At 49.9% G+C, this 564342-nt stretch overlaps 12 protein-coding genes and 2 long non-coding RNA genes across 29 annotated transcripts; 8 read left to right on the top strand and 6 right to left on the bottom strand.

Moving 5' to 3' along the window:
* Positions 1 to 2390: 2390 nt before the first annotated feature.
* On the top strand, positions 2391 to 2927 carry NEUROG3 (neurogenin 3). The gene has a single exon (XM_064717528.1). It carries the CDS (start codon positions 2391 to 2393, stop codon positions 2925 to 2927), a length of 537 nt encoding a protein of 178 aa, XP_064573598.1.
* A 14209-nt stretch (positions 2928 to 17136) lies between these two features.
* LOC135449435 (uncharacterized) lies at positions 17137 to 62809 on the top strand. 3 transcript variants are annotated; one of them, XR_010440740.1, is made up of 6 exons: positions 32316 to 32391; positions 33517 to 33749; positions 46039 to 46154; positions 48657 to 48936; positions 54437 to 54751; positions 62738 to 62809. It is a non-coding gene; the product is annotated as an uncharacterized LOC135449435 (long non-coding RNA). The 3 variants fall into 3 exon arrangements; XR_010440739.1 differs by lacking the exons at positions 32316 to 32391; positions 33517 to 33749; positions 46039 to 46154 and adding exons at positions 17137 to 17183; positions 31265 to 31428; XR_010440741.1 differs by lacking the exon at positions 46039 to 46154.
* Positions 62810 to 87086: 24277 nt separating this feature from the next.
* COL13A1 (collagen type XIII alpha 1 chain) lies at positions 87087 to 139906 on the top strand. Of its 7 annotated transcripts, XM_064716440.1 has the most exons (41): positions 87087 to 87116; positions 87710 to 87736; positions 89428 to 89478; positions 93152 to 93187; positions 93999 to 94025; positions 94872 to 94898; positions 95940 to 95966; positions 96057 to 96083; positions 96344 to 96370; positions 98295 to 98351; positions 100164 to 100229; positions 103691 to 103807; positions 104242 to 104283; positions 105114 to 105140; positions 105867 to 105902; positions 107103 to 107165; positions 107744 to 107770; positions 111168 to 111212; positions 112863 to 112895; positions 113430 to 113456; positions 114702 to 114764; positions 117212 to 117265; positions 118557 to 118643; positions 119095 to 119148; positions 119352 to 119396; positions 119953 to 120021; positions 120960 to 120983; positions 121368 to 121421; positions 122128 to 122172; positions 122424 to 122576; positions 123731 to 123829; positions 125036 to 125077; positions 125552 to 125578; positions 126781 to 126861; positions 129146 to 129181; positions 131232 to 131285; positions 131564 to 131617; positions 132363 to 132398; positions 135070 to 135156; positions 139079 to 139117; positions 139567 to 139906. In XM_064716440.1, exons 1-41 carry the CDS (start codon positions 87096 to 87098, stop codon positions 139567 to 139569), a joined length of 2016 nt encoding a protein of 671 aa, XP_064572510.1. In that variant the 5' UTR covers positions 87087 to 87095; the 3' UTR covers positions 139570 to 139906. The 7 variants fall into 7 exon arrangements, with proteins under 7 accessions (XP_064572510.1, XP_064572512.1, XP_064572514.1 ...); XM_064716442.1 differs by lacking the exon at positions 111168 to 111212; XM_064716444.1 differs by lacking the exons at positions 107103 to 107165; positions 111168 to 111212.
* A 12163-nt stretch (positions 139907 to 152069) lies between these two features.
* Positions 152070 to 153767, bottom strand: LOC135449595 (uncharacterized). The gene is made up of 3 exons (XR_010440779.1): positions 153578 to 153767; positions 152596 to 152731; positions 152070 to 152261 (listed from the first exon to the last, which is right to left on the bottom strand). It is a non-coding gene; the product is annotated as an uncharacterized LOC135449595 (long non-coding RNA).
* On the top strand, positions 153384 to 177543 carry LOC135449594 (core histone macro-H2A.2). 2 transcript variants are annotated; one of them, XM_064716757.1, is made up of 9 exons: positions 153384 to 153490; positions 158945 to 159178; positions 167843 to 167949; positions 169564 to 169761; positions 170980 to 171090; positions 171462 to 171561; positions 172457 to 172546; positions 174171 to 174345; positions 176849 to 177543. In XM_064716757.1, the coding sequence occupies exons 2-9, from the start codon at positions 159007 to 159009 to the stop codon at positions 177012 to 177014; spliced, it is 1119 nt and encodes a 372-aa protein (XP_064572827.1). In that variant the 5' UTR covers positions 153384 to 153490; positions 158945 to 159006; the 3' UTR covers positions 177015 to 177543. The 2 variants fall into 2 exon arrangements, with proteins under 2 accessions (XP_064572827.1, XP_064572828.1); XM_064716758.1 differs by lacking the exon at positions 153384 to 153490 and adding an exon at positions 154434 to 154571.
* A 416-nt stretch (positions 177544 to 177959) lies between these two features.
* On the bottom strand, positions 177960 to 183175 carry AIFM2 (apoptosis inducing factor mitochondria associated 2). 2 transcript variants are annotated; one of them, XM_064716592.1, is made up of 8 exons: positions 182954 to 183175; positions 182021 to 182136; positions 181244 to 181363; positions 180829 to 180921; positions 180452 to 180560; positions 180114 to 180320; positions 179601 to 179801; positions 177960 to 178414 (listed from the first exon to the last, which is right to left on the bottom strand). In XM_064716592.1, the coding sequence occupies exons 1-8, from the start codon at positions 183126 to 183128 to the stop codon at positions 178260 to 178262; spliced, it is 1176 nt and encodes a 391-aa protein (XP_064572662.1). In that variant the 5' UTR covers positions 183129 to 183175; the 3' UTR covers positions 177960 to 178259. The 2 variants fall into 2 exon arrangements, with proteins under 2 accessions (XP_064572662.1, XP_064572663.1); XM_064716593.1 differs by having other exon boundaries at positions 180114 to 180266.
* An 8110-nt stretch (positions 183176 to 191285) lies between these two features.
* Positions 191286 to 199690, bottom strand: CHST3 (carbohydrate sulfotransferase 3). The gene is made up of 3 exons (XM_064717227.1): positions 199586 to 199690; positions 193708 to 193901; positions 191286 to 193562 (listed from the first exon to the last, which is right to left on the bottom strand). Exons 2-3 carry the CDS (start codon positions 193842 to 193844, stop codon positions 192329 to 192331), a joined length of 1371 nt encoding a protein of 456 aa, XP_064573297.1. The 5' UTR covers positions 193845 to 193901; positions 199586 to 199690; the 3' UTR covers positions 191286 to 192328.
* Positions 199691 to 214886: 15196 nt separating this feature from the next.
* LOC135449318 (prosaposin) lies at positions 214887 to 235807 on the top strand. Its single transcript, XM_064716173.1, has 14 exons — positions 214887 to 215000; positions 223830 to 223963; positions 225358 to 225432; positions 226114 to 226239; positions 226484 to 226681; positions 227406 to 227549; positions 228072 to 228128; positions 230699 to 230812; positions 231597 to 231698; positions 231891 to 232077; positions 232228 to 232379; positions 233942 to 234022; positions 234528 to 234635; positions 235177 to 235807. The coding sequence occupies exons 1-14, from the start codon at positions 214946 to 214948 to the stop codon at positions 235210 to 235212; spliced, it is 1569 nt and encodes a 522-aa protein (XP_064572243.1). The 5' UTR covers positions 214887 to 214945; the 3' UTR covers positions 235213 to 235807.
* Positions 235808 to 238102: 2295 nt separating this feature from the next.
* Positions 238103 to 249242, top strand: LOC135449710 (prosaposin-like). Its single transcript, XM_064716975.1, has 15 exons — positions 238103 to 238185; positions 241677 to 241801; positions 242710 to 242787; positions 242874 to 242999; positions 243758 to 243955; positions 244953 to 245096; positions 246976 to 247032; positions 247251 to 247259; positions 247350 to 247457; positions 248074 to 248160; positions 248240 to 248423; positions 248494 to 248663; positions 248741 to 248821; positions 248936 to 249043; positions 249165 to 249242. Exons 1-15 carry the CDS (start codon positions 238125 to 238127, stop codon positions 249198 to 249200), a joined length of 1572 nt encoding a protein of 523 aa, XP_064573045.1. The 5' UTR covers positions 238103 to 238124; the 3' UTR covers positions 249201 to 249242.
* Positions 249243 to 250504: 1262 nt separating this feature from the next.
* CDH23 (cadherin related 23) lies at positions 250505 to 459662 on the bottom strand. The gene is made up of 69 exons (XM_064716315.1): positions 459280 to 459662; positions 449180 to 449257; positions 444203 to 444280; positions 416030 to 416172; positions 412708 to 412755; positions 412432 to 412524; positions 372022 to 372216; positions 368555 to 368683; positions 361927 to 362005; positions 351729 to 351841; positions 349339 to 349527; positions 340182 to 340331; positions 339279 to 339437; positions 323346 to 323410; positions 322160 to 322397; positions 321497 to 321602; positions 321286 to 321413; positions 319034 to 319106; positions 318701 to 318817; positions 317873 to 317985; positions 315826 to 315933; positions 314500 to 314689; positions 312898 to 313043; positions 311762 to 311981; positions 310051 to 310203; positions 308899 to 309012; positions 307556 to 307704; positions 298868 to 298928; positions 297901 to 298049; positions 296149 to 296284; positions 294416 to 294804; positions 294219 to 294320; positions 293695 to 293697; positions 292754 to 292903; positions 291849 to 291977; positions 291608 to 291736; positions 289110 to 289337; positions 270074 to 270295; positions 269884 to 270003; positions 267925 to 268105; positions 266942 to 267075; positions 266522 to 266731; positions 265738 to 265845; positions 265261 to 265363; positions 264302 to 264427; positions 264011 to 264214; positions 263331 to 263789; positions 262431 to 262547; positions 261584 to 261808; positions 261331 to 261500; positions 260231 to 260368; positions 259956 to 260075; positions 259361 to 259538; positions 258519 to 258730; positions 257390 to 257584; positions 257006 to 257116; positions 256670 to 256799; positions 256255 to 256518; positions 255972 to 256133; positions 255208 to 255464; positions 254869 to 254966; positions 254663 to 254783; positions 254428 to 254507; positions 254089 to 254129; positions 253754 to 253814; positions 252813 to 252942; positions 252615 to 252737; positions 252340 to 252453; positions 250505 to 251130 (listed from the first exon to the last, which is right to left on the bottom strand). Exons 1-69 carry the CDS (start codon positions 459485 to 459487, stop codon positions 250804 to 250806), a joined length of 10299 nt encoding a protein of 3432 aa, XP_064572385.1. The 5' UTR covers positions 459488 to 459662; the 3' UTR covers positions 250505 to 250803.
* On the top strand, positions 271787 to 284661 carry VSIR (V-set immunoregulatory receptor). 2 transcript variants are annotated; one of them, XM_064716863.1, is made up of 7 exons: positions 271787 to 271967; positions 277157 to 277606; positions 278787 to 278834; positions 279975 to 280082; positions 281361 to 281388; positions 282802 to 282986; positions 284117 to 284287. In XM_064716863.1, the coding sequence occupies exons 1-7, from the start codon at positions 271904 to 271906 to the stop codon at positions 284152 to 284154; spliced, it is 921 nt and encodes a 306-aa protein (XP_064572933.1). In that variant the 5' UTR covers positions 271787 to 271903; the 3' UTR covers positions 284155 to 284287. The 2 variants fall into 2 exon arrangements, with proteins under 2 accessions (XP_064572933.1, XP_064572932.1); XM_064716862.1 differs by having other exon boundaries at positions 271788 to 271967; positions 282799 to 282986; positions 284117 to 284661.
* Positions 301034 to 306563, top strand: C6H10orf105 (chromosome 6 C10orf105 homolog). 2 transcript variants are annotated; one of them, XM_064716734.1, is made up of 2 exons: positions 301034 to 301281; positions 304849 to 306563. In XM_064716734.1, exon 2 carries the CDS (start codon positions 304854 to 304856, stop codon positions 305247 to 305249), a length of 396 nt encoding a protein of 131 aa, XP_064572804.1. In that variant the 5' UTR covers positions 301034 to 301281; positions 304849 to 304853; the 3' UTR covers positions 305250 to 306563. The 2 variants fall into 2 exon arrangements, with proteins under 2 accessions (XP_064572804.1, XP_064572805.1); XM_064716735.1 differs by lacking the exon at positions 301034 to 301281 and adding an exon at positions 303565 to 303874 and having other exon boundaries at positions 304849 to 305732.
* A 7872-nt stretch (positions 459663 to 467534) lies between the features above and the next one.
* Positions 467535 to 475278, bottom strand: SLC29A3 (solute carrier family 29 member 3). 3 transcript variants are annotated; one of them, XM_064716912.1, is made up of 6 exons: positions 475142 to 475278; positions 474129 to 474381; positions 472479 to 472561; positions 471621 to 471847; positions 470607 to 470769; positions 467535 to 469730 (listed from the first exon to the last, which is right to left on the bottom strand). In XM_064716912.1, the coding sequence occupies exons 2-6, from the start codon at positions 474375 to 474377 to the stop codon at positions 469058 to 469060; spliced, it is 1395 nt and encodes a 464-aa protein (XP_064572982.1). In that variant the 5' UTR covers positions 474378 to 474381; positions 475142 to 475278; the 3' UTR covers positions 467535 to 469057. The 3 variants fall into 3 exon arrangements, with proteins under 3 accessions (XP_064572982.1, XP_064572986.1, XP_064572983.1); XM_064716916.1 differs by having other exon boundaries at positions 475098 to 475143; XM_064716913.1 differs by lacking the exon at positions 475142 to 475278 and adding an exon at positions 474851 to 475047.
* A 1849-nt stretch (positions 475279 to 477127) lies between these two features.
* Positions 477128 to 537479, bottom strand: UNC5B (unc-5 netrin receptor B). Of its 2 annotated transcripts, XM_064716773.1 has the most exons (17): positions 537319 to 537479; positions 498089 to 498310; positions 491852 to 491995; positions 489987 to 490090; positions 489313 to 489493; positions 488220 to 488387; positions 487414 to 487578; positions 486712 to 486744; positions 486036 to 486230; positions 485143 to 485538; positions 484495 to 484582; positions 484243 to 484411; positions 483497 to 483730; positions 482134 to 482283; positions 481055 to 481219; positions 480774 to 480967; positions 477128 to 479714 (listed from the first exon to the last, which is right to left on the bottom strand). In XM_064716773.1, the coding sequence occupies exons 1-17, from the start codon at positions 537398 to 537400 to the stop codon at positions 479549 to 479551; spliced, it is 2856 nt and encodes a 951-aa protein (XP_064572843.1). In that variant the 5' UTR covers positions 537401 to 537479; the 3' UTR covers positions 477128 to 479548. The 2 variants fall into 2 exon arrangements, with proteins under 2 accessions (XP_064572843.1, XP_064572844.1); XM_064716774.1 differs by lacking the exon at positions 486712 to 486744.
* Positions 537480 to 564342: the final 26863 nt, after the last annotated feature.

Raw genomic sequence — 564342 nt, 5'->3', positions numbered from 1 at the left:
GGCAGGACGGCGAGGGCTCGGTGCCGGTGCCTGTGGCCCCGGTGCCGGTGCTTGTGCCGTGCGCTCCCCGCCGCAGCCCCGGCCCCGCGGGCGCGCACCGCCGGCTCGGAGCGGCCGGAGCCCCCCGGGCCCTGCGGGCACCCCCAGCACCCAGAGGGGCCCCGGCCTCGTCTGCCCTCCCCTCTGCCGAGCAAACAGCCCCCGGAGCGCGGGCGGCAGGGCTGCGGCCGAGCCCCGGCTCGCCAAACGCCGCCGACGCCTGGCAGGCGAGGGATGCGCCGGGGCCGCGCTGGTTACCATATGTTTTCAATAAAATAAGACAAATAGGGCCGGGAGATAGGGATTGCAGTAAAGCTGTTGTAAAGCAGCATAAAGCAGGCCAATGTAAACGGCAGCAGGGCCCCTCCTGGAAGGTTCGTTGGGTGCCAGCTCCGCGCCGGGCGGCCCGGCCAGGTGTGAGCGGGAGCCCGCAGCGGTGCCCCCGCGGGTTTTTATCACGTTCGTGGTAATATGGTGCTTGTTATGCTAACTATGAGTAAACATGCCCGGCCGGGCTTTGTGGCGACGGGAGGGAGTTATCGGAAAGTGGCAGTGGGAAGGTGATTTAACAATAAAGTTGTCTTGTTTGCCAGCAGGTGATGTCTGCCCCCAGCCCCGTGATTAATGCTTCCCAAAGTACTCCACTTTACAATCTCTTGTAATTATTTATTAAACGAAATCTATTTATTATTATTTTAGCAAACAGCGGTACCAGGTGGGGCTTTCTTTTCCTCTTCAGCTTTTGTTTGAAGGACGTTTGAAGTGGGCAGTCTGAGGCTTGGAAACTCGCTCGCCAGATTTTTTTGTCATCCAATTGCACAGGCACAAAAAAAAACTCCCCAACCCCTCCGGGCCCTTCCTATTCATCCTGCGCTGCCCTCCGAGCCGCCCCTCTAGAAGGGGCGCCCGAGCCGCCGCGGTGGCCGCCCCCCCTCGGCAGCCTCCCCCGCCAGGGCCGCCCTCCCGCCGCACCGCGCTCCGGGCAGGCAGCGCGCACGGCCCCACACGGCCGGCACGGCCCGCCCGGGGCTGCCCCGGGGGCCGGGGAGCGGGCCGGGCTCGGGGAGCTGCCCCCCGCCCCACCACGGCCCGCCGGGGCCGCTCCGGCCGCTCCGGCCCCGGGATCCCCGAGCGGGCTCGGCCGCGCCGCCTTGGTGAGGGACGGGGGGACTCCGGCCCCGCCGGGGCTGCGCCCTCCCGGCCGCCCTGCCCGCACCCCCGGCGGCGTCGGGCCGTGCAGGGGGAGCCCCGCTGCCCCGCTGCCGCTGCCTCGCCCTCCGCCGGGGAAAGGCGCCCCGGGCCCGACCCGCTCCCCGCCGCCGCCGCGGCCGGTGCGCAAAAATCCCCGGCACGTTTTGCGCACCGAGCTCCCGCGGCAGCGCCGCCGCTCCCGGGCCCAGCGCCAGGCCCCACGGGGCAGGGGCGGCCTCGGGCATCGGGAGGGCCCTTCCCCCGCGGGATCCAGCCCCCGTTTCCCTTGTGGGAGCAAAGCCACGGCGCGAGTGGGGCTGGAGAGCGGCGCTCGGCGCCCTCCGGTGCTGGCGCTCGCCGCCCGCAGCTCGGCCGGTCGGTGCGCGAGGGGCGCGGGGATGTTCCCGGCGCTGCAGGGCCAGGAGAAGGGTGACGGTGAAATATCGATTCAACGGGAGACGGCTGGAACATCGGGGGGATGTTCCGAGAGTGCCCCGCAGCGCCGGAACAGCGGGAAGGGGTTGTGGCTGTGCCGAGGGGAGCGGAGCCGGAGCGGTGCCGGCTGCACCCTCACGTCTGGCACTGGGTGAGACACGGCCTGGCCCGGCGGTGCCTTGCCGGCTGCTCCGGGGGGCTGGAAGTTCCCCGCTTTACGCAGCCGAGTGCTGGGGAGCCCTCTGTCACCGCTGGGCCCCTGCACCCGCCCCGACCCCCGCTGCACCCCGGCGGAGGCCCGGAGAGCGCGGCCTTGGGGCAGCCCCCGAGCGGCACGGGCAGGGCCGGGGGTCCCGGGCAGGGCTGGCGGGCAGGGCCGGGGGTCCCGCCGTGGAAGGCAGCGAGGTCTCTGGCGGCGTGTCCGGGGCAGAGGCGGTGCCGCAGCCGGCACGCTCCCGTCGGGCTGATAAGATAAAAGCGTGCCAAGGGGTGGGTGCGGGCGGGGGGGCGCACACGCCGCCCGGCCGGGAAATCCCCATTGTGTGCCGGCCCTATATATAGGGGCTGCAAGGCAGTCGTGTGCCGGCGGCACAAGCTCCCTGCCCGCACTCGAGCAGCGCGGGGCGCGCAGCCAGAGCCGCTCTCCGGCCCCGCAGCCTCGGCCCGGCTCGGCACGCACAGCCAGGGCTCTCCCGGGCCGCCCGACGCGGGGCTGCCGTCTCAGCATGGCCCCGCAGAGCGACCGCTCTCCGGACGAAGGGCAGCCGTATTTCGGAGGCGCCGAGGATCCGTCCCCGGGGACCGGCGGGGCCTCCCCGGGCAGCCGGGGCGCCTCGCCCGCCCGCCCCGCGCTGGCCCCGCGGGACGCGGCCCGCAGGAAGGGGAAGGCGCGGCGGGGCCGGGGCAAGGCGCGCAGCGAGGGCTCGCTCAGCAAGCAGAAGAGGAGCCGGCGCATGAAGGCGAACGACCGCGAGAGAAACCGCATGCACCACCTCAACTCCGCGCTGGACGCTCTCCGCAGCGTCCTGCCCACCTTCCCCGACGACGCCAAGCTCACCAAGATCGAGACGCTGCGCTTCGCGCACAACTACATCTGGGCGCTCACGCAGAGCCTGCGCCTGGCCGAGCAGGGCCTGCCCGAGCCCCCCGCGCCGCCGCCGCCCCCCGGGGCCGCCCCCGGCGCCTGGGACTCGCCGTGCCCCCCGGCCCCGCCGCCCGCCGCCCTGCGCCGCTGCCCCGCCGCCTTCCCCGCCTTCCTGTGAGCCCCCCACCCCGGGGCGGCCCCCAAAGAGCCGGCCCCCAAAGGCCCCGGACAGAAACAAATCACGGTTTTGTACTCGTTAACGGTAAATTATATTAATTTGTCGCTATCGGTATTTATTGATTGTATTTCGTAACAGATATGTATTTTGTATATAAGAGTATTTTCAGCGGCGGTGGTCCAGCTGTCTGCGCCCGCAGCTATATTTTGAGCTTTTCTGAAGAAAAAGAAGAGGACAAATAAAGCGTGTCGCGGCCAGACCTGTGCGAGGCCGTGTTTATATCGCCGAGGGCTCTCTGAGAGTTTCAAAAGGAGGGAGGGCAGCGCCGGCCCCCGGAGCTCCCTCGGTGCCCGGTGCGGGGTCGTTCCCTTGCGGGGTGGAGCAGTGATGGAGAGCGGGGTCCCGGGAATGTGCCCGTCCAGGCCCACGCTCGGATTTAAACCAGGCTCTCCCTGCAGGTGCCTTTCCCCGCAGAGCTGCGGCCGCTCCCGTCCCGCTGTCTGCAGGTGAGCTGTGCCCTGTGCGGAGCTGGTTTAATTAAGGACACGGCGCTCCTGGAGCGGCGCTGGTGCCCGGGGTTAGAGCCACCCCATCCTCCCCGGGGCGAGTTTAGCCGGGCCCGGGGGCAGCAGCCGGAACGTGAAGCTCTGAACAGGGGCAGGGGGAGCGCAGGAGATGGCAAAGGCGCTGCCTCCGCTGCCACGGTGAGAAGAGAGCCCGCATGAATTCCATCAGCCCGCTCCTGCCGGGACTCAATTTGTAGCGGGTGGATTTACGGCCAGGCCGCCTCCCCGCCCCGCGCTGCCCCGCCGGGGCGGCCGCCGCCAGACAAAGCGGCCCGCGGGGCCAGAAGCGCATTGTGATGCTAATTGTTCTCAGCGGAGCCCGCTCGCCCGCGGCAAAGGGACGCTATTGAGGCAATTTGTAGAACAAAAGAAATTTGGTTACTGCAAACAGAGCTGCACGCACAAACACCTCTCCCCCCCGTCACGCAACAACCTCCCCTTCCCGCACCGCAACCAAAGCGGCGGAACCCGAGCGGGGACGGCAGCCTGTCTCCCCGTGCCGCCCATGGGGGGACAACCATGGGGAGCCCCTTCTTGTCCCCATGTCCCCGCTCCCCGGGGCTGGGGCGGGCTGGAGGTGCAGCCCCAGCCGGGGGGGCACTGGGTGCGGGTGGGAGCGCTGGGGGCGGTGGGAGCGCTGGGTGAGGATGGGAGCGCTGGGTGCGGTGGATGCTCTGGGTGAGGGTGGGAGCGCTGGGTGAGGATGGATGCGCTGGGTGCGGTGGGAGCGCTGGGTGAGGATGGATGCGCTGGGTGCGGTGGGAGCGCTGGGTGCGGGTGGGAGCGCTGGGTCCGGATCGAACGCGCTGGGTGCTGGTGGATGCTCTGGGTGCGGGTGGGAGCGCTGGGTGAGGGTGGATGTGATGGGTGAGGATGGGAGCGCTGGGTGAGGGTGGGAGCGCTGGGTGCGGTGGATGCTCTGGGTGAGGATGAACGCGCTGGGGGCGGTGGGAGCGCGGAGCGATGCCCGCGGCAGCCCCTGCCCCGGTCCCCGGCCCGCCCCGGGCTCTGGCCATGGTGCTGAAGGCGTCGCTGTGCCCTCGACGAGGCTCGGCCCTGCCCGGGTGATGCGGAACCGCTCCCGATGTGCCTCTCTCGGGACTTCTGGGGTGCTGTCCGCTCAGGAAGGGAGAGGCCGGCACGGCCCTGGTGCTAAGCAGACACTGCAGGTCCAGAACACGCGGGGCTCGGTGGATTTTGGAGAGAAGCAGCGATCTTTTACTGTTGCACTCGATCCAGCCTCCTTCAGCAAGGAGGTGTCCCCCACAGCCGGGAGAAGGGAGCTAGGGCAGCACGGTGCCAGTGCTGGCAGGCCAGGTGAGCAGATCTCACTTTCCACGTGAGGTTTTCTGGAGATCTGCACGTTCTGCTGCCCCCTGGGACCCGTCCAGCTGTGCAGAGCCCCCTCCTTTGCCTGTTCGCTGCTTTGGGAAGAAACACGGGCCGTGGGGTGTCACAGACATCTTCTATGGAAAATCCTTTCCTTAGGATTTTTCCTCCTGAGAAGCTGAGAGGCCTCAGGAACAAAATGCAAACAATGATTATCTGCTGCTGTGGAATGCAACAGGTGCATCTGGGATTGGTCTCATGTGGTTGTTTCTAATTAACGGCCAATCACAGTCAGCTGGCTCGGACTCTCTGTCCAAGACACAAACCTTTGTTTTCATTCTTTTGTATTCTATTCTCAGCTAGCCTTCCGATGAAACCCTTTCTTCTATTCTTTTAGTATAGTTTAATGTAATATATATAATAAAATAATAGATCAAGCCCTCTGAACCGTGAAGTCATCCTCGTCTCTCCCCTCACTCTGGGAGCCCTGTGAACCCCCAGGGCTCAGAAAGGGCCCTGTGTGCCCATCCCCGCGTGTGCTCACAGCCCTGACCGTGATCTATCTGTGTCGGAGATCAGATAGGCACAGTGAAAGACCTAACAGTACCCCTGCCCCTTCCCCCCCTTCCTGGCTGAATTGTGCATTGTTTTCCTGCTCTAACAGTCTGCAAAGTGCTCCAAGGCCTCCGTGTGTGGCCGCAGGAGAAACACCGTCATTATTTGGGTGATAAAATCATTTAATGTTTTCCCTGCTAGTGCAGCTCCACTCTGATATCTCCCCACGTTGCCCTCACTGTCTGCACGCACCGTGGCACTGAGGAGGATCACAACGCTCGCACTCATGGGCAAAAGCAGCATTTTTGCAAAAAATGGCAAAAGAGACCCCAGGGTGGACATAGGCAAGGAAAGGAGCAAGAAGAGCACAACAGGTATTCCAGAAGTTCACAAAGACGTCTGTGCCGCTGTGTTTTCAGAAAGGGGTCACTAGAGTGGGGTTTGCTGCATTGCTGATTCTTTTTTCTGGAGACTTGGGATGCTTCTGGTCTGCCAGCCGTGGGGCTGTAGGCTGGGGGTGGATGGAAGGGGAGGGGGAGCAGATTTACTACCTCTGGAGAACTAGTGACTTCTTTAGGGGCTTGAATGCGTTTTTTTCCCCTTTGCCTCCACATTATTAGGTTAATCATTGCTTGAACCGGTTGCTATGGTTTTAGCAAACCCATGGAAACTTGATAATGAAGACTGAAAGACTCCCTTTCCATTTATCTTTTCTCCATGTTTAGTGCATGATGGTCTCATTTCTCTTGACGGGGCTGTCCCAGTGCCAGTGCCCGGCTTTTATAACCACGGCTGCTGCGGTGGCCTCGGGGCTTTCTGGTGTGGGGCAAACAGGTGGCTGCTGGCACCGGGGCTGTTTCGGAGGCTCAGCCTTGTGCCCTCACATATTTGCAGGCAACAGGATGAAAACCAGCTTAACCCGAGCCCTGCTCGCTGAAATCCCCACGCCAGGTGAACTCAGCTTTTGTTTTTGCAGCCAGGGAAGAATGCTTCACCACGAGCTGATGTTCTCATGCCCTCAATATTCAGTTTTAGGTCTCCTTAAGTCTAAACATCAGTTGGACTCCATGATTTTAAAGGTCTTTTCCAACTTTAACAATTCCCCAGTTCTGTGATTCTTTGAATATGTGATATTATCGTTTATTACAGAAGTAAGGAGGTTTTATACCTGTCTCACTCTGAATCTCCCCTCTCCTCTGTGGCTTTACAGGTGCTCAGCAAACCCTGGCTGAGGAGTCTCCTACAACAGTCTCACCACTGCTCTGCTCTAGCCAAGGTTAAAACGGGGGGGTTGAGGACACCAAACAGCTGAAAACAGAGGCTGTAAATTATCTGCACGGTTCAGAGAGGCCAGGCTCATTGTCAGGGCCAGGGAAGGGAAAACACCCCGCTCCTTTCCTCAGCAACATGCTCATCCCCCTCCTCCTCGCTCCTGCTCGGCTCCCCCGTGTCTGAAGGCTTGCCGAGAAAACGAAGGTGATTCCCAGAATCCCAGGGCAATTCCTTTGACCCCAGCCTCCACTCCGTGCCCTAAATAAGCCTTTAAGTGAGTTGCTTCCTGCCCCTTCACATTGTGCGCCCCTGACACCGCAGGCAGGTGAGGAGGAGGAGGCTGCAGAGCGCTGCCCATCCCCTCCATGGTGCTGGGAACCATTGGGGGCTCCTGCCGGCAGAGCAGAGACCCCCAGCTCCTCCAGGGTGCCCGGGACATGCCAGGGTGCCCCAGCAGTGCTCATGGGCCTGGGCAAGGTGCTGGGTGCCAGGGCAGGGTGCTGGGTGCCAGGGCACAATGCTGGGTGCCAGGACATGGGTGTGGCTGGGTAGCCAAAATGGGGCAGGGAATTTTGGGCTGTGGCTACACTGCCCGCACGTTTCGGGCCCAGGGCATGGTGCTGGGTGCCAGGGCAGAATGTTGGGTGCCAGAGTGGTGCACAGAGTGCTGGGTGCCAGGGCAGGATGCTGGGTGCCAGGGCACAATGCTGGGTGCCAGGGCAGGATTTTGGGCTGTGGCCACACTGCCCGCACGTTTCGGGCCCAGGGCATGGTGCTGGGTGCCAGGGCAGGATTTTGGGTGCCAGGGCACAATGCTGGGTGCCAGGGCACAATGCTGGGTGCCAGGGCAGGATTTTGGGTGCCAGGGCACAATGCTGGGTGCCAGGGCAGGATTTTGGGCTGCTGCTGCACTGCCCGCACGTTTCAGGGTCCAGCCGTGCTGGCGGGCGGATTGGCAGGGCACAAGTGGGTGCCAGGGCACAATGTCCAGGCGGATTTGCTGCACTCCCGTTCAGGCGGCGGCAGAGAAAAGGCGAAGAATCGGGATTCTTTCACATGATCAGCCTTCAAAAGTCTGCCTTTGCCCCCCCTCCTCCCGGCTATAATGACAATCCAAAGAGTTCCTGATAGGGTTTTAAAAGATGCTTATTCATTCACCGTCCACCAAGCATGAAAATCCAGCTCATTTGTTCATTTGTAGCCATTCTTCGCCCAAACGACCCCACAGGGGCTGGAGCCTGTTGCCGAAAACTTGTCACTCACACTTTTAACTTCTTTTTGTTGTACTTCTCTTTATTTCATTCTTCTGGGTCCCCACCTCCGCCACCACCCCACCCTCTCCTCCGGTCACAAAGGCAAGTCTGGGAAGCTCTTTAAGGCTGCAGTGCCCCCTTTTAAAAATCAATACAAAAAAAAAAGAGCAATGGCTGAAAGGAGATCCCAAGTTTGTGTAAGGAAGGGGGAAACTCCATCCTGTCTGCACAGCATGGACAGGGAGAGCAGGAGGGAGTGTGGTGCTGGGTGCCAGCACTCCTAAACCACCTTAAGCCTGGCCTGGGCTTCATGTGGCACCCTCACTGAAAGAATTGTGCCTTTCTGTGCCAAGGGATGCATAACCTGAGGGTTCAAGGGGCTCTTAAGGAGAGGCCAAAAGCATCGAGCAAGCAGTGAGCATCCTGAGGAGCCCCCAGTGCCATGGCCTCTGCTCTGCTCAGAGCCTGGGCTGGTGTGACAGCCCTGCTTTCCAGCAGCACTGCTCTGCACTGCCCAGCACACGTGGGAAGGGTAAATCAGTGCTCACTCACCCTTTGAGCTGGGCAGGTGCTATGTGCTTGTGAATCCAAGCCCTTGGCTGCCCAGCTGGACTCTGCTCAGACTGTTCAGTGATGCTCTTCCTTCCCATCACAGAGGTGTGTGATACCACCCCAGCATCTCTCTCCATTCCATCCCTTTGGTGGCTTTTATGGCAAAAGCTCAGTGGTGCCTTTGCCAGGCTCACTCTGCCTCCCATTCCCTTGCCTGGGATGTCCCTAGAAAAGCTGTGTTGGGACAAGCAGGAGGGTGAATTTTCCCACTAGGAGCTCCCTGCCCCTGTGAGCTCTGTGCAGCCCATAGAGGTGTTTGCTGGGCCACAGGGGACGGCAGAATTCTGGGGGTGAGACATTTGGAATCACCTCAGCCACCCCATCGTGGATCCTGCCTGGTCAAAATATGGGGCTGCTCTCCCTTCTGTGTGAGGGACAAACGAGTTCTGTGTGCTCAATGGTCCCCCTGATATTTCTGCCTGCATTTAGCCCTTGAAGCCAGGGGTTGTGCAGCTGCAGCCATGAAGAATCGCTGCCTTTTGTTGTCGTTTCAGCCAGAGCTGTGAGGAGGCTTCACCTCCTTTTCCCGGGGCCTCAGATGGGATTTGGCCTGGACTTTGTGCAGCCCTGGGGAATCCCATCTCCACCTTCAGCCTGAAGGATGGAACGTGGGCTGCTCACCCAGGTTCAGCTTGTTATTTCAGATTGAAACGCAGGGAAATGGTCTCTCCCCTCCTTCCCACCCCGTGCTCACGAGGGGAGCTCATCTCCTCTCCTCCTCAAGCCTGCAGCACACAAATTTCAGTGGGAACAGTTGCCACCAATATGCCCTGGTCTAAAGGGTGCTCCCCTCTCTGGGGCAGGGGCACAGCATGAGCTGAAGGGGAAAGAGGAACCTGTCCTGTCATCTCCCAGGTACCAATCCATCATCCCAGCCCCAAACCTGCTGCTCCCTCCCTGTTTGAGGCACAGCCTGCAGGACAGGGCCAAGATTAATGGGGCAGGTGCTGGTGCCCAGAGCTGCCTGCAGCCCTGATAAGGTGGGAGCTGAGATAGCACTGGGTCAATACTCAGCGCTGGCCACCTGGAGCTGCGGCTGGAGCCCCCAGAGGAGAGGGCACACACAGGGGCTCCTGGGGCACACACAGCTGCTGTGGCTCAGCACAGCCCCTTGCCCCTGCTCCGGGATGGACCCCAGGCCTCCCCCAGCCATCTGCTCCCCCTGCCCATCAGCTTTCCCCACACAGCAGCTCCTGGGGCAAAGCCAAGGTTCCAGCCTCCCCCGCCGTTAATAATTCCCGAGGGATCACAGCATTGCCATTCGTCACCCTTCCTCCAAACCCAGCTGTTATTTATGAGTGTGCCCCCCTGCCTTTCCCAGTGCTCTGCTGTGCCCTCCCTGCGTGCCCTGCTGCCCCAGCACCCCCACATTTGGGCAGGGAGGGGTTTGCACCCCATCAATCCTCTCCCCCGAGGCACCAGAGCTTGGAGATAAATGGCACTGCTGGCTGCAGGCATTCAGACAGGGCAAAAGGCACCTGTTGCTGGAAAAACTGCAACAGGTTATCCAAACCCTTTTGTGGTTTGAAAAATAATAATTTATTATTTTTATGTGTAATAAACCCCGATGTGGATCATTCTCACCTCCTCCTGGGATTTTTGGATGTTTGGTGGTGGGTGGGTGCCAAATTTTATTAATATTTTCTTTGAGGAGCAGCAAGTTTCTGGCTGCAGGTTACTCACCCCTGCCCTCGGAATCCTTAGCTGTGAGGAGATGTCCCTGCCTTGTCCAGCTCACTTTGGGGCACTTTATCTCAGTGACCTGGGACACCGACAGATGGGACCCTGGGGGTGCAAATAGCAATGCTGTAAATCCAATTTTGGAGTGCCCTTGCCACCCTGCAGCACGACAGGATGAATCTTTGGGAGATTCACTATCCCAGGGGGAATCTTTGGGAGATTCACTATCCCAGGAGGAATCTTTTGGAGCGTTTCCCTGTTTTCCCATGGTCTGTCCCCGCTCCCCTGAGGGATGCTGCGCCGTCCCGGCTGCCCCACGCCGGGCTGCACGGCCGATTAGGGACCCCCTTTGTCGCCTAATTGGATTTTTCTCCCCTTGTTAGCCCGCAATGAAAATGTCACGGGCTGCAGGGAGGTGCCCATTCATCTCCAATGAAATTCCGTCCCCTCTCGGCCGAGCCGCGCCGCTATTCACCCCGCAGCAGGCAGCTGGGCCACCGGGGGATGCAGCGGGGCTGGCCGCGATGCCAGGCACAAGGGAGGATGCCCATGGTGCCAGGCAGAGGGGACGATGCCCGTGCTTGGCCGGAGAAGATTGGGGTCTGGCAGCCCCGGGCTCTCTCTCCAGGAGGTTCTGTGCCCAGGATTTGGGGTGTTTTGTGGCCGTGCATGGCTGCTCCTTACCAGGAGGTGGTGCTGAGGCCCTGCGCCCTTGGCCGTGGCCGGACACGGCTTTGGGCACGCCGGATTTGGGCACGCCGGGTTTGGGCACGCAGGGCTTTGGGATTGCCGGGTTTGGGCACACCGGGCTTTGGGCACGCCGCCTTTTCCAGGCAGCCATCGGTCCTCGGGGCTGCAAGGGGCCGGGGGAGGCGATGCTGGGTCCTGGCAGGAGAGCAGGGAGACCTCCATGAGGTGCCGATGGAAAAGCAGGGAGCTGCGGTTCACACCATTCCCCAGGAGCAGCATGCTCAGAGGCGGACAGACCGCAATTTCTGCGTCAAGAGCAGGATTTTGGGCAGGTTTTCGGTCCCCTGTTGCTCTGACATTGCCTAAGCTCGCTTATGAGCCCCCAAACCCTGCTGCAATCAGGGGAAGGCGATGCTTTAAGCTTTAGCTCTGCTGTGTTTTCGGTTCTGTTTTCTGTTCAGATGATGCTGCAGCAGCAGCGTGTGTCAGGGACGGCTCCTGAGCTGAGCACCGGGAGGTTCCTCGCACTCCGGGCCGTGGAAGGGTTCCACAAACGGCATCACAGAGCTGGCAGCCCCCAAAGGCAGCCGCAGAGGGGCAGCTGCTCGCTAAAACCCGATCCCAGGTCCTGGGCACCAGGAGGGATGCGGAGGGGATGGGAACAGAGCCGGGGCGAGCTCCAGCCGAGCCCTCGGGGCCGGCCGGGCTGAGCACACCCCGCGCAATTACCCCGGTATGAGATGTTAAATAAGCAAGAGCAGAGCTTTTTTTAAATTCACGTATGACTAGAGAAGGTGAAATTATTTGCGGCAAACAATGGCGTTGATAACTTTTTCCGTTCCTCGCTTTCCTGCGAGTAAACATCTATTCTTGCTTGTCTAAAAGCCTGCAGCAGCCAGGATTGTTTCTGTCCTCACTGGATGCCTCCCAGCCGGGGAAAGAGCTTTCCTGTTGCCTGCCCAAATCCCTCCTCAGCCATCTGCTAAAGCTCAGAGCGCCTCTGCCTTTCCCTGAACCACACTTGCACCCCAAAACCTCTGACCTAAACTTAGCAAAAAGCAGATGAAAGAGCTCCGGGGCTCCCAGGGAGAATTAATGATCTGCAAGCAGACAGATATCACAAAATGGGTTTCCTTCTTGCTCTCCTCCCCTCTCTGCTGCTGGCATATAAATTTGGAAAATGTACCCCTGGGTGTGTGGTCCCCAGAAGAGATTTGGGATTTTGCAGGGGTTCACCAGTGCTTGAAGCAGGCCATGGATGAGGAGGAGGAGGAGAAGGAGAAGGAGAAGGAGAAGGAGAAGGAGAAGGAGAAGGAGAAGGAGAAGGAGAAGGAGAAGGAGAAGGAGAAGGAGAAGGAGAAGGAGAAGGAGAAGGAGAAGGAGAAGGAGAAGGAGAAGGAGAAGGAGAAGGAGAAGGAGAAGGAGAAGGAGAAGGAGAAGGAGAAGGGGTCTGTGGGAGCATTGGGAAGGGAAGGCCATTAATTTCCTTACTCAAAGCACTTCTGCTGGTGCTGCCTGGGAACTGGGATCCCCAAAATCCCCCGCTATGGCCAAGCAAAGCCAAGTGGTGTAGGTGAGCTCCCTGCTGCCTTGGCTCACAGCAGGATTGTGTCACTGGCCAAGCTGTGAAGCCTCGGCTCCTGCTCCAAGATATTTTTATTGCCTGGGAACCAGGCTGAGGAAAGGTGTGGCTCGCTTTTATTTTATTTTTTTTCCTTCCCTATCTTTATTTGACCAAATCCAGGAAAACTCAGGGGATGGCTTGCACTTTGGAGCAGTGCAATGGGCTGTGCTTTGCAGACAGCTCCAGACAGTTCACAGCCCTGGTTTCCAGCTCCCTGAGGAAGGAGTGGCTGCTGCCCACCTAAAACGTGGTGCGTCACAGCCAGAGGGTTCTTGGCACACGCGGGGAGCCCCCGAAGTGCTGCAGGACAATACTTCAGGAGGGTGAAAAAAGCCAACAATAGCTCAGGAAGCAGCCCAGGACACTGCAGGGAGAAGCCTGATTTAGAGCATTTCCTGGCCTGAAGGTCCGTGCCATGGCATGGCTGTTCTGGCCAGACTCGATGCTAGAGTGGCTGAGTGAGATGGTTTGTGGCTCCCCAAATATTTCTTTATGTACTTATTTATCAGTTATTTATATTTCATCAAACTGCTCAATTTTTGTAAAACACAGACAGGGGAACCCTGTGGCTTCTTGATTACTGTTGCTGTAACCCTTCCCAGGATAATCTCACCACTGGAAACAGAGTTTGGTAGAAGTAGGGTTGGGGAGCTGCTTTTTTGCTATTGGGTATTTGGAGTAAAGCCCTGTTTTTACCCCCAGAACCCTCCAAGGCAACTCTGCCCTGTAGGACACCTTGGAAGGGCATCAGCCACCATTGGACTGACCCAGCATTTTAATATATTTTCATATTCCTAGAAGCCAGATTGTTTTCCTGGTTATTTTTATATCTTTATAGATACAGATATATATATCTGTATATATCTATACATATATATATATAATCTGCATATATATATATATAGATATATACTTACATACAGACATATATATATATAGGTAAGATTTAAAAAAATTTAGTTTCAAAAAAAGCCTCATCTCTCCAGAGCCAAACTGCACAACCTCTCAGACCAACCTGCAGGGTGTACCTCAACCACTAGCGCACAGCAATGTACTTTTGCTTTAATACTTGTATCAAAATAGAAGTTAAAGGGCCCTTTCTCAATGCTACTACTTGGCTTTAATGGCTTTAATGACTTCATCAACTCCAGTCAACATTCCTCAGTACTTTTTTCTTACTTTTCAGCTGAAAAGGTTTTTTCAGCTGGGCTAAGTGGTCATGCCCCTGCTCTGTGTGAGTCTGGGGGTTTATAAAGGCTCTGACAAGCCGGTGAGCTGGGTTTTGGGGGCAAGGAGCCCATGGCAGCCTGTCCCAAGCCTCTGCTAAGGGCTCCCCACCTCACCTCTGCCTTGGGACTGTGCACAGGGGCTTCTCCGTGTCCCCAAAAGGCTGGGAAATGCTTATGGACAGCCAGAGCTTTTCCTGCCACAGGGAGAAGGGACTGAAGCTGCTTTCCCATGCCAGGGATGTGTCCGGAGGGGCCTTGCACATTCCAGTAATCCCCCCCAATTACTTTAATTTCCCTCCCTCTTTCTCCAGCCCCGCTCTGCTGTGCGGGATGACGAAAGGGATTTTAACTCCCTAAGAAAAAAACCTGGAAATCAAACTCTCTTTTTGGGGTTTCTGGGAATTGGAGGGGCTGGAGGGCCCAATAAAACCCTGGGTTCCGAACAGGGACCCATTGATGGCGGAGCCACGGCCCGGGCAGGGCCTGGGGCACCGCTGGGGAGGGGAGGAACAGACCTGGCTCTCTCAGAGGTTGTTGGAGCATTGGGGGTATGATGGTTGGGATGGATGGAGAGCAGAGATCTCTGCAGCCAGGTTGTGGAACTTGGGGTTTATTGCAGAGGGCCTGGGTGCAGGGCCCTGCTGGGATTTGGGGTTTATTGCAGAGGGCCTGGGTGCAGGGCCCTGCTGGGAGCTGCCAGACACAGCCCAGAGCAGGCCTGAGAGGAGAGAGGGGCAGAGAGGAAGAGAGGGTAAGAGAGAAAGAAGGTAAGAGCATAAGGGAGTAAAAAAGGTAAGAGAGTAAAAGGGTAAGAGAGTGAGGTTCCCGTTACAATACAATAAATCTTCTTCTGTGTTGAATATTCTGATTCTCACTAACCAATCTAGTACAAAATACAAATCCTATAGCATTTACATACAGCCTATAAGGATCATTACATTACCATACTGCGTTACATTTTAAACCCTAAAAACTCCTCTTTGGGCCCTTCTGCCAAGCTGTAGGGTCTGCTCTGACCCTTGGGCCTGTCTGCAGGCAGAGGGTGTTGTTCCATCAAAAGGGGATTGCTTTCAGTTTGGCTACATCCTTGTTTTCCAGTTGTTCAGTAACTGAGGGATTTCAAAGCTTGCTTTCATTTCAATCTTGCTTATAGTTTCTATATTCTCAAAATCTTTTGCCAGGCAATCATATTTATAAGGTTTTCCTGTTTCATCTTCCCCAACAAGAGGCATCAGAGGTGTCCCAGCCCTGGCTGGCTGCAGAGGTGCCTTTGGCGATGCTGGCATGTCCCAAACCCAGCTGGCACTGCTGATGGGGAACAGACCCGGCTTTGTCAGAGGTAGCTTTGGCGATGCTGGCATGTCCCAAACCCGGCTGGCACCCAGGGGAAGGTGCCAGGGCTCACTGCAGCAGGAAGCACAGCCAGAGCATCCCCTGTCAGAGCCCAAATGAGGGATCCGGACTCCAGGCTGTGGTTATAGAGCACGACACAGCACAAAGCACCACAACTTCATCAGAAGGGTGCAAGAGAGATTTATTACAGCAACATGTTGGGTTTATACTCTTTCAAGGTATTTACATACACTTGACAGACACATTCACTGCTCAGTGGTTATAGGAAAGAAACAAAGCTCTCAGTGGGTGATCAGGGAGCCATGTCATTCTGTGAGCCAGCCAGAGTCCGTATCTCTTAACTTTCACTCCTTCATCACATCTCTGTGGTGACAACCTCAGTGTCTTCCTTGGGAGAGACATGGGGCTTTCCTTATCATCAGGAAGCCTTTGCTGGCTCACAAGAACAACACAGAATGTCTTTCCTACAGCAGGTGGCTCTCCAAAATGCAGTTTATTATATCCAAGGTGTTACAGCAGCCCAGGGCCATGGGTGACAGAGCTGTGCCCACAACTGTCAGCTCCAGCTGCAGGCAGGCCTGGAAACCCTTTGGTTTTGGTTCCAATGCATTATAGACTTTTCTTTTGGTTACAATGCATTCTATACTTTTCTTTGCTGAACATCTTAATACAGTAGAACCAATCTATACCTTAAGTATTATCTATAGCCTATCATAACTACTATAATTACCATATTCATGTTCTCCAATCACTAAAAGCTAGTACATTACAGTTTAAGCTAGAAGTTGTTCTTCAATTTTCTTGCAGTGGAAAATTCTGAGACCTTTTTTCTATTTGCCACATTTGCTGCCTTGTTTGCCTGTGCTATCTTTCTGCTTGGTAAAAACATCATCTTGTTTGGGGTGGGTTTATCCTTTGCTCTAAGCCATAAAAACCCCTTCTAACTAACACACCCTTTGCCTCCTTGGTTATCCAGTAAGACTGGCTCAGCAATTCTTTTCTTCTATATCAAAACTTGCTTCCATCTCTATTCCTTCTTCAGATTCTACATTCAAAAATCTTTCTGCTAAGCATAAATATCTGTGAGACTTTCTTGTCAAACTTTCAACCTTCCCCACATTTCCCTGCACTTCAGGGCTGGGCTTGTGCCCCACCTGAGCTCTACAAGGCCTGGCAGGGCAAATAAAGAGGCTTTTTGCCCTGATCCCTGCCCAGAGAGCACGGCAGGCTCTGCAGAGCGAGGGTGACTTTGGGCTTTGCTTTGGGGATGGGCAAAGGAAGTCTGTGAGCACCAATCCTGCATGGATCCAGAGGGGCTGGGGTAGGATTAACCATGCACAGTGAAACAGTGCAAGGTGGATTGGTCTCACAGATCTAAGCACAGCTTGGGGACAGACACACCTGTGAGACCCCCAGGGATAAGCCCCAGCAGGGACAGGACCTCTGGGAGAGTTATTGGTTGTGTCAAGCCTTGAGGGCATTGATTGGCATTAATGATGCCTTGTGAAGGCTGAGCTAGAGCAGAGACCAGACAGAGTTAAAGAATAAAGCAGGGATTTATTTAAAGGATCTCCTCCATGGATGCACCTTGGGCAGCACAAGAGCCCTGTCAGGGCTGCACCCAAGATGAACCAAAATGGTCCCAAAATGCACAACCACGGGGTCTCTCACTTTGATCAGTTCTGCTCCATTTGCACCTTGGAGTTAACTGTCCAATTCCAACTTTAGCCCATGCAGTCCCACCCTGCTTGTTTTTGTTTATGTTTTTGTTTGTGCTCTTGGGGCTGAGATTTGGATCATTTGTCCTTGGTGCCCAGCTGGAGCAGGAATTGTTTTGTCTCCCTGCTCTGTGCACAGAGCTCAGCATCCCCTGATGTGAAACCCAGACCCACACACTAAAGCAGCACAGAATGTGACAAATATAAAAGCTAAACCTGAGGCATCATAATGACTCTGAGCAGCCTCACCTGGAGCCTTCCCACGCCCATGGTCTGGCTCTATTTAAGCCCAGTCTGGGGTGGTTGAGTTTTTCCTTCCTCCAGGTGGGGTAGGAGGGTGCAAATCTGGGGACAGAGCTGAGCTGCTCCATGCAGGTAAGGCCAGCTGCCACACTGGAGGTTTATTTCACTGGTTCCTCACGTCCTACGCCCTGGCTGCTTTGGAGATGAACAGCCCTTCCTGGATTGTTGGTACCTGATGGAGGAACAGCTTTTTGGTAGGAAGAGGCTGGTTGGGAAAACTCATCACGGTGAGGTTCCATCCAGCAGATGTGTTTGTGGGAAAGGTGGGGTCAGTGGTGTTGGGAGTGTTTGGCTGCATCTTTGTCTTGGCTTGAAAAGCCAGGTCTCTGCTAAGGAAGGCAGGAGCCTACCTTGATATGGAAAATGTAAACCTCCTCTTTTTGAATTATTATAGTTTTTACATTAAGGGGTCCTCAGGTAAAGATATGGGAGTAGGAATAACAGTTCTTTAATAGGAAAATTAAAAATACAAATGTAATAGTACAAAAAAAAAAAAAAAGAAAAGAGTCTACTAACAGAGTCAAAATATGACCTGACACCCTGTTAGTCAGGGTATTACTAGCAGTCTAATTAAATAGTGGATCTAGTCTTCTTAGAGTGACAGATTTAGTTCTGTTGAAGTAGTAATTTTGTAGAAGGGTACAGTTTTCCTCTAAAAGTCTGGTAGTAATGTAGATAAGTTTAGTCTTCTTCTGGAAACCTAGTAAAGAAGACAGCTGCTCTTTTGGAAATCTAGCAGGAAAAGGCTGTTTTAATGCTCTAAATCTCAGATTATATCTAAATAAAAATGCTTAGCTCCTCCCCCTGAGTAGAGCATCTCCCAGTAAGATGATGTAATTTTATCAGTCAAGCAGTGATACTCAATAGCCTATTAACAGAAAATATTTCCCAGCAAGACAATTAGTTTGTAGAACAGATAAAGAAAACTGCTTAATTAACAGAAAAGATTTCCCATTTACAACGGACATCAAATAAAGCACACACTCCTCATTAAATTTTTCATCTTAAGACAACCTTCCTCTTCCCACTGCTGGCTGTGGCTGTGGTGGGGACACAAGGTCCAGGCTCTGTCTCTGCTGGCCTGGCTCAGGGAGGATGCAGGGAAAAGTGGTTCAATTTATCCATTCCCTGCCATCTGCATAAATAGCCAGGAGAGATTTCCAACTTTTCCTTCAATTTCCAGTGGGTGTTGCCTGATGGGTGAGGAGCTCTGCTTTGCAGGCAGAATGTGGAGGTAAATTAAGGTAACATCATAGCAGCTGGGTCAGCATGATGATTCTTAAGCTGCTCAATTACCACAGGTTATGATGTCCCACTTAATTCAGGAGATTTACAGCACATTGGTTCTCATAACTGCCTTTCCAGAGCTTCCCCATCCACCTCTGCTTCCCAAACAAATCCATTCCCATAAATGCATGGCCACACCCCAGACAGTGCATATATGGCAATGGGTTTGCATGGGAAAAATGTTTTGTGCAATTGAGAGCCCCGTGGGGTGTTTATTTTACTTCATTTTTAAACTTTTAGGTCATGGTATTTTTCTATATTCTGTTTTTTGGAAATTTGGCATAGGCCAGGGAACATTGCCTGGCCATGCTTTGCAAGGCTGAGCGTGTCTCTCCTGGCACAGGGCTGCTTTCTGCAGTGATGCTGCACAAATCTGTTGAGCAGAAGGTGGCAGAGGAGGAATTAACTTTAAAAACATACAGACAACGCATATGCAAAGTATTCCTCTCTAATGCAGCGCCTGGGATTCGAGCAAATGGCAATAACAGAGTGGTGGGGCTGCGTGGGATGCAGGGCTGGCCTGAAGGCAGCGAGGGTCCAGCCAAACACAGGCAGGGCTGAGGAGCTCCTGGCAGCCACTGAGGAAATGTTGAGAGCTTTTAAATATTGTTATTTTTGCCACTGTGTCTCTGTTTTCCTGATAGTTCTCCCCGTCAGGGTACCCTGGGTCAGTGCTCCCCTGCGGCCGAGCTGGATGTGAGGATTTCATGAGCAAAATGTTTGGTTTATGGACTTTAAAAGCATGTTCTCTCTGCTTATTGCATTAAAAATCATTTTTAAAAATATAAAAAATTAAAAATATTTAAAGTAAAAATTGAAGTAAAAATTGAAGTAAAAAGTAAAAAAATACAAATAAATTAATAAATTAAATTAATTAAATTAATTAATTAAAATAAAATAATTAAAATAATAAATTAAACGAAAATAAAAAGAAATTAATATATATTAAACTATGTATTAAATAAATTAAATAAAAATAAATAAAAATAAAAAATATTTTAGATTATGTATTAGATAAAATTAAATAAAATTAAATAAAAATAAATTAATTTTATCTAATACATAATCTAAAATATTTTTTATTTTTATTTATTTTCATGCATATTATGCATATTAAATTATGCATTACAATTTATATATATAAAAGATTGTTGGTGTTATATATTAAAAAATTTGTTTCAAAATTATATATTTTTGCTAGCAAGAGGAGAACCTTGCCTGGCTGAGCAGGGCTGCTCTGTGATATATCCACTACCAGCACAGCCCATCTGCTGAGGAGGGCTGGGGCAAAATTACCTGTTAGCACATGGATGTGCAAACCCCAGCCTGCAGGCAGGCTCAGCCCTGCCACACTGGGGACAGCGACTCGAGTGGCATTTGGGACAGGAATGCAGGAGCTGCTCTGGCCAGGGGCAGGTGCAGGGAAGAGGCACCATATGTTAAACAGCCCGGAGAAACCTTTCAAACCTCCGTTGTAAAAACCCCCCATCTTTCTCCCTGTATTTAATGCATCTTTGTACGGACACCAATTCCTCAAGTGCCCACGCCAGGGCTGACTTTTAGTGTGTTTGTGCAGGCAGGCTGCCAGGGAGCAGCTCCTGCAAGGCTCCCAGCTCTGCCGTTTGTGGAGGCAGCCGTAAATCACAGCGCCCTCGGGGCAAGGCTTTTCCTGACAAAAACGGCAAAAGAGAGACAAGACAGCAACAAAATGCAAAGGGTTTATTTACACCGGGGCAGAGGAACTGTCCTGAATGAAGCAGATGGGGGACAATGAGGGAAAGCTTCATCTCCACTCCCCCTCCATCTCCCCTCTTGTTGTTGGGCAGCAGTGAAAGGGGAACAGTCTGAGGTTGATGCTGTCAGCTGAGGAAGGTGCTGAGGAAAGCCCAGCTGGCCAGGCCAGGCAGGGAGACACTTGCTGAGGTGCCCAGGTCTTGGAAATCTCAGACTAAATTGGAGTTTTGGTAGTTGTTGGGGTCTCTGTTGCTGATTCCCCGACTTCTGGGACTCTTGTTGAGCCATCCCAGATGGTCTTGCATCAGGAAACAGAGACACACTGGATTTTTTCAGTCTTCAGGTTCTTGTTTATTGGTATCTTATCTAGGGTTTTGCACGCTGCCCACACCAGGCTCAGCACACTGGAAAAGCACCACAAAATCGGCCAACAATCTCTTGGTACAAGGTCTTTTAAAGCTAAATTATCCAATTAAGAACTGATACCTAGATTACTTCCCTTCTTAACTGATCCCTAAAAGCCTGCAATGTGAACTTTTCCACCCAGTTACAAAATGCCACCCAAAGAAGGAGAAGAAGCACGAAGAAGAAACCCAGGATGACATCCTGTGCCCTCCATCTTGCTTCCATCCCCAACATAATAAAAATCCTAAATTTCTCTCCTAAGTGATACACCTACACTGCTCTCTACAATCTACTTCACACCTTAGTGGATTTGAATCTATTCTGGAGCTGGAGTTTTGGAAACTTTCTCTGCGAATGAGGGTCAAGCTCAGTGTTCCCCTGGGGGTCAGGGCACACAGGGAAAAATTCCCAGTGCCCTGGGTTTGCACAGGTAATAGTGGGACTATAACCCTAAAATCCCTTGTCCCAAGCTCCTTTGGTTACTTTTGTCCCCCCGCACTATATTTTGGGGGGAGGACATGTGACACCCCTGTCCTCCCCATCCCCACTTGGCAGCTGGCTGTGGTTTTGAGTGAAAAGATGGTTTGTGGAGGAAACAACTCGGTGTTATCAAATGGGGAGGTTTCACCCCAAAACCGCCACTTCTGAGGCAGCACCTCCATCCCAGTGTGGGCTGCATCCCATTCTGCTGCTGCTGGCCTTGCTCCTGTGCCTGCCCCCAGCCCTGCTGCAGCATGAGTATTTATTTATCCCTGCCAGCTTTCTGTCTCCCCTCTTTCTCCCAGTTTATTTATGGCTGTTGCCTTTCAGCTCCCGGCCAGTGCAGCCTGAACTTGGCCATTATGTGGGGTTTGTTGCAGAGGCCATCAATCTGCGGGGCCAGCACCCAGCCTGGTGCACTTCCCTCATCATCATCAATTTTCCCCATGGTGCTGGTGCATCCCTTTGGATCTGGGGCAGCTGCTGATGTGCCCCTGGTGGCCTCTGCACTCCCTGGACACCAGCTTCATCCTCACAGGAGCTTTTTGTCCTGGGATGCTCACAGCCATCAGGTGGGCCTGCACAGTCCACACATTCAAGCAGGGCTTGAGGTGGCTTCAGAGAGGTGACAGGAATGCACTGCACAGAAAAAAGTGCATATTTTTGCTCTAAATAAGTACTGTGGAGTCCTGCTTAGCCAGCCTGGCATTTAAGCTCTTTAAACTTAAACTCTTAAATTCTCTATACAAATTGGGCAGCAAAGTTTTGCCTGTGCTATATCCTGGGTTCAGGCAGAGGTGGGCTCTGCTGCCTTTGCAGAGTGGCTGCTGAGCTGCAGCTGCTGCCTTTCTTGGCCCTGGGAAGGCTCCCAAGGTGTTTTGTCCATCTTGCTGTGTGTGGGTGCTCTTTGCACCTTGTTCTGTGAGGAGCTGGGGTGAGAGGGTGGCGCTGCTTCAACAGCAAATGGCAAAGCTCTCCCTCGTTTCAGACTGATGTCAGCAGAATTATGTGGGTACCACCAGCTGCAGGGATCCTTTTGGAGGGGAGGTAAGAGACACTGCTGAGATCTGCCTGCTCTGTGCCAGCAGTGTGATAGCTCTGGATTGTGCCAGTTTTTAGAGGTGCAAATGTCCCAGAGGAGCAGCTCAGGCTGCAGGGGGATGACACTCAGCTCAGCCCAGGTGTGTAATCCCTCCCTGAACTGTCCCAACCATCTCGTCCTGTTAGGGGCACGAAAGCAGCTGAAAATGAGAAGGTAATTCTTAGTGACTTGCATGGTTTCATCCTGATTTATCCTGAGTCAGCCAGAACAGGAAATAAGGCACTGTTCAGTTAAAAAAAACCCCCAAAAATCAGGAGAGCTACTTTGTCACCGTGTTCACAGGGGTCTGAGGATGAGGGAAGAGACAAGGATCTGACTCCATGTTTCAGAAGGCTGATTTATTATTTTATGGTATATATTACATTAAAACTATACTAAAAGAATAGAAGAAAGGATTCCATCAGAAGGCTGGCTAAGAATAAAAAGGAATGGAATGATGATAAAAGCTTGTGTCATGGACAGAGAGTCCCAGCCAGCTGACTGTGATTGGCCATTAATTAGATGAGCCCAATCACAGATGCACCTGTTGCATTCCACAGCAGCAGATAATCATTGTTTACATTCTGTTCCTGAAGGCTCTCAGCTTCTCAGGAGGAAAAATCCTAAAGAAAGAAAGGATTTTTCATAAAAGATGTCTGTGACATAGCTTCATGTCCGCTGGGTGCGCATGTCTGGAGCTGAGGAATGCTTTTTGTGGCTGGATGTTGATGCTCTGTGTGAGCGCCCCATTTCTCTTGAGGAGTGTTTTTTGGGGAAGCCCTCAAGGTGCCTGGCGTCTTTTGCCAGAGGGATCAAAATGTTTTGGGCTAAAGCAATGCAGGGCTGGCCATGGTCAGACAGGAGTGCTCAGGAGCACAGGTTGAAATCCCTGGTGTGTCCCGCAGGTGCAGAGAGCAGCTCCTGGGATGTGGGCTCCTGCCAGTGTGAAGTGTTCCCGTGGCTCTGCTGCTGCCTTGTGGTGGGTGATGCTGGGCTGTCACCGTGTGACCCGTGTGGGGAGGAGCAGGAGCCCGGGCTGGGCTCGCTCAGCTGCCCCATTTGAGCAGAAGCGTGCGGCTGCAGTGAGTGAATGAGCGGCCGGTGGCATCTCTCCTTGCCGGGGGTATTTTTAGGGGTGGCACTCAGACCTGGCACACGTACAAGCAGCTGGAAAATGCGTGGCATTTCCTCTTCCTGACAGGCAATCCGGGTAGGCTGGGTGATGCCTGTGGTCCTGCTGTGCTGGCTGCCTGCAGGTGACAGCTATGGAGAGCAGGGCACTGAAATAATGTCACCCCTGGCCCTGCTGCCCGGTGGCGAGGCTGGTGCTTGCAGGTCTGGCTGGAATACAGACAGGGTGTTGCAGGGCGCAGTGCCTCTGTGCAGCTAAAACACTGCTGCTTCCCAGCGTGGGCTGGTGCTTCAAACCACCAAAGCACTGCTGTGTGCACAAGGAGATTTTCCAGGGGGCAACTCCAGCTTCTGTGATGGGGATTTGGGTGTGAGCTGGGAGTGCAGACCCTGGGCTGGCTTTGTGCATGCTGTTGAGCCTGGCATCTTCTGCTGCCATCACAGCTTGAGAGGGAATAGCAGCCCGGCCCCTTGCTGGTCCTTCTGCCCTATGTGCTTGCTGTAAGAAGAAAAGTGAGACTGACCTGTGGTCTTGCCCTTACCCATCTCCCCACCTCTCCTTCCCTCTTCCTCTCTTCCTTCACCTGGAAAAAAAATCCACCATTGGAAACCCATATGGAGAAGTCTTTTAGGAGGGGAAGCCCATAAATTTCCCTCTGTTCCCCTGACCTTTGGTTCCCCAGGGGAGGTGTGTGGAGGGAGAGGAAGCATTTTCCCCATGGCAGTGACACAGACGACGGGGTCTCCCCTTGCTGAGCCAGATGTTAGATAGATCTGCCATCCCAGGCTGTTGGGGTGGAAAGGTGCCCTGAGCTTTGCCTTGAAGCCAAGGAGGAGGATGCTGGTAGGTGGGCTGTGAAAGCTTTGCTCTGTCCTGCTGGGGATGGCACTGGGGGAAATGAAACCCCCAGCTTCATCCAGCAACAGATACCCCCACCACACGTGCAGGAGGGGAGCGGAGGAGGCAAACTTGATCTTGGGATTTCCATTTCAGCCATTCCCAAGTGCATGGCTGTTCTGAAGCCATGTGAGGCTCGGAAGCACAATTCCCTGGAGCCTGGCGGGGAGGAAAGTGCAGCCCTTTGTCAGGGCTGGCTGTCACAGCAGCCTGGCCCACGGCACACACATTTGGGTTTTGGTGCAGACGCTCCCTGTGGCGTACCTGGGTCTGGCTGAACAATACCTGCTTTATCCCTGCACCCTCAGGGAGGCTGCCTTGCTTCCAGAGGGGAGATTTATGAGGTGCTTGGCTGCAGGGGACTCTGATATTGATCTCCCCTGCTTGGGAAGAAAGGGAAGGAAAAGGGCTCGTTTTCAGTACAGTAGTTGTCACAGTGGCACCTGGATTTATCCTGCTCTGCAGTAATGCAGTGTGGGGCAGGACTGGGTAATGTCTATACCCATAAAAGCTGGGTTTCAAAGCTAAACTCGGCTTTGGTTTCTAGCAGTGAGGTATTAATGCTGGATCCATTAGTCCAAGGCTTCCTGTGTCCTTCCTGTGAAAAGCAGACAAGCTGAATCCAGGTGCTTCCACTGAATTCTGCTGCCCCAGGCAAGGCAAGCTTGGGTACTGGGCAATCAACTCTTTACTGTGGGTCCTCCTCCTGGCCTGATTTCATCCATGACTTTGGCACTCGGTAGGGATTTAAAAGGTGCAGCTCTGTCCTCCCTTGTGTGTGTGTCTGTCCTGGTGTATATAACAGCTCGAGGCTTGAGGGGGGGTACTTGCTGGCCAGTCTCTCACAGACAGCTCTGCACCTGTTGCTCCCCAGTGGTTTAAAGTGTAATAAAAGGATATAAATACTGCAGTGACGTTTCCTGGGGCCAGCTCAGAGCTCCTGGGCACCAGCAGCCCGCTGTGGGGCCATCAGCTGTGCCTTGCTCCTCGGGGAAGGCAATCCCAACTCCTTGCTCTAGCAGCATCAGAGAGAGATGGCTCAGATTTTTTCCTTTTTAGGGGACTGTTTGCCAGATGTGTTTATGAAAATGCATATCAGCACCGGAGAGAGGCTTCTGGGACTGCCAGTTATCTCAGTGTGGAGCTGTGGAAGGGGTGGGTTGTATTTTGGGCAGACGGAAGGAGACCCAGGGAGCACAGTGATTTCCTCCCCAGCATTCTGGGTGTGCTGGGGCCCTGATGCCTGCTGCGAGGGCATCATCTTGTGCTGTTTCCTGCCTGCTGTGTGTCCCGGCGCTCCCAGGGCGCTCCTGCCGCTCTCCAGGGATGGAGCCTCTTTCCAGGAGATGGCAGCAGCTTTTCGGAGCTGGGAGTGCATTTCCAGCCTGTTCCTGAGGACAGGCAGCATGAATGAACAGTCGGGAGAGAAGGCCGGGCTGGGTGAAAGGAAGAGGATGCTCAGGCGCAAACCTGTCCCCAGTGATGCTCAGTGCTGCCTTTCAGTACTTATAAAAACAGAGTGACTTTTAATAATGGTAGAAGAAGGAGGAACATTTTCAAACCAAGAAAGGAGAGATTTAAATGAGATGTCAGAAAAAAATTCCTCCCTGTGAGAGTGATGAGGCACTGCCCATGTTGCCCAGACAAACTGAGAATGGCCCATCCTGGAAGTGTTGAAGGTCAGGTTGGATGGGGCTGTGAGCTCATCTGGTGGAAGGTGTCCCTGCCCATAGCTGGGCAGTGGAACCAGATGATATTTAAGGTCCCTGCCAGCCAGCCCAGGCCTTTCTGGGATGATTCTCTGCTCCTGGGGCATGGTCACCCCTCCTGTGCATGTCCCTGCTGCTGTGGTGGGATCACTCATCCTGGCACCCCATTGCCTCCTTTCACCTGGCCCACAGCATCCTTTGCTCCTACTCCCTCCCTGTTTCGGCTATTTTGCTCTTCCATGACCAGCAGGTACCAAGAGCCTGGCTGCTTCCCATGGCTGCCCTCCTCATCCTCCTCCATCCCCAGCAGATGACTGTGCAACAGGAGCCGGGCAGGGAGGGCTCCCCCAGCCCCAGCTGACACTTTCTGCCCTTGTGGCTTTGCAGGCAGCTCCAGAGACAGCTGGAGGCTCCCTGGGGTGCAGAGACATGGGCTGCTCATAAACCCCCCTGTCTGTCAGTCCCGGTGCCTGGATGCCTGTCTGCTGCCTGAGCTGGGGAAAAATGGGGATTAACAGAGGGCTGGGGGTGCTCCCAGCAGGGTGCACCATGGTCCTTCCCTGGGACACATCCCTGGGGGGTGCTGGGCCCCAGTGCCACTCTGGGCCTCCTCTGGGAGGGAGATTGTGCCATGAGAGATGGTTTAATGGGAAATTTCTCTGGGCCAAGTCAAATACTGTGTCATGGTTGGTGAAGGTGGTTTGGTTTCTTTGGAAGTCCCTGTAGACGTGAACAGAATGGGCCTCAAGTGCTGTCAGAGAGGGATATGAAGGGAGGTGGGTGCTCTGTGAATCCATGGGTCAGTCACTGACCTGCTTCTCTTGATGCCTTACAAGCTCAAAGGCTTTGGGATCGTGGTTTCTGAGTGTACATGTGCAGTCATTTGATTCTGTTGTGCCTCTGGTTTTGCCTTTTATAGAATGGGAATAGTGATACAGAAATTCTTTTAAAAGGGCTTTGAGATAGGCTGTGCAAACAGGCATGGCTGGAGTTCATTGTGATGAATTTTATTTAGTGCCCTGCCTTAGGTACCTGTCACTATAGGACACGAAACAACACGAGTGCACACACTGCTGCTCTCAAGGTGGAAAAAGGAAGTTTATTTTCTGACTCTAACATTTATAGATTTCCAAAAGTGCCAGTGGATTGGAGTGACAGTGCCACCTCTCCAATGACACTGGACAAACCAACAGTCCATCAAATTTCTCTTCTTCCATAAAAGAATGCAAAACAATAAGTTATTTACAGAAAGTGTGTGAGAAAGTTTGTTACAAGAATGTAAACATCAGAAGGCTGAGAAAATCTTAAAAAATCAGAGCAGCTTTTGTAGCAGGAGGCATCAACTTCTAACGCCAAGAATGAGATGAAGGCAAGGGCTTGGATCTTGAGATCTTTGGCAAGAAGAGTGAAGCCCTGCCTCTTAACCAAACAGTGCCTTGTGATGATCACATTTTTAACAAAACCCCAGTGAGTGGGAAGGGAGCAGCCTCCCAGGCGGTGGCAGGGGTGCTGAGGGCTGCCAGGAGACAGTTTGCAAAGCGAGGGGAGATAAGACACCAAGTGACAGCCGCCAGTGAGCTGCTTCCAGAGGGCAGGGTATAAATAGACAACAAAGAGATTTGGTGTCAGAGCAGCTCTCGCACCTTTCTGCTGCCCAGCCTGGCAGGCGCGAGCGGGGCAGCGCAGCTGGGAGCCAGTGAAATCTGCTCCAGGCTTTAAGTGCACATGGATAATGGAATGACAAGATAAGGCATTTAGCAGCCTGCCATGGAGCTGTGTCCATGTGCAGTGGGCTTGCTCTGCGGTGCTGACTGGCCATGGCAGGTGGCACTGGGATGGACCCCCCAGCCGGAGCCTTGCCTGCCCAGACAGCTCCTACACAAGGCTCTTGCTGTCCTAAAAAGGTGCCCTGCTTGTCTCAGCTCTATCCCTTGTAATTTAGGGTGGTACCTGCCATGTGCTGCCCCAGGTTGAGGCTTATCCAGCCTTATCCACTGCTCTAGGATAAAGGGCTCTCTGTGGGGTCCTGGCTTGTCCTCCTGCCCCATGGTCATTCTGGGCAGCCTCACCGAGGCTTTTCCTCCCTATTTCCCTCTCTGGCTGAGCTGTGCTTCCCCCTCAGGTGCTGCTGTCTGCACATGCTCCTTTTCCCACCTGCTCTCAGGGTAGGAACAAAACCACCAACCTAACGATGCTTTGGCTTTGATGACGTGTTGCAATGATTTGCCATAGCAGCACTGGCACTCCAAGGGTATTTAAAATACCAAGAGTGGCACACCAGCAGGCAGCAGAACCTTTCCAAGCTGGCTGCCTATTCTCAAAACTATCATATCTTTTCCTGTGGCATAATTTTGATGCCTTTCAGGCAGCTTTGTACTGTTTGGGGTCTGGGTCTGTCTCCTAGCTTGCTGTCAGACTTGGCAGGCTTTGGCTCCTATGATGAGCATGTCCTGCCCTGAGCAGTTTGTGTGGATGCTGTAAAGCACCACCATAAAGACTACAATGAACAGATTTAGGCTGAAGAAGGAAAAGGAGCAGAAAGACCTCTTCTATGGCATATCACTCCAGGCTGTGAGGATGAGAAAAGCCCAGGTTTTTATGTGCTGGTGTAAATCCATGCTGGCTTTCTCAGGGAGAGGCATCTGCGGGGGCGTGCGGGGCTGCCGGGGCTTGCAGCGAGCTCAGCTGTGGGGATGCTGCGGTGCTGGGCAGGGACAGACAGACTGACAGCGGTATTTGGGGCACAAAGCAGGGCTGCTCCCCTGCCTGTCAGCCATGTGGAATTCCTGGGACATGGAGGGCCCTTTGTGTGGGGATCAGCTGTCGAAGGGCTGCCTATTTTTAGGCTGGCAGATCCCGTGCTATGCGAGGGGAAGGCTGATGGTGAGAGAGGTGTGTGCTCCTGCAGCCCAGGTAGGGCTTTCTGCTGTAACTTGTACCCCTCTGCATCCAGGTGTAGGTGCAGAACTGAGCAGAGACTCAGTATTTACAGTTCTGTCTGGTGATGGGTTTGCTCAGCTTATTGCAGAAATTAAGTGAGTTATGATGGCAGCACTTCCATGCAGCTGATGTGTCTTCCCCACACTGGCTGGCTTCAGCCTGAGCTAAGGGCAGGGAGGGAGAAAACCCCAAAGCTTCTCACTTCTCTCAGGGTTTGAACAAAATGGGTGACCTTATCAAAAGGTTAAAAAACGCACAATCTTTCCATGTGCTTGAGGGGAACGCTGTGTGAGTACAACTTGTATCAGACACCGGAGAGGCTAAGCCAGATGTCTGAGGACGTAGTAAAGGGTTTCATAAACGGCACTGCTCCACAGCTGTGTACAACAGCATGTATCTGCCTGTGCCAGGGGCTCTGCTCTGCGTGGATGGCCCTGTTCTGTTATTGCCAGGTGTATGGAAGGGAATCCGTGTGTACAAACACAGATTTTGGGGGTTTGTTCACTCATCTCCAGACACGACCTGAAAGCTTTGCTTAAGTGCAGCTGAAAACAAGTCATTCACTGAGCAAAACCAGCCTCTGTGTAGCTTTTTTTAATCTAATGTATAGAATAATGAAGCTTTTTCCACTGACCAAGCTCATGGATTCATCATCCACTCTGGTGATGCTGAGGGAGAGGAAAAGAGCCCAGAGCTGCTCTCTTTAATAAGAAATCCTTGTAACTGCTCTTACAGAGAAATAACTTTGCCAGCAGCCTGCACACTTTCTTTACATGTGCTAAACTGCTCGAGATGCAGCTGAATTTCTTTAAACAAAAGGCATTTGTTTAAAAACATTCTGACAAAAGTGTTACAAATGTTTTATGTTTGGGGTTTTTTTCCATGGGAATGAACTTATGGAAGTATCTTTACCTGAAGCAGCATTTTCATTTATGTGAAATTTACATATCCATGTTTCTTTCTTTGCCATTTTGCTTACAAATGTTTGGCTTTGTTTTGTAGTTTTAGAGAAATTAACGTTTTCTCTATTTTTCTTGTCTAATTTCTAGTAGATAAGAAGAGAAAATGAGTAGAAAGGAAAACCTTGCAACAATTCCCTGGACAAGGGGGAATGGCTTTAAGCTGAAGGAAAGTAGATTTAGGTTAGATATTAGAAATAAATTATTTACAGTGAGGCACTTGTGCAAGTTGATGAGAGAAGTTGTGGATACCACATTCCTGGAACTTTTCAAGGCCAGGTGGAGCAATGTGGTTTAGTGGAAGGTGTCCCTGCCTGTGGCAGGGCTTTGGAACACAATGATTGTTAAGGTACCTTCCAACCCAAACCATCCTAGGATTCTATGAACAATTCACCTGCCTCCCAAACTTGCTGCTGAACATTTTGGCAACCTTTTTGATGGCTATTTCCTGTGGAAGGATCTTTTCTTCTGCAGCCAGACCTGATTAGAAATTAGTCTTCTTGGAAAGGATATTTTTTCTTCCCAAAAAGGAAGACAACTGACGTATTTTCTAAAGCTTCTCTAAAAATACACAGTCAAAGGTCTGGGCTGATCAGGGCGTAAATGTAATGTGCTACTGAGGTGTGGTTTGGAGAGCTGCTCAGTGCCACTCAGGGTAAAGACAAGGAACACTGTGATTGCTTCAATTTGCTGATTCCATCCCTTGCCTATCAAGGCTGGAAAAACACAGAAATCAGAAATCCTCTGCTCTCAGGCTGCAGTAATGCCTGCAGCAAGTCAGCCCTAGGTTTTTACCTGGTGTAAAGCAAGGGTTGTTTGTAAAAGGAATGACAAATGCCACCTGAGCCAGGAGCTCCCAGCCCACACAATTTTGGGGCACCTTCTACAAGAAATGAGACTGTCTGGGTGTCCCATCCAAGCAGATGTAAGTTAGCAGTAGAGCACAGAGCACTTTGTCAGCCTGCTGCTGAAACCTTGACATATGGGGATGTGATGGCCTTGGATCTCAGATCACCTCTGAATAATGTCAGCAATCAAAAACAATAATGGGAGAATGAGAAATTCAGGACACCAACTGCTCCTCTTTGGAAAAAAAAAAAACCAAACAAAAAAAATAACAATCCAAAACCCCCAAGCAAAGCAATAAAAAAGCCAAAAGCAAACCCAAACCTCAGCCTTGGTCTGGGCAAAGAAACAGCAGGGAATTGCCAGCACCAGTGGCTTGCAGCAAACTCTCAGTGTTTGCAGGGCAGTGGCCAAGGTGTTACGTTTTTGACTCTAAATGAGGTTAATGAAAGTTGCATGTACTCAAATCCCCGAGTGCCACTTTGAAAATGCAGGAGCTAACAGTAGTTATTTATTGATTTCATTTTGTCCCCCTGGCTCATGTGGGAGGTTGGAGGAGGGAGAGCAGTGGCCTGTATGTGTATGAGAAGGTGGGGAGAAAAACTGTGTATGGATACAGGGAATGTGGAGCTGGTACTTGAAGTTTGCAATCCCCTGATTTGGTTTTTTTTTCCCCCCCCAAGCACCAGTTCAGATGGCCCACAGGGGGCCCTGCTTTTGTGCCTCCATCCTCAACCAGGCAGCCATCCTGGCCAGCTCCTTCTACCTCGCCTGCAAGCTGCAAAAACTGGCACGGCAAGGGGGAGTGGAGACCCACTGGGAAAGCTTCACCCCACAGGGACACCAGGTCAGAAACCCAGGGAAAAACTAAACTTGACTCATATGAAAAGGTCAGTTTTAAAACTATCTTTTTTTCTTCCCTCTCTTTCTAGTTTTTCAGCATCTCAGCCCATAAAACTTGGCGGTTGCTCAGGGTGGAGGAGGGTGACTCGTGGTTTACATGCAGCCTGTTGGTACCCCAGCATACCCAAAACATCTGTCACTGGGGGAAATGAGCATTGCTCTGGCAAGGCTCTTCTTTCTTTGCAGTAAAGAACAAGCAAATTTGCTTATTTGTGGTTAATGCTTCTTCCAGATGGACAGAAATAATACATGACACACAGCCCCACTGTTGCCCAAACTGTTGAAGCGCCGTGGAACATATTTGCAGCACAAAGACAAGCTGGGGAGATTGTTTAACTTACTGGTCTCCAGTTTGGAGCAGCCCTTCAGCCACAATATAAATGCAACCTCCCAGCAAGACTAAACTTTCTCATAGAAATGAGCAAAATTCTCAGAGGAGAAGAGCTGCTCTCCTTTGTCCTCCTCCACTGAGATGGCAACCTCGGTGACACCTTCTTGGTGCCACTTTCAGGCCAGTGTTTGCTGTGAAAGCAGTTACAGACCCCTTGTTTGCACACAGTGGTTTGCCTCTTGTGCTGATGCTGTGAAATGATGGCTTGAATGTATTTTGCATGTCACACCAATATGCCACAGATATGTGGGAATTTTTCTATGGAACTGAGGTTCTTGGTGAAGCTTGACCAATTTTTCCAGCTGTGCTGTTGCTAAAATTTATGAGAATGGGGGTATCCTACCTTAGTGCCCTGATACTGGTTTAATTTACCATTTCCTTTTGCCAATTTAAGGTGGTTTGGGGTTTTATGGTGCCAAATCTTTCTCTGTGAATTTTACAGGAGTTGAATAGAGGTCTTAAAAGGAGCAAGTCTAACTTTTTGCTCTTCAGTTCACCTGGCAGATCTGCTATGAGGTAGGAGACCTTCTCCTGCACTTGGAGCTGCCTTTCTGGCAGCACTGATGTGGTGCAAGTCAGTGTGGGGAGCAAAGGGGCTCTGGATGTGCAGCTGTGGAAATGACTCAGTGGCTTTTCTGGCCCTTGTTTTCCACTGCAAGTCTCTTCTGTCCTGCCCTGCAAGAAGTGACCAGGACAGGAGTCAGCTTTCGTGTTTCAAAAGGGGCAAAGCTAAGTACCATCAGTGTAACAGACACGTATGATAACCCCTCTGATACCCCAGTGTCTGTAAAATGCAGCCAGTCCCTGGAGTATCCTTAAATAAAAAAGCATTTTCCTACACCCTGCTAACTGGGGGTGACCCCCAGCCCCTCTGCCTCTTTCACAAGCCAAGTTTCTGACTTTACCTTTTGTGCAGTGCCCTCTCGGGTAAAGGGTTACTGATTAAGGTGCAGCTCTGCCGAATCAAGAGTAACAGCATCTTTCCCTGCAGTGAGGTTTGGGTTTTTTTGAGAATTCATCACTTTGGAGGGAAATGCTGAAATAACTGCCTGGGCTGGACTTGGCCCCCCGTGCATTAACCCTTTACTCCAGCCTGGCCTCTGAGCCCTGCTGCCTTTTGCTCCTGCACTGTGCTGTGGTCCAGAGCACTGCTGCCTGAGAATTGCAGTCTCGGATGTGCTTGCAGGTTGGAGCAGAAATGAGGCAAAGCCTTCATGTGTCTTATGGTTTTGACCCCAAACAATGCACTGACTGCATAAATTAGGAGTTGGCTCAGGCTCACTTGAAGCTCAGCCCAGGTTTGCTTGAAACTCAGCCTAATTTTTCCTGAAAGCAAAGCTGAGTGGGAGAGGAGTTCTGGGTCAGGGAAGGGGTGCTTGGCAGGTCACAGCAGCCTGAAGAGCTGCACTTTATCAGCTCACAGCAATTATCAGCCCACAGAAGCAGGGCTGCCTGTATTGCTAATTTCTTGCCTGTACAGAACCCTACAGATGATGGGCAAAAATTCCTTTGGCATTTTGGAGCAAGCTGGGGATTGCTTCTGGCTGCTTGTGGATCATTAACACAGGCCCCTAAAAATGCACCCTGATCAACCCCCCTGGCAAAAAGCTTTATTTCCCCTGCTGCTGCCTTTGCATGCAGGTGCTGTGTGTCCTGGCTGATGAGTGCACCAGCTCCTGGAGGCAGGGAGCCCCGTGGACCCCAATTCCCAGAAATGGAGAAGACAAATGATGGAAAAAGTTTTGAGAGAGTCTTGGTTAGCAGCTGGGCCCTAAAACAGGCTGTAATTTGGAAGGCTGGTCTGTACATCCATGACAAGAGCAAACAGCCAAGGTGGGGGAAAAGCTTGCAAGCTGAAAAACCAAGTAGAGCAGGTAAGCTTCCTGTGTTTTGGGCTGAGCCAAAAACAGGCACGGTGCTGCTGGGTGCTGAGCAGCTGTGGCTCCCTAAAATGTGGGGAAAATGGTATTTTTTAAAGGGTTAGGGTTCAGCCTCCAGGTTCCTGTTGGGCTGGGGCTTTCAAGTAGAGGTTGAAGGAAATGAATGGTTGGGAAGGCACTTGAAGAAATGGGGGAGCTCATCTTGTACTGCTCCAGTATTGTGTGAGAGGCACTAGTGGGATCAGGGCTTTTGGGTGCTTGGGGCAGAGGGGTCCAGCAGTGCCTTTTGGCAGCTCTCACCTCAGTAAAGCCCCTTTGGATTCCAAGCAAGCAGTTTCTATGCTCTGCTTTCTGCAGTAATTTTGGTTTTATTGCCTAGGGGTGAGGGTTCCTGCAAACAAGTGAAACACAGGCGGGGGTGATAAAAGGTGCAAATTGAACTGGCCTCATGCAGTCCCTGGGAAGCAGCAGTGGGTGAAGAGACTTCCAACTCTTTTACAGCTCTCTCTCCTTTGTTGTAAATTGAGCTTGAGGTGTTACTGTAAGGAAAACAATAATTTCTTGATGGCTCCATTACAGTTGTGAGCATCCCCTGTGGAGAACCTTATGGACTGGTGTTTTCTGTTCATTACACCTCACTTTGCCAAGACCTGGTTTCCTGCTGGCAGTCTCATATCCTCCATCTTTGTTTTTCCTTTATTTCCCTAAAAAAATAGGAACTTAATTACGTTTTCCTTGCACCTTTGCATACCTCTTCTTACCAAGGGAGATGTGCAAAAGTGGTGTGGGCAGCAAGGAACCCTTGAGCTCCCACCCCTGGTGCCTATGGACCCCCTAGATTTAGCCTTTCCAGATTTTACTTTTCTGGAGGAAGATTTTGGAAAAAGGAGGGAAGGAGGAAGCAGATCCTCTATCCATCCCTACCCAGGAGACCCGGGATCTGGTGCTGCATCACATCTCTGGCAGGAATTATAATCCTAATGGGACATCTATCCCTGCTTGCCTTTGGCCTATCTTCAGCTTCGGGCCCTAGCAGATGCTTTGCAGCCTTTCCACAAATGTTTGGGAAGAGAAGCCAAAGTCAGGCTCTTTTGGCAGGGCTTCCACAACAAATCCCTTGCTCCCAGGGAAGATGGATGTCATTAACCCAAGCCGAGTCCATGGAGGGGTCCTGAGGCTGGTGCCAGGGGCTGCTGCTGGGGGCTCGCCTCCAGCCAGTGGTGTAAACTGAGGAGGAAATAAAGGCTCTCCTCCATCCTTGCCAGCCCTTGTTCTCCACAAAGAGCTGGAATCCTGGCTGCTCTGACAACCAGACAGACTAGCAGGAGATCCCTTTCCTTCAGCAATATTTGCTTTGCATTCAGTGGGATTTAAGGTCCACTGTCCGCCCCTGCTCGCTGTTTGTTTGGCCTTCTCTGTTTTGGCAGGGCTCCTTGCTACTTGTTCCTTCTCTTTGAAGGTCTGTGTTCAGCCACAACGAGGGGCTCCTGAATTTGGAGTCAAAAATGACCTTACTGAGCCGTGCAAGGCTAGCATGAGACAACAGGGAGGTGACTCAGTCCTTTCAGTGCATGTTTCCATGTTCCCAGCTGCTGTAGGAAATAAACAGTAATTGGTTAACATCAATAGTAAGACACATATAGAAGAAAATGTTGTCCTAACAACCTTAAATCTATGGTTTAAATTGGGCAATGGCAGGAAATTTGGAATTAAGGACGGACGCTTGTCTCACGCTTCTCCATTTGCCTTGGGAAATAAAAATAATTCAGGCACAAAGTGAATGAAATGGCACTGGAAATGCCATATTACTGCATTTCCTGGCTTTTATGGCAGGGGACGAAGAAGTAAGACTAAATGAGGTCTTTTGTGTCCTTCAGTTCAAAGTGATGGCAACAAAATCCATCCAGGTCTCAGGAGTCAACAGAGACCAAGACCAGTTTTACTCAGTTTTATCACTGTGTTGTGTAGCTGTGACACTGGAGAGGTTCCTCCTTTGGGGGCAATTATTTCTGATCTTTTAGCTGAGCAGTTTATTGAAGTTTCTTTTGGTTCAGATCCACTGGGACTACTTGGATGCCAGAGGACAAATTCAGTCCAAAAAATCCCCCTCACATTTACTGAGGTAGAGAGCCTTCTGAGGAAGAGAAATATTTCTGTTTCAGGTCTAAAATCAAGGTGAAGCTGTTGCAGTTTGTTTGTGAGCACTGTCTGGGCAGAAGGTCTGAAAGCACTGCACTATCCCAATGGGTCTGTAAGTCCCGTGTGTTCCTACAAAGTCACCTTCTGATGCTCTTGTTGATGGCAAGGAGTTTGTTCATGGAGGTCAGTGGGACTGTTGCAGAACATGAACTGCAGGATAAAGGCTGAGAAAATCAACTGAATGACTGAAAGATTTAGCAGCTTTAATAAGTGAGTCATTTGCATATTCCTGGAAGAAGGTGCTGGTCCAGAGGTGCTAAGAAATCCTATAGACAAAAATCAGGATTCAATTCTGTAGACTGGAAATGCCTTATTTGCCTTCTGTTCAACAGCTAACCTGGGACATCTCTACAAACAGCCCACTTCAGGGCATGTTTTAGGATGGTTCCTAAAACTCAAGAAAGGGAAAAATCAAGTTTGAAAAGTATGTTGGCTGCACCCTGGGTCAGAGATACATAAGGGAGAAAACACCATCTCAGCATGGAGTGGTTTGGAACACAGACAGAAGTACCAGGAAGGCCTTTGGACTGGAAATGTGTCGTGCATGTTACATCCTCTGCTCTTTATCCTCCTTTTTCTGAAGAACTGTCTGTGGACATTTGGAGATTATGCTGTTAGCTGAACAAACAAAAGGGATTAAGGCTGGGCTGGTTCATTTTTCCACCCTCCACCCATCTTGGAATTCATTACCATTCATTGCCACTAACGAAATAACAAGGGGACCGGCCGTGCACAGCGCTGCTTCCTCTGTCCCAGCTTCCATGTAATGGCAGATTTGTCCATGAACAGCACCAGGCTGGCACAGCCATAGGAAAGGAGCCAAGCTTCCCCAAAATGGCTTGGTCACACCAGGCTTCCAGCACAAGGCTGGCTTGCGTGCTAATTCCTTTCCACTAGAACCAATAAGGGCTGAGGGATGTTAATTTTATGTTTGCCTGTATGTATTTAAATGTATGCGTGTGCTCACATTTAAATGCACATATGTCTGTGGGAAAGGCCTGAGCTTGATCTTGTCTGACTTTTGGGCACAAAGTCAGTTGAGTTGTTACCTGAGTCTGCCACAGTCATCAAAACAGCCTTTCTGTGACCCGCTCTTCCTGCTGGGGTCAACTGCAAGAGCCACCCCTGAGGTGCTTTTTTCTGCCTCCACACATGGAAGGTATGAGCCTGAAGAGGAGCAGATGATGGAAGAGCGGCTGTTACATTTCCAGATGCCAGGAAGGATGAAAGCAAACCTCCTTCCACTCTGCCTTTGTGGGGGGTATATGATGGGATGTGACATCTGAGCCTGTGGATGCCTGCTGAAATAACTCCAGGCAGCGCATGGAGACACTCATCTCCCTCTGCAACCAGTGGGAGAGCGATGGAGCTGCTCCTGCATGAGGTGAATCACTCACGAGCCCACCAAGAACCTCAGGGAGATCCTCAACGTGTGGGTAATGCACGTTTTTAATGTGTAACACCAACTTCCCTACCTGCTGAGCTGGGTTATGACCAGAAGAGTGGTGAAGTCCTGGAGAGCAAAACCAGCATCTGGCTCCCATGCTGGCATTCCTTGGGGATATGTCACGGCCCCTCCAGTGCCAAGGCCTCAGTGTGTTTCCTGCATCGCTCACCAGTGTGAAGATTTTGGTATGCCACTTGAGGTGGTCTGGGAATTTAGCTGCCTCTTGGCCGTGGTGTCTGAAGCAGGGGTCCAAAAATTTGGTGTGCATTGCACTCTGTGACCACTCAGAAAATGTTGCCGATGGAGCCAAATTCCTTCCTCCAACTCGCATGCAAACAAGCCACTAATTTCACTGGCAGTTGAATGTGCATATCTGAGGGCAAAATGTGGCCAAAAGCCTTTGAGCAGAAGTTTTAGCATAATCACCCAGAAAAAAAAAGGGGGGGGCGTTGCAAGTGGAATTTTGCAGAGAAAAGAAGGATAAAAAAAAGTAGAAATCAAAGTGTTGAAAAGCTTTCCAGTAACAAAACTCTTCTGAGTTCTTTAAACAGCACAATAGCTATTGATGGGTAAAAAATAAAACAGGACAGCATATCCTCTTGAATTTATTCTGGTCCCAACAGGCTGTCCTTGGCGTTTTTTTCGGAAGAAACCCTTGAGTAAACACGTTGTCCAACGTGGAGAGACACAGAGCATGTCATAGAAGCAATTTGTAAAATGTTCTGGGAGACACACCAACGCTGTCAGGGCCAGGGAGCTGCTTAGCTTCACTTTGATTTACAGATAAATACAGCGTGTCTGGGGCTTCCAGTTGCCGACTGTGCGGGCGAGCTCCCGATTACGTGCTGTGCTCTGACTCCATGGGATTAATTGGGACCACCAGGAAGCGTGGCAGCAAGAGGAACCTTCCTGATTGCAGGCTGATTGTTGTAAGGACTGAGGGGAAGAGCTTGTGTGGCAAGGTGGGGCTCAGCTTCTCCCACTATGGGTGTAGCATGAGATGAAAGGTAAAGAGGATGTTGTAAAATTAGGATTTTTTGGATGTTCCCACCCAGGTAGAGCTCTGAGTATTGAATGTGGCTGGCTGTGTCTGCCCATTTTTTGTGGGCATTTGGGGGTTTCTGCAGGATATTGAAGTGAAGCAAGTACCCAGTTGAGATATTTTGGTTTTTATGGCATGATGAAACCTGCATGGGACATTTACCCTTCAAGCCTGTGGTGCAGCAAAATAAAGGCTGGAGTGGCCTGGAAAGGGCTGGTTGGGATCTGGCTTTTATGGCTGAGGGGATCAATAGAGGAGGGATGCTCTCTGAAAATGCAAGTAGAAATATAACTCATGCAGAGTGATTAGCCACCAGGGTTCTGATGGTTGTTAATTACTGGACTTTCCTTCTGGAAATGGCTTCTTCAACATAGGGGCTGGGACAGAGCACGAGTGTGTTTCAAGTGTAAATAAATGTCAGTTTCTGGTACAAGGTCCTAGAAAAACTGGGATTATAGAAAGGAGAAGGGAAGCCAGCTTTGCACTGCGTTGTCTATTTATTTATTTTTAATGTGTCTCAGCAAGGTTATGAAAAAAAGCACAAGTGAATCAGCTGGAAGTGTTGTAATATTGAAAACAACCTCGTGTACTGAAGGAAAATGAGCACTGTGTGTGCGTGGGGAGAATGGGGGTGAGGTGAAATTGCCTGCTTACAGGTGATACTTCACCATATTGCTCTTGTGGTGCAGGACAGGTCTGCACAGGAATGTGATGCCATGGGCCCCTGTCCCCAAAGAGGAGCTGTAGAGTGTTTGTCCAGCTCCAAGTGCTCCTTGATAGGCAGCAAGTTTGGATCATGATCCTCTACCTTGCAGTCCCTGATTTTTCTAGTCCTGATCTTCAGTTTGCAACAGTGAATAAAGCCAAGATAGCATCACTTTCTACCCCTGCTGCCAGCAGGTTCTACACACCTCATGCAGGAGATTGCCAATTGGGCAGAGGCATTTCAGGGGCATTTCAGGTTTCTAAGGCTTGGGAAGTAGTGTGTGAAAGCACCCCCTCACCCCTAAGACAGCAAACCATCTTTACCATTGTACAATTTCTTGCAGTTGGAGGGATTTGTCAGTGGGTTCCTATTCCAGACAGGTTTTTAAAAAGTTTCTCTGCCTCTTGTGAAATCCTCTGACCCCAGCCATGGGGACTCCCCTTGCATGTGCAGGGTAGATGGATGCACAGGCTTTGCCATCAGAACCTGAGGTAATGGGGCTGGTACTCACTGCCTGCTTTCCCCATGGCTGTCCTCAGCATTACTGACATCAAAACTGACCAATGATGCCTTTCCTTCTCCCTTTGCCTTTTCTTTTTTTTTTTTTTTTTCCTTCTGAAGAGGCTTTAAGAGTGTGTCCCTTCCACAGGTCTCCTCTCCACCACCTCACCTCCCTGCCTGCCCTCAATTGAAGACAGCTGCCAGGAAATATTTCTGCTGTTTAGCTGAAGTGAAAACACATGGAGGTGGTGGTGGGGGGAAGAAGGGCGCTGTTTATAACGTAATTAGTGTCATTTTGTGAAACTTGGGTTGAGGTGGGGAGAGGGGGGTGTTGAACATGGCGATGCATCTGTGCACAGGGCGAGACCCCCAGAGATGAGAGCTGAAGGGAAGAACTCAGTGAGCACAGGCACGTTTATCTCAGGTATCCAAACCACGGAGGCTGAGCAGGTGCCCTCTGCCCAGGGATGGTATTGGGCATGAGGGATTTCTGAGGGGAGGCAGGAATGCCCAGGGATGATGGTGGGGCTGAGGGGTGTCTGTGAGACAGGCAGGAATGCCCGGGGGTGATGGTGGGGTTGAGGGGGGTCTGTGAGGACAGGCAGGAATGCTTGGGGATAGTCGTGGGGCTGAGGGGGGTCTGTGAGGGCAGGCAGGAATATCCAGGTTTGGCAGTGGAGCTGCGGGGTCTTTGAGGAAAGGTGGCAATGTCCAGGGATGGCAGTGGGGCTGAGGGGGTCTGTGAGGACAGGCAGGAATGTCCAGTGATGGCAGTGGGGTTGAGGGGGTCTGTGAGGACAGGCAGCAGGAATGCCTGGCAATGATGGCGGTGGGGCTGAGGGGCTCTGTGAGGACAGGCAGGAATGCCCGGGGGTGATGGTGGGGCTGAGGGGCTCTGTGAGGACAGGCAGGAATGCCCAGGGATGGCAGTGGGGCTGAGGGGCTCTGTGAGGACAGGCAGGAATGCCCGGGGATGATGGTGGGGCTGAGGGGCTCTGTGAGGACAGGCAGGGATGGCGGTGGGGCTGAGGGGGGTCTGTGAGGGCAGGCAGGAATGCCCGGGGGTGATGGTGGGGCTGAGGGGGTCTGTGAGGACAGGCAGGAATGCCCGGCAATGATGGCAGTGGGGCTGAGGGGGGTCTGTGAAGACAGGCAGGGATGCCCAGGGATGGCAGTGGGGCTGAGGGGCTCTGTGAGGACAGGCAGGAATGCCCGGGGGTGATGGTGGGGCTGAGGGGGGTCTGTGAGGACAGGCAGGGATGCCCGGCAATGATGGCAGTGGGGCTGAGGGGGTCTGTGAGGACAGGCAGGGATGCCCGGCAATGATGGCAGTGGGGCTGAGGGGGGGTCTGTGAGGACAGGCAGGAATGCCCGGCAATGATGGCAGGGCAGAGAGATCTCTGAAGGAAGGCGGGAACTGCCCGTGGTACAGCCAGTTCCAGCCGGTTCCGGCGGCTCAGCCCACCCCCTCAGACCCGCTGGTGTGACACCTTGGGCAGAGTGAGGTAAGGACGGGGGAAATGCTGGAAAATAGAAATGAGGGGGGAAAGAAGTGATGAACAGCCTAGAGGGGACCAGGGGGATGAGGAGAAGGTGGGGGTCCTACCCCGTCCCACCTGCGGAGATGCCGTGCTGGGGCAGGTACGAGCCCCCCGGGTTTCTCCTCGTCCTGCTGAGGTGAGGATTGGAGTGAGTCTGTGGGTGACAGCTGGGCACCTCCAACCCGACACAACCTGGGTTTGGGTCACATCATTTATGCGAGGAGAAGGTGGTAAACGAGTCTGGAAATGTAAGTTTCATCTGTATGGCTCAAGTGGCAGACCCTGAGATCTGAGGGGTCAGCTCAAGCCCTGCGGACCCCACTGCTGGGTCCACACAGAGCTTTCAGTTCCGTTTTCTCATTGCAAGGGAAGCATTTGGGTGGGTTTTCAGTTTCAGAGTACTAGATGCTGTGATGACAACACAGGTTTCTCTTATCATGTAAGAAACCCTGTAATGTGCTCATTTTCTGGGGCAAGAAGGTGTTTTGTCTAAGCAAGGAGCAAGAAAAGTTGCTTTGGCACTTGAAACTGATAATATGTATTTTGTGAGACAATCAGTTTTGACTATAGGATAGATTTGATAGATTTGTGCAAAGTTAAATTGAGATAACATGATTTTATGGCAATTGTGATGTAAACTGAGACACAGCTCTGTCAGGAAAGGTATCCCTCCCTCTGGTATATTGTAGAATTGCGTGTAGTTCATGACTGTGCAGATTAGTTGGTTTAGGGCTAAAAGGGGATGTTGAGGACTACTTCTTTGGATCATTCATTGTGGTTTTGTCCCTGTGAGGCTGGGAGCATGAGGCAGCTTGATGGACTGATTTGCTGCTCACACAGAAAAAAAATATTTAACTGCTTAGTGTCTGGCTTCAAATTGAAAGAAGAGAGATCTAGATTGGGAAGAAATTCTTAGAGGGGGATGAGGCACAGGTTGTCCAGAGCATCTGTGGCTGCCCCATCCCTGGAAGTGTTCAAAGCCAAGTTGGACAGAGGTTGAAGCAACCAGATCTAGTGGAAGGTGTCCCTGCTCATGAGAGGGGGTTGGAATGAGCTGATCTTTAGGGTCCCTTCCACTCTGAATCATTCTGGGGTTTGTTCTGTTATTCTGTGCACTTTCCAGCACCGCTCCCCCACAACAACCCTTGCGTGGTTCTTTGGAAGGGTAGCCCCAAGAAATCTGCCAGATGGGAGTACTTAGGAAATTGATTCCCTGGTGGAAGGAGGCTTTGATCTCCAGCAGGTGCTTCTCAGCACGGTGGGGTGGGAGTGGAAAAACCTGCAAAGTGGGCTCTGTCTAGGTGGAGGCAGAGCAAGAAGAGGGAGCTGGTGACCCTGGCATGTGGTAGACAAGAGCTTGCCATTAACAGACTGATAAATATACTTGCTGTTGGGATCATACCATTCCCAGAAACTACACACAATTTGCATGAATAGAGGGGGTGGGATCTCCAGAGTGGCCATTTTCAGTGGGATTTTTAGTGGCTCTTGCCAGCAATGGTGGTGAGGACTCTCATTTATTCTGAGCCATGTCTGACATAGACACAGCAGTGCAGCCAGGCAATATGCTTTTGTCAAAAAACAATATTTAATTTTTCATTCTTTCTTTCTGCATTTGGGCTTTTCTTTTCATCGAAGCCATCGCTATTTTCCTTCGTTTTTCCAAAGGCAGCAAACAAACAAGGCTTCAAAGTGAAACAAGCCTGAGTTTTATTTTCCCTCAGGAAACTTGTTTTCCTTATTTTCAGAAACCAGTTCTCATAAGTCCCTGCTGCTGGGCCTCCCAGTCCCGTGCAAGGGGAGCATCAAAGGGGACAGGGCCTTGTGGGAGCTGTTTGCAACCTGAGTGTTTGGTGTTGCAGTCTTCATACTTTGCAAAATGCCAGTTTTTGGGGAAAATTGCCTGAATTTGACTTGGGTCCTACTGTGTAGCTGCCTGGTCCTCCAGACTTTTACTTTTTTTTTATCCAATGGAGCAATGAGCATCAGCCCTGGAGCTCTCTTGCACACCTGCAGTTATTGCTCATAGTTTAACATGTCAGTTCTTCTGCATATGTTATTTTTTTCACATCTGCTTCTGCACACATTATTTGATTTACTCCACAGAGGAATCCAAGGACTTGGCCACAGCAGCACAGGAGTCAAAGGCAGAGCCTGTTAGGACCACAGTGTCCCTCGTGAAGTCAGCCAGGAAAACATTGCATGCCTGCAAATATCCCAGGCAAACAGAGGGTGGTTTAGAGAGGTGTGGGCAGGGAAGTGAAACCAAAACAAACTGTTCCTTTCCAGCCACACACCGGCTCTGTCTTTGCAAGTGTGGACTCCGTGCAGTTGTTTGGGCCTGAGCTGAAGTGCCTGTGAAGTGCAGCCACTCAGATTTGATGGTGGTTTACACTTGTTTGCCAAATGTGTGTCCCTGCAAGAGGTTCTGGGAGGTGGAGACTCAGGAGACAGAGCCCCTGAAAACATGGAGGAGCTTGGGAAGGGCACAGAGTCATTGCAGTGGAATAGTTGTTCTTCTATCACCTTCAAAGCATCAAGAGTGAGGGAGGCTTACTCACTGGTGTCCCTAAGGGCTTCTCAGGTCACCCTCAGCACCTCTCACTGCCTTTCCCTGGATGACACATGGCACGTGTGCCTTGGAGCCGTGAGTTGAACATAAACAGGCTTTTGAGTGATGTCCTGGTTGACAGGAGCCTCTCCAGGCCTGGAGGAGGATGTCTTCGTGGGCACCATGAGATTCAGGACTTGCAAAGTAATCAAACTTTGCCTTGAAACTCCTTGTTACTGGCTGTTTATTCATTTATTTCTTTCTTTGACCCTTGTCAGCAATTTATCTTAAGGCAGCTCAGAGTGGCCTTGTTTCCCTGAGGAGGAAAGGGAGGAATACTCCAAGAATGAAAAGCATTCATTGATCACCAAAGGCCACCAAGCAATAGAATGGCAGAGATGGGAAAGACACCAAGGTGTCTATCATCAGGCCATGTGAATTATATGTGATATATATTATATATATATCAGCCCTAGAATTACATGTGCCTTGCAACAAAAACACTTAAAGGACAAAAAATGCCACAGTGACTGAGAGAAAGCCACAGACTGTCTACCTGAGGCCACCCTCTTATGCAGCCAGTGGGCACTTCCCCTGCTGTTTCCTTGCAAGTGCTCAGCCCCTGGATTGCTCCTGCCTGTGGGATACAGCTTGTGTCTCAGTGTGGAGCAGCTCCCCACTGGAGTGTGGAGCAGTGCAGCTCAGGCCCTGCTCCCAGCCACGTCTGGGGGCTGCTCAAGGCCCTTGCCACCTTGCCTCAGTGGTGCCTCCCAAAGCCAATGGCAGCTCAGGCTCGCTGCTGTCAGTGCAGGATTTTAACACCTTGTGGCTGTCAGCGGTGCTGGTGCCCCATGCACAGCGTGCCACTGGCTGTAACCTAAGCCAGCCTTGAACGTATCCCTGATTCTGTCCTGGCAGGGGACCTGAGAATCCAAATCCAAAGGCAGCATGGCGTTTGCGTCCTTAAAGCTGTGTTTGATGTGGGGTAGTGTTAAACAGGTTGACCAAGCCGAAGGGAGAGAGTCACCCTTGGAAAAGACAACCTGAAAGGATTTTCCCAGTTCTGAGTCTGGCAGTTATAAAGCTGCTGCAGCTGTCAGATAGGCTTCTAGGAAAAATAACAGGACAGCAGGGCAGAGCTGACAGCTGAACTGCTACAGGTGACAAAAAACCATGCTGTCTCACCAGGGACTGAAGTGACCATTAGCTTCTCATAGGGTGTAAAAAATCAAATTGCATGCCGGAGTATGCTTTGGACAAAGCTGATCTGGGACCTGAGTGTGCTGGGATATTTGCTGGTGAGTGCAATTGGATTTTCCATCTGGAAGGCATGACTGTCTGGCCTAGAAGCCAATTTAAAGAACAAATTAGATCTGGCTGTTTGTCAGAGTCTCCTCCTCGAAATGCAATAAGGCCAGGGTGGTTATATAATGTAAACCATTCTTGGTAGTTTAGTGGTCCTGAAACAACAAACAAGCCAAGGAGGGAAAAACTGGTTTGTAGAATTCAAAGCCAAAGGAGTTCAGCTGAGGAATTCAGTCCACATGATCCAGCAGAGATGTGTGCTGCTATTCCTGTATGTCTTGAAAGGAAACTGCCACCAGATCCTCTGCTATTTTCTGTCCACAGGACCCTACTGATAGGCGTGATATTTCAGCCCCTGTGCTAAAGCCCCGTGCTCCAAATATGCAGGGACAGTTGTGTGCAGGGCCAAGCACTGCTCCCAGCTCCTTCCTCACCAACACATATCCGAGCCCTCAGGAAAGGCAAACCTCTGTGATAAACATGGTTGTGGTGGATTTGCCCTGATCCACTGCAAAATCCATTGACACAGGCACTTCAGGAAGAATTTCTTCACCTACAGGGTTTCCAATCACTGGAAGGGGCTGCCCAGGGAGGTGGTGGAGTCACCATTCCTGGAGGTTTTCAAGGAATGTCTGAGTGTGTCCCTTGGTGCTGTGGTTTTGTTGGCAAAGAGGTGATTGGACAAAGGTTACACTCCATAATCTTGGAGGTCTTTTCCGACCTAAATTGTTCTGTGATTTGCAAGGTGTGTGGTAGGCAGCAGTCCCTGCTCACAAGGGGTTCCATGCTGTCTCCTCTCCTCTTAAAGCAGAGAAGTTTATTTTAATCACTGCATTGGTAGCAGCATCTGGCCAAATTAAAGAAAAATATTTTTTGAGCCACCATTTGAGACTGGTGTCCTTCAAGGGCCACTGCAAGGGTCTGTTTACTACTTAGTACTGATCTAGTAATTATCTATACTTTACTTCCTGCTGTTTGCAATCATCAACAGGCCTCTCAAACTTGAAGAAGGTACAAAGCATGCACGTGAAGTGGACAGCACTGATTTATTGAGGAGAAAGAGGAAGAATGTTGCAGGGCATCAAGATGAGGTTTCAGATGCCTGAGGTAAAAAAGGAGTGCTTGGCTCAGCCATGTGGACAGTGAGTTTGGTAGTGGGATGACCCAGATCTCCCCTCTTTTCACTGGGGCCTATAAAACAGATTCCCTTTTTCTGGACTGGCATAAATCTAGAGTGACTGAACTCATGCTGAGCTGGCACAAGACCTAAGTGGCAAAGACTAAGGAAGCTAAAAAGAGCTTTTTTCCATTGACTTTAATGAGTCCCAAAAGGAGAAGGATTGGACCCTTTCTCTTAAAACAAGTTTGTTGGCACTCAGCTTTAGACATGCCCTTTGGGCATGATGGAGATGCCACATCTTGGAATACTGCAGCCATCGTGTGAATTGGTCTTGCCTTTGGGATAGAAATGCATCTTTCCCCCTGTGATGCTGCTAAAAGGAGGCAGAGCCCCCAGTGGCAGCTAAAAACCCAGCAAGCTGGAAGAGACTCCGGAGATGGCTGAAGGTTTACTGGTAGAGCTGCTTTTAACAAAGCAGGGTAATTACCCTGCCAGGGAGGATTTACATCGGGTGCTATGAAAGCAGCGGTGGTGGGAGGGAAAACTCTGCCGTGGAGCCATGCTGCTCCCTGACACCATCCATCTGCTCCACCTTGCTTGCCTCTCCCTCACACTGACAGAAACAGCAATGGGGGAACAGAAAAACTCCCAGCAGCTTGCAGGGCCCTTGGGAGGAAAGGTCAGCACACACTCACACAAATGGGACACCGGGGCAGAAAGATTTAGGGTTTTTTTTTCCTTTCCTGGTCCTGGACCTTCCCAGTCCTCAGCTGCTCTATATCCCAGAGGCAGCATCTGCCACTGAGCCAATGTGTGGGCAAGGTGTAGGGCTCCCAGAGTGTCCTGTGTGTCCCAAGCAGCCTGTTCTCAAAAGGCAAGCAGAGTGGAAACCTCCCATGCCAGGGACTCTGAAGGACCAAGGGGTCCTGCTCTGATGTGGAGTCTTGATGTAATGGCTCAAATTTGGACAATATTTAGAAATTACACAGTGTTAACTGTGTGCAGGAGTGACCCCTGGGGGGCAGAGGGCACGGGTGAGGGCTCTGCCCTGCACAGGGGAGCAGTGGTGCTATAGAGGGACATCAGCAGTGCTCCTTGTCTCCTGGCTTTCCTCTGGAGGAATTTCCAGGGAAATTGAACCCGACTCCGCTCCATTAGCCACTCACCTCTCATCCTCTGGGCCTGCCTTTTGCATTACGGTGGAGCAGAGCTGCCTTGCACGCTGCTGTCAGGCTCTGAAGCAGCTTTGATAAAAGACCAAGTGCTGGAATGAGAGGAAGTATTCACCTAAAGTTGTTTTCAATTTCCTGAGCTTGCTATATCCATTCTCCTTCTCTTCTGGATTCCCAAACAATCAGTCTTCTGGGGGAGCCTTGCTTCATTACTTTTGCTTCCCCCAGTGCAGTTGTCACTTAGCCTGGGTTTCCCACTCCTCCCAGCTCTGATTCATTAACTTCAAAGTTCATACAAAGCTGCTGTGGGTTCATCCTGGCTGCTTGAGCAGGGATGCTCGCCTGCCCTGGCACTGCAGGGTTTGGTTTTCCTGGAGAGAGCTGTGACACAGCTCTGCCTCCCTCCCCCGTGCATGTGGCACCTGGCTGGCCCTGGGCTGGACCCAAATTTTGGGGTTTCTGGCTCTGTCTCAGGCTCACCCCATAGGGTGTTCACCCTACATCTATGGACTGGTTGTCCTGGGGTGGCAGCTTGAGCCTGGTCTGCACCTGCCAAAGCTGAAGAGAAAGGGTTTCCTTAGTGATGTGTGTGGAAATAGATAGTGGAGGATTACCAGGAGCCCTCTGCCTGGCAGAGGTGAGGGGGAGCCTGCAGCAGGGTGGGCTTTGGGTGGATGGAACAGCCCCGCTGTGCAGTGAGGCTGAAGGCACTCAGCAGTAGCTTTTCACTAAACTGTTTAATGGTAAATCTAAATGCAAATCAGTGCTCTGGCTTATCAGCCCCACGTGTGCCAAGGCACTGTGGTGAGCACCACGGTGTGCAAGTAACTAACTGAGCATACAGTGCCTGAGATTGCCTGTAATAGAGGGAGGTTTTCTGCTCAGCAAGGGGCCGAGGGAGTTGCTGTTGGGAACAGAGGAGCTTTTCCTCAGAGCCCCAGCCTTGGGATGGAGAATGTTGTGCCCTGATGGTTTCATGCATGAAAACCTCACCTTTCTTTTTCCACCTGGATGAGAAGGTTTTGAGTGTTCGGTCTAAGAGCCTCTTTGCTACAGCTAAAGCTTTGTACTGCTCCAGCTGTGCTGTGAGCCTGTAGCAATGTTCTGCACCAGGGATTTCCCAGGTTCACCAAAACAAAGAATTTCCAAAGCAGCTCTCCCAGTGTAGGCACAGCTCTGCCATGAGCAAAACCCACCTCCCACAGGCTGCTGTGGGAATTCTTAGCCTTGCAGGGAATAGTGCCACAGGGATGGAGGCTTTTTCTTGTCTTATTTGTAGCAATGTTGTTCTTAATTTAACTTCTCTTTCCCACCCAGGCTCTGCAGGAACCAAGATAACAGTAAAAAACAGCCTAGCAGAGATGACCATCTCTGCAGACTCCACTGGCACCGAAAATTAAAAATCAGCTCCAAACAAGAAAGAAAAAGCCCAGCAACAAACAAAAAACCAAACAACTGCTGCAAAGAAATCAAACTTCTTCCTGTGAAATGCTTCTTGGCCGTGCAGGGCTTCTGCTGTGAGAACAAAGTTCCTCCATGAAGAAGGGTGCAGAGCCTGGTTTGCTCAGAGCCGTTTCCCTCATCATCTGAACAAAAGGTGAGAGGTTAGTTGGAAACACAAGGACAAGCGTGGGCAGTTTAACTGTGAGTCCACCACTTGCTGTCCCCTGCTTTGCTCCAGCAGAGCCTTCCCTCCGCGGGGTGTGTGAGAGGTGGGGCGGCCCCAGACTGTGCACAACCTGTGCCTGCTCCTTGCTCTCCTGGAAGCTCTGACACAGCCTCTGCGGGAGCTGCTGGACGTGGCTCAGCTCTGCCTGGCTGTTCTCACACAGCTTGGGGACAGGTTCCCAGCACTGCAGCTGCACAAAGCCCCTTTGGCTTGGCTGGGACGGAGGCAACAACCAGCTCAGGCATTTTAGGGTCATGAAAATATAAAAGCCTAACCAGATACTGCTAACTTTGCTTCTTGCTTGCTTCCTTTGCTGCTGCCAGTGCTAGGAGTTCATATTGTGCAGTGAGCCCCTTTGTTTAGGAGGAGACCAAGTGATTGAAAACAGCCATGATATTACTATGCATGGACAGTATATTTTTTCCATGTATTTTCATAACGCTTTTCCCAAAGGATCAAATGTGTCTTTATTCTAGAACTCCACAATGGGTTAGAGCAGCTCCTCGGGCGGGAATTGTTCTGCTCCATAGGCCACTTAAAGCTTGCTATAAACAAATACCAAATTAGGTAGGTAATACTCAATATTCCTGACCTTGCTTGCAAAGTATGTGTAACTGCATCTCAGAGAGACAAGGGTGTGGAGATACCCATTGTGAACCTGAGGTTAAAGATGACAAAATACTTGTTATGGGGTTATGGGGTTTTTTCTGTTTTAGTTTTTGGAGTTGTTTGTTGGCTTTAGTTTTATTTTAATACAAAGAGAGGGTATGTGTATGTGTAAAACTGCATTTCCCACAAAAGAAATGCAGGGAAGCTTTGATCTCAGACCTCTATTGTACCTTAGGCATCTCTGGTACCTAAGCCAAAGTGTATCTAGTTGAGAATGGAGTTTCACAATACTGCCATGAGATATGTTTTTAAGTATGCATGTGCATGCTTGCCTTTTGTCCCGAGTTAACACTGTGTAATTTTCTAAAACTTGTCTAAATTTGAGCCATGACATCAAGACTCCACATCAGAGCAGGACCCCTTGGTCCTTCAGAGTCCCTGGCATGGGAGGTTTCCACTCTGCTTGCCTTTTGAGAACAGGCTGCTTGGGACACACAGGACACTCTGGGAGCCCTACACCTTGCCTGCACATTGGCTCAGTGGCAGATGCTGCCTCTGGGATATAGAGCAGCTGAGGACTGGGAAGGTCCAGGACCAGGAAAGATTAAAAAAAACCCCTGAATCTCTCTGCCCCGGTGTCCCATTTGTGTGAGTGTGTGCTGACCTTTCCTCGCAAGGGCCCTGCAAGCTGCTGGGAGTTTTTCTGTTCCCCCATTGCTGTTTCTGTCAGGCAACATCCCCCCCTGAGATGTTCCACTCTCGCTGCCTTGCCTCGGAGGGATGTGGCTGTGCTGCCTCAGCCCCTTGCAGTGCTCCATCTGAGCAGCATTTTGCACAGGGATGGTCTGCAGACCATGTACTTCCACTTGCAAGAGTCCTTCCCACCCCCTTGGTTTGTTACCCTCCTTCCTCCTCTCTTCTCTGCTCAGAAAACATCTGTTTCCAGATGTTGTTCTCGAGCCTAATAAATGCAGGGAAAGGCCTTGAGTTAATGTATTTACAATAGCTGGAGATGTCGGCTGCTGGTTAATGGCTGCTTCCAGCACACCAAGCCCCCCGTGTTTCCTGCAGGGGGAGGGGGAAAGCAGAACAACAGAAAGAGAACTGGGGTGGGGTTTTTCTCCCTGGTAAATGGTCTGAAAAGGGGAAGATTAGTGGCAGGGCAGAGCACATGGCATTGCCAGGCAGCTGGCTTCAACTTCCAGTTGGTGACAGGAAGGACACTATTTTTTAATAGAAGGTTGTCTTTAAGTGATGGAAGGTGAGCAAAGCCTGCTGCTGTTCTCTATCCCTTTACAGGTGAAGGCCTGTTGTAGATACCTGGCTGGCTTGAACTGTGCTCATAGAAGCAAGAACCTCATCCATGCCCAGCTCTATCCATTTCTGGCCTGTGGCATGGAGTGGTTCATGCCCACAGCACCTGCCTTGGGTCAGAGAAGGTTTATGGTCTATGGCAATGAGAGCACATTGTGCCACGTGAGGAATCCCCACATACTGTGAGCACCGTGTGTCTGTTGCAGAGCAGTGCTGGGCAAGCTCTGTGGGTGCTTTGCCCACATACACACGTCCCTGAGAAGGACAAAGGGCCTGTGCCAGCTCGAGACTGACCAAGCTGGAATCTTCCACACCTGCTTGTAACTGATCAATTGACCCAGTGCCATGGGCTAAATTTGAAACTTTTTCATTGTACAGAGGAGTTTTAGCTGCTTTGGGAAATTATATGAGTTCTGTTTGGTCCAATTCTTAACATGTTTGTGCTGAGGTCCTTAAACATCCTGGAAGAGTGTTGGAAGCAATGGAAGTGTGTGGTTCCTGTCCTTGTAGGGAATATCATCAACCTCCCCGAGGAAAGAGGGATACAGCCTCAAGCTCAGCATATGCAGGGCTTTCTGAGAGTTACCAGTCAGTGAAATTACTCCTGATTGCAAGTGAGTATTTGTTTCTACTCCACCAACTTTGAGAGTCAGGAACTTGCAGGAGGACTGGTTTGAGGCCAGCGCTCACCTCCTCTCATAGCATTGAGAGAGCTGCAGTGTGGGCTGTGCTCAGCCCAAGGAGTGCTGAGATGATTCCACATGCCAGGCCTGTCTCTGGAGGCAGCTTTTTGGTTGAGCAGTGCTGCAGACTCGACATGCACAGCTGGCTCAGGTTTGGGGCTAAATTAGTCCATCTCTATTGGCATGGGATGACAGGGCTCCGTAATATCTCATGGATATAAAAATTATCCTCCTGCACATCTGCAGCTAAGGCTCCTGCGTGAAACCCGTGTGGGTGCAGCTCCCCAGCCTGCAGCAGCTATGACATACCCTCCAAATGAGCTGATCAGCTGGAGAGGGGCTGGGGGGAGGCAGGAAAAGGCACTTACAGAGCCATTCAGGCGATGCTCGTGTCTGCACTGCAGGATCTGTATCAAAAACCAGGCAAAAGAGCAGAGAGCTGTCCCCAGCCAGTGGGGGGAAAGAGATGTAGACACCCAGCAGATTTCCATATTTAGCTTAGAGGGTGGGTTTTTGTGATTTCAGTGCTTAGGTTGGTATAAAGGGGGGAGAGACAGACAGCCTTAGGTGAAACTTTGTATAACACAGGCAGGTAGCTGCAGTCTTAATAGTTCAACCCCATCTTTAGATAGGGTACTGCAGCACCCTTTAGGACACTCAGCACCAGCTGCTATCTGGTATTTTCCTGGGAAGATCTCTGCTTCTCAAACGCTGTATCATCAGCCTCTAGGCATTTCCCTTTCATTTCTCTCTGTCTACTTATTTGCTGTGATTGCAGGTGGTATCTTGGGTAACTCCCATGGAGCCAGGGCCTCAAAGACTTCTTTTCCTTTTGTAAAGAAGCAGGCTGCAAACACAGGGGGTAGGAGACCAGGGTGGCTACACCTCCTGAACGAATAGACACCCTTTGTGTGCCAGGTCTGTGGGTTACACATCTCTGCCCCGCTCATATGAAAAGCTGTTGAAAGGCTGCAGCCATCAGAGGGGTGTTTTCCCTGCGTGCCGGAACAGCAACGCAAATTTGAGCAGTGAGATGACAAGAAAACCCACTAAAAGAAATAAAGAAAGGATTTCCTGCCTCGCAGACGCTAAAACCCCACTTTGGGAAGTGAGTGGCTGTGAAAGGCATGAGGCCATCCAAAGAATTGGGGCTGTGTGCTACCGGGCCCTCTGAGGGTTTGTCTGGTGCAGAAACAGCTCGTGCTTGCGTTAACCTGCTCCCAGAGGGTCTGGCTCTTCCAGCCCCCTGAAACAGAGACCAGGCCAGAGATGAATATGAGTTTTCTCTGCCAGTTCATTTCCAGCACAGACTGCACGCAAAATCTTCATTTAAAATGTGTAAATGACAGCAGAAGACCCACAAGGGAGCCAGATTTTAAGAGACCAATTTGCTGCCTGGCTTTTAATGACTGTGCACCACGGTGAGCTCTGTGCTGCCTCGCTGCTGAGCGTGCTCAAGGAGAGGATGAAAGAACGGACAGACAGACAGGCAGGGGCTCAGCAGAGCCTGCATGTCACCCCGGAGGATAAAATATTGTATGTTATGCTCAGAAAAACTGGGAGAGGTGGCCCTCCCTTGCTGCTGCAGAACAGAAGGAGGCTTTGTTTCCCAGACGCATGGCTCGGAGCTGCCCTACGGCACGTTTTGGGGAGACTGCTCCTTGCCAAAGGGGGATTGTCTGTCTGTCTGTCTGTCTGGTGCCCCGTGCCTGGTGGGACACGCGGCTGATGGGAAGTTCTGCTTCACTAGAGGGCCTCAGCAGATTGGTTCCTCTGAGCACCCTTGGCATGTTGTACCCCCAGGTCAGGCCCCAGATGTTCCCCCCTTGCACTGCAGCCTGCCTGGGGCGTTTCTCCCTGCTGCCCTTCGCTTGTTCCTTGCAGAGCCCTCAGCTGCCGGCTCTTGTTTCCAGATGTTTCCCTCTGCTTCTCGCCCTGCCTGGCCGCTCTCCTCAAAATACCGGGGTCCAAATGCCCCAGTGCCGGTGCCCGGGGGCTGCCCCAGGATCTGCGTGGGGGACGCCACAGCCCCTTTGTGCCATCCCATAAAGCGCTGCCGGCTGCCTGGAGGAGAGGAAGACGCGGGCTGGTGTGAGCCCAGCCTCTGCTTTACAATCTCTTTCCTGCCACTATAAATAACCTCGGCGAGAGTCACTTCAAAGGGACGGGCTGGCGGCGGAGAGGTGGTTTGGGGACCGAGCGGGACAGGGGCGTCCCACTGCCCGATCCCACCCCGGCGCTTTGCATAAATAAATAAATCATGCGGCAAGGGAGAGGTGGAGAGAGAGGGCGAGCAGAGGAGGTTACTTTGGGAAGCCGCGCAGCTCGCTCATCCCAGCCCCGTAGTTCGGAGGGAGTGTGTCATGTTACAGGGGAGCCGCGATCAGCCAGAGCACAGCGTCGCCGGAGCAGCTGAGAATTACCTCTCTCTAATGGGGACTTTCATGTGCGAGCTCCTGGCCAGTCTGCGAAGGAACTGAAACTGACAGCTTAGAAAGAATCAAAAACTTACCAGCGAACCAAAAGACTGAAATACAGGAGGAAAAAAAATAATATCTCGATCAGATTATTTTTTCCCCCCTTCGCACTCTTTGCTGCAGTTGGATCCCTTTTTTCTGCACCCCTTTTATGTGTGTGTGGTTTGTTTTTATTTTTTAAAGACACCCCCCCTCCATCCACTTTTGTCATTATTGCTGTCACTTGTGATTTGCTGGCGCTGGGATTCCCTCCGACGTTCTTTTTCTTTTATGCCTTCTGGATTGCGCGTCTTGGAGTAGGAGCGAAGCTGTATTTATTCTATTTATTTATTTATTGTTTCTCAGGACAGGGAGGGAATGTTGGAGGAGAAGAGCTGGAAAGGCGTCGACGAAGCAGCTTTTGACAGGGGGTGTGTGGCTCCCCCCCGGAGCGGCGATGGGGAGCGGTGCTGCCGCCTCCCTCTGCTGCTGGGCTCGGGGCTGCCCGGCGTGTCCCTGCTCTCTCTGGTGCTCAGCCTCCTGCTGTACTTTCGCACCTCCGAGCTGCAGTCCCGCGTGTCCCACTTGGAAGCAGACAGACCCACACAGCTCCCTGCCTGGCTCTCGGCAGACCAAATGGAGACGGCTATTTTGGGAAGAGTTGACCAACTGCTCAATGAGGTCAGTGTTCTTGCATTTTGCATGTATAGGTTGTAGTAGTATAGGTTTAGGCATATGCATGCTTGCATAGGCACGTTATTATCCATTTTCCCCCCCTTCCTTAAAAGTGTATCTCTGCAGGAGTGATGCTGCTGCTAGGTTGAATTCCCTGTTCCTTCAGGTCCCTCCCACCTCTCAAACTTGCTTGGCGTTTACTTCTCTCAGCCCATGCTGTAGCTGAAGCACTTTGCAAAGAGGAAAAACCTCATCCCTTACCCTGCTGGGGTGGCAAAACCCCCCAGCCCTTCTCTTCAGGAGTCTTGCACGCTGAAAGAGTTAGAATTAGAGGTTAAACCTGGGCATTCAGCCTGGGTTTGAGCCCCAGAAGGGGGACAGGCAAGGCATGTCACAGCCAGCCTGGCTATGGGAAGAGGTAATTGCAAGCACCCCAGTGTTGTGATGGGCTGGTATTGCTGCTGTACCAGACCTAATTCCTTCCACAGCTCCTGGCTCAGACAAATGAGACACACTGGTGTTGCCAGGATGGTTTCTGGTACTGCCAGGGCATCAATGCAGAGCATATGGCTGTGCTATACTCATTTGAGTCCCATCCAAACTCCACTGGACACTGTGGGCTCTCCTCTGGTGATGGGGGAATGCTGCTACTGGTTTCAGCAGGTCAATAAAGAGAGCCCAAAAGCGCAGATTATTGTTGCTGACACCTTTTACTTTGCTGTGTTGATGCTGCTGGGGGCTGTCTGTGTTCCTCTGCTCTGGCTGCAATGAGTATTCCTTGCCTTGTTGGGCTTTGAAGTGCTGTTGACATGTGTCAGGGAGCAGATGGTGGCTCATGTCTCTGAACTCTCCAGACAGGTCCCACTGACCTGTTCCCACAGCTCTAGGAGAGGCTTGGGGGTGAAATTCAGGGCTGCAGCCATTTCCACCCACCTCTCCTTTTCTCTGTTTGCTCCAGCTTTGGCTTGAGTCATGCTGGAGAGATCCCTGGGGCTAGCCCAAAAACTGTTTGCAGCTGAAAAAAATCTCTTTTGGGCTGCTGCTGCCAGATGAGGTGAGGAATGGGATGATCAGAGTGCTGACTACTGAGACCTGCCTTGGGCACTGCTGCCTGGCACCTGGGGTGACCTGGAGCCCCTCCTGCTTTCTAGGAGCAGTGAAAGTCTCTGGTGAGGAGTTCAAACTTACAGCTGACAGGCTCAGCTTCTGTTTATGGGTCTTGTGAGAGCAGTCCCTGGCTCTGCTGGGCTGTGCAGCCAAAAGCTGTGAATCTGGAGCTAGCAAACACTGCAGGAGCTGGAGGATACGGTTTTGAGCTGCCTCTCTGGATGAGGAATAAGGGAAACACAGGGTCCATGGGGCAATATCCTACTTTAAAAAGGGGTCTGGGGAGGCAGCAGCATTGTGAGTGATTGGATCTGTGCCCTGTGGCTGCACTCTGATGCAGGGACTCCTTCCCTGCCACCAGGCAGGGGATGGTGCAGCATTCCCTCAGCTGCTGCTGGGCAGTTGAAGTTTATCTGTGTGGAGATTTGAGAAGTGCCTCCCGGGAATGGTGCCTGGGGCCGGATGGCCCAGTGTGCTGCTGGCAGCGACACCTTTACACCTTTTTATAGCTCGGCTTAGCGAGGAAACGGGGGTCTCGTGATGCCCGTGTGCCCAGCAGCACCCCGGTTTCCTGAGCAGCCCCTCCTGTGCCCCTGGGGGTGCCCACAGTCCCCGCTGCAGCCCATGTGGGAGTAGGACAGGAACTACAGCTTGAGGGGCCAGCACTTGCTCCTGAGTGCCACCAGTGTCACCAGCTCCATCGTGGAGCTTCAGCTTCAAAAAGAGCTTGGAGGAAAGTGCTGGAGGCTGTGGAGGAGGAAGGATGGAGGAGGACACCCTTGCCAGCTGTGCTGCCCACCTGTGCTAAGCATCTGAGCTGCACACTCAGCACAGGCACTGGCATGGACCACCAGCTCGAGGCCCAGGGCACGGGGCTGCTGGTGACAGATGAAAAGGAAAGAAAAATCCTTCTGGTCCTCTTTTCATTATGTCAGAAGTGGGGCCCAGGACTGACTGAGGGGTCAAGGATGGAGGAAAACAAGGTAGGCAAAGGGAACAGGGAAAGGATGGGAGGAAAAAAAGTAAGTAAGCAAAATAAGTCATGCTGACCGTGAGTAGGGGAGAGGGGCTGCAGATGGGTTTGCTGTGATGGACGTGAAAGTGGGAAATTCATCTCCCCCTGCTCAGACCCTCTCATTGCCACATCCTCATCGTTTCCTGGTGTTTCAACCTTAATGGGTTTCACAGCTGCCAGCTCGGTGAATCCATCACAAAACAAACCAGCAATGCTTTAAAGGAACCCCAGCTTTAGAAAAAGCTGATCAGAGGTGGGAGGGAAGGCACAGCACGCTTCTAGCTCTGGTGGCTGTGAACGTGAGCTGGAGGGATGTGAATAAGTAAAATCTGTGAGGGCTGATAGAGGAGTTCTAAGGTTGTGCTCCAAACCTGTACTGCTCTGAGCTGGAGTGTGTAAAGCCCTCCAGTCTGGGCCATGAGTGTGCCCAGGTGTGCCCTGGGTGTTCCCAAGGCTCTGCAGGGGACACCATACAGATTGCAAAGTGCAAATTGCCAAAGTCCTTTCAGAGGCCTTTCTTCTAGACATGCAAAAATGAAGCAAAGTGGCAGGGAGAGGAGCTGAGGTGGTTTGCCTAAGATGTTAATTTTAAGGCAGCTGGTGGGGATGTTTTCTCCATCTCAGAGCCTGGTTTTCGAGCACTGGTGGCTGCCTGTGGCAGAGTTTCCATCTCAGTTCAGGAGGAGTGAGGAGAGGGCGGCAGATGCTTTCCCAAAGCAGCCTGACCAGTGCTTCGTGTGCTACTGTGTAAACCTCTGCCTGGTGTAGGCGAGTGCCACCAGGGAATTTCCTACCAGACGTAAATTGACTAGGTTTTCTTGTAAAAACATCTGTGCAGAATGGGCCAGAAGCAGGTAGTACAGGGAGAACTTGAACTCCATGTAGGAATTCGAATTCCTCTGCATTTATGAGACATCATAAAATCATACAAATAAACTCACTACTGGCATTTGCAAGAGAGGCAGAGCTTTCCAAAGAAGAAAACAAGCTCCTTTCCCATGCTGGGTAACACTTGGTGCTATTTCACTTGCCAGAAACTCATCAGGGTGGAGAACGGGATGGATTCAGTGCTGTTGCTAGGAAAGAGAAATGCCAGAATTTGTGAGTTTGTAGAGATAGAAATGTGTATGTGTGATGTAGCAGCAGGTTACCCTGTGCACCCTGGGGGAAGATCAGCTGCCCCTCAGCCTTCTCAGGGGCTTGTGTCGAAGGTGCTTGTTGTGGTTTCAGCGACTCTTAAGGGATTCAGGAATGTGCCTGTGAATGGGGAGGGAGCACTGATCCTCACTGCTTTCCCAGTAGTCTCATTTCCCTGGAACTCTTTCCTTGTGCAAGCAAAGCAGGGACCCCAGGCAACTCTTTCCCTCCTGAACTGAAGCGTTTTCCCCCCTCATTTTATTCTGTATCTCAGAGCACACTGCACATTTGTTTCTTGGGGTCTGCCAGCTTGCTTAAGCATCCCCTGCTTACATCTTTAGCTTAGTGTTCTTTGCCCCACAGTCAGGGGATCTGTTTTTTTCTTTCAGCTTCTCTGGTAGCTGAGTTCCATTTCCTTTCAGCTGCTTGCAATCCCTGTACCTAGGTGGTGTTATTGCCAAGCTTTTTGCTCCATCTGGGAGGACTCCCTGCTCTCTTTTGCTTTGTGCCACATGATCCCAGGAGCTGGGCCTTTAAGAAAAAACGGGGAAATTGGAGGTAAAACAATAAGAGTTAACAAAACCACCCACCCCTGAAATCCTCCTGATGGTTGTAATAGATTATCTATTTAAAATGTGTTTCTCTTAGCTGTTGGAGATAGTGGTGGGAAATGATTTCACCTCCCCGGGTGACTGCAAACAACTGGGAATGCTAAAGAGCTATTAATCTGCCCCCTTTGAAGGAGTGCCCTCCCTCTCACCTAATCTCAAGTGCCCATCCGAAATCGACAGGCACTGCAAGGTTTAGGAGGCCGCAGCCTAATGACACTTTACTGTCAGAAGTGGCCTTGCTGTGGCTGCTCCGTCCGCCCCTGTCAGCCCTGTCCTGTCACACCTGTGGTGAGTTAACCAAACCCACGGGAAAAGCCCGTGCTGACTTCAGTGCCCATTCCCTGCAGGTGTTTCAGCGTGACCCTCCTGGCCTTGCCCTCTCACAGAAGGGATTTTCCCTTTTCTCTCACTCAGCAGCGTGCCATGGCTCCTGAATCCTCAGAGCTGCAGGCAGGGCTGGTCAGCTGTGGCCCCAGTGCTGCAAAGGCTTCTTTCAGCCACTTGCCCTGCTGCAGGGGAAGATGCAGCTGTTATGTCACTGGATAACGTGACAGACAGAGCAGGCTCTGCTGACAAAGCAATCCCCTCCATGGGAGGTGTTTCCAGCCTTTCTGGAAGGCAGCCTGTTGCTGCTCTTGATGTTACATGCTCCAGGTATCCCTCAGGTGAAGAAAATCCCCCAGATCCCAGGAAGGAGATTGCAAACACTGGATTCCCAGAGCCGATCCTCTTTTTAAATTTTGCTTACAGAAGCCAACCTTGCCCTAAAATTGAATGCTTTTCCATTGCCTGGGAATGAAGGTTTTCTCTTGGAAATGACATTTTTGGAGGGAAGTACATTTGGTTTGCTCTCCTGAACAAAGCCAGCTTCTTGTGTTGCACCAGGCAATATTTTGCACAATGGAAACGAGGGAAGCAGAAAAGGCTGGGGGGTTTGTTTTGTTTTCCCATCTCCACCCAAAGTTGAATTGAGGTCTCCCAGAGCCAAGGATTTTTTCTGTGGCAGTGTTTGTTTAATAGACTGTGCAGGAGAATGAACACCAGGCGCTCCTTAAATCCCTGGTAGGTTTTGCCTCCCACTAAAGGGGAGCAGTCCCATGGCACCACTGCCCTCCCCAGGGATGTGCAGAGCTTGGCTTTGGGGACACAGGGTGGGCAGAATGCCAAATACTGGTAGGTGATGGCAGATGCATGTGTGCGAGTCTTGGTGAGGGACACAGGGGATGGGGAGAATGCCCAAATGCTGGTGAGGAGCGATGGCTAGCATGCTCAGTGTGCAGATGTGCAGAGCTCTTGGGCTTGAGGGAGACACAGGGGATGGGGCAGAATGCCCAAATGCTGGTGAGTGAGTGATGGCAGCATGCTCGTGGTGTGCAGAGCTCTTGGGCTTGAGGGAGACATGAGGGATGGGGCAGAATGCCCAAATGCTGGTAAGGGAGTGATGGCAGCATGCTCGTGGTGTGCAGAGCTGTGCAGAGCTCATGGGCTTGAGGGAGACATGAGGGATGGGGCAGAATGTCCAAATGCTGGTAAGGGAGTGATGGCAGCATGCTCGTGGTGTGCAGAGCTCTTGGGCTTGAGGGAGACACAGGGAATGGGGCAGAATGCCCAAATGCTGGTGAGGGAGTGATGGCAGCATGCTCATGGTGTGCAGAGCTGTGCAGAGCTCATGGGCTTGAGGGGGACACAAGGGATAGGGGAGAATGCCCAAATGCTGGTGAGTGAGTGATGGCAGCATGCTCATGGTGTGCAGAGCTCTTGGGCTTGAGGGAGACACAGGGGATGGGGAGAATGCCCAAATACTGGTGAGGGAGTGATGGCAGCATGCTCATGGTGTGCAGAGCTCTTGGGCTTGAGGGAGACACAGGGGATGGGGCAGAATGCCCAAATGCTGGTGAGGGAGTGATGGCAGCATGCTCATGGTGTGCAGAGCTCTTGGGCTTGAGGGAGACACAGGGGATGGGGCAGAATGCCCAAATGCTGGTGAGGGAGTGATGGCAGCATGCTCATGGTCACAGGGCTGTGCTCCAGCCTGCCCAGCAGCACCAGCACCTCCCTCCCCAGGGGCCCCTGTCCTTGGAAAGGCTATTTCAGTTGTCCCAGGTCTTTCCACTGCCTTGACCCTGCAGATAAAGCCTCAGGGAAATGTTATCAGCCCTGTTCCGTTCCCAGTCCTGCTGGGTCATCACTTCCCTGTCCAGTTGTGCTGCTCCTCTCTTTGTAAGCCTGCATAGCAGCTCAGCCAAGGCTTCTGAGGCACAGCCTAACTCAGCCATTCCCCCTTACAGCCCCTCCAGTGCCTCTGGCCTTGGTGGGGCAGGGATCTGTTCCATGTTTCCTTGCAGATTTGTGTGCTCTAAAGGCCCCTGCTGCATGCAGGGTGTTTGGACCCTTGCTGGCTAGGAAATGGCTTTCTGCTCCTGCCATTGCAAACCACCATCCCTTCCTTGTCTGAGCCCGATTCCAAACATGGGAGCACCACCCAAGTGTGGCAGTGTGGGGTTGGAGATGTTTTGGTTGGCACATGTGTGGATGGGAATGGGGCTGTGTGTGTCCGCATAGCAGGGTGAGTATCCAAATGAAGGCTCTGCTCTCCTGCTTGTGCCTATGTTATGTTTGACCACTAGCAGTCAGAAGCCAGAGCAGAGCTGTGCCATCTGGGCTGGCAGCAGGATGGGAACGTGCCCAAATGCAGAAATTCACAGAATATCTGTGCTTTTAACTGAGAAGGTAAACACCAATGAAATGCTCTATGGGAACTGGCAATTTTCCTTGCCTGAAACCCTCTCCTCACCCTGCTATCAAATAAACTTGCTATCAAAACATTTCAATCTACCATGCAAAATAAAGCTCTGAAAATATTTAATTTCTAGTCAGTCACAGCAACCATTACTCTTTTGACTTGCAGTGAAGAAGCCAATCCTTTCAAAGTGAAAAATGGAAATACTCCAGCCAGTTCTGCCTTCCTTCATCCCAGGCGGAAACAAGTTGATTTACTTTTATCCTCTCTAAAAGAGTTTTTCCCCAAACTGATGTCTTCTTGCAGGAAGATGCTCAATTACTTGTGAAAATAAAGCAATTTCTATATGATCTTGGGCACAGGCTTCTGATGTGTCCTATGTAAGGCTATTTCTTTTGAAATATTGACCCACTTGTGAAGTAGTTCAAAAAATAGGAAGGTTCAATGGGGATGGGAAGTTAGGAGGGAAGAGAGAGTGATTCCAGAGCTTAGGAACCCCAGCAGCTCAGTGGTCTCAAATCATTAACCAAGTGTGGTTTGCAGGCATTAATGAATAACCTATTTGGATTGATTTGCATTTTCTTCACTAATTACAGCTATTTTATAAAGTCTGTGAGGGGTGGTGAGGATGCTACCCCTGAAGCACATTTTTCTCAGGACATGGGTTAATTTTGTTGATGTTCCCAGTGAGGGAAGATGCAGTGACCTCAGGTGGATTTTATTTGCCCTTCAGGAGATGCACAGATGGGCCCAGAGAGCAGGAGACTGGCATGCCGGCACCATTAGAAATCCAAACTCATAAATGAAATCAACATTCTGACAAAATTCCACCTTGTGGAAGCTCCTGATAGGTTTGTTGTGCTTTGCCCTTGGGGGAAAAATTAATTTTCACAGAGTCTGAAGATTTCAGAGGATGCTGTTGATGTTTTCAGTTCATCTTCAGCCACAGTCTTGCAGCGGGACCCTTCTGTCATCCAGGTGTCTCCAGGATCATCAGGAATGTGCTGCAGGGTGGAAGAGGACCTGCTTCAGATCTTCATTTTCTGCCCACTGAGTGGGTCTTGTGAGAAACGTGGCTTTGTCACAAGGACACAATCACCAATTTATTTGCCACTGCTGGCTCTTGGTTTTGTAATGCCTGTCAGGGGGACCACATTTGGAGGCCATTGCGAAACTCCCTCAGCCTGCTTTCAATCAAACCCCGCATTTCTAGTTAAGGGCTATGAACTTTATTGCCTTTCTTCATTCCCAAACTGCTCTGCCCTGTCTCTCCCATCTCTACTTGGGCAGCATCCCCTCCCAGTTCCATTTTTTTCGAGAATTTGAGGCTTTGGTTTCAATGGTATAAACTAATCCTTTTTCTGTTTTTCCTCTCTTGGCAGAAGTTAAAGTTCCACTTGCCAAGACATCGAGAAGTTCGGGACACACACCAGCGATGCAACTGCCCGGCAGGTAGGGGTCTGGGACAGCTGGCACTGGGCAAAGTGACCAAAACTTTTTTGTTTTTGCATTTAATGGAAGGGTTTTTAATGCAGTCTCCTGTGTGAATGCAAAGTTACGTGTACTTGCATAACAGTTTGCTCAAATACAGGAAAATGATGTGGAGATGTGGGCAACAAGTCTGGTGCCAACATCTGACAGGAGCAGCAGGAAAAGGGGTAGAGATCCAGATGGATGTCTAAAAGAGAAGGACATATCTGGACGGCCACTGTTCTCACTGATTTTAGATAGCAGTGTTGAATTGTGCAGAGAGGCTCTTGGGGAGTGCATCTTTCTTGCCTGATTTTGGAAGATTTAGGACATGTAGGCTAGATCCAGCACCAAAGCTGAATTTTGGTGAGCCAAAATGCCTCTAGGGTGAGAAGATTTGAATTCCTTGGTGTTCTACAACTATCTGAGGCATGCTGCAGAATTAACAGCTTTCTGCCAGAAGCAGCCATTTATGAGGGGCTTGAATGAAGTGGTCACTTGAGGTCCCACTCATATAACATACAGAAATATTATGGGATTGCCTAATTGCATGATGGTTTTAATCATGTTAATATCAAAAGGCTCTTTGAGACACATCTTCTGAAGTGGTTTCAATACAATAAGTGACAAATTGCTATGGAAAAAACGTTTGTGAATGGCATTTCATTCCACGAGTATGAATCATTCAGCCTTCCTCATTGTCTTTTGATGCATTTGACTAGAAAAAAACAGAGAAGTGCCAGCTACCACTCACATCCAAAGCTGAAGTTCTGGGAGAATTTGAATCTGTATGTGCAAACTGGGTGACTGAAACTCGTTTTGCCAAGAAGGTGGCAGGGAAGGTTATGTCTGGACGAGCACATGAAAGTAGGATTTCCATTTTCAGTTGTTTCCCCTTTGGCTCTCCTTCATGTCCAGTGTGACAGTATCTGGCAGTGTGCTTAACAAAGGGTATTTAAATGTGGCCAATGGTTGGGATAAGGGTGGATAAAATTACAAAGGAGTTGTTTTGCTGTAGGTAAGGTCTCAAAAATCATTGTATTTAGGCTTGTACAGACACAGTCACTTGCCAGAGTAAAATGAATTTGCAGCACAGCAGCCTGTAAAAGCAAGAGTTAAAGGTCTACAGGTTTGTGGTGGAAAAAAACTAAAATCCAGGATCCAGACCTGTAGAACATTGGAAAAAGCCTGATTTGAGGAGTCCAGATCAGGACTGTTGGACTTTCTTTTTAGTCCCAGAAATAAACAACAGGAGCAGTTTTGGTTTCAATTTAAAAGATGGTACAAATAAAATGTTTTCTAAGTATCGTTTCTCGAAAGAACAGATCAAAACTGAGTTAGACTGATTTTAAATACCAACATTTTCCCTTCAATGGGAACACAAATCACAGCCCTCCTCCATTTTTAAGTTCTTGCCTGGGCTTGACAAATAAATGCCATAAAACCACAGGAGTGAATGTCCTCCTGGTGTTTCTGAGCCAGCTTGAAGAAGGAAACTTTGAACTTGAGTGCAGAGCAGAGAAAAAAGATATTAGTTCCTTTCTGAGGCCATCTGAATGTCACTCCTACACCACTTGTGTGGTAGATGAAATGCCCAGGTATTTCAGCATTGAGATCATAACACTTGGTTACAGATACCCACATCCCTTGGGAAGCTTTGGCAGCAATCTCTGCTGGATTTCTCATAAATCTTAGGTGCCCATTCATTCCATTAAGCTCATAGTATTGCTGAGTAACAGCTTTGATTTAGGAGGACAACAACAACAATAATAATAATAATAATAAATGTCTCCTAAGGATTGAGGCTTCCTTTTTACCTGTCCAACTTGCTTGTCTTTGTCAAATATTCTGTGGATACAGAAACTGTATATGAAATTGTCCCCCACCCATCAGCTAATCTGTTAAGGAAATGAAGCCATGGTCTGAAGCTGATGTTGAGGCAGGTGAGGTTTTGGTTGCCTTGGAGCAGTGCAGAAACCAAGGCACCTTTAGCCAGCTGTTGTCTCCTCTCAGACCCTTTGCTCCAGGGTGTTTCCCTTTGGTCTCCAGGCTGGTGCAATGCAGGCCACCTGACCACGTTTCAGCGTGGTCTCTCTTCCAGCACAAGGCCTTGGGTGTCCTTTTCCTCCATGCATTTTTCCCCTGGTGTTTAAAACGCCCCAAGGACCAGACAAGATGACTTTTGCGGGAGACCAAGGTATTCAGAAGCATCAGGATGTCGCAAGACTTGGCGCATGCCCGCTGCTTCTCGCTGCCTATAAACACACCATGCTCCTCAGCAAAATAAATGTTTATCAGAAGTGACATTTGAGTTCATCCCTGGCTGGGAGTCAGGTCCCTGCATGGCACAGAAGGGGAAAAGGAAGACAAGTTCATTTGCTGACCTGTTCCGTGCGGATGTGGAGGTCCAGGGCGGTGTCACCCATTGCCATGGAAGAGCTTCTGAACAGATGGGATTGTGAACAGACATGGTTTGGGAAAGCTGGGAATAGGAGAAAAAGAAGATTGTGAAGTGTGTGACTGTGCTGTGGCTATCTGAGAGCGTGTGATAAGGATTCTAGGAATAACATGGTCAGGAAAACAGCACAGCTGTATTTACAGCAAATGATAAGGAAATACAAGCTTCGTTTGACTGGGGAGCAGCTACTTCAGATCTCTTGGGCTGGGTGTGACTACCTGCGAGATGTTGCTCCTTGGCATTGTGTTTTTTGAGTTTGGAGGTCACAGTGGGCTTCTCCAGCAGTGTCTTGGTGGGGAGGACACAGCCCTCAAGTTTAACATAACCTATCTGGGTAATTAATGACTTTGTTCCCTTCAATAGATAACCTCTGTCATTCATTCTGTCCCCACTCACTGCTAGACAGATCTGGGACAACTTTGTACAGTTGGAGAAGAGAAGCCTCCATGGCAGCAATGAGTGCACCCAGCTGTTCTCCAGCCCCAGACCCCGAGCTGGGGATGGGGCCAAGTGTGGGCAGAGAGCTCACACTTGTTTTGCTCTGAGGTTGTTGAATGCATGGATGGGACTTGGGGAATTTTTCTGGGACTGAGCAGATGCTTTTCCATATGGTGTGTGGATGTGGTCAGGAGCTACCTGAGGCTGGAGGATCCTCTTACAGCCAACTGACCTCCCTTAATTTCCTCTATGTAGTAAAAAAATGCTGCAAGGGGAAAGCATATTGTTTCAGGTTGACAGGGCAAAAAACCTAAGCTTTCCTGGTCTAATCCTGACCCAGTTGCAGATCCAGACTGTATCTGCCTGGGCAGGCTCAAGCAGCCAGGGATTACACCACAATCCCTTCCCACAGCTTTCCTGGCGGAGGTGGGCGCTTGTGTATTTTGTATATTGTGACTCTCTTTATTAGACCTTTCCCATCTTCCTCTCCTCAGCTCTGATTTTCACAGTCCCCACGTGGCTTTTTTTCACTGTGCTGGCTCTCTGCTCTGGTCTTCAATATCCCTTTAAAAAAAAAAAAAGGCAAAAAAGGGCTGGCTGCTTTCCCTCTGCCTCCACAGTGCTTGTTTTGGTCCGGTTTCTCCTTGGTCAGGTTGGGAGCCTGCGGTGCCGGAGGCGGCCAGCCATGCAAGCAGGGAAGAGCTCAGAGGGATGCTGAATGGCTTTTCCATCCCTCCCTGTGGCAGCACTCGGGGGCAGAGGCGGGACCTGGGCTGCAGGAGGAGGCAGCTCCCAGGCACTGGCAGGCAGAGGAAGGTTGCACAGCCCTGCCACAAACCAGTGTACCTTCTGTTGTTACAGGGGCTTGGGGGATGCTGTGGGGCAGCTGCAAGAATTTTGGCAGCGGCCAGGAGCTGAGCTTTTCTCTGGAATGTCTTTGAGGCTTTGCAAAGGAATGTCCCCTGGGCCTTTCTTCTCATACAGAATTTCACCCACGTTTCTTATCTGCCCCACCGTGGGGCACAGAGAAGACTGCTGGGCCACTCTTCAGCTGCAACTGACTTTGCAGAAGTACCAGCAGCAGATACTGCAACTCAAACTTCCCCAAGAAGGGGAACGAGCTTCCCTACTGTTCCCCTTCCTGCAGGGAAGCTTGCAGGAGCCAAGGTGCAGCCATGGCCCCAGTTGCACCCAGGGGATGTGTGCCACTTGGTGCACACACTCAGTCCAGCCATTCTGCTTTCCTTCTTGGCTACACCCCTCCTGTGCTGTCCAGACCCCTCAACATACTGGCAGCTGCTGGATGAGGCCAGCAAGAAGCAGTGTAGGGCTGCAGTGTCACCCAGGATGTGACACCCAGAGCCAGCGGGGCCAGCGGATGGGAAGTGCATTTCCCACACCCCAACCTGTGCCTGTCCCCACAGACAGGTGCAGAGGAAGGAAAAAATGCTGGGAAAGGCAGCAGATGAGGGGTTGGTGGGGATGGCTGGGGCAGGGGGAGACTCCTGGGCAGTGTGGGCTGAGCCTTGGCCCTGCAGCAGACAGGCAGGATGTTCTATCCAAGTGGATGCATCCGTTTCTAACTTGGGATTTGCATCTTCTCCCCAGGCATCTCTGTGGAGATGAGCCAAAAAGGGGGACAGTGCCCAAGTCCTGCCTTCTCCCCACATCCCAGCTGGGGTGCTCCATCTCTTGCCAGGTTGTTTTCATGGCTTTTGTATTTTCTCACTGTCATGTTTAATGTGATCCCTTTTCAGCTTGCTGGGGCTGCTTGGACAGATCACAGAATCACAGAGAGGTTTGGGGTGGAAGGAACCTTAAAAGATGATCTAGTTCCTCTCCTCTGCCACAGACAGGGACACCTTCAGTTTGCTCTAAGACCTGTCCAATCTGCCTAGAACGCTTCCAGGGATGGGGCAGCCCCAGCTTCTCTGGGCAACCTGTGCCAGTGTCCTAATGCTGCTCCAGGGCTCCCATGAGATTAAAAACATCAACACACTGGTGAGCCCTGAGAGGTGAAGGAGTGTTTGGGATCCCTGGTGTGGGGTGAGGGTGTGGAAAGGTCAACTCCAGCTATTTAAGCACCAGCAGCCACAAGCCGTGTCAGTGGCCCTGGCTCAGAGCCACGAGGAGGATGAGGTGGGAGGGTGCAATGGAACACCCTTGGCCCCGTGGCCTTGCTGTCAGGAGGTGCATTGAACTGGCTGAAACGCTCTGGTTTTGTATTTCACCCCTTTTGAGGACAGTAAGGCAGTGTGGCTCTCTGTGCTGACTGTGCAGGAGGTGTTTTCCGCTTTGGAAGTGCCTCAGCGCAGCTTTTTGACAAGCGCTGAGAAAGAAATTGGAAAAGAGGACTTGTGTCTCAAGCAGCTGCTCCTTGCCAGAAGCTTTGGGCTCTCTGAATTGTGCTTTCCCTTGGAAGCACTAAGGCCTCGTGGCAGGGCTGAGCAGAGAGCTGGGATGTGGAGGGAGCAGTGCCTGGGCTGCTGCGATGGGCGTCCAGCAGCACATTGCCATGTCACAAAATGGGGTTCTCTGCCACACCACCCCCTAGCACATCTGGAAGAGAAATTGCAGTATAATCGTTGCTTAAATACTACCCTCCTTTTTTTCCATGGGAATTCTATTATTCCTTGAAATTTAAATATATTCCCCCATCCACATTTTTGGGCCCTCCGGAGTATATACACACTTCAGCCTGGAAAGTTGCTCATGCGCCCTGGGCTGCTGGCTGTATTTTGGGTTGGGGTTTGTTTGGTTTAGACATACTGTTGTTCCATTTGTTTTGAAGATGCAAACCACACAATGAATTCCATGGATTCTGTGAGCAGTCGTGAATTAATGGGGATGAACAATTCAGGAAAAAACCAAACAAATAGTTTGGTTTGGTCACTTAACTATCTTTCTCTGAACATGTAGGCTGCTGTGCTCTTAACTGGAGCGGCTTGAGGAGTCACCCCAACCTTGGCTTTTGTCACCTGTCTGTTGCCACATCCATAGCTGAGGGACAGGAAGAGGGAGAAAGGATGTTCCTTAAACCTCTAAGCATCAACTCATCCGGCTTAGTCTGCTTTCAGGATTTAAACTGGCTTTATTAAGGAGTATTTAATTGATTTTAATTAAGCTGCAGTTGTTGCCTGAGTCTAGGAGGGCTTGTGTAAGCCATTAATACATTTGTGAGCGTGGCCTGTGCTTCAGAATGGTTGGAGGGCTCAAGCATCCCTGTGGTGTTACCATGCAATAGAGTTAGCATGGCAAACACCTTGGCCTTTCCCTCTTTATCCAAAATATGCTTAGAAACAGCCAAAGCCTTGAAAAGGGAAGGTGCCCTGGAACAGTGGTGCTCTGAAAGAGGGTGGCCTGTTTGTTTGCAACCATCTGTTTGTTCAGATAATTCCCCCTTGCCATGTTCAGGCCTGCTTCCTGTACATCCCAGGGCTCCCCTCTCTGTCTTTTATATGTCTTATTTTAAACTTTTTATTTCTGGCTTATTTAAAATTTTGAACTGGATGGAAGGTGGGAGGAATTTCCTCCAAAGACATGGAATTGCTATGGAGGCTGAGTTCTGCTCAAAGGTGCAAACGGGTGAACATTTATATTCAGGTGTGCATTAGTCCTGGTGACACAAGCATTAAGTTTAACATTGTGTTTGTATATTGTGGCCCAAGTGTTGTATCCTAGCCCTTGGTTGTTTGAGACAGTTTCCCATGCAAAACCAGGGATAAACTAACCTATCTCTCAGGCAAAGGTATGGTGCAGAGAGAGACATGGGGGAGAGATTTTGGAGCAGATACCTGCCGTGAAGTGCTCCGGCCAAAGCACAGATTGGGACAGGAGAAAAGCGTTGTGGCTGTGCTGATTTTGATCAGGCAGTGATCTCGATGTGACCTTTACTGTCCATGTCCCAATAACAATCCAGTGGCACACAGCACCCCACGTGCAGACTGGGGCCTGGCAGGTTGCCTGTGGGGCACCGTGGCGCATGTTGAGGGAGCTTCTGCATGTTTGACGGCTTTGCGTACAGATGTTGGGTGGGAGTGTTTACACCATTGCGTGCCTGCGCTTACAATGTATATGGTACATATGGGCATAAATCAGCGCCTTGACAAAGCAAGGCAAACCCATCCCAGCTGGCTGAGAGCACATTGCGCTGCTACTGTGTGCGACGGCTCGGAGCGAGCATGGAGCGTGCTACCGGGGCCGAGGGTGTTCCGCAGGCCCGGGCTGAGCGCACATGGCCGGGCTGGTTTGCGTCAGCCGTGACGCACGTCCGGGCCCCGCGCCGTGGGCCTCGCGTGTGCTGCCCATGCTGGCAGCTCTGCGGCGGCCGAGGAATGAGGGCGAGGCTCCACGGCGGGGCACGAGCGAAGCGTGGGCGCCCGCCAGCCGCCGAGCAGCGCTGGAAATACCCGGCCTGGGCCCAGCGACATGCTGCAGGCGCCAGGCGGCTCCGGCCGAAGCTCCCTGCCAGGGGACTTCGCTGCAGTGCCATGGTAGGTGCTGCCATGAGGCCCACAAAAAGTGGGTTGCCGGCCTGGCCAGTGGCAGCATGGCTCGGTTTGGTGTGTCTATGGGATGCAGAGGCCCGTGAGGAGCTGTCCTCTCCAAGGTTTCTGCTTTCAGTGTGGTGATACCCGATTCCCTGTTGGCTTTTCCGGGCATCTGCCCACACCTTTGCCCTATGGGGACCAAGGACCGGGCTGATCCGCCGGTGCCCGAGGGTGTCCCAGGACGCAGATCAACAGGAAGAGGGGAGGGGCGGCTTTCCTTCCCCTGGATCGCCTTTCAGCCGCTGTGCCAGGCTGGGGCCGCAGGTACGCTGATGGAACGGGGGCAGAGTCAGCCTTTAAAAGGCAGAGGTTGCATCATGCGGGGCTGGGCGGGCCTTGGGAGGCAGAAACCTCATCTGTTAAACATATACCGCCCCCCCTCCGCCGGGGAACATTCAATCCTCTCTTTGATGGACGTCCAAGAAAATACTTCTTCCACATCCTAAACTTGTTAGCACCAGTTAATCATCTTAACCTTCTTCCCCTCCGAACGCACACTCCAATGAGTTTCCCATCGCTGGCAGCTGTTAAAGACGCAGCGACGCTTTTTGTGCCGGCCTTCGCAGGCGAGCGCACGGCCATTAATTATTAATTATTAAACCTCCCAGGTGGGACAGCAGCAACCCACTCCTTGGGCTGAAGCCCCTTCCAAGTGACTGTCCAATGAGTCAATCTGAGGGTGGATGCACTTGATGCAGCTCTCTCCTTCCAGGAGCTGTACCAGGTCTGTGTCCCTCTGTGCACGGCCTCTTTGACATTACGAGTGCATTGTGGAGCAGAAGCCCTGGAAAATATTTGTTTGCATTTGAGTGATGCTCCAGCATCCCAGATGAACACTGCAGAATGCCAGCAGTGTGACAGAGGTCTTGGAGAGATGTGCTTGCATGTGGGGTCTGTGCCATGCACCTGGTGAGAGGAGTGGGCTGTGACATGACACCTGGTAGCTGGGCATCTGCCCTTTACTGCATCTGGCTGTTTCTCCCCTTTCCAGTCTGGAAACCCCCTTGTTGCCAGCTGTGTGTCTTTGGTTTTCCCCTTCAAACAAGGTTGTGTTTCAGACAGAAGGAAGGTGACAGCCTGATGCATCCATGCCCTCTGCAGTGCCCAGGGCTCTGCTGGGGCAGCACTGTGCCCTTCCATTATGTCAACCTTTTGCACATAAGGGATTGGGTGGCAGCCCGCTTGCATGGGCTCCCTGGACCAATTCAACCCCTCTCTCCCCAAACCAGGGCTGAGATGATTCCTGTTCTGCTTGCCCATCCTGCCCTAGCTGGCTGCTGAGGCTCAGTGCCTGTTTTTTCCTCCTGCAGTGTCTTGGGTGAGCAGCATTGCAGCCGGGCTGTGCAAGCAGGCAGTAATTAAATCAGTGTATTCCCCGGGGGAGCAGCTGATTAACAGCACATGGGGGGCTGAGACTCACATGGGCAGTATCAATCCATCGCTTGCCTCACTCCTCTCCTGTAGGATGTCTGGTTTTTTTCTTTCTGCTTTTCTTTTTTTCCTTTCTTTCAAAGAGAAAATGAAGATTATATCAGCTGAACTGGAATCTGAACTGACAGAGCTTTGTGCTCTGAGGGACTTGTTTATTATGATTTGGTGTTGCTCCGGGCAGCGTGTCCGCCTCGCTGGGGACCACCCAGCTGTCCCATCCACGCCAGGCTACCCTTGCTGGGCAGCTCAGCAGCAGCAGGTAGAGGACCTCTGGGGAGGGCTCCTCCAGAGGCTGAACCTGGTGCTGGAATGTGGCACTGGGTGGATGCAGCCAGATCCTGGTGGCTGCTCTTTTCTTGTCCTTCTCCTCTGTCATCTGCTGCTGCTGTCCCAGGGAGGAGATGTTGCTGGAGGCAACAGCAGCTGCTGGGAGTTGTGTGTTGGCCTCGTCCCTAACGGAGCTGAAGAACACAATGGGCTAGGATTTTTTTTAATCCTCTTTTTGTTTAGGTTTTAAATATTAGCTCCTTATTAGAGCAATTTTGGCTGCAAAGAGGCAGTAGTTATGTCTCCCAAAATGGCAGTCCTTGCTTACAGATTAACTTCCCATTAGATTCTAGGATATACAAGTGCCACACACATGGCAGGGGGGTTGAAACCCCAAAAGCACCCACAGAGATTACAGGTCTGTGGCACTGCCCTGGCCACAGTGAGGGAGCCACATGTCAGCCCTCTGCTCAATAGGGAGCAGTGTACCTGGCTCTGACCCCTCTGAAACCCAGGGACATGCTGTGTTATTGTGAGGCTCCCTGTGCAATGTGATTTCATCTGGGTTTAAAAGCAGAAGGAGAGGAGAGGGGACAATAAGTGTGTGTTTTTTGGAAAGGTGTAGCCTTGTGTTTATTGGTTTGCCCCCAGTTCATGTGTGTGGTGATCTCTTGCTTATGGATGACCTGAGTGCTGATAGAAAATGCTTATTTTCTGGGGAAGCAGGGGGAGATGGGGGTAGTCAGGTGTGGTTGTGAATATTTCTGTCTCTGAATTCTAAAGCCATCCTGGATAGATTTTATGTATCTTATTAGGCAGGGTCCTGCAGTTTATTGGGACAGTGGCTCTCAGGGAAGGGAAGGGAGGGAAGCTACAAAAATGTGACTTTGGCTGGAGGGCTGGCGTGGGGCATGTGCCTCGTGGTTTGGCATGCATTCAGCCATTCCCCCCTCCTCCACATGGGTTTTTCTACGTGCCTTTCCCATGCAGCAAGCTGTTGCAGACCTTGGTTCTCATTCCTCCTCTTTGCTCTCTCCTTTTCTAGAACAGTGAGGGTTTCCTGTTTTGATAGAGTTTGCCTCTTTAGCAGTGGCTGAGGAGCCTCAACCTTTTTTTTACCAGGTGTACCACACGGCCCATGTACTTTGGAGAAACTTCTCTCTGAATGTAATGCCCTTTTGCCCTCGTGCCCTCAGGGCCTTTCCTTTTGTCTGGCAGGAAGAGCTTCGGAGTAACTGTTGTCTAAACTTGCTTGGTTCTCCTCCAAGTAATTTTTTCTCTGGTCTGGGGAGAAGGGAAAGTATCTCTTGTCCATTTTCTTTGTGCTCTCTTTTCTTTTTGAGATTATAATGGCATCTCTCACTACCTTAAAAAATAACCACCTGTATGCCTAAATAAGAAAAAATCTTGCCCTCTCAAACAAGATGGATGTCCTGACAGAATTCAGCAGACTTACTGAGTCAAATTTGCCATGTTGGGAAGATGGGAGCACACAGGTGCCTTCCAGCCCATGCTCGGCGGGAGGCAGCAGTTGGTTGAGGTTCCTTCTTTGCCTTTCTGCTTGGATGGCTCTCTCCACAGTGTGTGCTGTGCATCTGCTGCTGGCACTGGAGGCAGCAAGGGAGGGATCTGCACGCACAGTTCATTCTAGGTAAGGCAGGCCCGAGTCCTTTATCCCTGTAAGCCAGGGCAGGTTGTCTCCATATGTGCAGGCTGCCCCAGCCTGGCTCCCGCTGGGCATGGGGGAGCCAAGCCAACCTCTCCAGCTTGAGATGTGCTAAAAAGCATCAGCTAGAGTTGGCTGAATGAGCACTCTCCTCTTCTGCTCCATAAAACACGCTGAACAAACCCACTCAGGCTCGTAAACCCCATCACATTTTTCCTTTTGAAAGGACTAGCATCAGCCCCACTCTCCTCCACATGCTCTGTTTGGAAACAAGGCGACGCATCAGGAAGAGCCTGAAGGAAGAATTTATGGTGTCTCTAATTAGTCAGTTTGTTCCATCCTTGAAGAAGAGGATAACGAGCGACAGGGATGCATTGCTGGCCTCTGGAGGAAGAGCACTGTGGCTAGGCTCGTGTCCAACTGCTGATAGGGTAATTAGTGGTAACTGGGAGCTATCAATCATCCGGGGTGGAAAAATGTCTGGGCTAAAGGAAAGACCCTCCCAAACATTTTCATAACTCAAAAGGGTGTGAGACAGGGTCTGGAAGGGAGTACTGGCAGTCCGTGAGGTATTTGAGGAAGGAGTCTATTAAAAGATAAATTGAACACAATGGTCTTTTGTTCGTCCCTGGGTAGGTGACAGAATTTGCTGTTATAAAAGTTGCAAAGTATTTTGGAAGGAGGAAGGAAGAAGAAAAGAGTTAGCAGATGGAAAAGAGAGAAGAATAACAAAAATTAAGGGGGAGAAAAAAGTAACAGTGCGCTAGTTATTAAAATCAGCTGCTAATTGCAAAAATTATATAGGATTAAAATGATTTATGCAATTTGTCAAATGAATAAAGTGTGCAGTTTGCATTTGAAGTGCACGAGCAGAGAATTCATTCAAATAATTATTAGCTGTAGTAAGGTCCAACTTTCTACTTTTCCCAGACAACCACATTATGAGAGAGATTGTAATTTTCAGCAGGAAGTAAAAATGCCATGGATTTTGGTTTTTGCTTTGCCCAGCCATGATTTACTTTGGCCATTTTTTCCTTGTGGTTCCTTCCTAATTCTGCAGCTCTCAGAGGAATAGGGCTTGTGCTGGGCCTGGCTGAGTGCTGAAGAAGTCAGCTCCTCAGTGCAGAAACAAGAGATTCCTCTGGAACAACCAGCTGTGAATTTCAAACTGGATTGGATCTCTCCAGAGCTCTCAGATGCCACCTTCTTATTCCTGGCATGGATGTGTTGGGGATGTAGGGTGGGAGTTCCAGAGAGATTATCAAACATCTGGCAAAGGATAGAATTTGTTGGAGTGGTACCTTATGGAATTGGCATTGCGTCCTCAGACTAAGAGTTGGGAGGTGCTTCTGTGCTCAGGTGTTTGAGGTGGATTTCAAAAACACCAGAAGAAGGTGGGGAATTGGTGGGGTAGTGCCCCTGGAGAGCAGGAAGTGGGGAAGAAGTTGAGCAAACTCAGCAGCCTGACAGAGAAACTGTTGAAGTTGTCCCGGTGCAAAGGAGCCACAGGAAGAGATCAGCTAAAGACAATCAGGAAGTCCTCAGCGAGGTGAAATTCAAGATAGGAGGAAAGTAAAGCTGAAAGGATTTAAAATGAATGGGTGTGCAGGATGAAAATCTGAGAGCCTGGGGTGGGGTGGGACTGTCAAGGACACCAGGGAAAGGCTGGAGTGAGTGAGCAGAGACCTTCCTCCTCGCTGGAACATGAATGCCAGTCACACCCCACAGTGAGGACATCAGCTTCTTAAAGGAGAGAGCCCTCGAGGGCGCATGGAGAACAAGTGACATGTCAGAACATAAGGGCAAGGCAGAGGTGGTGACAGGGAGGAACTCGTTTTCCCTCTGTGAGTAAGACCCTGTGGATAAGGTAAATAGACACCATGTCTTCTGCCTTCACCAAGTCACCTGCCATTGACTCATGCAGTGAGCTGGAGAGGCGGTTGCTGTTTGAGAATTACATTTCAAGAGGCAAAAAAGCCACGGAGGGGGAGCAATGAGGGCAACTAGAGGTCCAGAAAACATGGCCTCTGTGAAGAGACTGGAAGAATTAGGTTTTGTTTAGTCTAAAGACAAGAGAAGACTGAGGAACAGGACTGCAGACATCAAATACATGAGGCGACCGCAAAAAGGAGAGAAATAAAAAAATCTCTTCTTTGAATTTGCTGTGCATCAGAGGTCATTGACTGACTTAAACAACAACACTGGAAATGTTGGGTAGTCTCTAGGAAAGATAATAAATATGGCCTTATGAATCAGGGCTTGGGTATTGCCTGGACTGGATCACTGGGGAAGCATGTGGTGTCGCTATCCCCAGAGGACAGCAGCAGGTTAGAGAAATATTTGCCCAAATGGGCTAGGTACAGACTTTTTATTCCTTTGGTTGCTTTGAAGATGTTCCGTCCTCAGTTTCGTGTCACTCTCATTTCACAGGAATCCTTTAATCTCTGTTTGGTTTGCTCAGGGGAGGCAGAAGGGGAAGAGAAAGGGGGACAGTCAAGAGCAGCGGTTTTGGGCTGGTGGTTTGCTGGAGCCTGGGGGCTCTCTGGCAGAAGGTGCTGGAGTGGAATCAGCCTGCCACCATAAGGTTTCCATTTACCATCCAGGGGTCTGCGCCACTACTGGGAGACCTTGGGGGGGCCTCCAAGTGTGAAAACCCACTGGGTGAGCTGACCCCGGGAGTCCTTCCCAGCCCGGATTTCTCTGCTTTCTGTGGTGCTAAGTGCTTCAGCATGGCAGGGACAAATGTGATTGTTTGATGCTTGGGAGGAGCTTGCTGACCCATGGATGCCTGCCCAAAAGGAGCATTGTGCTGCCCAGCGTTGGCCATCCCACCATCTCTCCCCTGGCAGTGCCAGAGGTGCTCTCTTTGTCCTGGGTGCAGCCAGCACTGTGTGTGCCATCTGCTCTTGACCCTTTCCTGCCCTTTGTTTTTGCAAGGGGGTCTCCCAAATGTTTGCCAGAATATTTTTTGCTTGTCTGTTGTTGAGCACTTTAATTTGCCTAACGGGCTGGCTGTGGTTGTGCCAAAGGCCCCACTTACCCTCATTAGATTCTTTTGGCTCTGGAGGCTGACTGGCTCCTGTTGTCCTTATTTTGAAACAAGCAGAGATGTTTGGAGATGCACTTGGGGTCTGTGATTAAACTCCACTACCAGACACCCTCTTTTATTTTTGAGACTAATGCTTAATCATGTTAACTTTTCTGTGAGGATTCACCTTGATGTCTACCTCGATCATAGCAGCATCCTTTGGACTTTTTTTGGTGCCGTGCTTGTGGCCTTCTGCTTGGCTTGGGCTGGAGGTGGTGATGCTGGGATGCTCAGAGTGCCTGAGCAGTGACTTTTATCCTCAACAGCTGCTGCTATTAACTGCCGACTCCCAGTGATGTCATGGGCTTGATTTTGGGGGCCAGCTCGAATGACTGGCATGACCTGGTGCCTCGGCTTAGCGTTGGTCAGATTTTTTGGCAGTGAAATCCTGATGGTCCTTTCACTGTCCAGCATTTCTGCAATCCTTTGAAGAACCTCTTGCCACTCTGCAAGGGTGTAGGCTAGAAGGGAATGTTTTAGGGATGGAGGGGCCTGGCCTTTTGCAAGGGCCTTCTGCTCTCTGGAGTGAGTTATCCACACAGATTGTCTGCCCCTGCTGACAAAACCTGAAGCAAAATTACTGGAGGTTGTTCTTTGGGTAGTCAGTGTTTAAAATTTTTCTTATTATTTTCAAGATTTTTTTGTCTTTAATTTTACCTACAGGTAATAATAATGAAATATAGCAAGGCACATGGCATTTTTTGCCTTTTCATTTGAAGTTCTGAGTTAATGTTCCCTCTGCTTCCACTTGTATCACTTGTCCCCTGATGGAGGTAAGGAAGAATAGAAGAATATGAGTGCTCTGGGTCGGTTGTGAGAAAACTGCAGCATGGTCTGTGTTTACAATAGGCCAAACCCATTGTTTGTGCTCCATGCACCCAGCTGGGGTGTGCCTGCTCTGAAACGGGGTCAGTCTGCACTGAATGCCCATGGAGCCATGAATGAGGGGCTCCATGCCACCCTGGGTAGGGTCACGCTCAGGCTGCTGGCATTTCAATCAGCATTTCATAACTAATTGCCTGGCCACAGCTATCTTGTTATCAATTAACATAGCCCCGAATGTCAGGAAGTAACTGTATCTCCCTAACTCCCTCAGGCTGGCTTCTGGGTCTGTGAAATGGCTGGATTTCCTCACAGGGATGGATTACATGTTTACATCTTTGCTGCTGCCAGAGTGTGTAGTGAGGACGACCCAAGTAACCAGCAGTAATGTCTTCGTGTTCCCTCTTTCTCCTCCTTGTCTCAAGTATGCTATACAGGAGGGAAAAAAAAATCCTTGTATGTGAGCTCTTGGAGCAGGCTGGAAGATATACACATTGCAGACACTGTACTGCCTGAATCCAAGAAATTAGAGGGAAAAAATAAGCAACAGCATTTGGGAACCTTTTGAGAATGGACACTTTTCCAGACTTCAGGAAATGCCCGTAAGTGGATGGGATCATTTCAATGATCCTCTCTGTCCAGAGAGCGCTGCTGTCTCAAGCTGGAGAATATCTCTGTCATCAGCAGAAGGCTTCTCACCAAACCTGCTCCTCTGCGTCCAGCTTTTAGCATCTGATAGTCTGGAACATGAGACTTTCCAGATTAGGATAAATCTGACTGGCCTACAAAACGAAGCCTCTCCTTTTCTGAGGCCAGCAGGGCTACAGCATGGAAAGTGGCATTTTATCTCTGATAGTGGCTGAGAGGAAAGGAATCATTGCAGCTCTGTTGTCATCAGTTGCTGGTTGAACATGGGGAAGATCAAGCGAGCAGAGGGCTCTGTGGCATGGCCTTGCAGCTCACCACAGGTGTGGTGTTTCTGTGTGGGCAGTAAGGTGGACCCTACCCTAAGGTGCCTGCTGATTTGGGCTATGGAGAGGCAGAGCTTCTTTAAGGAAGTTTTCTGTCTGCATAAAAACCAGAGCAGCTGAGAAGGGACAGTGCAGATGGTGCTAATTTCCAGAGGCCATATGTCTGGAGGGACCTTGGGTACCCCTACAGGAATTCTTTGTTTTCTCAATGTTCCGTTTCAAAGGTGCTCTGGAGGTCTCCTCTTTGCAGGAGACCACTGCTTCCTCCCACTCGTCCACTCCTGACACGTTTTCCCCGTCCCCTCCTCCATCCCCTGCTGCTCCAGCAGCCCTGCAGCTGCATAAACAGCCCTTGCAGTGGCTCAGAGCCCCCGGTGCACGGAGAGGAGCTTCCTGAGCAGCCCGTGGTGGGCGGCCCGCGTGCCAGCGCCGGCGTCGCTCCTCAGGCACACGGCAGCTGGAGGTGCTGATCGCAGCTGTGGGCTCTCTGCCGTGCAGGGCTGAGGAGTTTGGTGATCTGGGAGCTCTGGGCCTGCCTGCTGGCTGCGCTTGGAGATGTTCACAGAAGCTTTTATCGCTTCTCTGTTGACTGTTTATATGGAAAGGGGATCTAGCTCATGTCCTGTGCAGCACCACCTCTGTCTCACCCCAAAAGAGCCTGCTGTAAGGAGAGGAGGAGCCCCCAATAGGTGTGATTTGTACTTTGGTTGTTTGTGGAGCTCTTTGGAGTTCACCACCAAGAGCTGGCCCATGTGGGGGCAAGCAGGCCTGGTTGCACGTGGTTGCCCCAAACTGGCTGGGCCTGCAAGAGATGTGTGACTATATGCAGTGGTGGTGTGGTGACTCTGCTGCAGTTCAGGTGGCTTTTGTAAAGGGTCCCATGCAGCCTGGTCAACTTGTGGGTTTGTTCCCTTGGCTTGCTGGGTTGTCAGCATGCCTGCCTGGGACAGAGCAGCTCTGCCAGAGCTTTGGCCAGGACTGAGCTCACTGCACTGCTGATGTTGGAGTTGTTGAGAGTAGAGGCTCAAGTATCTCCATCCTCTTTTATCCATCCACTCTTTCCTCTAATATGCATTAATTTACTACTTGTATTAAGGACCTAGCCACTTGAGAACCTCTGCTCCACCTTGTCATTTATCACTGTGACAGAATACGACCAAAGCATTTTGCTGAAGCTTTATTCGGCTTCGTAAAACCCCCTATGCTTTGCAACAGCTAATCCAGCAGCACCTCCTCCCTTCCTGCTGTCTTTGGGACATCTTTCCTCCTCCTCCTCCTCCTTGTCCTCCTCCAGCCCATGCAAGATGATGTTGCTTTTGGAAATGACTCTGTCTGAGGGCTTTGCTTTCTCCTGGGTCACACGGACGATCCCGGCATTTGAAGCCCAGTCCCTGGATGGTGTCTCCCGATTGACTTATTGCAGCCAAGGCTGTGTCCCTGCAGCTCACTGATGAGTGTTTACACAAGCCTGTGCAGTCCCCTTCCCATAACCATTAATTTTATAGGGGGCACATAGCAGAGATGGGCCTCCACTGTTCCTCCTGCCTTTGATCTGTGTGGGGTGTGTGGCCCAGAGCTCCGGCCTTGCTGATTTACTCCACTCTGTGGATGGAGCTTCTGCAGCAAACAAGAGCTTGTGTTTGCTCTCAGTGGTATGGCAATGCCATTACAGGCTGTGCTGAGTGGTGGTGTTTGGGCTGGAAGGGCAGCCAAGGCTCAGGGTTTGCATGTCCTTAAGTTTTTCTTTTAATATCAGCTCAGCAGTTTGGTTCATGCAATTCATGAGAGCCCCAGTTCCATGCAGACAGGTAGGTGGGTTATTAAGGGTCTGAAGTGCTGCTAATGGAAATAAAGTCCGTGTATTGGCAAGCTATAAGCATTGACCTTGTGTCAGGGCACTCAGTCTGAAACAAAATCTCTCCAAAACAGTTCTCTCACAGAATGTTATTGTGATCCAAGCCAGACTCAGAAAACTCTCTCTTCTTTTCTTCCTTTCTTTTCTCCCAGTCTGGCATAAATTAGGATTCCGGCATCAGTGTGACCTTGCCCTCCTAAATGAGCTGTCTGATCAGAAACCATTTTGTTGTTTAGGATTGGTGTAGCAAGTGGGACAGCGACCTCAGTATCAGCACCAGGCCAGCCAAATCTGGATTGCCCCTGAGCTCCTGTCCTAAATTTGATTGGAGTTGTTTTGAGTTGTGGAGTGTTGACTTTAGCTCTGTCAGCCATCATGAAGGTGGTTGTAATTCTTTGTATTTTAACCAAAAGTTACTTTATCTAGAGGTAACCTCTTCTGATGAACCGCAATGAAAGCCGTGTCTAACAGTGGCATCTGACAGGGCAGTTTCAGGTCACCAAACCTGGTATGAGAGAGTCACACTAAGAGAGATTTCCAATGTGGAAAGTGTTTGTTCATGCAGGGTCTCAGTTTCTTTAGTGGCCTTTGAGCCAGGGGCATTTTCAGGGTGAGGATTGTTCTGCAGGTGCTGGCGGTGACATCCGCCTGCCGTGCAGGGAGGAGGCTGCTGCTGCTATCTGTCAGCTCGCCTGTTTTACTGCTTAGCCTCGCTTCTTGGCACTCTGTGCGAGGGAAAAACACAATGTCCATAAAGTATGGAAAATGTAGAAACCCCTGACAGTTGTATGGTGTGTCTTGCTTCTCCCACAGAGAGGAAACCACAAAATAGTGAGTCCGGGGGTTTCTTTCCACACACACACAATATCTGTCAGGATTTTGAGGAATTTTCTGGGAGCTGATGAAAGAAATGTGCTGTTTAAGCCCTGATATATATTGTACAACCATTCTGTATGCAGTGCTCTACACTGGCAGGTTCCAAAAAAGATTTCCAAAATAAAAGAAACCCAAAGGATTTGAGGGAATTTCTTCTGAGAGGGCAGGTTGGCTTTGAGGGGATGAGAGGCAGAAGAAAAGGGGAAAATTTGCTTGTATTAAAGAGAAAAGGTACCTGATATCTTTAATAGCTGTAGTTTCCTCATTAATCTTTTCACACCTTCACAAGATCACTGATTCTGGTGGGAAATGGGTAGGAATTGTAGCAGCAAAGGGGCTCTTGCCTCCTCACTTTCAACTTTATCAGCCCCCATGCGTGGGCAGCATGTGAGGGGGAATCATATAAATAACGAGTTCTCCACTCTCATGTGTGCTGGAGGACCAAAACTGAGTTGGACAGTGTCAAGAGCCTGACTTGCATGGCCTTCCCAAGACAGGGCTCTGACAGGGCTGTCAGAGGCTGCCCTGCACTCGTGGTGGTTATTGTGGGGATACCTTAATGAGCAAGCAGGGAGCTGGTGAAAGTGCATCAGCAAATGGGAGCAGCCTGAGGACAAAGCCCAAAAGATGGTGCAATGTTTTTTTCTAGCTCTTCTTGTTAGGATTTATGACATTGTAAAATTAATTATTGTTTATTTTTCTTCTCTCTTCCAGGTCCACCTGTAAGTACCAAACTTCTGTGGTTTTAGAAGCTTTGACATGGAGTCTGGGGGCATGAACTTGCAGCCTCCTGTCTGTGGTGTGGCAAACACCTTTGCAGTCCTGGCATATCCCAAACAGCAAGTACTGGGGGAGCTCAGGGCTAGGTTGGGGTGGGATTGCTGCTGGCTGCAGCTCAGCAGGGACAGGGACAGGGACAGGGCAGATGCACGTGGTGCAGGGATCTGTGTGTTAGCAGCTGGCCCCTGGGGGAACCGGCTGTGTGCGCCTCACATGCATGGGATGCCACGTGCTGAGCGAGATGGGTTTGCAGAAAAGGGAAAGACAGATCACAAACACATGGCAGGAGCTGAGCTGAGCTGAGCTGCAGGGACTCGTTCGCTGCTACTCACCCGGGCTGGCTGAGCTGCTGGGCCTTCAAGTGTAGCTGTGCAACGATCAATTTCAGAGGAAAAATTGTGTTGACAGCTTCCTTTTCAAATGTTAGCTAATGTAAAACCTCAGCACAGACAATTTAGGCTTCAGGAAAATAGCTAGGTTATTGCAGAAATTTTCTTGCTGCTATTACCAGACCCACAGTGAACCAGAAGCAGCAGCACAAGGACTGAAGCCATGTATTGATATCTCTCAGGATTATAAAGAAACACTGCATTGTCTCATAGCAGGGTCCTTCCAGAGGAAATGGTTTATATTCCTGTACAATAGAGGGACTATTCAGGGTTTCTGTGGAGGAACATGAGAAGTTACACATACGGTAGTCATCTTTTGTCTGTTCACACAAAAATGTCTTAAACAGTTTGCAGATGACGTCCTCAGTAGTAGTTGCTGCACAACCTATTTTCTTTGCCCTTTCATCAGACTCAACTCCCACAGATATACGAGCACAGACCTATTTAATGACAGCAGTCTTCCAAAAAGTTGCACCTTCTAGGCCAAAAGGTCTGAAAGCATTTCACAGCTGGAAGGGCTGATCCACACAGAACTTCAGTGATAGCTCATCCCACGGGCTCTCAGGACTGGCTGTTTCAGCATTAGCTGTGGCTTTTTGGGAGGAGAGCACACCTCTGCAGGCAGCTCCAGACTGGAGTCCCTCCATGGCAGTCCCTGCCATCCAGCCTGGGCAGCCCATGTGGTGGGCACAAAATTGGCAGTGGTGTTGGCATTTCTGATGTGAGAAATTAGAGAGAAATCACCAGATCAGCACAGATGTCTTCTAGAGAGCAGTCAGTACCTTTGTGGGGTGAGGAAGACGCACACTCCAGGCTTCCTCTGCAGCAATAAGGATGGAAACCTAATATTGTAATGAGAGATTGAAGCCTGGCAGAAGCACATGGGACCACCAGAGGAGTGCTGACATTATATGCTACTGTATCCTGGCTTACTGCGACCCCTGAACCTGTCTCTGCAAGCAGACTTCTAGGACAGGCTGTGAGAATGCTACAGCCAATGGAAATAACAAGAGAAGAGGAAGTTGGGCAGACTGAGTGCTCTCAGCCAAAGTGGAATTTGTCTTGGACTAGTAGGACCCTCATCTCATTCAGGACCTCTTGGGTTTCTGATCAGTTGGCAGGTGAAATCACTGTGCTCTTTTGCTCAGCCACTGTGAGCAAAAGTTCACCTCTGGAAAGCCAAGTGAGTTCTACATGTCACCATAGGAAGTATTCCCCCACCCCTGTGTATTTCTCCTGATGGAAATGGAAATGGTTTTATGAGCAGCAACCTGAGCTCCTTCCTGGCTGGTTGTCATACACATTGTTCTGGATAGTGACCCCAAAGCCATGACCACCCCACATCTCTCTCCCATTTTCGTTTCCCAGCTTGCAGAAGAGACAACACACTGTGTGACAGGGCTTAGCTCCCAGTGCAGGTGTTGGCTTGGGTGGGGAAAGGGGCAGAAATTCTTGTTAGAAATGCACTGAGCCCTGCTTGCAGCCTAGGACAACAAGGACAAGAGCCAGGGAAATGGATGAGCAGCAAAAGGGAACTTCATGTTCTTCTCTTGCCCAATGAACACTTCCACCCTTATTCCTGAAGTCGGTGAGGGCTTTGGTGAAGACAAGGGCAACCCGCAGTCATGTAAGATATTTGATGAGATTGGGACTAAAAGGGGTGAAGGAAGGAAGTGATGAAATCCTGCAATAGTCCTTTTGCTGTCTGGACCACATCCGAAGCAAATGATCCTCTCACGGACATTTTCTCTCCCATTTCTGATCATGCAACATTTCTGTGGCAACTGCAGCAATTCCATACATGAAAAAATAATATTTAGCAGATGGAAACTAAGGAAGAAAGTCAAAGCCCTGTAATTAGCTCGTTCTCCGTGGACTTGCAGATACCTTCAGAGCTCGTGCGGAGAGCTGTGGGTAGAGTCGTGCCAAAAGGAGGGAGAACTTCACAAGCAGGAGATTAGGAAACTGAAGCAATCAGAGCTGATGGTCAAGGAGCTGGGGAGAGTTTTTTTAACCATTCTGTTTCCTAAACACTTCCATGTGATTCCATGTCTTTATCAAGCCCTCCTTTTGGAGTTTGAGGCTGGCTTTTGCCGTTTCAGTGTGTTTTGTTCCAGGGCCTCACAGAAAGGCCACAGCTCCTGGTAAATACTTCATGATTTCTGTTTCATTCCCTCATTCTTTCTGTCTGACAGTACTTTGATCAGGAGGCCCCCAGCATTCCTAAGGTGATAGAAAGTAGACTTGCATAAAAAATGGGACATGGAATAGAATATTGCAAACAGGACATGGCCCATACAGAGTAGGGACCACAGGAGCTCTGTAGGTCCAAACTTAAAGGGTAGCATGATCCTCGTGAACCCTCCTGTGTGTGGGAAACACTACTTCTGAAGATGTCTTTGAGGGTCTGGTTGGAGAGGCAAAGTGTTCAGTGTTCTCACTGATGGGATTTGCTAGTTGCAGTAGGATTTAGAAGGCCTAAGTCACCTTGGGACAAATGCAAAAATCCATAATAACAGTATCTGCATCTGGGTTAGTCATGGCTGAGGAAGGAGCTTTGGAATTACAGCAGTGTGATTTTCTGGTGATAGTTCCCTCTTCCCCAGGCTGTGGCTCACCTGGAGCCTGCACGAGCCATACCAGGCAGTTTCCCAGTGCAGGAAATGCAAACTGTGCTGCTGGCTCTCCCCTGGCTCCGGACAGGGGCTGCTGCTTGCCTTTCATGCTCTTTTAACTCTGAGTAGGAGCTTCAGGCAGCTTTTCATGACTTTATAACCAACCTACACGGTATCATCCACCCCCAAGTGCTCTTTCCTGGCTGCCTGTCACAGGCAACCTTTCCTTATAAACATCTGGCATTTATTTGCTGTCCTGGAGGGAGCTCCCCCTGTGCTGTAGCCACATTCCAGACACGGTGCCGTCATGTACCACTCCAGGTGCTCACAGGGGACCTGACACAGCTCAGCCCCGACCCTGGCCCTTCCTGCTCCAGCACCAGCCACAGCAGAGACAGAAGAGCAAATTCAGCTTTTACCTCAAAAGCCACCAGGGAAATCAGCCTGGGCTCGGCTCTGGAGGAAAGCAGCATTTAAGGGACTAAAAGCAGAGGAAAGCTCAGTATTTTGTTTTCCAGCAGCCACAAAGTGATGCCAGGGCCAGATGCTGACACCAGGAGCTGCACTCACTGCTGGCACAGTGATAGGCAAATATTAGCAGGACTGAGAACACACCTAAAACCCTAGAAGAAGGCAGTTTCCCATAATATATCCTCAACAAAACTTGAAATCAAGCAGCTGTTCAGGGTTTCATCCATCTGAAAGAGGTGCTTTTGCAAAGTGTACACAGCTCTTCAATTTATCACAACATAAGCTGCATTGGAAAGGAATGCCCCCCATACCAAACAGCCCCCCCAGCTCTGCAGAGGGAAATGGCTGAGCTTCCACCAGGGAATGGTTTGGTCCCAAGCAATGATGTTTGAGTTTGGGATACACAGCCTTTGTGTACACCCAGAAGGACAAACAGAGCTAAGTGCCTTCCCCTCCCAGAGATCTCAGCTTGTGTTCACATGCGCTGGGACTGAACGTGTGGGGAGGCATCGAGAGATGGCACCCGTGGGGCTGGTGTCTCCAGCTGCAGAAACCAGAAAACCAGGTTTATGTCTACAGACACAGCCAGCCAGGGGCAGGAACGTTCTGTTTTGCATAAGGAAACCCCAAACATCGCTGGAAACAGAACTGAGGGATTATTATCACGTCATTTTTGCAAAATATAGAGTAAAAGCTACACGACTGCTGAAGCCATAATCATCAAGATCCTTTAGCAATGAGCTGCTGTCTTCCAGATCTGCACAGCCTTCAGTTTTGGTGACCAGGAATGCAGAGGGGGTATTTTTTTTTTTTTTTGGTAATTGCACAGTCCAATTTAGCTGTAAGAGGCAGCCAACTGCCTTGTAGGTAAGTGGGTGAAGAAAATTGTCACTGGTGCTATGTTCATGTGTTTACGAGGCTCTGTCCACTGTCACCTGACCCAAAGTCATTCCCAAAACCACTGTTAGGATCACTCACATGCTGACAATGCACTGGGAAGTATCTCAGAGGAGTAGAGGACACTGAAAACAGCTGCTCATATGTCTTCTTCCAGACATGCTTTTTCCTGTGTCAGCTTGTGTTCTCACATTTTTCTCTTGCTTCTGGACAGGACAGTATTTTTAAGCCTAAAAGAATTGTGTTTTAAAGTGATAACTCTATAAATAAATAGCTAACACCCAGATGACTTTGGTCAAGAAAGAGAAAAATGTGACAGTTGGCCACTGCAGGAAGCCAGTTCCCAGGACCTGGATTTTATGAGGTGCTGGAAATAGGGATAGTACTTTGTCTGACTGGAGACTCCTGTCCTCCTTTTGCTGCCTAAGTTGCTGTATGTAATTTCTGTTGTGAGATATGTGGGTTTGTCATATGTGGAAATGAACTGGTGCCTCACACATTCTAAAGACAGGTTTGGGCACACGCACACACATTTTACTGTTTAACCTTCTCCCTCTCAAAATCCCTGGGCACTTGCAGCACGGTGTGAAGCTGCTGCTGTGGCTTAGTTCAGTTGTGCTGTTTTATAGTCTTGCTTTTGACCAGTTACCAATTCCCTCTGATTTTTGCTTTAATTGCCAGGGGGACAAAGGTGCGATGGGAATCCCTGGGCGGCCGGTGAGTCAAACCCTCGCTTCTGTGCCTTATCCTTCCCATTCTCTTCCAGCCCCCAGGATTTGGGGGTGGCTTTCAGGATAATCCTTGTCAGTCTGAGCAAAATTACTCTCCCTGAGCCCCACACCTGAGGGGCTCCCCTGCTCTCAGCAGGGTGACCAGCCCTGCAAGCCACATACATGCTGGGGGGTGTTTCCATTTCACCTGCTGTCCTATCCAGGCCCTGCTCTGGTTCAGCATCCCCTGTTTGGGTGTCTCCTGCTGCCACCTGGTGCGCCAGCTGGGCTTGCTAACCCTGGGTTTCCTAACACGCACCCCTGCTTGCCACTGGCAGCTGCCCTGAGCCAAGGGGGCCGTGCCCTGCCTGGCTGAGTGCTGGATTGTGGAGCTGCTCCTTGCTCAGGCATCCCGTGGTGAGGATGGGGAAGGGGACTGGGGCAGGAGTGAGGTCACCCTGCTGGTGCCAGCCCCATAGCCAGGGTTGTGGGGGGCAGAGCGTGCCTTTGCCGCTGACGCCTGTGTTTGTGTCTCTCCTTTCTCTCTCTCTCTTCCCTGCACCCTCTTGCATGTGGCTGTGACGGCTGCCACTGACCCAGGGACTAAAGGGGCAATCTGGAGAGAAGGTGAGTCAGCTCCCTGTAGCCTCTAGCACCCCCAAACTGTCCTTCTAGGGCCAGCCCAGCTCCCCTGTCGCAGTCACAGCCACTGCAGCCAGCCTTGGGCTGCCCCATCTTCCGTGTCAGTGCAAGTATATTTCCCAAATTCCTTCCAGGCCACTCAGCCTCCAAGGATGCTGTGTTTCTTGTTTATGACAATTTACTAACAGCCTAAGAGCCAGTGGGCACATGCAGGCCTTCCTTCAAGGCTTCCTGGATTTTAACCATTGACTTTCTCCCCCTGTGGCAGCTCTGCTTGCCCCAGCCAACCTGCAGCTCCCCTCTGCCTCCCAGGCTAGCCTGATCCCAGGTGCAGGTGGGAGCAAGGAGTAAAAGTGGCATGGCACACTCCTATCTCTGACATGGTGGGCTCTCTTCCTCCTGAGGAAAGCTGATGGTCTGTGGGACACCATCTCACAGACTGTGTGCTGTGCAGTGAGTTGAGATTTGTACCCACAAAGGAGTGCTGGTTTACAAAGTGATCCTGCTGCTGGCATTTCAGTGTTAGTGTATTTTCTCCAGAGCGGTGAGTACCTCCCACCTGGGAGAGCAGGGAAATGGAGGTGTTTGGGATTTGTGAATAACTGAATAACAATGTGTAGAAATTAGAAAAGGTATGGATATTTACCTGACAAGGAAGGTCATCTATGCAGTTCCATACCAGACCCATTTGCTCCTCTTCATAATAGAGAGAAAAACACAACAAGGAAGGGGAAAGCAGGATAGAGGTTCTTCATCCTTGTGTTCACTGTTTGCTCATTGAAGCCAACCAACATCAAACAGACAAGAATTTCCCACCTGAAGCCATTCTGCTTTTTTCTCTGCATATTGTTGCATTTGTTTCTGGCCAAAGTTTCCATGAAGGGACAGCAGATAGATACAAACAAACAATGGAATAAAATCCCTCCTAATTGCCCCTGCTGCCCCAAAGGCCTCCCTGAGAGCGCTCAGTCTCTGGCAGTCCATGGCTTTGTTTTTCAGAGTGCTTTGCTTTCTTGCAGGCTGCTTGGTTTATGGGATGCTCTGTCCCAAAGCTCCTCAGCCCTGGGCACTTCTGGAGCTGCCTCTCAGGAATACATCATGTTTCCAAAGGGAGTGACATGTCCTGCCCATCACACGCTGTGGGTGGCTGGGAGTTGGAGAGGCAGCTGTTTCCTTTTCCAGCAAGCACTTTGCTTTGTTTTCATCCACATCTCTATTGAGTTTGAGAAGTACACAAGCAAGGCATTTCTGGAGTAACCAAATGAGCTGCCTGCAGCTCCCCTTTCCCTGGAGCCCAGCACATCCCTCTTTTTCTTTCTTCTGCAGGACACAACCCTCCTGGAACTCACAGGAAGGAAACTGAAAGGATTTCAGGCCATCTTTCACACTTGCAATGGGGCAGAACATCTGTTTTGCCAGAAAGTGTTTTATGTGTTTATACTTCTCCTTGCTGTGCAGCTTCCATTTTCTGGCACATCTGAGCAGCTCTCAAGAACATCTTTTTTCCCCAAGTGTCAGGCAGGAGCTGGGGGAGGCCAGAACAGCAGCTGCCCCATGAGCCCTGAAGATCTCACACCTAAGGCACCCGCATTTAACCCCACTCTTGACAGGAATATAGTTGTCTTTGTCTTTCCTCTCCTGTTTTCAGCCCTTTCCTCTGCTTTGTCTCTCTGCAGGGTGCTCCAGGAGAAGCTGGCATGTCCATCATTGGGCCCCGTGGCCCACCCGTAAGTGACTTTTCTCTCTATTTTTGCCTGATGCAGGATGTGGGCAAGTAACTTGGAAAGCCTTAGGAGGGGCATTAAGACTCAGCATCAGCTGGAAAGAGCAAAAACCCGGTATAATGTGGTTCCCATGCTGAGCCAGCCTTGGTTTTATACTGCTATTATATACTATATATAATGAAATTATAGCTCATGTTCCAGGACAAATGAGGAAGCCTTCCCTTGGCAAGGAAACCAGAGTCCTGCATTTAAAAGGAAGAAGTGTATTTCCTTTGTGCAACAGGGCTGATATCACTTTTGGAGAAAATTTGCCCTTTGCCTGGCTGATTTCAGCCTTTGGTTTAATCAGCAGGCAACAAGCCCCCTGATTTTACTGACAGGCAGGATCAGAGCTAAGCCAGTGACTGGGGAGCTCACAAAGACAAAGCGTGGTTCAGAGATCCTTGTCATGTACCCAAAATCCTGGAAGCTCTTTGTCAGCATGGTCACTGCTTATCTGGCTGAGAAAAGGCAGAATTTTGCTCCACTTCCAGTAAAAGTGTCTCTACAGGGTGCAAGGAGTCAGCCAGACAAAACTTTTTGCGAGGACGGGGTCATAAAAAAGGCCAAGGTGAAGGGTCGGAGTGTTTGTGTGCCCTAAATGCTGGATGCTTCTTGTACTGTGGCTCAGCCATCAGGCCTCTGCTTTTGTGTGGGTGCAGCCAGAGCTCTCCACTCCATCCCTGCACAGCCTCCACTGGAGATTTCCATGAAAAAGGACCTGGAGATTCAATTCTCTCCCTCCCAGTGGGCGCTTCCGATTTTGATTAACCTGTGGAGAGCACCGTCCTTGACCTGCAGAGAGGATGGGCTGCTGGCAGCCTTTGTTTCACAGCGAGGTCAAGTGAGACAGACCCAGGCAGTGCAAACACTTGGCTACATCTGGCTTTCCAATTAGCTTCCCAAAAGCCCCATGACAAGTGTTTCTAATGAAAACCAGCTTTGCTGGTCCCCAGGCCCACCTGCCGGGGATGCTGCAGTTTGGGAAGCGACAGAACCAAAGCCCAGGACCCAAATGGGTCTCCCCAAGGGTTTTATGCCTGGCAGATGGTCCCTGGCCACGTGTCCAGGCAAAGAACAGGGGCTGGCAAGTCTCTCAAGCCAAGCTCTGTGCAAGACCACCCTGCTGCACAAACAGCAGATTTTGGAGGGTAAGTGCCCCGTTGTTTTTGCTGTTTCTCACAAGCTCTGGCTCTGAACAGGGTAATTATAGTAATCAGAGAGAAAAGCCATCAGGTCCTGTAAAGGAGACAGTTTTATTGAAGGACACGTGCTTGGCCTGCAGGACAATTTTGTCTGCTTTGCTGCTGTTTGGGAAAGTGCAGAACACGTTGCATCTTTAAAGCAGCAGAAAAATTAGGTGGCAAAAGGTGTCTAAAATGGGGTTTTGCCTACACCAGTCAAAGCCCTGAGGTGCCAGGAGCAGCCCAGCTCCACACTTTCCCCCTGCAAAGCCTACTGTGAAGATGATCCCGTTTCCTGGGGAGCTGGTGATAGGTCAGAAGGATGGCTGAGCACTGAGGACAAACACGGAAACCCTGGCCAAGGGGCCACTGGGGAAGATGTGGGATGACAAATAGTTTCCAGATTTTTGTTTGGAGGTTGAAGTTTTTGCCGGAGCTCAGAGCTGCTCAGCTCCTGGCCAGAGAGGGCCAGAGCACCAATAGTGGCAGAAACAGACGGTCTCCATGATCTGGCAGCTCCCAGGATTACATACTTCATACAATCAACATTTTAAAAAGGAGACAAGGAAAACCAGCCACCCAACAAAAACAGTCTCTTGGAATGGCTCGCTGCTGAACTGTTGTCTTGGCGTGATACCGTGCAAATCATCCTGCTGTCCTCCAAGGGGAGAGAAGCAGCAGTCTGTAGTCTACAGAGGAAGCCAAATTGCACCATTTCCAGATTTTCTCCCTAATTCTTTTTTTAGCACTTTTTGTCAGGGAGGTGTCCAACAGGGAACCAGAATTCTGGCTAGGATCTTCTTGCTTCTTGCCTTTTCAGAAGCCAGCAGTGGACAGATCCTTTAATTTATAGCCTATCTTCCCTCCTGGTCGCTGGCCAACAGGGCCAGGTGGTTTTGTGTGTATCTTGCAAAGCAAAGCTGACCAAGTTCAACTTTGCAGAACTAAAGAAATAGTGCAAATGTGATTAGGTCCTGCTAGCATTGTACAGCAAACCAGAACTCTTCAGTGCAGTGTGAGGGATTCTGTGTGGGGACATCCCTCAAACCCTGCAAAGAGGCTGTTTGGGCCCATCTCTGCAGGGGGAAACCCTCACTGAATCTCTCTGCAGACAGAGAGATACTCTGAGGTGTTACCTGAAGGAAGGTGAAGTTTTTCCTATCTGTGCAACTCTGAGGTCTCCCAAAGGATTGTTATTGCTTCACTGTGGCAAACCTCAGCCTCACAGCCCAGGAGCCCCATTTCTTCCTTGCCCTTCCCTTCCCTCAGCACCACATGGAATCACTCTAGCTTAAGGCAGAGACCCTGTTTATGCCCAGCTCTATCCTAGGAAACTCCAGCAGTCCACTGATGGTAGCTCAAATTGCTGAAGAAAGCATTTTTTCCCCCAAAATGAGAGAAGACATAAGGAAGCTGGGCGTTTTGGCATGCCAGCCCAGCTTTCAGGGCAGGCAGGGTGCCACAGTGGTCAGCTGATGAGCGTGGCACAGGATTTACCTCATCCGGCTGCTTCTGTCCACATGAGACTGCTGCAAGATCTGCTGAAGTCTGGGCCACATGGACCATATGCTTCCTGACCTTCTTCTTTTTTAAACAGATTGGAAAATCCTGAAATGAAGTGGTATCTTTCCTGGATACCAACAAAGCTACATAACTGTGACCTAGGATGTCACAAGACCCAAAAATTGAAGAACAACGAAAAATTAACAGCCAGCACATTTTCTCTTTTTTTGGTGTTTTTAAGTAGGGCATGAAGAAGCTGCCAAACTCATCCCAAGCCAGTGTTTGCTGTACCTGATCCCAAACTGGTAGCCACAGCTAGCTAGCCAGGAAAGGGCAGGGGGAAAAGTTGTGGTGCTCATGTTCCTCTCATCACACAGTCCAACTCTCCTTTTTGTCTTAGCTCTCAGAGGATAAAAATAAAAAGAAAAGAAACAGAAGAGGGAAAAAATCACCTCCAGAATTATTTCTGAGCAAAATGAATGAGCTGAGATATAAGATGAGGGCTGGAGGAGGAGAGGGATGCTTGTATTTAGACACCAGTGACCTGCAAGGCTTGTCTTGCACAGAACAGCACCCTGCATTAAACATCTCGGGTTTATGGCAGCAAGAACTGCCATAAAATGAGCTCAGCCTCTGGAATATACTCCAAAAGCCTAACATATGGGCTAGGGACACCCATTTAATTAATGTAGAAACTTAAAGGAAACTGCCTGTAATCCAAACTGGAGCTGCTCCAGCCTTTTCTTGGCCCTGTACAAATTGGAGTAGGGATGAGAGATTTCCCCTCCTTCCCAAGACACTTCCCCCTTGGAGGGGAGTTGGGTATCTCTTCAGAGAGTTGTAGGATAATTGGTCAGAGGCTGGAGGAAAGGCTCTGTAGAGAGGACTTAGGATCCATCAAAATTCATTTGAGTTCCTCTAAAGTGCTGTCTCTGTTTCATCCTTCCCAGGGACAGCCTGGAACAAGAGGTTTTCCTGGATTCCCGGTAAGTGCAGCTCTGAATTTATGAGGTACGGATGTGTGGTACTACTAGGAAGCCTCCTAAGTGCTTGCTGTAGCTCATCATTTCTTCCTGAAACCAATGACCTGATCTGATGATCTGATATCACTGGAAAAAAGCAGTTTCTTCTTCATTTGTTTTTCTGCTACTTTTTTTAAACAATACTTAGGGAGAAAAAAAAAACCTACTAAACCAAACCACACAACTCTGAAAGGAAATTAATTTTAAAAAATCCCCAAGTGTTAAAATAACAAAGTTAAAGGCAGATCTGTTGAGTTAAAGAAAATCATCCTAAGAAATACCCCTATCCCAAACAAGGAAAACAACCCCTGTGGAGCCTGTTTCTCATCAAACAGTACCTTCAGCACGTGCTGAGCTGTGTGTCACCTCTTCCCTGAGACACTTTTATTATTCTATCACTTGCAAAAATTCCTCTTCCCCCAAAGGCGGGTGCCCTTTTAGATCAAAGTCCTGAGAAAACTACTGATGTTCAACTGGTTTACCCAACACTGTAAAATTTTAAATTCTGAGATTTATTTTTGCAAATTGCCTATGAATCCCTCCTTGTTTCTGTTCCTGTGTCCAGCATTGCAGGTCCCTGCTGAAGCAGTTTGAAATCTGGGCTGGTTCTCAGTGAGCCAGGGACCTGCCAGGACTGGACAGGAGGGCAGGGAGTCACCTCACATCACCCCAGCCCATGCAGTCCTGTGGCACACAGTGCTTCCAGGGCCAGGTGGACAAGATGGACAAGATGCTGGGGAAAGCATTTCTCATCATTTTTCCTCTTTCATTTCAGGGCCCTATTGGCTTGGATGGCAAACCGGTAAGCAGAGAACTCCTCTGCAGGCTTCTGCCCTGCCCCAGTCCCACTGGGCTGGAACCTGGGTGTTACACTCTGTGTTTGAAGGGGATTGTTTTGCAATGCCATGCACATGCATGGATTAAAAGAAAACGAGGAGGTTGGCAGGCAGCAGGATGCCACAGATGCCTTGGGGGAGATGCAGGAGTCAGGAGATGCAGGAAGGCAGAGTATGGCCTGTTCCTTTCTAGGTAAATCTATAAACTAGCAGTTCATGAGTGCAGCAGTCTGGCTGCTGTGGGGAAAGCCTTAGCAGGCACTCCCACCAGAATCAGACAGGCAGAGCAGATCCCTGAGGTGTCAGCCCTCTGCCTTAGCCAACAGCTGCTGTACCAAAAAGCTGCAGTGGAGGAGAGAAGGATCCTAAAGACTCTGTGAGACCTCCATGCTGTCCTTAGAGATTTGCAGTAGAAACCCAAGTTCTTCCCATCCTTCAGAGCTGGGCACAAACGAGCTCCTTCTCCATGAACCCAGTGGGAATGAAACCCATAGCTCCATGTGGCAGCCATGCAGCCAGGCTCCCCACCACACTCCTCCAGTGCTGCAGTGGAGAAGGAGCTGGTTGCTCACACCTGCGGTGGAGAAGGAGCTGGTAGCTCACACCTGCAGTGGAGAAGGAGCTGGTTGCTCACACCTCTGGCTTCTGATGTCCTGGTTTTGCCACGAGGAACTTCACCCCCAAAAGAGATGTGGCAGCCCCTTTCTTGTTCTGCTCTGGGGACACACACTTCCCTCAGCAAAAGCTGTTAAATCAACATCACCTAGAGTCTGCAGTGGCCAAAGCTGATGAGTGTTTCCTCTCTTTTGCAGGGGCATCCTGGACAGAAGGGAGAGATGGTAAAAATCCATCTGTTTGTGTGTGGGTGATGGGTTGGTTTGCAATGATGTTGTGCCTCAGCTGGAAACAAGCTCAGGGGCAGGGTAGCAATCTTCCCTCAGCTGATGCACTAGCTGCATCCCTAATTCTGTAACTTCATAATAGCAGGGCTGGGATGCATGTCTGTAATTTTTGCATTATGGCTAGCACATTCGTCATGTCACAACAGCAACTCTCTAGTTAGGCATGGGATGTGTTTTCCTTGCACTTAGCAATTATGTTCTTTAAATATATTCTGGGAGCTGACATTTTTTGTGGTTGGCCTCATAGGACAAGTAAAAGTTGATGGAAAGATTTCTGAAAACCCATCTGGCGGCTTTCAACTTATCTAACAACAACCAAAAAAAGCATGTTTTTTGTATTAAATGTGGTTCCCCCCACCCCCCCACAGCCTCTTGAAGCTCTGTTTCATATGTGCATCATACTAAAATGCTTTTGGTGGAAAATGATAGACTGCGCTTTATGGAAGCCCAAATGCTGTCTTGTTCCTCTTGACATCTCTGATAATGAAATCCCAAATATGAGTGTGTCAAGAGGGAGGCCCTGTAGTCACCTTCGCTCACTAAAGTGTTGAATGTTTTCTTCTGCTAATTCTGTAATTCTGCTTTTTGAGCCCGAGTGTCACTATAGCCCTCTGGCAAGCACATGTTGGAGATCCCAGTCCCCCGTTGCACAATCCCAGCTCAGGCTTCAGTCCTGGCTGCCTCTGGTTCCATCCCAGAGCGTGGCTGAGGAGATGCTGTCAGCTGAGGTCCTGGGAACAATAAGGGTGTGTTTTCCTCATGATTTTTCCCCCTCTCCTTTTAATTTTCCCCCCCTGTGGCGCAGCCAGAGCATGTGTGCATTTTTCACTCCTCCAGAGTAACAAAGGGAACCCGGATCTCTCTTGGGGAATTTTCTTCACAATTGTTTTTAAAAGCTCAGTTTTTCACCTACTCCATACTCTTTCTGTCACTGTAAATGGAAAGTCATCCCCTGTTAAATTCTGTGTTTCTTTAAAGGGTGCTGCAGGTCCCAGGGGACAGCCTGTAAGTATCTCTCCCCTGAATCCCTCTCCCCTTGCATTCTCTGAACTCCTTCATTTACTGAGGCCTTTTTTGATGCCTTTTCTCTTACAGGGGCCCCCAGGACAAAAAGGAGAGAAGGTAATTTCAATGAGGGCCTTGTTAAAAGTGAGGAAGGGACTTGGTGCTGCTTGATGTGACTGTGAGTGAGGAGTACCGAGAGCAGAGGGCTCAGGGGATGGGACAGGAGGCAGGGTGCTTATCGGGTGCAAATTGGCATAGCTGCACTGAGTGATAGAGTCGCAATGATTTACACCGTCTGGCTCTGACCCCGCGTGCCTATTTTGGTCGCCTCTGTTTGTGGTTTCAACTCTTTCCTTTTTAATCCCCTTCTTTCACAGGGTCAGTGTGCAGAGTACCCGCACAGGGTAAGTCATTAGCGTTATTATCCTCTGTCCCGTGCCTTCCTGCATGTTAATCCTCCTTGGTTTGAGTGGCTTTTTGTGGGAGGTGGGGACCGTTCCATTAACAAGATGCGTCATCTGGGCCCCCGGGGCAGTGCTGGGCTGATGGATGCGTTTCGCAGAAAAGCAGCAGATAAGGTTTTCCAGGAGGGATGTTGGCTCCCCGGTCTGTGTTCCTGCCCACCAGAGCTGACCCTGGGTAGCTGCTGTCAGTTCTGCTTCCTGGAGACCCTCCTGTGCTCTGTGCTGGAGAGGGAAGAACCACATCCTCAGCCCAAAGCCCAGTGAAACCTGGGGGTTCTGGAGGAGCAGAGTCACCACTCATGCCTTGAGCTGCTGCACTGGCTCCGTGCTGTCTTCCTTGAAGACCTGGGGAAAACTCTGTCATCATTCCTCCCTTTTTCTTCTCCCTCTGCTGGTGTCATCCCTGCATAGAGACAAGGAGAATGCTCCCTGCCTGAGGGTGACCCTGGCCACGGTGCTCTGTCAGCTCCCCAGTGAGCTGGTCCCCATGCTGGTCCCCAAGGCTGGTGGAATATCTGCCTGAGTGGGAGGGTTGATGCCAGCAACTGTTTAATGAAAGCCAGGATGTTGCCTCACCTGCTCCTTCATCTTGGCCTGGCCAGCAAGTGCTGCAGCCAAGAGTGGAGAGAGAACATCATGGGGCTGGAGGGGATTTAACCAGTTCTAAAAACAACCAGAGTGCTGAAAATCCACTGGAAATGCATTGGAACGACATCATATGAAGTGGCTGGAACTTGTAATCTGGGTGTACAGGGAGACAAGCTTAAGAGCTTTCTGTTTATTTTTGATGGGCCTCTGGATAATCAGCTGGGCTCTGGGCCCTGGCCTGGAGGGAGCAGGGTTGGAGCAGCAGAGGCACTGCAGAGAGAGCTGGGCTGGCAGCAAGGGACAGGGGGCTGTGGGGAGGTGCCAGTCCCTGCAGTAACAGCCGCTCAGCTGTGTTTATTTAGTGAGCAGCTCACTCGATTGTTATGTTAAAAACAAGCCAACAACACTGGTCACCCAGCAGTGTCCTGAGTTCCTGTTACAGCCCTTGGCTCTGAGTGTCCCAGTGCTCAAGGTGAAAAGCAGTGGCAGGACCCAGAGCAGCACTGGGAAGGGAGCTGGTGCATCCCTGGGAATAGCCTGGGCTCAGGCACACTGGTTTGGTGGGTCAGGGTTGTAGGGTGGCTGGTGAGCTGCAGGAAAAGGGTGGGTGCAAAGCCTCATCCTGGCAGCGTTCCCTTGCCTCTCATGGAGATTCTTTTGGTCTCATGAGGCACCAAGCTCAACATTATAAAAAGCCCATGAGTTGTTCATGGCTGAGACACGCTCACGGGAAGAGTGGCTGTCCTTAGATCAACCCAAGGACAGGCTGTCCTGACCTGCAAGTTCATGGAGCCAGAGGCACAGACCAGCCAGCAGAAGGTGCAGTTCTCTTTCTTCCTCCCTGAATGAAAATGAGGATGGGCCTTGTTGCAAAAATGCGACACTGCTGACAGAACTGCAATTAATTCTTGCTTTTCTGTTTGATAAGGCTCTTTGTCAGATGTTCTGGGTGAGGAAGTGAAAACCAGCATCCTGACAAACCGGGGATGTTGTTTCAGTTTTGTTTCATATTTGTTTTCTTAGGAAGGAAATACAAGGTTAGGATATGTGCCTTGGCTCTTGTAGATTCCTAATTTTTTGTCTGCATGAGTCTGTGTGGCCTGCACTGCTGTGAGGGATGAGCCCATGCATGGGTGCTGCCCATTCAGGGGGTGAGGGCCCCTCAGGCTGCTGCCAAGTGCGCTCAGGGAAACCATGAAAGCCATGCTGTCTGGCTCTCAGAAATGCTGTTTGTGTCTCTGACCCTGTTTGTCTGGTGTGTGTTCCCTGTCCCCAGGAGTACCTAAGTACCACCCTCGCAGCCCTGCGCTCTAACCAGATCCTTACGCTCAAGGTTTGTGGGTAGCACTCGCAGGGCATCCAGTTCTGATGCAAAGGTTGAGGGAACAGATCCAACATTGCACACTGCCTTCTGAAAAAACTTCCCATTGGAACACAGAGGGGGCACGGCAGGAGCTGGGTGGAAGTGCCTTCAGATTTCTTCTCACCTGAATCCATTGCAGGGTCTTGTCTTGCCTGTTTTCAGGACTTGTTCTCCCCATTTTCCTCCTTATCCTTTCCAGCATCCTCCCTCAGCTCCCCTGTAAGCTGTGTGATATTTCAGATACCCTTCAGCACTTAAGCAGCCAGGCAAAGCCAGCTTAGCTGGCTCTCCTGAGCCAAGGGGCCTCCTGCACTGTCTTTGAGAAAGGGGAGGTTTGCCTTTGGGTAAAATGAGCCCTGCTGAATTTCCAGCAGCACTGCTTTTGGAGTGAGAGCTTGTGGCTGTCTGGATCAGTGCTTTTGAGCACAACCACCTAATCATGATGCTGCAAAATTGGGTTACTGCTTCTCTTTGCATCAGGACTGGATCCTTGCTTTCACTGCACACATGAAGTACAATGTCTAAAGGGAATAAATGTGCTCCTTGGAAGGGTATGGTTTCTGTGGTGGGACACCTGTGGGCACACCTCTGGGGTCTGAGTGCACAGCTCACACGGGGAAATGTCACACACGGGCATGTTTTTGTGGCCAAGCACAGAAAGGCTCTCTCACCTCTCCCTATGTAAATCAAGAGCAGCTTCAATGGAAAACTGATAGGAACAGGAAAGTGGATGAGGCCAGGGCAGCATTCCTGGGCCTGGAGCCGACTGGTGGGTGCCAGGGTGACAGCAGCGTGCATGCAAGTGGAAACTGGATACAGCAAGAGGATGAACAAATGCTCCTGAGCTTTAGTGCATTTGATTTCTGTGTGTCCGGGTCAGCTTTGTGCCCTAAGGCAACATTCCTGGCTATAAGCAGTCAGAAGGTGATGATACTGTTGAGCAAGGAAAAACAAAGCACAGGCTGCCAGGGCAATGCCCTACTTAGGTGTCCAGCTCCAAGGCCTGGTCCTGTCCCTTGGCTGTGGTGGTTGTGTGTGCCAGGTTAAGTGAACCAAGCCAGGACTTCTGTGCTGACCCCAGCCAGCCTTTCTCTGCTCCCTTCCACACCTGCAGGGAGGGGGAAACCTGGAGATACACTGGGTTTCCTGTAAGAGAGCTGGAAAACTGCACTTGGAAAACCTGGAGAAAATTGTAATTCTGATAGGTGCCTGCAGATACACTGGGTTTCCTGTAAAAGAGCTGGAAAACTGCACTTGGAAAACCTGGAGAAAATTGTAATTCTTATAGATGCCTGCAGATACACTGGGTTTCCTGTAAGAGAGCTGGAAAACTGCACTTGGAAAACCTGGAGAAAATTGTAATTCTGATAGATGCCCCAACTCTGATGATGATGAGAATTTAAGAGAAACAGTCCCATTGCAGGGCACCCCAGCAGAGCCAGCGAGGGGGATGCCTTGCAGGGAGCACTTCCTAAGGAGATCAGCAGAGCTGAGTCAGAGATCCCCTGGCTGTTTCCAGGCAGAGGGAGCTGTGGAAGCTCTGTGCAGTGGGATGGTATTGAGTGGGCACCCCAGAGCTGCCAGGCTGTGCCCTGTGAGCAGCACCAGGAGCTCAGAGGTGTGCCAGCAGGTACCTGCCCCACACCGCTCTCCTGCCAGGCTTCATTTTCATGGCAATTTCTCTGTTCCCCCCTTCTCTGGTCTCTGTCCTGGCTGCTCTGTGACTCTCCATGCCCTCATGGCCTCCTTTGCCCTGTGACCTTCTGGTTTGATCTTCTTCAGCTGCTGCCTCTCCTCAATTCAGTGCGGCTGGCTCCACCTCCGGTCATAAAGAGACGCACTTTCCAGGTAGACTTCTCCTCCTTGTTGCCTGTTTCTGAGCTTATCCCAGTGCTTGCAATTCATCAGCTTGCTACCTGTCTTTCTTCCCCTGCAGAGGGCTTTCCAAGAGTTTCAGGCAGAGCTGAGGGACTTTCTTGAAAGCGGAGGAAACCTTTGATGTGATAATGTTGCTAAAAAGAAATGCAGTGAAGGCAGATTTTTGGACTAAAAGAAATGGGCCATGAAGCTGTTCTTGGGGCTGTCGACAAGCAGCCTCCTCCCTTAAGGAGTCAGTTCCTGCATATTCAATCTCCAGAAGAGGTTGGAAGCCTCTTGCTGAAATTCATCTAATGTCTGTGAAATTTAACTGAGATGAATGAATAGGCAAACGCTTCTTCTAAGGGCTAGTCTAGTCTGAGGCACTTGGGGAAATGTGTTTAAATAAGCTCTTAGAATGGTTTCATTAAACTGCATTAAATCTTTGTGTAAACACATTTATTTTGGTTTCCAGGGCCATAATTCATGTTTAGTTTATTTTTGGGAATGAATTCATAAAGTGAATTACAGACATATGAATAGTGAATAAGAGTGTCCATAATCAGAGTTCATGTGGCTTTTAATGAGCCCACTTTCTGCTCCCTCATTCCATCAGTTGGAATTAGCTTTCCTGTGTGGACAAACTGCTGCAATTACCCCGCTGAAGTGTGCTGGGCACTCTTTATTGAGTGCCTGGGTTTTGTCACCCTGTGCCTGTCTAGACGGTCAGATGCCAGCAGGGAACTGCAGGATGCAAGAGGCTTTACCATGAGGTGCCCGGTCCTTGCCCAGCTCTGGATGAATCCTGAGCCCGTGGTTTCAGCTCAGTTTCTATCGATTCAGCACTCACACCACACAGAGCCCCATGGATTGCGCTGTTTGCCCTTCAAAGTGACAGTCTGGAGAGCCAGGCCAAGGACTGACCTCTTGGGAAGGCTTTGAAAGCTGAAGTTCCTCTCCAGGATGAAGTGGGAAACTTGAATAGCTGCCCTGCATCCTGTCGTCAGCCAGGGCTGCAAATTCCCTCTGTCCTCAGAGGAAAACTTCACCGGAGTTTTTGCCATGATCCATTTTGCCTTTGCTGTATTCATTCTCTAAAAGCAACAGGGTGGGGTCTGCTCCTACACATCTGCCAGCACCAGGCAATTCCAGGAGCCCAGCCTGTGAGTAGTAAGGAAAACAGTGAGGCTGCAGAATGGATGTTAGAGAGGAAAATCCTGCTGCTAGCTCTGAGCACATCGGCAGGAGTGCTTTGCCCAAGGCTTAGCTCAGCATGGCCTGAGTGAGTGAGCTCCTCTTTGAGGAGGCTGAGCAGGCATTGCATTGCTGGGGTGCAGGCAGGGTGGCTGGCTGGTGTTTTAAAAGAACTGAAAAATAGTTCCAGTCGACAGCTAAAAATATAGAATGACAACTGAGGAAAATGACACCTGATCTCCCACTTACTGTATCCGCTCACTGTCCGTTGAGCTCTGTGGGGGTCCTTTTGTGCTGAACACATTAATGAGGCTTTAATGATGTGGTGATAACACTGGGTGTGTTTAGGGATCTGCAAGGATGGGCACTTGCCTAAACAAAGCCTGCTGTGCCCAGGACAGCAGAGTGAGGGTGATGCAAACGGGACTTGGGGTGGGTGAGCTCCTTGCAGCCGCTCCCTGTGCTGGGGCAGGGCTCCTGCTCTGCCATCTCTCCTACCAGCACCCTGGTTCCAGTACCATGCTGCACTTTAGTGCCCTAAATTTGGAGCATGGACTGGGCTGGCAGAGAGTAGCTGAGGTGGGAATAGAGAGAGAGCCAAAGTGAGATGGGCAAAGCCCCCTTTGCCTTCCCATGGTGCACCCATGCTGGGGGTGTTAAAAGATGCAGTGGGAGAGAAGTCTTTGAAGGTGGAATGAGAGGGCAAGGCAAGAGGAAATCTAGAAATACATTCCAGTGTCCTCCCAACATCTTCATTAGATCCAAATTACCTTCCATATTTAAAACTATGAGACCATTTACAGTTGAGTGGCACTGAGTATGGAGGATAAGGAAGCTTAGGAAAGAACCTGCATTCCCTTGCAAGGGCCACAGGATGAATGAAGATCCACTTTGAAAGTGGGGAGAAGCAAGGGCACCCCTCCTGCCTGGCCCTGCAGGCTTCCCAGCATGGGCTGAGGTTGGGCAGTGAGGCACAGAAAAGGAAAGGAAAGGGCTGTTGCTCCACACATGACCCAGCTTCTCGTGAGCCTGGCCCACGCGCTGGAAATTTTCTTTTAAATAGAGCTGATGGCAGAAAGGATGAAATTTGCAGCTTATTACTTTCATTTATCATTCTAAATAAAGCAAACATCCCTGTATCTGCATGTTTCACTGAAGGCAGCCAGGATAAACAGCGCATTTGGTAGGAACGCAGGGGACAGATTTCGTGCATTTTCCTCCAGTGTGTAAGGCTGGAGAGAGGATAAATGCAGCAGAGACCCGACTGCACACCCGCTGACTTTTAACTGAGAAACAGCCATGTTTGGTTTCTAGCTTCCCATGGACCCACCAAGGGAAGTCTTTCAGATTTGAATGGGATCACTAGCAGTAGGCTCTCATGTTTTATCTAGGGAGGTGAGCCTAGAGAGTGAACAGCTTGGCACGGGTGCCACAGTGCCCTAGGAGCTGGATTCATCAGTTCTAGATCAGCAGTCTGGTATTCAAACGTGCTGCTTCCAACCCACTGTCTCCTGCGTGCCGCCTGGTGCCACGTGCAGCCCCAGATGACATTGCTGAGGCATGAGCCACAGGCACGAGGGGCACTGAGGGCCTGGGGAGGAGCTGGCTCCAGCAGCTCCCTCTCACAGAGCTCAGAGTGGCAGGTGGCTCAGCAGGCACTGCCTTGTTAAATCCCAGCAAAACAGGCTCTGCCTGGTGTCCATGGGCCTGCCTTGGCTGGCCTCCAGGAATGCCATGATGATCGTGTTATTTTCTTTGGGGTTTGTGGCATTTCTACTGTTGGTCCTTGGCAAAACACAGGGAGTGTTGTCCAACCAATATAGTATGGGGGAAGAAGTGGCTGAGGTGGCTCTGCCTGGAAGTGCCAGTGTCGTCACAGGAGGCTTTGCTTCACATGTGACTGTCAAGTGCTTTGGAAAGCCTCCTCAGAGACTCAAGAGATGTTGGTCTTTGACACATAAATTTTACTTGGCTGGCTCAATGAAGAAAAAGGTCTCTTTGGGCTGCTCTGTCATCACTAGATCTCTCTAGAAGGGAGCTCTGAGCAGGTGACCTCAGATGTCTTTGCAAACCTTTGGGTGCTGGCTCCTGCTTCCCAGGCAGCCCAGTGTCCTCAGCAGGGCTCTCATCACTCTTGGAAACCTCTCCTGGCAGAAACCTGGCACTTGCTTCTGTCTCCTCTGCTGGCCTGCCTTGGCCCTTGGGGTGGTGTGAAGGGTTTGCTGTGCCTGCTGTAACTCTTGTTTTACAAACTGCAGGGTGAACAGGGACAGGCAGGGATCCAAGGGCCCCCGGGGCCCCCTGGCCCACCAGGGCCCCCTGGACCAGCTGGACCTGAAGGAATCCCAGGACGTCCTGGGCCAGTTGGACCCGCTGTAAGTCCTTAGCAAAACTGAAATGCTTCTGCTTCCCCATCCCCTAGGGCACAGGCTGCTTCCTCTGGCTTCCTCTGGTTGCTGCTAGGGAAGCTGAGATAGCCAGGACAGGAGGCTTGCAGAGAATGTGGATGTGTGGACAGGAAGAGGTTCCAGGGAAGGAGAGGGAAGGCAGAGATGGGACCTGGGCACTGCTGCTATCTGGACACACAGGGAGTGACACCAGGCTCATTTCCTCCTCCTCCTCAGCCCTGCAGATGGCCCTGGGGAGGAAGTAACAGTGGGGTGTAATTGTCTGCTCACTGCCACCCCTTTGAAGTCCTGTCCCTGTCCTAGGCAGGGAGGGTGGGAGCAGAACCACCCTTATAAAACAAAACCTCTGCTGAATGGCAGGGGACAGAAAGTGCTGCTAATGTGCCTCTCTCTTGCCACAGGGCAGAGCAGGAGAACCTGGGAAGCCTGGCAGAGATGGAAAGGTGGGTACCAGATCCAGCTCTGTTCCTGGGAGCTGCAGGGGCCAATGTGCCACGCTGGCTCTGCAGCACTGGGAATTAAAGGAGCTTCCATCTCCAGCAGTTTTCAAGGGCTGCCAGCAGGAAAAGCAAGTCTCATCCCTGGAGGCAAATGCACCTCTCCACACACAACACAGGGGTCAGCACCCTCCTTTCTCTCTGAGAGATCCTCATCTCTCTCTGAGGAGCCAAGGACAGGATGGCTAAACACCTGAATTGCCAAAGCAGGTGGCAGAGGTATCAGAGCATATCTAGAGCAGTTTTCCTTCCCTGCCTGCTTACAGGCAGCTCCTGCAAAGATAGTTTGTTTATTTATATTTACACACACGTATGTCTGGTATGCTTCATGGTTCATATCAGGTAAATTGTTTGGGTATTTCTCATTTAGAGACACAAGTGGTTTGTTTGTTAATACATTCTCTCTGTTTAGCTTGCCAGAGGAAGCTGCAAATGCCTGATTTACTCCAGAGCTGCAGTGGGCTGGGAACAAGTTCCCCAAGCAAGCCAGAGAAACAGAAAATATTCTGGAGCATAATGCATAAGGCAAAGCAGCTTTTTAGTCTTCAAATAGAGCAAGAACAAACCTGGGGGGATGGAGCACGGTGGGCATAAGTTTATTTGAGTGTATGCACTAAGATATCTACATGAAGAATAGACTGGGGATGTTTGAGCTCAGCAGTGCAAATCTCTAAGGGGTGTTTTGAATCAAACCAGCCAGCATCCCCCCCATCACCCTGCTGTCCATGTAATGTCACACTTTCCAACCCCAGTGTCTGTTTTGATTTTATCCACAGGGCTTACCTGGGCCTCCTGGACCAAAGGTGAGACATCTCACCTCACTTAGAGGTGCAGAAAGATGATGAACAGAGATGGGCTCTCCTGACAGGACAGATCCATTTGATGGATGGAGGAGGGGTGAAAGAGGTTACATCAAAGGGCTGAGAGGGATTTCTGACCCAGCTCAGCAGTGCCTCTGGGGCCCAGCCCCTGTGCTGACTCAGGGGTTTTGTGCAGGGACACGTCTGAGCCGCCTCTCCGCTGAGCCAGGCACGCCTCATCAGCCCAGCTTGCAAAACTGTTTGCCACACACAGCTTTATTGGCTTCTTCCATTCTCAAAGCATTTCCCAGCGCTTCAGGAATGGATTTTGCAATGCTATTGTTAACTCTGCCACGCTTTCCCATTTATTCACTTGCCAAAGTGCGAGGGAGGGGGTGGTTGTTGTTGTTTTTCAGCTGCAGCCACCCAACATAATTTGTTTTTATCTGAGATATGTGGCCAGGGTGAGGAGATAGGAGCCATGGAGTTGGGGCACAGAGCTGACACGTGTTAGCTGTGTGCCAGGGCTTTCCTGCCAGGGCTCAGCCCAGTGCAGCAATGCTGACCTGTGGGTCTGAAGGGACAGGAGCTCACTGGAATCACTGTGAGCAAAAGGCAGATTTTCCCCATGGAATGCTCTCCCATCCAAACAGTACCCCAGGGAAAAGAGCAGAGATTTGTCCCTCTCAGGCCAAGCCTCAATTCCTTTTGTCTTTTTGTCTTTTGCAGGGAGATGCTGGCATTCAGGGGTACCCTGGCAGAAAGGTAAGGAGGGAAGTTCTGGTGTTGTTAAATGAATTAAGTGCACTGATGCTTTCTGGAATCGTGACTGAAAATCTGTGGACTATGCTGGAGCCTCCTGTGGAGGGTTTGCATCAGTCCCACGGGTTCCCTGCTGGCACCTGTGTAAAGAGGGCCTGGGCCCAGAGATTTTTGTCTTTAACTCTCCAGCAACTATGGAGCAAATATCTCCCTGTGTGTGTTTGTGTTTGCCTCTCTACACCCACTTCCAGGCTGGAATGCATTTCTTATGCATCCAAGCCCATATGGGAGGCTGAAAAGGGCCAAATCCCTGGCTGTTGCTCTCTGGGATACAGGAAAGAGCCAGTCCTGCTCTGGGTTAAAAGGCAGAAGCTGGCAATGCCCAAGTGCCTCCAGCAGCAGCTGATTAGCATCAAGGCTGTGAGCCCAGAGGGTGTAATGAAGAGACAGGAAGAGAAGGACACAAAGGGAGATCAAACAGGAGAGAGGGAATGGAGAGATACTGCTATGGAGATGTCAGCTGGAGAAGGGGAAGGTGAATGTTCCCAGCAGGAAGGAGCCCTGTGTCCCCTGTTATCTCCACGTTGCTTTATGGGTGCTCTGCAAGCAAAATGGCAAGACCTGAGAGCTTTTTAATTAGCTCTGTATAAACTGAGAAGGTTTTCTTATGTCAGGAAGTGGAAATTACAGGCCCTGCAGACCACAGCCCCCTCCTGCAGACAGACACAATTTATTGCCCCTTTTCCCAGTGAAGCCAAGGTTTTCCATCAAGATCCCTGTGTGCACAGGGAGGGTGGCTCTGGGCAGTGACCTCCCAGCAGCTCCTCCTACATGAAACACCCCCTGTGCTTCAATCCCTGCCGAGCCAGGAGCCTTCCCTGGGCTGCAGGGTGAGCCCAAGGCTTTCCTGGGAAAGCTGGAAGGAATGGATCAATGTAGGGCACCAAATCCTAACGGGAAGGGAAAAGAAGGTGAAATGTTGAGCAAAGTTGTTAATTCAGATTTGGTGCTTCCTTCACTCCATGCATTTCATACACTGAATATCTGCTCCTCTCCCAGAGACCCAGGGGTGGGTTGGTGTGTGTGGGACACCTCAGTGTGGGACATGCCTCTCACACCTCTGCTGGCCTTTCTGCAGCCCACAGCTCCTTTCCTTGCTGCTGTGTTTGCTGCTTCCACTGTTCTCTTTGCTCTCTCCCTCAGGGTGAGGTGGGTGAGGCAGGCCTGCCCGGTGCCCGTGGCCTCCCTGGAGCCTCTGGCCCCAAGGTAACCCTTGAACTGGAGTGAAAGGGGCAGATAAGGGGCACAAGCCTGTCCTAAAGGGATATCAAAGGCCAGGGGTGGGAGACAGCTCTCTAGAGCCTGGGATGAACCACGTAGACAGCAACAGTTGCTCCTGTGTGAAGAATCTGGGCCATTGTTGGCCAAGGTGATTCCATGCTGTCCTGAACCAGGAATTACACAATCCCCCATTAAGGAATAAAACCGACCCAGCCTTCAGAGGCTTTGCACCAGGGCTGTGAAAATGAGGGTGCTCTGGACCATGAGATGTTTCAATGGTTTCTGCACCCTTATCATGTAAAAGAAAAGTGTTAGTATGGGCAGCCTCCAGCCTGCCCTCCAAGGACCTAAACTGCCTTTGCACACTCCTGGGAGGGGAGGGAGGGCTGCAGCCAGTGCCTGGCTGGTCCCATGCTGCTGTGAGCAGACCTGGAGTGCTGGGGCTGCATTTATCACACCCCTCTTCTGGCTGCTTTATCTCTTGCTGTTACTGCTTGCTTGGTTTCCCTTTGTGCTCACTGTCCCTCTCTGTTTCCCCCCTTTCTCTCTCCTTTTCTTGGCAGGGTGAAAAAGGGGATGCTGGCATCAAGGTAGGCATGACAAATACATTATCCTAACTCACAGCAGATCACCTGGGAGATGCTGCTGCTTGGGCTGATGGGTTGTGAGGGGAGCTGGGTGCAAGGCAGCTCTGTGGGGTGTTTGATGGAGTCCACATCTGTGCTCTGATGAGCCACAGACAGGCACTCCCAGCTCAGGCTGCCTTCATCCCTTCAGTGGAATTCCATTCTTACCAGAGGCATTTCTCTGGCTATGAAGCTTGCTGGTGATTTGTTACATCTCCCTATTTGATGGGCTAGGTTGGGGTTTCCTCATAAAATCTGGTTAGCTGACGCATCAAATCCACTCCAACTCCACCATTCAGGCTGAGGTTTGGCACCAGCCCTTCTGTCTGTTTCTGGACACTTTTACAGGCTCATATGGTCTCTGCCCAGATGTTATCTATTTGACTGAAATTTACTGTACCCATATATTTCAAGTATATTACTCAATGTAGGCTGTGCTTAAAACATGACAACATTGGCAAGTGTTCATGGCAGTCAGAGCACACTGTGTCATGCCATACATCTTAGACATCCTGAGGAAAGACTGGTCCTGTAATATTTGGGAAGGCATTAACTGTGACACGTTCATTTCGAGTATTTAGTGTGTGGCATGCAGCTCATTTATCCTGCAGCACATACACTTTCTAGATCTTTTCCATCTGGGTGGATTGAAGAGAGAAAGAGGTTTGAAGAGAGAAAAGGCCCCTTCAGAGCTTACCAAGGATGCATTACTTGGAGTTTAAAGAAATGTTCTTTGGGAATGCAGCCTCTGGGTTCATAGCTGGATAGGGCAGCAGGGATTGTCTTCCTACAAGAAAACACCCCCTCAGGAATACTGCAGTGCATGTGGTTCCCTGTGTGCATCTCTGTAAGAGTGACGGGGGTAGGACAGTGGGGACAGACGGAGAGCAGAGATCTCTGCAGCCAGGTCAGGAACTTGGGGTTTATTGCAGAGGGCCTGGGGGCAGGGCCCTGCTGGGATTTGGGGTTTATTGCAGAGGGCCTGGGTGCAGGGCCCTGCTGGGAGCTGCCACAGCCCAGAGCAGGCCCGAGAGAAGAGAGGGGCAGAGAGAAAAGCATAAGAGAGTAAAAGGGGTAAAAGGCAAGAGCTAAGAGAGTGAAGTTCCCGTTACAATACAATAAATCATCTCCTGTGTTGAATATTCTGATTCTCACTAACCAATCTAGTACAATATACAAATCCTACAGCATTTACATACAGCCTGTAAGAATCATTACATTACCATACTGTGTTACATTTTAAACCCTAAAAACTCCTCTTTGGGCCCCTTCTGCCAAGCTGTAGGGTCTGCTCTGACCCTTGGGCCTGTCTGCAAGCAGAGGGAATTGTTCCATCAAAAGGGAACAACCTTCAGCTGGCCACACCATTGTTTTCCTGTTGTTCAGTAACTGAGGGATCTCAAAGCTTGCTTTCATTTCAATCTCATTATAGTTTCCATATTCTCAAAATCTTTTGCCAGGCAATCATGTTTGTAAGGCTTTCCTGTTCCATCCTCCCCAACACATCTCCCCATCAGTGTAATTCCACAAGCACAGAGGCATTGCTCCAGTTTGTGCTAGTGGGAATGAAGGTGGAATTGCACCCAGAAGAGATTATTTTGAGGGCTTGGAGCTTGCTGCTCTCTCAACAGCAGGCCTCCCATTAAACTGAACTGAAGGAATGAACTCAGAGTGTTGCCCGAGAGGGAGAAAAGGCTGAAAGGAGAAGCTGTGTTTTGTCCTTGCTGAAACTCCCATGTTTCACTGCTGGCATGGAACACCTGCTTTGCTCATGCCCATGTACCATCACTGGCCAGCTCTTCATGTGGGTTCTGGCAAAGGGGAAGGCTCCAGTCATGTCTCAGGGTGATGCAGAGGGTGAGAGAGAGCCTTCCCTGACTCGGGGCCACCCTGCAGACACAGTCCTGCTATTGGCCCTTTGTTTATGTCTTGCACACCCCCCTTCAGGAAGAGCAGAGATTAAACCCACTGTGCTTTTTGGGATTACTAAATCTCCCAAAGGGCACCTCTGCAGCCCCAGAGCAGCAGCTTCTTTCTCACACAGACTATCATTTGTTACTGTCAAGGTCACTTTTCTCCTGACTTCCTTTGGTTTTGCTCAGAGGAGTTGAAAGGGAGGTGCAGACACGTTCTTAAATCAGCAGCCAGACCTCACTCAGCCCCTGAGCATCCAACAGCACGTGCATTTGTTGTCTTTGGAAATTGCTTCTTTCTGTTGTCCTCCCACCTAGGAGGATTAATTTGGGCTCTGGAAGACATTTAAGTCTTCCAACTTTGGATCCACTTACCTAGACTAGATTTTACCTTCTCTTTGCCTTGGGGAGCCCTGGACAAACACCATGATTCCTAGGTTAGCTGTAGTGGCCAATTTTGCATGGAATATCACTGCTTTGGCTGGCAGTGAGGAATATCTCTGGCCTGAAGAAGTTTCCTGGTATCACACAGAGCTCTTGTTCATTCAGCCACCTCTGAGCTCCCTCTCACCAGAGGGCTTGGCTTTTACAGGGTGAAGGAATCAAACAGCTCCTCAGGCAGGCACTTCTTCATGGAGAGTCTCTGGGAAGGGGAATTGACTGGCACAGGCTGGGCTGCCCGGTGGGGATGGTCTCTGCAAGCAGGCTGGGTGTCTCCCAGCAGAAAACATCACTCTGCCCTGCTGGGTCTCACTGAAAACAGACAGGGAGCATGGCTGGGAAGGAGAGAGACCAATCCACATTCTCCAGTACAAAGTATTCCTAATTACTGCTTTAGTTTCCTTACTGCTGAAAATAGGGCAGTGTAGGGCGGGAGGTGCCCACACTAGGTCATGGATATTATGATATTAGAAAGTGTTTTACAAAATGTAGTTCACAGGATGCTGTAATTACAAGAAGCTATTTTTTTATAAAAGCAGATATATATATATATATATATATCCCTGCTAAATAGCCCTTCCAAGCAAGGAATAAACACCCAGAAGAAAATTACAGGAGCAGTATGCAGATTGCCTGAATCTGCATTTTCCAGTTATTTTATTTTATTTTCCAGTTATTTTATTTTATTTTCCAGTTATCAGCAGGCAAAATTCAGGCTAAGAGCACAAGGCAGCCCTTGGATTGTCTGTCTCTCCCAATAGGTTTGTTCATGCCAGGGTCACTGCAGGCTGGGATGTGGGAGCAGGGTGTGGAGGCTGTGGCACTCCAGTGGGGTCAGTCCTGTGTAAGAATTGAGAGGGAATTGAGGGAAATGGCCCCAGCTGGGGCAGTCAGTGGGCGAGACAGTGCCTCACCTCACTCAGGAGGGTTTGTCATCACCTGTGCCCTGGGAGGACTCATCTGCTGTCTCTTGCTGTCTTTCTCTGTGTGTCTTGCTCTGCTTGCAGGGGGAGAGAGGCATGCCAGGGCTGCCAGGAAGACATGGCTCTAAGGTACCTTGTGCCCAGAGGAGGGATGCTTGTCTGCCTGACCTCACCCCAGCACCCCTGATGCTCAGGCACTGTGTGTCTGTGTGTCTGTGAGCCAGTGACTGTCCTCAGCTGAATTATTCATGCTTCTAAATTGCAAAATGCAGGGCCTAATTCACGAAGGCAGAGGTGGGGGAAGATGTGTTTACAGAGCAAATGGCATGCCCAGTCTGATGCTGACTTGCAACATCAGGGTTTAATGCTTTACCCGGTGAGAGCAGCCAGTTGTGGTGTTTGTAGGGAATTGTGCCGGGGGAGCACTGCAGGTGTGTGCCAGCCCAGCTGGGATGAGCAGGGCTGCCCAGGTGGGAGCCTGCAGTGAATCAGGGTCAGTGTGTGACAGCCCTGCATGTCTGTGCATTGCAGTTTGAGGGTAAATGCTAGAAAATAACATGGTCTGCAGTCACTGCTGTTTGAAGGCTGAGAAATGAGGGACAGGCATCCCAAGGCTCTGCAAAGGCCTAACCAAAGGCACTCACTGCACGTTATCCCTTTCATGGCTCCAGCCTGTATTGGCTAAAACCTACTGACCCTGAGACAGTCTGGAATGCTTTTCACCCCATATATTGCATAGAATCCCTGATCTCCATCTTCTGTCCTTGTGTTTTTTAGCTTTTGTCCCCGATTTCTGTTTCAGAAAGCTGAGAGGTATGATCCTGCTGCTCTCTGGCTCCCCACTCCTCCTTGTTTGAACCTTTTCCAAGCTTTTTTCACTTTGAACTTGGCTCCCAGTCCTCTGCACTGCCTCATGTGCTACATCCCACCCCCTCACATTTCCCAGTTTCTAACACCACTTCTCTCCCTCCCCCCTCCTTAGTTACCCCTCATGTTTGCCTTTTTAACTGGACCTGTTCTAACCAGGAGCTGACTAACGCTAACACAGGGGATACAGAGATTTCAGAGAGGATGGTTGCAGGGACAACCTGCTCTTTGCATCAGTGCTGTTGAGGGCTGTGTGACACTCCCTGTGGGATCAGCTGCCTCCTGAGACCCCTGTCTGGATGGCAGGGCAGGGACACTCCACAGCCCCATGGTGGTGGCTTGCTGTGCACTGCAGAGTGACAGAATGACACCTGAATTGCAGTGATGCAAGTCTGGCTTTTCCCCTAATGTGTCTGGCTTCAGAGCTCTCCTGGAAACACTTTACTGCAGGGTTTATCCTCTGTGAGGGGGAATAGCCAGGCCAGGGCTCTGGGGTATGAGCCAGCCTTTCTCAGGATGCTTGGGCTGAGGTGTCTGGGCTCAAGCCTTGAGGAGGGTTTTGCTCCTTGGTCTGTCTTTGCATTCCTCAGTTATTTGACACTGTTCTGCTTCACTGGCAGGACTAAACCCAGGGCAGGAGGGGGTGGAGATGTGTTTGTCTGGGTTGTGCTCAGGGTGCCTGCCCTTGGAGGAGCTGTCAGAACCCAGAGCCCCTGCCATGGGTGAGCAGCTGCTCAGGGAATGAGGACGTGTGCTGTGTGGGGTCACAGCATCACTTCTGAGCTGTGGAAAGGAGAACATGTGCAGTTTTGCGTTTTGACTGTCACCTGACTGATACGTTTTGCTTTAAAAAACCTGTGTCCGATTGATTTCAAACAAGGTGTCGCTGTCTCTGTCTGCTCTCTCTGCCAGGGCGCTCCGGGGCTGGCGGCCGCAGGGATGAAGGTCAGTTCTGGGCTGCAGTGCCTCGCTTGGGCACGGGCTGGGCTGGGAGAGCGCTGGAAAATGGTCGGAGAGCTCCCACTGATGGGGAATATCAGAACTGCCTCCCTTGGCAGAGGTGCCAGACCTGTGTGCAGCCTTCCCCGGGGCCGGTGGGCTCGGATCAGCACAGGTGGCACCGCAGCCTTGCTCCTGTGCTGCGGAGACAGAGCAGGGAGTGCCAATTCCTCTGTGCCAGCACACGGGTCTCGTCCTGCTCTGCTCTATGGTATCTGGTAAACACCTGCTGGGTGGTTACTCCAGTCTATGGAATCTGTGAGTCTGAGGTTTGGTGGTTTCTTATGGCAGCCTGGGAGCTGGCTAATGAAGATAAAAGAGGTTCCAGGCACAAAAATTGGCAACTGAAGCACTCTTGTGCCCTTACCAGCTCAAGGCCCCCATGGATGAATGTTCTTTTCCCCACTCTGGTAGCTCTAGGAGGATTCGTACTCTTTCCTCCTGGTTTGTGACTCTGTTTTCTTGTCTCTTTCTCTCCAGGGCGAGCCTGGGACTCCAGGAGAAAAGGTACTCTCAGGGGGTTTTGCTCTGAGCCTGCCCTTCGGGTTGGTTTGTGTGTTTTCCCCTCCCTGAGCAGCTGAGGGGGCTGAGGAATGTCTGTGTACATCCCAGTGCCCAAATCCAGGCCCTAATGGCACCTGCAGCAAATTGGGAGTAGGATACAGTGATACCCAGTGAGAGAGGGACCATGCTGCAAGTATTTCCATCCTCCTGCTCATGTCTGTGTGTAACTGTGGGACATGAAATAAATAACAGTGTGCACACACTGCTGTTCTCAAGGGAAAAAAGGGGGACTTTATTTTTTGACTTTAGCATTTATAGATTTCTAAAAGTGACGTGGATTGGAGGGTGACAGTGCCACCTCTCCAATGACACTGGACAAACCAACAGTCTAACAAGTATTTCTTCTTTTATAAAAGAATGCAAACAATGAGTTATTTACAGAAAGTGTGTGAGAAAGTTAATTACAAGGATGTAAACATCAGAAGGCTGAGAAAAACTTAAAAAAATCAGAGCAACATCTGTGTCCATGGGAACACCTTCCAGCTGCCTTCCTCCTTTTCTCTCTACTCCACAAGAGACACAGAGCACACTTTGCTTAGGAAGCAGGTTCCCTGTCCCCCTTGTGTGCCCCAGAGCCTTCCCATGTCCCTGCAGAGGGCTGTCCCCTCCTGTGTCAGTGTGGAGTGACCTGCTGTGAGTTCCCAGGGCAGCACGGGGCACTACTGCCCTGTCACTGTCACATTTGCTGAAAAATCCCTTCCCCAGGATTTCTTCTCCTGGGAAGCTGAGAAGCCTCAGAGAAAAGGAAAACAATAATTATCTGATTGCTTCTCCTGTGTTTTGCTGCTTTGGAATGTGGTTTGGACATTGTTTACCAACAGGTGGTGGTTTGATTGGTTTCATGTGAATTGTTTTGACTTGATGACCAATCACTGTCAGGCTGTGTCAGGAGGAAGAGAGAGTCACGAGTTTTTTTTCATCCTTTGTAGCCTTCTGTCTGTATCCCTTCTCTATTCTTTAGTATAGTTTTCTTTAATATAATATAGTAACATAAAATAATAAATCAGCCTTCTAGGAGCATGGAGTCACATTCACTCATCTCTCCCCTCCTTGGGGTTGCCTACAAATTGAGCACTGCCCCATTCCAGAGCAGCTGCCTCCTCCTGTTGTGTGGGGCTGGCTGGGTTATGTTACAGCGTGTGACAGCCGTGTAACACAACGTTCTGTGTCTCTTTTCTTCCCCCCAAGGGAGATTCTGGAGTGCCAGGCAGGATGGGCCCCCCAGGTGTGCCAGGGAAGAGGGGGCAGCGGGTAGGACACTGTGTTTGGGCTGGCTGTCCTGGCAGTGCTGTGCTCCTGCACTGGGGGGCTTGCAGGGGCTTGTGTGTGCTGTGCTGGCTCTGCCCCCCTGCTGAAGGGTGTGTCTGTGTGTTCCTGTGTGCCCTGACATCCCAGGGCAGCATGAGATGCCTGGGGTGCAGCCTTGTCCCGGGAACGATTGAGGGCAGAGCCACTTTCCTGACCCCAGAAATAACAGCCTAAACAGGGATCCAGTAACCTGACCTCCTTCCTCATAAATCCACTGAAACAGCCTAAACAGGGATCCAGTAACCTGACCTCCTTCCTCATAAATCCCCTGAAACAGCCTAAACAGGGATCCAGTAACCTGACCTCCTTCCCCAAGAGATCCACTGAAACAGCCTAAACAGGGATCCAGTAACCTGACCTCCTTCCTCAAGAGAGCCACTGAAACAGCCTAAACAGGGATCCAGTAACCTGACCTCCTTCCCCAAGAGATCCACTGAAACAGCCTAAACAGGGATCCAGTAACCTGACCTCCTTCCTCAAGAAATCCACTGAAACAGCCTAAACAGGGATCCAGTAACCTGACCTCCTTCCTCAAGAGAGCCACTGAAACAGCCTGGACAGGGATCCAGTAACCTGACCTTCCTCAAAAATCCCCTGAAACAGCCTGGACAGGGATCCAGTAACCTGACCTCCTTCCTCAAGAGATCCCCTGAAACATCCTAAACAGGGATCCAGTAACCTGACCTCCTTCCTCAAAAATCCACTGAAACAGCCTAAACAGGGATCCAGTAACCTGACCTCCTTCCCTATAAATCCCCTGAAACAGCCTAAACAGGGATCCAGTAACCTGACCTCCTTCCTCAAAAATCCACTGAAACAGCCTAAACAGGGATCCAGTAACCTGACCTCCTTCCCCAAGAAATCCCCTGAAACAGCCTAAACAGGGATCCAGAAACCTGACCTTCCTCAAAAATCCCCTGAAACAGCCTAAATAGGGATCCAGTAACCTGACCTCCTTCCTCATAAATCCACTGCTTTGCACCCTAGTTCTGGCAGCACAGGATGTTTTCAGGAGTTCTTATGGACACGTGTATTCAAAACAGACCTTGAATGAAAAGTGGGGTACCAAGGCAGAATCAGGGAGTCACAGAGCCCTGGGACAGGATTAAAAATTATATTTTTACAGAAAGCTTCAATGCCAAACCTTTTCTGTCGGTATGAGGTCTTGAAAATGTTTTCCCTCTTTCCAGGGAGAGGAGCATTAATTTAGCAATGTGCATGCTCTGGAGGGGAAAGAAGGCTGGATGAGGGGGGGCTTACAGGTGGCTGGAAGCCAAATTACCTTGGAGAAAGGGGTCACTGCACTCTAGAATTGCCTGACAAAAACACTGCTCCTGGTAGATTATTTTCCAGGGAGCCACCAGTGCATGTGTGTTCCTGGAGCATTGGTGCAAGTCCCCTGCATGTCGGATGAGTGCCCTTGAGCTCTGATGAGCAGCACAGCCTCTGCAGGCCTGTGGGGGCAGAGGGGGTTTGAGTTGCTGTGTAGAATCCGTACAAGTTTTGAGTCTTGGAGCTGTGGGATAGGGGCTAAGAACACACCTTTCCCTGGGGATGCATTGATACATCTCTTCAGGGTAACAGAAACCTCCAATCTCTCTCTGTCCTGGCAAAATGCAGGCTCCCAGCCAGGACAGTGTGCCTGGAAACCATGGGGTTAGCAGGGTGGAATGGTCTGAGGAGAACTTAACTTCAACGTACAGACCAGTAATTGAGCTCCAATATGGAAAATATGGCCCAGGTGTGAGCAAAGCCACTTCACCAAGGGAATGCTGGATGCTCTCCATTGCTCCCTGCCCCTGGTGAAATCCTCCCTGGTGCCTCACTCAGCTCAGCCTGCAGCTCTGCAGGCATCACCTTGCACCATCAGCTGCTGCCTTTGCCATTCTGCCCCCCCTGTCCTCACTGCTTCCATGGCCAGCGTGTGTCCCAGAGCTTGGCTGCCAGCTGGGGTGCTGCTCTGCTGGGGTTTGTCTGGGAGCATGGTGAGGCTGGGATCTGGAGCTGGGGAGCAGGAGCAGGGCATGGAGAAAGCCCTGAACTGTAGCTAAAAATCACCCTGAGCAACGGCTTCTGTGGGCATATGGATCAGGGAAAGCCTCTGCAGGAGAAGGGACAGGGAAAAGTGTTCAGCAGACCAGAGGGGTAAGGAAGATGCATGGGATCCCTTTCTCATTCACCTTCTTTTGAAAAGAAATGGCAGTGATGCGCAGAAATAGTCAGAAGGTTGGGCAAAAACCATGTAATGTCTTGAGCTGGTCCTGCTCAAGGTCTGTGCCCAAAATAAAATCCCTGGGGAAGGGAAAGAGGGTGTGAAACCAGGAGCAGATCACTTCTCCAGGATGGGGAGCCTGCAGAGTCAGCCCTGACCATGTCTGTTTTGCCAACAGGGTGAGAAGGGACGAGCTGGTGACCCTGGAATTCCTGGACTTCCTGGCCCAAAGGTTTGTCTCTTTCCTGAATATTAGGGGTTTTTGGTTGGTTGGTTGTGGTTTTTTTTGTTTTGTTTTTTTTGGTTCCTTTTTTTGGGGGGGGGTTTTGTATAGTTTTTGTTGATTTTTTTGTGGGTTTTGTTTGGTGTGTTTTGGGGGGGGGTTTGTTTGTTTGGTTTTTGGGTTTTTTGTGTGTTTTTGGGGTTTTTTGTTTCTTTTTGGTGGGCTTTTTGGGGGTTTTTTTGTGTTTTGGTTTTTTTTTGGTTTTTTGGGTTTTTTTGTGTGTGGTTTTTGAGATTTTTTGCTTGTTTGTTTTTGGTGAGTTTTTTGGGTTTTTTGGGTGGGTTTTTTTTGTTTGTTTTTTGGTTTTTTGGGGGGTTTTTTTTGGATGGGGCCACCCTCACCCCTTTTCCTCCCTCCCTCCTGTGCATTTCACACATTCTTAGCTGACTGTGGCAGCGTGTCCTGCACTGCTCAGCTGAATGTCAGGGTGTGAGGGAGGCTCACAAAAGATGCCTTTTTGCAGGAATGCAGTGAGGGGGAGGTTGTGGTCCTGGGAGCAGGACCACGGAATCGTGTTCCAGTAGTTCCCCTCTAAAACCATGACCCCAGATGTAAGGTGGCATTTCAGCCTCCCTCCTGCTCCAGGATCCATGGGTGATGAGGAGCTGGGCTTGTGGGGAGCTGCACTGCTGTGCCCAGAGAGACCCAGGGCAGCTCAGACAAAGCTCAGCCCTGAACTGGTTTTTCCCCTGTGCTCTGAGATTTCCAGGTGCAAATCACACCTTTCAAAGCTGACTTGCACAGGCTGCTTTTCCTTTGGGAAAGGGGGCAGTGCAGTGAATGCCAGTGGCCATTTCAGGAAGGGGTGAGGGTGTAATGGCAAAGCTTTGCTGTTGCTGCCTTGTTATCTGCTCTGTGCAAAGGACATGGTGTGCAGGGCTGGTGGCTACAGCTCCAGGGGGAGCATTCCAAAAGAACCATCATCAATCAGGTGGTTTAATCAGCTCAGCTTCATCAGCAGAGCAGTGTTCAGTGGGAGGCTGGGGGATAAGGGCTGTCCACAGGAGCCTGGTGCAGCCAAAGGGATGAGTGTGGCCCTGGCTGCTGGCAGAGCTCCACAAGGACCCTCAGCAGGACCTGCTGCCCTGGTTCCTGGCCAGCTGCTGCTCTCTGGGCTGTCAGGAGTCCAGCTGATGGATCTTGTCTTGGCTGTGTCTCTCTGAGCCAGTGTTTTAGCAAGTGAAATTACAGAGGTGCAGAATCTGAACTGAGAAGCATGGCTTGTTCTTTTTGCCAACAGGGAGAGAAGGGAATTGCTGAGAATGCCTTGGTGGGAGCTAAAGGAGAACCTGGCCCTCCAGGTCTGCCTGGACCCCCTGGACCAAAGGTGGGTGGTTTTTCCTTCCCAGAGTTGGCTTGTGAGGGACTGTGCCCAGCACAAGGTGTGTGGGAAGGAGCAAAGGTTGTGTTCATGTGTGCCCACCTGTGATCACCTGCTGGAGGGATACCAGGTTCCACAGAGTGTTCCAGTACTGCTGTTCTGTGTGCTGCAGGTGAGAGAGTTTGTGAACTGGTTTTGGAAGGAAAAATACCCTTCTTGTGCTCAAAAACCTCTGTGAGAAACCAGTGTGAACACTCCTCTGCACTGGGTGGAACAGAAGGGTGCCTGGTGGGCAGTGGTGGCAGGAGATTTGGGCTGTCTGAGGAGAAGGGAGCCCAGGAGGGGTCTTGGCTGGTGCAGCTCTGCAGCTCTCCCTCCTGGAAATGCAAAGCCAGCAGGGGAGTTGCACCCTCTGAGCACAACACAGACCCCTGCCTCTCCTTTCTCTCCCTGCCAGGGAGAAGCTGGTGACGTTGGTCAGCCTGGTGCTGCAGGATCACAGGGAGAAAAGGTGAGGAGTGCCTCTGCACAGCCCAGCTCTGGGCTCCCAGCTTCAGGAGCTGCTCATTTGTTCCTGTGTGTACCAAACTTAGCTGAGAAGGAGAATTTTAAGTCAAGCTGTCTAGCCCAGACTGTTCCAGAGAACCAGCAGAGTGTGATTTCTGCAGTTCAAGAAAGTGAAGCTTTGCTAAAACTGTGACTTTCCTGTTTCAGGGGGAACGTGGCTCACCAGGAGACCAGGGACCCATGGGCCCAAGGGTAGGTGTTCCTTCACTGACAGAGTTCTGGCCCTTCAGAGGGCTCTGAGGGCAGTGGGACCTCACTGACAGCCCAGACTGGGTCTTGCTGTCACTGAGAGTACTCACAGATGGGCAGTGGCTAAATTTGAGGTGGGCTCTTTCTGCACTCCACACCCTCAGCCTACATTAGAGGGAAACATTTTCCCAGGCCATCTCAGGGTGGCTCATCCATAGGAGGAGGTGTGTTTGGACATCCCAGTGTGGACTCAGGCCCTTGACTACCAGAAAAGGGCAGCAAGAGGGTGGATGCATGCACACATCTAACAGCTGGTCAGACAATCCAGTTCCTGGATTCTGGCCTCAACTTCAGCTCTTCCCAGACTGCCAGCTTTGATGGTGTGACATGGTGAGCTGAGCTGGCTGTAATTCTGTGGAATCTCCTGCACTGCAGGGGCTTTCTCTAATAAATGAAAAACTGGGCACTGGTGAGATGGGCCCCTCTGAGCCCCCTTTTTCTGAGGGAGCCACAGGGAAGGGCAGTGCCAGCCCCTGGCTGAAGACCTGGTGTTTTGCAGGGCCCCAAAGGAGAGCCTGGGAAGGATGAAATGATGGACTATGATGGGAACATCAGTGAAGCTCTGCAGGTGAGCAGCTCCCTCCTGTCCTGTGAGGTGTGTGCTGGATGCTTTGCTGTTTCCCAAGGGATGCAGACAGGGAACAGAGCAGATCTGCTTCCTGAGCAGCAGCAGCAGCAAAGGGAAGCTTTGGTTGTGCCCCTTGATCCCAGAGCTCACTGCCTGCAGTGTTTTGGTGAGTTCCTGTGCTCTGGCTGTGTTGTATTTGCAAGGACTCTCGTGGCAAGAAAGAATGATGAATCTGACTCCATGTTCTCAGAAGGCTAATTTATTATTTTATGATACTATATTATATTAAAAAATACTGTACTATGCTAAAGAATACAGAAAAGATACAAAGTGCTAAAAAGAATGAAAACCTGTGACTCTTTCCAGAGTCCCAGCACAGCTTGGCCCCAATTGGCCAAAGAGTGAAAACAACTCACACTGAAATCCAGTCAAACAATCACCTGTGAGTGAACAATCTCCAAACACATTCCACATGAGCACAACACAGGAGAAGCAAATGAGATAAAAATTGTTTTCTTTTTTCTCAAAGGCTTCTCAGCTTCCCAAGAGCAAAGGGGTTTTTCCAGAGGATGTGGATGCCACAGTGGCTGGGCTGGTGCAGTGACACTGGGGGACAGAGAGGTCACATCAATGCCCTGGGAGTGGTGAATAAAGTCACCAAAGCTTCCTCACAAGGAATGGGAGCATGGAGTGCCTGGGCTGGCCTGGGCTCCACTTGGAAAATGGAGAAATTGTAGAATTCTCTGTGGGACTTGAAGTGAGTTTTAGTTTGGGTTGCTTTTGGGGTTTTTTTTCCCCTCTTCTTAATTTTGTAAGCTTATTACTCATTTGGGCCGCTGTTACATTAGTAGAGAACAAGCCAGCTCCAGGAAAAAGCTTAAGTTTTCCAATGGCTGTTTTCTTTTTTAATTTTTTTTCACTTTTTTTTTTTTTTCTAGGAAATACGAACTTTGGCCTTGATGGTGAGTTCCTGTCCATGCTGTGGGGTTTTACACAAGCAGCCATATGTCCATCCTAAGCAGATGGCCTGACAATTTAAGTGCAGTTGGGAGCTGAAGCTGGGGCAGCTGACAGCTGAAAGAAGAGCTCCTCTTGCCTTCTGATCCTGGCACTTGGATTCTGATCAGGGCTTTCATCTCTCTGCTTTAGGAGGTCACACATGCTGCTCAGAGGGAGCAGGGAAGAGCAGCTCTCAGGGCTCCCCATTGCTCATCTCCCCAGCAAAATAGGATTTTAGGAATCCCTTGGAGTATTCCTCTGTGATTGCCCCTTAAACTTAGGGAGGGGTATTTGGTTTCAAACCACAAAAATACAAATATGGAAATGTTTTTTTTTTCTTTATCTAGGGACCCCCAGGACGTCCAGGTGTGGCTGGGCCTCCAGGGCCACCAGGACAGAAGGTATTGTCCCAGTTCAGCTCTTGGAAACCTCAGGGAAACACAGGAATGGCCCAGGCAGAATTCCCACCCCCAGCTCTTCCCAGTGCTCCAATATTTCCTGTCCAGCACTATCAGATTGTCCTGCTGTCCTCTGCCACTCCTCCTCACACACAGTAATATCCTGAAAATCTCTTTTCCCACAATGATAATGCCTAATCTGAAAGATGAAGGATCCTTTCTCCTTGCCCTCCCCTTCAGGAAGCAGCTTGTGGGAACCAAACTGTGGGATTGTGTTGGCTGGGGGCTGCATGACTGCACTGGGGCTGTGATCTGGCACTCAGGATCAATAAGATTGGGAAAAATAATCAGGCAGTCCCATAATGTAATGTTTCAACAGGGCTTTCCATGTTTTATTTTTTTGTGTGTTTTTGTTATTGTTTTGTTGTGTTTCTTGGGGTTTATTTTGGTTTGGTTTGGGGGTTTTTTTGGGGTTTTTTTGGTTTGGTTTTTTTTTTTTTTAATTCTATGACTGCAGAAAACCCCAGGGATTTCCATGTTTTATTTTTGGTGATTACGGGAAAAAAATTGGGTTTTTCATGCCTTTTTTCCCTGTGAGTAGTCCATGCAGGCTATTTCTGCAATGCCTGCCCTTTTTGATCCCAGTGCCCCACAGAAGGAGTCAGAATAGCTGCTTTCCAAGTGCCAAAGTAACAATTCTGTGTTTCAGGGTGAAATTGGCTTGCCAGGTCCTCCAGGCCACGATGGAGAAAAGGTGAGGCACAAAGCTCTTACCTGGGTCAGCTCTGGCACTGACACCACACTGTTGCTTTTCCCACGAGGAAAAAGAGGATTTTGCTTCACAGAAGGAGCATTAATGGTTTGTCAGTGTCCTAGCATTTGTCATGGCAGTGCTGCTTTGTCCTGTGTCCCAAGGGTGTAGCTGGGAGGGGAAGGATGAGCAGATAAAGGAGGCTCTGAGCCTTACTCTGTCTCTAAGTTGTTTGTTGTGTGAATTTCATTTAGGGCCCACGTGGCAAGCCTGGAGAAATGGGTCCCCCTGGGCCTCAGGGGCTGCCAGGGAAGGATGGAGCTCCTGGCATGAAGGGAGAGCCAGGCCCTGCTGGGGGCAGAGGAGAGAAGGGTGACAGGGGAGAGCCAGGAGAAGCAGGCCCACCGGTGAGTGAATCAGAGCCTCTCTGGGCCCTGCTGCCCACCCAGCTTGTGGGGCAGGGCCAAGGCTCCTGCAGGCTGGGCGCTGCTGGGGCAAGTGCCCCAGTGCAGCAGATGCTGCATTCCTGGCACGTGTGCTGGGCTGCCCTGCTCTCTGGGCACCGTGTGCCCTGCTCAGCTGGCTGCACTGAACTGCTGCTGGCAGTGAGCAGGGGGAGTGTGAGAGGAGGCACCAGCACACCCCTCTGGGAGGGCAGAGCCCTCAGAACCCAGCCACTCACTGGGGCACAGTGCCCAGCTCCAGTCTGTCCCAGCACCAGTCTGTCCAGGCTTCAGTCTGTCCCAGCACCAGTCTGTCCCAGCTCCAGTCTGTCCCAGCACCAGTCTGTCCCAGCTCCAGTCTGTCCCAGCTCCAGTCTGTCCAGGCTTCAGTCTGTCCCAGCACCAGTCTGTCCAGCTCCTGTCTGAACCATCTCCAGTCTGTCCCAGCACCATCTGTCCCAGCTCCTGTGTCCCAGCACCATCTGTCCCAGCTCCTGTCTGTCCCAGCACCAGCCTGTCCCAGCTCCTGTGTCCCCAGCTCCAGTCTGTCCCAGCACCAGTCTGTCCCAGCTCCAGTCTGTCCCAGCTCCAGCTCCAGTCTGTCCCAGGCCCTGTGTCCCCAGCTCCAGTCTGTCCCACGCCCTGTGTCCCCAGCTCCAGTCTGTCCCAGCACCAGTCTGTCCCAGCTCCAGTGTCCCAGCTCCAGTCTGTCCCAGCCCCTGTGTCCCAGCACTGCTCAGGGGGGTTTGTGCAATGCTTTCCTGCCTCTCCATGGCATTGCCAGGATGGAACTCCTGCTGCCCCAACAGCTGCCTGTGGGGAGTGGTTGCTGGCATGGACTCCAGCACTCTGCAGAACCCTGAGCAGAACCTGGAGGCAGGACAGCAGCACCCCATCCCCACCCTGGGCACTGGTACATCCACAGTGACAGCAGGATGTTCAGCCCCTCTGCTTTCAATGCTAGGGAAGTCCTGCATTTCCCTGGATACCCAGGGGATGCCCAAGGTTCTCAGGGTACTCTTGGGATGACCAGAGCCAGTCTTGGCTCTTATACTGATGTGTTATATGTCTGCCTGACTTAGCTGTGCAAAACTCCACAAATCTTTCTTGATCTGTAGGGTCTAGATGGCCCCACTGGAGAGAAGGGAGAACAAGGTGACCAAGGGATGCCAGGACCATCAGGATTGCCAGGGCCCATTGGACTTCCAGGACTGACAGTAAGAATGGGGAAGAGAAGGCTGCTCTTTCCTTGGTAAAGAGAAAATAGCACAGAGCAGCACACCAGGGCTCATTTCCTAAATGTGCCCTGGGAAGCTCAGAGCCCATCCCCTGTCAGGGGTCACAGGATGTCCCTCAGACTCCAGCAGTACCCAGGGAGTGTCAAACACAGGGTCTGTTCCCACTTCTCCTGGGAGAAGTGCTGTATATATATATTAATATATAAATATATGTGCTGAGCCTGCACAGGCAGCTCCAGTGGAGCTCCAGAGCACAGCCAGTGCTGTGGGCTCTGTGCAGGGAGAAAAGGGGGAGCACAGAGACAAAGGGAATCCAAGACAGCAAGGATGTGGCATTTTTGGGGTTCCTAGGACAGAGGAGGAATTGATGAATTTGACTCTGTGTTTTTAGAAGGTTAATTATTATTTATGTACTTATCCCTGCAGCAAGGAGTCCCACAGGCTATTGACACGTGTGGGGCCAGACTGCTTCTTTTATGTCCTTTGCTTTTTGTCCCTGTGTGGTATTTTTGGGGTCCCCCATCGTGGGGAGGAAAAATATATCTGACTTTATGTTTTTAGAAGGCTAATTTATTATTTTATTATCTATATTATATTAAAGAATGCTATACTAAACTATATTAAGGAATACAGAAAGGATACAGACAGAAGGCTAAAAAGATAATAATGAAAACTAGTTCTCTTCTCAGAGTCCTGACACAGCCTGACTGTGATTGTTTATCCAACACGTAAATTGTTTTAACTTGATGACCGATCTCCAGACCACATTCCAAAGCCGCAAAACTCAGGAGAAGCAAATGAGATCATTATTGTTTTCTTTTTTTCCCTGAGGCTTCTCAGCCTCCCAGGAGAAGAATCCTGGGCAAGGGGATTTTTCAGAAAACATGACACTGACAATCCTATGCCTCTTTGTAGGAATAATGGTAGAGTAGTGGAAGTAGACCTTTCTTTGGGAAAAGCCTCACTGCTTCCCTGCTCTTAAAGATTGGCCACTTTTGCATAACCCTCCCCTGAATGCTGCTGCTGCTTCCCAGCCACTCAGTCCTGGATTGCTGCTGCTTCCTAACACAGTCCTTGGGGGGAAGCCAGGTTCCCCAGGCTGGCAGGGGAGCTCTGCTGCACCCTGTCCCCCTCTGAGCAGCCCCACTTGCCCATTGATGTGACTGTTCTTGCTTTGCTTTCCAGGTATCTGGGCCCCCTGGCCCCCAGGGCCCTCCAGGACCTCCAGTAAGTTTGAGTCGTTCACCTGAGGAGCAAGGGAATGGGATTAGAGCAGGCAGTGGCTGGGGAGGGTTCTGTGTGGAGACAGCCAGAACCACTCCACTGAAATGGGAACATGCTTGGGATCACTTCCAAAGCCGCCCCCAGGGTAGGTCAGGGCTGGGAGGGCAAAGAAAGAAGGGTTTGTTAGCTGGAGATGAAAGGGAAGACAGCAGAGAGATGGGATGGATGGGATTAAAGGGATCAACTGCAGAAATTGTCTTGGCAGCACAGCTGGCCCCCAGCCAGGCTGTGCTTGGCAAGAGGCTCTGGGTGGAGATGAGCAGGACATGAAGTGCCCTTACACAAATAAAGAGGCTTTGGGCTGGGGGCTCCTGCCCCACAGAGCAAAACCTCTGCACTGCATGCTCCACTGGGGTTCCTGGAGTTAAAAAACGTCCTGAAACATTACTGACATCTTGTCTCTCCTCCCAAATCCAGGGTCTTCAGGGTGTCCCAGGACCCAAGGTAAGGACACAAGCTATTACACACTGTGGTTGTCCCAGCTGCTAGAATTCCCTTCAGTAACATCTTGGTAAGAGGATAAATCCTTCTGGATATTTTCTTGAAAGAAATGGATGAGCAGCTCTCATAGGATCCAGAAAAAATGGTCATTCCCTCCAGTTTTCACCCAGAGGAGTGGGAATTCACTGGTCTGTGGAATTGTGCCCATGAGAACACATTTGAAATCTTGTCTGGAGGGTGGAGGTCTATACAGTGGGGTGGGTACTTTGCCACACAGTCCTAAGGAACTCTAGCTAACAATTAGTCCTAAAATTACCCTGTGCATTCTGCTGTAAAGCACTTGAGAACTTCACCATCCTTGGTGGTGAGAATCTTTCTGATCTCCATCCACATGCTCAGCCTGCACCATTGGCTTGCTCACTGTAAAACTGTTTCCTACTCAAAAAACAGGGGAGTGCAAATGTTCAAGGAGAGCTGCATATTTCTGGTGACGTTCTGGGCAAAGATTGGAAAATGTGCAAAGTATCTTAATTTTAATTATTCTTAGTATTTGGCCACCAGCATTGTTTGGGCACTAAAAGGGATGGGTGTGTTTTAAAAAGCCTTGTGAACAGCAGTGAGGAGGAAAAAAGTTTTGGGTACATTTTGAATTTAAGTACAATGAGTATTATGTTTAATATTGCTTTATAGTTTATAATAGAGAATTTTAAATATACAGCTGGGAAAAAATGCTGAAATTGATTTTTTCTGAAATGTTGAAACTGATGCCTTAGAATTTACAAAAGTCTCTCCAAAAATTATTTTTGTGTGATTTTTCTTCAAGGCTTGTAGACACCTGTCATTCACTTCCAGTGGATCCACGTCTTAAAATGTACACCCACTGTATCAGATAACTTCTGGTTATTTATATTTATATATAAATATATATACAGCAACAACAGCAGGGAGAGAAGCACCAGAGTGAGCTCAGCTCTGCTGTGAACATCTTTATCTCAGGGCCTGAGTCTCCTCTCATTGCCTCTGAGTTAAAGCAGTGCTCACACAGGGGTAATTTGAATGACAGTGCTTTTCTTCAGATTAGGCTGGGATTGGGCTGAAGCATTGCTCTGCTGCCTCCTGTGTTCCCAGGGCTCCTGAGGGGAGGAATGTTTGTTATATAAAAGAGCTGTTCTGGGGGTTTATTTTCTGCTCCATCCTTCCTTTAGGGGGAAGCAGGGATTGATGGAGTGAAAGGAGAGAAGGGTGCCCAGGGTGAAAAAGGAGACCGAGGGCCGCTGGGATTACCCGTGAGTATCCAGGAAGCAAGCAGCTCTTTGGGAGCCAAACCAAAGGCAGCTGTAAAAGGATCCCTCAATAGCACAGGCACGTGGGGATTTGCTGTGTGCAGTCAGAGAAAGAGATGGTCTATAAATAACTGTGCCTTTGCTTTTTAAACCCAAAGTCTCAGTTTCTGTGCTGAGCCTTCACCTTCTAGATGTGCTGAACAGATGAGTGATCACTTTATTTCCTCCTGCTTCTGCAGGACTGGGAGAATCCAGCAGCAGCCTTCCTGGAGGTTCTGTGCACTTCAGGGCAAGATGAGAAACATAAATCAGAGATGTGGAAAGAGAAAAACCTTCCCCAGCCATTTGTGTCCTGGACTAGGCTTTGTACAAAGCGTGGTGGTTCTCAGTGCAACCAGCTTGTTTGATAGCTGGAACATTCCTGTCCCTTCTGCCATGGGATCAGTGCTCCCCCTGGGCTAGCTTGTCCTGCTGTGTGTGAGCTCAGCTCCCTTACCCTGGTGTTAGAGCACTGCTTGGCTTAGCAAGAGACTTTGGGGCACAGTGTATTGTAGACAAGTTGCAGGAGCTGTAGATACAAACCTGATGGTGACTTGGTGGTGATTTAGTCCTACCCAGTTGTTCCACCAGCCCCCAGGTTTTTCTCTCATCATAAAAAGCACTGGTGGCACTGTAGACCTTCCCCAAATGTACAAACACTGCAGAGTGCATCTCATGTGCTTGTTGTCCTGTGTTCAACCACCCAGACCCCTTGTCCCTGACTTTGGCTGAGATGTGTGTCTTTGTTTGTGAAATGTTTTCCTCCTTTAGTTGTGCAGAGCAGTGGTTCCCTTCTGGAGCTTGGATGAATCCCCTGTGACCCCAGGCTCTCAGACAAGCCCAGCCTGAGCACATTCCCTGGGGCTCCAGGCAGAGCAGTGGGAGGAAGGGAGGGATGCTTTTGGAAGGCTCACAGGCCAGGGATTGTGCCTCAGTGAAGCAGTGAGAAGGCAGAACCCAGTCCCCTGAGACATGGCAGTGGAAGTTTTCTGTGCAAATGGATTTTTTCCCTCAGGCCTGTGGGGTATCCAGACAGGAGAAGGAGGTCCTTGTGACAGCCCAAGCAGAATCAGCCCAGCAGTTACCCCAACATCTCATCCTTGGGGCAGGGAATGCCCTAGCTGCTTCTCCTGCAGCAGTGAGCCCCATGGGGGACCTTGGCTTTTCCCATCCCTCTCCCTGAGCTGTGGAGGTGGGAATGCTGGCTCAGAAGGGTCCTGTTAGGAGTGTTTTGTTGGGATCAGCAATATTGGCTGGCCAACCAGGCAGCACAGCTCCCAAGATCAAATACTGTGGAACTTGAATCCTTCGTCAGAGGCACTGAGCTCTCTCCATAAGGCTTTCCATGCCTGATCCAGTGTATCTTCAGCCTGTCAAACCAAATGCAGTGCCAAGCAGGTTCTGAAATATTTCAGGCTGTAAAATCCTGAAGCTGGATCTGCTGCCTTTTTCTCTGACTTGGGGCTTGACATCACGCTGGAATTCCATCCTGATTATCTGCAGTAGCCTTGGCTGACAGGGCGAGGAGCTTGTAATGCTCAAGTGGAGGAAAACTCAGGGTTTGGTGCTTATATCCTACCACAGTTTCCCTCCAAGCCACTGGGCTTGATGGGCCTTGGCAGAACCACAGTCAGGCCTTGTGATGGATGAGGAGATTCAGAGCAGGAGCTGAGCAGACAGCAAGGGGCCACTTGATCTCAGGCTGGTGTAACTCTGCACTGGTGACACAGGGAGATGAGCCACCTGTTTCATAAGCCCCCAAACAACTGCATGTGCAGTGGAGCAAGCCTGCAGCTGACCCAGTGGGCACCACAAGCCCCGGGGTTCTTGGTAGCAGCTTGAACAGCTGATGGTTCTGCAGTGCCTGTAAATGCCTTGGTGAGCAGAGGCCTCTGAGCCTTGTGTCTCACCTGTGTTGCCCAGCCTGCCACAAAGGCAATGCAGATTCCAGCTCCACTGTCACATTTTCTTTTCACCACCTGTCATAGAACAGCTGCTTCCCCAGGAGTTTTCCTGGTGGCATTGAGTGAGGGAAATTTAAGAGGATCTGAAAGTTGCAGGTCGACATTATATGTATTCAGTGTTTCTATGTTTTTGTTGGTTTGCTTGTAAGTGCCATCACTTGTCCTTAATTTTTGTTAATTGCAAGCATATGTTTGTCTCAAGTCACTGCTTGACTCACCTCTTGTTTCCCCTCACCCTCCCCTCTCCTGTGCCTGGTTTCTGTGACCCCTCCCTGCCTGTTCAGGGTGCTTCAGGTTTAGACGGCAGGCCTGGACCAGCGGTGAGTTCCACTTCTCTGTTACCCCATGTTTGTCCTCCCCACCGTCGTCACTCGTGTTGTGTCTTCCACCCAAGTCTTGTTTATACCAGCAATAATCTTATTTTTACCAAAGCAGGCCTGGGAGGGAGTTAAACTTTAAATGAGGAGTGATATCACACACTTGTTGTCTTTGATGCTACCAGTGTGGATGCTGGGATCACAGCCTGCTTGTTCCACTCTGTCTCAGGAACAAGAGGAATGAAACCTCTGCATGATTTCATGATGCTCCAGCCTGTCATTCTCCAGGAGATGGGAGAGGGGCTCATCATCAGCAACTGTAGTCACAGCACAAGGGGGAATGGCTTCAAAATGCAAGATTCAGTGGGTTTAGGTTGGATACAAGGAAAAAGTTCTTTACTGTGAGGCCCTGGCACAGGTTGTCCAGAGAAGCTGTGGCTGCCTCTCCCCTGGAAGTGTTCAGGGGCAGGTTTGACAAGCAGCCTGGTTTGGAGCAGCCTGGTCTGGTGAAGGATGTCCCTGTTCATGCAAGGGGAGGGGGTTGGAATGAGATGATCTTCAAGGCCCCTTCCAATCTAAACCATTCTATGATTCTAAGTAATGCCAACCTGGTTCTGCAAACCACTCAGCTATTCTTGGGTAACAGCTGTTAAATAACAGCCAAATATTTTTAATCCCTCTTGGGAAATCACAGGTCACCCATGCACAATCCACTTGGCTATTTAAAAACAAAAAGCAATTTCTCCTCCTCAGTGTAGCTGGGAATAATTTCAGCTGCTCTGACTGCTGAGGAGAATCTGAGTGGCAGCTTATAGAGTCACTTGTTTGGGGAAACTGTACATACAATTTTATGGATGTGCAGGGGAGATTTCAGTGTATTCCTTAGCAGTAAATGATGCATAAATGAAGGCAGTTAAGATTTCCACAACTGCATGGATCTAAGGAGAGCCTGGTTGTTCTCTCTGCCACACTGACGTTGTGTGCTGCATGAGCCACTCCTCAACTTGTGTTCTGTGGATCTGGACTTCTCTGAAAAGCTCTCCTGATCCACATGAGCTGTCCTGCTCTCATCAGAGGGGTTCCTTTAGTGACTAAGCATTGCAGACTGACATTAAAATGTACAAGACCTTTTGCTTTAAGGCTTTTAGAAAAAGACTCTCCCATTTGGGAAGTTTTCTCCTTCGTTCTTCCTAGAAGTCAGGCAGTGTGCCTCAAAAGTATCCCTTTATTGAGGCTCCATGAGGGAATTGTAGATCCATACCTTTGTGGTTCAAGGAGTGTGAGTTGGAGGTGCTGGAATCCTGTTCTTAGCCAGAGGGGTATTACTGAACAGCCATGCTGCCAGCATTAAAGATGGCTTTGATTGATTTCCCAGAGGCCAGGAGAGTCTCAGGAGCACCAGCAAGGAGGTTTGGTGTGCTGGTGGGAGATGGGCTCTGTGTCAAAGGCTCAGGAAAAACACTGGGCTTTGCTGTCAGCATGGCTGGGAGCCTGGGGGAGTGACAGGAATGGCAAAGGAGGAGCAGAGGGACAGGAGGATGCCCCTCCCAGCTCTCACCTGTGCCTGTACACACCTGCATCCAGCTCTGCAGCGTGGGCTCTGCCAGCTGGCATGAACCACCAACCCAACACTTCCCATCCCCTCAGCTACTCAGGGAGGGGGTAGAGAAAATAGGGAAATAAGCAAAAAGAAAAGCAAAATGTTTATCATGTATGTAAATGGCCTTTATTCTGCTACAGCTTTCAGCCTTGTCTGGTATAGCCCAGAAAGAAAGAAAGAATTCTTGTTTGTGGAGCTGGCAGAAATGCCTGCTGAAATAATTGTCAGGAGAGAGCTTCAGAAGTACAAATGAGGCTCTGGAAGTGGTGCTGCTGTGATCTAACACAGCAGTTCCCATGTTCCTCAACTTGCCTTGCCAGCTGAAAGCTGTAGTGCTGCTAGGTGCCTTCCTCCACCAGCCTGTGCCTTTCCTAAGGGAGCAGCAGTGTCTCCCGGCTTTTAGGAGGCCTGAAATAAAAGCATCCTGATGTGATTTCCTTCCTACAACTGCAGGGTATTCCAGGACCAATTGGGGCTTCGGGACCAGCAGGACCAAAAGGAGAGAGGGTGAGTTTTGTTCAGAACTGTCAGATGCTCTAGAACTTCTCTGAAAATACAACAGCTCTGGGGGATAGAGGAGCTCCAGGCTTTTCCAGAGCTGGAATTGCCCTCTCCTTGCTCATACAAGAGCCTCAGCTGGGCCTCTTTGGTGCTTCAGTATCTCAACCTTGGGGGGTTTCAGGTGCTTTGGAGTGCATCCTTTGCTTTTTCTTCTATGGTGCTCTGCTGCCTGTTTGTACTAAATAGGAATGTGAACAGTTTCTACTCTTTTGTATCCATTTCAGGGCAGTAAAGGAGACCCTGGAGTTGCAGGACCAATGGGGCCAGCAGGGCTTCCTGTAAGTATGGAAATCCTTGGGATTTACCTCCTGAGCCTGTTTGCTTGGTGTGCTTGACAGCTGAAGATGTTCTGTGACAGTGTTTGCAGGCACAGCTGGGTTAGCTGTAACTCAGGTTACAGCATTGTGTTCACTATGGGAGTGACAGAAAAAGCTGAGGAGCTTCAGAGCAGACTCAGAGTGATGTGGAGGAGGCTGAAAGGAAATTGTAAATTCACCTTGGTCCTTGAACTACCTAAAGAAGCTGTGTGGGACTCCCAGGATGTGTCTCAGTCCAAAATGCTGCTTTTGAGCAGCTCCTTTACCTTTCACAGCCTGGGTGTCTGGCTCCTGTCTGAGAGAGCCCTGTGTTGTCACTGCAAAAGGGACAAAAGCTGCCTTCAGTGAGGTTAATTCCACTGTCTGGGGTTGCTTTTGACAAAATGGGCTTGGTGCTGTGGTCTCATGCAGTCATGGAGTGGCTTTGTTGTTTACCACAAAAAGAAGTTTGTTGCATGCTCATAACTAATTTGTTTCTTATCTGAGGAGTCCATAGGGTAGGCAGTGGTGGTGTTACCACCTGCATGGTCTGATGGAGGTGAAGAGGAGGTTGCCTGTCAGAAAAATTGTGTTTATTTTTGACATAGCCATTGGTAGAAATGGAAAAAAAAAAGCCAAAATCCTGAGCACACATTCATCTCTTTAGTGGGAACATGGTGAAATCTGCTTGTTTTGAAATGTCTCTTTCTGTGTTGCTGCATTTCAGGGTTTACAAGGTCTACCTGGTGACAAGGGAGTCCGGGTAAGTTCCCAGCACACTTTGTGTTTCACTGCTAACACCTGAACTCAGTGACAGCCCAGTGAACTCCTGTGGCAGCAGCATGGTTTGTGTGCCACACCTTCACCCCAGTCCCTTTGCACACCTGTGCTTCAGGTGTGAGACCTGGAGCTCATTCCATCACCTGGAATGTTGGCCTACACCTCGCTGAAGGCTCTAGAGGGATTTTCTGATGTGCTCCTTGTGGTCACACCTCTGTTCTGACTGAAGCACAGGATTTGGTTAGGCCAGCATGGTGTGCCTTAGGAAATCCTGCTTACCTAGTTCCTGATGGATAATAGGGATTCCTGGGACAATCAGCTGAGGTGCAGCCAGCAAATCTTATTGCAGTACTTCTAAATTGTCCCTAAAGCATGAAAAAGAAGGTTGTCTTCTAACAAACAATCCTGCAGAGAATTTGAAAGATGGAAATTTTGAAAAGATAAATTAAATTTGCCTGTCTTGAAGAATCAGGCCTGAAGTCTCCTCAGGCATTGTCCTGATGTGGTGGTGCAGAGCTGGGTCAAACCCAGTGACAGGAATGGCACCTTTCCCATTGTACCACCAGTATTATGGAAAGATAAACATTACTAAGGAGTGTCTGTTGAGAAGCTCCTTCTTTTTCATCCAGTTTTCTTGCCTGTTAAGTCCTTGAATCTGGATCTTTTTGATAAAAACATTTAAGAACTGTGGTTGGATATAATTTATATTTAGAAATATAAATTACTTTTGCATTTGAGTCTGTAATATTACAATTGTATAAATGTCAAGAGGTTCAGTACAGTACAAGTGTGTGTAGCCACACCTTTTATTCCTAAGACTCTGACACCATCTAAATTTATCTGGAGGTGTAATTTTTATAGTGCATGTGCCCATGTGATGATTTCATGATACGGATTTGCTTTTGATATGTAGTGAGTGTTCTCTGTCCTCTGTCTGCAATGGGTTTCTGACCTTCCTCTGCACAGAAAGGACAGTTCTGGACAGCACCAAGCCAACTGGCATCTTAAACTAGGGGAGAAAGGTTCAAGTGTCATGGAAGCACCAAAGTTCTCCCCTTTTTTAATCATTGCGTTTCTGGCTTTGCTTCTTAACTTTCACTTCACTTTTGTTTTGCGTGTGTGGCTTCTTCTAAAAAACTGTCATTTTTAATTCCTAGACTTTTTCAGTTGGTTTTGGAACTGAGTGCCTTAGTTAAAAGAAGGCTCTTTCATTAATGGGATTTCTCTGAGCTCTGGCATAACAGCAAGTGAGAACTGGGAGAAATTGCAGCTCCTTGTAGAGGATGAGCTGGGAAGCACGAGTGGGGAGTCCTGCTGGCATGGCTGCACTCTGCTTTACTGCAGTTTGCAATGGCAGAGTGAGATTCAGGAGTGTGAATGGGCAAGTGCAATATCTTAGGGGACCCTAGAGAGTACCCCTTTTGCCACTGAGCCTTTGTACAGGGATGTTCCCTACTCTGAAGTCCCAGTTTGCCAAAAGCCTCTCTTTTCCTCCATGCTTTTTAAATCCCAGAAATGCTCCTGCTGCTCTCTCTTGGGGCAGGAGATAGCATGGCTGTGCCTGGGCTGTGGCACTAATGGCAGTGGGGACAGCCAGCATTTTGTGAAAGCCAGCTGAAAAAGTGGGAGCCCTGAACTTGTCCTGCTGTTATTTTAATGCTGGGGGGTTTGTGTGTGTTTGTGCATCTTCCTTGCTCCTACAGGTCCACCTTTGTCCCCTTTATCCCTTCCTCCTCTTCCACCTTTCTTCCTGGTTCCTTCCTCCAGAGCAACCCATGCTGCATTTTTCCTGGATTATCCTCTCCATTCCAGTGCTTGGTTCTGGGTGACTTCTCCTCATTGCCTCTCCTCTCCCGTCCATTTCTCTTGCCAGCTTTGGGTTTAACACTTGATTTTTTAAAGAAGCAGCAGCCTGTGCTGTCTGATTTTATCCCTTAATTCCTTTAACACGAGGACCCTAAGCTCAGTTCCCTGTGCAACAGCCCCTTCCCCTGTTGGATGCTCAGCAGCTTTGAGAATTTCCTGTTACACAGAAGGATTGGTGTGGATGTAACTGGCAAATGCCACCCTATGCCCTGCCTTGTGCTGCCAGTTAAGGATCAGGGACCTGTGGCTGTGCTGCCTAGGACTGCTCCCTGGTCTAAGAGGTTTTTTGGGAGAGCGCTACTCAGAGCATCCCAAAGGACAGCCAGACTGTGCAGACTCAGAGCTGAGCACTTCCTTCATTCCCTGGCTGACAGTTCCCTGAGTGAGGCTTTCTGTCAGAATGGGAATTCAGAGGGGTACAAAAGCCTCCCAGTGCTATCCCAGAGCAAGAGGGACCTTCCCAGGCAGCTGGAGATGGAGATAATGTGGCACAATACTGGCCAGAGGGGTGGTTTCCATCCTGTTTTCCCATCCAAGGTGCCCTCTGTGATGTGTGGGAAGCCCTGGGATCCCTTTGGTGCTGAGCCCTGGCCATGTGGGACTGCAGCCACAGCCACAGTGTTTATGCAGCTCCAAACATTGATCTTCACATCTCAGAGGGAGATTGATTTAAAAAATGTTTCCTAAATGTTTATCCTTTTTTAAACTCTCGCTGACATTTGTTTGAAATGGATGATCCTAAAGCTTTTGTGTATTCTTTTTTTCTCGGACTAAACTATTATTTACAGGGGGAGAGGGGCAAGAAAGGCTCTAGAGGGTCTAAAGGGGATAAGGGAGACCAAGGAGCACCTGGATTAGATGCACCCTGTCCGTTGGTATGTCCTGTTTCATCAAATGTATTGTTTTAAGATGTGTTGATGGGGAAGACAGAAGGAAATCATAACACAAATAATGGTCATGCAAAAGTACAACATTTGGATAAGCCCAGCTGGGTTCCCACCACAGCCTGTGGGACCAAGTGATCCTCTGAGACATCAGGCTGCTGAGTGACCGTGGTTATGTTCCTTCCTCTTCCAGACAAGGTTTGGGTACATGGGTGTGCCATGTGCTGGGAGCTCAGGGCTCTCTCCACTGTGGATACAGCCCTGTCTCCCTTGCTGCTGGTTCCAGCTCTTCTCTGGAGATGCTCCATGGGATCAAAGCTGCCTGACAGCAAAACTGCAATGCTGGTTCCTTGCCTTGGAATAGCAGCCAGCTGATGTTGTGGCCTGAGAGCACACAGGGCACTTGAGCTGCACTACCCAGAGCAAAAACAAGTCTCAGTTACCCTCAATGGGATGTTTCTGTCAAAACAGATTGGCTGTAAGTCTAGACAAGTAAATAAATACAGGAATATGTGTACATTTTAATCTAAATTCATATGCTGCAGCAAACACTGCCAGAAATCTGCTAGCAGTGCCACAGATTCCAGGAGTACTTGGGCATCATTCTTTTAGAAATCCAGCTGCTGGGTTTCTCAGTGAGGATGGGAGGAATGGCTGACTTTGGAACGGAGGAAACACCATTCCCACCCTCTCGGAGAAGCATCTCGTGGCTCACAGATGACAGAAACTGCTGCTGCTGCACAGCCCAGCGTGCAGACAGGGCTCAGTGTGGGTGTGCAGCTGAGTGCCCCGGCTGTGCCAGGCCCAGCAGGCACTCAGCCTCTCCTCCTGGGGCGTGGAGCTGCCTGGCACTGACTGAAATAACGATAGTGGTTGATTTCGTGAACAGGGTCTGCGAGGTTTTAAAGGCGAGAAGGGTGAGCCGGGGTTACCTGGGCTGGACGGCCTGGATGCCCCATGCCCATTGGTATGGTGTACCTTCCCTTTCCTGCATGCTCGTTTGCTTTTGGCCTCTTGCTGCTATTTCTGATCCTCCCAAACAGCTGCATGCCCTGGAAACACTGGCAGTTCCTTCCTTACCTGCCTCCAGACTCCCTTCCTCTCATTGCTGCTGTCAGAACCAAGCCCTTCCCTTCATTGCTGTCAGCAGCACTTTGTGGCATGAGGAAAATAGAGTTGGAATGTGGTTTTATTTACAACAGCTTCACTTCTTCCTTTGCCTTCCTTTGACAATTTCCAGTAAACCAGTGTATGCAGGCCCAGCTCTGTGCTGGCTTGGCTTCCTCATAAGGAGCTGCAGTGCTTGTGTCCTTCATTAACTCTGTTTTTAATTGCTTGTGTGTGTTGAGCACAGCCTGACATGGTTCTGGATGACCTCAGTCACCCCATACATGAAGGTGACTGAAAAGAATAGTTATCCCATTAGTAAGCCCATGTGACACACATTAATAGGGACACTTAACTTCCCTGCTGGACCATTCCTATTTATGACTCTCCCCAAAAGTCTAAATTGTACCCACAGCATCCAAAAAACTTGAATTTAGAATTGCCTGTTTCCCAATATCCATCTTATTCAAGTAATAAAATGATTATTGTATTAGTGCCTGATCTAGCCCAACTGTTGTAGGACAAAAGTATTCAGAAACACTTAACCCCAAGTGATTTCTTAGTATCCCAATAAATTTATTCATTTTCTCTGAGTTTTCTGGAGATGCAGCATTCAGGTGACGTTTTTGCTTTCTGAGAGAGTTTCAGCATCTCCATAATACAAAGAAACTTCTACTCCCCTGCCCATCCAGCCCTGTTTGGCATGACAAGGTTTGCTAGAGGATGGTCTTTCCAAGCCTTATGCTCACTTAAGGAGGTTTGAAGCCATCTGCAAGGGATGGGACTTGTTAGTTCAACTAGCTGGGAAAATGCATCCCAAAGCAAAAAGCCACATTTAGTTTAAAAGATTTTCCTAGTTTCTTGAGGGGAAAAAAAAAAAAAAAAGCACCATGAAATTGCCATTAAAAGCCTTTGTTATTTGAGCTTTGTGAAGAGCTAATATAATTTTCCTTCCAGTGTTCCCTCCTTTGAGTGCTGCCATTGCCTCTCTGGGACAGTGACCACTCACAGTCTCAGTTGCTGCCCTGTAAATTCTGGGTAGTAGAAGCTTGTGCCAGTGCCCCAGGTGAAACCATCCCTGCCCAGAACGGTGCTCCAAGGAGGAAGACCACAGAGCCATGTGCTTTGTGTCCCAGTGATCACAGCCAGGCTTCTGTGGAGTAACTTCTGGCTAAGGCACCTAATTTCACAGGTGCAAGAACTCTACCAGTGCCCTAGCAGGTGACATTTCTGGTTTTGTCACTGCTCCCCATGAGGATTCACCCCACATGGCCATATTAGAGCTCACACTTCCTTTCATACCTATTTTCATTAAGGGAAACTTGCCAGAAAATCTGATGAAGTGTGGATGCTGTTATTTTTTATACACGGTGTGCTGGCATGCAAGCTTGGGAACGTGAATAAGCATGTTTTTTGATCCAACTAGGTTAAAAGCTTGGCATCCAGCTGACACATCCATGTGTGTAGCTCATGGAGGCTGTGAACTAATTCTTGGCACGTGTGAGATGTGTGCAAGGAGATCCTTGGTACTAACAAGCACCTCATGTTTCCGTTCTCGGCACATTGGCCCGCAACAAACACTTCCTTGTGACCCTGGTGTTCCTTTGATCCCTGAGCTGTGGCTCCCTGGCCTCCCATTCCTTCATACACCTAACTGCCATCTCCTCCTGCCATGCACTGTACCAGCCATTCCTGTCACCACCAGTGTACCAATGGGAGCACCACCATTTACCCAGTAAATAACTTGGAATTCTGTATTTCCACATAGTTGGGGCAAAGGGAGGAAACAGCACAAGGAGACCAAAGTCCAAAAAATGCATTTGAAAAGCAATATTGTTATAACATCATGGCAGTGTTCAGTACATCAGCCCCCTGGAAGTGCATCTCCAGCAAATAGTTCATTTCTCAATATATTACTGTGCATTTGCTTTTCTGTTTGTATTTTTTTGGGTTTCCTGGGGAAAAGTGATAGACCATGAATCTGCCATGTGCATACAGCACGAGAATTTGACTTCTTGTGTTAGACACGTATTTCCTTTCACCTGACTCTGTCTGCTGCTCCAGAGCACCTTAGCACTGGTGTCATGATGGCAGTAATCTACAAAAGCATTTCCCAACCATGGAGCCCGAGACATCAAAGGTGCAGAAGTGCCAGGGGATTTCCACAGAAATCCCACTGATGTTTTTGAAGCCCAAGTCCCTTTTCAGGAAATCAGCTGGGACATCCTGAACCAGCAGAGGGGCTGCCCTGATTTCCCTGGAGCAGGATCTGCCCAGAGGGCAAGAGGGGATAACTGGGCAGTGTCTCACATGACAAAGCAAACCCTTTAACGGGGCAGGAAGGAAATGGAGATTTTTTTCTAGACCCTCCTCAGTGTCTGAGGTTATTGCTGACTCTGGGACTGGCTTTTAAGCTCAGTGTTGCAGAGCCAAGCCTGAGGACACAGAGCAGCCACCTCTCACTTTGCTGTTTCTCTGGCTGAGTTGGACCTCCTGTGTTCATTCTCTTCTTCCTTCAAGGAAGCCTGGCTGGACTCCTTTCTTAGGGGAGGGTGGTTCTCGGGTACCCAAGTCCCTTGCACAGCCTGCAGGCATTTCCCCTCTTCACCCCAGCCCCTGCTTCAGGCTGCACTGCTTGTGCCAGCCAGCAGTCTGGGTCATCTGAAGGATGAGGAATATCTCTGACTATTCCTCCAGCCCAGGTTCAAACTGTTTGTTGCAGTAACAGTTAACACGTGACTTCCTTTCTCCATCTCTGTGCTACCTTCTGTGTCCTAAACTGCTATTTCATCCATCTTTTCCACAGGGAGAAGATGGCCTTCCAGTTCAAGGCTGCTGGAATAAGGTAATTTGGAAATGTTGCTGTGCTGAGTTGGCAGTGCCACAGCTCCTGCTTACGTTTTCCATGAATCTGCCTAAGGGCAGAGGAGGTGTGGATGCATGGATGGGATTTCCAGGACTGTATCCCAAAAAAGAGGCAACCAAAACTCCTCCTTATTTAAATATCACAGCTCACCTCTGTAGGCTACAAGGAGAGAACTCTACCTGTGGCCTTTGAGCTGCCTGCCCCAGAGTGCTCTAATCCTTGCACAAAGATGAGATTTCCTGCTGGGTTCTCTCAGACCCCCCCTGCACTCCCCAGGGTCTGGCCCACATTCAGGAAAGGTGGAAAAGGATCCCTGATGAGATCCATCAGAGCTGCTTTTCCTCCTGGACAGCCCAGAGCCAGCTTCCCTAACAGCGTCCTTGCCCCTGTGAGCTGTCACTAACACTTGTTTATGTTTTCTTTTGCAGTGATGATTCTAACCCTGGACTGACCTGTGTGTGTTACTGTACATAGAATATTTATTTTTATACGGTGTTCTTCTCTGAAATGCCAAAAGTTATGCATTTTTACAAATTATCAAAAAGTGGCATATTTTTTTGTACAGAAAATACTAGATCTCCCTTTTTCCCCATTTGTCAGTTCTCTGTATGATTCTATGTCTGCATTACGCTTGTTTTGTCATGGAGTACAGCTGTAATATTTACATGATATTTGTGCACACATGATGAATATAGGAACTTTAATAAATTATTGCATTTAAAGTGCCCAAAGGAACTGCCCTGTATAGATTTAAAGGTCATTTTCATTTTTCAAGCTGGATAATTCAAGAATATTTCAAAATATTATGTATTTTTTATTAAAGTGAAATATTAACACTTCTGTTGTGATGAGTTAAAGTGTTGCTGAAAAACCTCCTAGTGGTCCCTGTGCACTGGGAATGTAGAGACACCATGATTTACAATTATCCTCCCATGACCTGGAATAACCCTGATGACAAGGAGCCCTGGTTGGCAAGAAATTCTCATCCCTTTCTAAATTGTAGACTTTCAAACAGCTTAATTAAAGCCTTATTTCAAATTAAGCATAACGCAGCATACCTTGATATCCTAACAAATGTTTGTAAAATCAATCCATGTGGCTTTTTAAAATGTTAACCAAAGGTCGCATGCAAATTTGCAGAGTGTGTAATTTTCATTTGCATATGCACATCTTAATTATCCTTCCTGACCTACCTTTGCTGAGGTCTCAAGTCTAAACTATGCAGAGAGCAAAATACTACCAGGCTAAAAGTGAGCATAACAGTGTGCTTTGCTTAGGGTGTGAGGGGAAAGGTGGGAGCCTAAATCTGTTCCCTAAAACACATCCACTTGCCTTGGCCCTTCAGAGAGGGGAAAAAGGCAGTGCAGGAGTCTCAGGGGAAGCTGCCAGTGTTTAATGATCCCAGAGGAGAAGCACAAGTGGTGATTTATTAGCAAGACTGATCCACTCAAGTCCTGCTCCCTATATTCACCTGTTCATCTCTTCACAAACTGTTATCAGGTAATTTTCCAGAGGATTCCAAGCAGCCTTTTAGCACCATCACAATAAAATGACAGAGTAAGGGATGTAGTTCCCTTGTACCCAGGGAAAGGGCTGCTGGGGCCTGCCCAAGGATCCCAGCCCTGCCTCTGACTGTTGCAATCCATCTGTCACTCGGCCTTTCAGAAATTTACTGAATTTCATCTGAAAACAGGGAGTTTTCCACTGCCCTGTGTCCTTTCCTCCTTTCCCTCCCTGCCTTGCAGGCTGTTCCGACTCCAGTGCCCTCACAGTTAGGAAACTCCTTGCAACTTTCGACCTAAACTAATTCATGGTATTTACAAACATTTGTTCTCAAGCCAACATTGTCCTTGGGATGAAATGTTTCCATGCATGATGTTTTCATGAGATGCTTGGTGTGCTGGAGCTGAAACGGCACAGAAAGAAAATAGACCAGAGAGCACTGAGGGATTCTCCCTAATTTTCTCAGTAATAGATGTTGTCAATATAAGCCCCAGCTCCCTGTTTAAAGGCTTTGCAGCTGTGAAGCTAATTGGAACAGCTAATGGGCCAATTGTGTTTTAATTGCACACCTGTTAAAGCAGTTACTAAAGTCCCAACCAGGTGTAGCTCTTGTGCTTTGGGTTTGGAAGGTTGGAGCAGCAGCAGTGAGTTCCTGCTCTGATCTTCATCTTGAAGGTAGGATGTCTGAATGCTTCAGTTCCTTCTACAAATCCTGGCTATTCTTAGTCCTTAAAAATACAGAGATCCCTAGGAGAAGCTGCCAGTGCTTCCTGTTCCCTTTGCTCTGTGTAGCTGGTTTTTGTGATTGCACTGCATGGGATTGCTGTTGGTTGTTTTTATCTGATCCAAGAGCAAAGCAAGTACACATCTCCCACCTTGTCCTGACACAGCTCCTGAAAGGTTAAGGACTCTCAGGGTGATGCTGCACCTGTTTTATTTCTTGGGCTGTGTTTTGACTGCTCTATTTGTGAGAAAGAGGGAGGTGTAAGGGAGCTTGAATTGAAATTGCCAGAACTCTTGATAGTACCTGACTTAGGTCAGCAAAGACTTACCTACCACGGGGAAAATGTGTAAGGTACCCACTCATTTAAAGGTTGGGGAAATGGTGACAAATGTTCCCTGTGGCTGTGGCAGATTATAGCCTGGGTTCTTAACTGAAGTACCAGATAACCATTTTGGATTGCTGTTCCACAGCCCCAGTACTGACACAATCTCAGCAGCCCCTGGGGATAGACAAGAGAGCTCAAATCAGTGATGCTGCACTGACCTGCAGCTCTTACCAGACATAAGCTCCTTACATGCCAAAAGAAACCCAAGCAGGGCAGCTGGGTTTGCACCGCCCTGAGTGTGGCAATTTGTTTCAGGCTCTGTCCCTACTAAAACCTGTAAGCAGGCTGCTGTTGCTGTGGGTTCCTGTCCATTGTGTCTGTCTGTTTTCATGTGAAACCTTTTGTCTGCCACTTCAAGGGTCAAACTCCTTGGCTGATAGCCAGAAAGTGAGTCTGAGGGTGCAGAAGCTTGGGAAATGGCAGCAGAGGGAAAGGAGAAGGAGGACCTTCCTGAAGATTTGCTGGAGATGTTTTCAAGTTGCCTCCCTGGAGCTTGGGAAGAGTTCCTCAGCAGGGCACCAGGAATGTGTGCCCAGATGCTGGGTCTGCAGGAGATCGGCGTGCCAGCACTTTCTGCTTTGCTTTCTGGTTTCTCCCAGAGGCCAGTGGCAGGGGTTGAGCATGGCACCATTTATTTTCTTTTTCTTTGGTCATTTTCACTTCACTCCACTATTGTGGTCAGACTCTTCGGATGAAGAATTAGGCTCATTTTCCAGCAGCAGCTGCATAAATGAGTGCAAGACATAGACAATATTTCTGGGAGGGGATCCTTTGATCCAAGAAAGAAATCCTTCTTGAAGATTGATCTTTAGAAAAGCAGAGAAACCCCAGAACTGTGCTCAGTTGAGAGTGCTGCTCAGAGAGGATGTGATAACACTTTTTGCTACCATTTCTGGTTACCAGGTGACACACTTCCACCTGTGTCATTGATGATTCCATCTTTAACCTTTTCATCACAAACTTTCTTCTCCCATTTAATTATAAGGAAATGACATTGGTTTGTTTGGGTTTTCTAAAACCATACTGGATTCTGAAGGCATGAAATGTGTTGTCAAGAAGAGAAAAATATGGAGTGTGGAAAAAGTCTGGTTTTACTGACTAATTCCTTTGCTTCCTGTACTTGTGCTTTGGTCTCCACTGCACCCTCTGGATGTACTTTGTCTGGAGCCCACCAGAAATGTTTTCTGCTGGCCCATAAAGGCCCTTTTGTGGGTACATCTCCACAGATGTACGTCCAGATGGAAAAGAAGGATTACAAAGGTTCAATTCCACTGTTACATGTTTTAATATGTTCACTAAAGGGCAATAACGATTTGGCAAAGTGCTGAGGGGTTCAGAGGACGTTTCCCAGCCTGAAGGGCAGAATATACAAACCTGGATACTTTCTGCCAGCTGCCATGCAAACCTGGCATCCTTTACTCAGCCCCCACTGCTGAAGGTTAGCACGTAAGCTCAAGTATCTTTCCACCACAGCTCTTGCAATTTATTTTAAAAAAACCCCAAATTTAAAATAAGTTCCTATCTTTTGAACGTGACAAACACCTCTACTTTGCTTGGGTGCATTGGGAATCCCGTTTGCCCAAGAACTAAACCACGTATTTAACTTGGAGGGAGTGATTCCCTGCTGGCCTAAAGGATGCCATTTACATATTGAAATACTTGGGTGAGCCAGGGCCATTGTCATTAGAGCTAATGAGTGATATTATCTCAATCATTAGACAGATCCAAGTGCTAAGCAATTCACATTACAGCTGGGGAGAAAGTGCTGAGTTCAAGCTCAAAGGGATGCCATTAACCCAGAGCAATCCCAGATTCAAGCACTCTTTGTCAGCACGAGTGGAATCACTCTGATCTTCTGATAAGGACCCCTGTACCTGACACCCATCTCCTCTCTCCAATGCACAGAAAGTCTACTGTTAAAATAAGTCCAGGTTTGCAAGACTGGGGGAAAAGTCCTACTTTCATGTTCATCTGAAGAATTGCAGATTTTTTTTAAATGAGGTTTCTAATAGCTGTGTCCAGGAAATAGAGTAGTGGGGAAAGAAGTTGTTTCAGTTGAGAACCAGGCTGGTGGAAACATTAATTTTTGTTTGTTTTTTTTTTTAATTTTTACTTTTTGGGGTGGGCGGAGGGAGAACCTGACCAGAACTGCAGGCAGTAGGGTGTGCGTTTTTCCTTATTTTTTTAATGAAAACCGTTATATATATAGTTTGATAATGTTACTTTTACTTTTTGTTAATGATTTTTGGGGGCAAGTGGTTTGCTCTATTCTGTTTTCTTGTGTTTTCTTTTAGGTGTATTTTTAATGGGCTTTTGGAATAAGTGCATAGAAGTTCCTCACCCAAAATGTCCTAAGGACATTCCTGTCTTGTTTTTTTCTCCCCAAGTTCAGTAGTGAAAAGGTGCTTTCTGTCGGCAAACGCGTTTTTGTGGGGATAAACATATCCCCAAAGGCCACACCTAGGGACCAGGTGCCAGTGACCTCTCCCAGACAAAAGGCTCCCTCCACAACGCTTCATTGACATTTACAAAGATCCAAAGGGCTACGTTAGGGACCAGCTGCTGGGAAATGGTCTCTGAAAGCCGTGAAGTCTGGCAACAGTCGCTGTGTCCTCTTCAGCAAAACCTTCCACAGCCTGGAATAGCAGGCTTGGCTAGAAAGAGCTGAAAATTTAAATGAGGAAAACGTTTATTTGAAGATGGCAAGTTCTTGGAGGGTACCTGCTCAAGTATCACTGTCTGTTTCTGTTGTTTTCCCTCCTCTGAATCCAGCAGCACACTCGGGTTCAAGCTTAGCTTTAGGCTGGGCTTCACCCTGAGCCTATGTGCAAATGCTGTGCTGGATGAAGGTCTCCCCTTCTTTTACACTTTGGGTTTTTTCTTCCCTTCCCCTCTTTTTGTCCCTATATCTTCCAGATGTCTTTGATCCAGACAAAAGAACTGCTTTCTTTTGTGCGTTTGCAGAAAATCTCAGTTGGTCACGTTTGGATCATTTTCCACTCCCTGCTGTTATCTACCCTTCCTGCTGTCCTCCCTCCCTCCTTGTAGGCCTGCTTTGGTAAACATTTCATCCGATGAGAGCATCGTGACAAAACATGAACTAAGGTTGTAGATGTTTGTGATTTATTTTAGAGTTGACTGTAAAGCTTTTACTGTTTAAAAGGCAGCAGGGCAGTGTAGTTTTGTAGCTTTCTTATGATTTTGTTTGTTGTTTTTTAAATGGAGTTAGAATATTGCAGGGTTTTTTTTCAAGAAAAACATGCTAAAGTTTTGTTTTTCCTGCAAAACATGAGTTTGTTGAACTACTGTTTAAAAGCTTAGGAACTTAGATAGTAATGGCAGGTACGAGAGGACTGATGGTGGAGCTTGTGGAGTGCAACTTATATTATTGCTTTCCATGGTATGCTGTTTGTCAGTCTCTTGTCTCCAGTGGGGGTTTGCTGGGAGTGTGAAATTCCATTTTGTGATAATTCCATTGTTTTTTTCACAGTAATGTTTCAAAACGTTGCTTCAGTAAATCGTCCCTTTTGCTCTCCTGCAAAGATTTGCTTTTACCCTGATGTTGCAGCCCACCAGCAGTGCCACAGACCGAGCAGTTTCACCCTTTTGTTGAACCTTCCAGAAGAAGAATGTTAGCTCTGTGAATTCCACAGCCTTTTCTGGGTGATGTCAGTGAAAAGGAGAGGGAGATGCTTGGCAGCAAGACTGTGCAGGCCACCATAAGCAGGCTCCTCCAAGTCTGGTCCTTCAGCATTCATTGATGACCTGTGCCATTCGCACTCCCTTGGCTCTGCTGTTCCTTGTTCTCACTCACCTTTACGTTTAAAGAAGGGCAAACTGAGGCAGAACGTTCATTGTTGTGTTCAGGCCCATCCCAAGAGGGCTGAGATTGTCCCTGGTGCACAGGGGAGGCACAGCCTGAGCCCACGGCATTCTCAGGCTTTAGTGCTGCAGCTGCAGAGGCCGAGCAGGGCAGCAGTGGGAGGGAGCTCCTGGTTCATGGGGACAGCATGTGCGTGTCACGGGCTCTCCACACTTCCATCCCCAGTGGCTGTGGGGTTTCTCTCGATGCTCTGCCGTCCCCCATCCAGGGGATTCAGCTCCTCCAGAAAGTCCCATTGATCCCCCTTGGCATTCAGATCCTCAGAGCTCCAGGAAACACGGCCCTGATGGCCTGCCCCACACCTGGCATGCTTGTGTCATTGGCACTGCTGTTTCTCATCTTTGTGTCACTTGGACACCAAATTCTTTGGTACTGGGACACTTTCTGTCCAAGATCTGCTCATCAGCCAACACCAGACAAACGTGAATGACCTGCAGGAGAATGATTTCTGAAGCAACTGTGTCCTTACATATCTGCTTTCCTTGTGTTTTACAAGAGAGATTTTTCCCCTTTGATGGCATAGGATGTAGAATATTTATTGCAGCTGTAGCAAAGTGATGAGTTGTGAGTAGACTTGACAGGGCATTGTTTCTATGTTTCTCTTACAGACACTGATTGATTGAGATGTTTAAATCTGAATACATTTTGTACACTTTTTTATCACACTGAGCTTTTCAGCCTGTATATTGAATATCCAATGTTACTTGGCATTGATTCATGTATGTGTTGTGTATACTTTTATGTTATCAGTAATTTTTACTGTCATTGTACTGTTTCTAAGACATTATTTCAACTCCTTTTGACATAGTTTAGCTACTTGGAATTTTTTGGACTTCCACAAAATTCCATGCTTAGTGATTGCTAGAATGAAGAGAGCAAAGGGATGTTCTTTCCCACAAGCTTTTCAACCTCAGTAGGAGCTTCTTCAGCCAAAATGAGCATTTGACTTTTTTTCTTCACTTTTTTCTTGTTAATACAATAGTGCTGATTTGTTTGGTTTTTAATCCTGGGAATTCTGAATTCCGTGTTGACCATTCCTAGCAATATTTTACAAAAGCAGAGACAGCTGTGCCATGAGGAGTTATACTGATCATAACAGAATTGAAATATTGTAATTATTTGGTGTTTATTTATAAGTATTTTTCCACTATTAGGTTTTCAAGCAAATCTTTTCTCAGTGTGATATAAGATTAAAAAGACACTAAAGGACTAAGCACTCAACATGTACAAGGAAAGGGATTCAGGTAAATGATTTCCATCTGTATGAGTGAAAAATAACTTAGGAATTTTTGTCAGAACAAGAGCTGAGTTTCAGTTACATTTCCTGATTCCATTAATGAATCCAGTGATTTCAATGAAACCATCCCTGTCCTGGAAACCAGAGATACACTTAAAGAACCCCCTGAATCCACTCCTCAGTAGTAAATAAAGCTGAGTTTTGTAAAAGTAGTGTGTTGCTTAAATGTAGCACCTTCAAAGTATTTCTGTCTTCTTGCAAAAGATGAGAATGTTATCTTTAATCACCGAGTACACATTCATCAGATAAAGAAGCTAGTGCTGATATTATCAGAGGTGCTGGTTTATATTGTGATAACAACTGCTATGCAAAGCTGTATTATTACTGTTTTAAATACCTTACCTTAGTATGGTATTTACATTAATTATATACATTAGGAGAACAAATATGTGAGATTTTAGGAGGAACTTTGTCTGGGAAATGGGTTTTTGGATAACTAAAAGTGGGCTAAAAAGCCAGGCAGGAGGTTATGAAAAGTATCTCTGGCTGGGGAGTGGTTGTAGTGTTAAACATGACATCATATTTAAAGTGTCATCCTGTTGTTTTCCAAGAGGAATCTGATGAATTCCCTGTGCTTTGTGTTGAAGCTTTACTCCTTTGTGTCAATGTTTTAGTGAGGTTTCTATTTTAATTTATTACTTAAATACATACATAGATAGCTATTCCAGTACAGTCTGCATTTGTTCCCTACGATGTACATACTCTCTTCTCCTTTTATAAAAATGCCTGTTTACCTGCACGTGGTTTGTGTCGTTTGTAAATGACACCATCTGCAAATCACAGCCCATAAATTCACTTGCAGGTGAATTCACTTCCCCTTTGGTGTTGGTTTTAGGTTCCTGTGCTGAGGCAACCACGCCATCTGCTGTTTGCCAGGCAGGCCCGGGAACTGTGGAATGGTGGGAAATGCCAATGGATTTAGGAGAGAAACCTCAAAAAGACTGTTATCACTATAAAATTAGTGTGCCTCACTCCTGACCTCCTCTGGGTACAGACAGTGAGCTTGGAGTGAGGCAGAATCCTCAAGGATCTGGCTGTTTAACAGTGACTGATGCATAAAGTTATATAGGAAAACATGTTTTGATGATCCAGCTGGGATTGGAGTATGTGTTTGAAACTTTGGTTTTTATCTTTCCTTAAGGCTTCAAGGTCACTCTTGTTAATCAAGTGATGGTTCCTGGGTATATATTGCTCTGCCCTGGGAGAGCAGTGAAATCTTGCACTTGCTCAATAAATAAATGTTCTGGAGGCTTGCTCTGTCCTGCCTCAGACAAACCAAAGGTTGAGACCCAAAGGTTGGCTTGGACACAGCTGAGATTTTTTTTTTTCCTTTAGGGCTATGCAGTTAGCAGGAAAAATAGCTAATGAGGTAAATTGTTTTGTTTTAAATCAAACTCAGGAACAATTATGAAAGCAGACAAACAAGCAAGGCTGCGCTGTCCTTACCTGTGAAGCTGCTCTGAAAAGAACTTGGGGCTTAATGGTCTGAGCCAGGGAGAAAATGAACTTGTCTGTGTCACCAGAGGAGAAAGGAAAGGTGTCACTGCTCCAAAGGACAGCAGAGGGTGTACCAGCACAGGGACAGACATCCTTATCAGCACAGGAGTGATCAATGAGATCCAAGATCCCTTTGCAGCCAGTGACAAGTGGGAAGTGTGATCTGTTCAGTGCAGATCTGGAGTTGAGTGACTCGGTGCTCAAACAGTCCACAAACAGAGTTCTGCAGATGCCAAACCCAGATCAGCACATCAGGAGTCCCCAGACACAGAATGTGTCGCTTCTGCACCAGAAAGCTGGGCTATAGTAAATGCACATTGTTGCAAGTAGTTTTCTTAAAGAAATGCACAGGGATAGAGGCTTTTCTGTCTTTTAGCCTGGTTACCACACTGATCTGTGGCCAAAAGCATCACTCACAAATGGATGGTTTTATCCATCCAGCTTTCCTCAAACTCAGAAACTGACAAAGGTGTTTTAGTAGTTAATGTAAAAATTGCAATCCTTGGGAAGCACAGAGCACCAAGCCAAGAGCATCAGAGAGTCCTTTCTCAAGCCACCCTCAGTTTCCTTAGCTAGAAATCCTGACTTTGGAGAAGCCATTCTATGCTCATGATTCCCACTATTTTCCCTATTCCCTTCTGGCTACTCTTTCTGACTTGTGGAGAGGGATTCTACAATGCATTCCTCAGCTGAAAACAATGTTATTTTCTGGGGTTTGTTACCTTATTTTTTTTCTTCTTTCTGAAAGATAGGTTTGTAAATCTCCATTAGACAAAAAAAAATAAAATTGATTGTGATTAAACATTCAATTGGTATTTTTACTTATATGGCTAAGGAATAATTAAGACATTATCTTAGCTGCATTTAAGGATAAGTAAAAAGGATTCAAACCTCCTTTTAAAGGATGAAAAGACATCTTTGATATTTTGCTGAGCTAATAAACTACATTTCACTTTTAGAATCAGTTGGTGTTTGGGGAAGAAAGACCTTTCCCCTTGCTTACACACTTTAGCTAACCTGTGACTGCAGCTAATCAGCCCACGTTAAACAACGTGTCAGAATCTGACACACACAAAGACTTTAAATTCTGAAGCACGTGGGATGGGCTAATTTAAGAATGTACTATTAAAAGAGTTCTCCAGAAAGTTAGGATGTAGGGTTTCTGGCTTCTTTAGCCCATTGTACCCAATCTACTGGCATTACAAGCACATAAGCAATATGAAAGATGGAGGAAGAGTTTAAAAATGGCTAAAAATGGGAAAAAGAATTAATTACAGAAATATATATTAGTTGCAGAACTTACAGTTACATGTGTTCACTATGACCATTGTACAGACACACATCAGCTTTGATTGCATTGGGTTATCCTAATGTCAGGGCAGTGCTTACACTGGTTTGATTGAGTTCCCAGGATTATATACACACATAAAATGGAGCTTTTGGAGTACTTGGCATTTCTGTGCTGCCAGGATGGCCCTGAATGCCTGCCAGCCCCAGTGAGAGCAAAGCCCTTTCTCTGGGTTCTGCAGCTATGAAATATTCATTGCAATGTTTGAGCTGTAACAGCTTCTGCCCCAAAATGAGAGTGCCATAAACAGGCTGTTCCCCTATAGCTGGGGAGGCAGGCAGGCAGCAGGCTAGAAATGATCAGGGAGATGTGTTGTTTATTTTGACAAAGTGACAGATTGTATTTGTGCTTGAAAGGCAACAGGCAGATGGTCTTTGCACAACCTAGAGAGGGCAGGCCCTGCTCCTGCTGAGTGGGGAAAGCTCTGCTTGACTCCAGCAGGGCACAAATGAGGGCTAGGAACACTTCTCCCTTAAATAACTCCATCTGAATGGCACAAATGAGGGTTAGGAACAGTTCCTCCTTGCACAGCTCTATCTAAATGGCACAAATGAGGGTAAGGAACAGTTCTTCCTTTAACAGCTCCATCTGAATGGCACAAATGAGGGTTAGGAACAGTTCCTTCCCAAACAGCTCCATCTAAATGGCACACATGAGGGTTAGGAACAGTTCTTCCTTTAACAGCTCCATCTGAATGGCACAAATGAGGGTTAGGAACAGTTCCTTCCCAAACAGCTCCATCTAAATGGCACAAATGAGGGCTAGGAACACTTCTCCCTTAAATAACTCCATCTGAATGGCACAAATGAGGGTTAGGAACAGTTCCTCCCTGAACAGCTCCATCTAAATGGCACAAATGAGGGTTAGGAACAGTTCTTCCTTGCAGAACTCCATCTAAATGGCACAAATGAGGGTTAGGAACAGTTCTTCCTTGCACAGCTCCATCTAAATGGCACAAACAAGGGTTAGGAACAGTTCCTGCTTGCACAGCTCCATCTAAATGGCACAAATGAGGGTTAGGAACAGTTCTTCCTTGCACAGCTCCATCTAAATGGCACAAATGAGGGTTAGGAACAATTCCTGCTTGCACAGCTCCATCTAAATGGCACAAATGAGGGTTAGGAACAGTTGCTTCCCAAACAGCTCTATCTAAATGGCACAAATGAGGGTTAGGAACAGTTCCTGCTTGCACAGCTCCATCTAAATGGCACAAACGAGGGTTAGGAACAATTCTTTCTTGAATAGCTCTATCTAAATGGCTGGAACATACAGATGCTGTGATCAGAAGTCTCTTACCTGCTCTAAAAAGCAGCTGGTTCCAAGGGTGCTGTTACTGCAGAACAATTCACACCCAGTAACTGCTCCACTGTTGCCTTGCTCTGATCTGATCTACTCAAAAATTCTTTATTGTGCCACCAAGTGACGCCAAATTTTCCAGAAATATTTGAAACATAAAATATCTATGCAATGCTGTATTAGGTTTAGGATATTAAGGTTTATATTTCATATTTAGGTTAAGGATAGGCTGTATCCACTGGAGAAATAAAGAGTGGAATATGAGTTTATGGTGTGAGACTATTAAAAATCACAACAGCACAAAAATTGTTATTAAAATTCAGACATCTATGACAGACTTAAAAAGTGTTACACTGTGAAAATGTTCAATGTCCTCTCTCACACTTCTCCAGCACTCCTGCCTCCTTCAGGAGAATGTTGTTTATAAACAGAAAAATGTTATAAACAGAGGGAGTTCTAATGTTGAAAGTTTGCCTCACACAAAGACAATTATTTTTTTCCTTGAAAGACCTCCCACATGCCCATGTTCTTATCACACAGCAACTATTGGATGTTAAACTCTCACAAACTGGCAATGTTTTCAATAACTTCGATGCTTATTTTGCCTCATCTCAAATTATTTTAAATTACAAAGCCATGTACCACATGCATGACTGTAAGGGTTTTTGGATGCAGTTGTTTGTATCTGGTAATTAAAAAATGTAAATGCTTTTCTTCCTTTTCACATGAGTTTTACACTGTCATTCATTTTTATGCTTAGTGCTTGAAAACCTTCTTGAGTTTCCTCCTACCTTCCCAATATGGTTCAATACACTGACAAGCCTACAGATATCTTCTTCCTTTGATAAATTCCAGCTCTCAGTGGGCAAGATCAAGGTAAGGCTTCCTCTTACATGCAAAATAAGTCAAATTCATACATGAGTTTTTTCTCCTATGGTCTCAAGGCATCTTGACCTTGTTTTCAAAAAGCAGTGAGGAAGAGAACAGACCCCAAAGAATTAATCCACACCAATGCATTGAGGGTCTTACTCAATGCTTGAAAAGAGAAAAGGTATCTTTATTTCCATTTTAACAACAGTCAAAACACAGCTGTGTAAAGGGAACTGCTTTCCCAAGGTCACAGGAAAAGGCAGGTCCTGAGCTCAGGCCCTCTTTCTTCATGAGATGCTGCGATCCACAATTAACATAACCTGGGGAAATATTCCATTGCTTTTTGACCCACCAAATCCCATCCTGTGCAGACATAAAATTGCTTACTTTGGCAGAGCCAAAACCAAGCTCAAGTGCATCTTTTATGATTTTTTACAGTGGCATAAAGAATGCTGAATGCATGAATGGTTCTTTCTCTCTGTTGTTCCCAGACACCCTCCTAAAGTAACCCTGCAAGCAAGCAGGAGTGGCCTGTGTTAATAATGTATCTCTAGTGCACCACAGTAGCACCCAAATGTCTTTATAGCAAAACCAGTGCAACAAAGTATTTGTATAGGAACAATGATACAAAGCCAGTTTGATGTAGAAATATACCTGAGAGGAGTTAAAGAGGTGTAGCCCTGCACTCTGCTGTTTGCACCAGCCTCTGCTCACGGATTTGGCGCTGCCAAGACTCAAAGCACAATCGCTTATTGCGTCTCTTGGAGCTCGAGCTCTTCAATCCGTGCGGCTGCAGGGAAGGAAAGAAAAACCCTCAGCTTCCATTCGGAAGGGAACTTTGCAGCCCTCACCGACGAGTTGCAAAGCCTGGGAGCGCCCAGAACGCTCCAAGGCAAGACAACACAAAGAGCTGCCGGCACTCTTTGTTAGGGCCGTTCCAAGCCCACTTGGGGATGCTGCAATATTTGGGTTAGAGCACCATAGCGAGGCGCACAGGCCGCCCTGCCAAAGGCACAGAGCGATGGGTGGCTCTCTCTAACAAAAACCAGGCGCTCCTTGGGCTTTAACCCCATCTGGGATTGACTTGAAACCTCTCCATCTCCGAACTCCTCCACCCTGGGAAAGGATGGCAAGGCTTTCTGCCTTTATGCTCCCGGCTACCACAAGCCCACTGGGACTGGGGTCGGGGGGGCCCTTTCTGTGCTGGGCGGGGAGGGGGCTCCTGCCCCCGCCGCAGCCCTGGGGCCCGGCCGAGGAGGGCGGCAGCCAGGGGAGGGGGGTTGTAGCGGGCCCGGGCTGCAGTGACTCCTCCTAGAGGCGGTATGTGCCGAGCGGGAGGAAACCCCTGCCGCCCCCCTCAGCAGCAGCCGCCATCGCCATTGAAACATACAATACGGGGAGAGCGGCTGAGGCGGAGCGAGGGCGGGGGGAGCCCAAAAGGGAAAGGGGGAGGAAAGGGGAGGGGGGGCAAGGAGAGGAGGAAAAGAGGGGGAGGAAAAAGAGGAAGGGAAGACAAGAAGGAGGAGGCGGCGGCGGCGGGCGCCGGCAGGTGAGGGGAGCGTTGGCGCGGGGGTTCCGGGGGGGGCGGCGAGGCCCTGCTCCTCTCCTTCCCTCTCTCCTCGGCCGCACGACCCACCTCCTCCTCCTCCTCCTCTTCCTCCTCCTCTTCCCGGCGCCGCTGCCGTTCTCCGGGAGGGCCCGGCCATGGCCGAGGCCGTGAGGGGAAAGGGCGTGAGGGGGGCGGATGAGGGGCGGCCATAAAGGGAGGGGGGGCGCGAGGCGGTAACGGCGGCGCGCACGGGGCCGGCCCCGGCTGAGCGGTGTCTGGGGGGGAGGGGGCGGTTCTTCCTCGCTCGCTGCCTCCGCTCGGCCCCCGCAGCGCTTCCCGTTCCGGGGCCGTGCGGCCGCCGCCACAGCCGCCCCTCGGCGGGCAGCGGGCGAAGCCCCCGCGGCGGCAGAGCCGGCTGAGGGCGGTGTGAGGGGGGGCGTCAGGGGGGAGCGTTTGCGCGGGAAAGCCGGCGGCCACACCCCCCCACACACACACTGCACTGCGCCTCGGGACGCCTGCGCGGCCCGGCTGCTGCCCCCGCCCCTCTCCTGTCGATCAAGAGGCTCTCAGCCAATCACCGCTCTCTCTGCCCAGCCCGGGCTGCCGCAGCGGCCAATCAGCGGGGACAGTGGGCGGGGCGGCGGTGTCCGGGCAACGGCGAGGCGTGCGCGGGGCGGGGCGGAGGCGCGGGCCGGGCGGGCCCTGAGGGGTCTCGGGGCGGCTCCGGGACGAGCACGGGGTGCCCGGGCCCGGTTGATCGCAGTGGCTCCAGAGGCTCCCTGTGGGGCCGGACCAGGCCCGTCCTCTCAGGGTCCGTTCTCCCGACCCCGCAGGGGTGGCCCGATGTTGTTTGTGAGTGGGAGCTGCCTCTTCAGGGACCCCCGGGGTTGGGGGTGCCCTGGAAGCTTTCGCGAGGGACGCGCTCGGTGTGGGCGGTTGTGGAGAAACCCCACCTGCCCCCTGAACAGCACTATGGCCTTAGCAATTCGGTCAGACAACGAGCCCCTGCTTCAGGTCTTCCGCGTTATTTTTCACAAATATTTCCTTTATAAGTGAGTGTGCAGCCTAAGCTGGATCTAAGGTATGTCTGTGGATTTCTTGCCAACTCTTTACTGTTCTAATAGATCTTCTGCTGGAGATGAGGGGAGCGCAGCTGCGTGGATAGTCCTGAATGTCCTTTCTTTTAGCATTTGGCTGCTGAGTCCGAGTTCTCTCGGTGTTTGGAAGTCGCAGAACCACAGAATAACGAGGTTGGAAGAGACCTCTAAGATCATCGAGTCCAACCTATGCCCTAACACCTCACCCAGACTGTAGCACCAAGTGCCATGTCCAGGCGGGTAGTGACAGGGCGAGGGGGTATGATTTAAATCTAAAAAGAGGAGAGATGTGTGTCAGATGTTATGAAGGATTCCCTTAGTTCTTCCCTGTGAAGGTGGTGAGGTCTTGGCACAGGTGCCCAGAGAGGCTGTGGCTGCCCTGGATCCCTGGAAGTGTCCCAGTCCAGGTTGGATGGGGCTTGGAGCACCCTGGGACAGTGGAAGCTGGACTCTTAGGTATTTTTCCAGGAGGCAGAAGGGAAATTCACTGGCTGCCTTGGGCTCTGAAGAAGGTAAAACTCAACAGAGGAAAGCCCTGCTTGCAGTCACGTTGTAGAGAGCCCTGTGAGATGCTGTAGCTCCTCAATCCCCCATAGCAACACAGGGATGTTGGAATCATGGCAGAGTGGGGTGTGCTGTGACCAGTTAAGGGATAGGGAAAAGAATTGCTTCCAGTTGCCCAAGCCTGATGTCAGGCAGGCAGACACAGACACAGCCCTTGTAGCCCTGTGAGGATGGACTTAGCACGAGTGGCACAGGTTTATTTTTAAATGGAGGCTGTGCTTCATTAGGAGGAACATAGAGATGATGAATCAGCTGGCAGAGAGGGAACAAGAGTGGGTAGATTTTTCAGCTGATAAGCCCTTGAGACTTGGCTGTGTCCTCAGCAGAGAACAATTAGGACAGCACTACTCAGCTTGTAGCCCTTTACCTGTTGGTTGCAGTTCAGGTGAGTATGGAGGGCCGAGCTCATGTGCCCCTTCCTGCAAGAAAACCAGATCCTTGTCTGTGGGATTTCTTTGTCCAGGTCCACAGGGGTTTTCTCTGCGTGTTTCTTTGTCCAGATCCTGTTGTGGCTATACCAGAGCTTGGCTTTTTACCCAAAACTGCCTCCTGTAGGAGTCAAAACAAGACAAGAGCACACTGCTGTGTTTATTGCTCCTCAGTGCACCCTGCCCTGTGTAAGTTGCAAAGCAGAGACAGTGTTAGCAGAGTTTTGAAACATCTTGTATTTAGGCTCTCACAAAATTCTGCAAATGTAACCCTCAGTGCATTTGGAAAATATTTTGGGATTCCAAGAGCTGGCTTGGCAGCAGAGGAGTAAATAATGGCAGAGGGCTTCCTGTGAGAGAGAAAGGGAAAATAAAGGAGTAGGCAGGGGTGGAAAGTTCAGTGATAGCAACAGAAGGATGAGCCAAAAGTGAGTAATTAAACATTAATTTATATAATGCAGCAATTAAACATAAATTTATGTAATGCAGCAGCATGGCCCAGAGCAGTGTGGTTAGTTGTATACAAATATGTTTTGATTTTCTACCATGGAGATCAAGTGTAACAATGGTATTTTCTGTGGATCTAATCCCTTGATGTTTGCCTTTTCCCACTGATTTTCACTCATCTGGGATTTGTTTCTATGGGAAGGAATATATGAGAGGTTAGCTTAATATAATTTTGATACAGGTAGTGTATTCTTTCAGCATTCTCTCTGCAGGGGTTCAGTGCTGGCCTGAGCTCTTGGGTGGTGCAGCTGTCCTGCCAGCATTGCAGCAACCTGTTTGTACCCTACTGCCCACATTTATTAAGTTCCACTTCAAAAAGAGTTATTGTTGCTCTGAAGAGAAGGCTGTCCCAGAAATTGCCTCCTCTGATGGCTAGAAGCCCAATTCCAGCCTAGGTTTGTTATTTGGATGTCAGTTGTCACACACAGAAAAGGACGTGTTTTAAGGGCTGTTATTATTGTGAAATTGAAAGTTTACAAAGGTTTTGTCACAAATTGCAAGTTTCATTGAGGAAGGAAGATGAGCAAGTTTCACTGAGGCAGATGCAGTGCTGCTGGATTTGTGACATTCATTCTCAGATTGTTCTGAAGTTGTCCTGCTGAGGATTCTGCTGCCCCTCTGTGTGACCAAGGCCAGTGCTGCTCTCTCTCCACCTTCTTCAGAGTGGGATGATGAGCACTGCCAATTTTGACATGTCTGTGTCTGATAGGTTTCATCTTTCCCAAATTTTCTTATCATGCCCACATGATACATTACTCACAGAAAGAAAAAATTGTCTGGCTGATACACAGGGACATGCCAAGGTTTTACAGCTCTCTGCTGATTTTATACCTTTGATATCATAAATGAAAATATTTTTATAAAATTTAGCAGTATCACCTTGATTCACTTTCCAAAGTGTCTCCCTTGTTGTGTTTCCTTGTTTCACTGAGGTGAATGGATGCTGGCAGTGAGGTAGCTTGCTTTCCTTGGCAGAAATACATCTCTGGCAAACCTGCTCTGTGTTTGCTTCTGAGGAGTAACCAGGCTCATAATTATGCCTCGGGGGCAGCTATCAAAATGGAGTTAAAACCAAGTTTTGTAAACAGAGGTAAAGCTTTCCCAAACATTCTTTGTCTGAGAGTGAGAACTGGAGGTGTAATTGTGACCACATGCAAGTGGAGTGGAGTGGCAGAGGTTTGTTCTCTGTTTATCCCTAATTTGTGGTTGCCAGAAAAATAAGGAGAAAACAAGGTTTGTTTGCTTTGCTCCTGGTATTGTTACACTGACAGTGCAGATCAAAAGCAAAATTATAGCAAATATTGCAATTATCCTGTGTGGTGTTTGTGAGGGTCCCCAGGACGAGGTGAGAATTTGACTCCATGTTCTCAGAAGGCTGATTTATTATATCATATCATATCATATCATATCATATCATATCATATCATGCCATACTAAAACTATACTAAAGAAAGAGAAAGGATACAGACAGAAGGCTTAACAGAAATGATAATGATAAAATGAGAGAGTGTGACAGACTCAGAGATTTCAACACAAGTGGCTGTGGTTGGTGATTAAATTAAAACAATTCACATGGAACCAATCAAACATTCACCTGTTGGTAAACAATGTCCAAGCCACATTCCAAAGCAGCAAACACAGGAGCAGCAATCAGATAATTCTTGTTTTCATTCTTCTCTGAGGCTTCTCAGCTTCCCAGGAGAAAATCCTGGGCAAAGAGGATTTTTCAGCAAATATCACAGTGCCAATTCTGCTTTTAATGAACAATGCCTCCACTTTAACAGGTGTTGAGGGCGGGTTTGGATTTTTTCTTTTGGAACAGCAGCAATGCATGAAGGTCACAGAATCACAGAATAATGAGGTTGGGAAAGACCTCTAAGATCATCAAATCCAACCTATGCCCTAACACCTCAACCAGACTATAGCACTAAATGCCATGTCCAGGCTTTTTTTAAACACACCCAGAGATGGTGATTCTGCCACCTCCCTGGTGTGGAGAGCCTGGTTCAAACATGGCTTAAAGAAAGAGGCCATGAAGGTACTCAGCTAAGGGAAAAATAAAAGGCAGCTGTAAAGCAGCAGTTCCCAGGCTTGATTCTGTAAATAATTAAGGTTCTCAGCCACCTTTTATATAAACAACAAGATTCTCAGACCGTTTCCTCAAAAACAGGCAATATTCTGTCCTTGGCTGCTCTGGGAACAGATGGCCGTTCTGGGAACAGATATAAGGTTTTGAGAACTTTTCGTATCATGGTGAGAACACTGATCTTGGTTTCAATAAACAAACCTCAGGTATTGTAAACAAAAGGAGGAGTTGAAGTTTTCTCTACAGCCTATCGGGAGCTCAGATTTTGCAATATGCATGAAGTGAATTAACACTGTTATAAAAGGTGCCTGGTTTGATCAATAAATTGGAGCTCGATGCTGATCAATAAAGATGGGTCGTCTCCCTTCACTTCAACACCTGGGAAGAGCATTCCAGTACTTTATTATTCTTTTGATGAAACTTTTTTTCCTGATATCCATCCTAAACCTTCCCTGGTTCTGTCAGAGCCTTACCCCTGTCTGCAGCCTCCCTTGAGGAAGGTATAGAGAGCAATGAGGTCACCTCTGCACCTCCTCTTCTCCAGGCTAAACAGCCCCAGCTCCTTCAAACGCTCCTCACAGGGTTTGTGTGCCCAGCCTTGTGTTGGAGCACCTTCCCAAACTGAGGGCCCAGAGCTGGACACAGCACTCACTGGTGTAACAGGGTGCTGCGGCCTCCCTAGCGCTGCTTCCAGGGACGCAATGCCCTCCCTGCTCCTGCTGGCCACACCGCCCTGTTATTTCTCACCAGCCCTCTTGCTTTTCTCTTGCAGCCCTCAGATTTGCAGCAAGGCACTGAGAAGCAGCAGCACACTGAGAAGCAGCAGGCTGCAGGATGTCGGGGCGGAGCGGGAAGAAGAAAATGTCCAAGCTGTCGCGCTCGAGCAGGGCCGGGGTGATCTTCCCCGTGGGCAGGATGATGCGCTACCTGAAGAAAGGCACCTACAAGTACCGCATCGGGGTGGGGGCGCCTGTCTACATGGCTGCTGTCATTGAGTACCTGGCAGGTAAAGGAAAACCTGCTCCTGCAGGGCTGCTCACTCACAGGAGCCAGGCTTAGCCACAGGAGGGGATGGGAGCACGTGGAGCACTCCTGGAAATCAGGATCTGCTGAAAACGCTAAGGAGGTTCATTTGTTTCATGGACAGGTTTAAGGTGGAAATTCTCTCCTTTAGAGGCACCATGCTTGGTCACTGGCTGGAAAGTTATTTTGCAGAGTGAGGAGTCAGTTCTGAGTAGTTTTTGTAGCTGTCATAGAGTACCTGGCAGGTAAAGCAAGAATCTGCTCCTGGCAGTGCTCATTCACCAGGAACCATGGGTTGCCATGTGAGCACGTGGAGCACTCCTGGAAATCAGGATTTGTTGAAACTGCTGAAGGAGTTCATTTCCTGGGAAGGCTGAAGGTGGAAATTCTCTCTTTTAGAGGCACCATGTTTGGTCACTAGCTGGAAAGTTATTTTGTATTGTTTTGCAGAGTGAGGAGTCAGTTCTGAGTAGTTTTTGTAGCTGTCATAGAGTACCTGGCAGGTAAAGTATGACCTGCTCCTGCAGGGCTGCTCACTCACAGGAGCCAGGCTTAGCCATGGGATGGGAGCACGTGGAGCACTCCTGGAAATCAGGATCTGCTGAAAACGCTAAGGAAGTTCATGTGTTTCATGGACAGGTTTAAGGTGGAAATTCTCTCCTTTAGTGAGCATGCTTGGTCACTAGCTGGAGTGTTATTTTTGTTTTGCAGAGTGAGGAGTCAGTTCAATGTAGTTTTTGTAGCTGCCATAGAGTACCTGGCAGCTGAAGCAAGAGCCTGCTCCTGGCAGTGCTCCTCAACATAGGAACCACCCATGGGATGGGGTGTGAGCACGTGGAGCACTCCTGGAAATCAGGATTTGGTGAAAAATCTAAGGATGTTCATTTGTTTCATGGACAGGTTTAAGGTGGAAATTCTCTCCTTTAGTGAGCATGCTTGGTCACTAGCTGGAGTGTTATTTTTGTTTTGCAGAGTGAGGAGTCACTTCTGTATGGTTTTGTAGCTGCCATAGAGTACCTGGCAGGTAAAGGAAAACCTGCTCCTGCAGGGCTGCTCACTCACAGGAGCCAGGCTTAGCCACATGTGAGCATGTGGAGCACTCCTGGAAATCAGGTTTTGTTGAAGCCTGCTGAAGCTAAGGAGATTCATTTCCTGGAAAGGCTGAGGGTGGAAATTCTCTCTTTTAGAGGCACCATGTTTGGTCACTAGCTGGAAAGTTATTTTGTATTGTTTTGCAGAGTGTGGAGTCACTTCTGTATAGTTTTGTAGCTGTCATGGAGTACCAGGCAGGTAAAGCAAGACCTGCTGGCAGTGCTGCTCACACAGGAACCACCCATGGGATGGGGTGTGAGCACGTGGAGCACTCCTGCAAATCAGGATTTGTTGAAAAATCTAAGGAGGTTCATTTGTTTCATGGAGAGGTTTAAGGTGGAAATTCTCTCCTTTAGTGAGCATGCTTGGTCACTGGCTGGAAAGTTATTTTGTATTGTTTTGCAGAGTGAGGAGTCAGTTCTGAGTAGTTTTTGTAGCTGTCATAGAGTACCTGGCAGGTAAAGCAAGACCTGCTCCTGGCAGTGCTGCTCATTCACAGGAGCCAGGGTTAGCCACATGTGAGCACGTGGAGCACTCCTGGAAATCAGGATTTGTTGAAAAATCTAAGGAGGTTCATTTGTTTCATGGAGAGGTTTAAGGTGGAAATTCTCTCCTTTAGTGAGCATGCTTGGTCACTAGCTGGAGTGTTATTTTTGTTTTGCAGAGTGTGGAGTCAGTTCTGAGTAGTTTTTGTAGCTGTCATAGAGTACCTGGCAGGTAAAGCAAGACCTGCTTCTGGCAGTGCTGCTCACTCACAGGAACCAGGGTTAGCCACATGTGAGCACGTGGAGCACTCCTGGAATTCAGGATTTGTTGAAAACTCTGAGGTTCATTTGTTTCATGGAGAGGTTGAGGGTGGAAATTCTCTCCTTTAGTGACTACTGGTAGTGTTATTTTTGTTTTGCAGAGTGAGGAGTCAGTTCTGAGTAGTTTTTGTAGCTGTCATAGAGTACCTGGCAGGTAAAGCCAGACCTGCTCCTGGCAGTGCTGCTCACACAGGAACCACCCATGGGATGGGCTGGGAGCACGTGCACTCCTGGAAATCAGGATTTGTTGAAAACTCTGAGGTTCATTTGTTTCATGGAGAGGTTTAAGGTGGAAATTCTCTCCTTTAGAGGCACCATGTTTGGTCACTAGCTGGAAAGTTATTTTTGTTTTGCAGAGTGAGGAGTCACTTCTGTATAGTTTTGTAGCTGTCATAGAGTACCTGGCAGGTAAAGCAAGAGCCTGCTCCTGGCAGTGCTCCTCACACAGGAACCACCCATGGGATGGGGTGTGAGCACTCCTGGAAATCAGGATCTGCTGAAAACTCTAAGGAGGTTCATTTGTTCTCTGAGAGAGAGAGGCTCAGGGTGGAAATTCTCTCCTTTAGTCACCATGCTTGGTCACTAGCTGGAGACTTCTTTTGTATTATTTTGCAGAGTGAGGAGTCACTTTTGTGTAGTTTTTGTCCCAGTGGAAAATGATAATTAGTTTTTTTGATACACCTAAATGTGAATAATAGGAGAAAAAAAAGCAAACCCACCTTGTACTGTTTCTGTGCTTTTTAAGTGAGAAAACTGTTTTGCTGGCTGCATTTCTCCTTGCAGGAGAGTGTCAAAGTGTTGTGAAATATAAAGGTGGGGGGTTTAATTAAAATTAAAATTAAAATTTAATTTAAAAAACCCTTTTGCTTTGCCTAAGTGTATAAAGATAGTGTTCCAGGGTTTAAATCTTCCCACACACCCTGAGTTTTCTTTTTCCTGCCTTTCTGAAACTGAACTTTGAGGAAGGGGCAGGTGTCCCATGGTGATACAATACACTGTGATTCTGTACAGAAATATTTCAGAGTATTTTGATCATACCTGCTGAGTTTCTGGTTTAATTATGGAAAATGGCACTTCAGCAAATGGTGAGAATTCAGGGTCCAGGTTACTCAGGGGTTACAGATCAAGACTGAGGTGCATTGGAGAATCTGTGAGAGTCCCAGCCTGGATGGAATCAGTTGTGTTTCAGCAGTGTAGTTTATTGCCAGGGTGGCATGAAGAAGCTTGCATGGAGCCTGGTTGTCCATGCAACAGATTTGATGTAAACACTGCTGTCTTTTTCACATGTGAAGCTTGTTCTCACTACCAGACAATAAAAGCATTATTTTCTTTCAAAGCTGTGGAGAAAATCTGAGAGCTCACTGATTAATCTCACTAATTTCACAATTTCATTATTAAAATTAAATTTATCATAAAGCCCAATAGTAGATTGCAAAAATGTCCATGTTTGTGGCAGTACATTCCAGATGAGAATCAATTGTATTTGTTTTTCCCCTGAGGCTAATTCTGGAGCTGGAATGACAAAGTATTGCTTGTGTTGAAGAAATCACAATAACTTTTATAACATAATGTGATGCATTGTGACTCTGCTGACCTTCTGTCTGCAGAGAAATACTTTTCTTCTTCTCCTACTCCACAGGGAGATATTTCTAGAATAAACACTTGGAGATGCTTGTTCTGAGCTGTGGCAATTTTTACAAGGTGCAGTAATAAATTGTCAGCAGCACATCTGGAATGTGCAACATTTCAGTGCTGCAGACTGACTTGTGGTCAGCACTGTTTGCCTATTACCTGAACTGGAACAATGAAATTCTTGGCTCTGCTCCTGGGTTGTAAGTGCAGTTTAATTTCAATCATTAATCTGATATGAGCAGATTATGTGTGGGCCTACACTTTGCTTTAGAAAAAACAAAAAAGAATGTGTAGTCAACCAGGCAAGAAGGTTGCTAGAGGTGTAGGCTGGGAGCCCACATAAATTGTAAGGGAATGCTATTTTCAGCTGCTTGGTTCAGCAGAGAACTCCTGTATATATTGTGATAGAATGGAGTAATGCTTCTGAGCAAACATTTATTGCTGCTGGATTGTGTTCTTTCCAAACCAAAGTTGCTGTGCTCTGTCCAGGGAGTTGTTTGGAAATATTACAAAGGTGGAGAGTTCAGTTAAAAAGAAAAAAAAAGTGTTGCAGCATCTAATCCTGCTGATCTAGTTATTGCTAATATTACAGGGGTATAAAGCCTTTGGTTTTGGGAAGTCTGTGGAAACAAAATAGGTTTTTCCAAGGATGGTGTCGAAGGGGGTATGATATATCAAACAGCTACATTTTCTTATCATTATCTGATCTTTCTATTACAAATGGCATTCTTTTCTCCTGGACCTGCAGGTGTGAAATGGTGGCTCCTCAGGATGAAAGGCTGCATGCAGGGGAGCTGCTTCAGGCTAAATCTGAGAGAGTGGCAGTAAGGGACTGAAACAGAACAGAAGCAGGTTGAACTTTATTTTTTTTTAATGTTAAAACATTCCTGAAAAGTTCTCTTCTAAACCCCTGAGTGCTTTTCTGTGTTTGAGCAGAGATTTAATGCTTTACAAAAGGGAAGGAGGATCTGTGCTACCTCAGAGAAATCTGCTCTCTCTGGCCAGGCTCTAACTTTGATAAAACACATATTGCTCATGCTCAGCTGAGACTTCTTTGACTTTAACAGCTGAAATCCCTGAAGATTTGGTCCTCACTGAACATGTTCCAGCCTCTCTCAGCTCCCAAACCATAACAGTGTGGGGAGGCAGTGGTTATGGAAGAAAAATATTGATGTTAGAGACAGGGTAGGGATAGGTCTGGCTGCTGGGGAGAGCTGGACTGATGACCAGTAGGCAAATAAATGGTGAGGAGTGTCCAGATATCCTGCCAGGAAGCTGGAGAGCAAGGTGAAGAAATAGGAAATAGGCCAAGGTGCTGGTAATGAAGAACCTGGGCAGAAATATTGAGCCAGAGTAGACAGGAGAAATGATGACTGTCCAGGAAAGGTGCTGAGATAGAAATCTTGGTGTGGATTGCCAGGAAAAGGAGATTGGGATGTGGGGAAGCGAGTCATGGCTGGGATTGGAGCAAGGTGGATGAGGCTGGAAGGGTCAAACAGAACCAGAACCACCTGAGTGCCTGCATTCCTCCAGGGCTGGCATGGAGCAGCAGATCCCTGTGAGTGACCAGTCCTGTGATCTGCTGCTGGCCCAGAGCACTGAGCCTCAGGGCTGGCATCATCCAGAGGCTGCATAAACATCTGGAGCATCTTTACTCCCAGTTTATGGAGCTGGGACTGCTCTTTGCCTTTGGTATGTGTTCTGTGTCACAGAGATACCAGAGCCCTGGCTGGTCCCTTTGTAAGCAGGGTTGGTCATGGCAGCACCTCACAGCCATTATCACTCCCAAATCTGCACTTTGCCTTATCAATCCCATCATTAAAATGCCAGAAATGGTGGTGGAATATCAGGAAGAGGTACAGTGTGAAGATCTCCTCACTGTTCTAAACCTTTCTTTCTAATCTATCAATGCTGTTTTACATTTTAAGCTTGAAAATCATGTTGTAAAACTGCAGCTTAATTCCTATCCAGAAGGTTGTGTTTGCTGAGAATTCCACTGGCTTCAGAGTTAAAATTCTCTGAAAACTTGGCCTGAGTCCCATGTGATTGATGGGTTTTGCAACAGACTCAAGCTCTGAGTGTGCACAGAGCTGACTGCAGGCACAACCACCTAAATCAAACATCAACTGCATATGTCCCACAGGGCATCTTCCCAAAAGGCAGGCAGAGAACACAGAAGCCCCTTGATGAGGAAGCACAAGCCATGTTCAGAGGAACTGGTGGGAGATGTCAATGGAAAACCATCCTCTGAATTAGGGCAGAACACACCACCAGCAAAGGCTTCCTCCTCCTCAGGAACCACCCAGAACACTCTTCTGCCTCTTGTGCTCATCTGCCATGCAGAGACAAATCCAGCAGACACCTTTCCACCTGTAAATGGAGGACAAGGACTCCATCATCAGTAGATTATTGCAGAATGAAGGTATTGCTGGTAGATTTGATGTGGCAGTGTAACAGGAGCTGACAGAATTTCTCCTGAAGAGAAGTGGAAAACAAGACAACCTGTATGAAATCTTTCCAATTTGCTAGCAGTAATTCTCACAGACCTTTCTTAGCAGTCCAGCACCCTTTGGCATGGCTAGCATGCTTTAGTTCCCAGACATTTCAAATCTGCTGATCCATCAGCTAAAGAAACCTCTTTTTCCCTGTATGTCACAGGGTGACAAGAGGTAATCCCATCCAGGTCATAGCTTGGCTGTAGCTTGTTTCTGCTGGAGGAGAGTTATGTGCTTCTGAAGGTGTCTGGATTTGAAGTTAAACTTCTGATGTGGAGGCATCTTTGTGGATTTTGACTCTTGCAGGAAGCAGTAGTATTTGAGATTTCAATCTAATTCTTAGTACCTGTGCTTAGAGCACAAAATAAAACCAATTTATGGCTGAAAATATCAAGATGCCCAGTTCCAAGAGAGCTTGTTATAGTATAGAACCTATATTCTACTTTCCTATAATCTATATTCCTATTATATTCTATAATACCTATTTTATATAGGTATTATAGGACCTATATTCTCAGATTAGACTTTTTAGAATTTAAGTAACCTCAGCTGTTAAGAAGTTTCTACTTGAAATATGAAGCAGTTTCTTTAGGGATCTGTTGTTGTTAGCAGAGCATGTGATAACTGAAGCCTCCAGTTTTGATATAGTATTTTGTAAATTTTATATTCTTAAGATTATGAGCCCTGCCTCCACCATTAGAAAAAAAAATATGCATAAAAACCTTCACTAGAAGGAGGTAATGCAAATGTTTGGCATCCTTAGGTAAGTCATGTACATATTCCACAATCTGCCATACATCACCTCTGCCTCGGATTCCCTTCTTCCCAGTGGCCTGGGATGGATGGCTGGCTGGCATTTGAGTGTTCTGCCTTTTTTGCTCTTAAATTAGGCAGAGGACTAAGAGTGCACCATCAGGATGCTGCTGGCCAAAGGACCCAACCCTGGGGCACTGGGGTGAGCACCCAGGTAGCAGGATGTGCCTGTTGTTGGCACACCTGAAAGAGCTTCAGTTCCCACACAGGTAAGTATCTGCTGGTTTTTGGATTTATTTTTTTCTCCCTGATGCAATTTTCCTCTGCTGTCAGCACACATCTGCAAATCCTGGAGGAGCCTGGGTCTCTTTTCTTGCTCTCTGCTGGTGTGCACAATGATGGGATCTGTTCCTGCTGTCTGCTGCTGTGTTAGCTCTGCTGGCAGAGGTCTGGGAGAGGGTCTGGCACTTCCATGGGCTATGTGGGATCTCTTTGCACTTTCCTCCTTTAAAATCCAGGACACACTAGGAAATGCTAGAGCTGAGAGGTTCCTGCCCTAACTTCTACAATTCACTGTGAATATGCATATCATTTTTTAAAAAGGCTTTTACATTTCCATCATTCAGTTAAATATGTGTGCTGTGTAACAGTGAAAACTGGAAGACAAGTTTGTACTTTTGTTATTCTGAGTAGAATTGAAAGGTTGTATTTTGCCCATGAGGCAGAGCTAAGCACTGTGTTGAAATCATTTGGATTTTAGCCAAACATTATGTACATTTCCACTAGATTTTTCCTGAAAATCCTTCTTTTTATAATAGTTATAGTTTTTATGTAGTCTGTAAAAAGGAGTAGTATATCATTAAGACATCAATAAGTTACTAACAGGACACTGACTGGCTGTAATTTTCATATTCCTGTTACTGACAAACACATACCCAGAAGACAGGGACACTATACTTTTAAAATGAAAAAAAAAAATGTGGATATGATTTTTAGGAGTAACTGGAAGGAAAAAATTCCTTTCTCCTTTCTTCTCAGTGTTTCAGTAGAGTTCTTATATGAGAAATAACTTCTGAGTAGAGGCCAAACTATGTAAGCTAATGAATTACACTGATTGCTACAGTCCAAATAAACTCAGGAAGATGTGTCTGTATTTCTGTAATAATTAGGAGAAGCTCAGTGACTTTGGCTACAGTATAGATGTTACTAGTTCTCTAACTGGTAGGTAGAGAAACTACCTTTGAAGTGACCTCCTGTTCCCAGAGATGTAGAAGGACCCTTCTATCAATATTTCATGCATTGAAGCTCTCACGTGGTCTCTGCTTGCATCTGGATCAAACCTTTCATATCTTGTTCTGAAATGAAGCTTCTCACAGGTTTTCAGTGCCCTTTAATGCAGAATTCCAGCAGTGCCTGGCTGGTGTGTTGGCTTTCCAAGTATTTCTTCAAATGCACCTCAGTCTTCATCTTCCCTGGTCCTGAGAATCCTTGCTGTTTGTCAGAGCTGTCTGTTCCAGGTTGGGGGTTTCACTGCATGCCTGACTGTTCTGTTGTCACAGGGCTGCTGATGTACATTTTTAGGGGTTTTTTTTTTTGCCTTTTTGAAAGAGAACTAAAAGAAATTATGTGAACCAAGCTTAGCATATTTTCTCCTTTAGGGAATTAGGAAGGACAAATGAATTCATCTAAATGTACTGATATATTGAGTGGGGTTTGGTTTCTGCCTTTCTCTAGTGAGAACCCTTTATGATATAAATCTGGAAACATCCCTGAGAAGGTGAATGGATATTAAGGAGCAGTGTAAAATGTGTATGCAGCATGTACCTAAGCTGCATTTTTGTTACTGGTTTTTATCTTGATGTGTTACAGCTGAAATCCTGGAGCTGGCAGGAAACGCAGCGCGGGACAACAAGAAAGGAAGGATTGCCCCCAGACACATCCTCCTGGCAGTTGCAAATGATGAGGAGCTGAATCAGGTGCCTGTTTGCATTTTGGTGCAGGAGTTGTGTGCTTGGGTGAAGCTGCTACCAAGGGAAGGTTAGGAACAGCTTAGTCTGAGACAAGAATGAGATTGCAGTTACTGGAGCAGAACATTGTGCCCTCTTAAATAAAAGGAAACAAAAATTAAGGTTCTGAGATACCTCATCTTAAATCTTATGGACATAAACTTTGGTTCTTCTTAGCAAACAAAAATTAAGGTTATTACATACCTCATCTTACATCTTATGGACATAAACTTTGGTTCTTCTTAGCCTATGAGTCCTGTTGGAATAAGCAGTCTTGATGCTTCACTTTTCCCTCAGGGACAGTCAGTACTTAAAGAAAGTGTGCGAGATCTTTTCCCAAAAGCTGTAGAAATGTGTGTTTTCTATTATACTGGCTGTGGGTAGGGATCTGGCTCACTCTCTGCTCTTGCTGCCTCCCTGTCTGTTTGCCCAAACTGTGGTTTTCAATGCTCTGACTCCTGGGATCACTTGTGGGATCACTTGTGCTAAACTTGTTGAGTGAGGACAGAGATCCCAGCATGGGCTGCAGACTGTGCTATTCAGGGCTGCTGAAAAGGTTCAGTCAGCATCAGAGGGTCTCCTCTGTATGAAGATGGATGATGTCATTCACACTTTGAATACTCCTGCACTTAATATGACTGCTTTAAATAATGAAAATGTGCTGCCCATGAAGTCATGGGGCTCTGTTTCCAGTCAAATGGAGTAAAAATTCAAAACAGGCTAGAAGAGAAAGTGTGCTAACACTACCAGCCCTTCCCAGCTCTGTGTTTCTGGCCAGTGCCCTGTGAACTGGGATCTAGATCCAGTGTTGTCTCTTAGGAATTAGCCAGACTTTGTCCTCTACATGGTATCACAGCCCATTCCTGTTGTTTGCCTCTGCAAAGCAGGTCCTTAGAGCTTTTCTGTTGGGAATTTAGCTGCTAGAAAATGGAAAAGTACAAAACCATGGCTAATTCCAAGTCCTGCACCTGTGTAGATAGTGTGTCCTTGAGACTAGCTGTAGTATAATAACAAACAGTGAAAGAGACATGAGAAAAGAGAGATGTAACCCCTAAAGAATGAAGAAGAGTTCATAGTATAGTTTAACCAATAGATTGCTTGGCTTACAGAATATTCATAAGCTTATTACTTGCTGTATAAGTGTCTGATGCTTTCTTCAATAAACAGAACTTGTTTATCACTCATATTGAGTGTCTGAGTCTCCCCTCACCGACAAATGGCTCGACCCCAACAAAGGCCTCATTCTGTGACACTTTTCCTTGCTTTCACTGCTTGTTTCCCTGCCAAAGAGATCTGCATCCAGCCCTCCTCTGAGCAGGGCCATGGTGCAGTCCTTTTTTGAAGTAGCCCACACACTCTCTTCTTCTTTTCCCCTGCTTCACTGCTTGTGGGTCACCAAGGACAGGTTTGCACTAGGAAGGGGTAGGAATGATTGTACAGGAACAGAATTCTCCAGGATGTGCTGGCTGACTTTGCTGTCACCTGCCAAGTTCCTTGTTATTGTGGATTTTCTCCCTGATTGTTTGTGGTGGTGCAGACTAAGAGGATCTGTAATTTGCTTCCATGCACTGCTTCTCCTTGCAGCTGCTCAAAGGTGTGACTATTGCAAGTGGAGGTGTCCTGCCCAGAATTCAGCCTGAGCTTCTAGCCAAGAAAAGGGGTGCCAAAGGCAAAACTGAGACCATCCTTTCCCCTGCTCCTGAGAAGAAGGGGAGGAAATCCATGGTGAACAAAAAGAGTGGGAAGAAGGCAAAGTCTACCAAGGCCCGGACGTCCAAAAAGGTGAGAACAGGACAGGTACAGATTCTGTGTCACCCTCTGCAATAATCTCTTGATAATTGTGTAGAATCTCTAACTCTGTGGCAGTGAACCCTTTTAAAATAGAGGAAGCTGTGTTGTAAAACATTTTCTACCAGAGAGATGTCATCCCTTCAGCCTTGCTCAGTTACTGGGTTGCTGTTAAAGATTTTTCACTGTCCAGAGAATTTGACATGGAACTTCAATGTCATTGTGACAAGCTCTTTGTTTCATGTGTTCTTAGCTGTGCTGTTGTTAGTGAGCTTTAAAAGAAGAATAAATCAATCAGAACTTGACCACTGCACTTTCCCATCTTCTGTCCCTATCCAAAATGGATTAATTTGGTAAAGCAGTAACCCAGATCTGTGCTCTTGGTTTGTCATTCCAGAGCATGCTGAGCTTTTCATTGGATAGAGTTAAATGATATCAAGCTTTGATTTAAACTTTTAAAACTTGAATTAAGCATATTTTTCAAAGTTTTAAGACCGTTCCATAGGTGATAATATGCAGAAACAGCCTTTAAAAAGACAACAGAGTTGCTTAATGGGATGTTTAATTGGATGCCTCTGCATTGATCTCAGCTACCACCTCACTTTGAATTGTGCACATGCAGAATTTGGGTTGTTAGGAGGTGGTAGCTCCTTGACAAACCTTAAAGCAACTGCTGAGAGGTGTGAGGAGATGCTCCTTTAGCCCTCTAGCACTGGTAGGTGTGCTGCTCCTGAAACTAAGCTATGAGAAGGCTTTATCACTTAATAACTGAGACCTAAACATTTGTTTTTCAGACCAGAAAGTTGTTTTTTCTTCAAACTGGAGTGTTTGATTGGGTTACTAAGTGACTAAGTTTGATTTAATATGAGGTTCTGCTCTGTTAGCAGCAAAAATAAACTAACACATGCCCACCCATGTAAATACAACCTTAATTGTCAGTAAATGTACAGATGGGTGTGGGTGCCCTGCCTCTGAATGTGACTACAAAAACATGTAATGCCTCAGATGAACCACTGATTTAGCATTATATAAACAGTACAGACCTCTGGTGTTACATAACCTTAGGGATTACAAGGCTATGAGTAATGTATTGATCTGAGAAGATAAGATTTGTAGTAAGTTATCAGCTCTCTCCATTACTGAATAATACTAGATGGTGATTATTTTGTTTCCTTTAAGAAGTCTTGCTTTTTTTTTTCTCCCATCAAATAGAACAAACAAAAGGACAATGAAAAAGAAGGAGCTTCAAATTCAACAACTGAAGATGGACCTGGGGATGGTTTCACTATCTTGTCCTCCAAGAGCCTTGTGCCAGGACAGAAGGTAATAAAGAACAAAAACAGATTGGGGCTTAGCATGAAGGGAAAGATGCTTTTCTCTTAAACCAAAGCATTTCCAAAATCAGCCTTTTTTTTTTTTTTTTCAAATTATGATGTTAGAACATTTGTTTTCTAGCAATAACTTCCTCTGAAGCAAGCTTTCAAGTTGTGGGCATATCACCAAATAATCTGAGTGGTGTGCAAATTAATTCATTAAAAGCTAAAAGTCAGAATCACACATACTGAACAGAATAAAATAGCTGGTCTCTGAAAGACTGAATCCAGCCTTCTTTCACTTCAGCTTTTTGGTATGAAAATGATTTTGCACTGGGATTATTATATATGTGTTCCTCCCCTCTCACTGTTATTTTTCAGCTTTCTCTGACACAGAGTGACATCAGCCATATTGGCTCCATGAAAGTAGAAGGAATTGTTCACCCTACAACTGCTGAAATAGACCTCAAGGAGGAAATAGGTGAGGCTCTGTACATGCATAAAAAACCACATCTAGGGCTGGAACAGGAGCTGGTCTACTGGCTGCCTGCTGAGATGCCATCCTGTTTCATCTGAATCTACCCCAGGCCATAAAATATCACTTACAGCTTCTGAAAGTCAGGCTGGGTCTGACTGGGTACAACAGGCTGATCACTGATTTGTCTGCCTTTAATGACAAGCAAAACACAGATCATTTGTTGAAGCACATGAGCAGCAAAGGTGTAAATAATTATTACTGAGGTGTTTATTGGCTTGTTTTTACACTTGCATTTGAAAATTGCATTGCAAAATTATATGTCATTAACGCTTCTAACTATAACTTTCACTGTAGGATGTTACATAATTTAGAAATACTCATGTACAAAGCCTTATACTGCTTGTGCAAAATAAGGAAATACTGTTATTACAAATATGGAAATTTAAGCAGGAGGGAGGGAAAAAGCTATTCAGCCAGTCCCATAGGGGGCACAGAGTCTAGTAGCAAGCTTTGGATCATTGTTTTTTAGTCATCAAGACCTTCACTGGCATCCCAGCTGTGTTTGTTTCAGCAAGTAGTAGGGTTTGGATGTTGGGTTCGTTTTGGAGGCTGAAATCCTGAAAGTCCCACTGCACATTATTTTAGCCATGAGTCAGAGTAAAGAGCGTTCTTACAGATATTTATATTAAAGTAATTTCCAGTAACAGCATACAAGGCTCTTTAAAACCATAAAAAGGTAAACTTTATCTGTGTCTAAGCAGAGTGGTAAACATAAAAATCAGGTGCTGCTGCTAGAGGGAGACAGGATAGTGTGTGTACAGTGTTTTTTAAATAATGTGGACTTGTTTTTCCACACTGATCCTCTGAAGCCAAGGCCCTTTGCTCTGTGTCCCTGCAGGCAAGGCACTGGAAAAGGCTGGAGGCAAAGAGTTCTTGGAAACAGTGAAAGAGCTTCGCAAATCCCAAGGACCTTTGGAAGTTGCTGAAGGTGAGAAGGATTCTCTGCTCTCTTTTGGACATGGCTCATTTTATATGTTCTTTTCTCTGGACATTGTGATCTGTTCCTGTTGTTATGTGTCTTTGTTGATGTGATGTAAATGTTGCTTCAAAGCTGATGCTGAGAGGGGAAAAAAGGGAAGAACAGGATACCTGTGGGCTGTGCACATTCTGTCTTGAGACTGATCAATTTGTCTTAGGCAATTTCTGTCCATGGGAGTCTCCAAAATTTAAGGAAATCTTGTGCCATCTTTCCTGCCCTGTTTTTAGTGCAGCCTTAGTGAGAATCAGAAACAGCTCTCAGCCTAACATATAGGCTGAGGAAAAATTAGGCATAGGAAAAAATAGTGATGCTTCATAAATTATTCTTCTTTATGCATATTAGATGAATGTATATAACCCACATAATTGCTTTACTTTGAGCAGAAATGAAGATGTGATATGATCTGCAGAACTGGCACGTTTTTTGGAACTGCAGCTGCTTTATTAGAGGAGCTCCCTTCAAGGGTTAACACATTTGTAGCAGGGAATAGTTTGGGACCTCAGATTGTGCTTCCTTTGTGGACAGATTAAACCAATTGAAGGTGTCTGGAAAACAGATGGAGAAAAGTTACAATATGCCTTATTTGGCTTAGTATCTCTATATTAAAAAAATTGCTTTAAATAGTTTGGGAAAATTCCTAATTGAGTAGCCTGGTTTTATCATCTGAAATGACAGAGAAATTTTTATACAAGATAATTTGCTTGACTTTCAGATCATATCAAATTTATATGCCATAAAATCAAAGTAAACTACTTTTCTCTGTCAGCCATCACTACCTAACTAGAAGATAGATTCTTTTTATACTATTAAGACAGCTGGTTAAAATTTAAGTAGCACAGAATTCCTCTGTGATGGAGAACAAGTGAATAGATCCAGGATTTTCATCCTTGGGCTAATTCCATCCTGCACAGCTGATTTCAGAGTGTTTAACCTGAGATTACCAAGACACCCAGACTTTCAGTAGTGCTGATGGTGACAAATTGCAACAAAAGTAAACTAATACCATGCTGGAAGCTCTGCAGCTCCTGGAGAAATCTTACACTTTCTTAAAAATCAATCTGAGACTCCTAATTGGACATAACTGGTGGGGACTTTCAACAAACAATTTTGATTTTCGTGTCCTTGTTTGAAATTACCCAGCTGTAAAGTGAGTCTACATATTAATCCCCAGCTCTCTGGAATTGTAAAGATGATGGTGATGATGATGATGGAGGATATTTGTACAAAGCACTCAGTGACAGCTTTGCAGAAATGCTGTGTTTAGGGCAAGGTTTTTGTACTTTGCATAAAACAAACCCAGAGGCTGTGCTGAATGAGAGAGCTAAAAGCCATTATTGAGTAGCTGTGTGCTAACCAAATGAGCCCTGGGTTCTGTGGTCTCCAAAGAAGTAACAATTGATCACAGAAGGAATGGTGAGACAGGTTATTATTGCAAGTGAGCCCCTGTGGTGTATTTTAATCCCAAATGCATTTCTTTGGAGAGGTGAGGTAATTAAGGAGTTACTTTGGGTTGAGAGGTCGTTGCAGGGCGGTTTCTGTTCCAAACTAAATGTTATATTTTCATTTGTGTTAGCTGCACTCACTCAGTCTAGCGGCCTAGCAGCAAAGTTTGTCATCCACTGTCACATCCCACAGTGGGGCTCGGACAAGTGTGAGGAGCAGCTCGAGGAGACTGTCAAGAACTGCTTAACAGCTGCAGAAGACAAGAAGTTGAAATCTGTGGCTTTCCCCCCGTTTCCCAGTGGCAGGTAGGACTCCCTGTGTGGGGAGCAGAGGTGGAATGGGCTGTCAGAGCTGCTGCTGTGACACAGAGGTGCCCTCTGCTCTGTGAGCCTGCCTCTGCTGATCCAGAGGAATGCACTGAAGTGCAGTGTTTGCATGAAAGTGCCAGAGAGCCTTTGTAAAGGGAAATTAGCCAGCCCACAGGAGAGCTGAGTGGGCTTGCTGTGTTTTCTATTGCTAGGCAGTCATTTGCATTCCTCTGCACCACCTCGGGTTTTGTGTCCTTTCATTTTGCTGTGGGGAGTCTTATTAAACACACATTTGTACTAATGAGATTATAGCAGCATAATTCTGCAGGCAGGTTACAGTGATGCCACCTGGGCCACGTGGATGTGGGGTGTTCATTAAGCCCTCCTGATAACAGATATTGCAAAGACTTGTCACACAAAACCTTTCAGAAGAAAAGAAAATCTGTTTCTCAAATGTAGATCTGCTTTCAAAAGTGTCAACCATTAAACCAAGTGTGAAGCCACACATTTCTTTCTTAATAACTAGCAAGTAGAATGTGCTTGACTAAGAAATCTGAAGTTTTTTTCTTTCAAATTTCTTTAAAAATCGTTTGTTGGTCTCTGATGGCAAGAGATCTTACTGCTAACTGCAGTAGTTGTTATTTTGTGTGAGTTCACGTGCTTATATTTATTTGTAAATAGAATAGAATAGAAATAGAAATGTATCTATTGATTTTGGTAGTAGTGCCCAAAGAGTAGAGTACATAGTACAGTCCTCTTGTGTTGGCCTGAGAGTGAATAAAATGAAAGTAAAACTGCATTTAATCAGTGAAATCACCACACATCACTGAGTACACAGGAGGTGAAAATCCCATTTTTATGCAGATACTTTTCACAGAAAAATATAACTTTATGGATCAGGACAAAAGATTAAATAGAGGGGCAGTGCAATTTTTAGTCATTTTTTCAATATACAGATCTTTTTGTTTATGGTTTTCAGTGGAAGCAAAATGTGATACATTATTTTAACAGTCTTTAATATAAAAATTTACTATAGCTTTTAATGCCAATAGGCATAGCTTCTAAACTTCATGTCTTCTAAGAGCACAAAATAAGAATAATCCATTCTTGGACCATTAATCTTAGTGCAGCTCCTTCTGCTGCTTTGTTCCATTTCACTCTGTTGCTCTTACAATTACTCCTCCTAACAGAAATAGAGAGACTGACCAGGTGCTGCTGGTTTACACTTCATTTATCCAAGTACCTCAAAATTTCCTGAAAAAAGGCAGTTTTTCAAATAGGACTTTCTGGTTTTTCTGTCATTTTACTCTTACCTCCATGTCTGCACCTGAAATACTGGTTTTGTGGGTAGATAAAGAATTATAACATATCAGTTATATGAATTTCCATTTTACTCTGTCCCATCTTAGGGACTGTTCACAGTAACTGATGGGATACTTCAGTTGTGCCAGATCTTTTTGATGGCTTTTAATATAAATATAATTGTAGATTAGAGAATATTACCATCAAGAGGAGTGAATGAATGCATCTCAACCTTAATATGGCTTGGAGTTGTAATTTCAATTATTTTCACAGGAATCCCAAGCAAAGTATTTTAATGACAGAGCGAGGAAGTCAGCTAAGTAGGTGATGTTTTGGGTTTGGTTTGTTTTTAGTTCTCTGTTAAAAAAAAAAATCATCCTTGGATATTTTTAGACTCAAGGCAAGCTAAAAAAAAATTAAATTATTATAAATAAAAAATTAAAATAAATACAAGTATGAATAAAAATTTGTAAATAAAAAATTTGGTTATAAGAAGTAGAAGCAGAAGAAAACAGAAATTAAGGAAATGAATTCAGCAGCAGGTGAATGTTGCTTGTGGAGAGCCTGGTTCAAGTATGCCTTAAAGAAATAGAGAAGCCTGCTGTAAAGCAGCCTTTCCCAGGCTTGATCCTGTAAATAATTAGGTTCTCAGCCACCTTCTATATAAACAACAAGATTCTCAAACCGTTCTGTCCTCGGCTGCTACTGGGAACAGACGGTCAGGCTGGGAATAGAGATGAAGGTTTTGGGAACCTTCCATATCAGGGTGAGAACACTGATTTTGGTTTCAGTAAACTAACTTCAGCTCCTCCTTTTGTTTACAATACCTGAAGTTAGTTTACTGAAATCAAGATCAGTGTTCTCACCCTGATATGGAAGGTTCCCAAAACCTTCATCTCTATTCCCAGCCTGGCCGTCTGCTCCCAGTAGCAGCCAAGGACAGAACGGTTTGAGAATCTTGTTGTTTATATAGAAGGTGGCTGAGAACCTAATTATTTACAGGATCAAGCCTGGGAAAGGCTGCTTTTACAGCAGGCTTCTATATTTCTTTAAGGCATACTTGAACCAGGCTCTCCACAGTTGCTATCAAATCCTTGGGGTTTGCCAAACTGCACGTGGCACTGGAGGAGCCCTGGCTGGCTCCTCTCAGCATCCCTGCCCCACACTCACCTGCTCTCTTTTCTCCCTGCCCACACAGAAACTGCTTCCCAAAGCAGACGGCAGCCCAGGTGACCCTCAGAGCCATTTCCAGCCACTTTGATGGCAGCAGCTCTTCCTCCTTGAAGAACATTTACTTTCTGCTCTTCGACAGTGAAAGCATTGGCATCTACGTGCAAGAAATGGCCAAGCTGGACACGAAGTAGCAACGGCAGCCAAATGAAACTTTATTTTTCAACAAACTTGAGTAGCATTCAAAGCATTAGAGGTGGGTTTTATTTTTTCAATGTGATGATGAGGGGGAGTGGTAGTAGTGTGACGTGTTGTGACTTGATGGAGAGCTGTGATTAGAGATGAGAGGGGTTTAGTCTGATTTCTTCATGCCATTTTTATCACCTTAAGCAATTGAGTTATCATCTGGCTTCAGGAGTTTAGTGTCCTTTGTTACTTTAGTTTAGAGGTTTTTAAAGAGTAACCTCATTTTAGATTTGTAGTGATGATTTCTTCACACACACACACTCACACATGCCACTTTCAAGAAAGCTCTTAAAAATGTTCTGCTCCTTTTTCCCCTCCCTTGAGGGTAGATGGTAAACTCTCTTCAGAGAGGTGAAAAGGGTTTTAGAAGTGATGCATGAAGAGCTTCTGTTTTGCTTTTAACTCACAATAACCTCTGTAATTACTGAGAATATTTCATGGTGATTTTGTTTGTTTTATAAGAAAAAACGAAAAAGATGTGTCCAGTGTGGTTATTATTATAAACCCTAATTTTGCTCTGGGGATTTCTCACCCTAAAAAGAAAAAAAAAAAAGGAAAAGAGAAGAAAGAAAAAGCAGCAGCATCTGTAATTCAGTGCTTGCCACATCATAACCAGCAGCTTTTCTGGCTGAAGTTTGGTTCTATAAGTGATGTAATCAAAGCTGCTGAGGAGATTTTAACACAAAGCTGAATTCTGTTCTGTTGAATTCCAGGCTTACCATATCCCCTTCCAGGTTTTAGACAGGCATTGCCCTGGCAGCACTGTGAGCCATTCTCCCTGCAAGCTGCAGAGCAGATGCCAGATCTGTAAGAATCAGGTCCTTCTTAGAAGAGCAAGAATAAAGAAAGCCAAGAAAAAAAACCCAACCTACATAACAAACAAACCACAGAGATTCTGAAAAGCACAGTGTTTATTGTTACAAATCAAGGTAAGCCAAGCTTATTGCCCAGAGCTCTCTCAGCAGGGGGAGTAAAAGAAACATTTCTTCCCTGGTTTTTATCATGGGAACTTCTGTGCAGCTCATTTGGGAAGTGCCTCCTTCCCCTTCACAGCAAGGCAGGCACCCCTTTCATGTGTCACAGTGACAGGAGGCCTGAGGAGGTGCTGCAGAGGACAATATCAGCCAGTCCAAGCAACAGAAGTGCACCCTCAGCCTGTTCCAGCTGCTGTTCTCCTTGCTGGATTGTTCCTCTCAGGAGGGCATCGTCTGCCCCATGTTCTTCCAGCTCTTGGACACAAACAGATCCCTGCTCTTGGCAATGGTCACCAGGAGCCGTCCCACGTAGTAACCATTCACCTGGCCCACACCATCATCCCTGCCCATGGACAGCAGGAATGTCAGGGACCCTGCAAAGGAGAGGTAGAGGTGTAGAACAACTCCCCTGCATCCACAGGGAACAGCATTCAGCATAGTTCTGCTAAGTTTACATCAGTGCCCATTACCCAGCTAGATTTTTGAGACCACATTGTTCACTTTGTGTTTGTTGTAGTTTAAGGGGAGAAAGAAGGAAAGGGAAGTCATCTTGCTCCTGAGATTTACTTGGACAGTGAGCAATTTTAAGAAAATAATTTTCATAAATAGCAGACTCCCACCAGTAGATTTATCAAGACATTCACCTGGCCCACACCATCATTCCTGCCCATGGAGAGCAGGAATGTCAGTGACCCTGCAAAGGAGATGGAGAGGTGTAAGTGAAGCAACTGTTGTCCAGCTCCCCTGCATCCATGTGGAACAGCATTCAGCATAGTTCTGCTAAGTTTACATCAGTGCTCATGAAGAAGAAGACCTATTACCTATTACCCAGCTAGATTTTTGAGACCAGATTGTTCACTTTGTGTTTGTTGTAGTTTAAAGGAGAAAGAAAGAAAAGGCAAGTCGTCTTACTCCTGAGATTTAATTGGACAGTGAGAAGTTTTAAGAAAAGAAAATAAGTTTCATGAGTAGCAGACTCCCACCAGTAGATTTATCAAGACCCTGGCCCACACCATCATCCCTGCCCATAGAGAGCAGGAATGTTGGTGACCCTGCAAAGGAGATGTAGAGGTGTAAAAGAACTGTTGTGTCCAGCTCCCCTGCATCCATGTGGAACAGCATTCAGCATAGTTCTGCTAAGTTTACATCAGTGCTCATGAAGAAGAAGACCTATTACCTATTACCCAGCTAGATTTTTGAGACCAGATTGTTCACTTTGTGTTTGTTGTAGTTTAAAGGAGAAAGAAAGAAAAAGCAAGTCATCTTACTCCCAAGATTTAATTGGACAGTGAGCAGTTTTAAGAAAAGAAAATAAGTTTCATGAGTAGCAGACTCCCACCAGTAGGTTTATCAAGACATTAGTGAAGAAAGAACACGTTGTGTGGCAGACTGACACAGGTAATTAATATCTACACTGTGTCTTTGGCAAGGACTAATATGAAGCTGAGCTATAAGCTGATATTACCCCAGTTTTGAGTTCCTTCAGAGTGAATTCAGTGAGTTCAGAGTCTCATGAGAGGTGAGACAGCTGTTCCTTGCAGCTGACCTTCCTGACCTTACCTGGCTCATAGGTTTTGAGAGGCTTCTGTGTCAGGCTGTTGATGATGTTTGTCACCGCGATGTTGGCATGGAGCCCAGCATGGTAGGCCATCTTGGGCTCCTTGAGATCTGCACAGTCCCCAATGGCATAGATGTTCTCGTAGCCTTCCACCTGGAGGTGCTTGTTAACTTTCAAAGCACCATTACTTGCCATTTTGTCACCTGTCTTGCCAAACAGAGGTTTTTAGAAGCAGCTCTGTGTTGCTTGTTGTGGCCTGAGACCCCAAAATGCTGCAGATGTAATTGACACCAAGTGAGGGATGGTTTTTCACCCTCTTTTCTATGTGTCAAGGTGCTTTTTGCCTCGCTGTAGTTAATCACTGCAGTCTCATGCAATGTATCACCCTGTGATATTTGGGTGGAATCACCCCTGCAGGTTGTACACAGTCCATTCCCCACCTCACACCCCTCAGGCACCACACACTGAAGAACTGCTGCTTCTCCCCACCCCATGGTTTGGGTTTTTCCACTTACCAAATGCAGCAGCATAGGCAGAAGAGTTAATCTTTATCCCTGTGCACAGCACCACCATGTCAACAACCACCTCAGTGCCCCTCTCTGTCCTCACTACCATGTCCTTCTGGAACTGGTTTGGCCTGAGGTTTTCTATGTCGCTGACCTTTTCACCTGTTGCAACACAGAGCCCTGGGTCACAAACCTTTGCCAGGCTGTGGTTTCCAGCTAACCCAGAGGAACAGGAATTCAGGGGAGCCATGTGTAACCAAAAAAAAGTCAGAAAGAGGACATCAGGAGATGCTTTGGCTAAAGGAAGAGCAGCCTGTAGATGTTCAGAGGCATTGTTAAGGACATACCTAGCATCAGCCGGACTCCTTTCCTGAGGAGAATCTCTTTCACCACCTGACGGACACTGGGCAGCAGCTCCACGTCAGCCAGTGCCGTTTTTGAGTGAATGAGGGTGACCTGTTGGGGACAAAACAGCAAATGGGGACACAGGAACAGAACAGGACTCACTGTGTGCAAGCTGGGAGCAGCTACAGCTCACCTCCCTCCACCCTAATTGATCCCTGCAAGAACAAGGCAGGAAGGGGCACCCAGTGCCACAGTCCTGGCTGGTGCATGGCTACAGGCCCAGCAGCCAGGTGTGAGGCCTCTCAGGTGCCTCCAGCAGCAGCACCATGGAACAGTAGCAGAACCAGGATGCAGTTAACTGTGATGGAGATGTTCCCACCTCTTTGTCCGGGTACTCCGTTTTGATCTCGGCAGCCATCTCCACTCCAGCAGCACCACCTCCCACCACCAGGATGCGCTGAGATTTCTCAACCTTCAAGAGAAAATTTGTGTTACAAGAGAACTGCAAAGGGCAGGAAGCAGACACCTTCAGTCACTCCATGAACATTCTGGGACCAACAGCAATAAACCTCTTAGCCCATGAAGAGGCAACAACAAAGGAGTGCCCTGTGCTCTCTTCCTGCCTACCCTTTTCAGGTTTCCCTTCTGCTGGAGAAACCAGGATGAGCTCCTTGTCCTGGCTGCTCCCTGTTCCCTTTCTCTTAGACACAGGTGGCTCCAGATGTCCACAGTGGTATCTGGGACAGGGAGGCTGAACAAAGGCAGGCAGCATTTCCTAAGAGTGGATTCCTCACCTCTTTCACCATGTCCTCATAGGTCTGGATGGCACTTTCCATGTCAATGACTTGGTTGAACTTCCCAGGGAATGGCCCATCACTGCCTGTTGCAAGAATGAGATGGGAGTAGTGAAGCTCCTGGGAGGGCAGAAGGTAGAATGGGATATTAGACCTCTTAAAAACAGAGCCTAGAACGCAGTGCTGGCCTCCTAGGTGTTGGTCACTCATTCCCTCATCCCCATCTCTTGCCAGTAACCAGGCAAGTACTTGTCACTGTCAGGAAGTGACTTTAGGAAGAGACACAGGCCAGGTCACACCAAGTAACTGTTCCTCAAGGTCTGAGCTGAGCACCATTCAGGTGAGTTGAGAGCTTTAAAGAAATTACCCCAGATTTACAGGGAATAACCTGATATTTATGGTGGACACTCACAGCTGGTTCCAGAGACTAACTTCTCTCCTGAACAGAGGTGAGATGCTCTGGCTGAAAAGAGTGATTGATGCTGCTGCTCTTGGCTCTTCCTGCAGTTAAATAAGGATCTGAGCCCCAGGTTTAATTGTTGAGCTCTAAATCCAGCTCTAATAATAAATGCTCAGCCGAGCAGGAGAAGGGGTTGGGCATTTACTGCACACCCACATCCCAGCACGGCTGAAGGCCACTTGGCTCGGCTGGAAGGGATGGGGCCGTGCAGGAAAAGATGCCAAGCTGTGCAGGAGGATGGAACACACCCTGCTGAGGGCTGGCTGCCTGCACTAGCAGGTGATCCCATGAGGCAGCCAGGGCATTGCAACACCCACCTCACCATCACTGAGCACCACTTGCTGCCTTTCGGGGTCTATGGCCACCACCTTGCCTTGTCGGAAGCTGTCCCCAAAGGTGACCGAGTAGGAGATGAAAGTCTTCTTGGCAAAGCCTGTGGGAAGAGGAGACAATGGGAGAGCTCTCCTTCTCTGGATGCTAACCACCCCCTCTTCTCTTCTCCCCATGTGCTGTCCTTGCTCAGAAAAAAGCATGGCAAGCATCTGGGACTGTGGGCTGAGCTTCTGCTGCGTTATCTCTGCCCAGCAAGGAGCTTCAGGACTTGGCCTCAGATAGATGATACTCTTGGCTAGATTGCTTTGTCTCTGCTCCTCATATCTCCTGTACTGGTTCACCAATTACTGTTTCTGTGGTCCTGGCAGTTTCTGGCTCAGTGTCAGAGGCTTTTTTCATGCAATCTGTCTCTCAGACCAAACTTTTGCTGTCGTTTTGATGCTTGTTCCAGCCTCGAACGTGGTACTTTACCCCTGAATTCCCCAGTGACTGGACTAATGGGGAGGGCCCAGACAAGCCTGAGCAGGGTTTTATCATCCAGTGCCTCACTGCTCATTTCAAGGGCCAGGGACAGAAAGTGATTGACTCACCCCTTCCAGCAGCTCTTGCTTTTAGCTTAGTCACCTTCTAAACTCTTGAAATAAAAAATAAAATAAAGGGGGATGGGGAGAGGAAGGGCAGGGAGGAAGAGAGATGGTCTGAGCAGTTTTTACTCAGTTTTCCCAGCTGATGTGCAATTAGCTGAACCACAGACGGGCTGTGGGTCCTCCCGGTGCCAAGTATTTGTTTTCCAGATGGAAAACATCAGCTCTTTCACCATCTCAGGGCGGAGGAGGCGGTGCGAGCCCGCGTTCCCTGCCGCTCCCCGCGTCCCTGCGCAGGTGCCGGTGGGACAGGGGGGCTGCCCGAGCCCTTACCGCTCTCCACGGCGGCCCGGAGCGCGGCCACGTTGTGATGGAAAGCATCTCTCACGTCCACCAGCACGAAGGGGACGGCCCAGGACTGCAGCAGGCTGGCGGCCGCCGTCCCTCCGAAGCCGCCCCCCACCACCACGACCCGCACGGACTCGTCAAGGGACAGGCGGGCGCCCATGGCCAGCGCGGCTCCGGCGGGGCAGGCAAGGGGGCCGGGCCGGGCCGCGCTCGGCCTCCCCGGGCGGGGCCGCGGGCGGAGCCGGGCTCTGGGCGCTGAGCCGGGGAGCTGGCAGAGCTATGAGCCCGGCACCCGGGACTTGGAGAGCCCTGAGCTCGGCACCCGGGGCTGGCAGGGCCCAGAGCTGGCAGAGTGCTGAACCCGGGGCTTGCTGAGGCCGGCACCTGGGGCTGGCAGGGCCCTGAACCCGGCACCCGGGGCTGGCTGGGCCCGGGGCTAGCTGAGCCCTGAGCCCAGCACCCACGGCTTGCAGAGAACTGAGGCCGGGCCTTGCGGTGCCCTGAGGCCAGGGCTTGTGGTGCCCTGATCCCGGCACCCGGGGATTGCGGTGCCCTGAACCCAGAGCTGGCAGAGCCCTGAGCCCGGGGCTGGCAGGGCCCTGAGGCCGGGGATTGCGGGGCCCGGAGCCCGGGGCTGGCTGGGCCCGGGACTAGCTGAGCCCTGAGCCCGGTGCTTGCAGGGCCCTGACTCCGGCACCCGGGGATTGCAGAGCCCTGAGGCTGGCACCCGGGACTGGCGGCCTGAGGCCGGGGATTGCAGAGCCCTGAGGCTGGCACCCGGGACTGGCAGGGCCCTGAGGCCCGAACTGGCAGAGCCCTGAGGCCGGGGATTGCGGGGCCCTGAGGCCGGGGCTTGCAGAGCCTTAAGCCCGGCACCCGGGGCTGGTAGGGCCCGGCAGGCAGGAGAGCCGCGGGGCGGGAAAGGCTCCTGCCGGCGAGCAGCGCGTCCTGAGCGCAGAGCGCTTCACCTGCCCTAAGCCCCCCCACCTGCATCCCCCACGAGAAGGGACAGGGGGTTTTACACTCTGAGGGCTCTGCTCTGGACTTCACAAGGCTGGGAGATGGACAATTGCCCACTCCACCCGAAGTAACAACCTTTTGGAGAGAGAAATTAAGATTACAGAATTACAGAAACAATTAGGAAAATAACTCTGAGATCATCAAATCCAACCTATGAGCAAACCAGCACCATGTTAACCAGACCAGGCACTCAGTCTTTCCTTAAACACCTCCAGAAATGGTGAATCCACTACTTCTCTGGGCAGTTCATTCCAATATCTATTCATCCTTTCTGTAAGGAAATTCCTCCTGATGTTTAACTTAAACACAGAAAACATGTATCTGCTCTGAGCGGAGCAGGAAAGGGAGCCCAGAAATGGCTGTGCAGGAGAGAAGATCACAAAATCTGTGAAAGGTTTGGGTAGGATGAGACTTTAGAGGCCATCTGGTTCTGACCTCCCCACCATGGGCAGGGACATCAGCACGGTGGAGACAGTGGGACATAAAGAGGGAAGGGCTGAGGAGTGGCAAAGGGCCCGGGGGAAGGGGAGTACGGGGTGCAGGAGGTGGGCAGTTCCATTTATTTTCTAAAGGACATCCAGATCGTGTTCTTCCCCAGCACAGAAGCTGCCCCGAAGACTTTCAGCTCCTGTGGCATTCTGGATAAATATAGCTGCTGGCCCTGTGGATAAAAATGGATAAAAATAGCTGCTGCACACACTGCTGTGTGCTGTGAGCTGGCAGAGCTGCTCCCACGCTCCCTGCCCCCGCCCTGCTCCTCAGAGGTGCCAAAACTCCCTCCCAGCACAACACCCTCCAGCCTCGGGGGTGGCAGACTAGAAGGAATTTTCCGGGAAAAGCAGGGCCTGGACTCAGGATTGCCGCCAGAGGGTGCAGCCAGCTCGGCCGTGGGGACACAAACCCTGTGAGGAGCGTTTGAAGGAGCTGGGGCTGTTTAGCCTGGAGAAGACCAGGCTTAGGGGTGACCTCATTGCTCTCTACACCTTCCTGAAGGGAGGCTGCAGACAGGTGGGGTACACAGGCATACCCCCAGGGTAGCAGTGCTCCAGGTCTGTCTGTGTCTTTCCTCCTGGAACTGGCATGGTACCTGTGTGAGGAGGCTGCTGGAAGAGCCTGGCAATGGCTGGCTTTGGGAAAGCACAATTCAGTGCAAAAATTGTGAAAAACCAAACCCACCTCCATTTCTAAGGGGATGAACTCTGCAATTTAAACCTGGGGTTTAAGCTCTTCTGTAAAATTACATGGACAGGCTTGCTTGGCACCCCTTGTGTGTGAAACCATCCTGGTTGGGGCAGGGTTCTCCTTACCTGCATAACTTCCTTGTTGTTTCATCTTCCCAGAGCAAAGCTGGATCAAAGGCCCATTCCTAGCAGATGAGGATGCTGAGGATGAGTTGCCACTTCCCAAAGTCTGCTTTCCTGTCCCCTTTCCTCTGCACCTTTGTGCCCAGCTCTGTCTTTTCCAGAGGCGGTTTTGGGCTTTTCATGAAAGGAATTTTCCTGTATTTTGCAGCACATATCCACTGGTGGGAGCAATCCATTACTCCAGGAGTGCTCTGTAAATTTCCCATGTAAATCACCTGATGTTTTCCCCATCCAGGTGTACACGAGGGCTACCTTCAGGTGAACCCAGTAGGATAACAGAACATCAGGGCAGCCTTTCAAAACAAGGAGGAAAAATCTTCTGGGCCAGTGAGTTGGAGATGCACCAACAAGCAAGAAAATGTCACTGGCAAAAAGAGTGCCCAAAGCAAACAGGGAGGGTAAAAGGGGCCTTTGTGAAAACCTCACTCCCAACCCCAGGCAAGCAGGAAGGAATCAGAATGCCCAAAGCTGAGGCCAGTGGGAGCACTCAGTGTGCAGGTCAGGGCTCAGGTTTGGCAGGTGGGACGTTTGGATGATACTTGTCCAGCTGGGTGCACACAGGTGCTGGAATGTTCAGCAGCCCCAGAGAGAGGCTTTTTCTCCTGCTGGTGGTTGGTGGGGCAGGGATTGCCCTGCCCTGTCCTGTCCTGGTTCAGGCTCCCTGGACTTTTCCTCACAGCTGCCCCAAGGACCAAATGCTCCCTGCAGGATGGCAGGGAAGGGGCTCTGGGAGATGGTCTTGCCCCAGTTTGCCACTCTGAGACAGGCAGCATGGGGAAATGTGCCTGTCTGTGAGTCCTCTCCTCACCAGGTGTAATCCAGCATCATCCAGAGCTGAGACATCCCTCTGAGGATGATTAATCCATGGATGGGTACAACAGTGCTGTGTGGGGAGACTTTAGGATGGCACAAGTGCCCCTGCTCTGCACTGGCCCAAATTCCTGTGAGCCTCTGCATCTTTGTCCTGCCCTCCCTGTCCATCAGGGCAGTTTGGCCTCCCTGACTTTGCAATAACGTGGAAGAGGGATAACATTCCTCCCTTTACCCTTCTCTAGGGAGCACCTAGGGCCAGGCTGAAGGGCCCATCCTCCCCTGCCAAGCCTGAGCTGCTGGAGACCCTTTCTGGCTCACAGCCATCTCTGCAAAACCCCAAACCTCTCCTGTATCAGCAGCCTCACACACCACATTCCCTCTGCCCACAGACGTGTCCTGCACAGCGTCCTGTGACAGCCCCAGTGGCACCAGGGTGGCTGCAGCTCCCTGGGGGCTTTGCTGCAGGGAAAGGAGGATTTTGAGTCTCCCAGAGGTGAGGGATTGCTCTGAACAAACTGCCTGGTCCATCCCTGTCCCACAGCTCCCCATTTTGCCTGGGTGAGCTGGCTGCCCCCCGTGCCTCAGGGAGCTCTGCTTCAGCCAAGCTGGAATTGTGTCTGTTCAGGGCAAAGAATCACCTGGAAAAACCAATTCAGACAGTTCCTGGCTGCTTTTAAAACATCAACACCGGCTATTTTATGCCTTATACATAAAAATCTACTTTTAGCAGAAATCAACAAGGTTCCACTTACATTTATTCTCTCCCTGACAAACCTCATTTTTCATTTTCAGTTTTTCAGTGCCTTGAGGAGACAAGCTGCTTCCCGTGGATAGCAGCACCAAAATCACCCTGTTTTGGTCAGGCTGGACCAGTGATGTGTATTTATAGGCAGCATCTCTGTACATGCCAGCCCATAAATTGGTCACAGATCCCAGCCAGAAAAGGGTGGGAAAACCCCAAGGGTGAAATGTAATGGTTTCTGCAATTAAATTATCTTTGTGTCCATGAGAAGAGCCATGGGGAGCTGGGATCTCCCTCCATCCCACCCCAGGGCTGTGCCACAAAGCTGTTCTCCTTTTTCCTGGGATCACAGCATGCTCTGTGCTGCCCAGCTCCTCTTTTCCTGCCCATACAGCAGGATGAGTTTGCCAGGCTCAGGGTGCTGTGGTGCCATCCCCACCTACAAATGTGGGCTCAAACCAAGGCAGCTTTTGGGGAAATGGGGTGGCCAGGCTCATGTCAGCCCCTGGCATGGGGTGAGCAGGGAGCAAGCAAGTCCTTCCCCTTGGAGTAAATCCCCAGCTCAGACAGCTCCTGCCGTTGGGTTTTGTGCCATGCAGATCTTTCCTACCCCTCCAGAGCCAAGCATGTAGCAGACATTGGGAATTTTACAGGAATGCCATTTTGTGGGAATTCATCCCTTTATTGTGATGTGATCCAGGCAGGTGCCAACAAGAAACTTGATCAGCTTTATTCATGTCAGCTGCCTGGCTATATAAGGATTGCAGGGAGCTCCTTGGAAATTCTCTGGCTTCTCCAACACAGCCCAGAGATTGACAGTGTGGTGGCAACTCTCTTTTATGGGATAACATGGTTTGTGGTATTAATCCCTGTGGGGTGGCAGAGAAGCATAAAGGATGTCAGTGCCTGGGGTTTCTTTGGGAAAAAGGAGAAGGCTTGTGCATGCTCCTTTGCTCTTGGGGCAGCTTTTGAGAAAGAACAGCTTTCACTCCTGATGTGGGGAGTTTTCTTCCCCTTGCCCCCCAGATTTCATTACAGTGAAAGCAGAGCATAGAATAAAACTGTGTCCTGAAAAAAATGGGCCTCACAGACAGGCAGCCTTTGTCCCAAGGTGTAATTACAGGATAAATATGGGATGCAGACCAAGAAATGCAGTCTGGTCAGGCATGCAGTCTCTTAGAAAAACACAACAGAAAACAAGGTTGTCATTTAATGCTGAGAGGTGCACACGTGCTGCAGCCCTTGTGGCCCCTCACTGGCCCATGGATCTCCCCTCTGACCTGGTGTTTGGGTGTTTGGATGGTGCAGCTGGAGCCATGCACCAGCTCCCTGCAAGGACCACACCAAGCCCCACGAAGGAGAGAAGGAAAGGGTTGATTTGGCCTCCAGCAGAAGCCTGTGGAGCTGGGCGAGGGCATTGCTGGTGTGATGGATTTCCTTGGCTCCAGCCCCTGTGCAGAAATCCCCTCCGACAGGGCTGTGAGGAGACAGGGGGGATTAGCTCATCCTATCCCATTAAATGGAGCTGCAACAAGTGAGGAGAAGGCTATGGGAGGTCAGCACAGCCAGCACAGCAGCCACCACTCCTGCTGTTTGGGAGAAACCTCATGCCAGGCTGGAAAAAGGCCTTTTTGTGGATTTCTATGGACCTGCCTGGTGCCTTGGCTTCATGGCCCAGCAAGGCCACCTGGGTGTTAAAGTGCAGGGCATCTAAGGTGGCATTTCAGAGACTGCACTGCTCCCTTACTTGGCTTGCCAAGAGCTTCTGCCTCAAGGAGTGCTCTCCAAGGCAAGCCCAGCCATGGCAGCATGGCCCCAGGCAGCTCTGAGAGGGAAGCAGAGAAGCAGCAGGATGTACCTGCTGTCCAAAGTCAACTCCAGATTAGACCAGTGAGAGGGAATAATTTCCCAGAAAGATCCCACTGAGAGGGGAACAGGACATCCGTTATTTGTTAAAGCTGTCACCGGTGCTACATCATCTTGTGTCACCTGCAGTGACCCCAAGGAGCAGGAGCTTTGGCTGGTGGCCCTGTCCCACGGGACACATGTCCCCTCACTGTTCTGGGCTTGTGGAAAAGGTCTCTCTGGTGCTAATTAGCATCACCCCAATGTTCCCAAATTCCCCCCAAAGCACAGCTGCAGCAGGCTGAGAGGTGAGCCTGGAAGCAGTACAGCTGCAGGCGGGGTTTGTCTTATTTCCGTATTTTAAACCAAGCTTTAGTACTGCTTTATTTCAGAAAGCTTAGATCCTTTGAAAAGAGGATTGTTTGTTTTTTGGTGGATTTTTTAGGCATTGTTGTCTGCGAGAAAGGGCGAGGCTGCATCCGTTGCAGCTCCTGTTGTGGGCTTCCTGCGTGGTTTGTCTGGATGCAGGTATGTCCTTGCTCCAAGGCAGTCTCTTACTATGACTTTCCCAATCCGTGCTTTCCCTCCCATATCCGTGAGCCTCCAAAGAGCCGGGCAAGGCTGAGCCAGAGCAGGCTGAGCAGGAGGCCCCTCTTTGTGAGGGGGCACAAAGCTCCCCAGCAGCTCAGGGGGAGTTCAGCTGCTCCAGCCTCGGAGGAGCCGCGTCCCCTGCGGCTTCCCCATGCGCCTGGAGCCGGGGGGGTTTAATGGCAGCAATTAGCCCCGCGGAAATCTGCATGCTTCGGGGGCATGTTTTCATGTTTTCTCGCTGTCCTGTGACGGTTCTGACGGGAAGCTGGAGGGCGGCCAGGAACAATTGCTTATGCTTGGCTGGCAGTGTGGGCCGGAGCAGCGGAGACAGCGCAGGTAAAAACGGGCGGCAGTCACCGTCCCCTCCGGAATGGTGTGGCCAGCAGGAGCAGCGAGGGCATTCTTCCATTCTTCCCCTGTACCTGGCACTGCTGAGGCCACACCTCAAGTGCTGTGTCCAGTTCTGGCCCCTCAGTTTGGGATGGACCTTGGGATGCTCGAGCACATCCAGAGGAGGCAACGAGGCTGGAGAGGGGCTGGGAACACAAGTGAGGAACCACTGAGACAACTGGGGGTGTTTAGGCTGGAGAAAAGGAGACTCAGGGGTGACCTTATCACTCTCTACAGCTCCCTGAAAGGTGCCTGTGCTCAGGTGGGGTTGGGCTCTTTCTCCAGGCAGCACTGACAGAAACAGAGGACACAGCCTCAAGCTGCACCAAGGCAAATTTAGGTTGGATATTAGGAAAAAGGTTTTTACAGAAAAAGTGATAAAGTTCTGGAATGGTGTGACCAGGAAGATGGCGGAGTCACCATCCCTGGATGTGTTTAAAAAAAGACTGGATGTGGCACTGGTTTAGTTGAGGTGTTGGGGCTGGGTTGCCCTCAATTTTGGAGCTCTCTTCCAACCCAGTCTATGTGTTCTTATCTGTTCTGCTCTCTGGCCTTGGCTCAGCCCAGCTCCCGCTTCCCTTGCTGCCTGTTTTCCGTGCTCCTGGATTTGCCTGTCCTTTCCCCCTGGACCCACTCTCCGAGCCCCCAAGCGCCTCCACCCGCGGTGGGGTGGGAGGGGGATGCTGGCCATTCTCCAGTGTCCCCTCTTCGTCTGTGGCAGCTCAGCTACCCACCCCTCCTGCTGTTTCACAGACAATTACCCTGAAATTATTTCCTCTGCAAAAGCCAACCCAATGGTGCTTTTCCAGAGGCATTTTCAGGACCAAGCGCATTCCCCCTGATGCTGGCTGAGCTCTGTGGGCTTTTCCCAGCGCGCAGCTGCGGAATATCCATCTGCCCTCCGTGACCCTGCTGCTTTCCCAGCAGGAAGCCTCCAAACAAAACCCGATTCACTCAGCAGCCCCGGGGCTGCTTGTGATGCTGAGAGCTGCGTGTGAGGCGGGGAGGAGGCTGGCGCTCTCCATCGCCCGTGAGCGATGAGGGTGTGCCAAAAATCTCCACTTTTGTGGACACTTTTGTGTCCTTTCCCCATCCAGCTGGCAGCGAGCGCTCTGAAATCACACCTTGAAGCCTGGTGCTGCCCTGCCCTGCTCGGAAAAGCTCCCCGGGTGGATGGATGGCTGCCCGGGGCTCCGGTGCTGCGCTCCCCGCCGGCCGGCCCCGCGCTCCTCAATGCCGCCTCTGTTCTCCCTCTTGGGTCAAAAACGCGGCTTTTGTGAGCTCAGCCCAGCCCAGCCCTGCTCCGGAGCCCCAGCACGTTCCTCCCGGCCGGCAAGCTCAGCCCAGCTGTGGCCGGCTGCCGCCTCGCTTCATTTATTTATTTTTGCTTTTGGCCAACAGCTCTAGCTGGGGAGAAGGGGACATGCGGCTGCTGGGACCCCTCAGGGCTCGCTGGCAAGCCACTCTCCACCAAAATGTTTCACTTCTCCCTCAGGTGGCTGCCATTACCCAAAATATCTGGGGGAGAAAAAGAATGAGATACAAAGAGGGCTAAAAATAGGCATTTTAATTCATGAAATGTGAATTGGAGGGAGCAGCTTGGCGCTGGGTCAACATCTGCAAACGGCAAACACCCTGGAACTCCCTGGGCCTCTACCGGGTTTGGCCACCCATCAGTGCTGTTAGCACTTGTTTTTGGGGCTCCCCCGGGCAGGGGACACCCAGCAATATAGAGGAGACAGGAGATGCTTTGGATTGTGTGCTGGAGGCTTTGTTTTTGATCAGATAAGTCTGACCGTCTTTCAGCATCCCCTCAGAAGTTGGCAGTCGCTGCCACATGGGGGCTGGGAGGGTTACAGCCCGGCAGTCCCCAGGGGCTCTCCCGAGATCATATAGAAGGACACGTGGTGGTCTCCAGCTAAAATGTGACCTCTGTTCTGGGTGTCTCCCTTGGTGGCGCCTTGTGCTGCTCTGGTTTTTGGGCTTAGCTCCTTCACCAGCTTCCCCCTCCTTTTCACATTATAATAAATAAATAAATTCACCCGGTATGCAAATGCACAGGGCAAAAAGGAAATAAACCCAAACCTCCAAAACCAAGTTTGAAGAGCACCAAACCGTAGTCACCTCATTTTGTCGTAGCCCAAGCGCCATCCAGGGCTCTGTGGGCAGTTTCCAGTCTCTGCTGGTGAATGAAGGCACTAAACCAAGAAGGTCTCTGGGCGCTTGCTGACACCACAGGGATTTTGTCCTTGCCCCGTCCCAGCTGGCATGGGGGGGTGGCAAGGCAGAGGTGCTTGGTCCTGTCCCCCTCTGCCTGCCATCACCCTCCTCCTCCTCCTCAGTGCAGCTCCCGAGCTGGGCAGGTGGCCCTGCTGCCGACCCCACCTCCCCTCACCCTCACCATTTCCCCATTCCCGGAGAAACTGAGCAATTCAGGCTCTGCAGGACCCTGGGGCCAGCTCTGCCAAGACGCTCCGGCTCCTGGGGCTGCCACCTGGAGCGTTTTCGGGAGCAGGGACCCCCAGGTCGCCTCCGGACCGGCCGGGAGCACGGCCGCAGCCCCTCGTTCCGCCCCGCCACCGTGCCCCTGTCCTGCTACGTGACCCATGCGGGCTGTGCCTCCTCCAGCAGGCTGAAGGAGCGGTTGGCCAGCGCCGCGGGGCTGCTGGCCAGCTTGTAGCCAAAGAGCCGCATGGCCGGGCCGCAGGCGTCCTGCACCACCTGCGCCAGCTTGAAGGGCATGCCGAAGCGCCACTTGTCGAACTGCTCCGAGGAGTTCTTGCACGTGGAGTAGACGCCGTTGCCGTCGGGGGGAGCCTGCGTGTTCTTGCCGATCCACTCCTCCACCTGGCGGGTGAGGGGCAGCCCGGCGAAGCGGAACATCTCCCGCGCCTTCTGCAGCGGCGCCCGCGCCACGTCCTCGTAGCGCACCAGCATGTAGCGGCCCCGCAGCCAGCGCGGCCGCCGCAGCCCCAGCTCCGCCGACACGCGGATGCTCTCGCAGTTGCCCCGCAGCCGCTGCACCTCCTCCTCGCGCAGCGGGGCCTCCCCTTCGGACGCCCACTTCTTCCAGGTCTCGTACTTGCCCGAGAAGGCCACCATGCGCGAGGCCAGGACGGCGCGGGGGTCGCGCACCAGCTGGATGATGCGCAGGTCCAGCCGGGGGTCCTCCACCAGCGGCTGCAGGAACTCCAGCTGCCGGATGCGCACCGTCTTCAGCGCCACGTGCTGCTTGCGCCGGCACGCCTCGGCCGCCAGCGTGATGTTGAGGGGGCCGCAGCGGCGGTTCTTGCAGTAGTACTTCTCAAAGACCTTCTTGGTGCTGGGCGTGCAGACGGGCTCCTCGCACAGCGAGTGGCTGGAGCCCCGCCGAAACAAGAAGGGCGTCAGGTGGCCCTCGGGAACCGGGGAGATGAAGTTCTCTAGGATGTAGAGGTCGCAGAGGAGGAGCTGCTTGAGGACGTCTCGGTAAACCAAGGCCGAGCCCACCGCGCTGGCTCCCCCCGGCAGGAAGTTCACCGTCTTCTCGACGTGCCAGAGCGGCTCAAAGAGGTAGAAGATGCTGCCCTGCTGGTTGAAGAACTCGCCGACGAAGGAGGAGCCAGTGCGGGTGGTGGCCATCAGCAGGACGTGCCGCCGTGGGCCGGCGTCCCCGGGGTCACCTGCCAGCTGCAGGGTGATGTTGTACAGGTGGGACCTCAGCTGGGAGAAGGCAGCGTCCAGCTCCTGCAGCGAGGCCAGCGAGCCGTTCTTGGCCGCTGCTGGGCTGAGCTCCGTGCTGTTGGCCTCTGCCAGAGCCTGCGGGGACTGCTTCAGCCTGTCCGACACCCTGTGGGGAGAGCCAGCCCAGCCTGGAGGACAGCAGCACCACCCTGCTTCCCCCGGGGGGACTTGGGGGGCTCCTCTGCATGGGAGCTCAGGACTGGGGGAGAGGGGCTGCACACCTTGGCGTGGCTCAGATGCCCACTGCCTACCTGGAGATGAAGTTGTTCTCCTTCTCGATGATGACGAGGCTGACGACGAAGACCAGCAGGACGGCGTACTTGCTCTTCATCTTCAAGCAGTGCAGCAGCTCCCGGACATCCTGGGGCAAAGCGCGTCGGATCTCCATGGGGAGCACACACAGCTCCCTCCTGCACGCCAGGAAGGTGTCCTGGGCCAGCCCTGCCTGTGGGGAGAAGAAGGCTCAGCATGGCGAGGGTCAGAGGCTGACAAAGGCTGGACAAGAGCAGTAAAAATGTGGAAGCTCCTCCCTGCTGCTCCACCCCACCCCCGGATGAGGAGCAGCTGCCTGAATGCCCCATCGGCTGCTCCTCCTCCTTCCCAAAATATATCTGCCCGACAGGATCCCTTCCAACGCTCCCACCAGCTCCCCCTGCCCACCCTGAAACCCAATCCCTGCCACCCGACAGCTGCCCGCTTCCCGCTGGCAAAAACCTGCTGCTGCCAGCGAGGGAGCCCCTGGATCATCCGGATCTTCCACAGATTGTGGCTCCCGACCTCTGGAAAGGGGAGGCCTGGAGGCTCCACTGCAGGGCCCCAGCGTGGGGCTGAGCAGCTTCCGCCTCCCCCCAGCATGGCAGCAGCAGCTGCTGAGCCTCGAAAATGAAACCCAGAGAGTTTTCAGGAACGACGGCGAGCCGGAAAATGCTGCTGCTGCCAGTCCCCCTCGGGGAGTAGAATGCTCCGGGGGAGGCTTTTGCCAAAAAAGGGAAGAAGAAAAAAAACCCCAAATGATGGAGCAGCTGCTTGGTGTGGGATGCAAAGCCAGGAGACTTGGCAGAAAAGTCCCGCCCCCCCAGCGTCTCCTTCAGCGCCCAAATCGGGGCGTTGCTGGAAATGCTCTGAGTGGCACCAAACCCACCCCCCAGCTGGAGATTTTGGGGTCACAGCCGCAGTTTCGAGCTCTGGGGCAGGTCCCCAGTGTGCAGATTTGCACCCCTAGGCCTTGCTGGCACCTGCCACCTGCCCGGGGTGATGCTGTTTGCCCGTCCCGCTTTCTTGGCCAGACTTTGGGTGACTCAGGGAAAGTCTATTTAGCCTTGGCTGGGCTCCACAGGGGGCAGCCCGTCCCAGCCCTGCTTTTGGTGTGAAGGAGGGGAGCCAGGCAGAGCCCCATCCTTTGGGGGGACCCAGGGTTTGCTGGAGGGGAGATGCCCTGGCCAAGCCTCGGCATCTGCAGCTCCATCAGAGCGTGGAGCAGGGAAGCCCTGCCAGGCGTTGTGTCACGTCGCAGCCTCTTCCGCATCGTGCTTGGCCAAAATGTGCATTTTTTAGTCCAAAATGTGCATTTCTTAGGCCAAAATGTGCATTTTTTAGCGTTGCTGGCTGAATGCCCCTCCTGGGAAGGAGGGACCATGGGCAGGAGGGGTGGGATGTGTCCGTGGCCAGGGCAGCACCCAGCCTGTCAGATTCCCAGTTCTCTCTGTGTGAGGACCAGGAATTTCCCAGCTTGAGCAAAGCACTCAGCTCCCGGGGCTTGGCTTCCAGCCATCTCCTTTCCAGCAAAACCTTCTAAAAAGAGACATCCACACCCACGCACCCAGGAAACTCAGGATTTAGTGGGATGCAGGGACTCTGGAGAGCCCTGGCAGCCCCGGAGCCCTCCCACAGTGGTCCCCCCTTTCAGCAAGCAGCACCGAGATCCCCGGCACACGTGCGTGCGTGCGTGTGTGTGCTCCTGTGTGTGTGTGTTTTTAACAGCCCTGTTAGTTTAGTTTGTCATCACACCGCTCCTCGGGGACAGGCCAGGAGCTGGGGCAGGTGCCTTTCAGCAGCCACCCGTCATATCCCCCCTCCTCGGTCGTGCCCCCTCGATGACAGCATTTGTCGGAGTGTTTGTGCAACCGAGAGAAAAAAATCAAGTACACAAAGTCCTGGGCGTGCGGTGGCATCCCAGGGGGCGGTGATCTGCATCGCTGCCCTGGCCTGGGGCTGGGGACAGTCCCCATCGCTGCCCTGGCCTGGGGCTGGGGACAGTCCCCATCGCTGCCCGGGCCTGGGGCTGGGGACAGTCCCCTTGCACAGGGGATGCCATCAGCCGCTTCCTCGCACAAATCCCCGGGCAAAGCCAGCCCCGCGTTCTCACCCTGTAATGCCCCCAGCTGCCTGACCACAAATGAGCCCCAGAGCAGGAATTATTCACAGCGGTGACACAGAGATCCGTGTCCGGCAGCGCTGGCACAACCCTCATTCACAGCCCCGGGGCAGACACCATTCATTAAACAAACAACCGGCTGCAAATCCCGCCTGGGACCCGCGGGGCCGTCAGGGCTGAGCTCAGGGGCTGGGGACACGAGGGTGACCTGGGGAGGCTGCCTGGCTCAGCCTGAAGCTCAGCCTAAAGCTCAGCCTAAAGCTCTTCCTCGCTGGGGCCCGCACGGCTCAGCCCGGCTGGGGCTCTGGGCCAGCCACAAGTGCCCCTTTGTGAGGGGAACAGAGGGGCTCTGTGTCCCTGCATGCTCCCCTCCAGGGCCCTGCTGCGATGGGATGGATCAGGAGAACCACTGGGATGCTGCTGCTGCCGCCCCAGGGTGCCCTGCCAGTGTCTGCCCCTGGAAATGCACCTGTGTGAGCAGACGGACAGATGGACATCACCCCTGGAGCCGTCTTGCTCTCCACGTCCCGAAGCAAAGCAGGATAATTTCCAGGAATGCTAAACTGAGATGCTGGGGAAGGCAGCACCCACAGCTCAGATGCTGCTCCCCTCAGGCTGGAAGTGCTTTTCAGTTCAGCAGGGACGGCTGTGATTCCCATTGCAGAGATTTATGGATTTCCCAGAAAAGGAATTTTTTTTGGGGCGATGTTGGGGATTTTGTTGCCATGCAAATCTGCCCAGGTGGGATCCATCACTACCAGCAAGTAAACTTAACCTTGCCACAGCAAGAGGGAAGGACTTGGACAGTAATGGAGACACCAAACCATTCCAGTCCACTGGAGCAGGTTGGTGTGTGGGATGGATGCTCCCACTGGTGGTGCAGGTGGGGTGAGAGGAGCAGAGACCCTGGGAGAGGAAGGAGGGAAGGGATGCTCTGTCACCCTCCTGCAGGGCATTCCATGGGACTCTGACTGGCAGAGCAGAGCAGGGGCTTTTCAGCTCTGTTTTGGGAAAGGGAAGGATTTACACAAAGCCTTGGGGCTCTCCTTCCCCATCTCTGGCTGCCCTGAGCCCCCACCAGGTGAGATCCAGGAAGGAAAGATGCCTATGGCTGCCAGGGACAGCCAGCTGGGGGTGAGACTGGATGGAGTCACATTTTCCTCTGGTGACTCAACAGGCAACAACTGAGCTCTGGGCACAGACAGGCAATGAAACACCCACGTGCAAGAGTTCCTGAGATCCTTCTGACCCTCCTGCCCCCATCCACTCCCATCCATCCCTCCGTGGAAGCCCACAGTGACCTGCAGCTGAGCTCGCTGCCCCTGGAGCTGCTGCTGCTCTGAGTAATTCCCTCCACAGTCCTTTGCTTCATCAGACTCCATCAGACACTGGATCAGCAAAACACAGGGGTGGAACAACAAAGAGATAAGGAGCACAGGCTTATCTGCTCTCTGTGCTGCTCTTTTGTCTGCAACCTGGGAAAAAAAAAAACTCTCTGTATTTACTCTTTCAACTATTTCCGCTCCCAGCTTCCTCCCCAGGCTGGCCTTGGGAAACGTGCCACCAGAGCTTCCCACTTTGCTTTCATCTCCCAGCAATTTTCATCCTGGTCCTGGCTGTTCTCCAAGGCATGGCACGAGCACAGCGCTGATTCGGTTTGCCCTGCAGCACAGCTAAGGAGCCTGTCCAGGCAGGTATTCTTGGGTTAAAAACATGCCTAGTCAAGCTAAAAAAAAAGAGGGGAAAAAAGTCATCTCCTACAATGTTTATAAAGTTGCTGAGAATAGTCACAATCCTCATCAAACTGAAGCCTGGAAACTGCCCATTGGAGGAGAAAGTTGGGAATGGAAAGTCGTTCTGACTCAGAGGTTACACTCAGGAGCAGCAGCAGGAGTGGGGTTGGTACAAACAGGCACCACTGGAACAACTTTGTTTTCATTGCCCGAGCTCTCAAACTCCAGTGCATGAGGTCCTGTCCACTCTTCCCTGTCCCACCTGCTCTCTGATGACCCACATGAGCTGTGCTCGTGTCCCACTGTGCAGAAGGGGTGCACAGGGCACAGTGACGATGGTGACAGCACCAGCTCAGGCTCCATGGCCAGGACAGACTGCCCTTTTCTCTCCCTCACCTTGGTGGTGTCCAAAGACACACCAAGAGTTTTCTCCTGACCCAGCAGAGAGGAGAGCTGCTGCTCCTGGCCCTGCTGAACCCCTTGGGGCTCACAGACATCAGTGCTGGGCGTGGGGATAAAACACTGCATCTGCCAGGCAGGGAGCAGCCTCTGGAGCTGCATCTGGACCAGGACCCAGCTAAAACCCCTCCAGCCTTGAATCCAACCCACGGCCGGGGTGAGGTTTGCAGCACCACCTGCAGCAAAGGTGAGCAGCTGAAGGCGCCGAAGTGCAGGGCAGCGAGGGGGGCTGCAGAGCAGAGCAGACCACCAGGAGGGTGAGAGGGAGGAGGTTCGCTCGGCGCCGGGGCACAATGCCGGCTGCTGTGCGTGCCGGCGGCCCCCGGCCACGCCGGGAACCGCAGATGCCCGAGCCTGTTCAATGAGCCCTTTCTTTGGGGCGCGGAGCCCACGGTCCCTCCCACCGCCCCACACTCCTTCCCTCGCTGCTCCACGGAAGCTCCTCGGTCAGACCCACCCCAAGAGCAGGGATACGGCGCTCGCTGTGCCCGCTCTGCTCCCCTGCCAGCCCCGGCCAGGCGCCTGCAGCGCTCCAGGGATGCAGAAGGGACTGGTGACAGGAGATGCTGGCGAGGGGACAGTGACCTGTGCTCGAGTCAGCACGGGGAGACTGGGGCTGTGGAATCGAGCTGAAGCAACATGGCAGATGTGGAAAAATCGCAGAGTTAAATGCCTGTCCTGGTGTAGGGCTGTAAATCGTTGGCTGTGGAAAAGGAGACGCTTTGCTCCAGGCAGCAAGGCAGGCTCGGCGCAGAGGCAGCGGGGCGTGGGCAGCTGTGCCCAGGGCGGCGGGGAGCAGCTGCTGAGACCCCGGCAGGCATGAGGGGGGACTCTGCCTTTCCCCAGGGTACCCCGTGCCATCCAGGGCCCGTGTCACAGTCCCACTCCCGCAGAAATGTCCCTGGCTCCCGAGTGCCGAACCAGGGCCAGCGTGCCCCTGTGGCTCCGGGACAGGAGGGGAAAGGGTGAGAACAACTTTCCAGTGCTCCCTGCTCGGGGCTGACAGGACGGATGATGCAACTCCGGGATGGTTGTGAGAGAGAAACTCTCCTTTCCCAAAGTCTCCTTCTGCCGAGCTCCGGACGGAGGCTCGGCGCTGCAGTGGATCCCATTCCATTGATTTATTTTTTCCCCGAAAGAAAGGCACGGGGATTGCTGCTGAGCAGTCATGTGCCGGGAGGACTGTGGGCAGCGGGGAGCTGCCATGGGGCTGGGATGAGGGGAGGAAGGGAGGCTCGGCCGGAGCTGCCCCGCTGCGGGAGCGGCCCGCGGGGCCCCGCACAGAGACAAAGGAGCGGCCGAGGCCGGAGGGCGCACAAAGGAGCCGGCGGAGCCGGGGCCGCCCCGCGGGGGGATGCGGCCGCCCAGCCCGGGATCCCCGCCGGCCCCGCCGCCCTGCCCGGCCCGGGCCGAGCTCGGGGCCGCGGCCCCTCCTGCACGCCCAACTTCCCGCAAGTCCCGCCAGCCGTGCCGGGAGAGAGCCGAGCCCGCCGCCATCCTCCCCCGCCCCGGGGCTCCCTCTGCCCATCGCGCCCGTCCCGGCCCCGGCCCCGCTGCACGTACCCGGCGGCGAGCGAGCGAGCCCGGTCCTGCCGTGCGGGAGGAGAGAGAGCAGCGGGTCCCCTGCTTTTCTTCACGGCGCTGTCATCCTCCCTCCCTCCTCCCTCCCTCCCTGATTCCCTCCCTCCCCTCTTCCCTCCCTCCCTCCCTCCTTCCTTCCTTCCTCCCAGCCGGGGCAGCGGCGGGGGGAGCGGGGCCGGGCGGGGCCGGGCAGGGTCCCCGGGCCGAGCCCCCGCTGTATCCCCCGGGAGCTGCCGGGCCCCGCCTCGGGATCGCCGCCCGGGTGGGGAAGGGGCGAAGCGGGGTCCTGGGAGCCCGCAGACACCCCGCGACATTGTCCCGTCTGGGCCAGGGTGGGTCCTGTCCCCTCACGATTTGGGCTTTAGGCTTCCTGCCCAAAGCAGGGTCACACTGCGGCGGTCAGGGCTCTATCCTGCCAACCTCCAAGGATGGAGCCAGTACAACCTCTCTTTGCTCACTGCCGTACTGGAGAAATTGTTTCTTCTTCCATCCGCTCCAAAACCTCTCCTGCCCCAGCTCTCACCATCCCATCATGTGAGGAACCTGGCTCCGTCTCTGTGACCACCTCGTGGCAAGGTTCCTTTTTGTTCTCCTCAGCCAAAACTGGCTTCAAGATCAGCACCTTTCTCCCCAAACTCCACTTGTGCCCACACAGGAGCTGTGGAGGGTCGGTCCCACCGTGCTGTGCTGTGCTGTGCTGTGCTGGTGGGGTCACATCCATGTGCTCCAAGAGGGCAGGGAGTGAGAGCATCCCCCTGGGAGCAGCCCAGGAGCACTGGGGACACGGCTGTCACTGTCTCTGCAGGGCAGGCTTAGGGTCTGGAGCATCAAACCCTGCAGAAATGACTGTTTGGCTGAAGGGCAGAAATTCACCCAGCTCTCTCAGAGCTCTGTAATGTTAGACACCGAGGAGCTGAAAGACATCTGGCTTTGCAAGCAGAGAGAGATCCAAAAAACCAGTCCCCATAAAAACTTTCAGCCTCCTTCCACATTCCTGGCATAGTTTTTCTGCTACGCATGTGGCACAGACAACAAAATGCAAGTTTTCTTGGCATTGAAGTGTGATCATCAACGTTGTTCATCGCTCCTCAGTGGCTTCCTGTGAGCCAAGGCGATGGGGATGGCTCTGCATGGAGAGTGCCAGCAGCTGGTATGCAAACAGCAAGGCAGGAAAGCCTGGGTGTGATGTTCATGGCCTTCCTTCCTTCCTTCCTTCCTTCCTTCCTTCCTTCCTTCCTTCCTTCCTTCCTTCCTTCCTTCCTTCTTCTTCCTTCCTTCTTCCTTCCTTCCTTCCTTCCTTCCTTCCCTTCCTTCCTTCCTTCCTTCCCTTCCTTCCTTCCTTCTTCTTCCTTCCTTCCTTCTCCTTCCTTCCTTCCTTCCTTCTCTTCCCTTCCTTCCTTCCTTCCTTCCTTCCTTCCTTCCTTCCTTCCTTCCTTCCTTCCTTCCTTCCTTCCTTCCTTCCTTCCTTCCTCCTTCCTTCCTTCCTTCCTTCCTTCCTTCCTTCCTTCCTTCCTTCCTTCCTTCCTTCCTTCCTTCCTTCCTTCCTTCCTTCCTTCCTTCCTTCCTTTTTTCCTTCCTTCCTTCCTTCCTTCCTTCCTTCCTTCCTTCCTTCCTCCTCCTTCCTCCTCCTTCCTTCCCTCTCCTCCCTCCTCCTCCCTCCCTCCCTCCCTTCCTCCTTCCTCCCTTCCTCCCTCCCTTCCTTTCCCTTCCTTCCTCTCCTTTCCCTTCCTTCCTTTCCTTCTTTCCCTTCCTTTCCTTCCTTTCCTTCCCTTCCTTCCCTTCCTTCCTTCCCTTCCTTTCCCTTCCTTCCTTCCCTTCCTTTCCCTTCCTTTCCCTTCCTTTCCCTTCCTTCCTTTCCTTCTTTTCCTTCCTTTCCTTCCTTTCCTTTCCTTCCTTTCCTTCCTTTCCTTCTTTTCCTTCCTTTCCTTCCTTTCCTTCCTTCCCGTTCCTCCTCCCCAGTATAACAGAGCTGCTCCTCTCTCCCTGCTCGCACAAGGGCGTGGAGGGGAAGGAGCAGCCCCACAACGGCATCGGGAGCAAGGAAAGGGCCACGCGTCTCTATAGCAACCAGGATGCTCTGGCTTTTTGGGTAATAACCAGCTGGTTAAACCAAGCTGCTGCTGCTGCTTTTACACCCTCGGGTCAAGCTGGTGATGTGGCAGTGACCAGGTCGGGCTACAATTTAAAAAACCTCCACTGGTTTTTCCTCTGTCAGCACCAGCGCAGCATCTCGTTTTTATCACTGGCATTGTCCCATCTCGCAGGAGCTGCTTCAACAATTTGGGTATAAAATAGAGGTATTTTACACCCATGGTATGGTAAAATCTACTTAAACTGTAGCACACAAAATGTTGTGGAAATTCGAGTTAGTCTGCAGGGAAGAGAACGATTTGAGGTAAAAATGAGGTAATCAACAGGTAGGAAAAATTTTGTCTAGAAAACTTTAGGCGATCTGTAAGGCACAGTGAATATTTTGGGGGTAAGATCTGAGATGATCTGTAGGGGGCAGAATTACATTTTTTGCAATAATCTAGAGGTAATCAGCAGGGCTTTTTTTTAGTGGTAAAATGTAGGCAATCTGCTGGGGAAAGAATGAACATTTTGGAGATGAGACAGAGGTAGTCAGAGGGTTCTTTTGATTGTAAAATCTGTGCTAATCTGTAGAGGACAAAGTGAACTTTTGAGGGCTAAACATGAGTTAATCTCCAGGGAACTCAGTCTTCATCAGAGATTATTGCACAATATCGTCTTTTCAGTTTGAAAAACATCTCACTCAATGAGCAGCAGGACTGATCCATGTCCCAAACCACTTCCACCTTTGTTAAACACCAGTGGCTTCATCTGCTGGGAGCAGAAAGTGGAAAATCATGCAAAATAAATGTAGGGAGATATCAGGGAGTTGCAGACTAGTTTAGGTTGGGAAAAAACCTAAAAGATCACCTAGTTCCAACCATAAAATCTATTTTCCCCACTGTATTATCTAAAGCCCTTTGAGCTGGCAGGAGTTAAAAGCAAATCTCCTGATCTTCAGGGAACAGGCTAACTTGCACTTTCCTTTGGCATAATAAAGCATTGCTATTTCTGCACCTTTTTGGGTCTCCAAAGCTTCTTCAAAACAAACTGTCCCATGTGGACGCTGAGTGTGAGAATAGAAAACCCCAAAGGACGCAATGCATTGGCAGAAGACTTTGCAATTCCTCCTCTTTTCCTTTTCCCAAAGGAAATGGAACAATTACCAGCAATTTCCCCCACCCTCTGAAGGCTGGGGGCTCCAGTTTCCCATAACCTGCACCAGGCCTTCCCAAGAAAAGCATTTTCACTAAAGAAATGCATTTTCACTACCAGCTGGCCATGGGCTGGTACCAGGAGGGTGACAGTGTTAAAATTCTCCTTATCCTCCAAGGGTTGAATGCCATTTAAAATCACTGATCTACCTGTCCTCGGACTTTTCCTCCCAAACCTTCCCACAGAAACCTCACCAGGGAGTTTCCATCCTCTGTGCCAAGGCTGCCCTGCTTTTCCTGTGGAATGCAGAACCGAGAGCTGGAACTCTTCTAGGGGCTTTTTGTTTGCTTGGGGTTTTTTGTTTGTTTGTTTTCCGGTTGTTTTGTTTGGTTGGTTTTTGTGGGTTTGTTTGCTTGCTTGAGTTTTTGGGGTTTGTTTTGTTTTGTTTGTTTGTTTGTTTTTTTTTGGCTTGTTTTTATAGGAATAATGAAACACTTCTATTCCCTCCTGCTGGGAAACCTCTCTCCTTGCACCACCGGCGGGGTGTTCCACCCTCTCTGCGATGATGGGTTTCGTGTCACGGAAGGCTGTGGGAGAGCCAAGCTTGGGAACTCCGTGTTTCCAGGCTGTTTTCAGAGCCCCGCGCTCCTGCTGCCACCTGCCGACCGCCCCTGCCCCCGGTGCCAACTGGTCCCAGTATAACCCTGCAGCCCTTACTGGAGCCCTGGCTTTGCGGGGGGGGGTTCCTGTGGAAAACGCCAATCACTTGTTTTTAAAATTTTTAAAAGTTTAATAGTAATAAAATAGTTATAAAAATAGTAACGCGATTAGAGTAATAACAATTGGGACAAATTGAATTAAGACAATGTGAGACAATAAAAACAAAGGGTTATGGATGTCTGGGTACCTTTTCTGGGCAGCACAAGCCCGAAAAAGGACCCCTGTTAACAAAGGATTAACCCTTAAAAACAACAGCCCGTTGCATATTCATACACTTCATCCATGATGCACAAATTCCATTCAAACACAGGATTCTGTCTGGTCTTCATCAACTTCTTCCCTCTAATCCTAACAGCGCCTTTGAGGTGGGAAGAAGTTCGTTTCTTCTGATAAGAGAGCAATAAATTCCCTTTCTCTGAAAGATTCAGGTGTCCTGTGGCTGCTATCTCGCTGCAAGTCCTTTCTTTTCAACAAAGCATCTTACATAGCATAGTTTCTATTTTAACAATTTTTATAACCTAAAACTATATTTAACACAGTACTTAAGAAAATTAATACAGCATTACTTTCTAACACAACACATATAATATTAATTTGAATATTTGCGAAAAGCCAACCATAAAATACACGCATTTTTCACAGTTCCTCTCCCTGGAGCCCAGCTCCCCCCGTGCTCCTGGCCCGGCAGGTTGGAGGGGGAGAGCGAGCACTGCCAGAGCCCACATCTGCTTTTTCTGTTCCTCCTTCCCCATCCCTTCCAACCCCAGAAAGCTCCTGTTTGCTCCCTTGTCTGTTCCTGTCTCAGCACCCTGCTGTCCCTGACCCCGTGGTGCCACAGGGACGGTGTTGCCATCAAGAACCAAAAGCAAACTGCCCACCAAGAGGGCAGCAAGCCCAGGCAGGGGCCCTGGTGACAGGACCCGGGGCTGGGGGAGGTGACAGCCAGCAAACAGCATGGGAAGGGCTGTCCCTGAGGCAGCAGGGTTTGCTGTCTGCTCATCCCCCGAGGAAGGAGCTCTGCTCTCCATGGAGAGCTGATTCTGGGCCGGTTTGCATCCAGGACCTGGGGGTGTGGCTGATGTCTCATGTCTGCTTTCCTGGCTGGTGCAGCCCCAGCACATCCCATTAGCTGAGCTCTCCAGAGAGACGTGCAGTGGATTTTTCCCCCCCACTTTCACAGCAGGTGTAATTAAAACCCTTCCTAATGAGGGTGGGAGCTCCGTGGGAATCGAGGTGCTGACAGCTGATGTGTTTTGCACTGAGCTCCACTCACCCCCCCCTCCCTGCCTCCTTCAGCCCCCCACAAACATGTGCACAATCTTCAAATGACCCCGCACCTCATTTTCTGTTCCTTTTTCAATTCCACTTCTCTAAAACTGCTGAGGGCGAAATAAAGAAGTTGGTTTATTTTTAATCATTGCAAACGCTTTCCAAACCGGCAACGCAAAAAAAATCACTTTTGACACGATGAGAGCAGCTGAGCCAGGGGGATTTCTATCGAGAAGAGAGGCTGGCAAGGCTTAAAGCAGTGACACCAGTAGGAAAAGGCTCTGATGTCCCCCATCCCAGCAAGGCCAGTCTGCTGCTCCCCCAGGTGAGCAGGAAGCCTTGTGCTTTCTGGTTTGGCGTTTGAAGCTTCTGTCACGGAGGAAAAAAGGCAAGTGAGAAGGGAGGGGGATCACATGCAGGCTGTAAGAGCATTTGTACCAGTGTCACTGGCTCTGGAGCAGCCCTGCAGTGAAAAAAGCCATCATGTGGCTGTCAGCATCTCAGCAAGGTCAGCAGCATCCTCAGCTGGCTAAAATCCGTCTCCCTGTGCTGGGAGGGTCCCCAGGACCAGGTGAGAGATGAGAATTGACTCCAAGTCCTCAGAAGGCTGATTTATTGTTTTATGATATTATATTGTATTAAAAGAAATTATATATTAAAACTGTACTAAAGAAAGAGAAAGGAGCCATCATAAGGCGAGCAAAGAATGAAAATAAAAACCTGTGACAGAGCAGATCCTGACACAGCTGGACTGGGATTGATCATGAAGTTAAAACAATTCACATGCTGGATAAACAATTCTCCAAATCACATTCCAGAGGAGCAAAACATGGTGAAGCTGAGTCTTCTCATCTTGCCAGGAGAAGAAATCCTGGCAAAGCGATTTTTTATATAATGTCAGGTGACATCCCTGCTCTCTACACACATGGAAACTCCCCATCTGGCCAACCCCCTTTCCCAACACACCATTCAAGGAAGGGAACTGCATTTAGTGTAGCCCCTTTTCTTTCTGCCCAGCCTGTGAGTGAAGAGAAACCCCCAGCAAAAAGGAGCTGATTGTGCTAAATGGCAGCAGTTACCCAAACTCTGGGCCTCAGTGGGAGAGGAAATGTCTGCAAAACGGTGACTTGTCTCATTTTCGACCTCCAAACAGAAGGAAGTGAGAACCACTTTGGAGTGGAAGGTCCTGAGCACCCAGAAAACGCGAGGAGTGACTCAGGTTTTGGGTCACTCAGGTCACAGGTTTTGGGTTTTACCTGGGAAGCACCACACGGGCCACAGGCACAGACCAAGCGTGGTCCCTGCTGCAGGCTGTGCCCTTCTGCTCCTCACCCAGAACATCACCAGTCTTAGGAGCATGGAAATAAATTCTGGCAACACTGACTCGTTAATAATCTGAGCCAAACCCCTGGTGTCAAGGTGTTTATGAAATGGTGTGGTTTTATCAAGGCATTCTCACATGTTGATGAAACCTTCAAGAAGCCGTAGGTTCCTCATGCTGAATGCTTTTATCAGTGAGGTTTATTGTTGCAGCTTACTTCCTTGGCCTAATTTGTTATTTGTATCCCATCTTTTTGTTGCCCTGCCATTCCATGGGGTGCTGAAATCCACCTAATGCAGGGGAATTCTGATTTCCTTGCCCTAATTGTGAAAAATGCATGTATTTTATGATTGGCTTTTCACAAATATTCAAATGAATATTATGTGTGTTGTGTTAGAAAGTTATGCTGTATTAATTCTCTTAAGTAGTGTGTTAAATATAGTTTTAGGTTATAAAAAATGTTAAAATAGAAACTGTGCTATGTAGGATACTTTTTTAAAAGAAAGCAGCGAGATAGCAGCCACAGGATGCCTGAATCTTTCAGAGAAAAAGAATTTATTGCCCTCTTATCAGAAGAAATGAACTTTTTCCTGCCTCGAAGGCGCTGTTAGAAGGATGAAGTTGAGGATGACCAGACAGAATCCTGTGTTTGAATGGAATTTATGCATCATGGACGAGGTGTATGAATATGCAACAGGCTGTTGCTTTTAAGGGTTAATCCTCTGTTAACGTGGGGCCTTTTTTGGGCTGCCCAGAAAAAGGTACCCGGGCTGTCTGTAACTCTTTGTTTCTATTGTCTCATATTGTCTTAATTCAAATTGTCCAAATTATCATTACTCTAGTTGTATTAATATTTTTATAACCATTTTTATTACTATTAAACTTTTAAAATTTTAAAACAAGTAATTGGCGTTTTTCACTCTAATGGGTTATTTATATCTTGTCTTTTTGTTGCCCTGCCATTCCATGGGGTGCTGAAATCCACCTCATGCAGGGGAAGGACCATCTGTGCTCACTTTCTGTCCCTGTGCCTCCCTTTGTGAGACCTGCAGTAAAGTGAGCCTGTAATCTTATCTTTTATTGCCTCTTCTTTGCAGGGGGAGTTTAGAGTTGGATCCTCCTGATGTGGCTGGATCAGGAGCTGACAACATCTAAGCCTGGGCAGGGAGACAGCAGGATCACGAGGCCAGGGGGTGATGGTGGCAGGGAAAACCCTTTCCAGCAGCAGTTCTGCCTGCAGATCTTTCTGGCTTGGTGATAACCAAATCCTCACTGCTTTGCACACAATGAGGACACCAGGACCTTTGGAGCCTTGCTCATAGCACATCCAAAAAAGGATCTGAAACAAAAGCACCTGAGCAGATAAGGGACAGAGAAGCAGCATGTGCCCAGAAGCCTGGGGAGCTCACTGGGATGTCCATGGGGTCAGCCAAGCCCTGCAGATGGACAGGATGAGCCCACCAGGATCTCCTGCTTTGTGTGGACACCTGCAGGAGGAGCCACTGCTGCCACTGGAACCAGACACTTTTGCTAGAAATCACTACAAATTCCATGTGTCTTCCTGTTCCTGTCATATAAACCTGTTTGCTTTCTAAGCTTCCCTGTGGAAGGAAGCAGCACAAACCTGATAATCCTCATTCTTATGGAAAAACCAGCTTCCAAACCTCTCGGGGTTCATTAAGTCTCATTTGCAGATGGGCTAGCAGGGACAGAACTGGTTCTGGACCCTGTCCCACTGAAGGAGCACAGACAGAGACCAGCTGCAGCCGAGCAGGAGAATCACAGCCTGAGGGGAAGCAGCTGCTGGGGAAGTTTTAAAGGCAGTTGCAGTGGTCCAGTGAGGGATTTGGGGATGGTTATTTCTCAGCAGGGTTGGGGCAGGTGCCTTGGGCTGGTTTTGCTCCCTGTCCTTCCACAAGTGCTGGGTGCGACCCAGTGTGTTAAGCCAGGAATACCATTTGCTGCTCTAGACACAGTGGGGTTTTTATGCCTTTTTTTTTCTCCCCTCTCTTCCATGGGCTCAGCTTTTGTTCTGCAGCTGACTGGGTGCAGTGGCCAAGGTTGAATGCTGACTCCTACGCCTCTCTGCCCTTCCCTGGGGAAGGATAAGGAGGGTTTTGTTCCTCTCTGACGTTCACCATGGCAAACACAGCTCAGCAGAATGGTGAGTTTTGCTCCAGCTATTTCCTGGCAGTAGCTCAGCTTGTGTGGGTACCTGATGCTGACTTTCTTAGGGCCAAGATTAACAAACTGAAGGTGAAAATAAGCTTGTATTGATTTTTTTTTCTGTGAAGAGCAGGTGGAAACACACATATGAGGTGATAATCATGGAAACTGTGAGTGCCATGGAAAACCAGGCTGCTGGCTGCCACTGTGACTGCCGTGGAAAAGCAGGCTGCCAATCCTTCATTAGTCAGCACTGCCCATGGAATTCATAAAGCATCTCTGTTTGCTGTTTTGAGGAGATGCTCCAATGTTTCCCCAGCTGCTGTTGGGTGAGCAGTGGGAAGTACACAGGAAAGGAGGAGGGATTCCTCTTGTGAAATCCAAAGGCATTGAATCGCAGCTCTTTGCCCTCCTTGTGCCACAATCCTGGTGGTTTTTCCCCCTGGAGTGAAACATGCTTTTGCTTTATGAAACTGGAAGGTGAAGGAACCCTGGAAGAAGATCAGGAATTTTGCTGTGGGATGCCTGTCAGACTTGGAGCAAGCAAGGGATGGACACCACACTGGGCTATTGCTCCAAACTGTTAAAATGCCAGGCTCAGCTGGGACAGTGGAAGAGAGACATTGAGTCTCTGGCTGTATTTTTTTTTTTACCCTTTTGTACAAGAGGGCAGAGGGCAGCTGCTCAGATGCCCACGACTCTGGGTGTGGGTTGTATTCACTGATGAATAGGATGAAGAAAAACCTCGTGGTGGGAGCCACAGCAGCTGCACTTGCCACTTCCCCCCCGTGTGACTTTGATTAATCCCAACCCGTGCCACTTCTGGCCACAGTGACTGGCTGCTGCTGCTGCAAATTCACTGAAATCCTCAGCCTGCCCTAAAATCCTGGGCTGTGAGTGTGCTGAGGTGAGATCACACGTGAGGAGCTGCTGCCTGGGGCTTTTTGTGACCTAAAAAAGAAATGTAGACCTTGCAATAGCTCAGAATCCAGTGAGCAGGAAAGGGGCAATCCCTGCCTGGCTCATCAGGATGTTCATTAAGATATTAAACTGCATGATCTTCCTGTTCTATTCCTTTTCTCTTAGCTCATCCAAAGTTTTGGATTTCCATTCTGAAGACAGCTTACTTGGGCTTTTGTTTCCAGTCCAAACTCTTTGGTTTTGTACCTTCTTCCTCAATATTTAGTGCCTTCCTTTTTGCTTTGGATAATAAGGGAAGAGAAAGCAAGTATTTCAACAGAGAATGGAACTGTGTGAAGAAAGTTGGGGTGGTGTGTGTGTTTCATCAGCCCAGTTCCTCACAGCAGCCTTTGTAGCTGTTCTCTGCCAACTCTGATTTTCCCTGCAGAATCTGTAATTCTTTGTGTTTTTCCTTAATGCCGTAGCTCCTGGAGTCCCATGATTTTCTAATCACTTCTGTGTGAGCCCAAGTGAGTCGCAGCAGATGGAAAACACTGGATGGCAATGACCTCTACTGCTGAAAAAGCTCTAAGTGTAAAAAAGAAAAGCTTCTAAGTGTAATCCTCGAAAACCTGCAAAGCAGGGACCTAATGAAAGGAGCTCAGCCCTCTATTTTCTATATAGTTTTTGTTTTATATATTTGTATTGAAATACATTTTAAAATGTATTACATTATTATTTATTATTTTGTTTGTTTTCTTCCTGGATTACCTAGATGTATGGTTCTAAATTTTTGGGGGTTGGGTTAAAGAGGATTTAGAGAAACATATTATTTTACATTTATAAAAAGAAACCCTGCTTCAGTGGTTGTGGCAGAGATTTACCTGGCTGCCATCTTACTGCTTGTGACCCTGACAAGATGACACAATGGGAGCAGAATTCTGCATTTTGGTGCATATCCTTTAAAATATTGATGAGCTGGTGCTGCTCTGTTGATTCCCTCGTATTTGGGAGGAATCACCTGCTTTTCTGGCAACTCTGTTGCTGTTCCAGATCTTGCTAGAGCTGATTCATGAGGGCTCTCTGTGTTGATCTACTTGGTTTGGAGTATCAGCCTTGGGATATGGTTTGCCTTGAAACACGAGTCTAATCCCACTAAGTAGCACCTAAAATGCTGAGGAAACCTGGAAACAAAACACAGCTTGTGGCTAAAAAGCACAACTTGTGACAGCTGACAAAGGAAGCACTGAAATGAAAATTAGCTGCAGTGATTTGAGGTTTTATGTTCAGGGCCTCACCTCCCTCACAGGGAAGAATTTCTTCCTAATCTCTCACCTAAAGCTACTTTCTTTCCGTTTGAAGCTGCTGTATTCTCACTCTTACAGCCCAGCCGGCTCATCGTGCGCTGCTCTGGGCTGATTCAGGCCTCTGATCCAGCCAAGAACCATGTGGTTCTGTGGGTCAGGGATGGTTTTTTTGTTTTTTTTGTGTGCCAGGAGGAGTGGGTCAGCTCCTGCATGCCCTGGCTGCTGCAGGTAGGAGAGCTATTTCAGCAGGCAGCACCTGGCCAACTTGGACATTATTCTTTTGCAACCTTTGCAGTTGCCTGGGACGATTTTCTGGGCCAGTAGAGGTGCTTTTACTGTGCCAGCTCATCCAGTTCTCTGCTCTCTTTAATTTTATTGTGATTGCTTGTGCTTACACACACTGCTTCTCTCGTCATCTTGTGTTGCTGAGCTGCAGCACTGCCATCCCATTTGGAACGTGCTCTGGGAATAATGTCAGAGCAGGAGCTGTTTCTCTGCAGCCCAGTGGTGAGGAAGGGCGGCTGTGTGGGGGTGTCTGTGTCCACTCCAGCAGGACCCACCAGCCAAACCCTTTGGTGAATCACAGGGAGGCTGGAATAAACTTCAAACGTGTCCAAGGCTCTGCACGAGGCTGTCAGGCTGTAATTTGTGGCTCCTCTCCTCCTCCTGCTGCAGCCTGAGTGGAAATGCAAAAGAGTCTGAAAGGCAGGCCGCTGTGGAAAATGCCTCTCTTTATTTATTTCGCTTGTTTCGGGTGTTTTCCTTTTGCAAAGAGAACACTTCTCCTGCAGAGCTGGCCGTGGCTGCAAAAGCAGAGCCTGCAGGGGCCTCTGGCTGGCCTCCAGGGATTGCCAAACAGGGATTCCTCACGTGCCCCACTTGTGCAAAGCACAGAACGGGGTGACGTGGAAGGAATTTGTGTGCTGTAGGCAAGACAAAAGTGAGCATCAAAACCAGCCCTGGTGCTGGCCCAGCCCAACTGGTCGGTAGGGAGGCAGCTGCAAAGTGAGTCATGCGTGAGGCAAAGTCCCTCGCTTGGCTCCTCCTGCTCGCTTTCTCCATTCCGAGCACATGGCTCCCAGAAAATGCAGCTGAAAACCAAGTTTAGGCTGGGCAAAGCCTGCTTCTCCCTCAGCTGCAGCCAAGTGACTCAGCTGTGTGTCACTGCAGGCAATGATCCTTCCTGAGAAGCCTTATCTGGGAGGTTCATCTGCAGGAAAACCCCAAATCTCAGCAAAAGCAGAAGGTGGAAGGCAGACAGTGGCTGCAGCTTGTGCCCTCAGTGCCAGTGTCACATCTGGTCCCAACAGGCTGAGATATCCTTTAGAGTTTCCCTCTCTTCCAAACGTTCACAGCAGACAGCTGCTGCTTGAACTCTTGATGCCACTTAATATTCCATTTTTAAATGAGGAAACCAGCAGACAGTATGGCAAGACCAGCAAAGCTGTGTCATGGAGACAGTTTGTTAATGCCAGATACTGAGAGAGGGGGAAAAAAAAAAGGTCCCAAATCAATGGGAATTGACAAATCTCCAGGAAAACCTGGGCTAGCCTGAAATGCTAACAGACCGGGGGTAGAACCTGCTGGTTCCAAGCTACTCCTTCCTTCCTTCCCCCTGCCCTTCAGCTCCCAGAAGAAAAACAGCCTGCCTGCTGAAACAGCTCTCCTGTTCCAGACAGTCTTACTTAACCTCCTGTTAAATATCCTTCACAAAGCTCCTTTTTTTTGGTGCGTGATTTCCCAGGTTAGGAGCTGGCTGCTGGTTGGAAGGCGGAGGTGCCTCGTCAACACTTTGTGTGCACTCCTGAGATAAGGGGGCAGCACACTGAGCCCTGCCTGGGCAGCGTGGCTTTAGAGCTGGCTAAAGGTTGCTTGTTTAGTCTGGCCAAAATTGGGGGTGGCTTTCTGCCCCGCTGATTCAGTCTGGGCGCTCCTGGCTCCAGTTTGGGAATTACCCAAGAACCTGATGATGTGATAGCAGAGGCTCTGGAGGCTTCAAAAGAAACTCCTGTGGAGGGGCAAAGGCTCTGTGCAAGCATCAAGTTCTCCTGATGTGGTTTGTGAAGAAAATCACGGGAACCTGGGGCTCCTTAGCTGGCCTTTTAAAAGGGTCTTATAAGGAAAGGAGAAATGAGTGTTAGCTGGGCAAAGTGAAACAAAGCAGATCCACTTCCTCCTAACCTCTGTGCTGCAAGTAAACCTTAAATGTTATCCACAAGTGTGGGCCTTGAAAAATGAACAAGTAGGTAAGGCCCTAATAAGGTAAAAATGTGTGCCCTCAGATGAAGGGCAGCACCTGGAAGGTGCCCACAGGTGAGCTGGGCACAGACCAAGCTCTTTAGATGGGAGAGGTTTGTGGGAAGCTGAGCTGGTTCAGTTTGCTGATCCAGTCAGGAAAACAACGCTTGGTTTTTTTTCTGTTTCCTCTGGGTTAGTTTGTTTTTTCAGTTAGCTGCATCAGTGTGTGAAAAATGCATGACTGGCTTTTCAAAAATATTAAAATGAATTTTATATGTGTTGTGTTAGAAAGTAATGCTGTATTAATTCTCTTAAGTAGTGTGTTGAATGTAGTTTTAGGTTATAACAAATGTTAAAATAGAAACTGTGCTATGTAAGGTGCTTTTTTTATAAAGGACTCACACTGAGATAGCAGCCACAGGACATCCAAATCTTTTAGAGAAAGAGAATTTATTGCTCCATTATCAGGAGAAACGAACTTCTCACCACCTCAAAGGCACTGTCAGGATTCAGGCACTGACCAGACAGAATCCTGTGTTTGAATGGAATTTATGCATCGTGTATGAATATGCAACAGGCTGTTGCTTTTAAGGGTCCAAATTATTACTACTCTAATTGTATTACTGTTTTAATAACCATTTTATTACCATTAAACTTTTAGAAACAAGTGATTGGCTTTTTTCACATGTGTAAGAGGCAAAGCAGGAGTAAGAGGCTGGGAGACAGCAAGTGAATGCAGGCTGTTCTTAATTAATTTAATTGCTGCTCATTTGGAGCACAGGGATGCCTGGCTGCCCTGTGACAAGGAAAAAGCAGCAATGCCATTGTGTCCCAAGCCAGATGGGAACCCCATGAGGGGGAGCACTGGGGTGGCACATACCCAACATGATGTTTGGTTCTGCAGAGACCTCACAGCACATCCCGCTGTCTGAAGGAGCTGTGAAAAACACCAGTCGCTTGTTTTTAAAATTTTAAAAGTTTAATAATAACAAAATGGTTATAAAAACAGTAATTAGAGTAGTAATAATTTGGACAATTTGGATTAGGACAATATGAGACAATAAAAACAAAGAGTTATGGACGTCCAGGTACTTCTTTCTGGGCAAAATAAGCCCGAAAAAGGAGCCACGTTAACAGAGGATTAACCCTTAAAAACAAGAGCCTTTTGCAAATTCATACACCTCATACATGGTGCATAAATTCCATTCAAACACAGGATTCTGTCTGGGCACTGTCAGCTTCTTCCTCTGAATCTCAACAGTGCCTTCGAGGTGGGAAGAAGTTCATTTCTCCTGATAAGAGGGCAATAAATTTTCTTTCTCTGAAAGATTCAGGTGTCCTGTGGCTGCTATCTCGCTGCGAGTCCTTTCTTTAGAAAAAAAGGATCCTACATAGCATAGTTTCTATTTTAACATTTTGTTATAACCTAAAACTATATGTAACACACTACTTAAGAGAATTAATACAGCATTACCTTCCAACACAACACATATAATATTCATTTTAATATTTGCAAAAAGCCAATCATAAAATACACATTTTTCACAGAGGCCACAGGGAAGCTGGGGAGGGATTCTTCACCAGCAGTGGTACAATTTGAAGGAGAGGTAATTTAGATTGGATATTAGGAGGAAACGTTTATTACTGTGAGGGGGTTGAGGCACTGGCACAGCTGCACAGGGAGGTTTGTGGATGCACCATCCTGGAGCTGCTCAAAGCCAGGTGGGAGACAGCGGGAAGTGCATGGTAGTGGATTAGAAAAGGTGCATTCCAGCCCCTTAACACTGCGTCTCCATGTTGGTGCGTGCCTCAATCAGGCGCTGCCAGCCTGGCTGGTCTGTGGGGGGAACTCCCGCCTTTGGGACTCCCACTGCCTCAGGCAGCGGAGGCAAAAATCGCCTTGAAGGTTTTATTTGTTTCCGGCTAGACACCGCTGTTGGCAGCGGCGGGGGCCGCAGGGGGCTTGGGGAGCAGCAAGGGGCTTGGAGAGCCGCAGCTCCTGCCGCCGAACGCAAACTCCCGGCTGCCATTTTCCGTTCCCTCAGCGGCCCGGGCCCCTCACACCCGCCGGCCCCGCCACTGCGCGTGCGCAGGGGGCGGGGCAGCGTGCGCGCGTGCGCGCCCCGCCCCTATATAAGGGCGGGCGCGGGCGGTGCCGGCGGCGCCGCATTGCAGACGGGCACGGAGGGGGAAGCGATGGCGCGGCCGCTGATCCTCGGGCTGCTCAGCCTCCTCGGGCTCCTGGCCGCCGGTAAGCGCTGCCCTCCGCCTGCCGAGCCCCTTCCCCATCCAGCTGAGCCTCGGTGGGCTCGGCGAGAGCGCCCAGCGTGCGCGGGACCAGGGGCGAAGGCCGGTCCTGAGGCTGTTTATAAGGGAGCAGCGATGAGGGAGCGTGAGGGCAGTGGGATTTCTAGGGCGCCTTCGGGGTGGCTGTGATGCAAAAGCGGTGTTTGGAAGGGGCAGAGTCGCCCAAAAATAGCCCAGGGCAGGGAGAAGGGGGAGTCCCCGTGAGGGTCCGGCCGTTCCCGCTGCTGGTGGGGAAATAAATGCTTTCCCGATGTGCAGCCTCGTCCCGCACAGAGCCCAGGCTGCTGGGGACATTGGGAGGGATTTTGTTGTTTTTCCCCTGCCAGCAGCGCTGTTTATCTCCGCCACTTCGTGGATAGATGGCTGCTAATCCTCTTGGGGATGGCGGGAGGCTGCCTTGGCTGTGCTGTTTCTGCATTAGGATCTCCTGCTCCCCATGGAAAATTCCGCTGGTTTTGCTGCTCGCCGTCTCGTTACCTGTTGTTGCTGAGGGTGAAAGTGATGGGGGATGGATTATGGTCTCCCTTTAGCTGTAGGATTCGAGGTTACAACATTGCAGGAGCTTGACAGAAATGATTCATAGTCTGCGGAGCGATAATACACCTTTAGGCTGTGGGATGCAATAGCTAGAAAGCCCAAAATGTAAGGACTTATGCAGTGATGTCCACATTTACTTGTAGAATTTTCTTCTAAGTTAGACTATTTAATATTAAAGCTTATTTGCTCACGAGCTTAACCTGCCGCATTTCAAAAGTAAAAAAAAAGGCCCAACTGGCTGTTTAAAGGCCATAGGAGTAACCAGCTGGCACAGTACAGTAAATAATCCTGTGAAATGTTTCATGATTGTACATGAGTTTTGTCCTTTATTGTAGTTGTAATGTCATAAAATCATAGGGTGACCTGGTTTGCAAGGGACCTTAAAGGTCATTTAGTTCCAACCCTCTGCCTAGGACAAGGGACACTTTCCCCTAGATATACTGATAATATTTAATATGCTGATATGTGGACAGTTTAATGGGTTACCTCAGAATTTTCAGGCAGGAAGCAAGAGAGCAGCTCTCAGCTTTCCCTCTGCGTGTTTATGTGCTTTCACAGTGTCCTCTGAGTCTGCTCTGTGCTGAATTAGCTGCCATCACTTGCCACTCCTTCTGGGACTGCTTCCAGGTGGCTGAAACCATTGCAGTTTCTTGGGCTCTGAAAGTGAAAAGGCTTCACCTTGAAGTACCCACCAGCTTTCCCATTAGTGTGTGCAGGGAAATTGTAATGAGAAACCAGTTCAGCAATGAGGGTTGGCTTGGCCTACCTGCTGAAGGCATGTCATGCAGCTGAGGGCAGCAGCAGACCAGTCAGGCCTGTTTGTCCTCAGAAGCCACTGTTTTTACACAAATAAACAGCTGTCTTTTCTCACCAGGGCTCTGGGTGCTCCTTGCCTCACCTGCCGTGCAGATTTTCCCCGAAGATTTTGCTGCAGACACCGTTCTGTCTGCCCAGCTGGCTAATCAGCTGTGCAAACATCCAGCCACCCTTGTCAGATCCTAATGGAGTCACTTGGCTGCCTGACAGGCCGTGAGGGTTTTTGGTTGACCTACTTACAGGGCTTCTGTGCATCTTCCCTTGAAGGGAGGCATTAAAGCAGGGTGTACAGGTCCTGGCATCTCTGGACTACTGATGTGCACTCTGATTGTTTCTTGTCTTTGAGGCCAGGCTGGGTGTGCTCTTAAAGCAGGACTCAGTTTCTCTTTGACTATCTCCTCCCCTGCCCTTTTTGCTAAATTAAAAGTTAAGCTGGGAGTGGAAAGTAAAAACTTTGAGGATATGAATTTTTCACATCCCTCCTCCTCTAAAATAGTAGACTTAAAACCTTGTAAGGAAGGCAGATCCAAGTTAATGTGTAATTCCTCTAGGAAACGCTGGTCAGATTATATGGGTAGGCAGGAAATTTGTGATCTGAATTAGCCTGGCTTGACATTTTCTTGATGCTATGGATAAAGCAGATAACTGGGCTGTTCTGTAGCTTGCAGGCTTGTTCTGCTGTGAATGTGGTTTTTAACAAAAACAAAGCAGCCCAGTGGTGCAGATTAAATTGGGAGAAGAGGGGAAGGTGTCTTGTGCCAGCAATGGTGTGAGCAGGGCAGTGACCACACCTTGACTCTTGTGCCCACTGCAGGAAGGACACTGAGGTGCTGGGGCACATCCAGAGAAGGGAATGGAGCTGGGGAAGGGTCTGGAGGGTAAGTCCAGGTTGGGAATCAGGAGAAATTCCTTCTTAGAAGGGGCTGCCCAGGGAAGGTTCTGGAGGGTAAGTCCAGGTTGGGAATCAGGAGAAATTCCTTCTCAGAAAGGGCTGCCCAGGGAAGGGTTTGGAGGGTAAGTCCAGGTTGGGAATCAGGAGAAATTCCTTCTCAGAAAGGGCTGCCCAGGGAAGGTTCTGGAGGGTAAGTCCAGGTTGGGAATCAGGAGAAATTCCTTCTCAGAAAGGGCTGCCCAGGGAGGCAGTGGAGTCACTGCCCTGGAGGTGTTCAGGAAATGTCAGCTCTGGTCTGGATGGCAGCGTGGTGATTGGTCACACCTTGGACTCGGTGATCTTGGAGGTGTTTTCCCGACCCAAATGCTGCTGTGATAATACACAAATAAAGTCAGTGTTTTCCTGGAGGAGTAGCTGGCTCTGAGGCACGGTCAGGCTGTGGCCCTGATAGCGCAGCAGTCATGTGCCCTGTGCAAACCTGCCCTTGCACAATCCATCCCCCGCCTGCTTGCCGGGCAGGTATAAATAGAAAAGGCTGTTGGCTGTGTCTCAGGAGCCGAGCCAGCCCCGGGCAGCCTTTCTGCAGCGCTGTTCATGCACCTCGGGCAGCCCCGAGGGGATGGAGGGAGGAGCCGGGGAGATGGGGCTTGTCAGCAGCGCTGGATGTGTCACCTGATGGCAGCTGAGCTATTTCAGGGACGGCTTTTCTGCTATAAAATGCACGGACATCTTGCTTTTCTATCTGTTCCTGCTGCCTGCCGTGGGGTTTGTTCCAGTATCTCCTGTTCATCTCTTTCTTCAAAGCAAGTTGGGGCCTTAGAACTCTGACATAAAAAGAGACTTTGTTTTTCCTTAAAGGATTTACTCACTTTCTGTTTGCTTTTTTTAATGGAGCAGCTTTTAAATGCAATTTGTTTGCTGCTGCGAAAATATCAGAGTTCCTGTTGCAATTAAAAAGGCCACATTGAAGTGTGTGTGTGTGTATTTTAGGGCAGTGCTTCTCTGTGTTTGGTCATGAGGCAATGTTTAGTTTCAGATGCCTGACAGCAGATTTTTCCCAGTCTTTGTGTGGATATATTTGCCTAGTGAAAAAGGAATGATAAATACAGGATTGCTGCAGAGACTCCCATGAAATCTGTCCCCTGCATCCCTCCCCTCCCAAAAAAACCCCTCAGAACAAACCCAGAAAGAATGGAGATGGACCACAAGCATGGCCCAGACATTTGAGAGTATTTTTGCTGGCATCTGCTGCAGGGAAAAATGCTGCTCATAACTTTTTGGGAATATCTTAGCATAGTGTATGGGGCCACTAACTCCTGGTGACTACCAGGTGCCCTGGAATATCCACTTATGTCCAGAATCTTCTGTATTCTGCCGCAGGAAAATCTCAGGCAGCACCTGGCCAACTTGGACATTATTCTTTTGCAACCTTTGCAGTTACCTGGGACGATTTTCTGGGCCAGTAGAGGTGCTTTTACTGTGCCAGCTCATCCAGTTCTCTGCTCTCTTTAATTTTATTGTGATTGCTTGTGCCTACACACACTGCTTCTCTTCTAGGGAAGAGAACACCTAGGGAACACCTGAGGCAGAGGCAGTGTGCCAAAATGAGAATGAGTTCCCAGCTTTGAGGAAGAGCCTGCTTGTGGTGTTAGCTCCAAACTCATTTCTTGCCCTTCATGTTAGTTAGAAATGTTTCAAGTTTAGTTTTCCCTCAGTAGATATTGGACAGGATATTTGTAACTGGAATGCTGGTAACAGCATTCTTCCACTTTTTCTTTAAATTGCCTGTAATCCTTCAAATGTTATGGTCACTTTACTGCCTCATTAATCCAGAGGCCCTTCAAGAGTCACTGGTGTGTGATGTGGTTACAACTTTTGAAGTTTTACTCATTAACCGACCACAGAGGCTGTGGAATATTGAGCCTTTCAGAAACTTCAGGTTGGGGTCACTCCTCCTTCACTTGTTGGCACTTTGTAAACTCTGGTGAAGAGAAGTTGATCCCTCTTGACTTCTTTAACTTGAACACGCTTTGTTTCTGCAAGTGTCACAGGACATGAGGAAAAGTCAGTAACTGGCAGAGCAAGATGGCACAGGCTGATGCCTTTGCTTGCTCTGTGGTGTCTCTGGGAGATAATGAATTTTTCATTTGTTTTAGCATTGCAAGTAGGACAGCCTGGGAATGACAACCTTCCTGATGAATAGGTTAGTACCTGTTGGACACACGAAAAGCATGAGAATTGACAGCACACGAAATGATCTTCACATTTGACTGCAATCCATTGAGTTGAACAGCAGCTCAGCACTCTCCTTGGGATGTTTGTTTTTTTTGGTTTTTTTTTGTTTTTTTTTCTCCAAATTAGAGGTTAATTTGTCTGTAACCAAGGGTTTTTCTAGCAGTTGGGTTTGGAGCAGGCTGGAGTGTTCAGGTTGAATTCCTTTGTGTTCTGGGTGGTTCATCCTTTGGCTCTTTAGGGAGTCTGGTCTGGCCCCTCAGAATCCCTGTTCCTTATATAAGGTGTTAAATTTTAAGTGTCATTTGTAGCTTCAGTGCAGCTGTGGAGGGGATTTCTTAGGATGTTTTCCTGAGAATCTAGGGGACAAAATCCAGACTGGCTCTCTGTGGAAGAAGAGTGAGACACAAATGCCTGAGGGAAGGGAAGGTGTTTTCCAGGGAAGGTAATTGCTGTCCTTGCAGAATGGTAATCCAGCCATTACAGGCTTCCTTCCTTTTAGCTTCCTGTTTCCTGGGTGAAGAGCTGGGCTGTGCTTGCTCTGTAAGCCAAGTGCAAAAGGTGATATTTTCTGAGGGAGCCATCCCCTCTACTTGCCCAATTTGTGTCTGTGTGTTACAGCAAACTTGGTAAAGCAAAGGCTCTTTTTTCCTTCTGTTGAAGGAGCCACATCTGAAGTGCTCCAGGCAGGGAGAAACCAGTGAAGGGGATGAGCAAAGGAACACATTGGCCTTCACAGATAAACTTGTTTGGTGCTCTAAAAACAGTGGCTGGCAAGAACTCGAGGAAATAGGGTGAGCATGACATGTGGCTGTTGGGAGCTGATCTACAGAAAAAGGAGAAATCTATTAAAAATGGATGACCTTAGGTAAAGAACAATATATGAAATAGAGAGATGCCAAAGATAACAATGCAAGTAAATCCCTTGGGTTTATCTTTATTTGTTTACTCTTGGGTTGCTGCTGTGCTGGGGATGTGAAATACCACATTAAGGTGTTGCTCTTTTTGTAGCAAAGGCTGTTTGGAGGGGAGAGTTAAAACTATTTATTCTGAGACAGCACAAAGTCTTAACACACTTCACTGGCATGTTTGCTTTTGTTGTAATATAAGTTAACATATGAGGGAAAATTCTTTTTATAGTGTAATAGGAGAGCAAGCTAAAACAGTAGAGAGTTTCCAGTTATTCTTTTCTGAACCTGCAGGATCTGAATAAATCCAGAGTTTTTTAGCTTTGTTTCTATTTTTCCCAGGATGTTCAGAAAGGGAAGGTGGATACTGTTGCAATGGAGGTGCATCCTTTCATATTAGATACAATATTTCAACCAAAAGTTCCCAGAATACAGAATTCCCAACACAGAACAAACTTGTAAGAATTTAACTATGTTTGAAGTCACTGTGGGAGGTGTCAGGAAGGAAGCCATGATGAGTGTGTGTTATCTTTGTTCTGTAGCTGCTCTAAAATGTGCCAGCCATGTGCGGCCTTAACAAACAAAACTGCTTACTCACTGCCTGACTGCAAAGTTCTGTACTGAAAACATTAAAATCTAGAGTTGTCTTGACACACAGCCAGCAAAGCTGATAACTGCAAATAATTCTGAAACATGGTATTTTTGTCAATCACTTGATAGTGGTCTATTGTTAAGGCTGTGAGGAAGAAGGAGCAGGACGTTGTGCTGGAGCTGGTACAGATCTGAAAAGTCATGCAGTGACAGGATCTCAAAATAATCAAACAAACCCTGAGAGCTCACTAAGAGCCTGATCAACCAATGCAAGTTACAGCAGGAATGCCTCCATTTGGCTTTAAAACACTCTCCTAAATCAGGAGTTGGAGAGACTGCTTGGAATGACTATTCTGGGAGTTGTATAGCTCAGTTTTGTAGTTTACAGTGTGCTTCAGTGGAGGAGGAGTAATTGTCTTTTGATAAAGGCATAGGTTAAAAGCTGTGCTTGTAAATAGTTGGGAATCCCTGATTCCACTGTTTAAACTCCAGCTCTTGACTGACTTCATTCAGAGCCTGACTCTGCCTTCCAGAGCCTTCCCACCACTGTTCAGGGCCAGTATCTGAAAGGGAAGAATAACTTTCCCTCAACCAAGTGTATTCTTGTTTATTGTCACCCTGCCAGAGCTGACAGCTCTTTGGCTGGCCACTCTGGCTTTGAAAATTAACTATTCTTAAGGCTTGCAGATCAATAATGCTGGAGTTTGGAATAGGCTGTAAATATTTTGCTAACCATACATTATTAGAGGCTTTGAAGTCTTACTCCTGCACTCTCCCTGCTCAAGGATAAAATGCAATGAAGCTTTTTACTGGGAGAGATGGTGACAAGCTTCAAGCTCTTGTGTGACAAAAATCAGGCGTGCAAAGCACGTTTTTCTTCAAATAAATGGGTCATTCCTTTGAAGCCCAGTGCAAACAGGCTTTATAAATCAACAGCTGAGCAGGCTGCAGAGTGCCACCTATAAAGCAGAGTTTATCTGCCTGTTTGGTGAGTGGTGCCCGTGTACCTTGTAGATGCACTGGTAATTCAGCTTGAAATCGATCCTCTAATGGCCTACAACAAGGCATGAGAAATGGGAAAGTGATTGTTCATCTGCTGTAACATTGCCACAAGCTTCATAGCAATGGAACACCTGAACTCCTGCCTCGTGGTGACAGAGTAATTTTACAGGGATTTCTGAAGTGCAAGCAGCATTGATGTAGAGGCAACACCTGTACAGCTAATAGGTTTGAGCAGGTTGGGTTTATGTTTTGTTTTATTTTGTGTTTTTTTCGTTTCTGTGAAGTTTGGCAGCAGTGCCTTGTAGGCTGGGGCTGTGGTGGATTTCTTTGGAGGCTGCCTGCTGTAGGATTTTAGGAGTTGTTTCTTGATTGGTTACTGCAGTGTGGGGCATTGTCTCCTGAGGAAACTTACTGACACATAGGATGGATTTAGAAACTGGGAGAAGTGCAAACAGGTCCAGACAGCACAATTAAAAAAATAGAAAGCTTGGAAAGTCATTAAAAACATGCATTTGATTAATTCGTCCTACTGATTGCTCACAGTGCAGATACTTTACATTTCTTTACCAGGACTGTCCTGAGAAGATATTCTGGATCTTACTTGCAAGCTCTATAGTTTGCATGGCAGTCCCTCATGGGATGGGAGGTAATGTCCAAAAAAGGACTGGTACATTTTTCACCCCCACGGATTTTTCTGTACGCAGTTGAAGACCTAACCAAGAGAAAAAAAAGGAAGTCTAAATAGATTTAGTGGGTTTGAAAAGTATGCTAGAACATTCCTTAAGAACATTCTTCCAGCTTTCTGTTTATGGTCAGTGTTTTGATCTGTACCTGCTCTTCAGTCTTGCATGCAATGTGTGCATTGTTGTGGCTCCTAATCTCAAATCTGTCCTCACCCTCTCACTGGCTGTGTGAGAACAGGATGCTTCATGTGGGAGGAGGAATGCAGGCAGCAATCACAGGCTGCCTCACAGCTGAAGTAGGGAGCTTGTAGCTTTGGGAATCAGCTGTCTGTAGGGTACATTTCTGTAATGAGCAGCTTTTCTGTTTCAAATCATCTGGTGGTTCTTGTCTGCTAAGTAAAGTGAGGTTTTGTGTGATGGTGTTCACAGGGGTCTGAGGATGAGGGAAGAGATGAGGATCTGACTCCATGGTTCAGAAGGCTGATGTATTATTTTATGATATATATTACATTAAAACTATGCTAAAAGAATAGAAGAAAGGATTTCATCAGAAGGCTGGCTAAGAATAGAAAAGGAATGGAATGATAACAAAAGCTTTGGTCTCGGACAGAGCCCGAGCCAGCTGACTGTGATTGGCCATTCATTAGAAACAACCACATGGGACCAGTCACAGATGCACCTGTTGCATTCCACAGCAGCAGATAACCATTGTTTACATTTTGTTCCTCTCTGCTTCTCAGGAGGAAAAATCCTAAGGAAAGGATTTTCCATAAAAGATGTCTGTGACATAGCTGTCTGTAGGGTAAATTTCTGTAATGAGCAGCTTTGGTGTTTCAAATCATCTGGTAGTTCTTGTGTGCTAAGCAAAGTGAGGTTTGGTATTTTGGGATTTTAATATTTTTTTTACAAAGGTGGATGATGGGGGAGCAGACTGCTGAGGTGCTGAGGCTTGGGAAGTTCAACCTTTACACCTTTTCCAGTTTTTTTTTTTTTTTCTCCTTTGATTCTGTAAGCTGTTTTTGGGACAGGCCAGAAGTTTCTGGATTGCAGTGAATAAAGAGGTGGTTATTGAGGCACCTGGGAAGGCTGATGGGGTTTTCTCTCTCTGGCAGCCGTGGCCAGCCCTGTGCTGTGGCAGAAGGAGTGTGCCAAGGGGCCCGAGGTGTGGTGCCAGAGCATTCGCACGGCGTCGCAGTGCGGGGCACTCAAACACTGCCAGCAGAACGTCTGGAACAAGCCTGCCGTGGTAAGTGCCGGCCTCTGAGAGCCCCCAGCCCCACCTGGCCTCAGGGAGGCTTCCCAAGTCTCTCATCAGGCTCTGCTGAGCTTGCTGTGCCTTAATTTGGGTGCTGGATGGAGGTTGCTTTTCACTGCTCTGCCTTGCACAACTCGTCTGCTGACTTCTCCCGTGACCTGTTGCACAACCACCCAGCAATGTATGGAATGGAGCTAGTGGATTTCACTTGTTCCTCTGCATTGCTACTGACTCTTCATTCAGGGGAGTCTTTTCTGAACTTGAGCAATTATTATGAAAAAGCTGTGTGTTTGTTTAAATTCCCAGAAAGATGCACCATATGCTAAATTATGGAAGGCATGACAGAAAATAATAGTGCAAATGTTACATTTAGTAACAGCCCTTAATCCCCCATACATATCCTTTAACTTTTGCAAGTTTAAAGAAAGGCCTGGAAATACCAACCAGGCACAGTGGAAAGCAGCAGCCTGAGCTTGCAGATGAGTGAAAGGCAGCTTTGCAATATGCAGCAGGCTTCCCAGGCAAGGCACTCAGTGCAGTGGTACTGGGGAGTACGAGGTTCTCAGGAGCAGTTCAGGCCTGTATCTTGTAATGCATGGCCCTGCTGTCTCCAAGGTGTCCCTAAAATCAGCATTTCACTCACTGCAGCACACTCTGCTAGATTGTCACTGAGGCAGCAGCTACATGACCTGTATGGAGATGGGAGAATTATTTGAACTGAGTACATTTTTCCAATAGATAATGGATTTGATTAATGTGGCCCCTTCATCTTCAATTGGATGGAATGTCCATCTGCAGATCACTGTCTGCTGAGTTCTTACATTGCCACCTATCATGCAGTGCATACACACATCATTTTCTCATGACTTTACTAGATGTAGCTGCAGTTTGGGTATTGTTTCACAGTTTTCTAGGGGAGAAAAAGGTGTTTTACTTACAGATGCATTCAGTCCACATTGGCTATATCTGTGCAGAGATACTTCAGTTTCAGGAAAAGCAGGGGAAGGGAGGAATGTCAGAGTACAGCTGCAATGGTTGAAGCAGCCTGAAATGTTCTGAGATTTCTAGCAAGTGTGAACTCTGAAGGAAAAGGTAAAAGGAGAAGGTGTCTTGGGGCAATCAAGTTTGTATTTCAAGGGACTGGGAGGAGGTGAATGAGCAAGTGCTAGCATGCCAGCTTTCATCCAGCATTGGTTTACTGACGAAACTGTAGCTGGACATGCCTGAAATAGCCTCACTCTGTTTAAAAATAACCTCTCCCCACCCTGGCCTCACCTTTCTTCCTTAATTCCAGGTGCAATGTTTGCCCTTTGTGCTGTTGTTCACACTCTGCTCTTAGAGGCACTCAGTTCTTTCTCCAAGTAACTCTCTGCTTCTCTCTCCAGAGCAGTATTCCCTGTGACTTGTGTAAGGAGCTTGTGACAGTTGCTGGCAAAATCATAAAGGATAATGGCACTGAGGTAAGCAAAGCTCCTTTTCTCCTCATCCCAAAACACTGTTTGGTTTCAAGGTCTCGTGGTGAGGGAGTGGAAGAATAATCTGTGGTGTTTTCCTAACATAAGCAGCAGATGTTGAAAGGGACTAGAGTGCATGTGGAAGGGCTTTTAAACAGCCTCTGCTGGTTTAGAAATTAGCAAATTCTAGAGCCTCCCATTAACACATCCCTGATTGACTGTAGATGCTTAAGAAAGCTGTTCTTGTGCCAGTGAGGCACCAATATTAAAAGGTGGGCTACTGCAGTCTCCAGCAGTGGGTGGTTACACCAGCTGCCCTTTGTTTGGTTTGTGGGCACTGCTTCCCTTTTTCTTTTGTCAGCCTGTGGGTACTTTGTATAAACAAGTCACTGTCCCATGAGCCCAGAAGTTCACTTTCTCCTCTTAATGGTAAATGTTCTGTTCTGGGCTGTGCAGGCCACACGAGCAGTGTGACATGTTTGTGCTGTGGCAGGGTCCCATTGAAGCTCCAGAACTGGGGAAAATGTGTCTCTGTAGTGTAGAATCTCACTCTAGTTCTGCTTGTTGCTACCTGGGCCTACCTGGGTCTGAGGAGCTTGTTTCAGGCTTTGTATTGTGCATTTTGGGAAAGGAAGGAGCATTTGAGAAACAAATATAATCCATCTCTGCTCACCTCATCTTTGATAGGATGAGATCCGCTCCTACCTGGAAAAGACCTGCGAGTTTCTTCCTGACCCAGGCCTCGTCTCTGAGTGCAAAGAAATTGTGGATTCCTACCTACCAGTTATCATGGATATGCTCAAGGAAGAGCTTGTAAGTAGATAGCAATTTTAAGCTGTTGGTCTTAAAAGTTGTGCTCCTCTTGATGCCAGAATTTGTCTTCTGCCTCTGATTGTGTGTATGAATCCTTTGTGGATCACTGGCACTGTTAGTTTGAAGACTCCTTCCTTGCTATGAGTTTCCTTGTTTTACCATGTTTCAGCTGAATGGCTCTCTACTCTGAACTTTAAAAGTGACATCAGTTTGGAGCTTTGTGTGTGTATCTTGTCTCCCCCAGGATAAACCTGAGGTTGTGTGCAGTGCCCTTGCTCTGTGCCACTCCCTGCAGAAGCACCTTGCCTCAATGAAGCTCCAGAAGCAGCTGCAGACCAACAAGATCCCAGAGCTGGATTTCTCTGAGCTGGCATCCCCGTTCATGGCTAATGTGCCTCTTCTCCTCTACCCTCAGGAGGAGAAGCCCAAGCAGAAGCCTAAGGTAAGCCTAGGACTAAGGGCTGTTCTAGTGTGGACCATTTGTATAATCTTGGATTAAGTTCTACAGTCTGCAGAGACAAGTCCTGTGCTGTGCTGTTGCCATCCAGGACTGTGGTAATCAAGCAGATTTTGCTGGAAACAATTTCTCCTGAGAGAAAGCTTGGGTTCAAAGGTTCACAGGAAGAACAGCTCTTCCCATATTGTGAGCAGCCTGCTAGCTGTGCCCCTCAGGGGATGCATTTGTCTCTGAATGTAAGGGTGACAGACTGGATTGGAAAAGAACAAATAGTTGACAAAGGGGAATAGATGAGGCAACGAGCTTGGTGCAGAGGCTGAGTGTTGACAGCAAGCCAGGGTGTGGGGGTTGAGCAGTGAGTGGGCTGAGAACAAGCTGCTGTGGGTGGAGCAGGTAAGATCTATGCCAGATTTAGAAACTTCCCCTCTGTGGTCTGTAACAAAACCAAAAGATTTGAAGATTGGGTATCTTAACTATTATCTTGGCTTTGGAGCCAAGTAGGTACCTAATCTCCATCTAGTGGCTGCTGCACACACAGCAGTGGCTTGTCTGTCTCCATACTAGCTGAGGCTTCAAAGTGTTCTCCAGAGTATTTATTAAGGTTTGTACATAGCTCAGAATGGTTTGTGAAACTTGGTGGTAACAGGAGCTTCTGAAACATGTCATGTGAAGTTGTGTCAGCTTGAGTTTCCTTTCTCTCTTTGTCCAGGCCACTGGGGATGTGTGCCAGGATTGCATTCAGCTGGTCACTGATGTTCAGGAGGCTGTGAAGACAAACTCCTCTTTTGTGAAATCCTTGGTTGCTCATGCCAAGGAGGAGTGTGACCGTTTGGGACCTGGCATGTCTGATATGGTAAAGTGTCCTTTTGATTGGAAAATTCTGTTCCTGTAAGCAAACATAAACCAGTTTGTTCAGCGCCTTAATCCCCCGATCATATTCTCTATTTAGTATCACAGAGGAGATTCTGTAGCATGTGTTAACACAGTATAACAATAACACCACTGGAATTGTAAACTTTGTGGTCAGGAAAGTTGGGGTGGGATGTGTGGGACTGGGGAGCAGGGGAAGGACTCCAGATTGCTTCTAGCCCTTAAAGGCCTTTTCCACAAACATGGTCTGGGTGGGTAACGGGGTTGTGTCAATAGGGGCTGGGCCTTTTTGCCCTGAGAGGAAGAGAAAAGGTTAAGCAGTCACCTGTGCAGCAGTTTTGTAACCTGAAATACCATCTTGCATTTGGGCCAAGCTCTAAAAGACCTGTTGTTATGCAGTAGAGCAGGTAAATTAATACCTTGAGATGGATTAGAAAATTCTAGATGGACTCTACAGCGCAAGTGGTTTGGTAGTCATGAGGCTTTCTCTTCCCACTTTCTGCAGTGCAAGAGCTACATCTCTGAGTATTCTGACCTGGCCATCCAGATGATGATGCACATGGTAAGATCAGCAGAGTGCAGTATTTGCTCTCAGTTCATTTTTCTGGCTTGTGTAGCTAACTTCCTTGGAAACAGGAAACGTGCACTGCAGTAAAACTTTGGGGAGGGCCCTTTCTCTCCAAGTCTTGGTGTTAATGCTTTGAACTTTGTGTTTTTTGGATAGCAATTTCAGTTTCAGGATGCTTTCTTTAGCACATTTCCTTCCATTTTATAATCACTTTTGCAGTGCAAAAGGCACGCTAATCCTTTGAAATATGAAGATACATTACACATGTTCCTTTATATTCTTTTATCTTAGTAGTCCTGTGCTTACACCACTTCCCCCCTCCCCCAAATACTGTGTTAAGGACATAAGAGTTGGCTTTGTCACAGTATTGCAAAATTAGTTTAATTAATTAATAACCTCTTTGTCCAGAGAGCTGAGGGACTTCAAAAAACATGGCTAAGTCTTTCCTGAGTGCAGCCTGTGGGTGCCACAGGTGACAGAACAAGCTACAGGTGAATACCTGGCTGGCTTGAACCTGAATTGGGCAACATAGTGGCCTTTTCTTGTTTCCAGTTGCCACAGGCTCTTAGAAGCTCATCCTATTCTTAAACATTTGGGGGGGAAGTCAATGTTTGCTCCAGCAGCACTTAGTTTCTCATTCTCAGCATTGCAATGCAGTGTGTTGTTAATGGCTGAAATTGGAATATGACTACACCTTGTGTGCATCTGAGTGTTGGCCAGACTCTCTGGAGGTAGTCTTGCCCAGGATGCCTTCATAACTGCAGATGAATAATGCTGGTTAGCACTGTGCAATTAAATGTGAGTTGCTGAGGATCTTTGGGGTGGGGACTGTGTCATATTCCATTATCTTTGTGCAAAGAATATATGCAGTTCCAAGTGCTTGATGTATTTTTTTCTCTTAACTGTTATCTTCAATTTCTCCTTTCTTCCTCTGTCTCCAATCTCCCCTGCCAACAGAAGGATCAGGTAGGTGAGCAACTTGCCTGTGGTGATAGCCTGCTTGTAGTTCACCCTTTGCTCTTAAAGGCCTTGTAGTTCACTTCTGGCTCTCTTAGCTGTACACTTGGTGTGATTGTGCTCAGTGCTGACAGATACAAGGGATATTAATGTGATTAAAACAGAGACTAAAGGCTTCCTCCAGTGCATCAGTCCTACTTCAGCTCCAGATACCACTTTGTGCTACCAAGATCTCAACTTGATGATGCTTTGGTCAGTAGAGCAGAAAATATCCTCCCTCTTACACAAGAAGGATAGATGTGGAATAAGCATGCCAGGGGCACCTGGCAGCTGCTGGTTTAAAGTCTGGGCTCCAAAGGGCTTGAGCAAAGCTGTCCCCAGCTCTTTCCTTGGTTAACCTTTCAATCCAGGACAATGGTATAGATGTTTGAAGTATATGAACTGAAAAGGTGAAAGCTTCCTAGAGCAATTTGGGCTTTTAATTGAAGCTGTCCTGTGGGACCTTGTGTCTGTCACCCCTCTGTGAGGGAACCTGTGTGTATGTGGGTGTTGCTGTAACATTAATACCTGGAACTGCTTCTTACAGTGCATGAACCAAAGGGCTTGACTTAAAGGTGCTGCCTGGAGTGGTCTGAAGCAGCACAGTGTCTCTGAGGCGCTGCTTCTGCCTGTGCATGAGACTGTGGCATGATGTGTTAATATTAACTCTGGGATAAGCCTGTGCTGTAGGAAGCTTGGAGCAGGGTGAGATGTGATCTTCTAATTACCTGGAGGACCAAGGGTGTCTTTTTCTAGCTTTAGGAGGGAAAATGCAAGTTGTGTGTCTCATTCTGTACAGCCTATCTCACTTTGGGTGTCCTCCTCAGAACAGTTTGCCTCATGTCTGGCATTTCTTTGTGCATTTAGTAATGTATGTTCCAAAAAAGAAATACATGAAGAGTGTATTTCTTTGAGAAAGGAAGCCTTTTTACAGACTTGGTTCCTGTTTGCTGTTTTCTCTTACTGTGAGAACACTGCAAGTTCAATTGTTGCAGGACAAATGGTTAGCCTTGGGTTTTAACAAGCTCAACTTTTGTTTCTTGTAGGCTGTGTTCAGTAATGAGAGAAATTGTTTCTGTTTGCAGAACGTGATGTTTCTGGCAGCTTTAAAGAAGGTAGCTTGTGGATGAGGAAGGAGGTTCTTCTAGGCATTTCTCTCAGCTTCTGGGTGAACTCTGAAGTCAGGATAATTGGCCCTTCCTGTGATTACTTGAAGCTGGGGAGCACCTTTGTGGATGCAGCTCTGATGTGACGCTGCTGGTGGCTTGTTCTGGTGTTGGTAGCTCTTAAGTCAACTCCTTCTGAAGGGCTTGCAAAGTGTGGGCTCATGGGTGTTTTTTTAAATGGGGTTTTTAACCTCTTCCTCTTTAACAGGAACTGCTAAATTCCATCCAGTAGCTGTCCTGCCTATAACCTTACCAAATGCTTTGGCAATACTTGGAGTAGAAGTAGTCATGAAACTTTGTGTTGGAGCCTATCAAAATGTTGCTCTCTGTGCCTGCTCACAGGCTCTGTAGAAAGGGCAGAGACTTCTGGTCTTTAAAAATTGCTTCCACATCTCTTTGCAGCAACCAAAGGACATTTGTGCCATGGTTGGGTTCTGTCCTTCTGTGAAGTCTGTTCCCCTTCAGCCTCTGGTGCCAGCTCAGGTGGTTCATGAGGTGAAAATGGAAATTGTGGAGGTAAGATGGGTTTTTTGTACTGTGCTTTCCTTTCCTTTTTGCTTTAGTGTAACAAACCAGGTGAAAAAGATGAACTTTCATGCACAGAATAGTCTAAGTTTCCCTGCATATAAATTCCTGGCCTTTTCTTGTTTCTGATGCTGATCTGTGAAGTAGGAAAGCTGATTGATTTGTTTGAACAGCAGAGCCTGCACTGAACCAGAGCAACAAGGTAATGCTTTAGGATTGAAAGGGGAACTCTTGTTCCAGCAGTTCTGAATGACACCTTAAATGCAAAGTCTCAGTTTGAGTTTTGCTCTTTGTTTGGAGTAATGCTTTGATCCCTTTTAAAAGTGGGGCAGCACTCTGCATGTGCAGGTGAGGCATCAGAGTCAGAATGCTGAAGCTCTGAGTTTGAAGAAGCACCTTGGCTTCTCCAAAGGGTATTTTTGCAAACAGGAGGGTGCTCTCAATTCTAGGAAATGTTGTCCTCCCTTAATGTATTTTAAAAACCACTATATATTTCCCTTGACTTCTGTCTCCGTGGGATTGTTTATTGCTTTGTGTCTGCTGAGTTCAACTCTTTGTACAGCCTGGGGTTGTAGTCTTAAAATTAGTCATAAAAAATGCCTGTTCATTCAGACAGGCTTTTTACTGAGTCCTTTGAGGCTGGTTTTGTGTTCTGTGTGACCTTTTGAATACAGCCCAAAGTGAGCAGCTAGGTAAATGCTGTTAGGAGTTGTGCCTGTCAGATGTGGTCCAGTGCTGATTTATTGTGTGTGTATTTCTTCTTCTGTGTACTCAGAAGGCCACAGTCCAAGAGAAGGAGAAGACTTTTTCCTTGTGTGAAATCTGTGAGACCATGGTGAAAGAAGTGACTGGCCTCTTGGAGAGCAACAAGACAGAGGTGTGTGAGGGGTGGGCATTGTACCCTTCCAGCTTTGGCTGGGACAGGGCTGCACTGAAGGGGGAAGGAAAATCAGTTCCATTGCCTGTTTTCACAACAGCAACATTTCTATCCTGGGTGGGACACAAAAGTTGTGCTTATAAACTGAGTCAGAACTCTGTCCCTCGTTTTCTCCCCCTGCCTGTGCTGCAGGAGGAGATTGTGCATGAGATGGAGGTGGTGTGCCGCCTGTTCCCGGGCAGCGTCAAGGACCAGTGCAAGGACTTCATCGAGGTCTATGGCCAGGCTGTGATTGACATGCTCTTGGAGGCAACAAATCCTGAAGCTGTGTGTGCCATGCTGAAATGCTGTGCAGCCAGCAAGCTCCCCCAGCAGCCAGGTGGGTGAGGAGGGGTCTGTGGTGTTCAAAACGAGCTGCTTCACCTGTGATGAGATCTCTTTTGAGGACACTGCTGATACTGCCTCCTTACTTCTCTTTCTCTTTACCCTAGCACTGATGTTTGGTTTGGTTTTTTATTTCCCTTCTCAGTTGTGGTGAAACCTGCAGGTGGCTTTTGTGATATCTGCAAGATGGTGGTGGCTTATGCAGACAAAGAGCTAGAGAAGAATGCCACGACAGCTGAAATTGAAGCTTTGCTGGAAAAAGTCTGTCACTTCCTGCCAGAGTCTGTCAGTGAGCAGGTAAGGTGTTTGTGCATTGGTCTTGGTGTTTATATTGGTCCTAACACTGACAGTTAAGCTCAACCTCATTTTCTGAGTGTTTCATCTGACATTTTGTCTATATGCTAATTTTAGGTCCGTCTCTCAAGTGTCTCTGCTTCTGCTATAAATGTCCAGGTACTCCTCACAGAGGTCTCTGTGTTTGGCCAAATGCCTTGTCTCTGGCTGGAGACAAACTGTCCACAGGTGCAGCTGGGGCTGGCTTGTGTCCAGCAACCTGATCCTTCTCAGGTTTTTCCCTGTACTAATTAACATCAAAGCACAGCAGCTTCTCCTGTCCAGTAGAGCAAACAAAAAAAGGGAGGAAAGGCTTGATCTGAGGCAGTTGAATGACCTGGCTGTGTGGCAGCCTGCTTTGGGGCAATGCAGATGGAGATGAATAGAAGGATGAAACACAGAATCCTGGGATACTTTGGGTTGGAAGGGACCTTAAATCTATCTAATTCCAACCTCCCTGCCATAGGCAGGGACATCTTGCAGAGTGTTTGGGAAAACTAGAGAGCACTTCTCTTGTTGGTTTTGTAACAGCATTCTCTGCTGAAGGCTGGGAGGAGTTTGGGGTGCAGGGGGATTAGCTTTGCTCAGTTCCCATCCTTGGCAGTTGGCAGGCCCTTGAATAGATGTCTGCTTTAAGGCTCTGAATTGACTGCCTGGATTGTTGCACTAATTTGCAGTCAGGAAAGGTTTGCCTGGAAATCCTCTGAGAACAGTGGCTGGGAACACTTGAAGGTTTTATTTTTTTTTCTCAACACTGATCCTGCTCAGGGGATTAATGAAGTAATTGAAGGTAGGCTGGTGTAATTCCAGTGGGACACCTGTTGCACCACTGATATCAAGATTTACCTGAAAATCTTATTAGGTGGCTGCTGAGTGTCAGCAAGTGGCAACTGCTTGTGAGTTTACTGGGGATAGAGTAGAGGCTTAAAGCAGCTGTGGAACAGCTCTTCCTGCTGTGAGGCTGTTTAATAGCTGTGGTTGGTTTATTAATTGGTGCTGTTTGTCTCTGCTGGGAGCAGCAGCATCTTCCCCAGCTCTGGAGCCAGCTCTCCACTAGAGGGAGAGAGGCTGTTCTGGCAGCCTGTGCTCCTGCTGCAGCCTTGTCTGAGGGAATAACTCGAGTCCCAGTGCCTGGGAGTCCTTGCTGCTGTCCTGCTCAGGGAGTTTGTCTCCAGCTGGTTCTGTGTGCTTCCCTCTTGAGACAGGCGTGATCTCCACCATCAGAGATGAAGCTTTGCAGTCAAAGCTTCCTCTGCTTGGTTCTTTTCCCAGATCCTGTCCTGTTTGGTTCTTTTCCTTGTGACCCCTTATCTCCTTATAGTGTGTCTGCAGGCAGGTATGAGCTGGCAGAAACAATGCTGTAGTTGTGTGATTAGTGCCTGGCTCCTGTGCAGAGCTCAGGCCTCTGCTTTACCCTTGTGGAGTGTGGTGTTGGGGTGGCACACAGGCCTGCCTGCTGCAGCCCACACCTTCCTCTGCTTTCAGGGGCTCCACAGGAGAATCTCTCACCCTGTGTTTTGTTACAGTGTGTGCAGTTTGTGGAACAGTATGAACCCGTGGTTGTGCAACTCTTGGCAGAGGTGATGGATCCCACTTTTGTTTGCACTGTGAGTATTGAGTTTGGTTTTATTGAGGGCAGGCTCTGATACAGTCCTGGGTGCCTTTCAGTGCCCAGCAAGCTGAAACTCTGCTGGAATCAAAATCAGCACACTGAATGCTTGGAGCAGGCCCCTTGTGCAAGGGCTGGGCTGCCTGAATGGCCAGCTGTGTGACTGCCAGCCCAGCAGCAGGACAGACTGCCAGGGGTTACCCACTGCTGGAGTTCAGTGACAGGCTGGGATGTGCCCTCAAAGTGACATTTCTGAGAAAGGTCCCTCTCCAGAAGATCTGTTTTTCCAAACTTGATACGAAGGAGTTCCATAACTGAGCTCTGCCCTGGCTCAGCTTGCCTGGCTGCTGGTTCAGCTGCAGGTGGGAGCTCAGTGGGAGCTCCTGCAGCTGCCTCAGTGCAGCTTCCACACCCCCTCAGGGGCAAGCTCAGCCATAAGGCCGGACTGGAGATCTCTTGGTGCACTCGGGAAGGTGCTGACTGTGCTGCTGCTCTTTTCCCAGAAACTTGGAGTGTGTGAGTCAGCTAAAGAGCCTCTCCTGGGCAATGATGCCTGTGTCTGGGGTCCGGGCTACTGGTGTAAGAACATGGACACTGCTGCTCAGTGCAATGTAAGTAAAGCTGCCTTCTGCCTCCAGTTTCCTTCTCATCCTTGGCAGCTCCTTCTGAGCCATCTTTGCCTTCTACTGCACTTCAAAATGGATGAACTCCAGTTCAAAAGGGTACTAGTTTGATTAGAGGGTGTTTCATAGCTCTTAGCTTTCTCAAAGCTGACTTTCCTCTCCTTTTTGTGTCCCACACCTGTCTGCCAGTATTTCAGAATCTATAGTAAGGTACAGTGTCAGCTTTATATTTAGTCAGTGTTCCTGCAGCCAACAGACCATGTCACAATCTCTCAGCAGGCTCTAAAAATTGGCTTCCAGTGTTGCTTTTTGTGCCAGGCCTTAATGGCTAAGGGTCATCAGCCTTCTTTCCTAAAGCTCCTTCCTGGCTGCTGAGGCTCAGGATGTTATTTATTCTAGTCCTTTTTGAAATCACTTACTTTAAGAAAAACAGATTTGCTCCCAAGATCTTGGCTCAGGATGAGGTGTTGAACTGCTTGTTTGCAAACTGGCTTTTTTCCACTAATATCAGCTATTTCTTCCCCTTTAGGCTGTTGATCACTGCAAACGTCATGTGTGGAACTAGAAGAAGAATTTCCAGTTCTGAAAGTTTGCCATGGCTCTTAGGAAATGTGGGCCGAGGTTGGCAGAGAGCTGTATCTCACCTGTCCCTCCTCTCTGCCTCATTAACAATTTGACCTTCAAGTTCCTTTGTTGTAACTCTTCTGTAGCAGTGCTGCTGTTGAAGGATCAGATTTTCATTGTTGACTTAACAAAGATACTTCTGATTGTACAGTTTAACCCATTATGCTCCTAAAAATAGTCAGTGTGTTGTAGATTTTGTTTTTAAATTGGTAGGCTGAAGTGTTTATGTGCTGGGAAGAATGACAGAGATTGTGAAATGAGACAAGGCTCTTTTAATTTTTAAAAAAAGAGCAAGATAGCAGCTAAACTTTCAAATGTCTTTCTGTAGGCAGCATTGGGAAGGTTTTACATGCTTTGCATTTTTAACATCTGGCTGGAATGTTTATTTTCTGTGTATGGGAACTCTAAGGGATAATGTTGAATCTGGGAATCCTTTTGGCTGGAATTTTCAAAGCTCTGCAGATGCAGAGGAGTGGGCTTTGTGTGCCCTGCTACCTTTCCAAGTCACTGATAATTAAAAAGATGCATTTGAATGATCAGCCTTTTGCATTTGAGTGACCACGCTTGTGGCTCGTGGCGTTGTTCTAGCTAAGGAAAAGCCTCCCCCAGCCTTTGATCACATCCTTCTGATTTCCTAGGGCTGCTCAGCCCCAGCACGGGTGTTCTGCTGCCAAGCCCAGTCCCGTAGGATGCCAGTTTCCTGAAACATGCTGGTGTACCTGAGGCATGGCTCCCTTTTTCCTTATCCTGCTTGCTCAATCCTGCTTGCTCTTGCAGCTTCCCACAGGCAGCCAGCTGGGTGCTGAGGAGGTAGCATGAGCTGGCACTGGAAGATGGAGGAGGATCAAGCCAGCAGGAGCTGGGAATATGTCAGAGGGAGCTCAGCACCGAGGGTGGAATTTGTGGAAAAACGAGTTTTATTGTAACCTGTTTGTTCCCTGCTCTGCTTTTCCTCTCACAGCATGTTTCAGTCATCTAAAGCTTGAGAGGTGCTGTGAGGCCTGGGGGCACCTCCCACTGCTGCCCACCCACTGTCCCTGACGCCCTGCTGAGTAACTGCAGCTATGAATTGTTACCCAGAGCTCCCATTCCTGCTGGGAAATGCAGCAAGCACAGATGGCAGGTGCTAGGAGCACTAGAGGAGATATTTAAAGCTCTGCTGGCACACTTGACAGCCTGCCTTTCACACCTCTCTGAAATTCCACTGAAATGGCCTAAAATCCCCCCCAAAACAGCCTTCAAGGCAGGCTTGCTACCCTGGGAGCATGGCAGGCTTTGGGGGTGAGGATCCTGCTTGTGCTGCTTGGGCCAGCCCTTGCATTGGGTGTGCATTTCTGATCAGGTAAATCCCCAAAGCAGGGGCACTGAGGCGGCTCTGAGCAGACCCTTGGGAAGGAGCAGCTGGGCAGATGTGGAGCTTTGAAAATTCCAGCCCTGTTCAGAAAGATTCTGGTAACTTCTGCTGTTCCTGTGGTGTGTGGGGCGTGCAGGAGCTCCAGTAACAATGCTGTAGCAGCAAGTAGGGTATTTGTCATTGGAAAACCACTGGACTGCAGGTATTTAGTTGATCTGTGTGCATAGTAGAAGCCTGGGCATTGCTGGCAGATGGCAACAGAGGCTGTTCTCCCCTGTCTCCTGAATGCTGAAGCACTCATGGCTTTATAGAAGAGGAAAAAAAGAGGAAAATTTCCCCTGAAGACATAAAATAGCTGCAGCTTTCTGTCCTGGCAGGCTTGTGCAGTGGTTTGGTGGTGTATCCCAGATGGAGCAGATAGGAGATGGGCTCTGTCCCTGGAGGGACAGGCTGTGTGACACCAGGGCACAGAGCGTGGCATTTGGTGTTTTAAACTGGATGGTGTGGGTCTTTCCTGGGGGGAGGTGGGGCTGCACTGACAGCCTGGCAGGGTCGTGGGAAGGTTTTATTTTCCTGGGGTTTTTAGTAGGATTCATGCTGGGCAAGGTGAGCCAGGGGAAGTCCTGTGCTGCTGCTGGGAGTCCCTTTAGTTTTCTCCCTTCCTGTGGACTGTGGCACCCGACCTGCTTGAGTCATGCTGGGGGGACACTGTGCAGTTGCTTTCTAAAGAACATTGTCTTGATTTTTTTTCTTTTTTTTTTGGTCTTTTTTTTTGGTTTTTTTGCACAAAAGCTTCCTTAATGAACAATAAAAACTTCTGTAAACCGATAAGTTGCCGTGTTTCATTTTTCTCCGTGGCAGAGTTTCTTGCTGAGATTCCCCTTGGCTGCAGGGCCAGGAGAAGGCACATCCCAAGGAATCTGGGGCTGAATGGATTCAGGTTCCTATTATGCTGCGTGTCCCATCAAGCCTTTGTTCTGCAGGTGGAAGAGGCTTGCCTGGGATTGCTGCCTCCTTTCCCTGGACAAACACAACGCCTGGTGTGAGGCAAGAGCCCCGTGTTGCAATCCTGCCTTGCAGAGGGACTCTTGATACCGGCCTTGCCTGCTGACTCGCACTCAATGTGGCTTCCCCTGTGTCCTCATTCCCTGCTTGCTTCCAAATAAATGTAAAAATGTCAGTCAAAGGCAGAGAAATAAAACATAAAAATGTCATTCAAAGGTGCTGTCACGTGGCTCTGGGGCAGTTCTCCCTGTGTGTGCCCACCCTCTGCAGCCAGGTTAGCGTTGAGCAGCTGCTTCTGACCTGCTGGGAGTACCTGGCTGCCTCTGGTCCCTCCCTCCCTGGTGATGATTTTATAATCAAGGCATAAAGTGAGGGGTGTGGTAATTGCCCTGCGTAGGTGTGGATTCTCACTGCTTCTCCCAGCCCATCCAAGATTCCTCAGTCTGGGAGCAGCACAGGAGAGGAACCAGCCACTGAGGACTCTTAGGAACGGCATGGAGAGCAAATGGAGTGGCTTGGTGCTGATCCTTTCTCTGTGCCTGGGCTCCTACCAAGGTAAGGCCAGGCCTGGAGGTAGGTAGGGTGTGGACAGCCCAGAAAACCCTGCTGAATCCCAAAACTGCTCCCAGCTCTGGTGTCTAAGCTCCATAATGTGCTTCCTCTGGTGCTGGAGTTGGGCAGAGGAGCGCTGGGGAAGGTGGCACTGCTGCCTGTGCTGCCCACCTGGAGGTGAGAGCTGGAACTTCTGCCTTTGAGGGTGATCTCAGGGCAAAAGGGGATTGTTCCCTCCCTTCCCTGGGTTCAGGCACAGCTGGTGGTGTGCTGGGATGTGGAAGGAGGGAAGCTGTGACAGAGTAGGGAGAGAGAGGGGCTGCTCTCTCTGTGCCCTTGGTTTGGGGCCTGGCTGCCGCTGTGTGAGCTGGGGAAGCCACTTGGCTGTCACAGCAGTGTGACCATGGAGCTGCCCTTGTCCTCAGGGTCCTCACAGGAGATGCAGGAGGCAGGAAGCCGGCTCTGCTGGCAGATGGCAACAGCGGTTGTTGGCTTGCTGAGCTTTGGGAAGGGCGATGGGGTGATACTCTCTGCTCACCTCAGGAGCCCTCCCAGCGTCGGCACTTGGGTGTCTGTGAGCGAACCCTCCTGCAGGCAAACCTCTGCTGCCGCCCTTAGTCATCCATCCCCTGCCCAGGCTGGGGAAGGCCTGCTCCCAACCCCTGCTCCTTGCTTGAGGGCAGATCGCTGCTTCCTGCGGGAATCTCCCCCGGAATCGGTGAGCCCTGCTGTGGCAAGCAAACCCTCTTGCACCCCAGTTACCCCAGCTTGGCTCCCCCAGTGTGACGTGCCCAGGTTTGCGGGTGCACACACATGACCCGGGCCGGGGGGACGTGTCTGGCTGTTCCAGCCGGCAACAGGCAGAGCAGGAAAGTTCACCTGTGCTCGGCACGTCCGAGCCCTGCGGTGCCGCCCGCCCGGAGCCAGCGGGGCTCGGCACAGAGGGGACCGCGGCCCCGGGGACCTGCGAGCCTCGGGAGCCAGAAGGGTTTTCCAGCTGGGAAAAGCGTATTTATGGCTCTTGGTGCAACAGGGGCGTGCGCCAGGCCGGGAATTGGGGCGCCGGGGCCCACGCTGCCACCCACCCCCGGCGTTTACATCACAACCGGCTCGCCAGGCTCGGCCGGCTCGGCCGGGGCGCTCCGGGGCTCGCAGGAATGCCGGCACAGCCCTGCCACAGCTGGGACTCGGAGCTGGATCCCCTCTGAGCAAAGCCCACTCCATCCCCCGGGCCTGGCAGGCAGCGATAGGGCACTTGTGGCTCACCTAGAACTGGAGCATCCCTGCCTTGCTCCTTTGCCCAAAATGGCATCACTTAATCACGCTGTGCCTGTGTGCCTGGCAGCATGAGGTGGCTCCAGCAGGGCTTTGGGACGTGTAGGAGAGCTCACGGGACACCTGCTGCCCCGGCTGCTTGCCCCGTGGCAGTGCTTTCCACCCGGGGAAGCTCCCCCTGCTCTCAGCTGCTGGGTGTTATGATTAGCCCTAATTACTTTGTGGCCCAGAACTTGCTGCTTGACCTTCAGCTCGAGCAGGGTGAGCAGTGAGTGCTGAGCTGAGGATCTCTGCGAGCCAGGAAAGTGCAGGACCAAACCACCCGTGTCTTTTAGACCCCGCTGCGGGCTCCGGGCTCCAACACATCTCCGTGAGAGATGCTGCGGGAGGACCAGCTCAGAAAAAACCTGTGGGGTTGCTGCGTCTCCCGCCTCCTTGGTTTTGGTGCTGCCCCTTAATGCCTCCGCTGACTTGCCATTCCTGTTTGCCCTGATGCTGGGCTGAAAAACATAAATATATCCCTCTCAGCTGATGGGGCGAGCGCGGCACGGGTGTGTGGGAAGCCTGGGAACCCGGGGGGACTCGCCCTGCCCCGGGGCCCGCCTGCCCCGATGGGGAAATCGGGGCTGAAACAGCTTCCGGGGCAGTGGGAATGGTGTGGGGGGCTTGGACCCCTCTCCCCACAACCCCCAGCCCCGGGACTTTGCAGGGTGGGCACCTCACGCTGCAGTTTCATGGATGAGCTGGAGGCATTGCCAAAATCCAGCATGCAGGGAAAGCGGCTTTTGGGGAGAAACCAGGGTTGGGTGGAAGGAGCAGCTTCTGCCTTTGGCTTTATTCCTGCTGTGCAAAATCGCAGACAGGGCTGGGGGATAAAAGCTGGATGCAAATGCTTGGAGCAGGGAGGGTTGTGCTTTGCTTAAAGCTCTGCAAGCAGGGTCTGTCTGTCTGTCCCTCTGCCCCCAAATTCCCGGAGCAGCTCCTGGCCAAGGCAAGGCTGTGAAGGGCTTGGTTTGTGCCTTCTCCCCAGCCGCATCCTGGGTGGGCACAGGTTTGAACAAACCCTCGCCTCATGCTGGATGAGCCCTGACACACCAAGGTGACAATTACAGCGCTGCTCTTGCGCCACGCCGGGCATTTACAGCCAGCAGAAAATGCTGTCGTGGGGAGGAAATCAAACCAAAGGAACCCCACCAAAAGCGGGGTTGCTCAATCGTTGCCGGGAGCCGTGGCGTGATTATCCGGCTGCCGTGCGGGGCTGAGCGCCGGCGCCCCGGGTTTGCCCGTTTTGCAAGATTTATTGCTGCTTTTATCAGCAGCCGCCTCCACAGTGTGTCAGAGGGTGCTGAGAGGCTGAGGATGAGCCCCAAATTCCCTTTGCTTCTGACCCTGTGACAGACATCCCATTGGAAAAGCTGGCAGCCTGGCTGTCTTGGTTTGGAAAGACAGGAGTGTGCTAAGGAAGGCAGGGGCCTCCCCTGAAATGGAGAATGTAAACCCTCCCCACCCCTCTCAATTGCTATGAATTTTAAATTAAGGGGCTCTCAGGCAAAAATATGGGAGCAGGAAATAACAGTTCTTTAATAGGGAAGGAAAAAATATAAAAGGATAAAATAAACAATGCAGTACACTAGAACAACACTGCCAGAGTCAGAACCCAACCTGACACCCTGTGGGTCAGGCTGTTGGTGGCAGTCCCATTGGAAATGTGGCTGCAGCCCTCCTGCAGTGTCAGGGGTGGTTCTGTTGGAGCAGGGGGTCCTGTAGAGAAGGATGTATTCTTCCTCTGAAGATCCAGTGGGAGAAGAGGCAGCTGCTGTTCCTCTGGGGAATCCCATGGAGAAAGCCGTGCTGGTGTCTCAAAACCTCTGGATTATATCTGGGTAGCAATGCTTGGCTCCTCCCCCTGGGCTCCCATCTCCCAATGGGATGTTATAGTTCTTATCAGCCATGCAGTGACATTCAATAATCTGTTATCAGCAATGTCCCCTCCCCAGGGAGGTGTGATTGTGGTCACTCAGAGAGAGAGATAAGGCAAACTGCCCACTTGACAAAGGTAATCTGCCATACAGATGGTAACTGAAAACATCTTGCATTGCAATTTTCAACATTGGCACAACCTTAAAAAATAATTTATAAATTAAACCCCCCTTCCCCCCTCTGAGCATCACTCGTTGGGGGTGCCCTGAGGGCTGACAGTGCTCTCTCCCCTCCCACAGCCGGGGCCAGCCCCCTCCACGAGTGCAGCGAGCGGCCGGAGGATTGGTGCCGGGACGCGGCCACCGCGGCCAAGTGCGGGGCGCTGGAGCTGTGCCGGCTCACGGCGTGGGACCGGGCTCTGGGGGTAACCGGGATGGGAACGGGAAATGTGTGGGACCAGGGCTGGGAGCAGGGAACATGGGGGGCTGCGGGAGAGGTGCCCATCTGCCCCAAACACGGAGATGGAAAGAGAATCCCAGCCTGCCCACCCCAGCATGCGTGTCTACAGCAGTGCTGTGATGGCCCCAGTGAGGGGAGAGAATGATGCATCTGACTCCATGGAGAGCAGAAGGCTCATTAATTACTTTATTATGCTATACTATTCTATACATCTACATTATATTACACTATATTATTCTATACTACACTACTCTATACATTAATTATTTTATTATACTATATTATTCTATACATCTACATTTTATTACACTATATTATTCTATACTACACTATTCTATACATTAATTACTTTATTATACTATATTATTCTATACATCTACATTTTATAATACTATATTATTCTATACGACACTACTCTATACATGAATTATTTTATTATACTACATTATTCTATACATCTAAAACTGAATCTGTTAAGCACTCAACCCTGCACACACTGCACTGAATCTTGTGACTGTCACCCAACAGTCCCAACACACACTTGGCCCTGATGTGCCAAGGAAACAAAACACCATCACTTTGACAAAAAAAATCTCCATATTGCATTCTTCTTTTACACAAACACAGGCACAGCAAATGGTTAGAATTGTGTTTTCCCTTTCTCTGATGTTCAGAGAATGTGAAACCCAGAAATCTATTCTTGGGAAGAATTGTGCCTTTCTTTCCCCTGTGAAGAGAAACGTGGCTACACGTGTCTGCAGAGCAAATGGCAGAAGCCAGTGGGTGCCCCGGGGTGGTTTTGGGTTGGAGGATTGGGATCTGGAGAGGGTTTGGGTGCTGTGGCAGCGCCCTGACGTGTCCCCTCTCTCTCAGCAGAAGGGGATCCCCTGTCACCTGTGCCAGGTGGCAGTCTCTGTGGTGGGCAAGATCCTGCAGGACAACCGCACCGAGGTGGGTCTGAGTGGGAAGGGAGAGTGGGGCTGGTGCTCCTCCCCTCCAACCCCACTGAGGCCCTGACCTCTCTCTTTGTGTCCCAGGAGAAGCTGAGGCTGTTCTTGGATAAGAGATGCCAGTACCTGCCCTTCCAGGACTGGTCTGTCAAGTGCAAGAGGATGGTGGACACGGGCATCCTCGTCCTTGTCCAGCTGGGCAAGCAAGTGCTGGTAGGGCAGGGGGAGCCCCAGGTTTGGGTTTTTCCACAGTTTGGGATGTCCTGGGGGCTTGCAGAGCAAAGGATGCTCCTGGGGGCTGGGACAAACCATCTGAAGGATGAGATGGAGAGGGAAATTATCATCAGTCAGGGCTGTGTACAACTCAGGAACGGGATGGGGCTGCTGTGGAACGTGCCTTGAGCTGTTTGATTTTCCAGCATCAGCCTCATTACATGGTTATGACAATGGGAAGATGCCAGCAGCTCACATCCCAGGCAGCAGACAAAGAACTTAATGTTACAACTCACTTTATAAGTTTTTTGACCAACCACACAAAACAAAAGCACATTGACAGTAGTTCTATCCAACCACCATAAGCACACGTACCTTTGGTTAAACAATGCTTGCTTATTTCAAATACAACACCTGCTTGTGAGCCTTCAAACACAACACACAGAGCTCCATTATTAAGCTTCAACCTTCCTAATATCTTGCTAGATAAACTTTTCTGTAGCTTAGGGAGCTATTCTAGACAAGCGTTAATACACAGACCATTGTTCTATTTGTGCTTTTCTGCAGTATAAATAATTTTTCTGCTGACCAATCTCATGGCTGCTGCTTAGCTCCAATCACAGTTCTGCAGCTTTCCCAAAACCCTCTGATTTTGTGGATTCCCACAGGAAAAGACCCGGGATGGGGGTGGGTGGGGCTGGGTGTGATGGAGGAGGTGCAGCTCAAGCCCCCATCCTATCCCACCCTCTGCTCCGCAGTCGGAGCCCAAGGTGGTGTGTGGGACCATCCGGCTGTGCCAGCGCCGGGACAGAGCCACCACGGGCACCCCGAGGTTCCAGCAGCCCCCAGCAGCTGCCGCGGGCCCCAGCCAGGACTTTGCTGACCTCATTGCCCCCTTCATGGCCAACGTGCCCCTGCTGCTCCATCCCCAGGATCTGCCGCACGGCGAGGCCCAGGTACCGCGCACAGGCAGGGCTGGTGCTGCTCGTGGGGCCATGGAATGGTTTGGGTGGGAAGGGACCTTACAGATCATCTCATCCCAAACCCCTGCCAGGGCAGGAACGTGTCCAGGCTGCTCCAAGCTGGCCTTGGACACTTCCAGGAATGTGGTGCTGCCACAGCTTCTCTGGACAATCTGTGCCAGCATCCTAACGCTGCTCAGGGATGAGAATCCCCTTTCAAGTATCACCTACTTAACAACAATTAGAGAAAACCCCTAAAAAAACAATTAGAGAAAAGCCCCTAAAACAACAATTAGAGAAAGCCCCTGAAATTTCTGCAGAGCTGAAATGATTCTGGCCGGCACTGTTGCCAGTTTGGGGGGATATTTCAGGATGCAGGAGAGAAATGAGATATGCTGGTCAGAGTGCTGCCCCAAATTGCAGCCAGTGTTTAAATCCCAGCCCTGCAAATGCAGGTTGGGCGTGGGGGGATTGGTTTTATTTCGTGGGGTACAGTGATAGTTGCCTCCTCAAGCCAGGTCTCACAAGCTCTTGGAGATCTGTTTCACACCCAAGGTAACTCAGCTGCCTTTGGAGGCAGAAAATCAGCAGGATGGCTTCTGTTGCAGAATTTTCTCTGTAAGGAGTTTGTTATTTTGCCTTTTATTACAACCTGTCTGGAAACAAAAATGTTTTAATAAAAAGCAAAATAACAAACTCCTTACAGAGAAAAACTGAGCCAGATATAAGAGGTTCTTGCTCCTGGTAAAACACCTCACAAAAGCCATTAGTTTCTCTGCTCTCTTCTTTTTCTAGCAAATTGCCCAGGTGGGATTTTTTGACTCCTGTCCAATTGGCTCTCCTCAAGTTTGAGGTGATTTCCCCCAGGTCCTATGAGGTGTCTTTTTACCTGATTGAGGAGAGAAACTTCTGGGCTTATTTCCTTCTTGAGGGGACAAGGGAGAGATTTGTCACTCCTCAACAAGGTGTCCCTGTGCTTGTCACCCTGCAGCAGACGGAGGCGGTGTGTGGGGACTGCCTGCAGCTGGCCAGGGCCGTGCAGGAGGCGCTGGGCACCGACTCTGCCTTCAGCTGGGCGCTGGTGGCACACGCCAAGCGGCTGTGCCAGGCCCTGCCACCCGTCCTGGCACGGCAGGTGAGCACCAGCAGGGAATTACACCGGGATTGGGCTGGGAGGGCACCGTGGGCACGGCAGGTGAGCCCAGCAGGGAATGACACCGGGATTGGGCACCGTGGGCACGGCAGGTGAGCCCAGCAGGGAATGACACCGGGATTGGGCCGGGAGGGCACCGTGGGCACGGCAGGTGAGCCCAGCAGGGAATGACACCGGGATTGGGATGGGAGGGCACCGTGGGCACGGACACATCCCGCTGTGCCAGGCTGCTCCATGCCCTGTCCTAAGGAGGGGCTGACAGCTGGGCTGCAAGCAAAGCTGAGCTGGTAGAAGAAACAACAATGGTAATTTTCAAGCATCCATAGCAAGGAAGCAGACAAGGCTGTCAGCACAGAAACAGCTTAGACAAAATGTGTGAAAATTTTTATTACCTAGACTACATGCATAACTAAATGTGTATACGTGCCTTATTATATTTCTGTAAAACTTTTACCAATTATATTGACTTTGCACCAATGAATATAATAAGTTATTGTGATGTAGTTAATGACTCAAGATCATGCTTTGTTAAGAATATATAAGCTGGAGAATATGCAGAATAAAAACTTCGCTCTTGTTGGAAAAAAAAAGGTTTTTTTCTGCATGTTATATATATATAGTTATATATATAGTTAAAACAGTTAATAACTTAAAATCATATTTTATTAAGAATATATGAAAAAATAGAAATATATATATTCCTTATATATATTCTTTATAATATATATTTATAGAGATAAATATATACATTTATATATCAATATATGAGTATATATGTAGTCTTTATTAAGAATATATAAGAATATATATTCTTATATAGATAAGAACACATATATATATAAAGTTTATATATTAAGAATATATAAAGATATATATTCTTATATATAATATTGTTATATATATAAGAATATTCTTACACATATATATAAGAATGTATATAAGAATATACATAATATATAGAATATATATAAGAATATATATATTATATATATTATATATAAGAATATTCTTATATGTATAAGAATATATATACAGAAAGATATAAATATGTTTATATATGTGTAAAATATATAAATTTTATATATAAAGACTATATAAACTTTATTAACAATATATAAAGAACATGCAGAATAAAACCTTTTTTCTTCTTGGAAAAAAAGTGTTTCTTATTGTGCATGTTATACATGTAGTTAATACAGTTAATAACTTAAAATCATGCTTTATTATAGAATATATAAAATATATATTCTTTGTTAAGAATATGTAAGAATATATATTCTTATATATATAATATTATTTGATATACTTAAGAATATTTGTATATATATATAAATAAATAGAAAAAATATATGAAGTTTATATATTAAGAATATATAAACTTTATTAAGAATATGTAAAGAGCATGCAGAATAAAAAAACTTTTTTCTTCTTGGAGAAAATGGTTTTTTATTCTACATATTAAATATATATGTAGCTATATATATAGTTAATACAGTTGGTACCTTAAAATCACGCTTTATTAAGAACATATAAAAATAATATTCTTTATAAAGAATATATAAAGCATATATATAATATTAATATATATATGATAGATAATATTCTTATATATATATATGAGTATTCCTATATATATAAGAATATATATATAAATATATGTTATATAGATTATATATACATATTATATATATAAATATATTTATATGTAAAATATAAATATAGTATACAGAATAATATATAAGTATATATTATTACTATATAAATTTATATATTTTAATACAAAATATATTCAGTTCATATGTTAAGAACATATATATTAATATATGAATAATTTATAAGGAACATGTGCCTCCTCCCGCAGTGCCAGCACTCCCTGGCCGAGCACATGGACACGGCTGCCCAGCTCCTGCACTACCTGGTAAGAGGCTGAGGGCTCCCCGGAGTGCCAGGGGTCTCTGGGTGCCAGCTGGTACCCGGTGACCATCATCAGCAAATCATCCTTTTATTTTGTTAAACTCACCGCCTAATATTCCTACAAAATATTAATTTTTTTCTCCCTTCTCTCTGCCTTGCAACTGCTGCAATTACATTTTGTTTTCGTTTTTTCTTGCCATTTTCTGGCCCCTCCACCGGCAGCAGGCTGAGGTAAGTGAGATCCATGCCCTGATGTGCTGAAATTCCCTTCCCAAGGGCCAAAGCCCGCCTGATTTGGGATGTCTCTCTCTCTCTCCACAGGATCCATCGGAGCTGTGTGGCCAGCTGGGACTCTGCGCCTCCAACTCGGCACTGCCCCTCCACACGCTGCTCACCGAGAGGGTGATGCAGCTCCTGAGCGTGCTGGGGGTGAGTGGGGACCCCCTCAATGCTGCTGGGCTCCTTAAATCCAAACACTCCAAAGGGGGAGCCTCTTTTTGGGTTTTATTCCCTCTTGCACCTCTGTTTATCCGAGGTGGGGGATGCCTTATGTGGGGAATGTCTTACTTGGGGATGCCCTGCTTGGGGGATGATGGTGGAACAGGATGAGGGTGGCTCTGGGGTGTGATGGTGTTTGCAGGGGTCTGAGGATGAGGGAAGAGATGAGGATCTGACTCCATATTTCAGAAGGCTCGATTTATTATTTTATGATTTATATTATATTAAAGCTATACTAAAGGATTAGAAGAAAGGATTTCATCAGAAGGCTAGCTAAGAATAGAAAAATAATGAATAACAAAAGCTTGTGACTGACTGAGACAGTCCAAGCCAGCTGACTGTGAGTGGCCATTAATTAGAAACAACCACATGAGACCAATCACAGATGCACCTGTTGCATTCCACAGCAGCAGATAATCATTGTTTGCATTTTGCTCCTGAGGCCTCTCAGCTTCTCAGGAGAAAAAATCCTAAGAAAAGGATTTCTCAGACACATGTCTGTGGCACTGGGGGGCTCAGCATGCATCCCACCCCCTTGTCCCCACAGGACAGGGTGGGGAGCACTCCGCTGTGTGACGTGTGCCAGTTCACCGTGAAGACAGTGGAGAGCCTGCTGGAGAACAACGTGACAGAGGTGAGTCCCAGCACTGGGGGCTGGCACAGGGGGCCAAGGGGCAGCGAGGAGCTCCCCCTCTTCTGCCTTGTGCCGGCAGGAGCAGCTGGTGAACGACATGGAGAAGGTGTGCTACATGCTGCCCCACGGCGTCATCGGGCAGTGCAAGGACTTCGTCAACTCCTACGGCAAGGCCGTGGTGACCATGCTGCTGGAGGCCACCGACCCCGCGGCCGTGTGCGGGCTGATGCACTGCTGCCCCCGCCTCGGGGACACCCGGCACGGTGAGCTGGCGCCCCGAGCCCGGGCAGGGGGCTGTGCCCTCCGCTGGGTGCTCACGGCCGTGTCCTGCAGGGGCTGAATCCCTGGAGCAGCTGGCGGTGAGCGCCGGCGCCTTCTGCAACGTCTGCCAGATCGTCATCACCTACCTGGACAACGAGCTGCTCAAGAACGAGACGCTGGAGGAGCTGGGCGAGGTGCTGGAGAAGGGCTGTGCCATGCTGCCCATGCCGCTGACCAGCAAGGTGAGCTGAGGGGGCACAACCAAGCCAGCAAAACCTCTCCTGAGCCCCTGCCAGGCTCACCCCTCTCTCCCTCCCAGTGCCAGGCCATGGTGTTGCAGTACGAGCCGGCGGCCGTGCGGCTCTTCGTGCAGATGATGGACCCCACCTTCATCTGCACTGTAAGTGCCCTCACCCCTGGGGCAGCCAAGATGGGCCTCCTTTGTCCCAGAGGGTCAGAGGTGCTCATGGGGGTTTCCTTCCTCTCCCTCCCACCCTTTTCCTTCACAATGCAGAAAATCAGAGCCTGTGACTCGGGCAAGGAGGATCTCCTGGGCTCGGCGCCCTGCGTCTGGGGCCCGCAGTACTGGTGCAAGAACATGGCCACGGCGGTGGAGTGCAATGTAAGTGCCAGCTGTGTCCCCTCCCCGTGTCCCAGGGTGCCATGCTGGCTGTCCCCGTGTCCCAGGGTGCTGTGCCACCGTCCCTGTGTCCCATTGCCATCCCATCCCCGTCCCTCCGCAGGCCGTCGCACACTGCCGGCGCCACGTGTGGAACTAGGAGCCCTCTCCCCCAGCTGGCTGGACTTGCTCTGCCGTGTGTCTGGGGACCCTGGCTCCCTTCCCCGGGACGTGCCCGCGCTCACAGACGGCAATGGCAGGAGCCACCCGGCCTCGCCGCGCCGGCGGGGCTGCGGGGAACCTCGGCCCCTTCCCCTTCCACTCCTGGGGCTTGGATTTCCAAATCAGGTTAAGGGACTCGATATTTTCAGCACTAGGGATTCAGCCTTGATGTCTCTCAGGGCCACTGCAAAATCCCCAAGCTCTATTCCCACCTCTGTCTCCATCCCCGATCCCTTCTCCATCTCTCCATCCCACCCTGAGCCACTTGTATGGCCCAGATCTCACAATGTGGATCTGTCCCCGTGGGCTGGGCTGGGTTCTGCTGCCCAAAACGCTGGCCCCTCACTGCTGGCTGGCAGCAGCCTCACCTGAACACAAAATGAATGAGTTTGGGTGCCAGGATTTCCTGTGGCACCCCCATCCCTGCTGGGGGCCCTGTGCTGCCCCGGCTGTGGGGGTGAGGGCAGTGGGGTGCTGGGGGGGACGTTGGGGGGATGCCTGCACTGCCTCATCCTGTGCATGCATGGGAGCATCCCACCACAAATAAACTCTTCCCGTGAGGCTGGCTGGTTGTGTCCTTCCTCCTCGTGCTGGGGGCTGCAGTGGGAGTGCGGGAGAACACTTAATGCTTCCCCCAAAACCCAAGGTGCAGCAACACCCAGGGCGGCGTCTCGTGCAGATGATGGATGGAGGGCTGAGTTAAAAGAGGGAATTCAGTTCCCAAAGGGGGTTTGGGCCTGATGGATGTGGGCAGGAAGGACGACAGACAGGTTACCCAAAGCCATAGACAGTGTATTTCTGAGTCCCGTAACAGACCGTGCCCGAAACTCTCCACAAGGTCACGACTGGAAACAAACCCCCGAACAAACAAACCCAAATGCAAGAGAGAAGGGGAAAGAAAAGGGCAACAAAAGACACGCACGAGCACTCGACATCCAGAAGCCCCAGTTAGCCTCTCTCTTTTTCGACATTGCAACAAGTTTTGGTAAAGCCAGCAAAATGGAGGAATGTCTTTGGGTTGGGGTTTTTTTTTTTCTTTTTAATTTTTTGGGTCTTTCCTTACTGGAAAGGTGATGTTAATGCCAAAAGGATTCGGTCTCTCCCCACGCTTCCCTGGCCCTCCCCATGCTCGTGGTCGAGATGTGACAGCTGCTTGCCCCCAGCCTGTGCCCGGGGATGCTGTGGCAGCACATCATCTGCATCCTCACTGCACCTTCCTCCCCCCTGTCCAGTCTGGACTCATCAGATTCATTTAGCTTTTCTTTTCCCTTTTTTTTTTTTTTAGAAAAAAAACTTTTTTTTTTTTTTTTAATAAGAAAAATAAAAAAAATTTAATGGTTTCATGGATAAATGACAGGTGAGTAAAAGCATTCCGGTCCTGAGAGCCCCCTGCCGGGGCCAAGCTCTCCAAGGAGCGATGTGCACCGGCCAGCCCGGACTCCTGCGGGGGGAGAGGGGGCCGAGCACCGCCCTGGCCCCCAGCGCGGCCCCCTGCTCTGGGCTTCACCCCCGGCTGGCCTGGAGGAGCAGAGCAGCGCTCGTCATAGCTCGGTGATCTCCAGAGGGCTCTCCATGATCACCTCCCGCATCTTGTGCAAGGGCGTGGACTTGGCCGACTCGGTGCGGGCGTTGTGGTCGCTGTAGCCCCCGCAGTCGGCGGTCAGAGTCTCCAGCGAGCGGCCCAGCACCTTCTGGTCGTCCTCGGGCAGGCTGTTGAGGTCGGAGGCGAGCAGGGTGCCCGTGCTGCCGTGCACGACGTGGATGCCGTCCGGACCCTTGAGCTCCACCGGCTGCTTGTGCCGGAAGCGCAGGCTGCCCTGGCTGGGGCTGCGCTCCTCCTCCTCGTCCTCCAGCTCCTTCTGGATCAGCTGCAAGAGGGCCGTGCGGGAGGGAGAATCACCAGGGCAGCTCCCGGCTTCCCAGAGGGAAGGGCGCTGCACTTGTGAAGCACCCTCAGAGCATGGTGATGGGGATCACCAGGAAGTGACCTCCAGATGGGTCTCTCCATCCCTGGGCAGATGCCCCCGCTCAGACACTGCTCCATCCCTGGGCAGATGCCCCAGCTCAGGCATTGCTCCATCCCTGGGCAGATGCCCCAGCTCAGGCACTGCTCCCACCCGGGAGATGGCCAGTTTGGCACTGGGTTGCATCTTGGGCTAGATGGCCAGCTGAAGGCTATGCTCCAAGGAATGGGCAGGATGGAGGGCAGAGGCTAGGCCTCCCACCCAGGCACTGCTCATCCTTGCAGATTTGCCCCAGCTCAGGCACTGCTCCATCCCTGGGCAGATGCCCCAGCTCAGGAATTGCTCCATCCCTGGGCAGATGCCCCAGCTCAGGCATTGCTCCATCCCTGGGCAGATGCCCCAGCTCAGGCACTGCTGCCCCCAGAGTGGCCAAGGAGTTTGGACCTGGGTTGGAATCTGGGGTTGTATGAAGGTGGAAGGACAGGAGGCAGACAGGGAAAGAAGATGAAGGAAGGCTGGATGAGGCTGAAGGGAAATAAGGGCATGGATAGAGGAGGGCAGAAGGGCTGAATGGCATCTCCCACCCCACTGCTGTCCTCTGCTCTCTTTGCCCCTTGTTTTGCACCCCCATGAAGGGTAGAAGGCCACAGGAGGAGTTTCTTCTCCCCAAATCAGCCCTTCTGCACCAACACTCTCCATCCCAGCATTTTTGCCTCAGAACCCTGTGTTTTTGAGGCAAAAACCAAAGAAGCAGAAGGAAGGGAAGATGATCCCCCACAGCTTTGGCCAGCCTTGGCAGAAATGGGAGCTGATGGATGCAGCCCAGTCTGCAAAGAGGGGCATCCTCTCCTGGGGTCAGAGCGACCGAGGGAGAAGGTGCCGTGTGCTGATCAGAGGAAACACAGGCAGCCACTGTGGGGAACCAGCATCCTGGAAAACCAGTGAAAAAACAGCAGTGGGAACCAGTGGAAAACCACTATCTGGCTTGTTTTGACCAAGCAGAGAGTGGGGGCAGCACTGGTGACAGCGACCAGAGCCTGCGGGGCCAGGAGGACACACTGCATCCCAGAGGGCACGGCAAGCCTGTCCCCAGAGCCACGCACACCCCTCTACCTCCGAGACCGAGGAGCGGTCCCCCTGGCTGGCGGTGGCCTTATGCACCATCCGCTGGGCAAAGAGCTTTTTCAGGCGCATGTAATCATCCAGCACCACCTTCAGGAGCGTGCCCTGGCCGGGGGGGAGAGACTGTGCGTTATCCAGGGCAGGCGGCTTGCTCAGAGGGAGCCTGGCCTCATCCCAGCGCGTTTTGGAGCGACACCACCCTGCAGCGCGGAGAACCTGGAAGGTGCAGAGAGGACTCCTGGGCGCAGGACGCCCTCAGCGCTCACCTTGATGGGTCCCTCCCGCATGATCTGGCCCAGCTTAGCGATGTTGTCGTACTCCTGGATGGCGGCGCGCAGGTAGCGGTCATCCTCGGGCTTGGCGGCCGAGGGCTCCCGGCCGAAGGTGCCCTGCGGGGACACGTGGTGGCTCAGCGGGGCGGCACCGAGGGGACAGAGGGGTCCCACAGCGGGGCCGTGTCTCACGTGGGTGCGCGCAGGGCTGTTCCACAGGTCCGTGATCTCGCTCAGGTTCTCCGGCAGGTCGTCCTCGTGCTCCGCCTGCGCCGCCAGCTCCATGTTCCTGCAGAAGGGGTCCAGCCACACCGGGTTGGCCCTGCGTTATCAACAGTAAAAGGTTTTAAAATCATAAAATTTGGGGAATGAGAAAGAAGCTAGACTTAGTGGGGCCCTGGGAAAATGTTAAAAATGGACTCTGAAAATGTTAGGCTTTGTGTTTGCCAGGTCATGTGAAATTGCGCCTGCGTAAGCAGTATGTGATAAATGATGTAATTGTTAGATGTGATGATTGTTTAGTAATTAAATATAATTATTGTTAATTGTAAGGAGAATCATGAGGAACTATGTTAGAAGTTTGAGGGGGACCACGAGGCACCCATGCTTGGATGAAATCTATGTATACAACAGGACAATATAAGTTTAATAATTAACATGAAAGTTATATAACGATAGAATATAAAAACATGTTCATCCCGCACCCATGTCGGGGTCAGATTTGGGTTGACACCCAGAGCTCTTCAATAAAAGCACCTGCACATAATCATTCTCGTGATTATGTGTTCCTGAACGCTAACATTATCCCTAACCCCGTCCCGAGCCTGATGCTGAGGCTGTACTGCCTCCTCCTGCTCTGTGCAGGTACGATTTGGCTGCTCTGGATCTAAATGTGTGTCAAACCCTGCCCTTTATCTCTGCTTACCCCAAACCTGTGCAGGATTGGCAGAGAAGGAGCCACAGAATAAATAATAATATTTTTTAGCTCAGAAAGCTCTCAGAGTGAGCGTGTGTCCCAGGATCAGTAATGCATCATGCAGGGCACAGCAGACACCATGTCTCCTCCTCCTGGCTCCGAAACACAGGCATGCCTCTCTTGGGAGCAGCCTCCAGCCCCAGGAGGTGGCACTCACCCATCAAAGGAGTACTTGTTGGTGTTTGGCATGTCCATGATGTCCATGAAGCCTCTGTTCCCTGCAACAGGCAGGGGTGAGAGTTACAGGGCAGCACATTGGTGGCCTTAGCAGCAAACCACTTCTTTGTCAGGGAGGGATAAAGAGGAACCAAAAAGGCAGTGAGAAACATGGTGGGGTGTGGCAAGTAAAACAGAGCTTGATGCTGAGAAAAGCCTCCCAGCATCACACCTGGCTGGGCAGGATCACCTCTGATACACACCCCATGATGTCCCCCACGTGTCCCTGTGACACCCCACTCTGCCATGCACTGGGACACCCCAAACACTGCTCACCAGTGGAGCCAGCCACGATGGCTTTCAGTTTCCTTTTGTGCCTGCAAAAGAAACACAGCCAGTTGGGGTAGAAAGTAAGGAAGATGCTGGAAAGGAGAAGGACACACAGATTTGCAATGACCCTTCATACAGGGTGTGCAATCAATAATAAATATTAAATAAGGCAGGGGAGCTTTGAGGTGAGATGTAGTAATACCATCAGTATTAAACCCATGCATTTTGGAGGAAGCTGATGCCCTCCTTTGCTTGCTGGCATTTCCAGGCCCAGGAGAAGCCACGCTGGTCCCCCTGGTCTAAGGGGACATGGCAGGGGCTGGGCAGAGCCCAGGGGTCACTCACACTGTCCGGTAGTACCAGTTCATGAGGATGAAGAGCATGGCAGCCAGGAAGAGCAGGACAGCCAGCACGATGATTGCCATCTAGGAGAGACAGAGGCGTGGGGGGAACCTCCAGGGGCCACGTGCCCCAAGTTATCCGGGTGGAACATCTCTCCAGCACTGAGCAGTCGCCGTGGGAAGGGACACCTCCCCCAGAGGGCTGTGAGCAGCTCCCCCAAGCCCAGCTGGACCCTCACCTGCAGAGCCGAGAGGTCGTCGGGTGCTCGGGCAGTGATGGCAGGCTGCACGTCCAGCACGTTGTAGTTCCTGAAGAGATTCCTCAGCTGCTCCTTGTTCTCGTCTATCATCTGAATGACCCTGGGAAGAGAAGGGTTGCTTGGGCACCCTGACATGACACAGGGTGCCCGGGGAGCCAGGCTGGGCGGGGGGACGGGGGATGTACCGCTCCACGTCCAGGATGCGGTTGGTCTCCCTGTTCACCACGTGGATCAGCAGCTCCGTCTGGGCAAAGTTCACCCGGCCCTTCTTGTCAACGTGGAACTGGGGAGAGACAGCAAGGTCTGCAGGGTGGGACAGGAGTCTCCTCCTGAGCATCCTCGAGGTGTGCTCGCATGCCAGGAGACCCTCAAGCATCATCTGGACCCACACCCCAACTTGGGGTCTATCCGTCACCTTCAGAGCCCAGGGGCGTCTGTGGTTATCCAGGCAGGACTGGAGACCTCCCAAACAGCCTGTGGAAGATCATCTATCCCCTAAAACAAGCTCCAAGGTGGATGGTTACCTGCACATCATCCGTGTTGACGATGGCACCGGTGATGTTGGAGAGCAGGCTGATGAACTCCTCCTCAAACTGCCTGACCCTGTCAGGGATCTCGTTGATGATGATCTTGACCCGCTGGTCATCCCGCAGGATGTAAATCCCCACGATGGCCGTGTCGTTGTGGCCCACCAGGTCAGAGGCCATAATGTCCACCACAAAGTAGCCGGGGTTGTAGGCAGTGAAGAGGTCGAAGGTTCGCAGGATGCCATCAAGGGTTCCTGTGGAATGGACAGTGACAAGCCCAGAATTGTCACAGACATCTTTTATGGAAATCCCTTTCCTTAGGATTTTTCCTCCTGAGAAGATGGGAGGCCTCAGGAACAAAATGTAAACAATGGTTATCTGCTGCTGTGGAGTGCAACAGGTGCATCTGTGATTGGTCTCATGTGGTTGTTTCTAATTAATGGCCAATCACAGTCAGCTGGCTCAGACTCTCTGTCTGAGACACAAGCTTTTTTTATCATTCTTTCTTTTTCTATTCTTAGCTAGCCTTCTGATGATATCCTTTCTTCTATTATTTTAGTATAGTTTTAATATTATATATGTCATAAAATAATGAATCAAGCCTTCTGAAACATGGAGTCAGATCCTCATCTCTTCCCTCATCCTCAGACTCCTGTGAACACGGTCACATGGGATCAGTGACCCCAGCTACAGGGACACCTTTGGCCACAGAGATGTCTCTGCCCAAGGCCCCACGCTCCTGCAGCAGGCTGGGCACCCACCAATGCTGAAGATGTTGGCCACCTCCTCAGAGTCATTGGAGTGCTGCTTGATGTAGCGGATGCCCAGGATGTGGTACAGGACCAGGCTGTTGTTGCCCACGTCGGCGTCCACTGCGAGCACTCGGATCAGCTCCGACCCCACCTTGGCATCGGTGGCAACCCCTTTGAGGGAGAGATGGGAAAGGGACCTGGGGCCAGGCTGGCTCTCACTGCCCTTTACCCTGCTGGATTTTCCTGGATTATCTCTGGCTCCAGGTGCCCCCCAGCCCCTGGCACCTCTTACCCGCCGTGTACTCCGACTTGGTGAACTGGGGGGCCTGGTCATTGATGTCGTCCAGGAAGATCCGCACCTCCTGCAGGGTCAGGTCCTCGCTCAGGTCCCAGAACTGGGCTCTGGCTGCCTGCTGGCCCCGGGGAGGAGCCCAGTTCTTCTGGCTGGATGCTTTGACGATGATGGAGTGGTACGGCTCCTTCTCCCGGTCCAGGTCCCGCAGGACCTTCAGCTTCCCCTCCCGGCTTAGCTGGAAGTTGCTCTCCTCGTTCCCAGCTGGGTGCAGAAAGGCATCCCCAGTCAGTCCTCTTCCAAAATGCCACCTCGCCCGTCGAGCAGGGCAGAGGGGCAGCAAGGAGAGGATGGAAATGCTGGGTGAGTGAGGGGAGTGTGGGGAGGGACACAGAGCTGCCATCTCCACGCCCACCTGCTATGAAGTAGTAGACGATGGCGTTGGAGCCCTCATCCGCATCCACCGCACCGGTGACATTCCCCACCACGGTGCCTGGCGGTGAGTGCTCGGGGACAGAGAGTGCCTGGTACTGGGGACTGTCCCTCTGCCAGAGACCCCAGGGAAAGGAACGTCATCAGCACTTAAATAAAATGTTGGGGTTGCTTTAAACCAAAGCAGATAAATCCCACCGGTGCTCCCCACCATGGTGACGCCCAGGTGTGCACGCTCCATCACACGTGCTCACTGGCATCCCCACCCCTGCATCCCCTGCATCCCCTGCATCCCACCCCCTTCCTGCTGGTGCCTTACAGGTGGCCTGAGGAAGATGGGTTCATTGTCATCGATGTCATCGAGCTCTACCTGCAGGGGCTGCATGGTCTCGTAGGGTGGCTGGCCCTGGTCGGAGGCCACGATGATCAGCTGGGGAGAGAGGCAAAAGGGCTGTCCTGGGCAAAACCAGGCTGGGAGACATCACTGAGGCAGGGACAGGGAGAGGACAGCTGGATGCTGGAGACTTTTGGGGTGATTTAACAGGGAATTGGGTGCTGGCCCACCAGGATGCAACGCCCCTAAGACACTTGATAACCACCCAGTTCCTGCTAAGGTGTGACACCTCCACAACCATGTCATCATGATGCCATCCCCACCACATCCCGTGCATCCCACCATCCCCACAGGGCCTGGCTGGCTCACGTTGTACACTGCCTGCTGCTCCCTGTCCAGCCGCATGGCCGTCTGGATCAGCCCGCTGACCGAGTCGATGGTGAAATACTCCCAGTCCTTGTTCCCTGCCCCTGTCTTCAGCAGGCTGTAGAGCACCACTCCGTTGAGACCCTCGTCTTTGTCCGTGGCATACACCTCGTAGACGTTGGATCGCAGGGGGATCTCCTGCTTGCACACACACAGCCTGTCACCATGGCATTTTCTGGAAAACCCTCTTTGCCCAGGATTTTCTCCTGGGAAGCTGAGGGGCCTCAGAAAAGAATGAAAACATAACTATCTGATTGCTTGGGAATGTGGAGATCGTTTACTAACAGGTGCATCTTTGATTGGTTCCATGTGAATTGTTCTTAATTAATGAGCAATCGCCATCAGCTGTGTCAGACTCTGAGGAGTCAGTCACGAGCTTTCACTATCATTCTTGTTTAGCCTTCTGATGTATCCTTTCTCTTTCTTTAGTATAGTTATAGTATAGCATTGTTTTAATATAATATAATAACATAAAATAATAAATCAGCCTTCTGGGAACATGGAGTCAAATTCTTATCTCTCACCTCGTCCTGGGGACCTCACAACACCACAACAGCCCTTCAGCCTTGGCGCTGCATGCAAACCCCCTGCTCCCCCTGCCCCTCCAGGCCCCCTTGGTCCAAAATCCCTTGGTTTGGAGGTCAGCAAGCTCCCACCGCCCGAAATCCAACAGGGGGATGGCAACACAGAGCCATGATCCCCTCTGGGCTGGTGGCTGGGGACGGGCAGAGACATGCACTGGGGACTGGCTGAGTCAAGCCTGGCTTCCCAGAAAGCAGAAGCATCTCCAGTGTCAGCATTTCCAGCCCATGTTTATAAACACGGTCTGCACGCACTGGCTGTTTACTAATTCCCAGTGCTGTGGGGTTTCTGTTCCCCAAATCTGCCCCATCACCCTGCTCACACGTTTTGGAACATCCACCCCCATGACCCAAATCCTCTTGCCACACCCTAAATCAAGGTCTGGTTGCATCCCCAGCTGAGATGGAGTTTGGATTTTGCTGTTACAGGCAGAAGTGCCCCTGAACTCACTCCCAACATGCCCCGACCTGGTCTCTCCCCAGGGATTCACCTCCTTGATGTGCAGGATGGTGCCGTTGGGCGGGCGCACGAAGACGGGGCGGTTGTCGTTGATGTCGATGACCTCGATGTGCAGCATGGTGGTGCCCCAGAGAGGGGGATGCCCCTTGTCCGTGGCCACCACAGTCAGGTTGAACCTCTCGTAGGACTTCAGGCGCCGCCGGGATGTGACCAGCCCGGAGTCTTTATTGATCTTGAAAGCCTCTGGGGACAGAGAAAAGCCCCACACTTCTGGCTCAGGATGCTTTGCACCAGATAAATTATGGCTAGAAATGGGTATAACCAGCTGAAATGCACCCCCACAGCAGGCCAGGGGTGTGGGTGGTCTCAGGGCTTTCAGAGCACGCCAGCCCATTGCCACATCCTTGTCTCTGGGACCTACTCCCTGGTCAGCCCTGTCTGTGCTTCACTCCTGCCCAGGCTGGCACAGTGGAGCTTTTGGCTGATTTCTGTAATTTCTCAGTGTGCAGATACCCTGGATTTCAGGCACTATCACTATCCACCCACACCTCTTTGCCCTTCAAATCCTTCATCTGAAGCAGGCAGTGAGTCTGCTCCAAGACACACTGGGTGTAACAGAAAGTCCTGCTGGGGTGAGGAAGACAAGAGCATAAGCCAAGGCTGGCTGTAGGATGAAGGCAGGCAAAGCCCTAACATCCCACACCATGAGATGAGGAACTGAAAACTGCAGAGAAATAAAGAAAGCTCCATGCTTTCAGTATCGCTCCCAGGAGTCCAAAGCAGCCACAGGAGATGGGGTGTGGGCTTGGTGCCCATGACTCTTTCCTCCTCCTAACCCTCCTCCCCGGGAACAGCCCCTGCCCCAGCACCCACCTGCTCCAGGACCCTCGATGCTGTAGGTCACCACGCCGTTGTCCCCCTCGTCCAGGTCGGTGGCACTCATGGTGATCACTGATGTCCCCGCTGGCTCGTTCTCGTACACGCTGGTGCTGAACTGGCTCTTGCTGAACTGGGGCCTGACGTCGTTGATGTCCAGCACTGTGATCAGCACCTTTGGCAAAGCACAGCCAGCTGGTGTGAGGCTGGGGAAGGCTGGGCAGCCCCTGGGGCTGTACCCCTGCTGTGACCTGCAGCTCTGCTGCTGCAGAGAGGTGCCCTTCCTGCTATTTGTTCAACTCCACCAGCTGAATTCCTGCCTCCAACAATGGGGGCCGCCGTGGCTGGGGCAGCCATTCATGCCACAGCACTGCAGACAATAGTGTCACCCTCCCCTGCCCCTCCTGCCGACGTGCTGTCCCCACAGCACAAAGTGCCCTGCACCATCCACCCCACGGCTCCTGGCGTCACCCGCTCTTCCTTCTGCCTAATTCCCCCCCAGTCCAGCCCCTGGGAGGAAAGGTGGGGCTTTAACACCTTCTTGCTGGTGGCCAGCACCCAAGGGGTGACAGGAGGAGGAGGAGAGCCCTACCTGCACAGAGTTCTCCCGGCGGTTGCTGGAGACATCCCCAGGGTTGTCCCTGGCCACGGCTGTCAGTGTGTAGTGATCCTTCTTTTCCCTGTCCAGGGCTGACAGGATGTAGATGTCACCCTGCAGCACACAGAGACCTTCAGGTGGACCTCGTCTGGCAGAGCTGGTACTCAAGAAGGGGCACAAGGTGAGGTGTGGGAGCAAGGCACAAGCTGGGACCATTTCAGCCTCCCCTCGCTTTCCCTGCTCTGTTCCAGCCTCAGTTGGCTCCTTACCGTGTTGGGATTTATCCCAAACTTGCCCTCTCCATCGCTCAGGCTGTACTGGATGAGAGCAAACTGCCCGGAATCCGCATCGGTGGCCGTGACGCTCAGGATGACCGTACCCAAGGGCACATCCTCAAACACAGCTTTCTGCAACAGAGGCAGCAGGCAGGACTGGCTCACTCCTGCTGTCTCAGCAGGCAGTAACCGAGGGCACAGCTGGCACAGCTGGCACCCAGCACTGGTGCTCCAGATTGCAATGCAAGATGTTTTCCATTACCATCTGTATGGCAGATTACCTTTGTCAAGTAGGCAGCTTGCCTTATCTCTCTCTTTGAGGGACCACATTCACTCCTCCCTCGGAAGGGGACATTGCTGATAACAGACTACTGAATGTCACTGCATGGCTGATAAGAACTATAACATCCCATTGGGAGATGGGAGCCCAGGGGGAGGAGCCAAGCATTGCTACCCAGATATAATCCAGAGGTTTTGAGACACCAGCATGGCTTTCTCCATGGGATTCCCCAGAGGAACAGCAGCTGCCTCTCCTTCCACTGGATCTTCAGAGGAAGAATACATCCTTCTCTACAGATCCCCCTGCTCCAACAGAACCACCCCTGACACTGCAGGAGGGCTGCAGCCATATTTCCAACGGGACTGCCACCAACACCCTGACCCACAGGGTGTCAGGTTGGGTTCTGACTCTGTCAGTGTTGTTCTAGTGTACTGCATTGTTTATTTTATCCTTTTATTTTTTTTCCTTCCCTATTGAAGAACTGTTATTTCCTGCTCCCATATTTTTTGCCTGAGAGCCCCTTAATTTAAAATTCATAGCAATTTGGAGGGGTGGGGAGGGTTTACATTCTCCATTTCAGGGGAGGCTCCTGCCTTCCTTAGCACACTCCTGTCCTTCCAAACCAAGACAACTGGGCACAGCCAGACTCCCAGCAAGGTGTTGGCACAAAGCACAAAGCGCGTGCCAGCGCTGGCCATTTTCTCCAAAGGGCTCAAGCACAGGCAGAGGGAAGAGAAGGTGTCCCTGGAGAACCCCCAGCTCTGTGCCTGTCCTCACCAGCCCAACACACCCACAGTTTGACAGGGGTGCTCACCTGGTAGGAGGGTTGGCTGAAAACAGGGTTGTTGTCATTGATGTCCACGATCTGCAGGTACACGGGGATCTCAGCGGATCTGCGGGGAGTGCCGTTGTCGGAGGCGCGGACGGTGAAGTTCAGCCACTGCACCTCCTCATAGTCCACTGTTCTGTTGGCCACAACCTTCCCTAGAGGATGGCAGACCCTGGAATGAGAAACCTGACCCAGGTCACCAACCAGCCCTAGAGTCCCACCTCCCCAGGCCACCAACCTGCTGAAGGGTCTTCCAGACAGGCGTAACCTTCTGGAGAGAGGTTCAGCAGCTCGTAGGTGATCTGCCCATTGGCACCTTTGTCTGGGTCCACTGCTGAGATGGAGATGAGTGTGGTGCCCTGTGTGGCTCCCTCCAGGATCCGCTCAGTGAAGTAGGTGACCCCGAAGGGACGGAAGCGGGGTGTGTTGTCATTGACGTCCAAGACGTTGACTGTCAGCTTGGCTGTGGCCATGGTGGAAGACCACAGGGGGAGAGAAGAGGAGAACAAATGAGAAAGAGAAGTAAAGGAAGACTGAGAGGGAGGAAGGCTGTAAAGGCACAAATGTGAAAGTCCAGGAGAGCCAGCAGGTGCTGGTTCATCAATAAAAAAAATTAGTATGCCCCAAAGCCACTATGCCCTGAGCATGCTATGGGTGCTCCTATGCTGCAGTGGGACACCTGATCCTGAGCTTTGTGTCTTCTCACATGAGCCTGAATTTACCCACAGTGGGATGGCAAGATACCATAAGAATGGTAATGAAGAGATTAATGTCTCCCATGGTAAGGTTATGGGCACACAGTCCTTTCCTCCCATGGTAAGATTATGGGCACACCATCCTTTCCTCCCATGGTAAGGTTATGGGCACAAAGTCCTTCCCACACCCACTGCAGCCCTGGGATGTCTGGGACATTCTCTAAAGGAGTCCTCAGGGGAGAACCTGAACCTGACGGGAGCTTGTCCAGGACTGGTCCCACTGGAAATGCTGCTGGTCAGGATGGAGAGGAAGGTGGGAGAGCTGCTGGTTATCCAGAAGCTTCACTGGTGCCTGGGAAGGGCTGTGCCAGTCCCTGTGCCCACCCTTACCGTTGGGCACGCTGACCGAGCGGTCGATGACTTCGCTGGCGTTGTCATGGACAGAGATGGTGACCTCGTAGGTGGCCACTAGTTCACGGTTGAGGGGAGTTTTGATCTTCACAGCTCCTGGGAACCCCGAAAAGATGGATGTCACAGGCTGTGCCTGTCCCCACACCTGGGCAGGGGAGTGAGTACCAGCCCACTGCTGCATCCTGTACCATGCTTGTTCTCCTGCCCCTCCAAAGGGTGAATGAGGAAAACACTCGAGAGCTACAGGAAGAGACAATTGCTCCCCCATTGCTCTCCCTGTCCTTCCTACCTGCCTGCTCCACACGGCCTCAGGTGGTTCTGGTTGCACATCTAAAAGTGGTTTGGGAGCAGCTGTTGCTGCTCCCCTGCACAACCCCATCCACCTGAGCTCAGCATCTTTAACAACTTTGTCCTGTATCTTTTCCAACAAGGTCATTTTTCTGTCTGGATCAACTTTGTGCTTCCAAAAGAGATGTGAGGAGCTCCTGGCCCTCCTTCCCCAAAGGAGCCCACCACCTGCCCTGGAGTGCCCCTTGCTTCCCCAGGGAGGGGGCTTGGGTGCAGTCTGCCAAGGCTGAGCAGCCCCCGGCCCGCAACGGAGGCCAACTCTGCCAGTGGAGATGGGTGAGATGGAGGAGGCCATGGTGGCACGGAGACAGGAATGAGCACGGACACAGAGACAAAACTGAGAGCAGGAAAAGAAAGCAAAGTTAAGTCAGTTAGACAGGAAAGAGAAGGGTGAGACAGCGGGGAGAGAGGAGAGGAGCACCACCGCCCCGTACCTCGGACACCTACCTCCAGGCAGAGAAGAAGAAGAAGCAGAAGCAGAAACGAGGAGAGGGGTCCACACTGCCCACTCCTCCCTTCCCGCTCTCCTACCTGTCCTGAAATCCACCGTGAAGGCTCCCTGCTGGTCGGGCACCAGCGCGTCCGTGTCGTCGCGGGCCACGATGCCCAGCAGGTAGTACTCCAGGCGGGGGTGCAGGTCCCTGTCGATGGCCGTCACCTCGGCCACCACGGTGCCCGGCGGAGCAGACTCGGGGATGCTGACGCTCTGGATGGGGTTGATGAACTCGGGCCGGCAGTCGTTGACGTCGTCAATGAGGATGCTGACGGTGGCCGTGCCTGACAGTGCCGGCGTGCCCTGGTCCACGGCCACCACCACCAGGCGGTAGGCGTCGCGCTCCTCGCGGTCGATGGTGATGTTGGCCACGCGGATCACCCCCGTGCTGGCATCGATCAGGAACCTGTCCTGGCCACCACCCTCAATGCGGTAGTCCAGCTGTTGGTTGAGGCCACTGTCAGCGTCCGTGGCTGTCACCTGGAGGACGGAGAAGCCTGGAAAGGTGGGACACAGCCCTCTCAAGAGAGGGTTGGAGGGCAGCAGCAACCAGCCCTTGGTCCCAAGGCAAATACCATCAAGTGACATAGGCAGCCTCAATTCCCAGATTTTCCCTTTGACCCCATCCTGGCCAACTGTGTCATTGGGAGCAGGATTTTCACAGTCCCAAGGGGACACCCGGGTCACCCTGTTTCCCACCCTGACATCCAGTCCTGACCTGGAGGGCTGTTCTCCAACAGCCGCACTGTGATGGATGCTGGCTGGAAGACAGGGCGGTTGTCATTGTCATCCAGGACGGTCACTGCCAGGCTGGCTGTGCTGTTCAGCCCCCCCACATCACGAGCCATCAGTGTGAATTCCAGGTGAGGGTCCAGCAAAGCCTCTCTGTCGATCACACCACCAGGCTTCACTGAAACCACACCTGGAGAAAAAGGGGAAAAGCCTGGTGGCAGACCACATGGGGACCTGGTGGCCCTGGGCTGGGGACAGACCAGCTGAGCTGCCCCACCTGTCCTGTTGTTGATAACAAAGAGGTCCGGGGATGCCTTCAGGAGCTCGTAGGTCACCACGGCATTGCTGCCCTGGTCAGCATCCAGAGCTAGGATGGGGCCATTGAGCATTGTGACAGGAGTCCCTGGACGAGATGACAAAAGCATTAGGGAGGGTGGCAGTCCCCTGGAGGGCCCCCCTGTCCCCCTCCCACCCCAGTGACACATGAGGGACAGCAATGAATGGATGGAGGAGGTGGCAGAGCCGGGCCTCAAGGGGTGTGAGGCACTGGGTGAGGCACTGGGGGGTGGCTGCTGCAGCCTTGCAGACCGACTCGTGAGGCCCAGGAGAGGTGGTGGGACATCCAGCTAAAAGCAAACAGACAGACACATCCATCAGAGGGGTGGCAGCAGCGCCCTGCCACCCAGGGTGTCACCTGGAGGCACCCAAACCCTTTGCTTGAGATGTTGCTCAAGGGTGGGACAGGATACCTGAAGTCTTGGAGCGGGGAGCAATTTAAATGGCAGGAAGGCAACACAAAATAGTAAGAAAAGTGTTTCTAGCTCTTTGTCTGGGAAATGTCCATCTGGACAGGCTGGACTCTTTTAAAATCTCTAACCCTTGGAGCAAGGCAGTTCCAGCTGATGGAGAGATGGCAGCCCATCCTCTTCAGAGCATTGGGCAGATGGGTGCCCTCAAGGCTGCCCCATGGCTCTGCTCATCCCATGGGCACCTGCTGCAGCTGAGCAAATCCCAAATAGTGCCCATTTTGTGCCAGGAAGGGTTTCCACATGCAGCATGAACCAAAGCTGTGGTCTCCTCAAGGCTCATCAAGGCTCAAGCTCCTCAAACTCAGCATCCCTGTCCCAGTGAGCTGCCCTGCCCAATGTCCTTTCTCCTCCACCACGGCAGGGAGACATCTCCCCTCATCCAGCCCAGAAGGGAGTCTCCAAGAGTAGGGAGTGAAGAGAGACCTACCAGGGGGTGAGTTCTCCATCACCTCAGCCTGGTAGGAGCTCTGGGTGAAAAGAGGCCGGTTGTCATTCTCATCCGCTATGGAAATGACCAGCAGGTCGAAATCCTAAAGGAAAATTGGGACAAGAGGGCGATGACCATAGTGTCCTTTTCTTGAGCCCACCTTCCCCCTCTGGGGCAGTCAAAGGATGCTCCACTATCATTGTGGCTGTCCAACTCTCCAGCCCAACACTGGGCTGGAGAGTCCCACCTTCCATGACATCTGCTGTTGCATGGAGTCAACAAATGACTTTGGACTCGCCCTAGATCCTACTGCTCCTGTTCCCTGCTGGGAATGGGGCTGTAGCCCCCTCCCTGTGATCCCCAGACGCTTTCTGGGGATGGGGCTGCTATCAGAAACACCGTGGGTACAGGCAGTGCTTGGTTTTGGCCATTTTCCCCCCCTGCCCCGCTGGAGGCCCCGGCAGCGTCCGTAATTACCCGCCTGGCATTGCGGATGTTCTCGGGGTTGTCCTTCACCGTCACCGTCAGCCTGTACTCGGCCACCCGCTCCCTGTCCAGCGGGCGGTTCACGTACACAACGCCACTCTGCCGGGGAAAACGGGGGAGAAAACACCACAAAATGTCCCTTTAGTGGGGAAAACAAGGGACAAAGCACCACAATGCCACTCTGCCGGGAAAAACAAGGGAGAAAACACAACAATGTCACTCTAACAAGGGAGAAAACACCACAATGTCATTCTGCCAGGAAAGCAAGGGAGAAAACACCACAATGCCACTCTGACAAGGGAGAAAACACCACAATGTCACTTTAGTGGGGAAAACACCACAATGCCACTCTACCGGGAAAAACAAGGGACAAAACACCACAATGCCATTCTACTGGGGAAAAACAAGGGAGAAAACACCACAATGCCATTCTAACAAGGGAGAAAACACCATAATGCCACTCTGCCAGGGAAAACAAGGGAGGAAACCCAACAATACCACTCTGCAGGGGAAAACGATGGAGAAAACACCACAATGCCACTCTAACAAGGGAGAAAACACCACAATGCCACTCTAACAAGGGAGAAAACACCAATGGGATGCAAGGAATGCTTCCCCTAGGGCATTTCCTGCCAGAACAAGGATGCCAGACTGCACAACTGGGTTCCCACCCCCATTACCCCAGCATCCCAGCCCCCTTATCCCAGCATCCCACCCACTTATCCCAGCACCCCACCCCACCATCCCAGCATCCCACCCCACTCCCGGGCCATACGGTGCTGTTGATGTAGAAGGCATTCTCCGTGTTCCCTGCTGTTATGTCGAAGGTCAGCAGCGCGTTGGGGCCCTGGTCGGCGTCGTGGGCGAGCACGCGGGTGACGAAGCTGGAGACGGCGGCGCTCTCGCTCAGCGTGAGGTTCATGGGCAGGTTCAGCAGCACGGGGTCGTTGTCGTTGATGTCCAGCACACGGACACCCACCACCATCTGCCAGGGAGAGAAGCAGGGCAGGCATGTGGCACGCGTTTCCAGGCCTCCCATCCTTTCCTTGCACTCCCCGGGCAAGAGGCCCAGGATGGAAAGGCCTAGGGACATGGAGAAGGAGGTGGAGAAGAGGAGAATGAAGCCAGAGACCAAAAGGGAAGGAACTAAGCATGGGGAGAGCTCAGAGCCCCCCGTGCCAGCCTGGGGACTCACGGTGGAGCTGAGGGGAGGCACGCCCCGGTCGCGGGCGGCAATGGTGAGGTTGTAGAAGGGGATGTTCTCGCGGTCCAGCTCGGCGTCCTTCCGCACCCGCAGCTCTCCTTCCACCGGCGAGATGACAAATTCCCCTGCCGGAGACAGCGGGGCCCTGGCTCCCACCATGCTTTGGCTCCCCAAGGAGGGGCTTGTTTGGGAGCTGGGGCACCGTGGCAGGTTTGGGGACAAGCCCATGCCCCTTTATTGCAGGTACAGGAGGATTGACAGCTGGGGACTCTGATGGGTGCACCCCCAGGTAGCAGCAGGAGAAGGGGTTGGGGTGAATGGTCAAACAAGAGGTGCCTGTCCCTGTTTTCTGGGCCTTTCTGAAGGTGCCAACAGCCCCTCTGTGCCCTGGGATAGCCAGAGCAGGGTGGGCTACACAGAACTGACCCTCCATGAGCCAAAGGGCCTTGTCCTGCTTGTTATGGAAAAGCTTTGCAGTGGGCTCAGCTGGGAGATGGGACTGGGCTCTGCCTTCCAGATTCTCTGGACCAGTCACCACTCCCTTCACCGAGGGACATCCAGATGTCTCCATGTTTAGGGATGCCCCCAGCACCCCTGCCATCTGCACCGTGGTGCTGGTGGAGCTGTGAGTGCTGGAGAGCAACTTGGTCCCCCAACACCCTGCAAATCCCACAGGGACTCGGGGACAAGGCTCAGTTTCTCTTTCTGCACTTTTTTTTTTCCTTTTTCACTTCTTTTTGCCTTTATTGCTCAGCAGTTTCTCCCCCTTCCCTCCACCAGCCCCAGGCACCCCCTGCCCGGGCACGAACAGGTTAAGTTTCCTGTTGCTCAAACAGGATTTCCTGGTGTCGACAGGCCGAGCTGGGAGGGAGGATGGCGTTTCTGAAGCGCTTCCTCCCCGCGCTCCTGCGAGCCAGGCTCCTCCACGGGGCAGCCAGGGGGACAGGGGACACCCCGTGCGTGTCCCCACTCACCCAGGGGGTCCCCGGCGATGATGCTGTATTCCACTTGTCCGCTGGGCCCCGAGTCGCCGTCGTGGGCCAGGAAAGTCCAGACACGAGGGCCGGGCTGGCCCTCGGTGACATCGAAGGGCCCCTCGTAGGGCCGCGGGAAGGTGGGACAGTTGTCGTTGATGTCATTGAGGTTCACCAGCACCTGCGGCCACGGCGAGAGGCAGGAGGGTTGTGAGAGGAGAGGGTGGAGGGGAAGGGAAGAGCACCCTGCTGGCCACGAGCATGGGAAGCTGTGGAAGGCACAACACCTCCTGTATTTCTGGTTTTCTGGGCTCACCAGACATCCATCTCACCGCCCAGAGATTCAAACTCGGTTGCTCCTGATCGTGCCCGCCCTACACGCACACTGCAGGACTCCAACTGCCAAACCTCTGGGCCACACACCATGGGGGAACTCAACCCAAAAGCACAATGTCCCCCACATCCACGTCCAAGCAGGACAAAACCACAGAGATGAGTCTGGAGACACGCAATCTCTGCAGCCAGCTGGCTCACTCCTCTGCCTCCAACAAACACTTAATTCCTAATGCTGGGCAAACTTTAAAAAATTGACAGGTTGCATCCTTGTCCCAACAAAGCCACCACTGGTGGTACAGGTGGTTATGAGAAAGACACTGGAAATGAGGAGTTTTCTGAGCTTCTGGTTGAAGAACAGTGAAACCCACCAGATGGGCATTTGTTGCTGATTAAATCTAATCTTTACAGAGAGTACATCCAAGATTCTTCCCTGTTTCCTAGCAGTGGAGAAAACAAACACTGTCATGCCTTATCAGGGTCCCATCACTTGGGATCTCAAATAATCCCTAAACCTCCTCCTAAAAGCTGTGTTTTCTTACACTGCTGGCACAAACTCTTGGAGCAGTGGAGGGAGGGTGTTTCCATCCTTCCTGGCTTCGGTGCTTGTTGCTGAAGGGGTTTCCAAGTTCGTGTCTCTGCTTGAGCCAAGCGCAGGGGAAGATCTGCCCTCGCCTGCAGTGCATGGCAGCTTTGCCTTCGCTGCCTGCAGTTAAACCCTGGCTCTGTCCTGGGCCAGGAAGCCATCCCCAGCACCATCAGATGCCCAAATCTGAAGGCTTTCCCTTCGTCCAAGCATGGACTCCCACTGCCAGGCTTGTGTGGACAGATTTTATCCATAGAAATTTCCCACACCGGTACCTCCCCTTTAGTTTTTCTTTTTTTTTCCCTTCACACACAAGAATTTATCTCCTCTTGGGGGATTACAAAACCTGTGGCTCAATATCAGGGTGAGGTACAACGGTCCATGGCAATCAAGACAGAAGGTTTAGCCCATCCCTGCCACCTGCTGACCACCAAATCAATCTGGGCGTGCTGTAGAATTTGTCAAATTTTGGTTTTGGTCACAAAAACAATTGGTGCACTCTATTCCTGCAAAATATTTGCTTTGGAGCTGCTCGCCTGCCCTCCCCAGTCTGAGCAGTGCACTGAGTTCAGGTCACCATGGCCCAGGGAAAATAGAGCTACAGAGAAAAGCAACATAAAAATGACTAAAGGCTTTAAATAACCTCCTTACAAGGGAAAAGGGAATTTTCAAAGCACATAAATAGCAAGAAAAGATAAAGATGAAGCTGAAATTAATGTTATAGCTATGCTTCACTCCCTGCTGTCCCTTCAAGGACCAAGAGGACATTTCAAGAAAACATAGGAGGAGGAGCTCCAGGAGTTTCTTTGTGTCTTTGCAGGACCAAATAACTGGGTTAATTAACCCAGAAACACCTCTTGTGCATGACCCTGTTTTGAAACACCCTTGAGGGAGCAAGGCGACAGCAACTGGGCAAACAGGCCACATCTGGCTGAAGCAACTGGTGACCACTGGGAAGGAGATGTGAAACTGCTCTCCAAGTGGGAACTCCCTGACCCCAGAGAGGCCAGGGTGTCGCAAGCCCCCCGCCAGCTCCTCACCGTGGCTGTGGACGTCAGCCGCCGCGAGACGATGGGGCACTGGTCGGTGGCGGTGACCACCAGGGTGTAGCGCCCGTGGCTGATCTCGTAGTCCAGCTCCTTGACCGTGCGGATCTCCCCCTGCAAGGACAGGGCAGTGAAGGGACAGGCACGGGGACACGCGCGCAGCGGGGCCGGCGGCCGCACTGACCGTGGCGTTGTCGATGTGGAAGGTACCCAAGATGTTGCCCTCGGTGATGGCGTAGGCCACCGTGCCGTTGGGTCCCTCGTCCTGGTCCAGGGCCTGCACGGTGACCAGGCTGGCGTTGAGGCTGGAGGGGCCCTCGTCCAGGGTCACCTCGTAGAGCTGCTGCCGGAAGGCGGGAGCATTGTCGTTCTCGTCCAGGATGGTGACGTACACCGTGGTGGTGGCCTGTGGGACACGGGACATCATGGTAAGCACTGTGGAGGCATTTGCTGGGCAGTCAAGGCTGAATCTGTCAAGGGCAGTGACCAACAATGGCTCAACACTGCCAAGAGACACAAAAAGCATGCAGGGCTCCAAGTGAAATGAGCCGTGGCTTCAGACGCACTTGCAGGTGACAGAGATAAATCAGAGATTTAATCACATCCTTGTTCCCAAGCAAAGCGTGTCTCTGTGGGATCCCTCCCCTTTTCCCAGTTTACCATTGCTGGCAGCACCAGGGAGCAGCCCATGGCACAGGGAAAACCAGGCACTGAGCCCCACTGTGCCTCCCTGCCTTTGGAGGAGGCATGTGTGAGTCCTTGCCTTGCCACCTTGATTGCCACTAACAAGTGTGGCAATATGGATGGAAAATCCTGGAGTCAACGCTGCCACGGCTCAGGGGAGGAGCAAAACCAAATATCTGGGACCACTGGACCAACCTCCTCCCATGGTCCCACCACCTCCCTGCTGACCACAACCTCACTGCTGGTCAGGCTCAGCTGGATCAGAGCCTCTTCCAGTGGTCCCTGGCCCTGCACGGGCACCTGGATGTCCTGTCTGTCTCACAGGGGTGTCACCCCACCTGGGATGGGCTGGTGTTTATTGTTTATGGCACAGAGCTGGGGGCTTGGAACAATAAACCATTTCCTTGGCATGTCTGGGCTTCATGCCCACACCTGCCCCCAGCAACAAATTTCTCCCAGCCAGCCAAGGGTTATGTTTTTGGCAGGAGCATCAGATCTGTGTTTGCTGTAAAAACCACAATGCCACACCGTAATTAGGTACTTTTCTATTTCCCTGCACACTCCAGATTCAGAGCAGGCAAGGCAGCAAGTTTCCTGAGGGTTGCAAAACTCCTCATTCTCCGGGCTCCACTTTCCAGGGAAGGCTGACTGGAAATGAGGCAGCTCTCAGCTGCAGCCAGAGGCTTTGTTGATGCTTTTGGAATTTGGAGAGCAGCTCCAGGAGGAGCTATGTGTCAGACCACGGGGCTGTTTTGCTATTTCAGGGCAAAGTGCAAACGGGCTGTAGGAGGGGGAAGATGGGGCTTTGCTCCCTTTTTTTTTTTGGGAAAGCTCCGTTTCCTTTTCCAAGCTGGCATTGCTCTGAGTAACCCCTCCCTGTACCTGCTGCCCGTTCATCCCAGGACTGCAGGGATCCATCCCAGGAGGTTCTGCCTCCTTAATCCTCACAAACAAGGCAAAAACAGTAATTGAGAGCAAAGTTACAAGCCGGCCCAAGGAATCAGCTCCTTCTGGGAACAGGGATGGAGACCATCACCCGCAAGTCCCTTGGCACCCTCCTTAGCACCCCAAAACCGCTCTGAGCGAGGCTGTAAGGGGAGAAACGCAGCCGAGGCACCCTTCATGAGGAGGAGGAGGGCTCCGAAGGCTTCCCCACCCCGGGCGCTCCCTGCAGCCTCTCACCTCCGGGGGGTGCTCGCCCTTCTCGGCAGCGCTGCGCTGCGAACCGCGATGAAATTTCCTGTGTGTCCCAGTCCGGCTGTGGCTGCGGGGCTGCTCGGAGGGTGCGGGGGCTCTGCAGAGGCCACCCCAGCCCGGCCACCCCTGCGACATGGGCACAGCGCGTCCCCGGCCCGGGCTGCTGCTGGCTGCGCTCTGCCTGCTCGCCTCCCACGGTAAGCCCGGCTCGCTTCGCTCTCCTCCCTGCCCGCAGAAACTCTCCCCACCGGGGCTGTGCTCCGGCACAAGCAATCCGGAGCGTTCGGGGCATTATTCACTCTCTTTCCCCGTGACTTTGGTGTGTGTGGGATCAAGCCAGCCTTTCACACGGCGCTGGGGCGAAGGGGCTGCAGGGGAGCTGCTGTTCTAAAACTCTGAGAGTGTTTTTTTTCGCTTTCTTCCTCTGCTTTGATCTAACATGCGTGGAAGGGAAGCAGCCCCCTGTCCCGGGCTGGAAAAGCTGCTCCGTTCACTTTTCCCTGGCACGGGGGGTGTCCCACGGTGAGAAGAGACCCCTCCAACAGCGTAGGGGGAGCTGGAGAGGTCTTTTCTCGAGAGAGAGAGGGGATTTGTGCCCCCGGGGCTGGGATGCCCTCTCTAAGGATGCTGCCGGGTGGGCAGCCAGGGCCACCGAGCTGCCCTGGCCCGGAGTGAGCGATTCCCGGGGCTGGCAGCGCTCCCCAGCCCGCTGGCTGCTCTCGGCGGGATGGATGCTGCGGGAGGGGGATGCTTCACGCCTGAGCCCGCAGAGCAGCGCTCCCCAGCCCGCTGGCTGCTCTCGGCGGGATGGATGCTGCGGGAGAGGGATGCTTCACGTCTGAGCCCGCAGCAGCCCCGGCAGAGCAGCGTTCCCGTGCGGGGCTCCGGGGCCAGGCAGGCAGCGGGGGCGGTGGCGTTAACAACGCGGTCCCACCCTGGACGGAGGCTCGGAGAGGGAAGCTGGGAAGGAGCGTGATCACCTCCTCCCTGCCCCGCGCAGGCTGGGGTGAGCATCGCGTTTGGCTTCACCCTCTCTCCCGGGACAGAGTGGCTGCCACCACGATTTCTCCGGGAAAACATCCCCAAAGGTGCCCCAATGGGGCCAGAGGTGCCGTCTCCTCTCCTGTGTGACAGCAAGGCTGGCGTGGATTGAACCACGTTTTCCTTCTCATCCGAGCCATCAGGGAGCAATTCCCCGCATGTCCACGGGGATTTGGATGATTTCATTGATGCATCTGGGGCGCTGGGACTGAGCTTCAGGCCTTCTGCAGTGCAATGAGCTGGGATGCTGATGTTCGGCGTGAGGCTGGTGCCAGAGGAACTGAGCTTTGCGCAACCCCGTGCCTGCCAAAACTTCTTGAGCCCCTGGCTAATTTTAGCAGGGATTGATGGAGAAGCAGCCCTTGGAGACATCCAGCTTGGGGATGCTGGCAGCAAGGTGGATGGGGAAGTGGCTCCTCTTCCCTTAAAGAACAGCAGCTGAGCTGGGCTTCCCAAAATCACATCCCAAGTGCCGTCCCTGAGCCAGGGGTGTGCTGGAAGAGGAGCAAGGCAGGACCCCCGAGGCTGCTCCCTTCACTGCCTGGATGATGGGAACCCCTCTGCTGGGAAGCCCATTGGTGGAAACCCCAATGCTGGGAAGCCATTTGGCCCCTGGGGTGCAGGAGATGAGGGCTGTTAGCACGTCTCAGGCATCTCCAGCAAGTTTTTTTGTCTCCCCTTTCCTTCGTGCTCGAGGTATTTCTGCACATCTCACCTGGCTGATAACTGTGAGGCACAATCACAGCGCAGTGATGATGGGGCTCGGGGCACTTTGATGTGAGCCTGCTATGAGAACTGCCAGAAGAGGAAGCAAAGCAAGCAGAGCTCCTTGCCCCATCTCTGTCTCCCTCCTCTGCAGCAGGTGAGCCCCTCCAAAGGCTCCGTGCCCTGATCCCTGCAGGATCATGAAAAGAGTAGAAATCCCTTCTGCCAAGCATAGGAGGGCAGCTCAAACACCTGCTTGCCAGGGCCAGGGACCAAACATAGGAGAAGCAGCCAGGAGAGGCTTTTGGTCACTGACCCAGAATAAAATCCTGATTTATCTGAGCTGCTGGTCAGCCAAGCAGCACAGGTTTCTGCACTTTTTGTGTTTCTGCTTTGTGTGAAAGCAGAGTTCCCAGGTGTCAGGAGAGTGATGCCAGCCAGCACTGGGATGTGCCAGCACTGCACCGGGCTCTGTGCCCCACCAACACAACACCACTGGCTGCAGACAAAGTTACTGAGGAGCCAAGGAGGAAAAGGGACACTTCTGGCACCTGCTTGAGACCCCCTCTGCCTTTACCAGATGGTGACAAGACAACAGCTCTCAGCTCAGCCCTCAGCTGGTCCAGCCAGCTGGAGATGCACAGAGATGGGCATCCGGCTTAATCCTGGCATTTGCCAGCAGCTCTGACTTCAAAGGGAACGGCTTGGCAGGGGTGTGGAAGGAGCCAGGCCTGGGCTCTGGGCATGGAAGAAGCCCAGGAGATTAGGGATCCGTGGGCTTTGGCATAAAGACACCACCAGAAGACGTCTCCTCTGGGCTCCATCTGGCATCCAGCGCGTGTTTGAAGCCTCGGTACCTCTTGGGGAGGGAGCACCAACTGCCCTGGCACTGCTCTGGGCTGCACCGTGCCTTGCCAGCTGCCTTGCCCTCCACTGCAGGGCTCTGAGAGCCTTCCCCCGCTGAGGAGAAGGAAGGGGAGCCTGCAATGCTGAGGGTTGCACACATGGTAACCTCTGCCCCTCCCCGAAAGCGTGGGCTGAGCTGAATTTCCATCCAGACGGTTCCCATCAAGCCCTGGAGGTGGAGGCTGGATGGCTCAGCAAGGCAGAGCCTCACAAAACATACAAGGACGAGCCCTCCTTCATCTGAGGGGGTGTGTGGAAAACAAAAGGCTCCTGCAGGCACTTTTGGAAGGTGTTGGAAGTGTGGCTTCCTCCAATAGAGCCCTGGCTTCCCTTCCTGTGGCTCCCAGGAGAGCCACGACGTGAATGGGGCACTTCCCCTTGCAGCAGGTATCGGGAGCACATCTGAAGTGCCTTTTGTGCTCAGAACCCCTCCAGCCTGGCTGTGCACCGTGGCCCCAGCAGCAGCCCAGCAGAAGGAGAAGTCAGGGCCTGAAAACGAGACTGAAAGAGGCAGTGCTGAGCTGAGGCTGCACAAACCTCAGCCCAGAGCAGCTCCAGGCCGTGCCCTGCGCGTGCTGTGGGGAGCAGGAAGCAATTATCCAGCGTGGTCAGGCAAAGGTCACAGCAGCCCTGCCTCCGGGGACTCCAGAGCAGGGATGCAGTGGGGCTGATCCCCCTGCCAAAGCCTCCCTGTCCCTGCAGAGCATCCCTGCCGAGCATCCCTGCAGAGCATCCTCGGGCAGCGACTCAGCGGCTGCTCCTGCACCACCACCCGAGAGTCAGAGATAACCACCGGGGCTGGGAGGCACGATTTTGGTTTCATCTGGTGACACAGGGCTCTCTGGGTGGCCCAGCAGTGGGAGCCCTGGGCTGGCTGGCTCATCACACCCTGCCTGTGACTACTGACGCCCTCGATATAGCAAGCGAGAAACCTCAAAGCGAAACGTGGCACAACAGGATGTTACCAAAATAAAAAAGAAACATCTCCTCCTTGTAGCATCTTCTCCGCTGCAAACCAGCCCCATGAATCTCTTTTCCACTGTAATTTGAAGTAAATAAACCCAGAATCAGCTTTTCCTCCTGCTTTCAAAGCGATGCTAGCGCTTCTGAAAACATGAAAGAGTGGCAAGGCCAGAGCACCAAAACCTCTCCTGGCTTTGCACTTTTCCATCCCCTCAATCACAACTCCCCTTACCCAGCAGAACCCCCCACCCACGTGCTGGGGAAAGACCAGCAATGCCTCTTGCTCCCACTCTCCTGCCACGCCTGCTGCCCACATTCCAGCATTTCTTTCTGAAAATTGTTTGCATTTCCCAGCAGCTCCTGGCTGTCAGCATCAGCCGGTTCCCCCTTTTCCTCCCTGGGGGCTGAGAAACAAGGAGGGCGGGACCTGCTCCCCGCCTCATCTGGGGCAGAAGGAGGGGCACTGCTCCTCCTAGAACTTTTCTGTTTGTTTTCGCTCCTGTTTGTTATTTTTCTGCAGCTGGCCCAGCTGTGCTGGTGTTTCCTCCCTCACAAGCCATAACCCTGCTGCCTTGCTCCTCCTCTGCCTCCCTGCCCCACACCTCTGCTGGCCCCAGGGAGCTCCTGCCTCCCTGCTGCAGGTGCTAAACCCTCTTTAAAGCATTTCTCTCATGCAGAGTTGATTTCTAGGGTGAAACTGTGCTCCCAGCCCCATTACAAAATCCTGCAAGCTTTGGGTTAGAAGGGAGTTAAAGATCATGCAGTTTCAACATCTTCTCCTATCCCAGGTTGTTCAGAGCACCATCCAGCCTGGCCTTGGGCACTTCTAGGGATGGAACAGCCACAGCTCTTGTGGGCAAACCCTGCCAGGGCCTCCCCACCCTTTGCCAGCATCGGTGGTGGGTTTGCAGTGCTTTTTTTGGCCAGTTTTGCTACAAAAAGTTGTTTTACTGTCAGAACCCAGGACATTGCTCTGGCTGCCCTGGGTGATTCCAGACCCTGGCAGGGGGCTCAGAGACCTTGGCACGGAGTCACAGACACCTGTGCCTTTGATTTTAGCCCATGGAAACAATTGCCAACTTTGTGTGAGGAGTTACAAGCCACAAGGGTTTGAGTGGAATGATAGTGAATTCATCACAGGGTGAAAAAATAGAATTTTTGGGGTTCAATTTCTGGGGTTAGAATGGGGGTTCAAGAGGGTTCAGTGTTTGGGGTTTGAATGGGGGTTCAATTTCTGGTGTTAGAATGGGGGTTCAATTTTTGGGGTTAGAATGGGGGTTCAAGAGGGTTCAATTTTTGGGGTTAGAATGGGGGTTCAATTTTTGGGGTTAGAATGGGGGGTTCAAGAGGCAAGATGGAGGAATCTGGGCGTTTCCTGTCTTTCTTCTTCTTTTTGTTGTCCTCCATCTTCTGCTGGGATGGTGGCACTTTTGGATTGGTTTAGAGTAGAGACAGACTGTCTGACATAGGTGATAGGTATTGGGAAATTATTGTGAATCAAGTACAGGTGGTTTTTAGTATGAAAAGGTAACACTACCCAAAGGGTGGGCAGTGTGCCATGAACCAACCTGCTGGACAGATCTCAGCAGGTCAGAGAAAGAAAGGAACAGATAAGAGAAAATAAACAACCTTGAAAAGCAGAGCTGAGGAATCTCGACTTCTTCTTTGGTCGCAGGGGTGGAAAAAGACTTTTTAATACCTTAGGAGTAATTTCAACAATGCAAACCCCGGGGTAAGCGCAGGCTCTGACGCGGTGCCTTGTCCCTGGCAGGAGGAGCAGCAGCGTTCCTGATCAGCACCCCGTACTCGCTGTGTGTGTGCCCCGAGGGCCAGAACGTGACCCTGAGCTGCCGTGTCAGCGGCGCCCTGGCCGAGCGGCACGACCTGCTCTACAAAACCTGGTACTTCAGCAGCACGGGCGACCAGAGCTGCTCCGACAAGCGCCACGTCCGCAACGTCACCGACAGGGAGCTGCACCACGACCTGGCCAGGCACCACAACGCCTCCCAAAAACCCTCCTCCCCGGGCAGGCCGAGCGGCCACCGCGGCGTGGAGCTCCTCCTTGACCACCACGGCGCCTTCCACATCATGGTGGCCAACGTGACGCTGCAGGACAGCGGGAATTACTGCTGCTACGCCGTGGAGGTCAGCAGGGAAGGGCACAGCAAGCCTCACACCCTGCAGGTGGCCCATGGCTTCGTGGAGCTGCAGGTCCAACGAGGTGAGGCTGCCCTGAAAGCCCTGCCAGGGCACAGTGCCAGGGAAAGGGTGATGGGAGATGCAGCTCTGGGAATGGGAGGTCATGGTGAGCCCCACACCCTGCAGGTGGCTCATGGCCTTGTGAAGCTGCAGATCCAGAGAGGTGAGGCTGCCCTGAAAGCTCTACCAGGAAAAGGGTGGTGAGGGATGCAGCTCTGGGCATGGGAAGGGCACAGCAAGCCCCATACCATGCAGGTGGCTCATGGCTTTGTGGAGCTGCAGGTCCAGAGAGGTGAGGATGCCCTGAAAGCCCTGTGCCAGGGAAAAGGGTGGTGGGGGAATCAACACTGGGGATGGGGAGGTCATGGCGAGCTCCACACCGTGCAGGTGGCTCGTGGTTTTGTGGAGCTGCAGATCCAGAGAGGTGAGGCTGCCCTGAAAGCTCTGCAGCCCTGCCAGGGAAAGGGTGATGGGGGATGCAGCACTGGGGATGGAGAGGTCACAGCAAGCCCCACACTGTGCAGGTGGCCCATGGCTTCGTGGAGCCATAGATCCAGAGAGGTGAGGCTGCCCTGCCAGCCCTGCCAGGGCACAGTGCCATGTGGGGGATGCAGCACTGGGGATGGGGAGGCAGCTGTGCTGATGCTGGAAGCACAGGGCACTTCTAGATGCAGTTCCAGAAGTCAAAGTTGAAGGTTTCACTCTCAAGCAGTGAAACATTTTAAAAAAAATCTTAACTTGAGAGGCTGGAATGCAGTAAAATCCATGGTACATAGTTTCAGTGATCTTCAACCTCCTTCTGGCAGAGAGGAGAACAAGGCTCAGCTTGAAAGGAGCTGGCTGGTGGTGCAAGCCAAGCTGAGGGCTCACAGATAACCTTGGGACAGCAGCCCAGTGGGAGAGGCAGGAGGGAGGGGAAGGCATCTCCTGGCCTTGATTTGCAGCGTTAGCTTTTCTTTTAGACTAAAAAAAAAAAAATAAAATTAAATATTGTCTGCACGGTCAGGGATGGGCCCTGCTGCCATGGACAAAGGGGGTCTGGCAGCAGGGATCTCACTGAACACTTTTAAGGATTAAATTCCTGCTTTGGGCTGCTCTGGGATGATGTTCTCAATACCAGGGAGTAAAGGCAAGGGCAGCCAGCAGGTCGGGAGTTCTGTGGGGCCTGAGCGAATCCTGAGCTTCTCTGTTCTCTTCTGCAGGCAAAGGAGGCCTTCAAAACTGCACATTTCACACTGCCACCGGCAAAGGTAAAGGGCAAAACCCCTCTCTGCTGGCCATCCAGGCCCAAGCATTCCCTAGGGATCACTGCCCACACACAGCCTCACACCCCGGGGTTGGGAGGGTTCTTTCCAATGCTGTTCCAACAGGGAGTGCATGTTTAGAACAACTGTTCTGTTGTTTTAAAGCCCCTGAGCCCCCTCCCACAGCAGGGGTTTAGTGGCTGCTGCCATGAGCAAAAGGGAAGGGACAGAAAGGCAAAGAGTTGCAGGAGCCTCTTGCTGCACCCCGAGCCTGGGCCACCTCTGCCTGAGCAGGGGAAAACCAAACCTTGCATGAGTGCTCAGACAGCGTGGGGCTCCCCCAGAGCTGTGTCTAGACATGGAGATGCCCCCACTTCACTGTGCAGCTGTGTCGCTCTGTCTGCCCCCCTTTGCTGGCTCCTAAATGGGCAGATTTGGCTAAAATGATTTTGCAGCATGCCCAGACAAGGCAAGCAGTTCCTGCTCCCCATGAGCTGTGCTTTCTTGCCCCTAACCTTCAGTCTCAAGTGGTGGGACAGCCTGCCCTGTCAGCAAAAAAGAGAAAAATGTCCCCTCCCAAAACACAGGCACACAGGGAAAGAAGCTGCTTCCTCACATGGATGCACAGGAGAGGAACTGAACCTGCCCCTGATTTAAGCAGCCCTCAGCCTCACCACAAGCCATCCCACAAGGACCTTGATGGCCACAGTTGTGCCTGCAGCCTTTCTGGGAGCTCCTAGGGGTGGCATTCTCAGGGGCACATTCATTAGCAGAGGGTGACAAGCCCTTTGATGCCCGAGCACTTTGAGGCTGGCACTGGGTCAGAGTCAGTGCCCCAAAGCTGCTGGGAGCCTTTATCAGGGCCTCTCTCCACATAATTAGAAGACCAAAAACCTTGGGATGTCCTGCAGCAATGAAGGGGTTTGGCTGGGGTTCTGACAGGATGCTTCAGAGCTTATCTCCACAGCTGGCAATGCATGCTGGTGGTGTGGGACCACACTGCCTCAGCCCTGAGGCAACACAGGGCTGCCCTGTGCTGGATATAATGATCTTTAAGGTCTCTCCCATCCTAAACAATCTGTGATTTTGGGGGAGCCAAGGGAGGGAAGGTGGATGGTCGGGCTCATCTCTGCTCTTGTGTTGCAGACATCACGGCGGCCGCGCTGGCCACGGGCGCCTGCATTGTGGGCATCCTCTGCCTGCCCCTCATCCTGCTCCTCATCTACAAGCAGAGACAAGCTGCCAGCAGCAGACGTACGTGCCAGGGCCTGCTCTCCCCTCCTGGGCTGGCTGGGGTGTGCTCCACTGGGACCAGGTCCCACAGGTGTGGTGTGAGGTGCCCCAAGCACAGGGCCCGGCCAGGATTCTCCTGGAGCTCTCCTGGGAAGCACTAGGCATTCCTGCAGGCTGCTGTGGGACAGGAGGGGACACCAGCAGCGTGCTGGAGGCTCTGACACTGTGAGGATGCTCCCTGTTGAGCCCTTTCCCCCACACCCACAGTGAGAGCTGTCTCATTTTCTCATCCCTCCCTCCACTGCACACCCAAAACAAAAGCTTTGCCTTCTAGGTGACTGAAGAGCATTATCTGCACTTTTTCTCACCTTTCCTTTTAAAAAGGCCCTGACATGTCTGTGGCCATAGCACAGGTGTCCCCTCCGCTGCTCAGCCCAGGCTGTGCTGAGGCAGAGCTGCTGCCCCTGCCTGGCTCCCCAGGATTTCAGTAATGAAGCGGAAAGGGGCACCACCTTTAACTGGCAGAGCCATTTCATCACCCTTGGGCAAGAGGGGCCCTGTGGTTTTCCTCTCCCAGCTTGGTGGGGGCTGTGGGGCTCCGAGGAGCCCTTTGGAGAAGTGGTTTGTGCAGCAGCAGCAGCAGGGCACAGTGCCAGCAGTGCCAGCCACCAGAATGGGAACTGTGCTTTGCACAGCCACACCCTGCAGCCGCCCCTTTGGCTCCCACCTCCATCTGCAGAGCATCACCTGGATGCTGCTTCACCCCAGAGGGCAGGCAAAATCCAGGGGGGTTTTCTCTCAGGTGTCCTGGACCAGGTTATTCCCACCCAGCACCTTTCTTTGGCACAGTTTGGGCCAAAACTTGAGCATCTCAGCCAGGCAGAGCCCAGTAACAGGGGCTGTGGGAATGAGGGAATGGCCTGACCTGGTGCTGCCCAGGCAAACAGGGGCAGCCAGGTGCCAGGTGGTGTTTGCAGAGCCCCAGGTGTGTGCTGAGTGCATCTGGGCACAAATGGGGCTGGGCTGCAGCTGCACCTCACTTCACCACACTGCAGAGGTGTCCCTTCCCCTTCCTTGGAGCCTGGGGTGTCCATCTGGGGAGTGAACAAGTGGGAGAGGGCAGGGATGCAGAAGAGGAAGTTTTAGGGCTAAAGAAGCAGGTGAGGGAGGGAGGAATGCAAAGGGAGAGGAGGAATTGGAGGGGGATAAGACACCAGAGCCCAGCCCTGGCAGTGGGTCTGGGCCTGATGCTGGGCCCTGTGCTGCCAGCACTCACCCCACACATTTTGCCTTTGGCAGGTGCCCACGAGCTTGTCAGGATGGATAGGTAAGGAACCCAGGAGCTCCCAGCTCCTCACACGCCCTGCAGCCTGAATCGCAGACCCTGCACATCTCCTCCTGCCCCTTGGATCTGGCACAAATCCCCAGCCCAGCAGAATGAAAGGGCTGCTGGTGTCACCCCGCCCTGAGTCCTTTCCTTTTCTGGGAAATCACTGTTTCTCTTCCTTCTCTCCATGTGGAAAGTGCCTCCTTCCCTTTTTCAAGGGCCTGCCTCTCCCTGCACCCCAGGAAGAGCTGAAACCACTTGGGCTGAGCTTTCCCCCTGCTCTGGGCTCCCTGTTTGCTCTCAGCTGAGATGCCATGGCCTGAAACTGCTTGGGCTGAGTTTCCCCCCTGCACTGGGCTCCTCATTTGTTCTCAGCTGAGATGCCACTGCCTGAAACCACTTGGCTGAGTTTTCCCCCCTGAATTGGGCTCCCCATTTGTTCTCAGCTGAGATGCCATGGCCTGAAACCACTTGGGCTGAATTTTCCCCCTTTCCCTGGGCTCCCCATTTGCTCTCAGCTGAGATGCCACTGTCTGAAACCACTTGGCTGAGCTTTCTCCCCTGAATTGGGCTCCCTGTTTGCTCTCAGCTGAGATGCCATGACCTGAAATCACTTTTCCCCTGCCCTGGGCTCCCCATTTGCTCTCAGCTGAGATGCCATGACCTGAAACCACTTGGGCTGAATTTTCCCCCTTTCCCTGGGCTCCCCATTTGCTCTCAGCTGAGATCCCACTGCCTGAAACCACTTGGGCTGAACTTTCCCCCTGCACTGGGCTGTTTGTTCTCAGCTGAGATCCCACTGCCTGAAACCACTTGGCTGAGTTTTCCCCCCTGAACTGGGTTCCCTGTTTGCTCTCAGCTGAGATGCCATGACCTGAAATCACTTTTCCCCTGCCCTGGGCTCCCCATTTGCTCTCAGCTGAGATGCCATGGCCTGAAACCACTTGGGCTGAATTTTCCCCTGCACTGGGCTCCCCATTTGCTCTGAGATCCCACTGCTTGAAACCACTTTGGCTGAACTTTCCCCCTGCCCTGGGCTCTCCATTTGCTCTCAACTGAGATTTCACTGCCTGAAACCATTGGGGCTGAACTTTCCCCCCTGAACTGGGTTCCCTATTTGTTCTCAGATGAGATCCCACTGCCTGAAACCACTTTGGCTGAACTTTCCCCCTGCCCTGGGCTCCTCATTTGCTCTCAGCTGAGATTTCACTGCCTAAAACCACTTTGGCTGAGCTTTCCCCCTGCCCTGGGCTCCCTGTTTGCTCTCGGCTGAGACCCCACCACCTGAACCTGCTCCCTGCCCTGCTTGCCTGTTCCCAACGCTCAGCCAAAAAAAAAAAGCTTTATTTCCCCCCCGGGGATACAAAAACCGAGCTGAAACAAGGATGCCAACGCCTGTGTGTCCCTCAGCAGGGCCCAGGGCATCGAGAACCCGGTGTTCGAGGCGGGCCCGGCGGGCGGCGTGGAGCCCCGGCCCCGGGCCCCGCTGCACTACGTGGCCGGCAGGCTGCCCTCCGAGTCCGGCCGGCACCTGCTGTCGGAGCCCAGCACGCCCCTGTCCCCGCCCGGGCCCGGCGACTGCTTCTTCCCCACGCTGGGTGAGTGCTGGCCGGGCTCAGCGCCTCTGAGAGGGTGGGGAGGGAAGGGGATGGTGTGGGGTTAAATATCAGCGGGAAAATTGGTGTTGGTTGTTGGGGAGATGGAACAGGGAAGCCTTGTAAATATGATTGCCTGGTAAAAGATTTTGTGAATATGGAAACTATAAGGGAGATTGAAATGAAGGCAAGCTTTGAGATACCTCAGTTACTGAACAACTGGAAAACAATGGTGTAGTCAAACTGAAAGTAATCCCCTTTTGATCAAACAACACCCTCTGCTTGCAGACAGGCCCAAGGGTCAGAGCAGACCCTACAGCTTGGCAGAAGGGGCCCAAAGAGGAGGTTTTAGGGTTTAAAATGTAACACAGTATAGTTATGTAATGATTCTTATAGGCTGTATGTAAATGCTGTAGGATTTGTATCTTGTACTAGATTGGTTAGTGAGAATCAGAATATTCAACACAGAACATGATTTATTGTATTGTAACGGGAACTTTTCTCACTTTCTATGCTCTTAGCTCTTATCTCTTGTCTCTAAGCTCTTGCCTTTTACTCTCTTAGCCTTTTACTCTCTTATGCTTTTACTCTCTCACCTTCTCATCCCTCTCTGCCCTGCTCTCCTCTCAGGCCTGTGTCTGGCAGCTCCCAGCAGGGCCCTGCACCCAGGCCCTCTGCAATAAACCCCAAGTTCCATAACCAGAAGAAGATTTATTGTATTGTAATGGGAACCTCGCTCTCTCATCCTCTTTCCCACTCTCTTTACCCCTCTTTCTCTCTCTGGGGCCTGCTCTGGGCTGTGGCAGCTCCCAGCAATAAACCCCAAATCCCAGCAGGGCCCTGCACCCAGGCCCTCTGCAATAAACCCCAAATCCCAGCAGGGCCCTGCTCCCAGGCCCTTTACAATAAACCCCAAGTTCCTGACCTGGCTGCAGAGATCTCTGCTCTCCGACCGTCCTGACTGTCCTACCCCCCATCATCCTACAGTTGGTGACATCAAAAACTTGGTGGCTTGAAAGATGGGAGGGACCTAAACCCTCTGTTTTCCACACAGAACCAGAGTTTGCTCACTTCCTGGAATGATATCCCCTCAGCTGCAAGCTGGACTAACACCCCTGCTCTGCCTTTTCCAGATCCTGTTCCTGACTCACCAAATTCCTTGAAAGCCTGAGGAGCCCGGAGGAAACCACATCCTGCAGAGCAGGCCATGCTCACCCAGACAACAGCCCCAGGAGTGCCTTAAGAAACGAAGCTGTGTGCAGGATCCCTGCCCTTGCCTCCCACCCTGCCACTGCCCTGGGACTGGAAGTGAACCTCTCTCGCTCAGATTTTGATTTTTAACTACCTGTTTCCATGGAGAAGTGCTCTGTACTGCCCACATTTTACAGACTAGCTGGAAATTGAGGATGTGGGGATGGGAGGATGTCCTGCACCTGCAGACTTCCCTGAGGATTAACTTATTGCCAGGCTCTCAGCTCTGCAACATCAACACGTTTCTGGATCCTTGACTGAACATCCTCTCTGCGAGTGGATGGTAAAATACTTTATTCAGCATGGAACAAAACAGGATCACCAGCCAACCTTGTACTACCTTTTTCTTTGCAAAACAGGAAGGGGAGAGGCTCCCTGCTGCCACCAGAGCCCTCTTTCCTCACCAGCCTTTTGAAACGGCCATGGACTTGTGATGCTGCTGCCTTTCAGCAGAACACATGTTGGGAGGAGCCTTATTTCTGCTGCACTTTTATCCTTGGCTTGGGATCAGGGCAATTTATCTTTCTGTTTGTTTCATTATCAGTGCTGATTAAAAGGAAAAAAGGATGTTTATGGTTTTCATTTGGGTTTTTTTTCTTTTTTTTTTCTTTTTTTCCTAATGGCTGTCAGTTAGGAAGTTCATCTGGAGGGTGTTGCAGGATGCAACAGGATGCTCCTGAGCCCCTGTGGAGAGGTGGAGGGATGGGGACACAGTGGGAAATGCTGTGGATGGCTTCCCCTTGCTCTCCTGGGGCCAGCAGGGCCAGAGCAGCCGGAGAGGACTCTGTGATTCTCTGGGGCACGTGGGTGAGCACAGCAGCATCTGAACAACAACATCTGGCACTGATTATCCAAAAGAAACTACGGCTCCAGCGTGACTCAGCCCTGGTGATGATATCAAACCTTGTGGCAGACACTGTTACTCAGAGTGTGTTTGTTTTTGTTTGGTTTTTTCTTTTTTCCTTTTGTTTCTCTTTTTGATGTTAGGTGAGTAAAAAACTGGCCACGAGACAAACATAAACATTACTCATAGCAAAACAGAGTCAGACCTGAGCAACAACTGCACCAGGCAGTGTGGCCAGGCTGAGCATCCCTGGCAGCACACAGAATTCCACACTGTGGGGCTGGAAGAAACAGTGTTTGCCTCTGGAACAGGCCAGGGAGCTGCAAATCCTGATTAATCCAGCATTGGATTCAGCAGGAGCACCCATGAGGTGGTTCAGGGATGAAGGAGAGCCCACAATGTGGTTCAGGGATGAAGGAGAAGCCAGCACACACAAGGTGGATAAGGAATGAAGGAGAAGCCAGCACCCACAAGGTGGTTCAGAGATGAAGAAGAAGCCAGCACCCGCAGGATGGTTCAGGGATGAAGGAGAAGCCACAAGGTGATTCAAGGATGAAGGAGGAGCTGGCACCCACAGGATGGTTCAGGGATGAAGGAGAAGCCAGCACCCACAAGGTGGTTCAGGAACGAAGGAGAAGCCAGCACCCATGAGGGGGTTCAGGAATGAAGGAGAAGCCAGCACCCACAAGGTGGTTCAGAGATGAAGAAGCCAGCACCCACAGGATGGTTCAGGGATGAAGGAGAAGCCAGCACCCACAGGATGGTTCAGGGATGAAGAAGACAGCACCCACATGGTTCAGGGATGAAGGAGAACCCACGGAGGGGTTCAGGGATGAAGGAGAAGCCCACACCCCCATGTACCACGGATGGAACTTCCTGAGCTTGGGCTTGTGCTTCATTGCCACCCACAGCTCAGCCCCTTCCTGGCTCTGCAGGGCAATCCAGCACCTGGTGCCTCCAGCAGTTCCTTTTCCCTGTCTCAGCAGCTCCAGCTGGAATCACGCCGGGGTTTTGCCTGCCTGCAGGTCCTAACGGCTTTGCAACCCTCTCCAAGTGGCTGTGCTCCCTCAGGAATGCACTGCCCGATGACAGAACCAAGCTTTGCTGGAAACAGGTTTGGCTCTGTGTGGCAGGAACCCCCTTTTTTGGGATACCTGGTGCTGCAGGCTGAGCTAAGCTCTGCCAGAGGCTCTAGTGGGGCATGTTGGGGCACTGAGTGGCATCAGCTTTCCCTCCAGAAGGAAAACTAAAGTTTCTGGGAGAGAGAAGAAACAGCTTCCGAGGCTACCATGCATGCTGGAACAAGAGTCCTGGCACAGGGGTGCTGGGTCCCCACCTCAGCCCCCAATTCCATGGGGAAGATGACACAGATGCTCATGGTGAAGGTGACCCAGCTGCAAGACAACATCTGGGCAGTGAGGATCCACCCTGCCTTGCAGTGCCTGGGGCTGTGGGTGCCACAGGATCCTGTCCCAGTGCTCAGGGCTGCTGCACCTTCCTTGGGCAGAGATTTTCCTGCAGGAAGCATCCTGACCACTCTGGGGCAGGGCCAGCCCTTGGGGAGGTGCCCCAGGGTCAGACAGTGCCCAGGTGGCTCCTGCAATTCCCACACACCTTCCAGCGGCAGCTCACCAGCTTGTGAAGGTGTTTTCCCTCCCACAATGCTTTTTTAAATGAAAATACTCTTAATTTATCCTTTTGTTCCCACATTTCCAGCTCCCAAGAGATTCCTCTTGGCCAATGTTCCCTGCTCCCTTGCAGTCCTGGGCATCCCAGATCACCTCTTCCAAGTGAGGACTTCCCAGTCCTCTCCCAGCTCCATCTCCTCTGCCTCTCCCATGCAGAGAAGGGCAAACCTTGGATGGATGGATGTAAAAATTACAGACAATCACCCCCTTTTGTGCATTGTTGCACCAGCCTGGAGCTCCCTGTGAAAGCCCCAGTTTCTGGCAGGCAGCAAGGCCCTGACAGACATCATTTCCCCAGGCAGGCATGAGGCCAGCAGGCACCCAGCAACACGCCTTTGACAAGAGCTGAGTGTCCCTGAGCCCTGAGAGGGGCCAAAGCTCCTCTCCCCACTCAGGAATTGGGTCACTGGGCACTTTGTGTGGCTGGCTTTGGATTGCTGCTGCTGGCAGAACGTGTGCTCGTGACATGGTGGGCACACAGCAGAGCCTGTGGGGACACTGCCTGGGCAGCAGGGAGGGATGAGCTGTGCCACTTGTCCCTGTTGGCACCGGGAAGGGGAGCAGCCATTGCCATGGCAATGGGATTTGCCAGCTCAGCACTTCAGGAGCAGTGTCCCACATCCACGGTGACAGGGACAAGTAGGGGCTGGTGGCACGGTGTGCTGCAGCCACAGCGCAGCCCTCTCTCTCTCTGGGGAAGTGGCTTAGCTGGGTTTGAGCCTCAGTGACAGTGCAACTCATGGAAAAGAGGGTGGTGCAGAAGCTGGAGTGTGAACCAAGTGGGAGGGAGGAGCTGAGAGTGCAAAGCCTGAGGTGAGAATCACAGCCACAGCTTGCACTGCTGGCTGCCAGCTGATTCATCAGAATGTAGAGCAGGGCTCTGCAGGCAGAGCTCTGTAGGCAGAGCAGAGATGGTGAGAGATAGCAGGTGGAGGTGGGGACAGGAAGGATGGCAGTGTCACACGAGGTGTCAGCTCCTCTCACCATTTGTGCCCGTGGGTGCTCACTCACCTCTCCACAGACACCTGGGGTTAGAAGGGACTCAGAGCTGGAAAATGCCCAACATGGTGTTTGCTCTTTTGACTTTTTGAGCCATCCTCAGAGGCACAAACAGGAACCCAAGCAGAACAGTCGCTTTCCCAGACCATGGGATGATGGGTGGGGTCTCATATTATCCCCCTCTCAGTCTGAATCCATTCACCCTTGTCCTGGCACTCCAGGCCCTCATCAAAGTCACCAGAGCTCTTCTCATTCACAAGGCCCTCAGCAGACATGCACACCAATGGTGAAGGGAGCTGAGGCTGGGCTGCTACTCCAGCCACTCCCAGTGCTGAGATGGGAGGGCAATGCCTGGAGCCCTTCCAGACCCAGCACCCTGTGAGCAGGGCAGCAGCACCAGCACACCTCCCCATAGAGATACTCATATTTTTTGCGTTTGGAGATGGAGATGAGGCCTGCTGAATGATTGTGAGGGAAGGTCTTGCACAACCAAGCATCAAAGGAGACCAAATCTGTGCACAGCAGGTTTGGGTCCTGAGTCCCCAGAACATCACACCCTGTGCCTTCTCTCCCCTTTCATGTGCCACACTCAATGCCAAGCTCACTCTCGTCCCTGAAACATCACACCCTGTGCCTTTTCTCCACTTTTACACTTCACACTCAATGCTAAACTCACTCCAGTCCCTCAAACATCCCACCCTGTGCCTTTTCTCCCCTTTCACACCCCAAACTGAGCGCCAAGCTCTCTCCAGCCGCCAGAACATCACACCCTGTGCCTTTTCTTCCCTTTTATGCCCCGAACTAAGTGCCAATCTCACTCCAGTCCCCAAACACCACACCCTGTGCCTTTTCTCCCCTTTCACACCCCACACTCAATGCTAAACTCACTCCAGTCCCCAAACATCACACCCTGTGCCTTTTCTCCCCTTTCCCACCCCACACAGTGCCAATCTCACTCCAGTCCCTGAAACACCACACCCTGTGCCTTTTCTCCTATTTCACACCCCATACTTGATGCCAAGCTCACTCCAGTCCCCAAAACTGTGCCTTTTCTCCCCTTTCACACCCCACACTCAATGCTAAACTCACTCCAGTCCCCAAACATCACACCCTGTGCCTTTTCTCCCCTTTCACACCCCAAACTCAGCTAACCACTCCAGTCCCCAAACATCACACCCTGTGCCTTTTCTTCCTTTCACACCCCACAACTAGCACCACTCACCAGTCCCCAAACATCACACCCTGTGCCTTTTCTCCCCTTTCCCACCCCACACTCGATGCCCAGCTCGCTCCCACAGCGCTGCCCAGCCCGTCCTGCCCCAAAGGCCCATTTTGGTGTCTCACCGACAGGGAGGGCGTGCCCTCGTCCTCCACGGTGACCACGAGGCAGTAGGAGCTCTGGCGCTCACGGTCGGGCGGCGAGGGCCGCGTGGCGATCTCGCCGGTGACGCGGTCCATGCGGAAGGTCAGGTCCTCGTTGCCGCGCGTGATGTAGTAGGAGAGGACGCTGTTGAGGCCGATGTCGCGGTCGGTGGCGCGCACCTGGACCACGGCCGTGCCGCCGCCCACGTTCTGCGGAGATACACCGTGTAAATCCCACCGGCCTCGTCGCGGATAGAACGCCTCATTTGTCACGGTGGGATTTCATGGTTTGCCTCAGAACCCTGCGTTCCTCCCCTGATTATTCCCTCCTAGGTGTGTCAGCCACCTCTCCTTTCCACACCCTGACCCCTCCCAGCACTGTCTGTCAATCCTGGAATTCTAGGAAGGGCGTTGAGTGATTGGCAGATTCAAAGGATGCCCTCTACCCCTTGAGGGACATTGGGCCTTTTGTTCCCAAATTTCCAGCTCCCAAGAGATTCCTCTTGGCCAGTCTTCCCTGCTCCCCTGCTGTCCTGGACATCCCAGATCACCATTCCCAAGTGAGGACTTCCCAGTCCTCTCCCAGCTCTTTTGAGTCCTTTGTCCCTTGAGACCTCCTCTCCTGTACCTGGCTGGTGGCTCCCTACCCCTTCCCACCAACTCTCCCCCTGGTAAAAGGAACAGCAACCATGGGGTCAGGGAGTTCTGGACTGCTTCTGCTCTGCATTCAGAGCCCTGTGGGCCAGAATAAAGCTCTGGATCCAAACCCTCCATAAGAACCGACTCCTTTCCTTCACCATCACCTCAAAGCTTCTCCACAGAGGGAAACCTGAGGAGCAGCCCCTGTTATGGGGGGGAGCTCCATCCCAGCACCACCAGAGCTCCTGCAGGCCTGGCCTTGTCCTCACGGGCCCAGCTGCAGCACCCAGCGAGCCCAAAGTGTCTGTGGGGTGAAACACCACACACCCACAGCCCAAAGTGTCTGTGGGGTGAAACGCCACAGTGCTGCTGTTTGGTTCAGCAGCAAGGCCAGGCAAGTCAAGCCACGTCTCGCCTGCTATATTGGTAAATTCCAATACTAATTAATAATGTAATTCTAATATAGAGAGGGCACTGATGTGCTTGAGGCTCCAAACTCGCTGCCCCAACACCCGGCAGCTCAGCAGAAAGCTGCACATTGGGTCTTATCTAGTCTGGCACAGCCTGGAAGAGCATAAAAACTGCAGTGTGAGCAGAGGTGAAGGCCGTGTAATGGACCCAGAGCTCAGCTAATTATTTTTGGATAGTCCCATTATGGGGAAAATCAAAACAGAAATTCTGTTCTTCAACCTGCTATGAACATGTATTAAATAGATAAGAAAACCTTAACAGGGCAATATCCTTAATGCTAAGCTATAAATCACAAGCAGCAGTTCCTCACAGCTAAGTGGCACTGGCTATTACTCATATTTCATTTTTCATCACCAAATTGAGATTTCCCCCCTGCCTCAGTCCAGGAATTAAACTGTCAGGAAATAAGTTGTCTTTTCTCATGCCTGATTGTGTTTTATTGCTTAATTATCTGGCCCTTGCTAAGCTGCTTCCTGAAAGCCATTCTTATTCTGCACAGCACTGTCTCTTGTGTCACTTTGGTGGCATTTCCATGGGTGTGCAGCCACTTCTCCTTCCGGCTGCTCCCTGCAGCCTCAGGGGCTTCAGTTGCTCACAGAGCTTTTTCCTCACCCAAAACGAGGAGGACATCACCAGTGAGGGCTTTCAAGGGGTAACCAGCCCTTATAACACCCAAGGTGGGGATGGCAAGGGGTCAAAAACCTTTAAACTACCCAAGATGAGGTTTGCAAGGGGATGCCAACCATCAAATGGCCAAAAGATGAGGTTTGCATGGGGTCAACAACCCTTAAATGACCAAAGATGAGGTTTGCATGGGGCCACTAATGCTTAAATGAACCCAAGATGAGGTATGCATGGGGTCACCAAGCCTTAAATGACCCAAGGTGACATTTGCATGGGGACGCCAACCATCAAATAACAACCCTTAAATGACCCAAGGTGAGGTTTGCAAGGGGATGCCAACCATCAAATGACCAAAGATGAGGTTTGCACGGGGTCACTAATGCTTGAATGACCCAACCTGAGGTTTGCAAGGGGACAAGCCTTAAATGACTCAAAGTGAGGTTTGCATGGGGATGCCAACCATCAAATGGCCAAAGATGAGGTTTGCATGGGGTCAACAACCCTTAAATGGCCCAAGGTGAAGTTTGCAAGGAGATGCCAACCATCAAATAACAACTCTTAAATGACCCAAAATGAGGTTTGCAAGGGAATGCCAACCATCAAATGGACAAAGATGAGGTTTGCACGGGGTCACCAGGCCTTAAATGACCCAAGGTGATGCTTGCAAGGGACACTGCGCTGTCCCCACCTGCCTTGTGGTTAGAGCTGCCCCTGGGAGGGCAGAAGGGGAGGAGCTGTGTGCTCACCTCGCTCACGCTGACGTTGTAGCCGAAGGGGCTGTCGATGACAGGGGGGTTGTCATTGACATCCAGGATGTTCACCCGCAGAATGTGCTCCTTCCTCCGCGGGGGAACGCCGCCGTCTGACGCTTGGATCTGCAGTCAGGGGTGGATTTCCGAGGGGAAAAAGGGCTGTTTTGAAGCTGACAGCTCCAAGCAAACAGCCTCAGTGCTCAGACCACGGGGTGAGGGGTGGTTTGGTGCTGACCCGTAGGGTGTAGTGGTCCAGCAGCTCCCGGTCCAGCGGCCGCGCCACGAACACCTCGCCGTAGGTGCCGTTGGTGGTGCGGATCTCGAAAGCACGGCCGATATTCCCCGATGCCAGAGAGAAAGTCACCTGGAATCACCACAGGGAAACAAAACCAGGGCAGGCAGGGTGATGCTGAGGAGGAGGAAGGGGAAGGAGACCCTGCAAAAATAAATCCAGCATCCCCCCAGCTTTTGAAAAGCAGTGGGATCCACAGGTGTGCTGGCGTATTGCAGCCACCCCAAAGCAAACATGGCCAACCCCTCTGGCAGCTCCCATGCTGCCAGCAATTTCTGTTATTAAGGGTGATGGGACCTCATTAATGCTTGTCTGCAGGGTAATGAAAATAACAAATGTCAGAGAGCTTCCTGCTCAGCCTGCCAAGGGCTTTGCTGCTGGTCCCCACAGTGGGACAGGCCACAGCTGGTTTTCAGATTGCAGGGCTCCTTTTGACACTCGTCCCACAGAGCTCTTTGCCCCAGACAGCCTAAGGACAATGCTTTGCCTCTCCTGCTGCCTTGCCTTTTTGGATAGTCCCATTATGGGGAAAATCAAAACAGAAATTCTGTTCTTCAACCTGCTCTGAACATGAATTAAATAGATAACAGGGCAATATCCTTAATGCTGTTGGACTCTTGGCACTTACTGCACAACGCCCCCAAAACCTGGCATTAATGGCCAGAGTTTGCTCTCACAGGGATGCAGAGGGAAGGGGTTGGGAGGGTGCTGGCAGGGGGATTTCTGTGTCAGTGAAACACCACACACAGTCTCACAGAAGCTGGAAGGGATCATTGAGACCAGCTCCTGGCCCTGCACAGGAAAACCCCGCATGTCTAATAGCATCATCCAAATGTCTCTGTCCCTACCTGGCCATTGCTGCCTGCATCTGGGTCTCGGGCCAGCACCAGGGCCACCCTCTTGCCCACGGCGATGTCCTCAGCCACGCTGACAGACGAGTCAGAGGTGATGTCGAACTCGGGGCTGTTGTCATTCTCATCCAGGACTGTGATGGTCACCTGGGAGGGGGCACGGGGCTCAGGGCATGGACAGGAGCCAGACCCCTGCCCACCCTCTGGTTTTTATCCTCTAAATAGCCAGGCACAGAGCAGCTTGGGCTGCTGCAGGGTGACTCTTTCCTGGTAAATTTTTCACTAGCAGTGATTTCATCCATGCTCACAGCAGCAGGGTCAGGCAGGATTTGCTCTAAAGCTCAACAGGGACAAAGAACGCAGAGCTGAGTGTGTTTAACTCAACCAGGGCAAGCCGGGTGTGGAGGAGACCTGAGCTCCCTCCTGGAAAAAGGCACAGGAGCACGAGCTGCTCGAAGCCTGGCTACCTTGGCCACAGTTAGGCAGAGGAAATGCTCTCATCGAGTTTGCAATCCAAGCGCTGCAGGGCAGCACAGAGATGAGAGAGGAAGAGCCTCTCTGTTCCCGGGGATTTATTTATGGGTGCCCCAAGCTCCCAGGTGCGGCCGGGCTGAGTGCGACAACATCCCGGGAGGAAGCTGGGGAGCGAGCTGCGAGCCCTGGGGTGATTCACTCATTGTTGCTGCTGGATTCACAACACAGAGCCAGGAGCAGGGAGAGCTCATTCAGCCACTGAGGCAGATCCGGCAGCTGCTGTCCCGAGCGCTGGATCAGAGAGCCAGATCAGGGATCCTGCTGGGCAGCAGCAGAGGGGCTCACGGGGCTGCCCCACGTCCTGGGGGTGGCAGAGGGGCTGGTGCTGGTGGGGCATCCACCTCAGTCCCTCCTTGCAGCTCAGTGTGCACCCTGGCAGGGATTCTGGTCTCCAGCAGGCTTACCTTCTGTTGGAGGAAAGCAGAGGGAGAAACAGAGAACACAAACAATGAGGAGTTAGCGAGGCATGAGGAAGTGTGGGTTAACCCTGATCCTACCACAGCAGTGCCAGGGGTCATGGGTACTCCTCTGCAGCGATTTGGAGGCTCCAGTGTTGGGGCATCCCTTTGTTTTTTCCTAGCTGAGGCTGGCACATCTGCCCCTCACCCTGGGAGAGGTTCAGACAAGGGCACGGTGCTGTGTGGAGAGCAGAGCTGTAAGCACCCATGGGTGGGCCCTGCAGCCGGCAGAGAAATGCAAATCACCCCCTGCTTGGCTGCCTGTGAAACTGTTAAATATAACCCTCAGAAACACAAACCGCTGTGGATATTTAAATGCCCCTAATTTTACCTCCTTCAAAACTGTTTTAGCAGGGTTTCTGGACTCTGGAAGCTGGAGCAGAAAGCTCAGCTAGAACAGGCTGTCCTGGGAGAGGGAGGTGGTCTGAGATGGACAGGGGATGGTAGGGAAACTGGGAGAAGCCACTCACCACTGTGGAGTCAATCTTTGGTCCTCCATCATCAGCCACCACTGTCAAGGTGTAGAAATCCCCTTTCTCCCGGTCCACCTGGCCTTTGACCGTGATCACTCCCTGCCAAGCATGAGCAGCAGCTTTGGTTTTGGTCACCAAACCCAAAGCTCACCATGCTCAAATGGGCCAGGAGGGACCGTGCTGTGGCTGCTTACCGTGATCCCGTTGATTTTGAAGAGGGAGAGCGCCTGGGGGTTGGTGTTGGGGTCGAACTTATAGGTGATCTGGTTGAGGTTGTCGATGGAGCGCGCCTGGACGCGGAGCACCTCGGAGCCCAGCGGGATGTTCTCCATGATCACGGCCTCGTAGCTGCTGTTGGAGAACTGCACGGCCTCGTCCAGCTCGTTCAGCAGGCTGACGTACACGCTGCAGAAGCCCTGGTTGTGGGGCGGCGCCTGGTCCGTGGCAGAGACGTTCATCAGGTAGCTGGTTTTGGTCTCGTAGTCCAGGTAGTCGATGGTGGTGATGAGCCCCGTGCTCTCGTCGATCTCGAACTTCCCTTCCGCGCCCGACACGATTCTGTAGCTCACCAGGCCCCCGGGCCCTGGGGAGGGACCAGGAGCTGGAGGTGCTGGCTGCACCAAGCACCCCGAGGAACCAGAGAACCACACCAGGCACCACTGATGCCTCCCCCTGGCAGAGCCCATCCCACTGGATTTCAGCCCAGCCAAGCCAGCATCTGTAGCAGATTCTATGGAATTGGCTAGGGCTCCGTGGAGGGCTGAGACTAAAAGGTAGGAATTGCAAGTCATGATGAGATAGCAAAATAAGCTCCTGTCTTCTGCCTCTCGGACCCTACCTTATCTCTGTAACCCCATAGGTCACTTTCCCCTAACCCCTACTGCTCGACAAGTTTGGATCCCTCTGTATCCTATAAAAATGGGCTGTTTTAGCCCATTCAGCAGCAGAAGAGCCATCGCTGGAACCCTTCACAGATCCCCTCAATAAACCATTGCTGTGGAACCCCCAGGATGATTTCTTCTTCTCTCTCATCTGCTTCTTCTTCTAGCCCACTAGGCACCTTAGCAAGCAAGCAAAAGCTGGGAATCCTAAGAGCTGATAATCACTAAAGAGCTGAAATCCACTAAGCTTGCTTAAGGTAGCCACAGCTATGAGTGGCCTGAGTATTTGGACATTTGTCACTGTCCGGGCACTATTTACAAATCACAAACAGGATGGGGCTGCTGTGGAACATGCCTTGAGCTGTTTGATTTTCCAGCATCAGCCTCATTACATGGTTATGACAATGGGAAGATGCCAGCAGCTCACATCCCAGGCAGCAGACACAGAACTTAATGTTACAACTCACTTTATAAGTTTTTTGACCAATCACACAAAGCAAAAGCACATTGACAGTAGTTCTATCCAACCACCATAAGCACACGTACCTTTGGTTAAAACAATGCTTGCTTATTTCAAATAAAATACCTGCTTGTGAGCCTTAAAACACAGTGCACAGAGCTCCATTATTAAGCTTAGAACTTTCTAATATCTTGCTGGATAAACTTTTCTATAGCTTAGGGAGTTATTCTAGACAAGTGTTAATACACAGACCATTGTGGTATTTGTCCTTGCTTTTCTTCAGTTTAAATAATTTTTCTGCTGACCAATCTCATGGCTGCTGCTTAGCTCTAATCACAGTTCTGCTGTCTCTGAGGCCTGCCTTTTGCAGCTTTCCCAAAACCCTCTAATTTTGCGGATTCCCACATTCTGCAAAAACCAGGATTTGGGATTTGGATACTCTGTCCCCAGGAGTGTCCTGAGCTATCCGTCCCGTGCTGCCTTGCTCAGAGCCAGCTGTGCAGGCTGAGAGGCCATGAGGATCCGTGCAGTGGCTGGCATCTCACCGCCCTCCCCACACTGGGTGTGTCCCACCTGCCCTTCCCACCTGTGTCCCGGTCGGTGGCGCGGACCACTGCCACGGAGGTGCCGATCCCCGCCGTCTCCCGCAGCCCCAGGCGGCTGTACTGGCGCTGCGTGAACACCGGCACCTCGTCGTTGACGTCCTCCACGTACACGATCACCTGGGGAGCCCCGGAGAAACCACACAGGAACTGGGTGAGACTGGGGAACCAACCCTTCATGGTGCTCATGGAGAAACAGGCTGGGCATGGCTCGGAGCAGCCTGGGCCAGTGGAGGTGTCCCTGACAATGGTAGAGGGGCTGGAACTAGGGGGGATTGAAGGTCCCTTCCAACTCAACCCATTCCATGATCCTGTGATAACCTCTTGTTGAAAATTGCAATGCAAGATGTTTTCCATTACCATCTGTATGGCAGGTTATCTTTGTCAAGTGGGCAGTTTGCCTTATCTCTCTCTTTGAGTGACCACAATCACACCTCCCTCGGGAGGGGACATTGCTGATAACAGCTATTGAATGTCACTGCATGGCTGATAAGAACTATAACATCCCATTGGGAGATGGAAGCCCAGGGGGAGGAGCCAAGCATTGCTACCCAGATATAATCCAGAGGTTTTTGAGACACCAGCACGGCTTTCTCCATGGGATTCCCCAGAGGAACAGCAGCTGCCTCTTCTTCCACTGGATCTTCAGAGGAAGAATACATCCTTCTCTACAGGATCCCTGCTCCAACAGAACCACCCCTGACACTGTAGGAGGGCTGAGCCACATTTCCAGTGGGACTGCCACCAACAGCCTGACCAACAGGGCGTCAGGTTGGGTTCTGACTCTGTCAGTCCTGTTCTGCATTGTTTATTTTATCCTTTTTTTTTCCTTCCCTATTAAAGAATTGTTATTTCCTGCTCCCATATTTTTGCCTGAGAGCCACCTTAATTTAAAATTCATAGCAATTGGGAGGGGTGGGGAGGGTTTACATTCTCTATTTCAGGGGAGGCTCCTGCCTTCCTCAGCAGACTCCTGTCTTTCCAAACCAAGCCACCTCTTCTACAAACACCACGGGATGGAGAATGAACATAAAGAGTTTAACATCCCAAATTTAAGCCTGTGATGTTTAAATCTGATTTAAACCATTAGATCCTGTGGGTCAGAGTGAGTCAGCCTTTCCCTGCTGGGGAGGAGGCACCCTGGGTGCATCAATTCCTCCATCCTCTGGGATTCGCTGATCAAACCCCTGGAGACCTCGCAACAGAGAGACTCGCTGGGAAATTTTTGCTCCAAGTTCAGTGCTGTTTCCCCAGGGAACACATTTCTTTCTCCTGGTTTTCTGCTTGCTGCTGGTGCTGGGGGCACTTCACAGTCAGCCAGAGCCCACCCCAGCACTGGGTCTAAGAAGAGATGGAGGGCTGGGCTTGTGGGAGCCGTGGGAAGCGGCTGTGCTGCAGCTGACGACTGTCACCACTGGGTTCTGGATTATTTAAATAGTGCCTGGCCAGGACACAGGGTTTTCAGCAGGCTGAGGCTCAGCTTTTCTTCCCAGCAGCAGAGCCGCATCTCACTGAGCGAGCAGGACTCCCTCTGAGCGACTGCCGCACGCCTCAGCAGCATAACAGCACCAAAACACCACAGGAAAAAAGAAAAATCAAACAATCCCCCCGCCAACAACCTCTTCTCTAGCCATGAGCAGCCCCCAGAGACTTCCCACGCCAGATCTTTCTAATTTCCTGTCCTGGGAAGGACCAGGATCGCGAGCGTTTTGCGTGATCGGCTGTGAGCTCCTCACCCGCACGGAGCTCCTCATGGGCCCCTGCTCCGTGTTGTAGGCCTCCACCTCCAGCACGTGGGAGGAGTTCTGCTCCCTGTCCAGGTGCCGCACTCCCCGCATCACCAGCCCCGTGCTGGGGTTGATGCGGAAGTGGTTGTGCTCGTTTCCTGGAAATGGGGAAAAAACCGAGATGGATGCTGCCCACTGCCCCCACACCCGTCCTGGGGACACACTGAGCCCTCTCTGGGAGGCTCTTTGGAGGGAGATTATCGAGCAAAACTTCAGCCCCATCACCTCTGGTTACATCAGATTCAGCTGCATCAGTGTTTGGCCCTGGCTCAGGCCAGGAGGAGCTACAGAATGGCATCAAATAAGAAAAATGTGGATGCGTTGGAGTGAGCCTATAGGAAGCCACAAAGATGCTCTGGGGGCTGGAGCAGCTCTGCTCTGGCTCCAGGCTAGGAGAGCTGTTCAGCTGTTCTCTGGGGAGACCTTAGAGCCCCTTCCAGTGCCTGAAGAGGCTCCAAGAGGGCTGGAGAGGGACCTGGGACAAGGGCCTGGAGTGACAGGAACAGTGGGAATGGCTTCAGACTGAAAGATGGGATATTGGAATGATATCCTTCCCTGTGAGGGTGGTGAGGCCCTGGCACAGGCTGCCCAAAGGAGTTTGGCTGCTCCAACCCTGGAAGTGTCCAAGGCCATGGAGCACACTGGGGTAGTGGAAGGTGTCCCTGCCCATGGCAGGGGGCTGGAATGAGGTGAACTTTAAGGTCCCTTCCCACCCAAACCATTCTGTGATTTTAGGATTCTATCTAGCTGTCCATCCATGACAAATCATTGCCCAGCAATGAGCCCTAAAGCTGAATTTTGCTTAGGGCTGGGAGAAATGGTTCTGTGGGCTCCAGAGTGCAAAAGGATGGCGAGCTCAGCCTCCTGAGGCTGGGTAGACAAACTCCCTGATGCAGGAAGGGGCACCTGGACTCACCCTTGACAATCCTGTACCACACTCTCCCATTAATGCCTTCGTCCGCATCCGTGGCTTTCACCTTCAGGAGAAAAGCAGAGGAGTAGAGGTCAAGGGCAGAGAATTCCAGACTGGGATGACTCCTCCTACCTTGCCAAAGCTGGACGTCCTTCTCCTCCACCTGAGCTGGGGAGCTTACCAAATACAGAGCAAAGTTAAGTTACTCTCCCCTCAGCATTGGGCAGCAGGGACAGTGGGCTCAGGAGCCCCTGGCTGCTGGATTGAGGTGGGAGCTGAGCCTCAGGACCACCCCACAAATCCCACGGGTCTGTGTGCTGGAGGAGGAGCCTGGATCAATCCTACCCTGCATTCCAATGCTTATCCCAGTGGCGCTGCCACCAGGGATGGAGCCTGGCTGGGATGAGCTGCTCCCGAGCCTGGTGGGCACGCAGCCCACGGCATACTGGAGAGTCACCCAAGCAGCAGCACACGATAAAACTGCCAAAGGAAATGTGAAAGCAAGCAGCCCAGAGCGTCCTTGTGAGCCCCTGAGCAGGGTGGAGCAGCCCCAGGCTCTGGTGCACAGCAGGAACGGCTCTGCCATTCGCCCCGGGAAAACCAAGGCAGGGCTCCCCTCTGGTGTCACTGAACCAGACTGCAGTGCTCTCCCCAAACCCCAGCCAGCAGCTGGGAAGCGGGGCCTGGCAGTGACCAGCAGGGCCAGAGCTCCCAGTCCAGCTGGCACTGAGCCTTGGCATCTTTTCTTGGCCAAACCCACTCCCCACAGAGCACCCACAGCTCAGCCACAGTGTGGCTGCTCTCAAATCACCAGGGCGAGGATGCAGGGAATGCCTGAGCCTTCATTCTCTCCCTGCTTCCCTCTGCCAGGCATCTTCTGCCTCTTGCCACAATACTACCCAGCAGTTTCTTTTTCCCGGGAAGGTTTGCACCCAGATTTATGCAGGGAAGAGGAAGGGTTGCTGCAAAGGATGCACATGAAATGGGAACAGTGAGGGCATTCACTCCCAGCCCCACACAGCTTGCAGGAGTCAGAGATTCTCCTCTGAAATGTGGACCTTGAGCTGCTCTTGTTCCCTTCCACCAAGCCCCCCTGCATCAGCAGGAAACTTGGAAAATACTGACCTCCATCTGGATTTCTCATCCATGTGCCCGCACATTGTGAAAAATGCCTATTTTATGATTGGCTTTTCGCAACTATTAAAATGAATATAATATGTGTTGTGTTAAAAAGTAATGCTGTATTAATTCTCTTAAGCAGTGTATTAAATACTGTTTTAGGTTATAAAAAATGTTAAAATAGAAACTATGCTATGTAGGATTTTTTTTTTTTAAAGGACTTGCAGAGAGATAGCAGCCACAGGACACCTGAATCTTTCAGAGAAAGAGAATTTATTGTCCTCTTATCAGGAGAAACGAACTTCTTCCCGCCTCGAAGGCACTGTTAAGATTCAGAGGAAGAAGCTGACAGTGCCCAGACAGAATCCTGTGTTTGAATGGAATTTATGCACCATGTATGAGGTGTAGGAATATGTAACAGCCTGTTGTTTTTAAGGGTTAATCCTCTGTTAACGTGGGTCCTTTTTGGGGCTCGTGCTGCCCAGAAAGAGGTACCTGGACTGTCTGTAACTCTTTGTGTTTATTGTCTCATATTGTCCTCATTCAATTTGTCCAAATTATTATTACTCTAATTGTATTACTATTTTTATAACTATTTTATTACTATTAAACTTTTAAAATTTTAAAAACAAGTGATTGGCGTTTTTCACACACATGAAAAACCATGGGATGGGATGGGGTGGGGTGGGATGGTATGGGATGGGGTGGGATGGGATGGGGTGGGGTGGGATGCAGCCTGAGGAAAGCTTGGCTGCTGCTGCTTTGACCTGCTGAGGTCCCAAAGGAAAGGTGGCACTTTAAGAAACTGCCCCAAACTTGGCACAGCAGGGCAGGCAGTGGGAGAAAAGCTCTTTGTGCTGCAGGTGGAAAGCACCTGGTGCAGCCAAGCTGAGCTCCAGCCTGCTTTATCCTTCTGCTGCAGGCACAGCCAGCCTGTCACAGCCCTGGGGGAAAGATGACACAAAAGGATGAGGAGGGGCAATAAAACAATGGGGAAAAAAGGTCGATTTTCTGGGAAAATGAGGGGCAGGCATGAGGAGAGGAGGCTCAGCCGACTACTGCACCATTCACTCATCCTACAGGGACAAATCCCGAGGAGATGCATCCCGAGGGGCTCGACCCCAGCAGGACACAGCTCCGGGGCACTGCAGCGCCCTGGCTCGGCTGGCTCAGGCTGTCCCCAGCCGGCTGCCACCTCTGTCCCACCCTCCCCAACGGGAGGAGGGGGCTGGCAGCCCGCGGAGCGCGGTGGGAGAGGCGGTGAAGCACCGGAGTGCGGGAGGCAGCGCCGCTGAGAGGTACGGAGCCCAAATCCCCTCGGGAAAGCCACTGCCAGCTCCCTAGGCCACCCCCAGGGCTGAGACAGACCCCTGGCTGTGGAGATAATGCCATGGAAAAGAGCTGGAAATGGGTGGGGGTGCAAAGTTTGGGGTGGGCATGGAGGCAGGCATCCCTGCTGGGGAAAGAGCTGGGAATGGATGGGGATGCAAAGTTTGGGGTGGAAATGGGGTCAGACATCTCTCCTTCTGGGGAAAGAGCTGAAAATGGGTGAGGATGGAAAATTTGGGGTGGGAATGGGGTTGGGCATCCCTCCTCCTGGGGAAAGAGCTGAAAATGGGTGGGGATGGATAATTTGGGGTGGGCATAAGGTCAGGCATCCCTGCTCCTGGGAAAAGAGCTGAAAATGGGTGGGGATGCAAAATTTGGGGTAGGAATGGGGTCAGGCATCCCTCCTTCTGGGGAAAATGCTGGAAATGGGTGGGGATGCAAAATTTGGGGTGGGAATGGGGTCAGGCATCCCTCCTCCTGAGGAAAGCACTGGAAATGGGTGGGCATGGAAAGTTTGGAGTGGGCATGGGGTCAGGAATCCCTGCTCCTGGGGAAAGCACTGAAAATGAGTGGAGAATGCAAAGTTTGGGGTGGGAATGGGGTCAGGCATCCCTGCTCCCTTCCCAGCCCCGGTGATGGGAGATGGGAAAGGTCCTGGGGAGGCAGCTGTGCTGTTTACCAGCAGGGCTGATGGGGAGCAGCATCACTGACAGCCCTGGGAACAAAACCAGGAGGGTCAGGCTGGTCCTGCCCAGCATCACCTCCTCCTGCCAGCCCGTGGAAGTATTCAGGGCACTGGGAAAAGCTGGGGAGCTCCAGGAAAAGTGTTGCTAGGCAAGCTGGGGAAGGGAATGAGAGCTGCTTTTCATGGGAGCTGTGCCTGAGAACAGGCTTTTCTTTGCAGGACTTTGAGGAAAGGGAGGGAGAGCAGATGGAAAAACTGCCAAAGCAGGCAGCTGGGCCAGGCCAGGGGTGTTGGGCAGAAGAACCCTCTCTGCTGCTCAGGCATGAGAATCATTCCCTTTTCCTACCTTTCCACCTTTCTTGGGAGCATTTTACCTTCTGCAATTTCTTTTTTTTCCCCTCTGATCCTCATCTGCCTCATGCTCACGGGGATGTGTCACATTTGAAGCTGACCAGGGAGTGATGAACCTCTGGGCAGGATTTCCAGAACAGGAAAATCTCTTTTAATCCAGCAGGATGAAGAATATGGAGCCTGGGTGGGACAGTGATGCTGGGAAGGGGCAATGCCATGAGAGCTCTGCCAGCTGAGCTGGGTATAAGGAGAGAACCATGGCATGGCTTTTTTTCTGGTTTTTCCCAGAAAAAGCCTGGGAAAACACCAGTGTGATCCCTCCTGATGGGTTTCCATGGAACGCTGTCAAGTGAATTTAAAAGACAAACTCTGCAGCCATGAGCAGGAGAGCAAACCCAGCCCGAAGGAATGAAAGAGCCTGAAGGAATTGCCCACGCCTCCTGGCTGGCTCTCCAGCAACAATGGAAGGTCACCACATGCATTTTGGTAAATGGCAGCTTGAAGGTAGCCCTGGAAACCCTGATTGAGGCTGCCTGTGGAGTGGGACACTCTGCAGCCCTGCCCTGGCAGCACAGAGGAGCAGTCCCTGGAGAAGGGGGTCCTTGGGAGTGCTGCTCTGTTCCCAAGGCTGAGGGGAAGGAACAGGGCTGGTTATGGACAAAAAAAATACATTTGGGGTGAAGAGAGGTGAAAACATCGGTGTGGAGGAGGTGAGCAGAGCTCCATCCCTGGGACTGCCTACAACACACACAAGGATTCACCCTCTCAAACCCTGACCCTTTGGTTTCTGCATTTCCCACTTTCCAGGCACAAACGTCGCCCTGACCCATTGGATTCTGCATTTCCCATTTGCCAGGCACAGACCTGGCCCTGACCCATTGGATTTTGCATTTCCCATTTTCCAGGCACAGACCTGGCCCTGACCCATTGGTTTCTGCAATTCCCATTTTCCAGGGAGACCTGGCCCTGACCATTGGATTTTGCATTTCCGTTTTCCAGGCACAGACCTGGCCCTGACCCATTGGTTTCTGCAATTCCCATTTTCCAGGCACAGACCTGGCCCTGCCCCATTGGATTTTGCATTTCCCATTTTCCAGGCACAGACCTGGCCCTGACCCATTGGATTTTGCATTTCCCATTTTCCAGGCACAGACCTGGCCCTGCCCCATTGGATTTTGCATTTCCCATTTTCCAGGCACAGACCTGGCCCTGACCCATTGGTTTCTGCAATTCCCATTTTCCAGGCACAGACCTGGCCCTGACCCATTGGATTTTGCATTTCCCATTTTCCAGGCACAGACCTGGCCCTGACCCATTGGATTCTGCATTTCCCATTTTCCAGGCACAGACCTGGCCCTGACCCATTGGATTCTGCAATTCCCATTTTCCAGGCACAGACCGGGCTCTGCCCCATGCAAACAGCACCATCTCCCCAAAGACCCCCACACTCTGAGCAGGCTGATGCACCCTTAGTGATTAAAACCATTCAACTGGTGTCTTCTCTCCACTTTTTGGAGTGTTTTATGGTGAGTGTTTGGCTGCTGCCTTGCACACACCTGTGTCCCCTTTCCCCTCCTGAGATCTTGGTTCTAAATTTGCTCAGTCCAAATCCCAGTTTACCAGTCAGACAGCTCTCCCACACCTCCACAGGAAAGGATAATAAATAATAATAGAGCTTCACCTCCAGCACACAGGGCATTGCACAAACAGGATTTCCCCAGCCCTCATCTCCCTCTGGAGAGATGCCAGCCCCACTGGCTGGGGCTGGGAGTGTTCATGTGAGAAAAAAAAAGGTGCAAAATTCTCTTGGGGGGATCTGACTTGCTGGGGAAAGAAGAGGACAGTCTCCAGCAGGTGTTAGGCAAGAGCTGGCACTGCCAGCACTTTGGGAGGCTGGTTTGTATCACCTGTGACATGTCTGAGCCTGAAAGCAGGTCAGCAAAATGCCTGGCGTGAGGATTTTTGGCATGAGTAGGGTGAGGGTGTTACTCTTCACCCTTGCAAAGTAATAAAGACAGTGCTGGCACATACCACAGCTTAATGGGGACTTATCAGGGCACAGGCTCAACCAACTGTCCAATTTCTTTGGGAGTATAATCACAAAACCCCCAAATGACAGGCAATTCAACAAACCCGCATTTCTGGGGAACAGAGGAGGACCAAACCTCAGCAGCCTGGGGGGAGGATTTTGGGCTTTCTGTGGCACATGGATATTTATCTCTTCCAGAAAATCTTCATGCAATGTGTGTGTGCTCCCTGAAGGTCCCCTCCCAGAGGCCATAAAGAATGGTGGATTTCTTTGCCAGGTGCTTTTGCACTTCAGTTCAGGGTGGTGCTTTGCTTTGCAGGGGGTGGACACCCCCTGTCCCCCCTGTGCCACTGAAAACATGGCTGGGACAATCCTGGACATCTTGGCATGACAAGAACCCATCGGTTTAACCAGAGGGTGGCTGTCTGTCCATCTGCCATGTGCTAATCCCCTCTCTGTGTCACCTTGCAGGGAAGATGAGCTCTGACAACAGGACCTCTCCCACGCCACCTCTCCTTGGGCTCCTGGAGCCGGTGCCACCCAGTGCCACCTTCCCTGAGGGCACAGACTGGCTGCCCACCATCGTGGGGCTCATCTGCATCTTCCTGGTGCTGGCCACGCTGCTGACCCTTGTCACCCTCTGCCACCTTCGGGCGCTGGGCTGCTCCCCCTGGGGTCCCCACGAGTGGCTGCCCCAGCACCCCGTGGATGCCAGCCAGCCCCAGCTGAGGCTCTGGAAGCGCCTGGGCTCCTTGAGGAGCTCCATCAGCAGCTTCAGGAGGAGTCAGATGGTGTCTCAGAGCACCCTGGCCTGTCCCAGAAGCTTCCCCAGCAGCCAGGACTGGGACATCATGGAGTCCACCAAAATGTGATCCTGCCCTGCTCCTCCTTCCCAAGCTTTGGCTCCCTTCTCAAGCATCCTGAATAGAGACCCTTGGAGCAGCTCATTTCCAGGCTCTGTGGCAGGAGATTTTGCAATGCCAGGTTCCCAAATGCTTTCCAGGTTACTGCTTCCTGCCAGGGAAGGTGGAGGCATCCAAACTACACCCACACACAGCTACCACTGGGCAGTCCAAAAAAATCCTGCTGCTTCATTTCTTTTGGAAAATATTGTTGTTGAAAACAATGCAACATGTATTCCATTACCATCTGTATGGCAGATTACCTTTGTCAAGTGAGCAGTTTGCCTTATCTCTCTCTTTGAGTGACCACAATCACACCTCCCTGGGGAGGGGACATTGCTGATAACAGCTATTGAATGTCTCTGCATGACTGATAAGAACTATAACATCCCATTGGGAGATGCTCCGCCCAGGGGGAGGAGCCAAGCATTGCTACCCAGATATAATCCAGAGGTTTTGAGACACCAGCACTCCACAGGATTCCCCAGAGGAACAGCAGCTGCCTCTCCTTCCACTGGATCTTCAGAGGAAGAATACATCCTTCTCTACAGGACCCCCCTGCTCCAACAGAACCACCCCTGACACTGCAGGAGGGCTGCAGCCACATTTCCAATTGGACTGCTACCAACACCCTGACCCACAGGGTGTCAGGTTGGGTTCTGACTCTGGCAGTGTTGTTCTAGTGTACTGCATTGTTTATTTTATCCTTTTATATTTTTTTCTTTTCCCTATTAAAGAACTGTTATTTCCTGCTCCCATATTTTTGCCTGAGAGCCCCCTTAATTTAAAATTCATAGCAATTGAGAGGGCTGGGGAGGGTTTACATTCTCCATTTCAGGGGAGGCTCCTGCCTTCCTTAGCAGGCTCCTGCCTTTCCAAACCAAGACAATTGTGCAAGTTGTGCTGCACCTGAACAAACAGCCTGGAAGAGACTGGGAGCAACGTGGCTACCTGAAGAGAGGCAGCCCAGGGCAAGCCTGCTCCACAGAAAGGAATTCCCAGTGGAGTTACCCTCTGGAGCAGGTGGAGGAATGCTCGTGCCCCCACGTGCTGCCTGGTCCCTGTCGCCCCCCTCCATGCTGGTTGAGCTCTGGGTTGCTGTGTTCAATGCATTCCCATTTCTCCTCTCTGGCCCTGCTCTGCCTGGTTCTGGGAGAAAGGGATGGGGAAACATTCAGAAACTCTCTCCTGCTGCCCCGGGGATGTGGGGATGCACTGAAGGGAGAGACCTGTACAAATAGTTCACGCTGAAGGTGCAAATTAAACTGAAGCTGGGTGATGGCTCATTTCTGTTTCTCTTCCGTGCTGTTCTGTGGAAAACCAACTTCCCCCAGTTACTTCCCCTCTTTTGCCATGGACTTCCAAGGGCATCCCCCTCTTTTGGGAAGCAGGTTCTAAGAACAGGCACTTTGCTGCCAGTCAGACTCGAGTTCCCTCCCTTCCTCCAATTTGCCAAACCGGCTCAGTTTTAGGGTTCCTGTGCAGGGACACACCTCCATCCCGGGATTGCTGATCCCAGAGCACCAGGTACACCTTGCCATGGCACAGCAGGTGCTGAGGAGCCACAGGATCCCTTGGGGATTGCTGCCTGGAGCAGACACGGGGCTCCCAGCAAACCTTTTGTGGCAGGAGGCAAAAGGCTCCTTTCTTCTCTGCCGGTGACTCACACAGCCAGGGACAAAGCTGTCCCTTTGCCCGTGCCTGCAGAGGTATTGAAGGCAGCAGGAGCCTTCCCAGGGCCCTCTGCAAAGAGCCTTTGGTGCCTGCTCCAGAAGAGCCCAGGGTTTGAAGGGATGCTGTGAATACCCGCATTCATCCCGTGCTCACTGAGCCATTCAGTTCTGCCCACCGCTCCCTCAAAGAGCCACAAACATGAAAGCAAAGTCCAAATGCTTCTTTCCCTCTCTGAGGGTTTTCCCCCCTCTCTGAGCATCTCTTTGCAGGCACTCTGCTCCCTCCCCATGGAGATCTCTGCCTGGGAGGAGGGAGAAAGCAGGGGTGTAGCCAAAGTGGCCTCGCCAGCACAGGCCTTGGCTCTTCTCCTCTCACCCCCTGCAGAAATGGGGTGAGCTCCTTAATTTCCCCTTGTTCTTTGCTGCCTTCTCCCTGGCACTCCCAGCCTGGGCTGGCAGAGGAGTGGATGAGCCAGAACACATCTCGCCCTGCCCGAGGGAACAGGGAGGGAGGGAAAACCCCTGCCCTGTGCTTCCAGCAGGGCACAGTGAGTGGGGGACCCCCAGCTCCCAGCCTGGGGTCCCAGGGGAAGAGGCACGTGCCTGCACGATGCTGCTGGCCGCTGGGATGTCCTCGGGGACGCTGACTTCATAGCTGCTCTGCAGGAAGATGGGCCTGTTGTCGTTGACATCCAGCACGGTCACGTACACGGTGGCGGTGCCGGTGCGCCGGTTCCCGGTGGGGCCGTTGTCTGCAGGGACACAAAGGGGAAGGAGGAAGGGAGGGAGGTTCAGGCACCTCCTCCTTGCACAGGAGGTGCTCAGCCCATGGCTGCTGAAATAACAGTATCGAGATTTCTAAACTAAAACATTTCATCTTTTCACAGCTTTTAAATCTCACATGGGTTTTTAGGGTTTTTCCCCCCTCCCTTTCTATTTTGCAAAACTACCATGCTGTTCGGCAAGAAAAAGGAAAAGCCAAACCACCCCCAAGCTCTGCCGTGGAGCCCAGTGAGGCTAGAAATGCAACTGATCATTAGAGAGGATTTGCAGCTCCATGCACCAAGTGAAGGGACTGCTGGAGCCAGGGATTTGGGAGGTGGAGGCAGCCTGGTGAATTTTCCACAGCTGCAGCTCAGCTCACAGCCAAGGAGCACCAGGATGGGTTGATGTTCAGTAGACAAGGACATGGCAGCACAGCTCTTGGGTTTGCCAGGAAGAATGAGGCACGGGGCAGCATGGATTGGGTTGGATTTTTCAACATGCCTGATTTGCAGGAGTGCTAAACCCACCTAGCTGGGAGCCTGTGGGATCTGGGAAAGCACAGACAGTGTGAACCCCATGGGAGGGGCACAGCTGACCCTTTGCCCCTTGGTATCCAGTCCTGTGTGCCCAGGCAGTGCAGCATCCCTGCTGCAGCCCCTGCAATGCTGTGCCCCCAACATTTCTGTCCAGGCCACTCACTTCTCCTCTCCAAAGGGACATCCAAGTCATCTGTGAACAGGCACATCATTATAAAGCTCTGGGGATGACAGCCAAGCTGAGTTTGGCACGGGGACCCTCTGCCCGTGCCAGGTGGCTCAGGGTTAATCAGCAGCCCCAGAGCCAAGGGCTGGCATGGCAGGAGGGGAACGATGCTGTGGAGTTGGCATTTTTGGGTACAGGGATGCCCTGGACAGTGTGGAGCCTCTCAGGAATGGAGGGCCTGCCTTCCCAGGTGAAACCTGGGGCTGGGCAAATCTGAGAGGAGAATAGACCCTCTGCAGAAGTCATGATGGAAGTGGGACACATTAATTCACATGTGCAATGTTAGCACCAGGCACAGGCTCTGGTTTGGAGAGCTCCTCAGAGGTTGCTGCCCCTCTGACACACCTGCAAGGGAGCTCCACACGTGCATGGCCACCACCTGTGGCTGTGTGGCAGTGGGATCCCTGGGAAATCCTTACCAATGGCCTCCAGGATCAGTGTGTAGGATGCCACGGTCTCCCTGTCCAGACTCACGACCGTCCTCACCACCCCGTCCCTGAAGCCAACACTGAATTTGCCATCCTGGTTCCCACCTGCAGCAAAGCACAAGCAGAACAGAAACTTGGAATGTGCTGGGTTGGGCTGAGAGGGACCTGGAGCAAAGCACAAGCAGAATAGAAACTTGGAATGGGCTGGGTTGGGTAGGACCTTAGAGATAATTTTGTTCCAACACCTCACCATGGGCAGGGACACCTCCTAGACCGGGCTGCTCCAAGCCCTGTCCAACCTGATCTTTAACACCTCCAGGGATCCAGAAGCATCCACTACTTCCTTGGACAGCCTGTCCCAATGCCTGGATACCCTTTCAGTGATTTCTCCCAAAATCTAATTTGAACCTTTCCTGGTGCAACTTGAGGCCATTTCCTTGGGTTCTGTGGCCTGGGCACGGGGTCAGCCCAGCTGTGCAAGGATGGTTTGGTACCTTGTCCCTGGCAGAGCACTTTGCCTCACAGCACAGGAACAATCCAATGGCTGTAGGAAAAGCTGGGTCATTTCCTGAGTGCTTTGAGGCAATTGGGGTAACTGTGCATGTGAGCTGTGGGACAGCACACCCCGATTCACCTGCAGAGGAGAGGCCAGAGGGGCTGGGACATGGAACAGCAGGCTGCTACTGTGGGAAAAGTGGCTCTCTGGTGGCACTTCTGTTTTTACCCTCCTCCTGAGGGCTCGGTGTGCAGTTTGCAAGTCAAACCGTGGCCAGGGGATTCCCCAGCCTCCTGCTGCATGCAGGTGCTGCAGCCGTGGGGCGAGCCGGGCACTGCTGCCCACCAGCCCCACCCACCCAAAAATGCCCCAAAATTCCATTTATGCCTTCCAACCATAAACACGGATGGAAGCCCCCCTAGGCCTTGCTCCCTAGCCGTGTTCTGCCCATGCTGATGCTTTTCCAGGGTCAGCAGGGTGGTCAGCGTGGCCGGGAGCCGAGCGGGGCTGTTCAGCAGAGGGCGATGCCGGACAAGGATTGAGGGGCTGGCAAAGGCAGAGCCGGAGTGCAGAGCACCCTGGCCGAGGTCTGGGGCAGCCTGTGCCCTGCTGCGAGCCCAGCCCCCCTCGTGGCACGGGGCTCCCACCTGTGATGAAGTAGCTGAGCTCGGCGTTGAGCCCGATGTCGGCGTCCGTGCAGTTGAGCCGCACCACTTTGAAATCGCGGGCCACGTCCTCGGGCAGGGACACGTTGTAGACAGCAGGGAAGAAGGTGGGGTTCTCATCATTCACGTCCAGAACTGCAAAGGGAGAGCAGAGATGAGTGTGCTGCCCCTGCTGCAGACGCCAGGCTGGGCTCCCAAGGCTCCTCTCAGCATCCCAGGGATGCTCTGCCGGACCCTCCCTCCCATTGGGGCACTGGGGTGCCTGCAGAGTGGCTGTGGGCTCTATTTGGTCTCCCCTGATACACACAGATCACCCTCCTCACAGCCCAAAAACCCATTGCATCACTGAAATTCAAGTCACTATTTTCACCAAGCCTGTTTCCATCCCCGTTCAAAGGAAAATCTGGGGCTTAAATATAAGCTCGGTATTTCCTGGGGCATGGCAGAGACCTGGAGCTTCTTTCCCAAACTCAGGCCTGAGGACAGTGCAGGGTCAGTTTATTTCCAGATGATGCTTATCCTTTTTCAGCACTAGGCTTGCACAGAGCCAGCAAACAGCAAGGCACTAAATTAAAGGCAGGCCTTGCAATAAGGCTCCAGCTCTTAACTGGGATTGCGTGGGCTGTCCAGGCACGCAGCTGATGGGAATCACATGCTGAACCAAAAGAAAAAAGCAACATTGGGGATGGGGGAATGGAGAAAAAAAAAAGATAATTTGGGGGCCCTGCCAAAACCATCATGTTTTCCCCATCTCTGCAGTGTGTTGATAGCAGACATGGAGCCTGTGGGGATGGAGCCATCCCTATGCACAAAGCCAGACCTGAGCCTGTTTCCAGGCTGTGAAAAGTGCATATTATATGGCTCTATGCAGACATATATATATATATATATATATATATATATAAATATAAAAATACACATTTACTACACATATTTTTTTGTATTGATTAGTAGTGCTGTATTAACATTTTAATAGTATAGCAAATGTAGGTTTGTAGTTAAAAGGGAACTTTTGTAGTTAAAATAGGAACTATGTATATGGGATATTTTTTTTTAAGAAAGGAATGAGGTAGTCCCACCAGATAGCAGGACACCTGAATATTTCAGAGAAAGAGAATTTATTGCTCCCTTATCAGAAGAAGCGAACCTCTTCCCACCTTGCTCAGCTATGAATATGCTGTCAGGATTCAGAGGAAGAAGCTGACACTGCCCAGACAGAATCCTTTGTTTGAATGGAATTTATGCATCATGGATGAGGTGTATGAATATGCAATAGGCTGTTGCTCTTAAGGGTTAATCCTCTGTTAACATGGGGCCTTTTTCGGACTTATTTTGCCCAGAAAAGGTACCTGGACTGTCCGTAATTCTTTGTTTTTATTGTCTCATATTGTCCTCATCCCAGTTGTCCAAATTATTATTACTTTAATTATATCGCTATTTTTATAACCATTTTATTATTGTAAAACTTTTAAAATTAAAAAAAAAACCAAAAGAAGTGATTGGCATTTTTCACACAGGCCTCGGTGAGTCTCCTGCAGAACCTGCATTTCCTCCAGGGATGTTTGTCTGAGTCTCCTATAGAACCTGCATTTCCTCAGTGAGGTTTGTCACCATTGTGGAGTCTAAATCTCTTATAGAACCTGCATTTCCCCCAGGGATGTTTGCCATCACCGCGGGCTCTCGCTGCACCCACCTTTGACAGTGAGGGTGCTGGTGGAGCTCTTGGCGGGCGTGCCGGCGTCGCTGGCCACCACCCTGAGCAGGTACTCGGGGATCCTCTCCCTGTCCAGCACGGCCGTGGAGGTGACCAGCCCGCTGGTGCTGTTGATGAGGAAATCCATGCGGGGCATGCCCACCTGCATGCGGTACGACACCTGCCCGTTGGGGCCCTCGTCCAGGTCGATGGCCACCACCTGGTGGGGACAGGGAAACAGGAGCTTCTTTGAGCCAGGTCTCACAAGCTCTTGGAGGTCTTATGATAGCTCAGCTACCTTAGAAGGCATAAAATCAGCAGGATGGCTTCTGTGGCAGTGTTGGAAACAAAAAGGTTTTAATAAAAAGCAAAATAAAAAACTCCTTACAGAGAAAAAGCGATTTAGGGGCAAGAGGCCTTCTTGCCCTTGGTAAAACACCTCACAAAAGCAATTAGTTTCTTTGTTCTCTTCTTTTTCTAGTAAATTGCTTAGGTGGGACTTTTTGGCTTCTGTCCAATTGGCCATCCTTAAGTTTGAGGTGAAGCCCACAGGTCCTATGAGGTGGCGTTTCATTTAACCAAGGAGAGAAACTTCTGAGCTTGTTTCCTTTTGTCACTCCATCAACAGGGGGGCACATTCCTACAGGAGAGCACCTGATCATCATCTCCTGGCCATGGAAGCCATGGTACAGAAATCCCAAGTGCCTTTGGCCCTGGGGATGCAGGGATGAAATGGCCTTGGAGGATCCTCCATACCCGGAGTGAGCCCATGGAGTAAAGATGTACAACCCCTGCTGCATCCCCCCTGTTCCGCTGCTAGAATATGGCAAAGAGAAGATGGAGAGCGTGGAGGAGGTGGAGAAGATGCAGAGAAGGGAGAGGATACATTGCCAGCCTACTTAAGCCATGGCAGCAGCTCCCAGTGTGAGGAATGGCAGCAGTGGGACACGCTCACCTGGAGACGCTCACCTTGTGCATCCCCCCTGTTCCACTGCTAGAATATGGCAAAGAGAAGGAGATGGAGAGCATGGAGGAGGTGGAGAAGGTGCAGAGAAGGGAGAGGGTGTGTTGCCAGCCTGCAGAAGCCATGGCAGCAGCTCCCAGTGTGAGGAATGGCAGCAGTGGGACACGCTCACCTGAAAGACAGAGGTGCCTGCGGGGAGCCCCTCGGCGATCTCAGCAACGAAGGGCAGGTTTTGGAAAGTGGGGTCATTGTCGTTCAGGTCCAGCAGGTTGACAAAAACTGTGGCACTGCTGGTGGCCCTTAGGGGTGGCCTCCCACCTGTGGAGACCAGGAATGGGGTCTCAAGGTTAACACTTGAGCTGCTTCCAACCTGTTCCCCTAAAAATAAGCTCTCACTCACTATGCAGACAGCAGTGCAGGATGGGGGGATGGCCCTGTTTTGTCATAGGTGATCTGCCACCAATGGACAATTAGAATTCCAGAATGGTTTGGGTCAGAAAGGACCTTACAGACAATCCAATTCCAACCCTCTGGGACACCTTCCACTATCCCAGGTTGCCCCAAGCCCCTTCCAATCTATCCTGGGACACTTTCAGGGTTAGAACAGACACAGCTTCTCTGGGCAGCCTGTTCCACCACCTTCTTAGTAAAGAATTTCCTCCCAACATCTAATCTCCATCTCCCCTCTTTTAGCTTAAAACCATCCCCCTTTGTCCTGAAAAGAAAGAATTATCTTTGTATATCTATCTTTCTTCCTATGAAAAGTTTCCCTATGGCAATATTTCCAGAGAAAAACCCATCAGCTCTGCTTCCCTCACCTGCTCGATTGATTTTCTGGGATGCCAATGGAGCAGGGCTGAGGGGGAGGGAGAGTTCCTGCCTCTCAGGCTCTTTCTCAGGGCTGCTACATGAATGACTGCACTCACATTCTGAGCTTGTTTTAGCAGCAGGCTTAAAGCTACCCCCATTTTTTTCACCTCAGAAACACTCAGAAACAGAAACACAAAAACAGAAGAGACTTTGCCATAAGGGCAAAATTAGGCTGGGGAAGTGTTGAAGATTGCAATGCAAGTTGTTTTCCATTACCATCTGTATGGGAGATTGTCAAGTGGGCAGTTTGCCTTATCTCTCTCTTTGAGTGACCACACCCACTCCTCCCTGGGAGGGGACATTGCTGATAACAGACTATTGAATGTCACTGCATGGCTGATAAGAACTATAACATCCCATTGGGAGATGCTCCGCCCAGGGGGAGGAGCCAAGCATTGCTACCCAGATATAATCCAGAGGTTTTGGAGACACCAGCACGGCTTTCTCCACGGGATTCCCCAGAGGAACAGCAGCTGCCTCTTCTCCCACTGGATCTTCAGAGGCAGAATCCATCCTTCTCTACAGGACCCCTGCTCCAACAGAACCACCCCTGACACTGCAGGAGGGCTGCAGCCACATTTCCACTGGGACTGCCACCAACACCCTGACCCACAGGGTGTCAGGTTGGGTTCTGACTCTGTCAGTGTTGTTCTAGTGTACTGCATTGTTTATTTTATCCTTTTATATTTTTTCCCTGTTAAAGAACTGTTATTTCCTGCTCCCATATTTTTTGCCTGAGAGCCCCTTAATTAAAAATTCATAGCAATTGGGAAGGGTGGGGAGGGTTTACATTCTCCATTTCAGGGGAGGCTCCTGCCTTCCTCAGCAGACTCCTGCCTTTCCAAACCAAGCCAGGCAGGTTCAGCTGAGCAGTGAGCACACCCAGGGTGGGATGGAGGCTTACAGTCGGTGACAGACACCACGATCCTGCGCATCAGCTGCGCCTCCTGGGCGTTGGGGTTCTCCCTGTCCAGCAGCACTCCCGAGGTGCGGATCTTGCCCGTGGTGCTGTTGATGGTGTAGAACTTGTTGGGAGGCCGGATGCTGTACACCACCGTGCCGTTCTCCCCCAGGTCCGGGTCCACAGCCACCACCTGCCGTGGGGGAACAGTACAAAATTACAGGAGAGCGCTGGGAATTCACTCCCCACGGAGATTTGCTGCTGTCCCTGCACCAGCAGCACAAAGGAACTCATCCTCCATCCAGCTCTGTGTTTTCGTGACATTTGCAGGGATTTTGCACCCTCGAGACCTCTGCTGTGGTGTTAAATCTCCCCAAAATTGGCCTGTGAGCACAGGAGGTAATGGCATGACAAGATACAAAAGCGCAGCAATCAAACTGGATTTTTCCTCCTTTGGAATAAAACCAGCTAAAAAACGAGGACCCTTTGGAAAAATAAAATAAATAGGACAAAGAGGCACACTGAGGAACTTGTGCTGCCACATCAGGAATAATTCCTTGGTGGAGTTCTCCTCCACGCCAGATATTTTATGCTTTATTGCTCTCCCTGTGACCTTTCTAATTACAGGGGACATTTACATTAACAAACACCCCAATTCCACTGCCCTCTTAACTTCCCCAGCTCCTGCTGCTCGTCCTGCAGCTGAATTTACATCGGATCGGTGACAAAATAATTATTTTCCCAGCAACTAATTGGATTGTCAAAGGCAAGATGACTTCAAGCTGGCACTGAGCAGCAGGGCTGAAGGAGAGAAAACCACTGTGCTCTGGCACGAGCAGCACTGCCAGATCCTTCTCCCCCTTCAAAAAAAATCCTCTTTTTTTTGTCCCCTTTCGCAGCCTTCCTCCTTATATGATTTTGTGGATTCTCTTCACTTTTCCCTCATTTATTTTCCATTTTGTTCCCGTCATTTTTCTCTCGGCGTGATGGAATAGAAGCCTCCCCCTCTTCTCCTCCTTTATTTCGCCAGAGGGACTTGAAAGGCTGTAAATCAAAGTCTCTCAGAGAGGTCCTTGAAGGAGGTCGCAGGCGAGGCTAAGAAAAGGAGGATTTGGCCAAAATCCACACAATTTGGAGAGGGAGGAAAAAAAAAATATCCCAGGGGAGGGAGAAGAAACACAGGGGATGGTCAGCAGCGGGGAGGAGGCTCAGGAGTAAGGTTTTAAATGGAATTAAAGATGGTGCTGGACTGAAGGTGACACTGGTGACACTGGTGACACTGGTTTGGAGGTGTCTCCAAACCAACCCATCACCCTGCCTGACACGTACCGTGGTGACATCCGAGTTGGGGGGCGTCATTTCCACCAGGTTGATGAAGTATGGCTCGTCCTTCCAGGTGGGGTAGTTGTCATTGATGTCCAGCAGCGTGATGTTCACCTGTGGGAGAGCAAGGAAGGACAGCTGCTGCAGGTTCCTGAGGTCTGAAATGTCCCCTGGATGTGCCCAACATGTGTTTCAGGCTGTGGCAGGGCCACCACCCCTCAGGCACTTGGGGACATGGGTTAGTGCAGGCTGGACCTGATCCTCTTAGAGACCTTTTTCCTGAATTACTCTATGGTTTTTGTGTTCACCCTCTGGAGGGAAAACCTGCAAAAAAAAATCAACATCCTGCAAATTTGCAGCCCTTTGGCATAGGTGAACAGAGTTTTGTTTATATTTATCATGGTTAAAACAACAACAGGGCACAAGGTGTGTCTTCAAAGAGCTCCTTCACTGGAAGGGGGATGAAAATCAGTGGGAGAGAGGATGCAGTGGGAATGTGGCAGGAAAGGAAGGAAAAATCCGAGTGGCTGGTAAAAAGCAACAGAAAAAAACTCAGAATAAATGAGTAATCAGGAGAGGGTACAGTACACAGAGGTGTGAAGACAAGAGCAGGGGCGAGGATGGTGCCCTGAAGTGTTACCTGTCTTCATTTTCCCTGTGACAAATGGCATCCCAGTGACAGCAGCGAGCCTGTGGGATGCATCTGGCTGCCTGGGGGTCTCTCACCTCCCCACAGCACCCATTTCTCCGCAGGGGTCTGAGGGAAAGGGCTGCAGCTCCAGGGCAGCATCCATCCCTCAGCAGCTCCTGGTGGAGCTTTCCCTGGGATCCCCCGTGCTCCCACTCCTCTGTGTCCTGCTGTCACACCAGGCTGAGCTGCTGGTGCCACCCCGTGGCAGAAGAGGCCACTCTGGATGACACAGCCTCCAGGGACAAGCCAAAGCACCACGGTGGTTCCTTTACCTACGGGGAAGATTCCTGATCCATCTTACTCCGAGCAGCTCGTGTGCTTTACATCACCTGGGGACATTGCAGGGGCCCTGAATGGACCTTTATTCCTGGTCAAAAATTATTATTTTGTGTGCCAGGTGTATATCCCAGCAGAAAATTTACTCTGCTGCCCTAGTCTCACCGAGTTTTAATATTCTTTTATTTTTTAGGCACCTTTACCCCCCCTGTTTTGCGTTTAACAAGGCTGTTAGGAGAACACAATCCCATCTGGAGCCCCAGAGGAGATCTTAGCACTCCACAGTCCATACTGGTGCCCAGCCAAGGCCACCACGTGTCTCTGGGAGGTTCCATAGGGAGCTTCCAGCCTGCTGCCACAGACCTCCTGATGGACAATTATTGTAGGGCTATTCCTCAGCACAGCCACAAATGTTTCTGCATCCCTCTGTGTTGTGTGGGACACCCTTCCTGCAAGCCAAACGAGCAGGAGCATCCAAATGAATGAAATGCTCAAAGAAATGTGATGCCATGAGCAGTGAGAGAGAGAATCATGGAATAGCTAAGGCTGGAAAAGAGCTTTAAGGTCATCAAGGCTGGATCCTTGGCTTTTGATGTCCTGGTATTTCCTGTTGGCTTGGGCAACAATGGGGTTCCCTGAGGCCTGAGAAGGGCAAGACACAGCACAGGGCTTCAATGTGCAGCTCCACCAGGACCTTCCCAGACTGGCTGGAAGCCCTGGAGCCACGTGAACAGACCAAGGAATAATCACGTGTAGCTGCAGGCTCTCCGAGTGAGCCCCTTCTGGAGAGGAACAAAGGGAGCCGAACAAAGGGAGAGTTCTGCAGGTGAAATAGGACTCATTACCGCATCCACAGGCTCTGGGAAGTCAAGTGCCTCCTGTGTGAGTGAGTGGTTTTCCAGGAAAGCAAGCTGATTTCAAGGTCGGCACCACTTGGACAGTCATTTTGGGAGCCGCAGCAGGGGTGGTGCGGAGGGCAGGAACCATTGTGTGCCCTTCACACAGCACAAATAAAACCCTGCAGCTCTCCACAGCCCCAGGTGGGCACCAGCGCCTCAGGGAGATGGGAATTCTTCCCCCACTCACCATAGCAATGCCTGTCTTCTGGTGGTGCCCCACGCCTCCATCCACTGCCCGCACAATGAGGATGTACTCGGACTTGGCCTCCCGGTCCAGCAACGAGGTTGTGGTGATTTCTCCTGCAGCCACAGGAGATGACAAGGTTAAAGGAGAAACAGTTAAAACCAAGATCAGGACAGTCCACAAATGGGCCCTTTTTTGGATCAGGCAGCTCTTGAATTAACAGGTACCTTCCCAGCCAAGCCTTTCCTCAGGCTGAGGAGCTGAGTTTGCACAGGTGCCTCTGCTGAAGCTCTCAGGGTGACTGAGCAAATGGTGGTGCCTGAAATCTGGTGAATCCCTCAAACTGTGGGACTCCTAAGCAGGCTGACTGAGGGAGAGGAGGGAAGGGTGGGTGTGACCGTGTTCACAGGGGTCTGAGGATGAGGGAAGAGATGAGGATCTGACTCCGTGTTTCAGAAGGCTGATTTATTATTTTATCATACATATTATATTAAAACTATACTAAAAGAATAGAAGAAAGGATTTCATCAGAAGGCTAGCTGAGAATAGAATAGGAAAGAATGATAACAAAGGCTTGTATGTCGGACAGAGAGTTTGAGACAGCTGGCTGTGATTGGCCATTAATTAGAAACAACCACATGAGCCCAATCCCAGATGCACCTGTTGCATTCCACAGCAGCAGATAACCATTGTTTACATTTTGTTCCTGAGGCCTCTCAGCTTCTCAGGAGGAAAAATCCCAAGGAAAGGATTTTCCATAGAAGATGTCTGTGACAGGTGGGGGTGAAAGAGGGAACGGAGAGGAAGGGGCAGAGCAGGTGCAGCGCTCACCTGAGCGAGCGTTGATGCGGAAATGCGAGGAGCCCTCCAGGGAGTAGATGATTGACTCCTGCCCGTACTCCCGGGACCGGTCCATGTCCGTGGCATTGAGAAACAGCACTGTGGCTCCTGGGGGAGGCAGAAATGAGGGCTGCCATGAGCCAGAACTGCCCCACACTGCTCCTGCAAGCCACCCAGACAAGGGGTCCCTTCTGCTGCACGTGCACAAAGCGGCCAAACCCCCAGGCCCCACAGCTACGAGACTTTGCCTCCCCAAAAGGCATCACCCACCCCATTCAGGGCCCTCCTGGGAGCCCAGAGAAGGAGCAGGGGCGTGCCCTGTACCTGCCATAATGTCCTCCATGACGGTTATCACGTAGGAGGGCTTGCTGAACGTGGGGGGATTGTCGTTTTCATCCTGAAGCAAAGAGAAGGTCGAGAGGCTGGTTGGGAAAAAGGCAAAATGGTCAAGCAGCTGCAAGAGCCTGGTGTGGGGATGCTCCTGGGTGGCTGCATCTCAAGGTGAGGCCAGGACATTAAAACACTGTTTGGACCTCTCCACTTCCCTGGGGCTGCCCTGGAGACTGATTTCTACCTGGAGACCATGGATGGACCTGCAGGTTCAGCTGCTCCTGCTGCCACCCAATGTGAGATTTGAAGCAATTTCATGTGCCAACGATGCCCATCGTGCTGCAATTAAATTGCCAACCCCTGCTTTAGTGTCTACAAGCAGGTGGTCTTTAATCAGCCTTTGAGTCACTCAGCTTTGCTGGCGCCTCCTCTGAGGGTAATGAGGAGCTTGTTGCCTGTCCTGGTGATGTCCTCACGATCCCTCCTCCTCCTCCTCCTCATCCAGGAGGTCTGGGCAGGTTAAAGGCAGTGGAGAGGCTGAGTGCAGCTGGATGGGGCTGAGCTGGGGCTCCAGCTGGGTGGACAGGAGCCAGAGCAGATGCTGTGTGGTGTCATTAATGTTCCTGAGATCATCAGGCCGTGCTCAGCAAGGCCACGGCCCGGCAAGCCCAGTCCCAAGGAGGCAGGGTTTGCTTCTGGCTGGCTCTCCATCTGGCCAGAGCCGGCCTGCACCTGCCTTCTGCTGGAGAAGGACATTTCCCACTTCAGCCACAGGAACTGCAGAGCTCCCCAAGGCGCCTGCAGCGACGCCAGACAGAACCCAGCACTCTTCCCCTGCCACAGAGGACAATATCCACCCAAGCAGCCAAAACCAGCTTCTGTGTTCTCCTGATCCTCCCTACAACCTCACCCTCAGACAGCCACTGTATCATAGAATCTGAGAATGCATTGGGTTGGAAGGGACACTAAAGCTCAGCTCCCACCCCCTGCCATGGCAGGGACACCTTCCACTGTCCCAGGTTGCTCCCAGCCCAAGCCTGGCCTTGGACACTACCAGGGACCAGACAGCCACAGCTCCTCTGTGCCAGGGCCTCACCACTCTCACAGGCAAGAATTCCTTCCCAATATCCAGCCTAAACCTCCCTTCTGCTCCAGTGTGAAGTGGATTGCCCTTGTCCCACCACTCCAGGCCGTCTCCAAGGATGCTGAGAGTGGCTGATGCTCACCCCAAGCACTCAGCCCCTCTCCTGCAGGCACAGGCACGCCGAGAGCCGCCGGCTCATCACCCTGAGGAGGGTGTTAGTGGCAGGGAGTGAGGCAGAAACTTATTAGCAGTGCCATTTCCTGGGATCCTGGCGCCGCGCGCGCTATTAGTTCTGACTCGGCGGCTCCTCTACAAAAGCGTATTGTCCCCTAATGGGAAATCTACAAGGCGAGTTTGACTTCTTTATTAAAAACCAACAACCAAAGGATGAAAAAAAATCGCCTCCCTCCCCACTCGCTCTGGTTCTGCCTTCTCACAGCTCTCGTTCCTCAAGTGCCGTCACAAAACACTTCCCCCTCATTTTCTTCCTAGTTTTCAGCTTTTATTTCTTTTCTTTTTCCAGCTGAGAGAAATTCCCTTTGGTGGAGAGCGGGAAAAGTGACAGCTACTTAAACCCTGCCAGCGTACAGGCCCAACCCGGAGAGATGACCCACTGAAGTGTGGTCTTGAAAAAGAAGTGTTTATGCTGTCGAGAGCCCAGTGTGGGAAGGATGTATTTAACCACCACTAACTCCCTGGGCTCTGCCTTGTTCCCCCTCTCTCGAGCACAGTGAGGGATCTGAAGGAGAGACACGCTCATGGGACTTCATTCCCATCTTACAGCATCGCTGGCTTTATCTCCTTCCCCTCCCCAGAGTGACGCTGCCTGGCAGAGCTCCCACAGCTGCGAGACTGACACGTTATCAACCAAACTGTCTCCATCACTGACACGTCCCTGCAGACACCCTCAAACCACAATGTGCCTCAAAGTGACACGCTGATCTGATCTGATCTTCCCGAGGAACGCTGCTGTGCTTGGAGTCTGCCAGCAGAAACGCCTCCTCCAGAGGGATTTCCACACCGTGGTTAGCTGTGGCATGAGACACGTGTAACAGGAGTCCACACATCCTCCACGGGGTGGGGCAGCCTCGATGGGTTATTGATGAGTTAATAGCACTGCCGTGGAGCAATGGCAGGGAGAGCACGAGGGGGATGCACTTACAAACACCTCGATGGTGACGGGCACGGTGCTGTTGAGCGGCGGGTTGCCGGCGTCCATGGCCATCACCGTCAGGTAGATGACCCCGTTGGCCAGCTGCTCGTAGTCCAGGGGGTGGTTCACGCTGATCACTGCAAGGATGCACAGTGGGGGGGTCAGGGCAGCAGGATGGGCAGGCTCAGGGTGCCCCTGGGGCGCCAGGACCAGCACCTACCTCCGTACCCTTCTGACACCGTGATGTCGAAGTACTCGCGGAAGGCAGACGCATACACGATGCTGTAGGAGATCTGGTTGTTTGGAGGGGAGTCCTCATCAGATGCCTAGGGTGTGAGCAGAGGGAGCACATGGGCATGGGAGCTGTGCCAGGGAGAGATGAGGGGATGGGAGGTGCAGGCTGGAAATGTGATGGAGGCAGCTGTGCCCATGAGGGGCCCTGAGGGGATCTGTGAACCATTCTCCTCTTGCCTGCTTCTCTCATGCAAGAAGGGAACTGGCTGTTGGGACCTGCTTTGGAAGGTGTCTGTTAAAGCCATCACAGGCACTGATCATTTTAAACTGACAGTGGGAGGTTTAAATTAGATATCAGGTAAAATTTCTCCCCTGTGAGGGTGGTGAGGCCTTGGCACAGAGACGAGGTGGCTGCCCCATCCCTGGACGTGTCCACGGCCAGGCTGAATGGGACTTGGAGCTACCTGGTCCAGTGTAAGATGCTCCTGGCCATGGCAGGGGGTTGGAACTGTTTGTGCTCTAAGCTGCCCTGCAACCCAAACCATGCTGTGGTTCTAACCCACTGCTGTGTCCCTGCTGCCCGTGATTCTAACCCACTGCTGTGTCCCTGCTGCCCGTCCCAAGCAGCGGAGCCGCAGCAGTGCCTCACCCGGAGCCGGACCACCTGGCTGACAGAGGGCTCGTTCTCCCGCAGGGCACCCAGGTAGGCCTCCTTCTGGAAGGTGGGCACGTTGTCGTTGACGTCCAGGACATTGATCCTGACGCGGCCCGTGGTCTCCTCGCCGCCGCCGTCGCGCGCGATGACGGTCAGCGTGTAGCGCTGCGTGCTCTCAAAGTCCAGCCGGGCCGTCAGCACGATCACACCCGTGTCCTTGTCCAGGGAGAAGCTGGGGGACAGCAAAGGAAGGGCAAAAAGCCTTGGTGACCACACACTGGAGAGGTGTATCACCGGCAGGGGGCTATTTACAGACCACTAACGGGATGGAACGTGCCTTGAGCTGTTTGATTTTCCAGCATCAGCCTCATTATGTGGTTATGACAATGGGAAGATGCCAGCAGCTCACATCCCAGGCAGCAGACCAAGAACTTAATGTTACAACTCACTTTATAAGTTTTTTGACCAATCACACAAAGCCAAAGCACATTGACAGTAGTTCTATCCAATCACCATAAGCACAAGTACCTTTGGTTAAACAATGCTTGCTTATTTCAAATACAATATCTGCTTGTGAGCCTTAAAACACAGTGCACAGAGCTCCATTATTAAGCTTAGAACTTTCTAATATCTTGCTAGATAAACTTTTCTATAGCTTAGGGAGTTATTCTAGACAAGTGTTAATACACAGACCATTGTTGTATTTGTCCTTGCTTTTCTACAGTTTAAATAATTTTTCTGCTGACCTATCTCATGGCTGCTGCTTAGCTCTAATCACAGTTCTGCTGTGTCTGGGGTCTGCATTTTTCAGCTTTCCCAAAACCCTCTGATTTTGTAGATTCCCACAAGATGGAGATGGAGCAGCCTGACAGCATGAAGTTCATGACTTTTTTCTGTGGGAGGTTAGGTCCCAGAGCACCTCCAAGAGCTCCACACAGCTGAGCAGTGAGCAACCCTCAGTGCTGCCCCACAGGCAGAGAAAAGGGGTGCCCACAGGTCCCACCTTAGCAAAGCAAAGAAACATGCTGAGCATCAGGCATGTGCTGAGCTCACACCTCTGGGAGACAGCACACACTGGGCATCTTACAGGTAGGACATAACCAGTGCCTTTAATTGCCCTTAATGTGGGGTTAGAAGAGGATTTTGGAGGATCAAACTCCTGCCAGTCAGTCCCACTCACCGGTCAGGGTCATCGCTGAAGAAATAACTGACTTTCCCATATGAGCCCACATCGTTGTCAGTTGCCTGGAAAACACAAAATGCAATTAATAAATGAAGGTATTTATGGAAATGCTGCATTGGACCTGCCATAGGAGGGACCCCATGATCTCATAGAGGAAGGACTCCTCTCCCTGAGCCAAGCAGAAGAAAACCTTTGGTGATGGACTGACCCAAACCCCCACACCCTGTCCCTGCTCTGTCAGTGGGAAGGAGAGAAGAAAAGGTGTTTTTCTAGGGTTTATTTTGCTTCTTATTATCCTCCTGTGATTTTGTTAGTAATAAACTCATTTTGTACCTGCCCTTGGAGTGTTTTCTCCCAGTCCTTAACTCATAAGCCCTTTGTTAATTTTATTTTTCTCTCCTCTGCCCAGCTGTAGCAGGGGAAGGTAACTGAGTGGCTTTTGTGGGTGTCAAACCACGACAAGAGTAGAGGAATAAAAACCTATTGCACTCCAGAATGTCCCCCCAGGTTAAAATACAGATCTGGAAAAGCAAGGAATAGCGATTTTGGTCTTGGTTTCCACAAGGACAGCCCTTCTGGGGGTGCAATCTGCTGCATTCCCACGGATGGAGTGGCTTGGGATGCTGTGGGATGCATCTACTCCATGGCAGCTGCTGGAGCTGGAGCAGGCTGGTCACGGCTAAATGACCAGCACCTTCTGGGGAAGGTGTTCACAACTCACTGTGTCAGCTCTGGATGAGCAAAGCAAGATTTATTTGTGTTTCAAAGCCTTTGCTCTAATGAATATATAAAATATGCATGAGTGGCAGCAGGAAAAAGGAGCAGAAAATTTTATTTTTAGGTGAGGAAAGCAGAATGCAATCCCCAAAATATCCTTTTTCTCCCCCAGTATATTTTCTAAATTGAGTCCTGTCTGGATTACTTAGAGACCAACAGGTCTGTGAGGAAGCAGGGTCAAAGACACATTTTATGTCCAGATACCAGGAAAAGGCTGTATTTCAGGAGTGGCTTGGAATACAGCCTGTTCCTGAAACCTTCCTGATTTATCCCTGGCCTTGATTACCCTTGGCAGCAGAGCAGGAGCTTGAGCACAGCTTTGCCCCCGTGTGCTGCTCCCCTGCCACACCACGGGCTGACAGAGAGCAAAAGGCAGGAAAACCTTTATTATTATTTAAGTTTTCCTCCCCAAAACACTTTCCCAGGCTGAGAAGTGCACTCCTGCTGCCTGGTGCCAGCTGAAGGGTGCTCTGGAGGATCCAGCCTTCCAGACCTACTGATTCTGCTGATTTTCCTCTCCACTGCTGCAATGTGATTTCCTTTCTGTGGGCATTGGAATTGTGCTGGGTAAAATGGAACAAATCTGTGGAAATCTGCCTGGAGAGATGCCCAGAGAGCAAGCAGCACCCACTCCAGGGGGACAAAATTAGAGGCTTTCCCAAAACCCTCTAATTTTGTAGATTCCCACAGACATTCCTGGAGGTGCTCCATCCCAGGCAGAGCGTGAAAACTCTTCCATATGGAAATACTTGGGGAGAAGGGGGGTCACCCCACCATCTGCCCACACCAGCATCCTTCAGCCAACTCATTCTGGGGTTAATCCCCATCCTAACACCTGCCCCCAGCCCCTTTTTGGGTCCTCTCTCCCCAAAATCCTTGAGTTTTTCCAGCACCCTCAGCACTGCCAGCCCTCAATCTCCAGCCAGGATTTTTCCCATCCATTACTTCTGTGCCCACAACTGCTGTGAATCCCTCAGTTCCATTCATTCCTAAGTGGCAGAGCCCAGAAAAGCATTTTCCATGCACCTGGATGGGCTGGTGATGAGATAATGATTTACAGGGGGTCTGACAGTCCCCGAAAGCACGGGCAAAACGAATTCCCTTCATTTGGCCCCACACAATTGCACTCCTAAGTGCTTATTGCAGTGACAGACAACACTGGGAAAGTGTAATTTTCTTCTGACGAGGGGGAAAAAAAACAAAAAAGAAAAGATGGGGAAGGAGGAAGGTTAAAAGAAGGTTAGCAAGGAGGGAATGGGAGCCCTGGGGAGAGGGTGGCTGGACCACAAGCTGTGATGACATCAAAAGTGCCAGTGAGGCAAAAAGCCCCTGTGCTGAGGAGCCAGCAGGATGGGCAGCCTGGCTGTGCCCCATCCAGCACCTCAGCAGCCAGGCTAATTAATGTCCCTGACTTACACAGGGGAGGTGGAAGGTGAGGCTGCCTGGATGGCTTTCCTGGCAACTGCGCATCGTGGAGATAATGCTGGGCAATGGAGCAGGTTAGTTGAGCGTGACAGGGAACATGCTAAAAAAAAAGCCAAACCACGCACGCTCAGCATATTTAATTTGGGATCTTCACCTGTTTCTGCATTACCAAGCTTTTTCCCCTCTAAGGGTAAAAAAAAAAAGGATGCTCAGCTGCTCAAGCCCCCGGGGAGGCAACACACACTCCCTTTGAGGGCTGTGAGGGAGCACACGCCTGCAGAGCACCCCAAACCCCAGCGAGCTGTCAGCAATCCCAGGGTGCCAGCTGTTTTCCTGTGGCTTTTCCCAATCACTGACTCGTTTTCCCCCCCAGCATGCAAGCATCCATCCCCACAGCCCGGGGAGGGAAGGCATCTGGCTGGAAGTTTCTCGGGGTTCCACCTGGAGAAGCAATCAAATGGCTTTTACAGCTCTCCTCTCCTGCCCGGAATATTAAAGCAGGATTTGCCCACTGGAGCTTGCAAAAGGGCAGGAGGAAAAAGCAGGTCCACATCTGTACTTTTATGAGCTGTCACCAGCACAGACCATTTCTAAAAAAAAAAAAATAAAAATCCCACATTTGTGCAGCTAAACTCTGGGAGAGTGGCAAGAAGAGGGAGCCTGGATAACCCAAAGGATTAATTTACTGAGCTGCAGCATGGCATGAGCACCCGGCACACAAATCACACAGAAATATCACACAAAAATACCCATGGCCTGGCTCTCTGTCCATCTGCATGCCCCAGGCACAAATATTTGGGATGTTTTGTCCCACCAAGGGCCATCACATCCACCCTTCCCAGCCACGGGCAAGGCCAGCAGAGCAGGAGACAAAAGCGAGGAGCTGGTTCTGCTCTCGTGGGCAAATCTGCAGGAAAGGGCATGTCGTCCAATTTGTTCAGGAAACAATAGCAATGTTTGACATGTCATCAGGATTGATGGAGCAGAAATTTACATGGGAGAATTCAGTTTTAAACAGCTCCACGGAGCTTCACCCGGTAATGGTTTAGACATTCATCATCCGCCAGACCCACTCAACGACTCCTTAAACTGCCGCAGATTAACTCCGCTCGCAGCACGGCAGGAGCAGCCAGCACGGGCTCAAAGAACCAAGGAGAGCCTTCCAGGTGGCTCAGATCCCCCATGGAGACCCTGGGACAGCAGTCCTCCTCCTCCCAAATCGGCCAGACAGGAATGAGCAGCTGGAAGTTGGTTGAGCAGAGTGCATTGGAATGATGATCAGGGCTGCCATGGCTGAAGAGCCAAAACTCCCCCATGAAACCCCTGGGATGGCAGTTCTCCTCCCAAACTGTCAGACAGGGATGAGCAACTGGAAATTGGTGGCAGGGATGAGCAGAGTGCATTGGAATGATGATCAAGGCTGCCATGTTCTGCTGAAGAGCCAAAACTCCCCCATGGGACCCCTGGCATGGCAGTCCTTCTTCCACAAGTGTCAAGACATAGGGATTGAGCAGTCTGTGGACACCATGTGGCCCCTGCTATGTAGCTGAGAGCGTGTTGAGCATGAAAGGATCAGGGCTGCCACATCCTGTTGAAGAGCCAAAACTCCCCCTTGGAACCCCTGGGATGGCAGTCCTTCTCCCAAAACTGCCAGACAGGGATGAGCAGCTGGAAGTTGGTTGAGCAGAGCTCATTGGAATGATGATCAGGGCTACCATGTTCTGCCTGGCTAAAGAGCCAAAACTCCCCCATTAAACCCCTGGGACAGCAGTCCTCCTTCTCCCAAAACTGCCAGACAGGGATGAGCAACTGGAAGTTGAGCAGAGCGTGTTGGAATGATGATCAGGGCTGCCATGGCTGAAGAGCCAAACCCTTCCCACCTTTCCCACCGGAGCAGGTCCCGGCTCTGTTTGTTCTCCTTCGCCCTCTTTGTTTTCCCTCCCTCACATGCACAAAGCAGGAAATAAAAATTGATGGGGAACAAATTGCTTTGGCCAGGAGCTCTCTGCTTAAAAGAGTTGTGGCAGGAAAGCAATTACAGGACGTCAAAAAGCTGTCAGGCTGCTGGAGTGACCGGGCAGAGCCTCGTCCCTGCCTGCTCCAGCAAGATGCCTGTGGCTTGGGAAAGCAAACAAAAGGAGGATTCCCATCTGCTTCCTAGTTTTTTGTGGTTTTTTTTTTGGTTTTCTAGGAAAGATGTAGTTGCTGCTTGGGGCTGCCTGGGCAGCCACGGGCTGCTCAGACTGTGGTACAGGAATTCCAGGGTGGGAAGCCATGCCCTGGCATCCTACGGCTGATTTTTGGAGCCACCAAAACCTGCATGTATTAAGTAGGCAGCCATCCAAACATCCCTTCCTCGAGGCAACCTCAGGTCCCAGGGGAGTTACAGCTACCTGCTGGTAGCCACTGGGATTGGGATTTGATTTGTGATTCGCAGGAGACAAATGTGAAAGGCCAAGGGCTTTCGTGAGATGCAATCACCGAGCTGCGAAAGCTGAATGGAAAACCAATGGAAAACCTACTTAAAGTTATTATGGAATGACTTCAGTGGGGAAACAGCTCTTTTGTCAGCATTGCCTGGCCCAGCCGTGCTCTCTCCCAGGCTTTTACAGAGAGGCTGCCCGGTGGGAGGTGGCAATCAGAGCCGGTGGCTGGCTGGCTCTGGAGCCCAGTGGCTCCAGTGATTAGCTGGGAAGGAGGGAGTGAGGAATCAAGGCAATTCGGGGCTGCCACTGCTCCCCCAGCAGCTCCAAGGCATGCCCAGGGCCAGCAGCTCAATCGGCGCTAATGGCCCTGGAGGGCTGCGCTGAACCTGCACAGGGGGGAAAAATAGCCAATCAACCCCCCTGGGAATGGCAGAGCCTTTCCACACCTCTCCTGCCAGCCACCAGGGAAAACAAGAGCCTTCCTGATTGTGTTTTATAACAGCAGCCCCTGCAACATCAGCTCCACACAGGCGAGGTTAACACTTGCCTGGGCAGCCGTGATTTAGCGGGCAGTGATTTACTGGAATGACTGGAGACTGGGCTTTAAAGCACCAGGTGACAGAAGATGGCCCAAAAGTGAGATAAACAGCCTCTCTTCCAGCCTGGGTTTCCACTGGTGACACCCAAGACCATTTAAATGTCCACGGGTTTTACTGGAGCTGCGTGCAAGTTCTCTGCTAATGAACCGCATTGATTTCATATTCTCCTGTTGTCCACCTAAATGGCAAGTGGCACATCTCAGCGATTAAATAACCCCACAACTGCCTGGCCTGACATCTCAATCACCTCGCTGTTGGGTCTCTAATGAATTTTACAGCCCAGCAAAATGGAAGAAATTAAGGTCAAAGTCTGGTGGAGGAAATATAAATTCTCAATGATCACTAAAGTGTTTGCAAGGGCTCTGGGAAGCCGACCACGCCACCCACCATCTGCAGCTGCACCTCACCCAGGTGAGAGCCCAGCAGGCACAGGAGGGATAAAAACAAAGGAGGAGGGATGGGCTGGACAGGTCCTTGCCATGACATGGGACATGAACACGTGGCATTCCAGCCTGGAGAAAGGGAATGGCAAAACCCAAGTGATTTGCGCATCTAATGGTTCCAAATGCCCAGTTCAGGAGAATCGCCCTCATCTTCACACACCAATCTCAGCACGTCAGCAGCACCAGGGGCACCTCAAGGTCATCTGTGCAGGGGTGGCACTGCCTGTGTCACAGTGTCACTCAGCTGACAGCAGCCCCTGCACGCTGATTCCCATGGGAGCTCGAGGAATCGCAGCCTCGGATGCTTTGGGAGAGACCGAGGGCAGCTTTGAAATCAGATTAAAACCCCAGGAATGCTGGCTCCACAGGAACCCTGTGGGTGTAAAAGCATGAGGGGTCTGGGAGAGGATGGATCAAGGTGAGGACAGCGATGGCCCCAAAGGGAGTGCTGGGAGGGAGGTGTGAGGCCAGGGTGTTCACGTGGCAAAGAGCATCACCTTGGGAAAGCCTCTCCCTTGAACTCTCAGCCACATCCCAAATCACCAGGCAAAGCCAGCAGCAAAGGAAAACCACCAACCCCATCTCCTGCTGGGAACAGTGGGAGCCATGGGGGGAATCCTGCTGCCTGGTTGTGCAATTTGCACAGGAGCAGGGCTGCATTTGCTCCCTGATCTTCTTTTCCCTCTCACAGGCTGAATTGTTGGGTTTTTTCCTTTTTTCTTTGGTTGGGCCAGGCTGTGATTTTGTTTTGTTTTCCCACTTCTGCTCTAGCTGTGCATTTTTCCTGACAGCTCCATCAGGACGGGGAGAGGCTGCACAAGCTGCAATAAGTGTGTGTCTCTCTCTCTCTCTCTCCCCTCAGCTCTCGGGCTGTCATGATTCCTATTCCACCCCATTTCGGTCTCACGGATTGATATTTAGATTAAAGAGATAAACACAGCCAAAGAGCACTGGGCCCTGACAGAAAGACGAGGGCTTCAGATCTGTCAATCATGCCTGGTAACTCCCTCCTCCCCTTCCCTTTATTTACAGAGCTGGCTTGATAAGAATATTTAATGGGAACAAGGAGTGCAAGCATATTTTTGTACTTGTAAAAACCCAAGGAGCACGCAGGAAGAAGCCAAGCCATTCATGTTTAACTTTCCAGGCAATTTGGAATCATCTGCTTTGATTATTTAACTCTTTACTGTTTCTTGTGTTTGCAGTTTCCCTCTCCTCTTGCAGATAAAGGATTCAATTTTCTTTTAAGCGGCAGGGAAATTGGAAGAGATTTTGCTCTGTTTAAGCACAGCTGGAGATGGAGCACTGGGGAGGGGGGGACTGAGAACAACAAGATCAATTAAGATGCTGACAGGGAGGGAGAGCTGCGTGGGCCACAGGTGGGGAGAAGGGCTGGAGGAAAGGACAAAGCCCAGGCTTGGAGGACATCAGAAATGTCCAGCTAGGAGCTCTCCAGCCCCCAGGAGCTGCTGCTGAGACATGCTTTCATATTCCCACCAGTGCCCTCCGGATGCCCTCCCGCTTTCTTAGATCCTCTCCACATGTCTGAGCCTCTGCAACACCCAGCTTGCCCTGGACATTTGTCTGGCAGTCCCCAGTTACCACCACCCTGTCCATGCCCATGCCTCCTCTGCAGCAAGGACTCCCCAAGACATTTTCCACCCACATAAAGCAGAAGGAAAGGAGGAGGCTGGGCTGGGAGTCCTCTCGGTGTTTCCCCACCCTGTGCTTCCATAACCCATGTGAGAAGGCAGAGGAGGTGCAAGGCACCCCTAAGGCAGGTGGGGCAGGAGATTCCCTGCAGAGCAGGACACAAACTCAACACCCTGAGCAAGATGCAGAGTTGAAAAAGGCTGAGAAGCCCTGTGCTGCTCTCATGGTGGCACTCCTACTGCCCACCTCTGGTCCTAACGCTGGGAGAGCACCCCAGGTGCCACCAAAGGGACAGGGGATGGGTTATCCCACACTGATTCCCCATGGAAGGTCCCTGGATGCCTTTTTACTCATCCACTGATTTGCAAGGTATTTCCCCACCTCACTCCCTGCCTTTAGATGCTGTGTCCTGGTTCCATGTGATTCCACACAGCCTTCCCAAAATTAGGAGCAGTGTAGGTTTTCTCCTGAGGCTGGTCCTCAAGTCACCATCACCACATGAGAGAGAAGCAGAGCTCAGGGCGAGCCCCTCACCCACCAGCACCTCAGAGCTGCGGCCTCCACTACTCCCCAACTGTTCCTGCTCCCCTGAATTTATTTATTCTTCAAGAAAAAGGGGAAAGAAAAGCTTTGGAGATCACCAAGAAACAACAGACAGCAGCAGCTCCACAGGTGTTGGGGGACAGAGAGTGCCCTTGGCCACAGGGATGGTGGAAATTGGACTTTTCTGTCCGATTACACAAAACCATCCAAACCCATGGAGAAGAAGGTGAAGAAGAATGTTGGGGAAGACGAAACAGGAAAGCCTTATAAATATGATTGCCTGGCAAAAGATTTTGAGAATATGGAAACTATAAGTGAGATTGAAATGAAAGCAAGCTTTGAGATCCCTCAGTTACTGAACAACTGGAAAACAATGATGTAGCCAAATTGAAAGCAATCCCCTTTTGATGGAACAACACCCTCTGCTTGCAGACAGGCCCAAGGGTCAGAGCAGACCCTGCAGCTTGGCAGAAGGGCCCAAAGAGGAGTTTTTAGGGTTTAAAATGTAACACAGTATGGTAATATAATGATTCTTACAGGCTGTATGGAAATACTATAGGATTTGTATATTGTACTAGGTTGGTTAGTGAGAATCAGAATATTCAACACAGAAGGTGATTTATTGTATTGTAACGGGAACTTCACTCTCTTAGTTCTTGCCTCTTAACCCGTTTATTCTCTTATCCCTTTTACTCTGTTATGCTTTTACTCTCTGCCCCTCTCTCTCTCGGGCCTGCTCTGAGCTGTGGCTGCAGCTCCCAGCAGGGCCCTGCACCCAGGCCCTCTGCAATAAACCCCAAGTTCCATAACCAGAAGAAGATTTATTGTATTGTAACGGGAACCTCGCTCTCTCATCCTCTTTCCCACTCTCTTTACCCCTCTTTCTCTCTCTGGGGCCTGCTCTGGGCTGTGTCTGGCAGCTCCCAGCAGGGCCCTGCACCCAGGCCCTTTGCAATAAACCCCAAATCCCAGCAGGGCCCTGCACCCAGGCCCTTTGCAATAAACCCCAAATCCCAGCAGGGCCCTGCACCCAGGCCCTCTGCAATAAACCCCAAGTTCCACAACCTGGCTGCAGATATCTCTGGTCTCCATCCGTCCCAACTGTCCTACCCCTGTTACTCCTACAGAAGAAGGACCATCCTCTGCCCTAAAACCTCCACCTTGCTTTATATGGCCCTTGGCCACAGGGATGGCGGGATGCAGTGTGGGGTGAGTCCTGAAGGGAACCAGAAGAACCCCAAAACCTCATTCCACCACATCAGGGCTTGGGGTGGGACAAGCCCAGAGGGATCCAGCTCTCTGGGCATCCCACAGTGGCTCTGGGATGGCTGCAAAGCAGCGTGGTGGGATGTGGGGGCACCATGAGGGGATGCAGGAGCCCACAGACCATGGCACCATCCCTGCCAAACTCAAGGGCTGATGGCTGATTGGGGAAGTGATTTGCATCCTAAATAGCTGTTTATTGATGTCTGCAACTCTCCTGGCCAAGGTGGGGAAAGTACATTATTGCTTTCTTGTTGACTGGCGTTTACAGCTGGCTGGAAAGGAGGGGAAAGGAAATCAGACCAGGATTGATTTTCCCATCCCCAACAGGAGGCCAAAGAGAGATGGAGGCAGCAGAAGAAAACTGACAGCTGGGTGGTAAAGGAGAGGAACTTTGCCAACCAAATTAAAGGTTGATTTAATGAGGAGAGTAATGGAAGGTTAATTAGCACATTTACTTCATTAGGTTCCTACTAACAAGGCTTCTCCTGAGGAAGTGCAGTGGCAGGGAGGGGGAAGAGGAGAATCCAGGTGAATGGATGTGCTGGGGATGATGTTCAGGGAGGGGTCAACCCATGGAGAAAGGGATTGCTCAGGAATGTGAACCCATATGTGTGTATATATATATATTGAATGCACACCCATACATAAGAATACACAGGCTAATGCATTTACCAAAAACACAGGGACACCATCTCTTCACCTCTTCCATCAAATAATCTGAAAATTTTAATCCAGATTTCATGAAAAACCAGGGAAAGCAGTGGGGTTTTTTACACACAAGACTGCCTTAGAGGTTCAGGTTATCAAGCCCCGAGGGAACACAGTGCTTATTTTACCTGCCCTGCCACATATCAGGAGATACAGAGAATCATTCCTGGGCTGAAATCGATGCCTGCTGGTTGAATTGGACACCACAGTTTATAATCTGAAGTCTGCTGGAGATGCTCACACTGTTTCTGAGGGTCTCCAAAAGATAACTGAGGAAAGCCCACCAGCAGCTTGCCCAAAAGTATTTTGTGTGTTTGTGTGTGTTTGTGTGTGTGTGTGTATTTAAAGCTCTGAAAAGTCCCCACATCCATTTCAGACTCCCTGAGGGTGGTTGTCATCAGGATAAACCCAGCCCCAGCCCAGGCCAGAGGAGTTTCAGGGCTAGGAGGACACCAAGGCAAGGCAGAGCACGTAACCTCACAGGGATCTGGGAGGAGGATATCCCACAGAGAAGGAAGTCATGAACTCAGCGAGGCTTTGGGACAAATACTACACAAACCATCCTACAACCATACTACACAACCATGGTTTGCTACACAGACCATCCCAGACAGGTGCTGATGTGGTTTCCAAAGCATGGCTCATCTATCTGCTCCATGCCTGACCTGGCTGGAGCCAGCAAGAGCTGGCAGGAGAGGATCAGGAACAGCAGGGGCTAATGCCTGCTGGGAGATGCTTGGAGGAGAGCAAGGGGACAATTCATGCCCTGCAAGCCCCTCCATGCCTCCCTGTCTCACAATGAGGACTCTTCTGTCCAATTCCACAAAATCACCCAAACCCATGGAGAAGAAGGTGAGGAAGAAGGACCAGCCTCTGCCCTAAAACCTCCATCTTCCTTTATATATATATATATTACTGTATTCTAAACCCTTAAACTCTAAGTATTCCACCCTGTGATATCACACACTTCTATCCAAACTCCACACCCACAATCCCAGTTCTGTCATTCCATTTTGGAAGCTTCTCCACGGCCTCATATCAGACGCAGTGTTCTCCTGGGGGTCAGTGCCTGTCAGCACAGAAAGTCTGACATTCCCAGCATCCAGGGCTCCAGCAGGAGAGCAGAAAGGGGGTCAGCAGCTCCCCCCAGCTCTGTGCTGCTTGGCAGCCAGCTGATGGAGCCCACAGCCAGCGATCCCAGCCTGTGCAGCCAAGCCAGACCGGGGCAAATAAAGCAGAGAGGAGGGATCACGGAGCTAGGATTACTTTCCACACTTCCCTGGAGAACCATTTTTCTCCCGACACTTCAAGGCAAATCAAATGCATTGTTGTGTTAAAAACAAGTTACTCTTGGTTTGTTTGGGCTTTAATGATTTTGGTTATCAGAGCTTTTCAGGAGGACTTTGCTGCGCAGATCTGTGGAGTACGAGGAGCTTAAGGAGATCTCCCGCCCCTTAATTCCTGCCTCCTGCTGGGTTGCCTTAGCCCCCTTCCCCATTCTCCAGGTCTGGCAAATCCATCAGCAGCTGGAGCACAGCTCTGGGAGGCCCCTGGCAGCTGCTGGCAAAGCAGCAGTGTCCAAAGGCAGGTTTGGAGGGGCACTGTGCTCTCTGCTCTGCAGCTCTGCAGTGAGGCAGGACCCCGAGATGCCACAGGCTTTGTGCGACACAGGCTCACACTTTCCCTGAGCTTTCCCATCCATGCACTACCCCAGGGACAGGAGGGGATGCTGGGCTGAATTCCCCCCTCCTCTCCCTGCTGAGGGAGCTCACTGGAAGCTGGGCTGGCTGTTGGTGACCTCAGAAGCAAGGCCATGTTTATGTAGCTTCTTCCAGCCAAAAAAAACCTTGCCAGCTTAAAGCTCCCTCCTGCTCTCCCCCTGGCCAGGCTGCAGAAGAGCTCCTCAGGAGAGCTCCAGCAGAATCAAATGAGCTTTAAGGTTCCTGCCAACCTGAAGCATTCTTTCACTCTGATCATGGGCTGGGCACATTCATCCCCCAGCATGGTCCATCCCCAGAGTTTCCCATCCCATTCATCCTCCAGCAAAGTCCATCCCCAGAGCCCTACACTCTCTGCCAGAGCAGGCCCCACACCTCACCACACCTCTCCAGGCTCCATCCTTCCAGCCTGATCCTATCAGGAAAGGCAGCACCCATCAAAGCCACCAGGCAGGCAGGACCTGGTGGGGCTGTCAGTGCCCCAGTTAATCCAGGGTGCAGTGTGTGCTCTCTCTGCCTCGTTCCTGGAAGGCATGAAGTTATACTGGCTGCCTCCTTGCTCAAGAAGTGTGAAATTCCTTCCCTGACCTTTTCTGTTATGTTATTAAAAGGCTTCATGGCCAGTTGTTTCAGAAAAAAAAAATTGTATTTCAATATCTGCTGGTACTGGGGCAGAACTGGTCCATCTCTTCAGGATGAGCTCTGCTCACCTCCCTGCTTTGCCCCTGCTTCACAGGAGGTGCTTGGTGCTGTGTGGGACCTCCAAGCCTTTCCAGCCTGCCTTTTCCTGGGGGAAAATGAAGTTTGCACTGAGAGAGGCTTATAATAACTGCAGAGCCCTGGACAGGCTGCTTGTCCTTCAATGGTCACAGATGTGCAATGGACATGTAACTCCAAACAGCCATGATTTATGTGGCCTGGAAGCTTTGGCTGGGGTAAGGAGCCCTCCACACTGCAAAACCAGGAGTGTGTGGCCTAAGGGGCTTATCACATGTGTAAAGAGTCATGGAATCATTCAGGCTGGAAATGGCCCCGGAGATCATCGAGTCCAGCCATGAACCCAGCACTGCCAAGCTCACCACGCACCCACAAACAATATTGATGTGTTTTTTGGGCACTTCCAAGGATGGTGACTCCACCACTTCCCTGGGCAGCCTGCTCCAATGCCTGACCACCCTTCTCACTGAGGAAACTTCTAATATCCAATGTAAACCTCCCCGATACAACCTGAGGCTGTTTCCTCTTGTCCTGTCACTGGTTAACTGGGAAGATAACTCGACCCCACCTGGCTGCACCCTCCTGTCAGGAGCTATGCAGAGCCAGAGGAGCCTCCCTGAACCTCCTTTTCTCCAGGCTGGACCCCTTTTCCAGCTCACTCAGCTTGTCCTCATGCCCCAAGAGCATGGAGGCAGGAGAGAAAGCTGCCTTTGGGCACACTGTGAGCTCCCTGTACAGGGCAGGAGATGTTCCCAAGGAGCCTGGCCTCTCCAGATGTTCTTGTGCAAGCAAATGACCACCTGAGCCTAAACAATAAATGCCTTTCAGGCACAGAATTAAACAGACGGATGGATGGACAGGGAGATGGGGGGAATGCTAAGCAGAGAGCAAACAAAGTCTTAGAGGTTGGACAAGGTTGTGCCGAGCTAGGGAAGGGGCTGAGGTCTGACCAGGAATCCATGGATCTGATCCCACTGCTCCCTGGGCAAAGGGAAGGAGGCAGGGAGCTCTGGGTCCCTGCAGGTCTGGCTGCCTGCACTTGGGGTTGTTTTACAGTTGATTTATAGGTGTAACAAGCAATGTTTCTCTGCTGTCACTGACATGAGGAGCTGAAGTGCCGTAGAAACAAACGGCCATTTGTCACAGCAAATGAAGTCTGCTTGCTCTTTCCTTCTGCCTTTCCCTTTCAGCTGGCCATGCTGAGGGCAGCCTGGAGAGGGTAGCATTGAGGAGAGCCTTTCCCCTCCTTTCCCAGCCACAGCCAAGGTGGGATAGCCAGGATGCACTCACTAGAGGATGAGCAAACAAACCCTCCTTCCCCAGAACGCTGGGCTGGGCAGATCAGTGGGCTCCCCTTGCCTCAGCTCCTGTGGTTTTAGCTGCTTGTCTCCCTGCCAGGAAGGTGCTGCAGGCACTGCTCTGTCCTGCCAGCTGTGCCTGGCCATCTCCAGCAGCAGCTGGCACCAAGCCTCGTGCCACCCTTCAGCAACCACTCACCCAGCCCACACACTCCCCTCTTCATCCCTGCTCATCCATTTCCTTGACCCCACAAGCCACCTCGTTTATTTTTAGCACCCTGGAGCCCACTGTCTCTCCAAACTCAGACATTTTTGCACAAAGGAACACAAAAAGAGAGGAGCCAACAGAAGACTTCCTTCATGAGGATGTCATCCAGCAGCCACCAAAGAAGTGGGCATGGCATGTGGCTGGCCAGGCTTTCTCCAAAACCCCATCTCTAACCTGTCACAGACATCTTTTAATCTTTTCCTTGGGATTTTTCCTCCTGAGAAGCTGAGAGGCCTCAGGAGCAAAATGCAAACATTGATTATCTGCTGCTGTGGAATGCAACGGGTGGATCTCTGATTGGTCTCATGTGGTTGTTTCTAATTAATGGCCAATCACAGTCAGCTGGCTCAGACTCTCTGTCCGACACATAAACGTTTGTTATCATTCTTTCTTTTTCTATTCTTAGCTAGCCTTCTGATGAAATACTTTCTTCTATTCTTTTAGTATAGTTTTAATGTAATATATATCATAAAATAATAAATCAGCCTTCTGAAACATGGAGTCAGATCCAGTCTCTTCCCTCATCCTCAAACCCCTGTGAACACTGTCACACTAACCCTTATGTGTGAATACCCAGGAATATTCCTGAGCAAGTGGAAAAGAAGGAAGAAAAGGAGAGGAGGGATTTATTAGCAAGGAAAGCAGACTTTTTGTCTGCAGCACGTGGGACAGGTGGAGAGCTGGGCAGCGACCAGAGGGCTGCAGCTCAAAGGCAAGCGGCCACAGCAGGAGGAGCTGGTACTTTATGAGGGTTGTTAAAAGTTTGGGATCAGCTGGGAGGGCAATTTGGATTTCAGTGCTAATTGCATCCATTCTGATTTACCATAGAAGATTCAACTCCTGGCATTTTGTGTTCACTCTGAAATGCTGGCATAGCTGGAAGTTAGCTGGGGAAAGAGGAGACGCAGTAACAATCTCATTGTTTAGTGTCTGACGGCCTGACTAGCTAAACATCTGCTTGAAATATTAATAACTGTCAGATGGGAACAGCTCGGGGGCTCTATACAGTTTCACACCATCTGTTTGTAAAGTAAACACACTTACACACAGGCACATGCACCCCACTCTTTTGTCTGGGCTTTTAACCTCTGAGTGGGCATTCCTGCATGGATAGGGGACCAGGGGCTGTGCCTGGGGAGAGCAGGGGGACAAGGAGGGGGCAGGAGGGCAGCTGGAGCAAATGCATTGGAAAGGGAGCCAGGCAAACTCATTCACGACTAATGGTAGTGGCCGTAACACGCCCAAAGTGTAGCAGAGGGTTTGGTGCTCCCTGCTGTGATATTCCCCATCCCAGAGGAGCTTTGATGCCTTTTCCAGTGGTATTTCACCACAGGGTTTTGTTGTGGCTCTTGCACCAGGAAATGTGTCTTCTCCATGAAGATTCCAACCAACCCATGGAAGAGGAAACGAGCCCCATGGAAATGCTCCCTGCTATCACCACACCTCTGCCTGCCTCTGTTCTGCTGCCAGCCATGTGATGCCATGCTCTGCTAAACAGAATCATTCCCCTCCTTTTCCATTCTTTGCCCTTTTAATGGCACAACCGACATCAGCTGGGTTGAGGAAGATGATGGTTCCAAAGAGGGCAGTGAGAAAAGCCACACCAGGGCCACCGTGACCACTGGTATTTGGTGTCTGCAGGTGAAATGCAGTGCATTTCTCTCTTTGAATTCCTGGTGTGGCAGGAAACACACACACATCTTCCAGAGAACAGGGAAGGTCAAGACATCTGCTCCAAAAGCACATGAGAAGTCTACACCCCACTAGCCTTCCAACTTCTGGGGCAAATAAAGCGGAGAGGAGGGATCACGGAGCTAGGATTACTTTCAACACTTCCCTGGAGAATCAGGGAACCTCCATTTTTGTGCAGACACTTCAAGGCAAATCAAATGCATTGTTGTGTTAAAAATGGTTGTTTTGGTTTGGTTGGGCTTTAATGATTTTGGTTATCAGAGCTTTTCAGGAAGACTTCAGGTAAGCCCCTCCACCAGCATCTCCTGATGCTCCCTTCCCAGGCTAGCCCTTGGAGAGGGACACCACAAAGCCAACACAGGTGCTCAGCAGAGGGAGCTGGGATGCTCCTACTCACGTGGACCTGGAGGACAGTGGTGCCCACGGTGGTGTTCTCCAGGAGGCTGACGTTGTAGAGGGCCTTGCTGAATATGGGCCGGTTGTCGTTCTCGTTGATCAGGTTGATTTTCACCCGCGCGAAGCCGACGTGGTCCGGGACGCTCTCGTTGGCAAAGAGCTGGGCAAAACAGGAGGGAAAGGTTGGAGATGCTGGGGAGCTTGGGAGAGTTACCCATCCTTCTTTAGTGGAGTAAACAAAGGTCTCCTCAGCTCCCTCACCAGCTGAGCCAGCTCAAGGCAAGCCACCAGCAGAGCTGGGCCAGGAGGACGGGGAGGGTTTTGGCACCTGATAGGTGCTCTTAAAACAAAGTTTTATGCTCTATAAAGCTTTTATGGCCCTGCTCTGCTTAAGCTCTTGCAGCTGAGCCTTTGGATGTTGGAAAGAGAAAGTGCAGAGCCAATCTCTTCCCCACCTCCTTCTTTATTATAATTTCCGATTTTTTGGCTCTTTTGTAGTGCTCCACTGTTTCACAGTGGGGATTGTGATAGAATGGTTGGGGTTGGGAGGAACCTTTAAAGGCCACCTAGCCCAACCTCCTGCCACGGGCAGGAAGATCTTCCACTAAAACCCATCCAACCTGACCCTGAATTTCCAGCAATGAGACATCCACCTCTCTGGGTATCCTGTTCCAGTGTTTCACCACCCCCATGGAAAAAACCTTCCTTACAGCTAATTTAAATCAACCATCCAAAGCCATCCCCGTTTGTCCTTATGGCAACAGTCCCCACTGAAATATTTGCTCCATCTTTCTCCTATGCCCTCTTCAGCTACTGGACAAGAGGGAGGAAGATGTTGAATGATCATTTTTAGGTCATGCTGGAAACTGTGGCTGTCCCACAGAGCCCAGGGGTGCAGCCTTACCGAGAATTCATAGCGGGGAATGGTCTCGAAGTCCAGCGGCACCGCCACGCGCACACGGATGTCCGCCTTCCCCTGGATGGAGGTGGGCGAGATGATGAAGTGGTTGGAGTTGTTGCCCACTAGGTAAACCTCAAAAACGCTGTTGGGTCCCTGGGAAAGGAAAGAGCAAGGCTGGTGTTTTATTTTGTTGAAGATTGCAATGCAAGATGTTTTCCATTACCATCTGTATGGCAGATTATCTTTGTCAAGTAGGCAGTTTGCCTTATCTCTCTCTTTGAGCGACCACATTCACTCCTCCCTCGGGAGGGGACATTGCTGATAACAGACTATTGAATGTCTCTGCATGACTGATAAGAACTATAACATCCCATTGGGAGATGCTCCGCCCAGGGGGAGGAGCCAAGCATTGCTACCCAGATATAATCCAGAGGAGGACAAGCATTGTACCCAGATTATCACAGTTTGAGACACCAGCACGGCTTTCTCCACGGGATTCCCCAGAGGAACAGCAGCTGTCTCTTCTTCCACTGGATCTTCAGAGGAAGAATACATCCTTCTCTACAGGACCCCCTTGCTCCAACAGAACCACCCCTGACACTGCAGGAGGGCTGAGCCACATTTCCAATGGGACTGCCACCAACACCCTGACCCACAGGGTGTCAGGTTGAGTTCTGACTCTGTCAGTGTTGTTCTGCATTGTTTATTTTATCCTTTTTTTTCCCCTTTCTCTATTAAATAACTATTATTCCCTGCTCCCATATTTTTGCCTGAGAGCCCCCTTTATTTAAAATTCATAGCAATCGGGAGGGGTGGGGAGGGTTTACATTCTCCATTTCAGGGGAGGCTCCTGCCTTCCTTAGCAGACTCCTGTTTTTCCAAACCGAGATCTATTTACAAAATCCATGTGCGCATGATGGGAGTGGGAATGTGCCCCTAGGATGGGCCCACGCAGCACACAGAGGGAAAGTTCCTTTTGAAGGTGCACACACCACACAGGGGGTCACACACTGGGATTTCACTGCCTCAGGCTGCGGGCACAGCCTGAGCGCCTCTCCCACACAGAAGGCTTTTCCCACTAAGGCAGCTCCAACTGGGAACTGGGAAAACTCCTCCTCTCCCAAGACCTGGCCAGCAAAGCAGTGAGGACACCGACCTACTGATGCTTTTGGAGCCTTGCTCTGAGCACAGCCCCCTTCCCAGAGCACAGCCCAGCAGAGCACATGAAAAGCAAGCTCAGAAGCTGCCAGAGATGAATTTCCAATTTTCCCTGAATGACCTCCCTCCTATCAGAAAAAGTGGCCAATTAAATGCACGAAGGGGCACTAATAGCAAAAGCTGCCTAAGTGTGACCGCTGAGAGCGGGTGACATGAGCAGAATCTCTGCCTTGCCCTGCTCCCTGCACACCTCCAAGCAATCCATGGAGCTGAGGGCACACTGAGCATCTCCCAGTGGAGCCCCACAGCAGGAGCAAGCCCTGAGGACACCCACAGAACCACACAAGGGCCCCCAGTGCCTCGGGAGCCCAGCAGTGCTCTGCTGGTGGACAGTGGGAGCATTTCAGGGTAGATTAGCATCTTCCACGAGCTGTTTTAGTGCTGAATGAGGAAGTGAGGGATGATCCCAACACCCCAGACACACCCCTGGGAGGGAGGGAGCAGAGGATAGAGAGAATGGCAGAAGGAAGCATTACTTCCCAGGCTATTTTGTGCCCTACCCTCAGGGTGTCAGTTTACAACAAATGGCCATTTCCCACTTCCCACCAGTGACAAAAAGCTACTCCATGGAGGAATTCCTGCCCATCTCTGCTGAGGAGCCCTCAGGATCTCTCCCAGGGCCTGCACCCTCCCTGCAGTACATGAGAGCACCTTTTGTGGCAGCGAGATGAGAGGGATTTTCTTGGAAGCCAGAGAAGAGTGAGTTTGTTGGAGGCACGAGATAAAAGTTGAAACATCAAAAGAAATCCAAGTATTTGCAGGAAGAGAGCCAGGTGGATTAATTCCCCTCTAGCTGGGGAAGGAGATCAGCTCCAGATACCCACTATCCCTAATTAGCAGCCCCTCCAGTGCCTCAGTCTCCCCACGTGAGGTCTGGAGAAGGGGGATGCAGCTGCCTCTGGGGAGGGCTGCTGTGAGTTGCCATTTATATATTTATTCAGCTATTTATTTTTTTTGCCTGGGCCCCCATGCTGCTTTCCTTGCTCCTGGTTCCCAGAGCTTGCGAGCCCCCTGCAGATGCCTGAAAGCACATCTGAATATTCAAATTGTTATCAGCTGCCCAGCAGAAGGGCCTGGCTAAGCCAGGCTCACAGCAAGGACCCCCCACTCCAGAGGAAGCCACGGGGAGCTGCTTACATTTCCCTCACCCCTTCCTACCTGCTCCTGCCACCCAGAGCAAACAACGGATTTGAAACGTGGTTGGGAAGAGGAAAAACAAGCGCTGCATCCCCGGGCTCTCAAAGGGCCTGGTGTGCAGTGATCACAGCCTGCATCATCTCCTCGCAGTGCCAAGGGTGAGGATGAGGATGTTATCAGTGACCTGCTCTATGTGCTCATTCCCCTCTCCACCCCCTGACCTCCCATCTCCTGCGTGGCTCGAGTTTTTCCCCACCACTGCAAACAAACCGAGCCCCTTGCCTTCCTTTAGAGCCACAAATTAGGGAGCAGCCTGCCAAAGCTCAGCAACCCTCCCACAATAAACCTGTCTCCCTCTGAAACAAATGAACCCATAAAAAGCAGGTTTTGGAAGAGGGAAGTTTGCTATCTCCCAACGCCGGGGTGCAGCTGGGCATTTTCCAGCTCCTCTCATCCCATGCCAGCACTCGGGGCCTGCCCTCGCCATGCCTCAAGGCTGCTGCCCACTGCCTCCTTCCTGGCATTCAAATCTCCCAGGCAGCACCACAACTGAGGGAAATTTTGGGTTGATTCAAAATTTTGGGTTGATTCAGCTCAAAGACAGCTAGAGCTGCAGTTGAGTGTAATTCTGGCTTTGTTCTCCTCGGAGCGCGTAACTGGAGCTGCCACACCAACCTGAGACCCAAACCCTGCTTCCAAAACAGCCATCCCTGGCTGGTCACACAGCATTTTTGGACAATTTGTGACAGGCCTGGTTGGCAGCCTGAAATCCCCTCTGAAATTGCAGGGGAGAGCCCAGGGCACAAGCAGGAGGGACTCAGGAGCTCAGGTGTGGGATGGCAGCAGGTGGGTACAGCTGTCACCCCAGAGATCTGAAACTCCAGGTGGGACCTGCTCATGCATCTGCTGTGATTCATGGACAAAAATCTGCTCCCCCAGCTTGCAATCCACACTCACGTGGCAGAGTTCAGGAAACCCCTGCTCCCACCAGGGAGCACCTGCTCCCACCACATCAGCTGCTTCAGCTGGGGCTGAGGATGGATCATTGTCTCTATTGGTGCTTTTTCACCCACTGTCACCTGCTGGCTTCATCCATCACTAATGCTCCCACTCAGCCCCTTCCTTGTGGCAGCACACCGAGAAATGCTTCAGGAAGGATTCCACCTTCCAGCACACCCAGAAATGCTTCAGGAACGATTCCACCTTCCAGCAGTCACAGCAAATGTTTAACATCACTTACCAATGGCTACACAAGAAAACAGGGTAAAAAATAAAATAAGCCAAATCCCTAGACAAGCAGACAACCCTTCCTCAACAGCGCCATTCCCTGAGGCATAGGGGTAGGCTGATTTCCTGCAATCATTTCCAGCACAAAGTGAACTAGGCTTGGGAAAAGCAGCCTGGGAATCCTCACTTTTGTCCTTTTCACGCTGCCTCAGTACAGATTTGCCTTTGGGCCCCTCAGTGCAATTTGCTTTTCCAAAATGGAGAGCCCTGCCTTCCCGAAGCACAAAATCCAGTGCAACTCCAGCTTTCCTCCCAGTCACTTTCCAGGCACTTTCTGAGCTATTACCTGCAACAAGCTACGGAGGATTTAATATCCTTCATTCTGAATTCATTCAAATTCTGTTTGGAAGGAAAGAGCTGAGAGTCCGGGAGTGCAGGTGAAGGAAGGGGAAAGAAAAAGTTGGGGGGTTTTTGAAAGCAATTAGTGCCTTTTTGTAGGATAACTTAGGCCTGGCTCTAGTGAGTCAGACACAAACAGTACTTAATCCCTCCTCTGAAAACACAGGGCATGAAGGGGTTATTCCCTGCACCCATTTCAAAGCATTTAACTCAGAACAGCCTCTCTGGGTGCTGCCTGCATCTCTCCCAGTGCCCAGCCAGCTTGGGAAGCCAGCACCCCTTCTCTCTCCTGTGCCAATAACCCTTTTGAGAGCTCACTGGGCACTGGCACTTGTGCCCTGCATCCCTAAGGATCTCACTGGGCTGGCAGGCAATGCAGGATGCCTGGAGCAAGATGCTCCCCAGCCCTTCTGATCCCCCTTCCCACGCTAGCCACCCTATTCTCCCACCTTTTTGTCCCTCCTAAGTGTCAGCCCTTGCCTGCTCCCCCTCTCCTGGAGGAGTTTTCTCCTTCCCTGCTCTCCCCAGGTTATCTGCTGAATTCCACACACGCCTGCACAGACGGGGATCAATCCGAGGCTGCCTCGCCTTCAGCTTATCTCTGCTCCAAATGATTGATTTTCCCTCTTTAAGGGTAATTTGCTGGTGAATTCCGTGTATTGCAAAAACCCCTGTGAAATCTAATTCAGCCCGAACTGGCAGCTGGCACTTTGGGGAGAGAATACTCGTGTGCCGTCAATTCCCCTTTACAGTTCCTTGCCATGTAGATCATATTTATAGTGCTTGTGCCTGTCATATGCATATATATGCTCTGGATGAATCATATATTGCCACCTGCACACTCATGGGCACACAGGATATCCTGGTGGGGGTCTCTGGTGGAGCTCAGTGCAACAAAGAGAGCGTATTCCCACAGCCCAGATTTTCCTTATTTAAAATTCCCCATTTACCTTCCTCGATATGCTTATTTTAGAGAATTGTTTCAAAATGATTTTAAAATGTCAGGCCATCGTGGTGGTGCTTCAGACAGCTTCTGCCCTTTTCTTCCTCTTCACTCAACCATGCAGAGCTGGTTTCCCTGGCATGCCCTGGCAGAGCAGGCTGCTGCTCCCCTTAACAGGAATCCATGGAAATGGGGGATGCCCCAAAGGATGCCCTGCTCCTTTTCCTGGATGGCCAAACCCTTGCCTTCTCCCTGTGATACTGCATCAAGCCACCAGCATATCCAAAAAGGACATCTTTGTCTCCCAAATCAGCATCCATCTCTCCTAAATTCCAGCCCAGTAGCAGATGAGAATAAGCAGAATAGAATAGAATAGAATAGAATAGAATAGAATAGAATAGAATAGAATAGGTAGAATAGCTTCTGCCCTTTTCTTCCTCTTCACTCAACCATGTAGAGCTGGTTTCCATGGCATGCCCTGGCAGAGCAGGCTGCTGCTTCCCCTAACAGGAATCCATGGATCTCAGAGCCATAGGAAATGGGGGATGCCCCAAAGGATGCCCTGCTCCTTTTCCTGGATGGCCAAACCCTTGCCTTCTCCCTGTGATACTGCATCAAGCTACCAGCATATCCAAAAATGACACCCCTGTTTCCAAAATCAGCATCCATGTATCCCAAATCAGCATCCACGTTTCCCAAATTCGAGCCCAGCAGCAGATGAGCCCTCTGAGTTAACACCAACCTGTCCCAGAGCTCAGGGCTCTTGTTCTCAGTCTGGGAACAACCCTTGCTGTAAAAGCAGATAAGTCAGTGCTTCTGCCTCACACACAGCATTTATGTGAGCCACCCTGCTGAACCACCACAATGTGGATGAGGAGAACCCAACCACAGCCTGGGAGTGTCCAGTTGAGTGCAGGCTCAGCCTAAACACTGGAAAACCTCAATGGATTTTCCTAAGCAGCTCTTGAATGGCTTGGGAAAGCTGTTCAAGGGTCTGCTCTCTGTGTGGCAGGGAGAGAAGCTCAGCTGCACAGCAGATAGTGCTTTTTTCTTGGCTCACAGAACCCCAGAATGGTTTGGGCTGGAAGGGATCATAAAGCTCAGCTCATTCCAACCCATGGGCAGGGACACCTTCCACGAGACAGGTTGCTCAAGAAGGCTGAATCAAAAACCCTGTGCAAACCCTGTGTACTCATTTCCCTCTCAGTAAATCCTGGAGAATGCAGAAAGGAAAAGCAGCACACCTGGCTGAACACCCCAAATCCATCTGTGGGGCCACCTCAGCTCAGCTCAGCTCAGTTGCCTCCTCTTGAGGAGCTCCCCATCCCACCTCACAGCCCCCAGACCACGGCTACATTTGGGGTGAAATGTGGGGTTTTGCAGGGGCTGGGCTATGAGGAAGGGCTTCTCCTTGGAGACACTCGCTTGGGAACTTTGTCTGAGAGGTTAATGCCAGCTGAGCTGCAGAAAGGCACTTACAGCACAGAGGGAAAGCCAGGCATAGGCTTTCAAGTGTGGTCTTGTGTGCCTCAGAAATGCATTTTTAAGTGCTTTGCTGAATGGTTTAATCTGACTCCTTCCAAAAGCCATCATTTCAGTTTGTGCAAAACACACCAGAAGAAAGAAAGGCCAAAAACCCCACGGTTAAAAAAGGCTGTGTGGGCCTGGCTTTGAAAAGCCTTGTTTAACAGCCTTGGCAGCCCACATGGTGCATGTTAAAGGCCAGACCCATGTGACAGCCCTTTCCCCAGCTCCACAAAGGCACAATGACAGGAGAAAACCACCCAGACCCACAGGACCCCTGCATGGGGCACAGTCCAGGCTGCTCCCTCAGCAAGCTGGAGGGCTAAAGGAGCAATGCCTGAATTCTCCAGAGGGGCTCAGGAAATAACCCAATCTGCCAAGGGAATCTCCCAGGACTCTGTGACATAAGGTGGGGGCAGGAGACACACTCGAGCAAAGCGATCTTCTCAAAGACTCCGGTTTTGATTTCCCGTGTCTCAACCCATCTGCTCTCATTTATTTCTCTCTCTGCTTCCCCTGGAGGTGTGTACAGCTCTCTCCTGGTTTCCCTCTGCCCCTCACACAGATGAGTTGTGTCATCTCCAGCGTGAAGCCAGTGCTGCCAGAACAGCTCCTGTCAGCCCCGTCCTCAGTGCCATCCCTGCCTGAAGTTCTTGGTCCTTGCCAACACATCCCTGCACCCACAGAGAGAAGAGAGAGCCTGGTGCCACCTCAGCCACCTCCAATCCAGATGGTTTGTAAACCCCTCACAGCTCTCACGGGGCGCTTGAGCATCCAAACTATCTCTGCCAGGCAGCTACAGAACCTTTCTGTAATTTTTTTCACTGAAACTTGGTGGGTCTTCAGGGCTCCACAAATACTTCCCTGGGAAGCAGTGCTGCCTGCAGGTGCAGTCCTACTTCTATCTCATGCACATCTTTTTCATAAGATGGCCATCTTTTCCCTTTTTTTCCCTCCAAAGTGCTACCTTGACAGTTAACCCAGTTGCAAGCATCCATGAGAGGAAATAGGTAAGATCCATCACAGGATAATGCAGGAAAAAAAGGTAACCAATTGCTTATAACTTTTCTCCCTCCAGATATTCCAAGAATCAGCTCTCCTCTGCTTCTTATCAGTGAAAATAATGCCACGGTCAAAGCAATCTGTGTTAATATGATGGTCTCTGAAGACGTGTACAGCAAAACTCCTTCAGACTCCCTCAGCACAAGAGATCCTCTCTCAGCAGTTTTGAAAATCTCAGCTAATTCTTTTGGGGAAATCTCAGGAAGTGAAAGAAATACATCAAAAGAACAGCGTGTATTTTTTGCTGGTGCGATGGGGAAGGCGAGGCTATTTTTTATTCTCCCATTTTAAAATTAGCAAGGCTGAAAAGTGAATTCTTGAATGGGAGTCACTCCAGTAAAATGAGCTTTTAACCAGAAATAATGACAGATCCTTCATCCTGGTGGCACAAACAGAAGTGTTACAATGCCCTTCAAGAATGGATCTGCTGACATCTCTCAGCAAGCACGACAGCAGCTCTATTCAGAAACTATCCTAAGCATCTGTCATATCCATATCTTCTTTATTAGCAATTGACATTTTCAAGAAAAAACAGTCTCTTTATCTGCTTAATAGCTCATCTGCACCTCTTCAGGCTGAACTCATAACTCCTGCGTGGTGACATCATGTCACCAGTAACTTATTAGTTCTGTGTCATAATCACTTCAGATGGAAAAAAATGGGATTTCTGGGCGGCTTGACGAGGCGGGGTGAGCTCCACCCAGGGCTGGGGAATGGCAAATCCATCTGCTCAGTCAGAAAAGGCAACTTGAAAGATGCACATTTTAGCTGACCCACCAGGATTTTGGGGGCTTGGCAGGGGGGATGTTTTGTTTCCCATTACCTGAAGCATCAGGAAAACATCCTGGTGATGCTTTGCCATGATGCTGGATGGAGGTCTGAGCCACCTCTCTAGTGGAAGCTGTCCCTGCCTGTTGGAACGAGCTGATCTTTCAGGTCCCTTCCAATCCAACCCAACCCATTTATGATGGCATTTATTGTGACAAACCCTCTGCCCTCACCTCCTGCTCAGCCCTGAGAGTTTTGGACAGCTCACCATGAGGTGTCAGCACTGCTTTGGAGCAGGCAGCGTGGCGGGGCAGGGGGGAACCAGCACACAGGAGCAGCCAGACGTGAGCTGCACAAGTCAAATAATCAGAGTAATTGAGGGCTGGGAGCCCAGGGCTGGAACAGAGGCTGCAGTCCCAAGCACGGCATGGATCGGCGCGTGACAAACAGGAGCGCTGCTGACACGTGGGAGCAGCAAGGCTCCAAAGCTCCTGCCTTGTTTGCAGTGATGGACTGGTATCCCAGTCCTGCCCACTCCCAGGGGCATCTTCCACATCCTCCCCGACTTAGCTGGGGGCTCCTGTCCTCCCTGTCCCAGGAAAACTCGTCCTTTGCTAAACCTGGCAAAGCAGTGCCTGACAGAGCCCTCAGCAGCAGGCAGGGATCAGCCTCCCAGACAATCCTGTTTTCTGGCTCTCAGGGGCCCTGCAATCCTGCACACTGGGGGGGGAAACTGGGCTCGGGGGACACAGAAGACAGAGCAATGGCAGCAGTGAGAGATGGAAAAGGAGATGTTGGGACAGAACCATGCAGTGACTTCTCCCCTGCCCACCCCGAAACCCAACCAGTGCTATCCCACAGAGGAGGGAGAGGAAAGCTCACCTCATCCTTGTCCTGCACCTGGATGTAGAGGGGCAGGGCGAAGCCCACCTGGGCCAGCTCTGTGATGGCCACGCTGTACTCGGAGCTGTTGAACTCGGGGGCGTTGTCGTTGACGTCGATGACCAGGATGTTGAAGGTGGTGGTGACGCTGGCGTTGGAGGGCGTGCGGTCATCGTTCAGCTCTGTGCCCTGCAAGGACACAAAACAGGGCGGCCTTTGCTCTCCAGAAGGAATGAATGTAAAGACAGCGTGCACAGTGAGACACTCTTGCAGCTTTCTCTTCCTCCACTTTGCCACGGAAGGATTCCCAATTGGCTCTGCCATTGTTCCATTAAAACATAGAGATGTCAGACCAGCTTTCCCATCACTCACACTTTAGTCTCACAAAAACCTTCCCAGGGGTTTAACATTTCCCTCAGCATGGCTGTGGCCAAGTTCTCCTGCAACAGGTTGGCAGGATCTGGAGTTGCACAACAACAGGAGATTTCCCTGCCACAAGCACTTAAACAAAGAAAATGTCCTTTGTGAGATGTAAGGGACAGTCCACAAAATAAGGGAAGGCTCAACAGGGCAAAGAGCACTTCCACTCTCTCCTCTGCCATCCCTGATGTGGGACTGGGAGCTGACAGTGAACCTCTCAGAATGCTGAAAAACATAGGGATGGAAAACTAGGGCACCAGAGGAAAAGAAGACTTAGACCTTAAAATAGGTTTGGCAACACGTGCCTAAATACAGAGCTGAGTCATGAGTCCACATCACACCTCTGTCTCAAGAAGGACTTTAATTCTGCCTTCCCAAGAAGAGAGTGCAGATTTTAATGCCAGAGAAGCAGGACTCATGGAACAGCCTTTTCAAGGCGAGTCCCTCCTCTTGTCCTCTGGATAATCTTGCTTTGCTGTGGGCAGGGAAAAGCAACGCTCTCACGACCCACACGGCTCATTGCTATTCACTGCTTCTGCACACAGCAGCAGAACAGGCTGATCCCAGCGAGGAGCAACCCAGCTGTATTTTCACTGTGTGCTCCAGGATGAGAGCAGCAGGGAACATTTTGGGTGCTGGGGATGCGGGATGCACAGAGCTGGCATTTGCGGGAGGACGCGAAGTTGGTGGGGAGAGGACATGGAAATCTGTCAGAGCAACAGAACGTGGCTGGAACTCCATTGTCATGCAGGCAGGGAAACGGGCAAGTTTTCAGGCTCACAAACCTTTCCAAGATGAAACAGATATTTTTGTCCCTATTAAAACCAGACAGTCTTTCCTCTCTTGATTTTTGAAACTATAAAAGCCTGAATGAAGCTATACCAGGGGTGGGTGAGATCTCCTCCTCACACACACAAAGCCTCATGGTGTGAACTGTGTCTGGGACCTAGAGGGGTGATTCCTTGTGCCTCTGCCCCCTCCAAGGAAGCATCACACTTGCCAAAACAAGAAGGCAATGTGCTGGCTGCCTCCCTCCCAATCAATGACCCTTCCTACCCTGCTGATTTTTCCCCACCCCGGCCCAGCAGAATCCATACTTCTAAATGTGTTTCCAACCAGCTGCCCAGCTTGGTATTGATTTTAATTACAGGGCTGTGAGCAGAGCCAGGGAGTCACTCTCAGGTGGGGCTGGAGGGGCTGGAAAGCCACATTCCATTGCCTTTTCTTGACAAGGCAACTTCCAGCACCCCTCCCTCCCGTGCCAGGAAGGCACAGATGATGCCCTGTTACACCACTGCCTGCTGACAAGGCAAAATGTCCTGTTTATCCAGGGCTTTGGTGGGGAGAAAGAGGGAAAACAGGCAAAAGTAGGCACAATTCATGTTCCTGAGCATGTGTCTGGTGCTATATGCAAGCCTGAGGTATCTGCATGCTGCCAGCAGGCCAGCCATAGCTAGGATGGCAAAAATGCCCTCAATCATCAAGTTTTGGGCCACCAGACAAGGGGACTGTTGTTGCCCTGATTTTTTAAGTTTTTCTAAGCTTTCTGATGGTTACATTATTGTAATGAACTTTCTCTCACACTTTCCGTAAATAACTCATTGTTTTGCGTTCTTTTGTGGAGGAGGAGAAATTTGATGGACTGTTGGTTTGTCCAGTGTCATTGGAGAGGTGGCACTGTCACCCTCCAACCCACTGTCACTTTCAGAAATCTATAAATGTTAGAGTCAGAAAATAAACTTCCCTTTTCCACCTTGAGAGCAGCAGTGTGTGTGTGTGTGGTGTTATTTCACGTCCTACAGTGACAGACCGTGTTTAACATCTCACTTGGTCAGCACATCGTGGCTCTGGATGCCCAAGAGAACAACATAACCCAGGTTCCAGCAGCCACTAGCTGGATGGGGGTGTCCCTGCAGGATATCCTCCCCATCCTGCCCTGTCCATGTGCTCCCCAGCTGGAGCAGTCTCACCTTCACTGTGAGGATGAACCCAGAGGTGTAGAAGGGATTTTCCCTGTCCAGGGGCCCATTCAGGGTCAAGGCTCCACTGATGTAGTCCAGTGCAAAGATGCTGTTGGTGTTACCTGAGAAAAACAACAGGAATGTGAGCACAAGCAGCTGGCACACAAAACAGTGCTGGAGGCAACAAGGAGGGGAGCAAGAGGACACAAACTCCAAGCTGTGGACACAGAAACCTGGCACACTGTTCCAACATGCTTTGAAATGTCATGGCTGTAACACTCCCCTCCTCCTCTCACCTGCCCCAGCTTAGGGCTCAAAATGGGGCTCTCCCTCCACAGCCAAAAGCTGCCAATGCTGGAGGCAGCTGAAGAATTTCAAAGGGTTTAAATTATTAAAATCTGTGACAGCAAAGCTGAAAGCAGGACCAAATCCAGCTGCTCTCCTCTGAGTGAGCGCTTGCATTTGCAGGGTACTGTGTTCCTGGGGTGGGCATGGCCTCTCTCCTAAAATCCAGGGGTTATGGGACATCAGTCCAGGATAATCACAGGGAGGCACAGATGGACCAAGCTCATGAGGAATTCTGCACAAACAGGTGGTGGTTTAGCTTGCCAGAGGGGGCTGAGGGGGATACAAGTCCAAATGTACTCAGGGAGAGGCTGCAGAGCTTAAAGAAAGAAAAAAAAATTCTATCAAGTAGTAGAGAAGCCTCACACAGCTCAGGAATTTCTTAGCTGGGTGTATTAGAAGCCAGTGAAAGTATCAGCAAAACAGTGTGGTCACTTGCCCTGCTTTTATGCTCTTGCCATATGTGTTGACCTTTTGCAGCTGCCTGGTTTTCCTCTGGTGGAGCAAAATTTGGCCCCTGTGCCTGTCCCTGCATGCAGGCAAGGAGCCAGGATGCCACTGAGCATCCCATCCCATCCCATCCCATCCCATCCCATCCCATCCCATCCCATCCCATCCCATCCCATCCCATCCCATCCCATCCCCAGCTTGAATTTCCTCTGGAATCAGACACTCAGAGGGGATTAAGACAACGTGCTCTGTGGGAATCCATAAAATCAGGGGGTTTTGGGAAAGCTGCAGAAGGCAGGCCTCAGAGACAGCAGAACAGTGATTAGAGCCAAGCAGCAGCCATGAGATTGGTCAGCAGAAAAATTATGTAAAAAGTAGAAAAGCAAGGACAAATAGAACAATGGTCTGTGTATTAACGCTGGTCTAGAATAACTCCCTAAGCTACAGAAAAGTTTATCTAGCAAGATATTAGAAAGTTCTAAGCTTAATAATGGAGCTCTGTGCATTGTGTTTTAAGGCTCACAAGTAGGTATTGTATTTGAAGTAAGCAAGCATTGTTTAACCAAAGGCACGTGTGCTTGTGGTGGTTGGATAGAACTACTGTCAATGTGCTTTTGCTTTGTGTGATTGGTCAAAAAACTTATAAAGTGAGTTGTAACATTAAGTTCTCAGTCTGCTGCCTGGGATGTGAGCTGATAACATCTTCTCATTGTCATAACCATGTAATGAGGCTGATGCTGGAAAATCAAACAACTCAAGGCATGTTCCACAGCAATCCCATCCCATTTGTGATTTGTACAGAGACCCCAACCAACAATAATGCTCGAGTGTCATGGCCAGCAGACACCAAAAGGACAATGTCCTGCTTGGGACTGTGCCTGTGGCAGCTCCAGGTGCTCCCCCTGTGAGCCAGACAAAAGCCAGCAGTTGGTGTGTGGAGCCTGGGACACCCGACACCAGCCTGGCACAAAAGCAGAGCAGGCTGCTGAATTAGTGATGCCCAGGGAGGTTATATATCCAGGCATATGGTCACCCACACAGCTCCCCTCAGCATCCTGAGGCATGCAGAAACCCCTGAACAGACACAGACAGCAGCCAGGAAACCCTGCAGGTAAATTCCAGTCATCCCAGTCAAAAGGAAGTAAAAAATAAATCCTGTCTTCTCAATACATCTCAGCACGAACGAAACACACACAGCATTTGTCATTTCCCTGGAAGGGAGCTGCAAGACAGATCTGCTGCCACAGAAAGTTGTTTCCCATCACTCAGCATCCACCTTGCTCCCTTCCAACCTCTGCTGGATCACAGCTGTGATCACAGCAATGCTGCGAGGGCCCTGACGAAGGAGGAATGGTGAGGAGGACTCCATGGATAGCAGAAGGCTAATTAATTACTTTATTATCCAATATTATTCTATACATCTAAAATTGAATCTGCCGAGCACTCAACCCTGCTCACACTGCTCTGAATCTCGTGACTGTCACACAGCAGTCCCAACACACACACACACACACACTTGGCCGAAACAAAACATCCTCACTTTGGATAAACAATCTCCATATTGCATTCTACTTTTGCACAAACACAGGCACAGCAAATGATAATAATTGTTTTTTGCTTTCTCATTCAGAGAATGTGGAACCCAGAAATATTCTTGGGAAGAATTGTGCCTTGCTTTTCCCTGTGAAGGGAAATGTGGGGCTACATCCTCGGGATGGCCAAAGCCTCCAGGTCTGGCCATCCCCTCCCTCCCACCCAGGAGCTGCCCTGGGCCTCTCCTCTCTCTCCCAGAGCCTCAAGTGCCTTGACACCTTTCTTCCCATTCTATCTTCCTCCTGGACAGAATTCCCCCCATTCCTGTCCTTGCTCCTCTCTTCTCTCCATCCCAAATGCCCCACTGAGCTTAATGAGCTCACCAGGCTACTTAAAATATTAGCAATGGCCTTGTGTGTTTTTTTCCTGATCTTTTGCTGCTGAACATGAAGATCTCCAGTCTCCTCCCCTCTTTCCATCCTGGCTTCCCACTTTCCTGCTGTAATTTATGTCTGACTCCTTGGGAAGCTTCCCCTGCTCCCAGCTTTGAAGGACGCTTCAGGAGATGGATGGGACTGTGCTGCCAGGCATTTCAATGCTCCAGGACACCAGGTTGCCATGGCAAAGTTTGTGCCTCAGGGTCACCTCCCCCTGATATCAAGTGTAATAAAATGCAGAAACAATGGAATTCAGTGGAATTAGGTCAATAGGGGAGGAATTTGACTAAACACAGCGCTGTGCTACCTGTCCTAAAAAGGGTTATGTGTTTCAGATTTGACCATGGTGCTTTTTGAAAGATGGGCAACTAAACTGGGGGCTCAAAGGCCTCCCAGGCTGCTCGTCAGAGGCTGTTCTCTAGCTCATCCTCCCCAACACCATCAGATACTCATCCTATGCCCACTGGGGCTTCCTTTCTGCTAGCAGAGAGTTCCTGGCTTTGCAAATTAGCAAATTTAGGGAAAGAAGTGTCCCCAAAATCTCTCCAACCACCACTTCCTCGCTGCTCTGACCAGTGATCCCTGCTGAAGCACTCACACTGCTGAACAGTGCCCATTTCCCGAGACATTTTCCTTGCCAAAATCCCTCTGATCATCTTCATGTGCCTTCACTTTCCAGAGAACAGAAGGAAAAAAATAAGGTGGGGAGAAATTTGCCAGTTTTTGTCTGTCCCTCTCTCCAGAGGTACACACACAGGAATGTGGCAGAAATTAAAGGATGGGAAAGGAAAGGCTGAACAGCAAAATGGGGCGAGAAAGAGAAGAAAAACAAGGCGGGAAATGTTTTAAATATCAGAAAGACAGAGGGAAAGAGGAGAATGACAATGAGAAAAAATTGAGAACTCTGGGACAGCAGTATGAATCTACTTCTGGCAGACTTGTTGGTCCCACCTGGCAAAGAACAGGCTTGTTCAGGACCTACAAACCCAGCTTTTTGTTATGACACGGGTCAAGAAGAAGGAGGAGTTTCTCACCCACCTGTCTGTGTGCAGGTACAGGGGCAGCAGCAGTTCCTGCATGCACTGCAGCCATTCAGGGCCCTGGGAAGGCAGGCACTGGGGGGATGCTGGGCTGGGGGCACTGGGATGGATCACAGGAGCCCATTCAGAGTGTTTTTCCAAGCTCATTGAGGAACGGATGGTGGCATAGGCATCATTTTGGAGAAACGCTGCTATAACGAGGGGTTTTATAGATGAGAGCCATAATGTTTAATTGCCCTCAGCCAAGCTCTCAGTTTAAAAAGGCTGTTAAAAGTACTGGCTCAAACCCAGAGAAAGGAGTGGGGAGGAAGAAAAAGGGAAAAAAAAGGGGGAAAAAACCACACCATCAATATCTCCTCCTTCCTCCCTGCCCCTTTAGCCCTGAGCACCTTTCAAGGGAGAGATGCAGCTATTGCCCTGCTCCAGTGAAGAGCCACCTGTCAGCCAGGGCCAGCTGTTTTCCCAGGGCAGGATAATTGGGCTGCTCACGTTGGGAGCCAGGGCTGAACTTGGAGCGTGTGACTTTCACGAGATGTGAAAGGGGAACCCATCACACACCTTGCTCCGGATAATTTATTAATCAAAATGTGCTCCGTCAGGGCTCCTCGGGCACAGGAATAGATGCTGTTGGATGTGGTTCATGGAGTCAGCAACAGACACAGTTATTAGCAGATAAATAGTCCATCAGCTGCCGTGAGCACCTCGCTGCTCTTCACCTTGAGTTTCTGCCCCCACCCAGGCAGGGAAGCACTGCCAGGGCAGGGGCCTTGCCCCGTGATTAAATTCAGAGGCAACAAGTCATTTCCAAAGGAAAACTGGTTGTTACAACCTGAGCTTGTTGTTACAAATCGAGATGCTGTGTAAAAACAGTGTCCCCTTCTCCTCTTGGTTTGCTGCTCCTCTGGGGAGATGCAGCTCTCTGGGATAACAGGTCTGAGCCCAAAGCTGTGTGCCAGCGCTCCCTCTCACATGCCTGCTCTGCAAACAGGCCCTTTCAGTACCTTTCCCCAAGGATCTGTCCATTCTAGCAGAACTTGTGATCTTGCAGAGCTCACACCAAATGCTCGCAGCTCCCTTTTTTGGAACGGAATGTACAGTACAAGGAAATAAAAGGAGGTATTTATCACCCAAGGTGCAATTTCCCTCCCAGATTTGCTGGGAGCTGTGGCCGAGCACCAGAGAGGAGAACAGAACCCTCAGAGCTTCTGCTCTGAGTGTAATTCCTCACACAAAAGGATTCTGAGTCTTGGACCACAACCATCGTTCCCCCACGTCATCTCAAATGGGCTTTTTGACATAAACCCCACATCTCCAGGATCCACAGCTTTCTGAAATTCCTCCATGAAAAAACACCTCAGAACCAGAATTCCTCCATTAAAAACCATCTCAGAACCAGTTGTTTTTGCGAGCCATGACATTAACAGAGGTGGTCCAGGTTCATTGTTCTCCCCTGGTGGTGAACATTGAATCCCAGACCGATCTGGGTTGGAAAGGACCTTAGAGATCATCTCATTCCAAACACCTTCCACTAGACCAGGTTGCTCAGCCTCGAACACACACTAAATCCCAAAAAGCTGAACAGGAAGTCCCAGAAATTAAACAGAAAAGATGCTTTTGTTTCCTGTTTACACATAAAAGGGAATGTATAGTTTTAATTACAGCGGGCCGTTTGCTGGGGGACCACCTGCCACGCAAGCCATTATCCCAATCATATCTCTTTCCAACGACTCCTGGATTGCCAGGGAGCCAAAGCCAGATGCCAACACGATGACAAAAAGCAGCCTGCAGGAGGATGGGGAGCCACTGAGCCCAGGGAAGAGGGGCTGTGACCGCAGCCACCATCTTTGCTTTGTGCTGTCTCATCCCCTCGCATCGGCAGGGTGGGAGCAAACAGCTTTTGATGGATAACTCGGCGCCAGGCGCTTTTCCACCCATCAGCGTGTCCTCCTACAGAAGTGTTCTGCTGTGATGGCTGCCTTTAAATCACACGGGAAGGCCCTCCCAGCAGCTGGAATTTATGAGGGCTTCAACACCCCGGCAGCTCACCGAGCGAGGAGAATGTGGGAAAAACCGTGTGGGAATAGCAAAACTAGCAGGGCCTCACTTCCAAGGGTGCTCCCCAATGGCTGGTTTAAGGGTTTTAGGGAAGTGCCTTCTTTATTAAGGCAGGTCAAGCTATGGAGGGGGATGTCGGCAGCTGAGGGCTTGGAGACCTCTTTGGCCACTTGACCCTTCCTCAAGGATTCATGCTGCACTTTCATAAGGAAGGCAGTGGGCTCTGTTAAAAGCACAGGAAGCATGTTCTGAGAGTGCCACTGCACTGATAAATTACTCATATATACATATTATATATATAAAAAATATATCTATGACATTTTTTTCCTTAGCAGAAGATGGAGAACAATTATTTCCAGCTTTCCTCGCACTTCTGTTGCATTGTGCAAATGATGATTTTTAATTCATGTTTCCCTCGGGGTGCGCCAACTTAAGGAAGAGAGGCTTTGCTGGAAACTGCATCAGACTCACAAAATAATCCAGTTGGGAAGCGGGGGTAGGAACCCCACCCTGAGGGTTTGTGAATGGCCCTAAGGACCATCTCTGACTGAAAGCTCCCTCCCCTCTCCCCTGAAGGACTCTCCAAGCCCAAGGAAGGACGTATAGATTGCCCTTGTGCAATCTCCCGCTGCCCATCCATCACCACACCTGAGATGTGTCAGGCAGGCAGAGAGTGACATGTGGGACCCTGTCCCCTGGGTTAACCCCTCAGTGCCTGCCCAAGCAGCACAGGTCACCTTCACACCCTCCTGCCAGGAGGCTCCTGGCTCTCCTGGAAATAAATGAAGCCCAAAGTTTACTGCTAGCCAGCAACACGTGAGCCAATGCGTTTTCCTAAGAAGAGCTCGCAGGCTGAAGTCTCCTCCCGCCTATTAATTAAATTGCTGTTTAACTCGCGCTGAAAATCCTTCCCTTAAAGAGCCAGAGGATTCCCCGTGCCCCAGGCGGCGTGCAGAGGCAGCAAATGTGAAAACACAGTGCCGTCTGCAGGGCTGATCCTGCCCAAAACTGCCAGGGCCCTCCCGATTCCTGCCGGGAAAATCAATCTCTGTTAGCCCGGAGAGCTCCCCTAAATGAAAAGCCTTATCTAGAACAGGTCGTGTTATACAACAAGTCACTGCCTTTGCCTGGGAAATGAAAGATGATGAGGCAGAGTCCCCGGCACAGAGGCTATCTCCATAAATCTGCCAAAAAGGAGCTGTGGATTACTTTGCTGGATTAATTATCTGTCCTTCAAGCAGAGTCCTGACCTCAGTGGCTGAGCGTCTCCAACCTGTCACTGCAGCCAGGGAGGCAGGCAGGGCTAGCACAGGGCTCTGGCCATAGGAAAAGCAGCAGGAACACCCTCTGGAGCAATGGGAGCCCTGGCACTGGCCAGACTGCTGGCACCAGGGGCTTGAATTGTGAGGTCTCAATTTGGGTTTCTTTTTCTATTGGGCAGGGAGCCCACTCCTTGTAAAGTGTGAAGTGAAAAAGTTCATTTTCCTGGAGTTAAAACACTCTGAGGGGACGGAAGGGGCAGAAACAGCTGAATGGCTTTTCCCTATTAGATATGGAAATGATTCCCAGCGCAGGCAGGACAAGCAGCCAAAGCCATGGCACAGCTACACCAGTGCTCCTCCATCATCTCAGCCCTAACAGCTTTGTAAGCTGGCGGCATAAAGCTGGATCTCGAGTCTTATTTTATGTGGTTATGGTTAATCTTTTAGTTTTATTGTGTTCCTGTCACGGGAGGACCTTGTGCTGGAGATAGCTGTATAAATAAGAGCTGCTGCAGTACATCCCCAGACGTGGCTGCCCGAGGGATGGAGCTCAACGGGACAGCAGCAATTCCAAATTAATTTTTAAACCCCACCTCCAAATCACACCGATGCTTTAGGCATTAACACCGAAGGTATGATGAACAGCCAGGTGTCTTCTCAGCTCTCTACTGCTGTACATACCAGCCTAAAAGGCAAAAGCAGAGCAGCCACACACTAATCCTGTATCCAAAAAACTCTGAGAGCTGGGAAAAGGCATCATGCATCCCTGCAGGGGAATGGGAGCAGCATCACTGCCACCTCCCCTCTGGAAGGGAGCTGAAGAGCCAGGTTTAATTATTACTTCCACCAGCCACTTTCACTTTTGCTTACGGTCGGTTTCTAATTTAATTTGCTTCCCCGTTCCCATATGTTAGGCTTTTTTTCTTTTTTTCTTTTTTTTTTTTTTCTGCAAAATTGCCATAAAAATTTTCCAGCGCGGGCGCAAAAATCTGCTCGCTGACCTTTACCATCGTGATTGAGGATAATGAGAAATTAATTAGGCTTTACCTGCCTGCCAAAAAGAAAATGGCTTGCCTTGGCTGAGCAGGAATTTGGAAACGCATTAGATGCCAGTCCTGTGTCTGGACTCTCACACATCAGAAAGCAACATCAGCTCTGTCCACAGAATCTGATCATCCCCATCCAACCCCTTCTCCATGAGACCCTGCTGATGACAGGAGAAAGATTCCTGGCCAGTTAGGAAAACACTTTGTAATTCTCATGTTTGGAGAAAAAAAAAATAGTGCAAAGTAGTTTAATCACTCTTTTGATCTGTTCAGCTGGATCCTGTGGTAGAAGAGCTGCCCCCACCAGGCAGGACTGCAGGCAAGGGTTAAGCTCTTGGCATACACAAGCAGATGTAAGGCTGTGTGCAATGATCTGCCTGCAGGTCTTTCATCCCACTGCCCATCCAGGATGGCCAGGCTGACAGCTATTTTACCATCCTCACCGTAATTCAGCAACCTCTGCAAAATCAGATGGATGTTTCAGTCCAGTCTCCAGTGAAAAAGAACCTGTATCAGCCAGAAGAGAGTCCCTGCTGCACCTTGGGCAGCAGATACCCACAATCTAGGACAATCTCTTGAATAAATTGCAGAGGGAATTAGAGGAATAAATAATCCTCGCATCTTCAAAGGCTGGATACTTGCAGTCAGGATCAGTGGACTTGAAAGTCAGGGTGAAATCACCTTGACCCTTGAGGCTGATTAAAAGAGGGTTTGAAATGGCTGGGCTTTAAGGAAAAGAGACTGGGAAATTATTCCTGCACGTGGGGGCAGCACCTGAAGCATGTGGTGGGGAGGGGAAGCACTGCTGCTGTTTCTTGCTGGGGAAAAAAACCCCAAAAAGTGATGCCAGGAAGACGGTTACAACCCACACCCACCAAGCTGGTGCCTCGCTTCTGGGTCACCCCGAGCAGTCTGTCTGTCCTCACCAAAGCAGCATCAAAGTCAGCTGGGCTATGGCAGAGATTGCTGAGCTCAAGGCATCTCAAATGAAACAGGCCCAAGCCCCCCAAAACTGGCCTTCCCATAAGGGTTTTATCTGGAAACACCTTCCCAGCCTGCCCTGCCCCTGCTGCCATCAGAAGGGATGCTCAGGCTACGGAGACAAAGGGGCCAAGCATTGATCCACTCAGCCACACCAGGAAGGGCTGCCAGGCTTCAGAGCCAGACTGCAAGGGCAGGCTCACTCCATGTGCCTGGCAGAAGGCAGAAAGCCACCACCACTTTAATTAGGCTTCCTCCTCTAGCTCTGCACCCTCACGGGCCCAGTCCTCGCATCACATCTTCTGAAACTTTTGGGAAACACCACAGAAACCACCAGGAGCCATTCAGTCCATGCTCAGTCCTGTTCTCTCCTGGAACAGAACATCCCCTCCATGGGGTTGTGTGAAGCTGAGCTGTCTGTGGCTCATCATTTCAATGTGAAAAATTTGCTTGGAGCTACCTGGTCTAGTGGAAGGTGTCCCTACCCATGGCAGAGAAAGTTGGAACAATCATCTTTAAGGTCCCTTCCATCCTAAATCATTCTATCCATTCTACGCCATGATTTCCCAGGGATGGGATGTACAAGGACTTGCAGGGTTATCCTGTCCATCCATCCATCCATCCATCCATCCATCCATCCATCCATCATCCATCCATCATCCATCCATCCATCCACCCATCCATCCATCCATCCATCATCCATCCATCATCCATCCATCCATCCATCCATCCACCCATCCATCCACCCATCCATCCATCCATCATCCATCCATCATCCATCCATCATCCATCCATCCATCCATCCATCATCCATCCATCATCCATCCATCCATCCATCCATCCATCCATCCATCATCCATTATCCACCCATCCATCCATCCATCCATCCATCCATCATCCATCCATCCATCCATCCATCCATCCATCCATCCATCCATCATCCATTTATCATCCATCCACCCATCCATCCATCCATCCATCCATCCATCCATCCATCCATCCATTCATTATCCATCCCTCCATCCCTGCTGGGTCCCTTCCATGCCCCCAGGACTCACCAGACACGATGGTGTAGCCGATGCCCCGGGGCCGTCCCTTGTCCTGGTCCACGGCCGTGATCATCCTCACGGTGGTGCCCTGGGGAGGGACAGGGGACAGGTGTCACAGCTCTGCTGGGGCTGCCACAACGACCTGCACCTCTCACCCTGGGCCAGCTGCTGTGGGACAACCTGTCCTGGGACATGGCAGGTCATGGAAAATCCCACTGCCTGCCCTTGGAGCAGCTCAGGCTCAGTACTCATCACCCTGGTGAGGGTGTTGATCCACTCTGCTAACCCACCCAAGGATGTAGCTGGGAATGCTGAGGGCATCACCAGCAGGAAACAATTCCCCTTCACCACCACCTTCAGTTTGATCTGCCATTGGCTTCCCAATTTCAGCCTGGCCTCTTCTCCCGCTGCGTTCCTCAGATGAGGCACCCCAGGCAAGAAGGGCTGCTTACACTGACCATTGGCATCCAGCTGCACCACTGAGTGAGCTGAAGAGATTTTAATTGAACCCTTGAGGAGGAAGAGGAGGAGGGCTGGACAGATGCTGAGAACCCACAGGCAGGAGCTTCTGCAGCTGCCAGCTTACCCACTCATCCTCCATCCTGCGCTGTTCCTATAACCCAGCAGAAAGAGCCAAGAATCCCCCAAAACTGACAAGAACAACATAAGAGGGACCCGAAATTCTTGTTTAGCTCCTGAAATAAAAATATCCTGCTCCATAAGTCAACTTCCCCCGCCGCAGTGCAGTGAGCCCCTGTGAATACCAACACATGCACATGCCCGTAATTAATGTAGTGTGAAAAAATTTACAACTCAGCTGTTCTTGTTTTCATTGGCTTATTAACAGTGGGGAAAGCAGCAAATTTTTTATCATTTTTTTTCTTTCCCCTCAAAGGAAATGTCAGCAGAGGAGTTTGCATATCTAACGAGGGAGCAGAGCGGGTCGGCAGCCTCGTGCTCGCCCCGCAATCCATCATTTGAAGGCCAGAGGGAAAGCTGAAACATCACTGGTGGAAAGAAGGGACTCACAGGACTTGCAGATCCCTGTCCCTGGGGGCTGGATGCCGCTGCTGGCCATAAAGAAGGCTCTGAGGGCCAGGCAGGCTGCCCGTTCCCTGATCTCCGAGGGCATTTCAACAGACTCCTTAAGTAAATCCATGTTATTAACCGAGAGCGTTAGCCATAAATCCCAGGTCACTGGCCTCTGAGCAGCACTCGGCTGCTGAGGCTCAGCAGCCACCCAGAGAGCCTCTAAATTACTGACAATAACTGTGCTTTCCCAAGAGCACACAGAGAGAGGAAAACCGCTGCCAAAGTGGGGAAGGAGCCGGTGGAAAAGCAGAACAGGGGATGTGGGAAGGAGGGCAGGGCAAAGTGGAGGGAAAAAAACGGGTGATGCATTTCAGTGTGGGGTGATGCATTTCAGAGTGCCCTGTCTCAGCATAGTTTTGCTTAAATGATAATGTAAAATTACAATGCAAAATTATAATGTAAAATTACAATGTATAAATTTTAATGTATTATACTTTTATACTATATTCTCTCTCTATATATAGTTATATATATATACACACATTCTCTATATACTTATATACTCTCTCTATATATATGTATGTATATATATGTGTATAGAGAGAATATAGGTATATAGAGAGTGTGTATATAATAGTATTTTATTATACAGTATAATTATATATCATATAAGTATATAGGTAAATAGATAGTGTGTATAATAATATAATAGTATTATATTATTATACAATATAATTATGTATCATATATAAAGATATATTATACAGTATAATATTAATATACTGTATATCATATTATACAGTATAATAGTATTATACTGTATATATATACTGTATATATACTGCACTGTACTGTATGTATATAGTGTATATATATACACACTCTATATACTCTCTATATATGTATATAAATAGTATTATATTATACAGTCTATATATTATAATTATATATCATATATAATTATATATTATACAGTATAATAGTATAATACTGTATATATATGCTGTATATATACTGTACTGTACTTTATATATATAGATACATACCCTATATATATCTATATACTCTATATCTATATAAATAGTATTATATTACACAATCTATATATTATAATTATATAGAATATATAATTATACATTATACAGTATAATAGTATCATGCTGTATATATATACTGTATATATACACTGCACTGTGCTGTATGTGTATATATATATACACTCTATATATATCTATATACTCTCTTTATATATGTATATAAATAGTACTATACTATAGTCTATATATTACAATTATATATAATATATAATTATACATTATGCAGTATAATAGTGTCATGCTGTATATATAGACAGTGTATATATACTGTACTGTACTCTATGTGTATATATATACACTCTCTATATATCTATATACTCTATATATGCATATAAATAATATTATATTATACAGTCTATATATTCTGTACTGTATTATACAATACCCTCACATTCAGCAGAATCCAATTCAATCTCTAATCTCCCATCCCCACGGGAAAGAAATTATCCAGAGATTTGATCACAGGAATGAGGGCTGTGAGGGACCACGCTGAGGTTCACCCTCTGCCCTCGGCAGGCCTGTGATGATGATGATGATTATGATGGTGATGGTGATGATGATGATGATACCCTGCTGCTGGGTTTTGGCACTGGGGCTCCCCCCATTCTCCTTGCAGCCTCCTGCTCCACAAGCACCTCCTGGGGATGAGCCATGTTTCACCAGTGTCCAAGGAACATATCTTGGAGTGGTGCTGCCTTCCCTACCACCCATGGATGCCACTCCTGGAACCACAGCAAGATCCTTCACATCCCACCTGGCTTCCATCCAGGCACCCACAAGTCTGGTAGACGCCACTTCTTTGGGATGGACATTCCCTTCCTGGGCAACCACAGCGTTTGTGAGCAGCCCTGAAGCTCCCAGGAAAGGGGCTGAAGAAGTGGCACATGGCAAAACCTCTGGTAAGACCCTGGAGCTCTCAGAAACTCCCAAATATCCCTGAGTTTCCTTTTAAAACAAGACACAGCTCGCCCGCCCACTGCAGACAGCAGTGGCTGGTGGGTACAGAGAGAACAGAATAACTCTTCCCCTCTGGGAGAGGAGGAAGAAGGTTTAGAAAAGTAATAATCTGGGAAAGCCTATGCTTAAAAAAAGGCAAAGAAAATAAAGAATGGCACATTATCCAAACAAAATCTGAGGGTTTTTTGAAGAGGGGCAGGGGTAAATCAATCCTTTTTTAATAAAACCCTGAGCTTTTAATAAAGTGTTCACACTGATGGGCTGGAAATATTGTAAGAAAGAATTAACTCGGAGCTATTGAGACTCTAGGGCAAAACCAGCACTGATTCTACATTATTTCTTCAACTCAAGGAGTTTCTGAGGAGGAGGGGGATGGTGCTGAAGAATTAAAACTGTTTTAATGATGTTTGACACGTTATCTGTACCGTTCTACTGCAAGGGAACACAAGTGCTGGTCTTGGGGCTGTGTGCCGGTGGGGTTAGGCCTCACGTGGCTCCCTGTGGGATGAAGCACACGTTCACAGCCCTCAGCTTGTCTCCTGGAGAGTGGAATCCCCTTCCTGCACCCACAAAGTGAAGCTGCAGCACTGCCTGAGGTGCAGAAGCTGGGGCAGAACTGGGGTGCAGAAAAGCAGGAGCTCATCAGAACCACAGCAGCTCTGCAAGGGGAAATGTCCCCTCTCCTCCAGCCATACCAGCCTGTCTGGAGGACATGGAATAATTCAGGTTGGAAAAGCCTCCTGAGATCATCCAGTCCAGCCATTCCTCCAGTCCCTACCTGTCTGGAGGACATGGAATAATTCAGGTTGGAAAAGCCTTCTGAGGTCATTCTGAGGACATTCAACACCAACCACACCACCCAGCCTCCAGCTGCTGCCAGGACAGACACCCAAAAACCCTCTTGAGGATGAGGAACACGCCTCAGAGCTTTGCCACAGATGCAGGCACACTTGGGTGCCCTGGGAGAGATGCCTGAGCCGTGCTGGGATGATAAACAACATCAAGAAAGAAGATACAACACCTCCAGGGACAGCAGAGTCTCTCCCTGCTGCGTCCTCTTCCTCTGCCCGATAAGAAATTGCTTTCTTCTCAGTGTCACAATAGGCACCTGCCCAAAACGCTTCTCAATTATGCTCCCAGATCCTGGCCTGAGAGAAATAAGAACTACAACTGCACTCTACTCCCCTCTCAGGCCCCTCCACCCCTTTTCCTTCTTCTTCTCTTACAGGATTAGGGACTTGAAAGGCGAAGCGCAGCCCAGCATTGCAGCAGAAGGAGGAGAGGGGGGGTGAGCGCTTCAGAAAGCTGCCACGGCAAAAAAAATCCCATTTCTCACTTCTTAATTCCAGTCAATTCCAGTCAAAGGGCTGATAGAGATCTGTTTGTGGTAATTTGCTGCAGTTTATCCACTCTTTTCACCTTCTATCGGCTCTCCGCTGACGGGCTGGCTGACATGCTGTTACTCGAGTGAGGAAATTAAAATTTGATGCAATAATCCCAAATAAGAAGGATTTTATTAGGTAATGTATACACTTTAGATGAGGTATTCTTGCCTGATACATTGATAGGGGAGCACAGACATGCTGTGCACCACAGATAAAAAGAGGGAAGAGAGACAGGGAGCTGCAGCTCCGTGGATTTAGGGCTGGGATGAGATGCCTTGAGCCCATTTTGACCTGCTGAGTCACATGTCAGGGTAAACATCACCCAAAAATGCACCACAGCCTCTTGGTTTGACCTGCAAGCCTGTTTTTTTGACTCCCCACCCAAACTAGTGATCATCATTTTGATAACCAAGACATTCACTCCACACCTGGCTCCTCTCAGGGGGTAGAGCACAGCTGATGAGAGGATTTACACTGGGAGACAAAAAATGCACATAATTAATGGCTGGACTTGATGAACTTTGAGGTCTTTTCCAACCAAATGACTCTGTGTTAAACGCCAGGCTTGCCAAAGCAAATCACACCCTTGTTTCAGCAGTGGAATTTCTCCCAGAATTTGGGAATTTGGGTCCAAACTAGAGGGTGACACCACTCAAAGCAGTCTCCACCTCCAGCAATTTTCCTCTTCACCATGCCTCTGGTGGCACCTATCCATCCCAGATACCTCAGTGCCTTTGGAGATTTTGCACGTGGCCAAGAGAAATTAAAATCTCTGAACCTGGTGGGAATTCCTTCCTCCTTTTCCTGTGTCACGTTGCACAGTGGCAATTTGCTGCTTCCCTGACTGCAAACAGTGAGTGTTCCAGGAATAACTGTGGTGCATGCTGCTGTATTGACACAAAGGGATCCTTCAGCCTTAATATATATGATTATTTGGAAGTCATTCCCTTTCCTGGATACCAGATCACTCCATGGAGGTGATGCAGTCTATGATTTTTAATACTTATGGCACTTTCATGCCTCTAATTTCATTTAAAGCCTTTTTCCTCCTAGTTAAGTGTGATCTAGTTTGTGGGGTTTTATTTCCCTGCAGCTCACTCTGTCCATCCCAGAGATACTCCTTAATACCAACAAAACTTTTACTTTGTGAATAATCCATGAATAAGTTGTTTTTTTGGCCATTTCTGGGCCAGCAGACAGGTAATGTGCTGTGTCACCACGGGATTTGGAACAGTACAACTCAGCCCTATTGATCCAGCACTCTCCATGCCCCAAAGTGGATAAAAAGGCATAAATTGAAGCACACTGGAGTTCCCTCTCCCTCTGAACAGAGCCACCAGGCATTTGAGATCCGGAGCACCATACAAGTTACGGGGTGCACATCTGGTGTGGGTGCCCACCATGCCATGACTTTAAGGCAAGTTTTCCCTTCCACACACAAAAATATTTCCCTGTGGACAAAGTGATGGGATGCACAGCTGTGGATGCTGTGGAGAAGGGCTGGTGCTTGGATTAAAGCCCTTGGTGGGTCTCCAAAATGGTCTCCATTCCCTGGCTGGATTGCTCTACTGCATTTCAGGGTGTACTTTTAATCCTGACTGCAAAGTACCAAAAATAAAAGAGACAAATTTCTCATTGAAAGTCCCAGATGAGATTCCCTCAAGAAACATCTCCCAGAGCCCAAGCTGCCCTCCACGCTCCCTGACATCTGTGGGGGGAAAAAAACAACCTCATCCCTGCTGTATTCAGGGACTGGGAGACGCTTTTCCACAAACAGCGAGTTTGCTGACAAACCGAGTTTCAGAAGAACTAAAATGATTGGACCAATTTGGCAAAACCTGGGGGAAAAGACTCAAAGTGCTGAAATGGCTGATGATTCTGGCATTTTCAAAACTGCCTCATTTCAGGAACGTTTAGATTTTTCCTTCAAGTCCTCTATTGGAAATGGCATGCAGATAGACCGTGGGGAGGAGACGGGGTGACTGTCTGCTCCCAACAATGCAAACCCTCTGCAGAATTTAAGGAAAAACCCTCAACAAAATATTTTATTTGGGGTCCAGTCTTCCTGAACCCCTGTGCTTAGGCTGCCTGTTTTAAAAAGGGCTGAATGTTTTGGATCTGGCTGGAATTGTTTCAGAAGGAAGCCCCATGGAGCACAGCCCTTACCGGAGGTGAGTTCTCGTAGATGTTGGTGCTGTAGGGCAGGTTGATGAAGATGGGGTCCATGTCCTGCACGTCTGTGATGATGACTGCCAGGTTGGCCAGAGTAGACAGAGGCTTGTGTTTGTCTTGGTCCTTGAAAAAAAGAGGGGAGAGAAAGGATTTCTATCAGAAAAACAGAATTATTCAGCAGCATTAAGTCTTTCGTGGTTGCAGCTGGGACAGGATTTCTGAATAGTGGAGGTAATCATCTCTTTTTCAAGCTACCTGCTGGAATTATTGTCCACTGCACCTCCCTCTAAGCTGAAATACAATATGCATTTCATTGCAGCATCAGCCCTTTCAAACGAAGCAAACACCAATTTAGTTTTCATCACATTTTGAGTGAAAATGCAGCAATGCTGTTCAACATCTCCTTCAAAATGTAAATTCCTTCCTAATGCAGACACAGCCTAAAGTGGCTCAGCATGGTCAGAGCCAGGGGTGGGTGCCAGCAGTCTCTCTCATACCCACAGTGCTGATGCCTTTACACAGCTGAAGAGGAGGCTCTGGGACACCTCAGAGCCCCTTCCAGTGCCTGAAGGGGCTCCAAGAGAGCTGGAGAGGGACTTGGGCAAGGACAGGGAGGGACAGCACAAGGGGAAATGGCTTTAACAGAAAGAAGGCAGGGTTAGGCTCTGAGCAGGGGCAAAGACTGATTGCCAGAAGATTAATGTTAATTTAAACTCTATTCAACAGCTCAGCTTGCACATTATCCTCTTAACCTGCAGGGCTCAGTGTCCGTGGCCTGGGTGGACGTTTATTCTGACTCTGCTGTTAGTGCCATCAGGTTCAAGTCCTTTGTTTCTTCAGATAATGTTCCTTCCCCTCCCCTTCGCCTCTTAAATTTTGTTTCAGGCACCACAGATAGCACTGTAAAAAACAATAATGCTTCCAATTTTCTCACTGGACTGTCTCGCCTGCTGTCCTTTCCAGCCTCTTTCTGTGCTTGCTGCCTTCATCCCTGGGATGGAGCCACTCCTGCCCTGCACCCATGCTCCTCAGCAATCCCTGCAGCCACCCTGAAGCCACCATCACCCCATTTCCCCCTCTGGACCATGCAAACTGCTCATCAGGCAGACAAAAATCTGCATTTGCTCTTCCAGCTCCTGCTACGCTGGTGCAACTCTCACATTTCTTTCCCAGCACATTTCTTTTCCCTGGGGTTTCTCATCACTCTTCTTCTAGGAATCACTAGCACTGACCAAGGCAAGGAGATATTCCCACAGCTGCCACCCAGCCCAGTCCAGAGACAGCATTTAAATCCTTGGATTCCCCAAACTGGAAAGCACTGGATGCCAGGAGTGTATTGAGCAAGTAACAGGTTGCCCAGAAAAGCTTCCAGGGCAGCTTCCAGCAGCTTCCAGGGCTGCTTCATCCCTGGAAGTCTTCAAAGCCAGGCTAGACAGGGCTTGGAGCAACCTGAGATAGTGGAAGGGGTCCTTTCCCATGGCAGAGGGCTGGGATAAACTGGGCTTTACAGCCCCTTCCAACTCGAACCATTGTGGGATTCCATGGAGTACCAGATACACCTCCATTTTATCTTTGGTGGGATACAGGGCCAGGCAGAACTGGATGGGCCAAGCTGACACCACTGCATCCCTAAGGAAATCAGAATCCTGCAAGATAGTTACATTTCCATCAGGAACTGTGTTTGGCCCCATATTTTCCATTTTCTGTCAGCAACAGACAATGGCAAGGAAGCCAAAACCAGAGAGGCCCTCTTTGTACTGGAGTATTAAAATAAAAGAAGTATGTTTCAAAATAAGAAAGCAAAAAAAAAAAAAACAAAAACCAAACAACAAAAAACCAAGTTTCTGGAGCAAATTCCACAGCCTGGAACATGCAGGGCTTGGCTGAAATGTTGTGATGTTTGCCCTGCAGTGTATGAGTGTCCAGGCCCGCTGCTGTGAAGAGAGAAGCACAGCCCTCCGTGTCCTCCTGACATTTGTAGCTCTGCATCAAGACAATGATCTTGATTAAATCACATGCTTCAAGAGCTCTAGCCAGCTGCCTGGAGGGGGCAGAGAGGGTTTTCCCCCCCTCTCCTGAGCGTGGGGCTGGGCAGATGTACTGTAGGGCTGAATCTCACCTTCCTGTGTTGCGTGCGAGGTGGGGAAGGAGCTGGCACCCCGAGCTCCAGCCCGTGTGCTCCTTGACATTCTCCAGCTCTCTCCAGACTGAACAGCAGGGATAAAACACCCAACCACATGGGGCATGAATTTACCATTTCCCATCTCAAAGGTCCCCTCCCAGCATGATGGCATTGACAGTAATTAAGACCCTGGCTTCTCCTCTGCCCACCAGAATTTTAACTTTTGATGTCTGAACTTAATACAGGTGAATCCACTTGTAATAAATCACAGTGTACAAGGAATGAGTCTGGAGGATACCAAAGACATTTTTCACTCAGAGGGTGGTGAGACACTGGCACAGCTTGCCCAGGGATGTTGTGGATGTAGTTCCATACCTGGAAATGTTCCAGGGCTGGCTGGAGGGGGCTTGGTGCAACCTGATCTAGAGGAAGGTGCCCCTGCCCATAGCAGGGGGTTGGAATGGGATGGTCTCTAAGGTGCCTGACCCAAACCATTCTATGAATGGTCTACATGCCCTGTACTGGGTTTCATCACCCAGGAGCTGCTTCCCTTGCTGCAGAAGCCCCTGGCACGTGTGAGATGCTGTTGGAGAGGTGCAGCCATTCCCCACAGTGACTTAAAACCACCCAGAGACTGCACTGCTGCAATGCCTTGCTAAGCAGAAAACACTGGATGTGCCCAAAAGCAGATTTGCCAGAGGGCAACAATATAAACCCCAGACGACACCTGTGCCATTCACATTCTCTGAAAAAATCCCTTTGCCCAGGGTTTTTCTCCTGGGAAGCTGAGAAGTCTCAGAGAAAAGGAAAACAATTCTTATCTCATTTGCTTCTCCTGTGTTGTTGCTCATGTGGAATGTGTTTGGAGATTGTTTACCCACAGGTGATTGTTACATTGGATTTCAGTGTGAGTTGTTTTCACTCTTTGGCCAGTCAGGGCCAAGCTTTGCTGGGACTCTGGAAAGTCCCAGTTTTCATTATTACCTTTTTAGCATTCAGTAAGTATCCTTCGTGTATTCTTTAGTATAGTATAGTATAGTATAGTATAGTATAGTATAGTATAGCATTCTTTAATATAATATAGTATCTGAAAGTATATTCTTTAATATAATGTGGTATCATATAGTATATTCTCTAATATAATGTAGTATCATATAGTATATTCTTTAATATAATATAGTATTAAAAAGTAATAAATTAGCCTTCTGAGAACATGTAGTCAGATTCATCATTCCTACCTTTGTTGAGGCATTCCCAGCACATACAATAAACCCCTCCAGGCATTCCCAGCACACACAATGAACCCCTCCAGGCCTGCAGCTGCCAGGGCCAGACTCACCGTGGCGTTCACCTGGAGCTGGTAGGCCTGAGTGACTTCGTAGTCCAGCTCCCGGATCACCGTCACGATGCCACGGCCGCTGTCGATGGCAAAGAAGTCGGAAGGGGGCTGGAAGGAGTAGAGCACGCTGCCTCCAGCCCCCTGGTCCGGGTCCGTGGCGTTCACAATGAAAATTGGCGTGCCCACGGGGGTGTTCTGGAGATAAGAAATAAATATCAGTAACACTGTAATTTTTTTTCTTTTTCTTTAAACCTATTTAAACCTACTCTAAACTAAGCACCCAAAAAACCACCAACAACTCACACCTCTAATCCCCAAACCAAACCCAAACCATAACATTTCCAACACCAAAAAAACTAATAAAATACTAAATCAACTAAACTACAACCATTAAAAACCCTTTCACAATTTATCATTTCTTTTAAAAAAACAAAAAAAAATTAATATTGTTTAAATTTTATTATTTTAAAAAAATCTAAACCAAAACAAGTACATCTAGTGGTGCCCAACGTGTGGCCCAAACCCCCAAAACCAGCTGCCATGGGTGTCCCAGACAGCAAAGTCCAGTTAATCAGGACCTGTACAGGCCCCTCAGGCAGGCTCCAGAGCCTCAGGCAGTCTTAACAAGCTCATCTCTTGAGATCAGCTCTTCTGGGGTTCTAGAGCCCCAAAAGCCACCTCTAACCTGGCACTCAGACCCTGGGGAAATGACTTCTCTTTTTCATGGGAAATGGTCTCAATTTGCAGCTGCACACGCTGGCCAAAACTGAGGCATCACCCTGAAAATTTGCAAAGTTTGCTGGATTTCTCCAAAACGAATGCTGCCACCAAGGAGGACCCTGCAAGCCCTCAGAGCACTAAAGGCCACCTCTCATGTGATACCCAGACCCTGGGGAAATGACTTATTTTTCCCCATGGAAAATGGTCTCCCCTTGAGGCCACTTGCAAACTTTGCTGGGTTGCTCCAAAATCCAGCAAACTTTGCTGGATTACTCCAAAACTGAAGCTGCCAGCAACAGGCTGAGGTCTCACCCTGAAAATACCCCAGTGATTCTCAGCTCATTTGTGATTTTGGCTCTTTGCTTGCTAAGTGCCTTTGGCAGACACAGGGAGAAAGGGAGAGCAAGGAGAAGGCTGTGTGAGGTTCCACAGAGGTGTCTTTATTGGTATCTTCTGCAAAGGGTCTCAGTGACAGCTCTTCTGCCAAACTGGGCAGAAATGGGGATTTTTATAGGGTATGTGGGTTTCAAAAAACAGTCCAATAGTAAGGGTTGAGGGGAAAGTGACCTGTGGTCTTACAGAGAGATAACAAGGGTCCAAAGGTGGGAGAGGGGCTTCTTTTGGTCCACTTATCATGACTAGGCATTTCTTATCTTAGACAACTGACCACCAGGGAGGCCTAGCAGGCCCTGTGCCTGCCACAACACTGTGCACCATTTCCACATCAAACACATCCCAGCAATTTCCTTTTCCCACCAGGAGTGTTATCCAGAGACCCAGCAACTTCAGCCCTGTATTTCCAGGACATTTATAAGTTATATAGCTGTATTCTTTATTACAGTATTGCAGGGCCTATAATAGTTGTTACACACTTATAATAATAGTTATACAGCTCTGGTCAAGGTGGCACTCTATCACAAACCCTTATTTTCCCCAGACATCCCAACTTCCCAGAAAAATTGCTCTCTTTGCTGAAACTTGTTTTTTGCCCAAAGGCGCTTTTATTTTTGACGCTGACTCGCTCACTGTTTTCACCACAAAGTATTAAATATAGGAGGGCTTTAAAAAAATAAGGGGAAAATTAAAAAAAAAGCGTTAAATGCAACACGGAACTTCACATAAAAGTCAGTTGTAGTTTCCACAGCAACTACAACCTGGCCCGATTAACGCAGGCATGAACAGTTCCATCGTCATAAATCTGGAACTAATCTACATGCATAAAATATGCAGCTGAGTGCACAAAATCAGCAATGGCAAGTGCAGTTTGGCACTTCTTATTGTTTAACTTCACAGCGGGGAGAACAATTATCCATTTTTGGTGGAACAGCTGCATGTTCCTATGCAAATCTTAAAATGCATATTCTTGTCTCTCCCTAAAGGCACGAGCACAGACTGCCAGCTAAAAAGCTCTGCTGGGGCTCCAGGTACACATCACGACACCTTAGGCACGTCCCCCTGCCTGTGACACCATCAAAAGGGTTGACAAGGAGCTAAATCTCAAAAGGGGACACAGCAAAGGTCACAAGTGAGACCTGGCATTGACCTTTATGGCCTGCTGGGATAATAAGGATTATTCCTGAAAACCTCTTCCCAAGTCTCTGTGTTTTATTTTTAACTCCTTTCCTATTGAGTTATTAGCCCTCAGCTTACAGAGAACTATCCTGAAGTGCTGAGAGGATGGAAAGGAGGCTTGAGGAGAGGCAGAGTTTAAAAGATGGGGCACTGTTTCCAAGAAAATCCTTGGCCAAAGCTGTGAAACAAACCGAGCCATTTTCAGGTTTTTTTTGGGAACCACAGGGCTTGCAGTAAACCAAAGGTTGTCCCACTCAACACTTCTACTAGAAAATATTGGAAAACAGGGCTCCACACTCAGGAATCTTATTTAACCAGCTTAATCCTCAGTGCAAAGAACCAGAGAATCCAAATTTTCCCAGTTAAGGCTCAGGCCAGCAGAAGTTTGCCCCCAAGGCAGGTGGCAGGATTTGGTACAACAGAGCAGGGAGCCCAGGGCACACTCTGCAGCTCCCACTGATGAATCCAGGCTCAGGACACTCATCCCATGCCCATCCCTCATGCCCCTGCCCTTGTATCCAGGCATGTGGCATTGCAGGGACCCAAGCTCACCTTGGACTCCAGCAAAATTCCATTTGCCTTACGCCAGTGCCGCTTCTGCCAAGGTGTGAGAGGTTGTAGCTCCCACTTAGGTTTTCCATTTCCTTTCCTTTTTTTTTCCCTCCTCTATATCAAGCTGCTCTAGAAAGCCTCACAGGGCACGGCCTGAGGATTATTTTTTAAAGTGCCTTCAAGTTTCTGGGTGATCAGCAGTCACAAAAGCATAAAAGATATAGCTGGAAGGGACCTCAGAAGAGAAACCTGGCCCCTGTGCTCCGCCTAAATCATTCCCATCCTGAAAGCCTCCTAGCAATGGAGACACCACACCCTCCCCAGCCCATCTGTCCTGGAATTTTGCTGCCCTTTGCCTTATAGCTGCTCATTTTCTGGAAGCTTAACCCAGCCCTGCCCTGCTGCCGTGTAAACCCTTGACTTAGTGCCCCACACTCAGCACCTTAATCCTGGCTTGGGCATTTAATCTGCTCAGGAGCCAGGATTTTGTCAGCTGGGGGTGACAAAGAAGCCCTTCATGGGTGGCTGTGGTGGGTGTTTGCTTTCTGAGCACTCCTAAAACACTTTCCAGACAAAACCAGAGCATCTCCCCAGCCTCTCTTTTGGGCTACCTGCCACCTCCAAGCCATCACCACCAGGAACAGCTCAGAGCATCCATCAGCCCTCCTATTACTGCTTCTACCACCTCACTCCAGGTGCTCCAACAACTCAGCTTCCTTCCCAGAGCCACCAACTGGGGTACTCAGCACCTTAATCCTGGCTAGGGCATTTAAACTGCTCAGGAACCAGGATTTTGTCAGCTGGGGGTGACAAAGAAGCCCTTCATGGGTGGCTGTGGTGGGTGTTTGCTTTCTGAGCACTCCTAAAACACCTTCCAGACAAAACCAGAGCATCTCCCCAGTCTCTCTTTTGGTTCCCCCAAGCCATCACCACCAGGAGCAGCTCCAGAGCATCCCATAGCCCTCCTATTACTGCTTCTACCACCTCACTCCAGGTGCTCCAACAACTCAGCTTCCTTCCCAGAGCCACCAACTGGGGCACCAAACTCACAACACACAGCACCACAAATTAACCATTCACAGGGAGAGGCAGAGCAAGGGTTGCACTGAAGGCTCTGGGCTATATTGCCCTGGGAATAACAATATTCATAAGGATAAAGCTGGCTTTCATGAATATGCTTCCTCTCCTTTTTAAGTGCCCCCAGCCACTGCTTTTAACATGCAAATCCTCTCTGGTCACCCGTGATTAGGGGGCTGCTCTGGGCTGCCCGGGAGAGAGGAGAGCTTGATTTCCCCTGCATTGTACTCCACACAATAGCCCCAAAGCAGGCTTTGAAGGGACTTCATCTCCTCGTCCTTGCAAAGGAGGAGCTGCCTGGAGGGGACACGGAGGTCACCAGCTTTGCAGGGTGACTTCCATGGCTTTATCCTTGTTTTACAGCTTCTCCCTTCCTTGGCCAGGACAGCAGGAGCTGTACAAGCAGGGAATGAGCTCTGGACAAAAAGATCTGGCCCTGGGAATCATCATGGACATCAACATCATCTGAGGGGCTGAGAGGGACCCCAGGGCTGGATCATGAGCAAAGCAGAGCCCCAGTGAATTCAGGAGGGGAGCAGAAGGGCTTCCAGGCAATAGGAGGAGTGTGACAGGAAGCAGAGAGGGAAATCACTGATTCTGCCCAAAATGCACAGCTCAGTGAGAATATTTCACTACCAAACACGTGCCCTTATTCCCAACAGCACACTGGGGAGAGGATGCAGACCCATAAGGAGTGCTCTGGGTAATGCATCTTTTTTTTCACAGCTCAAAAAAAAAGGAAAAAAAAAAATCCCCCAAACCAGCAAAACAAGCTGTAGGGTGCAGACATCCCATGTTAACAGTCCTGCAGGGTAAAAAGGTCTCATCAGTGCTCATGCCCAGGCAGGCAGTCAGGACTCAGAGGAATTTCAGGCCATCTGCCTTTAAAAAAGCATCAAAAGTATGTCTTCAAAATCCTCTTGCCATTTCTGGGTCAAACAGGCTCGAGATATTCCTCAGCAGGAAGCTGGCATCTTTATTTCTCAGAAGCTGTGGCCCATCATCTAAACAATGAAGCAAAACATCTGGATAAACAGAAGAGCCTGGGGCTTATGTTTGATGGTAAATACCGAGCAGAGGACACCAGCCAGGGAGATGCCTTTGGAAAGCCCTGTGCTGGACCATGTTCCTGCTTTTTCAGCATTTATAGGGCTCTTCTGCACATCCTTCATGGTTTTTCTTCATTAACAAAGACTAATTGTGGTTATGCTTATCTCACCAACAGGCAAAAATAACAAAATCTATCTTTTTTTTTTTTTTTTTTTTTTTTTGTCCAGGCAGACAGCAGCCTACAGGTGCTGGTGGCAAACAGGTGAGCTTTCTACACGAGTGGCCAAATTCTGTCATTTTTTTAAGCTTTCAGCTCTCTGTAGCAGCCTGCAACGGAGGCTCCATTCACTACAGAAAAAAAAGAACTGGTGACAAAACTGTGTCATGTCATTAAATCTTTGTTACGACGCCAGCAGATGTGGGATTAAAAATAAACATGCAGACAGATGCAGCCTGTTGGGGGGGAGGAGGAGGAGGGCAAACGAGAGTGGGACTGCTCCTGACCTGTCTCCAGCACCCCCTCCTTCACCTGGCAGCTCAGCAGGAGCAGATCCAGCACCCCAGAGCAGCTCCAGGAATTAAAGGGCTCTGGGGTGCTAAGTGGGGATGCTCTTTGAGACTTCCTTATTTTGCCATAAATAAGAAAAGTTAAAAAAAAAATAAAAGTGAAGAAGTTTGGGGGGCCCAATAAGAAATACTGAACAGTAATGCAAGAGCTCCTTAATCATAACTGCTCTGTTCCAGTGGATCCCCAGCAGCAAGGACAGGTCTGTGATAAAATAAGGAGCTAACCCCTAAAATCCCTGTTCAAACATGGATGGATGTTGCTGCACACGGGGGAGGCAGAGGAGAGACCAAGACATTGCCTCTCTCTGAGCAGTGCAGAGGTGAGAAACCACACATAATAACCACAGGATCACAGAATGAGTCTGACCACAGTGTTCTGCTCCCACCTTCCTGCTCTAGCAGGGACATGCCAGAGCACACAGCACAGGATTGTGTCCAGGGGGCTCTGGGATATCCCCAGACAGGGACACTCCACACCCTCTCTGGACAATCTGTGCTCAGTGACTGCCCAGGACAGTTCTTCCCCATGTTCAGGGGGATCTTCCTGTGCATCAGTTTTTGCCTGGTGCCTCTTGTCCCATTGCTGGGCCCTACAGCAGTGCTGTGATGGCCCCAGTGAGGGGAGAGAATGATGCATCTGACTCCATGGAGAGCAGAAGGCTAATTAATTACTTTATTATACTATATTATTCTATACATCTACATTATATTTATATAATGTAGATGTATAGAATATATATAGTATAATAAAGTATATATATTTATTATACTATATGAGTCTATACGACACTACTCTATACATTAATTATTCTATTATCTAAAACTGAATCCGTTAAGCACTCAACCCTGCATACACTGCACTGAATCTTGTGACTGTCACCCAACAATCCTAACACACGCACACACACTTGGCCCTGACAGGCCAAGGAACCAAAACGCCATGACTTTGGGATACAATCTCCATATTGCATTCTCCTTTTGCACAAACACCGGCACAGCAAATGATAAGAATTGTGTTTTCGCTTTCTCTGATGTTCAGAGAATGTGAAACCCAGAGATATTTTTGGGAAGAACTGTGCCTTGCTTTTCTCTGTGAAGGGAAATGTGGGGCTGCAGGGCCCCTCAGCTCTGCCATCCTCCCAGGAAGGTGTGTTTCCACCCCAAAGCTGCCCAAGCACAGCCAGCAGAACAAACAGCTGCCCTGGGCTGTCACCTCCCGTGTGGCCCCAGCAGGAGTCACCAGACACAGATGTGCCCTGCTGACCCCCACAGCTGGGACACCACAGCCTTATGCAACATCCTCTGCAGAAGGGCAATTAAGGCTGAAGAACAGGTTACCAAAAAGGGATTTTTCAAAATATTTACACCTCACTCTCTGGCCACACCGGTAGTCTTTAATATCTTATTATGAACCCTATTATAATAGGCATTATATTGTTACCCATATTATAACATGCATCAGCAATGAAATTTGGGTAGATGCTGCTCCAGCCAATACAAGGTAGATGACAATCCAGAGGAGATGCCCTCTCTGGGGTCACAATGTGAGCAGCCTGGGATAGTGGAGAGTGTCCCTACCCATAGCAGGGGGTTGGAATTAGGTGGCCTTTAAGGTCCCTTCCAACCCAGACTGTTCCATGATGTGTCCAACCAGGCCACAGTTGAATGTGAGGGACACCTAAAAAAAAGTCAGGGCACCACCTCGTCTTGTCTGCCACAAATTGTTCTTCAGTTGTGCCAGGGGAGGTTTAGATTGAATAGCAGGAAAGTTTTTTTCATGGAAAGGTGGTGTGGCTTGACACTGGCCAAACAGCAGGCACCCACAAAAGCTGCTCACTCAGCCTCCCCTGCCACAGCTGGGCAGAGGAGAGAAAAATTTAAACAAAGGGCTCATTGAGTTAAGGACTGGGAGAAAACACTGCAGGGGTAAAACAGGCTCAACTTAAAAGTAGAAAGTGAGCTTATTATTAAGAAAATCAGAGGGGGATAATGAGAAGTAAAATAACTCCTTAGAAAACACCCTTTCTTTCCCACTGACAGCACAGGGAGCCAGGGTAAGGGGTTTTGGGTCAGTTGTTCTTCCAAAAACCAGGCCCTGCAAGCCCAACACAAAAGGTTTGTCCAGCACTGGCCCAGGCTGCCCAAGGAGGTGGTGGAGTCACAGTCCCTGGAGGGATTTAAAGATGTGTGCCTGTGGTGGCACCTGGGGACATGGCTGTGTAACCTGGCAGTGCTGGGTTAGTGCCTCAAGTTGGTGATCTTAGAGCTCCTTCCCAACTCAAGTGATCCTTGTGGAAAGGCTCTCCTTTCCCACAGGACTAACTAAACAAAAAGGCTGTTTGCACAAAACCCAGCTTCCATCCTCTTTCCTGAGGCCCATGGCACCTGCTCCCACAGCATTAAGTCCCTCTGGAGCAGATTGCACAGGGCCTTGGAGAGTTTCCCACCACAGCAAAGCCATTTCATGGGCCATGGGTCACCAACACCCTAGATGTGCTTGGATCCATCAGTCTTGTCCAACTGGCCTCAGGAGCAAAGGGCTGAGAGGGGGAATATGGAGAGCTGACTTTTTACAGCAGGGTCAGAGTGGGAGAGAAGCAAAGGTGGGAGATGAAGCAGAGGAGATCTGGGAGTTCATTCTCCAGACATTCCTTTTCCAACACCCAGAGCGAGCACTGTGTGGCTTTGAGCTGCTGGCTGGGCTTAAACCACCAACAACCCTCTGACAAGAATGCTGGGCACCAGAAACGCCTATTTTGGTGTATTTGGGGCTCATCCCACCACACCAGCTGCCCCTCTCCAGTGGCTGGCCATGTAGCTTAGGAAAGACATTGAGAGGCTGGAGTGCATCCAGAGGAGGCAATGAGGCTGGAGAGGGGCTTGAAACACAAGTGAGGAACCACTGAGACAGCTGGGGGTGTTTAGGCTGGAGAAAAGGAGACTCAGGGGTGACCTTATCACTCTACAGCTCCCTGAAAAGTGCCTGTGCTCAGGTGGGGCTGGGCTCTTTCTCCAGGCAGCACTGACAGAAAGAGAGCACACAGCCTCAAGCTGCACCAAGGGAAATATAGGTTGGATATCAGGAAAAAAAAATTCACTGGAAGAGTGATAAAGAACTGGAATGGTCTGGGGGAGGTGGTGGAGTCACCATCCCGGGGTGTGTTTAACAAAGCCTGGATGTGGCACTGAGTGCCAGGGTTTAGTTAAGGTGTTGGGGCTGGGTTGGACTCTATGATCTTGGAGGTCTCTTTGAACTTCATCATTCTGTGAATTCTGTGATTCTGTAGAGGACCTCCATGTGACCTCCCAGGGCAAAGTCACCCGGCTTTGAGAGGCTGGTGGGGATGATTAGGATGCCGATGCATGCTGCAGCCATGCAAATAAATGTGGAGAAGCGGCAGCAATCTGGCCGAGCAGCTGGCGGAAGGTCGGTGAGATGAGGCGACACAAACGGGCCGGGGGGCACCCACGGGGGCTCCAGCAGCACCAGCTCTGATTCCTCCCTGGCACAGCCTCTCTGCTGGGACCCAGGACATTCCTCTGGCTGCCCTGGGTGATTCCAGACCCTGGCAAGGGGCTCAGAGACCTTGGCACGGAGTCACAGACACCTGTGCCTTTGATTTTAGCCCATGGAAACAATTGCCAACTTTGTGTGAGGAGTTACAAGCCACAGGAGTTTGAGTAGAGTGATAGTGAATTTATCACAGGGTGACAAAGTAGAATTTTGAGGATTTAGAATGGGGGTTCAAGAGGCAAGATGGAGGAATCTGGGTTTGTCCTGTCCTTCTTGTCCTCCATCTTCTGCTGGGATGGTGACACTTCTGGATTGGTTTAGCGTAAAGACAGAGTGTTTAACATAGGTGATAGGTATTGGAAAATTATTGTGAATAAAGTATATGTAGTTCTTAGTATAAAAAGCCAACACCACCCCAAGGGCAGTCACTGTGCCACAGCCCTGCTGGTCTGGACAGACCTCAGCAGGTCAGAGAAAGAATGTAACAGATAGAGAAAATAAACAACCTTGAAAACGAGAGCTGAGGAATTCTGACTTCTTCTTTGGTTGCGGGGCTGGGAAAAAAGACTCTTTAATACCTCGGGGGTCATCTCAACCCCAGAAACCCGAGGCCTGGCCAGCCCCACTCCTGCTCCCCCTGCCCCCGCAGCAAGGCGGGAGCTGACCGCTCCCACCAGGAGATGCTCGGCTGCTCCGCGCTCCTCTTACAGCTCAGGTCAAGCTATTACTCCTAAATCATTCCCTGCTGCCGCTCCTGGCGGCGCTTTTCCCTCTCCCTGCCTCTCAGTGGGGCGGATAGAAGGAGCTTTGCGCTCGCTAAAAGCCGGCTCGCACATCCCTGCGCTCCAGGCAAAGGCGCTCCCGCCGATCCCGAATCCCTGCAGGCGGCAAGGAGGGCTCGGTGCCTCTTGCCGAAGGCAGGGGTGCTGTGCAACAGAGCTGACACGGATTCCAACTATGCTCCTGATACACCTGGGACCCCGTCTCGCCCATCCTGGGCTGATTTAAGTCACCTATTCCTGCCCAGGTGTGGCTTGCTGCAGGAAACAGCTGCAGAAGCAGAGCCACAGCCCCTCTGCCAGCCCCTGCCGAGAGGAAAAAGCCAGCCCTGTGTTTTGGGTTCTGTCCCCATGCTCCATCCCGGGCTGCCAGACTGGGTCCCTCGCTCGTGTGCCAGCTCAGAACGCTCACACGGATGTGCACAGACTCACAATTCCTGCGTTCTTAATTGCACTTTTAATTACATTTATTAATTGCATTACTGCTCGTCCGAGCCAGGCAATTTCCAATTTCTAAGTTTGATTTTAAAACCTGATAATTTCCCTTTTTTACAATTTTTTTTTCCTTTTTGGTGGAAATCCACCCCACCTTTCAATCAGTCCTCATTAATATGTACCTCTTGTTGCTATCTCTATTAAGTGACCTCCCTCATTATCGGGTGACACTGGCAAACAGCCACCGCAGAGCTATAATTCAATTGAGGAGCTTTTGAAAACACCATAAACACAGCTGGAATGGATGGATGCTTTACAGGAGCTGGAGAGGAATTAGCTGCTGGATAACTGAGAGCGCTCGTTCACGGCAGCCACAGCCCAACTCAACGTAGGAGGAAGGGACATCACAACCACCCAGCCATGGGGGAACTCGCCATGCTGGCAGGGCAGTGGCACTCAGAGGCACAGGACAAACAGAAGATGCTCTGGTATCCTGTGGGATAAACCTTCTTGCTTTTTCCAGCCCAGAGATCCCGTGTTGCCCGCCAAATATATCCCTGCCCTTGCCTACGTGGCGGCCGATCCATGGCACAGCACCCCCAGGAGCTGGGGGCTCCTGGTGGCACCAGTGCCTCCTGCAGCACAGGTCTGGAGGGGAAAGAGCAGGAGAGGGATCATGGAATCCTAAAATGGTTTGGGTAGGGAAGGATCTTAAGGTTCACCCAGCTCCAACTTACAAAATCCAGCAGCTTCCCACTGCTGTGGGAAGGGGCAGAAGAAAAGGGTGGTGATGCAATCACTACTTCACTAACTCAGCATCCACAGCCAAATTTCATCACAAAAGCCACATTTCTCTGCCATTCTGCATCTCCAGCCTTCAAGGAGCTGGGGCAAGGGCTGGGAGGCAGTCTGTGCTTCCCTCCTTGGCTGCTGGTAGGTCAGTCCCAGTTTTGGAGACAGCAGATGGGAAGCCAAGATGGTCTAACGAGACATTTGAAAGTCAAACACAAGCGCCAAGAATGCGAAAACCTGTCAGTCAGAGAGCCCCCAGCCTCAGCAGCATCTCATTTCTCCTGCTGGTGTGATTTTCCTGCTGGAAAAGGGCGTTTGGAGCAGTCTCCAAACCCTCTGCAAGGGCATCCACGGCAGATGGCCCGGCACCCCTTTGGCTCTCATCTTCCTGGAGATGGTGGGCATGGAGCAGGTGCATCCAGGTGGCCACAGTCAAGGTCTGCACTCCTGCAGTGGCTGCTTTTGGTTAGGGAAGCAAAAGCAAGGGGATTACAGAATCCAGGAGGATTTTCCACCGTCCCTCCCCTCAAGATCAAAATTCAGTAGCAAAGTCAAGCCACCAGAGTGATTTACCACTGCTACCAGCCAGCATTCAGTGTGGGGTGAGACAAGAAATCCTTTTTCCAATCCCTGCTTGAGGGCTATGCCATAAACCCGAGAGATCCTGCTATTTAAAATATTTTTTAATCTCCTTTTTCTTTTTTTTTTTTTTTTGCAGTTGCCTCTAACTTTCACTTTCTGGCACCCCATGGCAGCCCACTGGGTGATGCTCTGGATGGCAAATGACTTCCATTAAGGCAGAGCATTCAAACAATGCATTACAAATGAAACCCTAATGACAGGACACCGGCAGCACCGCTCCCACTTGATATTAATTGGGTGCCACTTCCTTTTAATGGTACATTAATTAATGCGGGATATCAACGGAAGTCCACGACACCCCCATTAATACAAATGAATTCATTATCATCGGTGTTACTACAAGAAATGACAAATAAATCTGTAAAACAGTGGGACACTTCAAATAATAGCCACGAGTCATTAGGTATTGTCTTCATTTATACAACATGCTGCAAATATATAGATGAAATCTACGGATGCTTATCCAGCCACATGTCCCTCTCCATGCCTCCCCAAGCTGTCCTGAGCCACCTTGGAGGGCCACCAAGCTGGGACTTGTTTTGTCACTTCACTGCCTTCTTGCTATCTCCTCTTATCCCAGCACTTCTCACTATCCCCTTCTCTTGAATCTTCAAAAGACCCTCTCATCTGGCACATGTAATCCTGGAAAGAGGATCACCTTTCCTTGCTCCCATTTTAGCCAGGCCTGCTTTTCTACCTTATTTATTTATTTTACTGCTCATTCATCTGCTGTTCTGGCAGAGAAGCTAAAAGCACCTTTCTCAGCACAGAGCAGCCCACCTTTGACCACCTCTCTTGCTCTCCCATTTTAGCCAGGCCTGCTTTTCCATCTTATTTATTTATTTTACCACTTATTTATCCACTGTTCTGGCAGAGAAGCTAAAAGCACCTTTCTCAGCCCAGAGCAGCCCACCTCTGACCATGGGAGGAGCAAGTAACATGTCCTCAAAAAACAAAAGAAAAAACCCCATCACTCCTTTTGAAATCTGGGATTTGTAAGTCCCAAAGGTCCATCAAAAAGAAAACTCTACAGCAGCCTGAGAGCAGGTACCCACCCTCAACACCAGTGAACACAAAATCCATACAGCTGTGCTGATTCAAAAAAATACTTCCCTGTCTTCCCGTGGATGGCTTCATTAGCAGAGAAGGGATCAATACAAGTTCAGCTGGGGTCTCCTCATCGGGCTGGGCTGTGCTGAGGCTGCAGACTCCAGCAGCAAGAGTTCCTGCCACAGCCAAGCACAGGCACCACCCTCCCACAGGAGGTAACACCCCAATTCCCTGTGTCCCACTGCCCCGGGGTAGAGACAGCAAGGGACAGTGGGATGTGCAGGTGTGGAAAAATGCATATTTTATTATTGAAATATTAAAATTAATATTATCTGTGTTATGTTAGAAAGTTATGCTGTATTCATTCTCTTAAGTAGTGTGTTAAATATAGTTTTAGGTTATAACATAATGTTAAAATAGAAACTATGCAATGTGAGATACTTTTTGTAAAGAAAGGACTCGCACTGAGACAGCAGCCCAGGACACCCAAATCTTTCAGAGAAAGAGAATTTATTGCTCCATTATCGAGTTCCTCCCACCTCACTCAGCCCTGAAGACTCAGTCAGGATTCAGAGGAAGAAGCTGACACTGCCCAGACAGAATCCTGGGTTTGAATGGAATTTATGCATCATGGATGAGGTGTATGAATATGCAACAGGCTGTTGCTTTTAAGGGTTAATCCTCTGTTAGTGTGGCTTCTTTTTTGGGCTTATTTTGCCCAGAAAGAGGCACCCGGACTGTCTGTAACTCTTTCTGTTGTCTCATATTGTCCTAATCCAAATTGTCCAAATTATTATTACTCTAATTATATTATTATTTTTATAACCATTTTATCACTATTAAACTTTTAAAATTTTAAAAACAAGCGATTGGCATTTTCCACACAGGGAACAGCCTTTTAAAATACAATATATGGAGGCTGACTTGGCTTTGAACCACAGGAAAAGCCAGGCAGGAGCTGGGCTGAGCAAATCAGACACTTCATAAAGACAGGGAAGCCAGCAGTCCTAAGGAGGGTTTTTTCCCAAATGGGGAAAAGAAGCATGATTTTTAAAAAGTATCATCTTTAAAAAAAGTAGCATCTTAAAACTGAGAGAGGAGAGATTTAGATTAGATGTGAGAAAGATATTTTTTTACTCTGAGGGTGGTGAGGCCCTGGCACAGGGTGCCCAGAGCAACTGTGGCTGCCCCTGGAACCCTGGAAGTGTCCAAAGCATGGCTGGATGGACTTGGAGCAGCCTGGGATGGTGGAAGGAATCCCTACTCATGGCAGAGGGTTAGAATTAGATGAGCTTTAAGGTCCCTTTTTACCCAAACCATGTGAAGATTCCTGGTATTTCTCGGTCTGTTGCGTTGCGCTCGGGGATGAGACATTCAGGAAACAAGAGAGAAAGGGGAAAAGTTATTTTTAACTTGATGATGCATCTAAGCCACGTCCAACCTGATTTATTTTGTGGGTCTTCTCCATAAGCTGTGCTTTTGATAAGTGTCACTAGAAATCAGGTGTTTGTGCTGGGATTTAACCCCTGAGGGGAGCAGCCCTAGGCCTGTCCCTCACAGAGCTGGGCCCTGCCTTCTGCACCTCACATTGTCTCCATTTTTTATTTTGTGGGTCTTCTCCATAAGCTGTGCTTTTGATAAGTGTCACCAGAAATGAGGTGCTTGTGCTGGGATTTAACCCTGAGGGGAGCAGCCCTGGGCCTGTCCCTCACAGAGCTGGGCCCTGCCTTCTGCACCTCACATTGTCTCCATTTTTTATTTTGTGGGTCTTCTCCATAAGCTGTGCTTTTGATAAGTGTCACCAGAAATCAGGTGTTTGGGTGCAGAAAGCAGGGCCTGGCTCAGCCAGGGACAGGCCCAGGGCTGCTCCCCTCATGGTTAAATCCCTGGGCCTGTCCCTGGCTGAGCTGGGCCCTACCCTCGGCACCTCATGTTGTCTTCTCCATTTTTTATTTTGTGGGTCTTCTCCATAAGCTGTGCTTTTGATAAGTGTCACCAGAAATGAGGTGCTTGTGCTGGGATTTAACCCTGAGGGGAGCAGCCCTGGGCCTGTCCCTCACAGAGCCGGGCCCTGCCCTCTGCACCTCACGCTGTCCCCACTGCCCTGGCAGCTTGAAAAGTCTCCTCACCTCCTGCTCAGGCTGTTTCTCAGGGATTTAGAAGCACAGGGAAGAATTTCTTCCTAATATCAGTCCCAAACCTGCTCTCTGTCAGTGTGACACCAGTCCTCAACATCAACTTGATAACCCCTTGTGAAAATCTGACCTCTCCTTCAAACTCCCCCATAATCATGGTTTGGGGAAGGATGGCAGCAAACACTTCTAAAAAGCATTTTTTTCTGCAATGGCATGTGTCTGCCTGAGGTCTCATAACCTCTGTGTTGAGGCAAACAATTTTTCCCGCTAATTTCTCCTCGTGTTGCCAAAGGAACCAGCCTTTACAATCCAGCCCAAAGAATTGTCCAAGCACACTGGGAAGTCACATTAGAAGAAGGGTCAAAGCAATCTACTGGTGACACCAGTTATGTCAAGCAGATTTTAAAAATACCTTAAGTGGTTTTTAAAAGACCTGGTGTTTTGTGACAATAGCGCTTGGCTGGTGTGTTGGGGTTGGTTTTAACTGGGAACATCACAAGATCCAAGGCAATGGGGTCCTAAAAGCTCACCACATCTCCTGCAGGGATAAAACAGCAGGAAAAGGCTTACACAGCACATTCCAGCATGGGACACCTGTGTTAAAGAGCAAGAACAAGGTGGGAAAGGGGAAGGAGAGGGAAAGCAAATGAGAAAGATTAAAGCTGCACTTTTGTCCTTTTCTAGAAGCAGAGAGATGACTCCATCCTTCCCTCCCCCAGTTCACCACATTTTGAATCAGCTTTCTTCTTGCAAGTAGCAGAGGAGATCCCAGCTCTGCCCGCATCCTTGCCAGGTCCAGGGAATTCACATGGCATTAGGGTAAAGTGGGAGGGAAAAACCCCAAACCCACACAACCCTGGCAAAACCTTCCTTGCAGAAACCATTCCCCTTGAGGCACTGTCTCCAGTCCCAGCCTTTTCCTGAGTGCTGACATCCCCCATCAGGAGCACACCAAGCCTTATCACCTGTGGTGTGGCTGAGGAGTAGGACAGAGTCAGGATCATTTGCCAGGGCAGGGAAAAACCAACCCTGCATCTCTCCCTCCCTCCCAGCCCTCCTGCCAGGCTCCTGCTCCCCGTCCCGTGCTGATTGGAGCAGCTCATCCTTCTGCTGATTGCAGCTGATGGTCCTGCCTGGGTTTTGCCCTTCCAGACCAGACCCTCAATTATGAAGGGTCTGGTTTTTATAAAAGGTTTGGGGTTTTAGCTGTTTTTTTTTTGTGGTGTTTTTTTTTCCTCCCAGTTAATCTAGTGAATTTATTTTTGCCTGGGCTCTTTCCTGCCCTGCCTGGATGTGCTGATGGATTTTGGGGCTTGCCAGAATCCAGCAAAAAACCAGGCTCTCTGGGTAGCATTAACTTCTAACCCCCGTGTAAAAATAGCTGCAATAAAGCAGAGTGAATAATATCAGCTTCACCTAATGTAACTTTGATTAAAAAGTGCTGCCCTCTTCATCACTCCTGGGTGGTAACTCCAGGGAAATGTCCTTCCTGAGGGATGGAAAGAGAACAGCCAGTGCCACACAGGCACATTCCAGGGCTGAGCCTCACAGGGAAGGTGGGGGCACCAAACTCTGAGGAAAAGCCAACAAAACGGGAAAAAGTCAGATTCCTGCCCATCTGGGTAGCAAGGCAGCCCAGATTGGTATTCCACAGTCTGTGTGAGCTCAAGGAAATCGCTGTGCTGTCATTTTCATGCAGCAATCACCTGCTCCTGACTCCTGACTCCTTCCATCCCCAATCCCTTCCCTGAGATCTGAACTCTGCATTTACAAACCACCCTGGAAAAAAGATGGGGTCAGGGTGTGGGAAGAAGGCTCACACAACAAAAACTCTGGGGAGAGTTTCCCTGTGGTGTGTCTCAAAGGTGCTCAGCTGGTTTTTGGGGGGTTTTGACCCTTCCAACTTAAGTCCAGCTTCCAAACCGCTGAAGTCCATGGCACAAAAGCCTGATCCCTTCCCTTCCCTCAGATGCAAAACCTCCCAGGTATTTAATTATTCTCCTCTTCACTCCTGGTGCTGGCAGACTGTGTCAGGAGCTGTTTTGTTACAGCATGCAGGAGGAGGCAGGGAAGGTTTTAATTTCACGCCATGCACCAGGCGCTGCAATTTTGGACACTGTTTGTTATCTGACTTCTGGCCCTATCTCAGGTCCTGGCGCTCCTCAGGCAGCCATGGCCAGTTGGCTTTTTAATTTATTCTCTGCTAGAATGGGGATTCTGTTCAAGTGAGAGCCCTCACTGCCCAGGCATGCTGCTTTAATAACAAAATGCCTTCGAGTTTGGAGGTGAGGCTCAGTGCCAGGCTCGGTGCCACTCCTGGGGGGATGCAGCTCCTGTGCCACAGCAGGCAGGGCTGGAGGAAACCCCACTGCTGCAAATCATCCTGTCCTTCAACCTCTGTTCACCCAGAAAGAAAAGAAAAATCACCTAAAATGGGATTGAAACAAATTCCCAAATCTGCCCCTCCTCAGATGGGTGAACTGTAACCCCAAATCAAAGGACAACCTTCTGGAGGGTGAGAGGAGTCCCACGATGGTTTGGGTTGGAGAGGACCTTAAAGACCATCTCATTCCAAGACCCTGCAATGGGCAGGGACACTTCCACTACACCAGGCTGCTCCAAACCCCTTTGGACACTTCCAGGGATGGGGCAGCCCCAGCTTCTCTGGGCACCCTGTGCCGGGGCCCTGCCACCCTCACAGGGAACAATTTTTTCCCAACATCCCATCCCATCTAGCCCTCCCCTATGACAGTGAAGCCATTCCCTCTTCCCTCTGTCAAAAGCCCCTCCAGGTACTGGAAGGAACCCATTCCCCAGCAGAGGACTGAGGATGACTTAGAAAACAGCTGCCCTCATCTCTCCAGGCTGATCCTTTGCCCAGAAGCTAGGTGAAGAATTTCCTATTTTATTGGCATATGCAAAAAAGCAAGGCATGGAGTCACATTTGCAGGCTGGGAAGCCACAGCATCTCTCTTGTGTGGATGTCCAAAAAACACCCCCAAAAACCAGCTGAGCACCTTTGAGTCAATCACTCCCCAGAGTTTTTGTTGTGTGAGCCTTCTTCCCACACCCTGACCCCATCTTTCTTCCAGGGTGGCTTGTCAATGCAGAGTTCAGATCTCAGGGAAGGGATTGGGGATGAAAGGAATCAGGAGCAGGTAATTGCAGCGTGAAAATGACAGCGCAGCGATTTCCACGGGCTCACACAGACTGTGGAATACCAAGAGGCAGCCAACGGAGGAGAATCAATACCTCCCAAGAGGTGGGATTATTAGGGAGAGAAAGGTGCTTGAAAGATCCATAAGTGCCTGATGAGTGACTATTTCCAAACCACTGCTGGCTGAATGAGAATTGCCTTCGGAAGGATGCCAGGGCCTCCTTCAGCCTGGGGATGCTCGGGGAGGGATGGGGAAGTCTGGCAGCAAAACAAGGCTGTGCCATCATCCCCCGGCTTCCTGAGGCCTTCCTCTTGGAAAAGGGAGCTCTCCTCTTCCCCTGGTGCCCCCTGGAAGGGGCCAGGTAACATCCTGACAGGGATTTTAGGGAAAGCGGGCTCTGGCATTTTGGCCTCTGCAAATTTATCTTCCTACAATGCATCTTGCACAGTTATATTTCTCCAAAGTATCCAGTCTTATTTACAAGACCATCCTTTAAAACTTGGTTCTAGTTCTATTTCTCTCTCAACAATATGTGTCTTATTCTATAACATTTCAAAGTCAACATTTCTTGTCTCAAAGAAATACGTACTATGTGAACCTTCTAGCATTTAAGAATTTTCTACAAATTAATTTGGGTCTAGTTCTATCCCAATAATGTCTGCCTTATTCTATAACATTTCTAAGTCAACATTTCTTGTCTCAAAGTTTACATACAAATACGTACTATGTGAACTTTCTATCAAACCTTAAGAATTTTTTACAAATTCATTTCCCACAGCATTTCCTTCAGAAAGGCAGCAAAAAGAGTCTGCAGGGAAAAACATGGGGTTGCAATTCTTCTTACCCAAAGCACCTCTGCAGCCATTAACAAACCTCATCTGTCATTTCCCTGCAATCATGTTCCACCAGCACTTTTTAGACCCCAATTTCCATGCTTTGCTCAACCCCTCCACGCTGCAGCCACACACAGAACCATCAACATCCCTCCAAAATGATGAGTGAATCTGTTTTACACCTCTCCATAGAGCCATGGTGTTGGGAAGGATGAAAGTTTGACAGGAAAGTTTCCCAGATATGTGTGCTTGGCAGAAAGCTCTCTGAATGTAGAAACCTGAGAACAAAATAGAGATGGAAGCAAGTTTTGATATAGAAGAATAATAGATGTGTAAAATTGAGGATTGCTGAGCCATTCTTAGTGGACAACTAAGAAAGCAAAGGTTAAGTCGAGTTGCAAGGAGGTTTTTTGACTAGAGCAAAGGATACATTGAGCACAAACAAAAAAGATGTTTTTACCAAGCAGAAATAGGTCTTGAAAAAACAGAAAGACACCAAAGGCAAGCAAATAGAAAAAAGGTCTAAGAATTTTCCACTGCAAGAAAACTGAAAAACAACTTTAAGCTTAAACTATAGCATACTAACTCATGTGATTGGATAGTATTAAGCATAATATGGTAATGATAGTTATGATAGGCCATAGGTCATAGTAAGGTATAGATTGGTCTAAGAATTTTCCACTGCAAGAAAACTGAAAAGCAACTCTAAGAGTAAACTGTACCATACTAACACATGTGATTGGATAGTATTAACAATAACATGGTAATGATAGTAGTTATGATAGGCTATAGGTGATTGCAAAGGTATAGATTGGTTCTTATGTATTAAAATGCTCAGCAAAGAAAAGTCTATAATGCAATGTAACCAAAATTAAAGGGTTTCCAGGCCTGTCTGCACTGGAGCAGTGGCTCTGTCACCCAGTAGCCATGGCTGCTGTAACATCTTGGACACAATAAACTGCATTTTGAAGAGCTGCCTGGAGTCCCACATCTCTCATTCAGGCTCTCACTCCATGGGAAGCCACCAGGATCTCCTCCAGCCCTCCCAAGTGACAATGACTTCAGTTGTCAGCCCCAGGAGAGCTGGTTACCCCCAGCAGCCCCCCTGCTCCCCAGGGACAGCCCAGCATCCCAGCAGCCAAATCAACAACACAGGACAACAGCATCACTTTGCTTCTCCCTGCCACGTCAAGCATACACCTGCCAAACCATTTTCAGGCTCAGCCTCTTGGAAAAAACAAACTCAGGCACCTCCAGATGAAGATTTGCCCTCTGGACATGAACAGGGAGCTCATTTTGAACAATGATGCCTCTGGGCATTCCAGCTTTGCCCAGGTTTCACGCACCCAGCAGCTCTCTCTGCCAAGGGCAGGCTGCTGAAAAGGCAGCTTGGAAGCTGCTTTTGGTGGCTTGGGGGGAATTCGTGTTCAGCTTAGTGCTAAGCATGTTTAAATACAAAAGTTCCTCCTGGATGAGAGCAGCCAGGAGGCCAGGGAGTCTCGTTTTCCCAGGGGAGAAGCAATTGCTCACAGCATATCTGGCTGGGGAAAAGGAGGGAAAAGCAGAAGAGCTCTCTCCTCTCTGCCCCCCATGCAGCTCCAGCCTGTGCACAGTTATTTTTTTATTTAAACCCTTTTTTTTCAAAGGTGAAAACATAAATAGGATTTTCTTTTAGGAGAAGAAAGAAGCACAAGGAAGGAGGGAGTGAGGAGGAACCTTAAAGAGCAATTTTTGAAATGTCAGCAGGCAAGGGTTTGCCCAAGGACAGCTCAGATGTACCATTTGTTTTTCAAAGGAAGTTAAAAAGGTACTACATGCCCTGGTTTCAGCAGGAAAAGAGCAAGACATGCTCTCCACAAACCTCCATCCAGCAGAATTTCTTCTATTGATTTTTATTTTCAGTTCAGTGTAAGAAGAATGAAAAGCTTTTTTTGCTTAATTGGAGGAGTTATTTGCTAGCACTCGGCTCGGGCCAGGGAAGGAGACTCAAAAACGCAGGATGCATGGCACCAGGAGTGGCACAGCCAGCCCTTGGAACTCCTCTGGCATCTGGAAGGAAGGAAAAGCCCAGGGATAAGGGCAGAGGACAGCAAGAGGTGAGAAATGGAGGCAGCAGGGGTAAGCTCCTTCCTCTCTGCTCCTATCGCCTTACAGAGCTTTCTGCACTATCAAATCTCACCTCCTCCAGCATCCCATCCTGTCTGTGATGGGAAGGTGTGTGTTGGGTCCACACACCTTTGCTGTGATTCTGAAAGCTCAAAAATCAAGAAAAGGAGTCCTCTAATCAGGAAAACAATTAATGAGACCAATAAGGAAGCCCAACAGCCCCAAGAAACCACCCGGTAAGAGCTGTTACCAAAATCCTGTCCCTTCCCCATTGCCTGCATCAGAGGCAATGGATAAACATCCAGCAGCAACAAATGTGGATATTTTGGGCACTGCCAAGCTCACAATTCACCCATGTCCCCTAGTGCCACATCCACACAGCCAGCGTGTGGGAATCCATAAAATCAGAGGGTTTGGAGAAAGCTGCAAAAGGCAGCCTCAGAGACAGCAGAATTGTGATTAGAGCTAAGCAGCAGCCATGAGATTGGTCAGCAGAAAAATTATGTAAAAAGTAGAAAAGTAAGGACAAATAGAACAATGGTCTGTGTATTAACACTTGTCTAGAATAACTCCCTAAGCTACAGAAAAGTTTATCTAGCAATATATTAGAAAGTTCTAAGCTTAATAATGGAGCTCTGTGCACTGTGTTTTAAGGCTCACAAGCAGGCATTGTATTTGAAATAAGCAAGCATTGTTTAACAAAAGGTACGTGTGCTTATGGTGATTGGATAGAACTACTGTCAATGTGCTTTTGCTTTGTGTGATTGGTCAAAAGAGTTTTAAAGTGAGTTGTAACATCGAGTTCTTGGTCTGCTGATGGCATCTTCCCATTGTCATAACCATGTAATGAGGCTGATGCTGGAAAATCAAACAGCTCAAGGCACGTTCCCAGCAGTCCCATCCCATTGGGGATTTGTACACAGAGCCCCCAGCCAGCCATACTAGTGAATGCCTCCTGCCATGGTGTCTCCATCACTGCCCTGGGCAGCCTATTCCAGAACCTGACAACCTTTTCAGTGAAGATTTTTTTCCTAATATCCAATCTAGACACCCACTGGAGCAAAACACTGAAGTCAAATAAAAATTCACCTGGCTGAGGATAACCCAGAAGTGAGTGCTGTGGCTGCAGCCCAAAGTGCACAGCCAGCAATAAATAAAAGCTAAAAAAGAGCACTTTTGGTACCTGGATGGAGTTCTTACTCTCAACACATTCCCTGTGCTCGGTTCAAGACTTCACCAGGAAATTTAAACAAAAGCACCTTGTGAAAACTGGGATAAGGAGGAGGATTTTTTTGGAGGGGAGGGAAGAAAGGTGCCTGTAAATCACCCATTGCAACCAGCCCCGAGGGGTGAGAGCAGCAATGCCAGCCTGGCACGGGTGCAGCACCCACCCCAAGCACAGCCAAACCCCATTAAGAATGCTGCCTGTAAAAATAATGTTTTAAGAACACATCTCCCTCAAAACAGCTGCACATTCCGTGGCCTAAGACTCAAATGCTGCTCTTGCTCCCATCCGTCAGGCTCGGTGAAGGATTTGCTGTGTGGGTTTTGTTTTGTTTATTACTTCTAATGACTTTCTCATTATCATTTTGCTGTGAAACATAAACGATGGTTATGGGAGAAATCATATTATTTGGATGGCTTTATTAAATTAGAGAGCAAATCTGTGTATATTTCTGGCTCAGGATAAATGTTTGAACTTTGAGAGGCCAAAATTCATTTTCACACAAAGCCATTTTCGGAAGCTTTGGAATCAGTGGTTAAATTTGCCCTCAGCTGCAAGGGAGATGTATGGGGGCATTTCTCAATTTAATCCCTCCCAGAGATTTAACCAAATCACCAACCCAAAACCCTGCTTCTAGTTCTGCTTATGAGAAACTTGAGAGTTGTGGAACATAATGGAAAAATAAAGGGAAAATAGCACTGAAAAGAAATACAATAAAATAATAAAATCATCCTGTCTCCATGTGCCCATTCCCCTGGTTCTCAACAGGGAGACTTCAAGCAGCTCATGCATTTTCTGTGACTAAAATCACTGTCTTCACACCTTCACAACAAGAGAAAGTGCTTATTCCTACACGTACTGCTGCAACTGAGAACACCAGCACAGCTCCACCAGGAATAGTAACATCAGCCAGCACTGAGCAGGTGGAAAACTGTGGGCTACCTGCAAGGATTAGGGATGTGCCATTCAAAACATTCAAGGAGAAGTCTGGCACCTTCTCTGCATCAGGTTCCTGCAGGAGCCAACCTCTGGTGACACAGGAAGACAAGAGAGTGTGACACAGACACACAGGATGAGAAAGCTGCTGCTAAACAGGCAGAACTTTGAGTTTCCTCCTCTTTTCCATCCCTCCCAGTTCAAGGAAGAGAACAGAAGCCAAATGCATTTTCCATGCAACAAATCAAAGCCCCCCCTCCTCCTACCTCCCCCCAGCCTTTTAGAACCAATACCTGACACTGGAATAAACCTGTTAAAAAGAATAAATTCCCCCAAGCACACCCAAAGGGAAAAAGCAATAGAAAATCAAGCCTGATAAAAGAAGTACTAAATGAAAGCACTTTCAGTGTGCCAGCTCTGGATGGATGTATCTGGGAGCACAACGAGCCTGGTGAGAGAAATCCCTGCTGGAAAAACACAGCAAGGAAGAATGGAGGGGAAATGTTTGGTGTCTTCCACTCGCCATCAGGGCAGAGAATGTGACATGACCTACATGGAGTGGGCTCTGAGGGGACAGGCAGTGGGGACAGGACCCCTGAGGGTCTCAGCCATTGTGGGATCACAGCACTGGAAGGGACACACAGCAGGAATATGCCAAGCTGGAAACTTGGCATATTCCTGCTACTCTGCTAGTAACTCAGCAATCAGCATCAGAGGAACTTGGGGAAAAACCAGGGAAAGGGGCAGTGTTTGAAGCAGGGGCAGCTCCATGGTGTTGGGCATGAGCAGCTGTACTCAGGAGGATGGGAACCAGGTGCTGGAGCTGCCTCTGCACTGCCCAGAGCAGAGCACACCAGGCCACCCTACCTGCACCTCCACAAGCTGCAGCTGGGCAGAAATGCTGCCTTGGGGTGTGCTAAACCCCCCCTGCCATGGTGGTGGGTGGGCAGCAGGAGCAGCTCCCCCAGCTCCTGAGCCAAGGGATGCCACCCCTTGCCCAAGGAAAAAGGAGGGGGAAAAGCAGATAAGTAAACTGAAAGAAATTAACTTTAGACGTGAGAAGAATGAGTTTATTAAAACCTGCCTGTCCCACACTGTCTGGGGGCTCCAGGCAACCACCATGTGTCAGCACTACCACTTCCTCTCCAAGGAAAACCCACTCGATTGCTACAATCTCCCCAAACACTCAGGAGCAGGTTCCTCCTCCTTCTCTGTAAGGAAGGCCCTTTGGCCCTTGCAAACAGATTTAAATTCATAAAAGCCATGCAGCCCCTTCTGCTTGCTCCTGTCCTTCCTGCTCCTCCTCCTCAGCCCCTGAGAAACAGACAGAAACCCTCTTTAAGTGTCTGACACCATGACACCACCTGTGCCTACAAATGGGAGGAAAATCCCTGTGAATCCTCCCCACAATGCTGCTGCAGAAGGAGCTGGAGCAGAGGAGACCTCTCTGCATCAAGCCCATTTCCTGACACCTCCATCCTCCTGGATGGACAGGGGAGAGCTCACCTGTCACTGTGATATTTAAAGGAAAATCCCTTCATCAAGATTTTTTTCTCCTGGGAAGCTTCAGCTTCCACCTGTTTTGCTGCTCTGGAATGTGATTTGGACAATTGTTTACCCAGCATGTGAATTGTTTTAACTTAATGACCAACCCCAGTCCAGCTGTGTGAGACTCCCTGGTCAGTCACAGGTTTTTTATTATTCATTCTTGTGTAGGCTTCTGATGGCTCCTTTCTCTATAGTTTAGTAATATAATATAATATAATATAATATAATATAATATAATATAATATAAATCAGCCTTCTGAAAACTTAGAATCAGATTCTCATCTCTCACCTCAACACCACAACGCTCACATTCCTGAGCTCACACAAAAACCCTGCTTGTGACAAGTGCTCACCCTCCCCACAAATGATTTAAGACAATTCTTGAGCTGGGTCTGGAGGGAGGCAGAAAACCCCACAATGCCATCAGCTCTGACAACCCTTTTTTGTTCTGTAGGTGTCCACTCATATCACATTTCCAAACCCACTGCCAGGCAGATGTTTCAGATGCTCAGATGGAAGAATCTGGGAGCACACAAGACCAGGGATGGTGTCTGAAATCAGCTTCCCAGTGCCTGTCAAGAGCCTGCACTGAATTAAGAGGCTGATTTGCAGCAGACAGCAAGGAGCAGCAGTGTTTCACACACCACCTGCACCTCAGAACGGGGCTGCAACACCAAACAAGTGATGAAGAGCTGATGTGACACTCCTTCAGCAGCCTCCTGTGTCCAGGGATGGCGTCCTGCTTCTTACAACAAAGGGACAGAAATCCTATAAGCACATTTATCCTTGGCAGAACATCTCTTGACAGCAAACTGATGGGAATAACCTGTGCCCTCTGCCCACACTGACGGCTCCATGTCCCATTCCCCCTCTCTCCCAGGGTTGCCACCCCCTTCATTCCTGGCCACACCATTTTCCAGGAGCAAGAGCACTCCAGAGGATCCAACACTCCCCATCTTTTTCCAAGCTCATAGAAAGGGAGAGAGAGAAGAGCTAAGCCTCCTCGGGAGGCAAAGCCTTCAAAAGTTAAATGTATCATGAAAAAGAAAACTTCTGTCGCTGCCTAAAAAGGTTTTTGACAGGTCTTCATTTGTAACCCACAAACAAATGCAGTTTCTCATGCTCCATGGACTCTAATATCACTTCAGAGCAGAGCCTGAACCCAATTCTCCCCTGAAAAAATGGAGGAGCAACCACATTAAAACAGCTCTCTTCACTGCCTTTGGGCACACCAGAAATCTTTCATTTCAGGAGCTGCACCTGAAGTGCCTGGGAGCACAACCTGAGCAGGCAGAAACTGCTGCTCAGAACCATTTCAATGGCTATGGGTGGGCCAGTCTCAGCTAAGTCAAGCCTAACAAACAAGGCATTATTATACAAGGCAGAAAGGAAAGTGCTTTGCCCTATTTAAGCAAGTCTCAGAAATCTCTTTCATGTCTGAGTTGATGAGAAAAACTGGTCATAACCCAACAATTCATGCCCATATGGCCATGGTGTGCTGACTGGGAAAACAGGACAGAAAGTAAAGGATCATCCACCCACAGCAGGGTTAGGGATAGGGAAGAGAAATAAGAACACAGACCACCCTAAAAGGCAGAGGCAGTGGAACAGCCTGCCCAGAGCAGCTGTGGCTGCCCCTGGATCCCTGGAAGTGTCCAAGGCCAGGCTGGATGGGGCTTGGAAGACCCTGGGATAGTGGGAGGTGTCCCTGCCCATGGCAGGGGAGTGGAACAAGATGATCTTGAAGGTTCCTTCCAACCCCAGCTATGAACATGCTTGGGTTCTGCACCCAAATCTGAAACCTCAGAACCAGAGCTGAGATGAGCAGCAGTCCCTGGCTGCCTCCTCCCCATCCCATCATTCCTCCTTGCTCATCCATTTCAAGGTTCAGCCAGCACAGCCTACTTGCCCAGAGAGTCCCTTGTAAGACATTTACAAACATAGCTGAGCCTGGAATTCCATATTTCATCTGGACAACGTGAGCAGAGCGTTTTTACATCTTAATTTTGTGTTAATTGTGCCTCCTTGCTTGCTTTCTGCAGAGTTCCCAAGATTTTGTGGCAGCCACCAACCCATCCCTCATCCTGAGGGCTACAGAGCCCAGGTTTGTCACCAGCCAGAGGAATCCTCTAGAAAGAAAACCTGCAGGAGAGAGATAAGCAGCATCTCCTGCACTCATCAGAATTCAGGGAAAAGACCAAAACAAATATTAATGAGAGGCACTTAACTGTGCCTGTTCAGCAATCAATAACAGAGGACAGGGTGCACAGCTGGGCTCAGCATCTCACACCATTGATGTGCTGGGGTCCAAACTGGGGGGGTTTCTCTAATCCCCTCCTTGGGGCTGCACCAGCAGCTCTCCAAGCCCCTGTCCCCTTCCACAAACTGCCAGGACAGGAGAGACAAGGGACAGAGACTAAAACCTCCCTTTTGTGTTTAATAATTACATCCACTCTGACCAGCCACACTCCTCTTTTTGTCAAGGTTTTTATTCATCTGCTCCTTCAGATTACTCCAAATGACCATTTGGAATCAGCCATTGGGCCAAGCCAAGTGCTCTGGGGCATCTCTGTGGGTGTGGGTGGCATTTTCTTACTGAGCACCACAGGGAGAAAGCAGGGGGTGCTTGGTGGGGAAAGGGGACAGCCAAGGGTGTGTGACCACAGAAGGACACTGGGTGTGAAAAAGAATTTCAAAGGATTTGCAGCTCAGAAACCTCTTTACCTCTCTGTAAAAAAAGAAATACCTTCCTCTGCATCTACCTAGTTGTCAGAACCCAGGGCAACCCTCTGGCTGTCCTGGAGGGCTCAAGCCCCTTGGCACAAAACCAAACATCCCTTTGCCTTTGATTTTAACCCATGGAAAAAATTACCAACTTTATATGAAAATTTCCAAGCCACCCACACCACACAGAGTTTGAGTAGAATGATAGTTAGTTTGTCACAGGGTAGAAAAGTAGAATTTTAACATTTTTAGAATGGGGGTTCAGAAGCCAAGATGGAGGGATTTCGGTGTGCCTTGTCCTTCTTTCTTCTTCTTGACTTCCATCTTCTGGGTGATGTTGGCACTTTTGGATTGGTTTAGAGTAGAAGCAGACTGTCTAACATAGGTGATAGGTATTGGAAAATGATTGTAAATAAAGTACAGGTAGTTTTTAGTATACAAAGATAACACACTAACATAGGTGATATGTATTGGAAAATTATTGTAAATAATGTATGGGTGGTTTTTAGTATAAAAAGATAACACTGCCCTGGAAGTGTCAGTGTGCGTCAACCTGACCTACTGGACAGATCTCAGCAGGTCAAAAAAAGAATGTTATAGATAACAGAAAATAAACAACCTAGAGAATGAGAATAGAAGAGTTCTGGCTCCTTCTTTGACCTCGGGGCTGGGAAAAGAGACTTTCGAACACCCCGGGGTCATCTTGACCACAGGGACTCCGAGCCCTGGTGTGGTTTCCCCTGGGCAGCTCTGCTTTAGCTGGGTGCTGAGTGACCCAGCCCCACTCCTGCTCTTCCAGCAGGATTCCAGGCTGGCTCTGGGGGTGCTGGAGCGGCTCCTGCCGCGCAGGCTGCGGGAGGAGAATGGCTTTCAGCTCAATTACCCTTCACATTCCGATTCCATAACGCTCCACTGAGGCTTTTTAAGCAGATTCCCCCCTCCCAAACAAAGCCTGCCTGCCGCAGCCCAGCCTCAAGCTCGAACGTGCAGAATGGAGGTAAGGCTCTGCTCTCCTCTCCCCGTGTCCTGCCTTTTCCAAAGCTCCCCCTGAGCTTGCCTTCTCCTCTCCTCACCGTCTACCATTTGTGTGGCTCCTCTGTGCTCTTCCTCCAGCCTCTGCCTCTCCCAAGCCCAAAACACCAGATATGTGAGGATCAGGCTCCTTGGTGTTAGCTCTGGACCACCAAACACCTCATCCACGGGGCCAGCACAGTGCAGACACTGTTTCAGAGGTGCTACCAGAAGAGAAGGAGGTGGTGAAGCTCTCACTGCTTCCCACAGCCAGGTGAGAAGCAGGTTTGTGGCTGCCAGAGGAGAGCTGACCTCCTCCTGACACCGCCTGGGTGACACGCGAGCGCGTGGTGGGACACGGAGATGGTGATGAGGGATGGGTGATGGAGCACATGCTCTGGAGGTGCCAACCTGCTGAAAATACTGCCCCACACACAGGGCAGGTCCTGTGTTCCAGGCCCTCAGAACAGAGGTGGCCAAGGGAAAGCCTTGCAGGAAGGTCTGTGACGTGGTGGGACACACAGGGATCCCCCATGGCTGGTGAGGATCCCTGTCATTGCTGGTGACAAGGGATGGGTGATGGAGCACACGCTCTGGAGGTGCCAACCTGCTGAAAATGCTGCCCTCCACACAGAGCAGGTCTTGTGCTCCAGGCCCTCAGGAAAAGGCCTGGAACAGAGGTCACCAAGGGAAAGCCTTGCAGGGAAGCTCTGTGACACCAGGCCGGCGGGGATCCCTGTCACTGCTGGTGACAAGGGATGGGTGATGGAGCACACGCTCTGGAGGTGTAAACTTGCTGAAAATACTGCCCCCCACACAGGGCAGGAGTTGTGCTCCAGGCCCTCAGAAAGGAGGTGGCCAAGGGAAAGCCTTGCATAAAGGTCTGTGCCATGGTGGGACACCAGGCTGGTGAGGATCCCTGTCATTGCTGGCAATGAGGGAAAGATGATGGAGCACATGCTCTGGAGGTGCAAACCTGCTGAAAAACTGCCCTCCACACAGGGCAGGAGTTGTGTTCCAGGCCCTCAGAAAGGAGGTGGCCAAGGGAAAGCCTTGCAGGGAAGGTCTGTGACACGGTGGGACACCAGGCTTGTGGGGATCCCTGTCCTTGGAGGAGGATCCATGCTTCTCCCAGCCCCAGCAGGAATTTCCAGGTGTGCTCAGAGGCAATGCCATGGCTGTGTCCCACAGGGCAGAGGTGTCCCCACCTGCACAGCTCCTGGCTTTCCCCCCCAGCACCCATTTCCCTGCTGGCTGCAAGGATGGGGTGAAATTTCCCCTCTGGCTGCAAGAACCGTGTGCCTTGCAGGGCCACCACCCTCGTGGGGCTCACACCAGCAGGCACAGCCTCTGCAAAACCCTTTCCCACAGGAGAACAAACCATCCAGCTGCCCTGCCAGCTCCCTGTCAGCCCTCACAGGCCAGGCATGGGCAGCACAGCCCAGAGATAGGGGGCTGAGTGAGGGGCCTGCAAACACACATCTGGCTGCACATTTAATAAAGTGTTTTTCCAAGCACTGGTGCAGCAGATTCAGGGAGATTGATCATTTCAATTTGGGGTCAAATAAATCACACAGGCAGTAAAAATTGTTCCCCTTTCAGGGTTTTCATCCAGCTCTGGTTATGGGATGGAGCACGGGTAGATCTCTCTTTTTCCACGGCTCAGAAAACCATGCTCTCAGCTTACCTTTAAATAAAGATTTACTAATTAGGGAAAGATCATCTTCCACTGATGGTAATGAATGGAGAAGTGCTAAAAAAGCATCTCTTGGATACCAGCATACAGCTTATCAGTACAAACTCCTTTTTTTCCTCCTTAAGCACCAGTTTGAAGGTAGTGCTGGTGACACAAGCAGCTGGACTCCGGGTCAGGAGGTGCCTCCAAACATGTGTGAGTGACTGGGGTCAATCACACACAGGCTGGGGGCAGGAGGGGCTGACTTCACTCACACCTCCTCTTCTCCCTCCCCTCCTTCCCACCTCCCTTTCCAGTTTGATTTACAATTGCAGCACAAGCCTAAGGAAGCAACATGACCACGATGGAAGCCAAGGCAAGGTCTGGGAAACAAGGGGGTTGTTGGTATAACCATCACCTGAGCTCAGAGCTGCAGCCAAACACACCCCCCTGACCACAGAATGAGCTCAATTCCCTGCAAAAAGAGGGACAAGCAGCCATCATCCTACACAAAGTGACAGCTGTGACCACCTCTCCTTTTTCCCCCACTGGGTTTGCATCCTGTCTCAAAAAAGCAAATAAGTATGTTTCACACATCTCCCATAAAGCAAATCTCCAAAACTAAAAGCTCCCCATTTTTTTTCCTCCTCCAACCAAAAATTGCCTTGAACCCTCTATTCACTTTCCCTACTCTCTCCATTATTTGCACTAACAAAATAAATCACCCACATTTTAAGTTCCCACAGCAATTAATGTTTGAAATTAAGTAATGGCCCCTAATTTTGATTGAAATTTCTACTTAGATCAAATTCCTTCCATTTGTAATGAAAATAGTTTGAAACCGATACAAACAGTTCAGTTCACACATAAATATTTAAAAAACTTATAGAGAGGCTGATTTAGTCTATTATTTTACCACAAAGTTTGACCAGCAGTAGAAAGCTTATTATACATGACTGTCACTGACACATTACAAACTAATAAAACACAAAATGCAATTCTCAAGAAGAAATTGGAATGAATCTATTGCAAGAGCGATTTTTATGGTTCTTTTGAAATGCTATTTCTCCCCAGCTTTGCTGTCAAAATGGCACCATTTTCCCTAAATATTTCCATCTTAATTAAAAAGGGTGTTTTTATCGAGAAAAGAGCTTCTTGTACCAGCTGCAGCTTCACATTCCCATGCTGCACGGAGTGAGGATGCTAATGTGTGCCCACCTCATGGATCTGCTGCTGATCTTGGGTACTGCAGGGGGAAAAGGGCCTGGACCCCAAAATTCCAGAGTCCCTTAGACACCAAGACCCTAATTATCCCTTAATTTAGGTGCTGTGACTAAAAAAATGAGTATAAACAAGCAAACTGCATGATTATGTGCGTTAAAAAACATTAAATACATTTTCAGCGATGGGTTTTTTGCTTCCTGGCTCAGAGGAGTTGCCACTCACCACCTGAACAAGTTAAAAACCCTTCCTAAAAGTCATTCCCAAAAACCACTCCTAAAAACCATTCCTAAAAATTGTTCCTATAAACCATTCCTATAAACCATTCCTACATCCAGTCACGGTCCTGCTGGTGAGTCCAAAGGAGAGGCCTGGAGAGGGAGGTAAACAAAACAGGGATGTAAGGGGAGACCTTGGATCCTAAAATTCCAGAGTGTCTCACACAGCACCTTTCAGTAAGACCTTAATCATCCCTTAATTTAGGTGCTGTGACTAAAAAATGAGAATAAACCAACAAACTGCATGATTATGTAAGTTAAAAAAATGTTAAACACATTTTCAGTGATGGGTTTTTTGCTTCCTGGCTCAGAGGAGCTGCCGCTCACCACCTGAACAAGTTAAAAACCATTCCCAAAAACCATTCCCAAAAACCATTCCTAAAAACCATTCCTATAAGCCATTCCTATAAACCACTCCTACACCCAGGCAGGGTCCTGCTGGTGAGTGCAAAGGTGAGGCGTGGAGAGGGAGGCAGACAAATCAGGGATGTGAGGGGAGAGGATGCAGCTGTGGCTGGCTGGAACATGAGGTCAGTTCCATCCCAGGCTTCTGGGAGGAGATGGTAACCAGAGCAAAGGGAGATAAAACAAAGCTAATTGCCAGCAGGTCACATTCACCCCCTGCTCACCCCTCTGCTGCCAGCAGCACACAGACAGGGAAGAGACCTTGAAGCCATCTGCTACCCAGATGTGTAAGTGTAATTACACTGACAGGGCTGGGCTGGAATGTCCCCTGGAAAGGAGACCCTTCAGGCCAGGCTGGGGAAGTGCTGTGGCACCACCAGCCACTGTTTGTGCCCCAGGGGAATGTGCCTGGCCTAAGGGACCGGCTGCCAGCAGGGTCCTGAGGAGCCACCAGCTCCTGGCATTGGGCACCCTGAGCTCAGACACTGTCCTGACCCGGGGGCAGACCCAGCAGAGCTCTGAAATCAGCAGATCCGTGCCCTCAGCACCCACAGGAAGGAGCTCAGGGAGTGAGGATGTTTTTCCTTTTTCCCATTTCTCCCACGAGGAATGACAAATGGTTTACCCAAGTTACCTCACCCCTCTTTGCCTGTGTTCTCCTCACTCAGAGGATGCTGCTGTACACCTTCCCTTCCTCTCCCTCGAGATAATTTCCTAATTTCCCATCATGACAGCTCCTCCATGGAGGCACCAAATTACTTTCTGCCCCACACTGCCTTCCCTTTCTGGTCAAATCTGCTTTGTTCCCCTGTCCCTCTCATCCTGCCCAGCACTCCACTGGCCAGAACCACACGACTATTTCTAATTTTCAGGCTGCCCCCCCTGTTTGCTGCAGTCCCCTTCCAGAAAGAGCCCAAGTTGTGCCTGGTGGAAATGACTGTTATCTCCAGGACACTTTACACATTACTTCCACGCCATTTGGAGTTTTCCGCCCCAGTAGTTTCTGTTGCATCTCTCATTTCACTCCTTGGTCACGTGCATTAAAGGACCAGGCTCTGCTGCTCACTGGTGAATCCACACAAGGGACAGGGGACACTTTTTCTCTTGCCAGGACGTCACTCAAGATCCTCTGGTGTCACAGCAGTGACAACAAAAACGTGCAGGTGACCTTCAGAGTGAAGTCTGCTCCAGGTCTGAGCACCTACCTGGGCACAGCTTCAGAGGATAAAGTTATTTAAAACAAGGGTGAGGAGGTGCCCAGAGAAGCTGTGGCTGCCCCTGGATCCCTGGGAGTGTTCAAGGCCAGTCTGGACAAGGCTTGGAGCAACCTGGGATATTGGGAATTGTCCTTGCCCATGACAGGGGGATGGACAAAATGACCTTTAAATACCCCTTCCAAGCCAAACCATTTTAGGATTCTGACATCTACAACATCAGCTGTGCAAACCGCTTCAGCCCCAGCCCTGTGTTTTACTCAATGCACTGCAGTCTGTCTCATTGAAATTCTTTTCTCCAGTCCTGGTGGAAAAAAGCAGGGAGAAGATGACAGCTGGTGCCTGCTGTGCTTCCAAGCTCCTGCCTGAAGACACTGCCAGCATCCCAAAGCCAGAAGGAGAGCCCAAGGCAGGGCCTGCACTTCCCAGCCCATTTATGCTTTGCTTGCATGCGGAAATAAAGACAATTAAAACTGAGGATGTCTGTTGCTTCACCTGTGCAACAGAGACCCTCTTGCTACAGCCAACAGCACTCAAATCCCCACTTCTATTTGTGCAAGAGGCTCTGGAGGTGAGAGATCCCCAGCACTGGGCATGCCAGTGGGATGCCAGGATGGAGGGGACATGGAAGTGCCTGATGCACCCAGGAAGGAGAACCAGCTTTTCTGTCCAGCAGTGCTTCATGAACACAGCTTCAATAACTCACTAAACTGTTCACTGCCTTTCCAGAAAGTTTTAAAAACAAAAAAACCCTCTCAGCAAACAAATAAATGTTTAAAACTGCATCCAATTTGCCAAGGAGAAGTTCAAGACACTTGCAAATTTTGCACGCTCAAAGGTAGCGGAAGGAAGGGATGACTGGACTTGGGGGAGAAGTTATTCACTGTAAATTATTTGTTCAGTTCTATACTCCACATGGAAACATAAGGACAAGGAGAGAAGGAAAACAAAGAGTGAATTAAAAAAAAAAAAAAAAGAAATGAAACAAGGAAGGAAAGCAGCCAGCAGTGATTACAGACCATTTTTGCAATGTGCTCTATCTCCCTTATCAGCTCTGTTATCATCACCTCCACTATAAAGGCTCTTTATTTAAAGGAGGGGAGGAAAGCAAGCCCCAGAAGGTGTCTGGGAGCGTGCAAGGGTCTGGCTAATGCAGCTGAGGGCGAGCTCAGCCCGTGGCAGCTGGTTTGCATGCACAGCACCAGGCCCTGAGCCATGGCAATAGAATTATACGAGCCCCCAAAGACTCGGGCAGGATGGCAGGGAAACTGATGTAATTACCGACATTATTACCCTTAAAGCAAAATAATAATTTTAATTACAGCAAGGGCTTTTGGGCCTTTCTGTGCTCCTCCCTGCCCCTGCTCGCTGCGGAGCAGGGTCTGGCTCCAGGCTGTGCCATGGGACGGGGCAGTGACGCTCCCCTCCTTCCTCTGCTCCTTCCCCGCCAAGTGCTTTTCTGCACAATTGAGAAAAAGACATCATAAAAGCCACGATTTCAGCTACACCCCCATATTAGGGATGGAAATGGTGGCCAGCAGCTTGTGAAGGCTCAGTCCCAAAGGCTGCTCCCCGAGCAGAAGGGACTGCTGCTGATGGCGAGCGCCCGCCTGCCTCCCAATTAAAATAAATTGGCAAATCAGGGCTAAGCCCAGGAGATAAGACACCTGCAAGCTGGGCTGTGGCTGCCTCAGCACTGCTGTGTGCAGAGCAGAAACTTCCCTTTCCACTTTTAAACTCCTTTCCCACATCCCTGCCTGCTGGAATTCAGGAGGCACACTCCCAAGGCAGAGCAGGCTGTGGTTACAAATCTGAAAGCAGAGCTCTAATTCCTGTGTCCTTGTGGAGTTACAGGTGCTTCTCTCGTGGTGCAGCTGTGATTTCATGAATGACTGAGGTGCTGAATTGCAGTCCCTGGCCCAGTGCCAGGCTTTTTGCTGGAAGATCATAGGATCATGGAATGGTTTGGCTTGGAAGGTACATTAAAATCCATCCAGCTCCAGCCCCCTGCCACAGACACCTTCCACTAGACCAGGTTGCTCAGAGCCCCATCCAACCCTGTCCCAGAACACTTCCAGGGATGGGGCTGAGTGACCTCAACATGTAACACACATCACTTCATAAATCACTCAGTCTGTTATAAATACAACACAAGGAATGAGGTGGGGGAGAGCACAGAAGGAGAGAAAGCTCCAATGGAAACCTCCTGAGGGAACATTCAGTGAAGAAACCAACAATTAAATGGCCTTTTTGCCAGCATGTCACAGCTGCTGAGGCTCCAAGGCCAAGAGAAGGCCTTGAATTGATCAGCAAGCTCAGGATGTTGGGGGCTTACAGGAGAAAACAGCTTTTCCCAAGGAGGTACTAGACTCAAAGTTAGTGCAATTTAGGCTGGAAAAGCCCTCTAGGATGGAGTCCAACCATTCCCCCAGCCCTGCCCAGGCCACCACTGACCAACCATGTCCCCAGGTGCCACATCCTCTCCAGGCATGGTGACCCCACCACTGCCCCAGGAGTTAAAGGCAAAGGTGTGTGGAAACCCCTGGAGGTTTCCTGCTTGGGACTGGGACAAAAATCCCAGCAGGCACCCAGGGGGAACAGTGCACCCCGACATCCTCATCACACCAGGTGGCACAAACAGGGGCCTGGCTCCACTCCGCTTGCTTGCTTCACCTAAAAGCAATGAACCACGCCAATCCAAGAACTCTGTGTTCCCTACAGATGCAGCCAAACGGAAAAAAGATTAGATAAAACAGATTGGGCTTGCCACAAGCTGAGGCATGGCCACAACAGCCTGCCACAGGCTTGGCAATAGATCTCTCCTTGTTTAAAAGCCAAAACCCTGAGACTCCCAGCAACGTGGTACCTGAGGGGGGTGGAAAGGAGGCTGTGAGCAGGAGATGAAGTGCAAGGAGAACAAACCCTGTAGAAGCTGTGAGCAGGAGATGAAGTGCAAGGAGATGAAGTGCAAGAGGAGAACAAACCCTGAAGGTCAGAGTAGCAAGCACACGAGCAGCTAACTAATGTACTACAGCAGCGCCACGGGGCACAGCCACGGGCACGCACGTCCTCGCAAACTGGAACGCCATAAAAGTCCATTACAGCAAATCAAACAGCAGCCAGCATGACAGCCATTAGCCCGAAATGAATACACGGGAACTTAATGAGCTCTGTCGAGGCCAGCTTGGTGCATTAGGTTGCCAGTTGTAGCAGGATTCCCCTATCTGTGTGCAGGCCTGCTTTGCCTGGCTGCGCTGGGGCCGGCAGAGCACGGGCAGCCCTTGCCCAGACGGGACGGACGATTAGGCTGGAGCAAATATCCCCATATCCCTCTGCTGGCCCCTGGCAGCTATTCCAGCATGAGATCAGCACACAGCAAGCACACAGGAGCGGTGCCACTCCAGCAGTCGAGCTGCTGTGCTGCATCCTCCCCATCCCTCCCCACACCACAGCCCGTGCCCAGATAAATCCCCATTCGCGCACCGAGCGGAGCACGTAAAGCACCAGGATGGGTATTTAGAGGCAGTATTGTTTTTAAAGGTCAGTTTACTTCATGTTCCATTTATTTATGCACACTCTTCTTTTGACTTTCCAAGTGGCACACAATAGCAGCGAGGTTTAAATAGCCCTGCGGTCGCTGCTCCATTAGCTACGACAACTGCAAATCGATACATCCATTTATCTCAAAATTAAAAAGAGAAAAACCCTCATTAGCTGCCAAATCTGCACAGAGCCAGTCTATTGAAAACCACACCAGCCTCTCCTCTTTCTCCAGGCTCCAGCTCTCTTCATTCATTATCCACAGGCCCTTCGGTTTGGGTTCTGAGGTGGATTTTGGTACCTGAGCCCTCGCCGCTCTCCCTCAAGCTGTTTGGAGCACGGGCTGACCTGTCATTCCTCACCATGGCTGTGTCCCTCACCACTTTTCCATGCCACACCACCTCCAGCTCTGAGTAGTCATGGACAAGCAGCAAGGAAAACTCGTGGCTCAGCACAGATCTCAAAGCCAAGTGCGCATCTCCTCCTTGAGAGCTGCTCCACCACACTCAGAAAAAGTTCCTTGCTGACACCTCCCACACTGCAGCCCTCGGAGGGGCCTCTGTAGGTGGTGAGACCCCATCCCCTGCTCTCTGGCAAGGCAAGGCTCTCTCTCCCTGGCTGTAGAACAGGAGTGATTCCAGGATGCTGTACATCAAGGCGTTTGTGGCTCATTACCTCTGCTCGGTGCCCTTGGTTAAAGATCACGGGCAGAAACTGGAAGCTGGCACACTCTGCCTTGTAATTAGATTAGGCCAACCTCCAGAAGAGCACAGCTCCCAAGGCCAAGTGCTGGGTGGCTGCACGGGGGGGACACCAGGCTTGCTGCACCCCAAACAGCCAGGCAGTGCTGGAAATCCTGCACAGCACACCCACAGCTCACCTGCACAGCATGGGATATGGCCCAAAGGCTCAGCCTCTTCTTTTTTAATTTATTGCTTTCGTCCACATCACCTGCCTGCAGTTCCCTTTCCTCATCCAGCCCTAATTTTCTACATATGAGGGCATGGAGTGATGGGACACAGGGAAATGGCCTTCAACTGCAAGAGAGGGGGTTTAAATTAGATATTGGGAAGAAATTCTTCCCTGTGAGGGTGGGCAGGCACAGGGTGCCCAGAGCAGCTGTGGCTGCCCCTGGATCCCTGGAAGTGTCCAAGGCCAGGCTGGAGCAACCAGTGGAAGGTGTCCCTGCCCATGGCAGGAGCTGAACTAGAGGAGCTTTAAGGTCCCTTACATTCCAAATCATTCTGTGACTCTGATTCCATGATTCCAAACCAGGACCTTTGCCCTCCCTGCTGGGCATGTGTTAATTGTGGAAATGGGGAAAACTCAAGCTTTGTAATATTGGCTGTTAGGATGATGCCCTGTGACGGCTGCCCTAGAACAGAGGGTAGACAGAGCTAAAGAATAAAGTAGGGATTTATTAGGAGGCCTCAATGGATGCACCTTGGGTAGCACAAGAGCCCAGCCAGGGCTGCACCCAAGATGAACCAAAATGGTCCCAAAATGGACACCCAGTCAAAAAATCTCTCCCTTTTATAAGTTCTGGTCCATTTGCATCTTGCAGTTAATTGTCCAATTACAGCTTTTGCCCATGAAGCCCCATCCTTGTTTTTCTCTTTTCAATTCACCCTTGTTTATGCTCGGGCCTGAGATTTGGATCATTTTTCCTTGGTGCCCAGCTGGAACAGGAATTGTTTTGTCTTCCTGCTCTGTGCACAGAGCTCAGCATCCCCTCATATGGAGCCCAGACCCACACACTAAAGCAGCACAGAATGTGAAAAATAGAAAATCTAAAACCTGAGGCATCAAGGACAGAAGCTGTCAGCAAGAAGAGACATGGCACAGAAACTCCAGATTCCCAGGGGAAGCCGAGAAACCTCAGAGAAAAATGAAAACAGTAATTTTTTTATTTGCTTCTCCTGTGTTTTGCTGCTTTGGAATGTGTTTGGACATTGTTTATCCAACGTGTGATTGTTTGACTGGTTGCATGTGAATTGTTTTTGACTTAGTGACAAATCACGGTCAGGTTGTGAAAACTCTGGGAGAAGTCACAGTTTTCATTATTATCTTTTTAGCCTTTTGTAGCCATCTGTATCCTTTCTGTATTCTTTAGTATAGTATAGTATAATATAGTATAATATAGTATAGTATAATGCAATGTAACGTAATATAATATAATATAATATAATATAATATAATATAATATAATATAATATAATATAATATAATATAATATAATATAATATAATATAATATAATATAATATAATATAATATAATATAATATAATATAATATAATATAATATAATATAGTAGAATAGAATAGCCTTCTAAGAACATGGAGTCAGATTCATCATTTCCTTCCCTCGTCAGGGGTCCCTGAAAATACAACAGGAGGCACCTGCTGGGGGTTTTGCCAAGTCATTTCTCCAGCCCTGGTGCTCTGCAGAGCAGCAGAAATGCCTGTGACCCAGTGTCACTCTCTCACAGGGAGGTTTCAGGTGACTTGGTGCAAAGATGAGACTCCAGCTCCTGGTTCGAGCATCACAAGCAGCTCTAATGAAGAAACCTCATCCTCCTCGCAGCAGAGGGGTGGGGAGGGATCACAGCCCAGCATGGCAGGGCAGCAGCAGCAGCAGGAATATTAAACACACCCTGGTAACACAATCTTTTGCACCTCTCAGTTACCAGAGCTGCTCCATTTCACACACACTCAATGCACATGGGATCTCACCCACACCCTGAGGAAGAGTCTGGGAAAAACTGCCCTGGAACTGTGGTGCAAAAAGTGGTTTCCTCCACTGGACAATGTCAAATGCTCTACTAACCCAAATGCTCTACTAACCCCCTGTTTCAAATGGAACATCCTCACCTTCTCCTCCCGGCACCAGAAGCCACAGCTTAAAGCCTAAATTCACATCAGACCTGTAAATCCCCAATCAAGTCAAGCCACAGGTGCAGAAGCTGTCCCTGATGGATGAGCAGATGTCACCTCCCTTGCAGTGGCCAGCACAGAGAGCAGCAGAAGGTCATGGAATCTCAGTTCTAGGGGATATTTCAACACTTGCCTGGATAAAGCCCTGAGCAGCCCAACCTAACACGAAAATTCCCACTGGATCAGTGTGAGCTTGGGCCAGATGATCTCCTGTGGCCCCTTCCCACCCATTTTATCCTGTGGCCCCTTCCCACCTATTTTATCCCAAGGACAACATGGGACCAGTCCTGCTAAGGAGCTGTTGAGGGAAATGAGCAGCCTTTGGGGCAGCACTCTGCCACAATTCAGGCATTTGGAGAAACACTCAGTCCTGCCTCAGGTCACCTCTGTGACAAGAGCTGAGCACGCCCCCAGCTCCAAGGAGAGAACAAGACACAGATCCTCACTGTCACTCATTTCCAAACTTCCCATTTGCCATGGGGAAGATGTCACCAAAGCACCACACCTCCCCTTCCACCTCCTTCCCCCAACATCCCAAACACTTTGCTCCTGCCCATTTTCAGGCAGTGACTTCCAGAAGTTTCATCCTCCCGCAACCTCACGAGGCTCCAGGGCGAGAGGACAGCCCTGAGCATTGGTGGCCAGCTCTGTGGTGGCAACCAGAGCCTGAGTGGCCCCTGAGGGGACAGGCAGAAGCCAGGCAGAGATGCTCCTACCTCTGGGATGCGGACGCTGTAGGGCTGGTTGTGGAACTGCGGCGCATTGTCGTTCACGTCTCCCACCTGGATGTTCACTGTCCCTTTGATCACCTGTGGGCCCGAGGACAACAGCAGGCTGTTTAGGTGTGGGTTTAGAGCCTAAAAATCAGCTTGTGGCTGTGGTTTTGGGCTTTGGGCCAAGGGGTGAGCCCTCTCCCCTGGTGCAGGAGTGACCCACAGCCCCTGCTCCCCTCCGCCCGTGCCGCAGACCATGAAATGAGAAGTCACACTCACCCCTTGGCTGTCACTGACAGAAAATTCAACTGTGAATTCTGACTTGGTCTGAAAGGGAAAGAGAAGAAAAAAAAAACTATAATTAAAGATGCTGTAGTGTTTATCTGCAGGTGGCAGGCTGGGGACTTTCAGCCAATGCTATTACACGCAAAATGCTTCCAGGACCTTCCAGAGGAGGAGAGGTGCTGGAGTGCCATTACCTGCACTGGGCAGGGAACCTGAATGCCAGCAGGGCTGCTGCGTATGCCACAGGCACAGGAGATGCCCCCAGGGTTCAGGAATCAGCTCCCTGTTTTAAGCTGGGCACTTAAAACACAGCAAGATTTAGGACTGGTGGCAATGCAACTCAGTCTCAGTGAGGAGGACCTCTAAATCCTGCAGCTGCTTCCCCATCACATAGCTGGGAATCCTGGGACAAGCCTGTGTAGTGAGGACTGGCTGAAATTCCATGAACTTCCTACACAATTCTCTCTGCTCCTTATTGCTTTAACTAAATTAACGGTCAAATCAAGTCACTGATGCTGGGGTGAGCAACAAGTGGAAAAGAGCAAATTTTTGGGATCAGGGCAGGGGGATATTGCCAGTGAAGACAGACCTTCTCTTCCTGACCCTTTTCTTCCCACCAGCAATCATTTTGCTCCTATTTTACCAAAGGATCATGTAAAGATTGGGCCACCACATCTACGTGATACCTGCCCACTAGGTTATTGGTTTTGCGGAGAACAAAATTTTAAAATTGATATATATATATATGTAAGGATTCTGCCAAAACTTAGCTCATGGAAAAGATGGAGCAAATGCAAGTTGTATGTTGGTATTGGTGGATTTTAATTGTTTTTTGTTGTGCAGATTTGACTGTGGAACAACCGAAAACAAATGTTTGGGTGACCTTAGCCAAGGCTGCCGGCTTGGATACTATATGTTTGTCTAACTCGGAACCAGAAAAGCCTTTTTCAACCTGTCTGGTTGGTGTGCCAGTGAAAGAGTTGCCTTTGGTCAAAAAACAATCCAATGGTAGGCCAGGTGGAATTGACAATAGAAACAATCCCTCATTGAATTGGAACGTTTGGTCCAAAAAACTTCTCAGGGCAGCATCTGAACCTCAAGAATTAGAAATCCATGGATTTTCGTTTTACTCTGCTGCCTGTGCCACCCCAGCCTGCTGCATCCCTGCTTTCTCTTTTCCCCCTCCTCATCCACCAGGGACAGCGCAACAGGGAAGAAAGGAAAAGCAGGAGATAAGGAACGACCTGTTGAGCATTTAAATTTTAAAAACTCAATAAAATAATCAGAGGAAGCTTCCACGTACCAACCGCTGTCTCTCAAATTATTTTAACACAATTCTTTAGCCTCGGGGTCTGCCGTTTTTCTAGAAATCCGTTTTCCTTCTAATCTTCATAGGAGTACAAAAAAAAAATCTTTTAAAATTCATTTTGCCTCTATACATTTGCTCTTTTTCTCTAGCTCATCCTTCCCTGCATCAATTACCTTGCTATGGCTCCTTTTCCCTTCTTTCTGCTCCGCAGGACAAGAATTCACCTCTTCCTTTTCCCTTCCCACCACTTCTTCTCAGTGGCTTTTTAAGCACGTGCATCCAGTGTTTTCTGCTCCCAGCTCTGTGCCCATCTCCATCCCTTCCCTCTGACTGCTTCCTCCACCATAAATTTGTTGTTTGCACATCCTTTGCATCTTCCCCACATCCATTCTGCCCTCGCTGTCTCACATCTACTTTGAGGGATCAGCTGTGCCCATCCAAGCTCTGCCCAGCTCCTTCCCTCCCCACAAGACACCTAAAATCTGTTGATCTCCCTCCTGGGCTTGAGGCTGGCATGGGAAATGTGGGGAAGCAGGAGGCATTAGGATGAGGGAAGATTTATGGCTCAGGCCAGCAGCTGCTGGCACGGGGAGGCGGAGGGGAGAGGGGTGAAGGAAAGCACTTTATTTTCCCAAAGTCTCGCTCCTAACACTGTGAAATTGGGTTTGGCCTTCCCCCCAGCCCCAGCCCGAGAGCATCCCTGCTCCTCTGCATGCCAATGCCTGTCTGGCTCTGACTGGGAGCACCAGAGGTGTGTTAATGGGTTTCATCTTCCCCAGGCTGCTGCTAGCCAAGGCAGCACTAAACACAGGAGAAATTAAGCACGTTGCCCAAATCACATCATATTTTCCCAGTCTTCCTGCTGTCACTTCCTCCTTGCTCCAGGAAAGCTGAAAGGGCCAAGGTTTTAGCAAAGCAGGCACCTGGATGGGATTCCAGCCTTGCACACCAAAGCTGCCATTGAAAATAGGGGTGGTGAAACAGCTTTGAGGCAAGGATCCTGCCAAATTTAGCATCCAGCAGCCTGAATCCACAAGAGGATGAAAAGTCTTGATGAGATTGAATAAGCAGGGATACCTCACATCTCTTGACACGCTGTTCTAAATAGTAAAGGATTTAATTGGCACAGAGATTTAAAGAGGAAGCCTGCACATTTCCCTGACTGTGGGAGCAGCCTGGCTCCTTGGCAGACCACCTGCACCTATTAATTCCTTTACTTCCAGACCTGTTGGAACTCATTACATCCCTCTGGGTGTCCAGAGATTTTGGGACCCCCATTGGAGGGCTCACAGACCCTGGCACACAGCCCACAACACCTGTGGGTTTGATTATGACCTGTGGAGCAAATTACCAGCTTTGTATGAGGGCCTGAAAGTCACACAGGTTTGAATGGCGTAATAACAAAATGATCACAGGGTGAAAATGTAGATTTTAGGATTTTTGGTATGGGGGTTTTGGGGACAAGATATAGGAATTTGGGCATGTCTAGCCTTTCTTTCTTCTTGTTCTCCATTTTCTGCAGTGATGCTGGCACTTTGGGATTGGTTTAGGTAGAAGTGCACTGTCTAACAGAGGTGATAGGTATTGGGAATTAAGTGTAAATATGTTATAGGTAGTTTGTAGTATAAAAGGACAACACAGAGTGCCTGTGGCTGCCCTGCTGAGCAGATCTCGGAAATATAGATTCTATAGATAAGAATTAATTAACAACTTCAAGACTGAAAACTGAAGAGCTCTGAATTGTTCTTCAGTTGTGCAGGCTGAAGCAGAGACATCCTGCACATCTTGGGGCAGCAATTGACAACCAAAACCCGAGACAGACCCACAGGTGTTCTTCCAGCACCCAGGAAAACCATCAGGTCAGAAGAAACCAGAGCAGGCTGTTCACTGCCCATGTCCCCACTGACCTGGAGAACCCAGATCCCCACCTCCAGCAGGGAGCAGTGCCCACCCCAGCTCTCACAGAGGATGGAGAGCCACCGTTTCTGTGGTTCATGCCCAGTTTACCTCTCTGTCCAGGGGCTGCCTGAGCCACACCACGCCGGTGAGGCTCTCCACGGCGAAGAAGCGACTGGCCTCCTCCCCGACCACCCCATAGACCAGGGGGTCATTGTCCAGGTCCCTGGCCAGCAGCTGGGCCACTGAGGAACCTGGGAGGCACAAAGAGGAGAGAAACCATGAGCAAAACCAGGCAGAGAAGAGGAAATGCTGAAAACACGCAGCTGGTCAGAGAGCAGGAGTTGCAGACATCTTTTATGAAAAAGCTTTTCTTTTAAGATTTTTCCTCCTGAGAAGCTGAGAGGCCTCAAGAACAAAATGTAAACAATTATTATCTGCTGCTGTGGAATGCATCAGGTGCATCTGGGATTGGTCTCATGTGGTTGTTTCTAATTAATTGCCAATCACAGTCAGCTGGCTCGGACTCTCTGTCTGAGGCACAAGCCTTTGTTATCATTCTTTGCTATTCTTAGCTAGCCTTCTGATGAAATCCTTTGAGGATGGGATTGGATGAGGATGAGATTTCTCCTTGGCCACGTGGATTTGAGGATGGGGAGGATGAGGATGAGATTTCTCCTTGGCCACATGGATTGGAGGATGGGGGGCACAGTCTGTGTGAGCCACCATGCCCCCAGATCTCCTGGCCAAGGAGGAGATGCCCAAATTTGATCCCTCTGGGATATTGAGGGAAGCTCCAGCAGAGCAGAGGGCAAAAGCAGCAGCACAGTTTGGAGAGCAGAGAGAGCTGGACAATTCCCAATCCATTGGTGAGACATCAATCACTGCTGAAATAATGGAAAAAGCCAATATGAGATTCCATTAATAAAGAATTAAATGATAGGAACATAATTAATGCCAGTCAACACGATTTTATGGAAAATAGAGCTTGTCAAACAAACCTGATTTTATTCTTTGATGAGAGTACAACTTTGGCAGATAAAGAAGAAATAATAGATTTCTGTGAGGCATTTTCCTTCACCCTGCGTGACTTTGTGATTAAAGATTTAGTGCCCTAGGACATTGGTGAGGAACATTTTGAGTGAGGAGCTGGCCTGGCAGGTCCCAAGGCCACCAACCTCACTGGTAAAATTGCTGTTGGTACAAGCTGAGGTGACACATAACAGGGGGGACCCAGCAGCCAGGTGAAGCCCTGGGAAATTTGAAGTCTTTTGGGAAAAATTTATTAATTCCAAGCATGCAGGGAGAGGTTGCACACCCTTTCTGCAGAGCCACGGGGCTCTTGGGGAAGTCAGGAGGGGCTTTTAGGCTAAAAAGCTGCTTCTGTCAAGGCTGCAGAGCTACAGCTGCTTGGACCTTCAGGACTGGACTCAAGAGGAAGACAAAAAATTCCAAGAGTTAGCAGAAATGCCTTTCCTTTAAAAGAAAAAAGGCTTTAAAAGCTTGAACTGCCTCATCTATGACTAAGAAGAGTGGGATGACTCAGGCCATCTCGAGCACATCCACGGAGAGGACAAAATGTGATAGTGAGCAATGAGCAAGTGCCCGAACCCAAATTCCTATTTGGAGGAGGAGCAGCAGTTTTGTTTTAAAAGAAGCAGCTAGAATGAACCACTAGGGAAAAAAAAAAAACCCAAACAACATTCCTTCCACCAACAGGTGCAGTGAGTGAGGGGTCACAGTCACAACCAAAGGCATTTTGGATAGAGACAGAAACAAGTGGCTTTGTCCAGCCTGTGATCAGAGTGTTCACCTGCAGCATTCTCACCTCTGCATGCAACCAACCCCAGGGATACCAAACCCCTTCACTTTCTCAGACCTTGTAAGCCTGATATAAAACAAGGCAGCAGCTTGATTTGATGCTGGAGGGTGCTCAAAGCCATCCTTAGCAAAGGTTTCTTTGCCCCAAGAGGAAAGAGAGACACTCAGTCTCCATGGCTGGGAAAGCCATAACTAGGACAAAATAAATCCAGGATCTTGCCTCTTTATTCTGCCCAGTTATATTTAAATAGAGAACAGGTTTCCACCCTTTACATCCCATTAAAAAACCCCACAACAATAATTTGGTCATAATTTCCCTCCAGAATAGCAAATACTCCAAAAGGTCTTGGTTGCACATCTTTTGAAGATAAAGGATCTCAAAATTCCTGCTGAATAGGAAAACCTTGTGACAGTTTTAATAGCATTTGTGGTCTGTGAGTTGCAAACCCAGTTGTACTAATAAATAAATAACTAAATTAACAATAATTTAATATTTAACTCTTCTCTCTCTGCACTGCAACACACTTCCAGGGAATTGAATTCCTAAATTCAGGACAACCTGGAGAAGGAGGCAGGGCATGTATAAAATACAAAACTAACAAATAAATAGAAGAAAAAACCCAGGCCTGAAATGAGAAATGAGACTTCACAATTGCTTTGCTCCATGTTTTTCCCCTAACTTTAGGAGTGTGGCATTGAAGTTTCACCACTTCCACCACCACAGTGACCAAAGTTTGTTCAGGTCACCTCCCATTGATTTCTTCAGCACCAATTTATTGTATTTATTGATTTTCTCCTATTTTCCCCCATCATCAGGAAGGCTGGGCAGGGCATGCAGCACATCCCAAAGGAGAACAGCTCCCATCCCTGCCCAGGGTGGTGCTGGAGCCTCCTGCGGAACCAGCAAGGGCTGAGGGAACAGGGACAAATGATCTTCCTGCAGCACAGAGCTATGGGCTCCATTTGTTTCCCCTCAGGAATCAGACAGGGCACTTAAGTGTCTTGATTCCAGCAGATAATCAGAATTTATCTTGTCTCCCTGTGTCTCCTTTCTCTCAATCACAGCTACTTCTCCCTCTTTTCTCACACATACACAGATTTTCTTCTTTCTCCAAGTGTTGAACTTTGACTGACCTCAGGAGCCTTTTTTTTTTTTTCCTTTTTGCTGTTGTTTTCTTCCTGATCTGGTTTTATTATATATTTTATTAGGTTTGGCTGTTTTAGGGGGGCACTTTTGCATCCCATTGAGGAACTCTGATCTCAGCACTTACAGCTGTGAACATCTGCATTTTCCTTTTCATTTTTCTTGCCCTTCCACTTTGCCAAGGAGGAAAGTGGGAACAGGGGCTGCACCCCAGCAATTCATCTCCACTGGTTCTGCTCTCCAGAGGAGGATGAAAAGGGAGGAAAAACAAACTCAAACCCAGTCTCTGGAAGGATCCCAGAGCTCCCAGAAGGTTCTGGAAAGTGCAGAGCCCCAGGGAAAGATCCAGATGCTGACCCAGGGCAGCAGGAAGGGGCTGGGCTGGGATGGAGGGCACACAAGGGGCAGGTTTCTAATTAATTTCCTAATAAGCTTCTCTTTTAAGAGGTCTGATTCATACCCATGTGGAGTTAATAGGAATTTCTGCATTGGCTTTTGGGCTCAAGAATTGAGGCATCAGCTCTGCTTTAATATGAAAAGCATTTTAATCCTGATTTTAACATTTAATCCTGATTTTAACAATCAGTTTTTCCTCGGCTCACCAATGAGCTCCGGGTCATTTGTGTGGGCACAGCCACCACATTTTGGCTTCTCCACCAAGGCCAAAAGTTGGCACAGGGAACCAACACCTCAGCCACTGTTCAGCTCCTTAATCCAGCAGAAAATTAAAAATCATTTCAGTATCACCACACTGAACTTCCAAAAGTAAAACTTCCACCACATTTCTGTGCCATTCACATTCTCTGGAAAATTCCCTTCGCCCAGGGTTTTTCTCCTGGGAAGCTGAGAAGCCTCAGAGAAAAGGAAAACAATTCTTATCTCATTTGCTTCTCCTGTGTTGTGCTCATGTGGAATGTGTTTGGAGATTGTTTACCCACAGGAGATTGTTCCATTGGATTTCAGTGTGAGTTGTTTTCACTCTTTGGCCAATCAGGGCCAAGCTGTGCTGGGACTCTGGAAAGAGTCACAAGTTTTATTATTATTTTTTTAGCCTTCTGTACCTGTCCTTTCTGTATTATTTAGTATAGTATCTTTATTCTTTAGTATTGTATAATAGTATAACATAATATAGATATATCATATCTATATAATATATAGATCTGTATATAGATATGCATAATATATATCTATCTATATATATAATATCTCTATCTAGATTAGTATAATATAATATAATATAATAGAATAGAATAGAATATATATAATATAATATAGTCATAAATTAGCCTTCTGAGAACATGGAGTCAGATGCATCATTCCATCCTTTTTTGGGGCTTCCCTGCAAATACAGTACATTTTTTGGACTCCCTTTTTTTCCCTGTGAGGGAGATGGGCCAGGCCAGCCCCATTCCCATTTCCTGCCCCAGTCACCCCAGCACAGCCTCTCCAATCAGCCCAGTTCAGCACAGCAGGCTGGCCCCTCATCACAGGGGATTTGATGGATTTGATCTTGAAATTCCAGCCCTGTTCTTCTCATTTGTCACCTGCTCCCTTTTCCTTTGTCCCTAATTCATTTTCTCTTTCACCTCTCAGAAAATATAAAATAAATAAAAAAAAACCAAACAAAATAAAAAAGGAGGGATAGAAAGCTCTTCTGGAGATGCTCTCCCCAAGATTTTGAAAAGAAAAGATGAAGTGCCAATATTTCTGTGCTGCTCAGCAGTCTCTGAGCAATGAGAGGGAAAGAAAAGGAAGTAAAGTAAAATCTGCTTTCAGGCAGGAGGTCACAGAGCTGCTCCCATGTTTGGAATGAGGCTTCCTCAGCTTCCTGCAGGGCACAAATCAGAAACCCAGAGCTGAGTGTGCACAGAAAACCCTGATATGGAGGGGACAATGCCACCATGGGAGGGCAACCAAAGCCCAGCAGGGTTCAGCACATCTATCCAGGTGTGACAGGTGAGCAATGCCATGGCTGACTTGCACAATTAAAGGGCAAATATTATGTATTTATGTTAAGTTTTATAGATTTCTAGTTATATAAATTCAGGGAAGTGAAATTCCATCACTGGACTGAACTTTGGGAGGGTCTAAAGGATCAAAAGGTGGAACCTCCATTGTGTGGATGAGCACATGGTGGGGAAAATCCTCTGCTCCCAGCACTGTAATACTTCCTCTATTCAGTCTTCTGTTGTGATTTTGATAAGGTTTCATTAAACATTTGAAAATTTTTGCATTTTTTTTAAATTTTTTGAGGATCATTTCTCCCCAGGGTCCCTCCACCTCCATTCCTGCACTCCCTGGCTGAACCAGAACAGCAAATCCCCCGATGCCAAGGCTCTCTCCCAAAGCAGGTGTCTGGTAGCTCATTCCACAAGCACAACCTCAACAGATCCTCCCTGACCTCCTTCTCACAATGGGCTCCACCACTTGAGCCAAAACTTTCCAGAGGGACTTGGCCAGGGAAGTTTCCACTCCTAAAATTCAATGTGAGCTCAGCGTTACACGTTTCTCCTTCCAGCTGCTGGTGGGGAGCACCAGCTCCTCCTCTCCAATTCCTGCACTGCAGAGCCAGCCAGACACCAGCACCTCTTAGGAAAGGCTTTCACAATAAATAAATTTTAAAAAAGATTTTTTTTTTCACTAATAGTGTGAGGAAAAAGCCTTGGACCAGCTGGTGCAGGAACCACGAGCTGCTGTCATGTATGGCAGGGAAAGGAGCCAAACACAGAGGTGACAGGAAAGAGGGAAAACAAATCTGTGCAGTCAAAACCATTTCTGAGGGAGTTTGTCAAGCTGGGAAGTGAAAAGCACAGCAGAAGAGTTTCCCCTGGCTCCTCAGATGCTCTGAGACAGAGCCTGTAATTTCTCTGCTGTGTTTGGTTAAGTGGGGACTCAGAGTGGAGGCAGAATCCGTGAGCAGAGCTGACAGCCAGTGGGTAAACCTCAGAGAGAGGCACTGCCTGCCTTGCCCACAGCTCTCAGAGGGGTTTAAAGCTGTTTAAAAGGGCTTTTAAAGCTGTGTAAGACAGGCAGAGCACAGCACAGAAGAGCTGAGCATCCCCATTTACAGAGGGGCTCCTCTGGCTTGCTCAGGACTGATCACTCTGGTTAACCCTACAACACAAACGAGGGGAGGAAAACCACTAAAAATATCAATGGCACACTGAAATTTCTTCACATTATCATTAAAATACTCCTGAGGCTCTCCTGGCAGATGCTGTGCATGCAGCCCCTGGCTGCTGCCATCCTCCCCATTAAAATCAACATCTGTATCCATGGTTAACAGAGAGTAAATGCCCTCCAGCAGCCTTTAGGAGGCCTGAAAGCAGCACAGGTACCACACAGGCTCTCCAAACTCACTTTTAAACATGTGGCTTCGTGCTGGGTGCTGGGTCTGTGCAGGGCATGGGAAAGCTGAGGGAGATGGGGCTGCTCAGCCCAGAGAGGAGAAGCTTCAGGAAGCCTGAGCCACAGACCTTTGTTATCATTCCTTTCTTTTCTATTCTTAGCTAGTTTTTTGATGAAATCTTTTCTTCCATTCTTTTAGTACAGTTTTAATATAATATATATGATAAAATAATAAATCAGCCTTCTGAAACATGGAGTCAGATCCTCATCTCTTCCCTCATCCAAGAACCCCTGTGAACACCATCACAGACACGAAACAACACAACGTGGGCTTGTTGATTTTTCTAAGGTAAAAAGGGACTTTTTATTTTCTGTCTCCAACATTTATAGATTTCTAAAAGTGACAGTGGATTGGAGGGTGACAGTGCCACCTCTCCAATGACACTGGACAAACCAGCAGCCCACCAAATTTCTCTTCTCCCATAACAGAATGCAAAACAATGAGTTATTTATATAAAGTGTGTGAGAAAGTTGTCCAAGAATGCAAACATCAGAAGGCTGAGAAAATCTTAAAAAAAACAGGGTGACACTGTGGTATCTCCAAACCCGGGTTTCGGACATTTGGGAGTTTGTCACTATTGGAGCACCTGGCCTCCAATCAAGATTTAAGGAAGTAAAATTCCATCACTGGACAGTACTTTGAGAGGGTCTAAAGGGTTAAAAGGTGAAACCTCCATTCTGTGGATCAGCACATGGTGGGGAGAAAAAAAATCCTCCCAGCACTGCAATATTTTCTCTATTCAGTCTTCTTTTGCATTTTTGATAAGGTTTCAATAAACTATTGAAATTGTTTTTGAAGTGAGGATCATTTCTCACACTGCCAAAGTCCCTGGTGCACCTTAGCATTACTGCAGTGCCTCCAAACCTGCCTGGAAAAGAGGAAAGAATCCCAAAATGCTCATCCCTGAGCAATTCCCTGACCAGCAGCACCCCAGGTGCTTTCTCCCTGCCTGCTCCAGCTGGGACCCAGCAATTCCTGCCTTCCCCTCACTGCAGACCCCTGGGACCATGGAGAATTGCTGAAAACTCAACGGGCTTTTGTCTCCCTTTGTCTGGGAAGGAACAGGCTGCCCCAGCATGAAAGAGGGAAGTAAATAAAATCAAATAAAACACCCAGGAGATAAGAAAAGGAGCAGGTGTAAAAGGAGGGGTTTGGGTCTGTTAAGGTATTTCTGGTGAAAAAAGGGTTCCAGCTCTTAAAAAAAAAAAAAAACCCTTAAAAATAATTTCCTCTCCAAACTGCCTGGGTGCCTCATAATTACCAAGAATGATCACAGACCCATTCGTTTGATCCTAAAATTAATACATCATGTTCGGAACCATATAGCATTAATTTATCACAAGATTTATGAAACTTGTACTTTTTTCCTAATGAGTTTTATGCAAATTCTCCTCCATCCATTGTTTGCACCCTTTTTTTTTAAAAAAAAAAAAAAAAAGAAGTTTTCTTGCAGAAGCTGCTCTGTCAGAAATTCTCATTGACTTTTATTGATGTCTGTCCTTCTGTCTTCATGCCCACAACAGGAGGGAGAAGGAGAGGAGCTCCAGGCTGGATGGGATCCTGTTCACACCCCTAAATATCAGGGGAATCCTGGAAAAACCCCAAATATCAGGGGAATCCTGGAAAAAAACCCAAATATCAGAGGAATACTGGAAAAAAAACCCCAAAATATCAGGGGAATCCTGGAAAAACCCCAAATATTAGAGGAATCCTGGAAAAAAACCGAAATATCAGGGAAATCCTGGAAAAACCCTAAATTTCAGGGGAATCCTGGAAAAACCCTGAATGTCAGAGGAATCCTGGAAAAAACCTAAATATCAGAGGAATCCAGGAAAGCCTGGCTAATGCAGCTCTGATTAACACATCTGACACAAAGTTGGAACCCTAAATCCATACAATATCCTTTTCTAATTAACTTCTGAAGCCATGAACAGCCCAGAAAGAACAAGGGATGTTGCCTTTGTTCCTTCCTGTCTTCTTCCCAACTCCCTCCAAAAATATTCATTTTTTAAACTAACCGACACCTTCTACCCAATTCCCTCTAAAAATGTTAACATTTAAAGCTAACTTAGACCTTCTACCCAACTCCCTCCAAAATCTTCATTTTTTAAACTAACCTACACCTTCTACCCAATTCCCTCCAAAAATGTAAACTTTTAAAACTAACTTAGACCTTCTACCCAATTCCCTCCAAAAGTTAGTTTTAAAAATGAACGTTGTCAGAGGGAGCTGGGTAGAAGGTCTAAGTTAGTTTAAAAAAATGAAGATTTTGGAGGGAGTTGGGTAGAAGATCTAAATGTTCATGAGCACAGGAACCAGGAGGGCAGAGACCAGAAGATGCAGCCCTTGAGCTCATTGCTTCTCCTTGGCCTCATCTCACTTTCTAGAAAACACCACACCAGGGCAAACAGGAGAAGAGCAGAACCCCAGAAATGAATTTAATGAGGTGCTTTGCTGTAAATAAATGATTTATGAGTAAGGCAACACGTGCGGGGTTTCGCATTTTAGCCAGGCGCGGTAACGTAGCTCCGCGTTAATTAGAAAAGAGAAGCTGCTCTGCAATTAATATGAGGTGGGAGATAAAGCTCATTAGGTTGCAGCGCCCAAGGACTGCTGGACACCTCTGGGGTGTCAGACACCCCCAGAATTGTCAGGCAGTCACATCTGCAATGCTAATGGAGCGCTCACAGGGTGCTGGGGGCTCCTGGGGACTTCTAAAGGCTTTCTAACCCAAACCTCCTGCCAAGGGACATCTTCAACCAGAGCAGGGGATCATCAACCTGACCTAGGGATGAAGCACTAAAACAAGATGCCCTACTATCAAAAAATCCTTGCTTGCACTTAATTTAAATCAACTCTCTTCCAGCTTGAAGCCATTAGCTCTTTTCCCATTGCAACAGGCCCTGGTGAAAGCCCCTCTGCTGAACTCCACCAGCAGCCCTGTCAAGCTGAGGAGCTGATCAACGTGAATGGGGGAGAGAGGAGAAAAACCAAAACCAACAACAAAACGAACATGTCAGCAAATTCCACTTGTGCGAGGGAAGGGCGTTCATTCACGTCTCGTTTGAAATCTCATCTGCGCCTCACAAAAGCTGAGCCATCCCCAAAGCTCTCACTCTCACAGGGAATACAAACCCTCCTCTCGTGCTACAGCTCCTGCCCAGCTGCTCTGCTCTCTGAATGGCTCGGGGGAACAAAAACCCAGCCATGCTCAGCCCAAATAGCACAGGGGGTTTGGCTCCAAAGTTGGATTGGGTACCAGCATCCCAGTCCCTGGGAGGAATAGTGGGTTTGTCTTCACAAGCAAGCTGGGGTAGATAAAACTAGCACTGCTGGGAGATAAAACCAGCACTGGGAGAGAAAAGAAACGATGGGAGGGGGTCCACTGATTGATAAATGGAAAAAGAGATTTGCTTTTACAAATAAAGTTTAGGTTTGCTGATCAATGAAATTGGACAGCGAAAGATGAAGGAAACAATGGGGAAGAAAAATCTCCTAAATTCCATAAGAATTAAAAGTTAAAAGAGAGGGGTGTACATTAGAGGGGAATCTTTGCAATAAGGTGTTTTGGCAAGTCTGTACCTCTCAAGTGCCTCAGCCAGTGGGGAAAGAGAGAAGGGAAATGTGGCTGGGAAACTGGGTTAAAAAGGAGGCTACGTCCTCCAAAAATCTGAGAGATCCCAGGGGATGCCCCATGGCCTCTCTCTGTATTCGAATAAAGCCAAAAAAGGACTCCTCTGTCTCCTTTTTGGACATAAACCTCTGGTGTTTGTGGACTGATTTCCCTAACCTCCCCAAGGCAGAAGAAATGGAGCCAGCGGTCAGGTTTTGTCTGCAGATCTCAGCTCCAAGAGTGAGCCGGCCTTGGGCTGTCACCGTAACTCTCTGAGGTTTCACAACATGCGCTGGGTGATGAATTCTGCCTCGTTATAATGGAGATGCAGCGAAATCCCTTCCTGATTTATCTCCCCAGGGTTGAGTTAGTGCCTCCTGATCTCCAAGATACGGCTGCAGCAAAAGCCGGGCTTGAGCAATGGGGCAGGAATCAGAAACACAAGGTAGACGGTTTTGGAAAGGTCACATTTCCTCCTCCTGTTGTCATCCTATTGCAGGGGCTCCATGCTGTTGTCTCCTTATCTCAAAAGTTCCAAACCTTCTTGGTACAGCTCTCAGAGCACTGACTCTTCCCAAAGCAGCCAACTGACCCCAGTTCCCTTCTCAACACCACCCCACTCTTTTATAGACCCTTCTTCTCATTATTTACAGCTGCGGCCTGGTAAAGTCAGGCCTGCTCCTGATCTTGGATAATTGGCCCAGCTGCAACTCCTTAGGTGTGAGATTGCTCTCTACACTATCTTTATTTTCTTGTATTCTATCCCCCTACATCTTCCTCCTTGCATCATGGAGTCATGGCAGGATTTGAGTTGCAAGGGACCATACAGACCACTTTGTTCCAGGGACACCTTCCACAATCCCAAACTGCTCCAAGCCCTGTCCAGCCTTGCTTTGGATACTTCCAGGGATGGGGCAGCCACAATGAAAGCAACAAAACCTTTGAGAGACCCAAGAGGACCTCAGAAGTCTCTTCTCAAAGATGACAAACACATGCAGCCCATCAACACAACTCCTTCAGGCTCCTGGGCCTGGCGACAGCACAGAGAATTTCCACCCATGCCTCCCTCTTTGTCCCTCTGAAATGCCACAGAGGAGGTGGGGGGACCCTCAGCAGGTGCTGTGTGAGGCAGGAGCTTATCTGCAGCCCCGGCAGGGCACGCAGTAAATTGCCTGTTGATGAATGAGGCTATTTAGGAGCCGCTGGTTATTAATGAGGCCGACGTGCAGAGACATTGAGGAGCAGCCCCACGTCCCATTGTCCCCTCCCTGTGAGTAATTGAGCACCTCATCTACAGGGCTCCACTACCAGCTTGGCCTGTTCAGCAGCAAGAACAAAACAGGGCCCAGGGAAATGGACGGGGAGTGCTGAACTGATGGCTACAGTGTGCTGATAAAGCCAAGCTCCTCTGGAAGTCAGGCAAAGCTGCAGTCTTTGGGTGGAATTAAACCTAACCCAAGGCTCTCCCACTCATCCCTGTGAGCTCCCACCAGCCTCATACAGCTCTCAATATCTGGTCCTGTGCAGCAAACCCTCTCCAAAACAAGGGAAAAACTAAACAGGAACAAAACAGGGCCCAGGGATATGGAGGGGGAGCTGATGGCTCCAGTGCGCTGATAAAGCCAAATTGGGCAAAGTTCCAGTCTTTAGATGGAATTAAATCCAACCCAGTGACCAAGGCTCTCCCACTCATCCCTGTGAGCTTCCACCAGCCTCATACAGCTCCAGTCTATGGTTCTGTGCAGCAAACCCACCCCAAAACCAGGGAAAAGCCAAACAGGAACAAAACCAGGCCCAGGGATATGGATGGAGAGCTGATGGCTCCAGTGCGCTGATAAAGCCAAGTTGGGCAAAGCTCCAGTCTTTAGATGGAATTAAATCCAACCCAGTGACCAAAGCTCTCCCACTCATCCCTGAGAGCTCCCACCAGCCTCATACAGCTCTCAATATCTGGTCCTGTGCAGCAAACCCACCCCAAAACCAGGGAAAAGCCAAGCCCAGCAGCCTGAGGTGCGAGCAGCCGCGGTCCAGCCGTACTCACAACCTGGAGCACAGCAGGGCTGATCCCTGCTGAAGCCCAGGAGGCTCTCCCAGCGCCACTGCCTCACTCTGCACGTCACAGATGTCTAAACACGGCCAAGAGGACAATGAGTGAGAAATAAAGAGGCTGTTTATGGCGGGAGGAAGCCTTGGAGCAGAGCTGCACAGCGGCTGGCGGCAGAGCGAGGCAGAGCGCGCGAGCGCACAGCTGTAAACTTGTTTCTGAGTTAATACACCCACGAGTGTTTTTTCTTTTCCTATGAAAGCACACTCTTCTGCAAACAAACATCTGGAGAGCTCTGTTACAGCTGGACCATTATCCCCAGTGGCTGGGGCATTCAATTAATTTAGCCTTTCTCATTTGCGAGTTGTCTGCAAATAGACTCGGCTTTGCAGGAATCTATTTGTTATTTGAATATACCCAGTGAATGGTTTATTAAAAACATATTTCAGGCCCAGGATTTCTCACTAATTGCTCCTACAACTGTCGCTCTGAGTGCTGGCAACTGGCAGCTCACCCCACAGAAATGGTCACCGTGGCCAGGTGGGAATGCCTTTGCATTTTGATGGAATGGAATCTGCCTCTGGAAAGAGCCTTCCGAGGGGCTGTGGAGGCACCTGCACAAAAACACATCCTCACACGAACACACAGCATCCAGCCTGCCTCAGCTTCCCAAAAAAGCACTCAACAGCTGGTCCAGTGCTGTGATAGAGATGGACAAAGGCTTGTTTCTTCATGTAGAGTAGCTAAATCTTTATTGTACACAGTTTATTTTTATACGGTATTAAAATGTATTTGTGTTTGAATTTAATAGGTCAGCAAATTACTGACAGTTTATTGGCTGGCAATGCTTAGTGTACATATTTATTTAATTGTTTTCTTTCTAGATAACGTTTGTCACAGACATCTTTTATGGAAAATCCTTTCCTTAGGATTTTTTCTCCTGAGAAGCTGACAGGCCTCAGGAACAAAATGTAAACAATGGTTATCTGCTCTGTGGAATGCAACAGGTGCATCTGTGATTGGGTTCATGTGGTTGTTTCTAATTAATGGCCAATCACAGTCAGCTGGCTCGGACAGAGAGTCTGAGCCACAAGCCTTTGTTATCATTCCATTCCTTTTCTATTCTTAGCCAGCTTTGTGATGAAATCCTTTCTTCTATTCTTTTAGTATAGTTTTAATATAATATATATAATAAAATAATAAATCAGCTTTCTGAAACATGGAGTCAGATCCTCATCTCTTCCCTCATCCAAAAACCCCTGTAAACACCATCACAAAAGTTTACTTTTTCTTTCCCCCCACTATTTCTCACTGGATAGGTTTTTTATTAATATAGGTGCAAACTGTTTTCTCACAGAAGAGATTGGTTTTTATTCTTATGATTCTTCTCTCAAAGGAACTTCTCGGGCTAGTAGCTAGCTTAGCTGAAATGGCAAGGTCTGATTTTGTAAGGCTTTTCTAAGGTTTTACATATATGTAACAGTGATGTATGAGATGTCCTAACCCAAACCATTTTAGGATTCCATGATTGCCCTGTCCAAGGTGGCCTGTGAGAGCCTGGCTGCTCTTTCTGCAGGCTGGGTCAGAGCTGCAAGGGGTGGCTGAGCCTGCACAGCCCTCCTTACACAGTGCCCACATCAGCCAGTGCTCAAAAAAACCTCCCTCAGTCACATGGAAAAGCAAATCACATTTAAAAATAAAAAAAAAAAGCCTGCACGCCCCTCCTCACCTGGTGTCCACATCAGCCAGTGCTCAAAAAAACCCTCCCTCAGTCACATGGAAAAGCAAATCACATCTAAAAATCCAAACTGAACACAGAACTCCACGCTCAGTCCCAGCTGCTGGCTTGTTTGAAAGCAAAAAGAAAGCAATCACTGAGGTTTCACAGACTGTTCTAAAAGTGGAAATTTATGAAGAGGAAAGTGAGCCTGTAAGTCCCAGTTTTAGGCTTTTTTCTTTCAATTGCTCAGAGTGAAGACTTGATTGGCGGAGAAATGGGCATTGACCACCAAATTCAGCATCTCCCTGCTACATGACCCAACAGATGTCGCACACATCCATTTTTTTCCAGCCCCTTTGGAGCAGCAGCTCCAACTCCCATGCCAATCCAGCCTCTTGTAGAGCTGAACCTTTCCTGTGTTATTGAACCATTTATTGGATGAAGAAAACCCTCCCTGCTCTTTCCAGCTAAAATTGATTTCCAGACTGAATCCACATCAGCCCCTTGGCCCCACTGAAGGACATTATGGATCTCCCTAAATGAGTCCTGGTGCATCACAGCTGAGAGATGAGAGATCCCAAAGGCTGCCAATCCCCATGGGACAAGACACAGCACAAAACCTCAAAGAAAACCCCAAAATAAATTCATTCCACCAGTCCAAAAAAAACCCCAAAGAAATTAATTCCACAAGCACTTCCATGCAATGTTGCTTTGTGAGCTGCCATCAGCAAGAAATGCACCTTTTTTTCCTCCTTCCCATTAAAAGAGAGCCATTCTTCTTTTTTTTTTTTTTTTTTTAAAAACCCTTTTTTAAAGGTTGTCCTTTATTCTAGCCCTTGTCCTTGGCAGGATGCAGATTCCCTGGCCTAGTAACTCCCATAAATTCCTCAAATTTGGGCTGAGATTGTATCTGTGGTTATTAAAGAGTGATAATAAACCTTATCAATCAAGAATGAACACAAAAGGAATAAGAAAAGGATTTTCCTAGGAGTGAAAGTGCAAGAAATTCATAACCAACTTAATACCTGTACCAATAAGAGATACTCATGAAGAATCTGCTTTAGAACCAGTTTGACTCTTTCCATAAGAAAAAAAAAGAGGAGAAAAGAGAGACCCTGGGGGGGGCTCCATCACCCCAGGGATTTCTCATACAAAACCCCTGCTTCTCTTTCAGGTTTTGGGATGGCTGTGGGATGAGTTTATTTATAACTATATAACTATATAACTATATAACTATATAACTATATAACTATATATGTGTATATATATATATATATATATATATAATATTTAAATATATTATATTTTTGTATATATATATACAAAAATATAATGCAATATAATATATATTTACATTATATAATATATATGCTTATATCTATTTATATATAGAAATATATATACTATCTATAGAAATATATATACTATTTTGTATATATTTTATATATTTTTAAACATTTATTTATATGTATTTATTGTATAGTAATGTATTATACAATATATAACTACAATCTTCATATATTTTATAATATATATTTATTATATATTATATCTATTTCTCGCATAATAATGTATTATAAAATAAATATATATTATATAATAATATATTCTATAATTAATAGAATTATAAATAATAAATATATTTATTTAGAACAATATATAATAAATATATATTTATTCAGAATTATATATAATAAATATACATAATTATATATAATTAATATAAATATATTTAGAATTATATATAATAAATATATATTTATTTATGCTATAATAAATAAATTATAAATAATAATTATTAATTTTTATATATTCTCCCCTCCCCAGTGAGGCTGATGACAGACACATGAGGAGCTGCTGAGGAATAACAACTCCAGACATTTAAGGGTGCAGCAAGTCCTGGAGCAGGCAGAGGGAAAACACCTTGCAGGAGCTCCTGTGGGCTGGATGGCAATTCCAGTCCCACAATAAAAAGACAAAAAATCAAATAAAGCTGCCCAAAGCAGGATTATCTGGGAAGCTGGAAAACAACCCTGCAGGCACAGCCCACCATGGGCAGGGATGAGAGCCAGGCCCATGAGCAGCTCCACACCTTGAGATGCCCCAAAAGGATGCTCTGGGATCAGCTGCTCTCCAGGAGAGGCTCTCCTCTGCCAAGCCCCTTTCCCAAGGCCCCAGACACCCCAAAGAGGAGGGTGTTGTTGGGGAAGATCCCCTGGAGGAGGCAAAAACTGTCCTGCAGCACATCAGGAGGGGCTGGCGGTGCACGTGCTGCTCGCAGAACAGATCAATCCCGACAGGGAAGGCTCCTGGGCTTTACACTCAGGGCAACACCAGTGAATAAAACCAGTGAATCATTTATTCAGTCAATTCCAGCCATCCCTAACCACAAGCTGTCTGACAGCAGCCCACAGATTTCTCTGGTGTATTCTTATTTAAGGCAATAATCCCTGTGGATAATTCTGAGACTCCGGCTTGTTTGCAAAGCGCAGACTATAAAGATGTTTCAGAGATGTTTCACATGTTCACTGTGCCCTTTCTCCCCTTGTCTGAGCCATCAGATCGAGTTTACAAGCCAAACAGGGATAATTCCAAATCAGGAATTTGCTTTCTCTTGGCAACATCCACGGAATGCTCTGTGGTGGTGTTCACAGGTGTCTCAGGACAAGGGAAGAGATGAGAATCTGACTCTATGTTTCAGAAGTCTGATTTACTATTTTATGATATTTATTATATTAAAAGAAAACTATATATTAAAACTATACTCATAGACTAGAAGGATTTCATCAGAAGGCTAGCAAGGAAAAGAAAGGAATGGAATGATAATAAAATCTTGTGACTCTCAGAGAGTCCAAGCCAGCTGACTGTGATTGGCCATTAATTAGAAACAACCACATGAGACCAATCACAGATGCACCTGTTGCATTCCACAGCAGCAGATAATCCTTGTTTTTCTGTTCCTCTGAGGCTTCTCAGCTTCTTGGGAGAAAAAATCCTAGCAAAAGTGTTTTTTCATAAAATATGTCTGTGGCAATGCTCCTGCCTGTTACCTGTGTGGGATGACGACCTGCACAGCACCAAAGGTATCTGCACACTAAAACTCACCCCCCACAAACATTTTCAACACCTGTCCAGCTTGTCCCAGGATCAAAGACAAGAGAAAGACCCTCTAGAGCGAGTCACAAGACTATGGATGGTGACAAACTCACTGTTTCTCTGTTTGGTGCCTCCCAGGCTGATCTGAGTGGGTAACAGGTATGGAAGGGAACAGGGATAATAAAACACACAATAAATTCTGAAATTAAAGTTTCAAGAGCAAACACTCCAACTTCCCCTTGAGGACAACAGGCATCCTTTTCTCTCCCTTGCACATCCTTCCAAGCTCTTTTTCCCTCCCCTCACTGCAGCAGCCAACACCTGCGGCAGAGTGCATCTCCCCTTCCCTGCCTTCCCAAAGCATTCCTGTGCTCCACACACACATTGCCACGTCCCTGCAGACAGAGAACACCCAGGTGACAAGCACATGTTGGGCCAGGAGGAAAGGGGGAGCAGGGAGGAGGCAGATCTGCAGGCTCCAACCCCTTCCTCTCCCTCGTTATGGATGAGGGAAATTAGCTGTGACACTCATTAGCTGCAGCCCCTAATTAGTGAAAATTAATATTGGTTTTGATAGAAGTGCTGGCTGAAGCTCTCCCAGGCAAAGGCATTATTGACCTTGTTATCCTGTTCAATAGCAAGTTACAGCACAGAAGCTGCCTCTCATGGAGCCGACAGATTGCAGCTGCCTCCCACCCTCCAGAGCTCCCTTCCCCTTCCCTCCCAGCTCCAAGGGACACCTCCAGCCCCTGCCAGAGCCCCCCCAGCCCCATGGGCACCTGCACCCATGCCTGGCAGCGTCCCAGGCCTCCCCATCCCTGTCTGCACCCCAAAATCCCAATCCCCATCTGACTGGTGGCCCCAAATCCTCCACGTCCCAACAAACTCCAGAGCCAGCAGAGGAATTGCTGCCCACCACCTCCACCCACAGCAGAAATAAAGAGGGAGAGCTGCAGGGCAATGGCAGTGACCATTTGATAAGGGAAGGAACAGGAGCAGCATTCCTTGACCTCTGGGATTCCCCACCCTTGGGAATCCCACGGCGGGCAGAGCACCAGACACCAGCGAACAAAAGGAAAACATTTGCTACCAAAGTTGTGCACAAAACCCCCAGCACAGTGCATTATTCACGCATTAATAACAATAAAGATGTCAGGCTGCCAGATAAGGAGTTAATCTCCTTCAGAGCACAATTAAGGATGCCATTATCCAACCACCTGGGGCCACTTGCGCACGGTTTCATGGAAAGCAGGGATGAGCCCTGCCTGGCAAAGGACCTGTCACCCCCTCCACCCCAAATACTGACCCTGCACCTTGTTCAAAAGAGGCTGTGTGCAGATCCATGACAGGAAAACTCCTTTTAAAGAGCATTTTCCACTCCTGGGAGCAGCATCCCAGTGAAAGCTCCCTGGACAGCAGCACTGGGTGCTGGATACAAACCCACAATTGGCTGGTCCTGGGGTGAGCTTCTGCTTCTGGGGGCTGCAGGGGGGATTACCACCACTGGATTCCAGATTCCAGCTGATTCCAGCTGGATTCCAACAGATTCCAGCTGATTTTACAGTGGGACTGTGCCCACGCCAAGCACAGCGATTTTGGCTTTTGGGATGAACTGACTGGCAAAATAAAAAAATAAAAAAAATCACAACCCCAACTTACAACTTGGAATGCAAAATCAAGGTCCTGGTTTTAAATCCACGGAGGCCTCCCCTCTCTCCTAGGAGACATTTTCCCACCTTTATCTGCTTGTGGAGCACCCCAGACCCAATGAAACTCACTCTCCTGCCACTGTTCTGTGAATTTCCAGGATGCTGCCAATGTCCATGGCTCCACCAGATCACCCTGGGATGCAGTGTGATGAAACCAGCTTGGAATTTAATTTATTTTTTCCCCCATACAAAGCCTCAATTTCTGCCTCTTTCAGGGGAAAGCAGGCGGGCAACAACTTCTGGCTGATGCTCTCTGCAAGCCCTCACTCCTCACTCTGCACCTGATAGGAGCACAGTTTTTCCAAGGCAAAGAGCAACTTGCAAATCCTGGGAGATTGTTCTTTTTGGGCATTTTTGTTGGTTTTTTGTGTGTGTGTGTTTTTGTTTTGTTTTTTGTTTGTTTGGGTTTTTTTGTTTGTTTTTTTTGTTTGTTTGTTTGTTTTTTGGGTTTTTGTGGGGTTTTTTGGTGGGATTTTTTTCTGGGTGTGGGGTTTTTTGGGGGTCTTTTTGTTGGTTTTTTTTGTTGTTTTTTGGGGTTTTTTTGGGGGGTGGGTTTTATTATTATTTTGGGGGGTTTTATTATTATTATTTATTATTAATAAAATAACATTTTTATTATTATTATATTTTATTATTATCATGGGGTATTTTATTATTATTACTTATTATTTTTATTTTTATTCATTTTTTTCCCCACCCTTCCTGGCCCTAGGAAAGCTGCTGGCACAGATGTGGGGGCAGGATGGTGCTCTCTGTGGGCTCCCCTCACTTCTTGCCTCAGCACACCCAGCAGAGCTCCTTGGCAGGGAAATGCTGCTTTTTCCAGCAGGATGTGTTTAATTTGATGCTGCTGTCGTGTGGGAAAAGGTGCATTTCCAGAGTCAGGCTTTTCTGCAGGGCTGGTGCTTATTTTACAGTCTTCTGCCACATCTTATTCCTTCCCCTCTATTTCCCAAAATCATTAGTAACAACCATTAATCTCTGCCTGGGAGGATGCTCCTCGTTTCTCTCCATACCCCAAATTGTTCATCTCCCTTGGACTTTGTGCATTTCAAAATCTTTTTCTCTCCCCCCTCCTCTTCTTTTCAAATTAACTGCTTGAAACCAAAACAGCAGAGCGAGCAAAGCCACCACATCCCTGTTTATGAAAGGATGTTATGTTCCACGACACCAGCTCTCACCTCGAAGCTAATAATCAATTAGAAAGGAAAAAATAAAGAGGTTTCTCCAGATCCAGGTACCAAATCACCCTCCTAATTGCTCACAGGCAGCAAGACAACCTCTGTGATACAATACCAGCGCCGGCACCTGACAAAGCCATGCAGATGAATGGAATAAAATTGAGTTACTAACCATTAAATGTCAAGTGGTTGAAATCTTTCCCCCTCGTGTACCCAGCAATATTAATAAATCTTTAAGAGAGGGAGCTCACAGAGCTTTTTTCACTGCCCTGACCAGCACTGCAAACAGAGCAGATGTTTTCAGAGTTGTCCAACAAGGCTTCCTTTGCCCCCCTCCTGATGGCTACAGTTAATTCAAAAACCATCAATGCACCTGTGAAAAATGCATATTTTATGATTGGCTTTTGGTAAATATTAAAATGAATATTATATGTGTTCTGTTAGAAAGTTATGCTGTATTAATTTTCTTAAGTAGTGTGTTAAATATAATTTTAGGTTGTAACATAATATTAAAATAGAAACTATGCTATGTAAGATACTTTTTTTAAAAAGAGAGGAATGAGACAGCAGCCATAGGACACCTAAATCTTTAAAAGAAAGAGAATTTATTGCTCATTTATCAAAAAAACCCTAACTTCTTCCTGCCTTGCTCAGCCCTGAAGATGTTGCCAGGATTCAGAGGAAGAAGCTGACACTGAAAGTTTTCTTCACTAGCCTGAAAATTCTATAAAAAGAGTCATTGTCATAGAATGGTTAGGGATGAAAGGGAGCTTCAAGACCATCTTGTTCCACCCGCTGCCATGGGCAGGGACACCTTCCACCATCCCAGGTTGCTCCAAGCCCCTCCAGCCTGGCCTTGGGCACTGCCAGGGATCCAGGGGTAGATCCAGACTGCAGAGATCATGTGCCAACATTAGAAGCAGAGGGTAAAGGAGTTAGGGTTAGGGGTTTATCCCTTCTTTTTTAAGCTCACACCACCCAGAAACATCAAGTTCCAGATCTGGCAAAACACACAAGCATGTTCACCACTGTTTGCAAACAGGGCTTTTTTCCCCCTGATTTTTCACAGCTCACCTTCCTCACCAAAAATAAAATCATGAGTGTGTGCAAATGCAAGTGTTTCCCTCCAGAACAGGGCATGACCCTTGTCTAATAGAATACCTCCAAAAAGATACACACACACACACACAAATAAATAAATAAATCAATAAATAAATTATAAATATATAAATAAATATATAAAATATATATAAATAAATTAAAAATATATAAATATATAAGATATATAAATATATATTATATAAATATATAATATAAAGATATACATTATATAAATATATATAAAATATACATGTAAAACTATATAAATAAATAAAAATAAATATATAAATATATATAAATATAAAATTATATATTACATATATAAATTTATATATATATATATGTCTCCTAGCTTGAATATATACACACTTATCCATACATATGTGCTTTTTTTCCCCCTCCTGTGTTTTTTTCCCCTTTGTTAAGCCTGACTCACTGCTCTTTCTCAGTTTTGCCCCCCATGTTAATGCCTCCAATCAGCCTGGAAGATTTTCCTGAGCTGGGGCAGTGTTGGCATCCAAGCCCAGGCATTGCAGAGTGACAAGGACCAGGGCACAGCCCGCCCTGCACACATAATTAATGCTGCTAAAGCCATCCCAGACATTAAAAACCACCCCAGCCCTCATTACACAACTGCCACATCTTTCTCCCTCTCCCTGGAAAGGGCTTGGCCCCCGTGCCAGGGCTCAAAAGGTGCTGAGATCAAACCTCTGGGTGGTTTGATGGGGAGCAAGGTTACCCTGGCATGTTAATGAGTCCATTTTGCAAATATACTTTCTTCCTTCTCCCTCTTCCCCTTCTTAAACACGAGCATTAATGTTACTGCCTATTAGCAAAGCAGATATGAAAGTTTAAGTGATTGATGAAGTGATTAATTTAATGATGCAGGGTTAAGGGTTTGGGTGGGAGTGAGGCTTTTTTTTGCTTTTTTTTTTTTTTTTAAACCTTAAGTTCCCTGATGTTGGGAATAACTAATTTTCCAGCCTTAAGTTTTCATTAAAGATGCTGTACTTTCTGCAGCTCAACAAGTAATTTCATCAACGGGCCTTCAGATGACAGATAAAGGGAGAGCTGAGATCCCCTCCTTGAGCTCTCCTCAAATATTGCTGCTCATTAGGGTCCTCAGCATGCTTAAAAATGAGGCTGCTCCTCTGGAGAGCTCTCAAGAACCCTGAAAATTCAGTTTTAGGCAGCAAACAGCCATTGGGTGATAGGTAAACACTGAAGAGCTCCCGTGTCAGTGCCAACATACCTGGTGCCCAGGTTCTGTGACCAGCCACAGACCAAGTGCCACCAGGGTCTGGTGGCCCTGCCCTGCTCAGATGATATGGTCATCTGCCCAAAGCTGGCCCCATGCATGGATGTGAAAAAATGTGTATTTTATGATTGGCTTTTCACAAATGTTCAAATGAATATTATATGTGTTATGTTAGAAAGTTATGCTGAATTCATTTTCTTAAGTAGCGTTTTAAATACAGCTTTAGGTTATAACGTAATGTTAAAATAGAAACCATACTAAGATATGTTTTTTAAGAGAGGGCTTGCACCAGATAGCAGCCACAGGACACCTAAATCTTTCAGAGAAACAGAATTTTTTGCTCTCTTGTCAAATTTTTCCCAACTCACTCAGCCCTGAAGATGCCATTAAGATTTTTAAAAAAATTGACACTGACCAAACAAAATCCTTTGTTTGAATAAAACTTATACATCATATATGAAGTACGTGAATATGCAACAGGCTATTGCTTTTAAGAGTCAATGCTCTGTTAACGTGGGTCTTTTTTCAAGCTTATTTTGCCCAGAAAGAGGTACCCAAACTTTCCATAACTCTTTGCTTTCATTGTCTTGTATTGTCCTAAATTCTAATTGTCCAAATTTTTATTACTTTAATTATATTACTATTTTTATAACCATTTTATTGCTGTTAAACTTTTAAAATTCTAAAACCAAATATCTAGAGTTTTTCGCAATGGATCTCCCAGCTCTGAGACAATTTAATCAGCCCAGAAGCAGGCAGGGATCAGAGCGCCAGCATCTTTTTTTTTTTGTCTTTTTTTCCTCCCAGTGATGCATCTGGAGGAGCCTGGGCACAGCTGTGGGATCAGGCAGGTTGAGCCCCTGCTCGGTGCCACACTGATAACCATTATCTCCAGCAGCAGCTTGAGTGGCCCAGCACCCCCAGGGACCTGTCCTGGGTGCCAAAGCATCTCCCTGTGCAAAAGGCAGCAGTGTTGGAAGGGATGATTGCCTTGGAAAGGACAGGCACAGAGTGCAGGATGGAAGCCTGGAGATGAAAATCCTTCTGGGCCAGTGTCGCAGACATCCTTTATGGAAAACCCTTTCCTTAGGATTTTTTCTCCTGAGAAGCTGAGAAGCCTCAGGAACAAAATGTAAACAATGGTTATCTGCTGCTGTGGAATGCAACAGGTGCATCTGGGATTGGTCTCATGTGGTTGTTTCTAATTAATGGCCAATCACAGCCCAGCTGTCTTGGACAGGGAGCCTGAGCTACAAACCTTTGCTATCATTCTTTCCTTTTCTGTTCTTAGCCAGCCTTCTGATGGAATCCTTTCTTCTATTCTTTTAGTATAGTTTTAATATAATATATATAATAAAATAATAAATCAGCCTTCTGAAACATGGAGTCAGATCCTCATCTCTTCCCTCATCCTCAGACCCCTGTGAACGCCGTCACAGGCCAGTCCTTGCCTGGGACAGAGAATTAAATTAAATCATCCACAAATATCAGAGGGATGTGCTGCCTCAGATCCACGTGAGGAGTCACCCTGCCTGTGGAACACCACGCTCCTATTTGGTTTTCTTGTGAAATAATGGTGAAATCATGGTGTCCGAGCAGGCACGAGGTGTCACACACCAACCTAAACCCTTTAGTGGCCACCAAAGTGCAGCCACTCCTCAGTGGTCCTCCACTCCTCTTGGGCTGCAGGGGCACAGGGAGAGCCCATTCTCAAGTAGATCTTACAAAGAGCAAGGTTCAGCTCTGCCTATTCAAATTTAGTGCAGAAATATCCTTGACCACAGAGTCTGCCAGCTCAGCAAAAGCTGCACAGAGCAACCATGAAATTCCCTGTCAGCCAACCATCCATCCATCCATCTGCCTGAGCACGGTGCACCCCAGGATGGAGAGCACAGCCCAGGGCTCCTGGGAGAGCCAGAGGGAAGGGAAAGGGAGCAGCAGGCACAGCCCAGGTCACTGGGCATGGCACTGCTCACTGCTTTTGTCACTGCTCCTGACCCGGCACCTGCTGACTTGGGGCTTCTCCGTGCTCCCAGGGCAATTCGTGGTGCTGAGGCAGCTGCTGGAACCCTGCATGCTGAGAATTTCAGATTTTCTGTGCTCAAAGATCCCCAAGAGAACACTGTATTTGACCTGAGGCTGTAGAGAAAGCTTCCAAAATTGACAGAACTGAAATTATAGGTGTGTAGCTTGAATAGAAGTGTGGTAGAAAACATAGAGTTTAAAGTTTTAGGATATAGTAATGTATTTAAAGCTAAGATTGAGATATTAAGGTTGGTAGCTAGTTCTTCTTCACCTTCTTCATGAGTTTGAGTAGTAATTCTTGAGTAGTATTTTGTAATTAAACAAGATCCGCATTACGAGATAGTTATTGGCTTAAGAGATTAGTTATTGTGTTAAAATAAAAATAATTTAGGTGTCATTTCTTAATTAAATAGTTTTTCCTTAAGAAAACAACCTTGTAAAGATAGATAAGGAATTGTTTTGTAGCTCGTTAGCAAAATAGTGTAAACTCACAGCTTGTGAGTTTACACTATTTTGTAAATATACTGTGATGTAAATAAAAAACTAATAAATGTCTAAATCTAAATGCAAAATACCATCTCAAACACTTGCAATCCCAATAAAAATAAAGAAAAAAGGGAAGGGAAGGGAAGGGAAGGGAAGGGAAGGGAAGGGAAGGGAAGGGAAGGGAAGGGAAGGGAAGGGAAGGGAAGGGAAGGGAAGGGAAGGGAAGGGAAGGGAAGGGAAGGGAAGGGAAGGGAAATATTATCTCATTTGCTTCTCCCTGTTTTGCTGCTTTGGAATGTGGCTGGAGATCATTTACCAACAGGTGCATGTTTGATTGGTTTCATGCGAAACCAAACTTTTTGTTAGGATTTGTTAGTTCTTTTTGTTAGGATTGGGATTGCAAGTGTTTACCAACAGGTGCACGTTTGATTGGTTCCATGTGAATTGTTTTTTACTTCACGACCAATCACCATCAGCTGTGTCGGGCTCTGAGGTGTCAGCCACGAGTTTTTCACTATCATTGCTGTTAAGCCTTCTGTCTGTATCCTTTCTGTGTTCTTTAGTCTAGTTTTAGTATAGTTTTTGTATATAGTTATAGTATATATAGTTTAGTTATAGTTATAGTATATAGTTATGGTATAGCATAATGTAATGTAATGTAATATAATATAATGTAATATAAATAATTCTATATATTAATGCAGTATAGTCTTCTGTATTCTTTAGCATATTTTTAAGATGGTTTTTATATATAGTTATAGTATATCTAGTTTAGTTATAGTTACAGTATATTATATTAATTATATTATAGCATAGCATATTATATCACAGCATATTATAGCATATTATATTATAGCATAATATAATAGATATAACAAAATAATAAATCAGCCTCCTGAGAACACAGAGTCAGATTCTCACCTCTCACCTCGTCCCCGGGCCCTGACAAACCCAACAGGACACGCTGTCCCCACCTGGGTGACCGTGCCCCCGACACAGCACGGCCTGAGGGCAGGGTCATGTGCATGTTATCACCTCCAGTGCAGTGGGTGAAGCGTTTCCCACTCTCCTAAGACAACATTATTCTGAAATGTTCTCGCTAGGATGGAGGGAAGTGGAACTGCCCTCGTCTGAAGGGCCTCTTTTGTCACACATTTTGCGAGGCGTCGAGGCATGAAAGCTTTCAGAGCTTGAACCTGGCTGAGTCCAGGCTGGGTGGTTATAAGGCTACTTACAGAGCTGACATGATGGATCATCTTCATTTCCCCACTCCTGTCCTGCTCACAGCAAATCCATTTGCTGGGCAATTAGACTGCAGTCATTACATTATGCTAAGAAGAGACTCCTTTGGCAGCAGCAGCAGCAGGGACCCTGATCAGGAGGAGCCTGGAGTGCTGCCTGCCCATTCCCAGCCACTGCAAATGCAGGGCTGGGGTGGAGCTTGAGGCTCCCCGGGACGAGGGAAGAGATGAGAATCTTGAGTCCATGTTACAGAAGGCTGATTTATTATTTTATGATATATATTATATTAAAAGAAAATTATATACCAAAGAAAGAGAAAGGACACATCAGAATGCTAGCAAAGAATGAATAATAAAATCTTGTGACTGACTCTGACACAGCTGGACCATGACTGGTCATTGAGTAGAAACAATTCACATGGAACCAATCAAAGCCTCACCTGTTGGTAACCCTTCTCCAGAGCACATTCCACAGCCATCAGATAATTATTGTTTACATTTCTTTTCTGAGGCTTCTCAGCTTCTCAGGAAGAAAACCTAGTGAAAGGATTTTCAAAAAAAATCACAGTGACACAGGGCCACCGATGGAGGCAGGAATGATGCACCTGACTCCATGTTCTCAAAAGGTTAATTAATTACTTTAGTATACTATATTGTATTAAAGAATTCTATACTATACTAAAGAATACAGAAAGGATACTTAGACAATGCTAAAAAGATAATAATGAAAACTTGTGACTCTCTCCAGAGTCCTGACACAGCTTGGCCCTGATTGGCCAAAGAGTAAAAGCAACTCACACTGAAATCCAATGAAATAATCACCTGTGGGTAAACAATCTCCAAACACATTCCACATGAGCACAACACAGGAGAAGCAAATGAGATAATTGTTGTTTTCATTTTTCTCTGAGGTTTATCAGCTTCCCAAGAGAAAAACCCTGGGTGAAGGGATTTTTCTAGAGAATGTGAATGGCACACCCAGCTGCTGGCAAACCCCCGTGGCAGCAGGGCCACCTTCCCAGCCTGGGAAGGTCTGGGATTAAGCAAAATGGCCCTTTGGATGATTCTGCTTGGGGCAAACAGCAGCAGGATGGAGATGGACAGTCCCTCTCTCATCCATACTCTTCTCCCAAGGGGTTTCATCCAGCCAGTGCTCCCATTTTCCGAGTAAAACACAGGGTGACAGAGCTGCTGGCAACTGGAATGGACTCTCCATGTCTTGCCCATGCCACTACAACCCAACCAATCCCCTTCCCTCCTCCTCATCCTCCTCCTTCTCCTACAATTCCCTCCCCAGAGTTCCCACCTCCAGCTCCCTCTGCACGTGTGTATGTGTGTGTGTGTGTGTATTCCCATTACTTCTGGGTGAAATAACTGACTACAGGGTCAGTCCACCTGAAAATTGCTCTCCCCAGACCTAAATGAAACAGATGGGCATTGATGATGTTTTGGGAGAAATTAATCAGCCTGGACCGGCGGCAGCGCCAGCAGCTCCCCTGGCCCAATCTCGCCTAATGAATTCCGAGCTCTCTGTCTTAATAGCTCCTGACAAGACTAATTTACTCTTGTAAGTGATTAGAGGGGGAATGATCTCTTAATTGTTGCTTAAGATCCCTTTTGGCACGGCAGGCAGCAGGCAGGGAGCTGCTGCTTTGCAGGGAGGGGATGCTGCAGGCAGCCATGGGCGCTCAAACAGACCTCAAAAAATACAATTTTTGTTTTTTCCCCAGGAAACAGGCACCACACACAGTTCTGCTCCTCACACTCAGGATATCAGAAAGGTGTTTCCAGATGTTACCTTTGTTTTTTTTTTTTTAAAGTTAATAAAGCTTAACTGAGAAAACACCTACCAACAGCAGGAAACACAGGAACAACTCTGTGTGTCAACACTTCCCAGGCTGACATTTCCCTCCGGAAACAAAATCTCAAGGTGCCAATATTCTTAAGAGTCAATTATATACATGCACACGGCGCAACACAAAGTTAAAAAAAAAAAAAACCAAAAAAAACGGAAATTCAACTGCCAAAGTAATTCCAAGAACGACTTGACCGGCATAATGTCTCATGGAGGAAGGAAGGCTGGAGGAAATCTCCCTATTTTCTGACAAAATAGGAGTGCAACCCTGAAGGGGATGTGGGTGTAGAGCCCTTCCCTCAGGAAGGTGCTGCTTGGGCTGCAGGTGGGAAAGGGACCTCCAGAGGCTCCATCCCAGCCTCCCAATCAATTCCTCCCCCATCAAAGTCCAGTCAGGAGCCCTGATTGAAGACCATAAGTTTAATGGACTGAGAGCCAGGGTCGATTTCTGCATTTACTGAAAACCAATCCCCAGCTAAAGAAAGCAGGGAAAGAAAAGCTCCATCTGTCCATCAAAAGAAAAACATTCCTCTTCCATGCTTTTCCAAGGTGTGGTGGCAGTCTGTGCCCATCACACTTACCCACAGGAGTGTCCTCGTTGATCAGCAGGTAGGTGTCGAAGAAGTAGTTTATGAAGTAGGGCAGGCGATTGCCCTGACCTGGGAAGAGGACAGAAACAAGGAGTTATTTCCAATTTAGTACCAATATAGCCAGATGGAACTTGCCTGGGCTGGTCTGGGCCTTGCTGCTTGACCAAGGGCCGCAGCTGTGGTGGTTTCACCTCAGAGACACCTTTGGCTAGCTGGATATTGCAGCAAAAGTGAGGGTGCCACCTCAGGGGTCTCTTCCCTGACTGATCCATCCCCAGGATCGAGCTGCCCCACATTGGGCACCATTATATTGGAATTAAATACCCATATAGCCAGAAGGAACGTGCCTGGGCCCGTCTGGGCCTTGCTGCTTGACCAAAGGCAGAAGCTGTGGTGGTTTCACCTCACAGACACTTTTGGCTGGCTGGGTGTGTGGTGTTTCACCCCACAGACATTTTTGGCTGGCTGGGTGCTGCAGCTGGGCCCGTGCAGACAATTCCAGGCCTGCAGGAACTCTGGTGGTGCTGGGATGGAGCCTCCTCCCTTCAGAGGATCCACTCCTCAGGTTTCCCTCTGTGGAGAAACTTTGAGGCGATGGTGAAGGAAAGGAGTCGGTTCTGATGGAGGGTTTGGATTCAGAGCTTTATTCTGGCCTTCAGGCCTCTGAATCCAGCAACTCCTCCAACAGAGCTCCCTGAGCCTGTGGTTGCTGTTCTTTGAACCCTGGGGAGAGGGGCAGGGAAGGGGTAGGGAGCCACCAACCAGATAAGCAGGGAGGTCTCAGGGGACAAATGACACCTGGATGGCCCAATGTCCCTCAAGGGGTGTAAGACATCTTTTGAACTCTGCCAATCTCACAATGCCCTTTCTGGAATGCCAAGATTGACAGACAGCACTCAGCAGGGGCAAGGGAGGGGAAGGGAGAGGTGATTGGCACACCCGGGGAAGGAACCGGGATAGCTGAGACAGGCTATTGCATCACACTGCAACATTTCCCAAGGCTGGGAAGGGCTTGGGAATGCTCACTGGCACGGGGGCCACTTCCCTGCACCAGCCTTTCTGGGTATTTGGTATTTTCCAAAGGCAGAGGAGAGGGGGAAAGCCGACAGCACAGGGACCGGGAGCATCAATTACTGCTTTAGCCCACAGTTAGTACCTTTGCTTTGCTCCCACAGCTGAGAGCCTTTCGCCTTGTCAGGCACCCCAGCACAGCCCCATGCTCCTTCCCCGGGCTGCCTTTCCCTCTAATTGCCTCCTTTCACCTCTAATCACCGGGCTCGCTCCTCTCCACTCCCTCTCCGGGCCTGCCCCTGGCCCGCAGCCTCATTAGGGGACAGAGCCAAGTGCAGAGCACGTAGGAGAGTGACAAAGGCAGGGAGAGAGGCAGCCAGGAGGGATCTGCTGCGGGGAGAGAGGTGCAGGGAGAGGAAATCACTCAGTGATTTCCCTGGAAGGTTTGGTGGGGCGTGCTCAGCATCCCAGGAAAGCAGAACGCACCAAACCTCAGCAGCCCCTTGGCCTACCCAGCTCTCAAGATGCTCCTGAGACCTCTCAAACACAGGTCCCAGGTGGGCATCCCACCAAACCAGCTCCTGGAGACACAGGGGAGCAACCTGAGCTCCCCCAGGGCTCCCTCTGTGACAAGACAGGGATTTTCAGCACTGCCCTCTTTCCTGAGGCACCAGCTTGGTTAAACACCATGAGAAATGGGAGAGCACTGCAGGCAGCGCTGTTGCAAAGGCACATTTAAATCCCAGCCTCTGGAGTTAAGCACCTGGAAAGAAAAATAGAAAGGAACCTGACAAAGTGGGTTATTTGGGAGCTAAGGGCATCTCCAGGGGCTTGGCAGCACACTTGTCACTGGGGCCAACAAGCTCTGGGAGGGGAAAACGAGGCTGAAACACCCCCAGCAGCCTTTGGCACACAGGACTCGTTTCTGCAAAACCTTTCTGTCTCAAAACACATCCCTTAATATCACCAGCACGCTAAAAATAAGCTGCACTTTCCAATTCCAGGTGCAGCAGGTGCTGGGAGGCTTCCAGGATCTGGGAACAGGGAGACCTGGCCCTGGGAGCTGCTGAGGGAGGGTCTGGGGGCAGGACCCTGCTTTGGGCTGCAAATCCCAGGATACAGCTGGAATTTCCCTCTCAGATTGCCAGAGGAGGCCATGGAGATCTGAGAGAGCTGGGGCTCCTCTGGGATGGGAAACTGGAGAGGAGGAGGCTCCAAGGAGGCCTTGGCTGGTGGAGATCTCTGCCCATGTCCTGCAGGCAGGAGCAGGGGGACCCCACTGTCACCCCAGAGCTGAACCTGTCCCAAAACCTGTCCCAAAACCTGTCCCAAAACCTCCTGCAAACACTCCAAACCCACCCAGCCTCCACTTTCCCATGGCTTCGCCAGGAGCTCTGCAAACCTGCTGGCAAGAGTGTCACAGACAGATTTTCTGAAAAATCCTTTCGCTAGGATCTTTTCTCCTGGGCAGCTTCAGCTTCTCCATGTTTTGCCGCTTTGGAATGTGATCTGGAGAACTGTTCACCCAGCATGTGAATTGCTTTTACTTGGTGACCAATGACAGCCACCTGTGTGGAGGTTGTGAGCAGGCACAAGGTTTTATTATTCATTCCTTTCTTAGCTAACCTTCTGATGAAATCCTCTCTTCTGTTCTTTAGTATAGCATTTTAAATACAATATATCTCATAAAATAATACATCAGCCTTCTGAGAACATGGAGTCAACATTCTCATCTCCTCCCTTTTTGGGGTTGCCTGCAAATTCCACAGAAAACCTGCTCCATCACCTGCAGTGCCCAGGATATGTGGCAGGGTGGGAGAATCTACAAAATCAGAGGGTTTTGGGAAAGCTGCAGAAGGCAGGCTTCAGATATAGTAGAACTGTGATTACAGCTAAGCAGCAGCCATGAGATTGGTCAGCAGAAAAATTAAACTGTAGAAAAGCACAAATAGAACAATGGTCTGTGTATTAACACTTGTCTAGAATAACTCTCAAAGCTGCAGAAAAGTTTATCTAGCAAGATATTAGAAAGTTCTAAGCTTAATAATGGAGCTCTGTGAATTGTGTTCTAAGGCTCACAAGCAGGTATTGTATTTGAAATAAGCAAGCATTGTTTAACCAAAGGCACGTGTCCTTATGGTGGTTGGATAGAAATACTGTCAATATAGAATACTATACAGATATAAATACTGTCAATGTGCTTCTGCTTTGTGTGACTGGCCAAAAAAATTATAAAGTGAGTTGTAACATTAAGTTCTTGGTCTGCTGCCTGGGATGTGAGCTGGTGGCATCTTCCCATTGTCATAACCATGGAATGAGATTTGTGATTTTTACACAGCCTTGACCAGTGATAGCAGGGCACCCATCCCTCATCCCTACCCCAGGCCCAGCACTTCCTTATCACAGAGATGGCAAGCCAAGCCCTGGGCAGGGTTTGCGAGAGAAGGGCTGGAATTCTGCTGAGCTGCAGAGCCTCCAAATCCCTGGCTCCATGCAAAGCCTGTGCAGTTTGCCACTGCTAGGAGGGAGCTGGGCTGGCAGTTCCCATTTCCAACGGGACAGAGTGGCAAGTGACCTCTCAGGGAGGTAAAGGGGAAGGAGGGAGGAAAAAACTTGCTTTTTCCCTTGTTTGCTCCCTTTGCAGAGGAGCTGCAGCTCCAGTGAGGCTCTCCCTGATCCAAGCCGACACCGGAGGGAGATTGACTGCGCCTGTCACTCACAGCTAATGTCATCCACTGGCTGCCTCATCAGCCTGCCAATCTGGGCAAGCCATCTCCAGCCTTCAGCAGGGGAAAGGAGGGCAAAAAAAGCCTTTATTCCAAAGGGCACGCTGCTATCAAAGGGACACACTCTGGCTATTGTTTATCAGCAAGAGCCACACAGGCACCCTGTCCCCACACCAGCACCCAGGGGGGCTAGGCCACTCATGTAACAATCCCAATTTTCACGGGGCTTTGTTGCACATTTACAGCTCCTGTGCACCCTGTGATGTGCCAAAATCTGCCCCAAAATGCACATTTTCTACACCAAAAGGCCATTGTCCCACCAGCTCCCTCCCCATGCCAGGAAGGACCCAGAGCATCAGTGGGAAAACTTCCTGTGGAGGCTCTTCTGGCCCAAAACCCTGCCTTTCTCCCAGCTGGAATGAGAAAAGAGGTTTTACAGCTTGGGCAGGAGTTATTTCCGACCCCCCCAGCACATATTTAAGCACAGTTCAAGTCATCATTTTGCTGCTGAAAGCAGGGGGAGAGCCTTGGCAGTGATGTTCTGCTGCCACACAGCTAACAAGCTTCTGGTTATGTATTCACCAGGAGACCACTATGAAAAATGTGTATTTTATGACTGGCTTTTTGCAAATATTCAAATGGATATCATATGTGTGGAGTTAGAAAGTAATGCTGTATTAATTTCCTTAAGTAGTGTGTTAAATATAGTTTTAGGTTATAACAAAATGTTAAAATAGGAACTATGTATGTGGGATATTTTTTTTAAAAAAGGAATGAGGTATTTACACCAGGTAGCAGCCCAGGACACCCGAATCTTTCAGAGAAAGAGAATTAATTGCTCTGTTATCAGAAGAAACCAACTTCTTCCTGCCTCACTCAGACCTGAAGATGCTGTTTGGGATTATAAGGAAGAAGCTGACACTGCCCAGACAGAATCCTGTGTTTGAATGGAATTTATGCATCATGGATAAGGTGTATGAATATGCAACCGGCTGTTGCTTTTAAGGGTTAATCCTCTGTTAACGTGGGGCCTTTTTCGGGCTTATTTTGCCCAGAAAGAGGTGCCTGGACTGTCTGTAACTCTTTGTTTTTATTGTCTCATATTGTCCTAATCCAAATTGTCTGAATTATTATTATTCTAATTATATTATTATTTTTATAACCATTTTATTATGGTTAGACTGTTAAGATTTTAAAAAAGCAAGTGGTTGGCATGTTTCACACCACCTACCTGGAGAGACCAGCTCCAGGAGCAGCAGGGCAGGCAGGAGGTGGGCAGCAGCAGCAGCCACGGGGCGCTTCATGGCTCCTGTCAAACAAGAGAGGCACTGTCAAACCCAGAACAGACAGACGTGACCTGGAGTCCCTACATCAGGCTCAGGGTGCAGGCTGTGCCACAGGAGAGCCCTCAGGACATCAGTGCTCTGCTTCCAAGGTCCTCTTGGCCATGGAAACCAGGGTTCACCTGCTGGACAGGCCCCATTTTTTCCTTTCTGCTCCCCCACTGTCACCTTTTCTGGAAAAATCCCTTTGCCCAGGATGTATCTCCTGGGAAGTTGAGAAGCCTCAGAGAAAAAGGAAAACAATTCTTATCTCATTCGCTTCTCCTGTGTTGTGCTCATGGGGAATGTGTTTGGAGATTGCTTATCCAACAGGTGATTGTTACATTAGTTTCATGTGAATTGTTTTCACTCTTTGGCCAATCAGGGCCAAGATGCGTCAGACCCTGGAAAGAGTCACGAGTTTTCATTATTATCTTTTTAGCATTGTGTAAGTGTCCTTTCTGTATTCTTTAGTATAGTATAATACTCTTCAATATAATAGAGTATAATAATGTGTTTGGAGATTGTTTACCCACAGGTGATTGTTTTATTGTGTTTCTGTGAGTTGTTTTCACTCATTGGCCAACCAGGGCCAAGCTGTGCTGGGACTCTGGAAAGACTCACTAGTTTTCATTATTATCTTTTTAGCATTCTGTAAGTGTCCTTTCTGTATTTTTTAGTATAGTATAGCATTCTTTAATATAATATAGTATCATAAAATAATAAATTAGCCTTCTGAGAACATGGACTCAGATTCATCATTCCTGCCTTCATTGGGGCATATTTAACCAAGAGCAAGAATGGGATATCTGGTAAACTGTCTTTCTTGAGATTACCATAAGGAGTGCATTTGGCAATATTATTGACAGAAGCGGAATAATTGCCTTAGTTTGGATTTAAGTTCTTATAAATGCTCCAAAAAATCATAAAATTACATGATTCATTAGTGATTAAAAAGAGTTACAAAATACTTTCAAAAGCAGTAACCCAAGGCAACGTAACCATTACCACCATGATACTACAGACAAATTTTCTTCTCCCAGCAATTCTTGCTGTAAATACAATACCCAATGCAATACAATGCCCAATGACTAAACATAATGGTTAGTATAACATTATTTAATATAAGTACATATAATAAATAAAATAAATAATAATAAATATAAATCATAAATTAGCCTTCTAAGCACATAGAGTCAAATTCTCAATTCCTCCTTCATCTGGGGACCCCAAAAATACCACACATGGACCACAAAAATACCACTCAAGGGAACCCTCCTGAAGGAGCTCCAAAGCCACAGCTACACCTATTTTATTTTTACTGATGGATGTGTCACAGGAGACAGCTCCTAACAACTCTGTCACCGCAGAATGGGCCTGAAATTCTAATTTCTCCTGCTATTTTGCTACGGAGAATCTCTCTGGGATGAAGAGGTCTTGTGCCTAGACAAGAAAAACGGTGCTGTGGTGTGTTTTGTGCACCTTCAGGTATTTCAGCACAAGCCTGAGAAAACATTCAGGTGTAATCATGCCCATCACCCCAGAAAACACAGCCAGGGCAGAAGAGTTTAAACCTCCTCCCCACAATAAGCTGCTGACTTATGCTCAGTGTCAACAGAGCACCCAAACGCCCAATTTTGGGTTTGTTTCTAAAGGAAAAAATGGCCACTTTCCCCAGAGCCAGGTATCCTGACAAGCCCTTTAAATCCTTGCATTTGGCCAAGCAAAGCAGAATGGATTCTTGTGATTAAGAAAAAACACCAAACATCTCAATTTTCCCCCTGCTTTAATAGGTTTTGGGGAGGAGGAAACCTCAGCATCTTTGTTCCAGAGCCCTGCACCCAGCCCAGAATGCAGAGCCCAAGCTCTTGGTGCTGCAGCCAGAGAGGATGAGATGGAAATGAGCTCCCGTGCCTTCTGCAGTGCCAGAATGCCAGAGGAAAACACTAACTTTCTTCTCAAACAGCACCACTATCAGCCCAAGTGAGCGTGAACATGATTTCCCAGCTTCACAGCCCGTGTTTAAAAAGCACCAGGGCAGTGGAGAAACAATTTATGTGATGTAGGAATAAAAGCAGCTGACAGCATCCCCTTTCGAGTGCCATGATAAATCTAAATATTGGATATTCCAAGTCAGTCACTTCATTATGTCAGTAATTGCCTGAAATGTCATTTTGATTTTCTCTGTCTTCATTAATATTGCAGCTCTTCACTGGTTCTTCGAGATGGCTCACTCGAATATTGCACATTTAAGGAACGGGATCCAGGAGTCTCTGAGGAGAACTTAAAAAATTGTGACTAAGAGCAGATTAAATTGCACCTTGTGCCTGAAAGAGGCTCTTTGGAGGAAGCACTCTGTGCAGTCCCCAGCATGATAATGTCCCTGGGAGCTCAGGTGCTGTCTCCTCCTGCCTGCTAAGGCTCTGATGTTAAACCAGAGGTTTCCCCTCCGCTCACAGAGCCTCCAGAGATGGGAGGCTGAGGAAACACCACAGTGCAAAAAAATCCAGGGCTTCAAAGCTCAAGTCCCAGAATTTCCAAAGGAATGATGATTTCCAAAGCTGCTCAAGCCTCAGAATTCCATCCACTCGCTCTGTGAATGGAAGTGTGAATCAAACCTCCCAAAGTGCCACAGGAGATAAGTGGGGGTGCCTCCCCAAAAACTGCCCTTTTCCTGCCATGAAGTGTCCCAAAGAGGGACAGCAGTGTCTCCCCAGAGGATTGGATGTGGGAGGTGGGGTGGAGATACCAGAGGTGTCACCAGGATGTCCCCAGCTGTGTCACAAACTTATTTCATGAAAAATCTTTTTGCTAGAATTTTTAATTCTGAGGCTTCTCAGCTTCTCAGGAGAAAAAAAATTCTAGAAAAAAGATTTTTCATAAAATATATCCCAGGCTTCCTCCATCACTGGGGCCACCTGGGAGAGCATCCAGGAGCTGGCCCAGCAAGGACCACATCCCAAAAACCATCCCTGGCATCCCCTTTGGCCAAGCACATGGCTAACACCACCCCTCACACCAAAAAACCAGCCTCCTCTGCTTCCCCTCTGCTCCTCAAAAACAGCACTGTTAGAAATGCACCTTTTCTCCTCATTATTGCCTCTTGGCCAGGGCTTTACAATAAGCACAATTCAAAATAAAAAAAAAAAAAATTACAAGTTAATCCTGATTTTTATTTTTTTTTTTATTCCCACCTCCGTGTTGGCGTGAGCCATACCCAAATCATAATTCCCAAAAATAACAAATTGCAGAACAGGGTAATCAGAAGTAAATTGATATTGATAAATAAGCTTTTCTCCCGTGCGGTAGGTGGTTTATTTTAATCTAATGAGTTTTATATTTTCTGAGCTTTCAGATTCCATGATGAAGAGCCATCCACGCTAGAATTACAAAGCACTTTGAAATATTGTAATTTTATGGCTCATTTTGTCAGGACTCTTGAAAATGAGATTTGTTCCCAGTGAAAAAATTTGCCCCCTTCTTTTTTTTTAATTTTTTTTTTTTTTGCTTTCTATTCCCTGCGGCGAAAGGAAATAAAATTTCCCTGTTAAATAAATGCAGGCCAGGATATTGGCTTGCACAGGGGAGGGGAAATATGGATTCCCACAGGGAATAAGGGACACAGCTGCTGGCACCTGTCACCACCCACCTGAGAGGGTGTTTGTAGGAGAAAAGAGCATGGAAAACCCTTTCTCTCCTTCTTTCACCCCAAAACCAAAGCTGAGGTTGAGCCAGGAATATTTTCTCCCCACAAGGCTCTGCATTCCCCAGCTGGGGCACTCAAACCTTTCTTCCTCCAGGGAAAAAGCTGGGGCTGCTCCTCACTTAACACCCAAAAGTTTCCCTCACTTTCCAGCAGTTTATTCCCATTTTAAACCAAGGGCAGGAGTGGAAGTATTTAAGTATTTTGCTTGGTGCTTCCAGACATTTGCTTTCCCACAGGACACAAGGATTAGCTGCAGAATGACACTGAGGCATCGTTTCACCAAAAACCCAGGCCCAGGAGGAAATGCCAGCTTTGAACTGCCCAGTCCTTGCAGGAAGGCTGGGCTGGGTTGGGAATGGCATGGCTTTGGGAAATGGCATGGAGTTGGAAATGACAGGGGTTTGGGGAGTTCCATGGGCTTGGGAATGGCATGGGTTTGGGAAATGACATGAGGAATGACAGGGGTTTAGGGAATGACAGAGGAAATGTCATGGGGTTGGAAATGACATGGGGAATTACGTGGGTTTGGGAATGACATGGGAAATGCCATGGGTTGGGGGAATGCCATGGGTTTGGGAATGACACCAGGAACAACAGGGGTTTGGAAATGACATGAGGAATGACAGGGGTTTGGGCAATGACAGAGGAAATGACATGGGGTTGGAAACGACATGGGGAATGACAGGAGTTTGGGAATGACATGGGTTTTGGGAATGCCATGGAAATGACATGGGTTTTCCCATGAAATTGGGAATGACATGGGTTTGGGAAATGCCATGGATAACAACATGAGCTGTCTCATCACATGGGAAATGCCATGGGTTTGGGAATGCCATGGGTTTGGAAATTACATGGGTTTGGGAAATGGCATAAGGAATGACAGGAGTTTGGAGAATGACAGAGGAAATGACATGGGGAATGACATGGGTTTGGGAATGACACTGGGAATGACAGGGGTTTAGAAATGACATGGGTTTGGGAAATGCCATGGGGAATGACATGGGAAATGCCATGGGTTTGGGAATGACATCGGTTTAGGGAATGACATGGGGAATGCCATGGGTTTGGAGAATGCCAGGGGTTTGGGAAATGACACGGGAATGACATGGATTTGAGAATGACATAGGAAATGACATGGGTTTGGGAATGACATGGGGAATGACATGAATTTTCCCATGAAATGGGGAATGCCATCTGTTTGGGAATGAGTGACATGGGAATGCCATGGGTTTGGGAATGACATGGGCTTGCGAAATGACATGGGGAACGACGTGTTTGGAAATGACACGGGGAATGACATGGGGAATGCCATGGGTTTTCCCACGAAATGGGGAATGCCATGGGTTTGGGGAATGACTTGGGGAATGCCACGGGTTGTGCTATGACATGGGGAATGCTATGGGTTTGGGAAATGCCATGGGTTTGGGAAATGGCACTGGGAATGACATGGGGGATGCCATGGGTTTTCCCATTAAATGGGGAGTGCCATGGGTTGGGGGAATCACATGGGTTTGGGGAATGACAGGGGTTTGGGGAATGACTTGGGGAATGCCATAGGTTTGGGGAAGGCCATGGGTTGTCCCATGACATGGGGAATGCCATGGGTTTGAGAATGAATGACATGAGTTGTCCCATGACATGGGAAATCACATGGTTTTGGGAATGAAATGTGCTTGGAAATGACATGTGCTTGGAAATGACAAGGGGAATGCCATGGGTTTGGGAATGCCATGGGAAATTACGTGAGTTTAGGAATGACATGGTTTGGGGGAATGTCATGGAGAATGCCATGGGGAATAACATGAGTTTTCCCATGAAATGGGGAATGACATGGGTTTGGGAATGCCAGGGGTTTGGGAATGACGTGGGGAATGCCAGAGGTGTGGGAATTACATGGTTTTCCAAGCCCCTGACACAGACAATCCCAACAACCCCCCAGCTCTGCATAAGCAACACTCAAACCTTTCACCACACCTGTGGCATCTCCAAGGAAAAGCCACAGAATGCATCCAACTCAACTGCTGCACCCATGGGATGCTAAAATAACACCCTGGGAGCTTTGGGAAGAGAGCTGCCACTCCCTGCTGCATCAGGCACTGCCACCCACCCCTCCATGGCGAGGGAAACTTCACTTTTGGGCAGAGAAAAGTAGGAATTCCCAATTTCTTCCTTTGTAAGTGGGGCAGCACTGGCTCAAGGGAGCCTCCAGCACTGGTTGCTAATCATAGGCATCATAGCAACCACTTTCCATCACAAAACCTCTCTTCAGCTGGAGCAGCAGCTCCTGAGCCAGGAGGAGGGCTGGGATGGGGCAAGGAGACCGAGCCAAGAGGCTCCTGGGCTGCTCCAAAACTGGGAATCAACACAGCAAAGCCCAGGGCTCTGTCTGTGGGATTTTATCCCACCTCCCTTAGGGCCTCCAGCTGCCCCAAGCTCCAGACTGGCAGTTTGCAGCACTAAAGAAAAGCAGCAGGTTTTGCTCAGGCCTATGGTAACTGGAATTTTAGATCTTGGAAACAGAGTGGGGAAAGGGATGCTTCGGAAGAAGGGTGGAAAAAATACAACAAAATGAATAAAAACCCCTTCACGCTGATGAAGCAGAGCTGCAAAGGCTCCCAGGCCATCTCTTGCCTCATCCAAACCAAGCAGTCCTGGCTGCTTTCACACCTCAGTGTCAAGGAGCAGCCCCAGAGAGCAGGGGGGAATGGGAAGACAAGGAGGGGCAGCAGGGATGGATTGTTGGGTTAATGAAGTTATTGGGATTAATGACAGCAGTTCGTTATGCAGAATCTACACCCTGAAATGGAGTCAGATGACAGGCAGGAGTTTTGTAGGTGCTGGGCCACAAAAACCCCAAAATGACACAATTTCTCCTTCCTCACTGAAGGAAGCCCACGAACAAACATCTCCTGTCACACTGAAGCATCAAACCCATGGATAAATGCTACCCCAACACCTGGCCTTTACCAAACCCCTGCTAAGATCCAGGATATCTGCAAAATTTGGGTCCTAACCATGGGAATTCCTAGTTTTTCCCATTTCTACACCCTGAAATGGAGTCAGATAACACCAGCACAAAGGTTGTAGGTCCTGGGCCACAAAAACCCTAAATAATCCTCTTTTCCCTGCAACATTATTTGAAGTCTTACTGGAAGAAGCCCATGAACCAACATCTCCTGCTCACATGAAACATCAAGCCCATGGATAAATGCTCACCCTGCCCAAACCCCTGCTAAGATCCAGGATATCTGCAATATTTGGGTCCTAACCATTGGAATTCCCAGTTTTTCCCCATTTCAGATGCAGAATCTACACCTGAAATGCAGTCAGGTAACAACACCAGCACAAAGGCAGGAATTTTGTAGGTGCTGGGCCACAAAAACCCCATAATAATTCCTGTACCATTGGAATTCCCAGTTTTTCCCCATTTCTACACCCTGAAATGGAGTCAGATAACACCAGCACAAAGGCCGTAGGTGCTGGGCCACAAAACCCCCCAAATAATCCTATTATTCCTGCAACAATATTAAAAGTCTTACTAGAGGAAGCCCATGGACAAACATCTCCTGCACACATTGAAGCAACAATCTCATGGATAAATGCTACCCCAGCCCCTGGTCTTTACCAAACCCCTGCTAAGATCCAGGATACCTACAAAATTTGGGTCTTAACCATTGGAATTCCCAGCTTTTCCCTATTTCAGATGCAGAATCTATACCCTGAAATGGAGTCAGATGACAGGCAGGAATTTTGTAGGTGCTGGGCCACAAAAGCCCCAATTTCTCCTGCAACATTATTAGAAGTCCATGAATAAACATCCCATATCTGCTGCCCACATTGAAGCAACAATCCCATGGATAAATGCTACCCCAGCCCCTGGTCCTCACCAAACCCCTGCTAAGATCCAGAACATCTGCAGGATTTGGGTCCTAACCATTGGAATTCCCAGTTTCTCTCAATTTCTACACCCTAAAATGGAGTCAGATGACACCAGCACAAAGGCTGTAGGTGATGGGCCACAAAAACCCATAATAATTCCTATACCATTGGAATTTCCAGTTTTCCCCCATTTCTACACCCTGAAATGGAGTCAGATGACAACACCAGCCCAAAGGCAGGAATTTCGTAGGTGCTGGGCCACAAAAACCCCAAAATGATTCTATTTTTCCTGCAGCAATATTAGAAGTGTGACTGGAGGAAGCAGGATGGTGTAGTGGGGAAAAGCAGGGAAGTTTTGGGTTGCTCATGGAGCTGGCTGTGAGCAGCTGGGATGTTTCAGACCCCAACCAGGGGCCACAGGCCAGCCCCCTCACCCAGCCAACCCCACAGCCTAAAGCTCCTTAAATCCAAAAACAATCCGTGCTCCAGACCATCTGCGCTGAGCACCTAGGAAACTTCATAAAGAGAATCCTTTTTAGGAGGTCCTTTCCCTCCAGTTGCTCAGGATGGCAGGGTTGTAGGATGGCAGGATTTTCAGGATTGCCCTTTTTCCTTGCCCAGAGGAGCTGTCATGCCCTGGGCATCCCTCTGGAGATGATTTCAGCTGGAATGGTTCTGGTGCTGCACCCTGAGGATGCTCCTGAGCAAAGGGACAGGGCTGGGAGCCCTCCCCAGCTCCCACCTCATCCAGACATTGTTGCTCCCACTTATCGCAAAAAAAAATGCACAAACAACTAATAAAAATAAAATAAAAGAAGGGTCAGCCTCAATTTTTACAGTTTCCCACAAAGATAAGGTTTTACAACTTGCGCTTTAAACATTGTATTTTTCACGAGTCCTTCAGGAAAAAAAGAAAGCTTTGTGCTGGGGATGGAGGGAGGGAACAGGATGGTGAAGGAAAATGGAACTGCACAGGGATTTTCTCCTCCCCTCCTTCCCCAGGACAGCAGGGAAGGAGACACAAAGGCAAAACTCACTCTGCCGAAACAGCCAGCTGGATTTGCACAAATCCCACGGGAGTGCTTCATCCCCGGCTCACACCCCCCCAAAAAAAAAACCCCAAAAAATTAAAATTAAAGCGTCTCAGTGCAGCAGCTCCATCCCACATGCACGGAGCATCCCGGGCTCCTGCAGGATGCTCCGGGGAGATCCCGGGAAGGAGCCGGGATCGGCGTGAGCAGCCAGCGCTGCCGAGGGAAAAAAAGGAAAAAAAGGGGAAAAAAAAGAGAAGAAAGGGAAGAAAAGGGGGAAAAGGGGGGGAAAAAGGGGGAAAAGGAGGAAAAGGGAAGGGAAAAACCGCAACCCCACAACAAAGAGAACGCACATCAGCACAGGGAACGTCCCGTTCCAGCATCCCTCTCCTCCAGCCGATGGCTGGGAAAGGAGAGGTGGGATGTAAAGAGAAGAAAGACTGCAGGTTTTGAGGGTTGCAGCAAGTAAAGAACCAGGGGGTAAAAATAAAATAAAATGAAGCGCTTTCTCCAAATTCTCCGGGCAAGTTTGGCGCTCGGCAAGGCTTCGCCTCCCATCCCCATGCGATGCTGGGAGGGGATTTGAAAATCCCACGGCCGGGACGAAGTTCCAGCCCCGCTCGTCCCAGAAACTTTGCTGCTCTCCCGGCAGATCCCGAACTCCGGCTGGGAGCCGGGGGTGGGCGCAGGACAGCGGGCACCGCCGCTCGTTCACAGCGGGGATTTCGGGCAAAAACGACAAAGATTGGGCAAAGGAACCGCGGCGCTGGGCGAGACCCCCGCCCGAAATAACAGCAATGAGAGCACTGAAAAAGATTATTTTGGTTTAAAGCAAGGCGGGGAGGTTTGGGAAGGGAGAACGCGGCAAGAAGCGCCCCGGGAGGGGAAGGGAAGGGGTGATGCCCGCGCAGGGGTGATGCGCACACAGGGGTGATGCCCGCATCCCCCGCATCCCACCCGGGTGGATAAATCCCGAGGAGGAGCGGCGGGGCATTACCTGCGGTGCTGTCTCGGAGCCCGGTGTCAGCGGCGACCCCCCATGCCCCCCCTGCGCCCTGCGTGAGCCGCGGAGGAGGAGGAGGAGGAGGAGGAGGAAGGGGAGGGATGCACTGACGCGGGCGGCGCAGCGCCCCTCGCCAGGTACCGCCAATTCGGCACCGGCAATTCGGCACCGGTGAAACTCCTCCTTGCCCCCCTCCCGACCCCTCCGAGCCCCCCAAAATCCCCTCTCAGACCCCAAAATCCCCTCTCGCCCCCGCCTGCCCAAGCCCAACTTCATCCCGGGTGCGCAAAGTTCAACTCCGCCTCGGCGCGTTTCGCTCGCGTTGGGGTTTCTCTCTCATTTTTTTAAAGGTTTTTTTGTTGTTGTTGTTAATTTTGTTGTTTCTCTGACCTGTGCGCGGGAGCAGCTGGCAGGGCTCGGAGCGGGGAAATGAATGATGGATGAGCGCGGGGAAAGCGATCCGGGAACGGCTGCCGGGAGAGACGCACGGACGGACACACGGACGGATGGATGGACAGACGGAGGTTCCAGCCCAGCCGCCGCTCCCCCGGAGCCTGTACCTGCCGATCCCCGCCAAACCCTTCCGTGTCCTCCCCATTCCGAGACCTCCCCACCAGCAGTTTTTGGGAAAATGGCCAAACTCCCCCGTTTCACCCCATTTCCTGCCGCCTTGGAAATGCCACAAAATGCACCTGCAGTGACACCGAGCCTCGCACCCAGGAGGTGAATCCACACTCCTGGATCCCAGGAAGGGCAGGCTTTGGGAGCTTCACCACCCCATCACAACCATTTTGGGTTAAAATGCTTAAATAAGGACAGTTTATGCTATTAAAGCCCGTCCTAGAGCCTTGCCTGGGAATCAGAATGGCTTGGATTGGATGGGACATTAAAAATCAGCTCATTGCACCCCCCTGCCATGGCTTGGGACCCTTCCCCTCCACTCACCTCCTGCAGAACAAGCAGGCAAATACCCCTTGCAGCAGCAGGAGGGGGTAATTAAGCCTTAATTCTTCTAATTACACCATTAGCACAGCGCTGGGGTTGATTGGCTGGAATTGGGCACAGGTCTGCTCTGCTCCTGCTCCTGGTCCTCCCTAAACTGGGGGAGCACCAAAGCCCCACCAAAGCTGGCCCAGCTGCAGGCACTTGGCAGCCCTGGCACGGCTGCTTTGGGGTTAAACCCCACAGTTTCTGGCAAACAGCTGAATGCAATGAGCTCTCTGCAGCCAATTCAGGTGCTGGCAGGTGATTCCCTCCCATCACACCTGGGCTGGGTCAGGTTCCTGCAGGAACCAACCTGGGGGTCACCAGGAGTGCAAAGGGTGCAGGTGTGACCTGGCTGGGGCTCTGAGCACCCTGATCTGGGGGTTCCTGTCTCCCCAGGGCTCTTCATCCCTTCCTTGCTTCATCCTCTTCATCCCTTCCTTGCCCTCTCCATCCTTGCGCCGTGCTCACCCCACAAAGCCAGCGAGTTAAGGAGGGGGAAAAACGCCCAAAAAAAGGGAGGAACCAAAGCAGAACCACAGGTGCAGGTGTGCCTCAGGCCCGGGTGCCTGCAGCTGCTGTGACTTTGCACAGGTGATGTCTCACTGAAAAATTCAGGTCAGGATTTTTATTTCGAAAGGTGCACACCTCTCCTGTGGCAGGTGCCTGTGCCTTGGCTTCACACCATGGATTTCTGCTCACATCCTGACTGGTCTGAGGATGTTTTACAAGGCTGGGCTCCCCCTGGCCTGGGCTCCCATTCCTGATGGAATACAGGCTCCAGCCTTTCCCATTAAAGGGGAGGGAGAGCTGGGGGGATTTCAGCACCCAGGCTCACAAAATACACAGAAATTCACTATCTTGTGCTCTGCTCCTCTGCCAGGTCCCTGTGCCTTGGCTTGGGGGATTTCTGCTCACATCCTGACTGGTCTGAGGATGTTTTTCATAAGCCGGTTCTAACAAAGCTGAGCTCCCCTGTCCTGGGCTCCCATTCCCGATGGAATACAGGCTGCAGCCTTTCCCATCGAGGGGGATTTCAGTGCCCAGGCTCACAAACCCCACAGGAATTCAGTATCCTGTGCTCTGCACGTCCCTGTCAGGGCTGGTTTCAATCAGGCAGGGCAGTGTGCAGGCTCAGAGAGCTCCCCGAGCTGCTGTTCCCCAGCTGGAGCAATCCATGGTGCCCTGAGAGCCAGCCTGAGGGAATTGTGCCTTTCCACAGGCTCAGGGCTGGGAAAAGGGGCAGCAGAAGAAGAAAGTGATGCTCTGTGAGCAGGGAGATGCTGCTGGGATCTCAACACCAAGCCCAAAGCTGCAGGGCTGGGATACCCTCCCTGCCATCCCAGCCCTTCTGCACAGCCCCATCACAGGCAAACCTGATTATTTTGGAGGCAGATCCCTTGTCCACGCTGCCTGCGAGCACAGAGCAGCTCAGCAGAGCCTTTCGCAGCCTCCTGGCACCACTCACTCAACCTTGAAATTGTTCTGCAGGGCTGCTCCCCCTCTCGTTTCCCACCCAGGCACGGAGCATTCCCTCATCCAGCTCTCCCCCTCTCTGCCTCTGAGAGCTGGGATCACCATTTGCCTCTAAACACATGAAATATCGCACGGAACGCAGGTGAAGCGCAGAAATGTGCAAAATCCTGCCCTGCTCAGGCACTGAATTGGCTCTGCTTGCCATGGAGCATGTTGTGCCACGGCCTCCAGGGTCTGCAGGGACAAGCAGCCCATGGAATGTGGTGCCATCAGTCATTTCCTCACACAGGAGTCTCCCACAAGGGTCCCTGGAAGTGCTTTCCCAAACCACCACCCTTTTTTCTTTTCATTTTTCAGTAAATAAGGGCTGTGTAAAAGTGCAGGGCTGTTTTGTGCTCAGGAACAAGCAGCCCATGCCCCCTGCTTCCATTTTTTGGGGGATTTTGTCCCCCCAGACCCCAAGCCCCAGGGGAATGGGGGCATCCTCCCTCTCCCACAGCATTCCAGGTGCAGGGTGGGTTGGGGTGGTGGCAGCTCCCTCCCATCCAAGCCACAGAATTAATTTCTAGAGCCATTCTGGAGTTTTCTTTTCCACCGCCACCTGTGCTGCGGCTGACACTGAGCTGGCTTTTCCAGTGTGAAATTAATTTCCAGGTCCATTTCACACAGGATTTTAGGGCCAATATTGGGATCGTGCTGGTTTTTTTAGGAATTTCTGAGTGAAGGAGGTTGGTGAGAAAGCCAAGCAAAGCCCAGGGAGTGCTGGAATTCTCTCTCTGGAGAAGAAAAGAACAGAAAGAGCAGCTGGGTTTGTTCTGCTTTTTTATTTAGAAATAGAGAAGTGCTGGGTTTCAAATTGATCTCATGGAGACGGCAGGAGGGGCAGAAACTGGGCTCACCTTTTCAGCCCAGACCTTGCAGAATTGTCCCCAGGTGGGGCCAGAAGGAGAGCACCTAGCTGGGCTGATTAGGGCCACAATGGGTTAATAATGGGGGTAAAAAATCCCCTTTGGAGCAGCTGGAAGCGCTTTTCACTGAGCTTGGAGAGGGTTCAGTGATGATCCAGATGATTTAGATCCACAGTGAGGGGGGGACACCTGTGGGACCACCCTGGGTCTCCTCATGCCACACACCTGGAGCACATTTCCCCTCCGAAATTGTTCCCTCCCCTCTTTGGGTTTGTTCTGTCTTCCTCAGCAGAGGAAAAGGTGCCATCTACAGGCACAGAGAATCCATGGACGGAGAACCCACAGCACAGCCCTGCCACCATACCCTCGGCTGGGCCACGGTGAAAAATGCGTATTTTATGATTGGCTTTTTGCAAATATTCAAATGAATATTATCTGTGTTGTGTTAGAAAGTTATGCTGTATTAATTTTTTAAGTAGTGTGTTAAATATAGTTTTAGGTCATAACATCATGTTAAAATAGAAACTATGCTATTGAGATACTTTTTTTAAAGAAAGGACTATCACTGAGATAGCAGCCACAGGACACCCGAATCTCTCAGAGAAAGAGAATTTATTGCTCCATTATCGAGTTCTTCCTGCCTTGCTCAGCCCTGAAGACTCAGTCAGGATTCAGAGGAAGAAGCTGACACTGCCCAGACAGAATTCTGTGTTTGAATGGAATTTATGCATCATCTGTGAGGTGTATGAATGTGCAACAGGCTGTTGCTTTTAAGGGTTAATCCTCTGTTAACGTGGGTCCTTTTTTGGGCTTATTTTGCCCAGAAAGAGGTGCCTGGACTGTCTGTAACTCTTTGTTTTTATTGTCTTTTATTGTCCTAACCCAAATTGTCCAAGTTACTATTATTCTAATTATATTATTATTTTTATAACCCTTTTATTACTATTAAACTTTTAAAATTTAAAAAAACCCCAAGTGATTGGAGTTTTTCACAGCCACCTTCCCTGCAGTGCCCTTGGAGCTGCTTGGTCCCTGTTTGGGGTCAGGGATCACCAGGGGGCTGTGCCAGGAGCAAGATGAGCTCCCTGCTGCCAGCCCTGGCCTTAGACCTGTGATAACCTCGCTGCTAACACAGTGAAATTCAAAATAAAAACCCAACAGAAGGTGACCACCCCTCTCCACAGCCTGGGGAGGACCAGCAGAGGAAACACAAAGGAACTTTGGGCAAGGGAATGCTGTGCCACTCACCCAGGGTCTCACACTGACACCCTGTTCCTCTTCTGCCTCGCTCTGCTTTTCAGCTGTCTCTCGTTTAACCCATTTTGATCAGGTGATTTCCATTTAACCCATTCCGACCTTTGTGATTTCAGGAGGCAAGCCAGGAAAACAAGAAGCTGCAGGAAGAATGGGATAAATTGTCCCCTGTGTGAGGTGGGGACAGGGGTGACAGGAGCAAGGGGGACTCCTGGATGGCTGGAAGGAGGGCGAGTGCTGGTGATGCCTTGGGAAGGCTGAGCTAGAACAGAGACCAGACAGAGCTAAAGAATAAAGCAGGGATTTATGGAAAGGAACTCCTCCATGGATGCACCTTGGGCAGCACAAGAGCCCAGCCAGGGCTGCATCCAAGATGGACCAAAATGGTCACAAAACGAACCCAGGATGAACCAAAATGGCCACAAAATGAACCAAAATGGATGACTGGGCATGGGGTCTCTCACTTTTATAAGTTCTGCATATTGGAATTAATTGTCCAATTCCAGCTTTAGCCCATGCAGTCCCATCCTTGTTTTTCTCTCTCCAGCCCACGTTGTTTGTGCTCTTGGGCCTGAGATTTGGATCATTTGTCCTTGCTCCCCAGCTGGAGCAGGAATTGTTTTGTCTCCCTGCTCTGTGCACAGAGCTCACCACCCCCTGATGTGAAGCCCAGACCCACACAGTAGAGCAGCACAGAACCTGAAAAATACAAAAACTAACAATTGAGGCATCATGAGGAACCATTGGGGAGCCCGTGGTGCTGCTGAAGGTTCAAGGTTGCCCCCAGGAGAGGAGGAAACCTCTCCCCAGGCCGTGCAGGTGGGATTACTCCTCTGACAGAGCCACTCTTGCTTTAAAAACCCTTCTCAGCTCCCACTCCTGCCCAGGAATGCTGCAGGAATTCTCACCCAGAGCTCCTGCACTCCCCCGCCCTGGCGTGATGAACGAGGAGGAAAAGTTTCTCATCTCGGTTTGTTCTCGCAGCGCCGTCCAACAGAGCACAAGGCTGTCTAATCAGGAGCTACAGTCCTTCACCATCTGTTTGGAGCCTAATTACAAATGCAGAAAAATAATGTGCTTTACAATTGCACCAGTAAATGCTGTAAATGATTTAAATGCATGCATATGTTCCCTGCAGAATTCAGCATGCATCTGCGACTTCTTCTGCTCACATTAGGCACACAAATCAAGGGAAAAAATACCCAGATCTGATGAACAGCATGTCCCTAGGATGGTGATTTTTATCCCTTTTTTTTTTCCCCCTGCTGGAATGGCAAACAGGGCTTTTTTGTAACAATTCATCCAGCAGCGTTTTTCTTTGCTTCCATTTTAAAAACTGTTTATCACTGCTGTGTAAATATAGTACAAATTACTCCATAAAGCAGGGAAAAAGGAGAACAGCAGCCGGGCAAGCCTGCAGCTGGCTGGCAAGGTTTCAAAGGCAGGGTTTGTGTTTTTCCTCTGGGGGTGGAGGGGCAGGATCAGCTCAGCCCCAAGGGCCCAGCGGCCACTCGTGTTCCAGGGAATCCCAGAATGGTTTGGCTTGGAAAGGGCCTCAAAGATGGAGCAGCATCGCGTTCCTGCTGCTCGTTGGGCACCACCAGGGTGCTGCTGAGGTGTTCCAGAGGTTCTTCCCACCGCCCAGGGGCCACGGCACTGCAGCAGAGGCTCTGCCAGCAAAGGCACCATGCTGTCCTGGTGCCACAGATGGACAGGGACAGCATTTCTGCCCTGGGGACACTCCAGTGAGGGGGGACTCACTACAGGACATGAAACACCACAACACACACACTGCTGCTCTCAAGGCCAAGGAAAGGGAAGTTTGTTTTCTGACTCCAACATTTATAGATTTCCAAAAGTGACAGTGGATTGGAGGGTGACAGTGCCACCTCTCCAATGTGACTGTAGGGGTCCGAGGATGAGGGACGAGACGAGGATCTGACTCCATGGTTCAGAAGGCTTGATTTATTATTTTAGATGTATATTATATTAAAACTATACTAAAAGAATAGAAGAAAGGATTTCATCAGCAGGCCAGCTTAGAAAAGGAATGGAATGATAACAAAAGCTTGTGTCTCAGACAGAGTCAGAGCCAGCTGACTGTGATTGGCCATTAATTAGAAACAACCACATGAGACCAATCACAGATGCACCTGTTGCATTCTACATAATCATTGTTTACATTTTGTTCCTGAGGCATCTCAGCTTCGCAGGAGGAAAAACCCTAAAGAAAGGATTTTTCATAAAAGATGTCTGCGACATCTCTCCAATGACACTGGACAAACCAGCAGTCCCTCAAATTTCTCCTCCTCCATAAAAGAATGCAAAACAATGAGTTATTTACAGAAAGTGTGTGAGAAAGTTTGCTACAAGAATGTAAACATCAGAAGGCTGAGAAAATCTTAAAAAATCAGGGTGACAGAGGACAGCCCAGGCAAGGCTTTGGAGAAAGCCACTTGCAGCTGATGTGAGCGTAGCCCACATAATAAAAAATATATAGCTGCATAACAAATTGTAACAAATTCTCTCGTGCACACTTTTGTAAATAATTATTGCATTACATTCTTTTTTGGAAGAAGAAAAATTTGATGAACTGTTGGTTTGTCCAGTGTTATTGGAGAAGTAGCACTGCTATCCTCCAATCTACTGGCATTTTTGAAAATCTATACATGTTGGAATCTAAAATTAAACTTCCCTTCTTTTTACCTTAAAAGTTCCAGTATCCATATAATTTTATTTTGTGTCCTATAGCTGAGGGCATGGGGTGATCACAGAAACAAAATCTGGGAATGCATTTTTAGGCAGGTGAGGGAGACACATGGAGGCAGCTCAGCTCCAGCCAGGGTCTGTCTCTGGAGCTCAGCCCTGGGGAGCAACTGCCTCCCCTAAAGCTCCTGGAGAACTGCAAGGCAGTTTTTGTGCCACTGTCATGTTTTATGAACATCCCTTCACTAGGGTTTTTCTCCTGAGAAACATCAGAAAAGAAATGTAAACAATAATTATCTGATTGCTTGGAATGTAGTTTGGAGGTTGCTTACCAACAGGTGCAGCTTTGATTGGTGTTATGTGAATTGTTTTTAATTAATGACCAATCATGGTTCAGCTGTGTCAGACTCTGATCAGTCACAAGATTTTATTATTCATTCCTTTCTAGCCTTCCGATGAAATCCTTTCTTCTATTCTTTAGTATAGCTTTAGTATATAATTTCTTTTAATATATCATAAAATAATAAATCAGCCTTTGAAACATGGAGTCAAATTCTCATCTCCTCCCTCGTCCTGAGGAGCCTCAGACACCAGCACAGGTGTGGATCCCTGCAGTGTTGCTCCTGGCTAGAGCACCATTCCAAGCCTTGGAGCTGGGCTCCATGGCTGCTTTGGTTGTCAAAGATGCATTTATCCCAGTTTATGCCAGGATCATGGGAGAAGTTTGGGTTGGAATGGATGATCACTTAGCTCCAAAGCCCTGCTGCCATGGGGAAAGAAAAACCTCAACCCACCTAGGCACAAGAAGCAGCTGTATTTTCATTTTACCCCAGATGCAGCAGCCTCATTCCACCCTCCAGCACCATTTCCCTCCTCAAGGTTTCCTTACCTGGAGCTCCTTGGCACGTCCCACACTGAGCAGGAATGTGGCTTCTCCCAGGCACTGCCATCACTTCCCTGCTGCTCTCTGCAATTCCCTGTAAATGATCCCTCAGAGGCCTGGCAGCCTCCATCCCCACACCATGGCATTCCATGCCCACACCTGCTTCTCACCCAGTTTGCATCTGCATTGATTTTCCTCCTCACTTATTAACCTTCCTCAGCTGCACGCCACCAAAACCAGAGGATAAATCCCCTTTCTGCTCACTCCCCCTGCCACAGGAATGCTCTCCAGGCAGTGATCTCAGGGCTCCTTGTCAGGGATCTCTCTGAGTTCACAATCCAAGCTGGGAGAGAGGGATGGCCACAAGGAAAACTGCAAGCTGGAACTGCATGCATCAGTGCACCTCCAAGAGAAATCATTCCAGACACCAGCAGTTGCACAGGATCAGGAATTCTCTTTATTAGCAACAGTACCAGATAATTGAGCTCTCCCTGCAGAGGAATTTGGGCTGTAACAAGGAGAGGAGGAGCAGAGATGCAAAGCAGTAAAACACCAAGCCAAATCTCATCATTCCTTGGACTGGGGTGAAATGCACGGGGTGAAGACAGGCTCACCAAAGACCACAAAGGGAATTTCTGGTTGCCAGCACCAGGCTGGGTTGGGCTTTTTGACCAAGTGCTGCATTGTTCCAGCAGCAGGGAGGGGATGGGAGCTCTGGCCCCAGGAGGGGCTCCCAGCACCCCAACCTCAGCCCTGGGGCAGTGACCAGCATGGATCCTGCTGCTCTCCCACATCCAGCAGCTCCAGGGCAGGCAGCAGGTGCTGAGAGAGCACCCAGGAATGGAGCATCTGCTCCTAACCCAAGGAATCCATTTCCACAGCCAGCACCCCTGAGCATCACTGCACTGCCAAGCTCTGCCTTTAGATCACTTCACCTCTCGCAGAGCATAAATCCAGCCCATTTGAGAAAATAAACACAGCAATCGGATTTAGTCCAGGCTGTGCTGGCATATGGGAGTTTAAATGGCTTTAAAAGCCAGTTGTCTTTGGGTGGGCCATATTTTTGGGTGTCACAGTAGCTCACCCCTTTGAGAACATCTGGAGGCCATATGGTGCCTGTCTACAGGAATTAGGCAGATTTCTGCTGTGAACCTCATACCAGGGCCTCTCTCCTACCTCCTCCTGGCTTTCACAGAGAGCACAGACTGAAGACACACTAAAAAACTCAGGTTAGGCCCACTCAGCATTTCACTTGCCTTGGGGTCACACCACAGTCACAGCAAGAACAATGTTCCTCTCAGCTTGCCCTTGGAATAGTCCCCAGCACTAGTGGCACCATGCTGGGAGGTAGATGAGCCCTCAGTTCAATTTTATGTGGAAAAAATTAAAGCAAGAAAAACTCCAAGTGGACCATTTTCCCTTTTATATACATATAAAAATTATTTTTGTGCAATGATTGTATGAAATCTGTGCAAAAACATGCCCCAATCCCTGGGGCAGCTGCTATTTGTTCCCTAAGTTGTGAGCAGGTGCTCCAGGGCTCAAATCCCTTTTAGTTCAACACCACTATCACAGCTGAGTGAGGGGTGAGCCCTCCCTAAGACCACCAACCCCTGAAGGGCTGAACTCACAACAGTGCAGCACCAAGACCCAAGGTGGCCCCAAAAGCCCTGGGTTCAGTTTAAAGCCACTGGCACACGGGTAAGGGATGGTGTCCCTGAGCATCCTGGGGAGGATGAGGCTGTTTTGGTCCCTGCTCCATTCAACTGGGGAGTGACAGTGTCTGACAGAACCTTCCCAAGCACAGGAGATGCCCCTTCTCAGAAGGGAGATTTTCCCTCTGCATCCCCCCTGGATGCAGCTACCCCCCTGCCCAGACAGGCAGGCTGCCTCCAAACCCCAAACCCCCAAGAGCAGCACCACAAGCTGAGGGTATCCCCCTCCCTGGCTGCCCCCTCTACACGAGGTGCACCACGAACACAGCGCAGGCAGAGCCCAGAGCCAGCCCCAGCACCAGGTAGAAGGACATGACCACCCCTGCTGCCTCGGCCAGCTCCTTGGGCACGATCTTGGGGCCGTAGACCATGACCAGAGTGCCCAGGTAGCCGTTGCTGAGCCCCAGCAGGGCTGTGAACAGCACGGGGTAGATGTCCCTGTTGAACAGCACGGTCCGGACGTGAGCCCGCGGCTGGTAGTTGCTGAGGATGAAGAGAGGGAGGAAGATGGTTCTGAGGAGGACCAGGGCAGGCAGCAGCTTGCTCTTGGGGCCTGGCACCTGGATCCAGGCAGTGACCTGCCTGCCACACCAGTCAGCAAAGTTGTACAGCAGGAAACAGGTGAGGGGTGTGAAGTACTTGGTGCTCCAGGGGCTGCCCGAGGCTTTGCTGACTGACTCGATGTTGGAGGAGAGGGAAGGGAAGATGATGATGGAGATGAAGAAGACGTAGAAGAGGCAGAAGCCGAGGAGGGCAGTCTTGTGCAGGATGGGGCGGAGCGGGGGGATGCCAGCACTCCTTGTGAGGAAGGAGGAGGAGCTCCCGGGGCCTCCTGGCTCTGCCTGGTCCTCCACGGAGCTGTCAGAGGGCACAGTGACCAGAGAGGGGCTCTCCTTCTGGCTGCTCAGGTAATACCTGCAGAAAGAGACACAGGGGAGCATGGGGGAATGCAGCTGAGACTCGGAGAGAAGCTGGAGACACAGCTATGCCTGCTGGAACCAGCAACTCCACTGTCACATTTTCTGACAAATCCCTTTGCCAGGATTTCATCTCCTGGGAAGATGAGGAGCCTCAGCTTCTCCTGTGTTTGCTGCTCTGAAATGTGGCCTGGAGATTGTTTATCCAAACATGTGAATTGTTTTCAACTAACAACCAACCACCATCAGCTGTGTCACACTGAGGATTCAGTCAGGAGTTTTTTATTATTCATTCTTGTTAAGCCTTCTGTCTGTATCTTTTCTCTTTCTTTAGTATAGTATTCTTTAATATAAGCACATAAAATAATAAATCAGCCTTCTGAGAACATGGGGTCAGATTTCTCATGCTGGGGACCCTCACAAACACCACACTCCACCACACCTGCAGCTCCCAGCTTGCACAGAGAGGTGACCCCTGCACACGCAGCATCCCCTGTCCCCATCTCTCTGCACCCTCAGTGCTCACAGAGGGGACCCCACTGCACGCAGGCCCTTGGGGGCTCTGGGGGCTACAGGCACCAACCAGACCAGTGGCAGACAGGATATGGGGACACTCGTGGCTGGCTGCCCCTGGGTGAGGGCTCTCTGCTGACTCCACACATTTTGGGAGAGGCAGCACTGGGGGCCCTGGGAAAGCTTGGCAGAAACTCAGCCCTGGGCTGAAGCTCGGTTTCAGCCTGTGGTTTTGGTGAAAGGGGAAGCGCGGCTGGTGACAGGGACAGGGCAGGGAGCAGCAGCAGGGCCAGTGTCCCGTGGATCCCCAGCCATCCCACTGCAATCCCTCTGTGGGAGGCCCTGGCAGGCTGGCACCCACCTGGAGTACTCCAGCCGGGGCAGCAGCAGGTACACCACGATGCAGATGACGATGAAGATGTCGGCAGTGAGGAAATAGGCCAGGGCGCTGTCGGTGACGTCGGCCGCCGCTGCCAGGTCTATCACGGAGGCCACGGCGCTGATGGTGCCACCCATGGCCTGGCCTGCGTGCGCCAACAGAGTGGGCACAGTGAGGGACACACAGCAACAGGGGCACCCAGAAACTGCTCTTGTGACATGCACAGCTCCCCAGGGAGCACTGCCCCACAGCTAGGGCACAAACACGCTCCTCTCCACCTCCACAGCCCAGGTGCCATCCTGCACCCCTTCCAACACAGCTCCCCAGTCCTTCTGCTGGGTTTGCAGCTCCCCAGTCCTGCAGAAACAGCCCAAACCCTTCCCAAAGCCTAAACCTGCCTTCCCACCAGCACACACAATCAGCCTCCCTTCTGCACTCCCCCAGATGGGGATTCAAGGCACCAGGGGCAGGAATGCCATCTCAGGGATGTGGTGCTTTCCTTCCTGGAGATAAACTCATTAAAAACACTCCTGTCTTGGCCCCAGGAAAAATCTCACCCTCCTGATTTTTCCCCCCCTCCTTCTCCTCTTGGTTTGTCAAGCATTCCACAGCATATTTATAATGTTATCAATGCTCCAGGGAGCTCATCACTCACGGCTCCCAAGCTGCCCCTCATCACTCATGGAAACGCTGATCAGAAAGGAGCAAACAAGGCAAAGCTGCTGGAAACGACAGGGCAGGGGGATGTCACCTCCTTCCCTCCTTTCTCCTCCTCCTCCTCCCTGCACCCAGCAGCACTCCAGGGTCACTTTATGGCTGTTTACAGAAACCAAAGCTCATGTGACCGAGCAAGTTTCTCCTCCAGCAACTTCCCTTTATCATTAGGGCAAAGTTAAGCTTCTGAACCAAACCCCCACATGACAAAACCCCCAGAGAGAAAACCACAGAGCCGAGCAGGGAAAGCCCACGAGCACGATCCCAGTGGGATCAGCCAACCTGAGAGCAGGGCCTGCAGGTTCCTCATGGGGAAGCAGCTGCTGAGGCCGAAGATGCTGCTGGAGAAGACGGTGGAGGCACTGCTGACCACGGCCACGCAGCCCACGGTGAGGGTGAAGAAAGGCGTGGTCCAGGTGGAGGTGTCCACCTTGACCAGCACGGTGATCACCAGGAACACAGCCAGCATGACAAACAGGGACGACAGGATCCGCACGCTGGCAGCAACCCTGGGCACAAGGGAGGGAGTCACTGCTGGGCCTCAAACCACAGCTGAGGGTCAAACACGGGACAGGGGCAACTCCTGTGCTGGCAGAAGGGTAAAGAGAATAAAGAGAGGTGGGAGCAGGTGAGGGAGCTGGAATCTGGATGTTAGCCATGCAAAGCCACGCCTGCAAGCATGCAGCAGTTTGATGTGGGATAAGGAAGGGTACAGATGAAGGCAGGAGGCTGTTTGAGGCTTAAGCCTCAACAAGGAGCAGCTGGTCCATTTCTCATCCCAGTTCAAGGGCTGGTAAGGCCAGGGCAAGGTGCTGCTCCTACCTGGATGAGCCTGGCTTTTGCCAACCCTGATGACAATAAAGTATTTTTAAAAGGCAAAACCTTTTGTTTCCAAGCAATTAACCAAGGAATTCATTAGGAATTCATTTACTCAAGCCAACTGCAGGCACTTGTGGAGCAAGGCACTTCTCCCACTTCACCTCAGCTGGCTGCAACTCAAGGAGGGGAATTTTGGCTGCACAGGGAGGCTGAGCTCAGGATGCCCTGTGGTTTCCCCCTGAGATGGGAAGCTGGAAAGAAGACAGGAGCAAAGCCAGGGAGCAATGTGGCTGGGGTACTTGGGATCAGAGCAACACTTACTTGTTGACAAGCAAGAAGTTTCCAATCAGGCACAGCACTGAGGGTATGGTGGAGGCAATGGAGATGTAGCTCTCAAAATAGTCCTGCCAGGAAAAAAAAAAACAAAACCCAAATAAAGTAAAGAACGTTGCAGGGGGAACAACACATGAATTTCAGGTCTTGAATATGACACAACAGGGAGTTATGGGGTGTAGGTGTCCACCTTGCAGTGTTGGAGCCCATGCTGCAAATTGCTCGGGGCAATGGGAATTCTGGGATTTGCCCTCCCATAGCCCTGGGACACAAATACAGAAGAAAAAAAACAAACAGTGAAAGAAAGAGCTGTCATGGTGCTGTGCACCATCAAAGTGTGGCTGCTCCCCCTCCTCTCCTCTCCCTTGGAGGGGCTCAATCCCATTTTTTTGCTGCAGGAATCTCAGCCAGCAGGTAGGATGAAGCCCACAAACAGGAGGATGACCTACATGTCCACCCCTATCACACCAGGTTCTCATTTTCTGCACTTATCCAGCTCCAGAGATGGGGTCTCATCACATCCAACCAGGAGAAGGCACTTGGCAGGTTCTCTCTGCACAGTTCATTATTTTTTACAGCTTGGCATCATATTTAATCAGTTTACAAGCACATTCATCTCTTCTCTTCCTTATCAGGAGCTTCACTGGAAGCAACAGGAAATCTAATAATCACTCCTAGAGGGTCCAGATAGGCAGAGACTTAAATCTCTGTGCTTGTGGCATCAGCTCAGCCAAGCAGGAGGTTCAAAGCTCTGCGGCCACACGATGAATCAGGAGAGAAAAGACAAAGCAAAACACAAAGCTGGCTGCTAAAACTGCAGCTTATTTACCCACCTACTTAAAACAAACCTCCAAACCATCCTGGGGATACTCAGTGCTTAAAAAGTTAATTTGCTTCTGCTTCTGGGGAGGAAAAGTGACTTTCTGATGCTCTGCACCAGGCAGAAGTGTGCTCACAGTACATCCCAGGGAAATATTCATTCATTCCCACAAATGGGCTCACACCAGCAGTGAGGAGAGTGCTTCAGAGCCCCTGCACCACATTTTTAATGCAGCAGCAGAATGGTGGGTGGCAAATGCAATCCATGCCTGGACCAGTGGAAAAGATCAGGTTCCACACTCCTCTCTCCTCTTGCTGGGTTTTAATCCATGTGCAATGGCAACTCTTCTCCCTCCTTGGGTTTTCCCACCCTTCACGGATATGCTTTCATTTTTGGCACTACAGGACATATCCAGTTCTTCTCCCTTTCTGCTGAGCCCTTCAAATAAACCCCAAAGCCAACCTGACATCTTCGTCCCTCCCACATGCAGGTCTGATGGGGAAAAGTGTCATCATGGAAGTGTTTAACCCCACATTAACTCCAAACACGCTGCCACCATGCCTCAAAAGCCCCAAACCAGAAAAGAGCATCACTTTACTTCAACCCAGTCCAAATACAGGTAAAAGGCATGACCACAAGATGACTTGAAGCATCTTCCCTGTGGCTATTTTGTAAATAAATACCGAATAAACTTTTCCCTCTGGGGCAGGGGAGACCCTAGAGGATGTTCACTAACCTTCTGGGGAAACAGAGGAGGAAAACGAGCCTGTTAGGAAGGAGGACAGGTGATTTTTTTCTGCCTCCAAAGCAGCACTCACCCGCAGGTCCGAGGCCGCCTGCCCCGCCGGGCCGGGCTCATCCGAGCAGTTCTGCAGCTTGTACCTCCAGTAGTGCTTGGCCGTGATGAAGAAATTCCAGGGCAGGAGGGAGCCGATGCCCAGGAGGAAGAATATCAGGTAGGCGCCGTGCCAGCGGTCCCTGGGCTTCTGCAGGCTGTACCCGCTCCGCACGGCATCCTCCAGCAGGGGCTCCTGGTCCGGGGCAGGGCTGCTGCCTGCCGGGAACATCGTGCTGGGAAAAACAACAGGGACATTGTCACACCAGGGCCCTTCCACTATCCCAGGCTGCTCCAAGCCCTGTCCAACACATCCTTGGGCACTCCCAGGGATCCAGGGGCAGCCACAGCTGCTCTGGGCATTCTCTGCCAGCGCCTCGGCAGCCAAACACTGAAGGAGCGAGGGAGGGATGGGAAGCCACGGGGAAAGAGACTCAGCACATACCACCCGTAATTCCACCCATAATTAATAATTAACCCGTCCACCCTTGGACTTGCAGGAGTAAGAAACCTCGCTCAGCTCATGCCACGCTCCAAAAAACACCCAACAGCAGCTGCCAAACCCGCAGCGCCGTCGGGCTCGGCAGAGCAAGGCGCAAACTCGTAGTAACGCGGCCGGGCTTTCGGAAAGCACTTGTAAACCGCTCGTAAACTACTCCAGCACCAGCGCAGCGCGACGTCAGCCGGCCGTGACAAATGACTCACAGAGACACACGGCATCATCACCAGGCGCAGGAAAAACACCTGAAAACGCCGCAGGAGCCGGCCCGGGGCACCGGCACCCTCAGAGCCTCCCGCCCCGGGGCACCGGCACCCTCAGAGCCCACCGCGGGCCAGGCACAGCGCGTGGGAGGCGGAAATGCCGGAAACCGAGGATTTTGCGGACAAATCGGGAATTTCGACAGCGGGGAGCGCCGCTCCTTCCCTCCCTCCCCGCAGCCCCCCGTTCTACCCACGCGTCCCCGCTCCGCCCGGCCCCGATACCGCAACACTTACGCGGGTCCCGCCCGGCCCGGCCGCCTCCGCCGCCTTAGGGCTCTGCCCCGCCCCGCCCCGCCTTTGAAGAGAAGGCCACGCCCACCAACCACATAGACACGCCCCCACAGTGATTGGACACGCCCCTATAGGGCTTGGCCGCGCCCCGCAGGAAAAAGGCGGGAGGCGCGGGCTGGCCACGCCCCCTCAGGGCTGGCCACGCCTCCTCCGTTCCAAATACCTGTAATAAAATGGTTATAAAAATAGCAATATAATTCGAGTGATATTAATTTGGACAATTTGGATTTAGGACAATATGAGGCAATAAAAACAAAGAGTTATGAACAGTCCAGGTGCCTTTTCTGGGCAAAATAAGCCCGAAAAAGGCCCCATGTTAACAGAGGATTAACCCTTAAAAGCAACAGCCTGTCGCATATTCATACACCTCATTCAGGATGCATAAATTCCATTCAAACACAGGATTCTGTCTGGGCAGTGTCAGCTTCTTCCTCTGAATCCTGACTGAGTCTTCAGGGCTGAGTGAGGCAGGAAGAACTCGATAATGGAGCAATAAATTCTCTTTCTCTGAAAGATTCAGGTGTCCTGTGGCTGCTATCTTAGTGGGACTACCTCATTCCTCTCTTTTTAAAAAAAGTATCTCACATAGCATCGTTTCTATTTTAACATTATGTTACAAACTAAAACTGTATTTAACACACTACTTAAGAAAATTAACACAGCATAACTTCCTAACATAACACATATAATATTCATTTGAATATTTGTGGAAAGCCAATCAGAAAATACGCGTTTTTCACAGGGCCCGAGTTCAATGTGCCACTGCAGGGATTTGGGGGGGTTGAATTGGAAGGGGAGATAGCAAACTGGGAGTTTCAACGGGAGAAGGAAAGGGGGAATTGGGCAGAGTTGGACCAACCTGGTGTGATGTCCCAAGGCAGGGACAGGTGGAACAGGACTGTCTGTAACACTCTTTACAAGGAAAACAACTCTGGCAGGGCTGGGCATTTTCCTGTGGCTACGTTATGATCTCTGTGCTGGCAGGGCAGCGGTTTCATCCCCATTTTTCCTCCCTGCCTGCAGAATTCCCGCTCCTGCCCAGAGCACGGACAGTGATGCCATCTCCTGGTGGCAATGAGGTGAGCTGAGTGGCCAGGCAGGGACAGGGGGCTCCTGGAGCTCCCTGCAAACCCTCCTGGCTTACTTCCTTGCTGGGACTTTACCAAAATAAAAATTCTCTCACCCCCAGCCAGTGTGGATGGTCAGTTTGCACATCTTTGCTCTTTGTTTTGGTGCATGGAACTACTTAGAACATAGACATTAGCTCAGATAATGTATTACTTTTAGTACAAAAATGAAAATGTTTATTGTGCCATTAATATAGAACATGCAATCTGTGAACTGTAGGCATGCATGGACTAATTTTTATTTGTTGCAACGTCAAACAGGGAATGTTTTGACCAGAAATGTCACTGTCACTGTTGTATTTTCTGGAAAAATCTCTTCGCCAGGATTCTTCTCCTGGGAAGCTGGGAAGCCTCAGAGAAAAATTAAAACAATAATTATCTGATTGCTGCTCCTGTGTTTTGCTGCTTTGGAATGTGGTTTGGACATTGTTTACCAACAGGTGATTGTTTCATTAGTTTCATGTGAATTGTTTTGACTTAATGGCCAATTGGGGCCAAGCTGTGTCAGACTCTGGAAAGAGTCATGAGATTCATGACTTCTTTTAGCCTTCTGTCTGTATCCTTTCTGTATTCTTTAATATAATATAGTATCTTAAAATAATAAATTAGCCTTCTAAGAACATGGAGTCGGATCCATCATTCCTTCCTTCACCTGGGAACCCCACAAATACAAGAGAGGGATCCCCAATCCCTGCAGAGGCCAAATCCAGCAGGAATGGTGAGTGATGAACAGCAGAGTGGCAAGCAGATTAAGCAGATGGTTTCCTTTTTTTTTGTTTTTATTTTTTTTTATTATTAGACTAGGAAATATAATTTATTGCATAAAAATTAATTTGTTACAATAGGAATGCTAAACTTTATTTACAGTTCTTTAGTTTACAGAACAAACAGACGAGGGTTTAGAGGATGCCACTGGGCCCATCCCCTGGACATATAAATATGGAAAACACATTTTGGGGCAAGAGATGGACACTGCCAGACCATGGGAATGCCTTGGCTGGAGGAGCCCCTGGGAGGAGTGGAGGAGCGGGCACCCACGGAGATGGAGGCAAACCCTGCATCCCCCCTGCCCTGCTCCTGCTCCTGGTCAGAGAAACGGGGAGCAGCTCCCCAAAGATGCACTTCAGCCAAGCCAGGGCATGCTGCCTGCCCAAAGGAAGGGGATCAGAGATGGAGAGGGATGGAGAGAGGCACCCACGGGCAGGACGGACAGACAGACACACACACATCCCAGCACAGTGATCCACAGAGCAGAGAATGGGAGCCAGAGAGATTCCCAGGTGACCTGAAGGAGCTTCTCATCCCTCAGAGAGCCCCGTGGAGCTGAGGAAGGAGCCCTGGAGACCATGGGCAGCTGGATTGATCCACTGAGTGTTTATTGCTCTCCAAATCTGCTCTTTCTTCCTTAGCTCAGAGGGTCTCAGAAATGGTCAAATGCAACCCAAATGACGGATGAATCCCTTCTCATGGGGCACAGGAGCTCTCCTAGCAGCAGTTTTCCCACCCAGCACAAGGGGAAAAGATCCCTTCTCTCCCACAGCCTTGAAACCCAGCAAGGAGTGAACCCCAGGGACCCTGAGACAAGCAGGGAGCAGCTCAGAGCTTTCCAGCAGGGCCTCAGGAGTTGCCCACAGGAATGCTGCCATGTCCCAGCTAATACTTCCACTGTCATGCTCCCAAATACTTCCACTGATGGGGAACCCACAGCCTGGCAGTGTGACCTAGTCTAATCCTGAGCTTACCACCCCCTTCCTATCTTTTTTTAGTTTTTTTTTTTTTTAACAGACAAATTTCTAAGATACAGCACTCGGTGAGTAACTATTTCTACCTGCAGGCAACCTAATTTTTTTACCTTCATCAAGACACCGTATCTGAGTGAGGAACCTCGTTCCTGCCTACCACTGGGTTACTTCCCACTCACCCCACAGCTTCCCCATTGTTATAAAAAACCTGTTCCAGGGAAAAACAGGAGCTGCAGTGAGGGATGGAAACCTGAGCACTCCTCCTGTGAAACTGCTCAGCCTGGTTGGCAGCTTGGGAATACCAGAGTATCTCTCCCTGAATCCGTGCTGGAATACTGCATCAAAATCCAGGCAGGAGCGCAGGGACCTGAAGTGGAGGCAGTTTGAAGTGGCCACATCCCAGCCTGTCAGCCCCTGCTCTCCCCTGACCCCTCCACACCCATTTATCACCTCCCTCTGAGCCCCAGCCCAGGTTTGGGGTGCTCACTGCAAAACCCTGCTGGGTTTACAACACGCCCCCCTTTAGCCTCGAGTCTGGAGGTTGGCGCAGGACTGAAATCTTTGGTTTGTACTGAACTTGTGTAAATGAAGGCGTAGCCATCCTAAAAAGCTCCCCCAAACCATGCCAGGGAAGAATTCATTAAAAATACCCAGATCTGGATGCACTCTGCCCACCCTGAACCCTAAATCCAGGGCAGCATCCCTCATCCCTCCTTGCAGGTGGAGCGGGACCTGTCATTCCCACTGGAAAAGGGAGTTTGCAAGGACAAAAGCCTTGGGAAGGGTCTGAGCTGGCCCTGAAGCAAAGGGGTGGGGAGGCACTTCAACCTCTGGACTCCCTGGGGGTCCCAGGACATGTAAACATGTTTTCCTCAACTTGGATCACACGCTTTTCCCTACAAAAGTGTATCCATTGAAATCTCTCTCTGCCACCCTGACCACAGCGACGCTCTTGCTCTCACACACCAAAAAAAAAGAGATTTATAAATCTGTCTTTTTTTTCTTTTTTCTGTATTTTTTTTTAAAAAGGACACATCCAAAGATCTGGATAATAAATTATTTGCGTTTCCTAAGAAACTCTTTTTTTTTTTCTTTTTTTTATCTTTCCTATTTGCCTCGTTAAGCTGCCTGAAGCCTTTGACAGAAGTTAAGCCTGGATTGTATTCATCTCTTCCACGCAGAAATGCTATTAAAGGAGGAGGAGGAGGAAGGGAACCCAAAAACAAGAAGGAAAAGGAAAGCCCCCATCCCATTGACTCGAGAAGCCCTAATTCCTCCCCGTGCCACGAGGAGGAGGAGGAGGAATGCTGTGTAACACTTGGATTGCTTGTAAACGCTGAGGATGGGTCTCTAAGGCTGACAGTGGTGCAGGAGAGGTGCCCTCCCCGCTCAGGACGGATGTGCCTCCCCTTGCCACGGGGGGAGGACCCTTCCTCAGCCCCTGCTTCGTCCTCCTGGCCCCCCAGGCGTGGGGAGCAGCATCAGCAGTCCCCCTCCGTGGCCATGACCACCAGCATCTCGCTCTTGCCCATCTCCTCTAAGGCACTGGCCAGGGTGTTGAGGTCGCCGTCGTCCTGGTGCTCGGCTTCCCACAAGTCCAGGAGCACCCCCGTGGGGCTGGCTTTGGTGGCAAAGTAGTTCAGATACCTGAAAGGGAGAAGCAGGAGAGGGTTGGGCTGCTGGGGTGCCCCTTTGGAGGCGGCAGGAGGGAGGATGCTGGATTGTCACAGACATGTTTTATGGAAAATCCTTTCCTTAGGATTTTTCCTCCTGAGAAGCTGAGAGGCCTCAGGAACAAAATGTAAACATTGATTATCTGCTGCTGTGGAATGCAACAGGTGCATCTTTGATTAGTCTTATATAGTTGTTTCTAATTAATGGCCAATCACAGTCCAGCTGTCCTAGACTCTCAAGCTTTTGTTATACATTCCATTCTTCACCTTTCACATTCTTCTGATGAAATCCTTTCTTCTATTCTTTCAGTACAATTTTAATACCATATATATCATAAAATAATAAATTGAGCCTGCTAAGACATAGAGTCAGATTCTCATCTCTTCCCTCTTCCTGAGACCCCTGTGAACACCACCACAGTGAACCTGTTTGGAACATGAATTTGGATGGAAATGCTGTAACGTGAGTGCCAAAGCCCTGGAGAGACTGTCTGCAGTTTTTAGACAGAGCTGGCATTCATGCAAAAGCAATGTAAGCTTTGCTTTGCTGAAATGACCCTTTCTCCCTTAGGTCCTGGGGTGAAACCAGGTGGGAATGGCACAGCCATTGTCCCAGAGAAACAAGGGCCATTCAAAGGGACAGGAGACACAGGACTGTGGCACAGATGGATGCCAGAATAGTTTGGCTTGGAAGGGACCTTCAAGATCATCTAGTTCCAATATTTCCAGGGTGCTCCAAGCCCTGTCCAACCTGGATTTGAACACTTCCAGGGATGGGGCAGCCACAGCTTCTCTGGGCGCTCTGTGCCAGGGCCTCACCACCCTCAGGGGAACAATTCCTTCCCAATATCTCATCTAAACCTTGCCTCTTTTAAAATTTAAAATCATGTGCAAGGATAGAGATGGATACAACATATCCCCATTTATGGATGGACCTATACAGCAGGACACAACCCCTCTGGATGTCTGCAGCTGGCAGGGAGCACAGAGTGAAGCCTCCCAGCTGGGGAAAGCAAAGCCTGGGGACACCCACCGGTCCATGGAAAGCTTCTGGGCGAGAAGTCTCCAGTCGTTGCCCCTGGAGTTGGGAGCATCCAGGCTGTTGCAGATCTTCTGCCGGATGGAGAGGGGGATTTTGAAGGCGTAGGGTCCCACCTGGGTGGTGGAGGTGGAGGTGGAGGTGGCACCGCTGTGGTGGGAGCGGAGGGTGTCGGAGGAGCTGCCGTGCTGGAAGAGGAAGGACAGGGTGAGACACTGGGGAAATGTCCCAGCGTGTCCCCTGGTGCCTCCTCCCCTCCCCTCCCCTCCGCTCACCTCTCCCAGCGTGACGTGGAGCTGGAAGATCTGCCCCTCCCCTTCCACCTGCCGGACGCAGATCTTGCAGGTGAGCTCGGTGGAGGCCTGGCTGTACCTCTCCAGGGTGAAGGTGCAGTGCAGGGCTCGCTGGCTGCCGCTCCAGATGTGGTAGAAGGGGATTTCCTGTGGGCCAACAAAGCACGGGCTCAGCCACGGCTCCAGCAGCTCCCACCTCCTCCAGCCACCCCGTGAGGGCTGAGGTGGGACAGCAGGACCTTGTGGGAATCCATAAAATCAGAGGGTTTTGGGAAAGCTGCAGAAGGCAGACCTCAGAACTGTGATTAGAGCTTAGCAGCAGCCATGAGATTGGTCAGCAGAAAAATTATAAAGAAATAGAAAAGTAAGGACAAAGTAAGGTCTGTGTATTAAGGTGTCTAGAATAGTCAATATTCTTGTCTAGAATAACTCCCTAAGCTGCAGAAGAGTATATCTAGCTATATCTACTTTTCTAGTATATCTAGAACTTTCTAATGTCTTTAGACATACTTTTCTAGTATATCTAAAGACATTAGAAAGTCCTAAGCTTAATTATGGAGCTCTGTGCATTGTGTTCTAAGGCTCACAAGCAGGTATTGTATTTGAAATAAGCAAGCATTGTTTAACCAAAGGTACGTGTGCTTATGGTGGTTGGATAGAACTACTGTCAATATAGAATACTATACAGATATAAATACTGTCAATGTGCTTTTGCTTTGTGTGATTGGTCTAAAAACTTATAAAGTGAGTTGTAACATTGAGTTCTTGGTCTGCTGCTGGGGATGTGAGCTGATAACATCTTCCCATTGTCATAACCATGTAATGAGGCTGATGCTGGAAAATCAAACAGCTCAAGGCACGTTCCTAGCAGTTTGTGATTTGTACAGAGACCCCCGGCCAGTGACAGACCTCACAGAGAGCATCCCACCAAAAAGAGCAGGAAACCAGTCCCCTTTTTCCTCTAACCCTTTTGGGAGACAACTCAGCCCCAGAGCCCCGTGGTGCCTCGCTGAGATGTAGCTCCCAGTGTGGCAGCCCAGCTGCCCCAGGCCAGCCCTCACCTGGTACTTGGCCAGCAGTTTGCTCCTCCACAGCGCATGCGGGATGTCGTGGATGGAGAGGCGCAGGTTGTGGTAGCTGTCCTTGAAGGGCAGGGGCTTGGGCTCCTCCAGCAGGTACCCTCCCAGTGTCCTCTCCAGCTCCAGCACCTCCTGTGGGCACCACGACAGGCAGGGTGAGAGCCAGGAGAAGGGCAGGGGCTGCTCCTCTGCCCAGCGCCATGCCCAAAGCCAGGATGGATGGGGGAGAGGAGTTGCCAAGAAGAGACAGCATGGAGAACAGCTTTTGCCACCCCAACAGAACTGGCCACCTCATCTCATACACCATCCCCACCTAAAACTTGAATTTCCTAATGTGAGCATCTATAAATGTCTCCTTGGAGGATACAAAGCTCCAGCACAATGGTCAGGCACTCCCTTGAAGGGTGCCACTCTATCTGCTTTTAACACCATTCCTTCAGCACACCAGCAGCTTTTAGGAGAAAAAGACAAAGCCAGGGGCCAGAGCCCTGCCTGCATCCACACCTAGAGGCACCACATCAATCCCAACAGGCTGCACTGGACAAGTCACAGGGAACCAAAGAGCCCCAGCACTGGTGGGTCCAGGCAGCCAAAGCATCCAAACTCCAGCTTCCCGTGATGCACTCAATGTTATCTATGACATAAAACCTGTCACAGACATCTTTTATGAAAAATCCCTCCTTAGGATTTTTCCTCCTGAGAAGCTGTGAGGCCTCAGGAACAAAATGTAAACAATAATTACCTGCTGTTGTGGAATGCTACAGGTGCATCTGGGATTGGCTCATGTGGTTGTTTCTAATTAATGGCCAATCACAGCCAGCTGGCTCAGACAGAGAGTCCGAGACACAAGCTTTTGTTATCATTCTTTCTTTTTCTCTTCTTAGCCAGCCTTCTGATAAAATCCTTTCTTCTATTCTTTTAGTATAGTTTTAATGTAATATATATAATAAAATAATAAATCAGCCTTCTGAAACATGGAATGAGACGAGATCCTTGTCTCTTCCCTCATCCTCGGACCCCTGTGATCACGATCACAAAAGCCCTTCCAGGGCAGGGAGAGACATGGATCCCTGCAGGATCTATAAAAACCTGCCCATCAGCAGCCAAACCTCTTGTGTAATGCCTGCAGGAGGGGTCCCAGCAGAGGAGCTATACAACACCCTCCCTGTTTCCTTCAGAGAGGACAAGGAAGGACAGGCAAAGCAGTAAACACCTCATTATTTCACTGTGGTCACTTTGCAGGCAGTTGCATCAGGTTGGCTGCTCCCCAGGGTCAGGCCACCCTGAGAGGCACCAGGCAGCATCCTGCTGCCCGCACAAACAGCTTTGGGAAGGGGATATTTACCTTCAGAGCATCTGGCGTGTCCTCCAAGCAGTAGACCTTGAGGCTGTACTCCAGGGAGGTGCAGACAGTGGGAGCAAAGATGGCCAGCTGCAGCCTCTTGATGGCTGACCTGGAGTAGGACTCCCCCACAAAGACATAGGTGCCAAGCTGGTCCAGCAAAATGTGGCAGGACTTGGCTTCCAGCTGGCAGTAGCAGGGAGTGTTGAGGGTCTCCTCATCCAGGGTCACAACTTCCTACAGAGATGTCGCAGACAACTTTTATGAAAAATCTTTTTCTTAAGATTTTTCCTCCTGAGAAGCTGAGAGGCCTCAGGAACAAAATGTAAACAGTGGTTATCTGCTGCTGTGGAATGCAACAGGTAGATCTTTGATTAGCCCATGTTAGATATTTGTAATTAATGGCCAATCACAGCCCAGCTGGCTCAGACAGAGAGTCCGAGACAGAGCCTTTGTTATCATTCTTTCTTTTTTTATTCTTAGCCAGCCTTCTGATGGAATCCTTTCTTCTATTCTTTTAGTATAGTTTTAATGTAATATATATCATAAAATAATAAATCAGCCTTCTGAAACATGGAGTCAGATCCTCGTCTCTTCCCTCCTCCAAGAACCCCTGTGAACACGGTCACACAGAGACACCAAGATTGAGGGATGTTGAGGGATGCTGAGGGATGTCAGCCCATCATCCGAGGGGTTGTGCCTGCCCTCCAAGGTCTCTGCTGGCTGCAGAGCCTGGCTTGCCCCCTTACCTCCCAGTTTCCCTGGTGGGACTGTGTTTTCAGCTGGTAGATCCAGTCCGAGGAGGCGACGTCGGCGCAGTGGGGAATGGTCAGGACAACGGGGCGGCACAGGAGCAGCCCCGTGGGCCCACAGCTCACTGCAGGGCTCAGCACGGTCTGTGTGCCCTCAGAGGGCAGCCTGGGGAGGGACAGGGACACAGGTTGGACAGGGAACTCCGTGGTGGCCAGCGAGGAGGGTGGGTGGCCAGCGGGGTGACTTACAGGGCGGTCTCAGCCTTGTTGAGCACCAGGTACATCTCGTAGAACTTCCCCTGGGGGATGGCCCCGTGGGGCACCAGCAGGCTCACCCCTGCAATGGCACACACAGGGCTCAGTCATGGGCAGTGAGGGAGAAACCACCCTCCACCCCAGCCAGAGAGCACAAGGAGAGCTGGGAGCCAGGGCAGCACGGAGAGGAACACCTCCAGGTCACAGAAACATGGAATGCTTTGGGTTGGAAGGGACCTTAAAGATCATCCAGCACCCTGGCCTTGGGCAGGGACACCTTCCACTATGCCAGGCTGCTCCAAGCCTTGTCCATCTTGGCCTTTCACACTTCTGGGAATCCAGGGGCAGCCACAGCTTCTCTGGGCTGTCCCATGCTTGCAGGGATGAGCCAGGCCAAAGCTTTTCCTTCACTAGGAAGGAAAATCCTAATCTTTGGGGGTTTTTGCAAGGTGCTGGCCCTGGATCAATGGCAGGGAAAGACCAAGGCAAGCCCAAGGAGGCTGTAACCTCCAGCCTGAGATGCCTGGCTTGGGAATGGCTTCCTGCCTTCCTTCCCTGAGCCACGTTTGGGACAGCAAAGAGCTGTTCACACAGGGACAAGATGATGGTCCAGCAGCCACACAATCCCAGCCAGCAGCTTACCTGTGCCTGGCACGGTGAGCCTTCCCCCCAGGTAGCCAAATGTGCCACTGGCACTGTAGCCATGCTCCCGGGGCAGGCTGAGGAGGTGCTGGGAGCCCAGGCCTTTGCTCCTCACGTTGGCAAAGTGGCCGTCCCTGGCCATGTCCCCCGGGTAGGTGCCGGTGGCAGGGACCCCCCCCAGCAGGTCTGTGCCATCGTGCAGCCCTGGCGAGGAGGAGGAGGCGGTGGAGGAGTTGTAGACCTTGATCTTGAGGCTGGGCAGGGGGTCCAGCAGGGGGGAGTTGGTCATGGGGATCTTGTCAGAGGAGTCCTGCAGGGCGTACATGGGGCCGCGGTACACGCCCGCGCTGGCCGTCAGGTCCGGCTGCATGGATGGGTGCAGCAGCTGGGGGTTGTCTGCAGGGACACCAAACACAGATGGGGGATGAAGACAGAGGTGGAAGCAAGGGCATGGAGAAGCACTGCTTGAGTGGGAGACATCACAGAATGGTTTGGGTTGGGTGGGACCTTCTCATCTCATTCCAAACCCCTGCTATAGAACACCAGACCAAGCTGGTGCAGCAGCTGGGGGTTGTCTGCAGGGACAGCAAACGCAGGTGGGATGAGGACAGAGGTGGAAACAAGGGCATGGAGAAGTACTGCTTGAATGGGAGACAGCCCAGAATGGTTTGGGTTGGGTGGGACCTTCTCATCTCATTCCAAAGCCCTGCCATGGGCACCAGACCAAGCCGCCCTGATTCCCGCCATCAACACCTCACCACTCCCACTTCAGCCTTCAAAATTCAGTATATTCCCTTGGGAAAACAAGACTGGCAGCCCAGTGAGGATCCACCCTCTCCTGTCACTTTGTTTCTGCTGGCCCTAAGGCTGGTGAAGACCTCCATGGCTCTTACCATGCCGGGATGTCTTGAAGTTGACGGGGTGGAAGCCCCCGGTCAGCGCGGCCGAGGAGTCGGTGATGTCCGTGTCGAAATCCCGGCGCCTCCTCCGGTACACCACCACCCCCACGGCCATGAGGATCACGATGAAGACAAAAATGGCCACCACCAGCCCGGCGTACAGGGCCACATCGCCCGTGGCCTCCAGCACTGAGGGGGATTAAAGACACGGAGGTGAAAAAAGGGGCAGCAGAAAAGAACATCAAGACCCGCCATCACTCCCCAGTCCCACCACTGGAAGAATGCTCCCTGGGCCTGCTGGAAAGGCTGGCAAGAGGATGGAAAGTGTTTTCCAAGAGTAGGAAGTCAAGATCAATGCCAGAGAATGAGATGGAGGTGAAGCCCTTAGATCTTTTGAGGACACCTGGCCACAGCTCGTGGAAACTTCACCTGAGCACCAAGGGTCTCAGAAACGTTGGGTTTGTGCAGCTCAGGTTCATGAAGCTGTGAGCAACTCTCACATCCTAACAGGACAACCCACAGGAGTTTTAGAGTGGGCTTTAGTTGTTCCATCTTCCCACCCTGTCCTTGCCCAGCTGCCAGGGAATGCCTACCATGAATTCAACAGAACAAAACCACAGGAACAAACAAACCAAAAAAAAAAAAGAATGGCCATGAAATGAGCACTTACGGTGGCTTTTGGGCTCGTTTAGAATTCTTTTATCTGTTAGGAAAAACAAAGTTAGAAAAGAAAAAGGTGAAGGTGATGATGGGGATGAGATGAAACAGAAAGTGGGAGGTAAGCCAGCCCAGGGTGGGGCGTGTGGGAAATCAACATCATTCCCCGAGACATTCCAAAACCCAGGTAAAAGCATGGTGACAAGAACATCCCCGTGCCCAGGAAGTAAAGGGGACAGTGGTGTCACACAGCAGCAGGTGGCAGCATTGGCTGCCTGCAACATGCTCACTCACAGGTAGCAGCACCATTACCATCATTATAGATTTATTTCTCAAAAAAACACCTCCAGAACTCCCAGCAGTGAGCCAGGGAAGGTGTTTTCATGGTGTGGCTGAGAAACCCCACCTGTTGCTCTGCCTACCCACAACCAGCTTTATTCCAACAGAAACCCCAAACCAACAGGGGCGGGACAGGGGCCTCAATGCCAGCAGCACATTCAGATCCCCCAAAATCCCCAATATCTCTTCTTCCAGGTAAGAAATAACTCTAGAAGGGGCAAAATATGCTTGAAAACACCTTTTTAAAGGTGTTTTCAGTGCTCCATCAGCTTGGAGGCACAGCCAACAAAGCGTGGCCAATGTCAGAGCGCCACAGGCAGAGTGGCATCCCCTGTGGCACGTCCCCATGCCCGTGGGCACCCTGCTGGGTACTCACTGTGCAGGCAGAGGCCGTCAGTGCAGTTCTTGGAGTCCAGCAGCACGCCGCTGCAGTCCTTGCCGCCGTTGCGGGGCGCGGGGGCCGCGCACTCGCGGCTGCGCCAGTGGGTGCACTCGGTGCTGCACGCCGACCACTTGCTCCACTCTGTCCAGGCACCATCCACTGTGGGCACAGACACAGCAGGGTCAGCAAAACCCTCCCACTCTGGGGACTGTTATCCCAGTGCTCCTAAAGAGCAGCTTGTTCCAACCCATGGGCAGCGGCACCTTCCAATAACCCAGGGTGCTCCAAGCCCCATCCAACCACTGACCACTTGCTCCACTCCGTCCACGTGCTGTCCACTGCAGGGTCAGCAAAACCTTCCCACTTTGGGGAGTGCTTCTAAAGAGCAGCTTGTTCCAACCCCCTGCCCTGGCAGGGACACCTTCCACTATCCCAGGGTGCTCCAAGCCCCATTCAACCTAGCCTTGGGCACTACCAAGGATCCAGGGGCAGCCAAAGCATCTCTGGGCAACCTGTGCCAGGGCCTCCCCACCCTCACAGGGAAGAATTTCTTCCCAGTATCCCATCTAATCATGCCCCTATGAAGCCATTCTGAATCCTGTCTGTGTCAAGCCTTTCTCTGTTCTGCTGCCACTCCAGGCCCCTGTAAGTAAACTCTCTCCGTGTTGCTTGTAGGTTCTCTTGAGGTACTGGAAGGCTGCAATTAGTCCACCTCAGAGCCTTCTCTGGTCCAGGCTGAACAATGCCAACAATCCCGGCCACAGGCAGCGTGGGCATGGCCGTGCCTGAGCCCTGCTCACCTGGGCAGAGGGTGGTGCAGGTGATTTTCTGGAAGGGCTGCCCGTCGCAGAAGGAGCCGCCGTTGAGGGGCGCGGGGTTGGTGCAGGTCCGCGTGCGCTTCTGCCAGCCCCGGCCACAGCGGTTGTTGCACGGAGACCACTCAGACCAGGTGGACCAGCCACCATTCACTGCAGAGGACAGGGGCAGAGTCAGCTCTGGAGCCCAATCCATCAGCTAAGCCTCGGGCAGGAGCTAAGCCTTGAGTTCTTATACCTTCAGTGACCCCCTGTTACAGCTCAGCCTCGTGAAGAGCAAACCACAAAATTCCCTCTTGTGTCACCACCCCGTGCCCGAGATGCTCAAGACTGCTTTGGTCCTTTTTCCACTTGGCAAATATTTTTTGTGTCTGGCCCTGAGGAGATCTTTGATTTCACAGCAAAGTTCAGCCAAATACAGCTTTCCAGCTGCTTTGAGAGTCAGAGCAATCCATCTGGATCCAACCTCCATCCACCCTCCCACCTGTCGCAGACAACTTTTATGAAAAATCCTTTCCTTAGGATTTTTCCTCCTGAGAAGCTGAGAGGCCTCAAGAACAAAATGCAAACATTATCTGCTGCTGTGGAATGCAACAGGTAGATCTTTGACTGGCCCATGTTAGATGTTTGTAATTAATGGCCAATCACAGCCCAGCTGGCTCGGACAGAGAGCCGAGACACAAACCTTTGTTATCATTTTTTGCTATTCTATTCTTAGCTAGCCTTCCGACGAAATCCTTTCTTCTATGCTTTTAGTATAGTTTTAATGTAATATATATCATAAAATAATAAATGAACCCTTCTGAAACATGGAGTCAGATCCTCATCTCTTCCCTCATCCTCAGACCCCTGTGAACACCATCACACCTGTGACTACCCAGTTGAGAATGCTCGGAAACACCTCCACCCCTCCACCTCAAACCTCTCCTTACTGCCTTGGAAGCCATTGGAGGCTCCTGTTCTGCAGATATTGGTTATCACCATGCACTAATTCCCTCCTAGCATTCCCAGAAGTGCCCATAGTCCCCCTTGGCTTGGGGGCACAGCCAGCACCACAGGTCCCCTTGTGGGCCGGTACCATAGACGATGACAGCGGCCGTGGTGCTGCGGCGCTTGGCCACGATGTTCTTGGCCATGCAGGTGTAGTTGGCAGTGTCCAGCAGCCTGGCCTGCTTGATGATCAGGTTGTGATCGATGGTGATCAGGAAATTGGTGTCCTGGCTGGGATCGATGACGTCCTCGTTCCTCAGCCACTCCACCTGGCATGAAAGGAAGGGATGGGGATTAAGCCATGACCAAGATCAAAGATGTCCTCAGCACTTTAACCACTGAGTGGACAACTTTGCCTCTGACTGGATTTATTTCTCCTGGAAACTGGGCCAAACCAGGCCTGACTGGGGCATGTCACTGGTGTTTTGGCCAAGGATGAGACGCAGTGGCTCCCTTCAACACACAGCTCTCAGTGGCTGATGGAGCTTTGGGCAAGGAAAGCTCCACTACCATGGCAGGAAAACCCATTTGGACTGATTTTCCCAGCCCTCCCCTCCCACTGGTGACTGCTCCCATCCAGACAACTCCCTGGGTGCCTCCTTGTCACACCTTCCCTCTGAGGCACCTCAGGAAGTGTGGGAGAGGGTGCTGCCCAAAATAAACCATTTTGCTGAATGAGAGCTGACAGGAGATCATCTGGGATGGGATGGGATGGGGTGAGATGGGGTGGGATGGGACAGCCCACCTTCAGGAGCCACTCACCTCAGCCTGTGGGACCCCCTCGGGTGGGCGGCACTGCAGCAGCACCTCATGCTCCAGTGGCACCTCCTTGCCCAGAGGCTCCTGATCAAAATTCTTCCGTAGGTCTGGGAGGGGAAGGAGAAGCCAGGGGTTAGCAGCCTGCAGCAGGAACAGGGCAGCCTCCAAAACTTTGGTGAGCACCTCAGCACCAAGCGCCCTCAGGTCAGGAAGTCCCTCTGGCAGAGACAGCCAGGGCAAAACGTGCCCTGGGAGGAAGGAGCTGAAGGACCATGTTTTCCAGGATGGATTTGGGGCAGCACATGTTGGATGATACATTTCATTTCCTCCTTCATGTGCATGCAAGCTTATACCCCATCCTGTCTTTTCCTTTCGGGGCTAAGCTCAGCTTATCCCCTGTTTCTTCATCCCTCCCAGCAGAGCCCCTCAGGATGTGGGAGACACAGCAGTGTCCTGCTCCAGAGCCTGGGAAGGAGCAGGAGCATCACTAGATGGTGCTGCAATCCTCTGCTACAGCTCCCAGACCTCTCTCTCTATGTGTGAACCCTCTGCTCCGAAAAACACCACGGAAATGTTCAAGGCCAGGCTCGAGGGGGTTTGGAGCAAGCTGGTCTAGAGGAGGGTGTCCCTCCTCATGGCATGTGATCACTGTCTGTGATTCCATGGTTTTCCGAGTCTGTGGTTTTCCCAGCATAACCCTTCAGCAGCACAGCTGATCTACCACTCTGTTTTGGGTAATATGTTGGATTATTACCCCTCTAATAGCCAAATCCATTTGGGACCGGGCAAGCCTGGCTGTCCCCCTGTAGCTCTGCCATCTCATCTGCTAATTGAGCAAATTCAGGCATGCCCAGCCTGACTAACTGGCCTTTGATCAGGCTGACAGCCTCAGGAGCAGCTCAGGGCAGTGGCATGTGACAGCAGGGACTGGGAGGACACGGAGGCGCTGAGCGTGCAAGGTGCCATCCATTGGGTTATTAAGGATAATAAACGTTGGGTTATTAAGGATAATAAAACCCTGGGAAGCGCTGAGCACGCTGCTGGGCACTGCAGTGTTAACCCTGCTAGTGCCACCACCCTGGCCAGTGGGCATGGTGACTCTCACAAACAAAGGTACAGCTGGGGTGGGGACAGAAAACCAGGGTCAGCCAGCGGGGATGGGTCATCCCAAACTCATCAGAAAGCAGAGAAGGGCGTTTGGACCTGACAAATGTGCCAGCAATGCCACTGCCTCGCAGGTGGGGATGGTGACTCTGAGAAACAAAGCTACAGCTGGGGTGAGGAGAGAAAACCAGGGTCATCCAGTAAGGATGGGTCATCCTAAACTCATCAGAAAGTGGAGAAGGACATTTGGAGATGGGAGTGATGCCTTGTAAGGCTGGCCTAGAACAGAGACTAAATGGAGTTAAAGAATAAAGCAGGGATTTATCAGGAGGCCTCAGTGGATCCACCTTGGGCAGCACAAGAGCCCAGCCAGGGCTGCACCCAAGATGAACCAAAATGGCCACAAAATGCACGGGGGTCACTTTTATAAGTTCAGCTCCATTTGCATAAGGGAGTTAATTGTTCAGTTCCATCTTTAGCCTATGAAGTCCCATCCTTTTTGTTTTTCTCTCTCCAGCCCACGTTGTTTGTGCTCTTTGTTTGTCTCAGGCCTGTTTGGCCTGTTTGTCTCAGGCCCGTTGTTTGTGGGCCTGAGATTTGGATCATTTGTCCTTGGTGCCCAGTTGGAGCAGGAATTGTTTTGTCTCCCTGCTCTGTGCAGAGAGCTCACCATCCCCTCATAAGCAGCCGAGAATTACACACTAAAGCAGCCCAGGATGTGAGGAACACGGAATCCCAGCCCTGAGGCCTGGGGCAGCACTTACAGGCGATGCGGACGTAGGCCCGGCGGCTCTTGGTGGTGCCGGCCGAGCTCCAGGCCACGCACTGGCACCAGTAATCCTCCAGGCCAAAGAGCTCCTCCACCTGCTGCCGGGACACCTCGATCTGCACCTCCCGCACCAGCAGCCCTGCAGGGGGACAGAGACACGCCATCCAGGAGTGAGGAAACTGAGGCAGCACCCCACAGTAATCCCTCCATCCCTAAAGATAATAGTCGCTTGTAGTTGTTCTAATAAATCTCTTCCCAAAAGAGCCGTTGGAGGATCGGGCAGATAAAAAAATTTGTGAGTGCCCTGTTGTTTCCCAAAGGGGTTTACAAAAATAAGCCTTTTCAGATTGGCCAGTGGTTCCTTGTACCATAATATAATCCTTTCCTCTCGGGAGTTTGCCATTTATTGCAGCCATGAGATACGTGAAAAGGCTCTGTTTCAGCCCGCACGTTCAAAGAAGGAGCTGGAGTTCCTCAGTTTTCAGTCTCAGAGTTGTTTATTATACCTTATCTATAAAAATTTTTCTCCTGTCCAGCCGAGGTCCATTCAGCAGGACAGACAAAGGCACTCTGATTGCTCCCTGGGTGGTGTTATCTATTTATACTACAAACAACATATAACATGTTTACAATTACTTCTCAATACCTATCACCTATGTTAGACTTCTATTCTAAACCAATCCCAAAGTGGCAACATCACAGCAGAAGATGGAGGTAGAGAAGAAGAAGAAGAAGAAGAAGAAGAAGAAGAAGAAGAAGAAGAAGAAGAAGAAGGAGAAGAAGAAGAAAGGCTGGACACACCCAAGTCCCTCCATCTTGTCCTGAAAACCCCTATTTTAAAAATTCTAAAATCTACCTTTTCACCTAGTGATAACTTTATTATTACACTATTTAAACTTCTGTGGCTTTCAGGTTGGTAATTTGCTCCAGGGATCATAATCAAACCAACAGGTGTTCTGGGCTGTGTGCCAGGGTCTCTGAGCACCCCAACAGGGGTCCCAGCAACTCTGGACACCCAGAGGGATGTGCTGAGTTCCAACACTTTCCCATGGGCACCAGGGTTTTATTCAATACTGAGTATGTTGGTCCTGTATCAACTAAAAATTTTACCCTCTTTCCTTCTTCCCCCAGCCCCATTGTTATAACCAGGGGATCCTCTGGGGTAGGATCTCCTGGTCCCCTTCAATCCTCTTTGACACCATCCTTCTTCCCTTGTCCCTCTTCCATTTGAGACATTCATTTTTCCAGTGCCCAAACTCTGTACACAATGCACATTGATCTTTGCCCAGTCTGGACGGACCTCCCTGGTCTCACCAATTTTGTCTTCCTCCCCCTTTCTCTGCTCTTACTACTGCCATAAATTTCTTCATATCCTGCTTATATGCTTCCTCTCTATTACTATTTACTCTCCATGCCTCATCCACGGATTTTTCTAGGTTTCTTACATCAGGCCCTTTAAATTTCTGAAGGTTGCACCTAATATTCACTGTTGACTGACCCAAAAATAAATGTACTAGTTATTGAATTTCCACATTTTCTCTAGGATCTAGAGTTGTATAGCGGCACATCGCTCTCTCAATCATGTGCAAAGCTGGAGGACAGAGGGTTGGAGCCTTCTCCTCTGGGCTTGGCAGAATCAGGAAGATTGTTCCCTCTGAAGGATGGTTTGGGATGAAGCCAGGGCCATGGATCACGTGGAAGTGCCTCTTTATTCCCCCCCAGGACCAGAATCTCTTCAGCATTTCTCAGGGCATCACCCTCCTCCACCAGCTCCCTCCCACATCTTCCCAATATCCCAACATCCAAGCACCCCTTCCCACCCACCAGGGTTTGAAGGATGCTTTGTTGTGGGGAGAAACCTCCCCTGTCTGTGCCAAATACAAATATAACAAGACAAATACAAATATAACAAGACAAATACAAATATAGCAAGACAAGTAAAACCTTAAAGAAATCAGCCTGGCCATGGCAAAGGTGACACCACCACAACCAGGACATGCTCCCTTGCACTGCAGGAGCAACAATGATCACTACCAAGGGCAGGAGGGACTTGGGCCTTATTTTCCTTATTTTAAGCAATACCTGCCCATATTTTTTTTTTCAGTTTCTATTTTAAAAAGGCCTCAATTTCACAGTGATCGAGAGCCGCACGCTCCCCAGCTGTAATTTTGTTACAGCTCACTCCGAGTGCTGTGAGGAGCAATTACTGTCTCCCTGCCACCTTCCTGCAGAAGAGCTGACAAGGAAATACAATTTATTTTGTCACTATTCAGGAGGAACAAAAAAAAAAAAAAAAAAGAAAGAATCACAACAAGAAAACCCCAAAAGCAAAGGTTTTTGGGCCAAGCAGTTTTGGGATTTTAAAAGGACTCAGAATGCAGATATGGCTCCAATCCATCTTGGGAAGGGATGAGCACCCTGGAAAGGCAGGAAGCATCCTGCAAACGCCCAACTTCTGTTCCCAAAATTGAAGCCAGAGCTTTTGGCACACAGGAGTCACTTCCTAAGGGCTCCCAGGCACCCAAACAGAGCTGCCCTCCCCTCCCAGCCCTCCTCAGCCAGCTGAATGATCCTCTCTGACTTGGCCTATTTTTGCTTTCTTCCGCATGAAATGTTTTGGATCAGACGCAGTCAGAGCATTACTGAGCCAGGCTCATTCAAGACACGTCATCTTAAAAGTTCCCTTTTTTTCTTTTTCCCTTCTTCTTCTTAAAGGTCCCTTTTTCCAAGCTTTTAAGCAAGGACAGTTAAAAACTAACCATGTTAACCCGTGCCTTTGTGCCCAGCTCTCCCCTGTGCCCTTTCCAGCAGCTTTCCCCAACAATGTCAGGTGCTGCAAATGCAGATTTTTTACCACCTTCAACCACTTTGGTTCCAGCTCCCTTTTCCTTAGGGAGGCTGCCAGGCAGAGATGCCCACAGCAGCAGCTTTTAGCATGCACCACATCACCTGCAGGCACTGCTGGTTCACTCCCTGATGGCAGCAATGCCATCTTTGAAGCCTGGATGAAGGAGGTTGGCGTGTGCTGCTTCCTCCCCAGACTGCAGGCACACAGCAGGCTGGAAGCTGAGAGGGAGATGCTGGACCAAAGCAAGTGAATTCCCACAGCAACAAAGGGATGCCTCATCCCTGGGAGTGCTCCAGGCCAGGCTGGATGGAGCTTGGAACGACCTGGGCTAGTGGAGAGTGTCCTTGCCCATGGCAGGGGGTTGGACTAGATCATCTTTCAGGTCTCTTGCAACCCAAACCATTCCATGAGTCTATGAAATAAAGTTATTTCTTTCCACTCTGCACATCACTAAGGCATCCCACAGGATGCTCCAGAGAAATGAGTCTTAACAACCACCTGTTGGATAAACAATCTCCAAACACATTCCACATGTGAGCACAACACAGGAGAAGCAAATGAGATAAGAATTTGTTTTCCCTTTTCTCTGAGGCTTCTCAGCTTCTCAGGAGAAAACCCCTGGGCCAAGGGATTTTTTTTCAGAAAAGATGACTGCCACACTGTGGGAAACTTAGAGGAAAATACAATTAGACAAATTAACAAGGGGGGAATCACACCCAGGGCTGGACCACCCTGCTCAGATGTTGCCACCAGAGCTGGGAGTGCCTGGTGGTGAGTGCTGGCAAGCTGGCAGGGTGACAGGGCAGCTCCACTGCTCCCTCCTTGTCCTGGTTCTGTGATCTTCCCCTGAGCATCCTCCAGTGCCACGTGTGGGGCACACAGACCTTTGCCTGCACCCAGTGTGGCCAGATGTTATAAATAAATGAAAAACCCCTTGGCAAAGGCTGCTCAGTCACTGACCAGCACTGACTCTGCCTCACAGGGGTGAGGGTTTCAAATCTGGCCTCTGCAAGAGCTGGGGGGTGGAGATGAACCCAAAAAAAGAGAAACAGTGTCCCCTGCTCGTGTCAGCCTCCAGAGAAGGAAAGGGACGGCCTGTCTGGGCATCTCTGACTATTTTTCCTCTAGAGGAAAAACACCCCATGAATGGCTAAAGCAGCTTGAGGAGGAAAGGCTCAAAAAGCTGCAGAGGAAAGGAAAGAAAGGATCTTCCCTTTCCAGAGCAGGCTCAGGGATGCACCCCAGCACAGACCGGCTCATGGCTACTACAGGGTGGAGAGCAAGAGACACCAGGGAAGGGCAAGGTGGGAAAAAACACAGGGGAAAGAGGAGATTCTGTCAAAATACTGGCGGCTCCTCCAGGCTGGTGAAGTCTCTCCTCTAAGCCCAGCACCACTGCAGTTCAAAAGGCTGCCTTGATTCAAAGCCCTCAGGATGCCACATGTTGCAGGGATTAGCAGAGGGCAGACCTTACAGGGACAATGTGACTGTTTTCCTCCACTCCTGAGCAGCCCCAGGTACCAAAACCGGCACAGAAAAGGTGGGTGCTGAGCTAAAGCACCCCAATTTTAGCAAATATTCTTTACATGATATATCCAGCCCCACATATCTTGTTCTCATGCCAGGATGTTTCAAGGCATGGACCAAGCAGCTCTGCAGAGCCCAGCCCCATGGAGTAACCCCCCCCTAAAATGCCTAAACCACCTTCTCACCCCTTTCCAGGCAGCCAGAGGCTGATTTCTCCTCTGAGGCAGAAAAGAGCTCATTTGCCATCAACAGGCATTTCAAATCCTACCTGCAATTGCTCTCATTACCCATTAAACACTTAATCCCTCTGCGAACCTGCATAAGCTGCCAGCCTTTGCCACCCCTCCTGGCAATGACTCCTACATGTTGATTAGGCATTTTGTACAAAAGCAGCCCCCTTTTCTTTTTTTCTTTTTAATCAGATTTAAACATGCTGCCTTCAAAATCCCTTGTAAGAACCCCAAGTCCTGCACAAGGGTAGGAGTGAAATCAGGCAGGGTGACTTCCCCAAACCTGACTGTGGAAGGGGCGTGGTAGTAGGTTCCCAATCAGGTCATGATTAGTATTGACTTTATTATCCAGAAGGCATGAAAAGACTCTTTATTATTAGAAATCTACAGTTCTTATAGGAACAGTGGTGGATCTAAGACCTGATTGGTTTTAAAGTCAAAACCTCTCATGTCACAGTCATATTTTCTGAAAAATCCCTTCACCCAGGATTTCTTCTCCTGGGAAGCTGAGAAGCCTCAGAGAAAAATGAAAAGAATAATTATCTGATTTGCTTCTCCTGTGTTTTGCTGCTTTGGAATGTGGTTTTGGAAATTGTTTATCCAACATGTGAATTGCTTTTACTTAATGACCAATCATGGTCCAGCTGTGTTGGGACTCTGGAAGGGTCACAAGTTTTTAATTAGTATCTTCGAACCCTCTGTAAGTATCCTTTCTCTATTCTTTATTATAGCTTCAGTACAGCATTCTTTAATATAATATAATGCCATAAAATCATAAATTAGCCTTCTGAAAACATGGAGTCAGATTCATCAATTCCTCCTTTGTCTGGGGACCCAAATAGCAAACACCACACTCTCACACTATTGGTGTTTATCAATAACACACTCTAGCAAACCATATCTATACGCAATGGCTACAAATAGAGAGATAATAATTGTTTGAATTCTTTTCCTCTAAATTTCCCACAGTGTGTCACAGTCATATTTTCTGAAAAAATCCCTTGGCCCAGGATTTTTCTCCTGGGAAGCTGAAAAGCCTCAGAGAAAAAGGAAAACAATTCTTATCTCATTTGCTTCTCCTGTGTTATGCTCACACGTGGAATGTGTTTGGAGATTGTTTACCCACAATTTGATTGTTCCATGTCAGTTGTTTTGACTCATTGGCCAATCAGTCCCAAGCTGTGTGCGACTCTGGAAGGAGTCACGAGTTTTCATTATTATCTTTTCAGCCTTCTGTCTGTATCCTTTCTGTATTCTTTGGTGTAGTATTTTTTATTTGATATAGTATCATAAAATAATAAATTAGCCTTCTAGGAACATGGAGTCAGATTCATCATTCCTTCCTTCATCTGGGAATCCTGCAAATACAAGACCACATCATCTGCACAGCTTCCCAAGATTTTTCTGGGAAAGTCTGTGAATGGTGCTTTCACCAATGGCCTGCCTGGAGGATTTCTTTTATATAGTATAGTATCTTAAAATGATCAATTAGCCTTCTGAGAACATGGAGTCACTCATTCCTCCTGTCATTGGGGTTACCTGCAAATTCAACAAGCGTGGATGTGCCAAGAGGGGAAAGAGCTTGGAAAGCAGCGGGACAAGGAGGGCAGAGGGTGGCTTTGCTCACCGGTGACCTCGTCCAGGCTCTCCTTGGTGACGTGGTCGTTCTGGTTGACCCACTCTCCGTTGCACTTGAAGTAGATCTGCGTGGCGGGGTTGGCGCGGCACACGAGCTCCACGGGCTTGTTCTTGACGATGTAGGCGTCCTGCGGCTCGCGCAAAAAGTGCGGCAGCGTCTCGGCCGGCGCCGACGGGAACGACTCGGGCAGCACTTCGCTGTACTCCAGCCCTGTTGGCACACAAAGGGCTCAGCAGCTGCCCCACGGCCCCTCCACACTGCTGCCTCCCTGCCCTGCACACCCACGGGGGGCTACAGCACACGAGGAGGGGTGGGAAAGCAAAAACAGCAAAGCAGCAGCTGGCAGAAACAGAGGGCACAGCCTCAAGCTGCACCAAGGGAAATATTGGTTGGATATAAGGGATAATTGATAAAAGGGTGATAAAGTACTGAAATTGTCTGCCCAGGGTGTAGTCGCCATCCCTGGATGTGTTTAATAAAGCCTGGACGTGTTTAACAAAGTGGCATTGGGTGCCATGGTTTAGTTGAGGTGTTGGGGCTGGGTTGGACTCGGTCTGGGAGGTCTCTTCCAACCCAGTCATTCTTTAAAGCAACCCAGAGCTGTGGGATCAATCCTGTTTCACCTGGGTACTGGGCCCCATCTACACTCCCAGCCCAAAGCTGGGTGATCTCACTAGAGGACACTGCAAGGGAAAAGCAGAACAAACCCAGGTCTATGGATAGTGACAGGGACACAGAGAGGCTCCAAAGGGGCTGGTGTCCTCCACCCCACACCTCTTCCTCACAGCCCTGAGGAATGCATGGGCATGCTCTGAGCAAAATGCTGGCAGGGCTTGGACTGGGAATGCTGACCATATCCCCAGCACAAATCTGAGCCGTCCACACCTTCACTGGAGCTGCGTTTGGGATCTCACCCCCTGCCAGCACCTGGATTTCAGCATCACCCAACAGGGGAGCAACGGCTTCCAGCCCAGGCACCTCCAGAGAACATCACCCAAAGGTGCCACCAGGATTCCCAGTATCCCAGAAAATGTGGGGCTGTGTCCTGGGGAGCTCCATATCCCTGCTTGTTTGCTTTCAAAAGCCATCTAAATGCAAAAACAACTGGAGGTCGTGTCTGCTCAGGCCAGGCCAAGAAAAATCTTGTGCTCTTGTGCGTAAGGAATGTTATCCCTTAGGAGTGGGAGCCCCAGGGTGCCTCATTCCCAGCAGCAGCTTGGGAAGATGCTCTGACTGAAGCTGAGCATCATCTGCAGGAGACCTGTTTCCAGCCCATTAAGATCAACCCCAAATATCACAGGAGTAATAAAAAACCCCCACACAGGTGCACAGGGATGCTGCTGCTTAACCTGTTGTTCCTGGGAATCTCACTTGCAGTCAGGTCACATCTCGAGGCTTTTCTTTACACTCAAAGGAGTTATGAGCTTTTCCTCCTCCTCTCTTCCCCCAGCCAGAGCTGTGATTCTCAACTCCAGGCACTGCAGCGTGCAGGAGAACAGTAAATATCCCCAGCCCCACGATAACATCTCCAGAGCTGGCAGGGAGAAGAAAGGAGCCCACTCCCTCCATCACCCTTGGCAAGCAGTGGTGCTGCACAGAGAGAATCAGAATCCCAAGCTCTGAGGAGGAGGAGGAGAAAAAAAATATAATCAGATGCACCAAGAGAACAAGATGACCAGGCTTCCTCCTGAGCAAAAATCAGTGAGGGAAAGAAAAAAAAAAAAAGCACGAGGTCAGTCGTTTAAAATCCATTTAGGAAAATTGACTTTCCATTTCCATTTAACACAGCACTAAGGGAGAGCGGTAGGACATTTGTCATAATCCATTAACTGCTCTTTTGGAAACAATGAATTAAACTCTGGGCTAATTTCTCTCTCTCTCTCTCTAGTTCTTCCCCACCTCTCTGCTGCTGGTTATTTCCTTCCCCATCTCATTTGCAGACCTGTGATTTTCCCAGGCCCCGTGGCAGGCAGGGAGACAGGGAATGCCAAGGTGTGTGACCTCCCCACCCTGAACCAAATCTTGGTAACAAAATCCCTGTGACCACCTCAGGCCACTGCTCCTGCTGGGCAGCCTTTCACTTGTCACAGCAGCAAGCATCCCTTTTTTAATCTGCCAATCAATTTTTCATCTGCTGGTTTGTTGTTCTGTTGTTTGTGTGTTGTTTTTTTTGGTTAATTTCAAAAACTGCTTTGATGCCATGGCTCTACATTTCCTGGCAAAGGGGGCTGGCAGGAGATAATCGAACTGGCAGCAGAGGCAGCCAACAAAACTTCACTCACAGGCCTGTGTGCAAACCTCCCTGATGTGAGGCTCCCTGCATCCCTGTGGCAAAGTCAGACCTGGGCTTGGCAGCTGGGAATGGGCACAGGTATCCTTAGGAGCCAGTTTTTGGGAGGATCTTCCCCTATGGAGGTGACACCCCAAGTGCTCATGGCCCTGATTCAAATCCGCAGGCCAGGAGGGGAGATCCTTCTCCAACAGCCAGCAGCAAGGATGTGTTTTCTCCCACCTCATCACCACCCTGGTGATGCTGAACAAGACTTCAGGTCATCCAAGAGGAGCAGGGAGCTGGGAGGGGATGAGTCACAGCCGGATGGGGATGGAAATCTGGATTTGTGACTCACTGGGATCGTCGGCACGGGAAGGGTGAAGGCTGCAGTGGAGCCACCTGGGCCCCCAGAACAATGCTTGGGGCTGAGACACTCCTGGTGGCACCAAAAATCCCATCCAGACCCTGCTCCAAGAGGGGCTCTGCCCAAATTAATGCTGAGTCTTTAAGGTTCTTCTCCATGTGGGCACAATGACTTTGGGGATGAAGGTGGGGTGGGCACAGAGACTTGAAGGTGGAATAGGATGGTGTCACCAGCCAGATCCAACATCTCCTTTTGGTGGCTACAAAAACCTGCTGGATTTGAGGCTTGAACCCAAAACACCCGAACCTTTTAAGCCAGGAGCATGTTGGGAAGGTTAAAATCCTGCAAACTCATGACAGCTGAGGGATCTCTTGTGTCTGGCCAAGAAAGATATGAGGCCAAAAAAGCAGCTCTAACAGGAGACAAGGATGATGGGTTGTTCATGGCAGACTCACAACTGGGGCCATGCCATAAGAGCCCCAAACCCCACAGATTCCCCAGACTCATGGATGGGAGTAAATCAAGGGGGAGGGTGATTTTTCCATTCAGAAATTAGCTGGGAAAAAAGCATTTGCAGCTGGGCAGGGCGTTTTCCTCCAGCATGAAACACTCACTGCTATTTAAACACGCTGGGGAAGAATTAAGGCGTAGTAACAAGGGGGACTCTGGATGAGAAAAGGGAGGAGAAGCATGCTGGGCACATTTATCACAAGCCATCACAGCAGCCTTTCATCCCCGCTGCCACCCGCCGCATGGGAAACCTCTGCCTCTGCCGGCACTCATGGGGGCCCCCAAAAATCCACACTGGGGGGAGGAACACGCTGCTTGTGCCAAACAACTGCTGCTGCTGCTGCTGTGAGCCCTGAGTGCCCAGCAACAAGTGCAAAGCCCAGAAAAAGGCACTTTCCCAGCGGTGCAACTGCACCGCCCGCAGAGGCCACGGCGGCTCCGGTGCCACCCGGGTGACACTGCGGCCCAGTGACCCGCAGGAGCAGCAGGCAGGGGAGATGCTTTTGCATGGGAAAGCAGGAAAGGAGCCCTGCACAGCCGGGATTTCCAGCCCTGCAATCACACCAGCAATAAAACTCCCAGCAGTGACAAACTAATAAATATTTGAGAGCGCGCTCCGCTGCCTGTAATCATCTCCCTGGCAGACGTCTGCAGGGGGTTCCCATCTGCTGGCTTCCCTCCTTCCTGCTGGAGGTGGGTGCCTGCTTCCCAGATCTCTTCTGGGGGCTTTTTTTGGAAATCCCAGGCTGTCACCATCCCACAATCTCACACGACTTTGGGGCACGGCGTTCTGGGGTGTCTGGAGTACTTTGTGGGCAGGGAGAGACAAAAAAGAGGGGGCAGCTCCCAGCTCAACCCACGGGACCAAATCCTGAAGCCTGCAGTAGGAGCAAGGAGAGGAAAAGGGAGGAGGGGAACAGGCACTTCTTTTCCTCTCCCCATCCCTCATCACACATTTTAATCTGCCGGGGCTGAGCTGGATTATCTGCAGCATCTGTTCCCTGGGGGTGATTTGCAGATGTTTGCCGCCAGCCTTTGCAACTTTGTCGAGACCCACGACCCCAAACCCACCTCACCCCCCTAAAAGGAGGAGCACCAGGGTGGGATCCAGCCTTAACTCCCCCTCCATCACATCAAATATGTGCCACTGAGGATGGCAAGCCCAGGAAGCAACTCCCCCTGCAGCAATGGCCAAGCAAACCTCCCCAGGAAAGCGTTAAAATCCTCTCTCCTGCAATTGTTATCCCTCCAAATATTTGGAAGATTACAGGAGCATTAGTGGCTGCCCATCAGCCAGGGCCACCCCTCCCTCCTGCCGGTCCCAGGCAGGCAGGGAAGGATGGAAGGATGCAGGGATTAGGCTGGGATGCCTGGGTTTCTCCAGCTAAATCTCATGGCTGTGGATGCTTAACCCCTTCTGCCTCCACCTCCCCACATCCCTGAATGCCTCAGGGCTCCTGGGAAGGCCTGGCAGGGAAGAGTTAAACCTGCCAGGTGGGTTAAAATCCTCCTGGAGAGATGAAAAAATACATGACAGCTTATCTGCAGCACCACAGGAGGAGTCATGTGCCTTCCCAATCCTCCAGCAGGGATGGGAATGGCTCTGGCTCCTGAGACAGGGATGGAGGGGATGCTCCAGCACCAGCTGGGCTCCAGGAGGTGTCTGGAAGGGAAGTGGGGCTGTCCCCCTCCCCAAATCCCCCCTCCCTTGCCTCCAAGGAGAATGAGAACAGGCTCATTTAGAGATTAGTGCTGCTGCCATTTCAACTCCAGCACATTGTGACACTGGAGCCATGGCATGGCTGCCTGCCATTCCAGAATCCCTGCCTGGCTCAGGGCATCCCTGCTGGGACACCAAGGCATCCCACCACATCCCAGCCCATCCCTGAGCTCAGGGGGAGCTGCCATCACCAGTCCAGGCCTGTCCTGTTCCCATGGGCTGCCATTGGGACAACTTTGTGTCCCAAAGTGGTGACACCCCCACAAACTTCCCCTCCTAAAAGCACCCTGAGCGTCTTCCTCCCACACACACCATCCTCTCTTCCCCAAGCACTCCCTCCTCACCCTTGCTCTGCCTCCCACACACCCAGGGGGCCCCAAACAATCAGCCCCATCTCTGGGGAGGTGCCAGCAGCAGGTGCCACCTTCAAAGGCAACGTCTCCATGAGGTGGAGCAGTGCCACACCAAGCCACAGCCCCTTCTCAGCAGTCACATCCCACTGGAGACACAGCAGGAGAAAGGAGGCCTCTCAGGGCTCTGGCTGCTCACAGTGACCCCAAGATTTCAGAAAGTCTCTTTTCCCAGCCCAGCAGTTGCAGAAGGAGTCAGAGCTCTTCAGTTCTCGGTCTCAAGGTTGTTTATTGTTCCTTATCTGTAAAATTCTTTCTCCTGTCCAGCTGAGGTCTGCTCAGCACGACAGTCCAGGCACTCTGCCTGCCCTGGGGCAGTGTTATCTTCTTATACTAAAAACTACGTGTACAATATTTACAGTTACTTTCCAATACCTATCACCCGTGTTAGACACTGAGCTTCTACTCTAAACCAATCCAAAAGTGCCACCATCACAGCAGAAGATGGAGGCCAAGAAGAAGAAAAAGGAGAAAGGCTGGACACACCCAGATCCCTTCCTCTTGTCCCCTGAACCCCCATACCAAAACCCCCAAAATCTACTTTTTCACCCCATATAATTTCACTATCATTCTACTTAATTTGTCATGGCTTTCAGATCTTCATGTATGGTCGGCAATTTGCTCCATGGGTCATAATCAAAGTCACAGGTGTCTGTGCCAGTGTCTCTGAGCCCCCTGGCAGGGGTCTTGGCACTCCAGGAGAGCCAGAGGGATGTGCTGAATTCCAACAGAGGACAACCCAAGATGCAGGCTGGAACTGAGCATGGCTTAGGGAGATCTGAAGGCACCCACGTTCACTCTCTCCCTGCTGCCTCCTCACACAGATCCCACAAACCCCTGTGCCTCCAGCAGCCTGGGACTGCTCAGGCACAGGCTGGGAAGTGCTGAGTGTGAGATGCAGGGAATGTAACAGGTCCCCAGGGCTGCAGCTGGCTGATGTAAGCCCCGGCCTCATTAACTCAGTGTGGCTCATTAACCTCTCCCTCCCGGGAGGGGACAGCCCCAAGCTGCCAGCACAAGCCACAGAGCTGAGTGTGGAACCTTCAGGAAAACCTGTGGCACCCAGCACCCGGGTTCATTCTGGTTCAAAGTCAAAGGAAGGAAATTTCTGGAAGTTGTTCTTCCTTGTGAGGGTGGTGGAACAGGTTGCCTGGAGAAGCTGTGGCTGCCCCTGGGTCCCTGGAAATGTCAGGCCAGGCTGGATGGAGCTTGGAGCAGCCTGGGATGGTGGAAGGTGTCCTTACCCATGGTGGGGGCTGGAAACCCACAATCTCTAAGGGTCCCTTCCAACCCAAAACATCCCATGAGTCTACCCCACCTCCAGGCTGGAATTTGAGCTGAAAACCCCATGAGGATGTGTCGCAGACATCTTTTATGAAAAATCATTTCCTTAGGATTTTTCCTCCTGAGAAGCTGAGAAGCCTCGGGAACAAAATGTAAACAATGGTTATCTGCTGCTGTGGAATGCAACAGGTGCATCTGTGATTGGTCTCATGTGGTTGTTTCTAATTAATGGCCAATCACAGTCAGCTGGCTCGGACAGAGAGCCGAGACACAAACCTTTGTTATCATTCTTTGCTATTCTATTCTTAGCTAGCCTTCTGATGAAACCTTTTCTTCTATTCTTTCAGTATAGTTTTAATGTATTATATATCATAAAATAATAAATCAGCCTTCTGAAACATGGAGTCAGATCCTCGTCTCTTCCCTCATCCTCAGACCCCTGTGAGCACGGTCACAGGGATGCTGTGTTTATGGGGTGATCACCCTTGTGCCCCCAAGCTTGGTAATTCTGCAGGGGCTGCACAGAAACCCAGCCCCCAGGGTGCTGCTGTGCCCAGGGTGTGCAGAAGGTGTTGTTCTACCTCTGTGCCCCTCCAAAGACTGGAGCCCATCCCCTCTTTCTCCCACCAGCCAGGAAAAGCAGCTGCAATCTGCATCTGGCTTCTCCATGCTCACCACTCTTATTAACAACTAAACCTGGAAAGAACCACTTAACCTTTCCCCCAAGCATCTCTGCCTGTCAACTCGCTCCTTTTCCTCCACTGGCTGCCCTCTTCCAGTCCCTTCCTGCCAAACCTGGCACCATCCAGCCCCATCCCTCCATCCCAGGGCCTCCAGCTCCTCCCAGAGCCCACCCAGCCCGAGAGGGACGGACAGACAGGCATTTCCCAGGACAGACAGGCATTTCCCAGCGGGTTACAAGTCCCTCCTGTCCCTCCTGCCCGGCGACAGGCAAACTTGATAATTAGAGAGCATTCCTCCCCAGCCTGGGTAATGAGGGGGTGCACCCAGCCAGCCCTAATTACACCCTTGGAAAGAAAGAAAAGAAAATAAGCAGATTCCTCCTCTCCCAGCCAGAGGAAGAGCCTGCAGCTGGCCTCCCTGGCTGCATACCTCTATTAAACCAGGACTGGATGGGGACAGGGAAAGGAAAAAAGAAAGCAAAATCTGTGCTGAGAAAAGGGTGGGAAGGAGGAGCTGGGCAGCCCCGCAGATATTCCTGCATGCAACAGCCTTGTTGATCAAAAGCCACCTCACTTATATAAATAAATATAAAAATAAATCAACTTTTTAGCTAAATCCTCAGGTCAGGTTTTGGCAAAGCAGCCTGAGAGGTAAACTAAGGCAGGGGGACCTCACATAGGGTATCCAACCTCAGCATTATGGGCATCCTACCACAGCATCCCTAGACATCCCACTGAGCATCCTGGCATCCCACCACAGCATCCCTACGCTCCTTCCAGCCTCAGCTAAGAGTCCTACCCAAATTCCAGCCATCCCCAATCCCCCAAGGATTGAATCCCCATAATTCCAACCATCCCCAATCCCCCAAGGAGAGAAACACCCAGGCTCTGGCAGCACCTCCCATCCTGGGAGCTGGAAAGAGAGAGATTTATCTTGTTGGTTATGCATTACACTGGAGTATTTATGGAGCCACTACTCTTTTGTTTATCTTTATGATTATGATAATCAAAGGAGAAGCCTCCTGAGAAGTGTAAACAGCTGAGATCCCTTATGGTAAAAATCTCTTCATTTTTCATTAAATGGATTTACAACACGACACAGGCAGATTGGTGTAAATTGTTCCTCATTTCTGCTTTTAGCGGCGCCGTGAGCCGTGCGGATCCCCGTAAATACCCACGGAAAACAGAGTGAATTCAAATCAAAAAAAAAGAAAGAAAGGAAGAAAAAAAAGGAGGAGGAATTATGCAGCAAATCCCTGTTACACTCTATTGTGCTGGCTTCTTTTGTGCTGTTTTATACATTCCCTTCAGGGAAGCAGTTTTGTTGGAAAACTATCTCCAAATTTCATCTAGCGCTGGTTCTTGTTATGGGCACAGACACTTCCCTTTGTGCTATTTTAATTCCATTGTCACGGTCCTCTTGTCGGGTTTGTTCTGTTTACTGAGCTACAGCGTTGTTTTTAATGGATATAATAATTATATGAACTTTTTATTTATTTGCTTTGGCCCATGAAAGGAAAGCCCCAGCAGCGGAGAGGGCGGTAACGCGCTGTTTATTCACATGTACGGCGTGTGCTGGGCTCCTGTTGTGAAAAGAATAATCATTTCAACAAGAAAAGAGAGAAGGGAGAAGAAAACAAGGAACAAACAGGGACTTGTCGCCCTGGTTAACGCCAGAAAGTCCAAAGAATTATTAATTATCCTTCAAACTGCAGCAAACTCCAACTGGAAGCTGCGAGCTCTCCTTGGAAAACGCAGAGAAGGAAATAAAAAAATAATTTTAAAAAAGAGTCTCCTGTTCAACTGAGCACTGCAGTTTGGAAAAATGCTAACTCTGGGAGAAAGAAAGTCCATGGTTTTGCAGACAGAGAGCAATCTCCCCTTCACCCAAATTGCATACATATTTCAAAATGTAAATTCCCCAGCGTTCCCCTTGAGAGTGCAACTTTCAGGAGGCTGTTTTGCAACGGGTGGGTTTGATTTTTCCCCTGAACGTGCAAATCTGAAGGCGACTTTGGGCACAAAAAGTGATTTTAAAACAGCAGCAGCAGCAGCAGTGGGAAAGGCTGTGCTGTGAACCTGCCAGTGCTCCTTGGGAAGACAGGGATGCTCTGCTGCCCACCGGGCATCCCTCCCTGGGCACGCACATCCCACAGGACCACGGGCTGGAGGGAGCAGCTTTCACCCTCTGAGCACCCCATCGAGGTGGGGACTGCCCAAACAGACCTTCTCAAAGTGGCTCACAAGGTTTGGTACTCCTGGGTGGTGGCACTTCAGTCCCAAAATCCAGGAGGCGGCTGAGCACGTCCCACCCCGAGGAAGCCGAACGAGGTGAAGCAAAAAGTTGAGGCAGCAAAGGAGGGAAGAGCAGTACAAAAGGAACAGAAAGCTGGGGGGGAGGGCTGTGTTTGATTTTGGGAGGGTTTTTTTCCCACCCATCCTTTTTGTCCTTCTCTCACCCACTCTCTCCTCGCGGGAAGCCAAGGCTGGCTGGAAGGACGCTCCCCGCCGCCTCCAGCCAGCCTCTCTCTCCCTGCAGCCCCTCACCAGCTGCTGCCCTACTTTTCCCGACGCTTTTCCCACTCTTCTCCCGCAGCTCGCTCGGTGGCAGGCGTGGGCTGGGAGCAGCATCCCTCTGCTGCACCTCCAGAGGCTCCCTGTGCCACCGGAGCCGGCCCAGCATCACCTCCCGCCCTCCAGCCCAGCCCAGGGAGGCGCTGCCAGCAACGCTGCCCTGGTCTGAAATCATTTTCATCACCATGTTATTATTAATATTATTATTTAATCACAAAAAAGAACAACTAGAGGAAAGGTCCGCTCCGTGCCTCAAATTCCCCATTAATTCAGCTGGGGGAGGAACATCACAGGAGAGGCTGATTAAGGTCCCTTTATTAAACAGTCTTTAAAGTTGCCCTTAATCTTTCAGATTTGTTGCCATGATAAAAAAAAAGCCCCGACAACAACAAAACAGTCACCACAAATGGAGGCTGGAAATATTTTGCTTTTTTTTGTCCTTTCTCTGCCCTTTCCTTCCCTTCTCATTTTACTGCGGGGGAAAATAGAAAGAAAAAATGGGGGGAGGGGGAGAAACAGGGATAGAAAAAGATTTAAGGAAAAAAAAATAATCCCTGCTGATGCTGAATGTCAAATATTAAGATTTTTCTCTCTCTCCCCCCTCTTTCAGCAATATCCTTATTAAAGAATAAGCCCCCAAAGCACCAGTGAGAGTAGCTTAGATGACAAGGCTCCCCCATCCCCTTTTCTGGGCTAGGATTTGATCCCTGAAGCCAGGAGCAGGTGGGATGGGGGCAGGTACCTCAAGCCCATCGTGGCTTCCCCTCTGTGGCACAAAGAGAGGTGTCCAGCCAGTGGCAAAAGGATTTCAGCCATTACCTTGATTAGTTTTATTCCTTTCCCTCTAAACCCCGCAGCCAGCTGGGCTCCCAAACTCACACCTGCTTTAACACAGAGGAAAAAAGCTGTGGTTTGATAAAAACCATGAGGTTTGGGGGTTTTTCTGGGGAGCACGGAAGGAAAGCCCCACAAAAAACAAAGCCTTTTCTCCTCAGGCTCCATTTCCAGGGAGGTGGGGAGCCTTCAGGAGCTTCCTAGTGTTGTTTGGCACCCTCCTCCCCTCTCTGGCATTTCAATTCCACTGGACCCTGTGTCGCCACAGGTTTCTTCCTTTCTCACCACTGGGAATTTCCACCTTTTCTTCTCTGGACAGAGCCCATGCTCCCACACCACCAGGCTTCTCTTTCCTCCTTTTGTCCTCTGGCACACCCATTCCAAACTAAACTCCTGGGTAGCCCAAACTCCCACAAGCATCCTTTTTGTCTCAGCACGGGTACCAGGCTGGAAATGTCCCAATTTTGGGGGTCTGTGCCACCCTCTGTGGGTGGGACTCCCCTGGAAGCATCCCTGATGATGCTGCAACAAACCAACACTTCCTCCCACACCATCCTCTCCCTCTGCTGGTACTGATACCAATACCTTGAGACCCCAAGGCATTGATAAAAATTGACCTTCAAAATACACAATGCCGCCAAGTAAAACGAAGTTTGGCACGTTGAATTTTGTGACAAACACACTGAGCATGGCTCTGGTGGGTGCAGGACATGCCAGGCACAGCAGTGGAACGGCTCCTGCAGGGCTCAGGGGCACCTCTGAGGGCAGAGACACTGGGCATCCCTCTGCAGCATTTTTTTATTATCATGCTTTTTTAGCTTTCTGATGTTTCCTTTCTCTCTTTCTTTTAGTACAGTTTTCATATATCATTTTCTTTTAATGTAATATGTATCATAAAATACTAAATCAGCCTTCTGAAACATAAGAGTCAAGATTCTCATCTCTTCCCTCATACTGGAGACCCTCAAACACCACCGCATTTAGTGACCCTGAGTGAGTGACACCCCACATTGGGCATCCACCACAGCATCCTGGGTGTCACTGAGATATTTTATGAAAATCTTTTCGCCAAGATTTTTCTCTTGAGAAACTGAGACACTTCAGAAACTAACTGTAAACAATAACTGACAGTTGTAAACAATAATATCCCGGGCATCCCACCACAGCATCCTGGGCATCTCTCTACAGCATCCTGGGCTTCCAGGTGATCCACAAACTCTCATGGGAGCAAAGGCAAAGGGTCACCCATACGGAACGTCATGGAAAAAGCAGGGAAAATCCCGGTGCCCACCAGCCCAGTCCTTTTCCCCCGGCTGTCCCGCAGCGGCTGCATTTCCATAAACGATTGGCACTAATTGCTTTAACCACGGGGGCCGTGCTGCGGGTAATGGGAGTCATTGAGCGACCTCTGCTCCGGGCCAGCCCCGGCTCCCATTTACTCCTGCCCGGATCCCTGAATGGCCTCTCTGCCCTGCCCTGCAGCCTGTGAAAAATGTGTATTTTCTGACTGGCTTTTTGCAAATATTCAAATGAATGTTATATGTGTTGTGTTAGAAAGTTATGCTGTATTCATTCTCTTAAGTAGTGTGTTAAATATAGTTTTAGGTTATAACATAATGTTAAAATAGAAACTATGCTCTGTAAGGTACTTTTTTTTAAAGAGAGGACTTGTAGGAAGATAGCATCCACAGGACACCCAAATCTTTCAGAGAAAGAGAATTTATTGCTCCATTATCGAGTTCTTCCCACCTTGCTCAGCCCTGAAGACTCAGTCAGGATTCAGAGGAAGAAGCTGACACTGCCCAGACAGAATCCTGTGTTTGAATGGAATTTATGCATCATGGATGAGGTGTATGAATATGCAATAGGCTGTTGCTTTTAAGGGTTAATCCTCTGTTAACGTGGCTCCTTTTTCGGGCTTATTTTGCCCAGAAAGAGGTACCTGGACTGTCCATAACTCTTTGTTCTTATTGTCTTGTATTGTCCTAAATCCAAATTGTCCAAATTTTTATTACTCTAATTATATTATTATTTCTATAACCATTTTATTAAACTTTTAAAATTTAAAACCAAGTGATTGGTGGTTTTCACACTGCCCCTGATTCCTGAGCCCATCAGGGATGGATCCTGAGGATTCCTGCTAGGACTGGCAATGCCACATACAGTGACTTGTCACCAGGACTACCAGCAAACCCAGCGCTGGGTTGGGTTCAAACCAAACGTGTACAAGAACTTGGAAACATCAAAATCCTCCCCAGACATTTTCTGAATACAGGAAAAAAGTGCTGTCCCATCCCCATCCTGGGGGAAGAGCCAGCTGGCATGGGCCAGGGGACATGGGGCTCCAAGGCTGTCCCATCTCTGGAAGTGTCCCAGGCCAGGTTGGACAGAGCTTGGAGTACCCTGGGATAGCACAGGGAGGCTGGAAAATCCCTTGAAGGTCCCTTCCAATCCCAACCATTCCATGCTTCCACCAACACACAGCACACCCAACCCCTGCAAGCACAGTTAAAACTGAAAAAAAACCAAAATGCTCCTTTGGAACCCAAACACCTCCATCCCAAGGAGATGGGAGCCCAGACCCCACAGCAGGGGTGCCTCTCACACGCCTGACATTCAGGCTGGGAGTGTAAGGAAACATCCATGCTTCCAGGAAAATGCACTGCAGCCCCCTTGCTGCCAGTCCACAGGGACCCATTACACTAACAGTGTGTCCATTCAGCCTGATATATAAATTACTAATGTAAATTAATGGATAATTGAAGCCCTTTAGTCCTAAATATTTAAATTATTTAACAGGCAATTAAGAGCGAAGGAGAAAGAAAAGAGGAAAAGGGGCCTTAACCCCAACAGGCAGAAAAAAAATATAAATGAGGTGTGAGGAGAGCAGAAAGAGCTGAGCACACACATTTGGATGGGAAGCTGCCACGTTCATTTTGTTTGAGCCAGGCTGGTGTTACAGTGGATGCCCCCAGGTCCAGGGGGGCAGGGAGAGAGGATCATCCACCAAACAACCCCACAGAGCAGGGCAGATTGTGATCCTCATCTTTTCCACAGAGAAAAACTTCATGGCTTTGTCACAGTGATTACCAGAACTTCCTGGCATGCCACAACAATACTTTTAGATAATTTTTTTCAGCCTCCCTACCCCTAATTCCGTTTTTTAATACCATTCCTGACTCCTTTTTTAACATGATTCAAGTACAAACACATTTATTTCACGTGGTTTCACTTTCTTTTTCCTTTTTCAGGTGGTCTACACGGCTGTTTCACTCTCCAAACATCCTCAGCCAGGCAAGGTGATTACAATTCCTCACAAAGGCAATCCTGCAGGATGCTGGGTGTCACCGCAGGTATTCTGCAGAGCCCTCCTAACAACACATTGACAGGCTGGGGCTGAGAAACGAGGTGTTTCCTCCTCGAGCCTCCATGCCAAACTGCCCAGTGATATTCCCAGCGCTTCCCTGGGAGCTGGAAGGGGTCATGAGGAAAAATGGTCCATGGAGGGAAGACGTCATGTGGGAAAAACAGGATTTTAACAAAAGCAGAGCATGAGGCTGAGTGAGGCTGTGCGTGCCCAGGGACGGCACCGAGGGCAAGGGGGGACCAAGACAATAGTGAATAGACTCCAGATTATATCCTGAACTCACAGCCCCACGGGAACAGGGTTATAAAAACCCTTTTTATTTTGTTTGTAGTCCAAAACAAACAAGTACATAAAAAGCTAAATGCGGAGAGGCCAGACAGGAAGTGAGTAACATCTGGGAAACATCTGGCCCCGGCTGCGCCGGCACAGCTCCGGGTACCTGCTCCCACAGCTCCCAGCCAGGGCAGGCTCCAAAAATCTCTGCTCCAAAAGGGGAAATGGACACCCCAAGCAGCACAGGACACCCTGGCACACGGCTCTGGGTGTCCCCTGAGCACCACAGGGACCTCTGAGAAAGGCTCGGAGCATTAAGGGTGCCCTAAACAGTGCAAGATGATCCAGGGCTCTGAATATTGCAGGGCTCCCTCCTAAAAAGGGCTCTGAGCATCTCAGGGCACCCCCTGAGCATTGCAGAACATCCCCTGAACAGGGCTTTGAGCATAAAGGATGCCCTGAACAGTGCAGGATACCCTGGTGCAGGGCTCTGAGCATCCCCTGAGCACCACAGGAACCTCTGACCATTAAGGATGCCCTAAACAGTGCAAGGAATAGTGATCCAGGGCTGATCAATATTGATCCCTGATCCAGGGCTCTGAATATTGCAGGGCTCCCTCCTAAAAAGGGCTCTGAGCATCTCAGGGCACCCCCTGAGCATTGCAGAACATCCCCTGAACAGGGCTTTGAGCATAAAGGATGCCCTGAGCAGTGCAGGACACCCTGCTCCAGGGCTTTGAGCACCACAGGCCAGCCCTGAGAAAGGTTCTGAGCAATAAAGGATGACCTGGGAATTTCAGAATTCTCTGGTCCAGGGCTCTGAACATCCCCTGGGCACCACAGGAACCTCTGAGCATTAAGAATGCCCTAAACAGTGCAAGGAATAGTGATCCAGGGCTGATCAATATTGATCCCTGATCCAGGGCTCTGAATATTGCAGGGCTCCCTCCCAAAGAGGGCTCTGAGCGTCTCAGGACACCCCCCGAGCATTGCAGAACATCCCTTGAATAGGGTTAAGGGCTAAGCAGATGCAGAGAATGAAACAGCCATGCAGATCACCTGAGAAAGAAAAAAGAAAGTGAAAACACTTGAAATAAATGTGTGTGTAGTTGAATCAGGTTAAAAAAGGAGTCAGAAATGGAATTACAATAGGGCTTTGAGCATAAAGGATGCCCTGAGCAGGGCTCAGGTCCAGGGCTCTGAGCACCACAGGCCAGCCCTGAGAAAGGTTCTGGGCAATAAAGGATGCTCTGAGAATTCCAGGATTCTGTGCTCCAGGGCTCTGAGCATCACCGGCCAGCCCTGAGAAAGGTTCTGGGCAATAAAGGATGCTCTGAGAATTTCAGGATTCTGTGGTCCAGGGCTCTGAGCACCACAGGCCCGCCCTGAGAAAGGTTCTGGGCAATAAAGGATGCCCTGAGAATTTCAGGATTCTGTGGTCCAGGGCTCTGAGCACCACAGGCCCGCCCTGAGAAAGGTTCTGGGCAATAAAGGATGCCCTGAGAATTTCAGGATTCTGTGGTCCAAGGCTCTGAGCATCCCCGGCCAGCCCTGAGAAACGTTCTGGGCAATAAAGGATGCTCTGAGAATTTCAGGATTCTGTGGTCCAGGGCTCTGAGCACCACAGGCCAGCCCTGAGAAAGGTTCCTCCCCATGCCCAGAGCTGGGGAGCCTGGGGAGGCTGCAGGGCTGATGTTTGGGGAGGCTCTAGCAGGGCTGCGAGGGAGGAGAGCTGGCTCGGCAGGATCAGCCCCGGCTCTCCTCACTGGGAATGCCCCACAGCTTCCCTCTGCACCCGCCCACGGCCAACAGGGTGCTCTGGGGGAAGGAAAGGGGCTGCAAGAGAGGCCACAGAGCCTTAGACAGCAAAGGAAGGTGCGGTGGAAAGAGCAGTGACGCTCAGGAGCAGTGTGGATCACAGCAGGAATCACTTCTGTCTCCTCCGTGCAACTCCAGCTGCATTTCCAGGCAGGAAATGCAAACAGCCACTGATGCTTCACTGCTGCACCAAACTCCTGGCAAGCCAGCTTCCCTCAGCTCCTCAGACAGGCTGGGATCCCCCCAGCTCAACAAACAACCCTCAACTCTCCCCAAAACTCCTCCTCTGCCATTCCCTCTGGCAGAGCCCAGGATTAGCACTTGGGGCATTCCAGTGGGGAGGATTAAAGCTGGTCCAAGGCTGGACCACGCTGCAGAAGGAGCAGCAGCTGGCTGCACAACATCTGGCACTGCTGCTCTTTTACTGCACGTGGCACTGCTGAGGGCCACCAAGGACACTGCTGGTGGCCCAGGTGTCCCACAAGGACAGGAAGGACAAGGACACATCACTTGGGCCATGCTGGCAGCTGGCCTGAGTGTGGAGCACCTCCCCTTGGAAGAGCACAGACACGATGCAGGGGATTTGGGGAAGCATTAGCGATGAGGATGGGAGAAAAACAGGGAGGAAAGAAAATAATAACAGAACGGTTTGGCTTGGAAGGGATGTTAAAGATCATCTCATTCCACCCCCCTGCCAAGGGCAGGGACACCTTCCCCTGAAATACCAGAAGAGGAAGGACACTGTTTGGAAAGGGAAACAAGCAAGGCACATTAAAGGAAAAAATTATCCAGCAGGCTGGCAAGGTTAAAAAAGCAAACACACACTGGGACATGGAAGGATAGAGAGACCTAATTAAAGAAGCCTCACCCAGAACACGCCACCAGCAAAAAGCATCTGATGTGTCAGGGACACAGAGGGATGCTGCGTGTCCCATGCCGTGTCACTGCACAGCCTGCAGCCAAGGGCACGGCTCCCAAAGCCCTGAGCCACTGCAGCACAAGGCTGAGCATTGTGCCTCCTCTCTTCTGCTCATTTCTGCACCAGCTGATGCCCACCTGTAGCCTTTTTTGTGTGCTGTCACCTAAACCAGCTACATGAGAAAGCTCCAGCATCAGGAGCTGCCCAGAAGAGCCAGACCCCACTGCAGGATGAACATTTCCCCATCTCTGCAGCAGAATTTGGGCCAGCCCAGGGGCAGCCAGGGCTCCTGGAGGTGTCTGAACACATCCAGGCAGTCAGGGAGAGCGGGGTGATGCACAGGAACCCACCGGAGCCAGGCAGCCTGTTCCCACCATCCCTCACACGTGCTCTTTCTCTCAGATTCCCAGCCTAAATAAGGCTTTGGGGAGGAAATTAATGAACAGCAAAGCTGATTACAAAGAACAATACAATGACTCAATCTGTTTCTTTTACCTCAATTGTATAAAGCTTTTACATTTATGAAGGTTTCTCTCCGTACACAATGAAACAGCCCTCTGAGGGAAGCCGTAATGGCCCTGGAGACTTTTTGAACAAGACTGGACAAAACACCGCCGGAACAATCCCAAAGGAAGGACCAGATGATCTAACAGGTCTTTTGCATCTTTAATTCCTCACCCTTTTCTTTCTCCTGCCGGTTCAGGCAGTTCAGGCGTGGGGGTTTTTAAGCTGCTGCTAATTAGATGTTAATGCGGGAGCGGCTGCGTGCAGGAGAAACACCGGGGCCCTAAATGACAACCAGATCACAGGCACGAGGGTCCTTATTCTCAGCATGGAAAATCTCCCTCTGGAAGCAGAACAGGCCCTAAAATGCTGGTATCCTTCCCACACCAGGGTGGACTGCTCCTGCACCCACCAGCAGCCTCCTGGCACTCGTGGGGTCACATCGGTGCCAGCCCTGCATCTCCTCCCTCTCTGTCCCCACATCGGGATCCCCAAAGTTGTTTTGCCTATCCAGGGACAAAGGGAAAACCCCACCATGGAAACAACCTGAGTTCGGTTCAGTCCTAACAGCAACCAGCTCTCCTGGCTGCCCATGCAGAGCACCTCTCAGGAGAAGGCAATGGGCAGCAGCTCAGGAGTTCAAACTGCCTGGGTTCTGTAAGCTACAAACATAAACCCCATTCTGCAGACATCAGCACCCGTTTCTCCTGCAGACCCTCACCCATCGAGTTGTTTGCAGCACCCATCTTTCCAATTGTGAAAAATGCGTATTTTACAATTGGCTTTTTGCAAATATTCAAATGAATATTATATGGGTTATATTAGAAAGTTATGCTGTATTAATTCTCTTAAGTAGTGTGTTAAATATAGTTTTAGGATATAACATAATGTTAAAATAGAAACTGTGCTATGTGTGATACTTTTTTTAAGAGAAGACTCGCACCAGATAACAGCCACAGGACACCTGAATCTTTCAGAGAAAGAGAATTTATTGCTCCATTATCGAGTTCCTCCCACCTCGCTCAGCCCTGAAGACTCAGTCAGGATTCAGAGGAAGAAGCTGACACTGCCCAGACAGAATCCTGGGTTTGAATGGAATTTATGCATCATGGATGAGGTGTATGAATATGCAACAGGCTGTTGCTTTTAAGGGTTAATCCTCTGTTAACGTGGCTCCTTTTTCAGGCTTATTTTGCCCAGAAAGAGGCACCTGAACTGTCTGTAACTCTTTGTTTCTGCTGTCTCCTATTGTCCTAATCCAAATTGTCCAAATTATTATTACTCGAATTATATTTTTATTTTTATATAAATTTTATTAAACTTTTATTAAACTTTTAAAATTTTAAAAACAAGTGATTGGCGGTTTTCACACAATCCTGCTCCACTGGAGCACCTTCATACCTCGAGGTCCACAAGGAAGACCAAGAAGAGATGGGGAGCCTCAACGGGATGGCAATGGGATGTTGTGGGGTCAGAGCCCCACCAGCAGCAGCCCTATGGGCACGGACCTCCCTCCCTCCCTCCCTGCAGCCCCAGCTCCTGAGCCCAGCCATGACAGGAACAAAAGCCACTGCTCAGAGACACATTTACGACCCTCCGAGAGGGAGCCCGCTGACAGCTTAACGAGCTTTTTGTTTTTCAAGTAGTGGTTTTATATTTACGACCTGAAAGGGAAAGATGCAAGTAGGCAGGGAGGATCTGGGGCTATCTGCTCCTTCTGCTCCTGACCCGATGCTGTCCAAGCCACATCCAAGCCCTTCCGGAAAGCCATAAAAAACGATTGCATTTCAGCTTTTCTCCCCTCCTTCTTTCTCTCTCCCCTCCACTAAAACCAAAAAAAAGCACCTTTTTTTTGGTGGTGCTCACTTCTTGTTAATGTTCACCCCGAGGAAAAGCATCAAATATTAATGCAGGAAGCTTCAGAGAGCTCACAGCGGAAACCAGAGGCCCCATGTGTTGGGGAGTATCCCAGTGGATGTGAGATCCCACCAGTTCATCCCCAAGGCCTGGCTCTTTAATGCTGGGAAGGAAGGAGGAGGCCAGAAGCTGGGTTTTTACGAGCACCAGGGATCACATTCCTGGGATATCAGCCCAGAGTTACACTTAGAGGAGGAAAAAAACTTTAGGAAAAAAGCCCCAAACCCCACCACCCTTCCCCAGAATGCTGCACTGTTATTTATAAGCTTAAGAGTGAAAAGAGAGGGCAAAACTCCCTGGGTTTGTTGAGTTTGGTGGTTTTTTTGGGTTTTTTTTATCCCCAGCATTAGCACAGCAGAGAAATGCCTTTGGGCTGCAAGAGCATTCCAGCCACCAGCAGGAAGATAAGGCTCTTCCCTCGCCTCCAGATTCCTTGGCAGAGAGGAGACACATGGGGTTTAATTGCACACAGACAGAGATGCCACAGCCCTGACACCAACACGATAAGAGCTTTTGTCCCGTGGAGGGCTCACCCAGCCGATAAAGACCCTGCCCTGAGCCCCTAAAACCCAGAAGGGACCTTGGCTGAAGAGCTGCAAGGGGCTGGTGAGGAACGTGGGAGGCCCAGATGTGCAATGCAACATCTGGAAGGAGAAGAGGCAGTGTCCCATAGACACAGTGCCTGCAGCAGGTGATGTTGGACACACATGTCCCCCCCTCCCAGGGCAGGAAAGCACCCCCATGTGCTTGGTGGTGACATCTTTGTGCCCAAATGCTGAGACTCAATGACCTCTGATGGCTTTCCCAAGCTGCAGAGCTGTGTCCAGCTCTGGGGCCTCCAGCACAAGGAGGACTTGGAGCTGCTGGAGCCAGTCCAGAGGAGGCCAAGGAGATGCTCCAAGGGCTGGAGAACCTCTGCAAGGAGCCGGGCTGGGAGAGCTGGGGGTCACACGGAGAGGAGAAGGCTCCAGGGAGAGCTCAGAGCTCCTTCCAGCATCTAAAAGGGCTCCAGGAGAGCTGGAGAGAGATTTTGGACAAGGGTCTGGAGGAACAGGACAATGGGAAATGGCTTCCCACTGCCAGAGACCAGGGTTAGATGGGATATTAGGGAGAAATGCTTCCCTGTAGGGTGGGCAGGCTGTGGCACAGGGTGCCCAGAGTAGCTGTGGCTGCCCCTGGATCCCTGAAGTGTCCAAGGCCAGGTTGGACAGGGCTTGGAGCCACCTGGGATAAGGAAAGGTGTCCCTGCCCATGGCCTTTAAGCTTTACGATCCCTTCTGACCCAAATTATTCAGTGATGTTGTGAACCCAGCTGCTGAGCTTGGGACGTCTTTCCCTCGTCCCCCTCCATCCCCACACAAGCGCAGTGTGTGAGGCCCCAGCAGCCCTGGGTGCACAGGCGGAAAAAAAAAAAAAAAAAAAAAAAAAAAAAAGAAAGGAAAGTAAAGGAAAAGGCTTTTAAGTGGGCTGGAAGAGCAGGGCAGCCCCCTCCCCACTCCCCTTCCCCACTTATCGCTGCCCGGGGCTCTGCCCGGCGCCTGCCGATAATCAGGGAGCGCATTGAAACCCCGGCGCCAGACTGGATCCTTATCTCCTCCCGAGCAGGAATGCGGCATGGGGGCAGGAGAAGGAGGAGGAGGAGGGGGAGGAAGAGCCCCCTCCCCTGGCCCCTGCCCGCAGCGAGCAGAGCCGGGGAGGGCCGGGGGACTGAGGGGTGCGCGGGGCTCAGGCACAGCCCCGGCTCCCGGCAAGGCCCGAGGGGTCGGAAGCGCCCCCGCCTTGCGCAAGGGCCGGTAATTATCCCCGGGGATAATAATGACTCTGCTTCATTAGCCCACAGAGCCGGGAGCCCGGCTGGGAATGCCCCAGGCAGGAGCCGGGGGTACGCGGGGCGACAGCCGGGACAGCCCCGTCCTCTCCACCCAAAAAGAGCTCGGAGTGCTCATTTCACAATTAGGAACCCAAAAGTTTGCCCTCGGTGGCTGGGAAGCATCGCACAGTGTACCCCATGCCTGACAGCATCCCTCAGCTTCATCACTACCAGGGGCAGCCCCTCAGGGAAGGACTCCTGATGATCTCAGCCCAAAAGATACCGGGGGAGAGCTGAGAGCCGCTCCCAAACCAGCCCGAGCCCTCAGGGCTCAGCCTGGGGACCCTCGCAGTCCTTCCTGTGGGATGGGAGCCCAGAGCCTTCCTCCCTGGCGAGTAGGGCCCCGGGCTCTGCTCTGAGGTTGAGGGCGGCGGACTCTGCTCTGAGGATGAGGGCGGCGGGCTCTGCTCTGAGGAGGAGGAAGGCAGGCTCTGCTCAGCCCCCGGCTCTGCAGCTGCCCGGGGCTCATCCCCATCCCCAACAGGACCGACAGGAACTTCCAGCCAGCCCACAGCAGCGGCGAGGAGAGGAGCAGAGACACAGCCAAGCTCCCTCCAGGTGGGACAGGAGCCGCGGCTCCAGCCTGGCGCTCCCTCAGCTCCCCCCCGGCATGAGGGCTGCATGTTCTTAACACCCAAAAAAGAGCTCGGAGTGTTCATTTTCACAATTAGGAACCCAAAAGTTTGCCCTCAGTGGCTGGGAAGCATCGCACAGTGTACCCCATGCCGGACAGCATCCCCCAGCTTCATCCCTGAGCCTCTCAGGGAAGGAGTCCTGATGCTATCAGAGCCTCAGGGAATTCGCAGCCAATTAAGGGGATATTTTAAAAAATCATAATGAGGGGCTAATGAAGTTTAGAAGCTGCCGACAGCAGCCATATGCCTCAAATATGCTGGGTACAGTCGGTGCCTAGGTAATGCAACTGCAGGTATCAGCTCGCCTAATTAGCTACCAGAAGAAAGTCTAATTTAAAACAAAGCTCTTATTTTATTTATTTGCTGACAGCAGCAGAGCAATTCCCTCCAGCATGAAGTGAAAGCAAACACACTGCCCTCAAAATAAACCACCACGGGCTTTTTAATTTTATCCTCCAACAAGTGTTCCCTGGTTAGTCCTCGGCAAGGGAGGGGCAGGGGGGAAATAAAAAAACCCCAAACAACAACAACAAAAAGCCAACCTGCACTTCCATTAGCATTACAGAGGGCTTGCAAAGACAGCTCCCCACTTGTCACCTCCCTGCCACAGAAAACAGCGACCACTGGGACTCCTCTGCTGTGCATGGAAAAGTGCCTTTAATAAAACGTCCCTGAGGAAATGTGTGTCCTCCCTCTCCTATCCTCATTTGGGGTGATGATCCCACATTTGGGTGGTACAATCTCCCTGATTTGTCCAGTTGGTCCAGACCCACTGTTGAGAGGCGTAGGTGACCCACACAAGCCAAGAGTCCCGACCCTTCCCATCCCTTCCCTTCCTTCACCTCCGGATGCATCCAGAAACAAACGTGGGGAGGGGAAAGGGAAATCCTAGAAGCTCAGAGAGAGTGCAGGGCCACTGTGATTTTATTTAGTATCTTTATTTATTGAAGTGCTTTAAATAGATATGGATTGACTCTCCCGGCTCTGGCAATTACAGCTTGAAAGGGGAGCTGCAGGCAGCTCCTGGATTAATGCACACGAGGCTGCTTCCATGGATGCTCAGCATCCCACTCCATGTGGGACCTCCTCCTGTCTTCCAGACTTCACCTGGGGCCTCTGCATCCCCCTCCACAACGTCCTGGTGCTTCCACAGCTCCATATCCACATCAAACCCTCTTCACTGCCACCCTCAATCACCTCCACAGCCAAGATCGAGCCACCAGCTCCAGCCTTGTCACCTCCCTCACAGGGTCCAAGCCCATCTGAGCAATCAGGGGTTCATTCTTTCCTATCAGCAGCCATTTCTGGGTTTATGAAAGCACAAAGAGGCATTGCAAGCCTTTATGGACAACACTGGCTGGGCCCTGCATTTTTCTTCCCACTGATTAAAGTAATAATGCTCAGTTAAGGAGCAAGTTAAAAAAAAAAAATCACACCATTTTTAGGCAGCTGGGAGAGAGGAGGAAAATCTATTGCAGTGGCCCTGAACAAGCACTTCCCCAGGGCTTCGAGGCAGAAAACTTATCAGACACTGCTCTGATAACATATTCAGCCTGAACCATTAGTCTTGGGCATAAAAAAAGGTGTAATAAAAGGTGCCCCTAACTGCAGACTGAGTCAGGAGGGGGAATGGGGTTAGAACCCCACAAAGGCTGGGGGCAGGAGCGGCTCAGAGGCTTGTGGGCATCCCCAGCACACACCTGTGATGCTGGCAGTGGGCACCCACCTCCTGCCACTCCAGTGCCCAGGGACAGTTTGTCTCCTGCATGTTTAAAGCTGCAGAGGAGTGGGAAAATCAGCATCCACAGCACCAGGAGGCTGCTGAAAGATTTCCCCAGGGCCAGCATCCTCAATCATCCTCAACAATGTATTTTCTCATTCTGGCCTCATCTGGTTTCCCCCAGTCCCAATACCCATCTTACAACACCTTTCCCTCCACAAACACAGCTCCTTTTCTTCCCTGTAACTCCAAACCAGCCCTTTGTCCCGGGCACAAAGAGCTGTCAGGTTTCTGCTGTGAGTTTTTCCCTGCACTCTTTCCCATCCAGCTTTTTTGGGGAATGCCAGAGCCCAAAGCGAGCCAGCTGTGACCTGTGGCTACTTTAAGAAAATTATCTGCACTGGAGTTTTCTCCACACCTCCTGCAATGATGGGGGTGACAACAGGGCCTTAGAGGGGTCCCCTTTCTCCTTAGCAACCACCCACTCACCTCCTAAATCCCACACAGATCACCCAACCTGGGGAAGCCAAGCAACAGAAAACAACCTGGAAACATCCCCCATCCTGCTTCCAAAATGCCTTAAAACCATCAAGTTAGTTATCCTTGATGGAAAAAAATATTAAATCCATGTTTTTGATGGCTTAGCCCCCCTCATACGTGGATGGGAAGCTCATGGCAGGAGCAAGGAGCAAGCACAAAGCTGATTTTGTGAGTTCCTATTCCAGTGCCTCCGGCTCAGCCTCCCAAGCACACACTAGGCTCCAGTTAAACCACCCAAAAACCCAAAAACCAACATCCCACCAGCTCCACTGCTGTCCCCACAGATGCTGAAGGTCCCAAAGGGGGCCAGAGACAGGGTCCACCCACAGCTGGGCACTTGATCCCAGCATCACCCAGCCCAAGCCACTGCTTCCTCCCTCCTTGCCTCCCTCCCTCGCTCCAGGGCTGGTTTTCCAGGCAAAACAAGGCTGGGAGTTACTCAGGCAGCATGTGACATGACCACCAGAAGGAGGGCATTGCATTACTGCAGCTAAAACTGGATCCTGCTTTCTATTGTCTATTCTTTTGTAGTGATGGGAAGAAAGAGCTGCTGCTCTGTAATCAGGCCTCTTCTGGCTGCTTCCCTGCTTTTAGGGCCAAGCAGGATAATGCCACGTTGCTTTCATGTGGCAAGAGAAGCTTATAAACAACACTATTACACTGCTGCACCGCTGAAATTAAAGCCTGCTCTGAGCCTCAGTCCCTCCCACAGGCAGCCTGCTCTGCCTCGGACTTCATTTCTTCTCCCAAAGTCGGCAGTCCAGGGAACAGACTGAATCTGGGCCTGAATAAGCACTGGTGAAATTCAGTGTCTCCCAAAATGATGTGCATTACCTATTTCTGACAAGAGGAGTAATTCCTTCCAGCTTTTGCTAATGCGCTCTCAGCAAACACTCGATTCTTGTTTTCCCTCACAGCACAGCCGCTCCAGATCACAGTTCACCCCAAAAGTGGATGAAAGTCCTCTTCACTAATGCATCTTTTGATCCAAAGTGATTGAGATTTACCCCCACCCCACACCCCATAAAAATTCAGATTCTGAGCTCACCCATACACATCGAGCCTAAAACCTCCAGAGTGGATTCACTCAGCCAGAAATGATCTCAGCTGTGAAAAATCACAAGGGGCAGTCACTTTCTCAGCAGTCTCAAAATAGAGGTTGTTTTTCTTTTTTTTTTTTTTGAATTAAAAGAGATGCCATCTCTCTGAATTATCTGCAATAAACATCCTGGTGCTGGAAGAAAGCACACTTCAGCTTTCCTAGCTCCAGGTTCTCATCTCCACCAGCTCCTTGAGAACCTCCTCCTGCTTTTCCAAGCCTTCTCCTGCACTGCATCAAGAGCCTGTCTCTGCAAAGAACGTGCTTTAAAACCCAGGGGACTCTGCAATATTGTCTGCAATAGGACAAGGACTCCTTTCATCACCCATCCTCCCTCAGGTTCAGCTCCTCTTGGATTGCAGCATCTCCTGGGCAGCTGGAGTGTCCCAAACCCAGTGAGGCAAGAGCCAGGCTTATTGTGGCACTGCCCAAGGGACAAACACCAGCCAGACCAAACCCTGGGGACTCCCTGAGCACCTGCAGGAGCAGCTGAAACCACCTCAGTTGTAGATGCTCTTCCCCCCACCATCCTTCCTCTTGGTGCTCCATTTTCGGAAGGGCCAGGAACTGCTGTGCCCCAAAACCATGAAAACCAAAGCTGCAGGATAATCCTGGCCCACAAGTCTGTGATAACCCAAACTCCTCCAACCTCTGGGCCCCGTGGTTGCCATCAGTGCCCCTCATCCCACATGCCAGGTGATTTCTTGCAGAGCTGGAAGGAAGCCTCCCCGCCTCTCCCTGCTGACCCAGGCGTGGGATGCTCCTCTGCTGCTTCCCCTTCCATCTCAAACATCATTAGCAAAGGATCATTTCCTTCAGATTAAGGTCACCTGCCAACGAGTGCCTCTTGCCATGCCCTGAGAGTGGCCTTCAGCGCTTCCCTCATCTTGCCTAAGGTTTTTCCAGCCTTTTCCTCAATCCTTCATTAATTTCCAGGTGCCCCATCTCTGCTCATACACCGTGGTCCCCCAAGCAGCAGAGCAAAGCCTGTTTCCCATGGATCTGCTGCTCCAAATCCTCCCTCCCACATGGCATTTGTGTTCCCCAATAGTAGGTGGCAAGTGTTATGCTGTTGATGTTTTGGGGTTGGTTTTTTTTTAAGTGGGATATTAATAGATCCCTCTCACTGGCCAACCAGGCTAGATAAAAACTTTATTGCTAATTTCCTAATCAGACAGGCACTTAATTACGAGACATCTTCTTCTGAGTCAGAGGGAGAGGGATGCAGACATGCAAACAGCACGGCAGATAAGGGGAAAAAAAAGTCTGGGTTTTTTTTAGGAAATGAAGCTAAAAAAAGAAACTTCCCCCCCTTCCCGAACAAACAAGCAACAAAAAATAATCCAGCAAGGCCCAAGATAAATCTATGGGGATTTTTGGCGTTTTAGGCACAGGAGCTCCCCTTGGGGCAGGGGACAAGGTGGTGCAGAGGGGCTGGATCCCACGGGGGTCACGGCAGAGCCTCCCTCCCCCTGTGTCCCACATACAGCACAGTCCCCACGGGCTGTGAGCAGATGGTTTCCAAGCTGACAGGTTGCAAACAGCTCCGTGGAGCCGGCTGGGGAATCAGATATTGTCTCCATGCCTTTAGTCTGGGGAACAAAAGAGATCTCCCAGCTCAAAAAGTTTACTGAGAGACCTCGGTGCTTGTCCTGCTTCTGGGTTTCTTTTTCAAAGCACTTTCACCCAGCTCAGATTGCTCGGGTCTGATGCCTGTACGACTCTACAAGCTGCCTGCACATAACTTTTTCCACTTTGACTTTCCTCTGTGTAGCTGGAAAGAGACCACAAGGACAGCCTTGGTGCAGGGCACATCACCCTTGCTTTTCCAGCGAGCTGCAGGCACTCCCTTCCTGGCAGAAATTTCTTCCTTCGACTTCCCATCAAACTTGTACACGTCATGAACTCAGGACAACCCAGACAAGCTTCTTCCCAGCATTATTTAGAGGAACCCCAGGGCCTGGAAACAGCCCTGGAGACCCCAGTGCTAAACACACAGGACAGCAGAGTGCCAGGACTAGGACCCAAATCATCTTTTAGGGAGGGTTTATTTTATAAAACCGTCCTTGAGCAGGTCATGCTGGACGCCCCTCCCCACACCTACAGGGATGCAAAGCCCAGCCAAGCTGCAGGATTCCGGCTCCTTTGGCTTCCCTGCTGGTTTTAGCTCTGCAACTCGACCCTGGGCGGAACATATGGTTTGAATTCTCCCCCCTAAACTTTCCACAGGCTCCTTCCCCCGCCTCCCCGTGGCACACAAACCCCAGCCCTTGTTCTCTGTGAGCAGGGAATGGTGCTGGCAGCCCTTGCCATCCATCCCTCGCCGAGGGAAGGGGAGAGGCTGCACTAAAACCCCTCGGCCGAGACTGCTAAGTGGGCTTTGCTGTTCCGTGCAGGGGTCATTAACAGCCCGGCTGGAGCGTCCCCTTCCTCCCAGCCAGGCCATAAATACTGAGGAAAACACAGCCAGTGGAGAGGGAAAGGCAGGGGGGAGCAGCACAGCAAGAACTCACTCTGCATGGGGACATTTTCCTTCCCCAGCCAGCCTGGGACCACTGGGGTCCTGTTGGTTTTCCCAGCTTTTACAGAGATGGGGCAGCTGAGAGGTGTTTTAAAAGATTTTATTTAAGATTTTATTTTACCACACCACTATTACTTCTAACACCACTGTTACTTCTAACACCAATCACCTATATTTTTACCCCACATCATACTACTACAAAACATCTTTCACAATTTTAATTCTCTAAAATATCTGTTTGTCCTGGTTTAGTATTCAGTTTAATATTTTAGCTTAGTATTTAGTTTCATATTTTTACAAAGCCATTTTTAAACCTTATTAAAACTTATTTCTTATTCAATCCCTCGCTCAACAACATCATCTCTATTCCATAACCTTCCTAAGTCAACACACTTTATCTCAATGCTTACATACAAATGTACAAGACTGTGTAAGCTTTCTATCAAATTTTAAAAATTCTTTACAAATCCATTTCTCACAGGGCCCCACATCCAACCTCAACCCTCTGCACGAGCCAGAAACAGCATCCTTTAGGATGCAGGAATGGTGAACAGGTCCAGCAGTGCTCAGAGGGGGTAAGCAGCAGCTTCACCTCCTCTTTTCCCCTTCCTGCATGCAAAAAAATCATCTTTTATTTTCCTCTTAGGCAGTTTTCATCTAATTTTCTGCTCCATCCAGCAGCCAGGCTTTCCCCCCTCAAAATGACTGTGGCAGCCTAAGCTGGTCTTTGCTGAGCCAGAAGCCTGATCCAGCAGGAAGCAGCAAGTGGGATTCTTATGGAGCATTACCCTGCCTCTCCAAAAAGCCAGGCATCACCTTCTCCCAGCCCACAGGGCTGGGTGGAGTTAAAAACCCACCCAAAGGGTCCTTGTAGCCCCTTCTTGCTCCCAGTGTCCTCAAAGCACCGTGCTGGAGAGGAGCCCTGGGAGGGCTGTGGCACGGACAGACGGACGAATGGATGGATGGATGCCCCTGGCCAAAACAGCGGCGGCTGTGATGGAAACCAGAAGCCTTGTGGTCTGTGAGCCTGACAGCCTTCCCAAGGCATGCAGAGCATTGCTGGCACGCCTGCATGTCCCAGGCAAAAAAACAACCCCAAATCCTCTGAATTGGCGAATTTCAGCAGCACAAGACCAGCAAGCCCAACAGCTTTGGAGCCGAGCACAGCACGGATTCCTCTGAGCAGGTATTAAAAAACCACACTTGAAAAAGGCAGAAAAGCCATCTATTTTTGACCTGCTCTGTGTTTGGGACCGGTGTGACTCAAAGTTTTAGCTGAAGAGAGCTGAACCTGTGGCTTCCCCTGCTCCCTATCCCTGAGGATCTCTCCCCGTCGGCTGAGACCCCATCGGCAAAGCCGGCGTATGGGTTTTTCCATCCCCGGCAGGACCAGCCCCAACACGCCCCACACTCCCGGGGTTTTGCTATAAACTACAAAGGAACCTGCCCAATTCGCCCCAGTTTGCATAACCAGTTTATCCCAAGCATTTGTTTTAAAAGCTCAGCTCTGGTTAGTCACTGCTCAGCCCAAGCAAAACCCAACCCTCTTCTCGGCTTTTGGATCTTGCTTTTCCAGCTTTGGGCACAGCCAGCATTTTTATCTTGGTGTATAAATTTCAGAAATATGAAATAAGTGCCTTGATGCCTTGTTTTATATGTACACACACATATATATCATATGTATTTTATGTATATTGGGGTATCCAAAGGATCCACAAGCCAGGATAGGGATTAGCCACGAGGCTCTAAGTCCTTAAATCCAAACCGAGTCATTCACCAGTAGCAAACCATAAAGCAGAGACACGCATGGAAAAAAAAAAAAAAAAGAAAAGAGGGAATGAAAAGGGGGAGGAAAAGAGTTTTATAGCCCTTGGCAGCCCACACCCCACTCCATCACACTCAGGATCCCAGTCACCCGAGCAGCTCCCCAGCCAAATCCCCTCTCCTGTAACAAATCCCGTTAGCGCCGACGCCGGAGCGCGGAAGGAGGTGCTTGCAAGGCTCTGGCTGCAGAAAAGCAGCCAAAATGATGTGCAGGGGAATCAGACATCCTGCAGGAAAACCTGCTTCCACAACTGAGTCAGCACCTCCTCCTAAAGACAGGGGAGGATGGCAGCAACTGCAGGCCTGGGGGACGTGCTTGGATGGAGCTGGCAGGGGAGCCCCAAGTGCCACCTCCTCTTGCTTTTTCCAGCCCAGAGTGGCCCCAGGAATGACAATGTGCGCCCACCACGTCACCAAATGCCCCAAAACGCAGACTGAGGGGAGAGCCCAGGGAGCAGGGTAGGAATGCTACAGCCCCAGCCAGGAGCTGGGAGCTCTAGGAACAGCTTAATCCCACCTAATTCAGATTTCCAGCAATGCTTGACCCACTCTGTGAAGATGCCCCCCAGCCAGGGCCCAGACAGCAGAAGAGACAGGACATTTAAGCTTCTCCAAGATAAGCTGGCAGAGAAAACCCTTCCATGAACCCCTTCTCCAGCTCAGCGACCCAGACCGCTGATTACTTCTAATTGCTGTGTAATTGGACTCTGGGAGCCGTGCTTTCATTTTAAGCCTGTCTCTACATTTCACATCTGTCAAAGGGGGAAAGAAAAACCTTCAAAAGTAATATTCCAGTGCAGGAACACCGTAGCACCCTCCAGCAACTGCCAAACCAGCCGCGGCAGCGGGGAGGCAAAGGCTGCACCCCTTGTTTGGGATAAACAGGGGTGGAGGGAGGCGCTGGGATCCCACACCTGGACAGCGGCCACCCCAAAGGCAGCAGCGGCCCCGGGGCAGAGAGCACGGCCACATTGCAGGATCCTCCCTGAGACCAGCACTAATTACTGCCCTGGCTTGCAGGGCCCTGCAAAGCCCTCAGAGATGCCCCTCCAGGTGAGGGCGGGGACGCTTGTTCGGCTCCACGGACGAAACGAAAAGCAGGCGGCAGACCGCAGGGTTTTTTTCCCTCTCTCTCTCTCTTTCTTTTTTTTTTTTTTTTTTTTTTGTTGTTTTAAATAGCAACCACGTTCTGGCTGCTGGAAAACACCCTCCCTTCTGTTCTGCAAGCCAACCCAAACAGATGGAGCCAATAAGGCAGCCGGGTGATGGCGTGGGATGGGGACGGCCCATGGGGGAGAGCAGCCCCTGCTCACAGACCCCAAAAGGGGCAACCAGACCCCCTGAAGAAGGGAGGGAAGCACAGTCCATCAACTCAGTGGAAGAACTTTTGCTTCATCCATCTCCACTAAACCCTCCAAAGCCCTGGTATGAATCATGGGAGTTAAAAAACACCTTCAGGATCACCGAGTCCAACCTTTGAGCGAACACCACCTTGTCAGCAATGGGATTATTCTCCATCCCAATTGCTCCAGTCCTCCAGCTAGCAATCAGCAGGAATTACAGTTCCCAGACACCATGAGAGTCCACTAGAGGGTCAGTGAAACAAAGTCTTCACCTCATGCCATCAGCCACTGCTGTGGATGCCCTCATGCGTGCCCTGAACCTCACAGCCTGGAGAGCTCTGAGGACACTGCTGCATCCCAGGCGTGTCCCTCCTCCCAGGAATGTGTCCTGAGGAATTCCTGGGTTCTGCAACCTCCTGCCTAAGGAGAACTCCCACGCTGCACAGTGCAACACAACCCTTCTAATAGCCTCACGCCTCTGCAAGCCACCCGGCAGGGAAGCCTGGATTTGGCTGGCAATGTCCCATCCCTCCATCCACCTCAGCAGGGGCAGGTACACCCAGGAGTACACCCAGCCCAAACTGCCCCGTTTTAGTGGCTAAATGGGACCTGTAGAGGCGTTTAAACGCTGTTCATGTGGCAAAGGGGGCGAACAGGGGTCACTTCCATGGCAGTGGCAGCTCCTGGGGAGGACAGGAGCCCCACAGAAGGAAAGACTCACAAAGCAACAGCAGGACAAAGTCTGGGTGCACAGAACCTTGCTCTCACCTCCCATCACTGAAGAGCCACCACATCTCTCTCCATACAGCTCCAACAGGGAGGGATGCCTGGTGAGGAGCACCAGGGTGCCTTCCAGGAAGGAGCACTCCCCATCTCCCACCCACGTTTTACCTGCACAGCCTTGGCTCAACACATCAAGGCGTGCTGCACCTCATCCCTAGCACAAGACAAAGCACCCAAAAATTATGTCACATGCAGCAACATCAGCTCCAAGAGCATTTCCCTACCTCCACAGAAGCTTTTTTCCACTCCCCACACCTCTTCCTAGCATTCTGTACCATCCTGTACCTGCAGGGATGCTCAGCTGATGCCCCCAGCATCATTCCCACAGAGCCCCCAAGCCCACCCATCTCGGATGTCCTGGGCTCTCCCTGCATTCAGGAGGGAGGCAGATGGATCTAATAGGCATTAAACGTCCCAAAATGAGCTTTTCCACGCTCTTTCAAAGGGAAACAATCCCCCAGCTCTAGCACTGGGTGCAGGCTTGTGAAGGAGGGGAGCAAAGGTTATTCATGGGGTCTTGAAGCACACCACACTGGCAGGACCCCCCGGAAGCAGGAGAGGTGCCGGGATGTGACTTTTGTGTCTGTCTCTGCCACAACAGGGCTGACAGCCTGTGCTCACAGCCCTGGGGATTCCAGCTGGGAAGGGATCACTCGTGGTACAAACCAGCCCTTTTCCTCCTCCTTTGTTATTCCCAAAAGATGTGGGAATAACTTGGGGAGAGAAGCGAGGGCAGCTGTGCTGTAGTGTGTGTGTGCACACAGGTATTACACAGAATGCTCCCCAAATCCATAAGGTCTTCTTGCTTTCCTGAAGGGACTTGCTTCCCTGGAGAAAGGGACAGCCCAGACCTTGAATTCCAGGACAAAAGAGCTCTGCTCACTTGTATATTACTACTTTTCAGTTATAATATAAGTAGTGAGTGTCTCAACTCACCCCCTTCACCTCCCAGGGTATAAAAAACAACAACAAACAACACAACACACCAGCACTGCCTTGAACTTACACAGCAAGCAAGGCCAAACAGGAAAAATAGCTCAAAACCATTTGATTTTTAAATGCTGGGGGACTGTGTCTGCCACATTCACCTAGATCAAGCAGTGGGATGCAGCTCCTGATTTATATTTCACTTGGATAAACACAAGTGCCATGGTCACAGGCCAATATTGGGCCTCAGTGCCACTGCCATCCCCATGCTCATACCCCACATGGCTTCACAGCCATTCCCAAGGCTTGGGACCTGGTGATTCCTCCTCATTGCAGCAAGGAATTAGCTGAAAAGGGGATGTTTCACTAAACAAGTGGGAAATTGGCCATTAATCCCCAGCAGAAAGGGGCTGAAACATAAGAAGAGAGGACACTGAGGCCTCCAAGGATGCTCCAGCTAGGCAGGCAGGGGAAGGGGCCTGGCAAAGCCCATGGGAAGGTGGCAAGCAGAGCTCACACACCACACAAACACATTTTATCCCTCTCAGGCTGTAGGACACCTTGCCTGTGCTGGGCATGGTGGTGACACGGGGCTTGCTTTGCTTTCATCCTTCTTCCCTTTCTCCAGAGGAAGATTGGGCTGCCAGCAGAAACACAAACTTGTCACCACTGTCCCTTGACCAGGACACCCCCCCAGCCATCAGGAGTTTGGTTTAAAGCTTACAGCTCCAACACCCCCCCAGTTACACCAGTCAGGGAGGAGGCCCAGGTGTTCCCCACCAGCCCAGGTGTTTCACTACACGCCTGACCCAGCTACACCCCACCTGTGTGGGTCTGGGGGAGCCCTCTGGAACGGGGATCAGCCTCCCTAAGAGTGGGAGAAGCCAGCCCAGGCAGGAGGGAGCAGAGGAGACCCAGGCTGAGGCAGGGAGGGACTCGCAGGAGATTAAAGGCAGAGTGCAGGACACGCTGGAGCAAGCCCCGTGCTAAATAATTCCTGCTTCCCTTCCCTTTCCTCGTTTTCCAGCGTGGCTTCACCCAGCTTTTCCCAGCCTGGCTGCCGTTTGATCTCTGCCTTTCCCTCAGCAGAGGTGCTGAGCCCAATAAAAATTAAAAAAATTTTTAAAAAAGAGGTTGAGCCCCTTTAAAAAAAAAAAAAAAAAAAAAAAGCAAATAGGAGAGGGATGGAAAAAAAAATCCCCTAAAAATCCAAGCTCAGCAAACACGTGGTTGCAACCAGCCCAGCCCAGCGGTTTGGGATGGGGAACGGGCTCTGGAGGAGGAGGAGGAGGAGGAGACGGCAGCAGCAGCAGCAGCAGCTCTTCCCCTGGCTGAGGAGCAGGTCTGGGGCTGCCAGCCCAGCGCATTCCTGTGCCGTGAGTCAGCCCTCCGAAAAACCAGGAGGCTTCAAAAATGATTCCCGGTGCAGCAGCCTTGGGGATGCTTTGGTCTGCGGGCTGCCCCATCCGAGGGCAGAAATGCTTTATTTACCCCAGCTGGGACCCACCCTGAGGAACAGCATCACCCTCTGTGCAGGGAGAAGAACACAGCGAGCCCACACTCCTGAAGTGAGATTTTTACTGAGTAAAAATGCAGCCAGGCCTGCAGGGATGGAGAGGGAGAAGTCACGGAGGGTTCCTGAGGGGGCTGAGCCAGCCAGGCCTCCGGGCTGCCACTGAAACATGTCCTGGGGAGGGACCTCACCACCATGCCCAGCACAGGAAGGGTGTCCTGCAGCCTGAGAGGAATAAAATGTGTTTGTGTGGTGTGTGAGCTCTGCTTGCCACCTTCCCATGGGCTGTGCCAGGCCTCCTTTCCCTGCCTGCGTGGCTGGAGCATCCTTGGAGGCCTCGGTGTCTTCTCTCCTCGTGTTTCAGCCCCTCTCTGCTGGGGACTGATGGCCAAATTCTTACTTGTTTAATGAATGTCTGGTGTGAAACCAGACATCAGAGCAGCTTTCTAGGCTTTTCTCTGGGCTTTCTTTGCCTCTCCCAAGCCAGAGATGCTCATTCCCAGCCCCAGTGCAGGTCACAGGATTTGCTCCGGCCTAGTGCGAGGGCAGACATCACTCAGAAGCTGCTGGTTCACTGATTCTGGGACACCACAAAGGCTCTGCTTTTGGGAGATACAGCTCACACTACATTTCCTTAAGCTCTAGCAGAGCCAGCGAAGGATTGCCCAGGCTCCCTTCAGCCCAAGGTGAGGGATCACTCAGGCTCCCCTCAGCCCAGGGTGAATTCCCAGCCCCAGTGCAGGTCACACAGGATTTGCCCCAGCCTAGTTGAAGGGCGACATCACTCTGAAACTGCTGGTTCACCACAAAGGCTCTGTTTTTGGTGATACAGCTCACACAACCCTTCCTTAAGCTCTAGCAGAGCCAGGGAAGGATTGCCCAGGCTCCCTTCAGCCCAAGGTGAATTCCCAGCCCCAGTGCAGGTCACACAGGATTTGCTCTGGCCTGTGTGAGGGCAGACATCACTCAGAAACTGCTGGTTCACCACAAAGGCTCTGTTTTTGGTGATACAGCTCACACAACCCTTCCTTAAGCTCTGGCAGAGCCAGGGAAGGATCACCCCGGCCTCCCTCAGCCCAGGGTGAACAGAAGGGAGTCACAGACTGGTTTGGGTTGGAGGGATCTTAAAGTTCATCTCATTTCAGCCCCACTGCCACAGACAGGGACACCTTGCACTGGACAAGGACCCAATCCCACCTGGCCTTGAACACTTCCAGGAGGGATATCTTAAGGAGATTGATCCCTCCTGGAAGTGTTCAGCAGACCCAGATGCCCTGCACAGAGCCCAGCATCCCAAGGGCCAGGGCTGTGTCAGCTCGGTGCCACCGTGCTGTGACTCACAGGCAGGGGTGGCTTGCACAATACAACTGATTACAGCCAATTACAGCTTTGCACATTATGGAAAACCAAAATTGGAGCCAGCGGGCCTCCAACTGCCATGGAGGAGCTGATGGCAGCCACTGCAGGCTCAGGCATCCCTGCACCCCTGTTAATCCCTCCTTCCCATGGGTGGGATGGCAGGAATGGGGCAGAGGGAAGGGGCTGATGATTTATCTCCCCCCCAGCCCTCCCAGGAAATGTTTTCACTCACATTGGCATCGCTAAAGCTGGGAAGATACAAGTGAATAGGAAACAGCAGGAACCTGTGGCTTTATGGCACCAACATCTGCTGTAATGAACTCCTCAGACTCCACACAGCCCCTCTGTCCTCACCTCACAGCATTCCTGGCCTGGCACTGGCCTGCCAGCCTGGCTTTGCCCAGCTCAGGACTCTTCCAAAACACCACAGGGCTGCCAGGATTATCCCAATGGGAGGGAGAAAGCCATGGGGATGCGACTGCTGGAAATGGAAGGGAAGCAGAGCGCCTTGCAGCCTTTGGCTCACTTATCTGACCCAAAATACAGATCTGGTTTTTATATATTTTTATATATATATAATATTCCTGTTGGACTAGGACAGGGATGGAAAGGGAATCAGCATCTACAGCACCCCAGGGACCCAGGGGACCCTACAGAGCTGAAGGACACAGCTGAACCCTCCAAGCTCCTTACAGGGTCAGCTTTTGCTTTCTAAGCAGAGTAAATGCAAGCTGGATTTCCTCCCTGCCCCCTACAACTACCATTTCCAAGTGATTCTGCCCCCTCCAAAGCAGTCTTTTTCCGTTTCTCTCCTTTTTTGTTGCTGTTGTTCCAGTATTTCCCTCTGCTGCTATCACACACAGAGAGCACCGGCTTCTAAAGAAGAGAGAGAGGGCTCCACAACAAAGCAGCTGAAGGAGAAGGAGATAAAAAACCCCAAGCAGATCCTTCCACACACCCCTGTCCTCAAGCCTCCACCTCCAAAGGGCAGGATTTGATAGGCAACAGGTCCAGGAGCATTATTTTTTGCCCAGCCATCTGCTCAGGCTGGCAGCAGCAGGCAGGCAGCCTCCTGCCACCCATGTCCCCATGCTGCTGGGGGACAGCAGTGCTGCTATCCCCCCTCCACCCCCTGCCCTGGGCGTTCTCCTGCTGCTGGCAGGGCAGAAGGATGGAAGGATGCTCCTCCAGCAGGATGACAGCTGTCCAAAAACACCTTTGTCAGTCGCGTCCCCACCTCCAGCATCACCCTCTGGGTTTCAGCTGCCCTCCCACAGCTTCTGTGCAGCCCCATGGGGAAAGACCCTCAAGAAAGCTCCAAATCCTCACCCCAAATTGTTTTCCTACCCAGAGGAGCAGGATGAAGCCTGCAGAGCAGCCTGGCAGGCAAAGCCCCAGGCTCAGGGACACGCTGGGAGCTGGGTTCCCTCACCCAGCAGCGCTCCTGGGGATGGATGAGTGGACCAGATGCTTTCTGGCTTTCAAACTCCCATCCAAAACCACACTTCTACCCCCACACTGCAAAACCCGACACAAACAACATGTGCATTCTTTGTTATTGAAAGAGAAAATTGTTTTCTGGGTGAAAACAATTCTGGGTGAAAACAATTGTGCCTCTCCCTAAAAGCCAGGCAAGGATGGGGAAGGGAGTGGATGATCATCCGGGCTGAGCACCCATCTCAGCTCCCTCCTCTGCACCATCACATGCCACCACTACACAACTCTCCTGGAGAAACACTAATTATAGCTCTCCAGCTAAAAACTTTATTATACACACACGTACATATGCCAGATTAGCAGCACGGTGCCTTGAGAGAGCTCCCCAGACTCAAACTGAGCCAGGTGGGTCAGGTTTAACTTGTTTTTTTCCTTCTCCATTCCCCTCCCTCCCTCTCTCCCTCCCTCCTGCCCAGTTTTATTTCAACCCCTGCATGAACTTGGCTCACACAGAGGACAGAGCCAGGCACGAGCACAGTGATATCCCCCCAGTTTCCCTCAGCATCCACGGGAAGCTTGGCTAAACCCTGACCAACAGCAGCCTGGTTAATCCAGCCCGGCTAATCCAGCCCGGCTAATCCAGGCTTCCCAAAGCCCCGGTGCTGTGCAGAGCCCCCGGGTCCTTCGCTGCCCATCCCCACGGCACCGCTGCCAGCTCTCAAACCTCTCCCTTGTCACCGAGGCAGAGAGTTCCTTCTGGCAGGAGGACGCTGCCGCAGCAAGGTCCGGGCCCCTGGAGAAGTCAATAGTGCCGTTCCTGTTCCCTATTTGCCGAAACACACTGGATCTTTGTGCGGCGGAGGCGGAAAAAATATTAATCTAATTAGACTCCCTCCCTGAAAAATTCCTCGTCACCTTAATTACGCTTCAGAAAAGAAGGCTTGGTTCATTTTCCTAGAAAATCAGCTCGTCAGGAGACGCTTTCAACTCCTTAACAAGAGCGATCTGTGCTTCGCGACGCGTCCTCAAACCCTCGCAGCCGGGAGCTGCGGGCAGCGACAGATCCCGAATTCCCGCCGGGATAACGACCTTGCCCAACACGCTCACGGGCTCTGCCAGCCTCCAAAAAAACCATCAAACTTTACAGGGCTGCCCTTCCGAGCTCTGCACTCGAGCACACCTTTTTACACGCGGAGAGTAAACGCGGGCGGCTGTGCTCTGCCACCGCCGGAGGATGACAAAGGACAAAGTGCTGGATGTCCAGGAGTTGAGGAGTGGATGTAGGGGGGGAAAATACGGAGGAAAGGCTGAGTTTGATGGCAGGAGTCCTAATGAGAGAGGGCAGCAGGAGAGACGTGCCTCTGTTTCTCGTCTGTGGCAGGGATTGCTAACGGAAGGGCTGGATTTAAGTGCATCTCAATCACAAGATTGGGCTGCGCACAGGAAACTTTGAACAGCCATAGGGAAAAGACCACTCGGCTGCCCGGCCATCAATCGCTCAGCTTATTAAAAAATGCAGATTTAATAATAATAATAATCAGTAAAAAAAGAAAACATTAAAAAATCCAGGCTGAATAGTTACTTATTTGACCTGCCGGGGAAATCACAGCCGGCGCTACTGCAAAACAGGGCTGGGTTTGTTTTGCTTTTGCCAAGAAAAATAAACATATATATATATATATATATATATACACAGAGAGAGAGAGAAATATAAGGAAGCGGCACGGCGAGACGGGCAGGGAGCGGCGCTGGCAGCTCGCATCGCCCGGAGCATCTCCCCCGGAGCGGGGAGCGCTGCCAGCCCCGTATCCCCGCGAAACATCCCCGCGGAGCATCCCCCCGGAGCGGGGAGCGCTGCCAGCCCCGTATCCCCCCGGAGCATCCCCCCGGAGCGGGGAGCGCTGCCAGCAGCCCCGTATCCCCCGGAGCATCGGAGCGGGGAGCGCTGCCAGCCCCGCATCCCCCGCGGAGCATCCCCCGAGGAGCAGGGAGCGCTGCCACCCAGCGCATCATCCCCCCCGGACCGGAGCATCCCCCTGCCAGCATCATCCTCCCCGGGAGCATCCCCCCGCCACCTTTACATTAAAGAAATAAAAACACCAACTCGGCGTCCTTAAGCCGGGCACCTCAACCGCAGCGAACTTTTTAGGGGGGATGCTGCCCACCCCAGAGCCCCCCAAAGTTGTGCCCCCCCTTACCTGCGGCGGCCAGCGCCCGGCGGAGCAGCAGCGCGGGGAGGAAGAAGGAGAGGAGGAGGAGGAGGAGGGAGGGCGGCGGCATGGCGGCGGCGGCAGCGGGATCGGCGGCGGCACCGGGAGCGGAGCGCTGCCCGCCCGCCTCGCCACACTGCCGGGCTGCCCGGCGCCGGGCGGGGCGGGCCGGGGCGGGCCGGGGCGGGCCCGGGGCGGGCTCTGCCGGCAGCGGAGCCCCGGCTCAGCCGCGCCCCGCCCGGCCCAGCCCGGGATGCGCGGGGCCGGCGCAGGCATCCCGGGGGATGGATGGATGGATGGTGGATGGGTGGGTGGGAGCCGCCGTGCAGCGGGGCCGGCGGGCACCAGGGGGAGCCGCGCTACGCCAGCGGAGCCGGGACCCCCCCGAGCCCCCCGCGGAAATTCTGTAAGGCGTGAGAGCAGCGTCCTGCCGCGCTCCTGGCACAGCGCCGGGAGCGGGCTGCGTTGGAAGGCACTGCCAGATCATCTCCTTCCTCCAAGCCCCGTCCAACCCGGCCCTGGGCACTTCCAGGGATGGGACAAGCTTCTCTGGGCAACCTGTGCCAGCGCCTTACCTCCCTCACACAGAACAATCCCTTTGTAATACCCCCATCTAACCCTGCCCTGTTTCACTTTGGAGCCATTCCCCTCTGTCCTATTACTACATGCTCTCCATACCCCTTCCAAAAGTCCCTTCTCATACCCCTCTTCTCACCTCCCCCCCGCCCCCAAAAAATGGGCATTAAAATCCAGGCTGTAGGATGTACCTGCAGGAGCATAAAAATAACAGATGCAGACGCACACGAGTAATAAAAGATGAAATTCACACGCTGAGGGAGGTATCCTGCAACTGCTTCTTGATATGTGGCCTTTGGGGTTTAAGGGGGGCTAATAAAAAGGATGGAGAGTGACTTTTTACTGGGCCAGATAGTACAAGGACAGAGGAATGGTGTTCAGCTGAAAGAGGAGAGGTTTAGAGGAGTTATGAGAAGGAATTTTTCCCCTGTGAGGGTGGGCAGGCCCTGGCACAGGGTGCCCAGAGAAGCTGTGGCTGCCCCTGGATGTGTCCAAAGCCAGCTTGGACAGGACTTGGAGCAGCCTGGGATAGTGGAAGGAGTCCCTGCCCATGGCAGGGAGTTGCAACTGAATGATCTTTAAGGTCCCTTCCAACCCAAACCGTTCCATGATATGCCCAAATCTCCGTCCTTGTAAAGAATCGCAAACAACCTCCCAGCTTTGCCAGCTTTGGTGGGACTGCGATTTTCCAGCCACTGAGTCCCTCCTCAGAATGGGTTTAAACCCCACCCTGGCTCAGTGGAGGAAGGGAGGGAGGCCAAAAGGACTCAGCAATGCTTTTTTAGGGGGAGAGAGAGAGAGACCCCTAAACTCAGCAAAGCCACATGCTCAGCAGAGTCTGCGCCATCAGAGTGCCAACCAGAGCTGCTCCACGGCCGCCTAGAAATGGTTAAAACATCCTGGGAACTGCTAACTAGTTTTAATTGCTGGCAGCTGCTCAGCTCCTCGGGCTAGGGCAGCGGGGGAAGGCGCCCTGGCAGTAATTACAGCCTGTGCCTCGCTGCCAGCCCGGTGCAGCCGCGGCCGCGGCTTTGGCGCCGGAGCTCCGCGGGCTCGGCGAGCTGCTCCAGCCACGGGCTGGATCCCAGGGCTCAGCCTGCCCCGAGCCTTCAGAGCTAGGGCAAACCCTGGCGGGATGCAGAGGCTGTTCAGCTGGGGTGCTACATGCAAGCTGCCACCCAAAAATGAAAACCCACCTTGCAGTGCAAATCCCACTAGGATGCAGAAGCTGTTCCATCAGGGTGTTGCATGCAAGCTGCCACCCAAAAATGAAAACCCACCTTGCAGTGCAAACCCTGGCAGCATGCAGGGCTGTTTCATTGGGGACTTGCATGCAAGCTGCCACCCAAAAATTAAAATCCACCTTGGAGAACCTTGCAGAGCTGTCATGAGCTTTTGCCAGTTAGCCAACCGGAAAGAAATTTTTGGGTAACTTTAGTTAATGCTTCAGGTTTGGATATCTTATGTTTGTCCAACACAACCCCCGAGAAACCATTTTCCACCTGTTTGGCTGGTGTGCCAGTGGATGTTTGGCCACCCCAAAAGATACTCAAAAAGGCATATTTATGGGATCATCCCCAAATAATCCTTGGATGCTGGTGGATGCATGGGAACAGTGGTTTCCTCACCTTCCCAAGGCATCTTCTGAGCCTCAGGAATTAGAGATCCTTGGCTCTATGTACATGACTTATTGTGTCAAATTCAATTACACAAGCAAAGATCGATCTTTGGTTAAAGATGCTACTCCCTTTCAGAGTATATTTAAAAATCAGACCTGCCACTGCCCAAGCTGCTTCTGCCACCCTCTCCCTCAGCCAGAGGCACCCCCAAACACCAGGAAGAACTCAGGCCACTGGCACATCAGTGGTGGTGCAGCTGCCTTGAGTGCTACCTCGAGCATCCCACACTCGGCTGCACTTCAGCCAGTATTTACAGAGCAGTGGGACGTGCCAGAAAAGGCTGAAGAGCAGGAAAACAAAAATATTAAAAAATCTCGTTTCCAGTTGCTTCGAGGGAGTGAAGCCTGGAGAAGGGATGCACCTGATGCAAACCCAGCAGTGCTGGCACTGGGGGGGTAAGAGCTCTGGGAAAATAAAGCAGGACAAAAAGGTGTTTTCCAGCTGGATCAGGCCAGATGAGGGCAATTTCGAAGTGAAGCAGAGTGTGGAAAACGAGCGAGAGCGGGTGGGTTAAACCGGGCAGCGTTTAAGGCGGTCTGGTATTCAAAATACGAATTAAAGCCATGCAAATGAAGGGTTCACTTACCCCCGTTGCGCCATTTGAGAAAAATATGACATGACAAACTATCATTAAGGCAAAGGGCTGTTTTTCCTCCCAGGTGTTTACGCACTAGCCCCGGTTTTCCCTCTAATGGCCAGGCGTGAACGTGTCAGTCAGATTCCCGGCGCTGCAGGACCGCTCCCAGCACCAACCCGGGGTGTGAGGAGCTGCACCGGGCGGGCTCCAGCCCAGAGGGGCTCAGGGGGAAGGGGATGGCACACGGAAAGGGTTCCAGGCAAAGGGAGGCACTGCTCCGGCTCAGGGGTGCGGCAGGACCAGCACATCCCACACCTGAGCAGAGAGCTCACCTGGCCGGACACTGGGGTCTCAGGCACAGGCAGGAGGAAGGGGGTGCATGAAAGCGTTAAAAAAGATGGCAATCAGATGAATAATAAACAGAGGGAACTCCCAAAGCTTCGTCAGGAGGGGAGACAAAGACTCACTTGTCTGGGACGCAAGGTCACGGCGCCCTTCAGCCCTGACCGCAGTGTCATGGGAGGGCTGGGTCCTTTTCCCACCCAAACTTCCTCTGGAAGCAGAGCAGACCTGGGGTGGGCTGGAACATCCTCTGTGGATTCCTTTCAGACCTTGCTCCTCGCTAAATATCTCTGGGATAAGGCTGGGCTTGCTGGCACAAACTTATCAAGACATCTTTACAGTACAAAGAAAATTTCAATCGGTGGGAAGAAGGGCAAAAAATTTTATTTATTTTTTTTCAAAGAGCTTGTTCTTTCAAGCCCTCAGACGTTATTTGCAGCTGTGGTCAGCTGGAAAGGCTGCAGCCAGGGGTAGCCAGAGGTGCTATTTTATTTGGGGGTTCAGAGGTCTTGGAGGCAATTTGCATGGCATTATCCATAGCTGTGCTATCGGGACAAACAGTCCTGCCTACCTAATCAGGCATTAGGAAGGAGAGAGCGCCTGAAGACCAGCACTCAGGGGAAAAAGAGGGGATACACAGCAAAGCTGCTGATAACGTGGAGTTAAGGCACTGGGAAGGGCTTTCCTAGCGTGGAAAAGCCTTGCAGAGAGCTCTGATTTCCCTGGGATGCTGCTGCCCTGATGCCCTGGCACTGCCTCCCCACCACCTCACCCTGCCACATCTCCTCTTGCCCCACAAAAATCCTCTTCCCTCCTCTGGGAATGCAGCCGGGCTGAAATCCCTCTGCTTTTTGTAAAGAGGGGGTTTTAACAGGCAGCTTGTTGTTACCAGGCACGAAGTAAACACTGAGTTAGCTGTGGTTCATTTCATTTTTTCCCCCTACTGCCGACGATTTCCTCACCTGAGAGCTCTGGGAGCACCAGAGGAGGCTGCAGAAATTCCTGCTGACAGACCTGCTGCAAGGATGCTGCTCCTGCCACGGAGAAATCCTGGAAGCTGCCTGGAAAGGACAAGGAATTTACTTCTCCACACAGGGCAGAAAAAGGGTGGGAGGAGGACAGAGCATGTTTTCCTGCAAAACTGGTGCAGCAGTGCGTTTTGACAGGCAGGTTGTTGCTGGGGGACACCTGGGTCACCTGAGTGTGTCCCCTCAGTTTGCCATGGGCCAGCTTCACTGGGCAGGTAGTGATAGGACATGGGGGAACTGTTTGAAACTGAAAGAGAGGAGATTTAGAGGAGATGCAAGATTTAAATTCTTCCCTGTGAGGCTGGGCAGGCCCTGGCAAATGGTGCCCAGAGAAACTGTGGCTGCCCCATTCCTGGAAGTGTCCAAGGCCAGGTTGGACAGGGCATGGAGCCACCTGGTCCAGTGGAAGCTGTCCCTGCCCATTTGGAACAAGGTGATCCTTAGAGTCCCTTCCAACCCAAACCATCCCATGATTCTATGATTCCCTGCTGAATTCCTCCCACGCTCCCTGAGGGTGGAACAGCCAGCACCCTCCCTTCCTTCCCCCTCTCCATGGGCTCCCCCAGCCCATGCTGGGGCTCCCCAGGTGAAGCTCAGGGCAGGGAGGTGAAGGCAAGGGACTGTCCTGCCCCTCACCTCCACACAGGAAGGCACATTCCGTGCCTGGGGGCTCAGGAGAAGGTGCAGCACCTTCATGGGAGCTGAGGATGGAGGAGACCCCCTTGATTAGCAGGACATCATGCAGCCCCTGTCAGGGACTTGACCAGAGAGGGCAGAACACCCCAAGATGGTGGAGACACCATTTCCATATCCCCAAATCCTCCAGCCCACGGGATACCTGGTGTGGGGAATGAGGTGGGGTCTCTGAGTCCTGGCCCCCTCCCAGGCTGAGCTCATGGGCAAGAGATGGAGAGGAGAGGCAGGATCTCCACGAGGCACTGGGGAGGGAGCAGGGGTTTGTGGTTCAGTGGCTCCCAAGTCCTTTCTGCTTTGCAGAGCTTTACAAGTGACGCTGGCGTGTGATTCGATTAGGGAAAGCGCTTCGCTTTCCCCCCACTCCAGAGTCTCCTTGGCTTCAGCTTGAGAGGAGATGGAAATCCTGCTGGGCATGGGGAGGGGCAGACTCAAACCCAACCCCCTGTGTCCTCCTGGACCCTCCTGTCACCCCTCTCCTCCACCTTGATGGTGCTTCACAGCATCTGTGTCCTGCAGGAGGGTAGAGGTGAAAGCTGCTCCTCTGGGGCCAGGAAAGGCTGGTTAGGAGATGGTGATTCCTAAGATGGCCATAACCCACGTTAGGAACCTTTCCCATGGCAGGGGCTGGGCTGGGTGGCTGGGAACAGCTCCACACATCCACAGGGAGCCAACAGGGTGACTGGGAACAGCTCCCACAGGGAACCAGCAGGGTGACAGGGATCAGCTCCACAAGTCCACAGGGAGCCAAGGGGAAGGAGTGAGCACCCCAAACCACCGGGACACACCTTGGGGGTGTTCACTGAAAGCAGGGTTTGCTCCAGAGGGAGCTGCCAGCACCTGGACTGGTGTCAGTGGTGCCTCCTGAGCATCTGGAAGAGAAGAGGGAGATCAGCACAGCCACAAAGCAAAGCAGGGATCTTCCCATCTCCATCCTCCGTGTGAAGCAGAACTGGCAGGAGAGTTGGAAATTGCCAGAAGGGATGAATAAGGGAGAGAGGGAAAGAAAAGCCACAGCAGGACAGTATAAAAGCAGCAGTGCTGTGGAGCAGGTGCAGAGGCAGTGATAATTCCCCATTTCTTCCAAGAGAGGAACTAGGAGGGTCCAAATCGAGTTATCAGGCAGCAGATTTAGGGACAAACAAAAGACGGCGCTTTTTCCACGCCACCCACGATTAAATTATGGAACTCATTGCCACAGGGTGCTATGGAGACCTGCAGCCTAAGTGGCCCCCAGAAAGCATTTAGGCAAACTCACGGGGCACACGGGTCTGTCAAGGTCTGTTAAACATGATGGAGCAGCCACCTCAGGGAGTCCCTAAAGCCCAAGGCTGCCGGCAGCACGTGTCGGACAAGGGCTCAGCAGACCTTGCCAGGATTGCTGGACCAGCACAGCCTGGGAGATAAATAGCACCTAATCAGCTGAATAAACCATGCCCCACGTCCCCCTGAGGGCAAGGAGAGGTGACTGGGCTCAGAAGTGCCTGTGATGATGCTGCAGGATAGGCAGAGAGGGGACCCTGGAGTTTCTGTCCATGTCCCAGGGCAGGGATTGTTCAGGATCCCTCACCGGGCATTTGTGGCTGGGGCTGCCCTCACAGCTGGCTGGGTGAGACAGGGTGAGCAGGGCTAAGCTGTGGAAACAGCTTCCTCTTGCTCAGGAAGGAGAGGGGGAAAACACATCCCCCACTCCTGGTGAGGACACCACATTCCAGACCCGCCTGCCATGAGCAGGGCCCCTGCTCCTCACTCTCCATCCAGCGTGTCAGCTCAATAATTTATCGTCCAGGAGGTGCAATAACCATCCATAATTCAGCAGCAATAATGTTCTACAAGTCAGAACTGGCAATTCGGCTCCATGGACCACGCTCCACCTTCCCTGGGCTGCCTCATGCCACGTCCAAGGACTCAATTCCTCTTGCCAAAAGGCACAAAGGCAGCAGCCACCTCCAGCTGGATGCAGCCCTGAGGGGCATCCTAATAACAGCAGGATGTGGAGCAACGTCCTTCTTCAGGTTCCCGGGCCCTTCCTCACATGCTGGTCTGAAAATGATGATGAAATCTTGGATTTTGGTCTGCAAGGCTGCCAAAACCCATAGGTTATGGGTGAAGGAGTGACAGAGGTGCTTGGGACAAGCAGGATGAGGTGTGTCAGCCCTGCAGAGCCCAACAGCAGCTCAAGGTGGTTTTGGAGATGAAGGCAATCCAGTGCCATGGGAGCACACAGGTCCCAGAGCAAGATGAACCCTGCTATCTCAACTCCAGAGGCTGATAAACAGCTCCAAGGCACGGAATCCAAGTGATAACGTGGGATTGGGGGTGGCAGAAAGGAGAGGGAGGGCTGCAGCCACGGGATGCCCTCCAGGAGATAACAGCAGCATCGCAGCAGCAGCAGGGAAGCGCAGCAGCTCCAGGAGAGGTGGGAAACGTGAGTTCTCAGATTAGAAAAACACCTCTTGCTCGGCAAACTCTGTTAGTCAGGACGTGAAACACGGGTGGAGCAGAGCATGCTGGAGCTGCCTCGCTCCTGGGGGAGATGTTTATTAACTCGTCAAAACACAACTGCTCTTGTTGCCAGCAAGAACCTGGAACGGCAGGAGGAGAAAAAAAATAAAAAAGAAGGAAAAAAAGAGAAGATGAAATAGAAAAATGGGAGAAAAAAATCGAAGTTTGCTTCCCTGTGCTTGGCTGGGGAGCGTGCCTGGGCCTGGGCCATGCAGGGATTTGGGAGCATCCTCCTGGAGGGGCTGGGCCAGAGGCTGCTGCACTGCCTGGCTCAGGCTCTCACCTCTCCACAGGAGCCACTCCCTGACCTTGCTCTAATTGGGCCGCTTGGCCTGATATAAATTACAGCTCCTAAAATAAATTAGGCGATAGCTGGCAATGAGACAGGCAATTAGTGCTGGGACAGTGCAGGGCCGCAGCCAGTCCATCCCAGGGACACTGGAGCAGGGGATGCTGCAATTGTTGGAACTGTATTTGGCTGAAGTGCTGCAGATCAGGGACTGTTTCTCCACCAGTTATTTGCTGTTGCTTTACTTGCCTTGAAAGAGAGACAGAGGATTAGCTGAGGGGTGGGCTCATTATCCTGGTTTTTGTCAGGAGCATCCCTCTGAAGTGAGGCCTTGTTGCTCTGAATAACCCCGGTCTCCCAAAGTTACACATCACAGGCAGCATTGTCAGTTCATTATTATAAGCCCAAGGGGTCTTTTTGGGGTCTTGTTTCATAGAATACTACAAGGTTTGGGTCTCAAGGGACCTTCAGGAGGCATTCCAACCCCCTATCGATGAGCAGGGACACCTTCCACTGTCCCAGGCTGCTCCAAGCCCTGTCCAACTCAACCTTGGGCACTTCCAGGGATCCAGGGGCAGCCACAGCTGCTCTGGGCACCCTGTGCCTCACAGAAAACCATCCCTTCCCAATATCCCATCAAGCCATGCAGTCCCCCACAGTGAGAGTGGCCATTACAGCCCAGGGCTGTTGTACTTCCCGTAGGGTTTTCCCAGCCTCTCCAGCCTCCAGCACTGTCAATATGTACTTTAAAGAACAATTTACACCTAAAAACGCTCCCCTCCTGTGAAAGCACCGCCGTGCAAAACAGCAGATGGTGTTTGAACACTGCAAAATGGAAAATATAGCTTTAAAAGAGAGATCCCAGAGTTGTCTTGGCGCCGCACGCGTGCCTCGGGGTCTCGGTTTGCAGCTTTCTGCATGGGGGAGAAAAAAAGATGGCAAGTGCTGTGAGATAATGTTGGTGGAAGGAGAATGCTTGTCCTGAGGGGTCCTTGGAAATCGTGGCATGGGAAGAACCCAAAGGATTCTGCAGGAAGGGCTCTGACACCAACAGCCCTCAGGGGCCACCACATGTGCCCAGCCCAGATAGCAGAGCAGGCTTTTTCATCCCTTTCTTCCCCTTACTAGTGTTCATCCAGTGAGGTGTTCATCTTCTTCAGCTGAAATGCTGTTTATGGAGAGGCAAGGTGGGGTGGGAGAAGCATAAATCACCCTGCTCTCACTTGGGACTGCTGGGAGAAGTCAGTTGGGATCAGCATCCCAATCCTGTTGGGATGCTGGTCCTCCCCAGGTCCATCCCCAGGTTGGTATTCCAGGATTTATGCAGCTGGAGGTCCTGCTCCCAGAATCACACACCCACCCATTCATTTTGTATGTGAAACATCAAAAATACTCCTTAAAAATACCTCTTCTCTCTCCCTATCCTGGAAGCAAAACCTCTGTCCTGCAGGCGATCCTCCCTCCACGTGAAAAAAAACCCTTTTTCTTAGAGGATTTCTCAATCAAAAAGCTCGAGGGCTGCTAATTTCCAAAATAAACAAGCAAATCTTTGGAGCAGCAAATGCAAAGGGCCCTGAAGGCATCTTCTAAATGTCAGGGAAAAGCATCAGCCCTGATGGTGCCCGGCACCGGCCCCGGGCACAGGGGACATCTTTGGCAACTTTGGTGGGAGCAAAGAAACCCCCAAACCTGGGCCCCCTTACAGCTGCTTTGAAGCTCTGCAACAGGAAGAAAATATCATAAATTGGGCTCGGCTTCACTCCTAGCAACGACGTTTTGACAGCTTCTATTTCAGGCATGGCTTTATTGTTTTCCCCCTGGTCCTCAATTAATGCCTTCCCTCAGAATAGCTACCAGCCAGCAGGACTTTTCCACTCACCAGGCTGAGAGCTGCTCCCTGCTTCCCCCATGGTGCAAATGCTCATGGATTGGGCTGGCTGTTCCCAGCCTGGCCCCAAAGCTCCAGCTGAGATCCCTCCAACAAGGACAAGCTCCCTGCTGAAGCCAGGTGCTGAAAAGTCAACGTGGAGGAGAAAAAAGAGCTTTGCAAACCTGCTCTCCATCCTTCTTGGAAGGCTGTGCTCAAGGGTGTGAGGGTCAGGAAGGGGATTTAGCCAGTGCCCAGGAGAAACACAGGCTGGGAATGCTCTGAGGGATGCAGGGAGGAAGATGGAGCCAGGGCTGATCTCCACATTCTGCACTTGGTTTTAGAGGCAGGGAAACCTTGCCGTGTGGAGGGCCTGAAGGATATTTGGGTTGGAAGTGGATGGTCTGTGAGGGCCCTTCTGAGCCATTATATGATTCTAAACCCATTATAGGATTCCAAACCCATTACAGGATTCCAAACCCGTTACAGGATTCCATGACATTCCCTATGGTGTCATCCCCATCCCAAGGGAAGTGCTGAGCCTCACACAAGGATATGACAGCCCAGACCCCCTTGGGCTCCCTGCTCCCACTGCTGCTGAATGAACCCATAAACAACCCTCTCAAAGATTTAAGATTTGGGTAAAAATTTAAGAAAAGCCCTGTACAATGCATGTGGCTCCTCCTGAAATATTCATCAATGTTTTGACAATTTTCTATCACAGATCACCCCTTCAATCACGGTGGTGCAGATGGGAAGAAACACATATATTTACACAAAAAAGCACCTGCAGTTGCCTCTTTTCCCATATAATTTAGTAGCCATCAATTAACCCATGCAGACATGCCCTTCTCCTGGCCCCACTAAAGGACCAACAGGCTGCCCCTCTCTGCCCAGCAAGTTGCCAAAAAATGAGGGAGGGAAAGAGCTCCTGCCTCAGTCAACTTTTGATTTCAGTACAGCTCATAAAGTTAAAGGAGACCTCTCCTTTCCCCCCAGCCTGAGCTGGAGAAGTCAGAACATTTTAGCTGTTATCTAATTTGATGTGCAAAAAAACAGAGGGAGAGGGGGAAAGAAAAGCCCCCCCCAGCTCACCGCTGGCTCCTTCTCGCCTTTAATTGAGGATACAAATGCCAGGCTGATTCTTGCTCTCCTTCAAATTCCCTCTGTCAGTGCAGGGCTCCCTCTGGTTCAGGACAAAAATTGACTTTGTGTCATGAATGAAGTAATTATTTCCCTCCACAAATGAATATGGCAATTATTTCCCTTTTGGGGAGGGGTGTATGTGAGGTTTGAGCTGCTGAAGGTCCCTTCCCAGAGCAGGGACAAGCTCAGGCTTTGCTCAGTGCTTGTCCCTACTCACACCCAGCCACTTTTCCCTTGCCCAGCTGGAAAAGGGGGATCCCAGCTGGATCCCCACCACACACAGGCACTTTCCTGGATCAGGAGCTGTGCTGAGGGTGGCAGTTACTCTCCCTTTCAGATCAGGTTTTAGCTTTTATATTTGTCACATTCTGTGCTGCTCTACTGTGTGGGTCTGGGCTCCACATCAGGGGATGGTGAGCTCTGTGCACAGAGCAGGGAGACAAAACAATTCCTGCTCCAGCTGGGCACCAAGGGCAAATGATCCAGATCTCAGCCCAAGAGCACAATCACTGTGGGCTGGAGAGAGAAAAACAAGCAGGGTGGGACTGCCTGGGCTAAAACTGGAATGGGACAATGAACTGCAAGGTGCAAATGGAGCAGAACTTATAAAAGTGACAGACCCCATGACCAGGGGTGTCCATTTTGTGCCCATTTTGGTTCATCTTGGGTGCAGCCCTGGCTGGGCTCTTGTGCTGCCCAAGGTGGAGCCATGGAGGAGATCCTTTGAATAAATCCCTACTTTATTCTTTAACTCTGTCTGGCCTCTGTTCTAGCTCAGCCTTCACAAAGCATCACCTGGAAGTATCCAAGGCCATTTTGGATGGGGCTTTGCAGCACCCTGGGACAGTGGAAGGTGTCCCTGCTTATGGGAGGGTGTTGGAATTAGGTGATCTTTAAGGTCCCTTCCAATCCAACCCATTCAGTGATTCTATGATTTACAAGCAGACAAAAAAAAAAAAATCCTATTTGTGTTATTTACCTGCACAAAATTACGTGTTTATTTTACTGCTGACATTTCACAGCCCATCATCACGTGGGCCAGCACTGCCATCTCTTCACTCCAGGAGCTAAAACCACAAGACACAAGCGCTGGAAAGTCACTTGAAGGTTGTGGGTGACCTTGAAGGGAGCTGGACATTGCCTTGCTGGCTGCGGCGGCGGGAGCGTGAAAATGTATTGCAGCCCTTGGGCAGCCTTCAGTTCTCATTTCAGCTGTTAATCAGAGGGGGACAGGGAGCAGAGCAGCAGCAGCCACAGCTTTTCCCCACCAGGCTGGCTGCAAAAGTGTGAGTGGCGCTGGAAGGGCCTGCAGGACATGGATGTGGGGCAGGGGGAAGCAGCTCTGCCTTCTGCGAGGAGGAAGCTGAATATTCCTTTTTTCTGGGAGCTGAATATTCCCTTTTCCTTCTTCTCAGTCCTTTCACAGGTGGAGTTATCCCTGGGGTTTTATTCCGTGGTTATTCAGGTGTGCACAGCAGCTCTGTGGGTCTCTGCTGAGGGTGGCATCAGCCCATTGCTCTGCCTGGCAGTTTGGAGCAGCTTTGTCACCAGGGGGATTTTGTGACCCAAGGGATCAACATTAAGGTGCAGGTGCCCCAGAGCGTCTCTCTGTGCCATGGCAGTGGGATCTTGCTGCTTTCAGCTTTCATGTCACCGTGTCACACCCACTGAGGAACAGTGCAGGAACCTGGCACAGGGTGGCCTGAGCAGCTGTGGATTCCTGGAAGTGTCCCAGGCCAGGTTTGGAGCAGCATGGGATAGGGGAAGGTGTCCCTGCCCATGGCAGGGAGATGGAACAAGATGATCCCTGAATTCCATTCCAAGCCAAACCCTTCTGGGTTGTGTGACCTTGGGCCATGAAGCTGTGGGAGAAGGACAGAGAGGGACACAGGGAGAATGTGTCCCTTCTTCCTCCTTGCTGGAAGAATGTGACCTGGCCACTGAGAGGATGCTCAGACACAGCTGGGATGCTCTGAAGGAGAGCAGAATTTGAGCAGGGAAGCCACCTCCCCCCTCGTCCAGCAGCACAAGGGTTAAGATGAGTCTATTACTGTTTGCTTGTCACTTTGTCGCTGATCTAATGACCATCGATAATGGCTGAATAAGAATTGATGGAGAGATGGATTTAATTAACCCCGGTGTCAGCAGCTCCCGTTGCTGTCTGTTTGTGTTAATGGAGCAGCTCAGGAAAAAAACTCTCCTGAGCTTTCTGTGGCTCAGCCCGAGGCAAGTGAAACACTCCTATTCATCAGCTGCACCCTCCAGGTAAAGCCAGGCAGTGCCACATGGCAATTGCATCCTCCTGCCCCCAAAAGGATAAAATAATCACCTTTCAGGTAAAGCCAGGCAGTGCCACATGGCAATTGCATCCTCCTGCCCCTAAAAAGGATAAAATAATCACCTTTCAGGTAAAGCCAGGCAGTGCCACATGGCAATTTCTTCCTCCTGACCCCTAAATAATAAAATAATCACCTTCAGGCAAAACCAGGCAGTGCCACACAGCAATTTCTTCCTCCAAAAGAATAAAATAATCACCTTCAGGTAAAGTCAGGCAGTGCCACATAGCAATTGCTTCCTCAAAAAGAATAAAATAATCACCTGCTCCAGCACTCTCTGGGTCTCAGATCCATCCTCCACCTCATCTCCAGTCCCTGTCCTGGCTTGGGCAGCACAGCCAAGGGGAGTGCTGATTCTGGGAGGCTGGGGGTGCTGATTTTGGGAGGCTTGGAGTGCTGATTTGGGAGGCTGGGAGTGCTGATTTTGGGGGACTGGGAGTGCTGATTTTGGGAGGTGGGGGTGCTGATTTGGGAGGCTGGGAGTGCTGATTCTGGGGGGCTGGGAGTGCTGATTTTGGGAGGTGGGGGTGCTGATTTTGGGAGGCTGGTGGTGCTGATTTTGGGGGCTGGGGTCTTTATTCAGCAGGGGGTTTGATACCAGACCAGCACAAAGGCAGCACCCACTTTGTGTGCCCTGACAGGGCAGAGGTGCAGGCAGAGAGGTTTTCCCAGCCAGCCACACATCCATCCATCCTCCACATCCCCTGGGGCCTCCTGCATCCTAAAATCCAGGTGTTGCATGCATTCCACTGGGATTTACCCTCCTCTTCTGGGTTCCAAGCTAGTTTGGGAGCCAGCTCACCACAGGAGCCATCTGAAGTCCCAGTAACCAGGCTGGTCCTGCCCTCTCCTTGATTGCAGCTGGTAATTAGTGTCTGTTGACCTTCAGATATCAGCTCAGATTGCTCCTCATCCTCCTGCCCCTGGATTACCAGGAGGGTCACAGGGAAATGCCAGCCTGGAGGAAGGGTGGGTGCATGGCCCTCCTCACCTGTGCCTACAGTTGGGAAGGGTGAAAGTTTGACAAGAAAGTCTCACAGATAAGTGTGCTTAGCATAAAGATTTTTGTATGTAGAATCTGATGAAGAAATAGAGATGGAAGCAAGTTTTGATATAGAAGTAAAGAATTGCTGACCAGTCTTACAAATAACCAAGGAGCCAAAGGGTGTGATAGTTAGAAGGGTTTTTATGGCTTAGAGCAAAGGATAAACCCACCCCAAACAAGATGTTTTTACCAAGCAGAAAGATAGCACAGGCAAACAAGGCAGCAAATGTGGCAAGCAGAAAAAAGGTCTCAGAATTTTCCACTGCAAGAAAACTAAAAAAAACAACTTCTAGCTTAAACTGTAATGTACTAACTTTTAGTGATTGGAGAACATGAATATGGTAATTATAGTAGTTATGATAGGATATAGATAATAGTTAAGGGATAGATTGGTTCTACTGCATTAAGATGCTCAGCAATGTATATAATGCATTGTAACCAAAAGAAAAGTATAGAATGCATTGGAACCAAAACCAGAGGGTTCCTGGAGCTGACAGGTGTGGGCACAGCTCTGTCACCCATGACCATGGGCTGCTGTAACCTCTTGGATACAATAAACTGCATTTTGGGGAACCCCTGGAGTCCCATGTCCCTCATTTTGGGTCTTACAGCCCTCCCCATCGCAGGGAGGAATTTGGGGGAGCAGTGGCAGCATCACCAGCACCCCCAGCTCACACCCCGTCAGCATTTCCCAGGGCAGCATCCAGGGGTGCACTCTCCCTGGAATTTGGGACATCGCTCAGGGCAGGTTCAGGGGGGCTCATCTGACACCCACCAGGATTTTTCACACCTCCCCTTCCTCTCATTTTCAGCTGTGATTGATTTTCCTGCCCCAACACGTGTCCAGCCCTGACCCAGGTCTGGATCCATCTGGGATGGTGCTGGTGCCATCCCTGTGCTCGCTGTGACTGACCAAGGCATGACTGTCTAAAGGAATAAACTTCTTCTTTATTTTATTTTTTTTTAACCTTGCCAGGCTAAAAATATTCCTTCCAGTAAAAAGCTCTGCCTCATGGCTGGCACTTCCAGGTAGGACAGGATGCAGAACTTCCATGGCATGAGGGCACAGAAAAATTCCAGTTGTTGGCAAAATCCATTTCCTGCAGGGAACCAATGAGGTCAGCTCTTGGCCCCTTGTTTGTGGGGAAAGGGATTTGTAAAGAATTTACCATAAATTTTTAATTTAATAGAAAATTTATATTTAGTATATATTTGTATATGAAGTATATATTTGTATGTATATATGTATATATAAAGTGTATATATATATATATACTCTTTTTATATATACACTTTATACATAGATATATATAAATTTTTATACATGTATATATGAAAGTACATATACTTATACATAAAGTGTATATGTAAATATACTTATATATAAAAATATTTATATGTATGTTTATATAGGTTTTTATATATTTATGTGTTTTTATACTTATATATAGATATTAATTATATTCTATATATAAATATATAGAATTATCTATATAATAGTATATTATATATTATATATTAGTATGTATTTATATATGTTTATATACATATAAACATATAAACATATATACACATATATATATAAAGTATATATTTGTATGTAAATTTTACAATAAGAAACATTGATTTAAAGATATTACAGAATAATATAAAATATTACTAAGAGAGGAATAGAACTAGAAATAAGTTGCAAAAAATAACCTTATAAATAAGATTAGATATTTTAGAGAAATAAAATTATGAAAAATAAATTGTAGCAAGATTTATGAGATGTCATTGTAAATGATTAGTTTAAAAATATTTATAATATAGTGTAACAAAAATTAATAAGTTAAGAAATACTTATAATGTATTAAAACTTTTAAATAGTTAATTAAATATATAGCTATTTTATCATTTTATTAAATTATTAAATAGGGACTGTTCCCCTGTGTCCCACCCCAAAATGGGGACAATCCCCCCAAACTGGGGCTGCTCCCCTGTGTCCCACCCCAAAATGGGGACAATTCCCCAGAAAGGGACTGTTCCCCCATATCCCACCCCAAAATGGGGACAATCCCCCCAAACTGGGGCTGTTCCCCTGTGTCCCACCCCAAAATGGGGACAATTCCCCAAAGAGGGAAATAGATTTGGAGAAAATTTGGCCATTAAGTGAGACTGAAAATGGAATAAAGTTTTACAAATGGTTTTTAGTTGTTTTATTTTTAAGGTAAAAAAGGGATTGATTTTTTTTTTTGCATTTAAAAACTTTCATTCCATTTTCAGTCTTGTGTGAAGGGTGAGACAATACAGCTGTTATAATTCAATCAGAAGTCAACTATTTCCTACTATAAACATTTCTTAACCTATCAACTTTTACCACACAATGGTATAGCCCATCATCTAAAATTACTCTTCCCAAAATAAATATTATTTATATAAAATAAAAATATAAAAGCTAAATCATAAGAGATGACCAGCTGCTGAGCTGCAGGTGAGCTGGAGCTTTCCTCCCCTCAAAAACCCCTCAAAGTATCCCACATTTTCCTCTTTTAACCTCATTTTTTCCCAACAGAACATTATCAGTGGCTGCCCACAGCCCCACTTCATCCCCAGGAAAAGGTGGGAAAGGCACAAGCAAGGTCTGGAACAGGCTGAGCCTTTGGAAAGATGCTGATTTAGAGAGAACCAGGCTTCCTGTTTTGCTCATCCCTATCCCAGACAGAAAACACCTTTGCCAAATACATCTCCAATTCCCTGCCAGTGCAGTCATGGAATACGTGAGGCTGGGGAAAAGGAAAAAAAAAAAAAAATAAAAGAATCCAGCAGAATTTAATTTTGAAGACCCAGCCAGTCTTATAGCTTTTCAACTGCTGGAGCAGGTGAGCCAATAATAAAATCAACTGCCCAGAGAGGAAATGAATATTGGGTTTTGTTCCAAAAGGATGAGTTCAGCCAGCGTCAGAAAGAAAGGAAAAAATAATAATCACAGAAAATAAAAGAAGAGCAGGAACTGTTCTGTGACAAACGTATTTTGACAACGCAGCTGAGAGGGCTGACAGAGTTATGAGTGAGGGGGAGGAATTACTGATCTCTGGGTGTCATCTCACTTGTTTTTCTCCATTCAGCCTGGCCCTGCTAACAATGAGTGTCACTGCCCGGCGCTGGGGACATCCTTTGGTGAGTGACACGTGGCACAGCCTGCATTTCACCTGCAGGGCACCCACAGGGGAAGGTCACGGGTGGAGGTCTCCAGCCACACATCCCAGAGCATTCCTGTTTGTGGTGAGCCTCCAGGTGCGTTTCCTGGTCTCCTTCCTGACCAGGGAATCACAGCATGGCTTGGCTTGGAAGGATGAACTTGTTGAAGATGAGCTTGTTCCCACAGCAGGGACACCTTCCACCACGTCAGGGTCCGTCCAGCCTGGCCTTGGGCACTTCCAGGGATGGGGCAGCCACAGCTTCTGTGGGAATTCAATGCCAGCTCCTCATCACCCTCACTAGGAAGAGTTTCTCCCAAAGATCCCAGCTAACCCTGCCCTCTGTCCATGTGAATCATTCCCCCTCATCCTGAACCTCCATGTTCTTGTCCAAGGAACCTCTCCAGCCCTTTTCTTTGCCCAAAGAGCTTCTCCAGCCCTCTCCTTGTCCAAAAATCTTCTCCAGCCCTCTCCTTGTCCAAGGAGCTTTGTCACTATAGGGCACAAAATAACACAAGCGCACACCGCTGCTCTCAAGGTGAAGGAAAAAAGGGAAGTTTATTTTCTGACTCCCAACATTCATAGATTTCCAAAAGTGACAGTGGGTTGGAGGGTGACAGTGCCACCTCTCCAATGACACTGGACAAACCAACAGTCCAGCAAATTTCTCCTCCTCCATAAAGGAATGCAAAACAATGAGTTATTTGCAGGAAGTGTGTGAGAAAGTTCACTACAAGAATGTCAACATCAGAAGGCTTAGAAAATCTTAAAAAACCAGGGTGACAGAGCCTCTCCAGCCCTCTCTTTGTCCAAAGAGCCTCCTCAGCCCTCTCCTTGTCCAAATAGCCTCTCCAGCTCTGTTTAATGTTTTAATTTCCATCCTCACACACTGAGGTGGGGCTCAAGGTCTCTGTTTGCGCCCACAACCCTATGATGGGCACAGGGGAGCAGTCTAGGAGGGTGGCAGCTGCTGGATTTCTGATCAGGTGAGGAGAACAAGAGCCACTGAGGAGTTCTGGAGATCCTGACATCCCTGTGGGGGCTGGAGGTGCCTGGTTTCAAATGAGGTTTGTGACTGTGGGGCAGTGGGTGTTGCTGAGGGGTCTCTAGTGCCTGTTGTGCCATTCACATTCTCTGAAAAAATCCCTTTGCACAGGGTTTTTCTCCTGGGAAGCTGAGAAGCCTCAGAGAAAAAGGAAAACAATTCTTCTCTCATTTGCTTCTCCTGTGGAGAATGTGGAATGTGTTTGGAGATTGTTTACCCACAGGTGATTGTTCCATTGGATTCTGCTGTTAGTTGTTTTCACTCTTTGGCCAATCAGTGCCAAGCTGTGTCAAGACTCTTTCCAGAGTCACAAGTTTTCATTATCATTTTTTTAGCCTTCTGTAAGTATCCTTTCTGTATTCTTTAGTATAGTATACCATTCTTTATTATCATATAGTATAATAAAGTAATAAATTAGCCTCCTGAGAACATGGAGTCAGGTGCATCATTCCTGCCTTCATCAGGACATTCCCAGTGAGTAAAACAGCCCATCCCCACCCCTGGTCCTTGGCTGAAACCTGCATCTGCTCTGGGCACCTCAGGGATTTCAAAAACCCCTCGTCAGCCTGAGCTCCTGGAGCAGCCACTGCTCCTGTGGAACCTGATGGAGCCAGGCTGCCTAATTAATTTTAATTACATTTAGAGCAGGGCAAAGTGGGCAAACCTGATGGCATTCAGAGAGGTCCCCTCTGGTTAAAGGACACCTGTGAGAGGCTGCTCCAAGCCAAGCTTTGGCCAGGCTCTGGGACAGGGATGCTCCCTGTGACTCACTCTGAGTCACCTCCTTCCGCTCTCTGCTGCTAATTAACTACCCATACTAATTGTGAGAACTGGGCACCAGCAGCTTCTTATTCAGATTTCCCCCCTCCAATGTGGAAAATACCTGTCCTGAGGGGAATTTTCAGCTTTCTCCATGGCTCCCCACTGCTTTTAGGACTGTTGGGGAATCTTCCTGCAGCTTCCTGGGGTTCAATTCCTTCCTCATCTTCATTCTACAGCTTTCCAGCCAAGCTCCCCCTGCCAGGGAGATCTCTGGGGATGTGTTTGCTGAGGGTCAAAGCAGAGGGCAGTGTGATGCTCCTGAGATAAATAAAGCTCTTGGAATGAAGCTCCTCGGAGGGACAAGGGCAGCATGGATTCCTCTCAAGGCTTGGGGCATGGATGGCTTGGTGTTTCCAGGAACAGCCACCTTGTGTTTGCACTGACACCTGTTGAAGGTCAGGCTGTCTGGGATGGAAAACGCTCCAGAAATTCCCAGTGATGATTTTTATTTCAGGTTTTTAAGCTCGTTCCTGTGACTCTCCTGTGCAAATCTTGGTGTCTGTGCCCAGCCTGGCCTTGGGGGAAGGAAACCCATCCATTCAGGCTGCTTTGGATGGATAGAAAGGCAAAATAAACAGCTCCAGACATATTTTCAGTTGTTCCTCAGTGCCAGACAGACACTGAGGGGCTGGAGCAGGGCCAGGGAAGGGAACAGAGAATTCAAACAATTATCTTCTCTCTCTCTGTAACCGTTGTTTATAGATATGGCTCTCCAGAGTGTGTTATTGATAAACACCAATAATGTGTGAGAGGTTTTCACTCTGAGACCAATCAAGTCTTAGATCCACCACTGGTCCTATAAGAACTGTAGATTTCTAATAATAAAGTGTTTTTTCATGCAGAGAAAGCCCAGAAATCAATCCCAACCTAAATATACACTCTGGCTCACAGCAGATCACCTTGGGATGGGGTAACCAGTGGTTTTCTCCCCTTTTTGAGAGCCCATCCTTCCTCCTTTGCCATCACCCCATGAACAAGCCCAAGAAGGTGCTGGTGCTTTCCTTAAGGGAGGATGCCAAAAAAACCCAAAAAAGCAAAAAAAAACCCCTAAAAACCAAACAAAAACCCAAACAGACAGAAAAAAAATAAAACAAACCCAAAAAAACCCCAAAAACAAACAAACAAACAAAAAAAAAAAACACAAAAAACCAAACAAACAAACAAAAGCCCCCAACAAAACAAAAACAAAAACAAAAACAAAAAAGACTGATACCTTTCCAGTCCTGTCACTGCTTGGTTGCTCCATGACTTCTGGGTCAGCTCCATATATTCCCAAGAACTGCTTGTCTTGCTGCTTTTCCCCTGTATTTTTAAGGTGGGACTTATGGTTAAATCAGAGCAAAGGAAACAAGGGAATAAGTAATTTTTAAAAATCACTTGAAATAATTCTTAAAAAACTCTGGAGATAAAACCCAACAAACAAAGAAAGGGGGAAGAAACCCCAACCACAAACAAACAAACAAAAACCCAAAACCACAAAAAAAAAAAAAAAACAACCAGAAAATAAAATAAAAAAATGAAATAAACCAGAAACACAACTCAAAAAATCAGAAAAAAACCAGAAATCACCCCTACTTTGGATTAAAGATTCAGTTAATTTTACTAGAGCTGAGGGGGTTCTGCTGGAGCTTTTTCCATGGAGGGAGTGGCCAGGGATGAACCTGATGAACCTGACTCCATGTTCTCAGAAGGCTAATTTATTATTTTATGATACTATATTATATTAAAGAATGCTATAGTAAACTATACTAAAGAATACAGAAAGGACACAGACAGAAGGCTGAAAAGATAATAATGAAAACTCGTGACTCTTTCCAGAGTCCCAGAACAGCTTGGCCCTGATTGGCCAAAGAGTGAAAACAACTAACACTGAAATCCAATGGATTGTTTACCTGTTGGTAAACAATCTCCAAACACATTCCACATGAGCACAACACAGGAGAAGCAAATGAGATAAGAATTGTTTTCCTTTTCTCTGAGGCTTCTCAGCTTCCCAGGAGAAAACCCCTGGGCAAAGGGATTTTTAGAGAATGTGAGTGCCACATCAAAGCTGCCCAGCAGATCAGCCCAGGCCTCTTTTCCTCCTCTCCATGAGCTCCAGGGTGGTGGCATCTCCCTCACCCCAAGACCCTTTCCCATCTCAGCTGATGGTGAGGATGAGGGAAGGAGCTCAGCCAGGCTGAAAACAAATCTTCATTTCTCCATCCCCACTAGGTAAGCCCTGGAAATGTCACCTCCCCACGCCTGTAATTAAACCCTGTGCCTTTTGTCCCAGCATGCACACACACCTAGACACAGCTCCCCCCTCACCTCCCCAAAAACTGCCCAAAACTTTGGGTTTGCCCCAAATCAGCCATGCAGATGTGCAGCCATTGTCCTCCTGCTCCCTTCCCCCAGAAGAAGAAAGGGGAAAAAATAAAAGAAAAGAAAAATAAGCAATTTTAATAATGTCACAAAACCAGACAGGGATATAAAAATCCATTAAGGGCTGGAGTGGCCCTCGCAATGGGAAGTGCTCCAGCTCCTTCCCCTTCTGCTGCTCTCTCTCCAACCCCCTGAAAGATAACCTTTAAAGCACACTCAGTGCTTAAACCTCTGGCATTTACCTTCATTTCACTCTGGCTTTTATTTCTGTCCAGGGGAGGAGGGCTTCATGCTGTAAGGGGACAGGTTGGGTTGGTTTTTTCCTTCCCCTTGGCTGGATTATTTTCCCCTCCTGTGCAAGGGTTGTTTTTTCTCCCCCTCTTGTTTTGCTGTCACCATCACCAGACACACAGATCCTATGGGTGAAGGAGCAGGGGGGGCCAGCACAGCATCCAAATCCCCCCAGATTTTTTATCCATCCAGGAATTGGCTCATTTATGGGCAAAGATCTCCTCAGAACCAGGCAGAAGGCTGGGATCTGTTGGGATCCCAATGGAACTGGAGCATCTTTGGGGTCCCTTCCATCCCAAACCATTTGGTGATCCCATGAATTCCAGCCAAGGGAAAGGCCAGCAGTGGCACCTATCCCAAGCTGAGATTTGGGTGATGCTGGAGAGGGAACAGTGGCCTGAGGTGGGTGGCAAGTGGGTTGTGATGCTCAAACCCCAGCAGCTTTTGTGGGGCTTTTCCTTTTTACATGCACACATCCCTCAAAATGGAAAAGGAAAGCTTCCAAATTCCTCTTAATAAATATTCTTTTGCCCACAAAGAAATCCTCCCTGGCCTGGTGCCTCCCAAACATCCCTCTTCAGTGGGGCCTCATAGAAATGCCACTTCCACAACTTGACACAAACCTCAGGGTTCTGAGCCACTTTCACCTCCCTGCCTCACCATCAGGGCCTTGCTTCAGCCTCCCTGGGGCTGCCTCCCACTTTTTGGCACTTTAAGGCCAGCATCAGGCAGGAAATGCTTTGGGATGACTTCATTGCATCCCTGTGAACGCTGGTGTGGAGTTTCATGCCTTTCAGAGATGGAGATCCACATCCCACTCACACCAGTCTCATCACAGGTTGCTCACTGCATTTGCTCCAGAAGTCATGGGATGAGCAGAACATCTCAATACAGAGCAAAACTTTGTCTTCTTCAGGCTGGGAGAGAGCTTGAAAGCATGACCTGATTGTGCTTGGACACCCATGGGCAAAGAAAGAGTCCAAACTGTATTAATCAAAGGAAAAGTGGCCAATTTTTGCAAAGCCACTCATTAATTTCAAGCGTGACTCAGGAACAGAGACATGAATTATTGCTTCTTTGGTTTTTTTGGTGCAGTTTGTGGATTTGGTGCTGTGGGGTTTTTTTTAAGGGGAGTCATAGCTCCTGTCTGGTAAAGGCCAAACCTTCACATCTCCATGGCTCTGTATCAAAACCAGTCATCACAAAATAATCTGTGCATCAGCCCAGCCTCTGCCCAGCTCAGGTACCAGCTGGCTCACACACACTGCCTCTCTCCCTGGCTCAGGCACAAATTTTCATGGCAAACAATCAGCACAAGAAATGAAAGGCCAGAAAGGGGAGCAAGGCCTGCGAGCTGATTGAACTGGACTAAAATACCCAGAAACAAGCAAAAAACACACGAAATGCTGCAGATCAGCCACCTCCCAGCTGCTGCAGGTGGGCTCCCTGCAGCTGAGCAGCTTGGAGAGGGCAGAGAATCTCCTGGAGGATGGGATTTCCTTTCACAATGCTGCATCCAAGGGCTGGGCCATGTCTGGGTGTCACTGTCACATTTTCTGAAAAACCCCTTGGCCTAGGATTTTGCTCCTTGGAAGCTGAGAAGCCTCAGAGAAAAAGGAAAACAATATCATCTCATTTGCTTCTCCTGTGTTTTGCTGCTTTGGAATGTGTTTGGAGATTGTTTATCCACAGGTGATTGTTTCATTGGTTTCATGTGAATTGTTTTGACTTATTGGCCAATCAGGGCCAAGCTGTCAGGACTCTGGAAAGAGTCACAAGTTTTTCATTATTATCTTTTTAACATTAAGTAAGTATCCTTTCTGTATTCTTTAGTATAGTATTCTTTAATATAATATGGTAATATTAAGTAAGAAATTAACCTTTTAAAAACAGAGTCAAATTCCTCATTCCTGCCTTCATCAGGACATTCCCAACAAATACAAGATTAAACTTGGTGGCTCTGAGGGAGAAGGGACCCAGGCTCAGATTTAATCTCCTGGTGCTGAGTTCACACATAAATAATTACCTGGGAACTTGCTGCTTCGATCTGCCCCACTGACCAACCTCAGCCACAGCCTGGGAAATTCTCCTCACTGAGTTGATTTGCATGAGATGAGCCAGAGGAGAGGTGCCTAGGAGAAGAAGGATTTTATTTATCATTTTTTTAAACTCATCAGGCAGCGTTTGCAGCATTTGCCCAGAGGATATTCAGTTCTGGTATCGCTATTTTCGTGGTGGCTTCTTTGCAGTGATTAATTGAAAGTGCCAGCATCAGGAATCATGGGAACATATGAGAAACCCAGTTTCTCTTTTAAAATAGAAGTTTTGTTCCCAGTGCGACTGAAAAAAAAACCTGGAAAAAGGTCATTATTAAAGAGATGCAAAACTCCCCTCTGCTTCTCATCTAATCCCATCCTTTTTTCTTAAATTGGAGGAGAAGAAACCCTGCCTCTTGAAGCGCACCAGATGGTCGCATATCACCGAAATGGAAAAGCTGGTGCCATCCAACCTTTGGGAGCAGATGCCCCGATTTTCCACGCGGGCACCTCTGCTGTGTCTCTGGAGAGCTCTCCTGGCAAAGCTGGGAGTGAGGAGTGAGCACTGGGGAGGGTGTCTGCACCCATCCGTTTCCTGGATTTAAATGGAATTTTCCCCCTTCCCACCCAGCAGTCTGGGAATATTTCCCTGTCCCCCAGGGCAGCACTGACTTTGACCCTCATTCATGGAGAAAGTTTCTCAGACTTCAAGATGGACTGGAATCCACAAAAGTGTGAAATAGATTATACAGAGCAGTGTAGGTGTGTCACTTGGTGAGAAATTTAAGTTTTGGGATTTTTAGTGTGTTGTGGATGGAAGCAAGATGGAGGACACAGGGTGTCATCCTGGGTTTCTTCTTCATGCTTCTTCTTCCTCCTTCTCCATGGGTGGCATTTTGTAATTGGGCAGAAAAGTCCCCATTGCAGCTCTGTGGGATCAGTTATTGGGTTAAAAAGGGAAATAATCCAGGTGTCAGCTCTTAATTGGACAGTTCAGTCTTACAAGACCTCGTACCAAGAGATTGTTGGCCATTTTGTGCCTTCTAATGAAAAGCTGCCGAACTCACAGTAATGTGACTGTTTTACTGATAAGAAATAATAAACACCTGAGTCTGAACATGAAGTTCAGACGTCATTGTTTCACCCATCCTGGGCTGAATGCTCTCCCTGATGGCAAACCCTTCAGAAGCTGAGGGAAAGGATAACAAAACCATCATTCCGCCCTTCCCCTCCACGTTTACCAAATTGATTTCTGAGCTGCTCGCAGTCAGATCGCAATAAATACACTTGAAAGGCCCTGCACGTAATGGTTGATAAATTGTGGATCATAATTCTGCTTGGGTTTGGTTTGCTGGCTGCTGCTGGGCCGTGTTTTCCTTTCTCCAGCCCCTCATCCTGCACAACTCTCCGGTTGAGGAATAAATTGGGAATAATGGAAGCTCTGCTGACTGAATTTCACTTGGCAGTTGGAAAATTCCGTGCTGGGCGTGAAGTTCTGGCAAATAGCACGAGGTAAAAAGAAATAGAATATTGGCCTGGGTGGGAGCAGCTTTGTTATCCCCCAGGAGTTTGAGCCTTGGGAAGAAGGAGCAGGGCAGCACGTCTTGGATGGATGTCACAGACAGGAAGAAGAGTTTTATAAAAGAATATGAAATCAGGCCTTGCTCTGCTGAAATTGCCAAAGCTGGCCTGTCATTTCTTCTAAGTGCAGCTAACAAGCAATTTGCAATTTCCCGTGTGAAGCTGTTTTGAGAATGAGAGGTTTGTTTAACACAACAATCCATTCTGGGGGTGATGTAAAACAAATGTACCTGTGTAACCAGTGAGGTTTGTCCCATGGGAACTCAAAAAAGGGAAAATACAAACATTTCTAGAAAGAGAAAATTTGATAGACATGTACAATATGAATGAACTGAGTCTCACTGCACTGCTGACCAATTAGGTTTAACACAGCGCCTTCTGATATTTCCTACAAATATGAGCTTTGTGATGAAGAATTTCTGCATGAGGAAAATGGACCCTTGGCTGATTTATTCCAGCAGATGGGGATGGGGATGATCCCAGCCCATCCCTGCAGCCCCATCCCCAAAACCAGAGTGGCAAAGGCAGTGGGAGGGCTTTGGGCAGACAGGGAGATCCCCTGGGATAAAAAGCTGGAATTCTACAGCACCCAGGCAGGAAAATCCATACCTGCCTCAGACTCCTGATCTGTTGGGGGAAATGGAGCACAGATATTTTTAAAACCTGGGGCCATTAAGCTCTCCAAATGGGCCAGCTCACCTGCTATTTTAGCAACACCTTGTGACAACATCTTATTTTATAAGCGGTCCTTTCGGACTTATTAACTCAGAGCTGTCTCATCCCATTTGGAGCCAGCAAAATGCCATCCAGATGACCCCTGGAACTGCTCAATGAGATTTTATGGGGCACAGGAAATTTAAGCACCAGCCCAGGACTTCAGGGAGTCAAAACATAAGAAACGGTGTCAGGAGTGCTGGTGTTTACACTGCTTTTGGTTCTCCTGCTCTTCCCTCTGCATGACTTTGTGTTTATTGTGGGATGGGTGTCTGTGAATTTCACCTGGAATCTGTCACAGTGCCATGATGAAGAGGATGGGAATATTTAAAGTGCCATCCTGGCAATGTGAAGTGGCTGCAACAGTGGCATATCCCTCCCTTTTTAATTTTTTTTTTTTTCCCAAAAACCCTTTTCCTTTTAAAACACACCCCCTGGGAGTATGCCCTTGGGCAGGGGGAGAGGCAGTGCCAGGAGAAACGAGGGTGAGCTCATGCAAAAGGGAAAACCAGCTCAGTCTCACATCTGGAAATTGGCTGCCAGCGTGGAATAAGGTGGAAAAAGGGACTTTGGGGATTCCCAGCCCATTGCTGGTGCTGGAGGCAGCCCAAGGATGGGGAGGGATTGGAAATTTTTTTCCCAAACAAAATAAAAATAAATAAAATAATAATAATAATAATAATAATAATAATAATAATAATGTTATATATAAAAATAAGGTTATATATATAAATATATAATTATTATTATAAATAAGGTTATTATATATAAAGTTATATAACCCAGCTCCGCACTGGGTTTTTTTCCCAAACAAATTATTATTATTATTATTATTATTATTATTATTATTATTATTATTATTTAGTATATAATATATATTATGTAATAATAATGTTG

This window comes from Zonotrichia leucophrys, chromosome 6 (genome assembly GCF_028769735.1).
Source record: "Zonotrichia leucophrys gambelii isolate GWCS_2022_RI chromosome 6, RI_Zleu_2.0, whole genome shotgun sequence".
Taxonomy (NCBI): Eukaryota; Metazoa; Chordata; class Aves; order Passeriformes; family Passerellidae; genus Zonotrichia; species Zonotrichia leucophrys.
Note: the sequence above shows the minus strand (reverse complement) of the source record. Positions and strands in the feature narration are given on the sequence as shown.

Bases quoted from the DNA above. Each gene is read 5' to 3' on its own strand.
- CHST3 (XM_064717227.1), bottom strand. From the start codon at position 193,844: ATGGAGATCCGACGCGCTTTGCCCCAGGATGTCCGGGAGCTGCTGCAC. The intron at 193,563-193,707 runs GTAGGCAGTGGG...CTCTCCCCACAG, and splicing joins GAGAACAACTTCATCTCCAG to GGTGTCGGACAGGCTGAAGC.
- CDH23 (XM_064716315.1), bottom strand. From the start codon at position 459,487: ATGGGGAGGACACGGAAGGGTTTGGCGGGGATCGGCAGGTACAGGCTC. The intron at 266,732-266,941 runs GTGAGTCCCCAG...TCTCCCTGGCAG, and splicing joins TGCCTCCCCTCAGCTCCACC to ATGGTGGTGGGTGTCCGTGT. The intron at 261,809-262,430 runs GTAAGGGTGGGC...CCATGGCCACAG, and splicing joins CTCGGTCAGCGTGCCCAACG to CCAAGCTGACAGTCAACGTC.
- LOC135449318 (XM_064716173.1), top strand. From the start codon at position 214,946: ATGGCGCGGCCGCTGATCCTCGGGCTGCTCAGCCTCCTCGGGCTCCTG. The intron at 223,964-225,357 runs GTAAGTGCCGGC...TTCTCTCTCCAG, and splicing joins TCTGGAACAAGCCTGCCGTG to AGCAGTATTCCCTGTGACTT. The intron at 230,813-231,596 runs GTAAGATGGGTT...CTGTGTACTCAG, and splicing joins TGAAAATGGAAATTGTGGAG to AAGGCCACAGTCCAAGAGAA.
- NEUROG3 (XM_064717528.1), top strand. From the start codon at position 2,391: ATGGCCCCGCAGAGCGACCGCTCTCCGGACGAAGGGCAGCCGTATTTC.
- AIFM2 (XM_064716592.1), bottom strand. From the start codon at position 183,128: ATGGGCGCCCGCCTGTCCCTTGACGAGTCCGTGCGGGTCGTGGTGGTG. The intron at 179,802-180,113 runs GTAAGTGGAAAA...TTGGCAAGACAG, and splicing joins TGCCTATGCTGCTGCATTTG to GTGACAAAATGGCAAGTAAT. The intron at 178,415-179,600 runs GTAAGGTCAGGA...TCTCCTTTGCAG, and splicing joins TCTCAAAACCTATGAGCCAG to GGTCCCTGACATTCCTGCTG.
- VSIR (XM_064716862.1), top strand. From the start codon at position 271,904: ATGGGCACAGCGCGTCCCCGGCCCGGGCTGCTGCTGGCTGCGCTCTGC. The intron at 278,835-279,974 runs GTAAAGGGCAAA...CTTGTGTTGCAG, and splicing joins TCACACTGCCACCGGCAAAG to ACATCACGGCGGCCGCGCTG. The intron at 281,389-282,798 runs GTAAGGAACCCA...TGTGTCCCTCAG, and splicing joins GAGCTTGTCAGGATGGATAG to CAGGGCCCAGGGCATCGAGA.
- LOC135449710 (XM_064716975.1), top strand. From the start codon at position 238,125: ATGGAGAGCAAATGGAGTGGCTTGGTGCTGATCCTTTCTCTGTGCCTG. The intron at 243,956-244,952 runs GTACCGCGCACA...GTCACCCTGCAG, and splicing joins TGCCGCACGGCGAGGCCCAG to CAGACGGAGGCGGTGTGTGG. The intron at 245,097-246,975 runs GTGAGCACCAGC...CTCCTCCCGCAG, and splicing joins CACCCGTCCTGGCACGGCAG to TGCCAGCACTCCCTGGCCGA.
- COL13A1 (XM_064716440.1), top strand. From the start codon at position 87,096: ATGGGAATCCCTGGGCGGCCG. The intron at 104,284-105,113 runs GTGGGTACCAGA...TTTTATCCACAG, and splicing joins AGCCTGGCAGAGATGGAAAG to GGCTTACCTGGGCCTCCTGG. The intron at 119,397-119,952 runs GTAGGTGTTCCT...GGTGTTTTGCAG, and splicing joins AGGGACCCATGGGCCCAAGG to GGCCCCAAAGGAGAGCCTGG.
- C6H10orf105 (XM_064716734.1), top strand. From the start codon at position 304,854: ATGAGCTCTGACAACAGGACCTCTCCCACGCCACCTCTCCTTGGGCTC.
- LOC135449594 (XM_064716757.1), top strand. From the start codon at position 159,007: ATGTCGGGGCGGAGCGGGAAGAAGAAAATGTCCAAGCTGTCGCGCTCG. The intron at 167,950-169,563 runs GTGCCTGTTTGC...TTCTCCTTGCAG, and splicing joins ATGATGAGGAGCTGAATCAG to CTGCTCAAAGGTGTGACTAT. The intron at 169,762-170,979 runs GTGAGAACAGGA...CCCATCAAATAG, and splicing joins AGGCCCGGACGTCCAAAAAG to AACAAACAAAAGGACAATGA.
- UNC5B (XM_064716773.1), bottom strand. From the start codon at position 537,400: ATGCCGCCGCCCTCCCTCCTCCTCCTCCTCCTCTCCTTCTTCCTCCCC. The intron at 486,745-487,413 runs GTGAGTACCCAG...TTTTCCTAACAG, and splicing joins TGACGGCCTCTGCCTGCACA to ATAAAAGAATTCTAAACGAG. The intron at 485,539-486,035 runs GTAAGAGCCATG...GTGTCCCTGCAG, and splicing joins CTTCAAGACATCCCGGCATG to ACAACCCCCAGCTGCTGCAC.
- SLC29A3 (XM_064716912.1), bottom strand. From the start codon at position 474,377: ATGTTCCCGGCAGGCAGCAGCCCTGCCCCGGACCAGGAGCCCCTGCTG. The intron at 471,848-472,478 runs GTAAGTGTTGCT...CCTTGTGCCCAG, and splicing joins AACTTCTTGCTTGTCAACAA to GGTTGCTGCCAGCGTGCGGA. The intron at 469,731-470,606 runs GTGGGTGCCAGC...CTCTTTCTGCAG, and splicing joins CCCCGGCTGGAGTACTCCAG to GTATTACCTGAGCAGCCAGA.